At 42.4% G+C, this 576716-nt stretch overlaps 5 protein-coding genes across 12 annotated transcripts; 3 read left to right on the forward strand and 2 right to left on the reverse strand.

The window, feature by feature from the left end:
* Nucleotides 1-55211: 55211 nt before the first annotated feature.
* Nucleotides 55212-88350, forward strand: IL10RA (interleukin 10 receptor subunit alpha). The gene is made up of 7 exons (XM_089678649.1): nucleotides 55212-55311; nucleotides 73016-73130; nucleotides 73314-73486; nucleotides 78744-78913; nucleotides 80588-80735; nucleotides 86043-86167; nucleotides 86917-88350. Exons 1-7 carry the CDS (start codon nucleotides 55230-55232, stop codon nucleotides 87634-87636), a joined length of 1533 nt encoding a protein of 510 aa, XP_089534775.1. The 5' UTR covers nucleotides 55212-55229; the 3' UTR covers nucleotides 87637-88350.
* Nucleotides 88351-117789: 29439 nt separating this feature from the next.
* On the forward strand, nucleotides 117790-145079 carry ISOC2 (isochorismatase domain containing 2). The gene is made up of 6 exons (XM_089678634.1): nucleotides 117790-117912; nucleotides 126501-126641; nucleotides 136163-136375; nucleotides 137627-137697; nucleotides 138927-139044; nucleotides 144895-145079. The coding sequence occupies exons 2-6, from the start codon at nucleotides 126510-126512 to the stop codon at nucleotides 144949-144951; spliced, it is 591 nt and encodes a 196-aa protein (XP_089534760.1). The 5' UTR covers nucleotides 117790-117912; nucleotides 126501-126509; the 3' UTR covers nucleotides 144952-145079.
* A 974-nt stretch (nucleotides 145080-146053) lies between these two features.
* MPV17L (MPV17 mitochondrial inner membrane protein like) lies at nucleotides 146054-177031 on the reverse strand. 2 transcript variants are annotated; one of them, XM_089678633.1, is made up of 5 exons: nucleotides 176405-177031; nucleotides 159005-159547; nucleotides 155485-155555; nucleotides 151447-151476; nucleotides 146054-146261 (listed from the first exon to the last, which is right to left on the reverse strand). In XM_089678633.1, exons 2-5 carry the CDS (start codon nucleotides 159309-159311, stop codon nucleotides 146157-146159), a joined length of 513 nt encoding a protein of 170 aa, XP_089534759.1. In that variant the 5' UTR covers nucleotides 159312-159547; nucleotides 176405-177031; the 3' UTR covers nucleotides 146054-146156. The 2 variants fall into 2 exon arrangements, with proteins under 2 accessions (XP_089534759.1, XP_089534758.1); XM_089678632.1 differs by lacking the exon at nucleotides 146054-146261 and adding an exon at nucleotides 147526-148201.
* LOC149461278 (myosin-10-like) lies at nucleotides 176719-469927 on the forward strand. Of its 7 annotated transcripts, none has more exons than XM_089678625.1 (44): nucleotides 176719-176956; nucleotides 326457-326818; nucleotides 359279-359435; nucleotides 363749-363776; nucleotides 368664-368766; nucleotides 379621-379641; nucleotides 381589-381681; nucleotides 383588-383651; nucleotides 385675-385773; nucleotides 387164-387307; nucleotides 391898-391993; nucleotides 394053-394171; nucleotides 394278-394430; nucleotides 403115-403288; nucleotides 405635-405808; nucleotides 411080-411194; nucleotides 418301-418369; nucleotides 423229-423422; nucleotides 423820-423941; nucleotides 424369-424438; nucleotides 426649-426809; nucleotides 427461-427569; nucleotides 428413-428544; nucleotides 429424-429630; nucleotides 431230-431367; nucleotides 432388-432511; nucleotides 435543-435714; nucleotides 435834-436046; nucleotides 436642-436786; nucleotides 439013-439219; nucleotides 441306-441410; nucleotides 441916-442068; nucleotides 442847-443095; nucleotides 443796-444008; nucleotides 444115-444327; nucleotides 446595-446756; nucleotides 448017-448145; nucleotides 448845-448933; nucleotides 450171-450294; nucleotides 452852-453060; nucleotides 455475-455583; nucleotides 456570-456742; nucleotides 458096-458119; nucleotides 467183-469927. In XM_089678625.1, exons 2-44 carry the CDS (start codon nucleotides 326477-326479, stop codon nucleotides 467313-467315), a joined length of 6030 nt encoding a protein of 2009 aa, XP_089534751.1. In that variant the 5' UTR covers nucleotides 176719-176956; nucleotides 326457-326476; the 3' UTR covers nucleotides 467316-469927. The 7 variants fall into 7 exon arrangements, with proteins under 7 accessions (XP_089534751.1, XP_089534752.1, XP_089534750.1 ...); XM_089678626.1 differs by lacking the exon at nucleotides 176719-176956 and adding an exon at nucleotides 263812-263929; XM_089678624.1 differs by lacking the exon at nucleotides 176719-176956 and adding an exon at nucleotides 278838-278992.
* A 7063-nt stretch (nucleotides 469928-476990) lies between these two features.
* On the reverse strand, nucleotides 476991-518657 carry LOC149461279 (urotensin-2 receptor-like). The gene is made up of 3 exons (XM_089678635.1): nucleotides 518219-518657; nucleotides 514012-515198; nucleotides 476991-488286 (listed from the first exon to the last, which is right to left on the reverse strand). Exon 2 carries the CDS (start codon nucleotides 515147-515149, stop codon nucleotides 514019-514021), a length of 1131 nt encoding a protein of 376 aa, XP_089534761.1. The 5' UTR covers nucleotides 515150-515198; nucleotides 518219-518657; the 3' UTR covers nucleotides 476991-488286; nucleotides 514012-514018.
* Between the last annotated feature and the right edge of the window lie 58059 nt (nucleotides 518658-576716).

Raw genomic sequence — 576716 nt, forward strand, 5'->3', positions numbered from 1 at the left:
TTTTAAAATGAAACAATTCCCAAATCCAATTGAAAATGGATGGTGGAATCCCCCATCTGCACTATTGTATTCTGGTATCGGGACTGCTCCAATTGGGTGCAAGCGCTGACTGACCCAACATATACTGGCAGTTCAATTACTAGATCAACTCCTCTCATATGGATACATATATCCAGACATACACGGATTGAAATTCGGCCTGCCCAGCTAAGCCAGCCAAATTTCGATCCATATATTGCTGGCTTTGGTATAACCAAATGAGTTTCATGCAGACAGCCTTTCACATATATTTTTTTTACCAGTGAACAGGAGAACAGGTCCTAATTCCAAGGTCACACTCTAGACCAACCTTTTTAAAATGGAGAAACCCTTGAAATAACTTTCAGATATCAGTGAGCCCCTTCTAATAACTACTGAATCTATAGTTCATGGTACAATAATGTGAACAGTGAGTTGAGATATAAGAATAAGTAATGCCACCTACTTAGCGTATTTGACTAATAGGGTTGCTCCATTCTGCAAAATGATTATCAGCAAAAATAGTAAAATTAAACTAATAATAATAATAGCCAAAAAAGAAAGGCAGACAATGAAAATTGTAGTGCTTCCCTACCTTGGTGGTCAGTATAGAAATACCCCATTACATCTATGGTCAGTGGAAAGGTAACTGCTTACATTGGTGGTCAATGGAGAAGAATTCCCTTAGAGCAGTGGAGATTGGGAGAGGAGCTTCATTTACTCATGGTCCGTAGGAAAAATTATCCTTATATTGGTGGCCATTGAGAAGAATGTTCCTTTCTCTGGCAGATAGTGGGAAAAATGCATCCTGTAAAGATAGATAAAATGATCATTGGTGTCAGACGTTACTTATCTGAAAGTCAGATATCCCTGATTGCTCAAGGAACCCCTAGCAACTTCTAGAGGAGGGTAGAGAAAGGCTGCTCTAGACAGGGCACTCACTTTCTAGAGCTAATCACTTAAGGACCTCTTGATCTTGTAGTTTCATTTTAGGAAGGTTCTCCTGACCAAAACCAAGGAAACCATATGGGTAATGAAATAGTAATTCACTTTTAATAAAGCAAAGTATCTTCTAATTACAAATCAAATTTGAATGAAAATCATTCTTTAAACTGTAAGTCCAGCCAAAACTGTTATTTTTAGTGCCAGAGTAAACCCTCTGTTAGGTTTTTACTACTATCCAATGCACCCTCACTTTCTATCAGTGTGATGTGACAGTAGTTTCAAGGGTTTAGATACAATTTTATTGTAGAATGGGTGGACTACCTATTCTAGGTATATTTAAAAGGGAATCGTAACATTCAGTTCTCCCATATTAGTCAGCCTACAATGATTTCAGAATCATTGGGATACAAATTTAATTCTATGATGTGATACACTAAAAAAACACAACAGAACTAGGACCTGTAGCTATAAAATGGCCATCTCAGGAACTCATTAACTGCTCTGTCTGTTTGGTTTCTAGACTACACATAGGTTGATTCACATTGTGGACTATTTCCAGTGACCTGATGGATAAGGTTACAGAATTAGTCTGCAGTGCTCTTCATCCATAGGAAACAATGTTCTCTTTGTCACGAGTTTTTCTTTGCTGATGTACCTTAGAGACAGCAGAATACAATGCTCTGATAGTTAGCCAGACTGCTGAATTGTCTGATTACCATATGACTCACAGAAGAGGGTAACATTACATAGGGGCTGCAAAGAGAAAATAAACCAAATTTGCTATTTGAAGCTAAACTTAATTCTATATGATAGTGTATTGCATAGGTCACAGTTATTCGCAATGCATAAAAAGTACATTACAGATTTATTGGGTAGTTCGTCCACCTTTACAATGTGCACACTTGCAGCTTGCTCTTCACTAGATGAATATTCCTGGCCCTTCATTTTAAGATCCCTCCAGTAGAAGAATAGAAAACTGCATTCTCTATAACGATAGCATTATTAGCATTAACTTCCAGCTGAACTTTTTTGTTTTGGATGGTGTTCTGTATTCACATCATTGTGTTGAGTAGGGATCCATTTATTGGGCATTCAAGCAAATTGCAGTCTATTAAAATCCTGAAACATGAAGTTTCACTAACACACCAGTTCAGTTCCAGTTTAGCTTCCAGAAGAACACCAGTGAAGGCCTCCTTCTCCCTGTGATACACATATGCCTGTAAGTTCTTCCATTGTGTTCGTCAAAGTCACATACATAGCTAGATTGCATTTAAATGTCTTCAAAATGGTTGTTAGGTAGTGGTTTGCAAGAAATGTGTTCATTGTATACATTTGTAAGAGACTTATATACAAGCATATTGTAATTTCAGTTTATGTGATTGTATTGCAGTTTTACAGAAGTAAATTCAGTTTTGGAATGATACACAACACTGCTTCTTTCAGTTTAGTTAGCTAGCTGTTGGCTAATCCTAAATAGGACAGCATAGATGGAATGGGGAAGAATTAAAACTTCTAGGTGGGGAGGACTCATGGTTGTTAGACTGCAATAGTTATGCCGCTGCTGAATGTTTTAGTTCTTGCTGCTGCTGTGGGTTCAGCTCGACTGAGCACAAATTTAATTCATCGGAGTCCGATCCATTTTGCTCAGTCCACAGATCCGATCCATTCTGTGGGGATCGTCGGGGGGGGTGTCACCAAGTGTTACCGCACCGGGTGACACCTACCCTAGGGACGCCTCTGGGAATACTCACACCACCTGCTCAATAGCATTGTTCTCCACAGTAATTTTTTTTATGCCAGTAGATGCCCTGAGTCTTCTGGGTTGAATGATGCTTACAGTCATTCAATCTGGAAAACTAAGAACATCTTGTGAGTGCAGGGTGTCATGAATACATCTCCAGTTTGGACAATGTTATGGCATCCTGCTCCAACATGCAATGATGCAGAGAACGGTGCTGTTGTCATGTGCCATCATTGGCTGGTGCCTTTTCCCAGCAGTGACCTTAAAGCGGGGTTCCACTCACAGTATAAAAAAATGAAAGTCAGCAGCTACAAAAACTGTAGCTGCTGACTTTTAAAAAACAGTCACTCACCTGTCCCACGTTCCCGCAGTGTGCTCCCCGCAGCCCGTTTCACTGGCTGTTCTATATTTCAGGTGCCGGCATCTTCAGTGTGGGCACCTGGCTGTCAGGTGCCAACTTCCTATGCGGAGTAGTGCTGCGCTTTGTGAATGGCCCCGTAGTCTTCTGGGACCTGCCACGTGTCCCAGAAGACTACGGGGAGGGAGGGGGGAGGACACCTTCCGCTTCAGATTGCCTAGGCAATCGCAGCGGAAGTGGGAGCGGGTACCTGTCAATTTTGGGTACCCGCTCTCCAAAGGTGCCAATCCTTAATGGGGAGCGGGGGACCAGTCTTTAAAGCGGAACTTCCCCTTTTGGGTGGAGCTCTGCCTTAAGACATCTGAAAAAAGTAAGTATATACAATGAAATATACACATGGGAGGCTATATTTTGAAGGAGGGAACACTGGTTGATGGAAGGGGTAAAGCAGTATTGGGTTTTTAATGCATCATGACCTTGTCTAGACCCAAACCAGGGAATGTACCCTTATAGTGGTTGTAAACCTCAGACACGGAATAAAAACAAAGCATATCCCTATACTGTGTGTACTTGTCGCAATCAAAAACACTAAGAGCTGATTCACGCATGTGCTGTGCGGATTGAAGCTCAGGTTTCACAGCTAATTGATACAGTAGTTGTTCACAGGTTCACGTCAAGGTTACATTAGGTTCAGGACAGGATTAGCTAAGGATCTTATCCTGTTCACACATATGCAATTTAGGAATGGTTCCAATAGAAGTCAGTAGCCTGTAATCCGCACCTGAACCTGAAGCCACTGCTCAGAAATAGGACATGACTCTTTTTAAAACTGCACTAAATCCGCACTGAATCTGCACTGGCTGTGCCCCAGACACATGTGAACAGGCACCATAGGAAGCAATGGTATTTTACATATCATGCAAATTGGATGCAGTTCAAACCGCATCCAATCCGCATATATAAGAACGGGCACTCATTTCTGTCATTTCTGTCTGCTAATTCTTTCCTATGCTATCAGCATCAATCACTTCTGACAAGTTTTCCTGACAGCAAGAGAAAAATGGGAAGGGACCTCCAACAGATTGACAGCCTCAGCTCTGTTTCTGTAAGCTGTGTGAAGGGGCAGGGCTGCTGTTAGAAGCCACAGGGCCCCATACAGCTAACCTGACAAGGCCCCCTGAAATAAACACTATGCTTCAGATATGAATAAACACAGTGAGTGATCGGTATCCATCACTCATTGTGTTCATTCAGGAAAGGAAGGGCCTGGAAAATTTGACATAATTAATGGACACTTCCTGCACTCTCCATCCTGAAGGATCCTATCCTGAAGGATCCTATTGTGTGCTTGCAACTGTCAGTGGGAAGGAGAGGAGGAAAACTGGGAGTAGGGGTAAGGTGGGTACACAGGGGGGCCTGGGCAGTAGAGGGAAATGTATGGTGCACACGGAGGGTGATCAAGGGTGATCGGCATGGCAGGGGGAGGGGGGGTTAATTACTGGAAACGATCCCCTGAATGGCTTTCTCTGCAGCAGCTGGAAGCTGGTGGGAGGGAGAGAAGAAGCCAGGTTACAGCTGCTGCAGAGAGAGCCATACAGGGGATAGGATCCAGTAATCCCCCCCCAACGCTGTGCCAATCACCCTCCCTGCCCCACATCTGATTCACCCAGCTTCCTGGGCCCTCCTGTTTGCTTGGACCCCATACAGTAGGACTGGTGGTATCCCCTTATCCAGGGCCCTGTGGAGGGGGGTGTGTTTCTTCCCTCCAATCAGCTCTCAGAACTCTCCTCACTCAGCTCTGCAGTGTGTAATTTTAGCTCTCTACTCCCTTTTTTCTGAACTCTCAGACAAGCTTTATAAATTCAGCACTTTGAACGGATGTAGAGAAGAGAAGACTACGATAGACAGATACAACTTATATAGGAGGATTTGTTTCATCTCTGTGTATTACCTAAGGCCAGTCACTTCAGTGGGTATATGTATGGGATTTACAACCACTTTAAATAGAAGTCCAAAAATATTTTATTTGGAAACTACCCATGATTGTATAGTTAGTCACAAAGACTCAATGACCTAATGCTATAGCCACAGGGTGAAAAACGGTGCTTTGGGAAGGGAAGCCTTGAAATTAGGCAATGGTACCTATTTATATATGGTAAAGCTACACTAAGATAGAAGACAAAAGGGATACAAGCCTGGAATTCTACACTGTTTACATCTCAATAGGGCCTCTGTCTACCTGTTAAGTGGCTCCAATGTTTATCCTGGCAGGTGTGCGTCGTTCTCTGAATTCCTATTGCAACCTCTCTCCTTATCATCATAAGTCATAGTGAAAAAAGATTGGTAAATATTTACTGACACAAAGATAGCAATCCAAATAAATTGGTAAAAAGGATTCATTTTATTTTTGTGTTGTTATTCTGACAAGGGGGTGTCTATTTTAGTGATTTTATCCGATACATTATGTACTCCTTGTAAACTCAGTATATATTGTTTTGCAACTGCTCATAGTCTGAATGTTGCCATCAAAGTGTAACTATGGGAAAATTACATATATTACCCCCCTGTAATGTAGTTTTATTATCTGTTACCAGTACAGGCAATTTTGACAGTGCAGGCAGACGTGCAACTGTAACAATATGCGAACAACAAAAGGACGGGTGGTTTTTGGTTAATTGTGCTTTGTTTCTGTTATAAAATTTTGCAAACAGGTAATTTTTCTCCTTCACTGATGTGCGTTGATGAGGCTGCACTGATAGGCAGCAATGATGGGCACTGATAGGTAGCACTGATGGGCACTGATGAGGTGGCACAGGCCTGTCTAAATGTTGTGCAACAAAACTGTAAACAACCTTTAGTGTGCTTTTTCTTCAGTGCAGGCAGACGTGCAACTGTAACAAGATGCGAACAAAAAAAGGGCCCTCCCCCACTTTCCAGGCTAGCCAGGCTGCATACCCAGATAAGGGTCGGATGTGGACGTTTTGGAGTCCCCACGTTTTTTTGTTCCTCCATAAATCCAAACCACACCTAATGGTTTAGTAGAGATTTGGATAGACAGCACTGATGGGCACTGATAGGAGGCACTGATAGGTGGCACTCATAGGCGGCACTGATGAGCTGGCACTACTGATGCTGCACTGATAGGTGGCACTGATGGGCACTGATAGGCCGCACTGATGAGCAGCACTGATGGGCGACATTGCTGGGCACTGATGGGCGACACTACTGGGCAGTACTGATGGGTGGCACCGCTGGGCAGCTCTGATGGGTGGCACTGCTGGACACAGGTGGGTGGCACTGCTAGGCACAGGTGGGTAGCACTGCTAGGCACTGATGGGCACAGGTGGGTTGCACTGCAGGCACAGGTTGGTAGCACTGATGGGCACAGGTGGGTGGCATTGATGGGTACAGGTGGGTGGCACTGATATGCACAGGTGGGTAGCACTGATGGCCACAGGTGGGTGGCACAGGTGGGCGGCACTGCTGGGTACTGATCATCGGGGCACTGATCAGTGCCCCGATGATCAGTGCTAATCACTTTTCTGACATTTGTCAGTTATCGGCAATACTTTCCTCAACCGATAACTGGCAACTGTAATTAATCGGTGACATAATTGGACACAGCTAATCACGTGGTAAAAGGCTGCTGTGATTGGCCGTGGGACACAGCGATCACCGGCGGCACCCGGTGTGCGCCGCTGAGGACGCACAGGGGGCATGCTCTGGAATGACGTTCATGGACGTCTTCCCAGAATTAGACAATCGCACTGTAGCAGTCTTTCGTCAATAGTGCGGTAGGGAAGACTTAAATGTCTAAACCACTGGCAACAAAAGTGAGTACACCCCTAAGTGAAAATGTCCAAATTGGGCCCTATGTGTCAAAATTTTACGTGGCCCTCATTATTTTTCAGCACTGCCTTAACCCTCTTGGGCATGGAGTTCACCAGAGCTTCACGGATTGCCACTGGAGTCCTCTTCCACTCCTCCATGACGACATCACGGAGCTGGTGGATGTTAGAGACCTTGCGCTCCTCCACCTTCCGCTTGAGGATGCCCTACAGATGCTCAATAGGGTTTAGGTCTGGAGACATGCTTGGCCAGTCCATCAACTTTACCCTCAACTTCTTTAACCAGGCAGTGGTTAAAGAAGGTGTGTTTGGGGTCGTTATCATTTTGGAAAACTGCCTTGTGGCCCAGTCTCCGAAGGGAGGGGATCATGCTCTGCTTCAGTATGTCACAGTACATGTTGGCATTCATGGTTCCCTCAATGAAATGTAGCTTCCCAGTGCCGGCAGCACTCCTGCAGCCCCAGAACATGACACTCCTACCACCATGCTTGACTGTAGGCAAGACACACTTGTCTTTGTACTCCTCACCTGGTTGCCACCACACATGCTTGACACCATCTGAACCAAGTCAGTTTATCTTGGTCTCATCAGACCACAGGACATGGTTCCAGTAATCCATGTCCTTAGTCTGCTTGTCTTCAACAAACTGTTTGCAGGCTTTCTTGTGTATCATCTTTAGAAGAGGCTTCCTTCTGGGATGACAGCCATGCAGACCAATTTAATGCAGTGTGTGGCGTATGGTCTGAGCACTGACAGGCTGACCCCCCCACCCCTTCAACCTCTGCAGCAATGCTGGCAGCATTCATATGTCTCTTTCCCAAAGACAACCTCTGGATATGACCCTGAGCATGTGTACTCAACTTCTTTGGTCGACCATGACGAGGCCTGTTCTGAGTGGAACCTGTCCTGGTAAACTGCTGTATGGTCTTGGTCACCATGCTGCAGCTCAGTTTCAGGGTCTTGGCAATCTTCCTATAGCCTAGGCCAGTGGTCGGCAAGCCGCGGCTCGCGAGCCACATACGGCTCTTTACAAATTTTAATGCGGCTCTTCTGTGTGCCGGGCGCCCGCTCCCCTCCCTCCTCTCGGGCGGCCGCCCCAAAAGTCAGGACTCTGCAGCTAGCTGAGCAATGGGGAAACTACGGCCCGGCGGACCTTTTAATCCGGCCCGCGGAGCGTGGCAAACATTGGCTGTCAGGATGTAGGTGGGGCAGCGTGACGAACTCCTCTCCTCTCACAGTCCGCCCTGAAGACCGGAACGGCGCGGGAACACGGCGAGAGGAACGCGCGGAGCAAAGGTAAGTGAATTGACACAATATGGGGAATTAATTACTATAGGGGGATGAATTACTATAGGGGGGATGAATTACTATATGGGGGATTAATTACTATGGGGGATGAATTACTATAGGGGGGATGAATTACTATGGGGGATTAATTACTATGGGGGATGAATTACTATATGGGGGATGAATTACTATATGGGGGATGAATTACTATATGGGGGATTAATTACTATTGGGGATGAATTACTATGGGGGATTAATTACTATATGGGGGATGAATTACTATGGGGGATGAATTACTATATGGGGGATGAATTACTATGGGGGATGAATTACTATGGGGGATGAATTACTATATGGGGGATGAATTACTATGGGGGAGGAATTACTATATGGGGGATGAATTACTATGGGGGATTAATTACTATGGGGGATGAATTACTATGGGGGATGAATTACTATATGGGGGATGAATTACTATGGGGGATGAATTACTATATGGGGGATGAATTACTATGGGGGATGAATTACTATATGGGGGATGAATTACTATGGGGGATGAATTACTATATGGGGGATGTATTTTCAGTTTTAAAAATGTGACTCTCAAAATAAATTTCAATTTTGGTTTTGGCGAGATTTGGCTCAGTTGAAAAAAAAGGTTGCCCACCACTGGCCTAGGCCATCTTTATGTAGAGCAATAATTCTTTTTTTTTCAGATCCTCAGAGAGTTCTTTGCCATGAGGTGCAATGTTGAACTTCCAGTGACCAGTATGAGAGAGTGAGAGCGATAACACTAAATTTAACACACCTGCTCCCCATTCACACCTGAGACCTTGTAACACTAACGAATCACATGACATCAGGGAGGAAAAATGGCTAATTGGGCCCAATTCAAACATTTTCACTTATGGATTTACTCACTTTTGTTGCCAGCGGTTTAGACATTAATGGCTGTGTGTTGAGTTATTTTGAAGGGACAGCAAATTTACACTGTTATACAAGCTGTACACTCAATACTTTACATTGTAGCAAAGTGTCATTTCTTCAGTGTTGTCACATGAAAAGATAGAATCAAATATTTACAAAAATGTGAGGGGTGGACTCACTTCTGTCAGATACTGTATTTACCAATAAAAATGGTGACGTGTTCAATACTTATACTTATACTTCAATACTTTACCCGCTGTATATACAATAAAGTACTGTATATACATATTTTGATGCCTCTGCTAGGCTTCCTTCGATACTTATCAGCATCATATTTGGTGATGTAGCTGTGGGGCAGTGATGCCTTTACTGGTGGATGTGGCCAGAGTGTGATTAAAATCCATCATGAGATAATCACCATGCAGACCCGCCTCATCTCATAATGTTCATATGATAATGTGAGCAGCCTCCACATTGGTACTTTCTAATTGTCATTTTATGACTTTTCCACCTTAGTGCCTGGGTTTGATTTGTGTTTTTCTAGAATAAAATTCCACATACATGGCTCAAAAAAAAATAAAGGAACACTTTAAAAACACATAATTTCTCAATGGGGAAAAATATCATGCTGGATATCTATACTGATATGGACTGGGTAATGTGTTAGGAACGCAAGGATGCCCCAATCGTTTGATGGAAATTAAAATTATCAACCTACAGGACTGAATTCAAAGACACCCCAAAAATCAAAATGAAAAAATTATGCAGCAGGCTAGTCCATTTTGCTGAAATTTCATTGCTGCAACTCACAATAGTACTCAGTAGTTTGTTTGGCCCAGATGTGCTTGTATGCATGCCTGATAATGTCGGAGTATTATCAAGTATTTCCTCCAGTATTTCCTGGAGTATTTCCTCCCAGATCTGGACCAGGGCATCACTGAGCTCCTGGACAGTCTGAGGTGCAACCTGGCTTCGTTGAATGGACCGAACCTTGATATCACAGAGGTGTTCTGTTGGATTTAGGTCAGGTGAGTGTGGGGGCCATTCAGTGGTATCAATTCCTTCATCCTCCAGTAACTGCCTGAATACTCCCACCACATGAGGCCAGGCATTGTCGTGCATCAGGAGAGACCCAGGACCTACTGCACCAGCGTAGGGTCTGACAATAGGTCCAAAGATTTCATCCCGATATCTAATGGTAGTCAGGGTGCCATTGTCTAGCCTGTAGAGGTCTGTGCATCCCTCCATGGATATGCCTCCCCAGGCCATCACTGACCCACCACCAAAACAGTCATGCTTAACAATGTTGCAGGCAGCATAATGTTCTTCATGGCTTCTCCAGACCCTTTCACATATGTCACATGTGCTCAGGGTGAACCTGCTCTCATCTGTGAAAAGCACCTGCCAATTCTGGTGTTCAATGGCAAATGCCAACCGAGCTCTATGGTGCCGGGCAGTGAGCACAGGACCCACTAGAGGACGTCAGGCCCTTAGGCTACCCTCATGAAGTCTGTTTCTGATTGTTTTGTCAGAGACATTAACACCAGTGGCCTGTTAGAGGTCATTTTGTAGGGCTCTGGCAGTGCTCATCCTGTTCTTCCTTGCACAAAGGAGCATATACCCATACTGCTGAATTAGTTAAGGACCTCCTACAGCCCTGCCCAGCTCTCCTAGAGTAACTGCCTGTCTCCTGGAATCTCCTCCATGCTCTTGAGACTGTGCTGGGAGACACAGCAAACCTCCTGGCAGTGGTATGTATTGATGTGCCATCCTGGAGGAGTTGGGCTGCCTGTGCAACCTCTGTAGGGTCCATGTATCGCCTCATGCTACCAGTAGTGACACTGACCCTAGCCAAATGCAAAACTAGTGCAACACAGTCAGAAAAGATGAGTAGGGAAAAAATGTCAGTGGCCTCCACCTGTAAAACCATTCCTGTTTTGGGGATTGTCTCATTGTTGCCCATCTAGTGCACTTGTTGTTCATTTCATTAACACCAAAGCAGATGAAACTGATGAACAACCCCCTCTGCTACATAACTGACCAGATCAATATCCCAGGAGTTTAATTGACTTTATGCTATACGCTGATTGAAAAGTTTTCCTTTAATTTTTTTTTGAGAAGTTTATTTTTACTCCAGATAACTGATTGCTCATTAGGAGCTTATTAGTGTGGCCGGCAAGCTCTTATTTAAAGGTTACATAAACAAGGAACAACTTATATAAATTGTAACTTTAGCCAGAGCTTTTTTTCTTTGGTTTAGATTAAGTGGCAAAGTAACCTCTACTTATTTTTCATTGCTGTCTGTGTTCCCATTGGGGAGGAGCTTTCAAATGTCTTGTACGTATATATATATATATATATATATATATATATATATATATATATGCACTGTATATTGTAATATATAGTTTTATATATATATATATATATATACTGTATATACACACACTATATTGACAAAAGTATTGGTACATCCCTCCAGATCATTGGATTCTGGTGTTCCAATCACCTCCATGCCCACAGGTGTATAAAATCAAGCACCTAGGCATGCCAACTGCTTTTACAAACATTTGTGAAAGAATATGTTACTCTCTCTGTGAATTCACGCGTGGTACCGTGATAGGTTGCCACCTTTTCAATAAGTCCATCCATGAAATTTCCTTGCTACTAAATATTCCACGGTCAACTGTTAGTTTTATTATAACAAAGTGGAAGCAACTGGAAACAACAGCAATGTAGCCACGAAGTGGCAGGCCATGTAAAATAACAAAGCGGGGTCAGCACATGGTGAAGCGCACAGTGCGCAGAAGTTTCCAACTGTCTGCAGAGTCAATAGCTAAAGACCTCCAAACTTCATGTGGCCTTCAGATTAGCACAATAACAGTGTGTGGAAAGCTTCATTGAATGGGTTTCCATGGCTGTGCAGCTGCATCCAAGCCTTACATCATCAAATGCAATGTAAAGCATCAGATGCTGTAGTGTAAAGCACGCCGCCACTGGACTCTAGAACAGTGGGGAGATGTTCTCTGGAGTGACGAATCTTTGTCTGGCAATCCGATGGACGTGTCTTGGTTTGGCAGTTGCCAAGAGAATGGTACTTGCCTGACTGCATTGTGGCAAGTGTAAAGTTTGGTGGAAAAGGAATTATGGTGCGGGGTTGTTTTTCAGGAGTTGGGCTTGGCCCCTTAGTTCCAGTGAAGGGAACTGTCATGTACCTGGGTAGTGAGCCTGACGTGAAGAGGCAGATCTCTCGTACAACCCCGGCTCAAGGACTGCTGAGAGTGGGACAGCGGTTGCAACAGCACGGTGGGGTATGAGGGCCTGAGATCTGTCCAGGGATAGCAGTTGGACTGATGAGTAGCAGACCAGAGCAGGGTGCAGATGTATCCGTGCCGGATGGATGCGGGAGCACCGTGTAGAGAGAAGCACAGTCAGACAAGCAGTGTTCGGTATTAGATAAGACAGATCAGGCTTTAGACGGCAGGCAGGAGAATAGTCGGGTCACAGGCCAGGTTCAATAACAGGAGGTCAATCAAACGGGAGCAGGCAGAAGAGCAATGCAAGGACAGGCTGGTAGTCAGGGCAGGAGGCAATCAATTAGAAGTCAAAAAACAGGCTGGTTTGACAACAGGGAACAATCACAGAAGTCAGGAACAAGAGCAGGGGAAAAGACCATACGGCAACGAGGTAACCACAGCAGCCAGTTTAAATAGCCCTCTTGGAGCCAGCATGTGTGTGAGTGCGAGTGCGCGTGCGAGCGCAGCCGCGCGCGCTTCTGTCCAGGTGCTCGCACATCTGTTCGGCTTACCAGAACCCTGTGCATGCGCATATTTGTGTGCCGCGGAGCTTCACCTGGACTACTGGCAGGCATTTCCTGACAGGAACGCTTAAGGCATCAATATTATTATACAATATTTTTTATTATACAGTATTTATAAAGCGCCAACAGTTCGCTCAGCGCTGACCAACACATTTTGACCAATTTCATGCACCTTTGTGGGAACTGTTTGTTCCTGTTCCAACATGACTGCGCACCAGTGCACAAAGCAAAGTGCATAAAGACATCGATGAGCGAGTTTGGGGTAGAGGAGCATGACTGGTCTGCCCCCTACTGACCCCGGGCCCTCGGGCAGTGCCCGAGTTTCCAAATGGTCAGTCCGCCCCTAGTTTGAATATTGTACAAGGTGAAAAATGAGAAAAAGTCAGGTGAATTTTCAACTGAATCCACATTCACTGAGGGATAAATAGAAAAAAATAGTACAGTAAAGCACTTTTCTTATTTATGAATCTTGTTTGATGAATGTGTGAGAATTCCCCCAGATTACTGATTGTGAAAATGTTTCTGCAATAATATGAACCAATGAGATCTAATGAGAATAAAAAAATTACTAATTTTAATACTGTAAGCAGGGGCGGACTGACAACTCATGGGGCCCCCGGGCAATAAAGGATCATGGGGCCCCTGTGTCTTTGCCCAAACTCAAAAAAGCCTATGAAAAAGGTACCAGGGGCATCTCATGGGGCCCCCTACTGACCCTGGGCCCTCGGGCGAGTTTCCAAATGGTCAGTCCGCCCCTGACTGTAAGGTATAATAAATTTTCCTGGAAGAAACTGTTGGTTTCAGCTAACCCTAAGCAAACAGTGGCATTCACAATAACTTCTTTTATTTAATGTCCTATCTCTGAAACCTACACCTCCTCATACTATTTGTGCTCAACTCTTTCTGTGTTCCCTGTGGTTTTGGCATAGATTATTATTTATTTTATAATTCTGTTTATACAAAAGCAGAGTGGTTTTATATTGTGATTGTGTTTGTTACTCGTACATGTACTTGTAACTTGTAATTTATAGCTAACATAAAGCCTGGTTAAACTCTCAACTAAAACAAAATAAAAACATTCCAGATGCATTAAAACAAAAAGTGTTTAATGGCTTAAAGTTCATTTTTTTTTTCTAAAGTGGGACCCGTGCTGTTTGTGGGGAAGCAGTTGTCTCATTGCAGAGGTCTGACTCCACCCACACAGAGTCAGACCTATAGCTCCTCAATCAGCAAAGCTTATGCTCATACTCAGCAGGGGGCATGTGGGGCCTCTATAAAATAATTAACTGTTTCCACACAAAGAGCAGAGGTTTTACTCTGAAGATGATGGCAGGTTTCAGTCTTTTCAGATTATAATTCCTGCTGTGATGGAGTTGTCTTCATTATAATGTATTACACTAATAAATTAGAAGATACCAATAGTTAGATACCAAACTCCTCTATGCTACAATGTCAAGCAGGTGAACAGTCTTAAACACATTAGCACATTAAATCTCCTATGTAGTATGCCTGTGGTTTATGCCATGTTTGATTGCAAATCCTAGTTTAAAATTGTATTAAACTCAAAACCAAAAATGTATTTTATTGCAGCTTACCGATCATTAGACGTAGTGGCTGCATCAGTTTCCATTTCTTTGTTTTTTTTCCTCTCTCTTTTCACCTGGTGATATGGCCAGTTACCTCCTGTATTGGTGAGACACAATTCTGGAGGAATGAGCACAGGACACAGCAGACAGCAGCATTGTCAGTCTGGGGGAGGTGAAGGTTAAATGTATTAACAGATTTGAATACAATACCAAATTGAAGGCAAACTCCAGCTCACACTTTATTAATCAGTGACAAACAGTTTTTTTATTTTGGGATAAAGGTCTTACATGAGGATGTCGTTGGTGACGAAACGCGTAGGGCGTGGCCTACTGGATGCCAACGTCTGAGATAGTCTCTGTAATCTGAAGGGAGGTGATTCATTTGTGTACCGCTGCCTAAACTAATGCTTGTAACACTGGTGTCGGTGCAGACACCTCACTTGTGAGTTTTATTCGTTCATTAAAAATTCGTTACATGTGTGAAACTTGCTGCACCATGATTTTGTTCTTTTACCTTTTAAACATGGTCCCAATGGTATGGAGGTGTATGAAAGAAAGATGAGCTGTATCCCTGGAAATTTCCTATATCCTTGAATGGTGGCTATTTATCTGAGGAGAGTTTGTTTATTTTGCACAGCATTGTATTCAGGAATTGGACTGCTATATATTGCCCCAGAGCAAAAAGTGCTTGTTGTGAGTCCAATTGTTCAGCATTTAGCTCTGGTGAGTGATTCAACATTTTTTGGTGGTGGCTTCAACACAGTATGGACATTATTTGAAGACTTTTTGATTTTGAATATTTAATGATTTATGAATAATTTTTTATATATAATTTTTATAATTTTTTTTTCACATTATTATTTAGCGCATTCCTATTATTTGTTTGTTTGAACAAAAATTAATTTGTGATTTTTTGAAGTGGAATTTGCTGCTTTAGAGATTTAGGGTGTGGCGCTTTTCTAAAAACACTGTTGAGCAATATAATAAATGCTTGCTTTTGGGGTTAACACTGCTTTAACTTGCTTTATTAATATGAAAACATGTCTACTGAAGAGGAAGATGACCACAAATGATGTATGATATACAATGGATCATAAACTATGCCAGAAATGTGTAGTAGATGCTGCCCTTCTCAACCAGGGAAGTCTTGTGAAAACTACAAAAAGAACAAACAGGAGTGTGCAAACGCCTAGTGCATTACCAGCAATTTATTGTTCACAAAACATAGATGCCAAATGGATACTGACAGAAGTGGAACATAAAATCACATAAAATTCACAAGATGCCACAACAGGGAGAATCGTGTGTGTCCATGCAACCCAGCTGGACTGGCAAGCTGACTTTTTCGGAGGCTTACCTCATTGCTTATTATGCCAGTATAGCTCTGAGGAAGGAGTTACGCCGCCAAAACGCGTCAGCTTACCAGTCCAGTTGGGTTCCATGGACACATGCATCTCCCCTTGCGGTGGCACCTTGTGGTTTATATGAGATTTTACTTTCCACTTCTATGAGTATCCATTTGGCATCTTTTTGTGAACAATAAATCATTGGTAATGCACTAGGCGTTTGCGCCCTCCTGTTTGTTCTTTTTGTGCTTTAATAATATGTTGGTTGTCAGATTGTAAAACATCGTCAGGTAGAAACCAGATGAACATATAAATATAGTCAGAATAATTGGCATTGAGGGAGTGTCTGGTGAATCATAATAAAACCCTTCAGCAACCTTTCAGGGCACCCCTCAGACCCTTGGATTGGTTATGTTAATTCTGTAAATGCCATCTTCAGGAACTTGAAATAATAGATGCAATTGTAGCTTGAAGCTCTCGCTTGCCATCGAAACTCTGAAGGAATCATTTGTGAACGTTGATAACTCTAATATATTAGATTGGATTTACTCTGCAGCGGGTTTGACACTGCACAAAACCAAAGACCAGACAAACTTTGTTGGGTACTTTTCACTTTTACAGCAGTATTAAACCCAAGAGCAAACACTTATTATATTGCAGCTTACCAAGTCTTAGGTGTGCATTAGTTTTGTTTTTAGGCTTTCTTTCTTTTATTTTCACTTGGTGGTCTGGCTAGTAATTCTGTTGTTTTTCAAAAGAACAAGCTCTCCTGATGTAGCAGTAACAGGGATGAGCAAAAACATTTTCAACTGGCAGGGGTGCGTATAATGATCAGCATTTATGTAATATTTATGTATGTAAAACCTTTATCCTAAAAGGAAAGAAAACTGTTTCTGTAACTGCAGTGAGATCTGAAGTTTGGCTTCAATTGGTTTACTGTATCTAAATCTCCTAGTATATCTAACACTTCCCTCCCCTAGACTGACATTGCTTCTGTCCAAAGATGCCCCTGTGCTCCTTCAACCAGAGTAGGGACAATCTAATACAGAAGGTATGTTACTGGCCAGATCACCAGGTGAAAACAAAGGGAAAAAGCCTAAAAAGGAAAACTAACGCAACAACCACATATATTGATTGGTAAGCTGCAATATATTTCATTTTTGGTTTGGGGTTTAATATCGATTTAATCCTGTTTACAGATATATCCACCAGCAATGATCTGGTTGTACTGAGATCGACTTCAGTATAACCAGCCTGCACATTGATTGATCAAAATTTGGCTGGTTAACCAGGAATCGGTTGAATTTCAATACAGCTTAACTCAAATGCCCTTATCCATGATTCCTCAGTGCAAGAAACATCATTACTGTTAAACATTCTGTATATAGCTCTACAGAACAGACAATGCACATGTACTTTTTTGCTTTACTGCAACAAGGAAACAGGAAACTTTATTAAGACAAAAAAGAAAGAGTTTACCATAGATGCAGCTACAAACTTATAAACACTGCCATCTACTGGTTGAAGAATATATCTCTACCAAATACTGATGTAGTTGTCGCACAAAATACATGAACACTGTATTCCAACGATTATTAAATTTAAACATTTCCACTTGGGACTAGACAAGCAACATGCACTGCTTACTTTGGTATATTTTTGTATATATTAATAATTTGCATATTTTATTGTTTATTAGTTTTCACTTGTATTTTTATGTATTATTTAATATTTATTTATCATATCTGCACATTCTGTTCACTATAATTTATTGGATGTGTACTGAGGAGAGCCTGGTGCAAAAGTTCATCCACTTGAAGGAAGTTTTTGAAATATTTAATGGTTAAGAACATCAAATACAGCCAACAGGTTTTGCGCAAGGGGACCTGTGTTGAGGCCTGATGAAGACTAACATCTGCTGCTGGAGCCATAGGAAGAATAGAGGCAAACGTAACTCAACAGTGTAGTATCCCTGTAAATATACTGTGTTTCACACCCATCCAAACTCAGCAGTGCCCCTGTAAGTACCAATACCCTTCAACCCCAGCTTAGCAGCAGGGTATACCTGTAAATATATATCACTCTCTCCATCCCAGGTGACTTTTCCAAAGGCAGAAAACACAATAGAAACTGGGTTGTAGGGGCACCCAGGGCACATGCCCAAGATCTCCTGCTGAATGTCCCAGGCTGTAATTGTTATTATCAAGCTAATAATGAAACTGAAAGCAGACACGATTCACACTTTGCTATGCCATGCTTGCTCATATATCCTTGCACATTTATTATTCCACCTCCACCAGTAGCTGCACTTTGCCTATCACAGTTCTATATAACTATACTTGTTTTTTTACTGTTATCAACAATTATGACATTACTGTTAGGGCTTAGGTCTGAGCCAAGGTGTGACCCAAAGGGGTTCTTGAAATGCTATTGAATGGCACTTGCATCAGTTTATTTCTATATTACTTTATTAGGCATAAGTTACATAAGGTGAGGAAAGGAATGGCATCAAAGAGAAAGGAGAAGCAAGAGGTAAAAGATGTTGTAGTGTGGGAAAGGAAGTGGAAGAAAGAAAAGCAGAAGAGAGAGAAAAATATACTCAAAACCTGGACTATTGTGCTAGGAAGATCAGCAGGTAAAAGAGGTCCTATTCACTTATATTTTGTCCCCACGTATGATGTAGTTTTATTTGTTTCATTTTTAACTTGGGGATTTTGATACCTTGGGATGTGATAATCACTTTCATAGAACTGGGTCTAGGTATCACTGGGATTGTTTCAATCCCACTGAGGATGCTAATATTTTCATGTTTGTTTCACTGGGCACAGGTTAAAGTTTCAAACTGAGTTTGGTTGTTTCCCTTTTTAATTTTTTCTTTTTTGTATGTGGTAAATTTACATGTCATTATGGCTACTGTTAATTTTCTGACTGATTCCTTGATGTGCAGCCCAGTTTACATTCACAAGCACCTTTACTTCTTTCAACTATTTGTCCACATTTGTGACAAATGCTATCATTTTTAAATGCTTTATTAGTTATTACTAAACTATACTTGCAATTCTTTTGGAAGCTGTCAATAAATGTTGTTACACCAAGAACCTTAAGCAGTAGTCATATGACGTGGTTTACATCCTACCATCGGGGATTTCTTCACTACTGCCTTGGATATGCACTGTTGATTCAATTGCAATAATGGGAATTCTCCAGGAAATCAATGCTTATGAAATTACCATATTTCCGATGGGTGTTACCAGTGCCTGGGCATTGGGCAAAGCAAAAACTACCTGCTGGGACAAGTCTATCTAGAGCCCAGGGCAAACATGGCAAACTGCACCTCCCCATAGTGGTAGGAGCATTATTTATCAGAACCCCCCCTCTAAAAAAAATAAGCACTAATCTGAATGCTTACCACCTAAGCATAAAGTCCCCCTCCTCCCAGGACAATATGCCCCCCTGTTTAAATCCCCCCCCCAGGAAAAATCTTTGCTCCTTACCCCCCTCCCAGATCAAATCCTCTCTCTTCTTAAATCACCCCAGCACAAATCCCCCTCCCCCCAAAAATCACTCCTCCTCTCCAAAATCCCCACCCCCCGGAACAAATCCCTCCTCATCCCTCCACCTAGGACAGATCCCCCCCCCCCACCATATCACATCTTCAACTGCCCCCCCTCCACCAATCCCCTCTCCTAGCACAAATCCCCAAATCCTAACTCACACACACACCCCAAATTTCCCCTCCTAGAACAATTCTTACCCATTGTTGCCCCACAAATCCCTTCCCACCCCAATCTCATTACAAACACCCCCCCCCCCACCCCCACCACCACCTCACATGATACCTGCCCACCCCTTGCCCGACCCTGCTACCAGCACCTAAGATGCAGGACCTGACTTCTGACCAACTGCACCTGTCAACTCAACTATATGTGCAATAGGAGACTATAACAGGCAACTTATTTGTACACAGTAAGATGAGGTAGGTGGGCTATGGAAATTTTTTCTTACATCTTTGGCACATCAGTAGACAGATTTTTGTACCTCTATTCCACCTGCTACAGCCACTTAAAAATTACATTCTGCCTGCTTGATTTCAAACTTAAGGAGAGACTACAAAAGTAAGTTTTTTTGTAATGAAAAAAGCTACAAGCCCAACTTCAGACTATATACAGTATATGTATATATTTATTTATTTTGTACAAAAGGGCCCCCTAGTAACTTAGAGAAAAAAAAAAAAAAATCCCTGGCAATACTAACATCCTTTACGGTGTTGTCCATAGTAATTGGTTCTTTCTGCCACTAGTCCTTCCCCTGTGTATTATTGGACAGAGCCAGATATGAGCTTTCAGTATAAGAATCTATGCGTGGCATGACAAGTGTCAAAAAAACCAAAATGCCTTAAGTAAAACACAGTCAGCAATAAAAACCTGATTAATATTTGAACCTTTTCCTGCATTACGCAGAATAGAAAATAAAAGTTTGGCTATATTTCCACTTTCAACATACGGTAAGTCCCTATATATTTCAGTTGGCTTGCATTTGTGTTATGTGCATCAACTTTGCAGACAGCTTTTTGTGTAAATGAAATACAATGAGTCATAATAAAGATATCTTGGTGGACTGCTAAATGAAACAGATTAAATTATAGTCTATTGAAAATGTGCTCTCTTCTTTATATAACTAACCTCTTTGACCTGACAAACCATTCTGTTGTGAAGAATTCAGGACTGTATTCCAAGACACAGTGTGCTTCTACAAAAATGAGTCAAGATAAATTATATGTGTGCATAAACCGGTTTATAATGGAATTCCAGAAACCTTCTGTTCTGTTACAGCAATGTAAGACTGCTACATTGCTACCTTTAAACTGCCCTTAAAGTGTTACTGAACCCACAACAATAAAATCAGTCTCTATATGCAGTAAAGCATGCTTGTTATACTCACTGTGGAACCTAAGGAGTTAATCCTCCGCACTGTGTAAAAAGGAAGTTTGATGCTGTCTTCTCTGATCCTCCCCTTCTTCTACTGTCCCCAATATATCTCCTGATAGAACAGAGGCTTGCGGGCATTGCTGGAGGCATTATTAGTGTATTGCTAGAGAGCAGGGGCGGACTGACCATTTGGAAATTTGGGCACTGCCCGAGGGCCCAGGGTCAGTAGGGGGCCCCAAGAGATGCCCCTGGTACCTTTTTCATAGGCTTTTTTGAGTTTGGGCAAAGACACAGGGGCCCCATGATTCCCTATTGCCCGGGGGCCCCATGAGTTGTCAGTCCGCCCCTGCTAGAAAGTTTTTCTTTTTCTTGGGAGAGTGCACATGATCAGCACAGGACCAATCAGCACTGCCCAGACAGAGGATCAGGGGTCCTGCAGCCTCATAGGGAAGAATAAAAACTCTGACTACAAGCTTTAACCAGTGCTCTGCTGAACACTGATAGAAGTCACAATACTGCTATATACTGCTGATGAGAAAAGGTATTTAGCAATTTATATTTACTAAAATAATCGCATTTCCATGTTCTGTGTACTGTGGGAGACCAGATATAGTGAGAGCAGAGTCCTGGATTTAGTAACACTTTAAAATAAGAAATCCGTGTACAGTGTTTTTAATAGCCAGTCTTTCCCTATGAAATGGGTAAATTTATATTTTTTATAAAACAGGAAGATCCTGTTTAGGGATATTTGTTTAATATACAGGTATTATATAAATCCACTTAGCAAAAAAAAAAAATCTAAACAAACTGTTTAATACTTATGCAGTTGGACCAAGGCTGAAGTTATGGTCCAGCAAGATATCACCAAGAAGTCCACAGAGCTCTTTCTCAAATTCTTTTAAGACCATACATGAGCTCTGCACTGTTATTCAATATAATGCAGAGCTTCCATGCATGGACTTGTATTCAAGGTTAACTCCAAATCTGTAGGTGTCTTTTTGCCATCACTACATAGGAAGAGGCATTTCATAAGAGAATTAATCTCTTAGGGATTCTGTCAGTTACCTCGGAAGGGAAGCTGTCCAATTAGACTCGGAGCTCTCAAGGCACTTTGACAGCAATTTTTTCGAGGAGCCTTTTTAAGAAGGGAACCCAAGACATTTGGGCACATTTTTGTGCAAGTGGCAGGTCAGAGACCGTAATCTTACTGCAAAGGCTGGTTATAGATTGGGATGGCTGCCACTTTTTGTACAACTTACTGTTGCAAACGTGTGCAATAGAGAATGACGCAGTCCGCCATTTTGTTAAGAGTATCCCCTCACTCCCTCCCCCTCCCTCTCTGAGAGGAGACATTTGGCCAGTGTGTGTGTACTGGTTGTGGGCCACTGGCAGGCCAAGGCAGCAGGGAACCCCAGAGCCATAAAACATCTCTGAGCTAGGTGCCTAGCTGTCTGGGCGAGCTGTACCATATCACACCTCGTATAAGATAAGGCAAGCTTTCCCCGGAGTTCAAAGAACATTCCAAGGAAACATGACCATTTTTCCCCAAATCTATTTTTCCCCTATCTCTCATATCTTGGAATATGAGAGACTTACATAAAAACCGGACATATTGTCAGATGGACGATGAGCAGGCGAACAGTTTGATGGGTCACTCACCTTGTCTCGGACACACAGGAAAGCAGAAAAATAGATCTTGCGAACCGTTCAGTGTACACTTTCATAATTCATATCTAATCAGTCCTCAGACTTGTCTGCATAATAATCTACCCGCGGGTGGAATATCACTTGTGCATAGGAGAAGTTATGAGCCCAAATATGAACTAAACAAGATTTTGGCTCTAGTTTAGGTCGACACCCAGACCCCCTACATGGGGTATTAGTCCCTGGCGTCAGAGCCACCCCCTGCTGGGGACAACAAAACAGGCTGTCAAGCCTAAGAGTAGTTAGTTGAAGAATTCTCCCATTAACCATCCTAACATAGGGAGATCAAAGCACCCTTCTGCTCTGAAAATTGGATCTGCTAACGCAGGACTTTGGCAAGTACTTTAACCCTTTCACCTCTCTCTGATATCTCTTTGCTGTGCTATGGTTCTTTGTATATGTAGATATAAATCTTAGTTACATCTTTTTCTGTAAATATTTTTATTGCACCCGTTTGACCTTTTAGTAATAAATCTTTCCTTCTGAAAGTGTTGAACTGTTTCTATAGCGCTTTATTGCAATTTACGAATCCCTGCCTCTAAAGAGAACGCTACTGTGTTTGTTTATCCCTCTGTATAACTGTGTTATGCAGATGATTACCTCAACCATTATAGTGTTATTGCTGAGATTGCCGAGTTTCCTCTTTCTCTGTACAAAAAGGAGGTGGTGGCAGTGTGAAGGGTTAATTGCGTAATTAACCTGACCCAGTAACAATCGCTCAGGCTGCCGGTACATCGATCTGTGGTCCATTAGCTGGAAAATCGTTGTGCAGGGTGCAGCTGGGTGTGGCATTGTTATGCACGTCACATTGTGGTTTTAGATCAACTAGTCCTTCGGTCACGAGTTTGGGTGAGGAGGTCTGGGGTCTGATGCCGCGATCGTGACACTTGCTGGCTGAATTTGACGTGGAGACACACTGGATGCCTCCAGATGCCATTGTGCTCTCACTGGGCGTCCAGTGCGTCCCTGTGCTTTTAAAGTGGAGTGGGCTCCCTTCAGGCAAACCTGCCCTCAATCTATACATCTACTGCTATATGTGCTCCAACTTGGAGACTCTCAAAACTCTAGAGTTAGGACCACAGTACATAGAGGAGCCTTGGTGAAGACACTGCGGCTTACACATGTATTTGCAAATATGTGCAACTTAAACTTGTTTCTAACATAAATTGTTAGGATCAATTTGGTTTTATTGCAGGCTAGTTGGTAAGTGTGCTGGGAAATGTGTTTGTTTGTGATGTGCGTTGTCCTTCCATGTGCACTTTATTGTAAAGGTTAGTTTGTAGATTGGGGTGGTTGCCAGTTTGTTGTTTTCACAGCTTGCTGGCTGAATTTGGTGTGGGAGACACACTGGATGTCTCCAGCTGCCATTGTGCTGTTGTTGGGTTTCCATTGTGTCCCTGTGTCTTTAAGGAGGAGTGGGCTCCCTCCAGGCAAACCTGCCCTTAAACTATCCATCTACTGCTATATGTGCTCCAACTTGGGGACTCTCAAAACTATAGTGTTAGGACCACAGTACAAAGAGGAGCTTTGACATAGGCACTATAGCTTACACAAATATTATTTGTGCAATTGAAACCTCTGTTTTTAACATAAATTGTTAGACAGGATCAATTTGTTTTTTATGCAGGCTAGCTGGAAAGTGTGCTGGGAAATTTTGGTTTGTTTATGGCTCGCTTGTTAGGGACAGCACTGAGCATAGGGAGAGGTTCCAGTCGAGCAGGGATAGCTCAGGGAAGACTCCCTCAACACTTCTTACACTGCAATGTCTGGTACAGGAGCATGGAACCAGCGCAGACTGCAGAAATCATGCAGTTCTCATTCCAAAATGGACTCTATCCCGGCAACTGGCACTGTCCTCCAGTAACACATCTTGTCAAACACTGAGAATGCTTATGTACTGGATCATTGTAAAACAGTGCCAAAGATTTGCCTAGCAGCTGTGCTATTAAAGATACTCAAAGTCAATACAGGACATACACTATATTGCCAAAAGTATTGGAACACCTGCCTTTACACGCACATGAAGTTTAATGGAATCTCAATCTTAGTCTGTAGGGTTCAATATTGAGTTGGTCCACCCTTTGCAGTTATAACAGCTTCAACTCTTCTGGGAAGGCTGTGCACAAGGTTTAGGAGTGTGTCTATGGGAATGTTTGACCATTCTTCCAGAAGAGCATTTGTGAGGTCAGGCACTGATGTCAGATGAGAAGGCCTGGCTCACAGTCTCTGCTTTAATTCATCCCAAAGGTGTTCTATCTGGTTGAGGTCAGGACCCTGTACAGGCCAGTCAAATTCCTCCACTCCAGACTCACTCATCCATGTCTTTATGGACCTTGCTTTGTTCACTGGTGCGCAGACATGTTGGAACAGGAAGGGGCCATCCCCAAACTGTTCCCACAAAGTTGGGAGTATGAAATTGTCCACAATTTCTTGGTATGCTGAAGCCCAACTCCTGAAAAACAACCCCACACCTTATTCCCCCCTCCACCAAACTTTACACTTGGCACAGTGCAGTCAGACAAGTACAGTTCTGCTGATAACAGCCAAACCCAGACACGTCCATCAGATTGCCAGACAGAGAAGCATGATTTGTCACTCCAGAGAACACATCTCCACTGCTCTAGAGTTCAGTGGCGGCGTGCTTTACACCACTGTATCCAATGCTTTTCATTGCACTTGGTGATGTAAGGCTTGGATACAGCTGCTCGACCATGGAAACTCATTCCACGAAGCTCTCTGCGCACTGTTGTTGTGCTAATCTGAAGGCCACACACATTTGGGAGGTCTTTACCTATTGACTTTGCAGACAGTTAGCGACTTCTGTGCACTGTGCGCTTCAGCATGTGCTGACGCCGCTCTGTCATTTTATGTGGCCTATCACTTTGTGGCTGAGTTGCTTGTGTTCCCATTTGCTTCCACTTTGTTATAATTCCACTGCCAGTTGACCGTGCAATATTTAGTAGCAAGGAAATTTCACAGATGGACTTATTGCACAGGAGGCAACCTATCACGGTATCACACTTGAATTCACTGAGCTCCTGACAGCGACCCATTCTTTCACAAATGTTCGTAGAAGCAGTCTGCTTGCCTAGGTGGTTGATTTTATACACCTGTGGCCATGGAGGTGATTGGAATTGGAATTAAATAATTTGGAGGGGTGTCTCAATACTTTTGGCAATATAGTGTATCAGTGCACCTTATACCGTGTGTGTGTGTGTGCGTGTGTATGTGTGTAAGCCGTGTACCAGGGTGGGCTCCCCAGGATACAGTGAAGTCACGAACGAGGAAAGCAACCCAAACACCAGCTTTTGCCACAACAGAATTTTACTTAGATGTGGCAAGTAAACACAACCACAAATGCTGGGAACATACAATAAATTTACATACACCCAGCCCAAAGGCTGAGACCCTTGTGCTGCACAGCACGGCGCCTCCTGATGGATGAAGGTAGAAAGTGTAGTAATTTACCTACTGGCGGGCACAACTAAGCTGCCACACCTTACCCGTTATTACCCTAAGAGAGCAGGAATCAGTGTATGGGTGTATGGTATGGGCTAGCCTGCGGTGCAGCACAACAGCTTACAATCTTACACAAATCTACAGTATTCCCCCTCCCATAACTAGTCCTGTAGCACGTGCCTGAGTATTCCTTCTGAGCAAAACGCCAGTCTGGCTTGAGTTTGTAGGATTTTATCAGCTCTCCAATGTGAAATGTCGCTTTAAGTTGTGGAGTCCTTCCAATAATCGGTAACAACACTTGTGGCCTGACACAAACAGAGACACTAACTAACTATAGGCCTGGACTCAGTCTCAAGGCGCCAACACTGAAATGAGGTGCATGCACGATCTTACCGACCCGGGTCTGCTTTGCATCCACTGGTGACTCTGAACAGAACAAATGTCTCTCCAACAAGCTTGCGATATTGCAGTGTATGCTGCGTTGTTCCTCTGCTCTTATCAGCATTACTGGCAGCAATATTCCTTTCTCTGAACAGGATCAGGGTCTTGGACACGATCAGCTTCACTTAGCTTCAGCTCTGGTTACCAAGGGAAGCTCGCACACCTGGATGTCATCAGATTCTCAGCTCACATGGCCCCTTCATTCAGCATCATTCAAAACATGGCTGCAGTCTCCTCTTCCTGTTCACTCCAATTCTGTGTGAAAACTCCACCTCTTCATGAATATACAAATATCTATGCAGTCTGAGGCTGTGTTAGAAAACAGTGACATCTTGTGGCTAAACCACAGAATGTCAATCAAAACATTAATTTACTTCCACACAATCAGTGTTCAAACCATGAGAGCTGTTTCCCCATCTCACGTGTGTGTGTGTGTGTGTGTGTGTGTTTGTGTGTATGTGTGTGCTTCCTCCTAATAGGGTACCTAATCTAGGCCCCACCTACATGCTCATTGCTCATGTAACTTGAATAGTTTTGACAAAGTCCAGTAAAATGGAACATAAAAAAGAAGCATACCATATTATTTCTATGGTGTCATACTAATCCAGGCAGCTTTAAGAAATTCCAATTTCTTCTTTACTGATGGTATACATTTTACTTAGTATTTTAAGAAATGGTCAAAAAATGGAACTTATAAATGTTAAATGGATAAATGGAAAGAAACTGTACAAGTTGTATGTGTAAGATATATTGTGAAGTTAGAAAATCCACAGAAATAAAGTAGCAAACTGATTTTTTTTTATAACTGGGCCCCTATCAAGTTATCATTGGTTAGATAGTGGTGCACATTTCAAAGAATGCCAGGTGGAGAAATTTGTCTTATTACAGGTTATGTGATTAGAAAGCTGCTTCTGCTGCTGCTATGGTCATTATGCTCTCCCATCAAATGCTATCCTCTGTTTTGTTATAGAAATGCTGGTGTACAGTGTAGTTATAAACAAGAGGAAAAAATGAACTAGACTCATCAGTGTGTATTCCCAAAAATATTGAATGCTCACTGATGGTGCCTAGTTCATTTATTCTACTTTTCATATAATATATTATAGAGATCCCCAATGATTATATAATAAAAATGATTGGTTCTTTGTTCAGTAATTTGTATTAGTTATACTGTATAGTGCCGTACACTGCCCTTGTAGAGTTGCATTATGACCCATTTGTAAGGGTCTGCTGTTTTCTTATTCAGGCTTCTCCTCTGGGGACCCAGCTACTGTAATCTGTTTCAACCTCTTGTGTTCACATTATCAAGACCTATACAGCAGTTTGAGTGAACACCATTCAGAATTTTCAACCTTTGTAATTTCCAATACAGTTTGCCTATCTGAAGAGGCTGCTATACAGACTATGTAAAGTCTACATTAAATACCACCCAGCATAGCAACTAAAAACAGTGGTCAGAGCAAGGAAGCACAAAGGGGTATAAGTGTATCAATAAGCCCCTGTTGCAACATCACCAGTGGACCAGGGATGGGGGTCACATTCAGCTGGACTGTGGGGCCTACAGGAGAAATCTTCAGTTTTCCAGCATGCAAGTTGCACTCTGCTTTTATAGTGGACATAGTCCAGTAGTCACCATTCTGCAGAATTGTCCTTTGCAGGGTACATTTATTACCCTCTCCACTGGCCATGGTTGGAGGAAAAACTTAGGTGAGCACTTTCATACTCAATGTTAGGAAGTGGATTTCAGTTTTGTGTTACCTCCACACATTTTGAGAGGGAAACGAAGGACACCTATTATCAACAATACGTAGGACAAACACCCCTGCCATGCCCCCTTAAAGGAGAATTATACAGAAAAATGACCAATTAAACTCACAAGTGCTTTTCTTTACCATTACTATTCCTTTATACCGGCTTTTGAAATTTACAAATACAGCAATTTAGAAACTGGATGAATGGTTTAACACTGGGAAATACCTTTTAAAAGATAAATAGTAACATGTCTATACAGTTGTATAGATCAGACCAAAATGAAGGACAAATGAGGAAAGAGGGTCATAGGGACATTGTTTCAAATTAGGGACAGTCCCTCGAAATCAGGGACAGTTTTGCCATTCTGCCTCTTGCAAACTGTTTTTTCAGCTTGTCATGAATCATTAATTATCTGTATCTGTGCTGTAAACATTTACTGTATCTACAATGGTTCTAGGTCAAATGTTTTATTCATTAACCATTTAAGGACCACCCTATAGCAGATACACTGCTACTGGGTGGCCGCGCTCTGCAAAATCACATACTGTATATATGTGATTTTGCATTTCCAGAAAGGGGGTGCCACCGTACCAGCGCTGTCATTGGCTCCTGGAGATTGGAAGCAGCAGGTCCCCTAGTAAAAGAGCACACAGTAAGCACAAAACATCAAACTGTTTGATTACCCCAGATGTTAACCCCTTCCTGCCCAGTGTCATTAGTACAGTGATAGTGTTTTTTATTAGCACTGATCACTGTATTAGTGTCACTGGAGATGTCAGTGGCAGTTAGTCAGTTCCCACCCAGTGTCAGTGTCAGAATGTCCGCCACAGTCCCGCTATAAGTTGCTGTTCGCTGCCATTACTAGGATTTAAAAAAAATCCAGTATATAAACTGCCATTTGTAGATGCTATAACGTAAACCAATTAATATACACTTCTTGGGATTCTTTTTACCACAGACATGTAGCAGAATACATTTTGACCTAAATCTATGAAGGAATTTTCTTTTTAAAAATTTTTTATTGGATATGTTTTGTAGCAAAAACTTTAAAAATATTGTTTTTTTTTTCTACAAAATTGTGGGGTTTTTTTGTTTATACAAATACCAAATACAGAGAGGTGATCAAATACCACCAAAAGAAAGCTCTATTTGTGGGAAAGAAATGATATAAATGTTATTTATGTACAGTGTTGCATGACCAGGCAATTGTCAGTTAACCAGTTGCCGCCTGGCCTATAATCAGATGGCGGCTGGGCGAGCAGCTCATCCCTCGGGGTGGACGCCATATGGCGTCCTTTCAGGCATGTGTAATGCGCATGCCCACAGGGCCGCTCTGTGGCGCAATCTGTCACCGGCCATGTACCTCGGACACGGCCGATGACAAATCTGTGTACCAGCCCCGTTTCCAGTACCATGTGACCTGCTGTGACCAATCACAGCAGGTCACATGACAGTTGTATACAATGGATGGCTTCCTTTCATGCCATCCATTGTATACTAGTGTATCTAGCTGTGAATGGTCACAGCGATCACATGCATAAGCTGGGCCAATCACAGCCCAGCTGTGTCATGTGATTAGCCGTGGCCAAATCACAGCTAAGTACAAAAAACAAAAACCCTGAATGAATCGATGTCATTCAGGTAAATGCTTGCTTATAGCAAAGTAATTGTTTGCTATAAGCAAATTGTGTAAAAAAAAAAAAAAAGACTGATCAGTTCCCCAAAGTAGTACAATGTTACTATGGTAACATTGTACTACTTTGGTCATAGTGAAATATGAAAATAAAATCTTAAAAAAAGAGAAAAAATTTAATAAAAAATTAAAACTAATAAAAAAATTAAAAATATTTTTTTTTAAATAACTTTTTTTTTTCGTACTGTCACCAGTCAGTTATATGATGACACTGTACTGCACTGGTGACAGTATGTAAAAAAATATAGAAAATAATTTTTTTCATTTTTTCATTTTCCGAAAAATTATGACAAAAAAATTACAACTTCAAAAATCTCACCATGCCTCTTAAGAAATACGTCGGACTGTCTACTTTGTAAAAAGGGGTCATTTGGGGGATATCTGTAATGTCCTGACATTCTTGGACCTCAAGAAATTAGATTGGCTGTCAGTACTTCAGGATTGATCAATTTTCAGATATATAGTATACCATAGTTTGTGAACTATATAACTTTCCTACAGACTAAATAATACATCCTAATTTGGGTTATTTTCACCAAAGACATGTAGTAGAATACATTTTGGCCTAAATTTATGAAGAACAATTATTTATTTGCAAACGTTTATAACAGAAACAAAGAAAAATGTGTTTTGTTTTTTTTTCAAACTTTTCGGTCTTTTTTTGGTAATTTAGCAAAAAATAAAAACCCCAGTGTTGATTAAAAACCACCAAAAGAAACTCTAGTTGTGTGAAGAAAATGATAAAATTTTAGCTTGGGTACAATGTTGTATGACCGCGCAATTGTCATTCAAAATGTGAGAGCGCTGAAACCTGAAAAATGGCCTGGGCTGGAAGGGGGTAAAAGTGCCCTGTATGGAAGCGGTTAAAGTAGCGCAGTGCCATATAACAAAAAATGGCCTGTTCGTGAAGGGGGTTAAATCTTTCGGAGGGCAAGCGGTTAAGCTGTGACAGCATATAATGAGTCAGTACTCCCAAGCACATAAAACAGTAATATAAGCAACCCTTACCATACAACTGTACCACAAATGGCCACTAGATGGCAATGGACATTTCAACATATTTTCCTCCTTGGAGCCAGTGACAGCTCATACAGATGCCACTAACCTTCAAGCCAGCCTAGGCATCTATGCCATGATAAGGTTTTCCTTTGGATCTGCTTAGTATTATTTGTTCTGTTTTCTGCTCTTTATACAATAGTTCTATAGTAAAGTGTCCCTTTTTCTGCTTGAATTTCCCTCTGGGCATTTATTGTATAATTAATTGCACGGAAATGTATTTGTGTTGAGATATTGCAATCAGTAGATTTAGCAAAAGAGGTTTTTACATTTTAATGATAAAATTACAGTGCATGGTTATTAAAGTGATTTGCTGATTACCACACACAGTCATTCTGTTTTCCTAACTAGTTATTCCTCCTTAACCACTTGAACTCCAGAAGGTTTTACTTTCTTCACGACCAGGCTATTTTTTGCTATTCAGCACTGTGCTACTTTAACTGGCAACTGCGTAGTCATGCTATGCTGTACCCAAACAAAATTTGTATCACTTTTTCAAATAGAGCTTTCTTTTGGTGGTATTCGATCACTACTGGATTCTTTTAATTTTTTGCTCTATAATTGAAAAAGGACCAAAAATATTGAAAAAAAACCCAATATTTTTTTCTTTTGCTATAAAACATATCCAATAAAAAAAATTTAAAAATCTAGTTTCTTTATAAATTTTGACCAAAATGCATTCTGTTTTATGTCTGTGGTAAAAAAAAAAATCCCAATAAGTGTATATTGATTGATTTGAGTGAAAGTTATAGCGTCTACAAACTATGGTATAAATATTGGATTTTTTTTTACACTACTGGCAGTAACCAGACATTTATAATGGGACGGTGAAAGTGTGGAAGGCAATCTGAAGCTAACTGACGTTGGGGGGAACTAACCGCCACTGACATCACCACTGACATAAATATAGTGATCAGTGATAATACTATACACCAGGGGTATAGAATTAAAATTCACCGAGGTCCAGGTAGTAAAATTTTCATCCATCAGAGGTCCGAATCTCATGTAGGCCCCTGTGGCGCATTTTCGTGTGCACCAAACCACGTGTTGCTGCGGTGCAATTTTGAAAAAAAGGGTCAGGGACTTCTTCATGTTTCTCGCAGGTAGTGCAGCCCATTAAAATGAATGGGCTGACTTACCCATGACATGTTCACCAAATACACATGTACAGATCTGAGCCTGTTCTTACATCAGTGTCCTCAATCCCCACTACACATCACAGTCCCCTCCTTATTCACAGCAAGATCCCTTCTTGATGAGGGTCCTCAGCTCCCCCTTTCATCACCCCCTCCACCCCTTTTACAGTAGTGTTGTTACACTTCCTTGACATCTGCCCCCTTCACTGCAGAGTACTCCACCCCTTTTTACATCATCCTCCCACATTACTGTCCTCAGACCCCCCCCCCACTTTAATGTCCTCAGCTGCCCCCGCATTACTGTCCTCAGCCACCCCACATTACCGACTTCAGCCCCACGTTACAGTTCTTAGCCCCCCACATTTCTGTCCTCAGCCCCTCCCAGTTTAATGCTCTCAGCCCCCACCCCCGCACATTTCAATTCTCAGCTCCTACACTATAATTTTAATGTCCCACACACACACTACTGCTGTCCTCAGCCCCCCAAACATTACTCTTCTAAGCCCCCCACATTCAGTCCTCAGTCTCCCCACATTCAGTCCTCAGTCCCCCCACACTCAGTCCTCAGTCTCCCTACATTCAGTCCTCGCCATCTTTTCACATCATCCCCCCTTCACACTAATGTCCTTCGCCCCTTTAACTTCGCCCCCCCCCCCCACACACATACACTCCTACCTTACACAGACATTGATTGACAGACAGTGATTGATTGCTATGACTGCCCTTCATCCTAGCAACCAATCACCTGCTTGTTAACCTCGTGCAGCTCCCACCCTCCATCCAGAACTGTTCTATCTCTCGCTGTCAGCTCTGTGAGGATACCCGCTAGACGGCTGGGGGAAGAAAAGGCTCCTAAATGGCGGGACCGCATGGGTCCGGATGGGATAGTGACTCAGTCTGCATTCGGACCCTGGTCCGCCATTTAGTAATGTCTAATACACTGTCACTGTACTAATGCCACTGGCTGAGAAAGGGTTAACATCTAGGGCGATCAAGGGGCTAAATGTGTGCCTAACTATGTGTAATATGTGTAAAGTGTGCTGCTTTTACTAAGAGATCCCTTTGTTTCTCATCCCTGCGCAGGAATGAGAAACAGAGAGATTGTTCCCTTTGTACAGAGCCCTGTGTTGATTTTCTGCACAGAAGCTCTGGGATGTGATTGCACAAAGCCAATAAGCAGGTACGACCATGAATCATTGGACGGGACTTACTAACAGACACCCACTGTGTACAATTACAGAGCATGTCGAGGGGGGAGAGGTTCACATGTGCGTGTCCTATACTCGGAAGTAGTCCACCCCTGCCTGCACCCTCTTATTGCTGTTGAGGTACCTTGAGCTATTTTCACTACTGCTAACAAACTTTTTTATTGCTAGATGAGATGGCAATAAAAAGTAATTTCTGCCAAGCTTGCTCTCATACTTTTAATTTAGAAGTTGAAGATGATTTTTTAGCAGCCAACAACTTTTCAAAACTGAAAGGAATAACATATCATTAGCCGCTGTTTCAAACTGAATATCTAGTTCACAGGGACAGTCTGAAGCTTCCTTTTGCACAACTAAATATAAAAAACCCAGAATGTATGTGTGGGAGTGAATGCTCTTAACTTCTCTATTACGAGAATGCTTTTAAATTCTGTTTTACGGGAAAACTAAGCAAATTGGGATCTGAAACAGAACTTGCAGAAAAAAAAAAATAAATAGGGTGGTTGTTTCTGTGGGATTGCAGTGATGCAATTCAAATTTTAATTGTAGACAAGTGTGCATTACACAGCACTGAAAAACATATATATATATATATATATATATATATATATATACAGTCAGGTCCATAAATATTGGGACATGGACACAATTCTAACATTTTTGGCTCTATACACCACCACAATGGATTTGAAATGAAACGAACAAGATGTGCTTTAACTGCAGACTGTCAGCTTTAATTTGAGGGTATGTACATCCAAATCAGGTGAACGGTGTAGGAATTACAACAGTTTGCATATGTGCCTCCCACTTTTTAAGGGACCAAAAGTAATGGGACAATTGGCTTCTCAGCAGTTCCATGGCCAGGTGTGTGTTATTCCCTCATTATCCGAATTACAATGAGCAGATAAAAGGTCCAGAGTTCATTTCAAGTGTGCTATTTGCATTTGAAATCTGTTGCTGTCAACTCTCAAGATGAGATCCAAAGAGCTGTCAATATCAGTGAAGCAAGCCATCATTAGGCTGAAAAAACAAAACAAACCCATCAGAGAGATAGCAAAAACATTAGGCGTGGCCAAAACAACTGTTTGGAACATTCTTAAAAAGAAGGAACGCACCGGTGAGCTCAGCAACACCAAAAGACCCGGAAGACCACGGAAAACAACTGTGGTGGATGACCAAAGAGTTCTTTCCCTGGTGAACAATACACCCTTCACAACAGTTGGCCAGATCAAGAACACTCTCCAGGAGGTAGGTGTATGTGTGTCAAAGTCAACAATCAAGAGAAGACTTCACCAGAGTGAATACAGAGGGTTCACCACAAGATGGAAACCATTGGTGAGCCTCAAAAACAGGAAGGCCAGATTAGAGCTTGCCAAATGACATCTAAAAAAGCCTTCACAGTTCTGGAACAACATCCTATGGACAGATGAGACCAAGATCAACTTGTACCAGAGTGATGGGAAGAGAAGAGTATGGAGAAGGAAAGGAACTGCTCATGATCCTAAGCATACCACCTCATCAGTGAAGCATGGTGGTGGTAGTGTCATGGCGTGGGCATGTATGGCTGCCAATGGAACTGGTTCTCTTGTATTTATTGATGATGTGACTGCTGACAAAAGCAGCAGGATGAATTCTGAAGTGTTTCGGGCAATATTATCTGCTCATATTCAGCCAAATGCTTCACAACTCATTGGACGCCGCTTCACAGTGCAGATGGACAATGTCCCAAAGCATACTGCAAAAGCAACCAAAGAGTTTTTTAAGGGAAAGAAGTGGAATGTTCTGCAATGGCCAAGTCAATCACCTGACCTGAATCCGATTGAGCATGCATTTCACTTGCTGAAGACAAAACTGAAGGGAAAATGCCCCAAGAACAAGCAGGAACTGAAGACAGTTGCAGTAGAGGCCTGGCAGAGCATCACCAGGGATAAAACCCAGCGTCTGGTGATGTCTATGCGTTCCACATTTCAGGCTGTAATTGACTGCAAAGGATTTGCAACCAAGTATTAAAAAGTGAAAGTTTGATTTATGATTATTATTCTGTCCCATTACTTTTGGTCCCTTAACAAGTGGGAGGCACATATGCAAACTGTTGTAATTCCTACACCGTTCACCTGATTTGGATGTAAATACCCTCAAATTAAAGCAGACAGTCTGCAGTTAAAGCACATCTTGTTTGTTTCATTTCAAATCCATTGTGGTGGTGTATAGAGCCAAAAATGTTAGAATTGTGTACATGTCCCAATATTTATGGACCTGACTGTATATACACACAGTATATATATATATATCAGAGGCATTCAATATTGTGTTTCGGCCTTGTTGCTTGCGCACAGGGATTTCTCCAGATTATCTGAATCTTTTGATGATATTACCGTATGTACTATAGAATAGATGATGATATATTTAAAATCTTTGCAAATATTAGTTTGAAGAACATTATTCTGAAATTGTTTGACAATTTTTAAACTTAGCTTTTCACACACTGGTGAACCTCTGCCCACCTTCTGAGAAACTCTAACTCTCTAAGATGCTCTTTTTGTACCCAGTCAATGTCAGGGCAGGAACGATGGAATGGGCAGGCAGGCCTATGGTACGGTCACGCTGCGACTGACGACAGCCACTACCCACAGACCAGAGTCCCTCAGGGCGCGGAGTCTAAGCCCCAGGCTACCCTTCACCAGGGCCCCTGATGGTGGGGATGGACTTGACGCAGCCTGAGACCAGGTCGCGGCCCCCGAGTGACCCCAGCTGCGATAACGACTGCCGCCAATGGCGTACAGCTGGTGGGAGCTAGATGGGATCACGAGTAGAGTAGTCAGACAAGCCGGGTCAATAACAATGGAGCAGACAGTATTAGACGGTAGGCAAAGAAGACTCAGGTCACGGGCCGGGTTCAACAACGGGAGGTCAGATAAAGGGTTAACGCAGAGAGTAGTCTTGTCCAAGCCGAGTCGGTTACCAGGAGAGCAATGGGAACAACACAAGAGCTTGCAACAGGGCAACATACAGGACACAAGTGCAGAGCACACTTGCAGACAGCAGGTTTAAATGTGCTCAACCACACCCTTCTGAGGAGGAGCCGCAGAAGCCTGAAGGCATAAAGGTTCCCACCATGCTTTGCAGAAAACCAAGATGGAGGCCAGCTCATGGAGATGCACAAGCTCTGAAGAAAGGTAGGACCTTGACAGTACCTCCTCCTCAAGGACCCCTCCCCCTCCGTGGCTCCACAAAAGGTTTCTGAGGAAATCGGGCGTGAAAAGCGCGGAGGAGGGCAGGAGCATGAACATCCGCGGAAGGAACCCAGGAACGTTCCTCGGGACCATAACCACGCCAATGGACCAAAAACTGTACCCGACCGCGGACCAACCGAGAATCCAAGATGCGGCTCACCTCATACTCCTCATGACCGTCGACCCTGATAGGACGAGGACGAGGCAGAGAGGCAGTAAAGCGATTACAGATCAGAGGTTTCAACAGGGATACGTGGAAGACATTGGAGATGTGCATCCCAGGAGGAAGAGCAAGGGCATAGGCAACCGGGTTCACCCTGCGAAGAATGCGGAAAGGACCAACAAAACGGGGGGCCAGCTTTGGTGTGGGCACCCGAAGCTTGAGGTTGCGAGTGGACAACCACACCCGATCTCCGACCTGGTATGAGGGAGCGGGCAACCGTCTACGATCAGCCTGGAGCTTCTGGCGCTGTGCTGAGTCCTTCAAGGACCTCTGAATCTGCCCCCATGAGGAGCGCAGAGCAGCCAGGTGGTTATCCACAGCCGGAATGTCCTGTGGAGAGAACAACTCAGGCAATACAGCGGGTTGGAACCCATAGTTGGCCATGAAGGGGGACATCCCAGAGGAGGAGTTGACAGCCGAGTTCCTCGCAAACTCTGCCCATGGCAGGAGATCGGCCCAGTTGTCCTGATGATCCGATATATAGCAACGAAGGAATTGTTCCAGGGCCTGGTTGGAACGCTCCGCAGCCCCATTGGACTGAGGGTGGTAGGCCGAAGAGAAGGAAAGCTCGATACCCAACTGGGAGCAGAAGGCGCGCCAGAACCTGGACACAAACTGGCTCCCACGGTCCGAGACAATCACCTTGGGCAACCCGTGCAAGCGAAAGATCTCCTTGGCGAAAACCGTAGCCAGTTCCTGTGCAGTCGGTAATTTCTTGAATGGAACGCAATGGCACATCTTAGAAAAACGATCGATCACCATAAGAATGACCGTATGACCTTGAGACGCAGGAAGATCCACAATAAAATCCATTCCCAGGTGTGACCAGGGACGCTCCCCATTGGGAATGGGTTGCAGAAGGCCCAATGGAAGGTGCCGAGGAGATTTATTCTGGGCACAGACCGAACAAGCTGCTACATATGAGGCGATGTCAGAACGGAGAGATGGCCACCAGAATAACCGAGAAACGACCCAGGACAATTGGTTCCTACCAGGATGACCGGCAGTCTTGGCATTATGGTAGGTACGTAGCAAGCGGGTACGCAATCCCTCAGGTACAAAACATCTTCCAGCAGGTCTCTCAGGGGGAGCGTTAGTCTGAGCCGCCAAAATCTGCTCCCCAAGGGGAGAAGTCAGGTTGGTACGAATGGCAGCCAGGATCTGGTTTGGAGGAATGACCGAGGTCGGCTCAGTGTCCTCCCTGGACAGCTCAGAGTATTGCCGCGACAAGGCATCAGCCCTGACATTCTTGGAACCAGGCAAGTAAGAGACCACATAGTTAAAACGTGACAAAAACAGAGCCCACCTGGCCTGACGGGGTGTCAACCTCTTAGCCTCCGAGAGATATGTGAGGTTCTTGTGGTCAGTGAGAACTAGGACCGGGACCACAGAACCCTCAAGCAGGTGCCTCCATTCCTTGAGAGCCAGAATAATGGCCAACAACTCCCTGTCTCCAATCTGGTAGTTGCACTCTGCAGAGGAAAGCTTCTTGGAGTAGAACCCACAAGGAAGTAGGGGTCCCTCGGGTGACCGACGCTGGGACAAGAGGGCGCCTACTCCTGTCTCAGATGCATCAACCTCGAGAACAAAAGGCAACCCAGGATTGGGATGAGACAGAATTGGGGCCGAAGTGAAGGCGGCTTTCAGAGCCTTGAAAGCTGAGACGGCCTCGGGTGACCACTCGTGAGGGTTACTGCCCTTCTTGGTCAGATCTGAGAGAGGCTTTGCCAATGTGGAAAAGTTCCTGATAAACTTCCGATAATAGTTGGCAAATCCCAAAAAGCGCTGAATGGACCGAAGACCACTGGGACGAGGCCACTGCAGAACCGCTGAAACCTTCTCAGGGTCCATAGAAAAACCCATCGGGGAAATGAAGTAGCCTAAAAAGGCAACCTGGGATTGGTGAAATTCACACTTCTCGAGCTTACAGAAAAGCTCGTTTTCACGTAACCGTTGCAGCACCCGCTTAACATCCTGGATATGAGTCTCCATAGCAGAGTAAACCAGGATGTCGTCCAAGTAAACCACCACGCACTGCTGCAACAAGTCACGTAAGACATCATTAATAAACTCCTGAAAGACCGCGGGTGAGTTACACAACCCAAAGGGCATAACCAGGTATTCATAGTGGCCGGTTCTGGTGTTGAACGCGGTCTTCCACTCATCGCCCTCCTTGATCCGTACAAGGTTGTAGGCAGCCCTAAGGTCGAGCTTAGTAAAGACCGTTGCTCCCTTGAGGCGGTCAAACAACTCGGTGATCAACGGAATAGGATAAGCATTTTTAATCGTGATCCGATTGAGACCCCTAAAATCAATGCAGGGTCTCAGCTCACCTCCCTTCTTTTTCACAAAAAAAAACCCAGCTCCTGCTGGAGACGTAGACTTGCGAATGTGCCCCCGGGAAAGCGCATCCGCAACGTATTCCTCCATGGCCTGATTCTCTGCCACCGAAAGAGGATACACCCTGCCACGCGGAGGAGTAGCACCAGTTTGTAAGGTTATGGCACAATCGTATGGACGATGAGGAGGCAGGGCACCGGCGCGCACCTTGTCAAACACGTCCAGGTACTCCCCATATTCAGTGGGCAGCACAGAGTCCGAGGAGGTGCACAGCACCTTAACCGGACCACGGATGCAACCAGCCCCACACCGTGGTGACCATGAGAGAATCTCGGCCGATCGCCAATCAAAGGTCGGATTGTGCCTCTGAAGCCAGGGATAGCCCAAAACCACGGAGTAGTGCGGGGAAGAAATTACCTGGAAACAGGCCAATTCCCTGTGAACAGCCCCAATAGCTACCTCCACCGGCAGGGTCTCGTGGGTAACCTGCGATGGCTGCAAGGGCCTGCCATCTATCGCCTCGAGAACCAATGGAGTCTCTCGAGCCTGCAGAGGAATGGAGTACTGGGCCACAAACGAACTGTCCATAAACAAGCCGCCAGCCCCAGAGTCTACCAGCGCCTGGGCCGTCACCGAGCCTCCTGCCCAAGAGAGGACAACGGTGATAAGCGGTTTATCTTTACGGGAAACCGGGGACGAGGAAACTCCACCCAAGATCTGCCCCCGACAGGATCTCAGGTGCGGGCGTTTCCCGGACGGACCGGACAGGACTGCCGAAAATGCCCCCCGAGTCCACAGTACAGGCAGCGACCCTCCCGACGCCGAGAGGCCCGCTCCCCCTCGGAAAGGCGAGCAAACCCTAGCTGCATGGGCTCACTACCAGACAAACCATCCCCAGGAGGCGTGGGAGGAGAGGGAGGCACGGGTGGGACAGAAAACGTAGGCGCCAAACGGTTAGGAGGCCTCCGCAGCCGCTCCTTAAATGAAGGCCTCTCTCTGAGCCTGGTGTCAATCAAGATTAGGAAGGAGATGAGTGCCTCTAACTCCACAGGCAGTTCTTTGGCTGCAATCTCGTCCTTCAACGCATCAGAGAGACCATGAGAGAAAGCAGCCACTAGAGCCTCATTGTTCCAACCCACCTCTGCCGCCAAAGTACGAAATTCGATGGCGTACTCGGCAACGGTTCGTGAACCCTGATGCATGGACATGAGCAATTTGGCAGCAGAAGCGGAGCGAGCACGTCGAATACCGTACGGAAGGAGGCAACGAAACGGGTAAACACGTGAATCGCCGGGTCATTCCTCTCCCATAAGGGATTAGCCCAGGCCAAGGCCCTATCAGAGAGCAGCGAGATTAGGAAGCCCACTTTTGCCCTCTCAGTAGGGAAAGCGTGAGGTATTAATTCAAAGTAAATCCCCACTTGGTTAAGAAAACCACGACACTGACTCGGTTCCCCCCCAAAGCGCTGAGGAAGAGGGGCAGAACCAGTCATACCTCTGGGTACCGCGGGTTCCGCAACAGATGCAGAGGTAGGTGCAACAACCGGAGCGACAGTGGGAGAGTCCACCGGAGTAACAACTGACCTAATAGCCCCAGGGGTAAGGTGCGCTGTGCGTGCAAGCAGAGCCTGCAACGCCTGAGCGAACTGATCCAACATGCAATCCTGTTGGTCGAGTCTGGCGAGTAACATAGGGATCGAAGGCGTACCTGCACCGTCAGGATTCATGGCACTTGTGTAATGTCAGGGCAGGAACGATGGAATGGGCAGGCAGGCCTATGGTACGGTCACACTGCGACTGACGACAGCCACTACCCACAGACCAGAGTCCCTCAGGGCGCGGAGTCTAAGCCCCAGGCTACCCTTCACCAGGGCCCCTGATGGTGGGGATGGACTTGACGCAGCCTGAGACCAGGTCGCGGCCCCCGAGTGACCCCAGCTGCGATAACGACTGCCGCCAATGGCGTACAGCTGGTGGGAGCTAGATGGGATCACGAGTAGAGTAGTCAGACAAGCCGGGTCAATAACAATGGAGCAGACAGTATTAGACGGTAGGCAAAGAAGACTCAGGTCACGGGCCGGGTTCAACAACGGGAGGTCAGATAAAGGGTTAATGCAGAGAGTAGTCTTGTCCAAGCCGAGTCGGTTACCAGGAGAGCAATGGGAACAACACAAGAGCTTGCAACAGGGCAACATACAGGACACAAGTGCAGAGCACACTTGCAGACAGCAGGTTTAAATGTGCTCAACCACACCCTTCTGAGGAGGAGCCGCAGAAGCCTGAAGGCATAAAGGTTCCCACCATGCTTTGCAGAAAACCAAGATGGAGGCCAGCTCATGGAGATGCACAAGCTCTGAAGAAAGGTAGGACCTTGACAGTCATGTTACTGACCGGTTGCCATTTAACCTAATTAGTTGCAAAATGTTCTTCCAGTGTTGCCTTGTTAGTACCATTTATTTTGCCAGCTTTTTGTTGCTCTGTCCCAACTTTTTTGAGACCTGGTGCCAGGAGTGGACTGACAACTCATGGGGCCCCCGGGCAATAGGGGATCATGGGGCCCCAGTGTCCTTGCCTAAACTCAAAAATGCCTATGAAAAAGGTACCAGGTGCATCTCATGGGGCCCCCTACTGACCCCGGGCCCTCAGGCAGTGCCCGAGTTTCCAAATGTGCAGTCTGCCCCTGCCTGGTGCAGCCATCAATTTCAAAATTACCTTCTATTTTTTTTGAAATTGAGGTTGTGTATATGTATATATATATATACACACACACACACATGCAGTATATACAGTGGCAAAAGAAAGTATATGAACCCCTTGGAATTAACCGGTTTTCTGCAGTAATTTGCCATAAAATGTGATCTGATCCTCATTGAAGTAACAACAATAGACAAAGAAAATGTCCTTAAGCTGATAACACACAAGCAGTTCTAATTGATTGCATCTTTTTTGAACACTCACCATTAAACAATTACAATGCTGGAGGAAAAAAGTCAGCGAACCCATAGTCTAATGAATTCAACGAAAGCTAATTGCAGTCAGTATGAGGATCAGATCACATTTTATGGCACATTACTGCAGTAAACCAGTTCATTCCAAGGGGTTTGCATACTTTTACAGTACATATATTTGTATATACATTTTTTTTTATTCATTGCTAATAGAGGGGTCTTAGTTGATGATCGCATTTCTTGCTGACTCAAGAGTGACACTACAAGAAATTTATATCATCTTCAACAACAGGACACACTATTTTACAATATGGTCTAGAAGATGTTTTCTTTATAATTTATTTAATGTATAGTCATTTTCAAACATAACACACAGTCAACAGCAGAGAAGTCTTCTAGCTAGTCACACCAGTTAGGTACCGTAGGTAAAGAGGAGCCTCAGTCAGGTTTCCAAAAATTAAAAGTCAGCAGCTATAAATATTGTAGCTGCTGATGTTTAATAAACAGACACTGTGCTGGCCTCTTTGGTTCCCAGGCACAGCCATGTTAACTGTGGGAAGCTGGCTGTGACTTCATGCTGCTTCACTACCAGATACCCACTGCGAGCCACACTGGGCTATCTAAATGGTCCCGCAGCCTCTTGGGACCAGTTACATGTCTCAGGAGGTTGCGGATGGGGGGGGGGGGGAGGCGAGGTGGAAGCGGGTACCTGTCAAAAATAAGTACCTGCTCCCTGATAAACTAAATTCTAAATATGGTAGAGAAGAGGGGACAGAGGAAGGAAAGTGGAACTTCCCTTTTTGGGTGAAGTTTCGCTCTCATTTCTGTTTTTCTGTTCAAAGAGCTGTGAGCTGTGAAGGAAAAAAAAAACTAGGCAATGAAACTTTCTAAATCTTTCAAGAACATAAATTGTTTCAAAACAGTATATTCAATGACAGACATGTATTTATTTATTTATTTATTACAGGTATTTATATAATGCTGACAATTGATGTAGCGCTTTACATTTATATTGTACATTCACTTCAGCCCCTGCCCTCAAGGAGCTTACAGTCCAAGGTCCCTAACTCACATTCATACATACACATACTAGGGCCAATTTAGACAGGAGCCTATTAACCTGCTAGCATTTCTTTGAAGTGTGGGAGGAAACTGGAGTACCCGGACCAGAGTCCATCAATCCGCATGGTTTAGTTTCTGCAAATTCGGTCATGATATTGTTTCGTAATGCTGTAAGTTGCTCACAGACCATAATCTGAGTAAACCAAGACTTTTAAAGTATAAGTTCACCTTTACAAAAAAACAAAGCAAAACAATAAATGCACATTTTTTTTGCAGGTAGAAAAAATAAATATGCATTTATTATTTTTTTTTTAGGAGCCTGTAAAGCATTGCACCCACGATCAGCAGATCATGGGGGCAATGCCACAGTCCTGCAGAATGTTTAGAAGCTCATTGAATACCTAGAGTGCTCACCAGCCCACTGGTAGTTCATTGAGAACTACAAGCCAACAGCTGCAAAGGCTGTTGGTACTTGTAGTTTCCCATTCACAAAGTGGGAAGATCCCCCCACCTCTCTGTCAAAACAAGGACTCTGGGGGAAGCGGAAGCTGATGTATCTGTAACATGCTACATGTTACACCCTGAATATGGGTGTAACATGTAACATGTTATGAAAGGTGACTGTATCCTTTAACCTCCATAAAAGGATGATATGAGACTTCTTCACCTTGGCCAACACCATGAGGCAGCTATGAAGATATGTAGCTCTAACATTATTTGGTTAGCTGCACAGGCCTCAGGGTTTTTTTAGAAGTGCTTTGTAGGGGTCCTTTTGGAAAGAGATACCAACTTTTGTATACAAAGTTGGTAAACCCTAATTCAATACCATTTTGCATTAGGGCATTTCTACCCGATGTGCAAAAAGGGGTACCTCTCTGTTGGGCAACCACAAACCTTGGATTTCTTCTCTTGAACTTGAAACCCTGAAATGCAAATAAATACTGGAGACTGCTGTCATTGGATTGCAATCCTGTGGAGGGGGGGGGGGGTGGTTAGGTTAGGTCAGGGTAACGGAGCTAAAGAGTTAAGTACACTATGTTTTTTAAAGTGTAACTAAACCCACAACAGTAAAATCAATCTGTATATGCAGTAAAGTATGCTTGTTATACTCACTGTTGAACCTAAGGGGTTAATCCTATGCATTTTGTAAAAATGCTGTTTGATCTTGACTTCTCTGATCCTACCCTTCTTCCAGTGTCCCCCTCTTATCTCCTGATAAGACATACTGTATAGTGTGGAGTCTGTTAGGAATATCAATTTAGGGCCCTATCCTCCATAGAACAAACATACAGTTCAAAGTACTTTGGGAACAATGCGACACAAATACCTAGATGTGTGATGCAGAATTCAGCTTCTTTATTATTGATTAGGCCTTAAGTAATAAATGATAACACTGCATATTTCAGGCGGTTTCCATAAAGCACCAATCAGAATACAGTAAAAAGATTACAGTAAACTACACTGTGGCTAGTCATAACAAAAATGCAAGAGTAGTTGTACCACTAGGCCCTCCTTCTTAGATTGTAAGCTCCAAGGAGCAGGGCCCTCCTAACCCTCTTGTATTGAACTGTATTGTTGCTGTATTGTCTCCCTTTATATTGTAAAGCGCTGAGCAAACTGTTGGTGCTATATAAATCCTGAATAATAATAATAGTAACTTCTGCAATTTCTCACGTAAGAAGTGTGTGCATAGATAACAGCATTTCAATCCCAAGGGAACATCTTGTATGTAAAATAAACCAGTTAGTAGACACAAAGCAAAAGTTAGTTAACTATTAACCCTTTCAGAGTCACTCTGCACATGCTCCGTTTGGTGTGTATTGCTAGAGAGTTTCTTTTTCTTGGGATGTGATCAATCAGCACTGTTCAGACAGAGGTCAGGGGTCTTGCATCCTCCTAGAGCAAAATGAAAACCCCTCCTACAAGTTTTAACATGTGCTCAGCTGGACACTGATAGAAGTCACAAGACTGCTCTAACTGCTAATGAGAAAAGGTATTTAGCAGTTTATATTTACTAAAATAATTGCATTTCCATGTTGTGTGTGCTGTGGGAGAGCAGATATAGTGAATACAGGGTCCAGGGTTTAGTAACACTTATCCTTTAACATGGCGGATTTTAAAAACGTATTGCTCAGAGAGCAAACAACGTCAGAAGGACCATGGGTTTGAAACCAGATAGAACCGCCCCTTAGATTAGTCATTTATGCAATTTCTATAGTTTTTAATTGGTTTTAAACTTTATGTGGGTTTAATCATCAGACACATGTTTATTTATACACTTTGTGTCAACAATTAAAGAGAGGAACAGCAACTTCTTGGAAGGATCACACACAAATAGAGGGGATCTTCTGCCTCAATAGCAAGCATTTACACTCAAAAATGTTAAATGCTGAGATCCTAGCAACAGAAATGACTCCTCGTCTTCAAACACCCATTGCTCCAAGCAGCAAACAATTACCCGCAGAAGCCTACACAACTTTAACCCTGCTTCTTTCCACTCTGCAACTGACCAACTCTTTGACAGAATCTCTCCCCTGTCCTGCCCTGACCTGGCCACTGCTGTCTACAACAGTTTGCTTTCATCCACACTAGACTCATGCTCCTCTAACTACACGAAGTATCAGGCCCCGACCATTACAACCATGGCAGATCAATGACACCAGAAATCTTAAGAGACATAGTAGTGCGCTGGAGCACCTGTGTTGTAAAACCCAATCCCAGCATACATTCACCCTATATAAATCTGCTTTCTTAAAATACAATTCATCCCTCCATGCTTCCAAACAAGCCTACTTTGTCACTATTATTAATTATTAACCACTTACCTTCCAGAGGATTTACCCCCCTTAATGACCAGGCATCTTTTTGCTACTCAGAGCTGCACTAATTCAACTGATAATTACGCGGTCATGTAATGCTGCACCCAAACAAAATTTATGTCCTTTTTTCACACAAATAGAGCTTTCTTTCGGTGGTATTTGATCACCTGTGCCCTTTTTATTTTTCACGCTATAAACAAAAAAAAATTTGAAGAAAAACAATATTTTTTACTTTCGGCTATAAAAAATATATAGTAAACTCAAAGTTAATCATAAATTTAGGCCAAAATGTATTCTGCTCCATGTTTTTGTTAAAAAACAAAACCCCAATAAGTGTATATTGATTGCTTTGTGTGAAAGTTATAGCATCTACAAACTATGGTATAGATACTGCAATTTACACCATTTGTTTGTTATACAGCGCTGTAATAGTTTAACGGACAATTGCACAGTCATGCAATACGGTACATAAATGAAATTCATGTCCTTTTTTTCACACAAATAGAGCTTTCTTTCTGTGGTATTTGATCACCTGTGCGCTTTTTATTTTTGGTGTTATAAACAAAAAATGAAAAAAAAAATGAAAAATAAAACAATATTTTCTCATTTCTGTCATAAAAAATATCCAAAAAACTGAAATGTCAGCATAAATTTAGGCCAAAATGTATTTTGCTACATGTTTTTGGTTAAAAAATCCCAATAAGTGTATATTGATTGCTTTGTGTGAAAGTTATAGTGTCTACAAACTATGGTATAGATCAGCAATGGGCAAACTAAGACCCGCGGGCCGTAAACAGCCCGGCGGTCCTTTTAATCCGGCCTGCAGAGCGTGATACATTGGCTGTCAGGATGTGTGTAGGCGGGGCAGCGTGAGGAACGTGAAGGGAGCTAGGCTCCTCTCACAGTCTGCCCTGAAGACCGGAACGGCGCGGGAACACGGCGAGAGGAATGCGCGGAGCAAAGGTAAGTGAATTGACACAGGGGGGACTTGGCTTACTACTTGGGGGGGAATAGTACTATGGGGGATGAAATAATATGGGAAATGAATTACTATAGGGGGGATGAATTACTATAGGGGGGATGAATTACTATATGGGGGATGAATTACTATGGGGGATGAATTACTATATGGGGGATGAATTACTATATGGGGGATGAATTACTATGGGGGATGAATTACTATGGGGGATGAATTACTATATGAGGGATTAATTACTATGGGGGATGAATTACTATATGGGGGATGAATTACTATGGGGGATGAATTACTATATGGGGGATGAATTACTATGGGGGATGAATTACTATGGGGGATTAATTACTATGCTTACTATGGGGGAATATTACTATACTTACTATGGATGACACATACACATCATTCATCTACTCTTGGTCCGGCCCCCGTGTCCAATATATGAACCCATTGTTGTGGACTTTTGAATCACGTCTCAAAAATATGACTTTTATCAAGACATAATATTATGTGGCAAACAGCTCAATATAGCCGGATGCTAAGAGTTAATGTTGTCTTGGTTGAACCATCAAGGATTCTAGTTAAGAAATGGAGAATGGGGGAAGTGAGTCTTTTCCAAGACAATAAGCCTGTTTGAACTGTCAACAAGGACTATTTGTATATGGAGGTTGAGAAGAATGCACATACAGAAAAGTCAAACACATAGCCAGATAGGACTTTGACTTTTAAACATTTCAACAATAATGAGACGGGAACTCAACTAGTTGAAAGCTTAACCAAAACCTGTAGAGTGTGATGAACTAACAGACCTCTGAAACTATTACCATCTACTATTGTTCACCAAGGGTGAAAGCATTAACAATTGTTTACCATGAGTCCAATACAAGGGCCATGCAAACAGAGAGTTTTTTTTCCTACACAGAGAAAATGTTGATTCTGAAACAAAGGGGTGAAATTCAGGACATTTAAGTTTAAAAGTTCACTGTATATCATGACAAAAATATACTACAAAAACATATCATAAATAAGATGTTATAGATTTTAAACACCACTAAATACTCAGCAATGGGAACTATATATCACTAATTTGAGTATTGAGATGATGGGAAGTAAGATGTATTATAGACTAGCATTAGTTACATGTCTTATCAGGAAACAAACAGGATGGTACTTCAAGGAGGAATAACCGAATATACACCTATATTCCATGGTCCCTATTTAGAATAATATAGGTATCACTGCTATATCTGGATAGAGCCGTATATTTTATTCCTGAAATTACCTGAAGATTCCACCCAAGGTATGAGTCATCTCAAATACTCACATTGTTCTGTGATACATGACCGCCACCTGGCGGGCAGGTGAGAAATAGCTTATGTACACACATTTCTCAACTAGCCAATCAGGAAGCCTGGTGGGAAGGTATCCTAGAACAATGGACTAGTGGATATAAAAGCCCATGTACTTTAAGGAAAAGAACCCTCATAAAGACCTCATGGGAAGACCTGACATCGGAAGAAGATCTCTGCTGAATAACTACGCTCCCATCTTTTCAAACTTCCTAAAACTTTAAACCTCTAATCTTATAACTTCCTACATTCTCCCCTACTGAATCTTTCACTTGCCCTATATATCAGTCTAAAGGCGTTCCACTGCCAGCTAAATCCACGGGAGAGTTGCCTAGTCTGAATTCCGGGTGTGGTGAGATATTTATTTGATTTTCGTATTAATTATTTTCTCTGTTGTGTGGAATCATAAAATTACCTTAGTGTATCACTACAATATTGGGTAGTTAGATATATGTAGAAAGATACTGTGGTACTGTTAAAAATTGTTTATTGCCATATTATAAATTTTTTCATATTTCATAATTTATTGAATATTAATAACCAGAGTATCACATATCAAGGGCTTGCTTCTTGCAATCCTATGGCCACGGCTTGTAAGAATATAACCTTTGAGATATTCGAAATTATTAATTATTAATAAATTTAATAAATATCATATCATTTAAAATTTGTGATTGATGTAATTAGTTAGAAACTTTATTATTGTGTCTTACATTGGTAGGATATATTTTTGATTGTGTGTACCAATATTCATTTATCACCAGTCTTTTGCGTTTTGTGTTAATATATATATAATTTTTGTACATAAATAAATTTTTATATTTATCTATTACAAGGCAAATTTTGTGTGTATGGTACGAAATCATATTGGCTAAAAGAATTCAAGGTATAATAATAAGTGGTGATCAAATTATCAAGGTGTCCAAATTATTGGTTTACTAAATATTTGCCGTATTTTAACGGCTGGAGGCACTGTAATATTTTAATCTAAGGGAAAGGGACACGCCCTTTATAAATAATATATATCCTTACATAAACCACCACACCATTGCGACCCTCAAGTCAAAAAGTTTGCCCACCCCTGGTATAGATAATGGAATTTACACAGCTTTTACTTTCTGACTTCCCATCATTTCTTAACATGCTAAAATACCAGGACAGTACAAACACCCCCAAATAAACCCTTTTTGGAAAGTAGACACCCTAAGCTATCTGCTGAGAAGCATATTGAGTCCATGAAAGATTTTTTTTTTCCACAAGTTTTTGGAAAATGACTGAATTTTTTTACACAAAGTTGTCATTTAAATTTTATATTTCTCACACAAGCCATGGTTATATGTCGAATTGCACCCCAAAATACATTCTGCTACTTTTACCTAGTGAATAAAATGGTTGGTGCTGGAATTTTTTATATCGCATAGTACTGGTGCAGTGATTTTTCAAACGCAAATTTTTTGAAAAAAAATTACTTTTTTTTTGTTTTGTGCATTACTTTTAATGCACAAAACACAAAAACACGATATATTGGCCAATTATTTGGTAAAATATAAAAGATGATGGTATGCCGAGTAAATAGATACCAAACATGACATGTTTTAAAACTGTGCATGCCCCGTGCAATGGCGACAAACTGCATACATTTTTAATATCCATATGCAATGCTTTAAAAGCCTTTACAAGCTACCATTTTAGATTTACAGAGGAGGTCTAGTACTAGAATTACTGCCCTTGATCTGATATTCGCGGCGATACGTCACATGCATGGTGCAACCGCTGTTTACATACCGGCACAGGGTCAATGCTCATGCTCACACTCATGGGAAGGGGAGTGCGACGAGGGTGCTTTTTTTTAAGTTATTTTGATTTGTTTAAATATTTTTACACTGTTCCTTTCATTTCTTTTTTTTTATCACTTTTAATGCTATCACAGGGAGTGCAAATATCCCCTATAACTTCAATGGGCATTGTCATATATTCTTTCTTGAGAAATCTGGGGTCTACCAGACTCTAGATATCTCCTCTGCCCTTACATTATCTAATCTCACCAAGATCGGTGTGATCAGATGCTTTCCCAATTTAGAAATGGTGCTGTTTATATCCTGCGAAACTGAACCGAAAGTGATGAAATGCTCTTAGCTTCCGATTTCTTAGACTATAGAGATGATTAACACCATTCTGGTCTACAATCAGCTCTATGGTCAGCTGACAGAAACACCGGCTGCATTCTCAGGTTCCCCCAATGGCATGGGACTGCCCGAGAAGGCCGTGAAAGGCAGTGGGGGAGGGGGGGCATCGTCTCCCACTGCTTGTAAAAGCAATCCTGCAGCTAATTAGCCACTAGGATTGCTTTTACATGAAAGCCAATCGCCGGTTGAAAAAACGATACCAGGATGATGCCTGCAGCTGTAGGCATCATCCTGGTATAACCATTCAAAGTCCAGTGATGTACCAGTACGTCACTGGTCCTTTTTGGGTAAATATGCTATGTTCTTTTATTTGTATGCAGCCTGTGGGCTGAATTAAAAAAAGAGAAGAAATCTCTGCCAGACAAAGTGTGTGGTATGCCCACCATTAGAATATACCGCTCTGCATCCACCCACTTCTAATGGTGGACACACATTAGGTTGCATGATGCCACATGCGCCAGTTCCAAGATTGTACAAATGTCTAAGTAGTGGCACGCTTGAATAACAATTGTCCACGTATAAGTGGTACTCCATATGGAAAAAGGATGACACCAAGTCCCAAACTATCTTGCCACTACTCCCCATGTAGTCTGGGCATCCAGGGGGCTCCACATGACTATCTTTTCCCTCTTAAATCCAAAAAGTATATGTATAGCCTGTTGTCCTGTCACAGGTCTTATACATCCTGATCCTATATCTGGCATGCTTGCTGGGGAAAAATTGTTTGAATACAAGGCAGCCAGAAAAATTAATGAGGGACTCATCAACGCAGATTTTTTTGCTGGGGAGTATAGACATCTGCAAATTTTTGGTTAAGGTGATTTATGAGGGGCAGAATTTTGTGGAGCCAGTCAAATTCAGGATCACCTCAAGGACAACAGAGTGTATTCTCCTTGAAATGCATAAAATACCTTATACTCTCATATCTATGCCTGGCCATGGCAGTAGAGAACATGGGCATATGATGAATCGGGTCTGTGGACCAATACAACCGCAATTCATTTTTTTTAGTAATGCCCATGTTGAGGGTTAGGTCCCAAAAATATGTAAATTCTGAAACTGTAATGGGTTTCCATGCGAATGGTCTGGCAAGGTTTGAATTTGGGTTGGCGGCGATAAATTGGTGTGCATATAAATTGCTTTGATCCACAATCAATGCATACAGATCTTCTGTGAAAAACAGCTCCAAAAAATTAAAGGGAGTTGTCACAATATGGGTGCTCTGCCAGCCCCAATTATTAATTTCTTCCTTAATCCCATACTTAATCCCTTGTGCCCAAATGAAGTACATCCTTAATTAATTCCTTACGTTCTTGTGCCAAATGTTCCCAACTTCAATCAATGCATTTCCCCCCTGTCATCCTGCCAAATGTTCCCAAATTCAATCAATGTATTTCCTCCACTGTCATCCTGCTTTATGTTCCCAAATTCATTTAATGCCTTTCCTCCCCTACAATAATGCATTCCAACCCAAACTTCGTTAGACAATTTCCTCTCTGTCATTTGTGTATTCGTTTGTGTATTCTAGCCCAAACTTTGTTAGCCACTTCCCACCTTTCAGGATAACCGCCCCCCTGCTGTCTCTCGTCCTGCCTCGACTCTTTGAAGCCCGACCTCATTGCCCAGCAACAAGGCATGCCACCAACGCCCCGCCCCTGGTTGCCAGGGTGACTGGGAAGCATCCTACACCAGCTTAAGAAGGCTGATGCCGGGCTCCCCGGTCAGTCTTCTCCGCTGCGCAGCCATCAAGGGAGCCCAGCTGCGGTGGAACCCGCGTGGCTAGACTGTGCCAAGACCCCCAGTCTAGGGGGAGATTGCCTGCCACCCACCTGAGACCCCAGCCAAGGGGGAGATTGCCTGCCAGCTGCTTCAGACCCCAGTCTAGGGGGAGATTGCCTGCCAGCTGCCTGAGACCCCAGTCTAGGGGGAGATTGCCTGCCAGCTGCCTAAGACCCCAGTCCAGGGGGAGATTGCCTGCCAGCTCCCTGAGACCCCAGTCTAGGGGGGGATTGCCTGCCAGCTGCCTGAGACCCCAGCCGAGGGGGAGATTGCCTGCCAGCTGCCTGAGACCCCCAGCCTAAAGGGAAAGACCACTCGCCTATTCCAGACCCCAACAGGTACCTGTGTCCTACTTTCGTATTCCTGGGACACCAGGTACCCTGTTGGATCCGTGGGCGTGTGCTTTCCCCTGTTTTACGTGAACTGTTCCTGTGATGACCCCCTACCCCCCCTGTTGGATTACAATCTGCTACAGAGACTTTTCCTTTGCCCTTGGTACTGGACTACAAGTGTTTTAGCCCCTCCTTGCAAGGTCACCCTCCCTGTAATCCCCCTATTGAGCGACTGTCATTTTTTGTCTCAATAAAGCTTTGTGCGTTTGCCATCTGCTCTGTGTGTTCTGTCCTGCCTACCCTCCATCACAGGAGTATTTAAATTTGCTGTTTCTACCTGAATTCCGGGTTAGGAAGTGAATGGGGGACGTACGGGTGCTGTAGAATTTCTGGGCTGCCAATCGGGGTTTGCAAGCACATCCGGAAGGATACTAGGGGTTCTACAGGCCTGTGTGCAAATTTTTGGTGGCTGCGGGACAATACTTGTGCTTGCTACCGCACCAGCTTGTACTGCACTTATGGGACTCGCCATGTCACCAAGTGATACTGCAGTGCTGATATGTGAAAGAACAAGATGTACTAGGCCACTGGTGCTCACCAGTTCACCAAAAGGTAGAGCGGCACTAGTACTGGCACTCTGCTGCATTTAAGAGTCATCAAAATTTACTAGCAAGTGCTAGCAGAGATCAGGCCTGATTCTGCAATCACTGCAGTTTTGTGTGCAATGTATCAAGTGACAGTGACTTACTGACACTGCACTTGCTGGGGGAGAAAGGGGGGAGGAAGCGTAGGGGCTAAACGCAGGCTGGCAGATGCTGGAGCTGATCCCACAAACTCTGCATTTTTGGAGACAATATACTGATGTGAACGCTGGTATAGTGCTGATATGATCAAAGATATTGATCCGTTCAGACACTATGCTAGCAATAGAGGTTTATTGTGTATGACCGTGTTCCTGGAAATCAAGGGGTTAAATGTTTTTACTGGTGTACTGATGGGCAATCTGACGCTATCTGGGAGGGGCGTGAAAACCATGGGAGTGCAAATCACGTGTGTGTGTGTGTATATATATATATATATATATATATATAAAGTTGTGTTCAAAATAATATCAGTCAGACATCACTAACCTGATCAATTACTGTTTTTGGTAGAAATTATATTTCTACATGGCAAATAATTTACTAGCAGGTGTAGTAGAGTAATAGAAATCCAAGAGACCCAACAGTCATGACATGCATGCTGCTGATTCTGTGTAATTGAATCACTAATTGAAAGGGGCATGTTCAAAATAATAGCAGTGTGGAGTTCTATTAGTGAGGTCATTCATTCTTTGAAAAACAGGTGGCAATTATTGCCCTTATTTAAGGAAGGAAGGCAGCAAATGTTGTACATGCTGGTTACAGTGCATTTCTCTCTGGAATTCTGAGGAAAATGGGTCGTTCCAGACATTGTTCAGAAGAACAGCGTACCTTGATTAAAAAGTTGATTGGGGAGGGGAAAACATATAAAGAAGTGCAGAAAATGATAGGCTGCTCAGCTAAAATGATTGCAAATGCTTTAAAATGGCAACCAAAACCTGAAAGACGTGGAAGAAAGCAAAAAACTACCATTCGAATGGATAGAAGAATAGCCAAAATGGCAAGGACTCAGCCAACAATCAGCTCCAGGAAGATCAAAGAAGGTCTAAAGTTACCTGTGAGTACTGTTACAATTAGAAGACGCCTATGTGAAGCCATAGAGAGAGGGAGAGAAGAGCCGTGCTGCTACAGACGGGCACAGTGCTGGATCGAGATCAGGCTCAGGTAAGTATTTAAAGGTGACATTGAAAGATTTTTAATCTTAAAGTGGTTGTAAACCTCAGACATGAAATATGAGCAAAGCATATTCCTCTATAGTATGTACTTGTCTCAATTAAGAGCACTAAGTGTTATTTCTGTCTGCTGCTTCATTCCTCTGCTATTAGCATGATTCAATTTTGGCAAGTTTTCCTGACACCAAGAGAAAAATAATGACAGGGAAGAGACCTCTAACAGAGTGACAGCCTCAGCTCTGTTCCTGTGAGCTGTGTGGAGGGGGGTGAGTTTCTTCCCTCCAATCACCTTTCAGAGCTCTCTTCACTGAGCTCTGTAGAATGTAACTTCAGTGCTCCGCCCCCTGTTTTCTGAATGCTCAGACAAGCTTTATAAATTCAGCACTTTGAATGGATGTGGAGAAGAGAAGACTGCAAGTAAACAGGTATAACCTATGCAGGAAAATCTGTTTAATCTCTGTGTACCTGAGGGCAGTCACTTCACTGGGTATATGTGAGGGCTTACATCCAAGAAAGAAAGAATCCTCTGTCTATATATGTCAAGTTTCCTACCCTGGCTCCAATTATAATATGGTGGAAAGAAAGAAAGAAAGAAAGAAAGAAAGAAAGAAAGAAAGAATCCTCTGTCTATATATGTCAAGTTTCATACCCTGACTCCAATTATAATATGGTGAATGTATGTCAAAAAACAGCAAATGAAAAGAAAGAATCCTCTGTCTACTTATGTGAAGTTTCGCTATTAGTTCAGTAGTCTTACAGCAGGTTTCTGTGGAGTGTCTGCAGAATATCCCCTGTTATTTCCTTGTGTGGGAGATAACGCCATCTCCTCCTCCAGGCGTGGAAAGTAATGAGGAAGTTCAAAACCCGATAAACTCAGTTTGAATTATTGACAGCTTTTGACAGAGCAATGTTAAGGAAGCTCTATGGCAAAGCTGGGTTTCTCCATACTGGGCTACGTGCCATTTGAGATTGCAATCGTTGTTCACCTAGTAATATCTACTAAAGGTAAGTTAAAGAGAAGAATATGTGAGCATGTTTTACATTTGTTCTTGTATACAGACAGCTACATATGCGGGGACACACACACGCGGTATAAGGTGCACTGATACACTATATTGCCAAAAGTATTGAGACACCCCTCCATTGGATTCAGGTGTTCCAATCACCTCCATAGCCACAGGTGTATAAAATCAACCACCTTGGCAAGCAGACTGCTTCTACGAACATTTGTGAAAGAATGGGTTGCTCTCAGGAGTTCAGTGAATTCAAGTGTGATACCGTGATAGGTTGCCGCCTGTGCGCGGCAACCACCTGTAACGTCCTCTGTGAGCTCCCGAACCTCTCCTTTTCCCACTCACCTCTGATTGTTTGGAATGAGCAGTGCACATTAGTTGTGATCATATACACTGTTCTATGCACACTACAAATCCCATAGTCCACAGTTCACCTCGGGAGAGAGCAAGAGAGAGTGGCTACATGCCTACATACAGTGGGATCATGGAGACTGCGCATAGCCACCCTCTAACAGAAAATCAGATCACAGCAGCAAAAAATAAAAGGAATTTGGAGGTTTGGAGGAGGCTGTGAAGGTTCATTTTGAGTTAAGAATACATGTTGCTTTTTTAAACCAGTGTCACTTTAAATTCCTTATATTCAGATCAAGTTGTGGATCAACCTCTAACCAAATGATCCCCACAAGAAATGACTACTTTATTAGAATACAGTATAGTGAAATACATTTGTTAAAAAAATGTATTGATTTTTCTGGCTCTGTGCCATCGCTGGCAGCCAATTACATCAAATACCTCTTACTTCAGACAGGATCAAGAATTATGCAGAAAGCTGTTAAATAACTCTGATAAATACGTGTTGGGGGAATTCAATAAAGCATTAGTAACACTTTTCTGGTAGTATGGTCCATTTGAAATGTTCTACAGAAAATTAACAAAAGCATTGCAACAGTTTTAACAGTTCCAACAAGTTCAATAGATTTGTGTAGTTCTTCTTTGTGTTACTTTTACAATAAGTCATATGAATAATTCAAAAAGAATTACCTCCAGCTTATAGATAACAGTAATTTAATACCAACTTAACGTTGGGGTACAAACAGGCCAGAGTTATGGGGTGTGTTATGTGTTTACCTTTAATAATGTATTTCAAGCATTTCACAATATGCTTCTCCTAGGTGTATATATATATATATATATATATATATATAATGTACAGTAAATTACACATGCATATTTAGACATAGAACGAAATGGAAATTCCCATGTACTATTTGTGACGTAGGGTATCTCCTCTCACTTCCCTAGTATAGATTGAGAGAGAACAACTTGGAGGAACTTATAGATTCTTCATGTTTAACTATTTATATGTTGCCCTCAGTTAAAAAAAAAAATGTGTTTTTTTCTTTAAATTCTACTTAACTGCAGTTTATTTACAAAATTCTTACTACTTTAATGTTATGCACAGTAGTAGTAATTTTTCTACATTTTATTTTATTGCAGGCAATAAGGCTATAAGACACTATAAAATATACCCACTCGTGTTGAACAGATCAGGTTTTCAGGACATCTTTTGGTTGCAAAAACTGATATAAATACTGATGCAGCCCAAGACAGGATGAAAGGAGTTAAAAAAATTACTTTTTAATAGGTTCTACACATAGATTTATGTCCACTGTATGTATACAGCGGATAAAATAAGTATTAAGCACATCACCATTTTTCTAAGTAAATATATTTCTAAAGGTGCTGTTGACATGCAATTTTCACCACATGTTGGTAACAACCCATGCAATCCGTACGTACAAAGAAACCAAACAAATAAGTTCATAAATTAGGTTATGTGTAATAAAATGGAATGACACAGGGAAAGAATATTGAACATGCTAACTGAAATTTATTTAATACTTCGTACAAAATCCTTTGTTGGTAATGACAGCTTCAAGACTCCTCTTGTATGGAGAAACTAATGGCATGCATTGCTCAGGTGTGATTTTGGCCCATTCTTCCACACAGTTTTCTAATCTTGAAGGTTCTGTGGGCCTCTTCTATGAACTCTGATCTTTAGTTCTTTCCATAGATTTTCTATTAGATTCAAGTCAGGTGATTGGCTGGGCCATTCTAGCAGCTTTATTTTCTTTCTTTGAAACAAATGAAGAGTTTCCTTTGTTTTGTGTTTGGGATCATTGTCTTGCTGAAATGTCCACCCACCCTCGTTTCATCTTCATCACCCTGGTAATAGCAGCAGATTTTTTCAAGAATGTCTTGGTACGTTTTTCCATTCACCCTTCCTTCAATGAAATGATGTTTGCCAGTACCGTATGCTGAAAAACAGCCCCACACCATAATGTTCCTACCTCCAAACTTCACTGTTGGTATGGAGTTTTTGGGGTGATGTGCAGTGACATTTGACCTCCAAACATGGTGTGTATTATGGCATCCAAAGAGTTACATTTTGGTCTAATCTGACCAGACTATATTCTCCCAGTATTTCACAGACTTGTCTAAATGTTGTGCAGCACACTTTAAACAAGCTTCAACATGCTTTTTCATCAGAAATGGAGTCTTGCGTGGTGAGCGTGCATACAGGCCATGGTGGGTGACTGCATTACTTATTGTTTTCTTTGAAACAATTGTACCTGCTAATTCCAGGTCATACTGAAACTCTTCACAAGTGGTCCTTGGCTCTTGGACAACTCATCTGATAATCCATTTCACACCTCTGTCAGAAATCTTGTGAGGAGCACCTGGTCATGGCCAATTTATGTTGAAATGATGTTCTTTTCACTTCCAGATTATGACCCCAACAGTGCTCACTGGGACATTCAGAAGTTTAGAAATCCTTCTGTAACCAATGCCATCAGTTTGTTTTGCAACAATAAGGTTGCAAAGGTCTTGAGAGAGCTCTTTGCTTTTACCCATCATGAGATGTTTCTTGAGTGAAACCTTGGTAATGGACCAGTTGATATTAATTTGTACTGACAAGGCACAGGATTGTTTTCTAATTACTAATAGAGTTCAGCTGGTGTCTTGGCTTTCCATGCCTTTTTTAACCTCCCTTTCTTCATGTGTACAATACTTTTTCCTTATGTCATTCTATTTTATTACACATAACTTAATTTCTGAATTTATTTGTTTTGGTTTCTTTGCATGTATGGATTGCATGGGTTGTTACCGACATATGGTGAAAATTTAATGTCAATAGCAGTTTTAGAAATATATTTACTGAGAAAAGTAGTGATGTGTTATTTTACCCGGTGTGTATATATATATATATATATATACGTTAATATGCTAAATTATCAAAGAGCCAGTAACCAAGCCGAAGTAATCATAAAGATGCCTTTACTGGTTCTATTTAACAAAATGTATTTTAAAATGTTAGTTTATGCAATTTGTTTTACATCTTTTTCTTTCTGACATTTTTGTGACATATTTACTGTTCAGCAGTCTGCTTTCTAAAGGAAGATTTCCTGTTTCCAATGAACTGGCAATATGCTTCATGTAAGAGACAAGTGTTTCCTTTTTATGTATAAAAACGTTCTCTTGCAATTTCCGCTGCTTTTGTATTTACGTGCTAGCTCATCAAAGTGTTGCATGAAGAAATCATAGGACCCATTCACACTGTTCTTTATCAAAGTGCCATTAGTTTTTCGACGGCACCAACTACAGATGCCTGTTATTTTTTATGTTTTAGTGTGTTGGCGGTTTATTCAGGTCCATGCGTACTGCAGTCGTACCGTAATGTGTATGTTGCTGCAACACATGTTAACACATTTTAACTGCTTTACAACATTGCGGTGCCATTCATTTTAATATTAGGTGTAATGACAACAGTATCATGGTTCATTCTGTGATATTCTACAGAGTGCCATAGAGGTGAAGGACACGTATGTCTTTAAATATGACGGAAGCATGGTGAGAAGTCAGGGTTACTATCCATGTGGTGAACATTGCTTGAATTTAAGTTATGCATTATTTTTAATTATTTATGCCAGTGATTTTTTAAGGGGGGACATTGGCAATAAAGTTATCAGAACAGAGTCACTCTATGTGGTGCATTTGTATATTCCATGTATGCATTGGACCCATTGAATTTGTCTGAACGGTGGTGACCGGTGAGCTTAAAAGAAAGCTATGGAGTAATTCTTGGTATTCACCATAATCTGTTGAGTGTTCATTTTGATGGGGTGCTAGTCACTTAAAAGACAAAGAGGTGTTGGAGTGAATCTTTGGAATACAGAGACTGTCCTCATAAGAATTATCAAGGTGGACTGTACTTTCTTAAATACACTTTGTTACACCTTAGTGGAAGAATTGACAACTCCTATTCTATCCCTTTTCCTTATCATCTATTATATATGTATAAATCTTATTACTAATTTTGTTTGATATGAAGTGAAGCGCTGCTTCATGAGAATTCCATTATACTCATATTTTATTACTGTTTATTATTATCAAAACAGCAGCTCATTAGTTTGCTTTTTCAATTTAATTCACCATTATATAAGTTCATAGTTGTATGCTCTTGTGAGTGTTCATTAGTTATGCATTCATTTTAATAGTTTGCCAGCACGCAAAGGGAATGCACATATTATCATTCACTTTTATATAGAGTGTGGAAGAGTTAGATCCTCTGCCACGTTTTTATAGCTTTCACAACCAGTTGCTTGCCATTGCCTTGAAAGGAACAATTTATTCCTGCATCCTTTAAACTGCTCAAAGTATGATATTTTTCTTCTCTGACATTTTAAGCCCTGCTAAAGTGAGGCTGTACAAAACCCCAAAATATGTTGGCTGTATTACCATGGAGTTCTATGGATTTCTCAATTATAGAATTGTTGTGGTGTGGCACTCTTGTTACTTCTAAACTGCAAGGGTTTTCTGTTCTATGTATTCCCTCAGAGAGCTTCTCTATTTGTCTCCATGACCATTGTCACCCAGGCAGAATTTCAAGGGACACATCTAGTCTGGTGTTGTTGTCCAAGAAGGGGATTTTCCCTCAGTTTGGAGAGGTTTGCTCTTACTTCCCATTGTGTCCCGAGGATAAGAAGTGAAAGGAATCTCCCTCAATGGGAAACAGACAGGGGATTTAACCACTACATACCCTTTGGCTATTGATAAACTTTAAATGATGTCTTTCTAAAATAATTTCTATAATGTAACAGTAGAACTTCAGAGAGCAGCAGGGATCACCTAGATCACCTGTAGCTGCTAATGTACACAAATTTTCGAGGTGTTGGTCATGCTTTTTGTTTGTATTTGCCATAATTCACATTTACTTGTACAAAGCAATAAATACAAAACACAAAGGGATCTTAAACTGACCTTAACTGATCTCAAAGGCCCTTGTGTTTCAGCCCTGAGGCATTTGTGGCTGTGGTTTGAAGGGAACTTGGTTGATATTATGTCTATGTGGTTTATTTCAGTTCATAAGTAGTTTTTCTGAACAGTTACCATGACAAAATATCACTTAGTTTATTCATTTCAGCTTTATTATTTACTTGTGTTCATTACTAATTTACCATGACAATAAATATACACTCAAGGCTGGATTTAGCTTGGTGTTTACCATTATCTTTTCTATGATAAAATCTCTGATTATGGGGTTGGTGTACTAAAGGTAAATATGCTGTTCACTTTTTGGAAGGGAATTTTCCTGTTGTTTTCAATCACATTCAAGCAAAATCACATTTTTCTCTTGCACATGATTATGTAGTCTTTGCAAAGTGAATTTTCGCCACATTAAGCAAACAAAAAGTCTTTCAATGTGAAAATTCTCTTATAAACTGAACAGCAAATCTGCCTTTAGTAAATCAACCCCCTATATTACTGAGTATACATATAATGAAATATTTGTTTGTCATTGATGTATTGTTTCTAATTTTAAATGAGAAGTGAAGAAAAAAGATAACAGAACAAAGAGGCCAACCCTGTATGATCATCTACTTTAAATTATTGTCAAATTAGGGCCAAGCAGGAGCTCCCTGGTTGGGGGACAACCATCATATGAAAACCATCTCAGTTTCATGCCAAGTCCTGTGCCTCACACATGCACTAGGGGCCTCTGCACGGGACACAGCGGATGACAGATCAGTACCATGTGACTGCTGTGACTACACCATCACAGCAATCACATGACATTCGTACACAGTGAATGGCTTTCATTCATAGCCATTCACTGTGTACTATTGAGATGATCTCTGTGATTGGTCACAGTGATCATATGGTACAGAAAAGGCAAATCACAGCCCATCTGTACCATGTGATAGTTGAGGCCAATCACAGCTAATCACAATAGTACTCAATGAATGGCTGTGACTGAATGGATGCCATTCATAAAAATGATTGTTTATAACAGTGAGCATAATTGTTATAAGAATCCTGATCACCTCCCCACTATAGTAACTTTGCACTGCTCTGGTCACAGTATGTGAAAAAAAAAAGAAAAAAATGATTTAAAAAAAACACATTTTTTTTGCATACTGTCACTAGTCAGTATCCCTGATCTGTACTGCATTAGTGACAGTATGGAAAAAAATATTGTGAGGAAAAAAACAAATGTTATTTAGTTTCGTAATTTTCCAAAAAATACTAAATACCTTGGACTCTCTACTTTCCAAAAAGGACTCATTGGGGGTAGGGGTGTATACGTACTTTTCAGGCATTTTAGGGCCTCAAGAAATAAGGCCGTTTGTACATCAGCACTGATCAATTTTAAAATATATATATACCATACTTTGTAGACTCCATAACTTTCACACAAACTAAACAATATACACTGATTTGGGTTATTTTTAACAAAGAAATGTTGCAGAATACATTTTGACATAAATTTAGATTATTTATTTGCAAAATTTTATAACAGAAACCAAGAAATATAGTGTGATTTTTTTCAAAATTTTCGGCATTTTTTTTTTATATACCAAAAAATAAAAAACGAATTGTGATTTATTACCACAGAAAAGCTCTATCTGTCTTAAAAAATTATAAAAATTTAATTTGGGTACAGTGTTGCATGCGCTGAAAGCAGAAATTTGGCCAGGGCAGGAAGGAGGTGATAGTAGCTGATATTGAGGAAGTAAAGGGCTACTACTGGGCAATATAGACTCAATATAGATAGAGTCAATATAGACTCAAAAAAGGAAATTTATTATATAGTCCATATTGATATGATTGTGGTATCCCTTTGACGTAGATGATTATACAGGGTTGGCAATTCATAGTTTTTCTACTATGGGCTCCGATTGTTATTAAACTATAAAAACAATGTTGTCTGGTCTGTGGTGTATAGGTCAGTTCAAGCTTTTGTACAAATAAAGAGATGTTTCCTGGGATTTGGCTTTCTTAGACCCTGGCCTGGATAGCTATATGTATAGCTATATGATCTTAAAGGAAACCTGATATTAATAGTAAACAAAGGGTAGAGTCTCCTGGGTGATGTCGTTGACCAAATATTGTAAGTAAAAGGTAGCTAAGAATAAGGCCACTTTAGGCTGAAACATGTCAGCTTTTCTTGCAGTGCTGTGTTTTTAGCCTTTTGTAAAAAACAAAAAGTTATAACTTTTTTAAATTGAAGCTTTCTGTGATGTGGACTATTACTAATATCCTATTGAAAGCGAGCTGGCAGAAGCAGGAGTTGGGCTCTGGAGCCACGCAGTCTGTCTGATTAAGATATAGGGATTTAACACTTCTTTCGGATTTTATGCTATTGGCTTTTTGCTAAAGATTAAATAATGTCTGAACAGGCAAACTTCTGTTCAGCCTGAACCAGTCTGAGCTCATCCCAGGCCATGAATCACAACATTTATTCCCGGGCTGGGATCTGCAGTCAAGATGGCACCCAGCCACAAGTCTACCCAGCCCGTCTCGCCTGCACATGCTGGTGGTTCTCCTGGACCTTCTGCAGCTTCTCAGGTATTGTGCCACAGCCCTGCTTTGTCACATCATTATGGGGACAGCACATCCACCCCCTACTTTTGAGGAGATGGAAAGAGACTGGGACCTCAGGGAACACATAAGAGCACTACCCACAAAGGCAGATATTACTATGCTAATAGCCACGGTGGGGAGCTCCTTTAACCACTTCCCGACCACGCTTTTGCCAAAAGACGGCTACAGCATGGTCAACTAGTTATGGGAGGGCATCTATGGATCTGTGATCTCTGAGTGCTTCAGACACAGCTGATGTGTGTAGGTAAAGGGCCAATCATACCGTGTTATCAGCTGTGTCCAATCACAGCTGATCATAGTGTAAATAGGAAATGCTGGTTATCTGCAGTCCTCTCCTTATGCTGACAGCATTTCTCAGTCGGACATCTACACTGATCATCAGGGCACTGATCATCAGTGCCCTGATGATCAGTGTAGCCCCATCAGTGCTCATCAGTGTGGCCAATAGTGCCCATCAGTGCTGGCTATCAGTACCCATCATTTCTGGCTATCAGTGCCCATCAGTACTGGCTATCAGTACCGCCTATTAATGCCAATCAGTGCCACCTATCAATGCCCATCAGTGCCACCCAGCAATGCCCATCAGTGCCGTTTATATTTACCCATCAGTGCCACCTATCAATGCCAATCAGTGCTTCTTCATTAGTGCCCATTAGTGCAGCCTATCAGTGCAGTCTCATCAGCGCACATCAGTGAAGCAGATTTTTGGTCTTTTTTTATGTTTGTTTTTTATGTTTGTTTAGCAAAAAATAAAAACCCCAGTGGTGATTAAATACCATCAAAAGAAAGCTCTATTTGTCTCAAAAAATTATAAAAACTTAGTTTGGGCACAGTGTTGCATGACTGCACAATTGTTATTCAAAGTGCAACAGCGCTGAAAGCTGAAAATTGGCCTGGGCAGGAAGGAGGTAAAAGTGCCCAGTAGGCAAGTGGTTAAACAAGCTATTGAGGGGTTGCATGCAGATACAGTGGCATTGGGGAATAGAGTGAAAACCCTGGAGACTGGTCAAGATGATTTTATGGACACTGTTACTGTGTTACAAGAAAACACCCGGCACCATGAGAGCGCTTCAAACTCTCTCATAGACCAACTCAATGACTATGAAAATAGAGACAGGAGAGCATATTCATATCCTGGGCCTCTTGGAGGCTTCTCATGCACGTTATTTACGACATGCAGTATGGGGATTATTTCAACAGATCCTTCCTGGGTTCTGAGGCTTCTACATCCATTAAAATTGACAGGGTTCATAGAGCCCTTCTCCTGCCACCCCAGGATGCTGACAGACCCCGTGATGTCATCTGTAAGTTGTCCAAATTCTCTGTGAAGGAGGCCATTATTAGGGTGGCTCGCAGAGAGTCAAAAATGCATTTTAATGGTGACAAAATATATCTTTTCCCGGTCCTGTCCAAGAGAACTCTCATGCAAAGGTGCACACTTACTGGATACCTGACACTCAGCTAATGTCACCTATCGCTGGGGATTCCCTTTATACCTAATGGCATTGATAAATGGCAGATCGGCGGTCTTGCGGATGAGGATGACCTCCCCCAGTTCCATGAAATTTTGGAACTGCCACATACTGACTTCACTGATTGGAGACTGCAATTGCCATATCTCTGCTGCAATGCCCAGAGCATTGGCACCAGGCTCCTTTGCAAACTCAGAAGAAACACTGCAATGACTATTGGGGTCACTATAACACCCCTCTACCTACCACCTAACTACTGCTATCAGTGACTGATCCATGGGTCTCTCTTACGATGTTGAGGGTCCACTCGCATGTAGCACAGTTTAGATTGTTAGACACATTATTATTTTTTTCCTTCACAATAAATGGACTTCCAGTTAATGCACTATAGTTTTATGATACCGCTCACGCTCAGGGATTAAGGCCTCCAGCCAATCAGGGCCTTAAGTAGCCCTCATATTTGAGCCAAAGTTCTGCATTGCATATGTGCTGCTGTATTACATGCATAATCTAGTTTTCATTATCGTGTTTAATGTCTGCCCAAGGAGTGCGGAGTTTCTTGCCTACTGCTTTCAGCCACTTTTCCCCCAGTAGGCCAGTCCTCCATTGCAGAATTTATACTCTGCTATCCTGCAGTAAGAGAGACATCTTTGGGTGAGGCGTTGCTATCTCACTAAAATGTTGCCACTCCTCCTAGAGTGTGTTTTCTAGATTTGCACTATGCATTCTAGTCCTTTATTTCTTTTTTTATGTTAGTTGGTATGTGTTACATGTTTATGGGGTCTATGAGGTCCTATCTAAGGGTCCTTCAGGGACCATGTATTATTGCTACCCCTCTTCTTGTATTTGTTATGGATTGCTTTATGAATATGCTAAATGTTTCCCCCCCATCCCTCTTCTGCCATGGCTTCCAGATTAAAACTGCTATCTTATAATGTTAGGGGGTTTTGCTCTCCACAGAAGAGGGGTTTTCAGGAGTTGCGTCACCTGGCTCCAGATATTATCATGTTCCATGAGACGCATTTCACTGCCAACTCCACTACTTGCCTACCACTTATGATATATGACCAATGGTATATTGTGTCTCCTATCCCCAAAGCACGGGGACTCGCCATTTTCATCTGTAAATCTTGCCCTTTTTTTTTGCTCCCTCTTTACTCTGATCCAGAAGGTTGTTTTTTGTTTCTCAAGGGGATGATTCATTCTCAAAAATATATGCTTGCAATGTAAAATGCTCCAAACTCCGGGACCATTGATTTCCTTTCCTATACCCTTAAATTGTTGTCTGACTTTAAAGAGGGAGTGGTTTGTTGTGGGGGAGGACTTTAATATCACCCTTCATCCTAGCCTGGACACCTCCTCAGGGTAAACACCCCTTTCTAATCGGGCCCTGAAACACATTAAGAAACTTGTGATTTACACCTGGTGGATGCTTGGAGAGTGTCTCACGCATGGGACAAGAATTATAGCTACTACTCAAAGACGTTTAATACCTACTCCAGTCTTGACCTTGTCCTCATAGATCAATATTTCTTGAGCAATGTCTACTCCTCATCTATTGAATCTATAACAATTTCTGACCACGCCCTGGTGACATTGTCTTTCTACCCCTTGAATGATAACCAGTTTGAACAGATCTGGAGGTTTAATGAAACCCTCTTAGATGATTCCACAATTTTGGAATCTATCACTTGCTCCCTTCAGTTCTATTTTGTGGTGGATGTATCCGGACAGGCAACCTAGGGAGGTCATAAAGCTGTGATTAGAAGGAAATTGATAGCTCAGGGTGCCAGGGTTAAGAAAGAAAAAAGCAGAAAGAGATTACAGATTTAATATGCAAAATACATACTCTTGAGCTTTGACATAAGAAGTACTTTGACCCTACAGATACCCAGACATTGGATTCATATTTCCCTATCCCAATGCCTGGAATGTAGAGCCAGGGATAAACTAAGACTTTATGTCCACCGTTTTATGAGCAAGGGAATTAAAGTGGATGCCTACTGGGTGAAAAAACGACAGGCCCTGTGCCATGTTCATAGCCTTACGGGGCATGGCATGCAGGTGGTGGACACTTTGGTTCACCCAGACCAAACTGGCTTCATGTTGAGTCATGAGAATACAATTAGAGCTATACATATTTTACATTGTGCCAAACATGGTCCTGCACAGACTCCATGTATAGTGTTGCCGATGGATGCTGAAAAGGCCTTCGACAGGGCTATTTGGACATTAACGCTGGAATTGCTCCAGGGACTGGGTCTGGGGGAGAGGATGCTGGTCTGGATTCTAGCCTTATACTGCAACCCTTAGGCTTGGGTGAAGGTAAATGGGATGATGTCTGAACCTTTCCCTATTATAAATGGGACGTGACAAGGCTGCCCTCTCTCCCCTTTGCTCTAGTGCTGGAGCCCCTCCTTAGGACAATCATGAATAATAACAACATTACTGGGATCCGTATTGAATCTGTGGAACATAGGTTGTGCCGGCAACCTCCTTTTTTATTTGACATGACCTCATGTTTCCCTACCAGGGCTCATGGAGGAGGTGAATCGATTTGGCCTATTATCAAACTTTAAAATTAATTACAATAAATCAGACCTGCTGCCAATTCATGTTCCATCGGCTATGTCCTTGTCTCTGAGACAGTCTTTCCTGTTTATTTGGAGGCAGGGATCACTTCTATACCTGGGAACCCATATCTCACCAGACCCAAAACTCTTGTAGTAATTATAGTGCCTTAATTAACAGAATTTTACGGGATCTGCAGCAATGGAAGGACCAATCTTTAAGTTGGTTTGAGAAGATAAACGTTCTTAAAAGGACCGTTCTACCATGCATTGTCTATCTACTATATGAGGTTCCCATTGCGCTACTTAGGTCCTTTTTTTAAACAATTACGTCAGGCTTTTTTTACATATGTATGGCGCAGGAGGCATCCACGGTTATCTTTTGATATACTATGTAGACGTAAACTGTACAGAGGAGTCGGCCTTCCTGATATATCGCTTAAAGCTATGGCACTAGTACAGATTTTAAATTGGCACCACCACGTTTCATCTAAACTCTGGGTCCCGTTGGAGAAAACGATGGTGAGTAGAAATTTGGCAGGGGCACCATGGATCTCAATGATCAGTAAGGGGCTCTTGGACTGCACATCTTCATTGACTCATATTACGCTTGCTGTGTGGGACAGATTAAAGATGATGGATCAGTTTGCCCCCTTAACGTCCACTTTGGCACCCGTAGGGGGATTTCCCTGGTTCCCACCTGATGAGGATACTAGATTTTTCTGCTCCTGGGGACATGATGGAGACACTTACTGCGCTAAATGTGCTCCCAGAGGTTAACTGCTGTCCCTTGATATCCTACAATCCCTTTCTGGGATGATTCCACTGGTTGAATAGCAAAACTGGCAGTTATCAGACTTCTATAATAAACTTGGACATGATTTGAGTCCACAGGACTCTCTCCATTTGAATCGATGTGCTTGAAACTCTCAGATAATGGACACCTCCTCTCCCACATGTACAAACTTGTACTAAGTGCACAATCGGTAACTATTCCATACTTACACACAACCTCCATTAGCACCCGTACTCAAGTGTCCTCCTAAAAATTTCTCACCAGGTGGTACAGAACCCCCTCCCACTTAGCTCAGATATTCCCCACTGCCAACCCTCATTTTTAGCGGGGCTGTAATCGAAGGGGCATATACCTACACCTTTGGTGGTCCTGCCCCAAGATTAAGGCCTTTTGGGAGGAGATCACCCCTTGGATTAAAAAACCACCCTCAAACCAATTGCCAGTTGTCCCTTGCAACTCCTCTTTCACAATATTCCCTCATCCATTAACTCTTATAAGAAAAGTGTTCCTCCCCTACTGCTTAATACAATGAAATCCCTCATTCCACACTTTTGGAAACAAACAGCTTGTCCCTCTCTACTTGATTGGAAATGAGAGGTGGATAAAATTATTGAAGCGGAAATTGGGTACACTTGATAAAAAATCAGCAGAGTAAATTCAAAGATATATGGCTGGATGTATTACTCTGCCGAGATACCTGATACCTAAATAATACTTGTAGAATGTGCGCCAGCACCTAATACCCCAAGGACCATTATTGTAGATCCTATGGTGAACCAACCCCCAACCATTTTTCATTTTCTGCTTTTTTTTTCTTTCCTTAAAAGTCTACGTTTTCCTTAGGTTGAGTTTGTTATGCTACATTTGTTATGATACTACCGATTTACTATACCCTGAATGATCAGAACATTTGCTTGATGTTTATCTGCTAGCAATGTGTGCTATGATGGTTTTGTTTGCGATCCACCTACTACGCACCTCTTAAGCATGTGATTCTTGCAACTGTTTTTTTCTGTCTCTTTGTATTGCAAAACTTTAATAAAAATATGATTATAAATAAAAAGAAAAAAAGGAATATCCATTTATTCTTAGAAGTTAAAATCCAACCATCTGAGAAGCTTAGTCATTTCAGCCATTTAGGCCTTAGTCATAGCTTTGACCAAGGCCTAGGTGGCTGAAACATGTAAACTTCTCAGATGGTTGGATTCTAATTTCTACGAATGATTGCATATTCAAGAGCAGATATTCACTGAAGTACGGTACATACTTTTATTCTAGTGGTGAAATAATATTCAAACTTATATGAAACCATATAAAATATATTTTATGTTTTCATCTAAAAAAATCCAGAGACAGGCATATCCCTCTATAAAATATGTTGCAATCTGACCGAGTGGATGAAAACCCTTCCATTCATCAGAACTAGCTTAACCCTCGGACTAAAATACTTTTATATGGTTTGATATATAGCACAGCGCTATTGTACAGTTCGTGCTGCTTGTTTTTGATCTGTGTACACTTATATTTTCTGGTTTGTATATATGTAAAGCTATTTTCTTGATAAACAGATCAGATTTCTGCACACAATATAATGTACACATGTTTACAGAATCAAACCTCTTAGTAGACACACAACTGCCATGCCAGTTATATATAAAAATAAATACGAAAAAATATATATATTTTAAACCAGGGCTGTTAAACTAAAATTCACGGTGATCTGGTCAGTAATATTCTTCCAGCAGAGGTCCGAATCGCATGTTTGTGCGATGGCTCAGATCCTTTCCACCAAATCCCCCTTCTCCTGTTAGGCTAGGCTTACATCTCTGGGAACATTTCCATTGCGCAGAGAAATGCACTGCACTTTAGCAGACACATGGGCTGCCATTAATTCCTAATGGCACCTACATGCATTGGCATCTATGGCACATGCTCACAAATGCCAAACCACATGGTACAGCACCAACATGTGGCTTGGTGTAGCGCAATTTAAAAAAAAAGGGCCAAGACTTCTTTCCCTGCATTTCTCGTGAGTAGGGCAGCCTATTAAAAGGAATGGGCTAACCCCACCAGTGATGTGCAAGCAAGTGCCCTTGCCAAATGGTGATCAAGCGTCATATCACCATCCTGTTCTTACATCAGCATCCTCAGTCCCCCTTTTTACATCACAGCTCTCTCCCCTTCACAACATAACTACCCCCACCCCATTACTTTCCTTAGCCCCCTTTCACATTGCCAACACCCCCCTCTTCCTGTCCTACCTTACACAGACAGGATGGAGGCACAGCAGGCCTGGATAGAGGGTGGGAGCTGCAAGTTGGTGATTGGTTGCTAGGACCACCTTGTACCCTAGCAACCCATCACCTGCTTGTTATTCTGCCCAGAACTGTCCTGCCTCCTGTTGTGGGCTCTGTGAGGATGACAGCAGTGACGGCTGCAGGGCAGAACTGGCTCCTAAATGGCTGGACTGTAGAGGTCCAGATAGGACAGTTACATGGTCCAGATCCAGCCCGTGGTCCGCTATTTAATGATGCTTGGTTTAAATATACTCACTGGCAACTTTATTATGTACACATTGCTAGTATTGGGATGGACCCCCTTTTGCCTTCAGAACTGCTTTAATTCTTCGTGGCATAAATTCAACAAGGTTTTGGAATCATTCCTCAGAGATTTTGGTCCATTTTGACACGATAGCATCATGCAGTTGCTGCAGGTTTTGTCGGCTGCACATCCATGATGTGAATCTCCCGTTCCACCACATCCCATAGGTACTGTATTGGATTGAGATCTGGTGACTGTGGAGGCCATTGGAGTACCATGAACTGATTGTCATGTTCAAGAAAACAGTTTGAGATGATTTGAGCTTTGTGCCATGATACATTATCCTGCTAGAAGTAAGATACACTGGCAGCCAGTGTGGTTTTCTGTTGCTGTAACTGCTTTGATGTGTTGTGCATTCAGAGATGGTATTCTGCATACTTTGGTTGTAATGAGTGGCTATTTGAGTTACTGTTGCCTTTCTATCATCTCAAGCCAGTCTGTCCATTCTCCTCTGACCTCTGACATCAACAAGGCATTTTGTCCACACAACTGCTGCTCACTGGATATTTTCTTTTAATAGTTTTAATACATGTTTATTGCCACAATTACTTTTTTCATAACTAATTCTCCTTTATACTGGAGAAATGAAGTAACTTGGATAAAATGTTTAAAGTTTAGTGTAATAACACACTTCTTACATAGTTACATAGTTAGTCTGGCTAAAAAAAGACCAAAGTCCATCCAGTTCAACCCCCCAAAAAAGTTATAATCTTATACCCACAAATGATCCTGAGGAAGGCAAAACCCAGCGAAGTATGATCCAGTTTGCTTTTGCAAGGGAAAAAATTCCTTCCTGATCCCCCAAAAGCCAATCGGATATTCCCTGGATCAATATTACCTATAAATGTTAGTATCTAGTTATATTCTGTGTATCTAGGAAAGAATCCAGGCTTTTCTAAAGCAATCTACTGAGCTGGCCAGAACCAACTCTTGAGGGAGTCTATTCCACATTTTCACAGCTCTTACAGTGAAGAAACCTTTCCATATTTGCAGATTAAATCTCTTTTCCTCCAGATGCAAAGAGAGCCCCCTTGTCCTCTGTGATGACCTCAGGGTGAATAACTCTACACCGAGTTCACTATATGAACCACTGATGTATTTATACATTGATCATATCTCCCCTTAATCTTCTCTTCTCAAGAGAGAATACATTTAGTTTGGTTGCCCTTCTCTGTACTTTCTCCAGTTCCCCAATGTTCTTTTTGTGAATTGGTGCCAAAAACTGAACTGCATATTCCAGATAAGGTTTTACTAATGATTTGTACCGGGGTAATATGATATCTCTCTCTGGAGTCTATACCTCTTTAATACAAGAGAGGATTTTGCTCAATTTAGAAACTGCAGCTTGGCATTGCATGCCATTATTAAGCTTGTGATCTACCAGAACCCCCAGATCCTTCTCCACCATTGATTCCCCCAGTTGTACTCCCCCTAGTACTCCCTTCCAAGTGCATAACTTTACATTTATCAGCATTAACTCCTTCACGATGGCGCCTCCTGGCTCTTTAAGGGGTTTCTGATGCCGGGAGGCAGGGCGGGGTTTAGGGTCATGTGACCGCTGTGATTGGCAGTCACTGCCAGTCACGGCAGTCACATGATCAGAAAGGTCCCGATCACAAGGAGAGATCGGGACCTTTCTGTAGGACATTGACACGTGCTGGAAGTGCACTGGGAGCATGCAGGGCGTGCGCTCTCAGCACGTTTGTTTAAAAATGGTATGCAAATATGCGGCCACTCTGCGTCAAGGCCCAGCCGCCAAGAGGCTGCATATTTGAGCACAATCAGCGTGAAGAGGTTAAACCTCATTTGCCACATAGTTGCCCAATTAAACAGTGCATTGGAGGTCGGCTTGTAAATTGGAGACATCCTGTAAGGACGTTATTCCACTGCACAGCTTGGTGTCATCTGCAAACACTGAAATGGGATTTGTAATCCCAGACCCTATATCGTTTATAAATATATTAAAAAGTAAGAGTCCCAACACTGAACCTTGGGGTACACCACTGACAACCCTAGACCATTCAGAGTATGAATCATTAACCACTACTCTCTGAATACGATCTTTTAGCCAGTTTTCTATCCATTTACATACCATTTTTTCCAAGCCTGTAGACTTTATCATACACATTAGCCATGTAAAGGTCTGATAGTTATAAAATGCATTTTCTTTATTGGGGTCTATACAACAGACAAAAAGGGATACTCAAGGAGGAAAGAAAGAGAGGGATTTGATTCCAAAAAAAGGAAAGTCCCTGCAATTGAGGAAAATCTAAGAACCATGTATAATTCTTGTCTTGATTTTTCCAACAGGTGATTTGCTGAAACCTGAAAATGTCAAATTTCAAGAGGATTTTTTTCATCACATATTGAATTGGTCACACAACAGATCTGATAGTGGAATTTTGTATCAAGTGGAGTATCTTAGGTGAGAAACACTGGAGTAATGTATATACTATCAAACATAGATATCTTGTTAACAATTCCACTTTGTTAGGCATTTAGGAGTTTTATCTCCTTTGTGTTTAGAAATTATGTGCACACATATTAGATTCACATCTTCCATGGAACTTACTTTTTTAATCTATTATCATGTTTTCACTTTGTTCAGGTATGGTTCCAACTGGACTGCTGTGCCAAACTGCGCTTTTATTAGACTCCAGAGCTGTGATCTTACAGAGGAAACCTTACCAAAGAGCGATGGTTATTATGCACGAGTTAGGAGTGTTCTAGGAAACCAGACTTCAGAATGGACTCGTACAAGTCGTTACACATTCACAGAAGGTAAACTATTAGTTTTAGAATATTCATTTAGCTAGGACACTCCTTTCCTGAATTGATGCTCTGTGAAAATATTTAGAATTTTTCATGTAATCTTTACAATATACCCCAAGTTCCTCCTTACACTTAATTCCATACAAAGTATTACCATTCTCAAAGAGTTGTTTGAAAATGACTGCAATTATGAGTATAAAAAGAATTTAGGTCTGGCTCAATGAAACAGATCAAGGTGCTTATTAGTCTTGTTAGCTTATGAGGACTTAAACTGTGGAAACTGCACTCAAACAAGACTGGCAAATGACAAAAGATTAGTCACCAGTATAGCCTGTTGTCCCCCAACTGCAAATCCTGACCCTTCTACTGACTTACCTTGTTCCACACTATATCTTTGCATTGAGGTATCCATTTTGGTAAAGGAGCAGGGCTTTGCTTTCTCATGTCAGAGCTGCCCTTTTGATGGCTTGTGATCTGATGACTGGTTGTGTAATGTTCAAAAAGCAGCAGAAGAGGTGCAGAAAGTACAGATTCAAACAGGTAGGGAGATCCTTTCACTGTAAATTATGAGGTACAACTTCCTATGTAGCAAGCAGCACAGATATAGAATCGCCAAATATCACTCCAAGTCTTGTAAGACTAGCAGTTAAAGACAGCAGTGCCTTATATACTGTAGATGTACAGTACTGGTATGAGGTTCAAGGTACAGGAGGTTCACTGTTTTTTTTCAATAGGAGATACTTACCTGAGACAAAAGGTAGCTTTTCAGGGTGTTGTTTAGGCACAATTAATATTTCAAGATGTTCCCTGCAAGACAGCAAATCTTCAATCTTTGAGTTCAGGTTCACTCTAAAATAACAAATGCACCATCTTTGGAGCACAGCAGACCTCCTTGATGGTAAAGCTGGCCATACAGCCTAACTCAGTGCAGGACATTTTCAGTTCAACCCACCTGCTGCAGTGGAAAATGGGACTTGTAGTTTCTTCATTCACAGATTCCTGTGAATGAATGACATGGGCCCCCCACAGCCTAGCAAATTTTGACACGTGACAATGAAACTCTCAGACTCACCCTGCACAAAGATTTTGCAACTTGCAAGACCATAATCTAAGTGTCAGCATACTAAGAGAGCTCAATGCTGGGTTTAGTTAACCATGCAGGCAGTCTGTAACAAACCAAACAGCTGTCACTATGTGTTTTATTGAAAACACAAACCATTCTGCGCTAACAATTATTAGGAAATGTTTATAATACATGCCAAACCAGGGGCGGACTGACAACTCATGGGGCCCCCAGGCAATAGCGGATCATGGGGCCCCTGTGTCCTTACCCAAACTCAAAAAAGCCTATGAAAAAAGTACCAGGGGCATCTCATGGGGCCCCCTACTGACCCCGGGCCCTCGGGCAGTGCCCGAGTTACCAAATGGTCAGTCCGTCCCTGTGCCAAACAGAGATATTTCAGAGATTACAATATAGTAATGTTCTTCCAAAGAGTTAAGTACTGGCTTAGTGCATTACAGATAATTTGAATGATTTTAAAAATATAATTTAATAAAAGAAAAAATGGTGCAGTACAATATTTACAGAAAAAGGTATTCCAAAAGGAAAGGTGCAATAATACAACAGCATAAAAAGGGATCAATAGTGAAAGTACCTAACAAAGTCCTGGGCACTTTGAGATATGGTTAAGTTCAGTCAATGGTCATAAAATGGATATGAGTCTTGGCTATCAATAAAATAAGATTCTGGATAGATGTTCTTTGTTTCAAAAGTAAGGCCCCATACACGCTGGGCCTCAGGCACCAAGGATAAACACCCAATGTGCATGAGGCCTTGGGCTCCATTCACACTTGTGCTACTTGTCATTTGACTTGACAAAAAATTGCAGGACAAGTTGCAGCCCATTGTTTTCAATGGCACCTGTTCAAATCTATGAAACTCTAATCTATGAAGTCTTTGACTTGACTTTGAAAAAGTTATTGCACTACTGATGGGACAGAGAGTGTAAAGTCAGATCGAAGTCACACTGGAAATGGTGCAACTTTGGAGTCGCACAAGTGTGAATGGAGCCTTAAGGAGAGCCTCAGACTGCTATTGCAGCAGCTTTTTATGGGCCTTCTAAACGCCCTGACTTAATGGTTGGCAGCAAGGAGTGTTGAAATGTTTTAAAATAATCCAGCAGACCCTCCCACAGTGTCAGTTTTCCTAAATGTGGTCATATTTTTATTGTATCATATGCTACAGTTTAAAACCCACCTATTATAGAGCAACATTCAATTAGCATGCTATAGATACTAAGAAATATATAGCTCAGATGTCCAGATCATACAGACCACCTCCTGTGTATGACAGCCTAAATGAGTCTGGTACCAAACTACTCCTGAGTGGTAATACTTTTATCTACATGATTGTTACTAACATAGCTTTATCAAAATATTTTTTTGAATTGTAGATTTTTGAAACCTGTGAGTTTAAGAGGAGCTTTTGTAGATAAAATAACCCAGGCTATCAGTATAGATCAGCCTAAATTAGAACATTATTTAGGTCTGTGTAAAGCTGGCCATAAATTGATCAATTTTTTTTTAACCACTTGAGCTCCAGAGGATTTACCCCCCCCTTAATGAACAGGCCTCTTTTTGCACTCGGCGCTGCACTAATTCAACTGATAATTGCGCGGTCATGCAATGCTGCACCCAAACTAAATTTACGTCCTTTTTTTCACACAAATAGAGCTTTCTTTCGGTGGTATTTGATCATCTGTGCGCTTTTTATTTTTCACGCTATAAACATAAAAAGGCCAAAAATTTTGAAGAAAAACAATATTTTTTACTTTCAGCTATAAAAAATATATAGTAAACTCAAAGTTGGTTATAAATTTAGGCCAAAATGTATTCTGCTACGTTTTTGGTAAAAAAAATCCCAATGAGTGTATATTGATTGCTTTGTGTGGAAGTTATAGCGTTTACAAACTATGGTATAAATACTGCAACTTACGCCATTTTTCTGCTATACAGCACTGCGCTAGTTTAACGGACAATTGCGCGGTCATGCAATACGGTACATAAATGAAATTTACATCTTTTTTTCCCCACAAATTGAGCTTTCTTTTGGTGGTTTTTGATTGCCTGTGCGGTTTTTATTTTTTGCGCTATAAAAAAAAGGCTGACAATTTTGAGGAAAAAAAACAATATTTTGGACTTTTTGCAATAAAAACATGTCCAGTAAAAAAAAAATGCAAAAATCTAATTTAGTCATAAATTTCTGCCAAAATGCATTCTGCGACATGTCTTTGCTAAAAAAAAAACCCAATACGTGTAAATTAATTGGTTTACATGAAATTTATAGCGTTTACAAATGACGGGAAAGATACTGGGATTTTTAGGTTTTTTTTTATACTAATAATGGCGGCGATCAGCGAATTATGTCGGCGATCAGGGACTTATGGCGGCGACCAGCGACTTATGGCGGGTCTGCGGGACTGCGGCGGACATTCTGAAATTGGGGGGTACTGACTTGGGGACACTGACATCCCCAAAAACACTAATACAGTGATCAGTGCAAAAAAAAAAAAACTGACACTGTACTAATGGCAATGGGGAGGAAGGGGATAACTTTATTTTGCAGGGAAGGGTTATAGGAGTGAGGGGAGTGTTTTACTAGGGGGCGGGGGTGTGTGCTGCACGGGACAAGGCTGATCGAGAAAGAGAAACTCTTCTTTCTCGATCAGCTCATCCTCGAGCTGATAGGGAAGTGACAGACAGCACAGCTACTGCAGCTGTGCTGTCTGTCACTGTTTGCCGCCGATCGCTGTGACCCGGCGACTGACATCTGCGGTGGTGATCCGCGGGACAGATAGGGCAGCGGCGCGCCTCGCGCGCGCCCCCTATTTGTTTACAAGAAACACGTCTTAAAACGTGGTTTTGCCTGTGAGTGCTGCCCTGCCGCCGTATATATACAGTGGCTGGGCGGCATGTAGTTAATAGCCAAGTTGGCTAATGAAAAAAAATAAAGACAGATTTCCCTATCCACACAATCAATGTGGAAGGAGGAATCCTCCCCACTATGCTATTGTATTCTGACAACAGGGACTCCTCTGCTGTCAGAATACAATAATTGCAGCGCTCATCGAACAAGAATTTTCCAACATTCCTGTTCGAGAGCACCCGATCATTAGACCAACTTCTTTCTAATGGGAACAGCCATAGATGGATCAAAATTTGTCAAGTCCCTGCTGAACTTGCCAAATTTCAATCCATCCATGGCCAGCTTTAGATGGTTTGTTGCATGCCAGGCATCCTTACAGTGGAGTTCCATTCAAATTTGATTCAATTCACTCTGGCTGGGTATTCCGGCCGTCCTATGTCCCTGACGCTGGCATCTTCAGTGCAGGCACCTGGTTGTGACAGCTTGCAACTTCACATCTGAGTGCCCACTGCACATGTGCAAGTAGTGCTGCATTTTGTGACTAGTTTCGCAGTCTTCTGGGACCTGTCACGTGTCCCAGAAGAATATGTGGGGAGGGAGGGGGGAGGACAACTTCCACTTCTGATTGCTTAGGCAATTGCAGCAGAAGTGGGAGTGGAGTCCCCCTCCCCCCCTCCGCTCCTCAAAGGTCTCCATAATGGAGAGCGAGGAGCAGGGGCCTTACAGCGGAACAGGTGGAGCTCCGCTTTAATAAACCTGGAGGTCTAGAGCAAGTCAAAACTGCAATGCTCTAAACACATTTAAGATGGGCAGATCCCATTCTCTGGGTTTCAGTGTGATTATCTAGCTCATGACAATGTAGATTTTTACTGTCAACTGACATGAGAACCAACTGACATGATGACATCATGCTGATCATCATCCACTAAAAAACTGCAGTGTTCTGTTAAGACATTCAATTAGGTATTTAAAGATTTAGCTATTTGCAGCTGTAAAGATTCTACAAAGTAAGATTTATGGCCCTGCTTCCTTTTCTGGAATATTTGATACTTCTAGGAAAATTTAATGAAATTTATGATGGGGGTTGTACTTTTATAGACTGTCAAATTTAAACAGGATAGGGATAACAGTCTGTTTCTGACTCAGTTTTGGGTGTGCCCAAACCTCATTACTGTCACAATGTAGACCTCTTCAAAGACTCCAAAACATTAATTATGTTATTGAGACTTGTCTCTTTTCATACATCTGTAGCCTGTATTAGCATTTCATATATAACATATTGTATCTATTTGATTCACTTTGCTGTGTAGACTAACTACAAAATACATGATTTTCTTGCAGTGCCTCTGCCTCCACCATTTGTAAAAGTGGAAGTGGATGGGCCTTCCTTACGTGTTCAGATCACTCTGCCAAAAGTTACAAGGAATAACTTCACCAAGCACGTGAAAGATTATTTTCCCGTTAACCACGTGTACCATATACATATTCGTCGAACCTCAGATAATCATATGGTAGGTGTGTGCTACTGGCAGTACTAAATGTTTTTTGTATTGGCAAAAATAATCTATTTGATGAAAACATTCTGTTTTAGGAGCTATTCTGACTCATTCCTCTATGCAAGGCTGATTTAGTTAATGTACAGTATATGCTGGGATGTCTTGCTTCAGATCATGAAACAACATTTGAGAGGGATTAAGATCAGGACTTTGGTTCACTAATTTTAAATGACAAAATTTCTCCTATCTGAGCCTCTTTGTTCTGGATTTCGTCTTCTGTTTTTGATTAATGCCATGTTGCAAAACACACCTGCTTTTGCATTCCCAGGTGAATAGAGAATATGTGATAGTGAACATTGAATTTATATTTCCCTGTGTATGACCACCTTGAAATGAAATTAGATAACATTCTAAGAACCATCCAGAAAATTCAAAAACATTTTCCAGATGCCTGTTTTGCGTGTTTTTTGTGGTTAATTTTAGGTAGGTTTCAAGGGGAGATCTTGATTATCTATAACCTCTCCAATCACAGAGTGTCTTCTTTCAATGAAAACATAAGGGCTATTTACTAAGTGCAAAATTTGGTGCAGCTCTGCATAGAAACCAATCAGTTTCTGGGTTTTATTGCCAAAGCTTAAGCCCCAATTTACAGATACTGTGTGGTTATCCCTGCGCATTTTATGCACCACATTGCAAACAATCCGCTGCGGTTGTCAATGCAAAGTTAGTGACACCCCGAATGTATCGCAAACGCAGTGCAGTTTGCCCACACCGAATCGCATTTTACAAAAAGACCATATGATGCAGTTATGGCACGGCTCCAAAAAAGGTTCCTGCACGGCAAAAAGAATGGGTTCAAATCACAACACACAGATTTGATTGTGTATTGCAGGAATGCAATGTGGTTTCTGTGCGATTCACATGCAACTTATAGTGTGAACCCAGGGTAATTGAACAAGCTGAAATTAGAAGCGGATTGGCTACCATGCACAGCTGCACCAGTTTTAGTAAATCTCCCCCAAAGATGTTTTTTTGAATGGACAAAGTGGAGAGCATGTGACTCACTACAGGGATCAGGCATCAATAGAAGTACTTTATACTTTCATAACAAAAGAAAATAAATCATTTTTTTCTGACTTCAGTTTAAGTCCTCATGCACACGGGACGTTTTGATAACGCTGGTAACGTTAGCTGTGCAAATTCACGTTAAAAACGTGAGTTTTTCAGCTTTTTTTTAGCATTTTTGCATTAGCGTTTAGCTGCATTTTGCCGTGTTTAGCGGCGTTTTCCACGTTTGCGGTTTTTAGCGGTTTTTTAACCCCCCCAATTTTTTGGGAGTGAAAAAAATCCTAAAACACAGATTTGCTGCGTTTTACTGCGTTTTTCAGCATTAGAGCGTTTTTGAAGCTAAAAAACTCATCTAGAAACCCATTAATCCTGGGTTTTTTTTCCAGCCAAAAAACATCACTGCCAAAAAACATTGATTACAGTCTCTGTGTGCATGGACACATAGGATAACATGCTGGGGGGTTTAGTAGCTGTAGAAAAAAAGGTCAAAAGCCAACAACAGCAGCTGTAAAAACGTCCAGTGTGCATGAGGACTTAGGCATTGTAAACAACTACGTTAATTGTAGTATGTCTTGTATGATTTAATAGTGCGCATTGTCTGAAATCAGTATTTACTTTAAGTTTAAGCAGGTGAAGAACTGCGCAAGTTTCCATATTACTGATCTGGTTGAGGGACAGACGTATTGTATAAAAATCCAGATGTCCATTTCCTCCCGTAATAATACTGGAGAAGCCTCTTCAGAGAGCTGCATTTATCTCCCTGAGCAAGGTGAGTTTTTGTAACTTTTTAAATGAATGCTGAACTGTATTCATTTTTTTGTTTTTATGTCTTCCACTGATTAAGCTTTATGTGCCAGTTTAAACTAGACCTATAGGCAAAATCCCTGCATATCCATTGCCAGTGTTCCCATTGGAAGATTTCCCCTCTGTCACTGTTCTGGGGAGAACCCACAATTTGGGATTTCCTTTTATTTTGATCCTTCTCTCTGTTCAAAACTAAAACAAGTTTTGCCTATATTTATACTTTAAGGCTGAACTCCAGGTAGAGCAGCTAGACCAGGGGTCTGCAACCTTTAAGACATAAAGAGCCAATTGGACCCGTTTCCGAGAGGGAAAAAAAGACTGGGAGCCGCAAAACCATTGCAACATTTAAAACAAATCCGACACTGCATATATTGCAAAAAGCGCTCTGGTCATGAAGGGGGTTTAAGGGCCCAGTAAGCAAAGGGTTAATCAGGGCGACAGTGTATCGTCATAATCACAATCATAGCCTTAGGTCAGTGGTGGGCAACCTTTTTTTTCAACTGAGCCAAATCTCGCCAAAACCACGATTGAAATTTATTTTGAGAGCCACATTTTTAAAACTGAAAATACATCCCCCATATAGTAATTCATCCCTCATATAGTAATTCATCTCCCATATAGTAATTCATCCCCCCTATAGTAATTCATCCCCCATATTAATTCATCCCCCATATTAAGTCCCCCCTGTGTCAATTCACTTACCTTTGCTCCGCGCGTTCCTCTCGCCGTGTTCCCGCGCTGTTCCGGTGTAGCATGAAAATCTGTCTCCTATGAGGATCTGTCCCCCTCGACGTATCTGCGCATGTGCCAGTTTCAGGCATTAGCAGCCGATCGGCGATCTCCGGCACATGCGCAAATACGTAGAGGGGGACAGATCCTCATAGGAGACAGATTTTCATGCTACACCGGGCTTCAGGGCGGACTGTGAGAGGAGCCTAGCGGGAGCCTAGCTCCGTGGGCCGGATTAAAAGGTCCGCCGGGCCGTAGTTTGCCCATTGCTGCCCTATTGCCTGTCACCTGGTGGGCAGTGTGCTCCGGAGCCGCAGCCAAGGTGAAAAAGAGCCGCATGCGGCTCTGGAGCCGCGGGTTGCAGACACCCGAGCTAGACAAAGGATTTGTATTTCTGTCCATCTAGTCCTGAGATCTTTAAATCCCTACCACACAGCACCACACCTAATGACCTGCTGCATTTAAGAAACACATCTAGGTCTCCTCTTACCTCCCAGTGTTACTGTAGAATGAAAGAACACCACTAAACTAATGACATCATCTCTCTGCTCTCACCTCTTGTCAGCATGCTCCTTGTCAGTTAATTGCATATAGGACAAAATAACTACCTGTATGGAGTTTCCTTGTTCTTCCTGTTCCTGCGTGGGTTTCCTCTGGGTACTCCAGTATCCTCCCACATGACAAAGACATGCTGGTAGGTTAATTGGCTCCTTTCTAAATTGGCCCTGGTATGTTTATGTATGAACGTGAGTTAGGGACCTTAGATTCTAAGCTGCTAGAGAGCAAAGACTAATGTACAATGCATACATATATAAATTATTCAAAGTAACTATAACTTGTCCAATAAACATTCTATCTATGTATCTATCCTAATCAGTGGTGTATTTTGGTTTTGTGCTGCCCTAGGCAAGACTAAAATTGGGCACCCCTCCGCATCTACATTTGTCCCACCCCTTCCTGTTTAAGATCCACCCCTTCATCGGTAAACCCCACCCCTTCCTATTTAGACTCCACCTTTTCCTATTAGAGCTCCGCCCACTGACAACGATGGAGCACTATTCCTCCCACTGACATCAATAATGGGGCACTATTCCTCCCACTGACACCAACGATGGGGCACTATTTCTCCCACTGACACCAGTGATGGGGCACTATTCCTTCCACACTGACACCAATGATGGGGCACTATTCCTCCCACACTGACACCAATGATGGGGCACTACTCCTCCCACTGACACCAATGATGGGGCACTATTACTTCCACACTGACACCAGTGATGGGGCACTATTCCTCCCACACTGACACCAGTGATGGGGCACTATTCCTCCCACACTGACACCAATGATGGGGCACTATTCCTCCCACACTGACACCAATGATGGGACACTATTCCTCCCACTGACACCAGTGATGGGGCACTATTCCTCCCACACTGACACCAGTGATGGGGCACTATTCCTCCCACACTGACACCAGTGATGGGGCACTATTCCTCCCACACTGACACCAATGATGGGGCACTATTCTTCCCACACTGACACCAATGATGGGCACTATTCCTCCCACTGACACCAATGATGGGGTACTATTACTTCCACACTGACACCAGTAATGGGGCACTATTCCTCCCACACTGACACCAATGATGGAGCACTATTCCTCCCACACTGACACCAATGATGGGGTACTATTCCTCCCACACTGACACCAATGATGGGGCACTATTCCTCCCACTGACACCAGTGATGGGCCACTATTCCTCCCACACTGGCACCAATGATGGGGCACTATTACTTCCACACTGGCACCAATGATGGGGCACTATTCCTCCCACACTGACACCAATGATGGGGCACTATTCCTCCCACACTGGCACTGATGGGGCACTTCCTCCCACTGACACCAATGATGTGGCACTATTCCTCCCACTGACACCAATCAGAGAGAGAGAGGAGGGAGAGGGAGAAGAGAGAGGGGGGAGGAGAGAGAGAGAAGAGAGGGAAGAGAGATACAGGAGATAGAAGAGAGAGGGAGAGAGAGGGGGGAGGGAGAGAGAGGAGGGAGGGGGGTGGAAAGGAGGGGGAGAGAGAGAGAGGGGGGAGAGAGAGGGGGAGAGAGAGAGGGGGAGAGAGGGGGAAGGGGGAAAGAATACACAAGGCTGGCTGGAAGTGTGGGTGGGGCAGACATAGGAGGAGAGGGCGGGAGGAGCAGGGAATGCTTTCTCTCTCCTCTCCTGTCTGTGTGAGGGAAGGGGGGGGGACTGTCAGCACTGGGGACTGCATATGCTGACAGATCCCCTGCAGTGCTGGAGGGGGGGGGGGCGGTCGTGAGGGAGCATACAGTAGCTGACATGCAGGAGATGGATAAGGGAGGTGACTGGCGGCACATAGAGCATAGAGAGAAATGCACAGTCCTCTATGTGCCGCCCCAACCCCCTCTCCAGCCGGCTCCATAGCTGACAGGTTCTCTGTCTCCTTGCCGCTAAGCACACCCCCGCCCGAGCACACCCCCCTGGCCCAGCACAGCCCTTTGCAGTGACAGCACTGGTCCCTTCTGCCTGGGGCCGCCCCCTGAAAAGTGCTGCCCAAGGCAGATGCCGTGTTTGCCTCGCGGCAGATACGCCCCTGATCTTAATCCCTTCCTGATGAGCGCACGCAGATATGCGGCCCTATAGACCTGGGCTTTTTCCATGGGGCTGCATATTTATGTGTCTCTCTTTGTGCAGGGAGCACAAGTTTGGGTCAATGTCAAAGTCAGTATTTTTTTGGGCAGGATTTTTTTTTAACTCAGTATCACTGTCAGTGTATTTTAGGTAGGATAAAAAAAGCAAAACAACAAAACTAACATACACATATGTTGTATCGCTGCACCTGTCAGAGGCAGGATAATTTATTTTGTGTTGTTTTTTGTTGGTAGGTTATGGTAGTAGCAAGAAATATACAGCTAAATTTAAACAAGAAAAAGTTTTTTTTTACTATTTTAATCCAGTTTACATTTGATAATAATAATAAAAAAATCAGTAAATATCCATTACCATTTACAGCCAAATGAAAGCCCAATTTGCCCTGAAAAAAACAAGGTATAATCCATCTGGATACACAAAGTAGTCGTGGTGATATGTAGAGTTTTACTAACACATGCATGTCAAAGTTGCAAAATTGTGCTTAGGCTTTACCTTATTTTTTTTTTTTATTACCCTTAGGCGGGAAGGGGTTAAGCTCCTTGAGCGCAGGGACTGATGTGAATGTAGAGTATAGATGTAAAGCGCTGTTTAAATTGACAGTGCTATTTAAGTACCTGAAATAAATAAATAAAATACATTTGTCGAAAATACTGCCCCTCCCTCTTTCAATCTATTGTACAGGAATTATAAGAGGTTCAAACCAAGTTAAACTGAGTTATGTATACAAGTTGCATCTAAAGTATATTTTTAAATAATTAACTGCATTCATTGGTGTTTTTGATAAAAGTCTGGAGTTTACCTTTAATGATGATGTGGTGTCACTGCAGTAAGAGTTAACAAGGATTGCTTGTGGGAAGTGAGAAATAAAGATAGTGACCTTCTAACATATAGCAATATTATACCAAAAGGAAAAAGTATATGGATTCACTATAAAAAACAAGGATACCTTTACTTCTGCAGCAACAGTTTATTAAGGAAGCTTTTACAACACTATGTTATTCATGAGACAATTGCCTTCATGACTCATTACTGTAGTATGTAAGAATTTTCCAGATGGCAAAATTACCTTTTGTAATAAAGGCATTTAAGTGCATTCTGGGCTATTACTATGGAACCTCTTTCTTTCCACCACCTACATGAATAATCCCTCTTAGAAGGAATCATACTTTGTGAGACCTTGAAACTACCATCTATACAGCAAGAAAATCCTTTGTAGGATTATATACACAAGTGCTTGAGATGCCTCTACATACGCAGTGTGTCTCAAAGGTTTGGGGACATCTCACATACAAAGATCTGTGTGTAAAGTGTAGATACTGCATGATGATCTGTTCTGGAGCAACTGTCCAAAAATATACGGTGTTGAAGATCAGGCCCCAGTTAACAGAAATACTTACCCAACCATTGAAACCCAGGTTTTGTGACAATTACATTAGGGACCATTTCACATGGCAATTTCAGAGGGTTAAGCTCAAGATAACCTTTGATTTCTTAGAAGGAATAGTACTTTGTGAGACCTTGAAACTGTCATCTGTACAGCAAGAAATTCCTTTGTAGGACGCTATCATTGTTACAGCATTCTATTATTGTTATATAAACAAGTGCTTAAAATGCATCTACATATGCAGTGTATATCAATGGTTCAGGGACATCTCACATACAAAGATCTGTGTGCAAAGTATGGATGTTGCATAATGTTCTGTTCTGTATGGTGTTGAAGATCAGGTCTCAGTTTACAGAAATACTCCTCGAACCAGTGAAACCCAGCTTTTGTGATGTTTCCATTACGTACCATTTCACATGACAATTTCAGACAGTTGAGCCCAAGATAACTTCTGATTTCTTCTTTGTCTCTACAGGCGTGTCAAGCAGCACTCTCTTGGTGGTGGCCTCCTGTATTCTAGCTTTTGTGGTTCTATTGATCTTTGTCAATGTCTTTATCTGTGTTTATACTCGGGGAGTTGTCAAGACACCCAAAACTCTAGTGAGTAAAAAAAAGATTTTTACAAATAGACAATATAACAAACTTAGGTTTGAAACAGGAAGAGGGCACACTAAAATATACTGGTCCTATGTCTGTATTGCAGCATACCAAACAAACAAATTCTTCCTTTTAGCCTCCAGGTTATATATGAGTTTGATGAATCCTGATGAAGCAATATACAGACAGCTGTCATTTCAGAACAATTAGGCCAAAATACTGTATTTCTTCCAAGAGCTGTATAGTAAACATGTAATGATATCAGAATGACATTTTAATGCAAATATTGTATAGTCTACTGTGTACCTCTACTACAGAGTTAGAGATAGTGGGTAAAGTGACAGAGACTCAATACACTTGTAAGTGCTCATGCTTCTTTGCATCACCGTTTACCCATGCATGTGTATCTGAAGTATTTTATGAATGTGAAATCTCCATGTTGGAAAATATGTTAAATACACATGTACAGGTAAATGATGATGCAAAGAAGCATCAGCGTTTACAAGAGTATGGCTGCATACAGCCATTCACTTGTATGACAGGCTGTACATGGCAGGTACGTGTAGCTCCCAGGGGTGGGAAATTGTCTGAAAATGTATGCGACATACCTACAAATAACAGCGTGCATGAACCTTACTGTACTCCTACTACCAGCCGATAGAAGAGTATGAGCATGTAGAAGTAAGAAAAGTAGAGTAAGCGTATAAAAGAGTGCTGCAAAATAATGGCCAAATATTCTATTCTTTTTGCAGAAGTCTCTTATTCAGAGAAGTTGGTCATGGATGGATAAACCATCATCCTCTGTTATTGAAACAACCCTGCACTGGGAGAATGGCCCTGATGAACATCTCATACCAGAGCTCAGGGACTCTTTGATCAGCAGCAGTGCAGACAGTGGGTTTGGAAGTCAAATCTTTGTCATCAACATGTCAAAGTCCTCTCAAGTGCCCTCTGTAGATGAAAGTGTGCCAAAATCAACCCACAATATTACCGATACAAACACACAAGAAGAGCACTCCTTTGAAAGAGAAAGCACTAAAAGTGAAGACAGTGGTATCAGCCTATCAACAGACTCTCAGAACCTCATCAGCTGCTGTGATAGTAGAGATGATAGAGAAATCCAAACTTGTGGTAAGTGCAGTGAGACAGTAATGGTACATGAAAGACTGGGCTACCTGAGACAGCAAGAACCAGAGGAGAACACAAATATTTTAGAAAGGAAAGAACTGGAGAGTATGTGGCAACCACAAATAAAAGAATACTTATCACAGAATCTGAAGAAAAACCAAGTTGGACTTCACCACCAGAAAGAGTTTCATTCTTTGCTGGAACCATGGACTCAACTTCCAGAGGCCTTTCAATCTTCATTACCCCTTACAGTGGAATACAGCCCATTCAGCAACAAACTTTGGGATTTAGGTGTCAGTGTTCTCTCACTTGGAGATGTAGAACTCATGGACACTAGGTCTTAGTAGGAAAGGTTGGGATATTTGAGTGTCAGTGGGTGATACACCTTTCATCCAGGGTAACAGAACACAAGAAAGTGTATTTTGTCTTGTGTTAAACAGTGAAACTGAATGCATTTAAACCCAACTCCGACCAAATGTATTTTTTTCTCTTTTATTGGGTAAATGATGTAGGACAGAGTGGAATGTAACTTCGGGTCCTCAATTCATTCTTTGCATATTAGAGGTCTTGAGGGCTTGTGAAGATATATTGCAGCATCTTCAAGTTTCTGCTTTAGATTTTGCTTAAAGTCTGGCAGCTTTATGGTGAATAAAGGCCTTTTTGGCTATTGAGATTTTTGTTAAAGCCTAAATTTAGAAAAAAGAAAAAAGAATTCTGCACAATCCAACGTGTCCCCCGTGCTGCTGGCTTGTTTAGTTAAAATCCTCCCCTTCTGATCCCCCCCACCCCTGCAGCCCTTATCCTCTGAGCTGAGGGACCTATCATCTGCACTCATTAAGGATCAGAGTAGGAGGACTTCAGCTAAATGAGGAGCCAATAGCACAGAGGACACATTGGATTGATACTAAGTCATGTCCCTTGTGCTGATTTTTTTTTACTTGGTCTTTAAATACATTTCCCAGTTCTCTTTCTTCACTTCACATGTGTTAGTAATGCAACTGCATGACAGTTCTGGGTTTCTGGGTTTTATATTCTCACCAGGATCATTACCTGCATACTATATACAGTCATGGCCGAAATTGTTGGCACCCTTGATATTTTTCCTGAAAATCAAGTATTTCACACAAAAAAGGTATTGCATTAACACATGTTTTGCTATACACATGTTTATTCCCTTTGTATGTATTGGAACAAATATAAAACAGAGGCAGAAAAGCAAATATGACATAATGTCACACAAAACCCCAAAAATGGGCTGGACAAAAGTATTGGCACCCTTAACTTAATATTTGGTTGCACACCCTTTGGAAAACATAACTGAAATCAGTCGCTTCCTATAACCATCAATAAGCTTCTGACACCTCTCACCCGGAATTTTGGACCACTCTTCCTTTGCAAACAGCTCCAGGTCTCTCTTATTGGAAGGACATCTTTTCCCAACAGCAATTTTAAGATCTCTCCACAGGTGTTCAATGGGATTTAGATCTGGGCTCATTGCTGGCCACTTCAGAACTCTCCAGCGCTTCTTTGCCATCCATTTCTGAGTGCTTTTTGACGTATGTTTGGGGTCATTGTCCTGCTGGAAGACCCAGGATCTTGGACGCAAACCCAGCTTTCTGACACTGGGCCCTACAGTGCGACCCAAAATCCTTTGGTAATCCTCAGATTTCATGATGCCTTGCACACAGTCAAGGCACCCAGTGCCAGAGGCAGCAAAACAACCCCAAAACATCATTGAACCTCCACCATATTTTACCGTAGGTACTGTGTTTTGTTCTTTGTAGGCCTCATTCCGTTTTCGGTAAACAGTAGAATGATGTGCTTTACCGAAAAGCTCTATCTTGGTCTCATCTGTCCACAAGACGTTTTCCCAGAAGGCTTTTGGCTTACTCAAGTACATTTTGGCAAACTGTAGTCTTGCTTTTTTATGTCTCTGTGTCAGCAGTGGGGTCCTCCTGGGTCTCCTGCCATAGCGTTTCATTTCATTTAAATGTCGACGGATAGTTCGCGCTGACACTGATGCTCCCTGAGCCTGCAGGACAGCTTGAATGTCTTTGGAACATGTTTGGGGCTGCTTATCCACCATCCGGACTATTCTGCGTTGCAATCTTTCATCAATTTTCCTCATCCGTCCACGACCAGGGAGATTAGCTACAGTGCCATGGGTTGCAAACTTCTTGATAATGTTGCGCACTGTGGACAAAGGCAAATCTAGTTCTCTGGAGATGGACTTGTAACCTTGAGATTGTTGATATTTTGCCACAATTTTGGTTCTCAGGTCCTCAGACAGTTCTCGTCTCCTCTTTCTGTTGTCCATGCTTAGTGTGGCACAGACAGACACACAATGCAAAGGTTAAGTGAACGTCTCTCCTTTTTATCTGCTTTCAGGTGTGATTTCTATATTGCCCACACCTGTTACTTGCCCCAGGTGAGTTTACAGGAGCATCACATGCTTGTAACATTCTTATTTATCCGCAGTTGTGAAAGGGTGCCAATACTTTTGTCCAGCCCATTTTTGGAGGTTTGTGTGACATTATGTCGAATTTGCTTTCTTTCCTCCCTTTTTTTGTTTTGTCCCAATACACACAAAGGGAATAAACATGTGTATAGCAAAACATGTGTTAATGCAATACGTTTCGTGAGAAATACATGATTTTCAGGAAAAATATCAAGGGTGCCAACAATTTCGGCCATGACTGTATACTTACCAGGGTCTATGCAGGTTTTCTTTGCATACTCTAATATACCTGTTCCATACATGCACTTTCACTAGCACGTTGCATCGGGATGACTGGGATTGATCTGCTAAGGGTATAGAGCAGGGGTGTCAAACTGGCAGCCCTCCAGCTGTTGCAAAACTACAAGTCCCATCATGCCTCTGCCTTTGGGAGTCATGCTTGTAACTGTCAATCTTGCAAAGCCTCATGAAACTTGTAGTTTGGCAATAGCTGGAGGGCTGCCAGTTTGACACCCGTGGTATAGAGGGTATTCACCTACCAAACTGAATGTAAGCAATAAGTTAAAGCTGCGCTAATTTTGAATACCCAACCATCTGCGCGGGAAATTAAAAGCACAGGATTTTTGCTAGCATATGGGCTGGTATTCAGAGTGAACGTGGCTTGACCTTTTTGCCATATTTTTTGACATATTTTGCAATACTTCACAAAAAACTGTAAACCAGTTACATGAGACCCACACCCAAATGAACTTTCAATCTAATATCCCTAAGGCCAAGTTCATGCCACACTGAGTTCTGACAAACGTTCCATGGTGGATTACTTTTCAGAGTACATCGAAGCAACTGCTGTCTGACATTCAGGAAAAACTCCTGCAGCCTCATGAATGCAATTCTCTTTTGTTGAATGTCAGTTTACAATTGGGTTAATGTGCTGCAAAAGGGAGTCAAGCCCCGTTGACTTGAAAGGCGCTGCTGCCTGTCAACACTGCAGTGTTGAATTTGCTGTGTGAACAGCCCCCTCTGGCTGTAATTTACACTTTAGGTGGGAAGTAGAACCACAGCTCAGCCACCTATGTTTACTGCCCCTGGCCTCTCATGTGAAAGAGGCCCAAGAAAGTAAAACACACAGTAGGGCCAATTTGAATGGAAAACAATTAGCCTATCTTTATATTTTTGGGGATTGTTGAATAAAACCAGAAAAATGTGACACAAACATAGGGGGATATGTACACCCAATGTAGATATTGTCCTTGATGGAAATCCAAGACCCTTTTGTGTAGTTGCACTTATAATGTACTATTCTCTGCCCTCAGCCAGCCCTGCAAACCTCCCAGTTTACAGAGATATCACTCAAAAAGCTGCCTAGCCACTTTTAAAATGTTCTGAGCTGGGTCAGCATTCAAACATATAAATACCTTGGTAATGTGCCATAGGACTGAATGGAGACTGTACTGCGTAGGCCCAGCTCAGATTTTGTGTAGATAAAGCATCTGAAACAACCATCAACAACTGATATTTCCTGGCAAGCATAAGAATTGCTGAAATGAAACTGCCCACTTGTAGCCGTATGCAGAACTGAATGTTAACAGACCAACGAAACATATGACCTGTACAACTCGTGATATGAAACTGCTGTCTGTGTCACAGAAGATAAAATCAAAATGAACTGTACGCCCTTTACAAAATAATTATACTAAATAGAATGAGAAGGAATAGTGAGGAACATATCAAGTGATTGACATGCTGGGAGTACTCATGCAGGCGATTGTTGTGTACAATTAAAGCTTCTATATGTGGTTCTTGGTACATTTCATTTTGCACAATTGTTTGACACACTAAAATATATGTATTTATTTATTTGTTTATATCCTGATAATTGCATAGAGTGATTACTGGTTTTGTAGTTTTTATGGATGTAGATGTCATTGAGATGATTTTAAAATTATTTATAGAGGTTTGTGTATGCACATAAGAGATGTGTATGATAAGGATTTTTAGTAAAAAGCAAGTTTTTTCAAATAAAGAGAATGCACTCAGTATAAATGTACTGTGGTTCTTGGGCTTTATAAAGGATCAGAGCACCGTAACGGCACCTTTGTTTCAATTACACATATACAGTATATGAAGCCGCTGACTGAGCCGCCGGGGACTGAAGTGACGTTGTGTCAATATTACCTGTTCATGGGGGAAGAGTTGGTGTTAAGTCTGCTGATGATCGGTTGGCGGCTGTTGCTTTAGTCTATGAAAGCTTTTGTTGACTTCTCTTATGAGGGTCACAGGGCTTCTGGTAAGCCTTTTGATTTATTGGTGATTCGCACGTAGTGATTCCATTTACACAAGATTGGAGAAGAAAATCATCAATTTACTCATTATTGCATGCACCCAGGCAGTCATCCACATCCTATGGACTTTTTGTCATTTGTGTTTTTCATTATTTATGTACTCACTTTTTAGCGCTGCACAATTTTGTTATATACAGTGGGGCAAAAAAGTATTTAGTCGGCCACCAATTGTGCAAGTTCTCCCACTTACAAAGATGAGAGAGGCCTGTAATTGGCATCATACGTAGACCTCAACTATGAGAGACAAAATGAGAAAAAAAATCCAGACAATCACATTGGCTGATTTGGAAAGAATTTATTTGCACATTATGGTGGAAAATAAGTATTTGGTCACCTACAAACAAGCAAGATTTCTGGCTCTCACAGACCTGTACCTTCTTCTTTAAGAGGCTCCTCTGTCTTGCACTCATTACCTGTATCAATGGCACCTGTTTGAACTTCTAATCAGTATAAAAGACACCTGTGCACAACCTCAAACAGTCACACTCCAAACTCCACTATGGTGAAGACCGAAGAGCTGTTGAAGGACACCAGAAACAAAATTGTAGACCTGCACCAGGCTGGGAAGACTGAATCTGCAATAGACAAGCAGCTTGGTGTGAACAAATCAACTGTGGGAGCAATAATTAGAAAATGGAAGACATACAAGACCACTGATAATCTCCCTCGATCTGGAGCTCCACGCAAGATCTCACCCCGTGGGGTCAAAATGATCACAAGAACGGTGAGCAAAAATCCCAGGATCACACGGGGGGACCTAGTGAATGACCTGCAGAGAGCTGGGACCAACGTAACAAAGGCTACCATCAGTAACACACTACGCCGCCAGGGACTCAGATCCTGCAGTGCCAGATGTGTCCCCCTGCTTAAGCCAGTACATGTCCGGGCCCATCTGAAGTTTGCTAGAGAGCATTTGGATGATCCAGAAGAGGATTGGGAGAATGTCATATGGTCAGATGAAACCAAAATAGAACTGTTTGGTAGGAACACAACTCGTCGTGTTTGGAGGAGAGAGAATGCTGAGTTGCATCCAAAGAACACCATACCTACTGTGAAGCATGGGGGTGGCAACATCATGCTTTGGGGCTGTTTCTCCGCAAAGGGACCAGGATGACTGATCTATGTACAGGACAGAATGAATGGGGCCATGTATCGTGAGATTTTGAGTGCAAACCTCCTTCCATCAGTAAGGGCATTGAAGATGACGTGGCTGGGTCTTCCAACATGACAATGATTCCAAACATACCGCCCGGGCAACGAAGGAGTGGCTTCGTAAGAAGCATTTCAAGGTCCTGGAGTGGCCTAGCCAGTCTCCAGATCTCAACCCCATAGAAAACCTTTGGAGGGAGTTGAAAGTCCGTGTTGCCCAGCGACAGCCCCAAAACATCACTGCTCTAGAGGAGATCTGCATGGCGGAATGGGCCAACAAACCTCTGAGGGCTTCACAGAACAACAGTGTTTATACTAAGATTAAATTACACACAGGTGGGTTCTATTTACTAATTAGGTGACTTCTGAAGGCAGTTGGTTCCACTAGATTTTAGTTAGGGGTATCAGAGTAAAGGGGGCTGAATACAAATGCATGTCACTTTTCAGATATTTGTAAAAAATCTTGAAAACCATTTATCATTTTCCTTCCACTTTACAATTATGTGTAATCTTCCAACTATTATTCCTTGCTGACATTGAATTTTTGCAATCTAAAAAAAAACCAAAGACAGAAAAGTGTTGTGCACTGCCATCTTGCAGAGCATGGAAAGCAGCACATCATTATGACTGTGTGCTTCATCGGCTAGCTGAACATGTCAGCTGTGTAGCCAATGCCATCACCCCTAACCCTACACTTTTTTTTGTCAAACCACAAACCGTCTTGAGGTAGCTAGAAGAGGGAAACAAATAATGTAAATATTGTTACAATTTAAAATTACAATATTTGATCTTTCCCTCTCACCCTGCTTGACATTTGCCCATGTGTGCCTTATGGTAAATACAACTCTGATCATTAGTGTAAAATGTAATAAAATTTAAATATGTGTGAAAATATGTATAATCATTGTCTGCTAACACTTTGTATATTTGTGGTATGCCAGTGCACTGTGGGGTTTCCTGCTGTGTGTGTCTGCTGCAGCTACAAAGTCTCCCTATGCCTTAGTGACACAAACTAAACAGTGAGTCTGGTTTCCAACTCAAATTGCCCAATTCTCATACAGGTCAATGGCAAAATAAACAGGTACTCTATGAAAGAGAGCATAGAAACAAAAACTGCAGGGGAGGAACAGAGTAGAATGAAAACTAGGAAGGGAGTCAAAGATCCTTATCATAAATGTCCTAGTCTAAAGGTACCTCAGTGGAGTTATATCATATCCACGGTTGCTATGATTGTTTGCATTTGTGCTGAGTATAATTTAGGATATTTGTTAATGTGTTGTTAACAATAATCCAGTGAGCTTTGTCTAAAAAGGTTATAAGGAACTGTTGATTTTCGTTACCAGCAAGCAATTGCAAACCTAGCTGTTAAAAAATAAAGTGTTCAAAATCAGCCCACCAGTTCCCTTCTGAAAAGATGATACTCAATAATGCATTTGTTGGTGATCCTTTAAGATTAGCAAAGGTCGTCGTATTGATCAGGGAAAATATCCCCTTGGGTGTCCCCCTTTTACCCCATTACACTCCATGAGTCTTCAGTTTTTTGATGGTGTCCTAAGGTGATAGACCTCTTCTCCGTTACAGAGAAATCACTCTTAACCTGGGTATACACGCATAGATTATTTACATTCAGCCAATCTAACAGATCTCCCCATTCAGGCTATACAGTACAGATGGTGGAATATCAATCTGAGGTTATTGTATTCTGACATACATACAGTAGCTGGCATTTGACAGAATACCAGAACATTGGCTGCATCTGATTGGATGTAGTCACTGTTTGGCTGACAATTTTCTGCCTGACTCCTTTGATTTTTCAATTAAAGGATGTCAGACAGGAGGCAGCTGACATGAACACCCATGTAGCAAATTGTGACTGGATGCTCAGGAACCTCTCTGAGCCAATGGGAATATTGGGCATTCATAGACATCCAAGATCCCTTTATGCATTTTGACATCTCATCAGCCTCAACTGCTTTGTAGCAGGGGACAATCACTTCCAGTTTGTTGAACTGCCATTTGGCGTGTCCTCTGCTCCCAAAGTATTCACAAGAATACTTGCACCTTTTTTTCCCTTCTAATACCTCAGCGCATCCAGGTCACAAGGTAACTAGATGATGTTCTTCTTAAGGACTCAGCTATATGTAAACATCCACACGACTATTCAGATGCTCCAGGCTTTTAGTTGGGAGATCAACTTCCAAAAATCTAGTCCCAAATCTTCTCTTCACATGCGATACTTGGGCCGAATTCTTGACATAGCCCAAGCAGAAGTCTTCCTTCCAGAAAGCAAACTGCTCTTTCTTGGAACTCACACTTAGGACTTGAGATCAAAGAGACACCCCTCTGTGAGACTTTCCATGAGGAAATGGAGATCTCATGGAGACCTCCTTCAAGGCTGTTCCATTCTGCCTATTTATTTGAGACCTTTCCATCACAACATCTTGTTGGCATGGAAGAAGAATGCTCCTCCCGATCTACCCAAGCTCCTATCAAGCTAAGCAAGGAATTCCCTAAGTTGGTGGATTTCCATCTCATCCTTGACAATGGGGAAGTTCTTTCTGTCATTTCACTAAAAGGTGATAACAACAGATGCCAGTATCTAGGCTGGGAAGGAATGTTTCAATCCCTCATCGTTCAAGGAAGGAAACATCGGAGGAAGCCTAGCAGCCCATCAACATCCTGAAACTGCATTTTGACATTTGGAAAATAGCAGTTGGAAAATGACAGTTATTTTAGACAGTTGGAAAATGACAGTTATTTTTGACAGTTGGAAAATGGCAGTTGGGAAATGACAGTTGGAAATTGATAGTTTTTTTGACAGTTGGAAAATGACAGTTATTTTTGACTGTTGGAAAATGACAATGCATTTTTGACAGTGGCAAAAAATGACACTGCATTTTTGACAGTGGCAAAAAATTATACTGCATTTTGGACAGTGGCAAAAAATGACACTGCATTTTCATAGTTGGAAAATGACAGGTATTTTTGACAGTTGGTAAATGGCAGTTGGAAAATGATAGTTGGAAATTGACAGTTATTTTTGACAGATGGAAAATGACAGTTATTTTTGACTTGGAAAATGACAACGCATTTTTGACAGTGGCAAAAAACGACACTGCATTTTTGACAGTATCAAAAAAAAAATGACACTGCATTTTTGACAGTGGCAAAAAATTACACTGCATTATTGATAGTTGGAAAATGGCAGTTGGAAAATGACAGTTATTTTTGACATTTGGAAAATGAGTTATTTTTGAGAGTTGGAAAACGACAGTTGCAAAATTACAGTTGGAAAATGACAGTTATTTTTGACAGTTGGAAAATGACAGTTATTTTTGATAGTTGGAAAATGGCAGTTAGAAAATGACAGTTGCAAAATGACAGTTGGAAAATGACAGTTATTTTTGACAGTTGGAAAATGTCAGTTATTTTTGATAGTTGGAAAATGGCAGTTAGAAAATGACAGTTGCAAAATGACAGTTGGAAAATGACAGTTATTTTTGACAGTTCGAAAATGGCAGTTGGGAAATGACAGTTGCAAATTGACAGTTATTATTGACAGTTGGAAAATGAGTTATTTTTGACTGTTGGAAAATGACTCTGCATTTTTGACAGTGGCAAAAAATGACACTGCATTTTTGACAGTGACAAAAAAATTAAACTGCATTTTTGACAGTTGGAGAATGGCAGTTGCGAAATGACAGTTGCAAAATGACAGTTGGAAAATTAGTTATTTTTGACAGTTGGAAAATAACAGTTGGGAAATGACAGTTGGATATATATAGTATATATATATTGAAATATATTGAATATGGCCAAAATTGTAGTATTTCAAATATATGGCAATATATTTGGGAAGAATATTTTAAAAACATATTTCAAATATATTTTTCTTCCATGTGGGAGACACTACAAAGGAAAATTTGCGTTATCAACATCGTGTTATCAGCCTCCTAGCCAGGGCACTTGTGGAGGCCCAGTGGAGGTGGAACTGAGGTTAGGTCGTCCTTACCTGACACTCTGTCCATATTCAGTCCTAAGGCTCGGTTCACACTGCGTACTGGTTACAGAATCTTATCGGTCCCCGCACATGCAACCACCCACAGCCGAATCGCAGTGCTCTTACAAGACGCTATTCTGAATGCCCCCTCCCCACACACACACACACACGCACACACATCTCAACTTGCAGTGCGGTTGTGGATGCAGGAATCACAGGGAATCCGCATGATCAAAAAGACAATGTGGTTTCCCTGCGGCTGCGTTTTCAAAAAGGTACATGCATCTTTGTTTTGTGTGGAAACACGGCACAGAAGCCCATTCAAATGAATGGGCTGCTATGCCTGAGCAAATGTGGACCGTATGGTCTTCAATAGTGTGAACCATGGCTGAGTACACTCAGCCCCAGACCTCATAGCCTTGTTGGTTGTTATCAACCAAGAATTCTGTGCAGCCCAGGCACCCCATGTCATAGCAACCAATGGCAGGGGGGTATGTATGAAATGTCTATTAATAATAATAGTCGTGGTGGTGAGCACAGCGCAGGAAGAAAGAGACCACGCTGTTACACTATAATGGGCATTAAAGTATAACTAAAGGCAAAACATTTTTTTTTTAGTTTTGGGTAGAGTGGAGACAGATTAGAACACCTGTCAGGTTTTTATTGATGTTTGTGTCCCTGTTAGGAAGATTCATCCTCAAGGAAGGGGGGTGGAGCCTGAACATGGCGGCACGAGAGAGTGTAGTGTAAAGCACTCCTCGCTCCCTTCCCCGACAATCCTCCCTATGGTGTCCCAACCCTATAACTAGCTGCACTGGAGCAGCACTGGAGAGCGAGTGGAGTCTTACCTGGCTGGAGAGGAGTTTTGGAGACAACGTGGCGGCAGGTCCGGGAGAGAGACGTCTGGAGTTCCTTCTCTCCTCATGTCTCTCGTGGTAGCAGCCTGAGGAGAAGCAGGGTTGCCCAGGATATGAGCGTAGCGTCATGGCGGCGCTGACACGTGGGCAGCCACGGAGGAGCTCTGGGAGCAGGAGAAACAGCCGGCTTTCCTGCGTCCAGGGGAGCCGAGTGAGCGGTGTAAGGCAGTGCAAGGTGGAAAGCCGGTGTACCGCGTCCACGTCACCTTCATGCCACCTCCACACCATCCCCTCCACACTAGTCCCAACCATCTCCCAACTAGCAAATTAACACTAACTACCATACCATCTATAATTACCATACCTCCTCCAATCTTTTGAAAGCAAGATAAAAGCATAAAGGTTTAAAGAGACCCAAAGGAATCCCCCAAAGAGAGACAACTACAGGAGAGGAGACTGCATACTGACTGTCAGAGCCTGGAATCGAACCTGGGCTTTCTGCGGTGAGAGACAGTGTTTCTTCTCACTGAGCCACCTGGAATGCTGGACAGCTCCCTTGACAATTCTTTGGATGATCCTGCCTTTGCCCTGTTTTGTCTTGAACCTTGAACTCCTTGCTCCTCCCATGAACTTCCTATAAAAGCCATGTCTCTGCACTTCCTGGTTGCCAGATTATTGTGCCTTACCAGCCAATATCCCACTTACTGTTCCTGCTGCCGTCTTCATCTACGTTACCGACCTTTGGCTTGCTATCGACTATGATTCTGCCTCATCCTATCTACTACCATTGGTGACCGACCCTTGACTTGTAATTGACTCCGCTTCTGTTTGATCCCGGAACTGTTTGATCCGCTTTTGGTTTCCAGCCTACTCATTCCCTGGTGGGGTGATCCTGAGATCTGCGACCTGGCATTCACACGCAGCCAAAACCATCTCCACCATTAGGAGCTCTGGGGAAAACCGGTGGATGCTTAGACCCCGCACCTCAGGTGAGCCTGCGTCATTCCCAGGGTGGGCCGCTGGTGTACCAATCCTGCTGGTTTCAGGTAAGCCTTACAACTGCTATAGCAACTGGTCTCTGAACCTGACCTAGATCGTGACAGAATAATCTGGCCTAAAACATGGAGGCCGCTATAGCAAATGCCATGGCTCCTGTCAGGCAGCAAATTTCTGAGCTGCAAGAGTTTGGTGTTACCTACCAAGAAAAATTTTCTGAACTGCAAGGTATAGTAGAAAGGCAACAGGGAGAGATTCAGGCTCTGCAGAGACAACTGCTGAACCGAGATGATCCTAGCTCACATATGCCCCAACCAGCTAAGTTTAATGGAGACCGCCGCCACTACAGGGGTTTCTTTAATCAATGTCGTGTATATTTCCAAATGTACCCTGCTGCGTTTTCTTCAGAGAAAAAGAAGGTAATGTTTATTATTGGGCTTCTGACTGGGGAAACTCTAGCTTGGGCCTCCCCTTATATAGAGCAGAACCATAGCATTCTGAATAATTTTGATACCTTTTTGACCGCAATGAATCAGGTTTTTGATGATCCCAACCGTTGTGCTACTGCCGAAGCAAAATTGCATAGTCTGCGGCAGGGTAGACGCTCGGTCACTGAATATACAGCCGAATTCAGAAGTTGGATGGCAGATACCACTTGGAACCATGCAGCACAAAAGAGCCAGTTCCGCCAAGGGCTTTCTGAACAGGTAAAGGATGAGCTTGCCAGAGGTGATACTCCTAATGATCTTGAGGAATTTATCCAATTCTGTATCCGAATTGATCAAAGGCTTACAGAAAGGAGGAAGGAGAGGCTGGGGATGTTTGGTTGGAAGTAATAGGGGCATGCATTTCTCTGCTAGTCCATTTGTTCAGCAGGATTCAAGATTCTCTCTGGGTTCTAACAGTCCTGAGCCTATGCAGGTTGATGCGATCAAGAGATCCATTTCCATCCAGGAGAAAGAGAGAAGACGTTCAGAGAACTTATGTCTTTATTGTGGGGATTCTGGTCATTATGCAATTAATTGTCCTAACAAGGTTAAAAGAACTATTGCTGTGACTGATGTGATTGAGCCTGAACACATAAACTCTATAAGCCAGTCTGTCTCCCCACTGATTTCTGAAGAGAATAGAGTGAACTCACTACTTTCTCACTTTGTTATCCCTATTAAACTTGTATCTGAGGGCCATGAAATCTCCTGCTCAGCTATGCTGGACTCCGGGGCGGGGGGGAACTTTATGGATATAGAGTTTGCCAACAGCAATAATATTGAAGCAAGAGACACATTTACCCCTATTGATATGGAGACAGTTGATGGGACACCCTTATCTTCAGGACCTGTTACCCATAAAACGGTCCCCCTGAAACTGTTGTTTGAGGCTGACCATTATGAGACCATCAGCTTTCAGCTGATTACATCACCCAAGTTTCCCATCATCCTGGGCATTCCTTGGGTCTCCACTCACAATCCTTCCATCAACTGGGGAGCACGGACTATAGATTTTACATCCTCCCACTGTGAAAAACATTGCAAAAAACCTTGCCGATCAAGTTCATCACCGACCAAGGAAGCGCAAGGTGATATAGTGGCTACCCAGTCATATGGGTTCCGGGACGTCTGTGACAAGAAGAATGCAGATCTATTACCCCCTCATCGCCCATATGATTGCCCCATTGAGCTGCTTCCAGGGGCAGAAATACCTTTTGGCCGCCTCTTCAATCTGTCGGAACCTGAATTAAAAGTACTCAGGGTGTGGATCGATGAGAATTTGGAGAAGGGCTTTATCAGACACTCAACTTCTCCTGCGGGGGCAGCCCTGTTCTTCGTTGAAAAGAAGGACTCCACCTTGCGTCCATGCATTGACTACAGAGACATGAATAAAATTACTATTAAAAACCGCTATCCATTACCTTTGATCTCTGAAATGTTGGAAAGACTTTGCTCTGCCAAGATCTTTACCAAGCTTGATCTACGAGGGGCATATAACCTTGTCCGCATTCGTCAAGGAGACGAATGGAAGACTGCCTTCAGAACTAGGTATGGGTATTTCGAATCCTTGGTGATGCCGTTTGGATTTTGCAACGTTTCAACATTTTGTCATCGATGTTTTTCGTGATCTGTTAGACCAATTTGTGATTGCCTATCTAGATGATATCCTTATCTTTTCCAATAATTGGGAGGAGCACCGCAAACATGTTTGCACAGTCTTTGAAAGATTAAGGAAGAATAGACTCTACATTAAATTGAAAAAATGTGAGTTTGAACAAACCCAGATCCAGTTCTTAGGCTATATCATTTCTCCAGAGGGCGTGAGCATGGATCCCGAGAAAATCAAAGCAGTGGTAGATTGGTCAGCACCTGGAAATGTTAAGGAAATTCAACGTTTCGTCGGGTTTGCCAACTTTTACAGGAAATTTATAAGAAACTTTTCTAAAGTGATAGCTCCAATCACACAGCTTACAAAGAAAGGGGTACCCTTTGTGTGGACCTCTGAGGCACAAGCTGCGTTTGAGAAACTAAAAACTCTTTTCACTTCTGCACCAATTTTGGTACATCCAGATCCTGAACTACCCTTTACAGTGGAAGTGGATGCCTCCAATTCTGCCGTGGGAGCGATCCTGTCTCAGCGAAGTGGTGAAAAGATGCAGCTTCATCCTTGTGCCTTCTTCTCCCGTTTGATGTCCTCAGCCGAAAGAAATTACGACATTGGGAATAAAGAGCTACTGGCAATTAAGGAAGCCTTTTCTGAATGGAGGCATCTGCTAGAAGGGGCTAATCATCCTGTAACTGTTCTCACGGACCATAAAAATCTGGAATTTATTCGTTCGGCCAAGAGATTGTCTTCTAGACAAGCTCACTGGTCTCTATTCTTTTCCAGATTTAATTTTGTTATATCATATCGACCGGGATCGAGGAATGGTAAGGCCGATGCCTTATCAAGGATGCTGTCCGAGCCTCCCCTGGAGGGCAACACAAAAGAACTTCCTAGGGGCCACAAGTGCAAAGACATTCTTGAGTCTTCTCAAAGAGGGGTATGAGAATGACCCACTTCTCAATGATCCTCCTAGGGACATGAACCTGGTGTACAAAAATGGCTTTTGGATTCAAGGACATCATCTTTATGTACCTGAATCTGTTCGGGTGGAAGCTCTCAAGTTGGTTCATGATTCCATGATGACTTGCTGGGCATTTTGGAGTTACTAAGACCAAAGAACTGTTGTCACGTTCCTTTTGGTGGCCGGGGTACAAGAAGGATGTCAAACGCTATGTGGCCTCATGCTTGACCTGTGCACGCAATAAAACTCCCCGAGCCTCTCCTTTGGGGTTGCTTCAGCCACTCCCTGTTCCATCGAGACCATGGGGGTCTATTTCTATGGATTTTGTGGTAGATTTACCTCCCTCAAAAGAAATGACCACCATTTTGGTTGTGGTTGACCATCTCACAAAGATGGCCCATTTTGTTCCAGTGAAGGGGGTGCCCACTGCTGAAGAGACTGCAGAACTAATGGTTCGAGAAGTATTTAAACTGCATGGAATCCCTGATGAGGTGGTGTCTGACAGAGGTGTGCAGTTTACTTCGAAATTTTGGAAAAGCTTTTGCTCAGCCTTGGGTGTTACAATCAATCTGTCCTCTGCTTTTCATCCCCAGTCTAATGGTCAGACTGCGAGAACTAATCAAACAATGGAGCAGTATCTTCGATGCTTTGTCACTTATCTTCAGGATGACTGGGTGGACTGTATTCCGACTGCAGAGTTTGCATACAACAATTCTAAACATAGTTCCACCTCTCAAAGTCCCTTTTACTTAAACAACGGTTATCATCCAGTTTTTATTCCTGATCTCCCTATCACAACTCCAATTCCTGCTGTTACCAACAGACTAACTACATTGCAGGAGATTCAGGAGAAATTGATTGAGACTTTGAGGGAGGCTCAGGAATATTACAAAAAGGCTGCTGACAAACACCGGAGAGCACTTCCTACATTTCATCTGGGTGACAAAGTTTGGTTATCAACAAAGAATCTGAAGGTGCATGTGCCATCTGCTAAGTTGGGTCAAAAGTTTGTTGGTCCTTTTCAGATTTCTGCTCAGATCAACCCAGTTACCTTTCGCTTAAAACTTCCTGACAGTATGAAGATTCACCCGGTTTTTCATGTATCGCTTTTCAAACCATTTCATGAAAATCCTTTCTCTGGAAGAATTCTTCCACCTCCTCCACCTGTTGAGGTACAGGGCGAAGAAGAATATGTGGTGGAGAAGATTCTTGATTCTAGGATGTTTAAAGGAAAGTTGCAATATCTGGTCCAATGGGAAGGATATGGGCTAGAGGAAAATTCTTGGGAGCCTGAGGAAAATGTTCATGCTCCTAGACTAACAAGAGAATTCCACCAGAGGTTTCCCACAAGCCTGGTCCTAAGACGTCCAGGGGATGTCCTGTGAGGAGGAGAGCCTGGAATCGAACCTGGGCTTTCTGCGGTGAGAGACAGTGTTTCTTCTCACTGAGCCACCTGGAATGCTGGACAGCTCCCTTGACAATTCTTTGGATGATCCTGCCTTTGCCCTGTTTTGTCTTGAACCTTGAACTCCTTGCTCCTCCCATGAACTTCCTATAAAAGCCATGTCTCTGCACTTCCTGGTTGCCAGATTATTGTGCCTTACCAGCCAATATCCCGCTTACTGTTCCTGCTGCCGTCTTCATCTACGTTACCGACCTTTGGCTTGCTACCGACTACGATTCTGCCTCATCCTATCTACTACCATTGGTGACCGACCCTTGGCTTGTGACTGACTCCGCTTCTGTTTGATCCCGGAACTGTTTGATCCGCTTTTGGTTTCCAGCCTACTCATTCCCTGGTGGGGTGATCCTGAGATCTGCGACCTGGCATTCACACGCAGCCAAATCCATCTCCACCATTAGGAGCTCTGGGGAAAACCGGTGGATGCTTAGACCCCGCACCTCAGGTGAGCCTGCGTCATTCCCAGGGTGGGCCGCTGGTGTACCAATCCTGCTGGTTTCAGGTAAGCCTTACAACTGCTATAGCAACTGGTCTCTGAACCTGACCTAGATCGTGACACTGACAGATATCCCATCAAGGAGGGTGAGTGATAACTCCGGGTGTACTGCAGGGCTCCTAATATACTCTTTATATACTCTTCATATTCTGGACTTATGTACTGGATTTTTCTTTTCTGTATACCGGATTTATGCAATGGATTTCCTTGTGTTTGCAATAAGACATTGTATTATCTAACTTGAAAGAAGGAAATAGGGGATTCCCCGGGAGGGTCTGAAGGTTTGGAAGAGCTGAAGAAGAGGAGTTCTTGGAACAAGAAGAAAATTAAAAAATATATATATATATATATATATATATATATATATATATAACATGAAAGGTAAAAATACTAAAGGGAGTGGGCCTAAGAATTCCCAAACTGGTACGATTAAGAAGTATATGCCACAAGGAAATTTGACCCCAGAAAGATCTCAGGCAGCATGTGAAAAAAGTTAATTGGAAATAAGTTTGGATAATAGTCCGAGACTTTCCTTGGGACCGGTATATAACAGCCAACAATTAACGGAAGGTATAGAGTCGAGAGAAATCAAAAGAGATCTGCAAATATCAAATAAAAAGGAAATGGTGGAGATGTTTAAACATTTGGAACTATCAATAAAGCAAGAGATGGGGACAATTCGGGAAGAACTGGAGCAATTACTAACCAGGGTGGAGGAAACGGAGGAAAAAGTTCATGTTCATGCCCAAATTATCCCAAAATTAGAGAGATGGATAATAGATAACAAAAAAAAAACTGCTTTTTATGATGGAAGAACAAGAAAACAGAGAAAGGAGAAATAATCTCAGAGTAAGAGGAATCCCAGAGCTGACCCAGGGAGAAGATTTAAAAGAGTTAATTGGTAAAATCCTGAACTCCATAGTAGATAAAGCGGAGGTGGTGATGTTTAAACTGGATTAAGTGTATAGGATAGGGAAGTACCAACAAGAAAAAGGATCAGAAAAACCAAGAGATATAATAGTTAAATTCCATAATTATGGAGATAAAGAGGAGTATATGGAAAAAGATTAAAGGAAGAACAAGTATTGTTATATGGAGGGAAAAATATCAAAATTTTTGCGGATTTAACAGCAGAGACTTTGAGACGAAAGAGAACATTGAAACCCTTATTAGAAGTGATGAAAAAACATAACGTGAAATATAGATGGGGTCAAGCGGTGAGCTTGATCGGTTGGAGGGATGGAATTTCTGCAACTTTAAGATTTCCGGAAGATTTATGTGATAAATTTGGACTGCAGAGACTAGAGATACCGGGTTGGGAAGTGGAGGAGGGAGATTCATATACTTTTGGGGAAGGAAAGTGGCAGCTGGTCAGAAGAGGAAATAGAGAGTTATTAGATAAAGGGTCACGGGGGAGGAGGGGGGGGAGGGGAGCGGTCATGGGCGGAGCCAAACCCCCAAGGTAGGGATCAGAGGTGGACAATGATCCAAAGGCAAAGGAGGACTTGGGGGGGTTGGTGGGGATTGGGGGGGGTGGGAGGGGGAGGGTAGAGAGAGTAATACTCTGCAAAAGGGAGGAGAGAGAGAAAGGAAGGGTGGAGGATAGAGAGAGCTAAGAGGATTGGGGTAACATGGAAGAAGTTCAGTACGTAACCTATAATGTAAAGGGGCTAAGTTGTCCTGGGAAGAGATTTGGATTATTTAAGGAGTTACAACACAGAACATCCTCAGTAGTTTTTTTGCAGGAGACACATTTAGAGATGGAATCGAAGGTTAGGCTGAGGACCAGACATTTCCCGGTATGGTATTATGCGGACTCACCAATAAAAAGAGCAAAAGGGGTGACTATAGGTTTTGCAAAAAATATAAGGTTTGAGGAGGAGAAGAGAATAACAGACCCAGAGGGAAGGTTTCTGTTTCTGAGGGGTAAATTGCAGGAAATTGAATGTACATTGGCCAGTATATATTGCCCAAATAAGAAACCAGAGATATTCCTGAGGGGAGTATTGAGTAGGCTGGTGGACTTCAAAAGGGGTCGCCTGATAGTAGCTGGGGACTTTAATATCTGCATGCACTCACAGATGGATACTACTTCTTGTGTGAGGAGGGAGGAGAGTAAGTCCTTCAGATTATTAAAGAAATCGTTGAATGAATATCAATTAGTGGATTTATGGAGAATTAGGCATATGAAGGATAGAGATTATACTTTTTTTTTTTCACAGGTTCATGAGACTTACTCTAGATTGGACTATATATTGGTAGATCATCAATTTATAGATTCGGTGGTAGAAGTAAAAATTGGAGGAAGCTCCATTTCAGATCATGCCCCTGTTGCAATGAAGTCAAGATGGGGTAGAGAGGAAAGAGGAGGATTTGTTTGGCGGATGAATGAGGCACTTCTTCAGGATGAGGAGATCGATTGAAAGATTGAGATAGAAATTAAAAGATTTTTCGAAGAGAATGAGACAGAGGAAATATCGGTCGCAACAGTGTGGGAAGCCCATAAGGCTTACATTAGAGGACTATTCATTGCAATAGGGACAAAAAAGAAAAGAGAAAGGAGGGAAAAGATTAATAGACTATTAAATGATATATTCGATCTGGAACAGGCTCATAAAAGGAATATATCTATAGAGATAACGCAGAGAACAATAAAGAAGAAAGAAGAATTAGAAAAGGTAATTGAGGAAGAAAAAAGAAGAGTTTTCAACAAAGTAATAAGTGAAAGGTATAGATGGGGAGATAGGCCGGGAAAATACTTAATGAGGGCCTTGAGGAAAAAGAAGAATAGGAATTATATAGAAAAAATAAGAAACTCCAAAGGTGAAATGGTGCATTCAACTAAAGATATCTCTAGAGTATTTAAGGATTATTATAGTGAACTGTACAACATCATACCCCAGGATACTCTTAATAGTGCTGAAACAGTAAATAAAGAAAAAAGAAGAACTTTTTTAAAAAATGCAGGTTTAGTAAAATTAAGTGAAACCCAATTGAACTCCCTAGAATCAGAAATTACGTCAGAAGAAATAGAAATAGCATTAAAAAACACCGTGGTGGGGAAAAGCCCGGGTCCAGACTGGTATACCGTAAAATACTATAAAAAATATAAAGAGTTACTAATACCCAAACTGAAGATATATATGAATGCTTTGGGAGGAGAGATCGAAATAAGGGGAGAGTCCTTACAGGCTAACATAGTTTTAATTCATAAGGAAGATAAAGACCCCTCTCAATGTGCAAGTTATAGACCAATTGCGCTGTTGAATGTAGACACCAAACTTTATGCAAAGGTCCTGGCAAATAGACTAAAAGTCTTGATGCCTAAATGGATACACGGGGATGCAGGTGGGTTTTGTCCCGGGAAGAGAGGGTAGAGACAATGGAATGAGATCACTGTTGCTCATTCAGGAAGGGAAGAAAGGGAAAACCCCAGTAATATTACTGTCAATAGACGCTGAGAAAGATAGAGTGAGTTGGAGATTTATGATGGACACCCTGGAGGAGATAGGGTTGGGGGATAGAATGAGGAAGTGGATTGGTAACCTACATAGAGGGCCTACTGCCACTGTTATGGTTAATGGAGGAAGATAAGAGACTTTTAGGATGTCAAATGGAACAAGACAGGGATGTCCTCTATCTCCACTGCTGTATGTCTTATCGTTGGAGCCACTGCTGTCTATGATAAGAAAGAACATAAATATAAAAGGAATAAAGATAGGAGACAGAGAACACAAAGTAGCGGCCTATACGGATGATTTAATGTTCTATGTTGGAAACCCTCGGATATCACTCCCAAATTTAATGAAAATACTGAAGGAATATGGGGAATTATCAAAATTAAAAATGAATCCAACAAAAACTGAAATCTTAAATATAAATCTTAAAAATAGTGAAAAAGAAAAAATACAAGAAGAATTCCCCTTTGTTTGGAGAGAGAAAGAATTAAAGTACCTCGGGATAAAATTGTCTGTTTCAATAAAAAATATGTATAAAATTAACTATATTTCACTTTTAAATGAGATCAAGGAGGAGTTGAAGAGGTTGGGGAGTGGAAATCTATCTTGGATGGGTCGTATAAACTTAATAAAAATGATAATTGTGCCCAAAGTTTTATATAAATTTCAAATGATCCCAATTAAACTTCCAGAGGTTTTCTTTAAAACACTTAGAAAAATAATGTTGAGATATATATGGAGGAATAAAAAACCAAGAATACGTTATGAAATGTTGACTAGAACTAAAGAGAGAGGTGGTTTAGGACTCCCAGATTTTAAGAGATATTATAGAGCGGTGATAATTGCGAGAATTTATGACTGGACTCATAACCCAGGGAAAAGCTGGGTTAAAATCGAAAACACACTGAGTAGGACAAATTTAAGTAGGATTATATGGTTACCAGCACAATATAGAGGATTAGATGTTAATACAAGTGTGTACACTTTCATTGTTTTAAAAGTTTGGGAAATGTTACACAGACAAAAGGGATGGGTTTTTAACTCACAGTTAATGCCACTAAGAAATACAGACTATTTTGTTCCCGGGAAGGAAGATATCACAGGGAAATGGATCATAAAACAGGATGCGCAATTAAGAGATATAATGGTGGGTGAGGAAATAGGTACATATAGAGCGTTGGAGGAAAAAAAAGGGAGAGGTTTTTAGTAGAATGGATGAGATAAGATATTATCAATTGAAACATTTCTTTGAGAGTCTCCCAAAACCGGTGAGAACTAGAAAGGAGTGGAATTTATTTGAAAGATTATTAGAAACACGGGGAGATGGGAGACACGGTGTTGCAAAAATATATAGAATATTAATGGAATTAGACACGGGCACAAAATTAATTTATGTAGAGAAATGGGAAAAAGACATGGAAAGGGAAATAGACGAGGAGCAGCAGAGGAAAATGTTTACATTAATACACGAAAATTTTAGCATGCGGGAAGTAGAGTTGAACTATACGTGTTTAGTTAGATGGCACATTACACCGAATGTGGAACACAAATTGAATGGGGAGATTTCACCGTTGTGTTGGAGAGGGTGTGGAGAAGTAGGTACGACATATCACATGTGGTGGGAGTGTTTAAAGATGCAGCTGTTTTGGAATAATATTATTTATTTAGTAAGAAAAATTACTGAGATCGACATTAGATTGGATCCAGAGTTATGTCTTCTCCATATCACCGAGCTTTCAGCGAGGTCATACAAGGATTCAGGAATTTGGCATTTCCTAAGCGCAGTGAACAGTTTGATACCTAGGTTCTGGAAACAAAGGGAGGTGCCGACAGAGGAGGATTGGATGGTCAGAATGAATCAGATTTGTGGGTTGGAAAGATTGTATTATACGCATATAGATAAGATGGAAAAGTATCATATAAAGTGGAAAAAATGGGAAGAGTATAGAGAAAAAGTGAAATATATGACAATGATTTATACCCCTTGAAACAAATATGGATTGTAGAAACTGTTCTTTGGGTTAGAAGAGAAATGTAGAGAGGGATGGGGGGGGCAGGGATTTTCGAGGGTGGGGGTCGGGAGGGTGTCAAGGTCCTACCTTTTCCCTGTGGTTATGTTACTTCATGTGCTGGTGTCCATCTTGGATTCTGCTGTGCATGATGGGAGCCCTTTTATGCCTTCAGGTTTCTGTGGTCCATCCTCCAGAGGGGTGTGGCTGATGACATATAAGCCTGTGGCCCGCACATGCTCTTTGCACTTGTGTCTTGTGTCTTTGTGTTGCTGTTACTCTGTTCTGACTCTCGTGACTCTCCTGGTATCTGATTCGGCTTGTCTTGACTATTCTTTGTATTCTCCTTTGATCTGACCCTCTGTTGCTGAACCCGGCTCGTGACCTGTGATTCTCGTCTGCTGTCCTGTACTGTCCTGTCCTGTTGTTGTTGACCCCGGCTTGTCTGACTACTCTTTTGTCTCTTCCACCAGCTACACGCCATTGGCGGCGGCCATTACCGCAACTGAGGTGTCTCGGGGGCCGCGACCTGGTTCCTGGCTGCGTCAAGTCCATCCCCACCATCAGGGGCCCTGGTGAAGGGCAGCCTGGGACTTAGACTCCGCGCCCTGAGGGACTTCGGTCTGTGGGTGGTGGTTGTCGTCAGCCAGTGCGTTACATTGTTAGGCCTGCCTGTCCGTTCCTCAGCTCCTGCCCTGACATTACACAAGTGCCATGAACCCTGACGGTGCAGGCACGCCTTCGCTCCCAATGCTAGTCGCCAGACTCGATCAACAGGATCACCTGTTGGATCAGTTCGCTCAGGCGTTGCAAACTCTGCTTGCACGCACCGCGCACCTTACTCCTGGTGTTATTAGGCCGGTTGTCGCTCCGGTGGTCGCTTCCGCTGCTGTTCCGCTTGCTGTGCCTACCGCCGCGGCTGATGCGGCACCCGCGGTGTCCAGAGGTATGACCGGTTCAGCCCCTCTTCCACAGCGCTTTGGGGGTGAGCCGAGTCAGTGTCGTGGGTTCCTCAACCAGGTGGGTATTTATTTTGAATTAATACCCCACGCCTTTCCGTCTGAGAGGTCAAAGGTGGGGTTCCTCATCTCACTACTCTCAGACAAGGCCTTGGCCTGGGCAAATCCCTTATGGGAGAGGAACGACCCGGTGATTCAAGATTTTTCTGGTTTTGTCGATGCCTTCCGTAGGGTATTCGACGTACCGGCTCGTTCCGCCTCGGCGGCCAAGCTGCTCATGACCATGCATCAGGGTTCACGGACCGTGGCCGAGTACGCTATAGAGTTTCGTACCCTGGCGGCAGAGGTCGGTTGGAACAATGAGGCTCTGGTGGCTGCGTTTTCTCAGGGTCTTTCTGACTCATTGAAGGACGAGATTGCAGCTAAGGAACTGCCTGTGGTGTTGGAGGAGCTCATCTCTTTCCTGATCCTGATTGACACCAGGCTCAGGGAGAGGCCTTCACTCAAGGAACGCCTGCGGAGGCCTTCCAATCGACTGGCACCTGCGTTTTCTGTCCCACCCGTTCCTCCCTCTCCTCCCACGCCTCCTGGGGATAGCTTGTCTGGTGGGGAACCCATGCAGCTGGGGTTTGCTCGCCTTTCCGAGGGGGAGCGGGCCGCTCGGCGTCGGGAGGGTCGCTGCCTGTACTGTGGCCTCGGTGGGCACTTTCGGCAGTCTTGTCCGGTCCGTCCGGGAAACGCTCGCACCTGAGATCATGTCGGGGACAGATCTTGGGTGGAGTTTCCTCGTCCCCGGCGTTCCGCAAGGATAAGCCACTGATCACCGTGGTCCTTTCTTGGACAGGGGGCTCGGTGACGGCCCAGGCGTTGGTAGACTCTGGGGCCGGTGGGTTGTTCTTGGACAGCTCGTTTGCTGCGCAGCACTCCATTCCCCTGCAGGCTCGTGCTGCCCCATTGGTTCTCGAAGCAATAGATGGCAGGCCCCTGCAGCCGCCGCAGGTTACCCACGAGACCCTGCCAATAGAGGTAGCCATTGGGGCTGTTCACAGGGAGTTGGCCTGTTTTCAGGTGATTTCTTCCCCACACTATTCGGTGGTTTTGGGGTATCCCTGGCTCCAGAGGCACAATCCTACCTTCAATTGGCAAACAGCCGAGATTCTCTCATGGTCTCCACAGTGTGGGGCCGGGTGCATCCGGGGGCCGGTTAAGGTATTGTGTGCCTCCTCGGACTCTGCGTTGCCCACCGACTATGGGGAATACCGGGACGTGTTCGATAAGGTACGCGCTGGTACCTTACCACCGCATCGTCCTTACGACTGCGCCATATCCCTGCAACCCGGGGCCACTCCTCCACGTGGCAGGGTGTACCCTCTCTCGGTTGCGGAGAATAAGGTCATGGAGGAGTACGTGGTGGATGCGCTTTCCCGGGGGCACATTCGTAAGTCTACTTCCCCAGCAGGAGCGGGGTTTTTTTTCGTAAAGAAGAAAGGTGGGGAATTGAGGCCCTGCATCGATTATAGGGGTCTCAATCGGATTACCATTAAAAATGCATATCCAATTCCTTTGATTTCTGAGTTATTCGACCGCCTTAAGGGAGCAACGGTCTTTACCAAACTCGACCTTAGGGCGGCGTACAACCTCGTACGGATCAGACAGGGGGATGAGTGGAAGACCGCGTTTAACACCAGAACTGGGCACTACGAATACCTGGTGATGCCCTTCGGATTGTGTAACGCGCCCGCGGTCTTTCAGGAATTCATAAACGATGTCCTTCGTGATTTGTTGCAGCAATGCGTAGTGGTTTACCTGGATGACATCTTGGTTTACTCTACCTCCATGGAGTCCCATGTCCAGGATGTTAAGCAGGTGCTGCAACGATTGCGTGAGAACGGACTCTTTTGTAAACTCGAGAAGTGCGAGTTCCATCGATCCCAGGTTGCCTTTTTGGGCTACATAATTTCCGCGGAGGGATTTTCCATGGACCCTCAGAAGGTTGCGGCAGTTCTGCAGTGGCCTCGTCCCAATGGTCTTCGGCCCATTCAGCGCTTTCTGGGTTTTGCCAACTACTATCGGAAGTTCATCAGGAACTTCTCCACATTGGCAAAGCCTCTCTCTGACCTAACCAAGAAGGGGAGTAACCCTCACGAGTGGCCATCCGAGGCCATCAGAGCTTTCGAGGCTCTGAAAGCTGCCTTTGCTTCGGCTCCGATTCTTTCGCATCCCAATCCTGGGTTGCCCTTCGTCCTCGAAGTTGATGCTTCCGAGACGGGAGTAGGGGCTCTCCTGTCTCAGCGTCGGTCACCCGATGGACCCCTACTTCCCTGCGGGTTCTACTCCAGGAAGCTTTCCTCGGCTGAGTGCAACTACCAGATTGGAGATCGGGAGTTGTTGGTCATCATTCTGGCTCTCAAGGAATGGAGGCACCTGCTCGAGGGTTCTGCGGTTCCGGTCCTCATTCTTACCGATCACAAGAACCTGACTTATCTTTCGGAGGCCAAGAGATTGACACCCCGCCAGGCCAGATGGGCTCTGTTCTTGTCACGCTTCAACTATGTGGTTTCATATTTGCCTGGTTCCAAGAATGTCAGGGCTGATGCGTTATCACGGCAATACTCTGAATTGTCCAGGGAGGACTCTGAGCCAATCTCACTTATACCTCCAGATCAGATCCTGGCTGCCATTCGCACCAGTCTGACCTCTCCCCTTGGGGATCAGATTTTGGCGGCTCAAACTGATGCTCCTCCCGGGAGGCCGGAGGGTAGATGTTTCGTACCCGAGGGATTGCGCACCCGCCTGCTGCGTACCTACCATAACGCCAAAACTGCCGGGCATCCAGGGAAGAACCAGCTGTGTTGGGTCGTCTCTCGCTTATTCTGGTGGCCAACCCTCCGTGCCGACATTGCCTCTTATGTAGCGGCATGTTCGATCTGTGCCCAGAATAAGTCTCCACGGCATCTCCCTTTGGGTCTTCTGCAACCCATTCCCAATGGGGAGCGTCCTTGGTCACATCTAGGGATGGACTTTATTGTAGACCTCCCGGTGTCTCGGGGTCATACGGTCATCCTCATGATCGTCGATCGGTTTTCCAAGATGTGCCATTGCATTCCACTCAGCAAATTACCCACAGCGCAGGAACTGGCCACGGTCTTTTCCAGGGAGACTTTTCGCCTGCATGGGTTACCTAAGGTGATTGTCTCAGACCGCGGGAGTCAGTTCGTGTCCAGATTCTGGCGTGCCTTCTGCTCCCAGTTGGGTATTAGTCTCTCCTTTTCATCAGCCTACCACCCGCAGTCCAATGGGGCTGCGGAGCGTTCCAATCAGGCCTTAGAACAATTCCTTCGGTGTTATATTTCAGACCATCAGGATGATTGGGCCGATCTCCTGCCGTGGGCAGAGTTTGCCAGGAACTCGGCGGTCAACTCCTCCACCGGGATGTCTCCCTTCATGGCCAACTATGGGTTTCAACCCGCGGTATTACCTGAGAGGTTCTCACCACAGGACATTCCGGCTGTGGAGAACCATTTTGCTGCCCTGCGTTCTTCTTGGGGGCAGATCCAGAGGGCCTTGAGGGACTCAGCTCAGCGCCAGAAGTTCCAGGCTGATCGCAGACGGTTGCCCGCTCCTTCATACCAGGTCGGCGATCGGGTGTGGTTGTCTACTCGCAACCTCAATCTTCGGGTGCCCACACCCAAACTGGCTCCCCGTTTTGTCGGTCCTTTCCGCATTCTCCGCAAAGTGAATCCGGTGGCCTATGCACTTGCCCTTCCGTCTGGGATGTGGATCTCCAATATCTTTCATGTTTCCCTGTTGAAACCTCTGATCTGCAATCGCTTCACTACCTCTCTTCCTCGGCCCCGTCCTGTCCGGGTTGACGGTCATGAGGAGTATGAGGTGAGCCGGATCCTGGACTCTCGATTGGTGCGCGGTCAATTACAGTTCCTGGTTCATTGGCGTGGTTATGGTCCCGAGGAGCGTTCCTGGGTTCCTTCCGCGGATGTCCATGCTCCTGCCCTCCTCCGCGCTTTTCATACCCGCTTTCCTCAAACCTTTTGTTGAGCCGCGGAGGGGGAGGGGCCCTTGAGGGGGAGGTACTGTCAAGGTCCTACCTTTTCCCTGTGGTTATGTTACTTCATGTGCTGGTGTCCATCTTGGATTCTGCTGTGCATGATGGGAGCCCTTTTATGCCTTCAGGTTTCTGTGGTCCATCCTCCAGAGGGGTGTGGCTGATGACATATAAGCCTGTGGCCCGCACATGCTCTTTGCACTTGTGTCTTGTGTCTTTGTGTTGCTGTTACTCTGTTCTGACTCTCGTGACTCTCCTGGTATCTGATTCCGCTTGTCTTGACTATTCTTTGTATTCTCCTTTGATCTGACCCTCTGTTGCTGAACCCGGCTCGTGACCTGTGATTCTCGTCTGCTGTCCTGTACTGTCCTGTCCTGTTGTTGTTGACCCCGGCTTGTCTGACTACTCTTTTGTCTCTTCCACCAGCTACACGCCATTGGCGGCGGCCATTACCGCAGCTGAGGTGTCTCGGGGGCCGCGACCTGGTTCCTGGCTGCGTCAAGTCCATCCCCACCATCAGGGGCCCTGGTGAAGGGCAGCCTGGGACTTAGACTCCGCGCCCTGAGGGACTTCGGTCTGTGGGTGGTGGTTGTCGTCAGCCAGTGCGTTACATTGTTAGGCCTGCCTGTCCGTTCCTCAGCTCCTGCCCTGACAGAGGGGAAGGGATGGTTAAAGATACGGGAAATAGATAAACTATGTCAGTAGGAAGATATTAATTTTATGTCTTTCTTTTTTTTTCTTTTCCTTTTGTTAAAGGAGAAAGTGATTGTGATTTTTACTTGGCTGAAAAATTAATAAATATTTATATATAAAAAAAAAAGGAAGATTCATCCTCTCTGTTTGTCCTGTTTATCGTAATTATCAAAAGTGAGAATAGAAAATTCCAAAGCACAGTGGCTAAATGGTTAGCACTTCCACCAGGCAATACTAGGGTTATTGGTTCAAATCCCAATCACAGCACCACCTGCCTGGAGTGTACATGCTCTGCCTGAGTTGGTTTCCTCTGGGTACTCTGGTTTCCTCCCACATTCTCAAGAAATGCTGGTAGGATAATTAGATCCTGTCTAAATTGGCCCTAGTATGTGTATGTATGAATGTAAGTTAGGGACCTTAGATTGTATACCTCTTGAGGGTTAGGAACTGATGTGAATGTACAATATATATATAAATTGATGATGCTATACAAGTACCTGAAATAAATAAATTGTGTGTTGTCACCAGAAAAACAATAGGGGGTTCTATCCCTCTCTTACTCTATCCAAAAAGTTTTACTTTAACCATTGCTGGCATGGCGGTGATACAACACAAGTGGTCCAGACCTCCAAAAATGTAGAGGTCATTGGGCAGGGTGAGAGTACATCTTCTCTGAGCACATATGGGGTGTTTAGAAGCTGTGGAATTCTAGGGTTATAGGAACACACTATATAGTTTTTGGATGGTTGGAGTAAAAGAAAATTATTGAGAGGCGGTTGATGAACTGGCACAAGGATTTTGTTTGACGGATTTATTCATTAAATCAGAAGTAAATGGCGAACGCTAGATATGTGGAGCTGCTTGCACTAAAAGGGGAGTTACAAAACCCAAAATATAAAAACGGCAGAACAGGGCAGCGCATAAAACATATATGAAGAATATGTACAAATAAATATATGTTCGCCAAATAAATAAATATTATAAATCAATATTATTATACAGATAGTGCTTATTAAAGTGCCAAGTGCAGTCATGTAACAAAAGTCCTTCAGATAACAGTCCTATACAAAATCTCCAGTGCAATCATTCCAAAAAAGTGCTGAATCCAAAATAGTGCTCCTCTCCTGTGCAGCTCCTCCACCACCATGCACTGCATTCATCAGAAAGCCAACTGATCAACAGATTGCAACATCTGCCTCTCACTCTTCAATACCACGGATGGCACAACCAGGAGCCTAAAGAAAATCGCTCACCACACGGAGCCCAGAGGAGCATATGTAGTGTAGTATCTAAAGTGGACTTCCAGCCGTTTTAGTGTTTGTTACAAGTCAGCAGCTACAAAACTTGTAGCTGCTGACTTTTAATAAACACACACGTGTCCCGGGGTCCGGTGATGTTCTCACCCGCGCCATCCGTTCTCCCCTTCTCTCCGCCACGGCGCCGCCATCTCAACTGTGGGAACCAGGCTGTGACAGCTTGCGGCTTCACAGCTGGCTGCCCACTGCGCATTCGCGAGTCATGCTGCGCCTCCTAATTGGTCCAACAGTTTCTTGGGATCTGTGAAACTTCCCAGGAGACTGCAGGAGGGAGGAGGGGCCCGACCTTCACAGCAAGGAACTGAGTGGGAGCGGGTACCTGTCAAAACCAGGTATCCACTCCCCCCCAAAAGGTTTCAAATATGGGAGGGGAGGGGGCAGGCAAACAAGCAGAGCTTCCGATTTTGAGTGTAACTCTGCTCTAATGGATATAAAATAGTAACAATAAAAACAGACGCTAAACAATCTTCCACGTGGAACTAAAACAAACAGTCGCGGCCGGACGTTTATTCATTATTTATGTTTCACACCAGGGGCGGACTGACAACTCATGGGGCCCCCAGGTAATAGGGGATCATGGGGCCCCTATGTCCTTGCCCACACTCAAAAAATGCCTATAAAAGGTACCAGGGGCATTTCATGGGGCCCCCGGGTAATAGGGGATCATGGGGCCCCTGTGTCCTTGCCCAAACTCAAAAAATGCCTATAAAAGGTACCAGGGGCATTTCATGGGGCCCCCTACTGACCCCGGGCCCTGCCCGAGTTCTCGAATGGTCAGTCCGCCCCTGGTTCACACCCTTATTGGTGTCATTGATTTATTTCAGTGTATGAATTATATTTAGGGCGTATATTTACTACACATTATGAGCACTGATGGAGCTCTGGGAATCATTCGATTGCATGTCATTTGTATTTATTTTGTTAGTAGAGTGCACAGAGGGTAATCCGGAGGTATGTCCTCATATATCCATGATGTCATTTTGTTTTATCACCATGAGGGAATGAATTTGTAGTAATACCAAGACACGTAGGTAGGGAGCGCTGCACGTATTTATTGTATGGATCCGTGACATCACAACAAGCCAGCGATCCATTCACACAGGTATAACCCCGCCCCGCCGCTCTGCGTCTACAGACGTTTACTGAAACATGCCACTCAGCTCCTCCTCTGATTGGCCAATAGCTGGAGGTTAGGACAGGGCACCCATTGGTCGCAGCCTAGGAAATCAGGGCGGGACAGAAGTGGATTGGCTGTTCTTTGTAGCTGCGGTGTGATACCGGAAGTGTGCAGGTGACGTGCGGTGAAGGTGAAGTAGTGCTGTGCTCAGTGTGTTCTATAGGTCGCTCGTCTACAGCGTACTGTTACTGGGGGGTGATGACCTCATCCCTTTAACACCGAACACGTGTTACTGACACAGGTGCTGGGCACGTGTAATGCAGATGAGGCACTGAGTGGAATTAGCACCTTCATCAGCCCCAGAACCTGTGTCATTAATATGTGTTCGGTGTTAAAGGGGTGAGGTGACCACCCTGTATTAGTGGCTGTAAGGTGCAGCTGCTCCATGTGGAGGCGGTGTGATCCCTTCTGGTGTGATATTAGGACACGGCTGCCAGTGTCTTCTAGACAGGTTCTCTTCCCCTTGCATTGCCTCGGTCTGTAGTCTCAGTCACATCCTAAGGCCCCATGTACACGGGACGTTTGAAAAACTCTTCTGAACGATGGAAACTGATGGAAAACGGAGGTTAAAAAAATGTCTGTTTAGCCGCGTTTGCATACCGCGTTTATGAGCAGTTGCATTTAGAAACGTTTTTAAAAGATAACCACAGGAGACCTTCCAAAATGCCCAGAATGCACTGAAAACAGTAAAAAATTGACTTATTTCAGATAGAAATAAAGCAGAGAGATCAGTATGTGTTGAGATTAGCTGTGTTTTTGTGGTGTTTGGATGTGTTCCGGCTCATTTCTGTGCAGAAATTATTGCAGCAATGTCTAACATTTTCTTTCATGCAAACCTCAAAGTCTGGTGTACCGGGTCCATTTGAGTACCGGGAAAACGCTTTGCATGCATTTGTTATGATGGAGAAAGGCTCTGGACAGCATCTGGAAATGGAAGAGTTACAAATATTTTCCAAACGCTTATAAATGCAGTTAGCCGCGTTTAGAAGTGTTTGGCGTTTGAAACGCTGATAAAATCTATTCCTGAACGCAAGTTTGGTGCGTTCAAAAAAACAATTGTAAACTCAACTGCCTGTAAAGGACGATGTGTACATGGACACATAGGAAAACATTAAGGAGAGTTCAGGGGCTGCTGAAAAAAACTGCTGAACATCTCCTAAACGGGAGTTTATCAGCTGCAGTGTACATGGATCCTAAGGGCTCGTTCACACTTGGCTTTATTTCTAAATCTTGCCAATTGCCCTTATAGCGTTAGGTGTTTGTGAAGTGTTTTTAACGCTCCCAAAACACCCTATGCACGATTTTGAGGCGGTTGATAGGCGTTTGCCAAGAGTTAAAACCGCACCACAAACTCCTATAATGAAGTTTAAATGGTATTAACGCTCCACAAACTCCTCGCAACCGCACTGCAAATGCCGGTCAAGCGTTTGCGAAATGGCACCATAGACTTGAATGGGAGGCTTCAACTCCTCCTGACTCAACCAGAGGCGTCAGTTTTGCCGCGACGCTAACGCTTCCGTGTGAACAGCACTGTGTGCTGCCATGTGCAGAATTTTCAGAGGCATTTGAGAAGCGTTAAGAATGTTTCCCAAACGCCTGTCTGACGCCTGCTGACAAAGCTAGTGTGAACGTAGCCTTATTGTCCTGTCAGCCTAGTGCGAGGTGTGGAGGGATTTCCAGCCTCATGTTACATATATATATGTCATGATAAATGACCGGTCGTTGATTTATTTTATCTATCACCATGCATGTTACAATCTGACCATGTGATCAGTGTTATGCTCCTGGCACATGATACAATCTGATTGTATAATCTCTGTTAACCACTTGCTCTTCTGAGTATTTACCCCCCCTTCCTGACCAGGCCATTTTTTGCAACACGGCGCTGTGTTATTTTAACTGACAATTGCGCTGTCATGCAACGCTGCACCCAAATGAAATTTACGTCCTTTTTTTCCCCACAAATTACTATTATTATACAGGATTTATATAGCGCCAACAGTTTGCTCAGCACTTTACAATATAACGGGAGACAATACAGCAACAATACAGTTCCATACAAGAGGGTTAGGAGGGCCCTGCTCCTCGGAGCTTACAATCTATGAGGGAGGGGCTGGTGGTACAAAAGGTAGTAACTGGGGGATGGACTGGTAGGCAGGATAGGCTTCCCTGAAGAGATAGGTGTAGAGTAGGTGATAGTCTGATAAATTGGGGTAGAGAGTTCCAGAGGATGGGGGAAGCTCTGAAGAAGTCCTGGAGACAAGCATGGGAGGAAGAGACAAGGGAGCTAGAGAGTAGGAGGTCATGCGAGGAGCGGAGAGTACGGTTTGGGTGATATTTGGAGATGTAAGTTGGGGCAGAGTTATAAATGGCTTTATACGTTATTGTTAGTGTTTTGAATTTTATCCGTTGGGCAATGGGAAGCCAGTGGAGGGATTGTCAGAGAGGGGTGGCTGATACAGAATGGTTAGTAAGGTGGATGAGTCTGGCAGCAGCATTCATGATAGATTGAAGAGGGGATAGCCTGCGATTAGGTAGTCCAATGAGGAGGGAGTTACAATAGTCAAGGTGAGAGATAACCAGGGAGTGAATAAGTTGTAGTGGTTTCCGAGGTTAAGAATGAGCTTTCTTTCAGTGGTATTTGATCGCCTGTGCGGTTTTTTTATTTTTTGCACTAGAAACAAAAAAAGACCAACAACTTTGAGAAACAAAACCAATATTTTTGACTTTGCTATGAAACATGACCAATAAATTTTTTTTAAATACAATTTCTTCATAAACATAGGGCAAAATGTATTCTGCTACATGTCTTTGCTAAAAAATCCCAATATGTGTAAATTAATTGGTTTATGCAAAAATTATAGCTTTTATATACTGGAATTTTTATTTATTTATACTAGTAATGATGTCGGTCAGCGACTTATAGTGGGACTGCGGCGGCATTCTGACACTGGGGGGAACTGACTTGGTGTCACTGACATCCCCAGTGACACCAATACAGTGATCAGTGCTAAAAAAAAAAAGCACTGACACTGTACTAATGGCACTGGGCAGAAAAGGGGTTAACATCTGAGGCAATCAAAGGGTTAACTGTGTGATTTACTATGAAGCTGTGTTTGTGCTTTCCACTATAAGCACACTGCTTTGTATGGCTGTGCTGGAGCTGACGGGAGAGAACTGTATTGTTTACATACAGTTCTTACCCCCAACAGTAATACTTGGCGATCACCGGGTGGTGGCGAGCAATCACGGGGCGGGAATGGCGGCGTGGGTAGAGAGCGTGCACGGTTCACGTGTGCCCCTACCCATAGATGCAAATTCACATATACATGATTTTGCGCACACCTGCCACCCTTTAGCAGTATTTTTGCTATAGAGCGGGGGAAAGCAGTTAAAGGGGATATTCAGTCAGTTAAAAAATTAAAAGTCAGCAACTACAAATCCTGTAACTGCTGATTTTTATAGTGGAACTTCACCCAGTAGGGGAATGGGGTGTTGGTATCTTCACAAGTCCCAGAAGACTGCGGGACCAGTCACTTTGAGCATGCGCAGTAGGAAACTGGCTGTGAAGCCGCGAGGCTTCGCTTCCAGTTTCCTTTACTCTAAGGTGGCAGCACCTGCACCTTATATTAAAAGTCAGCAGCTACAGTATTTTTTTTGATGGGATCCTGGAGCTCCTCTTTAATAAAAGGACACTTACCTGTCCAGGGATCCAGTGATGTCCTCAGCCAGGTTAGTTCTTCACTGGTCTTCAGGTCCCCAATGCTGCCATGTTGACCCAGCTGTGGTTCCTGCAGCTTCACAGCTGGCTCCCTGCTGCTCATGCAGGAGAAACACTGCACCCTGTAAGAGGTCCTGCAGTCTACTGTGACCTGCGACGTGTTCCAGAAGGATGAGGGCAGAGAGGGAGCAGATGATCCAAGTGGGACTGGGTACCTGCTCCTTAAAGCTGAGCAGTGGAAGCTGTGCTTTTCTGTCCCCCCCAAAATGTACCAAATGTGGCAGTGCAGAGGGGGGGAGGAGTCAGAAAAGCTGAGATTTTAACAGGTACCCACTCCCACTTCTGACTGAGTTCGCCATGGCAAACTGAGCCGGAAGTTTGGCACCCCCCACAGCCCTCTGGGGCACTTCCAAGGTCTCAGAGGATTGCAGCCCATTCACAAAGTGCAGCATGCTTCGTGCATGCTCAGTAAGAAATTGGCGGGGAAGCCGCAAGGCTTCCACGCCAGTTTCCCTTAGTCAAGATGGCGGCACCAGTACCAGACATCTGATTGATCAGGGTACCGCTGGATGCATGGACAAGTAAGTGCCCTACTATTAAAAGTCAGCAGCCACAGTATTTATAGGGGCACGTTTGGACAGCGCTATTGTCAGTCTGTGGGGAGGGAAGTGTTAGATGTACTAGCAATTTGAAGTTGAACTTCAGCACCGCACCTGGGAACTAGCAGGGAGGAGAAAGACCTTGTAGTATAACGAGCACTGATTGCTCGTCAGCAAAGGGGACTGTCAGGCTTATTCTTTATCCCTGTCGCTGCCAGAGCCCTTTTTGCGTTTTTTTTGCAGAAAAATAATTTTAGGCCTGAAGATTACATAAACCCCCCAAAACATTATATATTTTCTGAAAGCAAACATCCTAGAGAATAAAATAATGAGAGTTCCAATTTTTCATGTTGCATGATATTACCACATAGGTCTAGGAAATGCAAAATTTCAGTAAAAAATGCACTTAATTTTAGGGCACAAAAAAGCAATAAATTACCCATTTTTGGGTAAAATATAAAATCTTAGATTGCACCTTCTACAAGCTTTAACCAGTGCTCTGCTGGACACTGATAGAAGTCACAAGACTGCTATATACTGCTGATGAGAAAAGGTATTTAGCAGTTTGTTTACTAAAATAATTGCATTTCCATGTTGTGTGTACTGTGGGAGATCAGATATGGTGAATGCAGGGTCCGGGGTTTAGTAACACTTTAAGCTTCAGCTTTTAGGCTAGGTTCACACGGAAGATGGGATGTGGATAGTTTTCTGCATTCAAAGGTAGCTAGTCACTGGCTCTGGACACATTTGTGACTTGTTTTGTATCTGGTCCAAATTTTAGACACAGCTGACTGGGAACAACCAACATCTTTTGCAACATTCCGTGATGATTTACCTTCTTGAAGAAGTTTTATAATCCTCTCCTTTGTTTCAACTGACATCTATCATGTTGGATCCATGATTCATGTCAGTCAGCTTGGTGCAACAGCTCATCAAGGTGTGCAAGCACTGTTTGTAAACTGCATACTAATTAGCAGATGTAATCTGATGCAGATGTTTGTTTTAGAACGGCAAAGTACATGGTGATTTCATAATCTTTTCTTCAGAATTTAGTGATTCCATATTTTTTTTCCTCTGCTTGATCTGCAAAAACAGTTGCAACTGACTACAGTTTTCTTTTTTTAAGTGTTAAAGCCAGAAGGTTGGAATGTGAAAGCGGAGCTCCACCCAAAAGGGGAAGTTCCGCTTTAAGGACTGCTCCCCTGCTCCCCATTAAGGATTGGCACCTTTGGGGGGGGGAGCAGGTACCCAAATTTGACAGATACCTGCTCCCACTTCCGGTCCAATCACCTAGGCGATTGGAAACGGAAGGTGTCCTCCTTCCCTCCCTTCCTGTACTCTTTTGGGACACGTGACAGGTCCCAGAAGACTACAGGACCATTCATGAAGCGCAGCTCTACGCGCGCATGTGCAGTGGGTACCCGGCTATGAAGCCACAAGCTATCACAGCCGGGTGCCCATACTGAAGATGCCGGCCTCCTGGAATCCAGGATGGCTGGTGAAACGGGCTGCGAGGGACACACCGCGGTACCGAGGGACAGGTAACTGGCTGTTTTTTAAAAGTCAGCAGCTACAGTTTTTGTAGCTGCTGACTTTTATTTTTTGACAGGGTGAGTGGAACTCCACTTTGCATGAAAACAGCTTTGAGGCATGTCTGTGATTAGTTTTTTTTCTACACAATTAACCCCTTTGCGCCGGCCGCACACAAATGTGCGGCCTCTCGACGTCTGGGCCTAGACGCCGAGCGGCCGCACATTTGCGTCCATGTAACTAAATACATATGTGCTGAGAGCGCGCGCCCTGCGCGCTCCCAGCACACATGTGTGGTACTCACGGAAAGGTCCCGGTCCGCTCTTTCGAACGGGACCTTTCCCGATCATGTGACCGCCGTGACGCGTCATCACGGCGGTCACATGATTCCTAAACCACGCCCCAACCGCCCCGCCTCCCGGCGTCTGAATCTCTTAAAGGGCCGGGAGGCGTCGGCGGGAAGGGGTTAAACAATTGAATGAACATTTTCCAAGAGTGGTGATTCCATACTTTTTGGATCAAGAGGCCAGTGGAGGGATGTAAACAATGCCATGGCCCTCATAGCAAGATCTAGGTAAGTGTAGTAGCTGGTGAGGGGCTAGACCTTCTTACAGGTTTGGGGTCCAATGGGTGACGTCACCCATAGGCTCCTATGGCCAACCCAATGTAGGTGCTCTCTCTCATCTGAAACCATGCTGGCTGACACAGGGGAACCAGATCATGTGACCGGACGAGAGCGACCTAAAAATAGTTAAGTATACACATATTTATAATACAGGTTAGTTAGCATAGGTGTTAGGAGAGGGCATTTTTAAGATTAGTTAGGTTTAGCCTGAAATTATACTTTTTTTTTTTTCTTTTCTGTGACCACACTGGGGAGTTTGTTCCATGTTTTCCTGTGACACTAGGATAAGAAATGGTGGAGGGGACACACTTGTCAACAGACAGGCATAGACATTAGAGTCCCTGTTATACATTTTAACCCTTCTTTGCTCAACTCAGAATATCTTTTGTATGATTTCTGTGGCCTGTTGGAGAAATTTGGAAGTGAGGGGATGTACTGTGTATGGATTTTTTTGGCTCTGGCATATAGTTGGATTGAGATCAGTTTGTGCTTTTCTTTTATTCCTCTAAACAAGTCAGCGTGACAGTTTGGCAAAGGCCATTCAACATATGTGAATATTTGCTCACCACTTGGTGCGCTGCTCATAATCAGTAAAATGAAAATTCTGACAACACCAAAATATTGTGCTTAATAAATTATAGAAAGTCCAGAAATCCAAAATATAAAAGTGCAGTCCAACAAATCGGTATATAAAGGTGCTCAGTCCATTTGCAATCCCAAAAGTGATCAAACTCAGAAGTGAACGATCGTGTTCCCACCACCAACCAAATGATTAGCCTCTTACCAGAAGCATCGATCTCATTAATAAGAGATCAATACATGCCTGTGTGATCTCAATTGGCACTGATCGTGCTAACAGCCAGCTCTCATCTTGTTCACACCATATTGTCACAAACGTCCCTCCGAAAAGAAGACTGAACTGAAGCCACAATGGTGTTCTATCGTACAAAATAGTTTATTAAAAAACAGACATATACTCACAATTTGTTAATGAATCAGAGCGAATATCAATCAGACGCTGAGGTTCCAATGTCGGCATACATGTGACGCCACCGGCTAGGCCCCGCCTAACATGATTTGTCACCAATCAGCATCATCAGAGGTAATGGAGCATGTAAATATTTGTTTTAAAAGGGTGATATATTTAAAGTATACACATCTCAAATGGCCATGTACACTAGCCCTTAGAATTCAGCAAAATGCTTATCCTACAAATGGTATAATATTGGTCATATGTTGTTTTGAAGTGATTGTAAAGGTTTTTTTGTTTTTTGCTTTTGAAATAAAAAAAGTTGTTATACTTTCCTGCTCTGTGTAATGGCATTGCACGGAGCAGGGTCTTACCTTTTCCTCTGGCAGTTTTCTGACGTCATCACACCACTCATGCGCACTGTACAGCGAGTTTAAAGCTGCTACTTTTTGTGAGTATATCTAGTGAATAAATTCAAGCTATCTGTGCAATGTTTTATATTGTTTGTTTCTTCTCTGAATCCATGGTCTATTGAGCATATTGAATGATCTAAGAAGAGCACTTGTGTGCAGTCAGTCTGATACCAAACATTCAGATGCCCATGAATGTTTGATTAGCACATTTGACCTCCATATCATAAGAGGTCTAACCATAAGTAAGGGGTACAGTTTTGTGTGGTTGCGGTGAAAGATTGCCTTGGCATTATAAGTCACATGGTGTGGAATGATTTGTATCCTGCTGACACTGTGGTAATCAGTATGTTTGGACTTTCATTTATAAGCACTCACAGTGGACTTTGGGACTTTTGGGTTGTCTTTATGGACGTATTATGTTGTAACAATTTTAACTTAAATATAAAAACATTTTTTATTTAATTGAGATTTTGAAGGGAAGTATTGGTAGGACACCTCCTATTTAGAGAGACAGCGCTTCACATAGGTGTTTATATATGTCTTTAAAATCTGTTTGTGGATATTTGTGTCTTCATATGGCAGGGGCAGTGCACAGCCAGTGCTCAGTGGAAATAGTCCAGGACTCAGACCTGTAACTAGCAATCTTTACCTAATTAAACCCAGAATCTAATTATTTACTATCTTAATGAAAAAACAGGTCTTATTTTAAACAATTTTAGGTTTTGCTGTAACAGTCATTTAGGTGATCTTGCTCTCAGTTTATTCATTCCTACAGTAAATACATTATCAGTATGTAAGAACCAAACGTATGTGTGTTGTGTGTCAGTTTATAATTGCTCTCTGCCTTTTTTTATGTTTAGAAATTTGGAATGGCACTAACGCGTTTAGGAAGGTTGGGCCAGAAGTCTAGTGTCCTGTTTTTATGTGACATGCAGGAGAAGTTCAGACCTAACATTGTGTTCTTCCCTCAGATTGTGTCTGTGGCTTCCAGGCTACTGCAGGTAAGAAAATGACCCACATGGCTAATTATGTACATACAGGACATGGTGTGTGATTATGTTTTATTAATTTTATTTCTTTTTTTTTAGCACAGGCAAGTTATGCATCACTTAACATGTATTGTACACACACATCAGTTCCTGTCCTGAAGGAGCTTACAATCTTAGGGCCCTATCTCGCATGCATGCATACATACACATATCCAGGAATCTTACTACTTGGCCTCAGGTGTTTATTATTTGAATTAAAGAGGGAGAGACAATGCACCAATCCTGGTGTTGCAATGGTCTGGCGCTTGCCATTTTTCTGTATTGGTTAGGGTTGTGACTAGAGATGAGCGAATCGAACATGACGAAGTGGAATTCGTTCCGAAGATTTGGAAAAATTCGATTCGCACCGAATCCGAAGATTAGCACACTTCGGATGCACGAATCGAATTTTCCAAAAAATGGCGGCGACATGTGTGGCGACGGAGCGGGGATCTCTGGAAAGGCGCGCAGACAAGGCGCGCTGACCCATAATGCATTCATTCATGACATGTGATCGCATTAGCCAATCAGCAGCCAGCCAGCCAGCACTGTGTAATGGTGGAGCTATAAATCGGCCATCTTAGAATTCTCCATTAGCCTCTGGTCATTCAAGACAGACAGACCTGTGTGTATGAAGGGACAGAGTTAGGGCCACAGAGACTTTAGGGCCACAGAATCGTTACTCAGGGCCACAGAATCGTTACTCAGGGACACAGAATCGTTACTTAGAGCCACAGCTATCAAAGAATCGAAAATTTAAAGTGACATACACCCTTTTTTTTTTTTGGTGGCTGTCGTGCACAGTTGGTGCTGCAGTTTGCCGATTGTGCAAAATAAACTGACTTTCTGCTTCACAACCACTATTGTACGTTCAAAGAGTTAAATCCATTTACACGCCGGCTGGCGGTAATATTTTTTGGGTGATTAGTGCATTCCAGTGACACAAACGTACAGTTTCCAGCCAACGGCAAGCTGCAATTGACCGATTGTGTACAATAAACTGACTTTCTGCTTCACAACCACTATTGTACGTTCAAAGAGTTAGATCCATTTACACGCCGGGTGGCGGTAATATTTTTTGGGTGATTAGTGCATTCCAGTGACATAAACGTACAGTTTCCAGCCAACGGCAAGCTGCAATTGACCGATTGTGCTAAATAAACTGACTTTCTGCTTCACAACCACTATTGTACGTTCAAAGAGTTAAATCCATATACACGCCGGGTGGCGGTAATATTTTTTGGGTGATTAGTGCATTCCAGTGACATAAACGTACAGTTTCCAGCCAACGGCAAGCTGCAATTGACCGATTGTGCTAAATAAACTGACTTTCTGCTTCACAACCACTATTGTACGTTCAAAGAGTTAAATCCGGTTTTATTTTTGGGGTGCTTATTGAATTAAAGAGTATGTCAGACAACACGCAGAGGAGTGGCAGAGGAGGCAATGTTTCAGGAGCGAGCAGACGTGGCAGCAGAGGAAGGGGTCGAGGCAGCACTAGTCGCAGCCAGAGGCCAGTGCTCCCGGTGTCATCCAGCGGTCGTGTCTCCACCGACAACCCTGCCGTCATCGATTGGTTGACTCGGTCGTCTTCCTCTTCCCAGGTCACCTCTGACACCTACAGCCAACGGTCGGTGGGTACGTCAGACACAACCGTTAGTTGGCATGGCCCGGGAGCAAGCCCACTGAAATCACGTGTCCTCGACCTGCCCCTGTCCTTTGGTGTTCCCTCACCAAGCGAAGTATCGCATGCTGTGGGCTCAGCCCCACTGTACAGTGAGGAAGAGCTAACAGAGGGCGGTCAGGAACGGGGGGAGACATCCGCCTCTTCAGCAGCCAGGCGAAGAAGTACTGGCGAGGAGAGTGGCTCGGTAGCCGGTCTAGAGACAGGTCTGTCTCCTGACCCACACGCAGCCGAGGGGGCTAGTAGTGACGCGGAGACCCTAATTGATGATGATGAGGCTGATCGCACTTGGCAGCCTCGTCGTCATCAGGCTATTGCTTCCGCATCATCAGGAGAAGAGGGTGCCAGCTTGCCAGCGAGCAAAACAGTCGGTGGGTTGCCCAGGAGGCAGCAGGGTCGCAGCAGTGTCAGTGGAGCCAAACGGCACGGAGTAGAGCACCAGCTCCACTGCAGCCTACCACCACGGCCAGTAGTGGTGCCGGTGTGCACAGAGGAAGTAGCAGTCAGCCAGTGAGGAGTAGCGGGGGCAAAGTTTCCTACTCGGCGGTGTGGCAATTTTTCGTCAAGCCGCCCCAGGAAGTAAACGTAGCCGTATGTCGACTATGTGGCCAGAAAGTTAAGCGTGGCCAGGGGGCCAATGTTGGGACTACAGCGTTGCGTCAGCATATGCAGCGTCGCCATTCGGTGGCCTGGGAAAACCGTGATAAAGATACGGCGGTTCTGCCTGCCCCAGCCCCCGCTCCATCACCCGCTCCGTTACTTGCTCCGTCACCCGACGTCAATCGCCCTCTATCAGCCAGTCAAGGCTCCAACACCTCTGCTGAGGGGAGTTGTCGCTCGTTGGCATCTTCCGCTCGTTCAGATGCTCCTTCTCCTGCTACTCCTCTTCACGGATTCCGTCAGCAGTCTTTCTTGGAATCCGTTTCCAAGAGACAACAGTTTGCGAGCACGCACCCGACGGTGCAGAAGCTGAACGTCCTCCTGTCCAAGTTGCTGGTGCTGCAGTCCCTCCCTTTCCAAGTGGTGGACTCAGCACCTTTCCGAGAAATGATGGCTTGTGCCGAGCCGCGGTGGAGAGTGCCAAGCCGGCATTTCTTCGCCAAAAAGGCAGTGCCAGCCCTGCATTCACATGTAGAAGAGATGGTGGGCCAGTCTTTGAGCATGTCGGTCTCTGCCAAAGTGCACGGCAGCGCCGACGTGTGGAGCTGTAACTACGGTCAGGGACAGTACATGTCATTTACGGCCCACTGGGTGAACGTGCTGCCGGCACAACCGCACCAGCAACTTGGACAGGTCACGCCGCTTTTGCCTCCACGTTTGCACGTCCTTGGTCCAGCAAAGATGTCCGCCTCTACCACCTCTTCTTCCGCCGTGTCCTCAGCCGCCACCCCCGTGCCAAGTCCCATTACCCGACCGGCATATCACATGTGCAGGGCGCAACGGTGTCACGCTGTGCTGCACCTGGTATGCCTTGGCGAACATAGTCACACAGGGGAGGAACTTCTGAGTGTAATGAACAGAGAAATCTACAGATGGCTGTCTCCGCGCAAACTGAAAATCGGAACCATGTTGACCGACAACGGAAAGAACATGGTGTCTGCTCTGCGTCAAGGAAGGTTGTGCCATGTGCCATGCATGGCTCACGTGTTCAATCTGGTTGTCAAGCGGTTCCTAAAATCCACCATCCCACTGCAAGACATCCTTAAAATGTCACGTAAACTTTGCATGCATTTCAGCCATTCCTACACCGCAAAGCACACCCTCCTTGAGCTGCAGCGGCAGAACGGAATTCCACAGCATCGCTTGATCTGCGACGTTGCAACAAGGTGGAATTCAACCCTACATATGTTAGACCGCCTTTACGAACAGCGAAAGGCCATCACCGATTTCCTGATGTTACAAGCGGATAAAGGTACTCCCCTGTGTAACTTAGATGTCAGCCATTGGCAGCTCATGCGTGACACCTGCCGCTTGCTCAGGCCCTTTGAGGAGGCCACACTATTCGTGAGTCGGCAGGACTATGGGATGAACGACGTCATTCCTCTGTTGCACGTCCTGGAACAAATGCTGTTAACAATGGCTGGTCAGGGTGCGGTAGACGTGGCGCACAGATCTCAACGCCACATGACCCCTGTGGGGGCAGGACAGGAAGAAGAGGAGGAGGTAGAGGAGGACATTGGTGCTCAGGAATTATTGAGTGAAATGGGTGGTTTTTCCACTCAGCGGACAGGAGTGGAGGAGCAGGAGCATCTGGTAGAGGAGGAGGAGACAGAGGACCCAGACGCACCGTGGCAGTATGCTGTGGAGATGGAGGCAGGGAGTCCCTCGCATTCCTTGGCACAAATGGCCCATAGCATGCTCGGTTGCTTGCGTAGCGACAGCCGAATAATAACCATCAGACAGAGGGATGACTTTTGGCTGTCCACCTTGTTGGACCCTCGCTACCGTTCAAAAATGGTGGCCTTTTTCACACCTGCTGAGAGGGAGGCCAAAATAAAGTACTATAAAAACCACCTATGTAGTCAGTTGGTCTCTGCCTTTCTGCGCCAACGTCCATCCTCAGACACTGTGGGCCCTGTGCGCTCGCGTTCCGCTGCCATGGCAGCAGGGGAGGGGTGGGGTGGTAGGAACAGTGGCAGCTCCACCAGCAGCGGCTGCCTCAGTCTGCAGTCGATGATGAGTAGCTTTCTTCACCAGCGCAGTGAGGAAACTACTAACCAGCCGCAGCAGCAGCATCAGGTGGACCTGGAGCAGGACCTCAAACAACAGGCTTGGGCCTACTTGGACAGCACCCTGCCAACCGAGGTAGACAATCCCCTTGACTACTGGGCAACGAAACTTGACCTTTGGCCCCAACTAGCTGAATTTGCCCTTGAAAGGCTGTCATGCCCGGCCAGTAGCGTGGCATCGGAGCGCGTGTTTAGTGCGGCAGGAGGTATTGTAACTCTGCGGAGGACACGACTGTCCACCCAAAGTGTGGAGAGACTCACGTTTGTGAAAATGAATCAGGCGTGGATTAGTCTGGATTTCAAACCACCAGTTCCTGACACAACTGACTAAATCCGCCATGAATCATGCCCCAAACATGTTATTATTTTTAACATAGGCCTCTGTATGGCCTTCAATTTAAGCTGCTTACGCTTCGCCACTCTGCCATGGGCCCCTGTACCGCCTCCTCTTGCTGCTGCCAGGTCCAGAGTGTGTCATGGGTCCCTGTACGGCCTCCCATTGCTGCTGATTTCATCGCCAGACTCTGCCATGTGCCACTTTCAGGTCTCCTTACACTGTTGGTGGGTTCCATTTTGTGATAGGGTGCTGTATGGCCTTCCATTGCTGCTGCCTCCACCGCCACCCTGCGCCATGTGCCTCTGTCGTCTGCTCACGCTGCTGACGGCTTCTGCTTTTTAACCAAGGCCTGTGTTTGGCTTCCGAATACTGCTGCATCCACCGCCACCCTGCGCCATTTGTCTCTGTCGTCTGCTCACGCTGCTGACGGCTTCCGCTTTTTAACCTAGGCCTGTGTATGGCTTCAGAATAATGCTGCCTCCACCGCCACCCTGCGCCATGTGCCTCTGTCGTCTGCTCACGCTGCTGCCAGGTCCATACTGATTCATGGCCCCCTGTACCGGCTCCTCATGAACGTGGTTCAGCGGGTTTGCATCACTTAACGGCAAATCGTTGACAAACGCTGGGACGTTCAGTGTTGTGCGCATTAAGCCAGACACCAAAGGGCAGCACAGACCTGTTATTACTCGCTCAAGCATGGCTGAACAAAACCAGTCTCTACCACAAATTGGACCCAGACCTGCCCAGGGTCTCGTAAGTAGATTGCACGGAGGAGTAGAGTTCGTTATTGGAATTAACTGTGAGGGACTTTTAAACCTAGGCCTGTGTATGGCCTTCAATTGAAGCTGCTTCTGCTCCGCCACTCTGCCATTGGACTCTTGATAGTCGTCTCCCCACGCTGCTGCTGGGGGGGACTTTTTAACATAGGCCTCTGTATGGCCTTCAATTTTAGCTGCTTACGCTCCGCCACTCTGCCATGGGCCCCTGTACCGCCTCCTCATGCTGCTGCCAGGCCCGTAATCTGCCATGGGCCCCCGTACCGACTCCTCATGCTGCTGCCAGGCCCGTAATCTGTCATGGGCCCCTGTACCGCCTCCTCATGCTGCTGCCAGGTCCAGAGTGTGTCATGGGTCCCTGTACGGCCTCCCATTGCTGCTGTCTCCATCGCCACACTCTGCCATGTGCCACTTTCAGGTCTCCTTACACTGTTGGTGGGTTCCATTTTGTGATAGGGTGCTGTATGGCCTTCCATTGCTGCTGCCTCCACCGCCACCCTGCGCCATGTGCCTCTGTCGTCTGCTCACGCTGCTGACGGCTTCCGCTTTTTAACCGAGGCCTGTGTTTGGCTTCCGAATACTGCTGCATCCACCGCCACCCTGCGCCATGTGTCTCTGTCGTCTGCTCATGCTGCTGACGGCTTCCGCTTTTTAAACTAGTCCTGTGTATGTCTTCCGAATACTGCTGCCTCCACCGCCACCCTGCGCCATGTGCCACTTTCAGGTCTCCTTACACTGTTGGTGGGTTCCATTTTGTGATAGGGTGCTGTATGGCCTTCCATTGCTGCTGCCTCCACCGCCACCCTGCGCCATGTGCCTCTGTCGTCTGCTCACGCTGCTGACGGCTTCCGCTTTTTAACCGAGGCCTGTGTTTGGCTTCCGAATACTGCTGCATCCACCGCCACCCTGCGCCATGTGTCTCTGTCGTCTGCTCACGCTGCTGACGGCTTCCGCTTTTTAACCTAGGCCTGTGTATGGCCTTCAATTGAAGCTGCTTCTGCTCCGCCACTCTGCCATTGGACTCTTGATAGTGGTCTCCCCACGCTGCTGCTGGGGGAACTTTTTAACATAGGCCTCTGTATGGCCTTCAATTTTAGCTGCTTACGCTCCGCCACTCTGCCATGGGCCCCTGTACCGCCTCCTCATGCTGCTGCCAGGCCCGTAATCTGCCATGGGCCCCCGTACCGACTCCTCATGCTGCTGCCAGGCCCGTAATCTGTCGTGGGCCCCTGTACCGCCTCCTCATGCTGCTGCCAGGTCCAGAGTGTGTCATGGGTCCCTGTACGGCCTCCCATTGCTGCTGTCTCCATCGCCACACTCTGCCATGTGCCACTTTCAGGTCTCCTCACACTGCTGGTGGGTTCCATTTTGTCATAGGGTGCTGTGTGGCCTCCCATTGCTGCTGCCTCCACCGCCACACTGTGGCTCCACACTCTGGTTTTGGCCCCGTGACTGCCCAAATGAGTGAAGTGTGCGGTGATTCTAAGATCGACGGCACTCATCTGCATGTCATACTGACTGACAGTATTATTTCTCTTCCCCAGCAGACTCCAAGGGCATTTAAATTAAAGGTACAGTGTTCTGCACTAATATAAAGGCTCTCTGAAGCCTAGAAACACCCTTTTTATAAGTTAAATTTGCGGCGAATATATTCGGATCGAATCGAATTTTTTCGGCGAATTCGGCGAATCAGCCGAACCGAATTTTTGAATAATTCGCTCATCTCTAGTTGTGACCAATCCTATCATGTCAGCATTGAGATTTAGAGATACAGTCAGGATCATCGTTAGATTAATGTAATATGTTGATTTCCCCCCCCCCCCCCCCTTTTTTTTTTTTTTTTTTCTTCTCTCCCTGCTATCCTTTAGACATCCCCCTTCTTCACCTCTCCTTTCTTCCTCTACTGAATCCCGCCCCAGGAAAATGCCCTGGCAAGCCTAAGCTCTGACAGTATGGCCGATAGACAGCACCCGTTTTACTAATGCATATTCCATAGTGCAGCATTGAGAAATGTTTTCAGTTGAACTATATTGTTTTACCTTTTGTCGTTTCTGACTCTGAAGAAAACATGCTTCAATTAGAGAATTGTCACGCATCACATATACTGCACTGTATGTACAACAGCTATGCACTGTATGTACTACACCTTGCTTTACTAGCCAAGAGTTTATGCGATCTGGGGTATCAGGATTTATATAGAGTTAGACTCAAATGTGCAAAAAGGCAAGTTTAATCATTGCAAGCTCACAAATGTTATTATAGGACCACCACACTATATCACAAAGTGGAGTCAATTTAGCAGGGGGTGTGTGAAATTGCCTTGAGAAACTGTAAGGTATTTGAGTATTATACATATGTAAATAGAAGAACCATCAATAAATACACAAAAGGGCTCAAGATATATTGGTGGAGAGTTAAAGTAAACTTGCCAAAAATGAAAGAAACCAAAAGCCTATATAAGTTTGTTTTAAACACAATGGTGCTGATTCATCAAGCTACTAATCATCATAGCATTTAAGGCACTTTAAAGTGTGGTTAAGGCATGCTAAAGTGGTTTTTCAACCAATATCATAAATCATTGCCGCCTCAGATGTATCTACATACTACTTATGTTATTACTGTCATTTTTTGGATGTGAACCTTCTAAATAAAGAATTAAAAAAATTGATATTAATGACCAGGACATCCAACTTCAGTCATCAAGATCAACACAGTCCAGGAGTTTGGAAATTAGAGTAATTTTACATATTGTAGTTAACAACACTTTTCTTCACTCACTGGTGTCTGTTAACTAGAACATTCTAGAAGTGTGAGGGTTTTGACTTGCCTGGGGTTGGATATCTGTAGACATTACAGTGTGAGATTTCCTCATTTCATTGAAAACTGCAAGCTGCCTGCCATGGTGGCAGATGTGGCTTGTAGTTTCTGTGCTGATTTTAAAATGTGACAGCAGCTGCAGGGTAGAAGAACCCCTTCCCACTGTCATGGGGGGTGCAGCATAATAACATGTTACACTCTAAATACGGGTGTAACATAACATGTTACTAAAGATGAACTTATCCTTTAAAGTAGATGTAAACCCTAACTGAGCACATTTCATTTTATAAAACTCAATATCTGAAAAAAATACTGTTTTACCGTTACATGAGTGCTGCTGAAATCCTCTTTCAGCCACCTCCTGTCTATATGCATTCAATCCATTGTTGACTGCACATCATGTTCAGTCTTCCTGATAGTGGCAACAGTGGAGCATACTTGTGCAGTGTGTGTTTCAGCACGACGTCTTGTAGCTTCATTCAGGGGCATAAGTGACAATGACATTATAGGAAAAAAACTGGGAGACAGTTTTTCACTCTAATATCAGGAAGTACCACGACAAGGACCTTTATGGCAGGATCACCAGGTATGGGTTTAATGAAAGCAGCAGATTTAAACAGAGTGAAAACAATTTATGGACTTACATTAAAGCTGAATTCCAGGTATGGCTTTGTTTCCATAGTTATGTCATATCTGTGGGATCTCTGTGGAAGTGAAAAATCACTTCTGGGTCCCACATAACGCCTCGCATTTTTCTCAATTAATGCAAAGTATTCTCTCATTGAACAAGGTGGAGATTGTAATGTCACTGCCCATTTTTTCACCTTGTCCAATTAGATTGCATTGCATTCATTGAGAAAATTGCAAGGTGTTCTGTGAATGGTGCCTGTGCCATGTGAGTAACCCCTTCTGTTCACTATGTAGCAGGGAAGATGGGACCTGGAAGTTAGCAGCAATCACTGTTGTAGCAGTAACTAGTACAGTGATTATCCATTTACATGGGGATCAACAAATATGAAGTATGCATGACGTTGGTCCAAGTTGAATCAATGTAACCATGCAAAAACAAAAAAAATACCTACCTGAAATTCTGTTAAATCTTACATGAGATTTTAGTCATTGGCTTTAGATATACTTTTATTTATCTACAGGCTGGCAAAATTTTAGAGATACCAGTTATAGTGACTGAACAATACCCTAAAGGACTTGGTCCCACTGTGCCAGAGCTCGGAACTGATGGCATCAAGAAATACTCCAAGACCTGCTTCACTATGTTGATCCCGGAAGTGGAGAAGGAACTCCAGTCCTTTCCTGAGAGACGTTCTATTATTCTCTGCGGCATTGAGACACAGGCCTGCATTACGGTATTTGTAGCTGAATATTTATTGTTAGAGGAGGATACTATTTAGCACATTTTGTTAAAGATAGTTTTGATGGCCATATGTGTAAATATTAGTTACCAAAGGAAAAAATATGTACTTCATATGTATGTAAAGGCAATGTTTTGTTTTGTCTTGAATAGAGTAGGGAAGGGCTAGACCCTCTGTCAGGTTTTTGGGGGTTTTTTTGTTGGTTTTTTTTGCGGTTTGTGTTCCCTCTGGAGAGATTCACCCCTCAATTTTCCTATTGACCACTGTCACTGAGAAAGTGATGTAAATCCAAAATTTTACAATTGTCACAAGACCTTTACTTTCATTGGGGACAAATGTTTCAGTGACAACTGTTGAAGACAACAGTTCTGTCCCTTTGTTGAAATTTCTTATCCTTTCTTGTAGAGGCTTCAGGACAAGAAATTATTATTATACAGTATATAGCGCCAACGGTTTGCTCAGCACTGTACATTATAATGGGAGACAGTACAGTAACAATACAATACACGAGGGGTTCGAGGGCCCTGCTCCTTGGAGCTTACAATCTAGGAGGGAGGGGAGAGTGGTACAGGAGGAAATAGCTGTGGGGGGTGGAGTGGTGGGAGGAGTGGAGGAGATTAGCAATTAGGTGAGGGCGGGGTAGGCTTCTCTGAAGAGATGGGTTTTCAGGGTGCGCCTAAAGGTGAGGAGGGAAGGTGACAGTCTGGTGGATTAGGGTAGTGAGTTCCAGAGGATGGGGAAAGTCCTGGAGATGGGCATGGGAGGAGGAGACCAGGGAACTGGAGAGTAGGAGGTCTTGTGAGGAGCGGAGAGTGCGTTTTTGAATAAATGAAATGAATGGAAAGTTCTTCAGCAGGACACATACAGGAGAAAATAACTGTAGGAGAGGTTTTAACCCTTACGCACTCTGTTCACAATGAACAAAAAAAAGTTTTGTCCCTTTTTATTGGTGACTGTGCTCTGCTCTGTTGTGGCCTATGTATCCATATCACACCTACCATCCCAGTTTGTACAATACAGACACCTGTGCTCTTGCTCCTAGTTAGAGACTGACAATTACAGGGAAAGAAAGGCGCCACAAAGCTGAGATAGTAGATATGACAGAACAGAGTGTCAGTGGGTTTACACTCAGTGTTTCCTACCCTCATTCAGATCTGGACACATTTACCTGATAACTGATCCCTGTTACTGGTAATCCATCTTGTTCCTGTTTCAAACTATCTGTTCTACTAATTGTTTTTTCAGAGTACCACCTTGGATCTTCTGGAAAAGGGCTTTGATGTCCATGTTGTAGCTGATGCTTGCTCATCTCGCAGGTATGTTTTTTGTTTCCTTTTTTTATTACATCAGGCATATTCATGACAAGGGGTAACTGAATAGTAAACAATCTCTATAACTATATAACTCTAAAACTAGATTTAAAAAAAGAACTCTATCCCCCTGAGATTCTGAGCACTAGGATGCAATCTGGAATACAGATCCTCTGCTATGCTGTTGCCTGTACAGGTGTACCTCGGTTTACAAACGCCTTTGTTAACGTAATTTTCGGTTTACGAATGAAGATCCATTGAAAATAATGCCTCGGTTTACAAATTTTTAAATGCAATTGCTGGCTTCTTTTTTTTCTTCACTACAGCTCACAGAAATAGCTGTCACTTTCCCCAGAGTAAAAGGAAACTTTGTTTCTTTTAAGAAACTAAAAGGAAACATTGTTTCTTTTAACTTGGGAAATAAACTAAAAGGAAACTTTCTCTGTTAGCTGGGGGGAAAGTGACAGCTGAATCTCTGAGTTATAGTGAAGAAAAAAAAAAGTGGTAATTACATTTAAAAACCGGCACCATAATAAAAAAAAAACGGTGTGGAGTCCCCTCTCTCATCCATACCAAGCCCTTTGGTATTGAGGGGAAATATGACATTCATTTTGTTTACCTTCATTTAAAAGTGTAATTCCAGCCCTAAAAATATCCCCTCTATCCTCCTACCACCTATGCTGGCTAACCTGTGTATATACTTGCTTATCTTCAGCCAATTTTGGTTTGGTCACATGATCGGGCTCCCTTGTGTCAGCTAAAGGCAGCTGCAGGGAATGGGACGTTGACAACGAATGGCCCATAGGAACATATGGGTGACATCTTCGCTCCAGGATTTACCTGCCATTATCGAGCAATCTCTCTTCTTCCCTGCAGCTTCCGCTGGCTTACACAGTGGATGAAGTAACCAGACTGGAGCAGACTGAAATAGGTAGGTATATTCACCTTTTTTACACAGGTTAGTCCGCATACGTGTTTAGGAGGGGGAGGGGACATTTTTAACACGAGTTAGGTTTAAGCTAGAATTCTATTTTAAGTATCTCCTAGATTGTAAGCTCGAAAGAGCAGGGCCCTCGATCCCCTCATGTTTTGCATTGTATTGGTATTGTTCTGTCCCCCTTTGTAATGTACAGCGCTGAGCGAACCATTGGCGCTTTATAAATACTGTATAATAATAAGTATCTTCTGTGTTTTGAGAAATATCATACATTGTAACAGGATGATTGTTTTGTCAGTCAGGTGGACCGTCTTGTGGCTCTTAACCGCCTTAAGCAAAGTGGAGCTTTTCTAACCACAAGTGAAGGGGTGATCTTACAGTTACTGCAGGACTCTTCCCATCCCAAATTTAAACAGGTAATAACTAGACCATTTACAGTGTCTGCAACTAGATGTCACAAGTGCCACCATTAAAAAAGTGCTATATGTTTAAAACCATGTTTCTCTTATGTTCATTGACGGACACAATGTCCTCTTCTTTATCCATGACTAAGTAGGGTTTTATAGCCCCACCTAATAAAACTTCAGCACCTCCTAAGGGCAGTCCTTTCTGGACATAAAACCCCCTCTCTGCTATAGGACTCCAGTCATTCTGCCTAGTGTCTTCAGGTGTATGGACGTATTTTTTCTTTTGGGACTTATGGTCCCATGGCCTTTTATTTTTTCCTGTGGAGATCTTCTGTCAACAGACAGGCTGGATAATCTAGATCCAGTGGTCACCCCAGTCTGATCAGTGAGCGCGTGCAACCTGTTAGCTGGGTTGGCCGCAATGATGCCCCACGGACAGGGGTGGCCAGCAAGTTAAACGTCTAGCAGGGACACATATGACCGGGTGCCTACAGTCTGTGTCAGTGTTACCATTGGCAGACAGCCCCCCACTCTCTGGTGGAGAGGAGAATCTGTCGTGGGAGACTTACCTGCACACTCCAGGGATTGGTAAGTAAAAATGCCCCCTCCCTTCCCTCCCTGGGTCTGGCAGAGGACTTGGGTGCTCCCTGGGGTGGTCGGCCCTGTGGGGTCCCTTCAATCCCCCCCCAGACTTTGATGGTGGCTTGCTTTCCTCCCCACCCCCCAGACAGAGGCTTGCTTGCTTGCACTCTGGCCTGGGCTAACCTTTGAGGTAGGCTGGCAGTTTTTGCATGGTGATACTTGCTGCTTTTATCTGACACCCCTCTCTGCCAGTTTAGTTGCCTTGTCCAGTGAGAGGCCAGCGCCGCATCAGGAGGGGCAGGTCTCGGAAGGATAGACTGCAGGCGGGCTGGGGCATCGCCTTGTTGCCTCCAGGCACTTCTCAAGGTTTCTGCCTCTAGTGATGGGTCGACTGCTGGTGGCCATCTTTGTGTAGTCCCAGTCGGTGCCATTTTCCAGGTGTCCTGCTGGCAGTAGCTCACATGATCTACACCTCTACATTTGGTAGGTGACAAGTTACCAATAATAGTTATATGTATCATCAATTAAGCACTACACTGACAGTTTTATAATTTCAGATCATTGCGGTGGCAGCCTGTGTTTCCCTCTACACATGCTTGTGCTCCTGCTGGAGCCTGGGGTCTCACACAAGGATCCCTGGTACAAGGTCCCCCCTGCTTCTGCCTGGAGGTCAAGTAGGTGGGGCTTGTCCATGCCTGGTTCCTGTGCCCTAGGACATTCGGTGGTATGGGAAGGCACTGTAGGCGCAGCCTATCCTCTGGGCTGGGTTACTGTGGCTGAACGTTGGAGATCCACGCGTTCAGGGGGGGACTCCCTGTGGTCGGGCGGGCTCTAGAGTGTTTCATCAAAACAATCCTGATGTCCCTTCCCTGAAGTCCTCGGAGGAAGAATATGGGTCCTCTGCTGCAGTGGTCACACAGGGATCAGCGTATTCGCCGCTTTCATGGCTGCAATAAGACCTGAGGTCATCCAAAGTGCCTGTTTGTTTTTCCCCAATCGCTTTGAAGCACGTTACCGCTTTGAAGAGTTTCTCCAGGAGAAGTGGACCTCTCTTCCTGTGGTGGCCCTCCTATATCCTGGCTGACCAAGGCACTGGTGAGAAATCTCCCTCCTGCAAGGGTCCTGCGGATCGCAGGTCGGAGGTGGTGGCCCGTTCCCTGTTCACCATCACCAGGTCTGCATTCTGGCCTGTCCTGGAATCCCTGCATTGAACAGATTGGGTCAAGGTTCCCCGATAAGCCTTGACATCTAGATACTTGCCTCAAGCGCATGTGAAGCTGTTGTGCCATTTGTTCCAGGGCCTAAAGTACGTTTGTGACGTGTCAGTTGACACAGCTCCATTCCTCAAAAGTTTCCATTTTGGTGGTAGTGCTGTAGCGAGTTCTGTGGGTCCAGTGTTGGTCTGCTGATCAGACCTCCAAATATGCTTGGCGGACTTCCAGGAGACCGGCTGTTTGAGACTGCGCTGGACGATATGGTCAAGAACCTTTTCGGTGACGAGGGTTCTTTTTTGTTCAAGAAGGGAAAAGGCCCACGCAGGAGAATGGGACCTAACTTCTTGGCGCATAGGCAGATTTTTCATTCCCCTGGGTCCACAACAAAGGCTCTGTGGATGGCGCCAAGCATCCCTGGCCCCAGAAGCCTACGAGTTCTAGGGTGGGGGGATGCCTTTGCTGGGGGCCGGGTCAGTGGACTTCCCTTATTCCCGCTAAGTGGGTCCATGAATACATTCCTCCTTGCTACAAAATGGGTTTGCATTAATTTCCGCCAGGCAGGTTCTTCACTTTGAGTCTGTGGTTCTTGCTGACTGTCTGCAGGCCCTGTATAGCTTCTTCGGCTAATGATATTTCATTGCCCGAGTCGGAGCAGTTCAGTTGGTTCTTACTCCACCTGTTCACAGTTCCAAAGGAGTTCCAGAAGTCGGTGTTGACCTTATCCAAATGCTTGGTGTATTTGGGGCTGATCCTCGATTCTGAGCTGGCCTAGGGGTTTTGCCCATTAGACAAACTATAGAAACTTTCATCGGTGGTCCGGCAGATCTGGTCTCTCAAGTGACCCTCCCTGCGTTTTTAGCATTCCGGCTTTGGGCATGATGGTGGCTATGTTCGTAGTGGTTTACTATGTCCAGTTGCATACAAGAACACTGTAGAGGGCGATCTTATCCAAGGGACTTGTTTTTCTGCCCTGGGCATTCGAATTTATCGGGGGCAGTTGGCCTATCGCCTCTGGTGGCTGTGGTCACTGGCTCTACGAAACAGAAGGTCCTTTCTTCCTCCTCAGGGGACTGTGGTCACTGTGGTTGCCAGCCTGTCGGGCTGGGATGGAGTCTTTGGATTGGACTCGACTGGACTCTGAAGGTTGCTTGGCTGCCCATCACTGCTCTGGAGCTTGGGTGAGCAGGTTATCAATAACGTATTGGACAGATCGCTTTTGGGGTCTGCCGACTTGGCTCCGCTCAGACAATTCCTCCATGATGGCATGTCACTCATCAGGGGGCACAGAAAGGACAGCAGCGGCTCTGGAGGCTTCTCACATCCCGGGATGGCCAAAGGGTTTGTTCTGACTGTCTGCTGTGCATGCCCCAGGAGTTGTACACTGGCCAGCGCGTTATTTTAGCCACCAGATGCTGGATTGGGAAGGGGTCCCTTTTCCCAGAAGTGTGGTTCTGCTTCTGCTGGGAGACAGGTCTCTACTGGAGTCATGTCTCAACTGAATAGTGCTATGGTTCATGGCATGATCGCTGAACTCCTGGCGGATGTGACGAAGTGCTGCTGGTACTGTGGCATCAGCACGTTCTTCGCCATTAATTCTCTGTCTACTTCACACAATGGAGGCTGAGAGGGTCCCGATCATCCTGTGGCTTTAGACTGGCCTTACAGTCCATGTACACCGATGTGTTGCGGTGTTGGAGGACACTCCTTGGCATCTGCCTCTTCAAGGGGATCTTCTATATCAGGGCCAGTGTTCCACTCTGCTTTACCATCGCTGGCTTTGCCTGTGTGGCTTGGTGATTCTGACTGTTAATGGCTTGTAAGTCTACCTCCTGGTAGATTTGTCATCGTACCTGGAGAAAACGGTTAGTGCGAATCTCTGGGGTTCCATCTTTGCCCCTTTTCAGAGGCTCAGGTGTTGGCCTTTCTCCACAGTGGTGTGGATCAAGCACTAGCATTTAGCACTTTTAGGGGTCCAATCTCTGCTCTGGCCATTTTCTTTCAGCATCCCGGAGCTGCACTTTCTTGGTGCGCACTTTCAAGAGGGGGTTCGTCATATGGTGCCTCCGGTGAGCTCTGCATTGCCTCCGTGGAACCTTGAATTTAGTATTGTTGGCTCTTCTGAGGCCTTCTCTTGAGAGCGTTCAGTATAATCTTTTAGTTATGCTTGTACAGAAAATTGCCTTCTTGGTCACAGTCTCTTTGTCTCGGACAGTTTCGGGGTTGGCAGCTTTGTCCTGTACACTGCATTACCTGGTTTTCCACAGGATGAGTGGTGCTTCGACCCTCCTCTTCTTTTGGAGGTGGTGTCGGACTTTCCCTTCAATGATGACTTGTCCTTACTTCTGTGTTCTCAACCGGCACTTCCTAAGGTGGTGGATCTGCATTTCATGGACGTGGTTCATGTGATAGCGTGTACCTTTCTCTGCTGGCTGCCTTTCAAAATATCTGTTTTTCTTTGTGCTCACGGATGGTCTGAAGACTGGCTTGGTAGCCTTTTCTGCCACTATTTCTCTTTGGATTCGACTGACCATTGTGCAGTTATATGCCTTTTAGTGTGCAGGATATTACCTTACCTGTCTGCCGGAGCGGTTCGCACCTCATGAGCGTTCCGACATCAGGAGTCTGTTTTGTCGTGTTTGCAAGAGGTGACTGGGTCTTCTGCCACACGTTGCCTATGTTTATAGAGGTGATGTGTTCTCATCCTCCAGTGCTTGTTTTTGGCCGCAGTGGTTTTCAGACGGCTGTTTAAAATTCCTGAGCACCCCTTGGGGTGGTTCTGAGTTTTGGCATGTGCTCTGGGTTTTTTTTCTACATTAGCTGGTGTGCCCACCCCTCATTTTGGTACTGCTTGGGGACATCCCTACTTAGTCATGGATAAAGAAGAGGACGCTGTGTCCGTCAATGAATGTAAGAGAAAACGGGATTTTTTTGTTACTCACTTTAAAATAATTTTCTCTGAGTTCATTGACGGACACAGAACCCACCCCTCTGGAATTTTTTTTCTCCTTTTGACACTGCTTGTGACTGACTGGAGTCCTATAGCAGAGAGGGGGTTTTATGCCCAGAGAGGACTGCCCATAGGAGGTGCCAAAGTTTTTTTTTTTTTCTGCCTAGTGTCCTACTCCTGTAGGTGGGGCTATAAAACCCTACTTGGTTATGGGTAAAGAAGAGAACGCTGCATCTGTCAATTAACTCAGAGAATTTATGAGAATATATGAGTACTGTGAGTAAACAAAAAAAAATCCAGTTTTTCATGCATGAATAAGAGCAAGGGTATTTGTTGATAGGCTGAAGGCTTGTGTCAGTTTAAGAAACTGTTGACATCATTCCGTAATTGACAGATGTGTTTGCCTGCTTTTTAAGTGGGTTTTACATTCCAATCCATTGTAGATTTGCAAAACCTGCTTGAAGCAAACAAATGTCCATTGACACAGGCCTTAAAGTGGTTGTAAAGGCTCAAGGTTTTTTACCTTCAGGCACTCTATGCATGAAGGTAAAAAAACTTTCTGTGTGCAGCAGTGCCCCCAGCCCCTTCAATACTTACCTGAGCCTCGTCACGATCCAGCAATGTAAATGACACCCTTGGCTGTCACGGGTCTCTGCCTCATTTGGCTGAGACAGCAAGTGGGAGCCATTGGCTCCCACTGCTGTCAATCATAGCCAGTCAGCCAATGAGGAGAGAAAGGGCCGGGCCAAGCAGCGGATCCGTGTATGAATGGACAAAGAGCAGCGGGTGCCCCTATAGTAAGCCGCTTGCTGTGGGGGCACCTGACAGGAGGGGCCAGGAGAGCCTGTGGGGGACCCGAGAAGAGGAGGATCCGGGCTGCTCTGTGCAAAACCACTGCACACAGTAAGTATGGACATTTGTTATTTTCTGGAAAAAAAATTAACCTTTTTTAGAATCGCTTTAAATTTTGCACTGAAAGAAATTACAGGAAAAAAATTGTGATTTGGTTATGTGACGCAGTACAAACACTTTTATGCCAGACTCCATTTTGAGCCCTGTTGTGTTTTATGTGATGTCATGTACTCTACATTCTAATTTTTTTTTTTTGTCTTTCAGGTTCAGAAACTCATAATAGAGCCAGCACCTGACAGCGGCCTCTTGTCTCTCTTTTAAAATAAAATCTTGCCACATAAGATCCCATGGGGAAACATATCAATCCTTGATTTCAAAATACTGACATGAATGTAAAATATATGTAAGTTACGGTAATCCTAATAAAAGTATTATATTTTAATATAAAAGGTTTTTGTGTATCACAAGTGCTTGTAAAAGTAGTGCATTAATATGTACAAACCCATGCATATTCAGGCACAATATTAGAGGTCTCAAAAATATGTTCACTGTACATATTTGACAAATCTGTACAATCTGGTGTTTTGGAACCCATGATGAATTTCTGTATTTCTTGAACTAAATTTGCACAGTTTTTGCAAATACATGCCAACATAGTTATGGGATACAAACTTCCATCCTGCCTCAACAATGGATTGGCCTGTGCACATTCATTTTCACTAACATGCATTTGTAGGGCATCCTCAGAATGAAAGCAAATATTCTTCTCTGTAAAAAAAAAAAAAAAAAAAAAAAATAATGGATATTACCTAACATTCTTCTGAAGTGTGTTTGTCCAAATAATCATTATTTGTGGGGCTAACAATATCTTCTGGTACTCTCTAATGCAAATAGGAGCACTGGTATTACTTATTAAAGTGCAAAAAACAGGTCATACAAATCTTGCATTTTTTGCACTTTAGGAGTGCTGCTATTACTTAAAGTGGTTGTAAATGTTCAAGGATTTTTACATTTATGCATGAAGGTAAAAGACCTTCTGTGTGCAGCAGCTCCCCTAGCCCACTCAATACTTACCTGAGCCTCATCGCGATCCAGTGATGTGAATGACAGCCTCAGCTGTCCCAGGTCTCTACGTCCTCATTGGCTGAGACAGCAAGTAGGAGCCATTGGCTCCCACTGCTGTCAATCACAGCCAGTCAGCCAGTGATGAGAGGGGGGGCCAAGTCACCGCTCCACGTGTGAACGGACACACAGAGCAGCGGGTGCCCCCATAGCAAGCTGCTTGCTGTGGTGGCACCCGACAGACAGGAGAGCCTGCAGGGGATCCAAGAAGAGGAGGATCCAGGCTGCTCTGTGCAAACCCACTGCACACAGCAGCTAAGTATAGACATGTTTCTTATTTTACACACACACACAAAAAAAATTAACCTTTACAATCGTTTTAATAATCACATTAAAAAGTGCCACTAGAGGGCACTAGCATTGCAGCAGCTCCTTGAGAGATTACAGTACATTTCTTCTCTCTCTTAGCGCAGGTGATATCTTCTATACTGAATATTTGCGAGTAGAAAAATATATTCATTTTCCTTTTGTAACTTGCACAAGGAATATAACAAGAATCTCATTGGTTGCTGGAAAAAACACAGACACTTGATTTGTTCCAACTTCTGGCTAAATGCAATAACTTACAATCCAAATATAAGAATTCAGTAATAAAGCAAGGATGTGAAATTATTATTTCAAATAAAAGGCCAAAAATAATTTTTTTTTTAAATACTGGATGTACTGTAGTAAATGTATACCATATAAAGAATGCCCTTTTTGCTTTACAAATGTAAAAGCAAAGATGTGACATGAATACAAACATGCCATACTTACCTGCTTTGTGCAATAGTTTTGCAGGGCAGCCCCAATCCTCCTCTGCTCAGGTCCCCTGCCAGTGCTCTTGGCTACCTGGGACCCCGCACCCTAGCCCTGCTCTGTGTGTCCATAAGGCACACAGAGCTCTACTTGGCCCTGCTCCCTCCTCACTGGCTATGATTGACTGCACCAGGAGCCAATGGCTGGATGCCACATTTGTGTTACACAGTCGTAAAGGGGTCAAAATAATCTCTGTTCTTCTCTAGCCGGTTTCCAAGCTGCTGGACCCCCTCCCCACCTGTTTGTGGGTGTCTCCTTAGTTTGCCAGCTGCTACGGAGACACACACAGTGCCTGTCTACCTCAGTACCCTACTCTACAATGTGGAAGATCAGGGAAGTGGTGCAGTTCTTCCTGGGACATTTTTTACCTTAATGCAGAAAGCAAGCATGTATATAATATTATTATTATACAGGATTTATACAGCGCCAACAGTTTGCGCAGCGCTTTACAATATACTGGGAGACAATACAGCAACAACACAGTTCAATACAAGAGGGTTAGGAGGGCCATATAATATACACACATTTAATACATGACACTTGGGGGAAGATTTACTAAAACTGGATCATGCAAAATCTGGTGCCACTCTGCACAGAAACCAATCAGTTTTCAGAGTGCTCTAGTTTTAGTAAATCCCCCCCCCCCCCCCAAGATTTTCAGAACATTATGGGTTACTTAAAGGGGCAGATGTTAACTGGATGGTACCTTTGTGGAAAGATTTCCATTTGTGTTCTGAGTTTGACTCTTTTATGCTTTTGCAGTTACCAGTGTTTCTCAGACAAACCAAAGGGAGTGGAAAAGGTAGGCTGTGCTCCTTGTACGCATCCCAAATTAATTTTTAAAACTAAAAGTTGAGTGGAGAAGAGTTAGAGCAGCGGTACACCAGTGGCAACAAGAACAGGAAATGAGTGTAAATTTCCTCAACAAGGATGGCAATAAAAAGCAGGGAAGGGTCATAAGTGGTCGTCATCTTCTTTTTATTTTTTATTTATTTTTTTAATCTAACCACACTGGGGACAGGATGCCTGCAGAAAAAATACAGGAGGAGACTGAGACAAAACACCCTGCACAAGGGAAGAAAGTGACAGTGACCAGTGTGCCACATACAGAGCTCCTGCCCAGAGGTAACGTTTCACACTGGATTCCTGCACAGATCTGGAAGAAATACACAATGCACAAGATTCAAGTGAGAATACACAAGCCTCTTGTGTTTAGACAAATGCTTATCCCAGAGTTCAGCTTCAATTTTTTATTTACTTGCACCTTAAAAAAGTGATGTAAACATTTCAACAGCAAAAAGACTAAAAACTTTTTTTTCCCAAACACAATACATTCAGTAAAATGTTTACGTTGTCATTGTAAACAAAACATAGCACACATAGTGTTCCCAAAATGCACCTCCACATTTTTTTTTTCTCTAATTAAAAACCCAGAGTTTATTCTTCCTTATTTGGAAGATTTACTTTCATCTTCCTTTTCTGTCTGTGCAGTCGTTTTACTGCCCCATGTTGGGATATGTTGCAGGACACGTGTTTTCACTTGGTCAATGTCTCTGTTACGGATATAGCAGAGAAATGTGGTCCACAAAAATGCACAAACTCCAATGTAGGCAGTTCTGATGATTGGTGGTATAAGGCTGAAATTTATGGTCTGCAAATAAAAATACAGCACAGGGTAAGTGTGTATATTTCACCACAAAGTATCAAATTATCTTGGCCTTAAAGTAAAAATAAAGGGTTAATACCTGTCCAGTGGACTTTGGGCATCTTCATTGGCCAGAGTGGGATAACGTCACGCCTGTGCATGTGCAGGAGGCAGTTTACACCAGCGCAGCACTGTAAGCTGATCTGCACATTGCCAGCTCAGATTACAGCTCCAGAGAGGAGAGTGAGCAGGAAGTAGGGATATGACATTGCATGTCTCTTCTGCAATAAAAGTCTGCCTGCTTGTGGTATCTTATAGCGGATAGTGATATTAAAGGCTAGTATTCTATTTTTTTTTTAAAGTAAAATTAAAAAAGGTTATTCTTACCTGCTCTGTGTAACAATATTGCACAGAGTGGTCCCTTACTTCCTTTTGGCGGTCCCCTGCTGGCACTGCCCTTTCCAAGTGCCTCCCGAGCCAGTCAAGAGTCAAGGGGGCACCTGTGCCAGTGCACTCCTGAGCCGAGTTTTGTGCATTCATAGGCACAAAAAGCATTAACAAGCCATACCCCTGTTCCTTTCTCAAGGGAATTTGACTTGCAGTAGAATCATATGGCTCTCACTGCGCTCAGAGTTTCCTGTGAGGGCTGGTTCACAAGCTGTGTGATTTCAGCCTATTCCAGACCACAACAAAATTAGAACATGCACTACTTTTGGAAACTTATTGCAACTGGATTGCATGGTGTGACGATCGCGGCATCAGACCCCCAGCCCTTCTCACCAACTCGTGACCGAAGGACTAGCCAATCTAAAACCGCGCTGTCACGTGCGTAACAATGCCACGCTCAGCTGCACCCTGTACAAAGATTTTCTAGCTAATGTACCTGCAGCCTGAGAGCGATTGTTACTGTTACGCAATTCACCCTTCACACTGCCACCACCACCTTTTTGTAGAGAAAAGGAGGAAACTCGCCAATATTAGCAATAACACTATGATGTTTGAATAATCGTCTGTATACCACTGTCACCGCAGGCAGGGATATATAGAGGTTTAAACACACACAGTAGCGCTCTTCAGAGACAGGGATTCTTAGTTTGCATAAAAGAGCTTTAGAAACAGTTCAACACTTTTCAGATAATAGGATTTATTACTAAAAAGGTCAAAATGGTGCAATACAAATATTTACAGAAAAAGATGTAGCCAATATATGTATATATAAATACAGAGATCAATAACACAGCAAAGAGATAACAGAAGTTTAGAGAGGTAAAGTACTTGCAGTCAGCCTTGGTTTAAACAGCGTTCAAGTGTCAGAGCAAAAGGGTACCGTTCTCCCAAAGTTGGTTCCAATGTTAAAAAGGAGAATTCTTTAACTTAACTGCTCCCAGCATAACAGTCTTTTTCTAGGAATTCAGCAGGGTGTCTCCTTAAAGCAGAGAACCAATCGCCTCATTTGGGGAGGGGTGTTTAGGCGGAGATCCAAGCTAGAACCAAAATCCCTCCCAGTTTATATCATGTTCAATAACCTACCCTAGGTGCATGTAGCTGCCTAGCCACTAGTAGATTAATAAGCAGAAGCATCTGCTGAACGTCTAGATAGTATTAAATATGACATACCTGCTTGGGACGATATACCTGCTAAGGAGATATCGTTTTCTTCTCTCCTGTAGATCTCAACTAGGGGGTGTAAGATATCAGACGACTTGCATTAAACCGAGCTAACCGAATATATGCTTGGTTTTTATGTAATTATTTCCCAGCTCCAGATATAAAATTATATGGAAAAATTGGTTTTTAAATGTGTGTCTGTTTTACAGCTAGCTGGAATGTCTTTAAAGCCCAGTGAAGGACTGGTTTATGGTTTTAAGATTCTCTCCGAGTGAGAAGCTAACAGACACCTGGGCACCAGCTAGTTTGGGATTTATAACCATGAAGCTCTCCCGCTGTGCATGATTGCCTGTGCACTTCTGAACCCTAGAGCACAGGGACCACGTGTCACTCAACAGAGAGTGAGGGGGGATTGGAGGGAGAGAGATACAAGAAGGAGGATCCTTAGCAAGATTGATGACCGCATCCATCTCTGTGTGCACAATTGCTACACATGGTACTTCTGTACCATGCGATCCATTGCAGCCAAGCGCACTGCATTTGTGACCTGCATTTAAGGTTTCATTAACTTAATGTTGACACCTCCTGCAGGTCACAACTGCAGTGCTAGAAATGTACATGGAATGCGGTATGAATGGGGCCTAAGACCAAGAAGAGAGCAGTGGTGCTTCAGCCAGGACAGTGCTGGATCGGTGACAGGATGGATATGAGAGAACATGTTTTTTTTTTTACCTTGATTCAGGGAATGCATTAAGGTAACAAGGTTTGGTTTTAGAACCACTTTAAGTATAGGTGGGAAAGTACCCGCATATAGGCTTACAAAAAGTAAATATTTAAATATAAAAAGTGTCTTATTGCCATGCTTTTTGTTTTTTACATTTTATAAACTTACAATTAGGATGTACAGGGGTGCACATATCCCCTTTACTTGCGGTGTACTAGGCCAGTGATATGATTTTCATTGACCACACACACCACTAGAACAGCCTTCTTCAACCAGGGTGCCTTGAGGTATCTTCAGGGATGCCCTGGCAAAATACCTAAAAAATTGCAAACAATTGTATACCAACCAGCAGGTGGATCAAGCCTTCTTTTTTTGTTATACAAAGCCATAGGTTTTCATTGTGCACCATTACAACTCTCTAGCCACCAGCGTTCTAGCAATCAATGATAAGACGGACGTCGGGTACCTGTACCTGTTTGCCCCATACCCCCCATCACTCCACTCTGTCAGCACAGGGGTCACATTAGTGAGAAGATGAACATTGGAGAGCTAGTCAGTAACAGTGTGCAAAGGTGAATTTGCTTTGGAAGACTAAATCACGTCCAATGTTGGGTTTACTATGTTTGCGGATATTACTGCATTTTAGAATGGGGTGCCTCGAGATTGTATTTTAAAGGGTGCCTTGACGGAAAAAAGGTTGAGAAACACTACTCTAGAAATCAGACACTTCATTACTATGCACATGATCAGAGCTGCACACTCACAGGGTCGGAGGAGAAACTAGGCTTATGCACTTCAATACAGTATATTATAATAAAATAGAAAATATGACAATTTATCATTAAAGAGTGTGTCTCTCTATAGGGAGGCATGGGTGGAGTGGAAGGGGTATGTTTATTGTTGATCATAAGGATCTTACCTGAAAGATGGTCCAGCAAAATACTCCTGTCTAAAGGGGAGAAAAACAGACATTTTCTGTTAATGTGATTGTATAACAATTAGCTATTTTTCTTTTTTAGGCTTAACTGACTATGTAACTAAATCAGGCACACTAGGGAAAGCCAGCATTTATCTGGCTTTAAAGTGGTTGTAAACTCTTACATATACCCAGTGAAGAGACTGGCCTCAGGTGATACAGAGATTAAACAAATTCTTCTACAAAAGTTATACCGATTTACCTGAAGTCTTCTCTTCTCTATATCCGTTCAAGTGCTGAATTTTAAAGCTTGTCTGAGCATTCAGAAAAAAAGGGGATGGGGAGCTGAAATTACACAGTGTAGCGCTCAATGAGGAGAGATCTGATAGTTAATTGGAGAGAAGAGACACAATCCCCTCCACACAGGAACAGAGCTTAGGCTGTCAATCAGCTGAAGGTCTCTCCCCTGTTACCTTGAGACAATACACACTATAGAGAGATGTGCTTTGTTCATATTTTATGTCTGAGGTTTAGAACCACTTTAAACTGGTCACAGACAGTAAATGGCAGGAGCCACCAATACAGAGTATATCAACTGTTAGTTAACCCTTTCATAACCAGAGCTTGATTCTTAGATGCTCAGACCATATTTAGCTGTAGTCAGCATACATCTGTTAACTTGACAATAACTCATTGACTAATTTGCATACCTACTAATGATTTACAGTTACTATATGAAACGTAATAAAAGTAAAAAACTAATTTTTCTGGAAAAAAGTAAAAAAAAACTTACATATATGCTTCTAGCTTCAATTCACAGTTGTTTCATCGCGTTTACAATTCTGTGTACATTTAGTCCCCATAAATACTATAGCAACGATCGAGGGGCCCCACATCTCTAGACATTTCCTTTATCACTGTGTCTACAGTTAATTATATCCTCTCAATATATCCCATTGTAGTCACCCATTCAGATTCACTGAGAGCAGAGTTTAAAGCGTAACTTCACTCATAACATTTGATAAAAAATAATGTTCTTTAGCAGGGTACATACATTCCACATTAATAACTATGCTACCAATATTACTTTGTGCTGTAAATTGCCTCCAGCATTGCTCCTGTTTCTTCTTGCTGGAGGCTGCCATTTTGTTGAAGCCCAGAGCCCTGAGCAGTATTTAAAGCAGAATTAAACCCTCCTATCCTTTTCAGCTAAGGAAGGTGTCATCTATTTGATCTGCAACTGCCTTGCTGATACACATATATTCAGTTATAACACCAGTCGTTTGATGGTTTGACAGTTTGGTTGAGAACATAAACAAAATGACAGTTAGCATTCCTGTTAGTTTGGCTTTAATCTTTAGACTGTCAGCAGATCTCTCCTCTACAAAATTTGGCACAGTACCTAAAAGTGGAGAGCAACTGAGCATGTGCAGAACAGGGTGAGACAGACTATCATTGGATTTTAAACAGTATACACACTTATTGGTAATGCTTTACATAGCTATACCTGCAAAAGGGACCAGCCTGAAGTGATCTAGCAAGACTTAATTTTCTGACTAAAGTTCCACTTTAAGTGATGAGCTGCAGTCAAAGAACACATCCCTGCTATACCTTTAGATGAACATATTCTTTCCTGCTGGCCTCTGGATGATTTTAGCTGTGCTGTGCCAATCAGTTGCTTCCTTGCTGTTCTAGAAGCATGTTTGATAGAATGCAATTAAAGCAAATAAATTCTACAACACCCAGCGTCATCTACAGGGTGCCTGGGGATGTGTTCTTTCACTTTGCAATCAGCAGGACGGTCATGTATCACTCCCTTGCTGGCTTTAATAAAGAGCTGGAAATACTAAAAAACAGCAGCTGTAGCTACAGGGATGACCCAAGGATATACACACATTTTCAAATTAAGAAAAATTTTACCAATACAGCATTTTAGTCTGTGATTAAAACTCTCTATTTATCTATGGATGCACACAGCCTGACTTGAGAGTGCACCCGTATGGGTGCCCCCTTAGCACCTGGCTTGCTGAGGGGGCCCCCAGAAGAAAGAGGATGTAAGGCATTACTCTGTGCAATATCATTGCACAGAGCAGTTAAGTATAACCTCTTTTTTATTTTAATTTTAAAAAATAACCTTTATCACTTTAATGTGATGAATGTGACATTAGTACTCCTTTTAAGCTGGCTTCTATTTTTTTCAGTGAAGCTGTCAGCCTGCATGTGACCACTATGTCATAGCTTACATTGTGACAACATGATCAGGAACCATTCTGTTTAGCTTCTAATTGTCATTGGGGACCCAAGCTGACAGTGGCTGCCAGGATTGGAAGCCAACAGTTTTCAAGATAGCAGAAGTTTCTCACAAGTGCAGGGATGTCCAATTCCTATCGTCCGACACCCGAGACATTTAGTTCATAAGTGCAGGGATGTCCAATTCCTATCGACGTGTAGTTCCGGGCGCCGGGCACTTTTTTTTTTTTTATTTGTCCAAACCTGTCAGGTGGAAACAATCGGGCAGCAGCGCTGCCGCATGATTGCTTCCACACAGCCCACAGTGTCAGCCTCTCCCCTACCCCTGTTATATGTCCCGGGCTCCGCTTGCGGAGGTATAGGGGAGGGAGGAGGAGAGCGGACACATCCGCTCCCCTTCCCTTCTGATCTGGACGTGATGTGACGTCATTTCTGGGTCTCCATTGGACAGATTCCCGGTCATTGAGGCCGGGAAAGAATGTAATGTGGTGCGATGTACACTGCATTATATTCACTGTAGTACAGGGGAGACTTTAAGGATCTTTTAGACCCTGGATGTCTCAAAAAAGAGAACGTGTCACCATAAATCGTCACATTTTGTCCCGTATATGATTTAAAAAAAAAAAAAAAAAAAAGTTATTTTTTAAATGGAAGTTACTCTCAAGCATATAACATCCCCACATTTTTCAAGGCCCCCCACATATGTATGCATGCACAAACGTAAAAGCACATACTCGGGCAACTACACATGAAAATGACGATTGCGATACATGTTACACATCGCCGCGCACGCCAGAATGACAGCAATAATTCTTGCATCAGATCTCCGTACGCTATACTGCTGACCTATAAGGGGTTTTAAGTGTTGCCTATAGAAAATATAGGGTACTAAAGTTTGTTGCCGTTTCACGAGCGCACGCAAATTTAAGGTTTGACTTGTTGGATATCTATTTACTTGCTGCAACCTCGTCTTTTATATTTTACAAAAAATTGGATAATTTATTGCTTTTTGTGCCCTAAAATTTAACTTAAGAGTATTTTTTACTGAAATTGTGTGTTTCCTAGACCTCTGTGATAATATTGTGTGACATAAAAAATTGCAACTACCACTATCTTATTTTCTAGGGTCTCTGCTTTCAGAAAATATATAATGTTTGAGGGGTTTGTGTAATCTTCAGGCCTAAAAAGATTTTTTAAATGTGTGCAAATAACACAAAAACAGCAGTGTAAGGGATAAAGAATAAGTCCGACGCCTCTTTCCTGATGAGCAGCCAATCGGTGCTCATTACACTGCAAGGTCTCTCTCCTCTCTGCTAGTCCCCGGCTGCAGGGAGGAGATACACAGCGTAATGTTAAAAATCTTAAACGTTTAAGTCGCCATAAAGCCCCTTTTGATTTTAAAAGCCCCAAACAGGTTTGGTTAAAATTTATTTTTATCAGGACAAGTAGATTGGGACACCAATCTAGTCCCTGAACAAGTAGTTTTTTCAAAAATTTCTACACCCCTGAAGTGTAGCTGGAAATTTGCTAAACTAAGGGTACCGCAGAGATACAGAGATACCCAATAGTCACTTAATTCTGCAGACAATCAAGATAGTAGATGTCTGATGTTTGTTGTCCTGTTAGAATGTGACCACAATGCTTTAGCCTGATCTCACCTGTTATCCAGCTTTTTGTTTTAAACCATAGCCATTCACAAATGTAACATGTATAGGGCAACATAGATCAGATTTTGAGCAACCCAACAATGCAATTCATATTTTTCTGTTAATACATTAATGTATACATTACCTTGTAAGTTGGCCAAAATTTCTCTCTAAGGTTTTTAAAAATATCCTCCTCTCCATCCAGAAGACTTAAACCTAAAAGAAATTTTGTTTTAATAATAAAGCACATTATGACAAAACACGGGATACATTCTAACTTTAAAAACATTTTATAACGTGTAATCCACACATATACAAATTACATATTTGACTTTGGTCTGTTGTTTTTTTTTTTTCTGGGGGGTAGAATATTTACAAACTCCAGTAACCACCCGATAGTCGTTATCTGCAAGAAAAGGTGCCATGAGAGAAATACAGGGTCAGGTATAGCGGAGCAGAATTTTCCCCAGGAAAAGGGTCGTCCCACACAAAACTGAAATTCTAGTATTTGGTAGATGCCAGAACAATAAACTTCCTAATGATATTGTATATATCTTGGGGAGTGTATGGCAAGACGCTTTTGCCTTTCCAGGTGTGCACATGGCTTTCACTAATTTAGGTTGTATCACTCTCTGATTTATTTTATATTATGTAGGTTGGGAACCCAGCAAGGTTGATGAGAACATGAAACAAAGGTCAAAGGTGAGTGGGAACTATGAGGGGGAAATCTTGTCACTGTAGTCCTTGGTCTGAGAAGCCAGCTGTGACTAAGGGTGGCCATGCATGGATGCTGTTTAGTCTATTAGCCACTGGAATAATTGAAAAAAACTGAATTAAAGGATCCCCCCCATCCAAACAAGCGAGGTGGATAGAGGAACCCTCCCTGATATGCTATTGTCTCCATCCCTGTCAGACTACACTGATCAGCACTGCACACAATTGGTTGCAGGCGCTGATCAAACAAAAATTTACTAACATTCCTGTTCGAGAGGAGCTGACGATTAGATAGACTCCTTTTGAACAGTAATAGCCATACATGGCTCAATTTGGGCAGCCCAGGCTACACTAGATGAATTTTGCTTTATCTCTGGCCAGCTTAAAGTGGTTGTAAAGGCTCAAGGTTTTCTCCCTTCATGCATTCTAAGAATGAACAAACAGAGCAGAGGCTCAGGAGCGAGCCTGCTCAGATGCCCCCATAGCTAGCTGCTTGCTGTGGAGGCATTTGGCAGGAGGGAGGGGCCAGAAGCACTGCTGGGTGACCAGAGGAGTCTTTGAACCTCAGACATAAAATATGAACAAAGCATATTCTTCTATAGTGTGTACTTGTCTCAATCCAGAGCACTAAGTGCCATATCTCTCTGCTGCCTTGTTTTACTGCTATCTGCATGAGTCACTTCTGAGAAGTTTTCCTGACATGGAAAGAAAAAATGGTGATGGGGAGGGACCTGTAGCTGACTGACAGCTTGTTGTTGAGTTCTGTTCCTGTGTAAAGGGGTGTGTATCTCTTCTCTCCAATCAGCTCCCCTCACTGAGCTCTGCAGTGTGTGAAATCAGATCCCCAACTCATGCCCCTGGAAGCTGAGAAATGCTGTGCAAGTTCTCAACTTTCAACGGATGTAGATAAGAGATGGCTATAGATTAACAGGTACAACTTATGTAGGACGATTTCTTTCAGCTTTGTGTATCACTTAAGGCCAGTCACATTTTAACAATTTAGCATTTCTGTTTTCATTTGACTACAGAACATTTTCAAAACAGCTCTTCCTCCATGAAAGAAACCCGATATTAAGGCCCCATTCATGTGGGCACTGAGGCCTGTACACTGTGAGTTGGCTGTTTAAGTGGCTGGAGTTGCCAGGTGCTACGTGCGGGTAGTCCATGTAAGTGTATGAGGACACAGCTGTACGCACACAGCCACTGTTCTAATTTGACAGGCGTGCAGGTGAGTGGCCCCAGATGCATAATGTCTATGTTTGGGGACACTCACCCACGTCTGTCAGGACAAGTGGCTTTGTCCCGTTACATGGGCCACCTGCACGCAGTACTTGGGTGCTCCAGCCACATAAAGAATCGGCCTATTCACAGTGTACGTGCCTCAGTGTCCATGTAATTCTGAACTCCAGTCAAAATTATTTTTTGAAATGTGCACTGTAAAATTAAATCCACACTAATGAAGTGCATTCCACGTGTCTAGGGTGCAGCATTATTTACAACGCGGATTTTCACTGTCCTCATGTAGCGTGCAGTCAGCACAGAACGTCCAGCACATTTACATAGGCAATTAGGGGGCGGATCCAGCATTCAGCGTTTAACCACTTCTAAATGCAACAAACTGAATAGCGGCGGGCAGAAACTCAGAAAAAACAGTGTCCCTGGACACTGTGGGGGTTATTTACTAAAGCTGCAGAGTGCAAAATCAGGTGCACTTCTGCATAGAAACCAGTCAGCTTCCAGGTTTTACTGCCAAAGCTTAACTGAACAAGTTGAGGTTGGTTTCTATACAGACGTGAGCCCGATTTTGCACTCTCCAGCACTAGTAAATAAACCCCTGTCTGTGTCCAGGGATGGTTATACGCTTGGATGAGCGGTCACATGCAAACAATGGCAGTGCCGACCAATGATCTGTACAGGGTACAAATCTGACAGCTACTGCTGTTCGCACACACTGGGGTAGATTTACTAAAACTGGTGCACTCAGAATCTGGTGTAGCTGTGCATGGTAGCCAATCAGCTTCTAACCTCAGCTTGTTCAATTAAGCTTTGGCAATAAAAGCTGGAAGCTGATTGGTTTCTATGCAGAAGTGCACCCGATTTTGCACTCTCCAGCTTTAATAAATAAACCCCATTGTGTGAATGCAGCATTTAACTCTACTGATGCTCACCTCCCATGTGAACGTAGTCTTGAAGTTGTGGCTGGAGTACTCATAGCCGTTGTTAGCACTCCAACTCCTCTATTTAGTATACTTCTTGCATTTTTTTCAGTGAATGCAATGCGCTCTGTGATTGAAGGTGGGGAGATTGTGGTATTCATCTGTTCCTCCTCCAATCACAAAATGCCTAGCATTTGTTGAAAAGAATGCAAGATGTTTACTTAATGGAACAGCCGAAGTGCAAGCAACCCACTTTGATCTGAGTACTCCAGCAATAACTAACTCTCAGTGCCAGACTTATGGTGCTGCACTGTAAGGGAGTGAATGGAAGTTAGAGCTGTACATAATGCTGTAGCCTACACATGGCACACACATCGTTAGTATTTATTTTTACAGTGCACATGTCAAAAAGTAGTTTTTGGCCAAGGTTCAGCTTCAAGAGCTGTATTTAACCCAAAAATGTATTATCTTGTAGCTTACCAATCCCTAGATGTGGTGGCTGTATTAGTTTTTCATTCTTAGGCTGTATTCCTTGTGTTTTCACCAGTAAAAGTAAGTGTGTGTGTGTGTGTGTGTGTGTGTGTGTGTCACCAGATGAAAATACAAGAAAGCAAACCCAAAAAAAAGGAAACTATTGCGGCCACCACATCCAAGAATTGCTAAGCTGTAATATAATAAATGTTCATTTGTGGGTTTAATACCCCATTAATTTGTTTGGCTGTTGGTGATTTAACAGTTATGGAACATCAATACATGTGATAAATTGTGCCCAAACGTCTGTAGTAATGAAATCACCTGTATAGAAAGCACTTATTGTAACTGGAGCTGCCAGCAGCTGATCGCATGCTACCTTCCGAATGACATTCTTAGCTGCGGATCCTGGAAAAGTTCTTTCAATAAACCTCAGCCAGTAAAAGTTAAAATTGGCATGGAAGCAGAATCCCACAATTCCAACCTTGGCAGTTTGTTTAAAATCTATTTGTTCATTGGGTCCTTTAGTGAGTTTCTGTTGTACAGCATCAGCTGATGCAAAGAGAGAGCCGTAGATTGTCACATTGGTTAACCAGGGGTGTCTTTTTGTGAAATGTATGAAGGCACGCATTTTACCAAAATAAAAGATGCAAATTAGACAATGTAGAATTCCGGTGAGATTCGGCACTTCTATGTGGCCAATACACCATAAAATGCAATACACAAATATGGGATATATATATTGTGCTAAGAAATGTTACATTGACCGCTCATGATGCAGACGGACCAAGCATAAGAGGCCTTGTATAGTGTATTAATTCTCACAACTGAGAAATGAAGTCTTTATATTCACTGTGTTTTTCTGCCCTGAAAAGAACAAAAATCATAGATTAGAATACACGGTTATTTAAGATCAAGCACACAACTACAAAGGACAAAAATAAGAAGTGCTGTAAACGAGGACATTATACCAAAAATATGCTGCCAGTGACTTGCTTCACTTTCTCATAATTTGTATTCTTTGATGTTGCGTTGCCTTGCAACCTTACATAGCTATTAATCCTTACCCACACTTCTACAAAAAAAAGTTTTATTACTGTCCATGTCCCTGATGGAGAGATTGTAATCTTTCTTCTCCAGTGACCAAACCAAAAGTGAGATGTACATTATGGTATCCCCAGCATCTCTAATATGAGGTTTCTTCCTATTGGTGGCACAGATCACAGAGTTGGTAAACACACAGAATCCTCTAGAAGTTGAAGGGCAGAAGTGCAATTTCCTGCATATTGGTACCAAAGTAAAGGATTCCATATTTTTGACTCACATTTGCCAGAAGTGAGCCGTAGAAGTGGAAAAGGAAGCCACAACACAAGTGCTGGATTTTATTTTTAAAGCAATATGGACCCTCAAAATATTTAACAGCTTTGACTGAAATGTTTGTTTCTCTAAAATTGCCATGAGGTTTTTAAAGGGCACCTTAGACATTTAGACATATAGGGGTTTATTTACTAAAGCTGGAGAGTCCAAAATCAGACTCCCTTCTGCATAGAAACCAATCAGCTTCTAGGTTTCATTGCCAAAGCTTCATTGAACAAGCTGAGGTTAGAAGCTGATTGGTTTCTATGCAGAAGGGAGTCTGATTTTGGACTCTCCAGCTTTAGTAAATAAACATCATACTGTACAGTACTGCTTTGGAGTTGTTCTTCTAAAATATTTCTCACCACTAAAAGGAACAACCTATTGAAAGCTCCTAGATGGCTAAATGCTCTTTAATGCTAAATTTGTTTATAATGGAATAAAAGTCATGGCAGACCATATCCAATATCCCTGTCCACCATCAAACATTCCACTGCTCCAAACATGTTTAGAAAAATTAAGGCAGCAGCTACAAAAACAAACAGACGCTCACCTATTCATTGATCCACTGATATCCTCACTTGGGCCGGTTCTTCACCAGTTTTTGGGTCCCCACTATCGGCACAATAACTGTGGGAAACCAACTGTGACTCCTTGTGGTTTCACGGGTGACTCCCCACTGCGCTGCACCTTTGTGAATAGACCCATGGCCTCTTGGGACCTGTGTCATGTCCCAGAAGGTTGAACTTCCTCTCCGATCATCTAGGCCAGGGGCCATGAGGCATTGCAAGGCTGACAAGTATGACTCCCAGAGACAGAGGCATGATGGGAAGACTGACAGTTACTCCTACAGGCAGAAACATTATAGGACTTGTAGTTCTGCAACAGCTGGAGGGCCACAGTTTTCCACTCCATAGCCTAGGCGATCGGAGCAGAAGTGGCAACGGGTATTTCTCAAAACAAGGTATCCATTCTCCTCAAAAAAATATATATTCCCACTATAGCGGTGGGGCGATGAGGAAGAAAAGTGGAACTTTTGGATGAAGTTCTGCTTTTAGGACCTACTGGAGAAAGGAACATGAATGTGAACACTGACACTGTAGGCCAGAGTAGAGTAGGGCAACTCTGTCACTTCAAGAACCATTTGTGTACATAGAGTAATATAATAAAATTCACTGTCTCAGGTAGTAGGGGTTGGGAAGCGTAAGAAAATGTTCTCGTGCTCATTCTGATACCATGTTGACTGGCTCTGATGTCACTAGGATTGCCATATGTACTTTTTTATTAAAATCATGTCACTTTCCAGCACTTTTCTTATCCCATATTATTAAAATATGGGGTTAGGAGGCATTTCTAAGGCCTCATGCATACTCAATAGTTTTTCAGTTGTTCCTAGGTGTTTGGAGGAGTTTACAGGCAGAAAACAAAGTCCACTGCCAGTGTGTTCAGTAGCAGTTGCGTTTTGGCAGAAAAAATGAACAATGCCTGTAAACGTGTCTAAACACATGCTAACGCTAGGCACATTTAACGCTTGAGCGTGAATTAATTTCACTGGCCATAATAAATTTTAACTTAAGAAGTATGTACAAAAGACAAATGAATAAAAACTAAAAAAAATAAAATAAAATGAATACAATTGAGAACCATGAAACATATTTACAGTATATAAAAACCACAGTCTCAGTGAAATAAATACTATATTGGCTAAAACGCTGAAAATGTGGAATAATAGATTACATTGAAAAAATGGAGGTGCATAAATATAACTAACCCCTAAGGCCCGCATTTACACTTGCTGTTTAGTGGGTGGTAAAAACACACAATTCAACCACGTTTTATTATCCCCAAACTGTTCCCCCTTAAAGTGTTACTAAACCCAGGACCTTGCATTCGCTATATCTGGTCTCCCACAGTAAACGCTACATGGAAATGCAATTATTTTGGTAAATATAAACTGGTAAATACCTTTTCTCATCAGCAGTTAGAGCAGTCTTGTGACTTCTATCAGTGTCCAGCAGAGCACTGGTTAAAGCTTGAAGGAGGAGTTTTCATTCTCTTCTGATTGTCCTATCAGGCTGCCTAACCCCTGACCCTCTGTCTGGACAGTCCTGATTGGCCCTGTGCTGATCAAATGCACTCTCCAAAGATAAAAAACCCTCTAGGAATGCACTCCAAACAGAGCATGTGCAGCTTGCCCTCAAGGCTCTGTTGTATCAGCAGATGGATTGGGGGCAGTAGAAGAAGGGGAGAATCAGAGAAGACAGGATCAAACATCCTTTTTACACAATGCAGAGGATTAACCCCATAGGTTCCACAGTGAGTATAACAAGCATGCTTTACTGTATACATAGATGGATTTTACTGTTGTGGATTTAGTAACACTTTGAGCTGCAAAGTCAGCAGATGCGGTGTACACATGCCACTGCAAAAATTAACATCTCCATTGCTGTACTGCCCCCTGAATGCAAACCATTCACCTGAAGTGGGCAGCATCATGTGGTTACATGGTTGCTGTGCTGTGGTACGGGTTTTTAGGAGTTAAAACAAACAGTGAGGAGGCAGCATAATGCCTCCTCACCCCTGTCAGACACCCTTTGAATCGCTCTTCAGAGGGTAACACTCACCTAAACAAACTAAAATACGTGTGTGTGTGTGTGTGTGTGTGTGTGTGTGTGTGTACACACAGTTGTGTTCAAAATAATAGCAGTGTGTTGAAAAAAGTGAATAAAGCTCAAAATCCTTCTAATAGCTTTTATTTCCATACACACAAATGCATTGGGAACACTTCACATTCCATTCCAAATCAAAACATGAAGAAAAAGATATCAAATTTGTGTTGTTCCTCTAAAACAATTGAAGAAAAGTGAATATTAGACTGTTCAAAAAAATAGCAGTGTTAGTATTCTTCTTTACAAACTCAAACATTCACTATATAAACTGAAAAATGTTTGAAGATTTTGCTTTCCTTTGAATCACTTAACCTCCCTAACGGTATTCCCGAGTGTAGCTCGGGGTAAAGTTTCTGTACCAAAAGCGGTAACCCCGAGCTACACTCGGGCTTACCATGCAGCGCTGCTCTGGGAGTCCCTGCAGCACTTACCTTGTCCTTTGCTCCCGTGATGTGTCCCCTGCAGCGTCCCCGGCCATCTCCTCCGGCCGATGCTGGCATCCGGCTCCTGTGTTCCGGTCCCTGTGACGTCGGGACGTACAGGCGCCGCCGGCGGCGGGAAATTTGAAAATTTAAAAAAAATTTCATTTTTTTTCAAAACGATTTTTCATAGTAAAACATTGCTGTTTCAACCCATTTCACATACATTTTGTCCCTAGTGCTCTGTCCTGTCCCGTCTGCATTTTGATTGTTCTTTCTGCCTGGAAACTTAGAAAAGTCCATGGCGTCCAAAAAGCGTCCCTTTAGGTCAAAAGCGGTTTTAGAACAGCTAGAGAACAGCGATAGTAAATCAGAACCACTTGAAGAATTGAGTGATGATTCGTGGGGAAATTCGTCATCAGACACTGAAAACGATTTTGCAACTTTGCTCAGCAATGCGCTATATTTCAAATTTCAATGTTTTTGGTTTGATTATATTATTGAATTAAATTTATTATTATTATATTATAATTTTTATGATTATTTATTAAATTATAATTTATGATTTTGTGTTTCAAATTTTATCATACCCGGGATGTTTAATAGACTCTTGTTCGGACAGATTTCAGTGAGTTATTCCTAAAAATTACAGCCTACAATAAGAAAACTACATATTTCCATGCAAAAAAATGTACCGCTTTCAGCACCAAAAATCGTAAATAATCATACCGCCAGGGAGGTTAATGAATATTTAGTTGTAGTCGCACTGTTTCTGAGAACTGCTGTACATCTGTGTTGCATGGAGTCAACCAACTTCTGGCACCTGTGAATAGGTATTCCAGCCCAGGATGATTGGACTACATTCCACAGTTCTTCTCTATTTCTTGGTTTTGCCTCAGAAACGGCATTTTTGATGTCACCCCACAAGTTTTCTATTGGATTAAGATCCGGGGATTGGGCTGGCCACTCCATAACGTCAATCTGGTTGGTCTGGAACCAAGATGTTGCACGTTTACTGGTGTGTTTGGGGTCGTTGTCTTGTTGGAACACCCATTTCAAGGGCATTTCCTGTTCAGCATAAGGCAGCATGACCTCTTCAAGTATTCTGATGTATTCAAACTGATCCATGATCCCTGGTATGCGATAAATAGGCCCAACACCGTAGTATGAGAAACATCCCCATATCATGATGCTTGCGCAACCATGCTTCACTGTCTTCACAGTGTACTGTGGCTTGAATTCAGTGTTTGGGGTTCGTCTGACAAACTGTCTCCGGCCACTAGACCCAAAAAGAACAATCCTACTTTCATCAGTCCACAAAATGTTGCGCCATTTCTCTTTAGGCCAGTCAATATGCTCTTTGGCAAATTGTAACCTCTTCAGCTCATCTTTTTTTTCAACAGTGGGACTTTGCGGGGACTTCTTGCAGATAGCTTGGCTTCACATAGGCGTCTTCTAATTGTAACAGTACTCACAGGTAACTTTACACCTTCTTTGATCTTCCTGGAGCTGATTGTTGGCTGAGTCCTTGCCATTTTGTCTATTCTTCTATCCATTTGAATGGTAGTTTTTCACTTTCTTCCACGTCTTTCAGGTTTTGGTTGCCATTTTAAAGCATTTGCGATCATTTTAGCTGAGCAGTCTATCATTTTACGCACTTTTTTATATGTTTTCCCCTCTCCAATCAACTTTTTAATCAAGGTACGCTGTTCTTTTGAACAATGTCTGGAACAACCCATTTTCCTCAGAATTTCAGAGAGAAATGCACTGTAACTAGCATGTACAACATTTGCTGCCTTCCTTCCTTAAATAAGGGCAATAATTTCCACCTGTTTTTCAAAGAATGAATGACCTCACTGATAGAACTCCACACTGTTATTATTTTGAACATGCCCCTTTCAATTAGTGATTCAATTACACAGAATCAGCAGCATGCATGTCATGACGGTTGGGTCTGTTGGATTTCTATTACTCTACTACACCTGCTAGTAAATTATTTGCCATGTAGAAATATCATTTCTACCAAAAACAGTGATTGATCCGGTTAGTGATGTCTGACTGCTATTATTTTGAACACAACTGTATAATGGAAGCTCCAAGGAACAGGGCCCTCTTAACCCTCTTGTATTGAACTGTATTGTTGCTGTATTGTCTCCCTTTATTTTGTAAAGCGCTGAGCAAACTTTTGGCGCTATATAAATCCTGTATAATAGAAATAATAATAATTATATATATAGTATATAAAATATTAATGCAATATAACGGCTATAGATAAAAAAAAGGCTAGTTAATGTAGAACTAAAGGCAACACTTTCTTTATTTTGGAGTAAGAGAGGGTTATAACCTTTTTTCAGTTTTTTCTTTTTGGGCCATCAGTGTCCCATAGAGGAGATTTCCCTTCACTTCCCATAGCCCCGAAACAAGAAGTGAATGGAAATCCCTCCAAAGTAAGGGTATTCCTGGTTGTCACCAGAACTAGTTTCTCTATTGGAAGATTTCTCCACTATTCCTATCCTGGTGACCACTCAAAATTTGGGATTTTCTTTCACTGTCACTCTTGGTGATGACGATAAACAGGACAAACGGTGAGGATGAATCTTCCTAATGGGGGCACAGACAGCAATGAAAACCATACAGGTGTTCTAATCCCTCTCTACTCTATCCAAAACTAAAAAAAAATTATACGTTATTTATAATTTAAATGAAAAAAACCTAGTTAGACAAAAGATAATACTATACAAACTATATAGAACATGACTAGTATGGGGAAAAACATATACAGTACCTATATAGTTTTATAAAAAAAATGACTGAGTAGACCAAGGGTGTCCAACCTTTAGACTTTCCTCAGGCCACAATGGAAGAAGAGGAATTGTCTTGGGCCACACATAAAATACACTAACAATAAGGATAGCTGATGAGCAGAAAAAGTCGAGCAGATCACAACTTAATGATCACTGATGCAGACAATATACCTGAGTAATAAAACTTAATTTTTTTAAAATATTTTTTATTAGAAAAGTAAAAGAAAACAACATAAAACTAGTGTGATATTTGACAATGTTTTTGATAAACTAACGCATCAAGATCTGGTTCAATGGATGTAGTAACAATCAATGAATTCTCACGGTGCTCATCAGAGATTTTGGTTATTTTACCCTTTGTCTGCTTCATCCTTGAGAATAGATGCTCACAAATGTACAGTAGGTGCTGAAAACTGATCACATTAATAAGGCATGATTGTAAACAGTGGGATATTTTTCTTTGGGCCGCATCCATAGCCATCTTTGGCCGCATGCTGCTTGTGGGCCACAGGTTGGACAAGCCTGGTGTAGACCATACAGTCATTCATTGGCAATGAGGCAATGTATCTGTTTTAATAAAAGGGGGAACATTCACAATTATCCACTAGATGGTGATAAAACCAAAGGGAACTCTCCGTACTGCTTAAGAACATCAATCCATAAAATCTGTAGCTATCTTCTACTTGTAGATACACTTCTATAAAATCTTTCTATGCCCAGCGAAAACATTTATTTATTTTTTTCTAAAATCGTGCTCACACATAGGCTGGCCATACACTATACAATTTTCTGTCCAATTTCTGCCCAATTTTCTTTAGATTTACCTTCAACTGTGTAGTGCAAGGGCCGCCTAATTGGATACAACTGAAAGTGTTGTTTAGGTGTAACCTCATATTATATGGTTTTTGGTAAATCTAAAGCAATTTTCTAAAGAAAATTGTATAGTGTATGGCCAGACTTAGTTCTACATTGCCAGTTCACGCCACAATTTCTGAGTTACAAATGCATTTCTGCATGAGTGTTTACATGTTTTTTAATGTTTTCTAGTGCTTTTTTATGCGTTTTTTCCCCCTTTTTTTTCTTCATCAAAATTTAGGAAATGTGCATTCTAGTGCAGTTCTGGTGATTTTGCATGTGTTGTAGTGCATTCCGGTGTGTCTTCCCATGCATTTTGCCGCATACAGAAAAAATTGCAACATGTTCTACTTTTGTTGACTGTACTGGAATGCACTGCACTGGTTAACTAGGGCCATTGGAATGCATGGAAACCACTGTTCATGCATTTCTGATGTAGATTAAAAACACAGTGGACTGCATCTGGTGTGAACCAGCCCTATAGGGATGGTACACACTATCTACACGGTAAAACACTGTTTTTGGAGATGTTTTATTCATTTGTTTTTTGTATGTATTTATAACTTTGCAAGTTATTTTTGATCATATGAATATAACCACAATGCCCCCTTTCCCCCAACTATTGTAGACGGTTTTCACTACACTTCCTATTAGCTTGGCAAAGGGGGAATACCTCCGACAGGTTACAGCACACCTCAAATTTGTTGCCTTCCCACTTGAAGAGTTCGCAACTCAGCAACAAGGATGCTGCCATACCATCCAGGAGCTGGTCCTCCTGGATTAGGACTCACTGTTGGTGCACACCAACCTTAGTCCTTTTAAAGCGGTAGTAAACCCGATAATTAAAAAAAAAAAAAAACCTTTTCCCCTGCAAGGCAATGTCATAATGTGCTAGTATGCAACGCATACTGGCACATGTGAAACTTACCTTAAAACGAAGTCCTCTGGCGATCTGCTGTCACCACTGACAGGGCTTCCAATCTCACCCAGTCTATATTCTGGGTCTACAGGCTCTGGCGGCTTGAATGGCCATGTGCACGGGAGTCACCTTTTATGGCACACAGCTCTGAAGGTACAGCTACAGCTACAGCTGTTGACTTATTATTGTTTCCATACTGAACAGTCGCTTTAAGGGTACTTGCACACTGTTCAGGGATGTTGGATTCCTATCGCCCGATGCCCTGGACATATAGTTCTGGGCGCCGGGCAGGTAGTTTTTACCTACCTGTAGCCCTGCTGCGGACAAGCTCACCGGTCAGGTGGAAGCATTTGGCGCCAGCACTGCAGGCCTCGGCTAGAGGGAAGGGAGGAGACAAGTATGCTCCCCTTCTTGCGACATTGCGATGTCACTTCCGGGTCTCCGTTGAGAGATTGTAATGCAATCCCCGGGAAAGAATGTAATACGGTGCGATGTGCACCATATTACATTCAGTGGATCAGAGTGGATCCTTGGATGTCTCAAAGACAACCTGTCATCAAAAATCATCACATAGGGGACTTTGTCCCCTATGTGATGAAAAGTAGAAATTGGTTTTGTTTTTTATTATTGTAAAAAATGAAAGTTACACCCAAGGACATACAATCCCAACCACCCCCCCCCAAAAAAAAATATTGAGGCCCCCACCCCCAACTATACACACATACAAACATAAAAGCACGCCCTGGGGCACCTATGCATGAAACCGTCGATTGCGATACACATAGGTAAAGATAAAATGCAACTCCTGTATGCCTAGAAATGCTACATTTTCAAGTAGCAGTGTGTAAGAGGCCCTATGGTCTTGTAATCGCAACAGTGACAGGGACGTGTTCTTTGCCCACACACTGTGTCCCTCATTATTATTATTACATCGAGTTTATATACGCCAAAGGGTTTGCTCAGCGCTGTACAATATAGGGGGGCAATACATGGCACAGTACAACAATAACAAACAACGTACGAGGGGTAAGAGGGCCCTACTCTTTCGAGCTTACAATCTAGGAGATCATTTCAGAAATTTGGAAGGTATAGGAGTGCATTGCCTGAATCTTTCTCACCTATATATTTATAACACACAAGGTTGCTGCACCATCTCTCTCCTGATTTTATTTATATACAGTGGGTACACACACTTTATACACTCTCTCCAGAAGATGGATTTATGCTACATTGGTAATGAATGTCAAGGAGTATGTCTGTTCCAGATCATTTAATCATTTCACACTGAGAACCTGCTTTTGTAAATATTGGTTTTAGCATATTACACACAAATAAGAAGAATCAATAAACACAGAAGTTTACCTACTAGATGACACACCCAAAAACAAACAAGATTTGTTCCCTGCAAAGCAACCTGTCCATAACCGAGATCAGAGATAGAAGCCGATTTCAGAACTTCAAAGGATGTGTAATAACAATCCCACTCCTACCCGCTCTATGAATTACATTGACTGCTAATCCATGAAAAGCTTGTTGATGGCTTGTTATGACAGGAACGAGAAATTGTTGAAGTGTAATTATCTGTAGATTTATAAACTGGGAGATTCAGGAATTTCCATGGTTGTTTTCTTACAGAATATTTGGTGACATGTTCAGGTAGAACCACTAGGACACTGCCATGCCAAATCATGGGATTTAACTGTAAGGGCTCATGCAAGCGGCCGCAAAACATGCAGCGTTTAAAATCAGTTAACCTTTTGGGAATCTGAATACAAGTGTATTGTTTTCTATGGGCCCAAAGCTTAGAAAACTTGAGCTGTGTTTTGATCTGCAAAAGGAAATTTAAAAATCTGCATCTGACATGGAATTGACATCTGCATATGAACTGGATTGTTTTACAGCACAAAAATACTCTATTGGAGTACCAGAGCCGCCTGCATCCTAGCAATGTTGGATGCAGGGCAAAATAGCCACTTACATCCCAGAGACAGAGGTTGTTAGGCAGCAATAGCTGCCTGCATCCTAGGAACCAATGGGCTGAATTACCACTGTACACATGTAAGCATTGCTCAAACATTACAATTGTGTACAGAACCTTTTACGCCGGACCCTGCTGACAACTTCTGCCAGCAAGATCCTGCGTACTAGTTGCTGTATTTTTATTGTAACTTTTGAAAATATTAAAGTGATCTAAATGTATTTTTTTTTTTTTCATACCAAACAAGCCATACTTACCGGCTCTGTGCAATTGGAGCCTCCCTCCGGCACACGTCCCCCTTCCAATCTCAGCCTCCCTCTGGCACACGCCCCCTCCCAATCCCAGCCTCCCTTCGGCACACGTCCCCCTTCCAATCTCAGCCTCCCTCTGGCACACGCCCCCTCCCAATCCCAGCCTCCCTCTGGCACACGTCAACCTTCCAATCTCAGCCTCCCTCTGGCACACGCCCCCTCCCAATCCCAGCCTCCCTCTGGCACACGCCCCCTCCCAATCCCAGCCTCCCTCTGGCACACGCCCTCTCCCAATCCCAGCCTGCCTCTGGCACACGCCCTCTCCCAATCCCAGCCTGCCTCTGGCACAAGCCCCCTTCCAATCTCAGCCTCCCTCTGGCACACGCCCCCTCCCAATCTCAGCCTCCCTCTGGCACACGTCCCCCTTCCAATCCCAGCCTCCCCCCTGGCACACGCCCCCTCCCAATCCCAGCCTCCCTCTGGCACACGCCCTCTCCCAATCCCAGCCTGCCTCTGGCACAAGCCCCCTTCCAATCCCCTGCCTCTGAGTGACCAGACAATGGAATATAGGCATGCTGTGTGTCTGCACAATTTCCTGTAACCCCACTAAGGAAAAGTAGTTATGATACCTGCATAGCTTTAACTGTATTAGGAAGTGTCTATGTTCACAACTACACTGCTCAAAAAATTAAAGGAACACTTTGAAAACACATCAGATCTCAATGGGGAAAAATATCATGCTGGATATCTATACTGACATGGACTGGGTAATGTGTTAGGAACGTAAGGATGACCCATTGTTGGATGGAAATGAAAACTGTCAACCTACAGAGGACTGAATTCAAAGACACTCTGAAAATCAAAGTGAAAAAATTATGCAGCAGGCTAATCCATTTTGCAAAAATGTCATTGCAGCAACTCAAAATGGTACTCAGCATTTTGCATGGCCCCCACGTGCTTGTATGCATGCCTGACATCGGGGTATTTCCTCCCAGATCTGGACCAAGACATCACTGAGATCATGAACAGTCTGAGGTGCAACCTGGCGTCATCTGATGGACTGAAACTTGATATCTCAGAGGTGTTCTATTGGATTTAGGTCAGGCGAGTGTGGGGGATATTCAATGGTATCAATTCCTTCATCCTCCAGGAACTGCCTGAATACTCTCGCCACAAGAGGCCGAGCATTGTCGTGCACTAGGAAGAACCCAGGACCCACTGCACCAGCGTAGGGTCTGACAATGGCTCCAAGGTTTTCATCCCGATACCCAATGGCAGTCTAGCCTGTAGAGGTCTGTGCATCCCTCCATGGATATGCCTCCCCAGATCATCACTGACCCACCACCAAAACGATCATGCTGAACGATGTTGCAGGCAGCATAACGTTCTCCATGGCTTCTCCAGACCCTTTCATGTCTGTCACATGCTCAGGGTGAACCTGCTCTCATCTGTGAAAAGCACAGGGAGCCAGTGGTGGACTTGCTAATTCTGGTGTTCAATGGCAAATGCCAATCGAGTTCTACAGTACTGGGCAGTGAGCACAGGGCCCACTAGAGGATGTCGGGCCCTCAGGCCACCCTCATGAGGTCTGTTTCTGATTGTTTGGTCAGACACATTCACACCAGTGGTCTGCTGGAGGTCATAGGGCTCCGGCAGTGCTCATCCTGTTCCTCCTTGCACAAAGAAGCAGATACTGGTCCTGTTGACGGGTTAAGGACCTTCTACAGCCCTGTTCAGCTCTCCTAGACCTAGAGTAACTGCCTGTCTCCTGAAATCTCCTCCATGCTCTTGACTGTGCTGGCAGATGCAGCAAACCTTCTGGAGGAGTTGGACTGCCTGTGCAACCTCTGTAGGGTCCAGGTATTGCCTCATGCTACCAATAGTTAAACTGATCCTAGCCAAATACAAAACTAGTGAAAAAGAAAAGAGAAGATGAGTAGGGAAAAAAAAGTCAGTGGCCTCCACCTGTAAAACCATTCCTGTTTTGGGGATCGTCTCATTGTTGCCCATCTAGTGCACCTGTTGCTCATTTCATTAACACCAAAGCAGCTGAAACTAATTAACAACCCCCTCTGCTACTTAACTGACCAGATCAATATCCTATATAGATGCTATACTCTGGTTAAAAGTGTTCCTTTAATCTTTTTGAGCAGTGTACTTTAAACATGGAGTTAGGTTTTAAAGTTGTTGGACAGTTCTGGAAAATTAAAGGTGCCATAGACGGAAACAGAAATAAAATTATATTAAAGGGTATGTAACATTGTTTTTTTTTATTTTGGGTAGAGTGTGAAATGCTAAAACCCCTGTCAAGTTTATATTGTTGAGAATCCACTTACCGTATTTTTCGCTCCATTAGCCGCACTTTTTTCCCCCCCAAAATGGGGGAAAATGTTATTGCGTCTTATGGAGCATCTTCCCGCGTGGGCATCTGTGACAGCTGGGTGCCCACTGCCTGACAGGTCCCAGACAACTCCAGGCCATTCACAATGCACAGCGCTTCTCATGCATGCGCAGTGGGCACCCAACTGTCACAGCCAGGTGCCCACACTAAAGGGAGGACAACTCAGCGGAAGTGGAAGCGGGTACCTGTCAAATTCAGGTACCCACTCCCCCTCCCTCCCCAAAGGTCCGCAGTCTCTTGATCATCCCCTGTACTGTCTGCAGTCTCTTGATCATCCCCTGTACTGTCTGCAGTCTCTTGATCATCTCTTGTACTGTCTGCAGTCTCTTGGTCATCCCATGTACTGTCTGCAGTCTCTTGATCATCCCATGTACTGTCTGCAGTCTCTTGATCATCCCCTGTACTGTCTGCAGTCTCTTGATCATCCCCTGTACTATCTGCAGTCTCTTGATCATCCCCTGTACTATCTGCAGTCTCTTGATCATCCCCTGTACTATCTGCAGTCTCTTGATCATCCCCTGTACTATCTGCAGTCTCTTGATCATACCCTGTACTGTCTGCAGTCTCTTGAGCATCCCCTGTACTGTCTGCAGTCTCTTGATCACCCCCTGTACTGTCTGCAGTCTCTTGATCACCCCCTGTACTGTCTGCAGTCTCTTGGTCATCCCCTGTACTGTGTCCGCAGTCTCTGGTCATCCCCTATTATATGTCTGCAGTCTCTGGTCATCTCCTGTACTATGTCTGCAGTCTCTGGTCATCTGTACTGTGTCTGCAGTCTCTGGTCATCTCCTGTACTGTGTCCACAGTCTCTGGTCATCTCCTGTACTATGTCCACAGTCTCTGGTCATCTCCTATACTATGTCTGCAGTCTCTGGTCATCCCCTATTATATGTCCGCAGTCTCTGGTCATCTCCTGTACTATGTCTGCAGTCTCTGGTCATCTGTACTGTGTCCGCAGTCTCTGGTCATTTCCTGTACTATGTCTGCAGTCCATTGGCTCAGAATACTTTTTTTCTTATTTTTCTCCTCTAAAACCTAGGCGCGTCTTATGGTCAGGTGCGTCTTATGTAGCAAAAAATACGGTACATACAAGACAATGAGAATTCCAAAGAAACCTCCAGAAGTCCAAGATAATTTAATGATAAAATTGGTTCCCGGCAGAATGCTCATTAAATCACCTTGGACTCCTGGACATCTGTCTGGTGCTCTCACTGGATTGTAAGTATGTAGATTCTCAACTCTGCGTCTTTTAAATGTTCCATGACGGTGGTCCCTCATTTCTTTTAAATCACTAAACTTCAGATTCAAATGGGTTGTTAGATTACATAGTTGTGATCACTGTAAAGGAGACTGTATAAAGATTGTAACATGTATGTGGCATTTAAAAGCGAAGTCAACCTTTCTGACCATCCTTCATGTTATAATCCTATTTGGGGTGTAACATGAAATATGGCCACATCCCACATCTCTCCACTCCATCTCTCTTACTAACCAGGGTTTTTATTTCCTGGAGTATCCAGTGTATTTTTGAATTTGGCATGGTTTTGTGTGGCTCCGTCACTTCATTCATTTACAGGATCTGTGAATGAACAGACGATGAGTCCCATTGGCAGAGGGACTCATAGATCTCTATGGACATCATAGTGATATTACTGCACTCATACTCCATTGATCCTTCCTCCAGGCCCTAAAATAAAGGTCCATACCTCTGTACAGACCTGGGGTGGGGCAATAGTCTGCAGGGGCCTGAGCACTTCACCCACCACCCCACTGATTCCCGCTGCAATGCTTTGCAGGCAAATATTGCTATTAATCAATGTGTGTACATTTATTTATTTATTGCAAAAGATGGACTGTGCCTTTAAGCCAGCAGCATGGGGACAGATCCAGCTGTGATCTTCCTGAGAGCTCCACCACGTACAATTCTGAAATATTTCCACAAACAACTCCTTTATCTCTACTCCTGTCCTTGGAAGTCCTTGCCATATATATATACTGTATATACACACACTGGTCAGCCATAACATTATAACCACCCACTTAACCACTTGCCGACCGCAGATAGCTGAATGACGGCTTCACTGCGGCCTGCCAGTTTTGGGAGGGCGTCATATGGCATCCTCCCAGAATGCGCTCTCCTGCATGCCCCCGGGGGCGCGCATCAGGCGATCTCCGTGATCGCTGTGTCCTGCGGACACAGCTGATCACGTGATATGGTGAAAGCCCAATCACAGCGGCCTTTTACCAAGTGATCAGCCATGTCCAATGACACACTGATCACCGGGAAATGCAATTGCCGGTTATCGGCTGCACTTTCCTCACGCTGTCACAGCGTGAGGGAAAGTACATGCCGAGAACCGGCAGTTGTCAGAGGAGGGATTGGCACAGGCTTTTTGCATTTTTTTCCAATTTGTTGTTGGGCAGATTAAAACGCATAAATAATGAACTACATGCATTTCTGCAGCGTCTCCATTAAAATCTATAAAACCAAAAACGCAACGTTTTGCATTTAAAAAAGTCCCTGACCCTTTCCAAAAACGCACCAGGTGAAAACGCGGAGATGTGAACATGTCCCATAGGAAATCATGTTAAATGGACTGCTGTGCATTTCTGCAAAGCGCAAAGGAAAACGCATAGGTGTGAACCTAGACTTACAGCCGGCAGGGAACAGATTAAGCATCAGACCGATGCTGCATTCACCTAGCTAAGTTTATTGGGGGAATAAATTAACCCAATACTTCTCTTTTAAGCTTTTCATCAATTTGATGTACAGTAGATCTCCTATTGGACCTGACTGCATAGGCCAGCCTTGGCTCCCCCACGTGCACCTCTTAGCCTTGGCTGCCCCACGTGCACCTCTTAGCCTTGGCTGCCCCACGTGCACCTCTTAGCCTTGGCTGCCCCACGTGCACCTCTTAGCCTTGGCTGCCCCACGTGCACCTCTTGGCCTTGGCTGCCCCACGTGCACCTCTTGGCCTTGGCTGCCCCACGTGCACCTCTTGGCCTTGGCTGCCCCACGTGCACCTCTTGGCCTTGGCTGCCCCACGTGCACCTCTTGGCCGCCCCACGTGCACCTCTTGGCCGCCCCACGTGCACCTCTTGGCCGCCCCACGTGCACCTCTTGGCCTTGGCTGCCCCACGTGCACCTCTTGGCCTTGGCTGCCCCACGTGCACCTCTTGGCCTTGGCTCCCCCACGTGCACCTCTTGGCCTTGGCTCCCCCACGTGCACCTCTTGGCCTTGGTTGCCCCACGTGCACCTCTTGGCCTTGGCTCCCCCACGTGCACCTCTTGGCCTTGGCTGTCCCATGTGCATCTCTTAACCTTGGCTGTCCATGACCTTATCGCTGGTTCTCCTTCCATGGACCGCTTTCGGTGGGTCCTGACCACTGCAGACCAGGAACATCCCACAAGAGTTGCAGCTTTGGAGTTGCTCTGACTCAGCCACCCAGCCATTAGAATCTGGTCCTTGTCAGTGTCACTCAGATCCTTACACTTGCTCGTTTTTTCTGCTTTCAACACAACTTCAGGGACAACATGTTCACTTGCTGCCTTATATATCCCTCTCACTTTCATCTGCCATTGTTATGAGATAATTAGTGTTACTCACTTTACCTGTCAGTGGTCATAATGTTATGGCTGATCAGTGTAAGTATACACAGCCTTCCAGTCCATTACAAGGACTATGATTCTTGCAGGTGAGTGCACACTGTACCTACCCTGACCTGTCCCCTCTAATAACAGGACACGTGTACTGTGTGATCCCGCAGTCACTGCCAGTCCTGCCACAGCGTGTTCCAAACCACACCCACAAAAGCACTGCCCTGCTCCCATACCACGCCCACCCAATCCTGACCTGCTCCCAGATCCGCCGGCTAGTGCTGAGACGGGGCGTGGCCCACTGTACTCCTTCGCGTATCGGGTCTTTTCATTGGCAGATACAGGAAGTGGGCGGGAAGCAAGGTCTCCATGTATTCAGCTTCGGGTCATTTGCGCCCCTTCCCCTGTGGCACTACTCCCTGGTATTTCTGCACTGACACACTCCGAGCCTTCCACTGACTGACGTGCACTTACCTCAGAGCTCGCTGGTACGGAGAGTTGCGTTCTGTAATGTGGTCACCACCAGCCTCCGTGTCCACCCGCCCCTCTTCTCTGCCAACCTCCCTCCGCCGTGCCAGCCTTGAGGAGTCCCGCAAGCTCCTCCCTCCTTTGGTAGACTCTTACCACCTGTCACATGCCGCAAGCCTATGTTACCTTTTCTCCATTCCTATTGGTCGTTGAGTACGCCAGTCATCTGACAATACTCGCCCTTCGTTCTGCCACTGGCCAGTCCGGAGGCCGGCTATTAGCCCCGCCCCTCTGCCGGCTTCTCAATGGCTCCCTGGTAACGGAGCCGCAGCCTCGGCCTCTGCGTACAAGTGTCAGTGTGGCCGGCAGGGGTCGCTCCGGCGGTGGGGCATTGAGGCGGCATCAGTGCAGTGACCGTGACGTCATGCTGTGCTGAGTCCTGTAGTCGGTCCCAAGTTCCCGGTCCCCTGTCCGCAGAGCCGTCTGTCCTCTCCTATTGTCCTATCACTGCGGGAAAGTTCCATCAGAGGCACGAGCCACCCCGGGCACTGTCATCAGGTAACCATTTCTCTGCAATCTCTGATGATGTCATCTGTCATTGTTGTGATGTCAGAGCTCCCTGCCAGGACATGTGATGGGTGTGCATGGGGAGCACTGGGCATCCTCCATGCAGGTGACAGAGGAGGGCTGTCTATGTACACCTCCCACTGACAGGCAGATCCGATGATGGAATGATTGGGGATGGTGGCAGATCTGCTGTGTGTACCAGGTATTGGATCCTGTATCCAGGCCTTGTCAGGAATTGCTTGTCATATCAGGATCAGAATCATGACTTTGCCCCCCCCCCCCCCCCCTACAGCCTAATGGACCGGAGACCCCTCCAATGAGTGCCCCCCCATCTGATCTCCTGGATTGGGGTATTTCTGTTGTCACCCAGTTCAGCTCGGTGTAGAATCAGCCAAACTCGTTTTTCTCTTAAAGACATGTCACAATATTAGATCACTGGGGTTTAGTGATCAACACACCTGCCTTTTGCAGCGCTTGGGTCCTCAGTTCAAATCCCAAACAGGACACCATCTGCATGGAGTTTGTATGGGCTTCCTCCCACACTCCAGAGACCTGCTGATAGGATAAGTGGCTCGTCTCTAAATTGGTCCTGGGATGTGTTTAGGGACATTGGATTGTTAGCTCCATGAGGACAGGGACTGATTTCAATGCACAGCATGTAAATCCCTGTAATAAATAAGTCAGGTAAACGTCCAGCAATTGAAAACACCAATTCATAGAAGTATGCGTGTTAATTAACCTGTTGCTGTCCATGTGTGGTACAAAAGGGTGGGCTTTACATCAGCAAGTGATTGATGTTTCTACTCTGAGAGCACTCCCAGCACAGAGACTGAGCTGTCAAAGACAGCTCTCAGTCCCCATTCAGGATTGGTAGCTGGCAGAACAGCTCCCGATCATGTGACTGTAGTGACAACCAATCACTGTGATCACATGATTGGCAATCCTTCTTGGGTGTACAGACCCTATTAAATGGACGCTGGAGCTGAGCAGGAAGGGTTAGAGCTGAACTGTCATCGGGCTCCCCCAGCACTGCAGGGGTTACATGCTCATTTCAGCACAGGGCTTAGGATGCCTGAAGGCTGCTGGGATTTATGATGCCGATATCCCCAGGAGTCAACAGGACATCCTGAAGATGCCATTTGCCTGGGCAGCTGAAAGCGGTGGGAAAATTAAATAAAAAAGGTATTTACTGAGGGGAAAAAAGTTAAAATATCCAAAGATTAAATATCCATGCATGAGAATTAATATGAGCCTTATATTACAGGAGGGTGAAGATCCACTTTAAAAGATTAGAGCGGGAAGATATAAAAACAAATGGTCATACTCAGCAGGGTGGATGCTGCATCTGTCTCCCGCCGCCTCTAAGGCTAGGTTCACACCTCTGCAGGTTGCATTTGAGCCGTTTCTGCATTGCTCTTTGCGTTTTCGCACTTGCGTTTTTGATGCATTTTGCATTTTTTTTAAATCTTTTTTTATTTGTCTTGTTGCTTGGCAGCTTTAAAACATCAAAAACGCAATACATGCCTTTCTGCAGTGTTTCCATTGAGGTCTATAGAACCAAAAACGCAACGTTTTGCGTTTAAAAAAGTCCCTGCCCCTTTCCAAAAATGTCACAGTTGTGAATGTGTCCCATAGGAAATCCTGTTAAATGGACTGTACTGCTCTTCTGCAAAATGCTGCAGAAAATGCTTAGCTGTGAACCTAGGGTAAGACAGAGAACTGAGCAATCAAAGACCACTGATCACTCACTTCTTGGTCTTCAGTGAGCAGAGAGCAGTGACTGTCAGTTGCAAGTTCTCTGCTCTGCCCTGCAAGCTCTCACTGGAGCACTGGGCTGTGCAAGGGGCGGGAGCATCTGGCCCTGGCTCTCATTGGCTTGCTGAGAGGCTGAGCAAGCTCCCGGTCAGGAATCTGAGTGGATCTCAACTTTAAAGTCAGGATCTCTCCAGAGTCTGGAATGGCTCAGTGATGACAGCTGACAGCTGGGATACAGCAATGCAGAACTAATTACACTCCTGTGATCCATAGGAGAAGTAGGGCCAAAAGAACTCTGACCCCACTTCTCCTTTAAAGCTGAACTCCAGGCCAGTGCAGAGGAAATAAATGTGTATATATATATATATATATATATATATATATATATATATATATTGTTTTAACTTACAAAAGACTAGTATTCCTTAAATGTACACAACCCTGCCAGACAGCATAGCCAGCACAGATACCCAATATTTCTTTACTACAGTTAATACTGACGTTTAGCCACAAATCCCTACAGCTTTGATCGCAGCCCTTTTAGTTGTCACCAGAACAAGGTTGGTCATGCACAAAATGTGCTCAGTGGGTGGCCCTGTTGGCCACCTCCCTCCTAACATCCCTCGACTAAAAAAAAATCAGAGCAGCCAGGTGGAAAATTGTTGGCTGTGACGCAGCTGCATCCAATCAGATGCAGCCACTGCTTGGATACATTGATAGCAAGCGGAGCCGGCTGTCAGAATGCAATAGCTGCATTGGGAAATGCATCCTAGCATGGATGGAAGTATAATTTAGTCTATGGCTATGTGTAATGCTAGCTTTAGTGTGCCAACTGGAAGATTTCCCCTTTCTTCCTGTTCTGGTGGTAATCGAAATTTTGGTTTCTCTTTCACTTTCTGTCCTAATGACAGTGGTCACTAGGAAAAATCAAGAGAGCTTATCTCCCTAAGGAAGACATAGACAGCAATAAAAACCTGACAGGGGTTCAAAACACACACCCCTCTATCCAAAAGTAAAATAAATATTTTGGCTTTGGATACAGCATATGCTGGGTAGTGAGGAAAAACACTGAACAAAGCAAGTATAGCACACTGAGATTTATATGCACAAACGGGAGATTGCATGTTCTCCCAGTGCCTAATATATTTGGTTAGTAAAAATATCTGTGTCCTCATCACACCCATGTGGATGGTATATGTACTCTGTATATAGTATTAAGAGCTGGTAACATTCAGAAAGTGTAAATTTCAAGCATACCCAATCTGATGCACTTCTAAACTGCTTGAAATCCTCACTGCACAGATCATAGTAGTGATCCAGTTCATTCATAGCACTGCTCTCAGTAGGTAGTACTAATCATAAACCGATATAGTTCTCCTTCTTATACATGAATAAATATCAAGCAGTTTCTTACCTGCAGTGTCATCTGTGGACTTGTTTGATTAATTTGCTGTAAAACTGCTGCCAGCAGTGCAGGACGGAATCTATAAGTTAAATAGCTCAAAGGACAAAGGGCACATGGTCCCTCTGATGAGTTAAGAGAGGGGTCATCAAAGGACCTATGACCTTACAGAAACTCCAGTAGCCCAATTTGCTAGTTATTAGCAATTAAGCCACACGTAAATATCAGATGGTTGTTGGACACGTATCCAAATCAGACAGTTTTCCCTTTAGCACAGGGGTCTCCAAACTATCGAAACAAAGGGCTGGTTTACTGTACTTCAGACTTTAGGGGGACCAGAATGACCAGTGAGAGTAGAAAATGCCCCAGCGTCAGTTGAAGTGAAAAAAAAAAAAATACGTAGTGCCTATGGTCAATAGAAGGAGGAATAGTGCCCTATCATAGGTATTAGTGAGCGGAATAGAGCCCAATCATCAATATTAGTGAGAGGAATAGTGCCCCATCATTATTATTAGTGGGAGGAATAGTGCCCCATCATTATTATTAGTGGGAGGAATAGCGTCCCATCATTAGTATTAGTGGGAAGGATAGTGTCCCTTCATTGGTATTAGTGGGAGGAATAGTGCCCCATCATTATTATTAGTGGGAGGAATAGCGTCCCTTCATTGGTATTAGTGGGAGGAATAGTGTCCCTTCATTAGTATTAGTGGGAGGAATAGTGTCCCTTCATTGGTATTCGTGGGAGGAATAATGTCCCATCATTGGTATTAGTGGGAGGAATAGTGTCCCATCATTGGTATTAATGGGAGAAATAGTGTCCCATCATTGGTATTCGTGGGAGGAATAATGTCCTATCATTGGTATTAGTGGGAGGAATAGTGTCCCATCATTGGTATTAATTAGAGAAATAGTGTCCCATCATTGGTATTTGTGGGAGGAATAATGTCCCATCATTGGTATTCGTGGGAGGAATAATGTCCCATCATTGGTATTAGTGGAAGGAATAGTGTCCCATCATTGGTATTCGTGGGAAGGATAGTGTCCCTTCATTGGTATTAGTGGGAGGAATAGTGCCCCATCATTATTATTAGTGGGAGGAATAGTGTCCCTTCATTGGTATTAGTGGGAGGAATAGTGTCCCTTCATTAGTATTAGTGGGAGGAATAGTGTCCCTTCATTGGTATTCGTGGGAGGAATAATGTCCCATCATTGGTATTAGTGGGAGGAATAGTGTCCCATCATTGGTATTAATGGGAGAAATAGTGTCCCATCATTGGTATTCGTGGGAGGAATAATGTCCTATCATTGGTATTAGTGGGAGGAATAGTGTCCCATCATTGGTATTAATTAGAGAAATAGTGTCCCATCATTGGTATTTGTGGGAGGAATAATGTCCCATCATTGGTATTCGTGGGAGGAATAATGTCCCATCATTGGTATTAGTGGAAGGAATAGTGTCCCATCATTGGTATTCGTGGGAGGAATAGTGTCCCATCATTGGTATTCGTGGGAGGAATAGTGTCCCATCATTGGTATTCGTGGGAGGAATAGTGTCCCATCATTGGTATTCGTGGGAGGAATAATGTCCTATCATTGGTATTCATGGGAGGAATAGTGTCCTATCATTGGTATTGGAGGGAGGAATAGTGTCTCATCATTGATATTCGAGGGAGGAATAGTGTCTCATCATTGATATTCGAGGGAGGAATAGTGTCTCATCATTGATATTCGAGGGAGGAATAGTGTCTCATCATTGATATTCGAGGGAGGAATAGTGTCTCATCATTGATATTTGTAGGAGGAATAGTGTCTCATCATTGGTATGTGTAGGAGGAATAGTGTCTCATCATTGGTATGTGTAGGAGGAATAGTGCCTAATTGTTTATATCATTGGGAAGAATTATGCCCTATTGCTGGTGTCAGTTGGAGGAAAAAATGCCCCATCACTCAGCGAGAGGGATGGTTTCCCACTGTTGGTGTCAATGAAAGGAATGCTGCCTCCTTGTTGGTGTCAGTGGGAGGAATAGTACCCCAAGGGCCGGATAAAGGCAAGCAAGGGGGCGTAGTTTGGAGACTACTGCTTTAGAATAAAAGGTTAGTGGGTATTTACAGAAGTGAGAGTGTCCATAGAACTGGATATGTATGGGAATCCCTGATTAATTGGTTACTGTCTATCCAAGCGTTTCTAAACCTGTTCAACACAGAGGAACCCTTGAAATAATTTTTCAGTTTCGAGAAACCCCTGCTAAAATCTACTATATCTACAACTCATGATACATTAGTGTGATGGTCAGTGGGAAGAATGCTCCTTACACTTGTGGTTATTGGGAAGAATTACCCCTTTACAGATAGTTATACAGATCACTAGGAACTTATCTGAGAGGCAGAAATTGCTCTTTACTCAGGAACCCATAGCAACCTCTGGAAGAACCTTAGGGTTCCATGAAAACCTGAGTAACCCCAGTATATCCTTTTCCCAGAGGCTGCTGCTTGTGTGCTCATATCTAGCACTCCTTCAGCCCAAAAGTCAGGGTGCGCTTGTGTTGTAAATTATAACCATCTCTTGTGGTTAAGATCTCAGTCCCATTGTCTCCCATGCCTCCCTGTTGGCCCACAGCCCCACTCACATTATTAATGGATCATTGGGAAGACACCAGAGGTAGAAAAGGCCAATATCTTGACCAAGGAGCTTGTTGGGATTTCCATTTCCTGCTCCAGTGCGCTGCACCACTCACACAAAGAAGGCCGCACTGATGACCTCCTCACCTGCAGCTTTGCCCCTCTGATGTGTTTTGCCCTAATTGAGTGAAATCACAGCAAAATGTATCAGTGGGGTATGGCTTGAGGTGGGGACATTCAGCGTACATCAATACACTTGTCCTAAGGGAGTGACATCATCAGTGTCCTCCTTTGTAAGAGTGTTGCGGTGCTGTGAGATAATCTTTAAGACAAGACCAAAAGGAAGAACACAGACATATATTGGTAGTTCAAGAGAGTGCTCATAAGAGATAAGAGCATTGAATACAGGCAAGAAAAGAAAAGACTGAAGTCAATTAGTAAAAAACAAAACAAAAAAAAAAACCCTTCCCCCCTCCGCTTTTATGTTAATATATATAAAAAGGATGAGGGAGAGATAGTGGGAAAACAACCATGCAAGTCTAAATACACTAATGGAATTTGAATGAAAATTCTCAGTTATTCGAATGTTCGAAAATAGTGCAAGATTTGCTACTTTGCTGAAAATAAAGCCTATTCGAAGATCTCAACAACCACCTGAAATTTACACATAGAACTGAATCAGAAGTGATTCTGAGAAGGTTTAGTGTGAAGATTCAATTAGAGAGACATGGGCTTAAAGCAGACCACTTCTGATGTGCTGTGCTACCAACTATAAGTAAAGCTCCGATTAAGCAGGAGATCTGCTCATGGATCCTACCCTACACATAATTTTTGGGAGCACATCTAACCGTTAGCAGCCAGCTCTTTTTATTCTCTCATTTGGGAAATGTGTATTAGTCAACCTAGTCCTTCACATTTTTAGACAACGTACATAATCTGACAATGGTTAGACACTTACAGGATTCTTGCATTTCAACTCTGAATTCATGGTCCTAAATTTTGCTCTGAAGTACAAAAAGAAAAAGAAAAAAGATATATTTGGATGAATCTGTTTGGCACACCACAACCTACAGTATGGGTTAAATCAGGATTATGATTGGTGTTTTGTTGGCATAGGGCTCTTTCATACAGAGTGGTGTCTGCTCCGATCAGCAGGGGATCCATGAGCAGATCTTCTGCTGAATCGGAGCTGAACGGGATGGGACGGAGGGGAACATCCGTTCCCATTCAGTTTGTACCTGGTGGACATGGATAGACCTGCAGTAGGCTAGCTCTATGGGTGGCTGGGTGTAAACAGACTCCAATGTCTGGTTACATCAGGCTACCTCTGATCCATCATGTTGGTCTCAGACTAGTCACTTAATAAATAGAGAGTGCCCCTTGGTTTCCTGTACTGCAAATTCCTTTTATTCCACTGACTGCTAAGAGAAGACGGCCAGAGAAACCATCGGTGGTGAGGACACTGCTGGACCGAGGGACAGGTAAGTGTCTGTATTTTAAGTCAGCAGCTACAGTTTTTGTAGCTGCTGACTTTTAATTTTTTTTTTCTTCAACTTGAACTCCACTTTAAATACTGAACTATTTACTTTTTTGGAGCTAGCTACTCAATTGCCACTTTAGTAGCTAATCATGTTACCTAATGCACCTACTAGTAAACATGGCACGCTAGACCTTTTTAGTTGCATATAGAAACATTGTAATCAGCTATAGCAGCAATCCTGCAGCAGCTAAACATTAGAAGATGAAACAATTAGAGAGATTTATAGCTGCTCTAAACCTCTGTTACAAAATTGCTTGTTTTACATGGCACTTAAACACATGACTTATTGATCTAGCAGCTGGTGCTCAGAGCGTACATGCTGTGAAAAAGTATTTGCTCCCTTTCTGATTTTTATTTTTTTCATACTTGTCACACTTAAATGATTCAGATCATCAAACAAGTTTTAATATTACACAAAGATAACCTAAGCAAATTTAAAATGCAAAATTTTCAATGATGGTTTCATTTACTAAGGGGCAAAAAAGCTGTCCAAACCTGCCTGGCCCTATGTAAAAAAAAGTAATTGCTCTTTCCCCCTTGTTAAATCTTGAATGAACTGTGAATAACCACATTTTTTGGAAAGCTGAGTTAAATGTGACTTGCCACACACAGGCCTGATTATTGTCAGACCTGTTGGATCAAGAAATTACTTTAAGGCTCCATGCACACTAGTGTTTTTTAAGCTCCTAGAAGCTGTTATCAGCATTTTATTTCTGCTTCTATATGATAATCCTATGTGTCCATACACGCTATTTTAGGCTGGTAGCGTTTTTCAAGTTTCAGCGTTTAGGAGCAGGAAAAAATGTTATTGGGAGCTTTTTTCCAGCAGAAAAAAAGTGCTGAACACTCCTAAAAGCTACTTAAATGCTCCTAACAACGGCTTTTTTTCTTCTTTTTCCCCTATATGTACATGCTAACGCTTCTACATGCTTCTAAACATTACTAAAAAGCTACCTAAATGCTACTAAAAATGCTATTACCAGCGGTTTTTATCCAGCGTTTTATAAACTAAAAAAGAACACTAGTGTGCATAGAGCCAAATAGAAGCTGTCTGACAAAGTGAAGCACGCTAAAAGATCTCACAAAGTAACACATCATGCCGCAATGTAAAGAAATTTAAGAACAGATGAGCAACAAAGTATTTGAACTGTATCGGTCTGGAAAGGGTAACAAAGCCACTTCTATGGCATTGGGAATCCCGCGAACCACAGCGAAAGCCATTATGCCACAAATGGAAAAAACTTGGATCAGTGGGGAACCTTATCAAGAGTGAAGGGCTTACCAAAGTTACTCCAAGAGCACAATGACTTATCCAGGAGGTCATAAAAGAACTCCGAACAACATATAAGGAACTGTAGGCCTCACTTGCCAAAGATAAGGTAAGTGTTCATGATTCAACAATAAGAAAGAGACTGGGCAAAAGGGCATCCATGGGAGAGTTGAGACTGGGCCAAATTGGCATCCATGGGAGAGTTCCAAGGTGAAAGCCACTGCTGACCAAGAAGAACACAAAGGCTCATCTCACATTTGCCAAAAAATATCTTGATTTTCCCCATAACTTTTGGGCAAATATTCTGTGGACTGGTGAGACAAACGTTGAACATTTTGGAAGGTGTGTGTCCTGCTACATCTGGTGTAATGGTAAGCATTTCATAAAAAGAACATCATAACAACAGTCAAACATGGTGGTGGTAGTGTGGTCTGGGGTTGCTTTGCAGCTTCAGGACGTGGATGACCTGCCATAATTGATGGAACCATGAATTCTGCTCTCTACCAGAAAATCCTGAAGAAGAATGTCCAGCCATTAATTTGTGACCTCGAGTTATGCAGCAGGACAATAATCCGAAACACAACAGCTCAAAACAACAAAATTAAGGTTTTGGAGTGGCCTAGGCAGAGTCCAGACTTAAATCTGATTGAGATGCTGTGGCATTACCTTAAACAGGCGTTCATGCTTGAAAACCCTCCAATATGACTGAAATAAGACCATTCTGCAGAGAAGAGCGGGCCAAAATTCCTCCACAGTGATGTGAAAGACTCATTTTCATTTGTTGCAAACTCTTGTTTGCAGTTATTGCAGTCAAGGGTGGCACAATCCGTTATTAGGTTAAGGGGGAAATTACTTTTTCACATAGGGTCAGGCAGGTTTGGGCAGCTTTACTTCTCTTAATAAATGAGATCGTCATTTAAAAACTGAATTTTGTATTTACTTGGGTTATCTTTGTATAATGTTAAAATAATTTGCTTGATGATCAAAATTATTTAAGTGTGGCAGAAAAAAAAAAAAAATCAAGAAGTGGGGGGTGATACTTTTTTTACAGCGTTGTATATCTTCAAACCAAGCAAAGGTTTTTCCATATACATGCACTAGACTTTTTGGCTCAAAGTGCATGTTCATGGTAAACGGATACACTTCGTGCTGTGTTGTATTAGGGAAACAAAAGCCATTCATCTTCAGACATCGCTTGGTTGTCCACATATATCACAAAGTTTACATGGCCATTTCTACTATCTCCTGGTACTGCTGGGCACTAGTTAGAGATCAGTTATAGTGGACTTTACCAGGACAAGTTTTATGGTGGGAGGGTGGCATTACCACGATTACATCCATTCTATTGCAGGGATTTAATTTTTTTTAATAATACTGCTAAAACATTAACATGTTGAAAAATGTGAGCAATTAGAGCAGTGTCATTACTTTGGGGGGTTGGGGTCAATTTCACAGAGATATGGTTTTGACAGAGAGTCTAAATATCAGAAGAAAGGTGCCTGCTCACAGGAAAAACACCCCTCATAACGCTTTTCATAAGACATTTTTCAAGGGAACCTGCCATGATTAGGCTTATGCAAGAATCCTGATAATCAGGCTTAACGTATTATAACTGTGGAGGATTAACTATGAAAGAGATATATTTGCCTCTTTTCTTTGCTTTAAATACTTTGCCTGATTCTAACACTCCAGCCTGTGTAAGGAGGTCAACGGTCACCTAAAGCCTGATCATTGCTGCCTCTCTGCTTGACCTCAAACAATGATCAGCTTCTGAGTCTACAGCATGTAAGATCAGGTACCAGATAAAAAAACTTCAGACTTCAGGTGATCTCTGGTTTGCCTTAAAGTGATACTAAACCCCGGACCCTGCATTCACTATATCTGGTCTCCCACAGTACACACCACATGGAAATGCAATTATTTTAGTAAATATAAACTGATAAATTCCTTTTCTCATCAGCAGTTAGAGCAGTCTTGTGACTTCAGCAGAGCACTGGTTAACCACTTCAAGTCCGGACACTGGTTAACCAGTTCAAGTCTGGTTTGCCTGGGACAAGTCCGGGAGCGCGCACAGGCAATGGATGTTGTTGGACGTTTAGAAACGTCCTGCTGCATCGGCAGTGCTCCCGTCCGGCCTTTTATCGACATGGGCCAAACAGGAAGAGGTTAAAGCTTGTAGGAGGAGTTTTCTTTCTGCTTTAGGAGGATGTGAAGCCTCTGACCCTCTGTCTGGACAATGGTGATTGGCCCTGTGCTGATCAAATGAACCCTCCCAAGAAATAAAAAACCTCTGTAGCAATACACACCAAACTGAGCATGTGCATGCGAGCACAGGTCTGTATCAAGTGGTCATTCAACAAGAGGAGGGGCAGAGAAGAAGGGATCAAACGGCCTTTTTACACAATGCAGAGGATTAACCCCTTAGGTTCCACAGTGAGTATAATAAGCATACTTTACTGCATATATAAACTAATTTTACTGTTATGGGTTTAGTAACACTTTAAAGTGGTAGTAAAGTCCATGTTTTGATATATACCTACAGGTAAATCTATAATAAAGCTTACCTACAGGTACAGTAAATACCTCCTAAATGTGCACCGTTTAGGAGATATTTAGTTTAGCAGCAGCCAGTGATGTCTTCAGCGCATGCCCACTGTGCTTTGAATGGATGATGCTATCTAATCAGAGCTCTGTGGTGTGGCCGTGACTCCTGTGCGAATGTGTGGGAGTGATGTCATCACGGCTCGGCCATTCAAATGGCTGAAACCCTCGAAAATGAAAGGGAGTTTGGGTAAAGCTGGAAGCCCTGTCAGTGCTGACAGCACTTCTCTGGAGGGCTTTGTTTTAAGGTAAGTATATTATATTGTGCTAGTATTCAATGCATACTAGCATGTTATGACATTATCCTGCAGGGACCTTTTTTATTTTTGGCAATTTACTACCGCTTTAAAGAAGCTGAAGTTCAAGGCCACATTAAGCACAGTTGCCTTTTTCCATGCCCAAGCTCCCCACTCTGCTGCTGGCCTGTGTGCCCACACTATGCTGGGATCAAGCATCCTTACATCATCACATCTGCCTGCCAGACCATAGTGATCTGTGCTTTGGTGATCCATGAGTGTTTTGTGCCTCGGTATGGTTAGCAAGCCCACCTTCTTCAAGCAGGTCAGGGCATGGTAAGCCCACCTTCTTCAAGCAGGTCAGGGCATGGTAAGCCCACCTTCTTCAAGCAGGTCAGGGCATGGTGCTGTGTGATCACATTATGCTGTCCAAACTTGGGTAAAAATTTTGATTCATGTATGGGAACTGTGGTTAAATAGAAGTTGTTCTACTGCCGTGTTCGAAAATTTCTGCTCACTCAGTGCTGTAGACTACAGCCTGCAGCACTGATCTGTGTATTTTGACGGTGGGGAAGTCTCCTTGCTCCCAGAGTGCAAAGACACAGCGGGAGAATTTCCCCATACACCTCGAATGTGTAAATGGGGGAATCAAGTCATTTTTTTTTGTTCAACCCCTTGGTTGCACAAAAAACAGACTAATTTATGGGCTGCCTTAGTCAACCAAACTGGACGTTGGTGGTCAAATGTGCTCAGGCACCGTCCAGACCACTTACTGTGAGTACATCCTCATAGTCAAAGTATGTGATGTAAAATACATTTGCAAATATACATATTTTATATTTAAGTAAGCTCACCCACAGTAAAGCAAAATAAGGTAGCAAATATACATTTTTTAACTGGCAGAGTTATTCAAACTCAAGTATGGTCATTCTGGGATAATTACATATGTGACCTGCTCAAAATGTAATAATATATAATAATATAGTATTTTATTGATATATATATATATATATATATATATATATATAATATATCTTTATTATATATATATATATGTGTATATATATATATATATAATAAAAGTACAAGGAAGATGAACACATGGTCAAAACACACAAAATTTACTAGAGTCCAGTGACATGACAAAGAACACAGCCTATTCATGCACTAAAACAGGTAATATTACTGAAATACATTGTATCATTTCAAAGATCAATGAAGTCATTAAGAATTCTGCCTATTTGTTCATTATAAATCTGTGACATCACTGAGAATATAGCCTGTGTATTTACTAGAGCAGCTTTCTCAACCAGGGAGGGGTGGATGGAAGGGAGGGAAGGGTGGAAGGAAGAAAGAGGTGGGTGGGAGGAAGGAAGGGAGGGGTGGGTGGAATGAAGGGAGGGATGTAAGGAGGGGAGGAAGGAAGGAAGGGAGGAGTGGTTGGGTGTAAGGTAGGTTGGACTCACGTGACTAATTCAGATGCATCAGGCTGTTGGCTGCTGTGTTCAGTTTCCCGCCGCCTCACATCCTTTGAAGCTGCACAGACTGGAGTGTGGGCGGGCACAGGGGGGAGGCAGAGCAGATCCAGCCTCTCTCCCCTCTTCTACTATTGGTGCGGAGGACTGAGGGAGGGGCTGGGCATTGAGAAGAACACAGTAGCAGTGGGAGGGAGAGGGGGCGGGGGGAAAGAAAACTGAGCTGTCAGGTATGTTCTTTGTAGCGGTGAGGGCAGTGACAAGCAGCAATCTCCTGTATGACTTTCAATGAAGCAGCTGGAAGCCGCTTCTCCTCTCCGTTCCCATGGCTTCCAGCTCCTTTATTGAAAGCCATACAGGAGATTGTTGCTTATCACTGCCTCCACCGCCACCTCTCCCACACACCCCTAGTCCCAGCACTGCTCCCTGCCCCCACCTTATTTCCACTTGCGGACGAGTGGAAATTTCGAAGACTACAGGGATGACTGGCAACTCTCCTGTGTGTGGGGGGGGGGGGGTTCAGACCCCTCGGACTTCCCCCTTATCTACTCCCCTACTGCCACGGGGCAGGGCGCATACTGTGATGTCATATTGCCGTGACAACTACCCTGCTCAACAGCTGATCTGTCATTGCGGCTGGTGGTCCGGAAGGGATTTCTGCTGGGGCCGTTGTCGGACTGCGGTCCGCCATTTAGTGACAGCTGCTCTAGAGCTTGTTCCCTGGTTGTTATTAGCAGGGGTTCCCTGAGACCTGAAAGTTATTTCAATGGTTCCTCCATTTTTAAAACAAAATTGGTAAAGGCTGCTTTAGAGACTTAACTGAGAATGCAGCGGCGTGACCTCCACCCTGATGTGTTTCACACTGGATACTGGTTACACCACTTTAAATGCAGCCTATCCATTCATTGAAATTTGGGACATTACTGTGAATGTAGCCTAAGTGTAGAATTGACATACAAATAAACCATACTTTCAAAGGCCCTCATTATCAATGTAGAAGTAAAAATTGATGCAGGTATGTTTGCACTCTTCCAGGCCGGCAGCAATTGGGAATCCATAGTAACTGGAGGACACCTAATATCCTCTTCAATTTAGCAAATGGGCTATAGTAGTGGACTGGGGACCCTGCTACAGGGAAACTGGATACTCGGCCTGTAGGAAGCATTGTTCACATACAGTTCTGTCTATATATTTTTGGACAGAGGCACAATTTTCATACTTTTGGCTCTGTTTGCCACCAGTATAAATTAAAACAAAACAATCCAAATTAATTTGAAGTGCAGACTTTAATTCAAGGGGTTGTACAGTACAAATTTTAGGAACTGCAAGCATTTTTAAAAGCACATCTATGTTAGCCTGGACATGGACACATAGGCATTTACAGGCATATTAGAGTACTGTTTAGAGGCTGAAAAGAAACATCAAAAGTGTTTTAAGGAGAGGAGCTGAAGAGCAGAAAAAAAAGCTGAATGCTCCTAAAGGCATGCAATAGACATGTGTTTGAGCTTTGATGCCTTCCAAAGCCTAGAATAAATTAAAATTCTGACAAATGGAACCTATTAGTATTCAAACAATTAATACACCTAAGCACATATGAAATGCCAGGTCTCATGCACACAAGAGGTTTGCTTTTCTCCTCTGAATGCAAGAACTATGTAAAAATGTGCCTCAGGCTCCATGCACACTAGTGATTTTTTTAAGTTGAAAAACCACTGGTAATAGTGTTGTTTAGTAGCTTTTAGAAGCATTAGCATTTTATTAGCGTTTTTACAGTACATATAGAAAAAAAAGCTGTTAGGAGCTTTTTAGAAGCATTTAGCATTTTTTTTTTTTCTGCTGGAAAAATGTTCCCAAAAACTCTACAAAAACATTTTTTTTGTTCTCCTAAACCAGGGGTTCTCAAACTGCGGCCTGCCGAGGACATTTATCCGGCCCGCCGGGCAGGGGCGTATCTGCCGCGAGGCAAGGGACTAGGGTTTGGCAGGTCGGGAGAGCTCGGCAGGGCTCGGGCGGGAGGCAGGAGGGCGGGATCAGCAATTCTAGAACAGGGGAAGGTGGGCTCGGCTTATGAACCCGCACCACTCACCTGGCCTTTCTGCAGCCAGCCGACCATCTATTGTGATCAGTGCATGGAACCGTCATGGCCGGAGGGCGGAGCCTAGAGCTGACCATGAAGAGGGGGAGCAAGAGAGGAGACTCTATCGCTGCATGTCGGATTACACGGCCACGGACCCTAGATAAGTGCAGTAGATGATCGATCTCCTCCCTCTCTCTTTCCCCCCCTCTCTCCTCTCTCCCTCCCCCCTCCTCTCCCCCCTTCCTCTCTCCCCCCCCCCCTTCCTCTCTCTCTCCCTTCCTCCTCTCTCCATCCTCTCTCTCTCTCTCTCTCCCCTCCTCTCTCTCTCACCTCCTCTCTCTCCCCCTCCCCCTTCCCCTCTCTCCCCCTTCTCTCTCTCCCCCCTTCTCTCTCTCCCCCTCCTCTCTCTCCCCCTCTCTCTCCCCCCTCTCCCCCCCCCCCTCTCTATCCCCCCTCCTCTCTCTCTCCCTCCCCCCTCCTCTCCCCCTCCTCTCTCTCTCTCTCTCTCCCCCCCTCCTCTCTCTTTCCCCTCATTATCTCCACAGTTGGGGGGAAATGTCTGTGCGTCTTATGGAGCGGCCGGCCCAGTTTTCCCGCCGCCGTTGTATGTCCGCAGTCTCTGGTCATTTCATGTACTATGTCCGCAGTCTCTGGTCATCTCCTGTACTATGTCCGCATTTGTTCATAGTTTTTTTTTTAAACTATAGTCCGGCCCTCCAACGGTCTGAGGGACAGTGAATTGGCCCCCTGTTTAAAAAGTTTGAGTACCCCTGTCCTAAACGCTGAAGCTTGAACAATGCCACTAGCCTAATATAGTGTGCATGGACACATAGGATAACACTGTTTATCTTCTAGGAGCAGAAAAAAATGCTGGTAACAGCTTCTAGGAGCTTAAAAAAACACTTGTGTGCATGGAACCTGAGGCACATTTTTAAGTATCTTTTTTCCTGCATGGAGTTCTTGCATTCAGAGGAGAAAAGCAAACCCCTTGTGTGCATGAGACCTTATATACAAAAACCTATGGAAATATTGAATTATTTCCAGAGTAACCCTTCAAAATATCCTGTATATACTGTATACACTATATTACAAAAAGTATTGGGACCCCTCCAAATCATTGTATTCAGGTGTTCCAATCACCTCCATGGTCACAGGTGTATAAAATCAAGCACCTAGGCATGCAGACTGCTTCTACAAACATTTGTGAAAGAATGGGTCGCTCTCAGGAGCTCAGTGAATTCAAGCGTAGTACCGTGATAGGTTGCCACCTATGCAATAAGTCCATCCATGAAATGTATTTGCTACTAAATATTCCACGGTCAACTGTTAGTGGTATTATAACAAAGTGGAAGCAACTGGGAACAGTAGCAACTCGGCCACGTAAAATTACAGAGTGGGGTCGACGCATGCTGAAGCGTACAGTGCACAGAAGTCACCAACTGTTTGCAGAGTCAATAGCTAAAGACCTCCCAACTTTGTGTGGCCTTCAGATTATGGCAATCCAATGGACGTGTCTGTGTTAGGCGGTTGCCTGACTACATTGTGCCAAATGTAAAGTTTGGTGGAGGGGGGATTATGGTGTGGGGTTGTTTTTCAGGGGTTGGTCGTAGCCTCTTAGTTCCAGTGAAGGGAACTCTTAAAGTGTCAGCATAACAAGACAGTTTGGACAATTTCATGCTCCCAACTTTGTGGGATCAGTTTGGGGATGGACCCTTCCTGTTCCAACATGACTGCACACCAGTGCACAAAGCAAGGTCCAAGACATGGATGAGCGAGTTTGGGCTGGAGAAACTTGACTGGCCTGCACAGAGTCCTGACCTCAACCTGATAGAACACCTTTGGGATGAATTAAAGCAGAGACTGTGAGCCAGGTCTTCTTGCCTGATATCAGTACCTGACCTCACAAATGCGCTTCTGGAAGAATGGTCAAACATTCCCATAGACACACTCCTAAACCTTGTGGACAGCCTTCCCAGAGGAGTTGAAGCTGTTATAGCTGCAAAGGGTGAGCCAGCTCCATATTGAACCCTACAGATTAAGATGCCATTAAAGTTCCTGTGCGTGTAAAGGCAGGCGTCCCAATACTTTTGGCAATATAGTGTATATGGTTGCCCATTCCCATTTGTCTAGCTGATCTTACAAAGGTTCTATTTTATCTGATTTTCTGCTAGAAAACATTATTCCTCTGTGGGAACATGGCAGATCACATTTAAACAATTGTTCAATACAGTTAATTTTATTAAAGTACTAGACAAAATCACATTAGACTCCATGCACTAAACTATAATGATTATTTGCCATAATGATCATTATTTCCAGCAGTGAGAGCTCAAAAATAGATGACACAAAATAGAGATCATTATGGCACATAAAACATACATAAATAGTGTTGTGCTAACTCATATAAACTTAATAGTCGATAAACAGATTCAAACGTGATAGTTCAATCAAAATATGAAATATAGATTTAAATATAAAGTGCTTGAATGGTGAAAATCAAATAAGGTGCTTGAATGGTGAAGAATCACTATGATGTGCTCCTGGATAAATAAAGTCTATTTGAAAAACACCGGGCTTTTCACCATTCAAGCACCGTATTTGATTTTCACCATTCAAGCACTTTATATTTCATATTTTGATTGAACTATTACGTTTTAATCTGTTTATGGACTATTATGTTTATATGAGTTAGCGCAACACTATTTATGTATGTTTTAAGTGTGGAATCACCTTTTAGGTGTTACTGCAGCGACTCTATTTTATTAGCTTATTCACTAGTTTGATAGCGCACATTGTTTTTTATTTAATTATGGCACATAAAGCACATTAAATCTTGTAAATTGAGCTTTATGTCTCTAAAAGACCAGTTTAACACAACAATTATATATATATATATGTAAGGGACCGCCCGGCGGTACTACTAGCACTCCACTGAATAGGCGTCCCCAGCGCACGGAGTCTAAGTCCCAGGGTGCTTGTTCACCAGGGCCCCTGATGGTGGGGATGGACTTGGAGCTCCCTGAGACCAGGTCGTGACTACCGGGTGCGTCCGTCAGTGGTAGTAGTATGCGCAAGGGGCTCCCACGGGGAAGAGTCTGATGTGAGGAGGTCAGAAGACCCCACTGCACGGGATGGATGGATGAGCAGGGTCAGACGGGCCGGGTCGGTAACAGAGAGGGCGGCAAGGTACAAGGCAGCGGGCATAGAATGGTCGGGTCACACGCCAGGTCAGCAACAGCAGGTCAAATCCAATAGGGGGCATTCAGGAGAGAGGTCAGGCAAAGCAAGGGTCAGAACAGGCGAAAACAGCAAGGTCAGGTACAATCCGGGTCAATAACTTACAGGGTACAGGTTCACAGGATTCAGAATGCAGGAAAGACCAGAAGGCACTGAATGACAGCTCAGGGTCGTTTAAATATCCCGCCCTGCGCTGCCATTGGTGCCCAGCGGGCGGCCGCGGCTTCTACTGCGCATGCGCGAACTCGAACGCCGCGGCCGGCCCGGAACCAGTGCTCGAGTCCCTGCGCCGGGCGGCATACTGCGCCTGCGCCGGGACCAACGCGGCGGGGATCGAGGGGATCCCTGACATTGCCCCCCCCCCTACGGGCAACCTCCGGATGCCCACCCGATCTCTCCACCACGGGTGATCGCGAAAGAACCTCCGGACAAGTCTGGGTGCATGGACATTATGGGCTGGTTCCCAAGAATTGTCCTCAGGACCATAGCCCTTCCATTTGATAAGGAATTGGGTCTGGCCTCCCCTCCTTCGACACTTCAGGATTGTTTCAACCTCAAATTCTTCTTCTCCTTCGACCGTTACCGCTTCCGGGGGTCTAGATTCCCGGTCAGGGAAGGCATCTGGGACCACAGGCTTCAGAAGGGATACATGAAAGACCGGGTGGATCTTGAGCGTGTCAGGGAGGGCGAGTTCATAGGCTACTTCGTTAACCATCCGTTTAATGCAGAAGGGGCCTATGAATTTGGGTCCCAATTTCTTTGACGGGCAAAGCATCTTTAGATTGGACGTCGCCAGCCAAACCTTCTCCCCAGGCCGCAATACCAGATCTCCTCTCCGTTTCCTGTTGAATGCTTTCCTGTAGTTTTCCTGGGCCCGACTGATGGCCACTTGAAGCTTCTTATTGTTCGCAGCGAAGAACGTTACCACATCTTGTGTTGCTGGTACTGGGCATTCTGACACCAAATCCGGGAGGAAGACTGGGTGAAAGCCATAGTTGGCGAAGAACGGGGACTGCCCTGTTGCTGAGTGGCGGGCGTTGTTATACGCAAATTCTGCTAAAGGAAGAAGTGGCAGCCAGTCATCTTGAGTAAACGAGGTATAGCATCTTAAATATTGCTCTAAGGTCTGATTGGTCCTTTCGGTTTGACCGTTAGTTTGAGGGTGGAACGCAGAAGAGAGAGATAATTTGATGTCCAGGGCTTTGCACAGTGCTCTCCAGAATCTGGACGTGAACTGGACCCCTCGGTCCGAGACAATGTCTTCGGGGACCCCATGCAACCTGACTACCTCACGAATGAAGACTCGCGCGGTCTCGGCCGCCGAGGGGGTCTTCTTCAACGGGATGAAGTGGGCCATCTTGGACAAGCGGTCCACGACTAACAGGATTGCCGTGTGGTCTCGGGATGGCGGAAGCTCGACTATAAAGTCCAGTGAGATCTTTTGCCAAGGCCGTTCAGGAATAGGTAAGGGTCGCAGCAGACCCCAAACCTTGTTTCTTGAGGGCTTGTTCTTCTGGCAGGTGACACAGGACCTGACATAGCCCTTACAATCTTTAGCCATGTCTGGCCACCAGAATGAGCGTCGGAGAAGTTCCAGGGTCTTTTCTGGGCCAAAGTGCCCCGCCATTGGGTGGTCGTGGCAATGCCCCAAGACCAGGGTTCGAGCTTCTTCCGGCACCACAATTCGATCTTCCCTCCATAGGAGTCCCCCCTTGTTCTGGAGCGGCCCTCCGCCTGGGGTAGAGAAGTTTGTGGATGCCTCCATTAGCCTGGAACGAAGGTCCGACTGAAGGACCAAGAAGTTACCCGAGGACAGGATGGTGTCAGGTACTGGGGTCTCCTTGGCGTCTTCGTACATCCGTGATAACGCATCCGGCTTAGTGTTCTTTGATCCCGGCCGGTACGTAATATGGAAGTTGAATCTTGAAAAGAATAGTGCCCATCTCGCCTGTCGCGGGCGTAGACGCTTGGCAGTTCTCAGATACTCTAAGTTCTTATGGTCAGTAAATATTAAGATGGGGTGCACCGCACCTTCCAGCAGGTACCTCCATTCCTCTAACGCCGTTTTGATCGCTAGTAGCTCACGGTCACCGATATCATAGTTCCTCTCCGCTGGGGTCAGCTTCCGTGAGAAGAACGCTACCGGGTGGAGCAGTTCCTTGGTGCCTTTTCGTTGGGAGAGGATGGAGCCTACCGCATTCTCCGATGCATCTACCTCCAAGATGTAGGGCAGAGCGGCGTCTGGGTGACCCAAAATGGGTGCCGAAGTGAACAGCTTCTTTAAGGCTTCGAAAGCTCCCTGCGCTTCTGGTGTCCATCTGAATCGGGTTCCCAGCTTGGTTAGCTGAGTAATGGGGGAGACCAGACCCGAGAAGTTCTTGATGAACTTCCGGTAAAAATTTGCAAAGCCGATGAATCGCTGGACGCCTTTCCTGTCTGTGGGTTCAGGCCAATCCAGTATTGCAGCGACCTTCTGGGGATCCATCGCGACCCCCGCGGTGGAGATAATCAGGCCCAAGAAGGCAATGCTGGATTGTTCAAAACAACATTTTTCTGCCTTGGCGTACAACCCATGCTGCCGCAACCGCCCCAATACTTTTGCTACATGTATTCTGTGTTCCCCCAGAGACGGGAAAAAAATCAGAATGTCGTCTAAATAAACGATCACAAAGACATCCAGAAAGTCCCTAAAAATATCATTTACAAAATGTTGAAACGTGGCCGGAGCATTACACAACCCGAACGGCATGACCAGATATTCAAAATGACCGAAGCGGTTGCGGAAGGCCGTCTTCCACTCGTCCCCCTCCCTTATGCGAATCAAGTTGTACGCCCCCCTCAGATCCAGCTTGGTAAAAACTACTGCTGACTTTAAACTTTGGAACAGCTCAGGTACTAACGGTAGTGGGTAACGGTTTTTTATCGTGACCCTGTTCAATTCCCTGTAATCGATACATGGCCTTAAGGTTTTGTCCTTCTTTTCAACAAAGAAGATTCCCGCCCCCGCCGGTGAAGTGGAGTGGCGGATGAACCCCTTCTGGAGGCTGTCCTCGATATATTCCTTTAGGGCCCCCAATTCGGGCTCTGAAAGGGGGAAGATTCGCCCAAAAGGAATTTCTGAGCCGGGTAACAGGTCAATGGGGCAGTCATAAGGGCGGTGGGGGGGTAGAGTATCAGCTCCCCGTTTGCTGAACACATCTAGAAACCCATGGTAGGCCGCAGGGATTACTTGTTTTAATTCAGCTTCCCCCTCAGAGCACAGGAGGATTTGGGGGGTCCCCGGGCCCGAAGTGCGGCAGTATATTCGACAGTATGGGGAAGGGAACGTGATTACTCCGGTCTCCCAGTCAATCTGGGGGTTATGGGCCCGTAACCATGGGAGCCCCAGAATGACTGGGAAGAGGGGTGAAGCTATAGCATCCAGGCGGAGGAGTTCCTGGTGCTGGCCGGCAATGACAGTGGTGATGGAGGGGGTTTCCTGGTTCACTACCCCCGATTTTATTCGGGAACCGTCGGCCAAATAAATATTGAACCCCTTCTGTTTCAATTGAAGGGGAATACCCTGCTGGTGAGCAAAATTAATATCCACGAAGCAGCTGCATGCCCCAGAGTCAATTATGGCCGATACTTCCACGGTCCTTTCTGGAAGCTGAAAGGAAAGGGGCACCACTAAGTATTGGGATGGACCAACATTGCCAAGGGATAAGGAAGAAGAGGTGCACTTACTCAGTTTCTGCGGGCAGGAACGCGCCATATGACCAGCTTCTCCACAATAGAGGCACAGGTTCTGGGATCGTCTGCGCAGATGTTCCTCTGGGGATAGTTTAGGCCGTGCCAGGCCGAGCTGCATGGGTTCGGGGTTGTCTCCAGGTGGCCGGTTTTGGATGACTGGCCTAGGTGTTTGACTGGGACCCTGAAATGATCCCCAGGGATTTCCGTGACCCTGGCCGGACCTCTCAAACCTGCGTTCCCGCAGTCTTCGGTCAATTTTAATGGTCAGTGCTATTAGGTCCTCTAAAGTCTCAGGTACCTCCACCCGGGCGAGCTCGTCTTTCAGGCCGTCTGATAGGCCAACACGGAACTGATGCAGGAGTGCGAACTCGTTCCAGCGAGTATCCCCCATCCACCGCCTAAATTCAGATGCGTACTCCTCCGCCGCTCGGCGGCCTTGCCGGAGTGTGTACAGAGTAGCTTCAGCAGAAGCTGCCCGCTGCGGGTCATCATAAAGGATGGCCATAGCATCAAAAAAACTGTCAACCGAACCAAGGTGAGGGTCATTTTTTCCCCGTAATCGATGGGCCCAGTCTTGGGGTTCACCCTGCAGGAGGGATATGACGAACCCCACCTTCACGGATTCAGTCACGAAGGTTCGGGGTTGTAGCTCAAAATAGAGGAGGCAGGACTCGCGGAATGATCTGAACCGAGTGCGGTCCCCGTGGAAACGTTCTGGTAAGGGTACTCGGGGGTCGGCCGCCGGGAGTGGTGCGGATGCCCCAGACACCAGCACAGGGACTGCTACAGCTGGAGGTGTGGGGACCGCGGCCTGTGGGGCAGGAACGGATATAGTGCAGGCCTGGAATTGAGTTTCAATCTGCTGACATCTATCCTGCAGGGCCGATACGGCCTGTGTCAAATTGGATAGGTGCCTGCAGATCTCCTCCAGCGGCGAGGGACCTCCTCTAGACTCAGTCATGGCCTTCTGGTACTGTAAGGGACCGCCCGGCGGTACTACTAGCACTCCACTGAATAGGCGTCCCCAGCGCACGGAGTCTAAGTCCCAGGGTGCTTGTTCACCAGGGCCCCTGATGGTGGGGATGGACTTGGAGCTCCCTGAGACCAGGTCGTGACTACCGGGTGCGTCCGTCAGTGGTAGTAGTATGCGCAAGGGGCTCCCACGGGGAAGAGTCTGATGTGAGGAGGTCAGAAGACCCCACTGCACGGGATGGATGGATGGATGAGCAGGGTCAGACGGGCCGGGTCGGTAACAGAGAGGGCGGCAAGGTACAAGGCAGCGGGCATAGAATGGTCGGGTCACACGCCAGGTCAGCAACAGCAGGTCAAATCCAATAGGGGGCATTCAGGAGAGAGGTCAGGCAAAGCAAGGGTCAGAACAGGCGAAAACAGCAAGGTCAGGTACAATCCGGGTCAATAACTTACAGGGTACAGGTTCACAGGATTCAGAATGCAGGAAAGACCAGAAGGCACTGAATGACAGCTCAGGGTCGTTTAAATATCCCGCCCTGCGCTGCCATTGGTGCCCAGCGGGCGGCCGCGGCTTCTACTGCGCATGCGCGAATTCGAACGCCGCGGCCGGCCCGGAACCAGTGCTCGAGTCCCTGCGCCGGGCGGCATACTGCGCCTGCGCCGGGACCAACGCGGCGGGGATCGAGGGGATCCCTGACAATATATATATATATATATAAGCAAATAAGTGGTAGAAAACAGTGACACTGAATGAGTGAATTCATACGCACGCACGCACGCACACGCAACGCACACGCACCTCAGCTTAAATTAATACACCCCACCAGATTTCTCAGAAAACTTTTACTATCCTTTCACAATCAACCTTTTCTATGGGACACTATACTACAAAATACTCCCACAAATGTGTGCCATTGATTGCTAACAAGATTTGTTAATTTTCACACACAAAAAAGTTTTTTCCTAACAAATTCATTCAAGTCCATGTTGCAAAAAATTAATACACCCCAATGAAAGTAGGAGCAAAGCTACATTTTAGACAACAAAACCCTAATTAACAAGAATTCAACTACAGGTGAGTCTGATTATTCATTAAACAGGTGTCCAGCAGACAGTTGATTATAAAAGTGCATTACTTAAAGAAAATCCCTTCCAATTTCATGCTGTCAGCAATGGCACCACATGTAAGAGAAATGTCACAAGGCCTAAGAAAGAAAATAATTTCTTTACACAAGAAAGGTGAAAGCTACATGAAGATCAGCAAAGCTTTACTTATCAGTCAGAATACTGTAGCAAAAGTGGTCCAAAAATTTACAAAGATGGAACTGCAACCATCTCACAGAGACGTCCAGGCTGTCCGCGGAAGTTAACACCTCAACAGGAGTGAATTCTGATGAGAAGAGTTTAAGAAAACCATGCAAGTTCACTGCACTTAGCTAAAGAAATAGAAAGCCAAACTAAGGTGATTGTTCCCCATGACACAATACGGCGTACGCTGCAGAGGAATGGCATGCATGGGTGTCGTCGACGAAAGAAGCCTCTTCTAAAGCCCATGCATAAAAAGCCCACTTGGAATTTGCCAGGACGCTTTTGTTGTGTGAGGCGCAGCGTAGTCTGAGGAGCGCTGAGCATGTATGTATATATAAAACATGGTGGAGGCAGTGTGATGGCATGGGCATGAATGGCTTCCAGTGTCACTGGGTCATTGGTGTTTATTGTTGATGTGACAGAAGACAGAAGCAGCCGAATGAATTCTGCAGTGTTTAGAGATTTACTGTCAGCCCAGATTCAGCTAAATGCATCAAAGTTGACTGTACGGCATTTCACAGTACAGATGGACAATGATCCAAAACACACTGCAAAAGCAACCCAGGAGCTTTTGAAGGGAAAAAGTGGAATAGTCTGCAATGGCCGAGTCAATCACCTGATCTCAACCCCATTGAGCATGCATTTCACTTGCTGAACGCAAAACTAAAAGGCAGAAAGACCCACAAACAAAGAACAACTGGAGACAGCTGCAGTTAGAGCCTAGCAAAAGCATCAGAAAGGAGGAAACCCAGTCTTTGGTAATGTCCTTGGGTTCCAGACATCAGGCAGTCATTGTCAGTAAAGGATTCTCAACAAAATATTAAAAATGAACATTTTATTTATGATTATAATGAATTGTCCAATTACTTTTGGTCCCTTGAAAAAGGAGGGATGGCTACTCTTAAGAGCTGTAATTCCTAAACCCTTCCTCCAATGTGGATGTACATACCCTCAAATTAAACCTGAGAGTGTGCACTTTCAGCCCAGATCCATTATATAACTATAGCTTGAATATGTTTTAGTAAATACCTGAAAAAAAAACTAAAATTGTGCCTGTGTCCAAATATATATGGACCTAACTGTGTGTATATATATATATATATATATATATATATATATATATATATATATATGTATATATTATAGAATTGCTAGGATTGTGCAATACTCGGGGCACACCAAGGAAATACATTCTGCATCGCGCTTTGTGACAAAGGGTGGGCATGGCCAGATCACACCTAACAGTGGTAGTGGCTTAAAGGGGAACAATTAAATAAAGTCTGATCCCACTTTATGTATACAGTGCACACATATGCAGCAGTCCTTGTGTACACCTAATATTCTTTACTTACAATGTACAAGTGACTGACTTATAGACCCACATAAATCTCAAGATAATGGATCAGTTAAAAAAAATAAATTCTCCAGTTGCATGATTTTTTTTTCAATTTTGACAAGGAGTCAACACTTTCTTTGATTCTACCTTAAAATAAAAAAAACTAATTAAAACGTTGGGGACTACTTGGCAGCCAAAACCCGTTGAGACAAAAAACACCTTGATTAGGAATATGCGGTATACAATATACAGTATGAAGTGCAGTAATAGGGAGTAAATAGCCTATATAGTGCAGCAGTCAAGTCAAGTGCAACATTCAACATAGTATGTATATTCAACTACTGGCAGACCAGCAATGTACTTGTACGTTGCTGAACTTTAGGTGGTTATACTGTGATGATTGGAGCCGACAGTCGACTTTCTAGTAAAAGCAATATGAGCGCGTAATTAGCCACTGGATCGCTTTTACAAGCAGCGAAAGGGGACATACCTCCTCCTCCCATGGCTCTTTCGTCCGACCATGTATATTGTACATTCACATCAGTCCCTGTGCCCAAGGAGCTTACAATCCAAGGTCCCTACCTCACATGCATACTTGGGACAGTTAGGTGGGAGCCAATTTACCCAACAGCATGTGTTTGGAGTGTTGGTGGAAACCCACACAAGCACAGGGAGAACATAACAACTCCATGCGTGTAGGGTTGTGGTTGGGATTCAAACTGATGACCCCAGTGCTGCAAGGCAGAAATGCTAACCACTAAGCTACCATGTTGCCCACCTATATTATATTTGTCTAAAGGCTATAGAATATTTATTGTGTGTTTACACATCCAATTGTTTAGTTACTGGGTTAAATATTTACCAGTGCAGGGCAAAGGTTTTTATTCTCATGGTGTGATAAGATTAAACGTAGTCAGTAATACAGCGAGTTGCATGGAAACAGCTTTACAGCTCAACGGTTGTAATTCCTGTTACTGGAAGAAATGAAGTCATATATTTAGATTTTACTATGGGAATTCCTAAAGCTTTCATGTACTCTACTATATTTTTAAAGTAACCCTGTCCTTTACCCAATCATAGCTAAGTAAAAGGGTCATGTAACTCCCTTCCACGATGAATATACTCACCTTTCCCCACACCACTCTGTTTGGCAGCTGGTCTAAGGCTAGGTTCCCATGTATATACAGACGTGGGGATGCGTGTAAATTGGATGCATTCCTGCACCTACAGGCAAAATGTGATGTTTTTTAGCAGACATGCAGGGGTTAGATTAATTCTTAATGACACTCCCATGCATCTGAAAATGCAGCATGTTTTCAGGGACGGGGAATTGCATGGTGCAAAAGCACAGTGCAATTGCCATGTGGCTGCTATATTAAAAGGGTTCAGGGAACTTTTTCCTACATTTTCCACAAGTACAGCAGCCTATTCAAGCGGATGGGTTGCTGTGCCCATGCAAACACGAGCTGCACCATCTGCCTATGTGTGAACCTAACCTTAGGAAGAAAGCCCTGTGTAAGCTCCAAACCAACTTGTCAGAGCTTACAGATGGCTCTGGACCAGTCACAAAGTTCCTGCTTTGTGAGATGGGAGAGGGAGAACATCATGACCCACATGCAGTTGTCCTGAGCACTTTGTTCCCAGCAGCTGAAGGGAGTGGTGCAGGAGTAGGTAAGTATGCACTGCTAGTGTGTGTATGGGGAGGAGGGGCAAAGAAAACAGTTACTTTAAAGCAGAGGCACGTGCCAAATTCAGGTTTTACATACCAACTTGCCTGATTATTATTTGTAATACATGGAAATAACACTGCAGTGTAGCGGTCTTAAATGATTGGATTTGTACTACCAGTAAAATATGGTGGTGATCGTGAGCCTTGTTAGGGTTTTGCATTTTGGACATCAACAGTAATTCAAAAAGAATCTGTCACTTTTCCCATTTGACGTATGTGTGAAGGTTAAGTATGCCACAAGCCTATAAATTAGAAAAAAAAAATATATATTTTTCATGTAGTGCTACCACCATAGGAGCTGCTGGATTTTAAGTGTCTCTTTCCCAAATTATGCAGCGGCAGCATGGCGCAAACAGTTGATTGCTCCTGCTCAAATGAACAGTCTAGGGATTTGTCTTTTTATGATTTTATTGCTGAGAAACTTATAACGGGGAAGGTAAAAGGGTATGGGATACTCAAAAACATTGGGCTCAGTCAGCAGAGGACACTTCAGTACAGGGGCGGACTGACAACTCATGGGGCCCCCGGGCAATAGGGGATCATGGGGCCCCTGTGTCCTTGCCCAAACTCAAAAAAGCCTATGCAAAAGGTACCAGGGGCATCTCATGGGGCCCCCTACTGACCTCGGGCCCTCGGGCAGTGCCCGAGTTTCCAAATGGTCAGTCTGCCCCTGCTTCAGTAACAGTGGCTCAAGTGAAGAAAGACTGAAACAGTCTGCAGGCTAACAGTTGAGTACCATAAAGCAGCTTTAGTACAAGAAGTGGTGGGCTGGAACAGTCTATAAAACCGTATAAGATTACCCTCGCAAACATTACTCTTACTATACCAATGTGAATAAAGGAAGAAACTATTTTTTTTAATAATTGCCAATATTCTAAATATTAATGTTACCATATAATTAAAGTTCTCCAATTAAAGTAGAGGCTCTACTCAGTGTCTTAGAACAGGATCAGTCTATAGGTTCAACCTCCCGTACAGCATCCAGTCCAAAGGGCTCCAGAGGCAAGCAACTTCTTCCTCTCAGCTCCCAGATCCATCCCCACAGGAGGAAAAAGACACCATCTGGGCACACCTCCCCAGGGATTGGCTAGGCCCTGCTCGATATTCAGGCTAGACATTTGATTTCTCCCTTCCAAATTCTAGAAACATCTTCTAGAAGCAGGGGGAAGTGTTCAGACTCTCATCCTGAGAAGATCTGAACAGACCAGACCAAACCAGACAATTATTGCTTCCTTTGATTACAGCAAAAGCCCAAAAACTATATTTTCCTAGCATCCTAACTAGGAGGGTGCTAAATCAATCTTCATCAAAAAAATTGACAGATCTTCTCATTGACACAAGCAATGTGGATGCATGGATCTCCGCTACTGCTCTATTGTATTTTGACAGTGGAGACTCCAACCCAGAATACACAGGTCAGCTCTGCAGCCATTGGGTGTATGGGCTGATCGAATGATGGTTTTCCAGCATGACCGTTCTGTTGGCTTCCGTTGAACAGAGAGGGATACACATTGAAATTAAACCGAACCAGCTGAATTTTGATACACTTGTACCCTGCTTTAAAAGAGAAGTATGGAAATATTTTTTTTTAAATCATACTTACCTAGGTGGATGCAGCATCAGTCCAATGCTGTACAGCTTGGGCTATACGTCTCCTTTAATCAAAGTTTTCAGATATTTAAACACCTTGATTTGTTTAGTTTGTTAAGCTCATTGGACTGATGCAGGGATGCTTTTCATAGTGTGAATTATTTGATGCATAGAGTTCCCCTTCTTGTAGTTACCTAGTAATGTCTGCTTCTGCAGCTTTCTGGTTGTTGAAAATGATTCTCAGCAGAGTAATATACCATCAGTACAGAGATAATCAAGGATTTTGTGGAGTTGCATTTTAAATCATCTGTAGGTCTGCAAACTCGTTCTCACCAGAGGGGGGCAGTGTACGTAAATGCTGAGATTGTGGCATCCACATTTGTATGTACTGGTGTGAATTGCAAGCAGAGGACATCCATCACTATACATACACAGAGGGGCTAGAATTGATTTTAATTCATTTAGTTTCTGTTGTGAAAGGATCAGGGTGTATTTAACAGTAGTTTAACATAGCAGCCCTAGTGTGCAAATTCAGTGCAGATTTCCTCATGTCTCACCCTGTCCTCATTGCATATGCAGTGCTCTCTAATTGTTAAGTATCTCTCATTTGGATTACTCTGTTCATTCTTGCTTTACAAATGTTCCTTTATTTGGGCTCATATGTACAGTAGGTCTGCATAAAGCTGTCCACACACATTACCCATATGGAAGAAAAATATATTTTAAATATATTTAAAAAATATTCTTCCCAAACATATTGACATATATTTGTAATGCTACAAATTTGGCCATATTAAATATATTTCAAGAAATATATATATATATATATATATATATATATATATATATACACACACTGCATGTTGAATTGCGTTTTTATTACAAAATGTATGAAAAATATTTTTAAAAATACATTTCAAATATACTGTATGTCTTTAAAAATACAATTTTGGAATGCATTTACAAATATATGTAAACATATATGTTAAAATGACTTTTTTATATGTTAACAAAATCTGAAGAATATATTTAAAAAAAATATATTTAAAAAAAATATATATTTTTTAATATATTCTTCAGATTTTTTTTAACATAAAAAAAGTAATTTTAACATATATTTTTGCTTATGTTTGTAAATGCATTCCAAAAATGTAGATTTGTATTTTTAAAGATACATAGTATATTTGAAATGTATTTTTAAAAATATTTTTCATATTGTGTAATAAAAACGCATTTCAACATGCAGTGTGTATGTATGTGTGTGTATATATATATATATATATATATATATATATATATATATTTTTTTTTTTTTTTTTTTTTTGATTATTCAAAATATGTTTTGAATATAAAGATTAGTTAGTGTGGACATCTACTGGTATGCATGGATATGAGACTGTGGTCTGCCAAATCAGCTAGATCTCAGACCAAGTGCCTCGATCTGTTTTTAGATATTTAAGCTGAAATTTAGGTATGGACATTTTTGTATAGTTCAATTGGTTCAATGTAAGTATTCATGTACCATACCTGGTCAATTCCCATTGAACCTGGAAATCACTGTAGTAGACACTGCTGCTACGGTAATCACTGCTAGCATCCATGTCCCAATGCTGAATATTTTTGTATAGTTACATTGGTTCATTGTAAGTATGCATGTACCATACCTGGTCGATTCCCATTGAAACTGGAAATCACTGTACTGGGCACTTCTGCTACAGTGATCACTGCTAGCATCCAAGTCCCAATGCTGACCGGCTGCTATGTTGCTTAGTGAGTATAGAAAGTCGCCTGCTTGGCATGGGTGCCATTTAGAGAACACTTTCTCTAATGGAAAGTGTGCCAGACCAAATAATAGGAGTTCCAGTGCATTCATTAGTTTATACTAAAAGGCAAAGTGTTTGGGGAGGGGGGGGTCAGAAAAACTCCCCCTTCATCAGGGCTTCAGTTAAAAATATATACACAGGGCTGAAGAGAAATCTAAAAGATTCCACCCTAAACAATGTGGATGAAGGAATCTCCATCTGCCATCTATTGACTTCAGCAGCCAGTCATACCCGTGGCTACTGAATACCTGAACAGTGACTGGATCTGATTGGATGCAGTTACTTTATTTTCCACCTGGCTCCTTCATCAAAAGCTGACAGGGCCACACTCTGTTGAATCGGCCAAAATTCAAGCATTGTATGACCATCTTAAGACTTTCTCATTACCATGTGTGATGTAGCTTATGTACATTTTAAATTGCAAACAGCCATTTGGATAGTGTATGCCAGCCTTTCTCAACCAGGGTGCCCAGGCACTCTGGGGTGCTTGAGGTTTCTTCAGTGGTGCCTTGGCAAAATGTCTAAAAACTGCCAAAAACTTGTATAAAAGCCAGCAGGTGGAACAAGCCTGCCTTTTATTTACACAAAGCCACAGGTTTTCATTGTACACCATTATGACCTTCTAGCCGCCGGCATCCTGACAACCAATGACATCATTAGTTGATAAGGAGGATGTGAGCTGACTGCACAGCATTCTAGTTTGACCCTCCCCCGCCCCTCTCCATCAGTGCTGGGGTCACATTAGCTCAGTGATGGGGAAAAACTGAGAGAAAAGAGAAACACTGGAATACTAGTCGGTACCAGTGTGCAGAAGTGTATTTGCTTTGTAAGAATAAATCACCTCTAATGTTAGGTGTCTTACATGTGTGGATGGTGCTGCGTTATATAAAGCTATGAGAATATTTTTTTACATTTTAGAATGGGGTGCCTCAGGACTGTCCATAAGGTAAATGGTGTTTTGTTACTGTATTGTGTCATGTTCTGTCCCCCACTATAATGTACAGCGCTGAGCAAACCTTTCTGGTGCTTTATAAATACTGTATAATAATAATAAATGGTGCCTTGACTAAAAAAAAGGTTGAGAAACACTGGTGTATGCAGCCCTGGCATGATTGATCCAGTCTGTTGCATGATTTGGTATTCAGCTCCTGAGTGATGTATCCTAATCTGTCAGATTAAACTATAACTGTGACTGGTCAACTCTAATACAGACTTCGCCACCCGTATCAGAGACAGAAAATGACCAGCGTCCCATCTGTGCGTGCATGCCTAACTTTACTATTAACCATCAGACTGTGATGGAAATGATATGCTTCAATTAACTTTTGTTTTTCTTGGAGTGAAAGGCAATACTTTCCGTGTTCATACTGGGAATTAATACACATTGTACTGTTGTCAAACACAGATCTCTGCATATTACAACTTCCTTAGGTGTTAGGAGATTAGAGAGACATGCTGAATAGAAGAAGTTTAAAGTGACACTTAAAAAAAAAAAGTATCTTCTATTGCTCTCCTGCAAATCTCCAAATTTGTTTTTTTTTTTAACTGCTCTGATCTGACTTCCTGTAAGAGGGTGGCTACATTAATTCTTCATGGTCCACCTGTATGTAGGAATGTAGCCACCCTCTCTTGTTCACTTCAAGGATCCAGCGCCGTTTTCACCCAGGCTGGTCATTCATCCGTCTTCAGGTCTCTGGCGCCAGTATCTTTAGTGTGGGAAGCCGACTGTGACTCTTGCAGTTTCACAGGCGGGTTCCCATTGCACACGGTGTCAGCCACACTGCACTTTGTGAATGGTCCCGCAGCCTTCTGGGACCTGTAACATATCACAAGAGGCTGTGGGCAGAGAGAGGGGGACTGAATTTACACTCGGATGACCTAGAAAGTGGGAGCAGATACCTATCAAAACTACACTGTGTGCACAATTATTAAGCAAATGAGTATTTTGACCAAATCATCATTTTTATGCACATTGTCCAACTCCAAGCTGTATAAACTTAAATGCTTATTGGATTTAAGCATGTCAGGTGATGCGTATTTGTGTAATGAGGGAGGGTGTTGCATAAGGAGAGCAACACCCTATATCAAGGTGTGCATACTTATTAGGCAGCTTCTTTTCCTCAGGCAAAATGGGCCAAAAAAGAGATTTAACTGACTCTGAAAAGTAAAAAAAATGTTAAAAAAGTCTTTCAGAGGGATGCAGCACTCTTGATATTGTTAAAATATTGGGACGTGATCACAGACCCATCAAACGTTTTGTTGCAAATAGTCAACAGGGTCGCAAGAAACGTGTTGAGAAAAAGAGACACAAATGAACTGCCAAATATTTGAAAATAATCAAACATGAAGGTACCAGAAATTCATTATCCTCCAGTGTTGTCATATTCCAGAACTGCAACCTACCTGGAGTGCCCAGAAGTACAAGGCGTTCATTGCTTAGAGACATGGCCAAGGTAAGGGAGGCTGAAACCCGACCACCATTGAACAAGTCACCATAAGTTGAAACATCAAGACTGGGCCAAGATATATCTGAAGACCAATTTTTCAACAGTTTGATGGACTGGTGAGATGAACGTGACTCTTGACGGACTAGATGGATGGGTCCGTGGCTGGATCAGTAACGAGCACAGAGCTCCACTTCAATTCAGATGCTAGCACGGTGGAGGTGGGGTACTGGTATGGGCTGGTATTATTAAAGATGAGCTAGTTGGACCTTTTTGGGTTGAAGATGGACTCAAAATTAACTCCCAAACCTACTGGCAGTTTTTAGAAGACACTTTTTTCAACCAGTAGTACAGGAAAATGTCTACATCTTTAAAAGACCATGATATTTATGTAGGACAATGCTCCATCACATGCATCGAAGTAATCCACAGCGTGGCTAGCCAATAAAAGCCTTGAGGATGAAAGAATAATGACATAGCCCCCTTCTTCACCTGACCAAAACCTTTATTGAGAACTTGTGGACCCTTCCTAAATGGGAGATTTACGGTGAAGGAAAACAGTACACCTCTCTGAACAGTGTCTGAGAGGCTATGGTTGCTGCTGCACAAAAAGTTGATCGTCAACAGATCAATAAACTGACAGACTCCGTGAAAGGAAGGCTTTTGACTTTTATTGAAAAGAAGGGTGGCTATATTGGTCACTGTTTTTTTTTTTTTTTTAATGTCAGAAATGTTTATTTGTAAATTTTGAGTTGTTTGTTTATTATTCTCACTTTAACAGATGAAAATAAACAAGTGAGATGGGAAAAATTTCATTTTTCATTTAGTTGCATAGTAAATCTGCACATTAATAGTTGCCCAATAATTGTGCACATATAGATATTCTCCTAAGAAAGCTAAAAGCTCACTTTTACTTTCTTAAATATTCACGTTTGAGGTTTATTAACATTTTGGATTGACCAAGAGCGCTGTAGTTGTTCAATAATGAAATGAATCCTCAAAAATACAACTTGCTTAGTAATTGTGCACACAGTGTAGGTACCAGCTCACCCCCCAAAAAATGTACCAAAAGTTGAAGAGGAGAGAGGGAGGAGGCAGAAAAGTGGAACCTTCCTTTTGGGTGAAGTTCTGCTTTAAGTAGAGGAAATAAGGATTATATTTGGAGAATAAAGATATTGTTTAGTGTCATTTTAAACTTCAGTGTGTTTGCTCTTATAGAAGTAAGGTATTCCATCTAGGGTTGTGTCATTTTTGTTTTGCCCCTTTTTGGGCACAAGCTAACAGTGGTAATGTTATCCTATTAAATGAGACTGGGGCCCATTTCTTTTAGTAAGCTCTGCCTACCTTCTACGTTTTGTATAGGACTCCATTTCTATGGGACTTCTATTGTTATACACATAACAAAAGTATACATATTAGGAAGCTGAAGTTGACTCTCTGAAGTAGTCAGAGAAGACTCTCTTTCAAAGAATGACATTGACATTGTTGATAGACTTCCCCATACACTGTTCAAATCTGACAAGCGTACAAGAATTTCCTGTGGGCTGGTCATTCGTCCTATCATTTTGCCACGATCATGGCTTTGATCTTTGCATACTCAATTGGTCAGATAGTCACAAGGAAATAGCTAAGGTCCTAAAACACATGGAAGAACCAAGGTCACCACATCATGGCAAGTAGTAGTTGTGCTTAAGTAGCAGCAGATCTGTCATCTACTGAATGCTGTAGGCACCCTAGTTGCATCATAGACCCCTGATTGCTTGCCTGTACAACTAGGGCAAATAGAGTAATTCTCCCCATCAGGGACTTAGAGAGCAATTAAAATCTGACAGTGCCAATGTTATCCTACTAAATGGGATTGGAGTCATTTCTTTCACTTAATTTTTATTTAAAAAGACTGGCAAAGTAAACATACAGCCAGTACGCATTGGGTTTTGATGTCAGGTACAGTCAGTGGATTGACTTGGATACACTTTTATTGTGGTCCACCCAGCACAGGGAATGTATCCAGAGAGTACTTATGTGCACCTTATGGTCATAAAGGAGTTAGAGGCACCCATTCACGGAAATGTGGCAGCATCTTTGTAAGGGGCCCTCAAACCCCTAAGGGTTCTTTCACATGGGCGGGGTTTGTTCTGATCAGCAGGCAATCTGTGAACCGATATTCTGATGAATCAGAGCTGAGCGGAGCTGATATCACTTTTGTCCATTCAGTTTTTCCCTCCTAGAGCTTAACAAACCCATATTTGGTCTATGGGCAGGCAGATGTAAATGGATGTGTGCCCGTTTACATCTTTTTTTTATTCCATTAAAAAAATGGAAAAGGGTGCAAATGTTTTCCTTTTTTTTTTTAACCTAGACACACTTGGTTACAAATGGACATTAAGCTGAAAGAATGACATCACCATTCCTCTTGGTGTCCAACACTAGCCATCATTGGGGGTTTTAGTGGCAGCTGTGACAGAGGAAGGACTGTCAAAGGAGTGCAGGTAAGGGACTTTACAAAGATGCTGTCACTTTGCCTGGAGTAGGTCTCTTTAAGAACCTCTGCGGCCAGAAAACTGTATAATAGACTTTGGCACTGTGTTGTTGCTCCTTGTGGAGGCAGCCATATCAGCCAAAGTAAAACTTGGAATATTAGCATACTGTAGGCGCCTTATGGTTACAAACTTCTCGGTCTAAGTTGAATTTGGATAAAAGATCAAAGACTTAAAAAAAAATAAAGCTTCTTCTGACCTTCTGACTGTTCTTTAATAATAAATAGTGTGACTTTTGGGTGCGTGTGATGTTTAACCTCAAAAATCCAGGTTTCCAGCTGCAAACAAACAATACAATGCAGAACTCATTTTCAAGAAGCATTATTCTATGGTAGTATCAGAGATAATCCCTGCTGAGTAAAAAGATGTTTGGAGTCTGAAATGAATGGAAATTCCATAGTAAGGTTTTTGTTGGTAGATGACAGGTACACTTTAATACCGCAACTAAGCTTAAACAAATCATAGCGACAATGCATTGTTTTCTTAAATATGACTCTTAGATCTGTTTCCATTGATATTGTTTATTTTCTGTAATCAGTTTAATCATCTTTAAGAGCCATTCCCCCTAAGGCCTGTTACATCATTTTACAAACATTTACTTTTAATCAGTATCCTTTACTTGAGTGCTATGCCGGCTAATTTATTGTTGCACATGAGACCTGTACAGTACACGCTTGTTCTAGAATATTTTAATTTGTTCCATGTGAGAATTACACATTCCAGAAAAGTTTAAGGTGGAACTAAAGTCCTTTTTATGAAACATTGCTGGCAGGTAGACTTTTACCAGACAAGGAACTCTGTAGGTCTCTTCTGGCTTGCCAGCAATGCTTCCTCTAAATGTTCTGTATACCTTGATGCCTTAATGAATACACTACTGTGCACATGCGCAAGGGTTATGTCATCCAGGGCAGCCAATCAAATCGTTCTAAGACTCCCAAGTCCTAAGACTCCACAAACATAGGGGTAGTGACAGAGCAACGGGGGCCGTCTCTGGGTCTGTCACTGGAGGGGTCCCTTGACCACGTAGGTCTGTCATAATGCTCAATTCAGCTGTCAGCTTGCTTACACATTATGGCTAAAGATAACCTACCGCAGTGTAGATTTGGTTTCACTTTGAAATTCATTTTTCATTAAAACGCTAAACCTTCTCCCAGCCCCATTCTAAGCCTAATCTATCTAACCCTGTAAATAAAAGATTGCTAAACTTGCCTATTCTGAAGCTGCTGTGGTCGGTCCGGTCCCAGGCTGAGCTGTCAGTGGTGGCTATAAATCCAAAGTATACAGGAGCTACTAAGCATATATATACAGTTGCAAGAAAAAGTATGTGAACCCCTTGGGATTACGTGGAGTTTTGCATGAATTGGGCATAAAATGTGCTCTGAACGTCATCTAAGTCACAACAATAGAAGAACACAGTCTGCTGAACATAATACTACACAAACATTAGATGTTGCCATGGTTTAATTGCACATAACATGTAAACATTCACAGGGCAGGGAGGAAAAAGTATGTGAACCTTTGGACTTAATAACTGGTTGACCCTCCTTTGGCAGCAATAACCTCAACCAACCCTTTTCCTGTAGTTGCAGATCAGACCTGCACAACGATCTGGAGTAACTTTGGACCACTCCTCTTCACAAAACTGTTTCAGTGTAGCAATATTCTTGGGATGTCTGATGTGAATCGCTCTGTTAAGGTCATGCCACAGCATTTCAATCGGGTTGAGGTCAGGACTCTGACTGGGCCACTCCAGAAGGCGTATTCTGTGCTGTTGCAGCCATTGTTTTGTTGAATTACTTGTATGCTTTGGGTCATTGTCCTGTTGCATCACCCATCCTCTGCGGAGCTTCAGTTGGCGGACAGATGGTTGTACGTTTTCCTGCAAAATGTCTTGATAAACTCTGGAATTCATTTTCCCATCAATGACAACAATCCATCCAGGCCCTGAGGCAGCAAAGCAGCCCCAAACCATGATGCTCCCTCCGCCATGTTTTACAGTGGGGATGAGGTTTTGATGTTGGTGTGCTGTGCCTTTTTTTCTCCACACATAGTGTTGTGTGTTCTTCCCAAACAACTCAATCTTGGTTTCATCTGTCCACGGTATATTTTGCCAGTAGTGCTGTGGAACTTCCAGGTGCTCTTTTGCAAACTTCAAACGTGCTGCAATATTCTTTTTGGACAGCAATGGCTTCCTCCGTGGTGTCCTCCCATGTACTCCATTCTTGTTTAATGTTTTCCTTATTGTAGATGTGTCAACAAAAATGTTAGCATGTGCCAGAGATTTCTGTAGGTCTTTAGCTGACACTCTGGGATTCTTCTTTACCTCATGCAGCATTCTGCGCTGTGCTCTTGCAGTCATTTTTACAGGATGACCACGCCTAGGGAGAGTAGCAACAGTGCTAAACTTTCTCCATTTGTAGACAGTCTGTCTTACCGTGGACACATGAACATCAAGGCTTTTGGAGATACTTTTGTAACCCTTTCCAGCTTCATGCAAGTCAACAATTCTTGATCATAGGTCTTCTGAGAGCTCTTTTCTGTGAGGCATGGTTCACATCAGACAGTGCTTCTTGAAACCAGTAAACCCAAAACAGGTGTGTGTTTTTTAAGGGCAGGACAGCTGTCAGCAACACATCCAATATCATCACACTGATTGGAGTCAAGGTTGGCTCACTCCTGGCTCCAATTAGCTCTGGGAGAAGTCATTAAGCTAGGGCCTCACATACTTTTTCCTCCCTGCACTGTGAATGTTTACATGTTATGTGCAATTAAACCATGGCAACATCTAATGTTTGTGTAGTATTATGTTCAGCAGACTGTGTTCTTCTATTGTTGTGACTTAGATGACGTTCAGAGCACATTTTATGCCCAATTCATGCAAAACTCCATGTAATCCCAAGGGGTTCACATACTTTTTCTTGCAACTGTATGTATATATATATATATATATAAAAGCAGCGAGCATTTAAAGTATAGGCAACAATCCCAGCGAGAATATGTATATAAAAGTGCAGGGCTTAAATCACACAAAGTTAGTAAAGTGCAGCACATATAAATAAATGAATAACCTTGCGTCTATAGAAATGAAAGAAAACAGCAATAAATGGATTCCGCAAGGAAAAAGTGCTAATCTGTGCAATAAAGTGCAATATAGTGAATTAATAATAATGTCCGTGATTGCATATATCAAAATAATATATATTATCCATCCAGGATATTCATAAAAACGTCCTTATGTTGATCATGTGCAGAAATGCCAAGTGCAGAGTGTGAACGTTCACATAGGGAATCCACCAACCTTGAACAGATGTACACTCACCAGGAGATATACAATGTTAGGCGTATATCATAACATGTCACATCTGGAGGTGCAAAGGCAGCCAAGGGGTTAATCCTGCTTTAACATCCGGGTATAGATGGAAGGAGAGTCCCTTGTCCTAGGGAGAAAGCAGCTCACTCCCCACAAACGCCACCTCCACGGCCTGCACTCCTCCTCCTGTGTACCCAACGCTCACTACCTCACCACTACTAGTGGTGGCTATAAATAATGTCATCTCCTATTCATTTCCCAGCCATTGTCCTCTTTGTCTCTCTCCCTCTCTCTCTCCACATTGGCTGAACTGATGCCATCAGGATGTTGTTGGCAGGGGGAAGCATTTCCTTAGTCATCTCTTTTCCAGTGAATGGATTGTAACATAATTTTTACAAATTTAAAGGTATGGGTGGCTAATCTGTGTTGAACATTTGTGGACACAGCCAGGAACAACAACTAGCAGAATTTACATGATGGTGGCATCTCAGTCCAGGAAGAAACTTCTGACCCTGGATGATGCCTATGCAAATATGGCACCATCCTTCTTTCAAGAAAGGCAGATAAAGGCATTGTTAGAGGGAGTTCTGTGATCTCTGTGTGGTGTAATACATGGACGTGTGAATTTTACACATTACTTAAAGCAGAGCTCCACCCAAAAGGGGAAGTTCCGCTTTAAAGACTGGTCGCCCACTCCCCATTAAGGATTGACACCTTTGGGGAGCATGGGGGTTGGGGAAACAGGTACCTGAAACTGACAGGAGTCGAAGTTGCCCTCCTACCCTCCCTACACGCGACAGGTCCCAGAAGACTATGGGGCCATTCAGGAAGCGCAGCACTACTCGTGCATGCGCAGTGGGCACCCGGCTGTCACAGCCAGGTGCCCACAGTGAAGATGCCGGCACCTGGAAAACCAGGCGGCTGGTGAAACGGGCTGCGGGGAGGAGACTGCGGGATCCTGGGATAGGTAAGTGGTTGTTTTTTAAAAGTCAGCAGCTACAGTTTTTGTAGCTGGTGACTTTTATTTTTTTTACAGTGTGAGTGGAACTCTGCTTTACCATTCAAAACTACCGTTTCAGTGCAGCTTCCCCTGAACTGCAAGGATTAAAGGCTTGCTTTTGTCTAGCGTACCATCCAAAGCTGTTTATTTATCCTGTGCTTTACTGCCCCTGCAACTGGTGCTCTCCTTTTACCTCCGATGCTCTGGTTTGTAGGATGGCCCTTGGTGTCTTCCCTTATAATTCAGGACTACTGGTCCTACCTACATTATACATGATGATGTCAGAGTGGGGCCAATGAGTGGAAAAAAGAAGAATCAGTAGAACCCCTGTCCAGATTTTATTTGTGTTCCTTTTGCAGATTTTCTCTAACTTCCTACCTGGTGAAACTGTCATTACTAAGACAGAAAGTAAAGGAAAATCTCTGTAATGAAGCTCAAGATAGCAGGGAAAAACCGACAACTGTTTTAACTTTCTTTTACCCTGAAGAAAATAAAAAATGGCATTAAATAAATTTTAAAGTTGAAGTTTAGCTAATAAAAATCGCTACAGCTTTAGTCACATCACTTACCTGAAATGAAGTGTGTAGCACTATGTGCACTGCAGGCAGCTGGATCCTGGAGAAGTTTTAGCACATACATTGGTCCAAGCTGGATCAATGTAAGGCTCCATGCACACTAGGAGCTTTTAAAAACAATTGAAAAAGACTGGATAAAAAAATGCGTATATTAGTGATTTTTGCTGATGTCTTTCAGTTCTTGTGTTCTCTTTGTTGGCGTTTAGCAGTGAACAGCAGGTTGTTAAGGAGCCATTATTAAGGAGCTTAACAACCGATGACTCATCAGCTGTCAGAGGGATTCCCCACTGACAGCTGAATGTAAGCAGAAAAGTGCCAGCATTTAAAAAAAAAAAAAAACCTTTTCGAGTCTAGTACTGATTTTAGGGGAAACCCCACGCCAAAATTAACAAAAAAAAGTGTGGGGCCCCCCCTAAAATCAATACCAGACTGTTATCTTGTTATCCGAGTTTGCAGCCTGACAGGCCAAGAAAAGGGGGAGGAGGGGCCCCCAGATCTCAGCCCCCCCATGTGAATAAGTAGGGGTACATAGTACCCCTACTCATTTACAAATAAAAAAGTAGTGTAAATAAAAACATTTAAAAGAAACAAAATTCCCCCAGTGTAGATCCTTTATCTGTCATGATGAACTTCGATCCACTGACCCGCAAAAAAAAAAGTTCCGCACCCAACACTGGCTCCTGCCTTCTGACAGCTCCGCTTTGTAGCTGCCACTAAATAAAATAAGGGGGAGGGACCAACTGATGATGTCATCGCCCGGGCATGCCAGGCAGAAAATAAACTACGGTAAACGTTGCTGCTAGGAGCGTTTTCTTTGTGTGCATGGAACCTAACTATGCAATAAAATCCATACCTGGAGTTCAGCTTCAGTCTCTGCTTTTGAAGCGGAGGCATTTTTTGAAGTGGGGGGTGTTATGAAGGAGCTAATGAAGATGCTTTTTTTTATCAAAGCAGAGAAAACCCAGCAGATCAACGAATCTGAAGCAGGCAAACAATTTTTGGGGTTTGTGGGGCAGATTGGGCGCTCTGTGACTCTTCTGCCCCTTCCAGTTTATTTGGAGGAGGTATCATTCATCAAACTCTTGCCACCCACTGGTAATATTGCTGGATTGGTGTTCCCACTAATGGATTTCAGGCTACATCTGAAGTCAATGTATCATTTTGATTTTATCGCTCGTCAGCCAACAAAAATGTTTTATTTGTAAGTGAAGTTTTGCACTTTTTCATAATGGGATTTGCTTATTAAGAACCCTTGCATTCCTGAGGTATTGCTTCATTATGGTGTGAGCTCAGCCTGCGTGTCTTTATTTATATTGGCAATAGATGCTCTTCAGGTGTGTCACGTTCTGTTCCTAAGACTTCCTACATTTCTGGCTCAGGGCACATAGAAAACAATTGTCTTCTGGTGCCATTGGTTGAGCCGGTGTTTGATCTATGCGGGTCAATGGAGATCGTGTGACCGAGCCCCAAGTTGTCACATGTTCAGTCCAGCTACATAAATTAGGAAACGCGTGCGTCTCTTTAAGTTGGTGTAAACAAAAAATGCTGCCAACTTAAACAATCCAAATATATCATATCACAGTGTTACAGAAAAAAAAAATTAGAAACAATAGTTTTAACAAGGCTTACTTGTGTTGTGTGCTTACTAATCAGATTTTCTTTTGGGGTTCTTCAAACTTACCCTTTGAAGAGCCATCTGTGGTGGATCGTGTTTCAGAGGGCATTTTACAGGTGGTGAGGAGGCATTATATCACCTCCTCACCCCTGTTTTAACCCCTAAAAATACACATCACTATGCTGCAACCACGTGCATTGCGCATGGTTGCAGCACAGTTGTGGCACAGCTACATTCAGGTAAAAAGGGTCACGTTCGCGTGCGACAAGAGTGGTAATATTTGCTAAGCCACAATGCAAAGCAGGTGTATACCCCTAAAAAGCACAGAGAGGTAAGTGAGCGCTAAAAGTCAACCAAGCTGCTGAAACATCAAAAGGACCATATTACAAAATATACATATATATATATATATATATACACATATAAATATTACAAAATATGTAAATTTATCAAATATATAAATGAGTACATTCAATAAAGTTACCTGTGATAAAGTGCTTAATATATCATTCAAAATAAAGTGACTTGGTGGTATCATATAACTGTCACTATGCAGTGACCAATAGTGCTTTAATATGGTGCTAGAAAGAAATGATATTCAAAAATGTCAAAGTATAAATGCATGGAAGATCTAATAATCTTCAATTGTTGGTGGTCTATCCAGTAATGTGGTGATGTGACCAATGGTATAAAAACTGCGCACTCACCAGATGCACAATCAATAAGCGCATTTAAAGACAACACTCTCAGTGGATGAACTGGAGGCCCCTTTAAAGGTACATATGGTCTGGTCTGATGTTCCTCACTGCTCACTCCTCTGTCAGTAATGGCTCTGTGACTCCTCTCATGTAGCTCTGTGGGTTGTTAAAAGCTCACAGGGAGCCCAGAAAGAGGAGGCCAATAGCGTGATACCGTTTGACAAGGTGTATGTTTATTACAACATAAATTGCAGGTGTATAGGGAACAGAACAAAGTTTACTGACCATATACAGAGATCCAAGTTGGGCGCCGGGACCAACGTAGCTCCTCTCTGACGCGTTTCGTGCTATTGCACATAATCATAGGGGGTGTGCCTGTGTATACCCCTGCCCGCTGCCTTTGCAGCTTAAATGGGGGAGGCGGTTGGTGGGGGCAGTAAAAATGTGACTGAACTGCGTGATTTTACCAACCACAAGTAAACAATGTCTTGTTATGCTTAAATTTTTTAGAAACTTTGCTGCTTAAAGCAGAACTCCAGTCTATTCTGAAAAAAAATAAAAGTCAGCAGTTACAAAAACTGTGGCTACTGACTTTTAAAAAACAGCCACTTACCTGTCCCAGGATCCAGCAGTGTGTTCACACCAGCCCGATTCAACAGCCTCTCTCTCAGGTGCCGACATCTTAAGTGCCACCTTAAGCTGTCACAGTCAGGTGCCCACTTCCCATGTGCGAGTATCGCTACGTATTGTGAATGTTATTGTAGTCTTCCGAGGCCTGTCATGTGTCCCAAAAGACTGCGAGAAGGGGGTGGGAAGGTGGGGGGAACTTCCACTTCAGATCGCCTAGGCTGTCTAAGCGGAAGTGGGAGTGTGTACCTGTCAAAATTGGGTACCCACTCCCCAAAGGTGCCAATTGTTCACGAGTAGCGTAAGGACCAATTCTTAAAGCGGAACTTCCCCTTTTTGAGTGGAACTCCACTTTTAAGTTGTTATATTTTATACTTTTTTTAAGTTAAATAGGGTGCAGTAGTTGCACTTTATTTTGCAGAAAAAGCAGTGTTAATTGCGGGTGCAATGTTCTAGCTCCAGCAGATTCCTCTTGAAGCCCCGAGGTACAGACCTTTAGCTAAGGAGTTGGAGGAACTATCAACGGATTACAGTTGTGGTGACCCCACTGCACTTGTGCTCCATTGAGAAGTATGAGTCCCTCTGCTGTTGTGGCAGAAGGGTCTTGTAGTACTTTCTTCTACATCTTTTGTGTGATTGAATAACGCGGCTGTACAGGTGGAGCCTCACACAGCTTGCTGATTTCAGCTTTGACTCCATGATGCAGGGAGAAGGAACCCACAATTCTGTAAAGCAGGGTCTCCAAATTTTCTAAACAAAGGGCCAGCTTATTGTCCATCAGACTTTAGGGGGCCAGACTGTGGTGATTGGAAGTAGAAATTGTCCTGGCATCAGTGGGAGTAAACAAAGTATTTTTCATATTAGAAGGAGGAATAGTATCCCATCATTGGTGTCAGCGGGGGGAATAGTGCCCCGTCATTGGTGTCAGCGGGAGGAATAGTGCTCTGTCATTGGTGTCAGTGGAAGGAATAGTGTCCCATTGCTGGTGTCAGTGGGAGGAATAGTGCCCCATCATTGGTATCAGTGGGAGGAATAGTGCCCCATCATTGCTGCCAGTGTGGAATAGTGCCCCATCATTGGTGTCAGTGGGAGGAATAGTGCCCCATCATTGGTGTCAGTGGGAGGAATAGTGTCCCATTGCTGGTGTCAGTGGGAGGAATAGTGCCCCATCATTGGTATCAGTGGGAGGAATGGTGCCCCATCATTGGTGGCAGTGTGGAATAGTGCCCCATGAATGGTGTCAGTGTGAGGAATAGCGCCCCATCATTGGTGTCAGTGGGAGAAATAGTGCCCCGTCATTGGTGTCAGTGGGAGGAATAGTGTCCCATTGCTGCTGTCAGTGGGAGGAATAGTGACCCATCATTGGTGTTAGTGGGAGGAATAGTGCCCCGTCATTGGTGTCAGTAGGAGGAATAGTGTCCCATTGCTGCTGTCAGTGGGAGGAATAGTGCCCCATCATTGGTATCAGTGGGAGGAATAGTGCCCCATCATTGGTGTCAGTAGATGGAATAGTTCCCCATGGTTGATGTCAGTGGGAGGAATAGTGCCCCATCATTGGTGTCACTCAGAGGAATAGTGCCCCATCATTGGTGTTAGTTGAAGGAATAGTGCCCCATCACTGGTGTCCGTATGAGGAATACTGCCCCATCATTTATGTTAGAGGAACAGTGTCCCATCACTGGTGACAGTGGGAGGAACAGTGCCCCATCATTGGTGTTAGAGGAATAGTGTCCCATTAATGGTGTCAGAGGGAGGAATAGTGCCCCATAATTGGTATCAGTGGGAGGAATAGTGCCCCATCATTGGTGTCAGCGGGAGAAATAGTGCCCGTCATTGGTGTCAGTGGGAGGAATAGTGACCCATCATTGGTATCAGTGGGAGGAATAGCTCCCCATCATTGGTGTCAGTAGATGGAATAGTTCCCCATGGTTGATGTCAGTGGGAGGAATAGGGCCCCATCATATGAGTTAGTTGGAGGAACAGTGTCCCATCACTGGTGTCAGTGGGAGGAACAGTGCTCCATCATTGGTGTTAGAGGAATAGTGTCCCATCAATGGTGTCAGAGGGAGGAATAGTGCCCCATCATTGGTATCAGTGGGAGGAATAGTGCCCCATCATTGGTGTCAGTAGGAGGAATAGTGCCCCATGGTTGATGTCAGGGGGAGGAATAGTGCCCCATCATAGGAGTTAGTTGGAGGAATAGTGCCCCATCATTGGTGTTAGTTGGAGGAATAGTGCCCCTCGGTTGATGTCAGGGGGAGGAATAGGAGGAATAGTGCCCCATCATTGGTGTTAGTTGGAGGAATAGTGCCCCATCACTGGTGTCAGTATGAGGATTACTGCCCCATCGTTGATGTTAGAGGAACAGTGCCCCATCATTGGTGTTAGTTAGAGGAATAGTGTCCCATCAATGGTGTCAGAGGGAGGAATAGTACCTCATTGTTGGTGTCAGTGGGAGGAATAGTGTCTTGAATCAGTGGGAGGAAAAGTGCCCCAAGGGCCAGATAAAGGCAAGCAAAGGGCCACATCTGTCCGCTGGACCACAGTTTGGAGACCACTGCTGTAAAGGATGGTGTGATTGGTTTGATGGTGGTTAGCAATACATACTGGCCATAGTTCATTACACCCTAAATATGGCTGTTATATGAAACCTGGTCAGAAACGTGAACTTATCTTTTAAATGTAGCTGTCTACATGCGTTTACATGTGTTAACATCCGTTTAGACACATTCACATATCTAATCTGCCCTGGCTGCACATCATTTCTATATTCTCTATTGGGGGAGGAACAAGACCTGTAAATATTATTGGACTACAGCATGGAAAAAAAATCAGATCCCCTTCTCTGCCAGACAAGGCTGTGCTATGTGGCAGAGCTGTGTAATTCTCAGGACTGGATAAACAAATACAAATCCTTTTGGCAGATAAAATCACTCCGTTATATGTATTTCATCTGTGTAATTAGCTGTTTGCCCGGATTTCGGCTTTAACTGTATTTTGGTAATGTGCCACGTGATTATGCATCATGCCACACTATTACAGTCTTTTGGCTAAAGCAAAGAATGAGCTCATTCATCTCACAGATTGAAGTTCACTCATTAACTGATTGCAGTTTTTATTTCTGCAGCCAGCTGTTGCCTTTTCAGAACCATACAGCATATGCATACTTTGCAAATGCTCTGTACAATTTGTCAGTGTAATGTGTATTGTAGTGGAGCCTACCATGGGATGATACAATTATATATCAAATAAATACAGCAATATTCAGAAAGTCTTCCACTGCACTGCTGTGCCTGGACTACCCACCAGTACAGACCAGCACTGGCGTGATTGCCAGCATTTTCCCATTACAGTGATTGGTCTTTGGTATTTTAGGATTTGCACTTAGAAATGTTTCTTCCTGGAAAAGACACTCACTTGGAATATTCGTTTGTTTCAACAAATGTTTTTACAATTTAAATTTTGTTACATTTTTATTAAATTTGCTAGACAGAGTATACTTAAAGATAAGCTGAGTGCATGCAAGCAGAATTTTTATTCATGGCAAGCTAGAGTTTTCTTTTTTTTTTTTGGGGGGGGGGGATCTTGCAGGTGCTTGATGGTAGTTCAGACTCCAATGCAGGCCATACATGGTTTGAATTCCGAACAATTTTTCACTCTGTAATCCGATGGTGCCATCACCATTTAGAATATCGGCTGACCAAGTCATAAAGTTCACCCCACTTAACAGGCGAAACTTCTGTTTCTTCCAGGTTCACGGCTCATGCACATATTCTTTTCGGAAAAACGATCGTACGACTTGACCATCATTGAGTCGAAAATCGGTTGTTTTTCAAAAATGCCCGATCACCGAAAAGGGGAGGAACCACGAAAATCGTCCGATGCTATTGACCCACTAACAGAGCAAAAATCGGCCGATTATTCTTAGGTTCGATTTTCGAGCCACGTATGGCCGGCCCAAATGAGTAACCTGCAAGTGACGTGTCTTAAAGTGATTACTGAACTGAATGGATTAATCAGCAAACATGTGCTTGTTGGTGGTGGGGGCAGCATTGCGTGCAGCAGGAAAGTCATCCATTGCTGTCTTTGGTTAATAATAGTTACGCTGGTACAGAAAAATGCCAAAAACATACTTCATTGGATCCAACACAGTATGGGGGAAGCTTCAATGATGGCTCCAATTCAAAGCCAATGGTGACGTGGTATCACCTGAAGTAGAGTGTGCAAGGACAACCACTTACCAACATACTCTGCTTGTTAGGCCTGGTTCACAGCAATGCGTCTTTTAGTGCTTTTTGCAGAAACACACTATAGTCCATTTAACATGGTTTCCTTAGGGACATGTTCACATCTCTGCTTTTTTGAGCTGCTGTATTTTTGGAAAGGGTCAGGGACTTTTTTAAGCGCAAAAAGCAGTGTTTTTTTTGCTACGATAGAGTTCAATGGAGAAGTTGCTGAAACACGTGTAGTGTGTTTCTGTCATGTTTTTATCGCGTTTTACGTATTTTTTTTTTTCTGCCCAGCAATGAAAACATTTCCACTTTTAACAGAAAAAGAAAAAAAAGAAACGCTGCAAAAACACGTGTAAAAACGCAAAGCACAATGCAAAAAGGGCTCAAAAGTAAACTGCATAAGTGTGAACCAAGCTTTAAGGTGGGAATATACACAATTAGAAAATCGACCGATCGGTCATTCGACGACCGAGAGGCGTTCGTTTGTTGGTCGAAAAAGTGGCCCACATTAACCAATCTAAAAAAATTGTTCGTCGGGCAATACGTAGTGTTGACGTCTTCTGTACAAGTGGAAGTGATGCAGTGTACGTGTGACCTTGTAGCCACGCCCCTCCGGCCAGAACGAGCGATATACACAACAATAAACAGCAATGAGTATAATATAGTTTATTACATTAACTATATACATAAATAGTGATACATAAAGTATAATATGAAGAATTCTGGTTTCATTATCTCATTAGGCAATCTACTTTTAGCTAAAACATCAAAACAGCGCAAATATATACTAAAAATTAATAAATATACACTGCAGTGAAAAATTAAATAATGATTAATAAAAAATATATAAAAATTAATAAGTCCCACTCCAAATCAATAAAGTGAAAAAAAATATAAAAATAAAATATATTCATGAAAGTCCTTTTCCAAAAAACTTTTGACTTGTGTTTCCACCGAAATAATGCTCAAATACCACACCGCACTCACCAGATATTGGTGAAAAGAATGCCTTTTTAGGGTTTTTTTGAGATCCTAGACCCAGTCAATATGCCTCCAATCATCAGATATTTTTGGATCTCCCCTACTCCAGACAGGAATATAGCCAGCCTACAACCTCCAGGATCACCAGACACCACTCTCCAAGAAAAAGGCTTGAATAATATATTTTTTGGTGTTTACACTAATGAGCAGCAGCATTTATTTATATATTTAGCATATAATTTAACGGTTTTGGCGCTGGTGATTTTTGTATAAATAATCTACTTTTACAATTTGGATTTTTTGTTCGTGTTTATGAAGATTCCTTGGACATAAGCATCCGGGTCATCTTCTGTTTCCGCTCATGCGTGATAGCACTTGATAGATTTTTTTCGTACGACCTTCATACCACAACATAGAAAACCAGTTGTTTGTATGCGAAATGACAAAATTTTTCACTGTTGTTCAGCCGGATTTTTTTCATTCACAATATTGTTATCAGTTAAAACAGGGCTTGAAATTTCCACTTGCCTGCTCGCCAATGGCGAGTGGAAATTATGGGGGGGGCGAGTGTGTCCCCCAGGGGAGTATCTACTGAGAGGCAAACAAGGCGTTTGCCTAGGGCGACAATTTTTAGAGGGGCTGCACCACTCCCAGAAGAAGGGACCTTTTGGGCAGCAGCGGGCAGAACCATGCAGGTCCGCCAGCAGAGGGGTCGCACCGGTACCCTTGCAGTGGCCCGGACAGCAGGAGAATCGAGGTGGGGGAGGGCAGTTGCAGAGCAATGCTTCTATACCTCTCCCTCCAGTAGCTGACGAGCCAGGACCAGGGGACAGCCTGGAGCAGGGAGAGGAGAAGTGTTGGAGAGGAATAAGCCCGGAGCAGGTGAGCTGTGCTGTGTTCTGTGGGATCTCCCTGCCCCCCTCCCTTTCTGTTGCCCGGAAATCAGCAGCCCTTGGAGAAGGTGTTTGTGTGCAGCCCCATACAACGTGAGAAAGGAAGAGAGAGAAGAGAGAGAGGGGAGGGAGAGAGAGAGGGGGGGGAGAGAGAGGGGGGAGAGAGAGGGGGGAGAGGGGAAAGAGGAGAGAGAGAGGGGAGAGAGAGGGGGGAAGAGAGACAGAGAGGGAAAAGAGAGAGAGAGAGGGAAGAGAGGCGGAGAGAGACAGGGAGAGGGAAAAGAGAGAGAGAGGGAAGATGTGTATTTCTGTGTATGTACATGTATATGAGTGTATGCGCATCTGTACGTGCCTGTGTGTGTATACATGTGTCTTTATGTGTGTGTGTACATGTGTCTCTGTGTGTGTGTACATGTTTCTGTGTGTGTATGTGTATGTACATGTCTGTGTGTGTGTACAGGTGTCTCTGTTTGTGTGTGTTTGTTGGTGGCGAGTAACTCTAAGGCCTGGCTAGTAGCTAAGGACTTGAAATTTTAAGCGCTGGGTTAAAACTTCCTGCTCATCAATGAAGAGAAAATCATTCGATCAGTGGTTCCGCTAAATTTTTCGTACGATTTTCTTATCATATGTACGGGGCATTAGACACCCAAGTCTCTTTGGCTGAGGTTACATGACCAATGTATTGGTTTTTGGACAGGTGAAAGCACTAGATGGAGCATAGAGCAGTGGTTTCCATGTATATTTATTATGGGTTAGGGGGCACTATTGTGGTAAAGTTAAGCTTTAAAGCAAAACTCCCGACAAATAAAACAAATAGCTAAATTAACATAGCTCTGTATTTATTAATACAATGTGTTGACAATGTGCAGAGGGATGACACAATCATTCTGCTGCTGCTGCATTATGTGGACTGCTAGTTTAGAGACCCTGAACCAAGAAAACAGCAAAATCCTAACAAAATCAAAAAACTGTTTATCTGCAGGATCAGTCCTGTCTCAGAAAGTTCTGAAAACACTGGATCAGCATGACAGCCAGGACAATTTTAAAGGGAGTGGCCAGTAATAGCAGCCTACATATTTTCTCAGTGTAACTTTTTCTTTTAATTTTGCACATCTAATCCATGCAACAGTGACATAAAAAGAAATACTCTGGCATCTGCCCCTGAGTTGCTGGGGTTGCTTAAAGGAAGAAATGCACCCTGCATCGGTGGTGTCACTAAAATGAAAAAAAAAATGCACCCTGCATTGGTGATGTCACATAAAAGAGAAGATGCTCCTGCATCGGTGGTATCACTGTAAGAAAAAAATTTAACTGCATCAGTGGTGTCACTGTAAGAAAAAATGTTACTGCGACTGCGGTGTCACTTGAAGAAAAAATGTCCCTGCATCGGTGGAGTCACTGGATGGAAAAATGTCCCTACATTGGTGGTGTCACTGAAAAGAAGAAATGTCCCCTCATTGGTGATGTCACTGGAAGGAAAAATGTGTTCATCGGTGGTGTCACTGGAAGGAGAAATGTGTTTTCATCGGTGGTGTCATTGGAATAAAAAATTGCCTGCATCAGTGGTGTCACTGTCATTCAGGTAGATGGAGACTGGGGCACCAACAAGCTCCCAGTCCCCTCTCCCCTCCACTTGACAACACTGGGCTCAGGGTAGGTACCCCTCCTGCCCCCCTCTTGTCCTGGCTCTGTGTGTGAGAACAAGAGTATTCTCATTCTTAGTGCAGCCCAATGCACCATCTGATAAGAGCTCTGTAAGATAGTGGATATACAGTATATTTATGTATTCAACTTCAGACATTCACAGTAGTGGAAGGAGAGACATGAACTACTACTGGGAAGTGCAATAACCTGTTTAAAAGCCATTCCTGCTAGCAGTTTTCCTGCATTTTTGAAGCAGCTGTGTTATCATAGTTGTTTAACAAGGGTGAGTTTTAGGGCCCTGCTTCACTTTTGCATCAGGGCCTTTGTAGGCTTAGCTAATCATTTGCCTCTGTTTATATCCCTCCCTATATTAAAAATGCTTTGCAAATGATACTGTCATAATGGCGATTTAGTTTCCTGGTGCAACAGAGTTGCAGATCTACTTTTCTTATCTATAGGTCAAAGTTCCTCCTGTATTGCTATAGCTCAGTTCGCTCTCATAGTATATGAGGGTTTTACTGGATGGTCATTAGCCATCTTCTGACATTGGGGTAATGAACTCTGACATCTGATGTACATACAGTTATGCTCAAAAGTTTACATACCCTGGCAGAAATTGTGAAATTTTGGCATGGATATTGAAAATATGACTGATCATGCCAAAGAATGCTCTTTTATTGAAGGATGATGATCATATGAAGCCATTTATTATCAAATAGTTGTTTTGGCTCCTTTTTAAATCATAATGATAACAAATCACCCAAATGGCCTAGATCAAAAGTTTACATACCCTGGAATGTTTGGCCTTGGTACAGACACACAAGGTGACACACAAGGGTTAAAATGCCAATTAGAGATTAATGTCCCACATTTGTGGCTTTTTAAATTGCAATTAGTGTTAGTGTATAAATAGTCAATTAATTTGTTAGCTCTTGTGTAGACCAGCGATAAGAACTTTTTTGTTTTCATCTCTAGTATTTTTTGATGGAGATATACAATATAGTACATACAAAAGTTTTGGTGCTCAATGCCAGTTTTCATGACATACATGTTGGCCCTTTTGGGACTTACCATTCCATAGAGTAATGCTTTTTTGTGGTTTGTCTTTATATTTGCCTCTAAAAATTCCAGCCTTATCACACTGGCTATACAAAGGAGTGTCTTCACAACAGAGACTATAATGACAAAGTACAAAGAAGACTTAAAGCATTAAGCCATCATATGGGTGTGTAAATACCATATGGGACACAGAGCTTTCTCCCTTGTGAATTGTCACAGTATTTTAACCAATTTTCACAGAGTACTGCATTATTCACTTAATGGTTGTATTTCTAGTGGATTTATTTGTTTCCTGCTTTCAGTTCTATTTTTGTTAGTGAATACAGAGGCTGTTAGATATTTTAAAGTTTTTAAAGCAAGCCTGTGGTCCTTTAAAATGAATTGTATTATGAGGATATCACATTCACCCAATAAACACAATGATGTACCATAGGCAGTAAGAAGTACAGTAGAGCATAACCTTAAAGTGTTATTAAACCCAAAACCCTGCATCCACTATATCTGGTCTCCCACAGTATACACAACATGGAAATTACATTATTTTAGTAAATATAAACTGATAAATACCTTTTCTCAGCTCTGAGGAAGGGGGTTTAGCTCCCGAAACGCGTCAGTTTATCCGCATCATTAGACACAGCAATTTGTGACTGTTGTTGTGGACCACACACACTGCTTTTATCATTGGTTTGTGAGTATATATCTATTTGTCTATTCATTAAACACGTGGTATACCACGGTAATGCACGATGAGAGTGTGCCCTTGTTTGTTCTTTACCTTTTCTCATAAGTATATAGCAGTCTTGTGACTTCTATCAGTGTCCAGCTGAGCATTGGTTAAAGCTTGTAGGAGGAGCTTTCATTCAGCTCTGACTGTCCTATGAGAGTGCATAACCCTTGACCCTCTGTCTGCCCTGTGCTGATTACATGCACCCTCCCAATGAAAAGAAAAACTCTCTAGCAATACATACTAAACTCTCCCTTTACGTTTTCAGTTTTACAGTACTGACTCTCACTCAACCGCCATATGTAAAGCAAACCTATGATTTTCCTATGCAGGGTCCAGGCCTGTGTCGACGGACTTTTGTTCACTTCAAATGGGTTTTACATTCCCATACAGGTCTATGGGAATGCAAAACCCATGTGAAGCAGGTCAATTCTAAATGATCACAGAAGCATCTGAAACTTATACCTCCAACACATGCCCAATGCCCGTTGACACAGGCAGTTAAGCAACTGATATGCTTTATGCCCCCCCCCAGCTGCACATACTCGCATTTCTTTATCTCCCCCACCACTCAGTGCAGCTGCCCAGAGCAAAGAAAATACCCAGCACATCCGGGTATAGAGAAGCATGCGTTTTGGCCAATCACCAAGTACCAGTGTTGTGAAGAGTCCATAGTCCTGTGCAAGCTGCAACCTGAGCAGCTCTGGAGAGATTGATAAAGATCTGAATTCCTCAAATGCATCCCTTCGTTGTACACCATGATTTAAGTAGGAGGAGCCTTGCTTCTATCAGCCACCAGCTGGTCAGTACATTTGCTGAAATGGTGGTTATCGCCACAGGTTATTCCAACTTTGGATCCCAGAGTTTGCCCACCGATGGCAATAGATGGTATCTCCATCGCTCCTACCAAGGAATGTTTACATGCAGGGATGGTGCTATACTATTTTCCACCAGAAGCAAGATCAGCCACTTGCGCCCCCCCCCCCCCAAAAAAAAATACATTTATTTTTAAAAACATTAGAAAATATGAAATCAATAAAACCTAAAACTGCTACATTTCTTTTATTATTAACTTTTTATTGATTTTCACACAGTAACAGCAAACAAGGTTGCATAGAAACATGGTATGGCAGACACAAAACAGTAGAGGAGAAAAAAATACAAAGAACAGGCTCATCGGTGAGAGGTACATAGATACATACAGTGTCAAAACAGTGAATTGGCAATCATTTTCAGACACTTTAAACAGACAAGTCAGCAGTAGAAGTATCCCAGGGGTCCCAAACTGCTTCAAATGTGGGAACAGAATTAGCATGTAAAGCAGTTAGGTACTCCATTGTTCTAATCTCTGCCATAACCTTCATCAATTCCGATAGCGTAGGAGGCGTAGTAGAAATCCAGTGCGTGGGAATGGTTCTCCTGGCTCCTTAAAACGTGAGAGGAAAGTTTCCTTTTAAATTTGGAGAGGTAAAAAGGTAGGCCCAACAAAAAGTGAATGGGCTCAAATGGGATAGGAGCCCACAAAAGTAACCGTAGTAGGGCAAGGACCTCTCTCCAAAAGGGTGCAATGTACCGGCAGGCCCATACAATGTGGAAAAGAATACCAGTTTCCTCACCGCAACGCCAGCAGACAGGGGAAACATTCGTATTGCAAGCATGGAGAACCTCAGGAGTCCTATTCCAAAACATTAGGATTTTATAAGTATTTTCTGTATATACTACACATATAGAAGATCTGGAAGCAGCCTCCCTAATCCTGCTCCATTGATTGAAGGCAATGTCACATTGGAGGATTCGGGGCCATTGACGCATATAAATGTGGATATCAATACAAAGAGGGCAGGTGTCTAAAAGCAGCTTATACGTAGAGGAAATGATGCCCCATTGGTATGGACCTTGGATGCATATGCGCTCAAAAGTGGTAGGCTTCTCAAGAGTCAGAGAACAGGCTTTGGAGGAAAAGGAATGACGTATCTGTAGGTAGACATTATATTGATGGAATGGCATACGAGTGGCTTTTTGCATATCAGGGAAGGATTTAAGTTTACAAGTAGCTGGATGGACTAAGCGTTGCAGCTGAAATAGGTTGGCCTCCATCCAGGGACGCACACAAGCCAAGGCCAGGCTATCTGGGAGGCATGGATTGAATATGACATTGGTCAGGGGGGCACACAGGGAGGATAGGGCGAATTTGACCCTACACCACCTCCATCTAGATAACAAGAACTGCATGGAGCCAAGCAGGAGATGTTTGTGAGAGGAGGTGTCAGTGCTGGTCATAGACCAAAGGAGAGAACAAGGGTGCACCGGACTGAGTTGTAGCCATTCAATCTCGGCCCATTTATTAGGGGGGCACTGGGAGGACCATGAGACAAGAGCCGAAGGTGGGTAGCTAAATAGTACATCACAATGCCTGGGACCCCTAGACCCCCCCTAGATCGAGGAGAGAGAAGAACAGTACGGGCAATCCAGTGAGACTTATTATACCAGATGAAGTGGAGGAAAGATTTCTAAAGGGAGTGCAGTTTGGGCATGGGGATTGGAACAGGAAGTGTCTCAAACAAATATAAAAGCATGGACAATATGGTAATTTTTAGCACATTGATCCTTCCAAGGAAAGAAATGGGCAAGTTGTCCCAGGATTTTAAAGATTGGGAAATGGCATGAAACAGGGGGGAAGTTAGCCACATAAATAGAGTGGTATGAGTAAGTAAGGTTAGTACCCAAATATTTCAGGGAATGAGGGCACCACCAGTAAGGATAATTTAACTGAAGGGAGGATAAAACTGTAGGTGTTATATGGAGTGGTAATGCTTCAGAGATTTTAAGAGAGTAGGAGTCGAGGACTTATTAACAAGATCGATCAAATCGATAGTCCTCCTAGTGTTATCTGCGGTGTGTCTACAAAACCTACCTGATCTCTGTGTATAAGCTTGGATATATACTTGGCCAATCTGTTAACTAGTATTTTCATAAATATCTTGTAATCAGAGTTTAATAAGACTATAGGGCGATAGTTATCCGGAAAGGAGTGGTCCTTGTCCGGTTTAGAGATCACCAAGATGTATGCACGTGTAAAATTGTCGTGTGGTAGTGACCCTTTCAGGAAATCCTGAAACAAGGACAGAAGTTGGGGTGCTAGGATGCCAATACTCATCTTGTAATATGAGTAAAGAAGACCATCTGGCCCCGGAGATTTGTGTGTAGGGAGATGTTTAACAACATCTAGTAATTCCTCAGTAGAGATGTCCGAGTTTAGAGCCGTGATATCGTAAAGCGATAAACTTGGTAATCGTAAGGAGTCAAAGAAAGCGTCAAAGGCCACCTTCTGGAGGGGAAGGTGGACATCAGGGGCTAGGCAATTATAGAGCTTCCCATAGTATCCCCCAAAAACAGTAGCCATTACATGCAGATCATATGTGAGTTTACCATCCGACAGGAGGAGGTGACCTGGCAACAAGGGGGACGTTTGAGATTTAAGTCTGTTTACAAGCATGCGGTGCGGGTTGTTAGAGAACTCATGGCATTTCTGCCTAGCCCAAGCAAGGGATTGGGCAGTTTTGTGCAGGTTAAGGGCTCTGATTTGGCCATGCAAGTGGGATACTTTTTGAAGCCGAGATATAGATGTTTTGTCCAACAGTCTTCTTTCAGCTAAAGACAATTGGCTTAAAAGATATTGTCTGGTACAAACCGAGGCCTTCTTTAAACGAGTGCCCATAGAACTACAAAGACCTCTGAAGACAGCTTTGTGAGCTTCCCATAGGGTTGAACTAAATTTCTTTTAATATGCAGAAATAAGTGACATAAGATAGCTCTGACAGATCCCAGGCTGGAATTCCCCAGACAATGGGGGGAGATAAAATGCTGTGACAGCAGGCAGCCCAGCTCACACACACAAAGAGAACACCTGAACTGAGCGATTCCACACAGTGACTGATCCAACACAACACACCACCACCAACACTGAAACAGATCAGTAGGCACTAGAAGAGCAGGTTGTGGGATTGTGATGATGTCATCACCCACTGACACATTACACATGTGATGGATGGCCGGCCACACTCAAACAAACACCAGACATCATAGTCAGACATTACCTTCCTCCGCAGGCACAACTCCATCTCCACTGATGAATGGGAAGAGAAGGGCTGGAACTCCACAGTGATTAGCAGCCGGCAGCCGGCTGGCAGTACGGGACTGAGTCTGAGAGGAACACTGGAAGGAGCTGCAGCTTAGCTACTATGCTGGTCCCAGACACCTGGCATCTTACTCTGTCCTTTCTTCCTCCCCTCAGCTGAAGGATCATTCATGGCATGGCAGGGTCCCACACAGAGAGACTGCCGGCCTGTGCTGTGCCCAAACACTGTGTCGATTAGCTTCTATTTTGTGTAAAATGTGTGTTTTATAGGACACCATGATATCTGACAACAGGCCATGATGCCAGTTTCATGGTTTCCCTGTGAGATTGTAAGGTCTCATGCACACGGACGCATTGGACTCACATAATGTAGAATTCTGGATTCCTCCTGCACCCCGGAAACCTGAATCCACAGATGTGATTGACTGTGCACAGCTTCACATGTGTATACGGCGGTACTCATGTAAACCTGCATATAGCATACAGACAAATTCCCTGAATGCAGAAAGTCTGCAATAGGGGAATATATCTGTACGCTATGTATCAGTTTACTTATTATTTATTATTATTTCAGGTACTTATATAGCGCTGTCAGTTTACACAGCACTTTACATATATATATTGAACATTCACATCAGTCCCTAACCCTCAAGGGGCGTACAATCTAAGGTCCCTAACTCACATTCATACATACACATACTAGGGCCAATTTATACAGGATCCAATTAACCTACCAGCATGTCTTTGGAGTGTAGAAGGAAACCGGAGCACCCGGAGGAAACCCACACAAGCACAGGGAGAACATGCAAACTCCATGCAGGAGGTGCCATGGTCGGGAATCGAACCCACAGCCCATTTACTGCAAGGCAGACGTGCTAACCATTAAGCCACTTGACTACCAGAATATACCTGCATAAAGCCATGCACATTCATGTGTTTGGACATCTGTATGCAGAACGTGGACTTTCCAGACACATAAAACTAGAACATTGTGATGTCCGCCCCTAATACTCCCATGGCATGAGACCTTCGTATATAAAGTAGCTCTTGATCCTGGCCTAACTAGGAAGTTGCGATGGGGAGGAACACACTTATCTTTTCTAACATTTCCACAAATAGCTGAAGAGCATACCACTTTATAGTTGGTATTCTGTAGAATTTTGTTTACTGATGTTATTGTTTGTGGGTTATTACCCATAGTGCAGTCAAAGCATAAAAAGAAAAATATGATCTACAATGCCATTAGATTATAATTAGGAAATTCTGTAATCTGACACTTGTAGTCAATCCAGTTTTTGTTAACCTGTACTAACATGTAAAAGCAACAAAGAACAATTCTCAAGAATATGATGAGAGGATTTCAGATGCAGTGTTTGTTCATTATTGCAGGAGAGAACAGGAACGGGGAATGAAATCATAAATATGGTACAGAGAGGCAGAGAAAGTAATAAGTAGATGACAGCAGCCCTGGAACGGATATGCTGGCTACTGAAAACCAGTTATGTACATAATAGTAGAATGTTCTAAAAAAAAAGTATTTACACCAAATGAGGGGTTCACAGGCAGATTTTAATGTAAAGGAAACGACATTCTCTTGTAGAAAGACTTAGGGCTGTGTGAGATCCAAAGCACCTCTGCAGTTAGCCAAGATGGGACAGACTATTTGGCGGCAAAGATATACTATGTACCAGGGGCGGATTGACAACTCATGGGGCCCCCAGGCAATAAAGGATCATGGGGCGTCTGTGTCCTTGCCCACACTCAAAGCACACCCAAAATAGCCTATAAAAGGTGCCAGGGGCATTTCATGGGGCCCCCTACTGACCCCGGGCCCTCAGGCAGTGCCCGAGTGCTCAAATAGTCAGTCCGCCCCTGCTATGTACAGTATTTAATGGCGGTCCTTTTTGAACACTAGATCAGCACATTAAATGTTGGAGCTTATCAATCATTCTAAGCTAGTGTGCACGGAGCCTAAGAACCATTCTTGCTTGAACAGCCTAATGCTAATGTAGTAAAAGTATCCATTTGAAATTATTGCTCACCATTGCATTTAAATTGTCTACGAACAGTTTTTATTGAATCTCAAGCATGTGCTTACTGTATGTGATTGATTGCTTTATTACAGAGTATGCTAAAGAGAGATTTTGGGGTAACAGAACAACTGACAACAGTTAGGCATGTAATGACCCTCTAAAGTTGTGGGCGTTTGGCAGAAAGATTGACCTCGGTAAGAAAATGTATGGACTGGAGTCATACACCTGGTAGTAATGATTACAGTAATAATAAACTTTATTTTATATAGTGCCTTTAAAGGTTAAAACAAAAGAAAAAAATGGACAATAATGTGAAAGCTTGTCTAAAGAATAAACGTTTTTAGATTTGATTTGATTGAGTTTCAGAGAAGTTGACTCACTAGTGTTCCTTGGAAGTGAATTCCAGAGTTTTGGAGCATAGCAGGAGAAGGCTCTGTCTCCCATGGAGTGTAGGTGAGAAGGGGAGACACACAGAAGACCAGAATGTGAGGGGTGGAGGTTACAAGGGTGGGAGTAAGTTGATAAAAGTTCAGACAGATAATGGGGTGCCAAGCCATGAAGAGACCTATAGGTGAGTAAGAGGATCTTAAAGTCTATGTGAAACCTGATGGGTAGCCAGTGCAAGGACTCCATGATGGGGGTAAAATAGTCACTTCTACCAGACCTAGTGAGGATTTTGGCTGCTGAAATTTTGTACATATTGTAGTCGATTGTTGTAGATCAAGATGGCAAGGGTGGCCTCCTTGCTTCTGAAGCCCAAGCTCCCCTTAGAGAGGAACAGGTAGTGCTGAGGCAATGTAACGGCATGAGCACCTGAGAGAATTGCTTAATAGGACAAGAATTTACAGGACCAGCTATGAAAATCCATGGAAAATGGAGATGGTAGTAAAAAGTGTTGACCCTTATCTGACACAGCAGTGGTGCAATCAGCAGAATGCTAGAGGTTTTCAGTAGCAGAGACTAAAGATGGCCATACATGTATCGATTTGTGATTGATCTAGGTATGAGCAATCCAAAACAAATGATTCATCATTGATTAAAATATCGAATGATGAAATACATATGTTAATGTTTGAAACTATCTATCTGATCAATCAGAAACTATTAAAGTGTTACTACACCCATGACCCCACATTTACTATATCTTGTCTCCCACAGTATACACAACATGAAAATGCAATGATTTTAGTAAATATAAACTGATAAATACCTTTTCTCATCAGCAGTATAAAGTAGCCTTGTGACTTTTATCATTGTCTAGCTGAGCACTGGTTAAAACTTGTAGGAGGAGTTTTCATTCTGCTCTGACTGTCCTATGAGGCTGCATGACCCCTGACCTTCTGTCTGGATAGTACTGATTGGCCCTGTGCCGATCACACGCACCCCCCCAAAGAAAAAAATACACATTAAACTGAGCATGTGCAGAGTGTCTCCTGGGGCTCTGTATTATTAGCAGATGGATTGGGGACTGTGGAAGAAGGGGAGGAGCAGAGAAGACAGGATCAAACAGCCTTTTTACTTAAAGTGGAAGATTAACCCCTTCAGTTCTACCTTGAGTATAACCAGCATGATTTACTGCATATACAGACTGATTTTACTGCTGTGGGTTTAGTAACACTTTAAAAACAACTATTTCATTGACCTGTATTAGGCTTCATGCATTTGGCCATACAGCCTGTAGAACCTACATAATTACTTTCTTGGGAGCTGCCACATACAGCTACCTACTTAGATGAACTAGAAGATGTCATCTGTTCCTTGCCAAATTTCAGAAGTATTCAGCATATTTCTCTGTGAATGTATCTTTATGTACATATACAGACTATTTCTATGTGAATGTGCATTTATTTGCACATACTCCATAAAAATGAGTTAAAAAAAAAGAAGATGCAGCTGTGCACTGGGGGTTGCATAAAGTAGGCCCCCGAATCTATGCTGTAGATGTGGAGAGTGTGCATTCAGAGTATACATCTGCATGTGTAGGTGCTTAATGCAACCCCCAGCACACAACCGCATGGAGCCACAGCTTTTATTTCATCTCCATTATGGGCTGTATGCAGTGGCTGCAGGTTCCTGGAACGACCCAAAATCAGACACCAGAACTTAGCTGTAGAGCAGGCCAAGTGTTGTTAGCAAGCGGGCAACAAGTTACCAAATCATTTACAGGAACAGAATTCAGCAAGCCAGGGTTGATAACAGGTGGAAATGGGATACCAGAACATCAGGCAGAACCAGAGTTAAGCTGAGGTCAGCAACAGTAACGTAGAAATCCAAAATGTCCAAACGCATATCAGGAATGGAAACCAGCCCTAGGTTTAAAGAGACCCTGTCCCCAGACCATTCATTTCAACAAACATCTTCCCATGATATCATATGTGCATTTAGCATATTTTAGGCATGTTGTTTACCTGTAAAAGCCTCCCTTGTATCGACATCCAAAGGCCCTGAGACTGCTGCTGAGCACCACCATCTTAAATGTGATGTCAGCAGCTCCAGCAGACTCCGAGCTGTCTCTGCCCTGTCAGAAGTGCAAAGAGAGGCAGAAGAGCTGGGCCAGCACAGAGAATAAATACAGACAGGGGGGCTATGACATGCAAGGAGGAAGGGGCTGTGCTAGGTAATTATTTCTTCCCGTATTCAAATTTTCTAAAAAAAAAAAATATATATATGAAAAGGAAAAACGTTGCAAATATGTGATTGTTCTTTGTTACCTGCATTTTGTAATTGGTGACATTGCCTCTTTGCTGCAAGTGTTTATTTAGGGCAATGTTTCTCAACCTTTTTTCAGTCAAGGCACCCTTTAAAATTATGGACAGTCCTGAGGCACCCTTTAAATTATGGACAGTCTTGAGGCACCCCATTCTATGTCCATAATTTTAAAAGGGCACCCTATTCTAAAATGTGAAAAACTATTCTAATGGTTTTATATAACGCAGCACCATCCACAAGCGGAGGACACCTAACATTAGAGGTGATTTATTCTTCCAAAGCAAATACACTTTTTCACACCGATACTGATAGTATTCCAGTGTTTCTCTTTTCCCTCAGTTTTTCTCCATCACTGAGCTAATGTGACCCCAATACCGATGGAGAGGGGCAGGGGAGGGTCCAACAAGGATGCTGTGCAGTCAGCTGACATCCTCCTTATCAACCGATGATGTCATTGGTTGTCAGGATGCCGGCGGCTAGAAGGTTGTAATGGTGCACAATGAAAACCTGTGGCTTTGTGTAACTAAAAGGCAGGCTTGTTCCACCCGCTGGCTTGTATACAAGTTTTAGACATTTTGCCAAGGTACCCCTGAAGTAACCTCAAGGCACCCTGGTTGAGAGGCTGATTTAGGGTGTGCATATGAGTGCTAAAGGGTGCACACTGCACGCACGTGCACAACTGGCCAGGACACGTAAGTGCACAGCCACCGCCTGGAACATGTGCTGGTGCCGTAGTTAGCAAATGAACAAGAACACCCATACAGCTTGTGTAATGTTATGGGTTGCTTCGACTCAGTCCTCTATTAATGGACTTTGTGGCACACAGTACAGCTAAGGACATCTGCCATTTAATGCTCACCGGTACTATCAGCCCTGCACTGAAGTCACAAATATGATTTGGCTGAAGGTCTGAGCTGTAACTACTGATAAGCAAGGCGTGTTCTACTTTGACTAATGGCACATAGCTCAGTGGATCCACAAGTGCATGGTAAGAGTATCTCTTACTAAATGTTATAGTGATATCATTTTATTACCCTGAGATCATAATACTACTATCAAAGTGTGCAATCATTGTGAAGTTAGAGTCAGAATATTGTAGTGTTTTCCAAAATGTATGAGTCCATTATTTTGTACATGTGAAAAAGGACAAAGCTCAGTGTGAGTTTCCTTGTTATGCTCTGTTTCTTCTCTAGAGAACAAAAAGCAATGGAGTACAAAATCGCATGCTAGACCAAGAGATCCTTACACCCAGGTATTAGAAAAGATCCCTGCTGGAGCATGTCTAAGGGCGAGTTTGATCAGGACACGTCGTACATCTGAGGTTTCTCTGAAGACCATATTCATAGATTGTGCTTTTTACGTACAGCTCTGTATTGTCCCGTCTTTTATGCTGTGTTGGCTCTTCATTCACAAAAAGCCTAACTTTGATGTGAAATTGCCGGCATTTAACTACTTCCAAGAATGCACCACCGCCTTGCCACCTGAATGTGTAAATAAATAAATATATATATGTATATAAATATATATTTGTTATACAGTTGTGCTTAAAAGTTTGCATACCCTGGCAGAAATCATGAAATGTTGGCATTGACAGTGAAAATATGACTGATCATGCCAAAAGCGATCTTATTTAACCACTTTCCCGCCGCCCCCCATAGCAGATGTACTGCTACAGGATGGCTGTGTTGTGCAAAATCACGTAAATATATGTGATTTTGCATTTACGGGTAGGAGGTGCGTGCGTTGCTCTACTTGTAATTCTATTGGCTGCTGAAGATGTCATTCTCCAGGTCCCGGCCGGTGATTCCCACCCAGGACTTGATGATTGTCGGTGGAGCTGAGAAAAGACCTGTGTTTAAACACAGGTCTCTTTCCTGTCAGCATAGAAGTGCTGCTTTCTGCAGAGAGATAGAAAGCAGCAAGTCTCCTTAGTAAAACACAACACAGTACACAATCTAATCACTTCCTAACACACAGTTATCCCTTTGATCGCTCCAGATGTTAATCCCTTCCTGCCCAGCATCATTAGTACAGTATCAATGCTTTTTATTAGCACTGATTACTGTATTAGTGTCACTGGGGATGTCAGTGACAGTCAGTTCTCACCCAGTGTCAGAATGCCTGCCGCAGTCCCGCTATAAGTTGCTGATCGCCGCCATTACTAGTATTACAAAATTAATTAATACAAATTCCAGTATATATACCGCTAATTGTAGATGCTATAACTTTCACGTAAACCAATTAATATACACTTATTGGGATTTTTTTTAGCAAAGACATGTAGCAGAATACATTTTAACCTAAATTTATGAAGACAGTTTATTTTTTAATTATTTTTTTTGGATGTTTTATAGCAAAAAGTCAAAAATATTGTTTTTTTTTTCAAAATTGTTAGTCTTTTTTGTTTATAGAGCAAAAAATAAAAACCGCAGAGGTGATCAAATACAACCAGAAGAAAGCTCTATTTATGGGGGAAAAATGACAGATTTCATTTATGTACAGTGTTGCATGTCCACGCAATTGTCAGTTAACCCCTTCACAACTTGGGGGAAAACAAATCTTAACGCCTAAGCACACTTCTGCAACTTTGATGTGTGTTAGCAAAACCGTACATATCATCACAACTACTTTGTGCATCCGGGTGGATTATACCTTGTTTTCTTAGGACAAATTGAGCTTTCATTTGGTGGTAAATGGTAATGGATATCTCATGATTTTTTTTTTTTATTACCAAAAGAAAACTGGGCTAAAATAGTAAAAAAAAAAACACCTTTTTTAAATGTAGCTGTATATTTCTTGCTACCGCCATAATCTACCACCAAAGAACAACCCAAAATGATTTCTCCTGTTCCTGACGATTGGTACGATACCATATATGTGTATGTTAGGTGTTGTTTGTACCCGTAGTAGAGCCCAGAAACCATAGTGCTCAATTTGCTTTTTTTTATTTTATTCTGCCATTAACTGGCACTGATACTAATTTAAAAAAAAAAAAAACCTGACCCCCCCCCAAAAAAAACGCCAAAAACTGGCCCTGACCTTGACCAAATCACTCACCCTGGCATAGACCTAGATCAAACCTTGATCTAGGTTTTTTTTTATTTTTTAATTATTTTATTTATTTATTTTTTTTACACACGCTTGTTTTTTTTTTCTCTCTGAAAGGACATAGAGAGATACCATGTATCTCTTGCCTCCATTCAGAGAGAGAAAACAAGGGGAGGCGTGCTTCACAGTGACTGATCACTGTGACAGCCAATCAGAGGATTGTTAGAAGGGGACCAATCATTAGAATGGGACCCAGGACTCTCAGTTACACCCTGGTGTTTGTGTTGGAAGCGCACCGTGCGGCGCGCTCCAAGCAGAAAGACAGGTATGCAGATTAGTGGCCACTACGGAAAAAAGCGCAGTTCTGTGAGGCTGCTAATTTGCGTGCAGTCGGCGTCAAGGGCTTAAAGTAACTCAGCGACGTATCGCAAAAATCGGCCTGGTCAGGAAGGGGAGGGGGTAAATCTTCTGGAGGGCAAGTGGTTAAGGATAGTGATTATATGAAACCATTTATTATCATAGTTATTTGGCACCTTTTAAATCGTAATGATAACAGAAATCACCAGGGTGGATTTGATGTAAATCAAGTTGATTTAAATCACGATTTAAATTATGATTTAAATGACTAGTGAAAAGGCTCAATTTAAATCATAATTTTTAAATAGCAACTGTCATCTCTGTCCCGCAGAGGCTTCTCCTCTGACCCTCTGTTGACTCACCGACAGTCCCATTCACTTTAATGGGGCGGCTGGTGATGCGGCAGTGACACAACAAGGTGAGGGATGTGGCGGCATGCCCGCTAACAGGCACCATGATGGATCTAAAATGACAGGTGCTCTTTAAATGTAAGGAATCCGACTCATTCTTGCTGGCAGTTAGAATCTTTAATATTTGCAAACCAAATCAAGGTTTCCTTTATATAATAATAAGCTGTCAGGTTAGTAAACCAGCGATATCAGTATCGATTTTAGGTTGATAGATTAATCCAATATAGCTGGAGAACTACTCAAATTCTTTTCTTTCATGTTTTTTCTCATGGTTACTGTGAAATTGTGTGAATGCATCAATGCAGTGCATGTTATCTCTTGGATTCATTGAATGAGTTTACCAAAAATGTAAATATTGCAGAGTATACAGCGTCATGCTACATAACTAAGCTCCATTTCATGCTGAAAAAACTAAATGATTAATGTATCTTAAATACAAAACTATCTTTAGATAGATTTTTACTCCAAAACCATTTTATTAAAATAAATGTGATAAAAATAAAAAAAAATCAGATTTAAATGAAACAAATCCAATTTTTATTTATTTTTTTAAATCATCGATTTTTGTCCACCCTGGAAATCCCCCAAATGGACCTGATCAAAAGTTTAGATACCCTGGAATGTTTGGCCTTGGTACAGATACACAAGGTGACACACACAGATTAAAATGGCAATTAAAAGATATTTTCCCACTTTAAATTGCAGGTAGCCCTGGTTTACACTGATACAAATTGTCATGCGATTTGACTGTTCAATTCGCATCCAATGATCAGCAGTGGAACCGTTCTAATCAGTGCAACTCCGACTTTGTTAAAGTTGTACTGATTTGAGAAGTAGTTCCTGCACTACGTTTGCTGATTTTGGGTGCAACTTGCATAGACATCTGTGCATGAAGTCGCACTGTTGTCTGTCAAGACGCACCTTAAGTCACACCCCCATCCAACTTTGAAATTGTGCGACTTTAAATGAAGTCGCACGATTTCAAAGTCAGATCCAGTATGAATCGGGGCTTAGTGTCTGTGTATAAATAGTGAATGAGTTTGTTAGTTCTCATGTTGATGCACTGAGCAGGTTAGATACTGAGCCATGGAGAGCAGAAAAGAACTGTCAAAAGACCTGTGTAACAAGGTCATGGAATTTTATGAAGATGGAAAAGGATATAAAAAAATTTCCAAAGCCTTGAATATGCCAGTCAGTACTGTTCAATCGCTTATTAAGAAGTGGAAAATTCAGGGATCTCTTGATACCAAGCCAAAGTCAGGTAGTCCAAGAAAGATTGCAGTCACAACTGCCAGAATAATTGTTCAGGATACAAAGAAAAACCCACATGTAGCCTCAGGAGGCTGCTCTGGAAAAAGACAGTGTGTTTTTTTTCAAGGATCACAATATATGAACAAAAATGCGCTGCATAGTCGAGTTGCCAGAAAGAAGCCTTTACTACGTCAATGCCACAAAAAAGCCGAGTTACAATATGCCTTGACACTCCTCACTGGGCCTTTTGTGGCACTGGTACATAATTAGTCATATTTTCAATATCCATGCCAAAATTTCCAGATTTCTGCCAGCAAATGCACATTTTTGAGCACAGCGGTATACAATGATGAGTAAGCATCTCTTAAGTGAATTTGTTACTATGTAATGAGCAGACCCCACTATGAGGCTGATATGTCATCACATACACATCGTCCATTCTCATATCACATACACATCGTCCATTCTCACATCACATACACATCGTCCATTCTCACATCACATACACATCGTCCATTCTCACATCACATACACATCGTCCATTCTTACATCACATACACATCGTCCATTCTCACATCACATACACATCGTTCATTCTCATATCACATACACATCGTTCATTCTCACATCACATACACATCGTCCATTCTCACATCACATACACATCGTCCATTCTCACATCACATACACATCGTCCATTCTCATATCACATACACATCGTCCATTCTCACATCACATACACATCGTCCATTCTCATATCACATACACATCGTCCATTCTCACATCACATACACATCGTTCATTCTCACATCACATACACATTGTTCATTCTCACATCACATACACATCGTTCATTCTCACATCACATACACATCGTCCATTCTCACATCACATACACACCGTCCATTCTCACATCACATACACATCGTCCATTCTCACATCACATACACACCGTCCATTCTCACATCACATACACATCGTCCATTCTCACATCACATACACATCGTCCATTCTCATAACACATACACATCGTCCATTCTCACATCACATACACATTGTTCATTCTCACATCACATACACATCGTTCATTCTCACATCACATACACATCGTTCATTCTCACATCACATACACACCGTCCATTCTCACATCACATACACATCGTCCATTCTCACATCACATACACATCGTCCATTCTCACATCACATACACATCGTCCATTCTCACATCACATACACACCGTCCATTCTTACATCACATACACATCGTCCATTCTCATAACACATACACATCGTCCATTCTCACATCACATACACATCGTCCATTCTCACATCACATACACATCGTCCATTCTTACATCACATACACATCGTCCATTCTCATAACACATACACATCGTCCATTCTCACATCACATACACATCGTCCATTCTCACATCACATACACATCGTCCATTCTCACATCACATACACATCGTCCATTCTCACATCACATACACATCGTCCATTCTCACATCACATACACATCGTCCATTCTCACATCACATACACATCGTCCATTCTCATAACACATACACATCGTCCATTCTCACATCACATACACATCGTCCATTCTCACATCACATACACATCGTCCATTCTCACATCACATACACATCGTCCATTCTCACATCACATACACATCGTCCATTCTCACATCACATACACATCGTCCATTCTCACATCACATACACATCGTTCATTCTCACATCACATACACATCGTCCATTCTCACATCACATACACATCGTCCATTCTCACATCACATACACATCGTCCATTCTCACATACACCTAATTCACGCTTTTCCTTCACCATACAGTGTTGCAATTCTCATTTCATGTAGCAGATGGATCCATGTTGTCTGTAACATGTAATGTATCTTCTTCACATATTGCATAGACCAATCATTCACTCTGCTCACTCTTCTTCCAAGTTTCTATCAAATTTGCACTCACTGGCCACTTTATTATGTACACCTGTTTAATTGCTTTATAACACAAATTGCTAATCAACCAATCACTTGGAAGTAACTCAATGCATTTAGGCATCTAGACGTGGTGAAGATGAGTTGCTGAAGTTCAAACCGAGCATCAGAATGGGGGAAAAAAGGGGATTTAAGTGACTTTGAATGTGGCATGGTTGTCGGAGGCAGACAGGCTGGTCTGAGTATTTTGAAAACTGCTGATCTACTGGGATTTTCACGCACAACCATCTCTAGGGTTTACAGAGAATGGTCCAAAACAAGAAAATATCCAGTGAGCTGCAGTTGTGTGGACATAAATGCCTTGTTGATGTCAGAGGTCAGAGGAGAGTGGACAGACTGGTTCGAGATGACAGAAAGGCAACAGTAACTCAAATAACCACTCATTACAACCAAGGTATGCAGAATACCATCTCTGAATGCTCAACACGTCAAACCAGATGGGCTACAGCAGCAAAAGACCACACTGGGTGCCACTCATGTCCGCAAAGAACAGGAAACAGTGGCTACAATTCACACAGGCTCACCAAAATTGAACAATAGAAGATTGCAAAAACTTGGCCTGGTCTGAAGAGTCTCGATTTCAGCTGTGACATTCAGGTGGTAGGGTCAGAATTTGGTGTAAACAACATAAAAGCATGGATCCATCCTGCCTTGTATCAACGGTTCATGGATGTGAAGCCAACAAATCTACAGCAACTGCGTGATGCTATCATGTCAATTTGGACCAAAATCTCCGAGGAATGTTTCCAACACCTTGTTGAATCTATGCCATGAAGAATTAAGGCAGATCTGAAGACAAAAGGGGGGGGGGGGGCAACCTATTATTAGTAAGGTGTACCCAATAAAGTGGCCAGTGAGTGTACAAGTCTTCTTATATGTAACATGGCTTCAGTGTTTCCATCTTGTTTGTCTGTCCAGTGTAGTTATGTCACTTACCCTGAAGACATATAACAAGCACATACAGTAGTTAGTTCACATTCCATGTAGCACATACCTTGTCTATCTACATGGACTATACACTGCGCTGTTGCATTCCTGAAGACTAATCTCATTTAGCAGCTCATACAAGTGGGTAAGGAATTGCATCTTAAGGTCCCATACACATTGGGTGTCTAGCTCCAGTGCATAGGACTCTGGTGTTCAGCTGCATGCGGAGGGCACAGGTTCGCTGTCCAGACCCACTGCAGGCAACCTGAAAAACTATATGAAAGGCTGACAGCTGATGTGGCTGGACGCTGCACCTAGTCGTATGTACATGGAGGGCAGAAGGTTGCCCTAAACAGATGTACTGCTAGGTGCACAGTCCAGCCCCATGCAGCTGCAACAGCTCATAGAGTTTGACAGGTTGCCTGCAGTGGGGTTGGATGGTGCACCTGTACCCCCTGTCTGCAGCTAAACACCCACTTATCACAGGGACTGTCAGATGTTATTCAAAAATAACTCAAACCAAAAAGTTATTATTTTATGTTTAAAGTGTTAGTTCACTTGTACAGGAAATCTGTAAAAGTAAACTAACATTGGACCCCCCCATCTCGCTGTATGTCCATGTGACAATGCTGAACAATCTGTCTAGTCTGTCATGGCAGCTCTGGGCAGAGAGGAACTAAAGCAGCAGGGACTTCCAATCCATGGACTGGTGGAGTGGCTTGCAGGGGCTCAGGATCGCAGGAGGGAAATACAGTGAGATTGGAAGGGGGGGGGGGGGGGGGTTTGAGGGGATCCAGTGTCAGGTCACCTTTTTTTCAGTAAAGGTGAACTAATACTTTAACCGTAAAGAATGGTTAGACCTTCTGTCACATTTTTTCCACATCTTGGTGGGGAAATTTCCCTTCACTTCCTTCCCCAGAGACACACCAGGAAATGACAGGAAATTGCTCCGTAACCCTTGGTTCACATTAGCGATCAGGCTCGCTGCAGGTGCAGCAATTGCACCTGTTTTCGCACCCGCATTCGAATTGTGCTGCTCTTGCGAGACACACGGTGCTGCTATGCATTCTGAATGGTACCCCCACGCATCTCGGGAACCGCATAGTCGAAAAAGCAATGCAGTTTCACTGCAGCCCTGTTTTCCGGAAGGTGCCTGCACCTTTTTCCAGTGGGAAACGCGGCCTATTTCAATGAATGGGCTGCCGTGATCAAGCAAACGTTGGCCGCAAGTAGTGTGAACCAAGGGTAAGAGATTATGGGGATCCACATGAAATGGTCATAGTCCAAAATGTGTTTATAGCCTTTTCTTAGAAGCTGTGATAGAGAGTCTTACTTGTTTTAAGTATATCCTGTCTTTCAGATCTGTGCAACTCCTGTGTTTTTGTCCCGGACAGTATAAAATAAAGATCTTGGTGCCCCCCCTAGCTACTGTATATCTGTGGCTCCTTCTACTTGTCTTCATTCTTTGATGTTCATGTATTTGTATATGAAGCCATGCTGAAAAAGGAAACACTTGATGCTTTTTATCAGATATCTGCAAACCTTCAAGAATAATCTATATTTTCACTCTCAGCCTGGGTTCACATCAGTCCGGTGCGGTACATCGCATGTGATTCACACAGGAGCCGCACCGCATTCCTGTACAAATCACATGCAATTTGTGTGCAGTGCGATTGGAGCCATACATTTTGTATGGCTCTAGTCGTACCGTACTCGCACCAAAAACATGCAGGATCCTTTTTGGGTCTGCACTAGAATCGGATCTCATAGGTATTCACACCTATGCGATCCAAATCTGTAGATCGCACCGCGATTTGTGGACCGATGTTGGGGTGTCGTTAACTTAACATACACACCCGCATCAGTCCATGTGAACGGGATGCAATTGTGATGCGGAATTCGAACTGAAAACGCTGTGAATTCCGTACCACATAAGTGTGAACCAGGGCTTAAAGTTGTTGTAAAGACTGTTTTTTGTTTTTTTTTTTTACATAACAAATATGTCATATGTACTTGCTCTGTGCAATGGTATTGCACGCACTTCCGGTTCCACTGTCCTACGTACTACGTCACTTCCGGTGATTGGAACGCACGTCGGTGTGCTGCGTTCCAGGGGGCCATCTTATGTATGGGAGATTCTGTAAGCTGTCATCTGCTGCTGACTGTGGGATCTCTGTAAACTACCCTGGAGTTTGTGATGATTGTGGATTCATTTTATGGAATTAATATTCTGGTTTTTATCTTTAAAAATGTGAGTGGCCTGGTACTTGATGATTGATTTAACCGGGTGTTGCAGTATTACGCTGTTATTTTGTTTTTTCCCTACATTACATCCCAAGTACCACCCTACCCGTACCCTTCTCTCCTCATAGGACCTCCTTCTATCTTGCTCCCTGGTCTCCTCCTCCCATGCACAACTGCAAGACTTCTCCAGGTCCTCCCCCATCCTCTGGAACTCACTACCCTAATCCATCAGATTGTCGCCTTCCCTCCTCACCTTCAGGCGCTCCCTTAAAACCCACCTCTTCAGGGAAGCCTACCCCACCCTTACCTAACAGCTGTCCTCCTTCATTCCTCCTACCACTCCACCCCCCACAGCCACTTCCTCCTGTACCACTACCCCCTCCCTCCTAGATTGTAAGCTCGAAAGAGTAGGGCCCTCTAGCCCCTCATGTGCTGTTTGTTGTTGCTGTACTGTTTCATGTATTGTCCCCCCTCTATAGTACAGCGCTGAGCAAACCCTTTGGCGCTATATAAACTCGATGTAATAATAATATCTCTGGGAAGTGAAATTGGGTGGTCTTGGAAATTGGAGGAAAGCTTTCCTGTGGTGGAGTGGAGATCTGGAGGCATATTATAAGGGTCTAGAGTCCCATAAATACCTAAAAGGCGTTTTTGTCACTATAATCTGATGAGTGCGGTATTTAATGGTTTGAGCACTAATTTTTGGTGGAAGCACACTTTTTTGGAAAAATGACTTTCTGAATATCCAAGGAGTTTTTTTCAATTTTTGACTTTATATGTTTAATATTATTTATTATTATTTATATATATTTGATTCAGCACTATATCAAATTATTTTGCGCAGTTTGTGTTGATTGTACACTTCAGGTGTGTATTTTAAGATAACAACACCCTGAAATTGGTTTGCAAAACGCAGTTCAATGTGCAGAATCGGATCGCATGGGTGTGAAGACCAATGTGATCCGATTCTGGTGCGGACAAAAAAAGGGTCCTGCACTATTTTGGTGCAGATGCGGTGCGATATAACAATGTATGGCTCAAATTGCACCGCACAAAAATCGCATATGATTTGCACAGAAATGTGGTGCACTTCTTGTGCGCATCACATGCGATGTGCCGCACCGCATCAGTGTGAACCTGGGCTAAGCCTCATAACAAGTTAAAGAAAATATAAACGCAATTATTAAAATCTTCTATAATCTTAGCATGCTGATGTAATTGCAAAAAGTGCTTTTCAAGCTCCATTCACATGTTGTGGTGTGTTAACGTTCATTAAGTCACATATTAACGTGACTTGTGTTAAGGTATCCTATTGAAATGAATGGGCTGTCAATGCACCCTAAGGTCTCATGTACACTGCAGCTGATAATCTTACGTTCAGGAGCTTTTCTGCGTTTTTATCAGCAGCCCCTGAACTCTCCCTAATGTTTTCCTGTGTCCATGTACACATCGTTGTTTACAGTCATTTTTTTTAACACACCAAACTTGCGTTCAGGAGTAGATTTATTTATTATTTATTTCAGGTACTTATATAGACCATCAATTTACCCAGCGCTTTACATACATATATTGTACATTCACATCAGTCCCTAACCCTCAAGGGGTGTACAGTCTATGGTCCCTAATTTACATTCATACATACACATACTGGGGACAATTTAGACAGGATCCAATTAACTTACCAGCATGTCTTTGGAGTGTGGGAGGAAAACGGAGTACCTGGAGGAAACCCACGCAGTCACAGGGAGAATATGAAAACTCCAGGCAGGTGGTGCCGCACTTCTTGTGCGGATCACATGCGATGTGCCGCAACGCATCAGTGTGAACCAGGGCTAAGCCTCATAACAAGGGTTGGGATTCGAACCAGCGACACTGGTACTGTCAGGCTGACGTGCCAACCATTTAGCCTCTGTGCTGCCTCATTTTATCAGCGTTTCAAACGCCAAGCACTTGTAAATGCGTGTAAACACGGCTAACCATATTTAGAAGCGTTTGTGTTTAGAAGCGTTTTTTAACTGTTCCATGTCCAAATGCTGTCCAGAGCCTTTTTTCATCATCAGAAATGCATGCAAAGCGTTTTCCATGTATTCAAATGGACCCGGTACACCAGCGCAGTCAGTTCCATGTTTTGCGTGAAGGAAAAAAATGGTAGAACGTGCTGCATAATGTTCATGATGGGATCCATAGTGAATACAGACAGAAAAGATAGGAAATCTCAACACATTCTGCTCTCTCTGCTTCTGCTCTCTCTATTTCTCTCAAAATGTCTGAAATAGTTAATTTTTTGCTGTTTTTCAGTGCATTCTGGGCATTTTGGAAGGTCTCCTGATGTCTTTAAAAAACGCTTCTAAATGCAAATGCACATAAACACGGTATGCAAACGCGGCTAAACAGACGTTTTTTAACCTACGTTTTCCAGCAGTCAGTTTCCATCTTTCAGAACTGTCCCATGTACATGGAGCCTAATGCTGAGAAAATGAGAAGTGACTTTTTTTTGTAACGCACTTCTATGCACTCCATGAATGCTGCAATGCAGGTGCACTGTCTTAGTGCATTAGAATGCCATTTGCAATGAATGCAACCGTATTGCAGTAATGTATTTTACTGCCATATCATACATTGTGGTGTGCTATATTGTGTGCATGACACCACCTTCATGTAAATGGACTCTTTCTCTATTTAAATCTGCAGGTTTATCAGAATAATACCTGCTGTTCTGAACTTCCTGTTATAGGGTGGCATCGATCTGTCCCTGTCTCCCATTTGTGTTCATATGTTGTCACCTTGTCACAAATGCTGCCATTGGAAACTACAAGCTACTGTTCCAACACATGGTACTCAACATGGGCCTCTGTTGTCGCAATCAGGAAACCCTCCCTGAGAAATGCCGCGCAGTCATCTAATGCATGTAGACAGGAATTGGCTGCAAAAAGGCCGCAGGAGACCAACAGCACTGAGATGCAACAAAGGATGAAAACAGTATTTTCTAAAAGTTAAAAAAAAAAAAAGTCAATTATATGATACACAGTGCTATAGCAAACTAAATGATTTACATCTACTTTAGCGATTGAAGTTCTGCATCTATTCATCCCCATCATTTTCTTCTACACTGAATTGTAGCCATGCTGTGCACAAGGTGTGACTTCTTCTGGCAGACGGTTGCTATCATCCTGCCCCACCCCTGTAGATTGTCTCTCTGTCATTGTCCAAGTATTTCAGTTGACTTCACACAAAGCACACACCCTACCTGAGTGACTGCGCCTCCTGTTCCTGGCGCTCTGCCCAGAGGTGGTGAGCCTTGGCTGTGCATTTTCTGCCCTTTTTTGGAAGTAGAAAAAAAAATGCTTTTCATTCTCCTCCCAGCAGCTAGCACATTTAGAAGTCTTGCGTGATCTACAGGGTGTGGAGTCTAGGAGTGGCATGGAGTATGTTAAATCTCTTTAATGGTAATGCATTTAGAATGTAAGGGAAGGTAGAACAGAAACTAGCCGAGTCCATGCACTGATAGAAAAAATACTAGCCCAGCATTAAAATAATATAGATGAACACATTAATAAAAATGTATAGTAAACCTAAAGGTTGCACACGACTATTTAAAGTATGGTAAACCCAAAGCAAGCATTTATTATATTGCAGCTTACCAGGGGCGGACTGACAACTCATGGGGCCCCCGGGCAATAGGGCATCATGGGGCCCCTGTGTCCTTGCCCAAACTCAAAAAAGCCTATGAAAAAGGTACCAAGGGCATCTCATGGTGCCCCCTACTGATTGCATCTAATGATTAGTAAGTTGCAATATATTAAATTTTTTGGTTTTGGGATTAATACTTCTTTATTCCCCCTCATGGTTTTTGCCTTCTTACCCATATTGCCGTGTTCTCTTCAAACTGTATACTTGCCTGCAAAATGAATGCAGCATTGTCCCACTGGGATTCTCTGTTCAGTGACATAGAATGGGTCTCATGTTGCCATCCTGGTCCTGTTCGGTTGCATGCCTCTTCCAGGTTGAGTCAGCCAGCTCCCAATGATGTGCCCGACTCGCTCTGTGTACCCGGTTTTGCAGCCTCCTGGGAGATGTGATGTAAGTATCCCAGGATGCTGCAGGACCAGGGACATGTCATTCTGCATCGTCTTCTGGGACCTGTCACGTGTCCCACAAGACTTCAGGGAGGGTGGATAGGAAGACAACTTCCATTTCCGATCGCCTAGGAGATCGCAGCAGAAGTAGGAGCAGGTACCTATCAAATATGGGTACCCCCCCCCCCGCTCCCCAAAGGTGCCAATCCTTAATGGGGAGTGGGGGACCAATCTTTAAAGCGGAACTTCCCCTTTTGGGTGGAACTCCGCTTTAATGCTTTTAACTGAGACAAATACACACTATAGAGGGATATGCTTTGTTCATATTTCATGGCTGAGGTTTACAACCACTTTAATGGAACATACTCCCTTTTGAGAGTAACGTCCTGTTTTAAATCACATTTTGCTGCATCAATATGCACTTAAAGCAGAGCTACGAAAAAAAAAAAGTCAGGAGCTACAAAAAGTATAGCTGTTGATTTTTAAAATACAGACACTTACCTGTCCCCTCAGACCAGCGGTGTCCTCACCACCATTGGTTTCACCGGCCGTCTTCCGGGTGCCGGTATCTTTAGTGTGGGCACCTGGCTGTGACAGCTTGCAGCTTCACAGCTGGGTGCCCACTGCGCATGCGCGAGAAGCGTTGCACTTTGTGAATGGCCCCATAGTCTTCTGGGACCTGTCACGGGTCCCAGAAGACTACGGAGAGGGAGAGAGGGAGGACAACTTCCAATTCCTATCGATACCTAGGATCGCAGCAGAATTGGGAGAGGGTACCTGTCAAATTCGGGTACCCGCGCCCCAAAGGTGCCAATCCTTAATGGGGAGTGGGGGACAAAGACTTAAAGTGGAATGTCCCCTTTTGGGTGGAGCTCCGCTTTAATGTAGAAATCTCAATTATTCTAAGTGTCTAGGCCACATCTTTGTGCAGCTAAGCTCATTTTTAAAGCTAGAATCTGTAGTATTTTACATGAGTGTACTCATATTAAAATATATTTATTCCCATGAAAAAAAAGTCATATATTTTTCGCAGACAGTTTGCTATGCTGATGCATAAGTGGATGAAGCAGCTGTACTAAGAAGGAGCGACATTTATTAGTATAATCGTATCATGTGCACAAAAGAAGTGATTCCCACAAGCGGAGATCATTTTGGCCCAGGAGCTACAAAAGTTGGTGTCTGGTTTCTGAAAGCTCCAGTTATAAGGTGTCAAAATTGAGCTGTCTATGCTTGGGATCTTGCTTATCTATTTTTCTTAGCAGGGTAGAAACTTGGCCCAGTGGGGGTTTTTTTGTGTTTTTTTTTTTTTTCTCAAGCATGTACCGTGTGATGAATATGCCACGAAGGGCACCTTTTCAGGGTACAGGGAGGAGGGTTGGATCTGTGAGATGATGAACCGAAAAGTCTTGAATGACTTTAGTGATGTGTATTACACACATTGGAACTTGGAGCAGATTATCATTCAGACGCCAAGTAAAGGGTTTATGGGTAGAGTCCCCCAGGGTGAAGATACAGAAAATATGCAACATATTTAGATTGTAAACTCTCATAAGCAGGGCCCTCCGAACCTTCTTGTCTTGAATTGTACTGCCTCCCTTATTTCTGCGCAAACTGTTGGCACTATATAAATATAAAAATGATACTGCAGATAGCCAGACCTTGGATGTGGTGGCTGCATTCATTTTCTTTTTTCAGGCTAAAGCCTATAGATTAGTCCGTTTTTTTTTTTTTTGTTCAACCAGTTGGTTAAATGAAAAAAAAAAAACCTGATTTGATTCCCAAGTCCCCACACTTGATGTGGATGGAGGAGCTATTGTATCCCGACAGTGGAGAGAGTTCCCCATTTTCAGAATACAATGATCAGTGCTGCAGTCTGTAGCCTGCAGTGCTGATCAAGCAGGGAAAATCCAATAGGGTGGTTGTATTGAAGTCGATTGGTAGATTGACTTCTGTACAACCTTAGTGCCCATACATGGATTGAAATTCAGCTTGACCCTGCTGAACCAGCCACATTTTGATTCATCTATTTTCAGTTTTTCTGCAAGGAAAAAAATATTATCTGTCGATGCTGATCCAGTGTGCTTCCTGTGCACTGAACTGTTATCTCAATGTTATCAGCTTTCTGAGCTATTTTCTGTGACCTACAGAACACCTCTTGCTATGTAAAGTGGATATAAAAAGTCTACACGCCCCTGTTAAAATGTCAGGTTTCTATGATGTAAAAGAAATGGGATAAAGATAAATCATTGCAGAACTTTTTCCACCTTAAATATAACCTATAAACTGTACAACTCCGCTGAACAACAAACTGAAATCATTTAGGTGGAGGGAAGTAAAAATAAAACTAAAATAATATGGTTGCATAAGTGTGCACACCCTTAAACTAATACTTTGTTGAAGCACCTTTTGATTTGATTCCAGCACTCAGTCTTTTTGGGTATGCGTCTATCAGCATGGCACATCTTGACTTGGCAATATTTGCCCACTCTTCCTTGCAAAAACACTCCAAATCTGTCAGATTGTGAGGGCATCTCCTGTGCACAGCCCTCTTCAGAGCACCCCACAGATTTTCAATCGGATTCAGGTCTGGGCTCTGGCTGGGCCATTCCAAAACTTGAATCTTCTTCTGGTGAAGCCATTCCTTTGTTGATTTGGATGTAGGCTTTGGGTCGTTGTCATGCTGAAGGATGAAGTTCCTCTTCATGTTCCACTTTCTACAAGAAGCCTGAAGGTTTTGTGCCAATATTGACTGGTATTTGGAACTGTTCATAATTCCTTCTACCTTGCCTAAGGCCCCAGTTCCAGCAGAAGAAAAACAGCCCCAAAGCATGATGCTGCCACCACCATGCTTCACTGTGGGTATGGTGTTCTTTTGGTGATGTGCAGTGTTGGTTTTGTGCCAAACATATCTTTTGGAATTATGGCCAAAAAGTTCAACCTTGGTTTCATCAGACCACAACACATTTTCTCACATGCTTTTGGGAGACTTCAGATGTGTTTTTGCAAAATTTAACCGTGCTTGGATGCTTTTCTTCGTAAGAAAAGGCTTCCGTCTTGCCATTCTACCCCATAGTCCAGACGTGAAGAATACGGGAGATTGTTGTCACATGTACCACACAGCCAGTACTTGCCAGGTATTCCTGCAGCTCCTTTAATGTTGCTGTAGGCCTCTTGGCAGCCTCCCAGACCAGTTTTCTTCTTGTCTTTTCATCAATTTTGGAGGGACGTCCAGTTCTTGGTAATGTCACTGTTGTGCCATATTTTCTCCACTTGATGATGACTGTCTTCACTGTGTTCCATGGTATATCTAGTGTCTTGGAAATTCTTTTGTACCCTTCTCCTAATTTATATCTTTTCGCAATGAGACCCCTCTGATGCTTTGAAAGCTCTCTGCGGACCATGGGTTTTGCTGTAGGATGTGACTAAGAAAATGTCAGGAAAGACCTACTAGAACAGCTGAACTTTATTTGGGGTTAATCAGAGGCACTTTAAATGATGGCAGGTGTGCACTGACTCCTATTTAACATGATTTTGAATGTGATTGCTTAATTCTGAACACAGCTACATCCCCAGTTATAAGAGGATGTGCACACTTATGCAACCACATTATTTTAGTTTTTTTATGTTTACCCCCCTAAAATATTTCAGTTTGTTTTCCTAGTGAGTTGTACATTTTATAGCTCACATTAAAGGTGAAAAAAGTTATGAAATTATTTATCTTTGTCTCATTTTTTTACATCACAGAAACCTGACATTTTAACAGGGGTGTGTAGACTTTTTATATCCATTGTATGGTGTTAAGGTAAGGGGGAGGTGTTTGTAGTCTAAATTGGGGCAGTGCAGTGAGTGAGCGTTGTCATGTTGTCACCCTAGGACAGAGAGTGTGTTACTGGCAGGATCACCAGCTGACAGTAATGAAAAAAAGAAGTCAGAAATGAAAAGTAATGCAGTCATCACATCTCAGGACTGGAAATCTGCATAATTTTCTGTTTTTGGGCTTCGATCAGCTTTAAGTAGGTTCATCCAAATAAATAGTAAGTGCACGTGGACCGAGCATTTTGCTAATTTTTAACACATCCGCACAATGAAAAATCTCCACACTAAATGCTTCTCCTTCACTTTACATAATGCATTAAAGCTTTAGATTTTTTTTTTTAACCAGCACAAGGGAAGGTGCTTACTTTGAATGAGAAGTGTCCTTTGTGCTGGCTGCTGCTCTGTCGTTGAAATACAAAGTCTTTGCCCCCCTCTCATATCCCCAGCTGTCATTTTCTGGTGCACAGGGGCGGACTGACCATTTGGAAACTCGGGCACTGCCCGGGGTCAGTAGGGGACCCCATGAGATGCCCCTGGTACCTTTTTCATAGGCTTTTTTGAGCTTGGGCAAGGACAAAGGGGCCCCATGATCCCCTATTGCCGGGGGCCCCATGAGTTGTCAGTCCGCCTCTGCTGATGCAACAGGGGTAATACAAGTTGCTGGACCTGTCGAAGGCCCTCGTCAAAAGTGCCAGCTATGTCCACCCTTTTCTCCCACCTCCTCCATTCATAAAAGTCGTATTTTTGCTGCTCACAATGAAAAGTGCTCTGTGAATGGAGGATAGGTGGATGAATGATGGGCCTGCCTCCTCCATTTATAGGGCGTTTTATGATGCAATTATTTAAAAATGCAAATATATCTGTGTTTAAAACCTACAGCACCTTGTAGTCTTCTGGGACATGTGACAGGTCCCAGAAGGCTACGGGGACCATTCAGAAAGCGCAGCGCTTCTCGCGCATGCGCAGTGGGCACACAGCTGTGAAGCCGCAAGCTTTCACAGCTGGGTGCCCACACTGAAGATGCCGGCGCCAGGGAGAGAAGACAGCTGGTTAAACCAACCATGGTGAGGACACCGCTGGATCATGGGACAAGTAAGTGTCTGTATTTTAAAAGTCAGTAGCTACAGTTTTTGTAGCTGCTGACTTTTATTTTTTTATTAAATCAACTGGAACTCCGCTTTAAGCAAATACAACTTTGTTGTCTCAACCTGTGATTGGACAATAGGGCCTTATTCACACCTGAGTGTTTTGTAGCTCATAGCTCTAAAGTGCTCAACATCCAAAATCCTATGCATTTCAGTTGTGTCTGTTCACATCGAAGTGTAGTGTCCAATAAGTACATGAGCTTCTTTAAAGCTGCAAGCATTAGGACCCAATAGACTTCAATAGGAGTGGCTAAAAAATGCATGAACACGCATAGAAAAACACAGAAAAACCTAGGCAGGGTGAGTATGTGTATTTTGTGTGAAAGTGCACTTGCCCTTGAAGCCAAAATGAGCAGAAGAGCAGCAATCATGTTGGGATCATCGTATGATAATACTATAATACTGGGATTTCATCTGCATTGCTCAACTGCCTTTTTGTACGAACCTCAGCATCCTCCTCTTTTGTATTAGCACCAACTAATATTGCTTTGTTCTGAATCAAAGATAGTTGCTCAGCATTTGGAAGATGTCCAACAGGAAGTATGTCAAAATGAAATACCTTAAGAATGTTGATAATCCATCAGGGCTAAAGATGCATCAGAGGTGTATCATTTAGGTTCTAGCCAAGACCTTGCTGAAAGCATTCTTTTGTCAACTCTGTAGCTGGAGATTATTGAAATGATAAAAGAACAAAACTGATTATGTACAATATAATAAAAAAAATGTAATACTGTATTAAAATATGTGCAAAGTAATTACAAAATGGACAATTTCAAATCAACCGAATACAATAAAATTCAAAAAACAAATTGATCTATGAGGCCATTTAATGCAGAGATTGAATATTGGTGTCTGCTCCATGCTATACACTGCAGTACTACTGCACATCTTTGCAGCCCATTCATTAAGGTGTCCTTTTATGAAACTGACATCAGCGGTGATTCTGAGGATTGTTGCTGATCTCCGATCATTAGTGGTTTAGGAAACAGAGATGATCAGTGGAGAACATGTTCTCTGCTGATCATTTTAGCACACAGATGGTCAGTGTATGAAGGAGCGATGTCAGCCCTTCACTGGCGATCTGTGTTCTCCCTCCAGATTCTCCAGTCCAGAGCTGGAAAATCGGGGGGGAACTGCAAACAAGGAAGCGATAATTTACCGCTGCTTAGGTGTTTGACTGATCTCTTACTGTAATCTTGGGAGATTATAGTATTAGCAGTCGTTTTCCAGCGTTCAAAGCATTTGTAGATTGCTTCTCTCCTCATTCAGAGAAGCGATCTACACCTCTTCATAAAAAGGCATTCAAAGGAGAACTGTGGCGGAGAACTGCGCGGCGGTCATTTACCGCTGCATGATAAAAGGACACCTAAATGGAAGCTGAAGTGTATCATGTTTTTTGTTTTTTTTTTCTTAAGCAGCAGTGATTTGTGGTCAGGTCCTCTTCTCTCCAGGACTGCAGTGTGGCCGGGCACTTCTGTGTCATCAAATGTAATACAGAACCAGCATGGTATGTCCCAATCAGAATGGGACATGGATGCTAGACCTGCATTGTACATTATTATGGTGACATGGGGATCATCAACACGACCAGTTGGAGACTGCCAAACATTTCCAGAAGGGCAGTTTTAATATTTATTAACTGCCTGGAATTATGACCTTTATATTACATAGTTTTGGCAAATCTAGAGGGAATTGTACAGTTGAATTGTAGAGGGTATAATCAGCTTAAGGCCACCTGTACTCAGCAGTAGGCCTATTTCTTATCTGTCATCTGCCATCACTGTAGAAGTAATGGAGCCTAGCTGGAACAGCTTGTAAGGTTCATTGAACTCTGTGTGGTATGGGCTTGGAGACAGTGACAGAAACACTTCCAGCCAAGAACTACCCTTGTCACAAAGTTTTAAAAGAGACTTGTTTTTGTCTTCAGGGATCAACATAGGATTTTCAGGAGAACTGTCCATCCCTGGCAGCAATCATAGTGGTCCTTACTGTCTACTCTAGAAGTAAGCATTTGCACAGGTTGAATTCGATAGATACACATTTTATTCCTCCTCGCGCTAAAAACCTATGACATAGTAGCTTACAGAAGAAACAATAGAGGGAGAGTGGTTTATATTATGTAGTCCTTCACCTGTCACAGGTCTACAGTGTTAGGTGACATACCAGCCAGGAATTTTTCTTTTAGTCTTTGCAGTAACAGCACTCCCATCCTTCGCACATATTGTGACATATGTATTTGTGAAGAATGATTCATTAAGGATCAGTTTTAGGTAATTAATCTGGAGGCCATCATATGTGGCTCTCAGTAGACATAGGACTCATTAACATCACAGTGTTGCAGTAATGTGTGTGTTACCGCAGTTCACAACAATACACATTACATGCGCTGTGCTGCTGTTCATTGTGAATGGCACGCTAAAGAATCTTTACAATGCAACTGCATTAATAATTAACTATAGTACGCCATACTAACAAAAGTACAGCAGATGAAAATAGGTGCATTCAAATTAATGAGCTGCCTTAACACAACGCATGTTAATGAGTGACAGAACACATGCATTAAATGCTCTGTAATGAGCTGCTCTGGTGTGAATGGGTCCTTATGCTGGCCATAGATGGATCAAAATTTGGCTGGTTCATTAGGGACTGGCCAAATTTAGATCCACATATGGCCGTTCCCACTAAACAGAATTCAATCTAATGATCAAATTCAGTCAAAGCGGAGTATTAGAAAACTCTTATCTATCAACAGCTGCAGCCGCTGATCAGTGTATTCTGACTCTTGGAGGAGTCCTGCTGTCAGATTTACAATGGTAAAGTGGGAAGGATTCTTTCATCCATCTCGCTTGTATGTATGGGGAAACCTGTTTGTTTTTTTGGGGGGGGGTTTTCTATGGCCAGGGTTAGAGTAGCTCTCCAGCAGGTGCCCTGTACAGGTGTGTGTTTTTTAAGGGCAGGACAGCCATCAGCAACACATCCAATATCATCACACTGATTGGAGTCAAGGTTGGCTCACTCCTGGCTCCAATTAGCTCTGGGAGAAGTCATTAAGCTAGGGCCTCACATACTTTTTCCTCCCTGCACTGTGAATGTTTACATGTTATGTGCAATTAAACCATGGCAACATCTAATGTTTGTGTAGTATTATGTTCAGCAGACTGTGTTCTTCTATTGTTGTGACTTAGATGACGTTCAGAGCACATTTTATGCCCAATTCATGCAAAACTCCACGTAATCCCAAGGGGTTCACATACTTTTTCTTGCAACTGTATATGTGGGGAAAAAAATGGAGATTCTACCATTTACAAAACTATTTTAAAGTTTTACTCCTGGTAAACTGCCAACAAGGGATATGCATACATATATGTATGTACCAAATTTCTGTCCATCCAGTCCTGTGATTCACCCAGCCCCATAGCACTGCACAGACAAGCAGATACAGAATACAGTGGTGTCATTATTCTACCCCCAGTCTGTGGCTAGACAGTGAAGGATGAAGCAGCAGGAAACTGATGTGTCATTTGTCTGCTCACTTTGCTGTCTCCAGCAATCAGCATGTCAGTGCACACCTGATTGGTTTCAAGTCTTCAAACAAAAATGTACGTCTAGGTTGATTTCCCCTGGAGGTAAACCAACAGTGCTCCAAAGCTCACAGTGTCTTCCTGGCACTTTAAACAGCATAGAAGTATAAGTTGAAGAGCTAGCAACTCATTCTCCCGATAAAAGTACTTTATTCATAAAGGGTACAGGGTGCAAGTTACAGTAGCCTACGCGTTTCGGGGAAAAAAACCCTTATTAATAGATTTCAAGTCTTGCCCTTTGTTTTTAATGACGCATTACTGACTGCAGCTGTGTATTTTATCTCTTCCTAGCGTTCAAATATGAGTGCCCATTCACATCTGAACAGGAGTGGTAACTCATTTACATAGGTGTGGTTAAGCCCCTTTAGTGTACCTTAAATTTAAACCAGCCATACAAGAAAGAATGGGATTTCTACTTGCAATGCATTTCCATGCAGCAGGGGCCCGCTCACACCAATAGTTGCAATAAAATGCAGCTGCCAGTGTACAGTGTGGTGACATTATTGTTGATATGCTGCAATCAGCACATTGCACTGTTTACTTTTTTTATATTAACTTTACTGAAATGGCACAAGGTGACAGTTCTATTGGCCACAGCACAGTGCAATGTGTTGGATTGTATTGCACTGTGCTGCACTGAGAAAAGGACCTGCAAGCTTGATTTTTTCAGCACACCACTGCACCTTGGTGATGTGAATTGGTCTGGTAGGAAACAAGGATTTTTGCATTGCCTTGTAATAGGAATATGTGGGGCAAGGCTGCCCAGTGCAGTCCCAATGACCCTGTTTACTGCAGGAAAATGGACAAATGTAAGGCCCCATTCATGGGGCCACTTGCAGAAAGCTGCAGGAGACCCAGCAGGGGGTTTCCAGTGATAAACTCTGGATGGGAAGCCTCATTCAAATCAATTTGTGACCAATCTCATTCGTCAAGCAGCGATTACTTGCAAATGATTGGCCCTGGACACATTTTATAGCACAACCACTTTTTTGGGGCCAAAATACAGCAGTCCATTCACAGATGGGTCCTGGAAAATAGTTTACTGATACTGGAATATAAAATGGGATGTCAGCTACCTCTATGAAAAGGCAGAAATGAAAACTGAGCTGCCCTGGTGATCATTGATCTTTGTTAGTTATGAATGCCACCATTCACATCCTAGCTAACATTTATCACAGGCATGAAAATGAAAGTGATCGATTCTGGAGCTCGCCTTTCAGCAGCCTTGAACAGGTGGTTTTTTCATTACCTATAGATGCCCAGCTCATTATCTCATTTGTCACTCATGCAGTGTGATTGTACGACTCCAGTTTCTGTGCAGTTTCGGATTAGTGAAACATTACTTTAGGTTCTTTTTCCTGCATTTATAACGTGCTCATTTGCATAAGCTGTGAACTACAGGAAATGTAGTCCACACAGTTATGTATTTTGTAACATATCTGGTCTAGTGACTAAAACTACTAAGGGTCCTTACACATGGTACTAATGTTTGAACATCAGTATTCCTGGCCGAAATATCAGGTGTTTTTTTTGCGGTTATGTTTTGCGCATATTTTTGCATACGCACACACGAGTAAAATTAATTCTAACCTCTTCAAATTAGCATTTTACACACATATTTGCGAACATGTAAAATACTGACCTGCACCTCAGATGTCTTGATTTTTCTATGTGGGCTGTTCCATTTAGAAAAATTGACCTGAACGGACACGGGTGTAGGCTGATGTAAATGGATATTTATCCATTTACATCCGCCAACCCATAGGCATACATTGTGGTTCAGTCTGTATCTGTCTAAAAAACTGACAGACAGTTCTAGACCCAATGTCTATTTGAAAGGGGCCTTAAACCCAGGATCTAAAAATAGATCAAACAGTAGAGCCCAGGATCTAAAAATAGATTGAACTGTTGCGCCCAGGATCTGTGTGATATAACTTGGTCAACAAGTTACTTATACACACCCTTGTCTGAGACCCCCCTCCCTTTGCACCCAGGGGTGTATTTACCACACAGCAAACACGGCATTTGCCTAGGCTAGGGCGACATTTTTCAAGAATGGACACATGCACCACGGGGACCAGGTGGGATCTGAGAGAGGCTGCAAGCTGCTTGATGGTGTATGCAGAACCCGACTCTTGTTCCCAGGGATATCCGGAGCTGTGAAGGTGAGTGTCTTCGGTCTTTCTCTCTCTCTCCAGGAAGGGGGGGGTGGTGGTTGTATGTTAGTGGAAGGCTCTCTCGGGTGGGGGGATAGGGGTGTTTGTTGGTCAACGTCTGGCAATCTCCACGGGGGGATGATGGGTAGGATTGGTTTTGTCGGTTGGTGCCAGGCTCTCTCCCCTGGGGTGGGGGGGGGGGGGGCTCCGATTGTTTTGTTGCCTAGGGCAGCAAAAAAAAAAATACACCACTGCTTGCACCCCTCTCCTATCTTGTTCCATCCTTATGTCCTTTTCCTCTATTTTTATTCCTATGTCCAGCCCCTGAGTATTTTACCATGCTTGGGCTTCTGTAAATGTACATTTTTTCTGTGGAATTATGCCTGCTGTTCTGTACATCTAAAATGCTTTCAAAATGTATTAAAACCTAAACCACAGACACCTATAAGTAATGCTAAGTGTTACTAAACCCAGGACCCTGCATTCACTATATCTGGTCTTCAGTACACACAACATGGAAATGCAATTATTTTAGTAAATATAAACTGCTAAATATCTTTTCTCATCAGCAGTATATAGCATTCCTGTGACTTCGATCAGTGTCCAACGGAGCACTGGTTAAAACTTGTAGGAGGAATTTTCATTCTGCTCTGACTGTCCTATGAGGCTGTATAACCCCTGGCTCTCTGTCTGGACAGTGCTGATTGGCCCTGTGCTGATCACATGCACCTCCCAAAGAAAAAAAAACTCTCTAGCAATACACACCAAACTGAGCATGTGTGTGACTCCTAGAGCTCTGTACTACCAGCAGATGGATTGGAGACAGTAGAAAAAGGGGAGGATCAGAGAAAACAAAGTCAGACAGCCCTTTTACACAGTGCAGAGGATTAACCCCTTAGGTTCCACAGTGAGTATAACAAGCATGCATTACTGCATATACGGACTGATTTTACTGTTGTGGGTTTAGTAACACTTTAACTTTTGGGGTAGCATACACTTTAGACATATATTCATCATGGAAGTATATTCCTTTTATGTTTTACTTTTCACCAGCTTTTTTTTTCTAGTGAGCAAAACTGAAAAATATTGTATATATGGAGACATAGCTACGTTTTTGTGGCAAATCACTCAACTACTTATGGTTTATGTGGTACATATTCAGGTTAGATATCTATTAAGCATTTTCCTTACAATGGTTCAATTGTTTAGACCAACCAAGACATTTCTGTTAGAAGTCAAGCAGGAAAATTGATACTTTCATAAATCTTTAATGATTAACAGGCAACTCTCATGTGTGCAAACAGACCTTATTTACTAATGCACTGCAAGACCAATGGTGTGCTCTGAGCTATGGCATCCAATTTAAAATCAACTTTAATCTGTCATTTTAGTGTTGAATATGTGATTGGTTCCTGTGGGCTTCAGTACCAGAAGCAGTTTATTTGTTAGACTGGTAAATAAAATGCCAATACAGTGGAGATCGTGCCATTGTATTTAGTTATGGACAAAGCAGGGAATGGTTGGAACCTCTGGGTCTTTGCTGGAGAGATTTCCCATTACCTCCATTGTTATGGGGAGAGGAAGTCAACACAATTTTTGCATCAGTAGTTGTGATGTTGAAACATTGATTCATTTGCTTGAAGGATAATTGCACTTTTAAACAAAGTGAACTTTTGTGCCTCCTGTGCTAACATTCACCATCCTAACCCCACCACTGATATATATTTGCCTCATCCCTACTCCCTCAACGATATGTACATCTTTCTGCCAAATATATGCACAGGCCTTGCTTGCACAATACACTTATAGACTTCTATGGGGCATTTTTCAGGAAGCAGTACCCTAGAAGAGTCAATGGGTATTAACCGCTCCCCCCCCCCCCCCCCCATAGCAGAAATACTGCTACAGGGTGGCAGAGGTGCGCAAAATCATGTATATATATATATATGTGTGATTTCGCATTTCCAGGTAGGGGGTGTGCAAAATCACACATATATATAGCAGAGCAGGTAGAGGTGCGTGCCCCCTACCTGGAAATGCAAAATCACGTGTGTGTGTGTGTGTGTGTGTGTGTGTGTGTGTATATATATATATATATATATATATATATATGTGATTTTACATTTCCAGGTAGAGGGCGCGCACCTCTACCCGCACCGCTGTTCGCAGCCTCAGCTGTCAATCACCGGGTCCCGGCCGGTGATTACTTGCTGGCACCCAGTGATCGGCAAGCATTACCAACGGGAGAGAACTGTATGTAAACAATACAGTTCTCTCCCCTGTCAGCTCCTACACACTGCTTTGTATAGCTCTGCTTAGCAGAGCCATACAAAGCAGTGTGCTTACAGTTGAAACACACACAGCACATCAATAGTTGTGATGTTGAAACATTGATTCATTTGCTTGAAGGATAATTGCACTTTTAAACAAAGTGAACTTTTGTGCCTCCTGTGCTAACATTCACCATCCTAACCCCACCACTGATATATACTTGCCTCATCCCTACTCCCTCAACGATATGTACATCTTTCTGCCAAACATATCCACAGTCCTTGCTTGCACAATACACTTATAGACTTCTATGGGGCATTTTTCTGAGCCAGGAGACCCTAAGGAAGCAGTACCCTAGAAGAGTCAATGGGTATTAACCGCTCCCCCCCCATAGCAGAAATACTGCTACAGGGTGGCAGAGGTGCGCAAAATCATGTGTATATATATGTGATTTCGCATTTCCAGGTAGGGGGTGCGCAAAATCACACATATATATAGCAGAGCGGGTAGAGGTGCGCGCCCCCTACCTGGAAATGCAAAATCGTGTGTGTGTATATATATATATATATATATGTGTGATTTTACATTTCCAGGTAGAGGGCGCGCACCTCTACCCGCACTGCTGTTCGCGGCCTCAGCTGTCAATCCTAGGGTCCCGGACGGTGATTACTTGCTGGCACCCAGTGATCGCCAAGCATTACCAACAGGGGAGAGAACTGTATGTAAACAATACAGTTCTCTCCCCGTCAGCTCCTGCACACTGCTTTGTATGGCTCTGCATAGCAGAGCCATACAAAGCAGTGTGCTTACAGTTGAAACACACACAGCACATAGTAAAACAGCACACTGCACACAGTTAGCCCTTTTAATTGCCCCACATGTTAACCCCTTCCTGCCCAGTGCCATTAGTACAGTGTCAGTGCTTTTAATTAGCACTGATCACTCTATTGGTGTCACTGGGGATATCAGTGACACCAAGTCAGTTCCCCCGCCAAGTCAGTTCGCCGCCATTACTAGTAAAAAAAAAAAAATCTCAGTATATATACCGCCATTTGCAAACGCTATAACTTTCACGTAAACCAATTAATTTAAACGTATCGGGATTTTTTTTTAGCAAAGCCATGTAGCAGAATACATTTTGTCCTTTATTTATGACCAAATTAGATTTTTTTTTATTTTTTACTGGACATGTTTACTAGAAAAAAGTCAAAAATATAGTTTTTTTTCTCAATATTTCTAATCAGGTATCAGATGCCAGCGAAAGAATCAACATGCTGGCAGCAGCTATTTATAACCAAAAACCGGCAAAGGGCTATTAAATCCATGCATTTCCTTTCACATATATCATCTGTTATCATGCAGGCTAGAGCTTTTACACTTTGCTATAAATTATTTATTGAAGCTCTTTGCATATTGTTTTGTATGCTATTTGAATATGCCGTCAGAGAGAACTACAGTCGGACAACTTCACACAAAGCTCCAGAGATATTCACCTGATTGTGACATCTGGAATCCTTTCACAATGTCAGTGGCTAATCTCATACAACAAATTACAACTATCAATACTTCAAATCAACACTGTATGGTACAAATGGATGTTAACCCAGTTTGTAATATTTGCAGGATGAACTCTGGATTTACATAGCATCTAATTCAGTATTGTTCAGCTGATAGTGTTGTGTGCCATTGCAGCCAATGGGTGTTACCTGGGCAAATGCTGGGTAAAAGTTGGTATTAATATTGACTTTCCCTCCCTTTGGAATGGCTCAGTACACATAAATGCTCAGTGAAAAGCTACCTTCACTACTGAAAGCTCTGCTTTATGTTAAAGTGGTTGGAAACCTCAGGCATGAAATATGAACAAAGCATTTCCCTCTGTAGTGTGTGCCTGTCTCAATCCAGAATATAAGTGTCATTTCTGTCTGCTGCTTTGTTCCTCCTCTATCAACATGAATAGCAAATTTTCTGGACACCAAGAGAAAAATGGTGACATGGGGGACCTCCAGCAGACTGACTGTCTCAGCTTTGTTCCTGTGAGCTGTGTGCAAAGGAGGGGCAGGGGGGGTATTTTCCCTCCAATCAGTGCTCAGAGCTCTCCTCAACGAGTAGAGCTCTCTGCTCAGCTCTCTGCTCCCTGTTTTCTGAACTCTCAGACAAGCTTTATAAATGCAGCACTTTGAATGGATGTAGAAAATCCATTGGCGGCTGGTGCTTCCCGGCCCTTTAAGGGGTTGTGATGCTGGGAGGCGGGGCAGAGTTTAGGGTCATGTGACTGCTGTGATTGGCTGTCACAGCGGTCACATAATCGGAAAGCTCCCGACCTCAAGTAGTGATCGGGACCTTTCTGTGAGGCTTCGGTAAATGTCCCGGGAGCGCGCTCTTGACACATCTTTTGTTTACAAGGCCCAGCATATTTGTGTACGCTCGGCGGCAAGTTGGTTAAACTTGAATCCAAACATATAATCTTTAACTTTAATCCATAAAAGCTTTAAAGGATATTAATACATTTTGTGTCTACCAACTGCCTTTGCAAATCCAGATATAACCTTGTAAATGCAGTGGTAATATTATCTTTGTGATGTATATGGACTTTGCAGAGAGAGCTGTGGGAGGGGCCCAGAAGTCCCTCCCACTACAAGCTGCCTGCAGAAAACTACAGAAGGGGGTGGAGCCAAGACCAGTCACCCCGCACAAGAGAGAGAGAGCAGTAGTAACCAGTCTTTATTACAGGAAACTCCTTCACAGGTCCTACACTGGATTACTGCACAGATCTAATAAAAATACATGAAGGACATGAGGGTTCAAGAAGAACAGAGGCGGCTCTTGTATTTAGGTACCATCAGTTCAGGCTGGATTTCAGCTTTAACGGTGTGTTAGATATTAGTTTTTTTTTTTGTTTTTTTTTAACAAATCCTAATGTTTTCATTCCATTTCCTTTCTCTGTCACTGCTAGCAGATTTCTGAAATACCATGTAGATGGTGTTGTGTTTGTACAGTCTTTATGTATCCCAGTCCTCAGCACACATGCTTTGTTGTAGAATGACGTCGTCCTTTTCTGGGTTTAAATGCTCAACCACTCAGCAACATTCTGGGGCTCCAATTACTTAGTTTTGACATTTCTTTAGAAATTATGTTAAAATGACACTAAACTCTGGTCTAAAAAAACATTCCATTCAAGTATGCATTCTTAACTCAAAAAGTATTGCTTTCGGCCTCCTTCAAATCTCCAAATTCCTTTTTTTTGCTTCTGTGATCTAACTTCCTGTTAGAGGGTGACTTCATTCATTTGCCATGGCCCCATGTAGCCACCCTCTCTTTATCGCTCCTGATATGGACTAGGGACTATAACCTGAGGGATTTGTAGTGTACATAGAGCAGCTCACATCACCACAACTAACGTACACAGTTCAAACAATCAAAAGTGAGAGGGAAAAGCAGAGGTTTGGGTGCTCACAGAGGATGTTTTTTAGTGTCACTTTAAAACTTGCCCTCCTGAGGATTTACCCCCCTTCCTAACCAGGCCATTTTTTGCGTTACAGCTTTGCTTTGATTTCACGGATAATTGCGCGGTCATGCAACTCTGCACCCAAATTAAATTTCTGTCCTTTTTTTCCCTATGAATTGAGCTCTCTTTCGGTGGTATTTGATCGCCTGTGCGTTTTTAAGACCGACAATTTTGAGAAAAAAACAATATTTTTTTACTTTTTGCCAGTAAAAACATTTTAAAAATCTAATGTCATCATAAATTTAGGCCAAAATGTATTCTGCTACATGTCCTTGCTAAAACAAATCCCAATACATGTAAATCCATGAAAGTTATAGCATTTACAAATGGCGGTAAAGATACTGGAATTTTTTTTTCTACTAGTAATGGCGGTGATCAGCGACTTATGGCAGGACTGCAGCAGGCATTCTGACACTGGGGGGGAACTGACTTGGTGTCACTGACATTCCCAGTGACAACAATACAGTGATCAGTGCTAAAAATAACCACAGACACTGTACTAATGGCACTGGACAGGAAGGCGTTAACATGAGGGGCGATCAAAGGGTTAAAGCGGAGCTCCACCCAAAAGGGGAAGTTCTGCTTTAAGCATTTGTCCCCTGCTCCCCATTAAGGATTGGCCACTCTGGGGAGCGGGCACCCGAATTTGACAGGTACCCACTTCCGCTGCGATTGCCTAGTGATCAGAAGCAGAAGTTGTCCTCCCCACCCCATCCTCCCTGTAGTCTTGTGGGACACGTGACAGGTCCCAGAAGACTACGGGGCCATTCACAAAGTGCAACGCTTCTCACACATGTGCAGTGGGCACCCGACTGTAAAGCCGCAAGCTGTCACAGCCGGGTGCCCACACTGAAGATGCCGGCACCAAGAGAGAAGACGGCCGGTGAAACTAGCGGTGGTGAGGACACCGCTGGACTGAGGGACAGGTAAGTGGCTGTATTTTAAAAGTCAGCAGCAACAGTTTTTGTTGCTGCTGAATTTTTTTTTTTTACGTGGAACTCCACTTTAACTGCATGCTGGGAGTGTTTAATATAGGGGCCGTGTCAGTGTGCTTCACTGTAAGCACACTTCTTTGGATGGCTGTGCTGTGCACAGCCATCCAAAGCAATGTGCCCGAGCTGACAGGGAGGAGAACTGTTAGAAAACAAAACAGTTCTCCTCCCTGTCGGAGATCGTCGGAAATCACCGGGCACCGGCGAGTAATCACTGGCCGGGACCCGGTGATTGACAGCCGCAGCCATGAATGACAGCGCAGGTAGGGCTTACATGCGCCCCCTACCCGGAGATGAAAAATCACAGATGTATACGTGATTTTGTGCATCTGTGCCGCCCAGTAGCAGTATTTCTCCTATAGGGTGGATGGGAAGCGGTTAAAGCAGATCTTCCAGGCACAGAGATTGTTGTATGTCTTGGTATTTTTACAAATGTCTCTGCTCAGATGAGATCCAATCACAGAATACATGGCGTTCTGTGATGGTCAAGGAGAGTGGGATGGATAAAAAACACAAGTTCATCCATCTGCGATCCTCGGCTCTCCTATCAAGGGCGACAGTGGAAGCTGTACTGTCCAGCCTATAGATTTTAAAGTACAGAGCAGTGGTCAGGACATAACATTGGCAAGAAAAGAAATGGCCAAAATCTCTGTGCCTGGAGATGGCCTATAATTGAATTCACACTTGTGCAACATTTCATAAGACTTTGGACACTAAAGTTGCATGACAAGTCAAATCCCATGTTTTTAAATGACAACCATTCAAGTATGTATGACTTAAAGTTGCAGCGACTTCAAAGTAGTTCATGCACTACTCTGGTATGACTTTCATGCAACTTGAGTGCCATATACTTTAATGTAAACCCTTAAAAGTCGTATGAAAGTTGCATACATGCATACATACTCCAAAATCATACAAGTGTGAATGGAACCTCACTCTGATTGTGTTTTATGGTGTGTATTCTTACAAGTTTGTCTTTCTACGACATTACTAACTTCAGACTGAATCACTCCAAAGGAGACAAGACCTTTGTATTATTCCATGTATAGACAGACTTAACACATTGCCATTCTGTGAATCATACGAGGTGTGTTAGTTTTAAAGCCATACCAAGTGATCTGTAGGGTAGACAAACATCCTTTTCTCCTTGGATTGTACTTCTTCAGTTCCTTTTATCGGGAGGCAGGACTGAGGTACAGGATTTACTTAGCGTGATATTAAAGATTTGGATATACACTATATTGCCATAAGTATTGGGACGCCTGCCTTTACACGCACTTAGATGAACTTTAATGGCATCCCAGTCTCAGACCGTAGGGTTCAATATTGAGTTGGCCCACCCTTTGCAGCTATAACAGCTTCAACTCTTCTGGGAAGACTGTCCACAAGGTTTAGGAGTGTGTCTATGGGAATGTTTGACCATTCTTCCAGAAGCGCATTTGTGAGGTCAGGCACTGATGTCGGACGAGAAGACCTGGATCACAATCTCCGCTCTAATTCATCCCAAAGGTGTTCTATCAGGTTGAGGTCAGGACTCTGTGCAGGCCAGTCAGGTTCCTCCACCCCAAACTCGCTCATCCATGTCTTTATGGCCCTTGCTTTGTGCACAGTTGCACAGTCATGTTGGAACAGGAAGGGGACATCCCCAAACTGTTCCCACAAAGTTGGAGGCAAATGTCTTGCTATGATGACGCCTTAAGAGTTCCCTTCACTGGAACTAAGTGGTCAAGCCCAACCCCTGAAAAAAAAACCCCACACCATAATCTCCCCTCCACCAAACGTTACACTTGTCACAATGCACTCAGGCAAGTACCATTCTGGCAACCGCCAAACCCAGACACATCCATCGGATTCCCAGACAAAGCGTGATTCGTCACTCCAGAGAACACATCTCCACTGCTCTAGAGTCCAGTGGCGGCATGCTTTACACCACTACATCTGACGCTTTGCATTGCACTTGGTGATGTAAGGCTTGGATGCAGCTGCTCAGCCATTGAAACCCATTCCATGAGCTCTCTACACACTGTTATTGTGCTAATCTGAAGGCCACATGAAGTTTGGAGGTCTTTAGCTCTTGACTCTGCAGACAGTTGGGGACTTCTGTGCACTGTGCGCTTCAGCATGCGCCGACCCCTCTGTCATTTTATGTAGCCGTAAATTCACTGAGCTCCTGAGAGTGACACATTCTTTGACAAATGTTTGTAGAAGCAGTCTGCATACCTAGGTGCTTGATTTTATACACCTGTGGTCATGGAGGTGATCGGAACAGCTGAATCCAATGATTTGGAGGGGTGTCCAAATATTTTTGGCAATATAGTGCATATATTGTTTTTTTAGAACAAACATGTCATACTTACCTGCTCTTTGCAGGGTCCCCCGTGGTCACTCTTGGCTCCTCCTCCTGCTGAGTGCCCTCAGCGCAACCTGCTTGTTTTGGGGGCACTAGTGTGTACTCGCTCCCGAGCCCCGCCGTCTTATAGACACTTAGAGTGTTGCTTGGCCTCTTCCCCAGCTCCCTTCTCACAGACTGTGATTGACAGCAGTGGAAGCTAATGGCTTCTCGTGCCAGTACTGGATCAAGATGAGGCTCAGGTTAGTATAAGGAAGGGGCTGCACACAGATTTTATTTTTTTACCTTCATGCATTGAAAGTCCTGCCCAGCTATCAATTTGCTATAGTCCAGGCAGGATGTGGTTAAAGGGTAACTCCACTTATGTTGAGAAAAAAACATTCCCCTCTAGGTGATCTATGTACATTGCAAGTTTACCAAACTTAGTTGCAGATTCCTACCTTTTGTTATTGTGAAGAAATAGTTGTTTGTCTGTCTGTGTCCATGTGCATCTGTATGGGAGTGACTTTATAATTATCAGTCAGCTGCTGCATCTACAGGGCTCTATTGAGGAAATTGACAGGGTCTGCATCCCTTTAGATGCAGTATTTCACCAAAAATTATATTTTCTTTCAGTGGATGCTCAAACTCTGACTTGTATGTTAGTTCAGAATTCTGGGAAAATCAGTAAGCCAGTCACACAAGCTGGAAATCACATTTCTGGGGAGCGATCTGTACACCATATCTGTACAGAACGCCTCCAGGTAGCCATATTGCATTACTAGATAAAAAGAACCTGTCAGCGCAATCAAAAGGTAAATTCCAGACTGTAGCGATTGCAAGCTAAACACTAAAGGTACAATCCACAATACCCCACTGCAAATAATGAAAATAGTGTAGTGCAATAGCTATATGAAAAAAGTTCATAAATCGCTGCATATCAACAAGAGCATCCAAAGAGAATCCTGTGATTCGCAGTGCGTCATGACACCACCAAAGGAAATCAAGGCCACTCACCTTACTGACATGACCCCTGAATCAACAGAAAGGTCATATCAAACTTTTTTCTTAGAGGTCAACCTACATGTGAGATCTTCACCCTCCTCCGAATGGTAGCGATGTGTCCATCAAAATATGCAATCATAAATTCAAGACAGACATAGTGCTCTAATGATTGCCAAAATTTATTAAGATATATAAAAAAATAGCACTTATACAAAGCAGCACATAAATAGCATGCGGCATAACAGCCGATCCGAAGAAAGTCGCGGGTGAAGTCAAAGGTGTGGCCACATTGATATACAGCGATTTAGGAACTTTTTTATATAGCTATTGCGGTACACTTTATATTTTTTTTATTAGCTATATTGCATTGCATTTTACAGAAACTTACAGTGCTGCAGATTAAAAAGGAAATGTAATTTTAATAACAATTATAATATATAGTATAATATACATATAATATAATAATATGCTCGTCTCCAGGACTTCTCCAGAGCTTCCCCTATCCTCCAGAACTCTCTACCCCAATTTATCAGACTATCGCCTACTTTGCTCACTTTTAGGTGATCTCTGAAAACCTATCTCTTCAGGGAAGCCTATCCTGCCTTCAGCTATTAATGGAATCTTCTACTCTTCCAACCAGTCCGTCCCCCACAGTTACTACCTTTTGTACCACTAGCCCCTCCCTCCTAGATTGTGAGCTCCAAGGAGCAGGGCCATCCTATCCCTCTTGTATTGAACTCTGCCCCAAATTACATCACCAATCTTATCTCTAAATATCACCCAAACCGTACTCTCCGCTCCTCACAAGACCTCCTACACTCTAGCTCCCTTGTCTCCTCCTCCCATGCTTGTCTCCAGGACTTCCCCAGAGCCTCCCCCATCCTCTGGAATGCTCTACCCCAATCTATTTGACTATCGCTTACTCTGCCCACTTTTAGGCAATTTCTGAAAACCTCTCTTCAGTGAAGCCTATCCTGCCCTCAGCTAATAATGGAATCTTCTACTCTTCCAACCAGTCCATCCCCCACAGTTACTACCTTTTGTACCACTAGCCCCTCCCTCCTAGATTGTAAGCTCCAAGGAGCAGGGCCCTCCAATCCCTCTTGTATTGAACTGTATTGTTGTTGTATTGTCTCCCGTTATATTGTAAAGCACTGAGAAAACTGTTGGCGCTATATAAATCCTGTATAATAATAATAATATGATTTGAGTCCCAATTGTATACTCTATATTATTTTTTCCCACAAAAGTGGAGTTACCTTTTAAAAATTATGTTACCCCAACAGTTCATCATCACAGGAGTGAGCTGTCACACTCTGAACTCAGTGCTACTGCATCAGAGGGGAGAGAGCGTGCAGGTGAGGAGGTTTGAATCAGAGAAAGAGCTCTCTCCTGTGATTGTGAATGGTAATAGCTGGGCCTTTCTTAGCAACGTCCTAGCAACGTCCTGGGGGTTTTCCAGTCAGGCTTCATCAGGTACATATATGATCTACTCCTATAACAGGGGCATTATTCAATTTTGGTGAAGGATGCACAGCTCATTTTCATCTACATGCATCCCTTATCTGCATAGGCAGCTTTTTGGTAAACGCATTTCAAGTTTCAATACTACATTTGTATCTACTAAAAACAGAGGTATTTCTGGATATTTCATATACTATATGTGTGAACAAAGCCTTCTTGATGAGACCTTGCACGTCCAGCTCATCGTATTGTGTACACAAGATGAGCAGAAATACTTTCATACATGAGTATGGCAATGTCAGCGGTTTATGTTTATTACACAGAACTATTACAAATATGGTATTTATGGGCCGTAATCAGAATAGTTTGTCTTGGTGATAACTTTTGTACATTGACTGAGAATAAAAAATGGATGCATGCCATGAATCACACAGATACCATGTTTTATTTTATTTTTACAGACTGGCTTCAAAGATTTGGCTCACTTACACTTTTGGGGAGTGGGGTTAAAAACGCATGTTTTTACCGCCCCTCAATCACCCCCTCCCCCTTTATCTGCAATGGCAGTAGATGGGGTGTTCATATACCGGGTTTACTTTGCTTTGCACACGTGGAAAACATTATCGCCCCTTTTGCATTCTGCGAGCATTGCTGCCGCTGAACACAACCCATTCAAGTGAATGGAGACAAGCTGGAATTCCTCATGCCATGAGCTGCATGTTGGTGCAGCATTTTCAAAGCTAAAACTGGTAGTGAGGATGTGTCATAACACCACTTCTCCAGCTGTCAAATGCCTCTGAAAAGCGATTTGAATGAGGATTGCTTTTCAGAGGTATGGCAACTTAGCTGCACATCTAAATTTAGCCTTATTGTTACCATTCAGTTTTTCCACAGCACCATTCAGACAAGGAGATGGAGGGGCACCATTCATTGCCAATCAGGTGTGCTGCATGCAGGGGCGGACTGACCATTTGGAAACTCGGGCACTGCCCGAGGGCCCGGGGTCAGTAGGGGGCCCCATGAGATGCCCCTGGTACCTTTTTCATAGGCTTTTTTGAGTTTGGGCAAGGACACAGGGACCCCATGACCCCTATTGCCCGGGGGCCCCATGAGTTGTCAGTCCGGCCCTGGCTGCATGCCCATGTGCTGCCAGGAACAAACCAGTAAGGGGGAGAGCCGTTTGAGCATAGGTGTGATTTGATAGGCTGGGGGTGAGAAGGTTACCTAGCCATATTGTCTAACTGCAATAGCGAACAGGTCAGGCCACCAGCCTGGCTGTACTAACTAGCAGGGCTGTGTAAATCTTAGGACTGGTTGGACACAAATCCAGGTTTGAAGGAGAAATGTCTCCCATGTATGTATGTCACATTTGTATTTAGGCGTTTGCCTGGAGTTCTGCTTTAAATTAAAGAAAGCTTCCTATAACAGCATTAGTCCTCCTATTTTAGGATGGTACAATGTATTCCTCATAAATCACCACTTTCTGTCACTGTGAGGCTACTGTGAAATAAAAAAAGAAAAACAGGAAAACTTAGTGTTTATTCATTCCCACCACAAAACACACAAAATCTATATGTGGCTTGACACACATTAAAGCATGCTGGAAGGTGTTTTTATTGTCTTGCTCTGCATTTTACTGCACATTTGGCTGCATTAGTAAATGAATACTTTTTGCATTTTGATAGGTGTATTGTGTTGTGCATTGACATGCATTGATGTGCATTATGATGCATACAAATGCAGGGTATCTACTTGTTTGGTATGAACAAGGCACATGGCCATCGTTTGTTTTCAGTGTCCCTTGTATCCGGCCTGCCATGATCAGCACAGGTCAACTCAGCTGGTGCAACAAAGGCCTTAAAAGAAAAAGAAATAAATATAGTGAATGTCTGACAATAGATGTAAAAATCTCCCACTGATAGGAAAGTACAAAAACTTAAGTCAGTGAATTTTCAGGCATTTTTGCTATAGTGATCCACACAATTTTTTTTTTCTCTAAATCCACTTTTGCTGCTCATTGGCTGCAGATTTTCTTTGCTTTCCTTGAAAAACGACCTAACATTTTTCTGACTGTCTTCCCTTGCAATTGCCCTCTGCGTTGTCATTTCCTATCAACTCTGTAAATGGCAGTAGGGCTAAGTTTAGGCTAGTGGCTAAATTGCTGTGCCTCTGAAAGGCTATTCACATTTGGGTTGCTTTTCAGAGGTGTTTAGCAGGCAGTGAGTAGCAGATATGATTCCTTCTCACCGCCTCCTTTAACCTCGTAACTCATGCACTGCAGCTATGTGTGGGGGGACAATTTTTGCCTCAGGTTCAAAACAAAGCATTGCAACTACTGCATGTGAACCCTCCCCCCTCCCTTTTGCTGCCCTTACATCTTAAGAGGGGTGGTTGGGGATGCTAAAAGCATGACTTAGCCATATGTTTTTAATGCCCCCCAACCATAAGTCTGCACAAGCCCTAGCTGTGGCAAATCTAGACAAGTGAATGTTCCCAGATTTCCCCAATTGTTATACAGAGTACCCCTTTGTGTTCAATTTACCGCCAGTTATGTGTTGAAATCTCAGTACAAAATACAGCAAAATGGATACTAACCTGCCTGGAGTTTGCATGTTCTCCCTGTGCCTGCGTAGGTTTCCTCCGGGTACTCCAGTTTCCTCACACACCCCAAAGACATGCTGGTAGGTTAATTGGATCCTGTCTAAATTGTTACTAGTATGTGTATGTATGAATGTAAGTTAGGGACCTTAGATTGTACACCCCTTGAGGGTTAGGGAATGATGTGAATGTACAACATATATGTAAAGCGCTGTGTAAATTGACAGCGCTATATAAGTACCTGAAATAAATAAAATAAATAAATCTAAGGGTGGCCATACATGTAACAATCTGATTGATAATTTGATCAAATCTTCGAATTATCAATAAGACGCACACTGTGTCATTGATCGATTCTGAGCAAAAATGATCAATTTTATCAAAATTTCTCAAGATGATCCAATGATAGGAAAGTAGATAGATCGATGTAATCGTCTAAGTGTATGGCACATTGAACAATCTTTTTGATCATATTTTTATTTGACAGCAAATTAAATGGCAGTACAATTGCATGTAAAATCATTTTGTCTATGGCCTCCATGACCATCTCGTTCTGCGGGAGGAGAACCTTTCACACCTTCGTCACAATAGGTAGAAGAATAGAAGTGCAGCCCAGCCCAGGCTGTGTCTCCCAGGCATGATGTTTGCTTCTGAGGTTTCAGCACTTTCCATGGGAGAGTAGAAGAGCGCAGGCCCCTCCTCGCTCCATGACATCAGGGACCTTTGCACTCCCACTCCTCTCACTTCCCGACATGCACTGACAGTTGGCTGTCTGGATGAGGAGCAGGCTGCGGGAGAGCTCTACCTTGGAGTTAACCCCCCTCATTGCCTTACAAAGGACCATTTTGTTTTGCTGATTTGGGTTTGCGGCCTCTGGAAGGGAGCTGAGCAGTTCTGTTTCAAGAAAGGTACAGTGCTTGCTTACAGCCAAACATCTTGTAGAGTTTAGGAGCTGAAGGTCTGATGATTGGGAAATCCTTTCATTGCTGAGCTCTGAGACTGCTCAGCATATTCAAGAATGAAAGGGGCTGAATTACAAGTTTAGAGCATTGTTGTAATTCATTTTATACATTGTTAGAAACACTAAATATTGTTAGGATTATTTTTATACATTGTTAGAAACACTAAATATTGTTAGGATTATTTTTATACATTGTTAGAAACACTAAACATTGGTAGGATTATTTTATATATTGTTAGAAACACTAAATATTGTTAGGATTATTTTATACATTGTTAGAAACACTAAATATTGTTAGGATTATTTTATACATTGTTAGAAACACTAAACATTGGTAGGATTATTTTATACATTGTTAGAAACACTAAACATTGCTATGATTATTTTATACATTGCTAGAAACACTAAATATTGTTAGGATTATTTTATACATTGTTAGAAACACTAAACATTGCTATGATTATTTTATACATTGTTAGAAACACTAAACATTGCTATGATTATTTTATACATTGTTAGAAACACTAAACATTGGTATGATTATTTTATACATTGCTAGAAACACTAAACATTGCTATGATTATTTTATACATTGCTAGAAACACTAAACATTGCTATGATTATTTTATACATTGTTAGAAACACTAAATATTGTTAGGATTATTTTATACATTGTTAGAAACACTAAACATTGCTATGATTATTTTATACATTGCTAGAAACACTAAATATTGTTAGGATTATTTTATACATTGTTAGAAACATTAAATATTGGTATGAGTTTTTTTGTACATTGTTTGAAACATTAAATATTGGTATAATTATTTTTATACATTGTTAGAAACATTAAATATTGGTATGAACTTTTTTATACATTGTTAGAAACATAAACTTTGATAGAAAGAGTGACAGCAGAAAACAGAGCAGGTGGTCCATGGTGTCAGCCCTGGTCTCTTTTGTCTGATTATAGATCTGTGTTTGAATCCACGTACTGTTGACTGGCTCACTACCTCTGGTGAAAGTCTGGTCCGATTTATCAAGTACTCTTTTAGTAAAATAATATTTTATAAGATCACTTTTGAGCTTTTCTCTTGCTAGTTTGAGGTCATGTTCTGTGCTCTTGATCTTCACTTCTTATTGAAGATCCTGCCATCCTGACCCTTATTAACACCTGTAATGTAAAGGTCTCTATCATGGCCTCCCTTCCCTTTGTTATAAACTTTAAATGTTGGACATGTGAAAAGAAAATCTAAAACTCGTAGGCTTTTAACATGGTTGATGGTTGAAAGCTGAATTGTAGTTTTACACAGTGACAAGGTACAGGTGAATTCACATTTAACCCTTTCATTCACATTGAACCTTCTCTGATTCCTGCAGTACAGGTGAACAACCCTTTAATTCACATTTGACCCTTTCCGATTCCTGTAGTAAAGGTAATTTCACATTTGACCCCTTCCAGTTCCTGTAGTACAGGTAAATTCACATTTAACCCTCTCCAATTCCTGTAGTACAGGTAAATTCACATTTAACCCTATCCGATTCCTCTAGTACAGGTAATTTCACATTTAACCCTATCCGATTCCTCTAGTACAGGTAAATTCACATTTAACCCTCTCCAATTCCTGTAGTACAGGTAAATTCACATTTAACCCTATCCGATTCCTGTAGTACAGGCAAATTCACATTTAACCCTATCCGATTCCTCTAGTATAGGTAAATTCACATTTAACCCTCTCCAATTCCTGTAGTACAGGTAATTTCACATTTAACCCTATCTGATTCCTGTAGTACAGACAAATTCACATTTAACCCTATCCGATTCCTCTAGTACAGGTAAATTCACATTTAACCCTCTCCAATTCCTGTAGTACAGGTAAATTCACATTTAACCCTATCTGATTCCTGTAGTACAGGCAAATTCACATTTAACCCTTTCCGAGTCCTGTAGTACAGGTAAATTCACATTTAACCCTCTCCAATTCCTGTAGTACAGGCAAATTCACATTTAACCATTTCCGATTCCTGTAGTACAGGCAAATTCACATTTAACCCTTTCCAATTCCTGTAGTACAGGCAAATTCACATTTAACCATTTCCGATTCCTGTAGTACAGGTGAATTCACGTTTAACCCTTTCTGATCCCTGTAGTATAGGTGAAGTCAAATTCAACACTATCTGATTCTCGTATAGGTGAAGTCACATTGAGCCCTGGTTCACACCAATGCAGTTTGTCATGCGTTTTGACAGTTCAAAATTGCCCCATTTGTGGCAATGAAACCGTTCAAATTGTTGAAACTCAAGTCACACAGACTTTAAAAAGTTTCCTGCATTACTTTTCTGTGATGTCAGTGCGACTTTCATTGACTTCTGTTAAATGAATTTGCAAGCTGCAATGAAACTGAACATCTGAATCGCACTGACCTGTGGTTTTGAAATTGCACTGAACCCCGTCTGATTCCTCTAGTACAGGTGAATTTACATTGAACCCTTTCTAATTCCTGTAGTACAGGTGAATTCACATTTAACACTTTCTGATTCCTGTAGTACAGGTATTATTGCATTGAACCTTTTCTGATTCCTGTAGTACAGGTACATTTATATTGAAGCCTTTCAGATTCCTGTAGAACAGGTGAAGTCACGTTGAACCCTTTTCTGATTCCTGTACTACACCTAAATTCATATTGAACCCTTTTCTGATTCCTGTAATATAGGTGCATTTGCATTGAACCCTTTCTGATTCCTGTAGTACAGCTAAATTTACATTTAACTTTTTCTGATACTGGTAGTACAGGTAAATTTATATTGAACCCTTTCGGATTCCTATAGTACAGGTGAAGTCACATTGAACCCTTTCTGATCCCTGTAGTACAAGTGAAGCCACATTGAACCCTTTTCTGATCCCTGTAGTACAGGTAAATTCTTATTGAACCTTTTCTGATTCCTGTAGTACAGGTGAAGTCACATTGAACCCTTTTCTGATTCCTGTAGTACAGGTGAAGTCACATTGAACCCTTTTCTGATTCCTGTAGTACAGGTGAAGTCACATTGAACCCTTTTCTGATTCCTGTAGTACATGTAAATTCATATTGAACCCTTTCGGATTCCAGTGAAGTCACATTGAACCCTTTTCTGATTCCTGTAGTACAAGTGAAGTCACATTGAACCCTTTTCTGATTCCTGTAGTACATGTAAATTCATATTGAACCCTTTCGGATTCCAGTGAAGTCACATTGAACCCTTTTCTGATTCCTGTAGTACAAGTGAAGTCACATTGAACCCTTTTCTGATTCCTGTAGTAAAGGTGCATTCGCATTTAACCCCTTCTGAATCATCTGATACAGGTGGATTTATTTTTAACCCTCTGTGATTCCTGAAGTACCGTTATAGTCACATTGAACCCTTTTCTGATCCCTGTAGTACAAGTGAAGTCACATTGAATCCTTTTCTGATCCCTGTAGTACAGGTGAAGTCACATTGAATCCTTTTCTGATCCCTGTAGTGCAAGTGAAGTCACATTGAACACTTTTCTGATTCCTGTAGTACAGGTAAAGTCACATTGATCCCTTTCTGATCCCTGTAGTACAAGTGAAGTCATATTGAACACTTTTCTGATTCCTGTAGTACAGGTGAAGTCACATTGAACCCTTTCTGATTCTTGTAGTACAGGAAAATTCTTATTGAACCCTTTCTGATTCCTGTAGTATAGCTGAATTTGCATTTAACCCCTTCTGAATCATCTGCTATGGGTGGATTTATTTATAACCCTTTGTGATTCCTGAAGCACAGGTATAGTCACATTTAACCCTTTCTGATTCCTGTAGTGTTTTGGAATCTGATTTAGCAGCTAAGGATACAGTAACAGTGTATGCTATAGCTCTTTTGCAGTGAACCAAACTTACCTGCCTGTTTGCATTCTCCTTTGGAATGTACACTGAGCTGTGCATATGCAGCTCAGGGTACATTAGCGGGGCAGTGTCTGCATTCCAGGATGAAAGAACTCCTGTCCATGTGCAGGAGTTCTGTCAAAATGCATCAGCCAGTCAAGTTGCCCAAAGAGCTGGTACGCATGAGAAGACAAGAAGAAGATGCTGGCACCAGCAAGGGACCTTGCAGGTGTCAGACTGTTGGATCAAAGGTAAGTACTGCAGAGGTTAGTTCTGCTTTAAAGTGTTTTTAAAGTCAGGAAATCTGTTATCACATATCCACTATTACTTACATTACTGTATGCTGATTAATTTTGCTGCCAGTGACATCTCTTCATGTCCGGATCGATCTGATTAAGCTGACTTCCTCTTTTGTGGTGGCTCCGTTCATTAGTGTGGTTCCTATGGAGCCCTACTGTAGCCAATTCATTCTGCACATTCACCCACCTGGGATTACAGATAAAGTGTGTGCAGACATGCAAAATTCAATGAAACTTGTCAAACGCAATGAAACTTCCACTGACATGCCTGTGTACAAGTACTCGTGCTTTGGGGAGTAGCTGTGTGCTCATTCACACAGCCCCAGAGAACAGAGTGGAAGAACATTTGAATATGTTGAATAAAAAAAATGTAACAAACTGACAATATACGAATTGATACAATTATTGAACATAAGTTATTTTATTTGCATTCTGCATCTCTCATAGCATTTAAGAAATATTGAAGAAAGAAGAAAATATATTTTACTTTATATACAATAACAACCATTGTGGGTAATAATGGCCATTGAAAGATATATAGTGCCCATTTTCATTTTCACACCATGACTCCCAGATTTGTGTTTATAGTCATTCATTGTATTGCTTAGCAAACTTCAGATGATTTTATTATTTTCTGTGATCCCTTTCAAATCCTTCCCAAAGTCTTAGTTACTGTTTGCTTTAGCTTTGAAATGCTGAGCTGTCATTTGGATGAATTTATTGCAGAGATGTAAAGTACAGGTGAGTTGTGAGATCCGCCCTGTGCTTTATAGTTCCAGGTCTAGTGACTTGACTAGTCATTGCAGACGACATTGTTTGTAGAAATGTCATTAACACTTTCACTCAGTCCTTGCAGAACCTGCTGCAGTATTTCTGGTTTCAGGGACAGTGTATGTATAGCAAAAACCAGTTTTTATAGTTTTGGGTAGAGTGTGGAGGGATTAAAACCACTGTCAAGTTTTTTTTTGCTGTCTGTACCTATGTTTGGGAGATTTACCCCTCTGTTTGTTTGTTTTGGTGACCATTACCACCAAAATAGATAGGGGTTGATTTACTAACCAATCAGCTTCCAGTTTTCGCCAAAGTTTAACTGTAGAAGCTGAAGTTAGAAGCTGATTGGCTACCATGCAGAGCTGCACCAGATTTTGCACTCTCCAGTTTTAGTAAATCAACTATATAGTGATCGAAGGTCCAACATTTTAGAGTTGTCTTTAGAACAGGAGGTGAGATGAAATCTAAGAATGGGGATACCGGTTCTATTGACACCTCTATGAAAGGGTAATTACCTTCACTTTGTAGAGACATTTTCTCACTTCCTGTTGAGTCTGTAGGGTTCACCCTAATGGGACACAGACACCATAAAACTAAGTTGGCAAGAGTATGAATTCTTGCCCACGCTATTGAACATATACAAAATAGTTTCAGCAAGCATATATATATACAAAACTCGTAAGGCTGGAATCAATTAAGTAATTTCAAGCACGATTAAAGATACATAACCATAATGAATCCCACTCTTAAAGTGTTACTAAACCCACAACAGTAAAATCAGTCTGTATATGCAGTGAAGCATGCTTGTTATACTCACTGTGGAACCTAAGAGGTTAATCCTCTGCATTGTGTAAAAAGGCTGTTTGATCCTGACTTCTCTGCCCCTCCTCTTGTTCAAATGTCCACACTGATCAGACAGACTGAACCTGTAGCCCTTCTGCACATGGTCAGTTTGGTTTGTATTGCTAGAGGGTTTTGTTTGCTTGGAAGAGTGCATGTGATCAGCCCAGGGCCAATCAGCACTGTCCAGACAGAGGTCAGGGGTTCTACATCCTCCTAGGGCATGAAAGAAAACTCCAGCTGAGCACTGGTTAAAGCTTGTAGGAGAAGTCACAAGTCTGCTATATACTGCTGATGAGAAAAGGTATTTAGCAGTTTATATTTACTAAAATAATTGCACTTCCATGTTCTGTGTACTGAAGACCAGATATAGTGAATGCAGGGTCCTGGGTTTAGTAACACTTTAAAGCTCAGAGTGGAGACCAATGAAATATGTGAAACATCCCCAACATCAAACAAAAGACATCCCAGAAGTCACCTATTGTTAAGAATACAAAATAATTAGCAAACTGTAAAATCAGTTACAGTATATACATTACATTTATGTGAAACACCTATATACATCAAGCTGCGACTACAAAACATCTTCTATCATGGTCCAAATTATTGAATGCATATTTGTATAAAAAGATACAGATTGAATTCAGAATTTAATTCCCTGAGATGCAGTGTATCGATGGATCTACTGTACCCCTACCAGGGGTGGATTGACCATTTGGAAACTCGGGCAGTGCCCGAGGACCCGGGGTCAGCAGGGGGCCCCATGAGATGCCCCTGTTACCTTTTTTCAGAGGCTTTTTTGAGTTTGGGCAAGGACACAGGGCCCCATGATCCCCTATTGCCCGGGGTCCCCATGAGTTGTCAGTCCGCCCCTGACCCCTACTGTACTGTAGTCAATTCTCGGTCCCCACCGTGTCTAATTTTTGGTACTCCGTCAATCAATGTAAATTTGAACTGTGAGGCTGATGTCCCTTTTCTATAAAATGTCTGGTAAGTGACAATTGTATCAGTTAACCGTAATCAAGTACCTGTGTCGTGCAATGTGATTTTTTTGTACATTATACATATATACGTGTAAAAGTGCTCATGACCATATAGGAACCTCTACGTGGATTTATCAATCCAATTGCTTATCAATCCAATGGCTTGTAGCCCTTAAATTGCTTTGTTTTTATATATGATTTTTTTGCAGGAATTTCACATTGCCTCAGGTTTTCAAAGCAGAGAAGTTAGGGTTGTTTGTAGTTCCTATCACCAAGCACTCAGGCCCTGAGTAATGCCCTAGGTCATAAATCAGGATAAACCACTCCAAGAAGTAGGCTTTAGTGAAGACTGAATGGGTACAAATGAAAAGCAATAAGGAAGAGCATTCCAGATAAAAGATATGTCTCAAGAGAATGCCAAAGGTTAATCTTGTTGTCCATGTTTCTAAGAGTGATAATTTTGTTGTCCCTGTGCAGTGATATGAATGTGATGAGAAAGCCTGTACCATGTATTAAAGGAGAAGTACAGCCAAAGCTATGTTGGCTGTACTTCTGTGAATCACAGGAGTGCAGTTTGTTCTGCTTTCCTGCGACTCCTTTTCAGCTGAGAGCAGGCTGAAGTGACTCATCAAATCCAGCCTGGGGAAAGATCCCGACTTTAAAGTCGGGATCCACCCCAGAGTCTGGAGCACCTGGCTCAGCCTCTCAGCAGTCTACTGAGAGCCTGAGCCATCCGCTTCCTCCTCCTCCACAGCCCAGCGCTCCAGTTAGTGCGGTGGGCAGGGGGTGCGGTCATGTGATTACTGAGTTCTCACCCTTGGTGCTCATGTACACTGCAGCTGATAAACTCATCTTTAGCAGCTGTTCAGCGTTTTTTTCAGCAGCCCCTGAACTCACCCTAATGTGTTCCTATGTGTCCATGTACACATCGTCGTTTACAGTCATTCACAGTCGTTCACAGGCAGTTGAGTTTACAGTCGCTTTTTTGAATGCAGAAAACTTTGCATTCGATTTTATCAGCGTTTCAAACGCAAAACGCTTGTAAACGCGGCTAAATGCGACAAATCGCGTTTATAAGCATTTGCATCTGAACATTTTTTTTTAACTCTTCCAGTTCCCGATGCTTCCCAGAGCCTTTTTTCATCATGAAAAATGCATGCAAAGCGGTTTCAAGGTACTCAGATGGACAAAACACTGAACACAGGATGTTCCTACCAAGCTTGTCACACATTGTAATGACCAATTCACACCTCAGACCTCTCCCCCCTTGGAAACAAAAGATATGTTAATGCCCATTCACACCTCAAATTCTTCATGAAGACCCCCTGCCAGACACCTTTCCCTCCCTTAGAAACTAAAGAAATGTTAATGAGCAACTCATACCTAAGCTAATCTTCACCAGGGAAAGAATTCTTCGGTCATCCACCACAGTTGTTTTCCGTGGTCTTACGGGTCTTTTGGTGTTGCTGAGCTCACCGGTGCGTTCCTTCTTTTTAAGAATGTTCCAAACAGTTGTTTTGGCCACGCCTAATGTTTTTGCTATCTCTCTGATGGGTTTGTTTTGTTTTTTCAGCCTAATGATGGCTTACTTCACTGATAGTGACAGCTCTTTGGATCTCATCTTGAGAGTTGACAGAAACAGATTCCAAATGCAAATAGCACACTTGAAATGAACTCTGGACCTTTTATCTGCTCATTGTAATTGGGATAATGAGGGAATAACACACACCTGGTTATGGAACAGCTGAGAAGCCAATTGTCCCATTACTTTTGGTCCCTTAACAAGTGGGAGGCACATATGCAAACTGTTGTAATTCCTACACCGTTCACCTGATTTGGATGTAAATACCCTCAAATTAAAGCTGACAGTCTGCAGTTAAAGCACATCTTGTTCGTTTCATTTCAAATCCATTGTGGTGTATAGAGCCAAAAATGTTAGAATTGTGTCGATGTCCCAATATTTATGGACCTGACTGTATATCTTGTACACAGGCTCTTGTTAATCAGGCAAGTTAATTTCGAGGGAATTGTACAATCAGACTGTAACATGCTCAGCCAGGAATAGGAACGATTGCTGAATGTTCAGTCACCTTCAAATTTCTAAGCATGCTTAAGGCCTCATGCAGACAGGACATTTTCCTAACTCTCCTAGAATCCTTTCCTCCTGGCACCAACGTTTTGACAGAAAAAACATCAGACACTTGTAAAATTGTGTAATGTGTTTAGCCACGTTCAGCATTTGTGTAATAATTAATTTCATTGGCCAGAATAAATCATTTATTCTGGCCATTGAAATGAATTACCGCTCAAGCGATAAACACGCCTAGCATTAATGTGCGTTTAGATGTGTTTAGAAGTATCAAGCATTTTTCCTGCCAACCCTCTCCTGCTCCTGGACATACACTGGCAGTGGTTTTTTTTCCTGCCTCTAAACACCTATGCCTCTAAACTCCTTTAAAGGTTCATGTGGGCATGGACACTTAGGCTAACATGCAGGTGCGTTTAGAGCAGGGGTGTATTTACCACAAGGCAAACAAGGCATTTGCCTAGGGTGGCATGTTTCAAGGGGGCAGCGCCACCCCTCAAAAGAAGGGATGGAAGAAGGGACACACACACAGCACGGGGACCATGTGGGATCCGAGAGAGGCTGCAGGCTGCTTGATGGTGTATGCAGAGCCTGACTCTTGGGATTTCCAGAGCTGTGAAGGTGAGTGTCTTATCTATTCCCGGGGTGGGGGGTTGCCAGTGTATGGGGGCGGTGGTAGTGGAAGACTCTCTTGGGTAGGGGTGGGAGGGCTGGGGTGTTGTTGGTCAATGCCAGGCTCTCTTCGTGGGGGAGGGAAGTGTTGGTCTGTGTCAGGTTCTCTCCATGGGGGAGAGCCAATTTTTGTGTTGCCTAGTGAAGCACGAAACCTATATACATCACTGGTTTAGAGGCAGGGAAAAAAAGTGCAAGACGCCCCTAGAAGCAGCTGTAAAAACGTCCTGTGTACATGAGGCCCTAATCTTATGTAAGACGGAGGCTGAGGGCAATAGAAGGTACTTTTTTGTGGAAAGAATACATAAATTTTATTTTTTTAAACCAGAGTTTGGTGTCACTTTCACTCTGTGCTTTAATGCAATATATGCTTACCCCCATAATTTCTGTAGTCGAAAATTATGACACTTCTACCATCACTATCAACAGTCATTTCTGGCATTTCTGGATACCAAGGGAAGTGGTCAAGATGACTCCACTATAGCTCCCAACATTCATAGGGATTGCTCCCCACTGTGGGGCATCTTTATGCCTTTTCAGTGATGGGCAGGATTAGACTTTGCTGGGTGGAATTAGAAGGAACTTGGTGGTGAGCAGTACTCCTTGACCACACATGACTGCATGACATTAGCGCATCATTCTGCTCTCTACCAATGCTCTACTACATTGATTTCCAGTCCCCAGGGGCACTGGCCAGGTATGGTATATACCAGGGGCGCACTGACAACTCATGGGGCCCCGGGCAATAGGGGATCGTGGGGCCCCTATGTCCTTGCCCACATTCAAAAAAAGCCTATAAAAGGTACCAGAGGCATTTCATGGGGCCCCCTACTGACCCCGGGCCCTCGGGCGGTGCCCAAGTGATCGAATGGTCAGTCCACCCCTGGTATATATATATTTACATTGGTTTAAGCTGCATCAGTTTAACTATGTATAAAATATCCATACCTGGAATTTATCTTTTAAAGAAAGGTGTCAGACATAACAGAGGTGCCATGAATACAAACCATTCTACTTGGTCATTTATATCAACCTGTCCTTTCAGCACCAAATCCAATCCCTGTCAAAAGTTTGTAGACTTCACCTCTGTAACATCTCTAAAATTTGCCCCTTTTTAACTAATGAAAACACCAAGCTACTCATTCACTCCCTTCCGATCTCTCACCTTGACTGTTGTAACTTTATTTTCTTAGACCTACCTCTCCATAGGCTATCTCCCTATCATCAATAATGCTGTCAGATTCATTTACCTTACTGACCACTCAGTTTCTGCCACCCCTCTCTGCCAATTGCTCCACTGGCTTCTGATTGCCCAGTGAAAATACATAAAAAATACTAACAGCAACATATAAAACCATGTACAAATTTGCCCTGAGGTGCATCACCTTCTTGTTTAAAAATATCACCTAAACTCCTACCAAGACATCCTGCTCTTAAGCTCTCTTGTCTTCTCCTCCATGTTTGTCTCCAGGACTTCTCCAGAGTCTCCCCCATCCTTTGGAACTCTCCACCTCAATCTGTCCAACTATCTCCTACTCCTACAGTATCCAACTCTGACCACTTTTATGTGATCCCTGAAAACTCTTCAGGGAAGCCTATCCCACCTCCAGCTAACAACTGAACTTTTAATTCCCACACAAGCTGGGTTTGGGCTGCACTTATGAATCAGCTGTCTCCTTCATAGTTGTTTTTAGATAAGCTGTGGCAGGAAGGAAAGGGGCAGGTTGGATCCTATACCTAGGGTTAGAAAACACTTAGAAACATCGGACAAAGTACTTTGTTCCATAGCAGACAAAACAAAAATTTATAATGATAGACACTTACCTGTCCCTTGGTTCACCGGTGTCCTCACCACCACTGGTTTCACTAGCCGTCTTCTCTCCCTGGCGCTGGCATCTTCAGTGTGGGCACCTGGCTGTGACAGCTTGCGGCTTCAGTCGGGTGCCCACTGCGCATGCACGAGAAGCGCTGCGCTTTGTGAATGGCCCCGTAGTCTTCTGGGACCTGTCACACGTCCCAGAAGACTAGGGGGAGGGAGGGAGGACAACTTCCGCTTCCGATTGCCTAGGCCAGGGGTAAGGAACCTGAGAGCCGCAGGACTACAAGTTCCATCATGCCTCTGTAAGTCAGCTGTAACTGTCAGTTTTGTAATCTTTGCAATGCCTCATGGGAAATGTAGTTCCACAACAGCTAGAGAGCCGCAGGTTGCCTACCCCTGGCCTAGGCGATCGCAGCGGAAGTGGGAGCGGGTACCTGTGAAATTCGAGTATGCACTCCTCCCCTGCTCCCCAAAGGTGGGGAGCGGGGGACAAAGGCTTAAAGCGGAACTTTTCCTTTTGGGTAGAGCTCCGCTTTAAATACTCTCTGAGCTGCTGCTCTGGAAACAGCATAGAGATAAGGAAGTCTGCCATTTGTGTTACTTTCATGTGCAGCATGCTTGTTCTGGACACCCCTGGCTTTGTTTTGTAAAGCCCAATAGCAGGCTCTCTACATACAGTTTCTCTTTTCCCCACCAGAAGGTAAAAGCCACCAGCATCTACTCAAAAGTGAAATATAATTTTTTTGGGGGGACTGATCCTTTACAGATCATTACGTTTACATGTGAAAAATATACAAATGACTTTATATAAAACTGTTATGATTTCATACCTTTGGTATTCGCAAGAACTGGTGTTTGTCATTCCTGCCGCGCCTGTACATTGGTGCCTTTAGGGTAGCTTTATCTAGAAGTAGAACTAACGCGTCAGTGCTGACAGACACTGTAGCGTTCATTTAGCACAGGGCTCAGAATACTTTTGAAGATGGCTGTCGGGAGTGATCTACAGGTATTTTGAACAGGTGTTGTCTGCCCTATTTTGATGCCGCTCTGTTCTTATTGTGCCGCAGCCTTACAAAAATATGCATGTGGGTGCGTAAAGCCACCAACATATAGTAAGTAACACATTCCAGTTCAATGGACCTGCCCTGCTGACTGTTTGGAAACTATTTTAGTGCTACAGGATTGTTGTTACAAAGTAATTAGGTGGGCCAGGATTATGTGCTAAATCCAAGACCATTCTGCATTGTGTGCAAATAATGAACTCACCATGAACCTTCAATAGAGCAATGCCTGTTTCTTGACATCTTTAATCCACTGTATATATGTTGTCAGGGCTGTAGATAAGGGGGTACCACCTGTCTTCTTGTATGGGGCCCAGGCCAGCAGGGGGGCCAACGCAGCTGGGTGAATCAGATGTAGGCAGGAAAGGTGATAAGCACGGCAGTGGGGGGCAGTTACTGAAATTGATCCCCTGTATGGCTCTCTCTGCAGCAGATGAACGCTGGCTTCTTCTCCGCTCCCTCCCACCAGATTTCAGCTGCTGCAAGAGAGCCATACAGGGGATTAGCAGTTGAACCCCCACATTTCCCCCTGCTGCCCAAGGCCTTCGGTGTGCCCCCTACCCCCGCAGTGCTTCCAGCTTCCCTCCTCTCCTTCCCACCGGCAGCTATAAGCACACAATAGGATCCTTCAGGTGGGGGAAGAATCTGGTAACTATGTCACATTTACCAGCCCTGTTTTTTCCTATGAATACAATGAGTGCTCGGTCTGATCGCTCACTGTGTTCATTTGTAACTGAAGCATAGTAAACTGTGTTTATTTGGGGGGGCTGTCAGATTGGCTGTATGGGGTCCCGTGGTTTCTAACAGCAGCGCTGTATGTTGTACCCTTGTTCCTATTCAGCTTCCATGTCTTCCCAGTACCTTTACATTTTTTTTAGATAGATATGCCATGATAATATTACTATTATTATACAGGATTTATATAGCGCCAACAGTTTGCTCAGCGCTTTGCAATATAAAGGGAGACAATACAGCAACAATACAGTTCAATACAAGTGGGTTAGGAGGGCCCTGCTCCTTGGAGCTTACAATCTAAGAGGGAGGGTCTGGTGGTACAAAAGGTAATAACTGTGGGGGATGGACTAGTAGGAGGAATAGAAGATTCCGTTATTAGCTGAAGGCAGGATAGGCTTCCCTGAAGAGATAGGTTTTCAGAGATTGCCTAAAAGTGGGCAGAGTAGGCGATAGTCAAATAGATTGGGGTAGAGCGTTCCAGAGAATGGGGGAGGCTCTGGAGAAGTCCTGGAGACAAGCATAAGAGGAGGAGACAAGGGAGCTAGAGAGTAGGAGGTCGTGCGAGGAGCGGAGAGTACGGTTTGGGTGATATTTAGAGACAAGATTGGTGATGTAATTTGGGGCAGAGTTATATATGGCTTTATATGTTATTGTTAATGTGTTGAATTTTATCCGTTGGGCAACGGGAAGCCAGTGGAGGGATTGGCAGATAGGTATGGTAGATTTGGAATGGTTAGTAAGGTGGATGAGTCTGGCAGCAGCATTCATGATAGACTGAAGAGGGGATAGCCTGCGATAAGGTAGGCCAATGAGGAGGGAGTTACAATAGTCAAGGCGTGATATAACAAGGGAGTGAATAAGCTGCTTATTGGTTTCAGTGGTTAAAAGCAGGCGTATCTTGGAGATGTTATGGAGGTGAAGTCTACAAGATTTAAACAGTGATTGAATTTGGGGCTGAAAGGACAGATGGAAGTCCAGGATTACACCTAGTACCCTGACATGAGGGGAAGAAGTGATGGTTGTATTATTGATCTTGATGGAGAAATCAGGGGAGGGGGCATGGGCATAGTGTATTTAATTTTTTTCAGTATTCTGGAAGATCAATGGGTGCTTCTAATACAAAGGCCTTAAGTTCTAGCTGTGGCAAGAATCCAGAGGCCATAGAAAACAATGACAGGCTGACAGCAACAGCTGTCCGCTGGTGTGCGGATGTTCAGACAGCCAGCAATGACCTGCGATTAGGGACAGATGATCCCCTGGATACAAACAGCTTGCATCTGTCCCTAACCACAGGTAATTGCTGGTTGTGTAATTGAACACTGGTGGACAGCAATGGCCGCTGTCAGCCTGTCATTGCTTTGTATGGGCTCGGTGGCCACAACTGTCTGCAAGCACCTGTACAGCCAAACGCATACATCTGCTGGGTTCTTGCTGCTGTTAGAACATTTCTGCCATGTAAATGAGGCCTCAGGCTACATTCACATTAGCCTCATGTGTTTAGATTAAACACAGGAGTAAATTACCTACAAAACAAAGTGTTTCTGTGTTTAAAGCCGGCGATACATGGGTCGAATTCCAAAATATTTTCTTTAGAAAATATTGAGAATTTTCGTTCAAATTTCGCACCATTAGTCGGCCACAGAAATGGACAATTTTTCTGCGCCCATTGAATTTGAGTGAACGGGCATGTTGGAGGTTTTTTGAAAAATTAACAAATTTCTAATCAATGATGGAAGAATCGTGCAAGAAATATAATCAAAAAAGAAATGAGCATGAGCTGTGACCTAGAACAAAAAGAAAATTCTTGGCCACGAAAATTCTTTTCCAAAGTAACATAAGGTGAAATTGAAGGCTTGGTTGGTCGAATTTCAAATTCAATGGTGGCACCATTGGGTTAGAAATACACAAATTTTCCGATTTTCTAGCGCAAATTAGTTTGGAATTTATAGCCTGCATTACTGTATTTGCATTTACGTGTACTTACTCATATTTACGCATGTTTACATGCGACTAGATGCTTTCAGAGTATCTAATAATGGATACGCAGAATCTAGACTCTGTGAGGGGCTGGACAGGGCTGGAAGATGTACCTAGTGCTACGAATGTTATAGGGTATGTGCCCAGGAACAGATGCTCAGAATTCAGGCTGCTTGCTTTCCGGGCATTTGTCCCTGGGCATATAGTGCCCTACATGTAAGTACCACTAGGTGCATCTTCCAGACCAGCTAGATAGCGCACCTTTGCCCTCTGCCCGCATCTAAACACCAGGTCCCCATGCACCAGGACTAAATGCCCAGTGCACATGGGGCCTTAGAAGAGCTCATTATTGATTCATTTTTGACTAGGGACTTACATTTTCTGGAGTGAGAGGTTGTTTTGGATGTGACGCATACATTTTTTTAGTGTGATAAATACATCTTTGGATGCAATGAATATATACCACTTGCAGTTCTATATATTTGTGCTACCAAAAGGAAAACATAAGTCATCAATTGGCAGGTAAGTCTCCCATCCGCTAATTACACCTGTCTCTGCTAAACATCTTATTCATGCAGACTCAGTGAAAGGATCATACTTTTCTCTGTGGAGGTATTAAAAGAAAATTCCTATTCAGTAAACAGTGGTCTCCAAAATTTGGCCCTTTGCTTGCCTTTATCTGGCCCTTGGGGCACTTTTCCTCCCACTGATACAAGACACTATTCCTCACACTGACACCAACAATGAGGTACTATTCCTCCCTCTGACACCATTGATGGGACACTATTCCTCTAACTAACACCAATGATGGGGCACTGTTCCTCCCACTGACACCAGTGATGAGACACTGTATCTCTAACACCAATGATGGGACATTATTCCTCATACTGACACCAGTGATGGGACTTTATTCCTCCAACTAACACCAATGATGGGGCACTATTCCTCCCACTGACATCAATGATGGGGCACTGTTCCTCCTACTGACAACAATGATGGGGTACTATTCCTCCCACTGATACCAATGAGGGGCACTGTTCCTCCCACTGACACCAATGATGGGGTACTATTCCTATCACTGATACCAATGATGGGGCACTATTCCTCCCACTGACACCATTCAAGGGGCACAATTCAACACTGACACCAATGATGGGGCACTATTCCTCCCACTGATGCCAATGATGGGGCACTATTCCTCCCACTGATGCCAATGATGGGGCACTATTCCTCCCACTGATACCAATGATGGGGCACTATTCCTCCTACTGACAAAATGATGGGGCACTATTCCTCCAACTAACACTGCTCTTCCCACTGACACCAATGATGGGGCGCTATTCCTCCCACTGATACCAACGGTGTGGCACTATTCCTCCCACTGACACCAATGATGGGGCACTATCTCTCCCAATGATACAAACAGTGGGCACAATTCTCCTACTAATACGAAAGATAAATTGTTTACTCCCACTCACGCCAGGACATTTTCTACTCCCAATCACCACAGTCCGGCCCCCCTAAAGTCTAAAGTAAACTGGCCCTTTGTTTAGAAAGTTTGGAGACCCCTGCAGTAAAAGAGTGTAGAGTACTGGCAATATTAATAAAACTAACAAGGGCCCTTCCCAACATTATACAAAACAAAAAAATGGCTTTAGATACTGTGCACCAGCAGTGTTGCTAGGATTGTGAAAGACCCAGGGTGTTCTTGGGCACTGGGGGGGGGGGGGGGAGTGGGTGGGATGCATAGTTTGTCCTGTGGAATGATGGGTGAGAACAAATTGCACTAACGGGAAAGGGGTGGAGGAGTAGTTTAAAAGGGCATAGTTAAATTTTAACTTGAGCCCACTTGATTTATACATGGCACACAAATGCAACAATCCTTGTACCTAAAAAATATGCTTTTAATTATTGAGCCACCAGCGAGGGTCTCACAGACATGCATAAACATAAGAACAAAGTTGTAAACATTGAAATGTACATTAAAGATGCTTTTCTGCACACAGGTGATGCACAGAGTGCAGGGGTCAGAAGTACTTGATGCAGGGGCCATGCATGTGTACCACAGAGATTGCAGGAGTCAGCAGTATGTAATACACAGAGCATAGCGGCTTGGAGTATATAATGTACAGAGTGAGTAACACACAGAGAGCAGTGGTCAGAATTACATAATGCAAAGAGTGCAGGGATCAGGGTGATTAACACACAGAGTACAGTGGTCAGGATTACATAATGCAAAGAGTGCAGGGATCAGGGTGCATAATGTACAGAGTGCAGGGGTCTGAAGTATTTAATGCAAGGGCCATTCATGTGTACCACAGAGATTGCAGGAGTCAGCAGTATGTAATACACAGAGCATAGCGGCTTGGAGTATATAATGTACAGAGTGATTAACACATGGAGTGCAGTGGTCAGGATTAAATAATGCTCAGAGTGCAGGGATCGGGGTGTGTAATGTACAGAGTGCAGGGGTCCGAAGTACTTGATGCAGGGACCATGCATGTGTACCACAGAGATTGTAGGAGTCAGCAGTATGTAATACACAGAGCATAGTGGCTTGGAGTATATAATGTTCAGAGTGATTAACACACAGAGAGCAGTGGTCAGAATTACATAATGCAAAGAGTGCAGGGATCAGGATTACATAATGCACAGAGTGCAGGGATCAGGATTACATAATGCACAGAGTGCAGGGATCAGGGTGCGTAATGTAGAGTTCAGGGATCGGGGTGTGTAATGTACAGAGTGAAGGGGTATGCAATATGTACCACATCTCTTTGCTCTCCACCCCCCTTCCCCATACATATTATTCCACAATACATTTGTGCATACCTGCACTATCCTATGGTGTCAGCCTTCCAGACCTCAGATACCAGTTTAAAATGAGGGGAAGTCCATCACATCAGAGCCAAAGAGGAGTGTGTGAGTATGTCTCTCTCAGCTCTGAACTGCAAACCTGCTGTGGTATCTGAGGTCTTTCAGCGGCTGCAGTGTGATTGGCACAGCAGCGTCAGAAGAGATGTGGGGCACATGCCCTTAGTGTCTGGCAATAGCAGCGCCACTGCTGTACATTAATTAGGAGGAGCATGGAACTGAGGAACAATGGGATCAAGGAACTGAAATATTGTGATGGTTTAATTCTCACATCTAAGAAGCAATTTTAAAGCCAAAACATTTTATTTACCCTAGGTTCACACCTAAGCATTTTCCGCAGCGTTTTGCAGAAACGCAGTACAGTCCAGTTAGCAGGATTTCCTATGGGAAACATTCACATCTCCGCGTTTTCACCTGGTGCATTTTTTGGAAAGGGTCAGGGACTTTTTTGAACGCAAAAAGTTGCGTTTTTGGTTTTATAGACTTCAATGGAAATGCTGCAGAAAAGCATGTAGTGCGTTTTTGCAGTGTTTTTGATGCGTTTTGCGTAAAATGCATCAAAAACACGTAAGAACGCAGGTGCAAAACCGCAATGCAGAAACAGGTTAAACGCAACCTGTATAGGTGTGAACCTAGCCTTAGTGTAGGTGTCACATGGACAGGAATTGAGGGGAAATCTCTACAATGGGGTCACAGACAGAAATACATAAAATTCTGACATACATTTTAACTCCTTCCTGTTTGCAGCGTTTTTGATGCGTTTCGTGTCCAGTTAGCAGGATTTCCTATGGGAAATATTCACATCTCCGCGTTTTCACCCGGTGCATTTTTTGGAAAGGGTCAGGGACTTTTTTGAACGCAAAAAGTTGCGTTTTTGGTTTTATAGACTTCAATGGAAACACTGCAGAAAAGCATGTAGTGCGTTTTTGCAGTGTTTTTGATGCGTTTTGTGTAAAATACATAAAAAACACATAAGAAATGCAGGTGCAAAAACACAATGCAGAAACAGGTCAAACGTAACCAGTACAGGTGTGAACCTAGCCTTAATTTATGTGTCACATGGACAGGAAGTGAAGGGAAATCTCCACAATGGGGTCACAGACAGAAATACACAAAATTCTGACACATGTTTTAACTCTTTCCCAACTCTGTCCAAAGCAAAAAAACAAAAACAAATTAGCGTTAGTCTATAGGGCCTATTCACATTGGTCTACCCTGGTGCATTGCATTAACCTACCCACATTATGTTGACTGTTAATGTGTAAACAAAGCTAATTCATTTGTAATGCACCAAGAAAGGAGCCAGAAATGGGCCAGTCACTATTTTTTGTGACAATGCACACCACAATGGTAGCTGGCGCTATACTGTGCATTGGCTATGCTGCGACATATGTGTATTGGAGGTGCATTCTGTTGGTGTATTGGGGAGCCATTGAATCAGAATGGCGCTGCAACTCTGTGAATGGGCCTCTTCAAGTTATGTGTAAGTACTGATGCAGATAAAATGCTGCTGTTTGTGGGGCTGTGTGGTTTAAAGAACTGGCCTAGCCTCCATTATTATGGGTTAGTGTGTTAGATGAATGATACGCTGTTTTCTTTGTACAAGTTTGGGCTGGAGGGTTTTTATAATTACAAGCAGGACAATGTTACTGTTTGTAATTTGTTATGCTTAAAATCCGTGAACACACTGCCAGGCATACCGGATCAGATGGGAAACAAAATGTGCAGTGTATCCATCATGTGACCCTTCCTGTACAAAGCTCCCCTCTTGTCACTCCTGGGGGGGGGGGGGTAGGTCTGTCCAATTACAGTGTATGTATACAGATGTCCTTTACATCCATTTCACAGCCTCTTTATACTTAGAAAATTATATACAAGCATTAGAATTACATTTCCTTGTTATAAACTGCAGCGTTTTGCTGTTTGAAGCCACCTAACGCGCAAGAACCCTGACGCCAGGGGTGGACTGACCATTCGAGCACTTGGGCACTGCCCGGGGGCCCGGAGTCAGTAGAAATGCCCCTGTTACCTTTTTATAGGCTTTTTTGGGTGTGCTTTGAGTGTGGGCAAGGACACAGGGGCCCCATGATTCCCTATTGCCCGGGGGCCCCATGAGTTGTCAGTCTGCCCCTGCCTGACGCACTACTGGAGTACACCTGTGTTACAGCGTACTGCTCTGCATTGAGGCGCTATGCTTTGGGAATAGTAGCGCAGGGGCATTTTCTGGTGTGGTGCGTTGGTAGCCTATTCAAAAAAGGAGAACTGAACAGATGCCTTTTATCTTGATGATTTTTTAAAAAATGTGTATAGATTAAGGTAGGCCCAACACAAGGGCACATAGAGAACAAGTGTTTCTATGTGCAAAGTTCGCATCATAATGCTGTGCTGAGTTGGTGAAGAAGTGAGAAGTGTCTTTTTGTAGCTCTTTGATAAAGTGAAAGAAAAAAATAAAACAAAAAGTAAACGGCACCATACATTTTAGCAATGCATCACACCGCTGTTACACACCGTATGCCAGCCCATATGCGTTTTAGCATGGCAGCTGGCGTGAACACGCTCTTAGACAGTTGTGTCTGGCATTAACTGCACAGTGGTCACCATGACAAAGAGAAGAGTGAATTTTTCCAATGGATACAAACAGCAATAAAAGCCTCACAGAGGTTTCAATACTCCAGTCCATACTATCCAAAACAAAACAAAATACTGGTTTGTAGGTATTAAGTTGTCAAAGTAAAAGCGTACCTAAAGGCAAAACCTTTTTTTTTTTGATACTTTGAGGAAAGGTAAGACCCTCTTTTAAGTTTTTATTGTTGTTATTGATGTCCCCTTTAGGCCCCTTTCACATGGGTGGATCAAAATGGAAGCCACTCATCTGAAAGGGCCCCTAGTGAGATTCACTTCTCTACTTGTTCACTAGAACATTGTCGCTGACAAAGAAAGTGAGAGGAAATCCAAAACTTTGGAGCTGTTCCCAAAACAAGAGGTGATGAGAATTCTTCTGATGGGGACACCTATTTCAAGGACAACTGTGGGGAATTCTTCCTACTTTCAGTTGCATCTCTGGGAAAGAAAGGAAAGGGAACCAGAGTGTAGCACAGTGGTGCACAAAAAAAAAAAATGGCAGGCATTTTATTTCTTCCCCACTCCATCTAAAACTACACTATATTGCCAAAAGTATTGGGACGCCTGCCTTTACACACACATGAACGTTAATGACATCCCAGTCTTAGTCCGTGGGGTTCAATACTGAGTTGGCCCACCCTTTGCAGCTATAACAGCTTCAGCTCTTCATGGAAGGCTGTCCACAAGGTTTAGGAGTGTGTCTATGGGAATGTTTGATCATTCTTCCAGAAGCACATTTGTGAGGTCAGGCACTGATGTCGGATGAGAAGGCCTGGCTCGCAGTCTCCTTTCATCCCAAAGGTGTTCTATCCGGTTGAGGTCAGGACTCTGTGCATGCCAGTCAGGTTCCTGCACCCCAAACTCGCTCATCCATGTCTTTATGGACCTTGCTTTGTGCACTGGTGAATAGTCATGTTGGAACAGGAAGGGGCCATCCCCAAACTGTTCCCACAAAGTTGGGAGCATGAAAATGTTCAAAATGTCTTAGTATGCTGATGCCTTAAGAGTCCCCTATGCTGCAACTAAGGGGCCAAGCCCAACCCCTGAAAAACAACCCCACACCATAATGCTCCCTCCACCAAACTTTACACTTGGCACAATGCAATCAGGCACGTATCGTTCTCCTGGCAACCGCTAACCCAGACACGTTCATAGGATTGCCAAACAGAGAACCATGATTTGTCACTCCAGAGAACACATCTCCACTGCTCGAGAGTTCAGTGGTGGCATGCTTTACACCACTGCATCTGAAGCTTTGCATTGCACTTGGTGATGTAAGGCTTGGATGCAGCTGCTCGTCCATGGAAACCCGTTCTATGAGCTCTCTATACACTGTTGTTGTGCTAATCTGAAGGCCACACAAAGTTTGAAGGTGTTTAGCTCTTGACTCTGCAGACAGTTGGCGACTTATGTGCACTGTGCGCTTCAGCATGTGCTGACCCCGCTTTCTCATTTTATGTGGCCTACCACTTGGTGGCTGAGTTGCTGTTGTTCCCAGTTGCTTCCACTTTGTTATAATACCACTAACAGTAAAACCGTGCGATATTTAGTAACAAGGAAATTTCACAGATGGATTTATTGCACAGGTGACAACCTATCACGGCACCACGCTTGAATTCACTGAGCTCCTGAGAGCGACCCATTCTTTCACAAATGTTTGCAGAAGCAGTCTACATATCTAAGTGCTTGATTTTATACACCTGTGGCCATGGAGGTAATTAGAACGCCTGAATCCAATGATTTGGAGGGGTGTCCCAATACTTTTGGCAATATATTGTATATACACACCTTAGGTGCATTCGTCACTGTATCAACCTGCATTAGCTAATGCTTTTGTTGCCGAGTGTAAGTGAATATACCTGACTCGGCAGACTAAATTACTTGAATGATGACACTTTGTGCTTCAAGGCAGACTATTAGTACTAACTATTATTTCCAAAAGTTCAGATACATACTGTGCTTACACCCAAGCACACACTCAGCATGCCTCATTGGTCAAAATCATTGGAGGCCTTAAGGGCGAGCCCATCTGAAAGTTGAAGCTCAGTTTTGGGTGGATACTAGCGAGTTGTTTCACCTTCAGTAATTTTAAAAAATTTTTGGGGTCTAGTGGTAAGGTTTCTCCTCCTGGGTTTTCTATAGGTTGAGCCACATTGCTGCTGTGTTCTCCATTTCTCCAACAGTATGGCAAGTGCAGAATGGGGAATACAACACTGAAAATGAAACCTGCGTTACCAGAATGCATAGTGTAAATAGGTCCTTACATGTTGTATTGTTTAGCACAGCCATTCTCAACTAGGGTTTCTTCAGATGTTGCTGGGGGTTCTTTTACCTGTGGTTGATTGACCTCCTGTCTGGTGATGACTGCTTAGTTTTGAAGCCAGTGTCCTTTTTAGCTGTCTGTAAGGCTACATTCACACTTGAATACTGGCATCTTTACCAATGTACTTGAGAAAATTGGATTCTGCTGCAGTCATGTCCCTCCTCTCCAGTCCCCAGATATCAGGAGCAGGTTCCCCATGGTCATGAACTGTACCACATCCAGCATACTAGTCCTTAGGAAAAAGGAGAAAATAGCTGCTCACCATAAAAACTAAAGTAAGGTATTTTGAAACAAACCAATGCACAGACAAGTCCACCTAATACCACCAGTCTTAACATTGGGCTTTGTCTGTGTAACAGTTTATTTCTATAAACCTAACTTTGGCTTTTATGGTGGGTTGTTATTTTTCCCCTTTTTTTCTGCTGTCTTAGGTTTTTTGTGTATTTTTGCCTGTTTGTACATATGTTATCAGGCTTGAGTGTTATTGTCTTAGCCAATGGAAACCTAGTTACTAAGAGGATGATATGATTCACCTGAAAAATGTGCATTGTGTTGTTTAGGCACCCCTGTTACAGTCTGTTGGGGCCAAAAATGTTTGACCATGCTCCACAGAAGCTTGTGCACATTTTCTGAGCTTTGAGTGTCAGCCTATCACTCAGATGTCAACAGGCAATCTGGTGTCAAGCATTGAAGGTTATCTGAACACGCCCTTTACATCGCTCAGGTGTGATTGAGGACGCAAGGTTACATTCTGACCATCAGTATAAGGGGGATATTCTTTCCACTGGCTACCAATCTAAGGGGCATTTTCCCCAATGAATGAACCCCCTCCCCCCAACCAAAATAGTTTTAAGAGGGGTTCCCCAAGATCTGAAATTGGTTTCAAGGGAACAAAAAAGTTTGAGAAAGTTGGTTTAGGGTGTCTGCTTAGTTCAAAAATGAGGATTCCTTTCAGAGAAAACTGGGGGTCACACTTATTGAATGTTCATCCTTTGAGGCTACCAAATTTTAAAATGGCCTTGGTAATGCCAATTCCACCACTATTTTGTTCCATAGTGCTCCAGATAACAGCTAGCATCCAAGATTCTAAATTTCACATTTATCTTTCTAACATCTGCTTGGAAAGGTATTGAAGCACAGAATCAGAAATCATATGTATTACAGTAGCCCAATGAGGTATTTTTAGCAATATTACACATTTTTTATATTATCACACAGGAGCAAGCTGTACCTTGTTAGCATCTTAATCAACAATGTTGGCACACTAATACCTTGTACACGGAGGAGCCAAAAGGGAGGGTTCAGCACATATTGCACATAACAAGCACTCCTTCGCTGTCAATGTCACAAGAACTGCTCTGAGATCATTGGGATGGGCAAAGCAGTTTTTCTCACTCTTATTTTTTTTTTTTTAGTCATAAAAAATAAAACAACATAACATAAAAACGTGTAATTGGACATTACCTTAATCGAAAGCTATGTAAGGAACTTGGGAGAAATTAACAGAGAGTAGCCCGGTCTACAAAGGCCCCTTTGGTAATTAGGAGCCATATATATATATATATATATATATATATATATATATATATATATATACACACACACACTATATTGCTGAAAGTATTGGGCCAGCCCTTCAGATCAATGGATTCAGGTGTTCTAATCACCTCCATGTTCAGAGGTGTATAAAATCAAGCACCTTTGCTTCTGCAAACATTTGTGAAAGAATGGATCGCTCTCAGGAGCTCAGTGAATTCAAGCGTGGTACCGTGATAAGTTGCCACCTGTGCAATAAGTCTATCTGTGAAATATCCTTCCTACTAAATATTCCACGGTCAACTGTTAGTGGTATTATAACAAAGTGGAAGCAACTGGGAACAACAGCAACTCAGCCACAAAGTGGTAGGCCACATAAAATGACGGGTTAGCCTATGCTGAAGCACACAGTGCGCAGAAGTCACCAACTGTCTGCAGAGTCAATAGCTAAAGACCTCCAAACTTTCTGTGGCCTTCAGATTAGCACAACAACAGTGCATAGAGAGCTTCATGGAATGGGTTTCCATGGCCGAGCATCTGCATCCAAGCCTTATATTACCAAGTGCAATGCAAAGTGTCAGATGCAGTGGTGTAAAGCACACCGCCACTGGACTCTAGAGCAGTAGTGATGTGTTCTCTGCATAGATGAATCACGCTTCTCTGTCTGGCAATCTGATGGATGTGTCTGAGTTTGGTGGTTGCCAGGAGAATGATACTTGCCTTACTGCATTGTGCCAAGTGTAAAGTTTGGTGAAGGGGAGACCATGGTGTGGGGTTGTTTTTCAGGAGTTGGGCTTGTCCCTTTAGTTCCAGTGAAGGGTACTCTTAAGCTGGCCATAGACGGGTCGAAAATTGGCCAATTTTTCGGGCAAAAAAAAAATCAGCCAATTTTCGCACCGTTAGTGGGTTAATTGGTCAGCCGTTTTTTGGGGTTGTGGCACATTTTTTTTATCGGTAAAGTTGGAAACAAATCGTCCAATTTTGCCGATTGGCCAATTTTCTCAGCAATGATGGACAAATCAGCCGATCGTTTTACCAATAAATATCTGCGCATGAGCCGTGACCTGCAAGAAGAAGAAAAAGAAGAAGAAAAGAAGAAAAAGAAGAATTCCAGTCCACTATTATATTTGACATGAAAAAGTATTGCGGTTGCAACAGTGTATCTATTTGTATCCGAATAAAAACATCTGTATCCGAAATGGATACATTGTTGCAACCACTATACTTTTTCATGTCAAATATAATAGCGGAGCTTTCTGCAGGGACAGAAGTAATTAAATGCCGGCCGTAGATGGGACAAAAATCGGCCGATTTTTTTTACCATTGGTGATAACGTCGGCCTATTGAACGACTGATTTTTTTTTTTTTTTTTTTTTTAAACGGACGGTTTTCGACCTGTCTATGGCCTGCATTAAGGCATCAGCATACCAAGACATTTTGGAAAATTACATGCTCCCAGCAGTTTGGGGATGGCCCCTTCCTGTTCCAACATGACTGCACACCAGTGCACAAAGGTCCAAGACATGGATGAGCGAGTTTGGGGTGGAGGAACCTGAGTGACCTGCACAGAGTCCTGACCTCAACCGAAAGAACACCTTTGGGATGAATTAGAGCAGAGACTGTGAGCCAGGCCTTCTTGTCCAACATCAGTGCCTGACCTCACAAATGTGCTTCTGGAAGAATGGTCAAACATTCCCATAGACACACTCCTAAACCTTGTGGACAGCCTTCCCAGAAGAGTTGAAGCTGTTATAGCTGCAAAGGGTGGGCCAACTCAATATTGAACCCTATGGAGTAAGACTGGGATGCCATTGAAGTTCATGTGCATGTAAAGCCAGGCGTCCCAATAATTTTGGCAATATAGCGTGTGTGTGTATAGATATATGTATGTATGTATATATATATATATATATATATATATACACAGTGCCTAGTTGATTTAACATTTTTCTTTGACCACAGCATCTGCCAGCATTCTCACTTGTGCACCATATGTCCATTATGATGGCTGGGTGAATGTCACAAACCATACAATTTAGACAATCACACATGTGGTCATATTTTAAAAGTATGCATTTTTGTGTGAAATTGAAGACCTCCCCCCCCTTTCCTGGCTGCAAAGTGTACTTTGTTTTGTAAGCACAATGGACTATTGAAAAAAATTCAAACCAGGGAGGTCTCCTGCCATAGCAGGTAAAATCCATGATGATTTTCAGTTCTGGTCTAAATTTCAGAATGTTTTTTTGATTACCTTGAGACACACTTGATATGTTTTTGATCGTCTTCCATGTGAAGACAGCACTAACAAAACATTTTTGTAATTCCATATGATATGCCTTGCGTTGCCTAATTCCAGGCACACCTTGCTTGTTTTGTTGTTGAAGGTTAGTTTAGGCACCACACCCGCCCAGCGTCTATAGTCTGCCTGCAGTGTGATCCGCTGTACTTGTATTAGATTTAATCTGCAGAAAGATGGCAGCCGAGGTACTGTGAGTCTTCCTTGAAGAGGGCTTGTTTGTATTTGCCTCTCCTGTTAGAAGATTGGGGCGGTAACCATCTTGATCCTAGAGATGTAAAGTGTATGTAAACAAGAAATGTTCACACACATTAAAGAGCAATTAACTGCTAACATGAGCCCTAGATTTATGGTATCCATTGCTCACCAGGCAGCCTCTTGTTATATGACTTTGTCCCTAGGAGTTACAGAAAGGGCTAAGCCAATCAACACACAGATCTGCATTTTCGTAGGCTCACCATCATTGTTATTCAGATTATACGGGTTTCAGCCACCAAATGAAGCAAGACAGTGGATGCATCAGATTAGAGGATGGCTTTGTCCTGTATGTCAGTCTGAGGCACTTTTCTACTGTATTTATTATAGGTATTTATATAGCACCAACAATCATCTGTCTTTTCCCTCAAGGAGCTTGCAATCTAGGGTCCCTATCTCACATAATCATACTAAGGCCAGGTAACCTATCAGAATGTCTTTGGAGTGCAGGAGGAAACCAATGCAAGCACAGGGAGAACATTTATGGGTGAATTCACACTTTCAAATGCACCCGCTCGGTGATTAGATATGAGAACCCCAGCGGGGATCCCACAATTAGCTGCAACTGGCAGCCCTATTGAAAGCAATGGGAGGCTGCTGGCTCCTGCAGCTAATGGTGCCCATCACGTGTAAACTCTCATGCACCAGTCACATGCAAGTGATTTCAATAGGGCTGCCTCTTGCAGCTATATGCAGGAATCCTCACTGGGGTTCACACATCTAGTCGCTGAGCAGGTGCATTCGCAAGTGTGAATGCACCCTAATGCCTTTATGGGCTTTAGCTTGTATAAGGTTAGTGTGAACAGCAAGCTTTGAAAAAGCATTTTGAGAGCTTTCAGCAAGTTTTGTTGAAGCTTTTAAAGTACCATTCAACTCCAGTTTGTAAATGTTGAATACAGATCCTAATGGGAGTGTTTACTGCCACTCTTTGTTTACTGACACTCTTTTTTTCTGACCCTAAATAAAAATTGGTAATTTTTGCTAGAAAATTACTTAGAGATCCCAAACATTTATATATTTTCTTTAGCAGAGGCCCTAAAGAATAAAATGGTAATCACTGCAATTTATGTCAAACGGTCTTTGACTTGGAAAAAATACAATTTAATTAATAAAAAAAAACAAAACACAATTTATACTCCAATTTATTTTTGTAAAATATGAAAGATGATGTTCTGCCGAGTAAATGGATACCTAACATGTCATGCTTTAAAAGTGCACGTTCGTGGAATGGCACCATACTACTGTACGTAAAAATCTCCATAGGTGACGTTTTAAAAATTTCTGCAGGTTACCAGATTAGAGCTACAGAGGAGGTCTAATACTAGAATTATTGCTCTCACTCTGACGTGCGTGGCAATACCTCACATGTGTGGTGCGAACACCCTTTACATATGTGGCCGTGACCTATGTATGCGTTCACCACTGCAAGCACTGGGAGGATGGGGGGCGCTTTACAATTTTTTTTTAAATGATTTATTTTATTACATTTTTTGTTTTTACATTGCCCCTTTAATTTTTTTTTATAACTTTTATTGCTATCGCAAGGAATGTAACCATCCCTTGCGATAACAATACAGCATGACAGGTCCGCTTTATGGAGAGATATGGGGTCTATAAGACCCCAAATCTTTCTTCTACCCGTAAAAGCAAAATATCTAAAATAGCTTTTGGTCTTCTTCTTTTAAAAAAAAAAAGGCATTGTTGACATGGCATCATGAAGTCGCTGCGGTCCTCCTAGGCCATAGAGATGAGTGGAGGCCATCTTTCCTTCACTTATCTTTATGTTTAGCCGCTGCCAGTTCCAGATCGGTACCCAGAGCTACCGATCATCCAGTTAAGCCCGGGAACAACTGGAAAGCATAACCCTGCAACCCTGGTATTAAACATCAAAGTAATGACACATTTTTCCAGTTGGGCAGTCAGCAAGTGGTTAAACAAGCAGCTAGCAGGCTTTCAACAAGCTTCAAGAAGCGCTGGAGTCTGCTGGCAGTGGGAGGGCAGCTGCACTCAGAAGGTTTTTTTACCTTCTTGCATGGAATGCGTTAAGATAAAAAACCTTGAGCCTTTAGAACCACTTTAAACAAAGCCTGTTGAAAGCTCTGCAAATGCTTTACCAAAGCTTGCTGTTCACATTGCACTTGTACAAACTGAAGCCTGTATGAAACAGGCCTTAAACTCCTTACAGATATTATACAGAAGAGGGTGCGTTATGGCATTTTGAAGGTGTGTGACAATAGTCCAACTAGTTGTTATAAAAGTTATTTACCAGTTTATTACAATACAGTTACACTGAATACAAGTAGTTAACAAACTTGACAATCACAGCATGCCTGACTGTTTCCTGCATTGCACAGATGGTGCTTCCCTACATGTTTCGCCCATCCTGGGCTTCCTCAAGATAAAAGACAGGGTAACCACAATACAGTCCTTAGGACTGTGCTTCCAACATCATTCATTAAAACAAAGACCAAGAAATGCTAAATCAAAGGCCCAGGCGTCTGTGTGATTGCAGAAGGCACATAAAGGACCGAGTGTCAAACATTAAGTCCATAGAGATGTAACTATCAAGCACAGCCTCAGTGTTTAAGAATTGCCCATGTGATCATAAGCATTCTCTAACTGCATTTTTGTTTCTGGTCTTCCAACCTAAGTAAGGTTTGTGCCATGTAGATAAAGCACAGGTAAGAATAGGAACCTTTGCATTTGCTGATGGGCAGTATTAGTGCCTACATATGTATGATGGGGGGTAGTAGGTTGTGTTCCTCTGAATGGTTTTGTGATTGAAATTGAAAGTGGTTTACATTGCTTTGATATTGCTGGGTGTATGGCCTATATTAAGCTGGCAATACACTGTAAGATTTTTTTCATGAAGCCCTGTGGGGAACAATTCCCCTTTCCATGCAAAACTAACAGCTGGGCTGTATGTACGGGTGACTTTCCTGCAGGCAACACCTTGTCAGTGGCAGAATCACCACAATTCAAATCCATTTTACCTAATGGATGTCACTGTTTCAGAAAAGAATCTTGATCACCAGCAAGGGAGTGACATATCGCTGATCTGGTCAACAAGGAAGACGTGCCGTAACCTTTCCAAAACCGAGCTCCTAGTTTTCCCCCCAGCCCATGCCCCCCCCCCCCCCCGTCCTCTCCATCACAACCAACAACACCACCATCAATCCCACCCCGCAAGCCAAAGTCCTAGGTGTCACCCTGGACTCAAACCTATCCTTCCAACCTCATGTCCAATCGCTGGCAACTTCATGCAGGCTCCACCTCCGCAACATCTCCAAGATACGTACGTTCCTAACCCCAGACACTACTAAACAACTCGTTCACTCCCTTATTATCTCACGCCTGGATTACTGCAACTCCCTTCTCACTGGCCTACCCCAACACAGGCTATCCCCGCTTCAGTCCATCCTGAACTCAGCGGCCAGACTCATCCACCTTACCAACCGCTCCACTTCTGCCACCCCCCTCTGTCATTCCCTCCACTGGCTTCCGATTGCCCAACGCATTAAATTCAAACTGCTAACATTGACATACAAAGCCATTCATAATGCTGCCCCAAACTACCTCACCGACCTGATACCCAAATACCACCCAACCCGCACTCTTTGCTCCTCACAAGACCTCCTACTCTCTAGCTCCCTGGTCTCCACCTCCCATGCTTGACTGCAGGACTTCTCCAGGTCTTCCCCCATCCTCTGGAACTTTCTACCCCAATCCATCAGACTGTCACCTACCCTCCTCACCTTCAGGCGCACCCTGAAAACCTATCTCTTCAGGGAAGCCTACCCCGCCCTCACCTAACAGCCGATCTCCTCTACTCCTCCTACCACTCCATCCCCCACAGCCACTTCCTCCTGTTCCTCTATCCCCTCCCTCCTAGATTGTAAGCTCGAAAGAGCAGGGCCCTCGAACCCCCCGTGTACTGTTTTGTTACTGTATTGTCCCATGTACTGTCCCCCACTACAATGTACAGCGCTGAGCAAACCTTTTGGCGCTATATAAACACTGTATAATAATAATAACAAATGACTGATCTCTAAACCCTTAGGCAACCTATAGATACAATAGAGCTCACCCAACTTGTGGCTGCTTCCTCAGATAATGGGAATGCAGTGGAGCTATAGTAAGTTAGCACACTTGAAGGATTGATGAATATAGTGTATATTTATTGATCTTTAGGACACATAAAACACCAGGATATGAATACAGGACCTGTTAACACGTTTCACATGATCTCATGCTTAATTGATTAAGCACGAGATCGTGTGAAACGTGTTAACAGGTCCTGTATTGATGTCCTGGTGTTTTGTGTGTCCTAAAGATCAATAAATATACACTATATTCATCAATCCTCAAAGGTCAATAAATATACACTATATTCATCAATCCTCCAGTGTGCGGCTGACCCTTCTTCCTGTTGCATCGTGTGTGGTGGCGAGCCAGAGCCTGCAAATGTCATGGATTGATCTGGATTGTTTGCCTGAGCAATATACATCTGTTCTTTGAAGTTAGCACAGTTGATGTTGGGATTGATTCGGTGAAAAGGTAGCACATGTGATCAGGTTATCGGGTGGCACCAGGGATAAGCCGGGTTTTGATCTGAACTCCATTTGTGCTTAGTTGGCCTGGACTCACCAGCTCCTGTCCAATGATTGCTTCTCCACTGGCTCAATGAGCTGTGGGCACAAGTGGTATGTGTGCAGCTTTGGAGTGGGAGATCTCCCAACTGCATCTCATTGGGCCAGAAATACAGTTAAGTTCTGGGTTGAGTGAACCCAAGCTCATCCCTGGTGGACACCCTTTGGTTGATAAGTCCGCTTCATCTCCTGAGGGCTCTGCGGTAATATCTGGTGTTCCAAGAACACTCTCTTCATATTATATACATTCTTCATTTGTCTTAGGATGGAAAAATTGAAGTTTAAAAAGACTGTTGGATGAAAGATCTCAAGATCTTTATTGGTTGTGAAGACATTTGTAAGAAGCTTTGCATCTTAGGAAGAGCGAGCAACTTAAAATCATGGATTTCCTAAAGACAGCTATCTTAAACCTTTGGCTATTCTAAGTCACCTCAATTTAAACAAGATCAGAGATGGCTATTTCTAATTGTTTATATAAACAACAGACAATGTTTTGTGAGTTTGTCATGTAGACATTTCTACCCATACAGCGTCCTTATCATTCTTCTCCATGTTTTATTTGTTCCTGTGCACTCAAATCCACTCTATTTCCTTTTTTTGTTTATTTAACATATACAGAGCACGAATAGATAACTAAAAGGTTACTGCTAGAATGAAGAGTGATGGTGCCGGAGTGCAGGGCTCCTTCAATAAGGAATAAGTCACATGAAACAGCCAAAAATGTTGAGTATTTGCTGGCAAGGCAAGTACATAAGCCAGTATACTGTGTGTGTCCCGGAATGAGCCAGGGGGGCGCAGAATTGTTTGACTAGGCTGACGTACAGTGAGAAAAGCCAAGGAAAGTAAACACACTGGCAGCGTGCCCAATGTTATGTGGGTTGGATTGTAGAACTCGTTGGCCTACATGCCAAGCTGACCCTTCAGTGTTTTATTATTCCACTGTTTTTTTTTCACAAAATGATTTGCAGACATTTTATGAAACATGTCCCCCCCCCCACCAGGCTCTGTTACCCCTCCAAAGAAAATATTGCAGGATATACTTTAGTTATTTGGCATCTGTGTTCTTTTCTGACACTAATAGACCTCCGTTACGGGGAGAGATGAAGATCTCATCTCATTTTTCTGTAGTATACAACACATAAGAGCCTTTGCCATAAAAATACTGTACTCCTATTGTTTTCCATCTGCAACGCCAAGTTCTTCAAAATTATTTCATTCAGATGCTAATGTTTGTATTAATCATGTCCTTTCAGCAAATGACCTTTAACTAAATGAGCATTTAGCTGAATCCGGCTTGATGTTTGGTGGAAAATGTTTTAGTCTGGCTCAAGTTCTGTTCGGCAGTATGCTTCAGTGTAGGGTTGGCAGCCTGAATGCTGACCGGTTGTCATCAACCTTTGGTTAGATAGTCTGGGCAGATTGGTGGCAAACCAGAGCTATATTCAAGGGGAACAATGGAAAGTTAATTGTAAATATTTAAAACCAAACCTCACCCTTCTGGAGCAGATTGGACACTGCTTAATAGGGGCTTTTTTTGCCTTCCTCTGGACCATCTGTGAGTATAGGGTTCCACATATGGAGGTTTCCTATTTATTTGTTTTTTTCTATTGGTTGAGCTAGATGGACTTTTTTTCATCCAGGTTAGCTATGTAACTTTTGCACGGTTAAAATTAAAATCATATCTCATGCTTCCATCCTACTATCTAGACCACACTGCAATTTTTAGTATACTTCAAATCTTGGAACTTTACTTTTTCTGCAGCTCCATGTTTGAATTAAATACCGGAACTACATTAGCCACGCAACAGAACGCTCCTTGGGTCTGCCTAGGAGGCTGCCGTTTTTAAACCCACAACACATACTAGGACCAATTTAGACAGGAGCCAATAAATCTACCAGCATGTCTTTGGAGTGTGGGAAGAAACTAGAGTACTCGGAAACACGAGTACTAGAGTATGAGGAAGCACATGCAAACAAAGGGAGAAATGCTCATTCTCTTTATTTACAGTGGTTCTAAACCTTTCCTGAACCTTCACGTGATCCAGTGCTATGCCCATCTATAGTGGCTCCCTGCTCTCACTTTCTGGTCTCATGGCTTTGCTGCGGCAGAGGAAGCCTTTTAGCTCCCTCTGCTGTCAGAGAAATCCTGGGAGGGAGCAGAGGCGGGACAGAGCCACATTGTCTGTGCCTGTGGACTCAGCTCAGGAACATGCCCACAGGTGTGTCCCCATAGAAAGCGGCTTGCTATGGGGGCATACTTAAGAAGAGGCGAAGCCAGGAGCGCTGGCTGGGGACCCAAGAAGAGGAGGTTCGGGGCAGAGCAGGTGAGTATGAACCTGTTTGTTATTTAAAAAAAAATAGAATCTACAATAACTTTAAATAAATACCTTATTTTAAAATTACCTCCAAAGTTTTTAGCATTTTATGTTTTTCTTCATGTAATCTTTGCTTTGATTGTGGTGTTATGTGGATACATTTTAAAAGAGAAGTGCATGATTTGACATAAAAATAGATATGTTCCTTCTGTTTATGTGCGTATATGCGTCCCATGCACATTTTCTGCTCCACTTTCAGAACACACTGTGTGCAATCTGCTGTGGGTGTCAGTGTATTCCTAGCAACACCCCAAATGCAGATCGCAAATGCAGTGCAGTGCAGATTCCTGCAGAGGATTACATGGTAACGCAGTTGCATACAATCCGGTGCAGTACGTTTTTGAAAAGTAGTTCATACGCAACTTTTGGCCTGATCCAGTGTGTTTTCAGCCCATTAAAATGAATGGGCTGAAAATCGCACCACACTGAAATCTCACAGAAACGCGGACTGCGTTTCTGTGCGATTCAGGTGTGAACCGGCCCTAAAAGCGGCAATTTTTCTGCCCATGTGCATATAATCTACAGCTGAACTGTAAGCAGGTATGCGGTCTTCTGTATTCAGATCTGCAAATAGAGCAAGTAGGTTATTTTAGAGACAGTAACCTGTGTTTTAGGTTTCCTGATTAAGTCTAATGACCTTCTCTAGTAGAAATGTCTTCTTTCGATAATCTAAATATATAAAAGACCTTTATGTTCTGCTTGTGCATTCCAGAAGTTCACATGTAGGTAGGGCCTTGTTTGGGAATGCATATTTTCAATATTTCAAATGAGTATTGTTAGAAGGATTAGCTTTCACACCTGAAATGACTGTCCGCACTTGAATGGGGCGAGCACCTGTTTCCACAAGCACGACTCTGCATGCATTTTACTGTCTAGGTGTTACTGCACTTTATTATCAGCTCAGAAACCTGGCCATACATGGTCATGGCATTCAGGGTGACAGCTTCAGTTTATAGCAACCAACAGCATGGAGCAGAGATCCTGAGACAAGGTGATCCATTTATGACAGGCCATAGTCTCACTAAGTGAACTTAGAGCCAATATTCTCTCTCTCTCTCTGGATGTTTAAAAAATGCTGATCTTCTATACCAGTTCCATAATTACTAAGAAGAGCGATAGCATTTGCAGGTGATAAAAGGTTTACTGGGTTATTGTATACTGCGATATCTCTACAACCAGGTTAGGATCACTGACGTATTCTCAGAGAAAACCCAATGGTCCTTTCACCATGCTGGTGTGTTGATGATGTGCTACAGGAAACAGGTGAAACCAACCGGTGAGCAACTAATCAGAAAGCTTGCTCAGTTTTCCTTTATCTGCGTCCTTTTCAATTCACTGCAACCAGATTCCAGAAAGCACCTCACAGGGTCACTGGGGCTGTACTTCCTACCCATGTGCTATGCAGCTTCTTCACTTTCTGCTTACTGTATTACCAATCACATTCAGTAAACCAAAGCAGGTTTCAGTCTGTTTAGCATCTGTGAGACCCTTTTTAATCCTACTATTAGAAAATGGGGTCTCTCTATATGTAAAAGGAATAAGGAGACTTCAAGAGAAAAGGGCTACATAATGCTGACTGTCCTCCAGCCAGAAAGTGGGATGGGCTCTAATTGACTTGCCATACCATCTAATGCACAATGCGAGAAGCTCACAGTGTGCAGTGAAATCAGATTCAAGTAGAATTCTGGGATATAACTGACTAAAGTTAAAACTTCCCCCCCCAACAACTATATTAACTAATCTGTTAAAAAGAGATGTATATACTTAGCTACACTGCTCAAAGAAATTAAAGGAACACTTTTTAATCAGAGTATAGCATCAAGTCAATTAAACTGCTGGGATATTGATCTGGTCAGTTAAGTAGCAGAGGGGATTGTTAATCAGTTTCAGCTGCTTTGGTGTTAATTAAATTAACAACAGGTTCAGTAGATGGGCAACAATGAGATGACCCCCAAAACAGGAATGGTTTTACAGGTGGAAGCCACTGAAAGTTTTTTCCCTACTCTTTTTTTTTTTTACTAGTTTTGCATTTTGCTATGGTTAGTGTCACTGCTGGTAGCGATAGGCGATACCTGGACCGTACAGAGGTTGCACAGGCAGTCCAACTCCTCCAGGATGGCACATCAATACCTGCCATTGCCAGAAGGTTCACTGTGTCTCCCAGCACAGTCTCAACAGCATGGAGGATATTCCAGGAGACAGTTACTCTAGGAGAGCTGGGCAGGACTGTAGAAGGTTCTTAAGTCACAAGCAGGACCGGTATCTGCTCCTTTGTGCAAAAAGGAAAAAGGATGAGCACTGCTGCCAGAGAACTACAAAATTACCTCCAGCAGACCACTGGTGTGAATGTCTCTGATCAAACAATCAGAAACAGACTTCATGAGGTTGGCCTGAGGGCACCATAGAGCTCGACTGGCATTTGACATTGAACACCAGAATTTGCAGGTCTGCCACTGACACCCTGTGGTTTTCACAGATGAGGTCTGGGGAGGCATATGCATGGAGGGATGCACAGACCTCTACAGACTAGACCATGGCACCCTGCCATTAGGTATTGGGATGGAATCCTTGGATCCATTGTCTGACCCTACGCTGGTGCAGTGGGTCCTGGGTTCCTCCTGGTTCACATCAATGCCTGGCCTCATGTGGGGGGAGTATGCAGGCAGTCCCTAGAAGATGAAGGAATTGATACCATTGAATGGCTCCCACGCTCGCTTGACCTAAATCCAATAAAACACCTCTGGGATATCATGTTTCTGTCCATTCGACGCTGCCAGGTTGCACCTCAGACTGTCCAGGAGCTCAGTGATGCCCTGGTCCAGATCTGGGAAGAAATACCCCAGGACACTATTCATCATCAGGCATGCATAAAAGCACATGGGGGCCATACAAACTACTGAGTACTTTGAGTTGCTGCAATGAAATTAGCCTGCTGCATGATTTTTTCACTTTGATTTTCAGGGTGTCTTTGAATTCAGTCCTCTGTAGGTTGATAATTTTCATTTCCATCAAACGACAGGGCATCCTTATGTTCCTAACGTGTTACCCCGTCCATATCAGTATAGATATTTAGAATGATATATCGCCCTATTGAGATGTATTTTTTTCCCATCTGATGTGTTTTCAAAGTGTTCCTTACATTTTTTTGAGCAGTGTATTGTCATGCGGCTCCAATCCAGTCACATGATCGGCTCCCTTCTGTCAGCTAGCAGTGGCTTCAGGAGAGTGGAGGGAGCACCAACAATGAATGGGCGCCTTCCCAGAACTAGAGAGCAGTGCAGTAGCCATCTCCTGACTATAACGTGGTACTAAAGTGGGCAATTTTGCAGATTCAGATTAGATCATATTCTTCATGGCTGTTCAATGCATTATATTATGTTGGTTAAATTGAGAATTGTTCAGTCTCCTAAAGGATGGAAATGCAGATTCCTCAGCAATCAGTAAAATGTATTTCCACCACAGTCACAATTTCAAGGCTAAGAATAGGATTTTTCTCAGCACCTTGAGACTGCCTCTCCCTACGAGCTAAGCTCAGCTAGTGTGTGCATGAATGCCTTTCAATGTGTGGAGGTCACAGTGTGTCAATACAGCAAGGGAGCACATTATGGAAGCTATTTCACACACACCTGTTTTATGGTAGTTTTTTGCTGTAGCAATTCAGTAATCCTGAAGCCCACATAGTACCCAAAAAAATATAGATTTAGATTATATTATCTATTTGAAAGTATGAGTCCATCCCAGTCCACTTTACTTGTCCTAAGGTGACCATGGAGCCAACATCACTTCGTTCCTGATGAACCGGCCAAAATTTGTTCAGTGTGTGGCCCTAAAGCCCTATTCAATCAGCTCCAGGGGCGGACTGACCATTTCAAAACTCGGGCGCTGCCCAAGGGCCCGGGTTCAGTAGGGGGCCCCATGAGATGCCCCTGGTACCTTTTTCATTGGCTTTTTTGAGTTTGGGCAAGGACACAGGGGACCCATGAACCCCTATTGCCCAGGGGCCCCATGAGTTGTCAGTCCGCTCCTGATCAGCGCAACACACCCTAAAATAACATGACAGTGCTCTAAATAGTTGCTGCTAAAACACTGTTAGTGACTTCACAACACGAGTACCAAAATGAATAATAACAAAGTGTAGTGCAACAGACTAATATCCATATAAAAATAAATATTAAACAATAATTAAAGTCCCATGAAAAAGCCTCTTATAACACCACTGTGTATAAGATGAATCTTCTTTCTTCTTCAGTGCCAACCACGTCACCACCACTAGGTTCACCGCACTTTATGACCTCATCAATGGGTCATTATGCGCTCAACATGTTGACAGACTTGTGTACACCCTCTGTGGTCTTCCTCCAGCTCCTCTCCCGGCACCGCCACAGTATACACGCCTCCAGCTGACACTCTCCTATAATATGTATTATGGAAAACAGAAAAGTGGAACCATACTGCTCTCTATTTATAAAACAATATATTAGTGCCCAGATTAAAACCTTACAAAATGTAAGAAACAAGCCAGCAGATAATGTTTAATTTCGTAACTTGGCTCACCACCACGCTCTCCCAGATGGTCATCAGTTCAAAACTTGTAGGGCTCAGCTCCTTCCACCTATACGCGTTACGCCCCAGATTCGGGCTTCCTCAGTAGGCCTAGCCAGTCATCTACAATCCTCCCGGGTTTCCCACAGTTTGTCATTCATTTTTCATCAGTTTACATCTGTGTTCATCCGTTTTTCCTCTGTTTACATTCGTTTTTCGTCTGTTCACATCCGTTTTGTCCATTTACATCTGTCTTTCATCCTTTTACATTGGTTTTTGTCCGTTTACATCTGTTTTTCGTCCTTTCCATTTTTTTAACGGACAAAAAATAGGCTTCTTCCATACAAAAAAACTGATGTTAACGGATGCAGACATTAACGGATGTAAACAGATGATCATCCTCTAGTCCATAGAAATACATGGGTGTCCGTTTTTCATCTGTAAACGGACAGATGAAAAACGGACATACAGAACGCCCATGTGAAAGGGACCTTAGAAGCTAATTGGCTACCATTCATAGCTGCGCCAGATTCTGAGTGCTCCAGTCTAACAAAGGTAGGCCTGATCCACTTGTTGGCTTGTTGACCATTTTTGGGAAATTTAGGCACCCCTGAAGAATTCAGAAGGCACCCTTGTTGAAAAAGACTGCTTTGTACTTATACATTCTGAAAAGCCAATATAAAGGAAAAATACAGGCCCAAAAAAGCACCTGTGTAGTTTAGCCAATCATTTTCTGTTTAATTGACCTTTGTGGTCCAGGTAACTGGGGCTGTGGCAGGGACGTGTCTGTTGCCTACACACTGTGTGCTAACAGGTATCCCCCTACCATTTCAGAAAGCTGGAAGGAATACAATAACCAATAGAGGGGTATGCTGAAAACCAAACTGGAAAATCGCTATACTTGCTCTTTTGGTCTGCAGGCAGTTTAATCACTTTAAATAAGCACAAATTAAAATCAAGCTCTGTCCACCTCTTAGGTACTGTTAGGGGGTCTCACTCCTGCTGCTGCATTATCAATGTATTCTTTTATTTTGCATTACAGATAATGCAGATAAAGTAATGAGAACCCATCATTTGTGTTCAGAAATGTTAGGCACTGTTCACTATATCATTAGCTGAGTGCAACCTGCAATTCAAACAATAAGCTGTCATTCTTGGAATGTCTGTTTCCAAGGCAAACTACTGTATTTTCAGTGAAACACCTGTACTGTGACATGCATCTGTCAGTGGAATGTAATGTGAGTACACCAGCACAATGCACCTGCTTCTGTATTCTCCATTACTAAGGTATGCCTGGCTAACAAGTGCTAGATTATTATAATAGAATGCTGTTGCTTGATCAGTGTAATCTTTTATTTTTGACTTTTTTACTACAGGTATTTGAATAGCGCAGAAAATTTACATAGCACTATATAAAAGCATTATTTAAAGAGGAACTTAACTCCTATACTTTTTTTCTTTTTGGTCCCCTCACCTCCCTCTTACAAAAATGTAAAAAAAAAAGTTATTACGATTTTGTACCTTTAGGTGTTTTTTTTGTGCTGAAAGACACATTTGCTGGTTTTTGGCCTCGGTTTGGCCCCACTGCCTCCTGATATTGCTACGTCACAGCTTTCCCAGAAAGCGCACAAACCTCACAGCCAACTAGGATACCTATACATTAGGTGCACCACAGGTCTCTCCCAAGTCCCAAATACCTGACAGAAACCAGCTTCTGCGCATAAACTGAACCTTGCAAGATGGCATGATGGAACAGGAACAGCGGTAAAGTTACACTTTAAAGTGTTTGTAAACATAACATTTTTTATTACAAATATATCAAGCAGGTTTATGCTTACCTGCTCTGTGCAGTGGAATTGCACAGAGTGGCCCCAATCCTCCTCTTTCTCGATCCTCTGTCCCCTGCCAGTACTTCTGGCTCCTCCTCTCTGTTGAGTGCCCCCATAGGAAGCAGCGGCACTCATGCAGGCTCGTTCCCGAGCCATGCTCTGTATGTTCATAGACAGCCCAGCCCCCCGCCCCTCGTCATTGAATTTTATTGAAAGCAGTGAGAGCCAAGCCTGTCAAGGTCCTACCTTTTCCCAGAGGTTATGTTACTCCATGTGCTGGCATCCATCTTGGATTTCTGCTGAGCATGGTGGGAATCTTTTATGCCTTCAGGTCTCTGAGGTCCATCCCCCAGAGGGGTGTGGCTGAGTACATATAAGCCTGTGATCCGCACATGCTCTTTGCACTTGTGACTTGTGTCTTTGTCTTGCTACAGCTCTGTGTATACGCTCGTGACTCTTCTGGTATCTGACTCGGCTTGTGGCTAAGACCATTCTCTGTGTTTTCCTTCGATCTGACCTTCCGTTGCTGAACCCGGCCCGTGACCTGTGATTCTCTGTCTACTGTTCTGTACCGTTTTGTCCCGTTGTTGTCGACCCGGCTTGCCTAACTACGCTATTGTCATTCTCACCAGCTACACGCCATTGGCGGCGGCCATTACCGCAGCCGGGGTGTCTCGGGGGCCGCGACCTGGTTCCTGGCTGCGTCAAGTCCATCTCCACCATCAGGGGCCCTGGTGAAGGGCAGTCTGGGACTTAGACTCCGCGCCCTGAGGGACTTCGGTCTGTTGGTGGTGGTTGTCGTCAGCCAGTGCGTTACCCTGCCACTAGGCCTACCTGTCTGTTCCACAGCCCAGCCCTGACAAAGCCTCAGCAAAGCCTGTGACACCCAAAAATGAGGGGAGAGAAGAGCTGTAGGCATGCACAGCGCTGGATCAAAAGAGGGCTCAGGTAAGTATATGGGGGGAGGGGGGCAGGTACTGATGCCTAAACATTTTTTACCTTAATGCAGGGAATGCATTAAGATAAATAATGTTTAGGCTTTTTAACCACTTTAGGTACATTCACACCTGAGTCCCTGCCCTCAAAGAGCTTACAATCTAAGGTCGATATCCTGTATGCATACATAAACAAAGTAGGGCTAGTTTAGAAAGCAGAATGCAGATAATGTCTGCGCCGGAATTCAAACCAGAGCACCCTAGTGTTTCAATGTAGAAATTCTAACCACTAAGTCACTGTGGTGCCCTACGTAATGTTTTCTTTCAGTGGCCAATGATATGCTTGCAGAGGTAGCTTCTTTGTACGCCCCTGACATACCCAGCTATGCCCTCAAAATTCTGTCCTACCTGCATATTCCACCAATGGACATTTTACCATTATTATTAGCTAAAAGAGGCATCAGTGCTCTTAAAGTAGCAGTAAACTCAGTAAAAAAAAATAAAAAAAAGGCTCCCCTGCAAGTTCAAGTCGTAATATACTAGACTGCACTTACTAGCACATTGTGGCAGACTTACCTGTCAAACGGGGCCCTAGGTACACGGGAGTCATATCACCACAGTACACAGTGGGTGCCTCAGATGTGTTCTGCACTGTGCATGTGTGTCTCAGATCATATTACTGCTGACAGGCGGCGGGGGCATTTATGACAAACGCGACTGCTAGGGTCTCTTCTGTTATAAAAACCCTGCCTGACAGCAGTGTTTTGTTAAAAATAAAAATAAGTTTAATGCTGCTTTAAGTTTGTTACATTTTCATATTTTTCTTATTTTATTGTATACTAAAGATTGGAAGTTGGGGAAAACTGCTTCATACTGTGCAGAAGGGCTAAGAGGTGTTTAAAGTGATACTAAATACACACTGTTTAAGTTACGTTATCCCTTCTCTTCCTGTATGTGGATGATGGTACTATTATTTTAATAAAAAACACATCTGAGTACCTTTTTTCCTAATCAATATACAGCTTCGTTTCAGCCTGTCTGCAGAGAAAGAATGGAAGGAGGAGCTTCTGGTCACATGTTAAAAAAAAATCCTTTGGGATACAGAATAAAAATAATTAACATCAATAAACTGTTTTAAATTGTCAAATATTTGAAATTAAATCTTTATTATTTTTTGGCAATAACATGGTGTGGGTGGATTTCTGCCAGTCACAGGCTATGTCACCCCTTCCAGCCTGTGTCTTACAATAATAGGGAGGTGAAGCATCAATCAATCAATATGTAATATCCCACCAGTAGGCATGGAGGAGTAGGGAGGGTGTGGGGCTGTCATTTACCAGAGTGTATATGCCCACATATGTGACTCTAGGCACATGGGCTGCTCAGATATGATAGGGATTAAATGCTCAGGGCATAAACACTGAAAACTGAACATGTGCAGTAGCTGCCAACACTGCTCTGCAAAATCCTCAATTGCATTGGGGACATGGACAGAAGGGGGAGATAGAGAACAGCAGGATCAGCTGGGTTTTTTACAGAATACAGAAAACGGATCCCATAGTGACTGAGCAAGTATGAACAGCATGTAATACAGCATTTACTGATAGTTTTTAATGATGTGCGTTTAATGATACTTTAACTACACTCTTGACATTGTTAGAGATCAATAAGAAGTAATAAAAGAAAAAAAAAATTAACTTTAATGTTGGGACGCTGCTTCCAGTTGCTCCAGGTGACATTATAAGGCCATGACCATCATAATGTTCATGCTTCTTGTTCACTGGACTCTCCATTTGCAGGTATTTTAATCTTTGCTCACTTTTGGGCAACAATTATTTTAAAATAAACTATCTGCCTGCAACTTCATAACATACAATGCAATCCGTGACAAAAGAAAAGTTGTATTTCTGGCCTATTAAAATGTAGTTGAATTTTGAAACCAGCAAATCCTCATTAGGGTTAGGTTGGATAGTTAGGGCTGATTGTACCGAGAAACTTTTTTTACAGAAAACACCGACAATGACGCCTGCTTGTGGCTGCATTCCTGACATTGTTAACATAGGCAAGGTTGTCCTGGGTCCAAGTCTGTTACTCGGAAACTTGATCTTCTTCAATTGAACCGGCATTTCTTTTGTCTTATAAGCGAAAATAGCCTTCTGTAGTTGAAGCTAAACTACATGATGAGTGCCCGTAAACTTTTTTTTTTTCCAGGGCATACCATGAATTACAGGGCAACAATGCAGGAATGCTGAAAACAGTAGGATTCATAATTAAATGTGTCTGAAAGAACAGCTTGCATTGCTCATGTCGGTCAGCTTCTCCCATAGAGTATCAAACAGATCCTTAAAATGTGAAAAAGAGGAGCTGATTCTCTGAACATTTTAGAGTGAAAGGGGTCTCCTAGACATAACAATGACATACGTCTTCACTAGACTTTTGGGGACATGATTGATTGGTTCAGCTATTGTTAACTATTGTTTCAGAGTGTTGGGAGATTTAGAAGACCCCTTTTCTTTGCAGGATCATAGATAGCTTGTGTAAAACGGTCATTAGTGACAGTGTTAATTATACAAATGAATGGTTCAGGTTTTATTATGTTGCATAGTACTTTCTGTAGCAGAGATGATTTAATTTATATTTACCTTTTACTCAAATACTGGGTTACTTGGCTTCAGAAAATGTAATATTACCCTTCGTGTTTGGTTTCTGTGCATATTTTTTGAGGACCATGAGGACAGCAGTGGTTTTGCTCAGCCATGGGGAAAACAACTAATAATTTAAAGAGTGCTACCCAGAGCTCATTAACTTTCAGTTAAAATCAAAATAAAAATGAACAAGCCACAGGTTTTCTTACAGCCATGTGTTGGGCATCATGGGAATGCCATTAATTAAGTAAAAGAAATAAAATAAACTATGGCTTTCCTATATATAACCATAAATAAATATGATAATTGTGTTGTTCTTTACACTTCCTATACTTACGTCTTGTCCTCGGCTCCCCTCCATGAGGCTGCTCTGGTATGGTATGGTCTGTGGGCAACTCTGTGACTGTGAACTGATTTTTTCCATTTACTAATGCCAAGCTTTCCAGTCAGTCAAAGAGAAGTCAGGGACCACTAGGGCTTATATGAACTTCACACACATAGGTCATTGTTATACGAGGGAACACGTACTTCCTTAGCATGGAGAGACTGAGCTAGATTTTCCAACAGATTTTTTTTTCCATAGACTATATATTGCTTTTGTTACTGCTGTAGCACAACTGGCACACATTTACAAACGTTACTGTACCTGCAATATTCCTTCCTCTGTAATGTAATAAGTCACAGCACAGGTCTTCAGCTTTTTATCTAGCAGGAGCTGACAAAGTGCTTTTTTTCTACATATTTTCATCAAAAAATGTGATACATCAAACATTGAACTAACTGCAATGTTTAGTAACAAATTGGCACTTAAATTGTAGTTGTGTCATGGCTATGGATATTCAAGTTACATATGCTTAACAAGCAGAAAATGAACTTTAAAAAAAGTTCTGTTTCTACAGTCATGCAGGAGTAATTCATCCTTAAAATGATTGTAAAGGAACATTTTTTTCTGTCAACTGTCAGTCGCTGCCCTCTGCTCTGCTCCTCCAGCGCTCACTGGAAGTCCAGGCTGGAGAGGGGGCGAATGCAGTTGACTCTGTACTTGGTACCACAACATTTCATTTTTCAGATATGTGTTTGTTGTACCATATACTTGTTAATGTTAATGCACCATGTTAAAAAATATCCTGTTGTCTTTGCATTGCTTCCTTTGCATGAAATACCTGATGATCCTGTTATTCTCACTACTTTGCTATTTCAAACTGACCACACTTGGCATAGCAGCACACACATCCCAACGTAGTCAGTTTTTAGGCTCTACTGGAATCAAAGCCTGTTTGTCCTCCACTGATCAGACTTGTACCGACTCACCTTCCTGTACATCTCTTCACTGAGAAGTTCAGTGTACTGCTGTTTCTTTGCCTTCTGCTGACACAGTCCCCTGCAGTTTCCAACCACACCTCTCCAAGTCCCTTGCAGCTGAGAACAGGGGTCATGTGCACTTAAAAAAAAAAAAAAAAAAAGTATTTTTGGTCTGATAAATATTGTATACCTTAAAAATATATAGTTTAACTATCAAAAGTTTAGCAGTTTTAAAAACACATCTGTCTGTTTAATAGCCATTCATTTTTATATTAAAGCTTTGTGGTAGGTGTAACAATACTTTGTTTTACAATGTGTTTCCTCTTTCTTACCTAATTTTTGATTTGTTGTCTCTAACTCATATCATATTATATTTTGTGCATTATCAATTTAATCTATGTACAAGAAGTTTAAATTATACAAAAACTGTATGTATTGATAAAGAAAAAAGGTGTGCACAAAGCTGATGCTGCAAGTGCTTTTTTTTCTTACTCTTGTTCAGTCACAGATTCAGTCATCTGTATGCAAAGTAAATGCAGCCGACAGTGGGAGTTTGTGAAGATCTTCAGTAGTTTTACTCTTGCTTAATGAAACCATGCTCAACAAAGCTGTGGTTATTACTACCCATGTGCACATATAACCTAGATTTTATTAAAAGTTACCTTTTTAATGCAGCCAGTGCTTTTTGTTTCCCTAAATGCCTCAGTAAAATTCAAATTTCTGTTTGAAACACAGTTGCCTGTAGTGGGAATTTCTTTAAATCACCTTATTTACGGTACTTATTCTCTTCTTGCATTGTGCAAAGGACCGGTGCTCATATCACAGGCATCTGTCTTATAAAACATGGTAATCTCCATTGTTATCTGTCTATGCAGTAAAACCTGATAATGAAGTAAGTCTTTTGAAGTTCAGAAATTCTGTCTAGATACAGTGTATTTACTGGACTGGAAGCTCAGCCTCTAAAGGGGTAAATGTCTTGTTAATATCTACAAAAAAGCTTAAGCATATACATTAGGGAGGCTAGACATCTGTTTGTAATAAATGTACAGCCTTCTACTTGGTGCTGATTAAAAAAAAAAAAATTTTAAGTGGTTGTAAACCTCACACATGAAATATGAACAAAGCATATCCCTCTATAGTGTGTACTTGTCTCAATTAAGAGGACTAAGTGTCATTTCTGCCTGCTGTATTGTTGCTCTGCTATCTGCATGAATCACTTCTGATAAGTTTTCCTGACACCAAGAGACAAATGGTGACAGGGAGGGACCTCCAGCAGTGTCTCTTCCCTCCAATCAGTTCTCCTCACAGCTCTGCAGAGTGTAGCTTCAACTCTCCAACCCTCTTTTTTCTGAACTCTCAGACAAATATTTAAAGTGGAATTCCACTCACTCTGTAAAAAAATAAAAGTCAGCAGCTACAAAAAGTGTAGCTGCTGACTTTAAAAAAACAGCCTTTTACCTGTCCCAGGATCCCGCGTTGCCCCTGCCGCAGCATGTTTCACTGGCCGTCCTGTATTCCAGGCGCTGGCATCTTCAGTGTGGGCACCCAGCTGTGACAGCTTGTGGCATCACAGCCAGGTTCCCACTGCACATGTGCGAGTAGCGCTGTGCTTCCTGAATGGCCCCGTCATCTTCTGGGACCTGTCAAGTGTCCCACAAGACTTCGGGGAGGGAGGGTTGGAGGACAACTTCCGTTTCACCTAGGCGATTGCAGCAGAAGTGGGAGCTGGTACCTGTCAAATTCGGGTACCCGCCCCCCCTCCCCCCCACTCCCCAAAGGTTCCAATCCTTTTGAGTGGAACTCCGCTTTAATTTCTGGTCTTTGAACAGATGTAGAGAAAAGAAGACTGCAGATAAGAAGGTTCAACTTATGTAGGAGGATTTGTGTAATCTCTTTTTATCACCTGAGGCCAGTCACTTCAGTGGGTATATGTAAGGGTTTACAACCACTTTAAGCAGTTTCAAATAAAACAAATGCGTTTAATACTCTGAAAAAAATAACTTTAAATTCTTCAATAAAATGAACTGAAATGTTTGCAGTATATGATGATCGTGTCTTTTAAAATGCTCTAACATTTGATTTCTTGTATCTGTTTTATTAGGAACCTGACTGGCTTCCAAGATGTCATCTAGAGGTAAAGATGATGCAGAACGCTACCTCTTCGTGGATCGAAATCCTACGAGCATCACGGCAACACAAGCCGATTGGACAGCAAAGAAGTTAGTGTGGGTGCCCTCTGAAAAACATGGGTTTGAAGCAGCTAGCATCAAGGAAGAGCGAGGCGATGAAGTGGTGGTGGAGTTGGCTGAGAATGGTAAAAAAGTGTCTGTCAACAAGGATGACATTCAGAAGATGAATCCACCAAAGTTCACCAAGGTCGAGGATATGGCAGAGTTGACCTGTTTAAATGAAGCCTCTGTCCTTCACAATCTCAAGGATCGTTATTATTCTGGACTCATCTATGTGAGTAATACCGTAGTGTAAAAATATTGTTTTTTTTTAACGAAAAGTGCACATCAGACATAGTATCACTAACATTGATCATTGCATGCAGAGTGCAGTATGCTTGACATAAAATTATGTTTCACCCATCAAAAAAGGTGAATTTTCTGGCTGGCGGTGTTCCTATATCCAGTGGTTGATACCAGCCACTGCTGTCTTTTGTCTCCTTACTGCCCATGTTGCAGTTCCGGTAGAGGAGCGGTGATTCCATCAGGCAGAGACCAGGTACGGGAGGTAGTGCAGTGCATACAAGCTATGCCTGTCAAGGGCCTTGTCCAACACAACTCTGCCAATCTTTTACCTATTTCTCCATGCCTCTGTGTCTGTGGACTCCTCCTCTTGGTTCCAGCTACTAAATAGAAAAAAAATTGTGCTGGGACAAGGTAAGTAAACATTGAAAAGTAAGACCCTCATCAAAGGAAGAGGACGGTGAAGACATGGTTTTAGCTGCTGTCTGGAAATGAGCTTTAAAGAGTTTAGGCCAGTTTTTCTGAAATTGTGTTCCTCAGAACTCTAGGGTTGCTTCAGAGGTTGCTAAGAGTTCCCTGAGCAATGAGCAATTTTTGCTTCTCGGATAAATAACAACTAACACCAATGATATTTGTAGCTATCTGTAAGTGGAAGAATCTTCCCAATGAATACAAATGTAAGGAACATCAATCTTACCGACCATCACGCTAATGAACTATGAGATGTATATGTATAATCATTTTTGGCAGGAGTCCTTAAAGTTATTTCAAGGGTTCCTCCATGTTTAAAAGGTTGAAAAGGGCCAGTTTAAGTTGTTATAATAGGCCTCTGTTTTCTGCTACCATGATTAAAATAGCATTGAATGGCAGTTGTGTGGGGATTTAAATGACCCTATCACTTTAACAAAACAGGTCACTGACGTAGACGTTCCTGTGCATACCTGAAACTGCTTCACCCTTCTTTGCCTGATTGCTGGACCGTTCTGATTGGGAAAAGCTTCAGCACTTCTTAGATTAACAGTGCTTATGCACTCCCTTCTGCCCCCATACATTCCCAATGAACCATTACTATAACAGGCTGCCTCACTGGCCAATAGGAATGTGTTGCAGGTAAGAGGGGAGAAGGCAAGGTTCAAAATTACCAAGAACTTTGGGCAGAACAGGGGCACTGAATGCCTGCCAGAGGAATGTCCAGACACTTTTAGGCACCTGCTTTTCATTACCGTCAACAGCTTGTCTTTGGTTGTTCAGCTGAAAGAGTCACATTAATATTTCCTGGTCCTTTTCCTGTATCACTGATTCCTGATTCACTCAGTTCTTGGCAATGGAGCCTTAGAGCCTATGACAATTAAGGCCAAAAACAAATATTTGAAATTAACTGTAAGGGGCGGACTGACAACTCATGGGGCCCCCGGGCAATAGGGGATCATGGGGCCCCTGTGTCCTTGACAGACTCAAAAAAGCCTATGAAAAAGGTACCAGGGGCATCTCATGGGGCCCCCTACTGACCCCGGGCCCTCGGGCAGTGCCCGAGTTTCCAAATGGTCAGTCCGCCCCTGCATGTGAGTGTTACTCTTCTTCGAAAGATGAAGATTTCTTTTTATACCTATAATTGGATTAATGAATGGAAAGAAGTAAAGGAAATTCCTCTTTGATGACAAAAAAATAAACTTTTTTTTTTAAACTGTAATGGTTTTCAGACACACTAGGTAAACAAAAAAGTTATTTATTTTAGTTTAAACAGTAGAAAGTTTCTTCGATTCCTTTAATGTAGCATTGAGGAAATTGTGGGATTTGGCCAGGTCTTGAGATTTTGCCAATGCCAATGATCAAGATTTCACTGGAGGCAACTAATCATTGAGATAAGATTGATGGTGGTATTGTCTGTAGTTCACACATACAGTTGTATGCAAAATTTTGGCTACCTTAGTACATGTTCTATAAAATGCGGTTAATACAACAAAAACATATCTGCAACTTCTAATGTATAATTATTATATATTTGCTGCATTTAAAAGAATGCAAAAGAAAACAACCTGCAGAAAAAGTTGCAGATACTAATGTTTGAATACCCTGAGAGACGCTATTATGTAATATCCCATGTGGCAGAAATTCTTTTGGCTTGTTGACAATCTTTTTATTTTTTCACATTCTTCTTGTTAAAACACTTTTATAGTTCAAGAATATTCTTAATTTGGATTAACAGTTTGAGTAATATGCTGTTTAAAGTGAATGTCCAGGCTAGATCTAACTAAGCTTAAAACGGACCCCGCTTCCCTCGTTGCCCCCACAGAGTGTGGACTGGCTCAAGCTGTCACTGATCTCTTCCATAAGAATGTTCTGGTGCAGGGCAGTGGGGGCACTGAGGGCAGGGCTCAATCAAATGTTCCTCCGACTCTTCTGCTTTGATCCTATTCTCCTCTCCACTTCTGCTCTCGACTCCCTCTACTTTCCTGAGCCTGAGCCCTGCCTGCAAGCCCAAGCCCAGCTAGCTTCGGAACTGCTCATCTGAAGCGGGCCCACAGCCATCTTTTTTTGCTGGCAGCCGACCACTGTGTCACGTACCTGACCGGAGGCTGTAATAGAGAGAGGGCTCCCCTTACGGCTAAGTGCAGTGCGCCCCTGAAGTGGAAACAGGAGGTGCAGTGCCCAAAGAAGCACGGGTTGCCAGTGGTGTTGCTGCTTGGAAATGCCTAATGAGATGGAACCCATGGGTGCTCCAGTTGCAGGATGCGTTGCTCCAGAGAACACGTGGATCCCGGAGGCTGGGTACAGTAGTCAGTAGCCAGAGCCAGGATCAGTATGGAACAGCAGACAGGAGCAACGTCAGGATCAAGCCGGGGTCATACACAGAGCAGCAGACAGGAACAAGGTCAGGATCAAGCCAGGGTCATACACAGAGCAGCAGACAGGAACAAGGTCAGGATCAAGCCGGGGTCATACACAGAGCAGCAGACAGGAACAAGGTCAGGATCAAGCCGGGGTCATACACCGAGCAGCAGACAGGAACAAGGTCAGGATCAAGCCGGGGTCATACACCGAGCAGCAGACAGGAACAAGGTCACGATCAAGCCGGGGTCATACACCGAGCAGCAGACAGGAACAAGGTCAGGATCAAGCCGGGGTCATACACAGAGCAGCAGACTGGAACAAGGTCAGGATCAAGCAGGGGTCATACACAGGGCAGCAGACAGGAACAAGGTCAGGATCAAGCCGAGGTCATACACAGAGCAGCAGACAGGAACAAGGTCAGGATCAAGCCGGGGTCATACACAGAGCAGCAGACAGGAACAAGGTCAGGATCAAGCCGGGGTCATACACAGAGCAGCAGACAGGAACAAGGTCAGGATCAAGCCGGGGTCATACACAGAGCAGCAGACAGGAACAAGGTCAGGATCAAGCTGGGTTGGTAATGGGTAATCAGCAGTAGACTCAGGAACAGGAGGGGCTGACGATAATCCAGCAATCACTGCGCAGAGCTGCAGTCCTTATAAAGGCCACTGAGTGTCAGCAATTAGTGCACCCTGCGTGTGCTGGTGTGTTTTCTGCACAGGAATGTTTTACTACATGTCGTCCGCCTATGCACATGCGCACTGCTTTGCGTGAATTGGCGTGGCCATATTGCGCATTTGCCCGGGCTTTCTCATCTTTTCCTCTGACACACTGGGGAGGTCAAGTAACCAGACCTGAGTGCCTTGAAAATTGGTTACCATAAGCATCTTCCTTCTACAGGGTATTTAGAATAGAGTTAGAAGGGGGGTGGGAGCTGTGTTAAAAGATAGGTTCACCTTTTGGAACATGTTACATGTTCTACCTGTTTTTAGGGGTGGAACATGTAACTGTTCCAGCAGCTGCAGCCTCTCCCTCCATTTCCCCCCTCCCTGTGACAACGGGCGGTGGATCTTCTCCCTGTGCCCACTGTCATAATTTAAGAAGAACTCAGCGGTTGAATGGCTGGGCAGCGATGATGTCACATCGCTGCTGCACAGATCAGGGGCTGTCAATCCACACTGAACTACAAAGTGTACATGACGACTGACAAGCAGGAAAAAGCTTTTATGACAAAAGAGACTGACATGGTCTCTTCTGTCATAAATGTCCTGTCTGTCAGCAATTTTTAAAAAAAGATTTTTCCGTTTACTACCACTTAAAGTGGAACAAATACTCCTCTAAACTCCAACTGTCCAATGCCTGTGAGGTCCCTCACTCCTGTGCATGTGCAGTAGTTCAGGAATCCCCCATACTAGCGATTTCCCAGAAATTAAATTGACCTGCACATGTGCACCTCTGTGTACATTCATACAAGGGATTGTGAACAGGCAGGTAGGTGTATTTTATTGCAGAAGAAACGTTCCATGTCTCTTCTGCAATAAAAAGCCTGCCTGTTCACAATCTTTCTATTTTTGCCTTTAGTTCTACTTTACGTGAACGTGTTCCTTTGCCCTGCATGGGCAAAGCACAGGTTCACCTTAAATGCCATAAATTCACTGGATTAGGCTACCTCGGCACTCCAGCTGTGATGAAGCTACAAATCCCATGAGACATTGCAAGACTTTGACAGCCATAAGCATGGCTCCTGTAGGCAGAGACATGATGGGGTTTGTAGTTTCACCACAGCTGAAGCGCTGAGGATTGCCTATCCCTAATACCTGTACTTCTTTACAGTGTTGATTTCCCATCTTTAATGTTACATGGCAGAGACTAGTGTCATCAGAGCTGACGCTTCATTAATCCTGTCATTTCCTTTACTTTCCACATTCCAGTACAAGGTTTGGTAGACCTGCTTTCTGATGACCTCATGGAAGTATTGTGTGCCATAGACAGGTGGAAGCCTGCCCAGACTTGTACTTCAGGCAGGTGGATTAGCTTGCTGCTGTCTTTCTGATACTATGGAATGTAATGAGCTTCTTCCGAAAACAGGATCTCAGATAACACCTGCACTAAAACCCCAGGTCTCAGGTCTGTGATGTGAGACGTGCGGATTACTACACAGTCATGAGCTGTATTTTTCTTAGGTCAAAATTAGGTTTTGATATAAAGTTTTATTTAGACCAAAAAGAGAATCCCTCTAAATTTTGCACTAAAAATAAAGTGTTTCATGCAGCTACGTGACTGGGACCCGCTGATCGTCATGTGCTGTAACAAATCGCAGCACAGCCGGGGCGAGCGCGCCCTACCCGGAAGTGCTGATCATGTACCAGCTACGTGATCCAGCGCACAGCAGCTGCCCTACCGCGGTAAATGTACATGTGGTGGTGGCTAGGCAGTTAAAGTGGAGTTCAACTCACCCTGTCAAAAAATAAAAGTCAGCAGCTACAAAAACTGTAGCTGCTGACTTTTAAAAAACAGCCACTTACCTGTCCCTCGGTCCCATGGTGAGTCCCCCCCGCAGCTCGTTTCACCTGCCATCCTGTATTCCAGGAGGCTGTCATCTACAGTGTGGGCACCCGGCTGTGCAGCTTGCGGCTTCACAGCCGGGTACCCACTGCACATGCGCGCGTAGCGCTGCTCTTCATGAATGGTCCCCGTAGTCTTCTGGGACCTGTCACGTGTCCCAAAAGACTACAGGGAGGGAGGGAGGGAGGACACCTTCCGCTAGCGATCGGACCGGAAGTGGGAGCGGGTACCTGCCAAATTCGGGTACCCGCTCCCCCCTCCTATCCCCCAAATGTGCCAATCCTTAATGGGGAGCGGGGGAGCAGTCCTTGAGTCTCTGGTGTCCTTTTAAAAGATCAGACATGTACAGTCTCTGTGAGTCCTATTGGGGTTACTGCTGGAACCACCAGCTGTCATTGATGACTGTTGTCTATGGGCCCATTCAAACTATGACGTTATGGTTCTATGCAATAAAACTTGCTATACATTACTGTAACATAGCGCAGTGCATTACAATGTAATTCATTTTAAATGGTACCCGGACAACACAGCCCAACTCTTGCATTTTATTGTACCACAATGCATAGATGTGAAACATCTGTTCCTTGTGGTGTGAAAATGCTTTACGTCTTTAGCACCCCATGTAAAACTAATGGGCTGCCTTAAATTATAACTAAAGGCCGTCTTTATTTATTTATTTTTGGACAGCGTGGAGAAGGATCCCCTCTATTTGTCCTGGAGACCATTATCACTTACCTATTTTATAGGCGTTTGACTGTTTTTCTGCCCATGAACTCCCCTCTGTGTTAAGGGTTGATTTACTAAACCTGGAGAGTGCAAAATCTGGTGCAGGTCTGCACAGAAACCAGAATCAGCTTCCAGGTTTTTTTGTGAAAACTTGACCCCAGTTCACATATATGCGGCCGTGCGGGTTGCGTTTGGCACGGGCACGAGGGCCCATTAATTTGCCTGTGACACACAGGGAAGAAGTCCTCAGTTCCCAGTACGGTTGCGTTTTCCAGTGCGGGCAGTGTGCCATTAGAACTAATGGCACCCGCCTGCGGGTCCGCATTTCTCTGTGTGGGTGGTGCGGCTGCATGGATTTTCGTGTGTATCCGCAGCGGCACCACCCGCACAGATGTGAACCTAGGGCAGTGGTGGGCAACCTTTTTTTTCAACTGAGCCAAATCTCGCCAAAACCACGATTGAAATTTATTTTGAGAGCCACATTTTTAAAACTGAAAATACATCCCCAATATAGTAATTCATCCCCCATAGTAATTCATCCCCCATAGTAATTCATCCCTCATATAGTAATTCATCCCCCATATAGTAATTCATCCCCCATAGTAATTCATCCCCCATATAGTAATTCATCCCCCATATAGTAATTCATCCCCCATATAGTAATTCATCCCCCATAGTAATTCATCCCCCATATAGTAATTCATCCCCCATAGTAATTCATCCCCCATATAGTAATTCATCCCCCATAGTAATTCATCCCCCATAGTAATTCATCCCCCATATAGTAATTCATCCCCCATAGTAATTCATCCCCCATATAGTAATTCATCCCCCATAGTAATTCATCCCCCATATAGTAATTCATCCCCCATATAGTAATTCATCCCCCATAGTAATTCATCCCCCATAGTAATTCATCCCCCATATAGTAATTCATCCCCCATATAGTAATTCATCCCCCCTATAGTAATTCATCCCCCCTATAGTAATTCATTCCCCATATTGTGTCAATTCACTTACCTTTGCTCCGCGCGTTCCTCTCGCCGTGTTCCCGCGCCGTTCCGGTCTTCAGGGCGGACTGTGAGAGGAGAGGAGCTCGTCACGCTGCCCCGCCTACATCCTGACAGCCAATGTTTGCCACGCTCCGCGGGATTAAAACGTCCGCCGGGCCGTATACGGCTCTCGGGCCGTAGTTTGCCCATTGCTGGGCTAGCTGCAGAGTCCTGACTTTTGGGGCGGCCGCCCGAGAGGAGGGAGGGGAGCGGGCACCCGGCACACAGAAGAGCCGCATTAAAATGTGTAAAGAGCCGCATGTGGCTCGCAAGCCGCGGCTTGCCGACCACTGACCTAGGGTAACTGAACAAACTGAAGTTAGAAGCTGATTGGCTACCAAGCACAGCTGCACCAGATTTTGACCTCTCTAGTTTTAGTAAATCATGCCCTGTGTGTCCATGCACACATAGGCATTTAGGGGCAGAATTCTGAACAGACCCAAATCTCGTTCAGGAAATGAGCTTTTGGACAGAAAAATGCCCAACACATCTAAAAACGTGTAAACGTGCCTAAGCGCATTTTAGCACTTTTTTTCATTTCAATGGTCTGAATAAATGAATCTTCTAGCCAATGAAATAAACAAATGCCCGAGTGCTTGATGCACCTGAAGGCGACTAAATGCATTTGCAAAAATGCGGCTTAGGCATGTTTATGAAGCTGCTTTTCTCCTGCTAGGAGAAAAGTGTTTCCAAAAGCCCGAGTGCATGAAGCCTAAGCGTAAAAGTGAAAAAAATCCCAAATTTTGTGTTGTCACCAGAACAGGAATAGAGGGGATATCTAAACTACGGTACTTAAAAAGAAAGTGCAGCGCTAAAACAAATGCAGATTAATACTTCCAATCCATCAACCAGCTGAACATGTGATCGTGAATAAATAAAATCACAATATGTTAAAATAAATGTATAAAAATGGTGACAGACTGTGATGGGTGATGGTTACAGGAGATGTTAGTGACTTCACATTCCAGGTGGTGAGGTGATAAAATAGTTAAAATACGCACTCACCAGATGCGTATCTTTATATACGCATATAATCAATAACCAGAGGTCCCTCTTATGGGATGGGATGGATGAGCTGAACCACCTGTAACGGACTCTCCCCCTCTTGGTGTTGGTCTGGTCAGTGGTCGTCTCTGTTGGGATAGCCCCGAGTACCACCGTGGAAGCCTCTCAGATATAAAGCAGGTTGCACTGGACCTGGCGTTCTCCTCTTATAGTGGTGGGCTGATGTCAGCAATTGGGAACTAGATCTGGTGACAGCCAGGCATTGCCTGACTCTAGAGGGACTTCCTCCCACTTCCTGTTTTTAACAATGGGATAGGAAGTGAAGGGCAGTCTCCCCAATAGGACACAGATGGCTAAAAAACTTACATGGGGTTATACGCCTTCCCTACTGTGTTCAACATGGAAAAAAAAAAGTTTTGCCTTTAGTTCTATTTTAACACAAGACAAATGAATGTGCATTCAGTAACACACCATTGCACATTGCCCCAGTCTCTGCGATCCCTCATAGTGCACACAGCCTTTTCTGATTGTGGTATGGTAGACAACACATTCTGTACACATTCTCTTTCTAGTTTATTGGTAAGACTCAGTCCACTAACTATATTGATTTTTCTGGTGTCACAGTTTGTGTCCATTCCACCATGTACTGTGCCAGCTGCAGACGGCATATCAGGCCCTGCCCTTGCTCAGTCTTGTCTTACCTGTCACAAGCCATCAAGTGTGCTCTATTGTGAAGGTGCAGTGGAAGATGACAGCACACAGGCAGTAATGGACGCAGGTGTGTGCTCCAGTATCAGATTCCACCAACCTAGAATCCTGCTGAGCTATAGAAACCAGACAATTAAAGGAGTTGTCTGTAAACAGCTTTAGTGGGGGAAGAAGAGTCTTTCTGAGCATTCGGAAATGTAGAGAATGTACAAGAACAAATGATGACTTTACAGCGTAAATTTAGGCTATGACTGTTTTATTTTTATATTGTGGAAATGTTTTCGAATCCTGTGAGTACAACTCCAGGGGAAAAAAAATCATAAATGTAAAATTTATACCTTGTTGCAAGCCAACACGTGTTCACAAGAAATGTGGCTATGACAGTGAAGGGCTCCAGTTGCATCACAACCGTCTCCACACCCATTTACAGTACAAAAAGCTTTTTATTTTTCCCCAGAATACATGCTGTTCTGTGAATGGAGAAGGGGAAATCATGTTGCATTCCTGCCCTTCTCCCCTCTCCCCTCTTCTACTCCATTCACAGAAAACCTTGTAACATGAAGAAAAATATGGAAATAGGCGATACACTACAGGTTACCGGAGTTGTAGCCTCCAATAACATGAGTCCATAGTTAGGTTTAAAAAAAGTCTGTAAGTGTTCCAAATAGTAGACTAGTAGTGCTGTGGTTGACTGCAGCTGTCCTGCAAGGATTCTGGGGGCTAGTAAGACATTTCAGATAAGCCCATGTATAGATTACTGCAGCTATTTTGCCATTCTCACTTCCAGTTCTGCAGCATTTCAGAATTCCCAATCACCCTACTTGCCCCTCACAATGCCTTGTGTGCATGAGATCTTTGTGCCCCTTGATTAAAGTGGTTGTAAAGGTAATTTTTTTTTACCTTTATGCACTAAAATTAAAAAAACCTTCCAGTTGCTGTTCCAACCCGCTCCCCCCCCCCCCCTACCAACCTTACCTGAGTCCTTTATCAATCCAGCTCTGTGCCCGGCTTCAGTCCTTCTCTCTCCTCTCTCTGCATTCACAAGCTTGGATGAGAATAGCGGGAGCCATTTACTCCTGCTGGTGTCAGTCAAATCCTGTGAGGAGGGAGTGGAGGGTGAGGCTGAACTGTGTGTGTCTATGGATGCACACAGCCCAGCTCAGGAGCAAGCCCACATGTCTGCCTCTATAGCAAGCTAGTTATGGGGGTAAACACAGAAGAGGAGGAACCAAGAAAGCTGGCAGTGGACCCCAGAAGACTAGGTGCAAGGCTGCTCTGTGCAATACCAGTGCACAGAGCAAGTAAACATAATAAGTTTGTATTTTTATTTAAAAAAAATATCAGATTTTTTTATGCATTCTTTATTTATAAAGACAGTTTTACAGAGAATAAAGTTGATAGAAGTGTATAAGGAAATTACAAAAAAGGGCCGTAAACTGCTTAAGGTCAGTCAAATTCAGAGAACACACAGGCAGCAGTTTAACATATTTATAGGTAAAGTTAATCCAAGGAATATCGGATTGTTTCTTGGACCAGGAAGGATTTTTTTCCCCTACTGGAGCAAATTGGATCATGCGTTATTGGCGTTTTTTGCTTTCTTCTGGAACAGCTTTGGGAATTGGATAGTTTATAAGGAGTTTTTCAGTGTGTGTGTGTTTTCTCTGTTGGATGAACTCGATGGACTTGTGTCTTTTTTCAACCAAATTAACTATGTAACATGTAGTATACAGATGAAGCAGAAGAGCATATCAATATAATCTCAAATCCCACCAGGGGAGGGACCCAGTGGGGGATATAAGCCCAAACGTCATGTCAAACTGCAAAGTACTAAACTGTGAAATAGGTGTGCCTGGACCGAGATGAGTTATGGCCTAAGTAGTGCAATCAGGGTTTTAAGAGCCTGATCTCCGATTCAATCTCGCATACAGGGTACAGTTTAAAGTGACAGAAGAAGACATAAAAGATGTAAGGAAGGAAGGAAAGGGGGGGGGGAGGGTATAAGGGAACTGCATCAGGCAAGAAGGAGTCCAGAACAAACAGAGATATTGAGGCCCTATAGTCTTTAGGTAGCCTAAAAAAGAGCTGGGGAGACGTTAGCACAAACAATGTCTATCTATAGGTTCCCCGGTACTTATGAAGGTATGTCAATCATTATTTGTTTATATTCCACTGAATTGGAAAAGTCCAACCAATAGAACCACATCTTGGTAAATTTACTGGTAGTCCCTCTAAGAAAGCTGGTTAAATCTTCCATCAGATATCTCCTGATGTCCTCAACATGGTGGAACCCTTGTTGAATTGTGGGCAGCGTTTATCAGGTTTTCTTGATTCTGATAAGGATACTACAGTTCTCCCCCTTTTATTTGCTAACTCAAGCTGTGTTTCAAGTTCCCTGTTTAATTTGATCTACAACCAGCTTTCTGCAGCCTGTACTATAACACCAGAATGGGAACATAAAAGGTATGTGCTTCACGTAGCAGTTTGATTTAATGTCTTTATTGCCTGAAGCCATAAATGATGATTTTATGATGAAGTACATTGAAACAATGACTGGGGATGATACACTGATAGAGGCAGGCATTCCCTAGCTACAGCATAAAGAGTGCATATCTGCAGAGCAGGAAGACTGATAAGGGTATCAAATATCCCTCTAGATGTTTTAATATGGGGAGCTCTGGATCACCAATCAGTTTTTAAAAAAAATAACACCGTATTTATTCTTTCTTCAAAAGTCAGGGAAATATACAGCTTTCTTCAGCAAAGAAAATACAAGTCTAAAGTTGTGGTATCATGAAAAACAACACAATGGCTCACCGCCAGTATACCACTCCCATACCAGGGTTTAAGGTTCCCATCTGTTTTAGGGTGCCACAAAGGCCACAGGAGCTCAGCAAGCACGGTATCAGTTGCCAGACAGTTCACATTTACACATACTGTAGCTGTTAACCATTCCACTGCACCTCACAGACACCTGCTGGCTGGTTCCTGTTCCTTTTCTGGACTCTAAATACAGACAGATAACCCTTTTGGGACCCAAAGTCCTTGTAATGAGGATTTAGAGGCTCTTTCCCACCCAAAATCTCTTCGAGCCACTGAATTCCAGGTTCCAAATGAGGACTTACCAGTCCTGAGAGAACTGCCAGCCAGTCCTCTCCTTTCTAATTGGTCTACCCTGAAACCCCTCACCCTGCATGGGTGAGAACCCCTGAGTACTCAACAATGTCCCCCTTAAAGGGACCACACCCAAATAGTGGGGAAATATGCATGCTGTTCAGGACCCATCCTTAAGTGCCGGTTCACATATATGTGGATTGGATGCAGTTTGAACTCCAGCCTATCCGCATGACATGTGAAATAACATTACTTCCTATGGTGCCTGTTCACATACATCCGATGCACTGGCAGTGCGGATTGAAAAAGAGTCATCGCTGATTTCTTTTTTTTTTTTTTATAAATATTTATTAATTTTTCAATCCAAATACAAATCACTTTGACATTTCTATTAAAATGATAATCACAACAGTATCTTCCAACTTGCATTATTTATTTATGTCAATCCCCTCTACCCTTTCTCCCCTCCCACGCCCTCCCCTCAATCACCCAATGCCCCCCCCCCTCCCTCCCCCACTCTACATTTTCTCTTCTCACCTTTACACCATGTATTTCTATTATTTCTAAATCCAATTCCAGGGGTATTATATCTTCATATATTTCACCTTTTCTCTATATTCTTCCCATCCTTTCCATTTTATATTATACATCTCCATCTTGTCCATATGCATATAATACAGTTTTTCTGTCCCACAGATCTGATTCATTCTGCCCATCCAATCCTCCTCAGTTGGCACCTCTCTTTTTTTCCAAAACCTAGGTATCAGGCTCTTTGCTGCGGTCAGATAATGCCATATCCCCGATCTCTTATATGATTTCACTGGAAGTTCTGAGATATGGAGGAGACATAATTCTGGGTCTAATCCTATGTTGATTTTAGTGATTTTCCCTATCAAATAAACTATCCTCCGCCAAAACACCTGTATTTCTGGACACTCCCACCACATATGATACCACGTGCCCTCCTCTCCACAACCTCTCCAACATAACCGTGAAATTTCCTTATTCATCTTGTGCTCCACATTAGGGGTAATGTGCCATCTCATCAAACACTTATAATTTATTTCTACTTCCCTCATGCTAATATTTTCGTGAATTAATGTGAGCATTTTCCTCTGCTCCTCCTCCTCTATTTCTCTTCCCATATCTCTTTCCCATTTCTCTATGTGTATTAGTTTTGTGTCAAGTCATCGCTGATTTCTGAGCAGTGTCGTCCGGTTTGGTTGCAGATTACAGGCTATTGACTCTATTGGAACCATTTCTAAATTGTACATGTCATCAGTTGTGAACAGGATAAAATCCTGACCTAAACCTGATCTAAGCCTGTCCTGAACCTGATCTAAACCTAACCTGAACCGCTGAACAACTATTGTGGTAATTAGCTGTGTAAACAGAGCTTCAATCCGCACCACACGTGTGAACCCACTGATGTCCTGTACTATGTGCATTCGTCATCCACAACTGGCTGTTTGAAATGACATGCAATAGGATGATGGGCAAGGGTTAGCTAACCTCATGCAGAAGCTGCCCTCTAGCAGTCTGTGCATAATTGCATTTCACTTTACAAAAAAATGACTTCTGGCTCTTGACAATTAAAACATTGATTTTTGCCTATATGTGAAGCAGGTGCTTGCTTTGTTCTCATGGATGTCTGCAGTTACAGTGCAGACACGACAAGCTGAATGTAAACAGAGCATGTTCACATTGTCCTGGGCCTATGATGTCACCTCTTGAAGCACAAACAAAGGAAAGGCTATATTAGCAAGGTTGCTTGGCATTCCTAAACGTTTGCTCATTTCACTCTAAACTTGTATTATAGCTTTTGTAAATGTTGCAGAATAAACCATTTTATAATTTACTATATCTTTTTGGAACTCTGAAAATGAGTTCTGAAATTTCCACATTTGCAACAGGCAATGCGAAATAACTTATCACCCATACTGGTTGTTTTAGCAGTAGGATAATCATCAAATTAGAAGATGTATTAAGGTGATTCTAAAGCCTAAACATTTTCATTTTAATGCATTCCTTGCATTAAGGTAAAACATGTTTAGGCATCAGTATTGGCCCCTCGCCCCTCCATATACTTACCTGAGCCCTCAGTCGATCCAGCAATGTGCAGGTCTGCAGCTCTTCTCTCCTCTGACTTCCGGGTGTCACAGGATTTTGCTGCCAATCAAACCCAGTGACAAGGGAGCGAGGCCAAGTCTCTCCATCTGTTTCCAAAGACACAGACGGCGAGGCTTGGGAGCAAGCCCACATGAGTGCCCCATGGGAAGCAGCTTCCTATTGGGGCACTAGCCAGGGAGGAGGAGCCAGGAGCGAAGAAGTGGAGGTTCAGGGCCGCTCAGTGCAATTTCATTGCACAGAACAGGTAAGAATAGGAATGTTTTTTATTATTATTGCAGTGGAAGTGTTTCTTTTTTTATTGTCAGATGTGCTGGACATTTCATTTTTTAAAAGCAGCTATAAACCCTTACATATACCCAGTGAAGCGAGTAACCACAGGTGATGCACCGAGATGAAACAAATCCTCCTACATAAGTTGTACCTATTTTTTTGTAGCGCTATCTTCTTTACAGTTGTTCAAAGCCCAGAATTTTTACAGCTTTTCTGAAGTTTCAGAAAGCAGGGGTTGAGGAGGAGGAGAGCTTAGATCTGATTGGAGGGAAGGGACACACCACCCCATACAGGAACAGAGCTGAGGCTGTCAATCACAGGCTATGTGCTAGAGATCCCTACCCTGTCACCTTTTTATCTCTTGGTGTCATGAAAACCTGTTAGAAGTGACTTAGGGCTCATGTACACTGCAGCTGATAAACTCACGTTTAAGAGCTGTTCAGCGTTTTTTTCAGAAGCCCCTGAACTCACCCTAATGTTTTCCTATGTGTCCATGTACACATCTTCGTTTACAGTTATTTACAGGCATTTAAGTTTACAGTCGTTTTTTTGAACGCAGAAAACTTGTGTTCAGCAGTTGATTTTATCAGCGTTTTAAACGCAAAATGCTTGTAAACACGTCTAAACTTGGCAAATCGCATTTATAAGCGTTTGCGGTTTACATTTTTTTTTAACTCTTACAGTTCCCAATGCTGTCCAGAGCCTTTTTTCATCAGGAAAAATGCATGCAAAGCATTTTCAAGGTACACAGATGTACAAAACACTGAACACAGGATGTTCCTACCAAACTTGTTACACATTGGAAAGACCAATTCACACCTCAGACCTCTCCTACCCTTGGAAACAAAAGATATGTTAATGACCATTCACACCTCAAATTCCTCATGAAGACCCCCTGTCAGGTGACCTTAATGACTCGCTCCATCAGACAACCTTCCTACCCTTGGATTGGAAACAAAAGAAATGTTAATGAGCAACTCCCACCTAATTATCTCAACACACACTGCTGTCTCTGCTTCTACTCTCTGTATTTCTCTGAAACAGTCTGAAATAGTTAATAATTTACCACTTTTCAGTGCATTCTGGGCATTTGGGAGGTTCTCCTGTGCTTATCTTTAAAAAACGCTTCTAAACACAAACGCTTATAAACGCATTATGCAAACGTGGCTAAACATACGTTTTTTTTACCTACATTTTCCAGCAGTCAGTTTCCATCATTCAGACGTGTCCCGTGTACATGGGGCCTTAGAAAGCAGAGGAACAAGGCAGCAGACAGAAATTACACTTAGTACTCTGGATTGAGACACACTATGGAGGGATAAGCTTTGTTCATATTTTATGTCAGTAATTTACAACCAATTTAATTCTGGAGTTAGGCTCTAAGTTCACCTTTTCCATAAAATAGTCTATGCAATCAAGGGGCCCCTGTAGATATGAAAAACTGTGCAGCTTTTTTTAAAAAATGTTCATTAATTTTATTGTCATACCTGTAGGCTAAATGGACCCCCCGGAAGGCAGTCCGAATGAACCCCAATTAGCTATGTCCACGACGCGTCCTGCCTTGCTGCTAGGATGCAAAACCATTGGTTTTTACTTATGTAATGCTGGAGGTTAGTATTCAACAGGTTTCATGTTCTAGTCACAAGGCAGGATGTAAGGATTGCTAACTGGGAGTTTTTCGGCTGGCCTTCCACGGGGAGCCAAATGGCCTACAGGTATGACAATAAAATAAATGCACATTTAACAAATCTGCACAGAAATAAATACCTACAGTGGTCCCTTTTATTGCACAGGCCATTTTCTGGAAAAGGTGAATTTATCCTTTAAATATACTATATAATTAGTTGCAATATAAAAGTAATTGGATTTACCTGTTTATTAAGAATGTGTATAAATAAAGCACTTTGTCATTATTTAGAGAATAATAGGTTTTTAGAGCTAAAACACCTGATATATCTTTTCCACAAATTGTAACACTTGCTGGTTACAGTTTTTCCATGATTCAAACAAGCATAGAAGTAAAAGTGATAATTGTATTTTCAGGTGAGGAGTTTTTTTGGTTAATATTATCTTTCAATTGCAAGGTTCAGTCTTTGATCTGTAGCCAAACCTGCTGGCTACTATTCAGGAGTTGACAAGCGAAGGGTGTTTAAAGTTGAATAAAGCTTCAGAATACATAAGATGAGTCCCTAAAAAAACATGTTGTGGCAATGAAATAGGCCTAAACAACAGTGTTAAAAATGTGATGACACTTAAATCTTCTCTATTACTCATTGGACAGATATAAGCATGGACGTTCTTAACTTTGGGAACCTGATTTACATACAAGAAGTGCTGACTAACCACATTAAATATGAATAAAAATAACACGCGATGCACTTTCATTTATTAATTGAGTTAATATTTGAAGAACATATTGATTTAGGCAACCTGCTTGTCTTAAAGTACATATAAACCAATCAATAAAATATCATATTGACGCATCTTTTACATGTTAATATGTTTTTCAATCATTTTAAATCTACAGCATTTAATACATTAATACCTGGATAACCTGCCATGAAGGTCCTTATTTTGGCACTTCCTGTTATAGGGTGACATTGCTATGTACCTTTCTACCCCTTGCTCTTATGCATTGTTACCCTTTTACATGTGCTTCCAATGAATACTAAGTGGCCATACCAACTGTCAGGCATTCTCCACCATCAAGAAGCCCATCCTGAACAATGACATACAGCTACAATACTTCTGGACTGTATGCATTTAAAAAGGAAGTGGCTGCGTGTGGGATGGATGAGATCAGCAGTATTAAGTTTCAACAAAGGATGAAAAAGTGTTTTCTGGAATAAAAAATGACAGCTGTTTATGATACAAAGTTATATATAATTGAATGAGTATCAAATATTTGTAACATAGTAGGTGACATTGTTTGCAATAATCCAGTGATTTATCACTTAAAGGACCACTCCACCCAAAATAAATCTTTCAGCACTGAGAAGGATTAAATTAAACCCTTGGCTTTTGTTCTTTTGAGCCCAGAATCTGCTCACTTGCTGCTGTATGAACATAAAGAGCATTTCCAGTCAAATTGTTTATTTTTTTCTTGATACAGCAGATCTTCTAAATCTATTGTCAGCTTTTTAGTGTCCTCTGTGTCCCTATTGGTCAAATCTCCATTCACTTCCATTTGGGACAGCAAGTCTTGGAATGGCTAAAAACAATGTAAGTTTGTTTTTTTTTGTTTGTTTTTTTGCTGTCTTTGTCTTATTGGAAAGATTCATTGTCTCTATTTGTCATGACAACCACTTCCACCAAAATAATGTCACCAAGACAGAAATTGATGGAAAAAATAAAATGTATAGTTGTCATAAAAACATGAAGTGAATGGACATTTTCCACTTTCCCGTTGTGTCTCGGGGATAGTACATTACTGTCCAGGATGGTAGGTATGGGTAAATGTCCCTACCAGGAAACAGATGGCAAAAAAAAAAAATAGAAAATTGGGTTTATAACTCTTACCTACTTCATCAGACCAGAAAAAGTTTGGGCTGGTAAATTATAACACATTTTGGACTACAAAATATATAACCCAGTCTGACTGTCTTGTGGCTTTGGGGAGCTCAGAGCCTTGGGCATCTATGTCTAAGAAGAGGTCTCCCATTGGCCCACATGCTGCATTTTTGTAAAGCATCAAGAAGAGCAGTATGGTTATAAAGTGACACAGTCTATAATAAGCCATTTGAGTTGTCTCCATTCTGGTCACTGAAAAGTTTACACTGCCTTGTCGGGTCAAGTTGAGAGTTTTGACCATGCAGTGAACACATCGTCTTTACATTGGGTACCAACTGGCAATAACTATGGTTTTTCCTGCTGTGGAGGTTTCAAGTTCAATATTGTATTTCTATTTGCATGGGGGACATCAGGACATACCAACAATGAGCATTAGATAATTACAATAATTGAGCAAAAATGCTTACCATAGCTCAAACTTCTTGCAGTAGTCACAATTATAATAGTTTAAATAGATTTCCAGAGGGAAACATCTGAAGAATTTGATAAATAAACTTAAGAGCCACTAAGAGTTTGTGAACCATGAGTACATTTATAATATTAAAGGGAAAAGCAGACAAACATTCTTAAGGCGTTCCTATTTTATAGCAACAAAACTACCATAGCGTAGAGGGAATGCATACCAAAATGGTTTTGTATTGTTTTGCAAGCAGCTGATGTGAATGTAGTTTTAAGCAGTTTAAAAATGAATGTAATACATTAACCTCATACATTCAATTAGAAGTAGTGGTTTCTTTAAAAAAAAAAAAAAGTACCCACCTAGGTCGATGCTGACTCTGTCTGCCGCTGCTTCTAAGACTGAGAACTGAGTGATCAAAGACTGCTGATCGCTCAGTTCTCTGTCTTCAGTGAGCTGATCGCTTAGTTCTTGGTCTTCGGTGAGCAGAGAGCAGTGACTGTCAGTCACCGGTTCTCTGCTCTGCCACTCCAGCACTCACTGTGCCAGGCTGTGGAGGGGGTGGGAGCAGCTGACACAGGCTCTCAGCTGTGTGCTGAGAGGCTAAGCCAGCTGCCAGTCAAGCATCTGGGTGGCATCTGGCTGTAAAGTCAGGATCAATCTAGAGCCTGGAGCCGCTGAGAGACGCCAGCCAATAGTGGGCTTTAGCCTGCTGTCAGCTGAAAACAGGTCACAGATGTGCAGAACGAATTGCGCTCCTGTGATCCATGAAAGAAGTAGGGCTAAAAAAACTTTGGCCATACTTCTTCTTTAACCACTTGCCCTCCAGAGGATTTACCCCCATTCCTGACCAGGCCATTTTTTGCAATACAGCGGTGCGTTACTTTAACTGACAATTGTGCGGTCATGCAACGCTCTGCATAAATTAAATTTATGTCCTTTTTTCCCCCACAAATAGAACTTTCTTTAGGTGGTATTTGATCACCTCTGCGGTTTTTATATTTTTGCAATATAAACAAAAAAAAGACCGACAATTTTGAAAAAAAAACAAACAATATTTTTGACTTTTGCTATAAAACATATTCAGTAAAAAAAAGAAAGAAATTTCGTCATAAATTTAGGCCAAAATGTATTCTGCTGCATGTCTTTGCTAAAAAAAATCACAATATGTGAAACTTAATTGGTTTACATCAAAGTTATAGCCTTTACAAATGGCGGTATATATATATATACTGTATACTGGAATTTTAATGTTTTTTATACTATTAATGGTGGAGATCAGCGACTTATAGCCGGACTGCGGCGGGCATGTTCTTGCTAACAGCAGAGAGACCTGTGTTGTTTACACACAGGTCTCTCACCTGTCAGTGTTACTCAGCAATCACTGGGTGCCAGTGGGAAATCTCCAGCTGGGAACCAGTGATTGACTTTTGTAGCCGCCAATGGCAGTGTGGGTCTGGCGGCGTGTGAGCCTCCTATCCAGAAATGCAAATCACGTGTGTGTGTGTATATACATATATATACATGATTTTGTGCAGCCCTGACTTCCTGTAGCAGTAGTTCATTTATTGGGCGGCAGGGAAGTGGTTAAAGTGAACATCAAGCCAAAAGAGTGGGAAGAATTAAAATTCTTATGAGGTTCTTACTTCTATCCAGGATTTACTCTCACTTGCCAAAACCTTGTCACTAATCTCTTCATTCCTCATTTAATGGAGATGAACAAAGGCAGACATGGTTGTAGTCCAACCTGGGAGATAACCATGGTTCTTTCCATAAATACACTGGAGAAATGAGCGTAGCCACCCAGGGGCATGAAGTGTGTAATTCACAGGATTACCAGGTGAAACAAGAAAAAAAATGTCTGAAAAATGCAGCCACCTCATCTAAGGACTGGTACATTTTTGTTTGTGGGTTTAGATACACTTTAATTGTTGTGTACGTCCACAGACCAGTAGCTAACTTAATAATTTGTTCTTGCTGGATGGAATTGTTTTTGGAAAGCAGGGGGCAGTTTTCTGACTGGCTTTAAAGGCCTGATTGCCACTTGCAAAAAAACTTCAACAAGCTGAGTAATAGCATAGGTTATGCAGAATTTAGCCCCTTAAGGGCCCTACATCCTTGGTGCCCCAACTGCATGCAGCCCTTTGGTGTGTAATGTGTGGTCCTCGGACCTCAGCTATCTGTAGTGGGAACTTTGAGTAGGGTAATAGCACTGATCTCCACTAGCCTCATGTATTGGGTTGCCACCTGTCCAGGATTCACCCAGATAGTCCAGGATTTGAATCACGTGTCTAGTTTTCAGGCTACCTGGAACCTAAACACACATAGGCTTGCGCAAGGGTTGTGCTGGATGTGCCTGGGCACAGCCTAATCACCCCATGCACACTGGGGAAGCTTCAGGGGTCAGAGGGGCAGTTATAAGATCCGATAGCCTCACGGCTCAGCCTGCAGTAGCTTAAAGCCAGCTTCTCCTCGTCTCCCTTCTTCTGCTTTCAGCTACTGCACAGAGAGCTATACAGATGATTGGTTCCTGTAACTGCCCCCACCCCCCTGCTGAACCGATCACCCTCTGTGTTCTCCATTTTCTTTCCCCTGCTGCCTGGGCCCCCATGTGCTTCCCCCAGAGCGCTGCTAGTTTCACTCCTCTACTCCCCTGTCAGCTGCTGTGGGGATGCTTTCAGGACAGAGAGTAAGCAAAGGGGGTGGGTAAAACTGTACTTTACCAACCCCTTCCTTTTCTGAATGAAAACAGTGAATGAGTGGTACCGAATACTCACTGTGTTCATTTATAATTGGAGCATAGTAAACTGTTTACTATGCTTCAGTTTATAAATGAACAGGAAGGTTGTGCAGAGCTGGACTTGTTCATTCATTCTCTGCAAAAAGGAACTGGGAATGTGTTTCCTCAGCATCAAAAGTGAGACTTCAGGGGTCTTTTAAAAAAATAACAAAAATTAAAACAAATAATAAAAATGTAAAGATAATTAAAAATGTAAAAAAAAAATTATGAAAAATAAAGTGCTCATTCAAAAGGGTTATCTGGTCCATAAAGTGTGAATGAGAGGTTTGTTTGTACAACTGAAGCCACCTGTTACTCTATGGGGATGCAGTGGCTGTACAAACACAGCTGCATATCCTAATTTGACAGGTAAGCAGGTGCTGGTGAGTGGCCCGGATTGCATACTGTCTGTGTTACGGGCCGTACGTGTGCATCCACACAACTGTCAAATTAGGACTCTGTGTTCGTACAGTTCCTGCGTCCTGATAGGTTAATATAGGCTGCCTGCGCACAGCTCCAGCCACATAAAACAAAACAAAAAAAGTGTTTGGGGTTGGCTTGAAAAAGGGGGCAACCCTGCTCCTGTAACATGTTCCCAGCTTTGTATTGTCTTCTGTAGCATATCCAGCCAAATATGTAGCATGTCCACACCTTCCGACCCTCATTACCTCGATTGCGTCTGCAGTTTCTGACAGTGCTCTCAAGCATTCCATGTCCACTTACCCTCCAGAGGATTTACCCCCCTTCCTGACCAGGCCATTTTTTGCGATATGGCGTTGTGTTACTTTAACTGAAAATTGTGCGGTCATGCACAGGGGTGGACTCATGGGGCCCCCAGGAAATAGGGGATCATGGGGCCCCTGTGTTCTTGCCCAAACACAAAAAAGCCTATGAAAAAGGTACCAGGGTCATCTCATGGGGCCCTCTACTGACCCCGGGCCCTCGGGCAGTGCCTGAGTTTCCAAATGGTCAGTCCGCCCCGGGTCATGCAATGCTGCACCCAAATGAAATTTATGTCCCTTTTTTTCTCCACAAATAGAGCTTTCTTTCGGTGGTATTTAATCGTCTGTTCGTTTTTTAATTTTTGCGGTATTAAAAAAAAAGACCAACAATTTTGAGAAAAAAACTGTATTTTTGACTTTTTGCTATTACACATGTCAAGTAAAAAAATTTTAAAAAATCAAATCTCGTCATAAATTTAGGCAAAAATGTATTCTGCTACATGTCTTTGCTGAAAAAAATCCCACTACGTGTAAATTAATTGGTTTACGTGAAAGTTATAGTGTCTACAAATGGTGGTATATATACTGAAATTTTTTATTTGTATTTTTTATATACTAGTAATGGCGACGATCAGCGACGTATAGCGGCGGGCATTCTGACATTGAGGGAGAACTGACTGTCACTGACATCCCCAGTGACACCAATACAGTGATCAATGCTAATAAAAAGCACTGACACTGTACTAATGACACTGGGCAGGAAGGGGTTAACATGAGGGACAATCAAAGGGTTAACTGTGTGCTGTGCTGTGTTTTACTGTGCTGCTGTGTGTGTACTTTCCAAGCAGTGTGCAGGAGCTGACAGGGGAGGGATCTGTATTGTTTACATGGCATGCGCATGCCTCCTACACGGAAATGCAAACCATGTGTACTGCATATACATGGATATATTGTGCAGCCTTTTGGTGATGTCATGGGCTGTATTTTAGGCCCCCTTTAGCTCATAAATTGACCATCACTGGCCTAAATCATCAAGCTGTAATAACCATTAAAGCATGCTAATATAATCTCTCAAGCAGTGTTAGCATGCCTGGAGTGCTATAGCAGATTGATTATTTAGGACCTTTACACCCCGGTTGCACTGGGTGCGAATTGGATGCGAATATGCATGCCATGCGACTTGCAAATAGTATGCCAAGTTGCACCCTATTGTCCACAGTTACAGTGGTCAAATCCTTGGTTGGAGCAGCACCGATTTCTAAAGTAGTACATGCACTACTTTTCATGCGATTTGCATAGACATCTATGTCAGGTGTTTTGCAAATCGCACCTGAAATCAGCATGTCCCCTGACTTTGAAATCGTGCGACTTCACTGTAAGTCGCGCGATTTCAAAGCTGGGCTTGATGTGTTAAGAAATAAATGTGTGACTTGAATACAAATATAGGTAATGTAAAAAGTTTAATGCATGAATTTTTATACACCCACCTCCTAAACTTTATTTTAAAACAGGAATATTTACAAAACCAGCACACTGCACACTCATACATGCAATGCAAACAGTATTTTTTTTTATATATACAAAACTAATGATCGAGTGTTTAATTAGTAAGTGTGCTGATTGCACTAATTGATTACTGCATATAATATATTGATTATTCCCTAAAATTAAAAGTACAAGGTTTAAAAATGCAATAAATACAAATGACATAAACTAGTATTATTGCTTTCACACACAGTTGTCATCGAGCATTAAAACCTTCCAGAAAAATGTGACTGATGAGAATTGCTAGGTATTGAGCCGCTTTCTCCCCTCTAATTAACGGGCAAATGAGAACTGACTAGAGACGCCTGTAATTGTAGGAGTCATTCTGCTACCATAGACTTTAGGAGTACCATGAGGAGTAGGTGTGGTCACTTGGCTTCTGTGTCAGGAAATGGATTTCAGTTCTCTTCCTTTCCTGATTTATTTTTATAGTTCACGTTCTCTGGTCCTTTATTTCTCACAGTTTAAAAATATATATGTTTGTGTCTCTTCCTCTAACACAAACTCGGTTTCTGTGTGATAAAATGACTACATTTGATTGAGCGAGGATGCTGCGGCATGCACTTGTAGAAAAACTAAGGCCTCGTTCACACCGAGCATACTAAGGCCTTGTTCACACTGAGCATACTAAGGCCTCGTTCACACTGAGCATACTAAGGCCTCGTTCACACAGACCATACTAAGGCCTCGTTCCCACTGAGCATGTTAAGGCCTCGTTCACACAGACCATACTAAGGCCTCATTCACACCAAATATGCTAAGGCCTCGCTCACATTGAGCATGTTAAGGCCTCGTTCACACAGAGCATACTAAGGCCACGTTCACACCCAATTTGCTAAGGCCTCGTTCACACAGAACATACCAAGGCCACGTTCACACAGAGCATACTAATGCCACGTTCACACAGGGCATGCTAAGGCCACGTTCACACAGAGCATACTAAGGCCACGTTCACACAGAGCATGTTAAGGCCTTGTTCACGCCACACATGCTAAGGCCACATTCACACCGAGCATACTAAGGCCCCGTTCACACCGAGTATACTAAGGCCTCGTTCACACCAAGCATACTAAGGCCTCGTTCACACCGAGCGTACTAAGGCCTTGTTCACACTGAGCATACTAAGGCCTTGTTCACGCAGACTATACTAAGGCTTCGTTCACACCGAGCATACTAAGGCCTCGTTCACACCAAATATAATAAGCCCTCATTCACACCGAGCATACTAAGGCCTCGTTCACACCGAGCATACTAAGGCCTCGTTCACACCGAGCATACTAAGGCCTTGTCCACATCGAGCATGCTAAGGCCTCGTTCACACCGAGCATACTAAGGCCTCGTACACACAGAGCATACTAAGGCCTCGTACACACAGAGCATACTAAGGCCTCGTTCACACAGAGCATACTAAGGCCTCGTTCACACCGAGCATACTAAGGCCTTGTTCACACCGAGCATACTAAGGCCTCATTCACACAGACCATACTAAGGCATAGCTCCCACTGAGCACGTTAAGGCCTCGCTCACACAGACCATACTAAGGCCTTGTTCACACAGACCATACTGAGGCTTCGTTCACACAGACCATACTAAGGCCTCATTCACGCCAAATATGCTAAGGCCTCGCTCACACTGAGCATGTTAAGGCCTCGTTCACAAAAAGCATACTAAGGCCACGTTCACACCCAATATACTAAGGCCTCGTTCACACAGAACATACCAAGGCCACGTTCACACAGAGCATACTAAGGCCACGTTCACCCAGAGCAAACTAAGGCCACGTTCACACAGAGCATACTAAGGCCATGTTCACACAGAGCAGGTTAAGGCCTTGTTCACACCACACATGCTAAGGCCACATTCACACCGAGCCCTCGTTCACACCGAGCATACCGAGCCCTCATTTACACCGAGCATACCAAGGCCTCATTCACACAGAGCATACTAAGGCCTCGTTCACACCGAGCATACTAAGGCCTCGTTCATACTGAGCATACTAAGGCCTCGTTCATACCGAGCATACTAAGGCCTCGTTCATACCGAGCATACTAAGGCCTCGTTCACACCGAGTATGCTAAGACATTGTTCACAGAGGCTGTACTACAGCTTATAGCCACGGAAAGCCATGTTTACCTTCACAGGGATGCTCAGGTGTTGCATGCATCCCCGTACAGGCAGTACCATGGACACAACCACTGCTTCTATGTTGGTGCTATTCATGTTGGTTCAGGTGCGTGTCCCAGAATTTACACTATGTAAGTTCAGGGACACGCACCCGCACTCCCCCACATGCCCCCTGACCAGGGGCGGACTGACAACTCATGGGGCCACCGGGCAAAAAGCCTATGAAAAAGACAATGAAAGGTACCATGGGCATCTCATGGGGCCCCCTACTGACCCTGGGCCCTCAGACAGTGCCCGAGTGCTCAAATGGTCAGTCCGCCCCTGCCCCTGACCCACATGGATGTCAGATTAAGAGCAGCGGCTGTTTTCATGCAGCTGCTACATTACAATTGACATCAGTGGAGATGCACAGAATGCCTGTACACGGCCCTCCATGGGCCTACACTTTAGTACACCTTGTATGAATGAGGCCTAATTCAAACTCTAAGGGCCAGTTCAAATCTGTTTTTGCTGCAAATTAGGTGCATTGTCTTTTAACTTCTTCCATACCGGGCACTTTTACCCCTTCCTGCCCAGGCCATTTTTCAGGTTTCAGCGGTCTCACACTTTGAATGACAATTGCGCGGTCATACAACATTGTACCTAAACTAACATTTTATCATTTTCTTCACACAACTAGAGCTTTCTTTTGGTGGTATTTAATCACTTTTATTTTTTGCTAAATTAACAAAAAAATACCGAAAATGTAGAAAAAAAAACACGTTTTTCTTTGTTTCTGTTATAAAAGTTTGCAAATAAATAATTGTTGTTCATAAATTTAGGCCAAGATGTATTCTGCTACATGTCTTTGGTGAAAATAACCCAAATTAGGATGTATTTTTTAGTTTGTAGGAAAGTTATAGAGTTCACAAACTATGGTATAGATCTGAATATTGATCAATCCTGAAGTACTGACAGCTAATTTCTTGAGGTCCAAGAATGTCAGAACAGTACAGATATCCCCCAAATGACCCCTTTTTGCAAAGTAGACAGTCCGACGTATTTCATAAGAGGCATGGCGAGTTTTTTGAAGTTGTATTTTTTTTGTCAGAATTTTTCGAAAAATTAAAAAATTAAAAAAATACATTTCACTATTTTTTTTTAACATACTGTCACCAGTGCAGTACAACGTCATCATATAACTGGCATGGCGGTGATCAGGGACACTGACTGGTGACAGTATGAAAAAAAATATATATATATATTTATTTTTTTATTTTTTATTACATTTTTTTTTTAAGATTTGTTTTCATATTTCACTATGTCCAAAGTAGTACAATGTTACCATAGTAACATTGTACTACTTTGGGGAAGTGATCAGTATTTTTTTTTTTTTACACAATTTGCTTATAGCAAAGATTTACTTTGCTATAAGCAAGCATTTACCCGAATGACATCGATTCATTCAGGCTTTTTTTTTTTTTTTTTTTTTTTTGTGCTTAGCTGTGATTTGGATACAGCTAATCACATGACATGTGCATGTGACCTGCTGTGACCATTCACAGCTAGATACTAGTATACAATGGATGGCATGAATGAAGCCATCCATTGTATACAACTGTCATGTGACCTGCTGTGATTGGTCACAGCAGGTCACATGGTACCGGCAACGGGGGCCGGTACTCAGATCTGTCATCGGCCGTGTCCGAGGTACATGGCCGGTGACAGATCGCGCTGCTGCATGGGTCTGCAAGCGTGAAAACTGACCGTGCCCGGGAGTACGCCATATGGCGTCCACCCGGAAATCTACAACATTTTACCAGATGCCAAACAGCTATTGGCCGGGTTGCTATTGGTTAAACACTGTTTACATATGTTTCAGGCACGTCACCATATATTACGTGTTTACATGAAATTGCACAGCTGTGAATGGGGTCTAAGACCATTTTCAGTGATGCATCTGGTTTAAACACAATGTTATTCTTTCAGTATACAACTGATCATTGTTGTGCTTTTGATTCTAGCAGGGTTTGTTCATGCCAGATCCGTTGTGGTGTGTTGATCTGCACTGGCTCAACACAAGGGCACAGCAAAAAACAATTGTGAAAATAAATGTGCTCTGTTGTCACCATGCAGATGCATTGTGGTGTGCCCTGCAGTTGCTGCATTGAGTTCAATAAAGTGTAATTTTTATGACGCTTCAGTAAATTTACAAAATAAAAAGTAAATTGTGCAATGTTTTGAAACAACACATTGCAGTGCCCCTCACTGCCCTTACACAGCACACACCAGCAGGGCCATGGATAAGGGGGTACCACCAGTCCTCCTGTACGGGGCCAAGGCCAGCAGGGGGCCCAGGCAGCTGGGTGAATCAGATTTGTGGGCAGGGACGGTGATCGGCACAGTAGTGGAGCAATTACTGGAACCAATCCCCTGTATGACTCTCTGCAGCAGCTAACTTCTTCTCCTCTCCCTCCTGCTGGCTTTCATCTGTTGCAGAGAGAGCAGTATAGGGGGTGTGTTCCAGTAATTCACCCCCCCCCCCCGCCACACCTATCACCCTCCCTGTGCACTATATGTTTCCCTTTGCTACCCAGGGCCCCCTGTGTGCCCCACCCCTGCAGTGCTTCTGGCTTCCCTCCTCTCCTTCCCACCAGCAATTGCAGTCACGCAAAAGGTTCCTTCAGGATGGAGACTGAGGGAAGGGTCCGGTAAATGTCACATTTACCAGCCCCTTACTTTCCTGAATGAACACAATGAGAGATTGGTACCAATCACTCATTGTGTTAATTTATAACGGAAGCATAGTAAACAGTTTCTTTTTTTCTTTTGAGGGGGCCCTGTCAGGTTGGCTGTATGGGGCCCCGTGGTTTCTAACAGCAGCCCTGCACACCAGCCTGCAAGTATTATGGCAAGCGGGCCCTTAGTGGCAGACTTCTTTTGCTATCAGTTGAATATTTGTCATCAGTTTGTTCAATTCAGCTTATATATTTGATTTTCTCCTTTTACACTGTATAGTGCATGGCTTGTCTCTGATTATACATATTTGTCAGTTGCTGATTCAATGTCGTATGGCGCATAATGCCATTTTGTAGCATATTTGACAAATCAGAGGAAACATGGGCTTTTATTACACCAAGTTGGTGAATGACCAGGAACTACATGTACAGCAATTCTGAAAATGTTAGAATAGTTATGCTGTGAATTATAATAAATAATCAAATGGCCAATCTTTCCATTATATCACTAATAAGTAAAGAAGCTTTGTGAGAAATAATTTAATGTTAGCACAGTTGTCTATATTAGCAAACAGATTTAATTTCTTATGAAGGATCAGTCATGCGTAGAATAATAGGCACATCTTGGAAGGTCTCCAAAATGCACACCTCATCACATAGATATGGTCCATTAATAAGAATGGCAGTTATATGTGAAAGTTGTGCCCTGCCCGCTAAAGGTGTTTTGTTTCACTAAAGGGTTGGAATCTTCATGTCCAGTTAAGTAGACTAAAAATTAAAATATACTGGTACTTCTACTATAAGTATCATTTCAGTAAACTCATTGCCAGTAAAGTATGTGTCAACCACTTAGTTTTCATATTTCGGCATCTGCTTTTTTAATGTTATTATTGGCTTTATTTTATCAAAGAGTAGTGAAAGATACCCTTTGGTGGAGAAAATGCTGTTTTGTGCTACTTTATGTTCTTTTTTTTAACCTTATACCCTTGGTTGTTCTCAAACTACATACACTGCCTTGAAAAAGTATTCATACACCTTGAAATGTTCCACATTTTGTCATGTTACAACCAAAAACATAAATGGAACATGTGAATGTTGTCCTGAGAGCTCAATACCTCTCATCCTTGTACACTTCATCTTTGTACATTTGTTCTTTTCAATAAAAAGATTGTAATATAAAAAAAAAAATTAATATATTTTACTGGGATTTTATTTGGTGATAGACCAACACAAAGTGGCACATAATTGTGAAGTGGAAGGAAAATGATAAATGGTTTTCAAAATGTTTTACAAATATGTGAAAAGTGTGGCATGCATTTGTATTCAGCCCCCTTTACTCTGATGCCCCTAACTCAAATCTAGTACTGTACCCATACGTCTAGAGAATCCAGTGTTCTCCTTCTTCATTGCACCCCGGTATGCCACCACATGTTGGGCCCATGCCGCCATCTTCTTTACTAACGTCGTTAGGGTGCCAGCTATTTTTTCCAGGTTCTTGCACAGGCTGCAGGTAGTGGGGCTGAGCGCTGCACCTGTCCCTCCCAGGCGCACTGAAACACAGGGGGGACACGGTGCAGCTGGAGAGCCCTATGTGCAAGGAGCGTTACAAAAAGTCACTTAGAGATATAACCTTCAACAAACAGCTCTAGGTGGATGCAATTGTCCTGCAATAAATGCAAACTCTGTGATTTTTCTTTTTCTTAAAATTTAAAAAACGCCTTGCAAGTAGAACAAAATAACTCTGCGTACCAGAAATATACTGGGGAATTCAATAAAGCTCTAATGACACTTTGCAGATGTTATGGACCTTCAAATGGCCTGCGCCAGTTTACAAAATTCTTATCCTCTTTTTCAGTAGCTTTACTGACGTGCCGAAGACTCAGGTACTTAGTAATAGCACCACTAGAAACTGGACCAACTCTTACGTACAGAGATAGGCAAAGTGCCTGCTTTGTATGCTGTGAAGCAAAGTGGCATGTTTTCTGCCACTACCCTCTCTCCATATTCAGAGCCAAAAGCCTCCTAGCAACCAGCAAAGCTGAGACACTTGTTCCCCATCCGATCCACTGTCTCCTTGCGGTTGACAGCAGGCAGTGGGTGGATTCTGTAGCCAATAGTGGGCTTTCTGTTGACTAATGATCACCCCACTGTCTGCTATCAATCAAAAGGGTAATGACCTGATAGGGAAACAGTGGCTCTGAGCCCAGGTTCACACTGATGTGTTGCGGAATTTGCACTGGTTTCTGTGCAATTTTCACACCGCATCATAATTGCCCCCCATTCATACGAACCGCTGTATTTTAAGTTAATGACACCCCGAAATCAGTTCGCAAAACATGGTGCAATGTGCAGAATCAGATCGCGTGTGAACACCCATGCAATGCGATTCTAGAGCGGACAAAAAAAGGGTCCTGCACTTTTTTTGGTGCGGATGCTGTGCGATTTGAACCATTCAAAATGTATTACAACAGACAAAATTCAAAAAGGAAGAATATAGCGAGCGCTCATATATTCAGCTGCTAGAACACTCCAAGGAATCACTAGACCTCATAACATAAGTCGTAAAAATATAGTGCAGCGCTGTGATAAGGATATATAAAACAAATAAGTGAGCATAAAGTTCATAAATGCTTCATAAATGTGAAAACAATTTTGCAGAAAACTTGAAGTGAGAATCTTCTTTATATCAGGTGACTGGAACCGTATAGATAAAATGCGCACTCACCGACCGCACATTAAATATGCACATGTATATGACCATCTATCCAGGTAATCAGCCAGACACATGGACCATCCCTCCCAGGTGGATCATCAGCCTTGGGTGTAGTGATATGCAGCAAGGTCCAGAGAGCACTCAGAGCCAGTAAGTGAAGGTGGATGAGCTACCTCTTCTGGGTACAAGATACACTAGGAACCAGCTGCTGTAGATCTGAAACCCTCAGAGAGAGGGTCAAAAACAGAGAGGGGGTGCCAATAGTGTAGTAGGTTCAAGCTGATTTATTTGGTCACAAGAAAAATAACATCCAGGGGTACATGTAGATAAACGTACTGCCAGCATTGAGTGGACAGAGAAACAAAATAAACATGTACTGAGCCGGCACAGTAAAAAACCGCCGGACCTCCTAGAGGAGGAGCCAGCAGCACGTGTGACTTTCTGCACCGCCGTGACCACGAGGAGGTCCGGCAGTTTTTTACTGTGCCGGGTCAGTACATGTTTATTTTGTTTCTCTGTCCACTCAATTCTGGCAGTACATTTATCTACATGTACCCCTGGATGTTATTTTGCTTGTGACCAAATAAATTAGCTTGAACCTACTACACTATTGGCACCCCCTCTCTGTTTTTGACCCTCTCTCTGAGGGTTTCAGATCTACAGCAGCTGGTTCCTAGTGTATCTTGTACCCAGAAGAGGTAGCTCATCCACCTTCACTTACTGGCTCTGAGTGCTCTCTGGACCTTGCTGCATATCACTACACCCAAGGCTGATGATCCACCTGGGAGGGATGGTCCGTGTGTCTGGCTGATTACCTGGATAGATGGTCATATATATATTCTAGATTGTAAGCTCGAAAGAGCAGGGCCCTCGATCCCCTCATGTTTTGCATCGTATTGGTATTGTTCTGTCACATGTTCTGTCCCCCTTTGTAATGTACAGCGCTGAGCGAACTATTGGCGCTTTATAAATATTGTATAATAATAATATACATGCGCATATTTAATGTGCAGTCGGTGAGTGCGCATTTTATCTATACGGTTCCAGTCACCTGATATAAAGAAGATTCTCACTTCAAGTTTTCTGCAAAATTGTTTTCACATTTGTGAAGCATTTATGAACTTTATGCTCGCTTATTTGTTTTATATATCCTTATCACAGCGCTGCACTATATTTTTACGACATTCAAAATGTATGGCTCAAACTGCACTGCACAGAAATCGCATGTGATTTGCTCAGAGGTGTGGTGCAGTTCCTGTGCGAATCATATGCGATATGCCGCACCGCATCAGTGTGAACTCTTAATCTCTTTCTGGATCTGCATACAGCTTCAAACCTTCTGAGTACTGAGAGCACTGGGCCAGAGTGTCTGCATTTTAAAGAAACTGGGATCTATTTTTGAAGTAGAAAGGAGTCTTTCTTTGCTGTTGTGTTTTGTATTTAAATGTATACTAATGCTGCTAATTTCTTTTTATTTTATATACAGACATATTCAGGCCTCTTCTGTGTAGTGATCAACCCTTACAAAAACCTGCCAATATACACAGAACAAATAGTGGAAATGTACAGAGGGAAGAAACGTCATGAAATGCCTCCACACATATACGCAATATCAGAAACAGCCTATCGTAGCATGCTTCAAGGTGAGATGCTTTGTGTCGTGACAGAAAATACATTCATGGACAGGTTGATTTTTACATGTTGGTTTTTGCATACCTGCAGAACACCTAAAAGAAAGAATATATAGAAATTCTTTGAAAAGGTTGTTACACAAGACAACCCTATCATTGGAAAAGTGGAAACAATTTATTTTTGCAGGAAAAACGTTAATTAAAGTTATTTTCAAATAGTGACAGTGGACGCCCAGGGAAGTTCCCCGCTTGCTGTCACTGGGACCCTAAATATGGGTGGAACATGTAGCATGTTCTAAAAGGTGAACATATCCTTTAAAGTGAAACTGTACCACCTGCAGTGTGGGTGGGCTTTAGTGATAATGTGCATGCACAGTATACTTGTATATTTGAGCACACATAGTACCAGGAGCGGACTGACCATTTGGAAACTCGGGCACTGGCCGAGGGCCCGGGGTCAGTAGGGGGCCCCATGAGATGCCCCTGGTACCTTTTTCATATACTTTTTTGAGTTTGGGCAAGGACACATGGGCCCCATGATCCCCTATTGCCCGGGGGCCCCATGTGTTGTCAGTCCGCCCCTGGGCTGAATACAAATGGATGCTGCACTTTTCACATATTTATTTGTAAACATTTTTTAAAAACATTTAGCATTTTCCTTCCACTTCACAATTATGCTCCACTTTGTGGTGGTCTGTCACATAAAATTTGTGCAAGGACACAGGGGCCCCATGATCCCCTATTGCCCGGGGGCCCCATGAGTTGTCAGTCTGCCCCTGCTTAGTACTTGCCTCCATTGGTGGCAAACAGGGTGGGGTTTTTTTTCCAGCCTTCAAAACCCCCAGAACCACCTCGTAACACCATGACAATGCAACTGATATGCACAGTGCCCACAGAAGCATCATTGCAGTGCATAAAAAAAAGTAAAGTGCAGCATTTAAGAGTGACAACGTGGGGCAGTTGACGACCTCCTCTGTCCTTGTAAGCAAGTCAGCAGTGGTGAAACGCATTGGTTTTGGGTAGAGACATTATTGTATGCAGTCTTTTTTGACATTTATTAAACCCAGAAAGAAGAGCTACATTTTAGACTGCAGCTTACATTTTTTAGATTTATGACGGAATGTGGGGAAACCTTCTAATTTCCCAACCCAAGGGTGGTCACATATGTTCAAAAACCACTTGAAAACTCCTAAAAACTGCAGGGCATATTTTCAAGCGTTTTTGAGTGTTAAATTGGTAATACCAGTGGAGACAAGCTTTTAAATGATACGTTCACATTTATAGAAAAAATAATCAGTGCGCATTTTTTTTGCAGGTAAAAAAATGTGCATTTATTATTCTTTGTTGCAGGAGCCTGTAAACCATTTCACCAGCGATCAGGCGATCGCTGCTCCTATACAGGTCTTCTGCAGATCTGTCAGTATATCTGATTGCCCGTACGGGATGTACAAGCAAGCAGATATACTAACAGGAAGACTCAATGAACTACCATGGTGCTCTACAGTGCGGTGATAGTTCATTGAGAACTACTAGCAGACAGCCGCTAAGGCTCCGTTTTTTAACATTTGACAGCTAGCAAAGGCGGATAAGATTCCCTGCTAGTTGTCAAAGAGGGGGAGCGGAGGCCAGTACATTCATACACTCTGAATAAGGATGTAACATGTTATGAATGGTTAACTTCTCCTTTAACATGTAATGTTCCTTCCTCTACAGCTGTAATATATGCACCCCCCATCGACACCCAATCCCCAATTGCTGACATCTTTGCTTGATCTTCGTTCTGGGTCCAGCATCTTCTGCATCTGCCATTAAATAGCCAAAGATAGTATAACTCCTCCACATGGGTTCTGGAGTAACCTCGTACCAACACCCGGCTCCATTCTCTGTATATTTTAAAGGCTGTGAATGAGCTGGGAGTGTACACTGCACTGTGCATGTTTCACCGGCAGTGTACATAAAATAAAAGTTGCTAGGAACAATTGGAAGGCTTTTATTTTGGCAGAGGAATCTTTCCATGTCACTTCTGCCAAAAAAACAACCTCATAGCTTTTTCTTTTTTAATTTAATGCCCTTATTTCTGCTTTGATCTCTACCTGTAGGAGTGTTCTTTACAGTTAAAAGTGAAATAGTGTACCCTAGGAACTTGTTATATTACATACAGTTGATTGCTTCGAAAAAGACTTGGATGGTTTCCAGAAGGAGAGAATGTAAAGGATTTCTTACATTTGTAAAAAAAAAAAAAAAAAAGTAGAATGTTGAAATGTATACTGTGGCTGTGGGAGGATTTTTTTCCCCATTAAATCAAAATGAATCATAGTTTATAATGATTTTTCTCTTCCTCTTGATTAGTGGTAGTCAACTTGGCTTTAAAGCGTAACTTCACCCAAAAGGGGAAGTTCCGCTTGTCTACATCCTCCCCATCCCCACTGCCACATTTGGCACTTTATGGGGGGGAGTGAGTACCTGGTATTGACTTCAGCCCCCCTTCTTCCTCTGCAGCCTTCTGGGACACTTCACAGGCCCTGGAATACTGTGACCCATTCACATAGTGCAGCGCACATTGTTAATGTGCAGTAGGAAAGCGGATGTGAAGCTGCAAGGCTTCACTGCTGGTTTCCCTTACTTATGATGGCGGCTCCTGCACCTGAAGTCGGTTGAAGAATCAGCTCAGGTGAGGACATTGCTGGATCTCTGGACAGGTAAATGTCCTTATATTAAAAGCCAGCAGCTACAGTATTTGTAGCTGCTGACTTTTCATTTTTTTGGGGAGAGCCTGGAGCTCCGTTTTAAAGTGTATTTTTGTCAAAGTTGAGAAAACCCCACTATAAGTTTTTTTTGTGTTCCCATTCATGCAGCATACCTAAAAATAAATATATAAATACAAATCCTATTTTTATATGTCTGTCAGTAGAAGACCCTCATGGCAGACAGAAAGCATTTCTAAACAATCTCAGAGTGACTCTGTCTCAAGGAGGGGCTCCGTTTCTACTCAGTAACATGCAAAGGAAAACATCTAAATCTTTAAAGCTTTGTTAGGGCAGGCAGTATTCAAATCTAGTTTACAACTGATAATGAGATCTGCCAGCAGAGTACAGATAGGGTTAATTATGGCAAATGCAACCCCCCCCCCCCCAGCTCACTCATAAACAAAGAAAACTAAGAAGGATTTTTCAGTGCTGGAGTTATTGGAAAGAGCTATGTAAATGTAACATGCAACAAATATAAAGTAGGTGGTATAGCAATTGGGCTGCAAAAGTGAAAATACACTTTAGCCCTGACATGTCCTGAGCACCATGTAATACTTTTGTTTTCGGAAATTTGTTATGATTATTTATAAGAATAGTACTATTATTTTAGATTATTTTAGCAATTCTGCCACTCCTCTGCTTCCCTGATTGGCTGTGTGGCACAGGGTCAAAAACAGAATTTTTAATTTAGGAAAGCCTTTTTTCCCTTTCACGGTCTCATCACATAGCAGTTTAAGGCTTTTTTTGTTTGAGCAGAGCTCTTGGCATACATCGTAATGAACAGCGTGAATGCATATATGTGAATTGTTTAAAACTGCATAAGAATTTGTAATCTTGTTCAGCCAGTCTCGTGATTTGTACAGCTCTGCCATACTGCACAGTTAGGAGGCTCCCACCCCAATTTTTCCTTGTCATCTCTCACTTCAGCATTAGGGAATTCTTTGTTCATCACATTTTAAGAGTCTGTCCACCAGCATCTGTATCCATCATGTAGGTGTTGGCAATGTTATGTAGCTAATTGTAGTATCTCTTTGTAAAAATCTATGTAAATACACTTAATAGATAGGTTCGAATCTTGGCTGGTTCAGCAGGGACCGGCTGAGATGAGCCATGTATGGGCAGGCTGAATGTACCCAAGTTGATTAATTGACCAACTTGGGTACAACCAGCCTGTTGGATTTTACAAGCTATTATTGCTAGCGGCTATTAAATCGGCCTGCGGCTATTAAAGTCGCCCGCAGTAATCACTGTGTTCCCCTGGTAGGGACAGCTTCTCCTGCCGGGAGAACATAATGGCTCTACAGGAGGGATTCCCACTTCAATACTGACTGCATTGATTGGGGAATCGAGCAATTTTCTTTCCTGCAACCCATAGTTGCAGGAAAGAAAATAGTTTTTTCTATGGCCAGCTTACAAATGTTACCATGCTTCATGTAATGTTTGTCTGCTCAGGTTTGCATGTGCTTCAGCCCATCGGATTTAAATTCTCTATGGCTTTAGCTGCAAGAAATCTTCAAATGTAGCAGTGTGATTGTGGACATTTTCCAGTTAACTTTGTGTCTTGTTCTTTATGTTTAGATCGGGAAGATCAGTCCATCCTTTGCACGTGAGTAGCAGTACCTTTTTTATATCTATGGATTTCATTGTTTGCGTAAAAAGTAATAGAAATGAAAAATAAGAAATAACAGTTTGGATTTCCCCTCACTTTGTGTTTTGGTGACGGTGGTCTCCAGGACAAATCAAGGATTAAAATGAATTCATACACATGACCAGCACATCCTTGTTAATCATCTTCATATGCTGACAAGTATATTGGCTCAAGGTTAGAAGTTGGAGGGACAATAGATATCCCATAGACAGATTGAGAGTCGTCTGCTTCCAAGTATGGCCATAACTGTTCATGTTAAGTCGATTTAATGATTGTTGGAAAATGTTTGCTTGATCAGTGTTGTAACCAGTAGGCTGCAGTGTTTATCAGTGTATTCTGACAATGGAGGAGTCCCTGCTGTCAGAATACAACAACACAGCAGGGAGGATTCCTCCATACACCCCACTTGTGTGGATGGAAGAATCCTTTTAACTGATCACTGTATAGCCAGCCTTAGCCATAGGTCTGTGGAACTTTCACTAAAAGGGGAAGTTTCACTTTTCTACCACCTCTCTTGATCCTTTTCAACTTTCACAAATTAATTTTTTTTTTTGGGGGGGTACCTAGTTCTGACAGGTACCCACTCCCACTTCTTCTTGGATCGCCTAGGTGATCTGAGCGGACGTTCAGTCCTCCCTTGTGCCCGTTGCCTTTTGCGATATGTCACAGGCCCCAGAAGGCTGCGGGATGATTCACAAAGCTCAGCGCAGCTTGCACTTGAGCAGTGGGAAGCCAGCCGTGAAGTTGCAAGGAGTCATAGCTGGCTTCCCATACTAAAGATGTCAGCACCAGGCCCCAAAGAACAATGAAGAACCGGCCTGGGTGAGGATGACACTGGATCCTTGGACAGGCAAGTGTCCTTTTATTAAAAGTCATCAGCTACAGTATTTGTAGCTGACTTTTAATTTTTTGTTTATAGGGTGAAGATCCTTTGACATTCACATGTAAATAGTGGCAAAAGCAGTTAAAAATTGCACATTGCGCCTGTATGCTAATTTGTACTATTTGCAGATGTTGTCCAATACTCCTATTTTTTAGGATCTACTTTGGTTTTATCTGTAGCATAGTAGTGCTTTTTTGCTATCAGTCCCTGAATCTGTCTGTGATGTGTCACTGGAAGCATCTTAATGCAAAACAGTTTTAGCTTAGGTAATTGGGCAAGGACTATTGTGGGCCCTGGGGTATGCCTGAATGCCAAAGGCCTCTGGGATGAATGATGTCACCATGACCACAGTGTGATGATGACAGTGGACATTTTTAAAAGCACATGGTCTCCAAGGAATCAATACTTAGTCATGGTTTTGACCATTGTATCCTCTGCAGTTAGGCCACTGACTCCCACTTACTCCAGAGACCACTGTGTGGTCATTGAAAGCTGGTGTATAAAAAGTCTACTCTACACATTTACCATAAAGCCAGCAGAGTCAAAATGAGTGCACAGTTCCAGAGGTTCCATGGTCAGTAATAATAAAGAAACCAGCACTGTTTAATGTAGGTGAAAGCATTTTATGCCTGGTTTTACAACATGTTCATCTAAGTATAAAATGCTTTCACCTGCATAATGGACTGTTGTCTTTTTATGTAAAATTCAAAGTTAGACACACAAGGAAATATTTCATAAGTCTCATCAAATGTATTATCAGCAGTGCAAAATAGGGGTCTTACAACTGGGTTAAATTTCAATGGACTGTCTGGAATGAGCTTGTCGAATTGACATTTATAGGTAAATGTTGAATTGACCATAGAAGTACCTTCTGTATGTGTCTAGCTTAATACATTGGGTAAAGAAAAGAATCACCCCTTTAAAATAATCACATTTTGTTGCTTTGCAGCTTGAAATAAAGACAGACACAGTTTTTGTTTTATCCAGAAATTTATAACAACCCCCCCACCCCCCCATTACAGGATGTTATCAGCTCCATGCTTTACTGTAGGAATGATGTTATTTGGACGGTGAGGTGTATTGAAGTTCCACCAAACATATTGTTTAGTGTTGAGGACAAATAATTAAATGTTGGTCTCATCTGACCATAACACCTTTTTCCATGTGGCCTCAGATGTGTTTTGGCAAATTCAGTCATGAATGCATGTGACTTTTATTGAGGAGTGGCTTTTTCTTGCAACCCTCCCGTACAATCCACATTTGTAGAGAATTTGTGATATTGTTGTCACATATTCCTGCAACTGCTTCAGAGTTGCTGTAGGCCTCTTGGTAGCCTCTTGGACCAGTTTCCTCTTGGCTCTTTCATCCAGTTTGGAGCAATGTCCTGATCCAGGGAGGGTCTGTGTTGTACCAAATACCTTCCACTTCTTAATAACAGACTTCACTGTGTTTCTAGGCATTGATAAAGCCTTTGAAGTTTTTTTGAATCCATCTCTTGCCTTTATCTCGGAGATCTTTTGACAGTACCTTGCCACCCATATATGATTGTTTGCTTCAGTTGCACTACAAGGGACTGAAATGCTCCAGAAAAGCTCTTTTCATGGTGAGCTAATCAAAATGACCACAGCTGATCACAGTTGTAAGTCAAGTGGCTTTGAGTGCAATTGACTAGGTGATTAGCTACACTGGATTTAATTTACAAGTCATATTTAGGAGGGTGTGATCCTTTTTTCCAACTCAGTGATTCTATTTTTTTATTTTTTTTTCTGTTGTATATTTCACTTGGATGTTATAAATTGCACTGAGTAATTACAGCTGGATAAAACAAAAACTGTGTCTGTGTTCATTTCAGGCTGCAAAGGAACAAAATGTGATTATTTGAAAGAGGGTGATTCTTTTCTATACCCACTGTAGTACTTTTGTTTTTACAACATTGATGGTGGGACATAGTGTGTGGACATATTCAACTGTGAATTTGTAACTATTTAGTACCAATCCACACATGTGCATTCCAGATATCAAGGTCCGGTTTCAGTGCGGATTGCAATCAGCGGTTCAGGGACGATTCAGGACCGGTTTTTCTGACACAGCTGTGAATTGTACTGTTCACAGGTTCAGGGCCAGTTTGGGTGCAGTTTTGCAAGGCTTTCTTTGGTTTTGGAGAGGAGGGGGGAGAGTAAACAGTGCTGAAACCTGATCCTGAACTGCAATCCTGTTCACAACTGATGACATGTAAGGTTTAGAAGCGGTTCCCATAGAAGTCAATAGCCTGTAATCTGCACCTGAACTGGAACGCACTACTCAGAAATCAGACAGGACTCTTTTTCAATCCACACTGAATCTGCAGTGCCAGTACACTGGACATACAGTATGTGAACAGTCACCATAGGAAGCAATGATATTTCAAATGTCATACGGATTGCATGCGGTTCGAACCGCATCCAATCCGCATGTTTATGAATCGGCACCTACACTAATCTGTGACAAGCTTAGTATTTTAGATCCTTAAAGAAGATCTATTACCAGAAGATAAAAACTTTTCCCCCCTTCCCGAGAATCCTGTGCACACAGCACTTGTCTCCATCAAGATCCAAACAATGGAAGTTAAATAATATAAATTTTTCTATTTTTCCATTGCAGTCCGAACCTCCACCCCCCAGAAACCTAAAAGTATTGGCGTTCCTGTTGGAGGTGCAGCCAGTAGGGAGCCCCATACCCTCTCCATTCTGCAACTCTCCATCTCCTCATTACTTTGGTTTAGTACAAACAGGGTCCAGACCTGCATTCTGCTATTCTTGGGAATGGAGAGAATGAAAACTGTCAGTTTGTGTTGTGAATGATTTCAGCTGGAAAAAAAGGCTTTCATTCACAAAAACACAAGCTAATGCAGGCCATAGATGGGTCATTTATCGGCCAAATTTTCATCCGCACGAAAAATCGGCCGATATTCACGCCGTTAGTGGGGCCAGCCCGTCGGCTGTTTTTCGTGGATCTTCTCATTTATTTTTATTGGTCATGCTGGAAATTGGTGGCAGCATCGGCAACGGGGCCGACTGATTTTTCGTTTATCGGCCGACAATTGGCCTGTCTATGGCCTGCATTAGGCCTCATGCACACAGGACGTCTTGCTGTCTCTCCTAGACACCTTTCCCCCTGGCAGCAGTGTTTTGTCAGAAAAAACACTTGATGCTTGAAAACATATGTAACATGTTTAGGAGCTTAGGCATTAATTCATTTCATTTGCCATAATAATAATTTAATCTGGGCATTGAAATGATTTCTCGCTCAAGCACTAAATGCGCCTAGTGTGCGCCTAGTGCTTAGGTGCGTTTAGGCGAGTTAACGGGTCAAGCATGGTTTGTCTGGCAAAACGCCACTGCTCCTGGACATGCTGGCAGTGAATTTTTTTTCTGCCTGTAAATGCCCCTGCCTCTAAACTCCTCTAAATGCCTGTGTGTGCATGGACATCTAGGCTAACATGCAGGGACGTTTACAGACAGAAAAAAAAGCCAGATGACCCTAGGAGCAGTCCCCATTCACCCCTAATGGAGGCTGTAAGTGGCAGGGACGATACACAGACATGGTCCTCTGTTGTCACTGTCAGGAAGCTGGTCCTGGGCAATGATGTGCAGCTCATGCTAAAGAGAGTGCATATAGGCAGGAGGTGGCTGAAACAGTATGGAGGAGATCAGTGGCACTGAGATGAAAAAAAAAGGAGCAAAATTTGTGAAAACAGTATCTTCTGGAAAAAAAAAAAACATGGCAACTAGTTATGATACTCAAAGCTTTAGCAAACTAAAAATCATCCAGTTGGAATTAGGATCTACTTTAAGAAAAATATTGAATGTAATGTCCTTATTAATGCTAGATATGACTACAATGTAGCATGTGAGAAATGAGGACACACTGCTTCAGTGCCACACATCTTATAGCAGATATTAAATCAAGATTTATGTTTGCAGTGGGGAATCGGGGGCAGGAAAAACAGAAAACACCAAGAAAGTCATCCAGTACCTGGCTCATGTGGCCTCATCACACAAGGGACGTAAAGAACACACTGCTCCAGTAAGTATTTGCTCTATCTGCTAATGGCAGCCTGTGCTCTTGTTACCGAATATACTATACAACAAAGTGCTCTACTGTATATTAACCTCATGAGCTTTTTTAAATATACCAATCGAGTGACAGATTGTTTTTATTTGCTCTTATATTAAAGCTAATTGTAAACATAAAAATAGATTTTGGGTTGATTGAAAATATAATTACATCCAGGACTGAAAATTCAGCACTGGGTGTAGCTGTGTGTTAGTGTACATAATAAAACCTTAAAGCAGTATTAAATCCTAAAACAAAAGCTTATTGAATTGCAGCTTACTAATTGGTTGATATGGTGGCTGCATTAGTTTTTTTTTCAGGCTTTTTTTCCTTTATTTTCCCAAGGTGATCTGGCTAGTAAGGCTTTTATTTTGCAACTTCCTTTAACAGACCAAGCTGTCCATCAAAAGTATCAGTTAGAAGATTGAGGCAAACCATTTAACACTGACAGAAGTGCTTAAAATGCTTGGCTTTTATTCATGTAAAACCTTTATCCCAAAAGGAAGTTAATAACTATTGCTGTAACTTCTTAAAAAGTGCTACAAGTGTGTCACTTATGTATCTAAATCTGCAAGCGCGCCTAGCACTCCCCTCTCCTCAGAATGACAATGCTGCTGTCCAAAGGTTGTCTCCATTACTCCTCCATTCAGAATGGAGACACCATAAGACAAAAAGTGTGTTGCTGTCCAAATCAGCAGGTGAAATTAAAGGAAAGAAAGTCTAAAAAAAAGAAACTAATGCAGCCACCACATCTAAAGATTGGTAAGCTTGAATATATATGATTTTTTTTATTCTTGGGTTTAATACTGCTTTAAGGCTGAATGTTTCAATGCTGATTGGTAGTTGCTGCAATTAATGATTTTAAAACAAAGATAATTTAAATACATTTTTTCATCATGTCTTAAAAAAGTTAATGTAACTCAAATGCAGTGTGCAGCATTATGGCTGCACAGAGAATTAAGCCAGAAGGCTGCATGTTATTCATGGAATGAAAGGCCAAGCGAAGCACATATCAATGCCTGCCAGCTGTACTGAACAAGAGATTATTGTTGGCCAAGCATGCTTAGATATCAGAAGTGTTATCAGGCAATTGGCATGAAATTATTGAATGTATGACCTGAATATGCCAGCAGCGCTTATTAATACTCAGTCTGGTTGTTGGGTATGTTAATGTTTCTACATATGGCTACTCCTAATACGATAGTTGTGAGAGAGTGAACTTGTGGACATCAATCTTTGTTCAACCTCATTAATTATGAAATTATCATTTTAAATTGTGTGGCAATTTTCCGATGCCAGAGTTCTAATTCATCTGGTTTGTTTTACCCAAAGTCCAGTATTTTGTCTGATTTGTGTTTATTTTTCTTATTAAATTGGTCACAAGTTTGGAGCTTGAAAATATGTCCAAAATAGCTACTGACTATTTATAAGTGAGCGTCTCTTTTAGCTCTGGGTACAGGATAATGTGGGTATTTCTGAGAAGTTATTCCCATCTTTTGAAGACATGAAGTGCCCATCAGGAGCTAGCTTCATCAACCTCCTATGTGTCTCTGCTGCCTCCGCCTGTCAGATTTACATGTGAGCCTCCATGACCTGAAAAGTCGAGTTTTCTTACATTCATAGCAGCATGGTCAGGAAACTGGCATGTTTTTTTCTGCAGCAAAACTTGACAGGTTAGGAAAACTTTACATTTCAGGTGTCATTTCAGGAAGGGTTAGAACTCTGTTTTTGCCTTCCTGGGCTTGTGAGAGCTGCTCCGTTTTTCTTGTTACAAAAACAGAATGTTAAGGAAAAGATCCTCAATGGGGTCACAGACATAAAAAAAACTCCACATTTGTAAGCAGATAACGGAAACTTCAAACTAGACCAATAGCTCTGGTGAGGTGTCTCCCACACCTCAAAGCTTCCCTCTATGGGAAACCAACAGTGGCTCAAGCCGTAGAAATACAGAAAGGAGTGGCAGGCCAAAATCAGATGATAGAGTCCAAGATAATTTTAATTGTTGGTAAGAAAATAAGTCATGAAAATAGCCAACAAGCCTCCATTGCTGCTCAGCAACTGCTGTCAAGTTGTCACTCCATCTGGGGAATTCAGTACTGGTTCTAAGGTAGACCTGTGAAGTCACTGTTTCTGCTGAGTCCATCCAAGTTTTATCCTGTTTTGAGCCTTGAACAAGGAGAGTGGTGATGCTCCCAAAATGTGTTGGCTGATTTTATGTTACTTTTTGTGCCAATTACAATTATCTTGGACTCTTTTATCCAGTTTTGGTCTGCACTTCTTTCTTTATTTCTATGGTTAGATATATAATTTAATGAAGATCCCATTTAAAGTATTAGTCCACCTAAAACTAGAAATTGGGTAGGTTATGGAGAGCTGAATCACCCACTGGTTTCTTTTGTGCCTTGGAATATTGGAGTATTGGTGTTTTACACCTGTTTCAATATTTGATATCATCAATACATTATATATATTTATACATATATATATATATATATATATATATATATATATTTGTGCTCAAATGTTTGCATATCCTGGTAGAAATCATGATATTTTGGCATTTATATTGAAAATATGACTGATCGGGCAAAAAAACTGTCTTTTATTTAGGGATAAGAATCATATGAAGCCTTTTATTATTACATAGTTGTTTGGATCCTTTTTAAATCATAATGATAACAGAAATCACCCAAATGGCCCTGCTCAAGCATGTACATACCCTGGATTTATTTCTTACATCTGTGGCTTTTTAAAGTATAATTGGTGTCTGTGTAGAAATAGTCAATGAGTTTGTTAGCTCTCACATGGATGCATTGTGCAGGTTAGATACTGAGCCATGAGGAACAGAAAAAACTGTCAAAATTCCTGCATAACAAGGTAATGAAACTTTATAAAGATGGAAAAGGATATAAAAAGATATCCAATGCCTTCAATATTCCAGTCAATACTGTTCAATCACTTATTAAGAAGCGGATAATTCAGGAATCTCTCGATACCAAGGCAAGATCAGGTAGGCTAAGAATGATTGCAGCCACAACTGCCAGAAGAATTGTTAGGGATACAAAGAAAAACCCACAGGTAATCTCGGGAGAAATACAGGCTACATAAAAATGAACTGCATGGTAGATTTGCTAGAAAGAAGTCTTTACTGTATCAATGCCACAGAAAACACCAACGCCCAACAACACCTTGACACACCTCACAGCTTCTGGCACACTGTAATGTGGAGTGACAGGACCAAAATAGAGCTTCATGGTCACTATTGTAAGCTCCATGTTTGGAGGAGGTCAACAAGCGACAAGAATACCAATTCCACTGTGAAGCATGCAGACTTTTGAACAGGGGCCATTTAATTTGTTTACTTGTTGCCATGTTTTGTTTTCTGATTAGGTTATTCTGTTATGACCAATAGTTGAATATGAATCCCATAAGAAATAAAAGAAACTAGTTTTGCCTGTTCAACCGTGTTTTCTTTAAAATGGTACAGACTGTATATTTCCAATTCTCCAAGGGTATTCAAACTTTTTTCACAGCTGTAAATAAAGATATGTATAATCATAGAGGAAGAATGATATTTTGCTGCAACAGCTGGGCCCAACTTTTAGGATATAATTTAGATGTGGGTGATCTGTCTTTTCAACAGGTGGGCTGACACTCTAAGGCTTGGTTCACATCTGTGCGGGTGTTGCCGCTGCGGGACCCACACAAATACCTGCAGCCGCACCACCCACACAGAGGAATGCTGGACCCGCAGGCGGGTACCATTCATTCTAATGGCACGCCACCCGCACTGGAAATCGCAACCGTACTGGGAACTTCTAACCTCTGTGTCCTGGGGCATGGGAGTCCATTCAAAGGGATGGGCTCTTGTGCCCGCGCAAATTGTGGCCCGCACAGCCGTGCATAGGTGAACCTGGCCTGAGGGCGGTCTCTTGATCAATGTGTTCACCCAACATTCACACACCATTAACCCAAGATTCATACACCACCCTTGACTGAATTTAAAATGTTGCATAATACTGGGTGAACGTTTTGTGAATCATGGGTAAAAAAGGTGGATACCTTAAGTGTTATTAACATTTTGAAAATAGTAACAATATCACACCATTCATTGTGACATCATTTAACTGGAATAAATGTATGATCTTTATGTTGATTCAGTAAAAGGTATACCAGCCATAGAATCCAGTTTTCCCTGGGAACAGTCCCGCCACTGGAACTGCAGACAGAAAAAAATGAAAACATCTGAGGTGTAAACAGTAATTATACTTTTTTACAATGTCTGCACGTATTACAGTGGGATCACACATGTTGCATGAGATTTGTAATGGAAACACTACAATGTCTGTCTCTTGAGTAGGCACAGAAGCAGCACTCTTGTAGTTAGGAGAGGCCCAAGTGTTGGGAGCAGCATATTCGGCTGCAGTGCAATACTGGCTTCTCTGCCAGCGGAGAACCCTGTCGTTTCTGATCACTAACTATCTTTCTTGATTATTTTGTGCACTTACTAATATCAGATGGAATCTTTCAAATCTATTAAACACCAGGCAAGTTGACTTTGTGTGCATCCTGCATGGGTTTTTTAATGCATGCTACTAGCACAGTAGTCCCACACATTTATAGTAAATGTCATGTGATCATTTCAAAGATGAACTGTCTCTGGAAGACTAATTCCTCCAAAACCAATGAGGTCTCAACTTCTTAGATCTCTCAGAGACTGCACTGGGAAGTTTTCCCACAGAGTTCATATGTTTTCCAAAATGGAAAATAAACAGAAATTCAAGTAATCAGGGTCAGATTGTTTCACAATGGTGGCTGTGGTTAGGCACAGTTGATAGTTTAGTTGCAGAAATTTTTCTCTTGGATTCCTTGAGAAAAATATGAAACAAATGAACAATTTGTTTTGCCTAGTAGTTAATAATTATCAGTTTCCATTTAGGACTTCAGATTTTCCATACAAGTCTATGGAAAAGCACAATCTGCTCAACGCAGGTCAGAAGGAGGTCAAATGTACCTGTCAATGAATTCTGAAGGATCTCAGAACCATTTCAAACTGATGACATCGGCACAGGGGCGGACTGACAACTCATGAGGCCCCCGGGCAATAGGGGATCATGGGGCCCCTGTGTCCTTGCCCAAACTCAAAAAAGCCTATGAAAAAGGTACCAGGGGCATCTCATGGGGCCCCCTACTGACCCTGGGCCCTCGGGCAGTGCCCGAGTTTCCAAATGGTCAGTCCGCCCCTGCATCGGCACAAGCCCATAGTCTTTCAACACAGGCCCTTAACAGGATCCACTGCATATTGGATCTAGACTGTATGCCAAGATGGCTTTGAGCGGTCAGAAATATTTATGAGTCACAATTTTTTATACACGGTAAACTGTGATGAATCATAAGAGTGCAATAGACAGCATCCTTATTTTTAGGAGTAGTGTACTGACTAAACATGGGTTTTAATATGCTATCTAGAAATGAACATTCTATCATTATGTTAAATATGTGGACCATGTTTTTCCAGCAGCTCCTTTGAAATCTGTTGAATTATGTTTGCATTCATGGAACTTAACTAAAAAGCTAGATAGACTACATTAGTTGCGGTGACTAGCTACAAAATAGAACTGGTAAACCCTATGGTATTATGGGTTTCTGTATAATTGGTTCCTGAATGTCTTACTTTTGCAGCTGACTTACTCCTGTGTTTTTGGTCATTGTGTTTGATTTAGGTGATGGGCCCCTGCTGTGACATTCTTCTCTACAATTTCTCAATACAATTCTTTACTGAATTGTTACCTCTGCAAAAGATAGCCATGCAGACCCTGGGGCAGCAAAGCAGGCTGCTCCATCCACTATGTTTCACAGTTGGGATGAACTTTAGGTGTTCATAGGCTATATTTTTTCCTGTTAACATAGCATTTGTGGAACATCCAGGTGATCTGAGCTTTAACATGCAGCAATGTCTTTTGGAGAGCAGTGATTTCTTCTCTGGTGCTTCTCTATGAACACCATTCACGTTCAGTGATTTTCCTATAGTGAATACATAGAGATTTTAGCAAGTTGGAGAAATTTTTGCATGTACTTTGCTGTTACCATGGGGTTCTTCATCTGCTCTTTTAACATTGTGCATTGCACTCTCGCTGTGACCTTTGCTAAGTACTGTTTCCTAACAGTGTTGTATTTCCTCCATTTGTTGACTATGTCTTATTGTGGATTGATGAATATCCAGACCTTTAGAATGGCTTTTGTAGGCTTTTCCTGCTTTATACTTTTTTTCTATTTGGGCACTGTTCACATGAGAAAATCCTTCTCAAACAGAGCAGTTAACAAACTTTGTGTGCCTATTGTATAGCTATGGCCATACACTATTAGATTTCTTTCATTCTGACAGCCAACAGTCACAACTGACAGAGTACTCAAACTACGGCTTCAAAATCCTACGGCTGCCTTTGACAAAAGTCAGTCACCACGGCCAGCAGGGAGTTGATCAAAAAATGGCTGAAATTTGCACAATGTATGGCCAGTTCAAAGCATAGAAAACCACATCTGTGATTTAGCTTAGTTTTTCAAAGACCTTGATTTTTAAAGACATTTTACAGCATAGATGATTTGCTACAACATAGCACTGCCTATCGTCTGTTTGGTCACTGGAGCCCATGAAAATCCTTGGAGGATATTGACTTTCTGGAAATCTTTATTTTCGTAGGGCTTGGCAAGTCTGTCCCAACAACAGTAAGTGATAGGATATCTCTCTTTTGAGTACACAGACAGCAACAAAGGCACATTTAATTAGTATAGTGGGAAGGAGTTGCTTTCTATGTCTTCCTGTCACACCAGCACCTTCTCATTTCTTGTCCTGTGTCACTGGGATAGGCAGTAAGGAACTAGAATCATAGCCAAAAATACTGGCACCCCTGCATTTCTGTCAGATAATGCACCACGTTGCCCAGAAAATTGTTGCAATTACAAATGTTTAGACATTCTCGTGTTTATTTCTTTTGTTTATATTGGTGTGACACAAAAAGTGGAGAAGAAAAAGCCAAATATGACACATTCCATGCAAAACACCAAAAATGGACTGGACAAAATTTCTGACACCTTCTCAAAATTGTAAGAAATAATTGCATTCCAAGATTGTTATGCTCCTGTAATTTTTAATTAAACTCACCTGTATCAATTAACAGGTACTGACAATATAGAAATCACACAGGCAACCAGTTCAAATGGTGAAAATTGACTCAACCTTTCTGTTGTATGTCTCTGCGTGCCACATGCAGCATGCAAAAGAGAAAGAGCAGCAAAGAATTGTCTGAGGATTTGAGAACACAAATTGTGGAAAAACATGGACAATCTGAAGGTTACAAGTCCATCTCCAGAGATCTTAATATTCCTGTGTCCACTGTGCACAACATTGTCAAGAAGTTTACAGCCCATGACACTGTCGCTAATCTCCCTGGACATGGACGAAAGAGAAAAATTGATCAAAAATTGCAATGAAGGATTGTTTGAATGGTGGAAAAAGGACCTCGATCAACTTCCAGACAAATTCAAGCTGTCCAGATTGGAGTTTACCAAAACTTACCTGAGGAAGCCAAAATCCTTTTGGGAGAATGTGCTGTGGACAGACGAAAGAAAATTACAGCTTTTTGGTAAATCACATTCTACTGTTTTCAGAAAAAGCAATGAGGCCTTTAAAGAAAAAAATACAGTCCTTACAGTCTAACATGGTGGAGGTTCACTGATGTTTTGGGTTTGTTTTGCTGCTTCAGACACTGGATGTCTTGAGTTGGGTCTCCGTCAGAGGTCATGGTTTTTACACCAGGACAATGACACAAAACACATGTCAAAAAGCACCCGGGAAATGGTTTACGACAAAGCGCTGGAGAGTACTGAACTGGCCAAGCAATGAGTCCAGATCTCAATCCCACATAGCACCTGTGGCTGGATCTCAAAACAGCAGTTGAGAAAAGGAAACCTTCCAATCTGAGAGACCTGGAGCAGTTGGCGAAAGAAGGGTGGTCCAAAATTCCAGTAGAGAGGTGTAAGAAACTCATTGATGGCTACAAGGGGCGTGCTACCAAATATTAAATTGAGGGTGCCAATAATTTTATCCAGTCCATATTTTGGGTTTTGTGTGGAATGTGTGAGATTTGGCTTTTTGTTTCCCCACTTTTTTATGTTGTACCAATATAAACAAAATAAATAAACATGAGAATGCCTAAACATTTGTAACTGCAACAATTTTCTGGGCAAAGTTCTGCATTATCTGAATGCAGGGGTGCCGATATTTTTTACCATGACTGTACCTCCCCCTCCCCAACACAGCAATAAAAACTTGACAGAAGTTTTGACTTACCCCCGTTATCTTTCCTCTTATGACTCTTATCTACCTCTGGCAGGAGTTGGACTAAATTAGACTTTTCAACCAGGGCTTTCTAGGGGTTCCATATGCAACCTTTTCCTCTCAGATGAGCAACAAAAGACAGCAATGATCTCTTCAGCTATCTATACGTTACAAATGTAAGGAGCATTCTTCCCAGTGACCAGCACACTAATGTACTGTGAGCTGTAGATATAATAGTTATTAGTGGGGGTTCCATGAGCCCAGAAACTTATTTCAAGGGTTCCTCCATATTAAAACAGTTGAGAAAGGTTGGGCTTAATATTCAAACCTTATATAAGATATGTGAAGAACTTAGTAGGTGATTCAGCCCATCATATTCCACCTACTGATGCAGTATAATGTTTGGCGGGACTTTTATTTTACGTACAAGGCATTGCTGACACATGTAATTCCTATAAAGAATTATAGCCTGGGGGTTAGCTACACGTCCATTTGAATGGTTATTGCCATTATTATTAGTGACAGACACAGTTTGTGTTACATATTACCTCTTAACTACTAGAGAGCGAGGTGTAATTGCAATGACATTAGCTATTTTTAGTGACATATGGAAGCAGGTGCAAGAAAAGCAATACTATATAGATTTATTACTTTTCTAGTACAACTTTGGATTCAGCTTTCTGTACATTAAATACTGACAATGATAAAGGAAATTAAATGTGTGCATGCATGCATTAGCAAGCATTAGGACCTCTGCATAGATCAGCTTTCCTAAATGCAGTATATTTAGTTGCATGAGGCATGAGTTTAAACTGAGGTTCTGCTGTTCTCAGATCACGTGTCAGAATAAGAGTAAATGTGGTTGCTATTTAGAGCAACATGTTAGTTGCCCCCAACCTGATACCTCTCCGTTCAACACATTCAGATGATGGTCACACAGTCTGTGACTCAAAATGACTAATTAAAGTGGTTGTAAACCCAATGTTGGTCAAATGCTGAATACTGTCATCCATAAATACCTTTGAGTGCTCTGTGTCTGATCGCCTCTTTGTAAAATTTTTCTGTTACTCCATTTTTGAGATGTAGCCCTCCAAAGTTGTTCCTCTCTGTGGGAATGGCGTCAGTCCGGAGCTTGGGTGGTGTAGTAGTGATGTCAGCAGAATCCCCTCTCTGCTCTACATGCCCTCATCCCCGACATAGTGGTGCACACTGTGGAAGTGGTGCCTACGCCCCCTGACAAATCCTGTCCAATCAGACACCTAGATCTGCGCAACCTGACTTCCTCCCCTTCTTGTGCTAGTGCATGAGAAGTATTATGTAGGTTGTCAATCAAAGGAAAGGGAGCATGGTATTTTTATAGCCTGTGACGGTTTTGTTCAATGAGGGACAAACTAGAAAATAGCAGAAGAGTGTCGGGTGCTTTTCCAGGCAGACTGGGGGTGTATGCATTGTCCTGCTGTGCAGATTATGGAATGTGATTATCTAAATTTATATTTTTTGGGTTTACACTTTAAGACTTTGTTTCAATGCTGCTGCGATAGGCAAGGTGGAGGTGCAGAGCTGGAATTTTGGGAATCGATTGACCATTTGTTTAGCAATCCTTTGCATTGCCAATGCAGTGCAAAACAACAGGTTTACAATAATGCCCCCTTTTCCCCTACCCGGTAGGACATACCAGTAGAGCATACTTTTCTCTCTTGATACTTCATTTAGTTACTGGGTATAAAGAAAGTACCAGGTACCTACAAATATGGGCTGAAATGTGAATGTAGCATGCGATTTCTAAGTTCTGACTGGAGCAACTCAAAGCCTACACATGGCAGTCTTTCTTCTCCCCCAAGCTGAATGGAGTGACAGGTGAGTGAAGGAAAGGAACGTGCATCTGGTGAGTCTACAACTGTAAGGAACCCTTAAATAGGAAACACTATAGGGTACAACAGATCTTATCAGAAACGTCTATCAGTTCACTTTGTTTAACCAACATACTAGGATCCCTTCAATATAACTGTGGTACCAATTGATTCTGATAAGAAACATGCATGCTTGTGTGTTGGGTCAGCTGGTGTCTGCAGACACTACCTAGATGACTGATCTTTTGTTAGGAATTGATTGGCTAGGTTGCACTTTCTTAGCTAATTCATAAGGCGTTCAGAGTTGAAGTGTATACTTAGGGGATAAGCATGTACACCTGGTTGACACAATCATACATATTTGTGCTAGTCCCTTCATCATTTTATAAAACAGCCAATCAATGGTACAACCACCATCTGTCTATTTTTATTTGTAACTTACTGTTTACTCATCAGTTTTCTGTTTTGGTGTTTTTCATTTCCTCAAAAAGCATTATTATTTGTTTTTTTATTTTTATTTTATTTACATTATTCATTTCATTAATTGCTTATTATTTCCATTTCTTTTTTTTCTGTCATTAACATTTGTGTTATCTATGTTTCTTTTTTTTACGTACTGTTTGTGTTTTGACCCAGAACTCCAGTACCATGTCATATGTGAGTAACCCATTTTGTTTTATTTTATTTCATTGTTACATTTGTTTATATTTTTGTATACGGTAACTATATATATATATATATATTATTATACAGGATTTATATAGCGCCAACAGTTTGCGCAGCACTTTACAAAATGAAAGTAGACATTACAAATACAATACAATTTGGTACAAGAGGAAACAGAGGGCCCTACTCGTTAGAGCTTACAATATAGGATATATATATATATATATATATATATATATATGTATATATATATACACACACACAGTTCCTGGTTCTTAGTGACTAGCCCCTACGCTCCATAGGATTGGTCACTATTTAATGACTATTACTCCCTTTTCATACCATTGCCCACTGTTTGTTTTGTACTCTTGTACAGTATCTTGTAGCATCCCAGTATTTAAGCCAACTACAAAGGTACTAATGGTTGATGCTACTGCCCCTTCTATAGATTCTGTGCTGAGGTTCAGCCAGTGCCAGGTGGTAATTCAGTGTATTGGCAGACCTGTCATCAATGGGTTTCACCAGAAAAAGAAAGTAGAAAAATAACAGAGAAGATACAAAATGTCTAGTTCAATGCAGAATACAGCAAATTAGGTAGATATTGTATTCTAGATAAAGTTGAGGAACATTCACAATAAAAATGACTATAATTAGATTGGCAAACTAAAAGGGTCTGCTGACTTATAGGAGCCCAGTTTCAAATGGAAAGAGTGTGGCAGTATAACATGGAATACGTCACGTGACACTAACATGTTCACTAATAATATTTAAGTGCTTTAATATGAATGGGGGAGATAAAATGCATGGTTGTCTTTCGTTATACGCCATACTATCAATACAGGGAGACAATATACTGTATTCTGAAATAGTTGACTGTACCCCACAATTGTACTTGGCAATTTGCCATTATAGCTCAAGCCACCCAACATCACCATCGATGTTACCATCTTCCAAAAGCCCAATGACTTCATTATATTGTTGATGTTCCTAACAGTCATCTTGGCACTTACAATTGCTTTTTGTTTTTCAAAACGTGTACCTTTGTACTAAACTTGCTTTACCTCTTGACCAATTTGCTGATCTACTGTATCCACAATCATACATCAGATGCAGTGGGGCCCCATATTACACTACCTGTGTCTCCACTGTGCAGGGCAATGATCATATTCAATTTTTTCCAGACACCTGTACTACAGTGCATAGGTGAAACCTCAAGCTTAAGGGTCTATGTTGATGAGTTTTTCCTTGCTTCAGGCAGTGTTGCATTCCCATAGCAGTCTATAAAAATGCAAAATCCGCTTGGAGCAAGTCAACAGCATGTCAAATGCACCTGTCAATGCTCTCAGAAGCAGCTGAAAATGTCAGATTGATGTCATTGACACAAGCCAAAGCCCATTGACACAGGCCCCTGTAGATAAATGGTCAAGTCCAACTCAGCTATCCCTTTCATTTCTATTGCGCTTGTAGTTGTGTCTATGAACTGGAGCACAGCCTCTGATGGAAAATTAAATGTAAAGCTAGGCAATGTAAAGTGGGACTGCCCAGTATTTGAGGTCTGATTTTGGTTATAATAGATTATGGGAGGTTGTAACAAGTACAAGGTTTTTGATACAAAGCTACACCTTTACTTTAAGCCTATTCTCTGTAACTTATGCGCATACAAAGTAAGCAAAAAAATTGAGTTGCTGTTGCATGTCTGTTTCTGTATTGCACAAACGCAAATGACAAAGGTAAGCCCACTTTACTGCAGGAATATCTTTTCTGTTTATATGGTCACAGAGCTTTTCTTGGCTACTAAGAGCATGTGATGTTAGTTTTCTTTTTTATTCCTTTTTTTTCTTTTTTTTTTCACTTTATTGCTCTTTGACTTTTGTTTATAAATTATCTACTCTTAAAGTACATTAAAATATTATATTGGCTGTATTTGTTTATTTTCAGGGAGAGCTAGAACATCAGCTCCTGCAAGCCAACCCTATTTTGGAAGCTTTTGGAAATGCCAAGACTGTGAAAAATGACAACTCTTCACGATTTGTAAGAAGACACCCCTTGTGCTTGTATTATATTTTCATTTTTAAGAATTTTATCTTAAGAAGAAAAATGTATATTCAAAACAAGCTTTAATTTTTGGTAGAGAAGGGTGTGTTTTTGTGTGTTTATTGCTGTCCATGTTCTTGTTGGGGAAATTGATCCTCTCTATTTAACCTGCTGACCATTGTCATTGGGATAGAAGGTGCTGGGAATTCCAATATTTTACATTTGTTACCAGATTAGATGGGATAAAATCTTCTAATATGGACATCTATCTAGAGCCAACTGTCTAAGAGGGTACTTCCACTTTGCACATATTTTCTTTACTTCCTCTTATATCTCTAGGACCTATGAAGGGAAATTCCCCAATGGGACATAGACAACAAAAAAAGTTTTGTTTTTAAATATACTTTGAGGATTATAGTAGTCAGTTTATCAATGTTTTCACCCAGGAATCAAACAACTTTCACCCAATAGTTGCACATTTTTTTGTAATTGAATGTCATATGAAAAATGGTGTACATTTTGGGTGAAAGTTTTGTGAATCTTGCCTGAAAACATTTATTAATATACCCCATCATGTTATCCCCCAAGCAGTCAACCTTTTAACTGCAGTTTTTTCCAGCTTTAAACAAATTATATGCTTTTTATTTTTAAACCTGAAATAGAAAAATGGTATAAATAGGACATATGGGTAAAGCAAAAATAACCATATTAAAAGCCCAATCAGAGTAAATAAAATGTTATATGTTGTTACTGAACATTGGTATGCACACTGGCCCTTCTAGTACAGGTATCTCTAAACTTTCTAAACAAAGGGCCAATTTACTGTCCCTCAAACTTCAGAGGGGCTGGACGGTGGCCATTGGGAGTAGAAAATGCCCCTGCGTCAGTGGGAGTAAACAATGTCTCAGGCTTGGTGGTAAGTGGGAGTTAAAAAATGATGTACCACCTTTGGTCTGTAGGAGGAAGAATAGTACCGTATCATTGGTATCAGTGGAAGGAATAATGCCCCATTGTTTGTGGCAGTGGGAGAATTAGTGCCTCATCATTGGTTTCAATAGGAGGAATAAGGCCACATTGTTGGTGTCATTGGAAGGAATAGTATTCCATTGTTGGTGTCAGTGGGAGAAATAGTGTCCCATTGTCGGTGTCATTGAAAGAAATAATTGGTGGAGTCAGTGGGAGTTATAGTGCCCCTTTGGTAGTGTCAGTGGGAGGAATAATGCCGCAAGGGCTGGATAAAGACAAACAAAGGGCCACATCCAACCCATAGACCGCAGTTTGGAGACCACTGCTGTAGTTTTATCAATAAATATCCAGCCTGGGTCTGTGTATCATCTTGCCAGTACAATAATTCCTGAATAATAAGAAATGAATATATACACCATTGTTTTTCTGTAGCTTTACAACTTTAGTGTAATGTAATTGGTGTAAATGATCTGTGGTGTGGATGAAAGTCCTTACTCCCCTTAGTGGTAGCGGATATTGACACAGTTTTCTGACTTTTTGTAATACTTTGTGCACAATTCACTAAATATCTTCTCACCAAACATTACTTCTTCAATATCAGTAGATTCTAAGTGAAATAATTCTCTCACTCACATGGTTGATCTTGTTAATAAAATTTGGAGCAAAGATAAGCTGAAGTTTGCCAAACCAATTAATTACCGGTATGTTCCAACTGTCGTTTTGTCTTTGTAATAGAAGGGTGGAAAATGAATGAAAGCCTCGGTGTAACAACACCATTGTTTTTTGTTTTTTTTTTCCTTCAGTTTTTATTAATAGATTCCAGTTAATTTAAGTCTCCTAAGCGGAACAAGAAGATATAATCTGTGTTTAGAGCTTGTGCAGGCTTGTTTATTTCTTTCATTACATTATGATTTATATTTTAATTGAAATTTTCTAGGGCAAATTTATCCGAATAAATTTTGATGTCGCTGGATACATCGTTGGAGCCAACATTGAAACCTGTATCCTTTCAGCCTGCATGTACTGCTTTACTACTGCCCTCCTAGTGCTATGTATACATCAGTAACTGCTCTTTACTCCAGTGAATGGCACGTCTGTTATTTGGGATAAACAGCCATGTCATTTATTTGCCGGCCCTGGTTTTATCCCTTTTATTGAAAATGCAGAAACCAAATTTCTTTTCTTCACTGAATCGGAAAGATGTGCTATATTTAGTTATTCCTGTTTATTTGGTAATGTTGGTGAAGTTTTTATATTTTTATAAATTGTTTATTACTGCAACATTAGAACTGAACCCCAGGCAATCAACTAAATACACAGATAAAACACATGCTATATATGGGGCTGTTTTACATGCCAAAAATCTTTTATTTCTGGCCATCCAGTCCTGGGATTTGCACCACACTGCCATAGAGCACAGGAGACTTCATTTTTCTGCGGTTAAGTAACATTTGGGGCTCTTTCACATCACATCAATTGAGCTGTGTTGTTTTGCTCAGATCAATGCAGATTCAACGCCAGGGCACTTGCAAACAAAGCAGCTGTTTTTTAATTTCCCTGTTCACACTACAACCCCGCCTTGAATTGGGCTGTTGTAAGTAAAATGCAGACATTCTGAATTTTTCCACATAGTTGGGGTGCATAAAGATGAATAAAAAGTTGTTTTGTGACATTTTAATAAAGTTAAAAAAAGATAACCAGTGCCTGCATTTGTAACTCTGCAAGGCACCGCCCTTTACTGCTGGTACACAACGGACTGTTTTAGTGTGTGGGCTGATGCGAATGAGCCCTTACAGGTCTTGTCCCTCCCTCAGTCCATAAAAAGGAGTAACAGTGGACTGATGAGCTCATCTCTCTGCCCTCTCATCCACTTAGCATATTTCTTGGTAGCACATGAGCACTGTAATGCAATTAAATGTCTCTTTGTGCTGTCCCACCCTCTCACAGTCTGAGCTGTGCTGTACAGGGGACAAGTGGCAGATATCAAGTCAAATTCATATACTTAAACTGCTTGCATTTATATGTAGTCTTGAGAAACTCTCAACCAAGTCCATATCCCACAATCCCTGGGTCTCTCAGTCTAACCCTGATGGAGGTGCAGTAATTAGATCTGAAACAGACATAAGTAGGCAGTACAATGAAGGTAAGAGATATGTTTGTCATCACATTAGCACTCCAACATTTGTGATGCAACACAGAGAAATGGCAAGACATGGAATGGACACTGTGCAACCCAGAACAAGGTGTTACTTGTCCCTTTAGCGAATAGGGACCAGCTAGGTGAATGAATACATGGACACAGGGGAATAGATCAGCCATGGCACTACAAATTGCAGCCACAACATGTAAGTCCATCATTATAACGTAAGGCAAGCAAGCAACACAGTCGAAATATAATCACACTATTTCCTAGTTATATCAGCAAAACATATGAAAGTGTACAATGTCATTAAGGGGAGTTATCTGAACATTTAGTAAGTGGCCTGAGCCCCCCCCCCCTTTCTTTCTGTGATTTTTATTTATTGCACAGTGTAAAGATGTTTAGTGACTGTGAGTAGGTATACCATTAGGCATAAGTCTGATGAGTGGATTTTTTATCCATACCGATCCCTGAGATTTTCCTGGCATAAGGAAACTCTAAACATGCAGAGTATGGATAGGCATGCACACAAACATGTACGTCTAAGCAAAAATCAATGTTCCAGCTGGCTGCATGTACAATCCAATCACTGCTCAATATTTTTTGGCTATTTTGAAGACCATGATACACCTTTTAGTAGCAGTACAAAGTGCTAAACATATAAATGTTTGCTCCCAGCTAAAAGCTTTCTTAGCGGGAAGAGTAATGATGTATTATGATCCACAAAAACTGACAGTTGGTGAACAAAGACGAATCAACTTTAACCTTCACCCAAAATCAAAAACATGAGAACACCTTTGAAAAACCTATTATTACATAGCCCTTATTTAATTACAATGTTACCATTACGTTTTCCTGGCACCCCCCTTAACTGCCTTCTTCAGATTTACTGGAGAAATCCCGAGCAATTCGCCAAGCCAAGGATGAAAGGACATTCCATGTTTTTTACCAGCTTTTAGCAGGAGCAGGGGAGCATGTGAAATGTAAGCTGTTATATTTTACATGGACATTCCAGAGACTTCAGCCATGTATATTTACAGTATATTGTGTACTATCTGGAATACAGAGATGTGATTATGTTAAGTGTATCACTTTCTTGTTCTGTGATGTTCCTCAGGCTTTAGATGTATTTAAAATGTTACTTACTCTTTGGATGGAGTCCTGTGCGTAAGATCTGACCAGAGCAAATGTATAGTTTGGCATTTTGGAGTACTTTTATTGCCATTTACGTCTTCTTTTCTTTTTATATTTCCATTTCCTGTTTCGTTTTGACATGTTAAATAAAACAAGACAAACAGAGAGGAGAGGGTATAGTAATGATTTTTGCACTTTTTGTTCATATGGAGTGTTTAAAGTACCAATGCACATTAAACACTGTAAAATTAAAAGAAAAGTGCTCAGGGCCAGTTCACACTACATGCGTTTCAGTGTGCTTTTTTTCTGCGTCCAAAATGGACAGAAAGTAGATTATTTGGTTTTCAATATCATAGTGCACATCAGAGCTTGCACTTCCAGTGCGTTCTGGATTCAGAAAAAAAAAGTAGAACAGGCTGCATTTTTCCTGCACAGAACTGTACTGAAACACAAAAATGCACTGGAACGCATGTTTAAATTGAAGAAAAAGAGAGGGGAAAACTGAACCGGAAAGCATCAAATATGCACTGGAATGCGTCAAAAGCACTCCGTAATGCGCCGAAAATGCATACAAAATGCGCCTGCAGAAACGCATCCAGAACACATCTGGACTGCGTTTCTATAGTGTGAACCGGCCCACAAACCTATCAATTTCCCAAAACAAACAAGTACATTAAAGGTATACATTGCGTGATAACTGTCACAGTTGCTTGTGTTCTTAACTGAACTGTCCAGCTGTCAAATGGCTGGTGTCATAGCTGATCATACGTGCAGCACTGTGGCAACTGCAGAGCAAACATTGGCTAAGGTGGCAGCTTCTTGGCTATAAAGGATAGGAGGGTTTAGTTCTACTTTTGGAAGCACTGTGGTGGGCAGTAAGCACCAATACTTGTCATTCTGTTAGGTTTGAAAACACAAAACAACAGTTTCTAGAACATGCAGGTTAAAGAAATACTTTCACTTTAATGCCATGCCCTCAATGGCTTATAGTCACCCTCCCTTATAAAAACAGTTCCAGAAATGTAAAACCAGTGGTTGACGTACCTGTGGAGATAGTGATACTATAGTCCTCTCATATGAATGAGCAGCAAAAATATTTTCTAATGTCAAAACATTCTCCTCTGCTTTTGATCCTTATGTCATAAAGAAATAACAAATTTTTTTGTAATATTTTTATTTTTTATTCCTTTGGGTTTATTGTTGCAGATGACATGGTGTTCTTTTTTTTTTCTCTTCTAGCTGACTTACTTTTGGAGGGCTTCAACCAGTATCGCTTTTTATCCAATGGAAACGTTACCATTCCCGGACAGCAGGACAAAGAGATCTTCCACGAGACAATGGAGTCCATGAAAATCATGGGAATTACTCATGAAGAAATCATGTGTAAGTAACAGGTTGTCCCCATTTTGATGACAATGGAATGTTGTTCAGTGTTAGGTATTGGAAATATGCCATTATTGGGTACTTGGAGGGAGAGAATGTGCACTTGATTATGAATCTGGCAGAAAAGTCTGCTGCTGTCATGTAAAGGAACTTTGCAATACAGGGACATGCATTAATTAGAGCTTACAAAAAAAATACATTTCACAGTAATATGTGTGTATTATAAATATTGCAATTTCTTACTTTGTGGCTGTATGCGCACTTGCGGTTTTTTAAGCTCCTAGAAGTTGTTAGTAGCATTTTTTTCTGCTCTTAGAAGCTAGTGTTATCTTATGTGGCCATGTACACCACTTTAGGCTATTAGCGTTTTTTCAGCTTCAGTTTCTAGGAGTAGAAAAAACATTTTTGTAGAGTTTTTTTGTTGAGTTTTTCCAGCAGAAAAAAGCTGAACTCTCCTAAATGCTATTAAAAAGCTCCTAACAGCTTTTTTTTTTTCTTCATGTACTGTAAAAACACTAATAAAACGCTAATGCTCCTAAACGCTGCTAAACACTAATACAAGATAGCACAAAAATGCTATTGTCAGCGGTTTTCATCCAGCGGCTTTTTATTTAGCGTTTTTTTTTGAGCTTCTAAAAAACACTAGTGTGCATGGAGCTTGCATTTTAGAACTGTCATTAAAGTTTCTAGTAGACATTGTGTGTTTCCTAACTAAAGTAAATTAGACTTTATAGGTATCTACATGGTTTTCACAATAAAGTCTTTTATGGCTTTTTCCTAATAAAATCTAACAACATATTTATAGATATACATTCAAAGACATTAAAAACATTCATACGTAAAAGGCAAAATCATCACTATTCGTTTCTAGAGGTCAGTTCATTGCATTTGTATATCTTGAAAAAAAATATACATATAAGAGTTGATTTACTAAAAGTAATTAATGTGTTGACTTTCAAGGAAATTTTCCTTTAGCTTAGTAAATGTGGAAAAAAATCATTTCAAAGCATATCCAACCACATGCAAGGAAAAAAAAAAGTATTTTGCTTGCTTGTGATTGGATAATGTCAGCAAAGCTTCTCTTACTTCACTAAGCAAAGGAAAAATTCTCTTGCAAAGTGAACAGCCTATTTGCCGCTAGCAAATCAATCACATAGTATGTTTATAAGAGTCATTTAGACCTCAGCCTATATGTAAAGGGGTTGATTTACTAAAGGAAAATAGACTGTGCACTTTCCAAATAGCAGTTGGACTCTGCAAATGTAGTTGCTCCAGAAGCTCTGCTGACTTCCATCATCCACTCATGTGCAAGCAAAAATGCTGTTTTTTTTCCTTGCATGGGATTGGGTATTCTTTGCAAAGTGAAGCTTTACCTCATTTACTCTGAAGCAACCACACTTTGCAAAGTGCACAGTCCATTTGCCTTTTGGTGCTATATAAATCCTGTATAATAATAGTAAATCTATCCCATGGTGTACTTTTTTCCTACAGAAAGCTATTGAGTTGTTTCTTCCTGTTGTGTTTCTTGGAATAAGAGTCATGTTCTTCAGAGGAATGTAGCGATTAACACGAACAAAGAGCTTTAATTTCAAAAGACAGATCAAAACATGCCAATATATTATAGTTATACAGAAAAAAATTGCACCAATGCCTGGTTCCCCAAATTTATATGTCCTATAAAGAAAGAGAAACATACCATTGAACTTTGTAAGTGGAACTTGCCCCCAAAAATGGGCCCCAGACATCGCAAGAGTTCCCACAGAAATAGATAACGATTATAGAAAAGAAGACTAGAGGTTGCTGAATATATTCTTGGACAAGATCTCAAAATAAAGGGGAAGGAGATTTTTAGGAAAAACATCCACATAAAACTCTCCCAAAACTGGGATAAAAAATGGGGATCAGATGTTCTGCTTATTATAACCCATTAAAATAAATGTTATTTAAGTTCTAGTTGATAGCAAAATACGAAGACCAGTGATGGACAGTTATCCATATCAGCCATATCAGCAAAAGTTACAGCAGACAGGATGAAACAATTTTTTTTATTGGTTAGAATGATTTTATAAGCTGCTAGATATAGTTCACAATAATAAGTATATATTAAAACACTCAGAATCTTCTATATTTTAATTTATAATTGCCAAATAAATGTCTAGTTATTAACATAATATGAAGACTAAAGACCAGTAATGGGCAGTTATCCATATCACATCATAACATTTTAATTGGTTAGTATAATTTTCTGCCTGCTATGTATGTAGTGAGAAAGAATACATTAGGAATGGCAAATGTATAAGCAATAAGCAAAAAAATAAAATTTAAATTGTACCGTTTGTGATTTCACTAAATACAATAAACCCAATTGGCAAACTACGAAAATGTCTACAATCTGGTATATTATATTTAGGAAAGATATGTTTATAAGAAAGGAGGATATATGTGTAAAAAAATGACTAGATATAAACCATTCAAGCCATAACTGGAAAACATCAAAAAAAGGAAGGAAAGAAGGATCATTATGGACCAGGCAGTAACAATTTCACCAAAAATCAGAATGTGGGAAGCTCCAAAGACAAGGGCAAAAGGAAAACATCACAACTGTGACATAGGCCTCTTTCACACAGGGTTGACTCAGCAGCGGATCCGCTTGCTCAGCAGGGGATCTGTCCACTGATCCCCGCGGAGCAAACAAATGACAGGTCCGTGTCTGCTCCACTGCTGCAGAGCCAACACAGACACAGCCTGCTGTACTCTATGTGCAGTCGAATGGAAACAGATAGACTGCCATCCCATCCGATCTGATTCACCGAAGGGGAATGGATCCCCATCTGTCTCTTTTGTTGGATCAAATTGGATGTCGGTGGGTGTAAATGGACACATATCTGTTTACACCCACCATTCCATAGAGGAGAATAGGGATTCCGATCGGGTCTGCCTGAAAAACGGGCAGGCGGACCCGATCAGAATGTCCGTATGCAAGGGGCCATAAGCAGGGATTAGTAGTGTTGCATGTTGTTTTTAGATTTTTAAATTAGTGTGTTATGTAATTGCTTTATTACAGTTCTTATACTTTGCTGAAGTTATCAACATTTAACATGTCAATGTTTTATTTATTGATTAAAGTCATTTTACAGTATTTACTTAAAGTATAAAGTATAACTAAAGGCAAAACTTTTTTTTTAGTTTTGGATACAATGGAGAGGGATTAAACACCTGTTCTGTTTACCATTATCTTTGAAAGTAAAAGAAAATCCCAAATTTTGGGTTGTCCCCAGAAAAAGTAATAGAGGGGAAATCTCTACACTACTTTCTGTTAACCTAGGGGTCCCCAAGGAATTTGCAGACATTTCCCCAATGGGACATAAATGGCAAAAAAAATCCTGACAGGCATTATAACCGTGCTCTATCCAACATGGGAAAAAAAAAGGTTTGCCTCTAGTTCTACTTTAATGAACTGTAGCTATATTTAAAACTCTTTGTTACTTTTTATTTGTTCTCTGATTTATTTATTATAGGTATTTATGTAGCGCGGGCAGTTTACATATATATTGTACATTCACATCAGTCCCTGCCCTCAAGGAGCTTACAGTCTAAGGTCCCTAACACATTCATACATATATTTACTAGGACCAATATAGACTGGAGCCAATTAATGTACCTGCCTGTCTTTGGAGTGTTGGAGTCAACAGAAGTCCCTGTAGGAAACCCACACAGGCACAGGGAGAACTTCATACAGGTAGTGCTGTGGCTGGAATTCGGACCAGCTACCCTAGTTGCTCCAGGTGGACGTGCTAACCACTTAACCATTGTGCAGTGACTAGACTATGTAGTGCTGCCTGCAGTCTTAAAGCCTAAGTGTAACTAAAATAAAAAATGGAAAAATCAGTACAAGGGACATAACATACAGTCAGTAGGATGTGTCATTTGTACTGATGCCTCCTATGTTAGTAAAAATCCTCCTCTGTCCTTGTCCCCCCATCCACCCTCCCTCATCCCTGCTGCTGTAATCTTCCAGTGCAGCAGGGGGCTAATACAACTAAGGGGTTGGCTAAGAGTTGAGCTTTCTTGAGGAGAGTCTGTGATGGGCCCTTAGTCATATTAACCCACTGCAAGATTGTGACAGTGAGGGTGAGGCGGGGGGTTAGATGGAGGAGGATTTCTGCTAACAGAAAAGGAATCAGCACAAGGGATACAAGTTAAGTCCCTTGTGCTGATTTGTCTGTTTTTTTATTTTAGTTATGCTTATGCTTTAACATTAGCACTTCTTCAAGTGAACGCCAGACAGTGCAGAAGAAGGTGCCTCTATACAGTGTACATCGTAGGTGTTAAGTGGGAGGTCAGTCACTAGACCTAGCATCACAGATGCTTCTCACAGTCTGCAGATGCATATGTGTGTGTGCTTTAAAGCCTACCCTTTTGCACATATGTGTTACGTGTGTGGCAACAGGTTAAGAAATGTAAAATGATTCTCACTATGAATGTTTTATCTGAAATAGATATATGTAACAGGTGAACTGCTATTTATATATACAGTTGTGTTTGTAGTGAGCATCCCTTAGTTATTGTGTTTTAATATCTTTCATCTAGCTATGCTGAAGATGGTATCAGCTGTTCTCCAGTTTGGCAATATTGTCTTTCGGAAAGAGAGGAACACAGACCAGGCGTCCATGCCAGATAACACAGGTGTGTCATTCTGTAGCGATATTGTATTGGGTATCCTCCTGTGACCTGCTGCATTGTCTTTAATTCATGTCACAGTGGATTAAATCACATTTCAACAATACAGGCTGTCATACTTATCTGAGTGCTCTTAAAGGTTCCCTGAACAAAACAAAGAATCCAAATCCACCAACACCGATCTTAGAACATTCGTATGTAGACAGATCCTATTGCAGAGAAGACGTCAATATTTTCTGTATAATCAATGTACTGTACTTCATTTACCATTGTATAGGTTTTTGCATTTCAGGAAACTACATTTGCTCCAGCTGCAATGAAGAGAATTTATCAAAACTGGAGAAGCCAGGATTTGGAGCAGCTGTGCATGGCAAATCTGCTTCTATTTTTCATTTGAAAAGCTTAAAGCAGAACTAAACACAAAACAATTACATTCAATGCATGCTATCACAGTTGCTTGTTCTCTCAACCGAACTGTAAAACCATCAAAAGTAAGATGTACAGCACCATGGCAACTGGAGATCACACAAAGGCTAAGATGGCAGCTTCTTTTTGCTGTAAAGAATAGGAGGGTTTAGTTCCATTTTAACTGAACAAGCTAGAAGCTGATTTATTCCGTGCACAGCTGCTCTACTTTTGATAAATTCCCCAAATGTATGTTCATTGTACATGTCCTACCCCACTGACTCGACCTGGTACTCTTATGTATTTCATGCTTCTGATATGCCTGTCTGTATGTTCAATAAGCTGTTCAACTTTTATTTTCTTGATACAAAGCTTATGTCTGTTAAGGCTGAATTCAGTAAGGTGTACAACATGCTTTATATATTGATACTCAAACATATACAAAGATGGGAGGTTTGGCAAATTACCAAAGGAATATGCTTCTAATACCAGGATTTGTGGAAAGGATAACTTGGCTTCTGCCTAAGGTTGCCAAATTTGAAGAAGGTAGGCTTTCATTTGTAGCCTTGCATCGTACCCTATTTCAGTAAGCTTGTTTTTACTGCCCCCATCTGCTCCCCCTTAAGCTGCAAAGACAGTGGAGGGTTATAACATATTCCACAGCTGCGATGCTTTGAATCATGGCGCAGCAAAAATAATCCCTGCTTTTGCATTCGGAGGGCGGTACAACAATTGAATGGGGGCGCCACAATGGTCCAGCAACTGCGTGCAATGCATGGAATTGCGCTGCACTGGTGTGGGGTTTATGGGCTTAAAAAAGCAGTGAGAAGGTAATATAACACCTCCTTACCACCTGTCAAATGCCCTCGGAAGAGTGAACAAATGTGGATCAGAGAGCAACGCAAGTATAAACAAGGCCAAAGGGTACAGCATTGCATCTCAGTCTAAACTTTCAATTAATGCAGAATTTGCTGCAGGTTACTTTTACTACCAGAGACACTGAAATTCTGCCCCCTCCTCTCCCAACTTCAGGAAGGTTATTCATAAATTATCTAAATAGTGTATTCTGTATTGTTGTCTCAGGTCCTGTAGTAGCAGGCGGTAGTTTAGGGATAGAGCCTATCTTTTGCCGCCCATTTTGGCCACTACCTGAAACAAGAGTTTTAGGCAGCCCATGCATTAGTAATTTTTTTTTTCATTTAACTAGCGGTGAAATGAAAAATGAAATTACCCAATTCCCCCATCCACACACTCGATGTGGATGGGGGGAATCCTTCCCACTGAGTTTTATTCTGATGGCGAGAAGCCTTCCCCACCATCAGAATACACTGATCAGTGCTGCCAGCTATAACCTGCGGCGCTGATTAACCAGGAAAAATCCAACAGGGTGCTTATACAGAAGTCAGTCGGTAGATCAACATCTGTAGAACCAGCCTGCCCATACCTGTATTGAAATTCATCTGGTCCCTTCTGAACTGCTTGAATTTCAATCCAGGTATGGGCGGCTTTACCTTCACTGACTGTATACATGAATGAACAATGTGATCACCCAGGGCCTAAAGAAAACTTAGTAGAGCTGTTTCTCTAGAGCTTCTTTATAATCTCTATTCATCAACACTTCTATTGTTTGGTAGTTTATATTTTTGATGTCTTTATGTAGCTGCACAGAAACTGTGTCATCTTTTGGGACTCAATGTGACAGAGTTTACACGTGCCATCTTGATGCCGAAGATTAAAGTTGGGCGTGATTATGTCCAGAAGGCACAGACTAAGGAACAGGTGAGCTTTGTTACATTCATGTTTATATTATATGCCATTACTACACCATACATACCCCACACATGGATACACTGACAGTGATGTCTGCATTTTTTTCCCTGTAAAGGCTGACTTTGCTGTGGAGGCACTTGCTAAAGCGCTCTATGAAAGGCTCTTCCGTTGGCTGGTCCATCGCATTAACAGAGCGCTGGATAGGACCAAGCGACAAGGTGCATCCTTCATAGGGATCCTGGACATAGCTGGCTTTGAAATTTTTGAGGTAAACATAATGTTGTGATAGATGGATTTTTTTATAATCAAGGTTTTTACTAATTTTTATTATTACATACTGATTTAATAGCACCTGTTTGTATGAATGTTGGCAGCAGTCTAGTTTAAATCCAAGTGCAGCGCTATAGAATATAAAAGTGTCTGTTTGGCTGACCAAATATAGTATATAAAATGCAGGCATAATGAATAGGATAAAATAAATAATAAAAGTTCATAAGGTGACAATCTGTGCTTAAATTGCCAACTGCAGCGATGCTTCAGTGCTTGTGCTTGAAGGTGTAGTAAAATAACGCACTCACCAGATGCGAAATGGAAATGTGCATGTAAATATACCTTCAGAGGCCCTCTTTAAGGAAGCGAGGTAAGCCTGGCATAGGAATATCCTCCCTCTGGGTGGCGGGCAGCACAGCAAATACTCTTGGGTTGTACGGTAATCCAATCAGCCAGAGGTCCCCTTTAGGGGATGGATGGGTGTTGCAGCCTGTGTTTACAGGGACTCCCTCCTCTGGATACTGGGATGGATAAAGCTCTTTGGTGGGCTCTAGGAATCAATAGCTCCACAAGGAAGCCAAACAAAAGGTTCCCATAGTGTAGTATTATTAAATATTTATTCCATAAGAAGATTCAATAAAACAGATGCATTGATAATTCCAGGATAAAAGTAGGACTAACCGTCCATATACTAAGATGGCCGCCGGACCTTCACAAGGCTCCGGTGGCGTGACGCCACGGCGTATTAGCTCCTCCTTACGCGTTTCGTGCCACGCATGTCTTCAGAGGGGATGCATCTCTAGAGGGGATGCAACACTATTTCTTGGACAGTGACATGAAACCAGTAAGATATGGATCAAGAAATGACTTCCTCCATGGGAGCCTAATAACAGTTTCTTTCCTGCCAATGTCCTTTTAGCAAGGTCAAGGGAGTATAGCATAATTAAGTAGCATTAATTTCCCATCCTGTGTTTTTTTTATCATATGTTAAAGTCTGCTGAATTCTCACCTACAGATTTGATATGATTAATACTGAGTTCACAATAAGGTAGTATTAAACCCTTGGTGTGTTTTAGCTGAACATACCGAGAATAATGAAATAAAATTTCCCCTGTAAACTATTTGGTAAAATTCTTACCCAGCACTTGCTGTTTTCAGCTTTCAATCCTGCTGGGTCTTGCTCTCTCAGTACTGCTTCCCTGAACTCCCAGTCTTTACATGAAAGAGTTAACAGTTGACAGGGCAGTCTCCAGCCTTTTTGTTAGGTTGGAGAAGGGGGAGGGGAGGGAGTAGCAGGGTAAAGCCTTGCCATCCTAGGCTACAGGGCTGTGTGTTTCTATTGATGCGGACAATGTAGAGCAGTTTCCCAACTTCTCTCAACTCCAGTCAAGGCATCCTTTAAAGACTCAGGGCGGAGCCTAGACATGGCGGCGTCGGAGAGCACGATGTGAGTGCTCTCCGATAATCTCATTCCCGACCACCCCGAGACCCTCATGAAGTGAAGCCCTACCTGATTGTGGAGGGACCTGGGGAGCGAGCGGCAGAAGCAGAGAGCGGAGCGTGTACGGACATCCGGGAGGTGAACTTGCTGGGGAGATCCAGCGCAGATGCCGGGTTGCCGGGGAAACGAAGCTGGGAGGCGTGAGCCGCAAAGGACGACTGGGAAGTAGAGACGCCGGCCGGTTCCCTCGTGGAGAGGTAGTGACAGGTCGGCTCCCCTGGCACCACATGAGTGAAAACCCGTGCGGCTAGAGGAGGAGAGATGCTGCAGGAGTAAGGGGCCAGCTACGGAGGACCCCTGGAGGGAAAGTGGATGCTGGCTGGCGCCCTGATGTGACAGGGTGTTGCCGGCGTATAGCTGCCTGTACCCCCTGGACGGCTGTTTGACCCTGGGGCAGGGAGACCCATAAATACCACACGAACCACCCTCCTTCCCTGAGTCGACTTCTAAGGACCGAGAAAGGAGGAGGAAAGAAAGAAAAACAGTATCGGAAACCCTGAGGAATCCCCCCCCAGGACTGAGCAGCAGTGAAGACCTCCCACACAAGTATGGAGTCACCGTCCTGAGAAGGGAAGGGTGAGTGAAAAATGCTGGGAGCTTATTGTGTGGTGAACCCCTGAGTGATTTAGGCTACTAAGGGGTGAAGGAGGGGGAGGATTCCCAGGGGTTTGAAGATAAGAAGAGAGGAGGCCCAGGTGCCCTAGGAGAGTAAAGGTTATAGGAAAAATTGCAAGTCTACCAAGATATTTAAAGGATATGAAGAATAAAGGTCCCAAGGGAGCAGGGCCCAAAGGGTCCCAAACAGGAACAATAAAGAAATATACATCATATGGAAATACTACGCCAGAAAGGGCCCAAGGTACAAAGGGGGAAATGGACACTAGTTCAGGAAGTAGTCCTAGATTATCAATGGGCTTGAATAGCAGCAGTAGCCAACAAATAGTGGATGGCCTGGGAAGGAAAGGATCTGAAGGTGAACTACAGGTACCAAATAAGAAGGAGATGACTGAAATGTTTCAAAATCTGGAAAAAACGATAAAACATGAAATGACAGCTATTCGAAACGATTTAGGACATCTGCTAGCAAGAATGGAAGAAACGGAGGAGAAAGTTAAAACCCAGGCCCAGAACATAGATAATCTAAGGAAAAAAATAAGCCAATTAGAAAATAACCAGAAAAAAATGATCTATAGGATGGAAGTTCAAGAAAATAAAGAAAGAAGGTGTAATCTTAGATTACGAGGAATCCCAGAGACTGCTAAAGGGGAAACATTATACGAACTAGTTAAAAAAATTCTAAACTCCATAAGAGATAGACCTGAAACAGATGGGATCAAGTTAGACGGAGTATTTAGAATAGGAAAGTTCAATCAGGCTACCGAGAAGGAAAGACCGAGGGACATAATTGTCCAGTTCCAAAAATTTGGGGTCAAAGAGGAGATCTGGAAGAAGACCAAGGGAAGATCATTAATTAAGTTCGGAGACTTGAGTATCCAAATTTATGCGGACTTAACAGTAGAGACCCTAAGGAGAAGGAGATCCCTGAAACCCCTGTTGGAGCAGATGAGAAAACAGAATGTGCAGTATAGATGGGGTTCCTCAGCATTTCTAACTGGCTGGAAAAATGGGGTTACAGCGTATTTGCGATTTCCGGAAGATTTAAGAGATTTTTGCGATAGACTGGACTTGCATAGAATGGAGATAGCTGGGTGGGAAGAAGAAAAAGAAGACAAAGGAAATATAACTAATGCAAGAAAAGAGGACTGGCAGCACGTGGGGGGAAGGGGGGAGGGAGAATTAAGTAGAGACTGAGTTTTTTTTTTTTTTTTTTTTTTTTTTTTTTTTTCTCTCTCCACTCTCTCGCCGCTGGCCTTCCTCCTCAGGAGGTCGTGAACCGCTTAGAGGATACGGTTAAGGGTGGGAGGTAAAGAGTAAAGACTCTCGCTGAGTCTAGACTATAGAGAGAGGGAATCGGGTGGCTCGGAGATGAGGTGAGCCGTACATAGGTGGAGCTTACGCCCTAAATTTTAATCAATGGTGGAAATGGATCCACAAATGATTTGTAGGCAGCTTATACGCCTAAAAATGGGAAGGGGAAAAAAAAGAGAGGGTGGGAGGGGTGGTAGGAGGGGGGAAGGGGGGGGGGGTGGGGCTAATATTCTGCAAGTCATTTGGGCCTAATAGGAGGAGACGAATTAGAAGAGAGATAATAAAAATTAAGAAGGATGGATGAAATACAGTTTATAACATATAATGTGAATGGGTTAAATTGCCCTGGGAAAAGATTCAAGTTGTTTAAAGAGCTACATCATAGGGCAACGTCAGTGGTATTTTTGCAGGAGACACACTTTGAGATAGAATCTAATGTGAAACTAAAATCCAAATATTATCCTACATGGTATTATGCCGACTCTCCAACTAAAAGAGCAAAGGGGGTGGCAATAGGATTGGCAAAAAATATGAGGTTTGAGCTGGAAGATAGAAGGACTGACCCGGAAGGGAGATTCCTGTTTTTGAAAGGTAAACTACAGGGAATTGAATGCACACTAGCCAATATATATTGCCCCAATAAGAAACCTGAGATCTTTCTAAAGGGTCTGTTAAAAAAAATTGATCGATTTTAAAAAAGGGCGTTTGATAATAGCAGGAGATTTAAACCTCTGTATGGACCCACAGATGGATGTAACCTCCCTTGTGCAGAGAGAAGGGGGTAGGTCCCTGAGAGCTTTGAGGAAGGTGATCCACGAATACCAACTGGTGGACACCTGGAGAATAATGCATATGAAGGACAGAGACTATACCTTCTTCTCTAATGCACACGAGATGTATTCGAGACTGGATTACATCTTAATAGATCATCAACTCATTGAAATGTTGGTTAAAATAGAAATAGAGACAAGAACTTTTTCGGACCATGCCCCAGTTGTGATGAAAATGGGATGGGGAAAAAGGTGGACGGGAGGTTTAGGTTGGAGGTTAAATGAGGCTTTACTCTTTGATGAGGATATTGTGCAGAGGATCAGTGAAGAGATTAAGGTATACTTCCAGGAGAATGAAACGCAGGAAGTATCGACAGCTACAGTATGGGAAAGTCATAAGGTATATATAAGAGGAATCCTGATTGCGATGGGAGCAAGGAAAAAAAAGGAAAGAAGAGAGAGGGTTAGTGGACTCTTAAAGGAAATCCTGGAATTGGAGTATATACACAAGAAAAAAATAACAATAGAAACAAGACAGAAGTTAAGGGATAAAAAAGATGAATTAGAGAGATTGATGGATGAGGAGAGGAGAAGAGTATATAATAAAGTATTAAGTGAAAGATATAGATGGGGTGATAGACCAGGAAAATACTTAATGAGAGCCCTGAAAAAAAAGAAAAAAAACAGAAATTATATAGAAAAGATAAAAAGCCCTAAGGGGGAGATAGCCCACTCAACTAAAGAAATCATAAAAGTATTCACGGAGTATTATAGAAAGTTGTATAACATCAGCCCCCAAGGAACATCAAAAGAAATTAGAGAAGGTATTAATGAAAAAAGGAGGATATATTTAAAAAATGCGGGATTGCCAAAGCTTAGTGAAACACAACTGAACTCCCTGGAGGTAGAAATCTCTCAGGAAGAAATAGAAGTGGCATTGAGAAGTACAGGGGGAGGGAAAAGCCCAGGCCCGGATGGTTATACCGTTAAGTATTATAAAAAATTTAGTGAAGTACTGTTACCAAAGTTAAAGAAATATATGAATGACTTGGGAGACGGGATGGAGGTGAGGAGGGAATCCCTTCAGGCCCATGTAGTTCTCATCCACAAGGAGGGAAAAGATCCCTCTCAGTGCTCTAGCTACAGACCCATTTCCCTATTAAACACAGATACTAAGTTGTACGCAAAGGTCCTAGCAAACAGGCTGAAAGATCTAATGCCCGATTGGATCCATGGAGACCAGGTGGGCTTTGTCCAGGGGAGAGAGGGTAGAGACAATGGTTTGAGAACTCTGATGCTTATCCAGAAAAGTAGAAAAGGGAAAGCCCCGGTGGTGCTCTTGTCGATCGATGCCGAAAAGGCGTTTGATAGAGTGGACTGGGGCTTTATGATAGACAACTTGGAAGGGTTGGGGATTGGAGAGAGAATGCGAGAATGGATAGGTAAACTATATAAGGAGCCCACCGCAATCATTACGGTAAATGGGGAGAGGTCGGAATCCATTGGGATGTCCAATGGAACAAGACAGGGATGTCCATTGTCCCCCTTGCTGTATGTATTGACATTGGAACCCCTGCTGTCAATAATAAGGAATAGTGGAGCGGTAAAGGGAATCCAGATAGAAAATATAGAACATAAAGTAGCGGCCTTTGCGGACGACCTACTGTTTTATGTAGGCAACCCTTGAATAACATTACCAAATATAATGAAGATTCTGAAGGAATATGGGGAATTATCTAATCTAAAAATTAATCCAACAAAAACTGAGATTTTGAATATTAATATACCAAAGAGCGAAAAAGAAAGGCTACAAAAAGAATTCCCCTTTATTTGGAGAGAAAAAGATATAAAATACCTAGGCATAAAACTCGCTACCTCATATAAACAACTGTATAGATTAAACTATATTTCTCTGATAAATGAGATTAAGGACGAACTAAAAAGATTAGAAGGAGGAAATCCATCATGGTTAGGACGTATGAACCTAATTAAAATGGTAATTATACCTAAAATACTCTATAGATTTCAAATGATCCCGATCAAACTCCCAGAGGTGTTTTTTAAGATAATGAGAAAAATGTTAACAAGATATATTTGGAGGAATAAAAAACCAAGAGTATCATATGAAACACTAAGTAGGACTAAAGAGAAAGGGGGGATGGGACTACCTGATGTCAAGAGATATTATAAAGCAGTAATGTTAGCAAGAATTTATGATTGGACTTTTAATCATAAGGGGAAAAGTTGGGTAAAAATAGAGAATGATATGAGTGGAATTAATCTGAGCAAGATGATATGGGTTCCAGCACACTATAGGAGAACCAAAGAGGGCACAAGCACTTACACTTTAACTGTCTTAAGGATATGGGACAACTTACATAAACACATGAAATGGGAATTCAACTCTATATTAATGCCTCTTGCAAACACGGAATTCTTCCCTCCGGGAAAAGATGAGATATCAGGGAGATGGATTAAAAAGGAAGATATCCAACTGAGAGATGTATTGGTAGAGGGGGAATTGAGAACATTTAGAGAATTAAAAGAGATGGTAGGAGATATGTTTAGTAAAATAGATGAGTGGAAATATCATCAATTAAAATGTTTTATAGGAACTCTCCCAAAACCCTTGAGATTAAAAAAGGAATGGAACATGTTTGAAAGGCTATTAGAAACACGTAGAGACGGGAAACACGGAGTTACAAAAATGTATAGAATACTCACAGAACTAGACACAGACACAAAGTTAATTTTTATAACAAATTGGGAAAGAGATATGGAGGTGGTGATAGATGAAGATCAACAGAATAAGATATTTAGACTGGTTCACGAGAATGTTAGTATGAGAGATGTTGAGATTAACTATAAATGTTTGACACGATGGCATATTACACCGAGCACTGAGCACAGGATGAGGGGGGAGAATTCAAACATGTGTTGGAGAGGATGTGGGGAAGAGGGCACGATGTTTCACATATGGTGGCAATGTCCAAAAATTCAGGTTTACTGGAAGACAATAGTCAAATTAATAGAAAAAATAACTGGAAATGACATAGGACTAGACCCAACCATTTGTCTCCTACATAGTGTTGAAACAACAGTGAATAAATATAAGGAATCAGGTATATGGCACTATTTAAGTGCTGCAAAAGGGTTGATCCCCAAGTATTGGCGGAAGGTTGAGATACCAACGGAGGAGGATTGGATCAATAGGGTAAACCAGATTAGCAGAATGGAAAAATCTTATCATATTCAGGAAGATAGGATGAAAATATACTATTCACGATGGGAAAAATGGGAAAAATCGGAAATGAAAGAGAAATATAGAAAACTCTAATCTAGGAAGTTATCCGAAGTTACTGGGCCTAGAGAGGTTTGAGATCTTGCAGAGGGTAGGGGGGGGGGAGAAGAGGGGAAATGGTGGGGAGGGAGGGAAGGGAATAGAAAAGAGGTAAATAGAAGGGACAGAGTAGAAATGTATGGATATTTATATGTATTGTGTCTCTTCTTATGGATTTTTGTAATAATATGAAAAATTAATAAATATTTAAATTAAAAAAAAAAAGGCATCCTTTAAAATACTTACAAAATGTCCAGTCACTTCATTCTAGAATGTAAAAAAACAAAATGAATAATGTTACACATGTAGGACACCCAACAATAGAGATGATTTATTCTTACAAAGCAAATACACATTTGCACTGACTAGTATTCCAGCATTTCTTCTCCTTCATTTTCTCTCCACCACGCAGCTGACATGGCCCCAGTGCTGATAGACAGGGGGGATGTCAAACAAGGATGCTGTGCAGGCACCCAATGTCCTCATTATTAACTGATGACATCAGCGGTTGTTGAGACGCTGGCGGTTAGCCCGCACAATGCCCAAAGTTGTAATGTTGCACACTTTTTCAGAACCGGTGGCTTTGTGTAACAAAAGGCAGGCTTGATTCACCTGCTGGCTTGTACACATTTTTTGGGCAATTTGTGGTAATTTTTAGGCATTTTGCCAAAGCAACCCTGACGAACCCAGAATGCACCCCAGTTGAAAAAGGCTGGTGTAGAGGAAAATACAACTCTAGACCCTGCATGCAAGGGTGGCTCCACAGGATCCTGCAAGGAGCCACCCTGAAACAGGAAACTTGGGATAGCAATCATGGCACCAGCTTAAACTGGAACGTAGGCAAGCATTTACAAGATAAGGAAGCTGTATACTCTGTTTAAGTGATTAAAACAACTGCTGAAAGTGCCGAAAAATGGAGGACTTAATATCACTTCAAGTTCTTGGGCCTTTACTTTATTATTCAGTACTTTCCTTCACCTTGAATACTGTGATACAAATCTACTTTCTTGCAACATGTAATTTCACATTGTGCCTCACCCAGTTTTCTAATGTACAACAGTACTAAAGTTTGGTAATTTTGGTTTCATAATATGATATACATAATAATATAATAATTCATTTCTGACATATCATGTTTGCAGCTGAATTCATTTGAACAGCTTTGTATTAATTACACCAATGAGAAACTGCAGCAGCTCTTCAATCACACCATGTTCATTCTGGAACAAGAGGAATACCAGCGGGAAGGCATTGAGTGGAACTTCATTGATTTTGGCCTGGACCTGCAGCCTTGCATTGATCTCATTGAGAGACCGGTGAGGAGAAAATATTGCAACTTTTGTCACTTCTGTCTGATTAGCTGTTGTTAGGTCCACCTACAAAGGAAAGTCACTTACTGTTATTCCATTTTATAGCTATACCTACAAACATTCCAATCTTAGGTAAGCCCCTCTGTGGATCTTTGACCATTAACAGCAACACCACGGTTGGTAAATATATGAATAAATAATACATATATCCCACGCTAGGGAAAACAATAATCAAATTTCATCAACAATCAGTGTGAAATCGTTGACTGCCACACTCACTGATATCTACACACAAGTGTCAAAAACATCAATTCAAAATACTGTTGAGCTGTCAATCGAAAAACAGTAAGTGAAATTAATAATCTCAGAGTGCAATAAATAAATCAATTATAAAGTCCAGTGTTAAATCAATTTATAAAGTCCTTCAAAAGTGAAAAGTAATCTTCATATATCCAATATACACCAGCTACCATGTGAATAAAGAGCCGCTTACCAGACATTTAGACCCCGCATCATAAGTGGTCTCTGTCAGTATTTAGATGACAAGACATCCCACATGGATGAATGAATGGATAGCTCCAGCTCACTTTTTCTCACAGCCAACTCTGCCTCAAGCCTCGCATAAATATGGCATGCCCCAGAATGGTCACTGGATGACTTCTCGTAAAACGATCTCACCACTGCAAACGCACACCAAGGAGAGAACAAGGATATCCCATAATGAATTGTTGTATATAATTCATTAGTACAAACAGATAAAATGCTTACAAGCAAAGAGGTAATAAAAGCAGAACACACAGCACTGCCGTAACTCTGGGCAGGCATGATGACATCACTGCTAAACTCCGTCCAGCACACGTTTTGTCCGAAGGGATGTTTTCCAGAGGCATCAGAGTGTCCCTACCTCCGATGCCACTGAAAGAAATCCCGTCGGAAAACATTTGCTGGACGGAGTTTAGCAGCGATGTCATCATGCCTGCCCAGAGTTACGGCAGTGCTTAGACCTCTTATAATTCGGGGTCTAACAGTCTGGTAAGTGGCTCTTTATTCACAAGGTGGCTGGTATACACTGGATATATGAAGATTACTTTTCAGTTATGTTGGACTTCATTAATTGATTTAACAATGAACTTTGTTATTAATTCATTTATTGCACTCTCAGATTATTAATTTCACTGTTTTTTGGTTGACAGCGCAACACTATTTTGAATTGATGTTTTGGTAAATATGTCAGGGAGCTGGAATCTTATTGCATTATTTATTGAGACAAAACTTTCCAGCAGAGGAGCTGAGGAAATGATACTCAGAATATTCTATTAGCTGTTATCATATAACTACAGCCATGGCAAAGGTCATGTGAACAAAAGTGAGCTACAGCTATTAGGTTAGTAGCATGCTAACTACATGGACCACATGAACCTACATGGACCATATGGTCCATGTAGGTTCTTAAGGGGAAATGAAGATAATACAGTAAGATTCATTATAGATATTATAAAATGTATATTTATTTTATGTGATAAATAAGTCTTTAGATGCTTGGTTGTCAACTGTCAGCTGCAAAATGCCTCATCCTTTTCAAATATGTGTGCATACTACATATCTCCATGCAGTTATTGAAGGATTACCATGCCGTATGATTGCTGTGAAGGAGGCAGCACAGAGACTGCTATGAACTGTTTACCATAAAGTACAACTTTATATGCAAATGCTACCTAAAACCAGGGGCGGACTAACCATTTGAGCACTCGGGCACTGCCGGAGGGCCCGGGTCAGTAGGGGGCCCCATGAAATGCCCCTTGTACCTTTTTATAGGCTTTTTTGGATGTATTTTGAGTGTGGGCAAGGACACAGGGGCCCCATGATCCCCTATTGCCCGGGGGCCCCATGAGTTGTCAGTCCGCCCCTGCCTAAAACTATCCCCTTTGGGAACATTTCTCTTAACTTCCTGTCAGAACAGAAAGTGATGATATTTCTCTCCAAGAAGGAACCAAACAATTCACAAAAGCAGTGCAGACGTTTCTCATATATATGAACTGCATTTTCCAACCTTGATTGCCAGCCACTTGAAAATAGGTCTGAAGACATCTGTGTTAGTGTTTGTGGTCAGGACCATGGTATGTACATACAGTATACTATTCATGCAGCCCGCCTTGAAAATAAAAAGGCATAGTTTACAGTTCAGCCCCCATTCTGGAAACAGACTGATCCATAACTGAACAATAATTGAGTTGGGAGGGGCTGAGTTTGTTTGAAAACCATATAGAAGGGTAAAGTAAAAGTGCTTGACACGTATAATAAAAAAGAGACAAGTAAAAGAACAGAGATTAGTGCCCTTGTTCTTGCTTTCAGGCCAATCCTCCAGGTGTCCTATCCCTGCTGGATGAAGAATGCTGGTTCCCCAAAGCCACTGATAAAAGTTTTGTGGAGAAGGTTATCCAAGAACTTGGCACCCATCCTAAATTCCAGAAGCCTAGACAACTGCGAGACAAGGCTGATCTGTGTATAATCCACTATGCTGGCAAGGTGAGTCATATTGTCATGTCTGTATTGTAAAGCATTCTGAACCCTTTATTTGTTATCCATATAAAATAGGTCAAGGTACACAGATAATATAGGTGGGTAGTTAGAAAGAGGCACCTTGCTGTCCATGCTGTCTAGTTGTGCAGTTCCCAATTACTGGGTATACCAAAGTATATGTAAACACGGTCATGGCCTGTTTAAATATTATACCATTAAGCCTGTTTTGTTATATCTGTTTGATAGTTGCACATAAATTCTTGTTGATCCTGCCAGAAATCTAGAGAGCATGTAACTTCCTGCCTGTGCATTACTACTCTGTACTATACAACACCTCAACCTAATGTTATAGAGATGGAAAGGGAGGGAGGTCTTCTGTCACCAAAGCCAGGTGGGTGGTAACAGTGCTCCAGTGTTGTCATCCTAGGACAGGGTGTGTGCTGCTGGCATGTAAAATAAGGGCAAAAAAGGTCTGATTAAAAGAAAACTAATTCAGCCACCATGTCTAAAGGACTGGTAAGTTGCAGTATTTAAATTTTTTTTCTTGTGTTTAAATACAATTTAAATAATGTAGTGATCAGCAATGTGTATTACAGTGACTAATAGCTTGTCAGCCATCATTTAGCTGATTCTAGAAAGTTGAACTCTGGTATTTTTAATTGTTCTTTAAACATTCCACTTGTTGTTCGCAGTGCCTTACTGAGTAGGTCTATGTATGTCATATTTATATGTGTAAGAGTTTTGAAAATGTACATTATATAATTATCAAATGGTATGTTTAATGTAATATGAGTTCTAGATTTTATATATGCACTATATTGCCAAAAGTATTGGGACACCCCTCTAAATCATTGGATTAAGTTGTTCCAATCACCTCCATGGTCACAGGTGTATAAAAGCAAACACCTAGGTATGCTGACTGCTTCTACAAACATTTGTGAAAGAATGGGTCCCTCTCAAAAGTTTAGTGAATTCAAGCGTGGTACCGTGATAGGTTGCCACCTGTGCAATAAGTCCATCCGTGAAATGTCCTTGCTACTAAATATTCCACGGTCAACTGTTAGTGGCGTTATAACAAAGTGGAGGCAACTGGGAACAACAGCCACAAAGTGGTAGGCCACGTAAAATGACAGAGCAGGGTCAGCACATGTTGAAGCGCACCGTGTGCAGAAGTTGCCAGCTGTCTGTAGGGTCATTAGCTAAAGACCTCCAAACTTTGTTTGGCCTTCAGATTAGCACAACAACAGTGTGTAGAGAGCTTCATGGAATGGGTTTATATGGCCAAGCAGCTGTATCCAAGCGTTACATCACCAAGTGCAATGCACAGCGTCAGATGCAGTGGTGTAAAGAACGCCACCACTGAACTCTAGAGCAGTGGAGATGTGTTCTCTGGAGTAACGAATTACGCTTCTCTATCTGGCACTCTGATGAACTTGTCTTTATTTGGTGATTGCCAGGAGAATGGTACTTGCCTGACTGCATTGTGCCAAATGTAAAGTTTGGAGAAGGGGGGATTATGGTGTGGGGTTGTTTTTCAGAGGTTTAGCTTGGCCCCTTAGTTCCAGTGAAGGGAACTCTTAAGGTGTCACCATATCAAGACATTTTGGACAATTTCATGCTCCCAACTTTATGGGAACAGTTTAAGGTTGGCCCCTTCCTGTTCCAACATGACTGCACACCAGTGCACAAAGCAAGGTCCATAAAGGCATGGATGAGCGAGTTTGGGGTGGAAGAACTTGACTGGCCTGCACAGAGTCCTGACTTCAACCCGATAGAATACCTTTGGGATGAATTAGAGTGGAGACATCAGTGCCTGACCTCACAAATGCACTTCTGGAAGAATGGTCAAACATTCCCATAGACACACTCCTAAACCTTGTGGACAGCCTTAACAGAAGAGGTGAACCTGTTATAGCTGAAAAGGGTGGGCCAACTCAATACTAAACCCTACAGACTAAGACTTCATGCGCGTATAAAGGCAGGCATCCCAATACTTTGGGAAATTTGGAATTTGGTGTGTGTATATTTATATATATATATATATATATATATATTGTGGCAGTACGGTATCCTGCCATGGTGGAAATCATGATGGACACCCAGGATTCTCAACTATACAGGTTGAGGGGCTCCAGGCAGATCTCATAATGCAGAGGAAACTGGTTTATCAGTTTCCTCTTTGGTTGGTAAAGCCTGTTTTGGGACCTGTAGCCTGGAGATTTCTTAGAGATTTGGGAGGGATGAAATCTCCAATCCTGGGCCCATATTTTGGGAGCAGCCAGTGTGCTGATTGCACAGGTGTGTGCAAGCCTTTTAGGGGAGGCCAGGCCATGATTCTGGGCTCCACCCCGGCAAACGGAGTCAGGAGGGCTCCAGCCTGGCAGACAGGAGGTCTCTGCCTTGGAGGCAGGTGGAAGCCAGACTAGCTGTGTGCTAGTGGTCATAATTTGGGAAGAGTCTGCAGGAGACAGACAGTGAGCTGTGTAGCTGAAAGAGCCAGAAGGCTGAATTTGTTTGATCGTGGATACCCCTGTGTGGGAAGCATTTGTGTTATGTGAACTTTCTTTTAAATAAAATTGCGCAAAAAGGCCCTTAAAGAAGTGAGTTGCTGTGTGCTTTAAAGAGAAGAGCTCTACCACTTGAAGCGAGTTCCCACAATATATATATATATACACACACACACACCACTTTACTACTTTATTAGGTACTCCTTGGTAGTGTCAAGAAAATATCCCCCACACCATTACACCACCAACCTGAACCGCTGATAAAAGACAGGATGGATCCATGCTTTTATGTTGCTTATGTCAAATTTTGATCCTACCATCTGAATGTCGCAGTAACCAGTCTACTCATTCTTCTCTGATCTCTGACATCAACAAGGAATTTTTGTCCACAGAACTTCCACTCACTGGATATTTTCTCTTTTTCAGACCATTCTCTGTAAACCCTAGTGATAGTTGTGCATGAAATTCCCAGTAGATCAGCAGTTTTTTAATACTCAGACCAGCTTGCCTGGCACCAACAACCATGCCATATTCAAAGTCACTTAAATCCCCTTTCTTCCCCATTCTAATGCTTGGTTTGAACTTCAGCAAAATGTCTTAACCACGTCTAGAAGCATAAATGCATTGAGCTGCTGCCATGTGATTAACTGATTAGCAATTTGTGTTACCAAGCAATTTAACAGGTGTACCTAATAAATTGGCCAGTGCATATATATGTTATATATATTGTATGTGTATATACAGTGCCTTGAAAAAGTATTCATACCCCTTGAAGTTTTCCACATTTTGTCATGTTACAACCAAAAACGTAAATGTATTTTATTGGGATTTTATGTGATAGACCAACACAAAGTGGCACATAACTGTGAAGTGAAAGGAAAATGATAAATGGTTTTCAAAATTTTTCACAAATAAATATCTGAAAAGTGTGGCATGCATTTGTATTCAGCCCCCTTTACTCTGATACTCCTAACTAAAATCTAGTGGAACCAATTGCTTTCAGTAGTCACCTAATTAGTAAATGGAGTCCACTTGTGTGTAATTTATTCTCAGTATAAATACAGCTGTTCTGTAAAGCCCTCAGAGGTTTGATAGAGAACATTAGTGAATAAACAGCATCATGAAGGCCAAGGAACACACCAGACAGGTCAGGGATAAAGTTGTGCAGACATTTAAAGCAGGGTTAGGTTATAAAAAAAATATCCCAAGCTTTGAACATCTCACGGAGCACTGTTCAATCCATCATCCGAAAATGGAAAGAGTATGGCACAACTGAAAACCTACCAAGACATGGCTGTCCACCTAAACTGACAGGCTGGGCAAGGAGAGCATTAATCAGAGAAGCAGTCAAGAGGCCCATGGTAACTCTGGAGGAGCTGCAGTGATCCACAGCTCAGGTGGGAGAATCTATTACAGGACAACTTTTAGTCGTGCACTCCAGAAATCTGGCCTTTATGGAGGAGTGGCAAGGAGAAAGCCATTGTTGAAAGAAAGCCATAAGAAGTCCCATTTGCAGTTTGCAAGAAGCCATGTAGGGGACACAGCAAACATGTGGAGAAGGTGCTCTGGTCATATGAGACCAAAATTGAACTTTTTGGCCTAAAAGCAAAACGCTGTGTGGCGTTAAACTAACAATGCACATCACCCTGAACACGCCACCCCCACCGTGAAACATGGTGGTGACAACATCATGTGGGGAAGATTTTCTTCAGCAGGGACAGGGAAGCTGGTCAGAGTTGATGGGAAGATGGATGGAGCCAAATACAAGGCAATCTTAGACAAAAACCTGTTAGAGTCTGCAAAACACTTGAGACTGGGGTGGAGGTTCGCCTTCCAGCAGGACAACAACACTAAACATACAGCCAGAGCTACAATGGAATGGTTTAGATCAAAGCATATTCATGTGTTAGAATGGCCCAATCAAAGTCCAGACCTAAATCCAATTGAGAATCTGTGGCAAGACTTGAAAATTGCTGTTCACAGACTCTCTCCATCCAATCTGACAGAGCTTGAGCTATTCTGCAAAGAAGAATGGGCAAAAATGTCACTCTCTAGATGTGCAAATCTGGTAGAGACATCCCCAAAAATACTTGCAGCTGTAATTGCAGCGAAAGGTGATTCTACAAAGTATAGGGGGGGCTGAATCAGGGGCGGACTGACCATTTGGAAACTCGGGCACTGCCGAGGGCCCGGGGTCAGTAGGGGGCCCCATGAGATGCCCCTGGTACCTTTTTCATAGACTTTTTTGAGTTTGGGCAAGGACACAGGGGCCCCATGATCCCCTATTGCCCGGGGGCCCCATGAGTTGTCAGTCCGCCCCTGGGCTGAATACAAATGGACGCCACACTTTTCACATATTTATTTGTAAACATTTTTGAAAAACATTTATCATTTTCCTTATACTTCACAATTATGCTCCACTTTGTGTTGGTCTGTCACATAAAATCCCAATAAAATACATTTACGTTTTTGGTTGTATCATGACAAAATGTGGAAAATGTAAAGGGGTATGAATACTTTTTCAAGGCACTGTAGATATATATATATATTTTTTTTTTTTCTTGTAAACAATTTCTTGACATCCACTGTATATTTTTGCAGTATGTTTTGTGCTTCTTTGTTGCATATGTTCTCATTACAAAGGCTAGATCACATGTTTATTGAGTTTGTTGCTTGTCGCCAGTGTGCAGTGTCCTGAAAAGTACAAGCCTGCTCTGTGATAACAGTGTACATGTCTTCGTATTTTATAACTATTCTGGGCTTTTGACAGGTGGACTATAAAGCAGATGAATGGCTGATGAAGAACATGGACCCTTTGAATGATAATGTGGCCACTCTCCTTCATCAGAGCACAGATAAATATACAGCAGAGCTCTGGAAAGATGGTGAGTGAAGAGAAATGTTGAGGACAGAACGGTAGATGCGTGTTAGTAGTTTATTTGTATCTTAGTGCAAATCAAAAATAATTTGTTTTGACATCCTGTATTTTATACCCTATTGTTTAGAATGATAGTTTATGTTACTAAAGTTAGCCATAGGTGAATTGAAATTCATCTGGTTCAGCAGGGACCAACCCAATTTTTCAATCCATGTATGGGCTAGTTGGTTGTACACAAATTGATCTATCCATCAACTTGTGTACAACCAGACTGTCAGGTTTTTACAAAACAATCCCAAACAATCGGTGCCGGCAACACTGATCGTTGTATTCTGTATTCAATAGCTCAGCAGGAGTAATTCCTCCATCCACATCAAATGGATGGGGAATCTGTTCATTTTTTTCATTTATCCTGCTGGTTGAATGAAAACAATGAATCGTGTATGGCCTGCCTATGAACACACCTATTTTGTAGAGATGGTACAGTGTTCTAGTCTATATACTGTAAAACAAAGATTGCAGAGGATTACATAGCCCTCGTGTAATAGAAGGATATGATCAACTACTATCCTGCACTCAAAAAATTACCTGCACTACAAGCACAAAGTCTTCATTTTTGTATTTACTATAACAAACCACTTACCTTAATGTAATGCTGTAACCAAAAAAACATTGTGAATTTAACTCTTCTCTCAAATATCACACCCTCAAAGGTGCCTACACACTCTTCTCCTAACTGGTGCTGTGATGCACAGGAGCCCTGACACTGCAAGTGCAGAGAATTTAGCTCTAGCAAATCACTCATATCCTATTTACCAGCGTTTGTTTGTTCCATGGAACTCTAAGATGTATGTACTTATTTGCAAAACGGGTGGACTTCGTGTCTTGGATGCTGAGTGCAGACAGATTTGAAGTTTGTTGGGGTGTACAAGACCAGCTATAAGAAGAGACAGACATGTTCTAAGCCATTGGTCTAGGATGTTGGGTTTCTAAGATTTAGTTAGAGACAGGTGTATTTTATATAGGATATCCATTAGAAAATCGATCATCCCCTTATCTGATTCTCCCGTAGCTCAGAAGGATTTTTTTTGAAATTTTTGCGAACTTTTTACATTTTCATAAAAGACATGCTCAGAAGCGTTTAACGATCCCACATCTGTTGTTTAACTGAAACAAGTAGTGGCAGTTTCAGATTTCATATGCAAACAGCTAAATGGAAGGGATTAAACCTAGATGGGAGTTTCCATTTAAGATGAAAACCTCTTTAAAGGCTAAGTTCAGGGCATTCTGGGGGGAAGGGGGGGTGCTTAGTATCATGTTACAACATGCATGTTATATCCTAAATACAGGTGTAACATGTTGCAAAAGGTTGAAACCTTGAAACTTAAAGGGTAACTCCACTTTGTGGAAAAAAAATATTGCAATTAAAAAAATATAACATTATTATTAATATTATACAGTATTTATAAAGCGCAAATGGTTCGCTCAGCGCTGTACTTTACAAAGGGGGACAGAACATGTGACAGAACAATACCAATACAATGCAAAACATGAGGGGATCGAGGGCCCTGCTCTTTCGAGCTTACAATCTAGGAGGGAGGGGATAGTGGTACAGGAGGAGATAGCTGTGGGGGATGGAGTGGTAGGAAGAGTGGGGGAGGTCGGCAGGTTAGCAGGGGGTGGGGTAGGCTTCCCTGAAGAGATGGGTTTTCAGGGTGCGCCTAAAGGAGAGGAGAGTAGGTGATAATCTGATGGGTTGGGGCAGGGAGTTCCAGAGGATGGGTGACACCCTGGAGAAGTCCTGGAGGTGGGCATGGGAGGAGGAGACCAGGGAACTAGAGAGAAGGAGGTCTTGTGAGGAGCGGAGTGTGCGTGCTAGGCAGTACGTGGATATTAGGTCAGTGATGTAGTTCGGGGCAGTATGGTGGACAGCTTTGTACGTCAGTGTTAGGATCTTGAATTTGATCCGTTGCGCGATCGGAAGCCAGTGGAGGGATTGGCAGAGGGGGTTGGTGGAGATGGAGCGGTTAGAAAGGTGAATGGGTCTAGCAGCCGTATTCAGGATCGACTGAAGCGGGGATAGCCAGCGGCGAGGCAGGCCAGTGAGGAGGGAGCTGCAGTAGTCGAGTCGTGATATGATGAGGGAGTGGATGATTTGTTTAGTGGTTTCTGGGGTTAGGAACGTGCGGATTTTGGCGATGTTGTGGAGGTGGAGTCTGCACGAGTTTGTTAAAGATTGGACTTGGGGCTGGAAGGATAGGTTGGAGTCCAGAATGACACCAAGTACTCTGGCCTGCGGGGCGGGTTTGATGGTGGCGTTGTTAGATGTGACAGAGAAGTCAATGGGGTGTGGTGTCCGGGCTGGGGGAAGACAAGAAACTCGGTTTTGGAGAGGTTCAGTTTAAGGAAGTGGAGCGACATCCAGTCTGATATGTCGCTCAGTAGGTGTGTGATTCGGGCGGAGACCGAGGGGGTGAGGTGGGGGGTTGAGAGATAGATTTGTGTGTCGTCAGGATAGAGGTGGTAGTTGAAGCCGTGAGAGTGTATTTGTTGGCCAAGGGAGGAGGTGTAGATGGAGAAGAGAAGGGGCCCGAGGACAGAGCCTTGAGGGACCCCAACAGAGAGGGGGAGTGAGGGGGAGGTGGTAGCATTATAGGTAACGTTGAAAGAGCGTTGTGACAGGTAGGGTGAGAGCCAGGAGAGAGCAGAATCTCTGAGGCCGAGGGAGTGTAGTCTTTTGAGGAGGAGGGGGTGGTCGACTGTGTCGAAGGCCGCAGAGAGGTCAAGGAGTAGGAGCACTGAATAGTGGCCATTAGCTTTGGCGGTTAGCAGGTCGTTGGAGAGTTTGGGTAAGGCTGTTTCGGTGGAGTGTAGGGGACGGAAGCCGGACTGTAGGGGATCGAGGAGGTTGTTGTCGTTGAGGTGAGAGATTTAGGCGGGTGTGGACTAGGCGCTCGAGGAGTTTAGATATAAATGGCAGCAGGGAGATGGGTCTGAGGTTGTTCGGGTCATTGGGGTCCAGGGAGGGGTTTTTAAGTATGGGGGTGATGTGTGCATGTTTCAGAGGGGAGGGGAAAGTGCCGGAGGAGAGGGAGAAATTAAAGATGTGGGTGAGGGAGCGTAGGATGGAGGTGACACAAGCCATATTGTAATATGGCATTATTAAAAATTGCCTTTCCTTTTCAATCTGCAGTGCTGTAATTTTCTATAAAATGCAATGTAATATGGAAGCCTTGAGGTGTTCTATGCACGGATGGTGTACAGAACGCCCCCCATAATTGTCATTTCCTACTTGTGTGATTGGCTGACAGATTTTCCCAGAGGTCTGTGCTAAGATACAAGTCACATTTTGGTCATCATTTTGTCCTCTGTAACAAACATTTCAATTTTGGTGAGATACTCCCAAAGGGTTAATTATGTCTAAAGGGATTCAGACCCTGCCACTCTCCTCATTAGAACCCTGCAAGTGCAGCAGCTGAATAATGAAAAAGTCAATCCCATTCACATTCACTTTGCACATGAACACAGGCAAACAGCTATTTCTTTAAAATAGTAAAAGGTAGGAATCTGCAACAAAGTTTGGTAAAATATTTGCAATGTACATAGATCATCCAGAGGGGAATTTTTTTTCTTCTCAAAGTGTAGTTACTCTTTAAATTGTAAATAATTTGTATAAATATATAAAAAGTGCAGCACTAAAATAAATGAAGGATTTTATAGTGAAAATAAAGTGCAAAATCAATCTGACATATAGTGGAAAAAAAATAGCAGCGCAACAGAAGTGCAGCATATAAAAATCAAATGTAAAAAAATGTTCAATAAATGTGAAACAGTAAAGTGCAGCATAAAAGTGAGAATATATAAAGTCCATAAAATATCAGTGTAAGAGCTATAAATTGTCCATAAGGATATAAGTACGGCAATCACAGTGAAATATAATCCAATAGGGAATCCACCACCTCTGTCAGATGTACACTCACCAGACATCTACTGGTAAACAGCATGTAAGCACATCTCATCTGGGTACATGTAACAGCAATGAAGCCTCTGCAAGGGATGCTCAGCCAAGGGCAAAAAACGCAGGTGGACCCTCTCCTATGAGGAATAACTCACCACAGGAGCCAAAAGTAGTATATAGTGTAGTGTTTTATTAAATAATGAATAAAAGACAATCCACATGGAAACAGGTAAGAATTAAGGTAAAATGGAATACCAAGATGGCCGCCGTTCCGACCTTTGTCAACAGCGGCGTGACGTCAGCAAGTGCGGGTCCACCCGACGCAGTTACTTACTAAATGCTTTCTTTCTAAAGGATAAGCAAGTGGCAAAGTAGCAATTCATTACTGCAGCCCATGATAACCAATTCAGGTTTAGCTTTTAGGCTTTAATTTTGTCAAACTAATAAAAAATTTCTAATCACGTGCTTATATTTTCATCATCACTCTAATGCAGGCCATAGACGGGTCGAAAACTGGCCGTTATTTAAAAAAAAAAATCGGTCGTTCAATAGGCCGACCTTAACACCAACGGTAAAAAAAATCGGCCGATTTTTTCCCGTCTACGGCCGGCATTTAATTAAGTGTTCTTGCATGGCAAGACCACTTACTGTTATCGCACATATATATTCTTATTATTATAGCCAAATTTACCACCCTAACTCCTCCCACAGTTTTTACACTACATAGACAGTAATATACCGAAACGTGCGGATTGTTCCCGATTGGTGTGCTATTACTTTGTGGAACGTTTCGCCGAATGGTTCACAAAATTTTTTAGTTTTTGTGGTGAAATTGGTCCCATAGGAATGAATGGCGGAATGTTCAAAACTAGAGTGGGGGCTGACAAAAGCTATAGTGTGAGCTGAAAAATCAGGACATGATTTCTAAACTGCCACCACTCCCTCATTTTCAAGCCCACCTACACAAATCTTATATCAAAACGTTCTGCTATCCCTGCTGCCACTAAAAATGTCCATGGCTAAGCCATAGTCCTGATAGTTTTCACAATATGACCATTTGTTTGCAACTCACGCCGCCCATTGACATTCATTGAAACTCCACTCTAGCCATCTCAAATTTGAAGGGCAATTTCTAAACTGCAACTGTGCCTTCATTTTTAATATTTCAGAGACATACTATGCATCAAAATGTAGGTCTGGGTCTTGTGATTCTCACAATATAAAGCTCTTCGGTGTGAGATTTATCATTTTTAAACTACAACTGTTTGAAGATGGCAACTGCCAGTGAAGTGAGCAAGTTGGAGCAGTTTGTTTTTAACCGTTCTTCTCAGCCCTTGCTGTAGACTGAGTTGCCATAGGAACCCAGGTGTGTGAGCAGGCAGCAGAGTGACAAAAGCTAGAGTGTGAGCTGAAAAATCAGGACATGATTTCTAAACTGCCACCACTCCCTCATTTTCAAGCCCTAGACTACTGGTGGAGGCAAGAACACTTCACACAATTTCCCCAGAAATTGTAGCTTTTCTAGTTACTTCAGTCCCTGCAGAGAGCTCCGCTATTATATTTGACATGAAAAAGTATTTTGGTTGCAACAATGTATCTATTTGTATCCATTTCGGATACAGATGTTTTTATTCGGATACAAATAGATACATTGTTGCAACCGCAATACTTTTTCATGTCAAATATAATAGCGGACTGGAATTCTTTATCTTCTTTTTCTTCTCCTTTTTCTTCATCTTCTGTCTCTTTTTCTTCTTTTTCTTCTTCTTGCAGGCCAACTTCACCGATAAAAAAAATGTGCCAAAACCCCGAAAAACGGCCAACCAATTAACCCATTAACGGTGCGAAAATCGGCCAATTTTCGACCCGTCTATGGCCTGCATAAGACCCAATCAAAAGTACAGTGTTCAGTTTTTGAACTCAAGCATGGCATTTTTAAATGTCATAACATTGAGGGAGACCTTCCTTCAGTATTAGCACAGATATGATGATCATTTGTGAAGTCGGTCAGAAAAAGCAGTGGTGTTTAATAAAAGTACATTGTGCATACAAAGAAGGAATCGGAAAATTGTAACTAATGCTGTAGTTGGGGTCCATCTCAGCCCAGAAAATGAATTAGTAGAAGAGATCGAGCAGCATTAGTCTCAAACCCAAATGCTTTATCGACAAAATATAAAACATAAGGATTTCAGTTGATTTTATAGTAGACAAAAAGCTAATTTTCTACTGCAGGCTCTGAATCCCTAAGATCAATGACAGATGCCAGTTCCTATAGTCGTCAGCCACTAACGCAATCTCTTCAGATGCTTGAAAACAAGAAAGGAAGAGGAACTGCTTACCATATTAAAAGCCTCGGAACAATTTATTGAATGATTGTACATCAAGTAGAGCAATCTGTTTGTTGGATCATTCAATAAATTGTTCTGAGGCTTTTAATATGGTGATTCCTCTTCCTTCCTTGGTTTGGAACCTCTAAAGAGTCCATTGATTGCAATATGGATTGTGTACAGTAAAATGATATGCAGGGTGAGAACAGGACCTCATTAACTCTCTGCAGCTGAGAGGATGCTAAAAAAAAGAGGCCCAAGCTTGCACAAGGTTAGTTACCCGCCATGAGTTGCTGTAGCAGTACCCTATAGTACCCAACCAAATGTCAATTGCTGTAACTACATCAAGAGAAGTTTTCATTTTGACATTGGTCAGTTGGAGTTGTGAAGTATTACACTTTGCATTCATAATTTTCAGATTCACTATATGATTGATATAATCTCATTTGGGGATATATTTACACTGTTGTTTATTTGCCAGTGCTGTGTATTTGTTTTGTTAGATACATGCAACTAATGTGCCTCTGAATTCTCTATCTACTAACTTGTTCTTTACTCTTCTTTTCTCCCTTGCTTTGCTTTTCCTTCCACATATGACCCTATATCACCAATTCATTGTATTCACACTTGATAAATGTTACTTTCTTATGACACATTACCTGCTTTGTTATACGTTTTTTTTTATATGACTTAAACATTTTGTTCTGCCAACTAATTGATATTAAACGTGTCATTTTCTGTCAATGGCTTGACCACATTTTGTTACCATATGACCAATATTGCCACTCCAATGTCCCTTCCCCACACTGCCATGCTGCATTCCTTCAGATATCCAGAATATTCAGGCGGTTTATTTCTTTGACACCTACGCTGTGCTGCCCCAGGGCCCAGGTGAAAGTAGGTTTCTTAATTCTATGTCGGTTTTATATTATTTTCATCACCGTTACACTCAATGATTCAGTCCTAGCATTCTGTATTACAATGGATGTTTGCACACAGTTTTCTTGTATCATTTCTGTCTCGCTTTCAGCTATGTCTGTTCTTGTTCTGCTTTATTGAACCTTAAAAAGAATTGTTCAGGGCACGCTATATATCGTCAAGGCTTAAAATAAAAAAAAGTGAATACATTGTTATTGCAAATCTTACTGAGATATCAAGTGTAACATTGCAATGCTTATCTGTTTAATCTACCACCTATGCACATTAAAAGTGTAACCTGTAACTTACACCCAGTACAGAAAGTCCTGTCATTCCCACAGGGACTAAGGATTCCAAGCAAGAGTATTGTGATGATGTCATCAGGTTGGCAGTAATAGAATCAGTGTTCACTTATGTCATTTATGTGCACTGGAAGGCTTTTTATAATCTTTGCCCAGAGCAGGGGTCACCATAGGCTTCTGCAAACACAGCAACTATGGAAGGGAGGTCTCAAGTTCCCCTTAAGTTCTCATTTTTCTGCCTTGGTGGCCTTACATACAGTAAGTAGACAGGCAACATTGTAAAAATATTACATTATGCAATTTCATGCTTGCCAAAGAAAAATAATACACTTTTTCATTCCTGACCTAAAAAGTAAAACATATACAAAGCCTTCGTTTATCCCCTTTAGTATGGTTCAGCTAGCTACCAATATGATTTCATGGATTATTTGTGTTGCCCTCTTTAATGAAGCTTGTAGTAAAACCTAGTATAATGAACCAAAAGGAAATATAAGGGGCCAAATTGCAGACCTTAAAGGCACTGCAACAAAAATTCATTAAAATCACTTTATTATTTGAGTGTAGACCATTACATAACAATTTGTAGTAAAATTGGTTTCATCAGAACTACTGGCAAGTAATCTCTCTTGATCGCTGGAAGAGTTATATACAAACACCCATTCACATTGCTGAGCTGGATGTTTTCGCTTCCAAGGAGCACAGAAGTGTAATTGTATTCATTAGAGCAGTACAGAAATATGGAAATGTGGATATCCTATGTGAAAAATCAAATATATGCAATCTTACACTTGACATCTGTTAATGAGTTTTCTATGTATTTTTTTAAAATGTAGCCTGCCTTTCTTGAATGAAGGATATCATATATGGAGGACAAATGGCATGACAACAATTGACAATAAAGCCATAGATTGCAAATATACAACTAAACTAGCCAGCTTACTAGCGCCATCTAGTGTAATATTTTTGCGCATGCTATTCCAGGGTTTAGCTGCTGTATAGAACAGTTTTCTGTCTCAGATGTTGCATCTGTAGTCAAAGAAGCCAGAGCATACAGTATGCAGTCCATTGGTGTAAGTGGCCTTTTGTATTCACTTACAGTTCAAGCTGTAGTAATTAACAATAATATTTAAAAATGCACTTTATATTTCATTTTTTCTAAAAGTTTGGTTCGTCATGCTGAACTAGCAGAGTGTAAGTTATTAAATACAGCCATGTATGATAAAAATATTTTAAAAGCAAAAGTTGGAATGTGTCCTTTGTCTACAAGTTTTCATTCTACCTAGGAGGAGTCTGTGTCTCTTACAAAATAATTTTGGAAGAAGCAGTGATTAGATCTTCACAAAAGAATTGTATTATTTGTTGATATTTGGGCAATTGTGGCAAATAAATTCACAAAGACAACCATGTTTAGAGAAAGGTTCCTTATTCCTTACATGCCAAGTTTATTGCTTTGTAAACTAAAATGTTAAGTCCTTTGATCTATAGTATATTTCTTTTGGCTCTCACTTTACGTGCATGTAAAGCCAAAACTTTGGATGGGATGGGCAGGGGTGAGAACCCCTGTCAGGTTTCTATTGTCATATGTGTCTTCAGTACAGAAAGTGATAGGAAACCCAACATTTTTGAGTTGTCGTGGGAACAGAAGGTGAGGGAAAATCTTCCAATGAGTAAGTGCCGCTTCACATATATGGGGATTAGATGCAGTTTGAACCACATCCATTCTCCATGACATGTGAAATAACATTGCTTCCCATGGTGCCTGTTCACATATGTCCGATGCACTGGTAGTGCGGATTGAAAAAGATTCCTGTACGATTTCTGAGCATTGCGATCCTGTTCAGGTGCCCATTATAGGCTATTGACTTCTAAGGGAACCGTTTCTAAACTGCACATGTGTGAACTAGATAAAAACCTGACCTGAACCTGTCCTGAACCTGATGTAAACCTGACCTGAACCGCAGAACAACTACTGTGTCAATTAGTTGTAAAACCTGAGCTTCAATCTTCACCGCTCATGTGTGAATCATGTCTAAACCTGTTCTGGTGACAACTGCCTAATATGGGATTACCCTTGTTTGGAGAGGTCTGCTTTCACTTCCTGCTGTGTTTCTGGAACAAGAAATAAGAGGCAGCTCCTGGACAAAAGACAGACAGAAAAAAACTAGCAAGGGCCTTAACCATTTATTTTCCTCCTTTCAAAGCAAAAAGAAATGGCTTTGCATGAACATCATGAGTGACATATATCAAAGAAGAGAAAAATATATGCTGATTCATTGGCAGAGGCTTTTACCAAAATCCATATCAATATCTGGCAATGGTCGCTTACTTATTCAAAGCATAAGCACTAAACAGCCTTTGAAAATGTAATTGATTTTAAAAGTATGCTAAGTTTTTACATTCAAGAAGATGAGTCCTCCAACTGCAGTTCTAATTATGTTTTTTTCACTTTCAATAATTTTCAATTGAAGAGTTTTCAAGAATACAGCTTGTGACCACTGTCAGTTATACAGATAAGAGCATAAGATCGATGACTTGCAAGTCAAAAGCAGTCATACGTCAAATACAAAAGTTGTAGCAAGTGACAAAACATATAGTATGTCAAAGAGAGCATTAATCATACTTCAACATAGAAACAATGTGAAAACTGGAGAAAAAAAATCCATGCGCCTGTACCAGAGAAATAGGCACTAGTAGATGGGATGTCAGTATATAAATTTCACTATACAAAAAACAAAGGAGTGCAGAAGAGGAAATTGTTCCTATGGAAGAGCCTAGTAAAATAGAAGAAAAGAAGATGGGGGGGGGGGGGGGGGAGAGAAGAGGGAAGTGGAAATGGAAATCAAGGACAATCAAGAGCACGCGAAAAGGACATCAAGCATGTATATTGGATCCACGGGGTCCATCTTTTAAGGAATTTTTTGTGTGTATCTAAAAGGATACTGGAGAGCTTATCATTAATATAAAATAAGTCTCAACTTCTGTAAATGGTATAAACTGTCGTTTCCACATTGCTATTGTTTGTTTTGTCTCCAGTAGTACATAGGTAACCAGTTTTAACTGATATTTAGTGAGGCCAAGAGATTTCAAGTTCAACAGGGCATGCCACAGATCTCTTGGGAAGGGGCAGGTTAATAATAATTTTAAAAGTCTAAGGACTTTTGTCCAGAATCGGGAGAGCATAGGGCATGTCCACCATATGTGGAGGATGTCTCCTGGAGCAGAGCAACTCCTGAAACAGGTGTCGGGAGCAGATGGGTGAAGATGTGCCAAATGGGATGCCAGGTACCACCTTGTGACAGTTTTAATTCAGTGGTGAGGATGTTAATGCAGCAGGAAGTCAATGTGGTCCAAATTTGTGACCAGCTTCCCCTATCCTTAGTGCTTTTAAGGTCCTTTCACACCTGGAAACGTAAGTTTGGCTGTTAGGATTTTGAACATTATTCAACTGTGAGTAGAGAGTAGATATAAGTTTGGGAGAGAACTGATGACCAATGTGTTCAAATAATGATAGTTGGGTCATTGGGTCTCTATCAGCAAGCACCGAAGTTGGTCAGTGTTTGATTTGTAGGAATCGGAAACGTTCAGTGTGGTGGACTTGATATTTATCTCTGATTTCTGCCCAGGTGTAAATAGAACGAACAGTAAAGAACAAGTGGATGCAGTGAAGTTTGTGGGAGACCCACCAATGGGAGGCATCAGGGGACTGAAGGCCTGGGGAAAACAGTGGGTTACCTGGAAGGGGAAAAGTGGTAGATGTGGGGAGATTAGGTTACTGGAATACTTGTTGGAGTCCCATACTCAGAGTGAGTGAGACTTTAGAGGGCTAATGGATGTGGGTCTAAATTTTGGAGGGAGCCACAAAAGCAAGTGGGGAGAGACCAGAGAGCAAGAAAGTGTTTCTAAAGTGACCCATGGAGGGGCTTGCTGCGTAGTATAAAGAGAGGTGACAGATGCTATTTGACCTGCTACAATATACTTCGAAAAATTCAGGACCCCCAAGCCACCTTGTTTCCTGTGTATGAGCATACTAATTATGTTTTTTCAATGAGCTGTTATTTGCTTCTAAACATTTTTTACAAGTACATTATATTAATATGCTTGCAAGACAAGTTTAGCATACAAAATTGATTAAAGTTAATGCTCAGAGGTAAGCAGACCCCTGCATATGTCCCATGAGCCTTTGGACCTTTATTTAGGCTTTCATAAAACTATTCCTAGGCATTGTGTTAGATAAACCCATGTTTGTTGTTGTCTTTGTGTGCAGTTTTTGTACAGTACTGTAATTGGTTTCTGTATTCACAACTTTTTAGCATCCTAGTAATACCACAGTTTTATATTTACTTACCATTACATTAATTCAATAAGGTAACAGCCATAGCCACTAATCTGCTATTTTTATTCTGCCTGCTCTGATAAGCAGCCAGGTCAGGTCATGGCTGAAAATGATTGGTAGTTTAGGATTACTGCTCTGCGCACACTTATTGAGCAGATTTGTGTGTTATGTCTAAACCTCACTTCTATTTATTTCATCCACAGTGGATAGAATTGTGGGACTTGACCAGATGAGTGGTATGTCTGATATGGCATTTGGCTCGTCATACAAGACAAAGAAAGGAATGTTCCGCACCGTGGGGCAGCTCTACAAAGAATCACTATCTAAGCTGATGTCTACATTAAGAAACACCAACCCCAACTTTGTCCGATGCATCATTCCCAACCATGAAAAGAGAGTAAGACATTTCCACCATTCACATCCATGTACAATATGTAATAAGTATTTCTTTTAGGTTTTATGTGTAATTTAAAGTTACAAAGAATGTATTTATTGTGTGTGTGTGTGTGTGTGTGTGTGTGTGTGTGTTTGTGTAAATAGACGCCATACTACAGTTTCTAGAAGTAAAATGTGATCTATGAATGGAGGAGGCAGACCTTCCAAACATCCACCCATTCTCCATTCATAGATTGCCAGCCAAATCAAAATAAATGGGCTGCCTTAATGCAATGCACCAAAGCAGTCAGGTATGAATGTGTCCTTAAAAGTAATGTGACCCCAAGGTTACAGTTATAAAACAGATAATATAATGACTCCTGTATAGCTATGTACTGATTGACACTTCTCTTAATCAGGCTGGGAAACTGGAGCCTCACCTAGTCCTCGACCAGTTGCGCTGTAATGGTGTTCTAGAGGGTATCCGTATTTGTAGACAAGGCTTCCCAAACAGGATCATCTTCCAGGAGTTCAGGCAAAGGTAAGAGCGGTCTCCAAAAAATGTTCTTGTGTGTACACACACACACACACCAGCAAAATAAATCTTGTTGTAACCTGTATGTAATATTTTAGTAATTTTTCTCAGTTTGCATACATTTGCCATTATAAGTAAAAGGTGTACATCAGGGTCAAGATGCCTCTGTACACTCTCTAATCTACAGTAGTACCCACCCATAGAAATTAGTACATTGAGATCTTGAATGTATTTCAGAAGCATCACACAGTAGATTTATACACTCAGATCTCTTACCAATGAGATTACCAAGACTTGGCTCACATGTACTATGCTTTTCAATCGAAAGCACATAGCATGCCAAATAGTTATATTACTGGTGCAAGAAACCTGAGAATCCAGATCTGATATTATTGTGGTACTAACGTACAATAAATTCTGCTCTTAAATTTAGATATGAGATTTTGACACCAAATGCTATCCCCAAAGGATTTATGGATGGGAAACAAGCTTGTGCAATAATGGTAAGAAATTGCATACTTTCATTCTGTGAATAAATTAATTTAGCGCTTTATCTCTATAATTATTATTTGACATTCATAAACTCACATAGCAGAGTTTAATGATAAGGGACTCACTCGTAATATTAGAGGAAAGAAAAGTATGGATTTTGTCCATGGGTGTGTGGTTCTTTTCAGTGTCTAACAGGAAGATACACTATATTGCCAAAAGTATTGGGGCGCCTGCCTTTACACGCACATGAACTTTAATGGCATCCCAGTCTTAGTCCGTAGGGTTTAATATTGAGTTGGCCCACCCTCTGCAGGTATAACAGCTTCAACTCTTCTGGGAAGGCTGTCCACAAGGTATAGGAGTGTGTCTATGGGAATGTTTGACCATTCTTCCAGAAGCACATTTGTGAGGTCAGGCACTGATGTTGGACGAGAAGGCCTGGCTCACAGTCTCCGCATAATTCATCCCAAAGGTGTTCTATCAGGTTTAGGTCAGAACTCTGTGCAGGCCAGTCAAGTTCTCACTCATCCGTGTGGACCTTGCTTTATGCATTGGTGAGCAGTCATGTTGGAACAGAAAGTGGCCATCCCCAAACTTTTCCCACAAAGTTGGGAGCATGAAATTGTCTAAAATGTCTTGGTATGCTGATGTCTTAAGAGTTCCATTCACTGGAACTAAGGGGCCAAGCCCAACCCCTGAAAAACAAACCCACACCATAATCCCCCCTCCACCAAATTTTACACTTGGCACAATGCAGTCAGGCAAGTACCATTCTCCTGGCAACCACCAAACCCAGACACGTCCATCGGATTGCCAGGCAGAGAAGCATGATTCGTCACTCCAGAGAACATGTCTCCACTGTTCTAGAGTCCAGTGGTGGCGTGCTTTACACCACTGCATCCTATGCTTTGCATTGCACTTGGTGATACTAGGCTTGGATGCAGCTGCTCGGCCATGGAAACCCATTCAAGGAATCTCTCTATAGTGCATAGAGAGTGTTAATGCTCACAATAGAGAGTTGTGCTAATCTGAAGGCCACACAAAGTTTGGAGGTCTTTAGCTATTGGCTCTTCAGACAGTTGGCACTGTGCGCTTCAACATACGCTGACCCTGCTGTAATTTTACATGGCCTATCACTTGGTGGCTGAGTTACTGTTGTTCCCAGTTCCTTCTACTTTGTTATACTCTGTTACCACTAACAGTGGACTGTGGAATAATTAATAGCAAGAAATTTTATGGATGGATTTATTGCACAGGTGGCAACCTATCACGGTACCACGCTTGAATTCACTGAGCTCCGGACAGCGACCCATTTTTTTACAAATGTTTGTAGAAGCAGTCTGCATGCCTAGGTTCTTGATGTTATACACCTGTGGCCATGGAGGTGATTGGAACACCTGAATCCAATGATTTGGAGGGCTGGCCCAATACTTTTGACAATATAGTGTATGTGAGGGATTTGTCAGATCTTGACATTTAAAGTATAACTAAAGGCAAAACTTTTTTTAGTCTTGGACAGTGTAACGATGGATTAGAACACGTTAGGTTTTCATTGCAGTCTGTTCCCCCGTTAGGAAGCTTCGTCCTCTCTAGTTGTCCTGTTTACCATTGTCATTGAAAGTGAAAATAAAAAAAAAAAACAAATTATAGGTTGTCCCCAGAAACATAATAGAGGGGAAATTTTCCAATTTGGACACTAGTTCTGGTGACCTGGGGTCCACAAAGAATTACCTTAATTTGCAGGGGTTTCCACTTTCTATTTTGGCTATGAGACAGGAAGTGAAGGTAAATCTCCTTAATGGCAAACAGATGGTGAAAAATAAACAGACGGGGGGGTTATAACCCTCCTTTACTCTATCCGAAAGGAAAAAAAGTTTTGCCTATAGTTCTACTTTAATTATCCTATCATTAAATGCATATTAGTAGGGTAGTCATTTTGGGGAAAGATTTCAGTTTACTGTATTTATATCAGTCAGGAAAAGAGTTCTAAATGGTTGTGTTACTGTGCTTTACTTTTACCACTGCCTTGTTCATGAAATGCTTTTTTATAGCATTTTAGAGTAAATCTTAATATTTGCAGCACAGCATCAAAGATTGTGAATTTTATTTTAGTCGTTTTGTATTTACAATGTTTAAATGTTTGCATTTGTTGGTTTTTGGGATAGATATCTGATTTATAATGTTTATAAAAGTTGTTCATTCCCCTTTTTTGGAATCCTAGATCAAAGCTTTGGAACTAGATCCCAATCTGTATCGCATTGGACAGAGTAAAATATTCTTCCGTGCTGGAGTGCTGGCTCATCTGGAAGAGGAGAGAGATCTGAAGATTACAGATATCATTGTACTCTTCCAAGCTGCTGCCCGAGGATACCTTGCCAGGAAGTGAGTTGCTGGGTGTCCTTACAGTCTTTAATATACAGTCTTTGTTATCTCCACCTGGAATTTTTTGGGGAGGAAACACATCTTTTTTTTTTTTTTACACTATCATTGCCCATTTGTTTACATTCATCTGTTTTTATGCCACTAGGACACCTGCAGGTGCTGGCCTCCTAATAATCAGAAGGCTTGAGCAGGAAGCTGTCACATTTAGTAGTGACACATTTTTCACTTACAACTGCAGCTGTAGATTCAGCTTGAACCTGCAGCTCATCTCTAGAGGGCAAGAGGAATCTCCATATACTTTATACACAGTGCAGAGCTCTCCCTCATATTTCCTCTTCTAGTCAAATGTTTTTAGCCTATAGTGTTAGGCTAGTTTCTCTTTTGGTTTTATGTTCTTTAAGGCTATTTTCTCTTAGGGTTAACTGTCGGGGAATGTCACATTCATGCTATAAAGGCAACAAATAGAAACTGACATTTGACACATATTAAACATTATGGGAATTATTTGTGACTTTTCCAGGAGTGTTGAGACATTCCCAAAGTATTTTGTTTTTCATAAATAGAACCTTTTGTGTTTAATGCTTGGTATTTACAGTGTATAAAAATCTTGAATTTCCCCACACAAACATACTAACTTTTTTTTTTTTATAGAGCTTTTATAAAGAAACAGCAACAAATGAGTGCTTTGAAGGTGGTGCAGAGGAACTGTGCTGCATACCTCAAGCTTAGACATTGGCAGTGGTGGAGACTCTTTACTAAGGTATACTGTTGTGACATGTTATTTTATTTTTATTATGGTTTTTATGATGCTGATAATTCTGGTGTTGTTGACTTAAATCTACTTCATTGTTATACCATCCTTACATGTTGGTGAGGGTAAACAAGTGCTATTAACAAGAAACCTTTGTCTTCTACCCACCCTGACACAGCTTATGTTCACTTGTTGCATCTAGCAGGAAGGCCTAGATTCCTAGGACTGTTACCCATTTGCTTTTGCAATGGATATTTTATCTAAAATACCAGGAAATAGTTTTACAGTGATCCCATGGATTATTATCTCCAACCAGGGGTGGACTGACAACTCATGGGGCCTCCGGGCAATAGGGGATCATGGGGCCCCTGTGTCCTTGCCCAAACTCAAAAAAGCCTATGAAAAAGGTACCAGGGGCATCTCATGGGGCCCCTTACTGACCCCAGGCCCTCGGGCAGTGCCGAGTTTCCAAATGGTCAGTCCGCCCCTGTCTCCAACCAACATTTATCCTAGATACCAGATTTCTGCTCTTCTGCATGATACCTATCTTGCTGTGACCTACCTAAACAATCCATTCAAACTGTATCCAGTCACTTAAGCCTTTCATTCTGCATAATTATTGATAATCAGTATCTACAATATAGACAGTGCAATCAGACAATAAAATGGACCTTCCAAAAATAATGGCGGGGCATACTTCTCTTCAGAGCTGATACACTTGCCTTGTAAATTAAATGTACTTTTACTCTGAATTTTGAGCAATGGTGTGACTGAGTGTTATATGTCTATTAAAGATGATGTCTTTTAAAGAATTAAAGAAATGTCTATTAAAGATTATGATTACTTTGCCAGGTTAAGCCATTGCTACAAGTGACCCGACAGGATGAAGTAATGCAGGCCAAGGTAGTTGAACTGCAGAAGGTGAAAGATTACCAAGTAAAGACAGAGCAAGAGCTAAAGGACATGGGAAGCAAATACCAGCAGGTAAGGTCATTACTGCAACGTCAGTGTTGTTATATTGAGCAAATCTCCCAGTATGGACAGACCTACATAGCACAGTCTGAATGTATTCCAGCTGGTACTGTTGTGACTTGAGTTCCTTACTTATTTTCCTGTAAAATATTAAAACAGTATATCCAGTATATAGATTTTTCTATTTTTCCATGAAAGTGAAATTTTCAGCCATTATATACTTTTAAAAATAAGAGCAGACTTCTGGTTGTCTGTGTCATATTAGAACCGCCTTTCCTATGTGCCCCATTAAGGTAGATTAACTAAATTTTCTTCATGTCAGGCCTAAGTTCCATCAATTGCCACCCTGCCCATCCACTGAGAACAAGTAATGGTAACTTTTCATTGTACAGGGGAATAGCAGTTGATGTGGCATAAGCTGGCCATACACTGATCGAAACTTCAATCAGTGTTTGGTCATCCCCGCTCAATAGAAGTCAATCATTTGATCAGCTTCTGTCAAAGAGACATGTTGAATAGTTTTCCGTCAATTAACAACGGCAATCAATCAGCTGCTTCTGCCGCTGTGAGAATACAATGTCCCAGCACAGAGGATTCCTCCATCCACCTTGTATATGGAGCGCACTGGCTGCACTAAAAAAAGTAACTGTGTATGGCTAGCTTTAGTCATGAAGTCAGAGAAGTCAAGCCCTTAGTTTGAGGGAAGAAAAATAAAGGTTTATAGCTAGCAGAAGCACAAAATACATGAATACATAGATGATGTTTTGTTTTTTTGTTTTTTTTCATCTACCAGCGTGAAGCTAGAGAACATGACTTGCCCTATGGATTTTTACATTACCAGTGCTATTGTAGGATGCTATAATACTTTAACTTTTTACTTTCTGTTTCCAGTTGGCGGAAGAAAAGTCGATTTTGGCAGAACAGTTGCAGGCAGAGACAGAGCTGTTTGCAGAGGCTGAAGAGATGAGAGCTAGACTTTCAGCAAAGAAACAAGAGCTAGAGGAAATATTACATGATTTAGAGTCCCGCGTAGAGGAAGAGGAAGAGCGGAATTTGCAGCTGCAAAATGACAAGAAGAAGATGCAGACACATGTACAGGTAAGGTGTCGGCATTATCATTTATTCTATACCCTATATGCAGTATATTATATAATCCAAGCTTTTAATATTCTGCAGTGAAAACAGTTCTGTTTTGCTACGTGATGCTGCTGGAGGAAGTTTCATATATGTTTGTAATTCCGGGTTTCTCGTACATTGCTAGGCTTTCCAGAGCAAGTATAAAAAAGGGGCAGGGGTGGATTTCACCTGTCATGAAAGTAATATATAAGCAGAAGTAATATATACAGTATAGTTTAACTGTCATAATGATGCTTTTGCCTTAATACTTTCTGAATCCTTACCCAGAACATGTATAGAGATAACATATTCTTTATTATTCTGACTTACATTTGCTGCATGTTTGTTTGGGACAGTGATTCAGAGTTTTTGTCTAGTCACGCCAGGCAACTAGCAATTTCAAAAGGAGGCCAATCATGGCAGTCCACATATTACATTTCTGTTAGGTTTACTTTAAATAAACTCTGTCACCTAATACAAAAAAGCTTTTAGCAGGTATAAAGTGAAGGAACATAAAAATGCCTGCACTCACTTGCAAAAGGCTTTGCTGTCCCCTTTATGTGCCTGAATGTCAGGCCTTTCCTAATAGGCAAATCTCCAACAATTCTGGGTAGTGTAGGGGATTGCTGCTCACATTCCCCCCCGTTGCTTCCCAAACATACATCCCTATAATAGGCTGTCTCCTTGGCTAATAGAAAGTTTGCCCATTCAGCATGGCCTGATATTCAGCTGCAGCATAGGTGAAGGAGAACTGCTGCAGCTATGTGCAGGTGCCTGTAGATTCCTATACTATATAGTGACTCTATCACTATACCCTTTTAATTATATATTATTTTAAATTTTTTGCTTAACCTTTTTTTTGAAACAAACAGCATAATTGAAGAAACAAGGGGCAAACAATCTCCCTCTGACATTTCCACCTTTGGTTTGGCCCTGTATGGCCTTTTAACATGTCTATATTGTGTGGGTACTTGTAGAAATGGATAAATGGTGCTGGATCCCTAAAGTTCTTTGCATTCCCACCTAATGGTGAGGGGGTGGCATTGTTTCAGAGTCTACGAATAACAAATATATTTCAATGAAAGTTCAGACAAATGGCGTAATTGGCTGACACAGTTCAGATTAAGCCTTTCAGCAAGTCTTAAAGCTGTGGATGAGCCAGAAGAAAAGAATTACTTGTCCCTGCAGTGTAAAGGTCTGGATGAAAATCTATTAAAATATGTTGTGCATTTCTGAGGTAGCTTTGTAGCTTGTGGGCACTCTTGTCCGCAGCTGCTATTTGCATCCTTTAAGTCTTCCATACTGGGCTGGCGATATGCTTGGAGGCCCACTCTGCTTTTTTGGCTCTTTTATTTCTCACTTCATCCCACTATATAGAAGCCAGACCATATGCATCATGCACGATACAGTAGTGATATCAGAAGTTTTGCAGATCATCAGGTATTTCCTGATATCATGAAATGGGCTGTTCGATCCTCTTTGGACTGTGTGCTACTTCCTAATTATAAGTGAAATGCATTAAACTAAAAGGTCACTTAATTTTAGTTTGTTTTCTAACCTCATTGTGAATGCTTTTTTCAGGATTTAGAGGAACAATTAGAAGAAGAAGAGGCAGCTCGACAGAAACTTCAACTAGAGAAAGTAACAACTGAAGGCAAGCTGAAAAAGATGGAAGAAGATGTTCTTCTATTAGAGGACCAGAATGCTAAACTCAGCAAGGTATGACACCCAGGTTTATAAGCAGTGGGGGCATATGAGATTGTCTCTGAGATCCATAGAGGGCCAGGTTTGACACCCAAATTCAGTGGCTCATGTATGAGTCCCACAAGAAGTACAGTGTATTGTAGTTAAAGCTGCTGTAAATGTTATTCTTTTAATAATAAATATGGTATACTTTCCTGCTCTGTGCCAAGGGATTTGCACAGAGCAGCTCCGAATATCTTCTTCTGGGGTCAGCTGCCAGTACTCTCTCTCCTCTTCTAAGTGTGTCCCCCATAGCAAGCCTCTTGCTATGAGAGCACACCTGCGGGCTCACTTCTAAGCCAGGCTATGTGCATCCATAGACACATAGCTTGGCTCGGCCCTGTTGCCCCGCTCCCTCCTTCCAGGATTTGATAGACAGTAGCAGGAACCAATGGCTCCTGCTGCTGGCTCTCTGCCCACTAAGAAGGGGAACAGAGACCAGCGCCGCTGAAGACTGGCAAAGCACTGGACCAAGATAGGATTCAGGCGATACTACTGCTGAGACATTTTTACCTTTATGCAGGGAATGCATTCAAAATATATCCTGCCTTTAGAACCACTTTAACTGTTGGATATGTTAGTAGAGTGCCTGCTGAGTTATGTGAAGTTGAGTAAATACATATCAAGATAGTTACCATGTTTTTTATAGCAATGATGAACCATGTTACCATGTTTTTTATAGCAATGATGAAATCCTACTTATGTTTACAGGTTAGATATACATAATGTAAGTTGTTGCCTTTTAGAACATACAGGCAATCATGTTGTGTTTTAGGCATTTTTGGCTTTTCATAGGTGAATTACGTAGTGTATTTGTGTATTTGGATTTACTAGGACATTGGGGCTAAGGCCTTGCCCAGACCAAAGGCATTCTGACTCATAGTGTGTTGAGACCGTTTTGTCATAAAATAAATTTAAAGTGAGGCAAATGGATATAGTTACATATTTTTGGAATGCAGCCATGCAAATCACACCTTCACTATTGGATTGTTACAGGAACGAAAGTTGATGGAAGATCGTATTTCTGAGTTTACCAGTAATATGGCTGAAGAAGAAGAGAAAATAAAGAGTCTGAGCAAACTTCGCAACAAATATGAGGCTGTCATTGCAGATATGGAAGGTAGGAAAACAATATTACTGTATGTACTCTCTAAAAGCCAGGCGAACACATAATGTTTAATACTCTTTATTATTCATTTACTGGAAAATGTCATGCTCTGTTTGAGTTTGAGTGCTTAGAGGGAAGAAAAATTCTTTAAGATATAGTGAGCATGGTACTTTAAAGTGGAAGTAAAGGCAAATTCTAACCAACTCTAAGCCTACTCTCTGCCACATTCTAAGCCTAATCTATCTAGCTTTCTAAAGAAAAAGTTGCTATACTTAACTTCGGTCCAGTCTCAAGCTGCACCTTCTGTGAATGGAGACAGCTGACAGCGGCTAGGAAATGCCTGGGAAGTGACTTTACACCTAGAGTTACTATGGGGCTTCCGTTGTCGGCTGCCTGTCCTGCACATTCCTACAGAGTGAAGCTGCCACTGACAGCTCACCGTGGGACCGGACCAGAGCAGCTGCAGAACAGGTATGTATAGTGATTTTTTTCTTTACAGGGCTAGATAGATTAAGATTAGAATGTGGCCTAGAGTGGGTTTAGAATTAGTTAGGATTTACTTTTACTTTATGGTATAGTGATCATGTTGGTCTGAGAGATTTTCTGTCAGAGTGATAACTATGAACTATGTCTCTGTATGATCTCTCAAATACCAGGAATATGTGCCAGGACTTATAGGGGTTGATTTACTAAAACTGGAGAGTGTAAAATCTGGTGCAGTTGTGCATGGTAGCCAATGAGCTGATAATTTCAGCTTGTTCAGTTAAGCTTTAACAATAAAAACTGGAAGCTGATTAGTTTCTATGCAGAGCTGCACCAGATTTTGCACTCTCCACTTTTAATAATCAACCCCATACAGTCTCTAAAGTGAAACTTTAGTCAGAAATTTAGCCCTGCTAGATCACTTCAGGCTTGCCCCTTTTACATGTATAGCTATTTAAAACATTAAAAATAAATGCCTTGCCTGTTTAAAATCCAGTAATACAGTCTTACCCTGCCCTGCACATGCTCAGTTGCTCTGTATTTTTCAGCACTGTGCTGAAAATCGTATGTACTCTCCAGTGCCTCAGGATATGCACAGCCAAAAGGGAAGCCAAGGGTACCAGGACAGCGACAACCAAAGGAAATGCTTCAGGGGTGCAGCCCTCCTCAGACAGGGAAATCAGCCACTGGATAGAGAGAAAACAGGTGGCGCACACACCTAGTGTATTATCCAAGGTTTATTGTAGGAGTGAAAGAATAATAAAAACATACTCACAGACGAAGCATGTATCTAAAAAGCATAGAAAAATGACAATGGCCACAACGGCAGGCAAGGTGTTCTCACTGTCAGTGCTCTCAAATGGCTGACGCGTTTTGGGGACAAATCCCTTTCCTCAGAGCTGATGAATGAATGGAAAGTAGGAGCCTTGCTGTTGATGCCTGTGTGGGATGGTGTCAGCCATTTGACCGCACTGACAGTGAGAACACCTTGCCTGCCGTTGTGGCCATTGTCATTTTTCTATGCTTTTTAGATACATGCTTCGTCTGTGAGTATGTTTTTATTATTCTTTCACTCCTACAATAAACCTTGGATAATATACTGTGCTGAAAATGTACAGGCCGATCTACTGACAGTCAAAAGATTTACTACTGCTCAGGGTTTCAGCAAAAGTGCAGACTCCAGCAAAAAGAAACAGGAACAATGCTGGAGGGAATTTACAGCACACGCTAATTTTTGTAGCATAATTATTAATGTGCAATGTATGTGCCTTGCTAAATAATATTTTTTTTAACAAGTTTTTATGGGTAAAGTTCTGCTTTAAATTACTGATTTTAATTAATAATAATTATTAAACTTTTCCCTGTGCTGTCTATTGCAAAGCTTCCCTTACCTCTCAGTTGTTTTCTTCCTTGATAGTCTAGACATGCCATGGTTGTGAACGTTGGTTGTCACCTTCTCTAAACCCCACACTAATTGATCACCTTTAGCTCTTCTAGGATCACCCCCTTTCCTAAGTATTAAGTACAAATATGTAAACTTTAGGCATGAATTTCAACTAAGTGCACACCTCTCAAAAAGGAGACATGACTTTGAAATGCCCATTCACATGGCAGGACTGTAAAGAAAACTCCACCATTTGGGTTTTAACCATAACACAACCTTTGGCAGCTCTGAGCACTCAGGTGTAAACAAAAATGTGTATCACAGTTTTTAAGTGGTTAGCACTTCTGCCTAGCAGCACTAGGGTTGTTGGTTCAAATCCCAACCACGGCACTACCTGCCTAGAGTTTGCATGTTTTCCCTGTGCCTGCAAGGGTTTCCTCTGGGTACTCTGGTTTCCTCCCACACTCCAAAGACATGGTTTCAACCTCAGGGCTGGTCAGCATATGAAGCTGCCAGTGCCTAAGTGGAAACACTGCTATAGGAATTCTTTTATATATTTTAATCTTTAACTGCAACATATCATTAATGAAAGGATAAGTTCACCTTTGGGAACATGTTATATCCCCTCCTCTTTTTTTAGGGTGGAACAGGTAACATCTTCCCACTCCTGCAGCTCTCCCCCCTTTCCCCCCCTCCCTGTGACAGGGGGCCGGGGATTCGCTCCCCACACCCACAGTCACAATTTGAAAAGAATGTGGCTGTTGGAGTTCCCCCACATGGCTGCATCATTCATTCAGAGTTCTGTGAATGAATGCCTACAAGATCTGTCAGCCTTTGCGGCTGATGACTGTAGTTCTCAATGAACAGCAAAGGTACTGGTGAGTGCTCTCATAGTCCATTGAGCTTCCTGTCATTCAGTAACCGCCTGCCCTTATTGGAGGGACAGGCAGATAGTTACACTACAGTAGCCATACATTGCACCAGTGATCTGCTGACCGCGGGTGCAATGCTTTACAGGCTCCAAAGAAAAATATAGTAAATCACATTTATTTACCAGCAAAACCATGTGCATTTATTATTGTTTTTTTTTTTTTTTTAAAGGTGAACTTACAGTTATCCTTTAAGCAGTGATGTTATCCAAAAACAAATTATGATGTTATTTTCATAACCTTTTAGATCGTCTCAAGAAGGAAGAAAAAGGCAGACAAGAGATGGAGAAATTAAAAAGGAAACTTGATGGGGAAACATCTGACTTACAAGATCAGATTCTAGAGCTTCAACAACAAATTGAAGAACTGAAACAGCAACTGGCGCGGAAGGAAGAAGAGCTCCAGGCGGCTCTTGCTAGGTACATTAGGGAAGGTGGATGTTGTAGCAGTGGTCATGTATCCTATAGATGGCAGTAAGCCCTTGGTGGCTTATCCTTTGGGTGTATATAATATGTATTTTAATTTTGTTTAATTTTAGAGTTGAAGAGGAAGCAGCACAGAAGAACAATCTGCTGAAACAGCTTCGGGAAATACAGTCTCAGCTCTCAGAATTACAAGAAGATGTAGAGTCTGAAAAGGCTGCAAGAGCAAAGGCAGAGAAGCAGCGCCGGGACCTCGGGGAAGAGCTGGAGGCACTGAAGTCTGAGCTTGAAGACACTTTAGATTCCACAGCTGCACAACAAGAACTTAGGTGAACATTAGCACAATTCTCTGATCATTAGCTATACAAACTTATAGATTATGGGGGTTTAAATACATCATTATCATCATCATTTTAGGTTAGTGTTTGATCCTGGCAATTGCCCTGTGATATTATTAAGATTTTGTGTGTTCATGCAGTATTATAACCTGAAACACCAACACAACCTAACTTCTTAGTCCTACCACAGTTATAGTTAATTGGCATGGAAGTATACACTAGGAGGATGGGAACAGGTTTTAAATCTGTTGTTTTTCAAAATTCAAAGATTAATTCAGCAATGAATCTGGAAAAATATAAAACTCTCTACCCTCCACCTTAACAGTACTGTACTTACTGCTAAATTACATGTGTTCTTAAGAACACCAGGCAGTAGCTACAAATGTATTTGGTCCCCTCTTTATTGCTTTATTGCCTTGCAGTGCTTCTGTAGGCTTGTAGATATGACCTCAGAAATTTCAGTGGTGGCCAATTGCGGGACCAAGTACTGGGTGTACATAAAAAGAAAACAGATATTTATGTACCTGTTGCGACTAGAGCCTTTGTTTAAAGCAATGTTGATTTTCAAGCATTTTGATTTGTTTAGGACAAAACGTGAACTAGAAGTGACAGATCTTAAAAAGACAATTGAAGAAGAGACCAAAGTCCATGAATCTCAGATTGTGGAAATAAGACAGCGACACACACAGGCACTGGATGATCTCTCAGAACAACTGGAACAATCACGCAGGGTATGTGTGCAAACTTGAAATAACTGTTTTGCACCACAGATGTCTGATTCTTGATCATATGCTAGAGAAACAATTCAATACATTTTAAATGATTCATGCTTGGTGGCCTGTTCTGACTCCCACCAGGTGCTTCTCAAGCAACAGGCTAATTCTTCAGAGTACCAAGCCAAAAGGTTCAGTGCAAATATAACCAGTTGGAGTAGTAAGGATATAGTTGGGCCACAGCCCAGTACATTCAATACATTGTTTCTGCTGGCAGAACCCTCCACCATTGAAAGATGGTGGATCATTGTTCCAACAACACAGACAATAAATACTTTTCTTTCTCCAGTACCCATGTCAATCTAGCTTTAGAATTTTATTTGTGAAATCTAACATATTCCATTTAGAAGGGACTGTATATACCTATATGAGCACTGCATCCTATATTGAATATACATAGGTGTTCTTAGAAGAGTTGACTTTAAATGGTGCGCTCGGAACAACTATACAACTGTTAATATGTGTAACAAAATGTATTCATACAAGAAAAGGACTCATAAAAAGAATTATAGCATTTGTGTTATTACACTTAAAACAGTACAATTGTAAGTGATTCTCCACAGGAGTATATGTAGCTCTCTTACACTGATAAATCCGTCTAGTATCTCACCATACATAGTTGAGTATGTCTAATAAAGGATAAGTTCACCTTTGGGAACATGTTACATGTTCCTCCCGTTTTTAGGATGCAACGTGTAACATATTCCCAATACTGTAGCTGCTGCTCCCTGCCCCCCTCTCTGTGACAGAAGTACAGGGAGAAGTCCCCCATACTAGCTGTCACTTTTTAAAAACAGCACGGCTGTGCAGGGCTCTGCCCAAGCGGTCGCATCATTCATTTACAGTGTTCTGTGAAAAAATGGACTACAGGTCCCGACAGCCTTAGTGGCTGTTGGCTTGTAGTCCTCAATGAACTACCATGGCGCTGTGGAGTGCTGTGGTAGTTCACTGAATCTTCCTGTCAGTATGTCTGCTTGCCCATACATCCCGTGAGGAGAAGCAGATATACTGACAGGTCTGCATCCTTTACAGACTCCTGCAACCAAAAATAATAAATGATAATTTTTTTACTTGCCAAAAAATGTGCATTTATTATTTTTGGTCAAAAAGTGAACTTATCCTTTAAGATGCACTATTAATCCCTCAATTTGACATACAGTGTGTATTTAACCTTAAATTCACAGTTGTTTTAATATTGGCGGAATATCACAAAGGGAGCCGCTGTATTGTATTGTCTTGACACGTTTTGACCCACTTCTTCAGGAGAGAGGGAGACACAAGCATGCTGCAGTAAAAATAATAATGAATATGTGTACAAATGTAAATATAACCAACAGAGACACCTCTAGGAAAAGCCAAGACCAAAAGCAAGGGCTTACCCGAGTATATCCACAATTCCCCCAAAAATAGTGTGTGAGTGTGTGTGTGTGTGTGGGGGGGGGGGGGTTGATAGAAAAGAAGGATAGGAAAAAGTTAAAGGAATGGGGGGGGGAGTGGGGAGGGATAAGAGGGTGGAAAACAAGAAAGAAGAAATTGGGAATATGTTGAGAACCCTACTATTCCTCTACTGCAAAGTTTTTGTAAAATGATTATACATTTATTAGTTTTCATCTTATCTTCCACAATTTTAACCTTCATAAGATCGGAGCATACTTTGTAGTCTTACATGCATTTCCCTGTGCAACGTGCTTTGCTCTTCCAGTGGGTTTAAAATGTATCTAGTCCAAATAGTTGATAAAATTTACTTTAAATTTTGATATACTGAGAATGAGAACAGAGTTAAGAGTTAGAAATCCTTAGTCTCCTTGTGAAAAACCTGAGCCCCATTCCCCTGCTCTTTCCAGGGGTACTGAATCCTTCTGCTGGTCCTGTAGTGTGCGTATCTAACATGTAAAAGAAAGCCATTGAAAACAATGTCTCCATAGTTGATAACCGTACTATCTGCTATTTGATGCTCATTGTGAGAATATTCATTCTTATAATTATTGATTGGAAGGACCAGGATAGTATTAAAGAGAGAAACATATTAAAACATATAAATTTGTTTTATTTTTTTCAGCTATGTAAATGACCAACATTGCTTAATAAATATGAACCAGTAATGTATACTTGTCAAATGAAATTACTAATATAGTATGTTGGGCACCAGATGTGTTACAGTTTTTGTATTGTATACATTTGCAGTTCAAGGTGAACCTAGAGAAGATGAAGCAGACCCTAGAGGGTGAGAATGCTGACCTGGTAAAAGAAGTTAAGAATCTTCATGTAGCAAAACAGGATTCTGAACAGAAGAGGAAAAAATTAGAAGGCCAGGTGTCCGAGCTTCAGATCCGAACATCTGAAAGTGAGAAGATCAAGGCTGAGCTGGCAGATAAGCTGCAGAAAGTACAGGTAAATGTGACTTATACATAATGTGATCTACTAAGTCTAGGGTATAAAATACACTTTCAAATTGGTTAATCTTTTATTGCTTGTGATATTACATAAATCTTTAAGTAAAATAATTATGTCCCTATTAAGCATTAAAGAGGTTCTTCACTTTGTACAAAAATAGACCCCTGCTTCAGGTTCCCCGTATAGTAACATGGTTATCTGACCACCAAACGCTTCCTGCTATGCAGTTATTATTCGATCGAGATTGCTCACGATGATGCTGCTAGCTAGTAACTCTCATAATCCAGCAATTAGCTTCCCTACATAGGTTCACACAAGAAATCCCTATTTTGAGTCCATTCAAATTTCATATTTCAACTGATGCACTGATAAAGACTTTTCTTTCATTGTAAACTGATAAATACATTTTGACTCTTATCATTTGGTTCGATGCTCCTTCCATTGGTGCATACTTTTTTTCTGGTAACCTGTCAGGTACCCAAAGGAGGTAAGCCCTGTCTGTTATGAGCTGCCTAGCCTGAGCCAGTGAGCACGCCGAAGGTTTTGTCTGACTACTTTGTATGAACTCATGTCAAAGTCCCAGTGCCTCTTGGATGCTTTTTTCTTCATTGGATTATTTGAATGTCAGACTAAGACTCAAATTCACTTATAATGACATTCTTAAAATGACCCTTCCTTCACCAAGGTTTACAGAAGCCTTTGACAGTTATGAACTATTCAGCTCATTGGAGCAGTCCCTAAAGCCAGTTTAGTATCAAATGAAAAAAAACCTGTTGAGTTTTTTTTTCTTAGATATGGACTTGTTTTTCCCATTTTGACAATCTCTGAGCAAACCAGGATTGGACCTAATCTGATCATTGAGAGTGACCTTCATCTCTCTGCAAAGAGACTGCTATAATCTCCACAAGCGCTCTTACTAGGTTGCAGTTACCATTACCCAAAGGTCACTCGCAACCTTGACAGATGGAGGTCACATCAATATTATTCATCATACATCATGTTTTTGCACGATCTGCCCCTTCTGTTCTTGGATTTCTTCACTTTGAATATCACCATCTAGTATAAAGTCTAGATAGCCAGCTATTTTCCCATTGGATGCCACCATTTCACCACTCACATAGCACAAAGTGAGTCCAGGCTGTCAACGTGTCACGTGGCTGTCCCTTTTTGGGAGAGTCATGTGAAACTGCTCTTGCAACAAACATGGGGGGGGGGGTTAAAGACAAAAAATCTAAAGTTTCATATTAGCCTTATTTTTATTTAGTCAGGTTGGGGGGGAACATTTAGGGAACAAGGAAGTGAATTTGAAACAGCTGATAGTATGTACATTCCACACTGATTACTTTCTTGGACAGTCAAATACTTTGCTTTAAAGCTTTGGTATGTCTTCAGTTTAGGCAGGCAAGTTTTCATTTCTGGTGAAACCAATGAAATGTGTGCATGCCAGGGATACCAAGTCATCTATTGATAATAGAAAGCACACATTAGCTTTGAAGTCAAATACCATGATATCAATATAAGTTATACAGAATTGCTAAACCATTTTTTTCAAACATATTTGTTTTCTTCTCTGTGCCATCAACTTTGTATTGTCACACTCAGCTGGACTTCTTCTCTAATGTAAAACATTGGTAATATCCAAATAGCTTCTCCAGTTCTAATGATTGCCAGGAAAATACCCCAACATTTATAGCCACTTGGGTAACCTATTTACCTGAATCCAATCACCATAGAGTGTGTTAAGGCAGATTATGTTTGTCCAACAAAGTCTGCCATCATACTCTTGGACAGTCAACATTTGTCTTGACACACTCCACAATGATTGGATTAAAATGGTACAGAGTTAGCTGTGTGACTCTAAATACTGAAATCTCCAGCATCTTAGAAGGAATGCCTGTCTATTCATTTTAATTTTTGACTGGTGAGGCTGCAATTAGCATTTTTGTTTTCTAGAAATAAATTTACCGTACAGTTATACATTTTCAGTGTGAGCAAGCACTTTTAAAGTGTTAGGCAGTGCTTGTGTATTAAGGCATTTACGTTTTACATAGCAAAACTCATTGTGTCATGTTCCTTTCCACAGGCTGAATTAGATGGCATATCTGGTACGCTGGGATCAACAGAAAGCAAGTCTATCAAACTAACCAAAGACCTATCAGCAGTGCAGTCACAGCTGCAAGATGCCCATGTATGTTACTCGTTCTTTTCATCTTTTTGTTTTCTTTGCCATTATGTTGTCTTGTTACTGTATTAGGCCTCAATCACATGGGTGTATTTCAGTGCTATAGCCATGTTTGTCTGCACAGGATGCAGAGGTGTTCTGTACATCCACATGCAGGCAGTCCCATTCATGTCAATTTTAAAGCAGCGGCTGCCTGGACACAGCCACTGTTCCCAATTTGACACCCACGTGGATGCAGATGCTTGTCCTTGAGCTAATACTGTCTGGATTTAGAGACACATAACCGCACATACTCAGATCTGTGCGGAGCTGTGTCCATACAGCTGCTGTGTCCCAATTAACAAGCTTGGGACTACCTGCACACGGAGGCATGGAACACCCATGCATCCTGTGCAGACAACCATGGTCCTTGCACAGGATTACGCTTAAGTACGCACATGTGAATGAGGCCTTACACACAATGTTTCATTTTCCCCTAACTGGTTCCGTTTATTTTAAAATACTTTTGCAGGAGTTGCTACAAGAGGAAACACGACAAAAGCTAAACTTAAGCTCCAGGGTAAAACAGTTGGAAGAGGAGAAAAATAACCTAATGGAGAACTTGGATGAAGAGGAATCCGTAAAGGCTCAGTTTAGTCGCCAGATTCAGGCTCTCCAGCAACAGGTATCAAACTGATCATCAGTAATGGATATACATTCTTAGCATCACAGAATGAATCTTTATGACCAGCCAAGCCATTTTACCTTTCTCTGGGTAATATTTGAGGTTACATAAATGAAAAATATAGCTCTGAATAGTCACACACAGATACAAAGCCAGAAAATGTGATTGGCCTCTAACCACATCTGAATGTGTATTTGATCACTGTCTACTGACCTAATATTGACTATAGTGGCATGTAACATTTGGTTATTTGGCTGGCATAGATTTTCAATGTTTACAGATGTACAATGGATTGTTTTTTGGGTTTTTTTGGTAATGTGAATTACAATGCGTATTTACAGATAATCATTACTATTAAAGATGCATACTACAAAGCCGTTGGCATAGCCAGCAATTTAAAGAAAAAAGTTTAGACTTGACACTTTAGGGCTGAGAAGTTGGTAGAGGCACCCAGTACATAACTATGTGTCACATGTTCTTATACAACCAGGACTGGAAAGAAATGGTGGTGCAGCCCTCCTCAGATTGGGGGAATCTAACAGTGTGCAAAACATAAAAAACAAAGAGGGCACACAAGCCAAATGCATTACCCATGACACTTTATTGCAGAATATAGAAGACAAAAAAAATATTCACAAATATAGTGAGCTCAAGGCATGTAGAGGCATAAAGCACACAATAAAGAGTCCACCTCCGCCTGGAGACAGGATGACAATTTTATGTTTTGCATGGCCAGCAATTTGCACAGAGTCTCATATGATTTATGATTTATCCTCAGCTTTCTGAGTCAAAGAAGAAGATGGAGGATCATGGAGGTGCTGTGGATGGCCTAGAAGAGGCCAAGAAGAAAATGGCCAAGGAGTTAGAGCTTATGCACCAACGCTTTGACGAAAAACACCAAATCAATGACAAACTAGAAAAGACTAAAAACCGCTTGCAGCAAGAGCTGGACGACCTCATGGTTGATTTGGATCATCAACGACAAATTGTTTCAAACTTGGAAAAGAAACAGAAGAAATTCGATCAGGTAAATACAAATAATGTACAAATAATAACTGACATGTAATAAATGACCATACACACAGAAAATAAAGATGCTAGCAGGTAAAGTGCAGTCACCCAGAGGTACCTGCACATACCTGCAGCAAGTTTAACTGCTTTCTGCACACTCCTAGTCCGGGTTCATTCTGTACCAGTAATAAACTGGCACTTCCCTGTTTTGACAGTGTTTGCCTGCCCCCTTACACCGCCCTCAGATTCCTATTGGCCAGTAAGGCTGTTGGTCATTGTGATGGGCCAGTAGAAATGTGGGGGAGGCAGGGGAATAGACAAGCTCCAACACTACCCAGAAGCATTGAGCCTTACTTGTGCAGTAATCAATTTAAGCATCTGAAACTGATCTCAAATGCAAGCTGAATGCACTTGAAAGCACACTGCATTCACTCATCTACGCAAGTTCCTTTTTTATATATAACTGTTTATTTGAAAACTGTATTTAAATTTACAAAGGTAACAGACAGGAAAAGATCTACACAAGTTCTAAAAAAGGCAACTTTAATTTTATGTATAGCTGCTCTGCATACCATGAAAAAATAATCCTTTCCTTTCTCTAAATCTTAGAGAATCATTTATAAGACAGTGAAATAATTTAGAGCATATAAATCACATCACTGGGATAGTAGTTGGCTAATCTATTTTTTAACACTATTGATACATTTGTTCTCTAGATGCTAGCAGAAGAGAAGAACATATCAGGACGCTATGCTGATGAGAGAGATAGGGTGGAAGCAGAGGCTCGTGAAAAGGAAACAAAGGTCTTGTCCCTGAGTCGAGCCTTAGAAGAAGCCCTTGATGTAAAAGATGAACTGGACAGACAAAACAAGTTGCTACGTGCAGAGATGGATGACCTCGTTAGCTCCAAGGATGATGTTGGCAAAAATGTAAGAATGGCTTATTTATTGTCTGAATTAATTCTGAATTGCCATTACGAAATATGTCCTTGGTGGCTTGAATGTCATTTTTAACACTATGCATGCACTCTTGTAGGTCCATGAATTGGAACGGGCCAAGCGAACTTTAGAGCAACAAGTGCAGGACATGAAGACTCACATAGAAGAACTAGAGGATGAGCTTCAAGCCATTGAAGATGGGAAACTCCGTCTGGAAGTCAACATGCAGGCAATGAAAGCTCAGTTCGACAGAGATCTCCAAAACCGCGATGACTCCAATGATGAAAAGAAGAAACTCCTGATCAAGCAGGTAATTTGAAAACTACTAAAAGTATTATTTAGTATTATGGCTCTACATCAACTTTGTTTTTTATTTAATATTTGAGTTCTGTAACAATTAGTAGTTAAAATCTAAGTGCAACCAAAACATTTTGTTTGGTTTAATTTTAAAGAGGGAAGAGATACAACCTCTGTTAAGGTTCTAGATCTCTTAAAGCAGTAAGTGTTCTCCGTTAGGTCTTAAAGTTATATAATATTTTTTTTTTCTTTTTACCATAAATGAAAAAAATATGTTATACTTACCTACTCCGTGCAAGAATATTGCACAGAGCATCCTCTTACCTCCTCTGCTGGGGTCCTCAGCCACTGCTGTCCTCTCCTCTTCTTCTTCGTCTGTCCCCATAGCAAACTACTTGCTATGGGGGCAGACGTTTGGGCTCGCTCCTGAGCCAGACTGTGTGTGCCCATAGAATACGCATAGCGCAGCTCAGCTACCATCACTTTCAGCCAAGCATGTGGGAGAGCAGAAAGGGGAGAATTTCTGCTGCAGATGGGAAAGTGCTGTATTGAGAATAGACTCAGGTAAGTGTTTAAGGGGCGGCTGGCTGGGAGAGGTGCTACTATTGAAAGTTTTTTTTACCTTAATACAGAGAATGCATTAATGTAAAAAACCTTTTTAGGGCTCATGTACACTGCAGCTGATAAACTCACGTTTAGGAGCTGTTCAGAGTTTATTTCAGCAGCCCCTGAACTCTCCCTAATGTTTTCCTATGTATCCATATACACATCGTCGTTTACAGTCGTTTACAGGCAGTTAAGTTTACAGTCGTTTTTTTTTAACGCAGAAAACTTGCGTTCAGCAGTAGATTTTATCAGCGTTTCAAACGTCAAACACGTGTAAACGCGGCTAAACGCAGCTAACTGCGTCTAAAAGTGTTTGAAATTTTTTTTAACTCTTCCATTTCCAGATGCTGTCCAGAGCCTTTTTTCATCATGAAAAATGCAGGCAAAGCGTTTTCCTAGAACTCAAATGGACCTGGTACACCATATCTTGAGGTTTTGCATGAAAGAAATTATGTTAGACACTGCTGCAATCATTTCTGCACAGAAATGAGCTGGAACACATCCAAACACCACAAAAGAAAAAAAGACAGCTAATCTCAACAAATACTGCCCTCTCTATTTCTCTCAAAATGTCTGAAATAGTAAATTTTTTACTATTTTTCAGTGCATTCTGGGCATTTTGGAAGGTCTCCTGAGGTTATCTTTAAAAAATGCTTCTAAACGCAAATGCTCATAAACGCGGTATGCAAACACGGCTAAATAGACGGTTTTTAACCTACATTTTCCAGCAGTCAGTTTCCATCATTCAGAAGTGTCCCGTGTACATGGGGCCTTACAGTTAGAACCACCTTAGAAACCTTAAGCAGTGAAGAGGAAATTTTTCTCTTTAGACAGTGCTCTCAGTTTTATATTGCTGTCTGTGAGTACTTTGGGCAGATTTTCTTTTTTTTTTCCTTTCCCCTATAACAATAGGACAAGACATAAAGGGCTTACTGGAATATGAATGTACATTCAGCAATAAAAAACACACAGACTCTCTCCACTTTACTAATAAAAAAGTTTGCTGCTGTCTCTGTGCCTGTTGGAGAGATTTCCCATCATTTGTTGTCCCTCTAAATGCACTATTGGAACAGTAAATGAAAATAGTTCTCCCCAACATGAACACAGATAGCAATAAAAACATGACAAACTTTCTAGTCCTTCTCCGCTTTATTCAAAACAGAAATGTTTTGGTTGGAGTCTAGCTTTAATTAAAACTTTTAACTTCATATTATTTAATTGTCAATTGTAGGTACTCATAATTACTGTATATGTGTCCCTGCTGGAGTCCGAAGGTGATACAGACATCTTGACCATCATCCATTCTTGGATGAACATACCAAGGATCAGGTGATGGTCATGATGTCCAGGAACCTCTTAAGACCTCAGCAGACAACCTTGGTGGACAGAATTTATGGAAGTGTCTGTGGGCTGAATTGGACTTTGTTGATACATACCTGTAAGTAAAGAATCAGGATTATATGATCAAACCATTAGTTTTACTCCTAAAGAGGCTTTAGAATATGCATTTGTAGTAGTGTAATGTATTGTCAACATCCATCTTTAGGGATCCCAGAACAAAGGCACACTTTCGTCATGCACACTTGTATGTTATTTTATTAAAGTCCAGAATAATGTCATTCTTACTGTCGATGTTACACCATGTCAGCAATTCACGCTCCACTTTTATTTTAGGTGCGCGATCTGGAGGTGGAACTGGATGAAGAACGAAAGCAGAAAGCCCAAATTCTTGCTGGCAAGAAAAAACTAGAAATGGACCTTCAGGAAATGGAAAATCAAATTGATGCAGCTAACAAGGGCCGGGAAGAGGCAGTTAAACAACTGAAAAAACTGCAGGTAATCCTCATGGACCCTTCATTTCATTTTTCATTACATAAAGTTTAATTTGGTTGAAGGTTTCATAAAACTAATAAAAGGTTGCTCATCTGCCAGATAGGGCTCTGAACATAGAGAAGATATGATGCAGGTTTGTGTGTGTTTAGCAAATATGCCTTTGTCTATTGTACTCTGCAGCATCTCCAAACATGGCGCACAAATTTGCCATCTGACACCATTAGGTTATTAGGCTTAGACTGTGTGTCTAGCCAAAAATGTGTTTTTGTTTTGTTTTCTTTAACTGTTGCATAGAGTGGGAAGAGTAGAACCCTGTCTAGTTTTTACTGCTATCTGGGGCTGCAAGAGGTTTTGGGCCTGTGTTGATGAACCTTTGAATTGTGTCATTGGCATCAATTTGATACACTTCTGAGTTCCTTCAGAATTTATTGACAGGTTCATTTTTACCTGCAGTTGACCTCCTTTTGCCTGCATTTGACCTGCTTCAAATGGGTTTTGCATTCCCATTGACTTGGGGGGGAAAGCAGAAGCCACTTGAAGTGAGCAAAACCCATCAACACAGACCCTTACCTTTACTTACTGTCCTGCTGACAATGTTGTACGAGCCAGAAAGTGAGGGTCCTTAATTTATTTTATTACTATTTTATAATTACCCAGACGTGCCATCTGTGCTCTTACTTTCATGTCAGCCATGGTTTGGCTCTGAATTTTAATCATATATTGGCTAATTAGAAAGAAATACAGTAATGGATATTTGATTTAAAAAAAAACGGTCAACAAAAGTATTAATGTGATCTTATTAATTGAAACTTTAGGAATACAGAACTGAGTGGCAGGCCAAAATTGGATACAAAAGATCATTTTAATTGTTTTTCAAAAAAAATCTTTTACAAACAATTCAACATGTTTCGAGGGCAACTCCACTTCCCCCTTTTCAGGTCTCAAGGATAAAACTTGCATGGACTCACAGAAACCATTGACTTCATAGATCTATATTAGAATCAGTACTGGACTCTCCTCATGGAGGAAATGAGAGCAGTTGGGTCATTGTCAGTCCATGACTCTAGCATTGGATATCTCACTGTACGACTGGCACAGATAGTGTTAAAGATTTAGGTAGACAGGTTCAAGTCTTTCATTTTACAATTAGTAGATATATTGAAGTGTATTGCATTGATTTGAGCCACTGTTTTTGAATTTAGATTTTTGTACTTATTAATTATTTAAAATCACATTTTTGATGGAGAATGTTTTGTGTTACAGCTCCAGCTGAAAGAAGTTTGGCGGGAAGTGGAAGAGACCCGCACATCTCGAGAGGAAATGTTCATCCAGTCTAGAGAAAATGAGAAGAGACTAAAGAATTTAGAAACCGAACTCCTGCAGCTACAAGAGGTTTGTCATGGCCAGGGATAGGACAGCATCTCTTCCATTTAGGATTGCTTGGCATATACCAAGCATAGAAAATGCCATGTTTTCTAGATTAACTATAATGCACCCAAAAGTCATTGAAGCCTAGATGCCCAGGTCACATTTAGTATGCGTCAGTTAACTTGACAATTATTCTATATCTAAATGTTACACATTATATAAGAGGCATGTAGGATTTTTGATTTTACACTGTTTAAAAAAACACTCTTTTTAGGCTGACAAATGCACAAAACGTAAGAGTTTAATATTTTTTAAATATGTTTTAAATATATTTTGATGAAAATACTATATTCTAATTTCAACATTAAACATATGGCACTGCTGATGACCACTGCAGCCTAAAAGTGCCTCCAACCTGCATGTTATAGCTCACATAGTGAACAAATGAACGGGAACCATGGTGATTATCAGTGGGGACCTGGGCTGTCAGTGACAGTGAACACTTGGTGCAGTTGGTTGCTGTCAAAGAAGGAGCAGTATGGAGCATCAGGGACTTTTATACAGAGATGGTGGGCAGTACCAGTTTAAAGTAACATGGGTGTGCTTAATGCATAATATAATGGGTCTACTTGCTCCATACATTGTCTAATTTGGACTATGGAATCTATGTATGAATATGCTTATTGTTGGAAACTGAGGTTAACATCACCTGCATCATTACAGGAATTGGCAGCTGCAGAAAGAGCAAAAAGACAAGCCCAGCAAGAAAGAGACGACCTGGCTGATGAGCTGGCAAATGGTGTTAGTGGCAAGTATGTATCTGATTTTCCAAATACTTTATATAGACCATGAAAGGTAATCAGTTTCCATCTTCATCAACTAATTGCGATAACCTGAGAACTGGTTGCTATGGGCTACTGTGCTTTGCACATGGCCATTGCACTTTGCATCTAAATTGATAGTTTGATGTTGTATAATACTGTCAAGGGAGATTCTACTTGTTTTTTCAGTGGCGACGTCTATATTACTTTATCCTTTGCCCTTGGGGGGAGGTTGAATGGGGTTAGCTAATATACATCCTTTTTCTCTGGCGTGATTCTATCATCCCTCTAACAAAATCCTGGGGAATGTTGAGTAATCCAAATCTCACAAAATGAGACTACAGTACAGCCCAGTGCAGTAGCAACCTGTCACAAGATGTGGACTACTTGGCAATACGCTTGATCTCGCCTTAAAGCGGAGCTCCACCCAAAAGGGGAAGTTCCACTTTAAGGACTGCTCCCCCACTCCCCATTAAGGATTGGCACCGTTGGGGGGCAGGGGGGGAGTGGGTACCCGAATTTGACAGGTACCCGCTCCCACTTCCGGTCTGATTGCCTAGGCGACCAGAAGCGGAAGGTGTCCTCCCTCCCTCCCTGTAGTCTTTTGGGACACGTGACAGGTCCCAGAAGACTACAGGACCATTCATGAAGCGCAGCGCTACTCACGCATGTGCAGTGGGTACCCGGCTGTGAAGCCGCAAGCTGCCACAGCCAAGTTCCCACACTGAAGATGCCGGCCTTCTGGAATACAGGACGGATAGTGAAATGGGCTGCGGGGGACACACCATGGGACCGAGGGACAGGTAAGTGGCTGTTTTTTAAAAGTCAGCAGCTACAGTTTTTGTACCTGCTGACTTTTATTTTTTGACAGGGTGAGTGGAACTCCGCTTTAAGGATGGTAATGTCACCCTTGCCTAGCACTACAGGCAGAAGCAGGTTAAAGGTAAGTAAATTAGTTCTTTTCCCTTAGGGTTTTTTTTGCTGCGTTTTGAGATTGAGGAGGGCTGCCAAACTAAATAAGCTGACCTTGCAATGTTGTACAAGGCCACTTTACAGTTCAGTGGTATCATTTTGACCAGATGATTTTGGAAATGTTTTGAAAGAACCAAGTGAGAAACGTATCAAGGTTTGAAAAGTTAATCCTAAATTCACTATGTTGCAATGAATATTACAGAGACAAGTACTTGTATGTATAGTAATTTAGGCACTGTGATTTTTAACACTGTAGATCTGCTCTTATGGATGAAAAACGGGCCCTGGAGGCAAGAATCGCTCAGCTGGAGGAAGAACTTGATGAGGAGCAGAGTAATATGGAGCTGCTTAATGACAGATATAGGAAATACACCTTGCAGGTAAGAATGCATTGCTGTATCAGTAAAGATGACATATGAACCACAAGCACTGGCACACAGTAATTATAATTGTTATTTCCTCAGGACTGATTGTGTCTGGAAGCATGTAATCCATAATAGTATTGCTGCAGTCTATTGAAGATAGGATAGATAAGGGATGGATACTAGAAATATTAAAGTGAACAGGAAAAATGAAATACCGGTTTTAATCATAATAGCAAAACTAATAATCTCAAAATACTGTAACCAGCACAAGGCTTTTGGTTTGAGGGAATGGATTAAACATTTTAAAGCAATTCAGCTATTCCAGCAGCTGCCCTAAAAATTGACCTTCCAACACAGTGTTTGTAAACACTATTCAGATGTGGGATAGAGATGCAAAATAACATTGTTACTTTTGTGTTTACTATATTTAATTCATATGCAGATCAAAGGGATGCACTTGATCAATCTGCATTTGTATAAAGCAATCTGACAAGCAAAAAAAAAAAGTTTTTTTGTTTTTTTTTAAACTAACACTGATCAAATATGAGAAGAAACTTCTTTTTCTTTAGTTTTGGTAGTTTTGTTACAATATTTTTCTATAGATTACATAGAAAAAACCATCAAAATAATGCCTTGTTTGTCCTAAAAAAAACAAAAAAAAACAATATAACCAGTTCCTGCTAGTCACCAGTCAGTGTCCCTGATCACCGCCACACCAGTTATATGATGACGCTGTACTGCATGGTGACAGTATGTGAAAAAAAATAATGTGAAAATGGTTGTTTTTTTATTTCATTTTCCCCAAAAAATGACAAAAAATTACAACTTCAAAAAACCTTGCTATATCTCTTACTAAATTGCGCAGGCTATCTACTTTCCAAAAATTTGGGGGATATCTGTACTGTCCTGATATTTCTGGGCCTCAAGAAATGAGATCAGTGCCATCAGTACATCTACTTTCCAAAAATTTGGGGGATATCTGTACTGTCCTGATATTTCTGGGCCTCAAGAAATGAGATCAGTGCCGTCAGTACATCAGGATTGATTGATTTTCAGCTATATATCATAGTTTGTGGACTAAATAATATACAGTAATTTAGGTTATTTTCATCAAAGAAATGTAGCAGAATACATTTTGGCATAAATCTATGAAGAACAATTATTTATTTGCTAAATTTTATGACAAATGAAGAAAAACTTTTGGTCTTTTTTTTGTTTATTTAGCAAAAAATAAAAAACCCAGTGGTGATTAAATACCACCAAATGAAATCTCTATTTGTGTGGAAAAAAATGATAAATATTTAGTTTGGGTACACTGTTGCATGACCACACAATTGTCTTTCAGACTGTGCAAAAAAGGTTAAATTTGGTTTGGGCATGAAAAGGGTAAAAGTGCCCTGTATTGAAGTGGTTAAGTAATGGCCAAGTTATTGTTGAAAAAGGCCCATAGCAGAAAGTGAAAATTGCTCGCTCCCATAGGGGTGTATAGGTGTGAGAGCTGAACTGGTTAAAAATGTGTAGGCTTGTAGAGGGAACACTCATATATATATATTTATGTATTTACAGTATAGCAATCCTGCTACTGAGCACTGATAATAGCTTTCTGTAACAATCCTAACACCTTCACTTTTCACACATTAAAAAGCTTGGTGCATAATATGTTAAAATAAAACTGTCACAAGCCTCACCAATTCAAATTTAACATTTGAAGAAGAAAAAATAGGAGTTCCTTCAGTGATAACTGCGTGTCAAAATGTCCTAAGGAATTTGAATATGGCCCCACACCCTTTCTATTCCCTAGCCTCCATATTGGTCTTTTAATGTTATGGGCAGCCTAACTAAACAATAGGGTGAGGTGGTGGGAAAGAACACCACCTTCATTGTTTAGAAATAATCAAGATTTGTGCATAATTTCAGCTGTATATATCTCTACATCTATTACTCATGCTGATATGCAGTGGCATACTGTAAAATCACAGGGGAATAGCCTTGGTGTTTATATCACCGGAAACATTTCCTTTGTTGATCATTTAAAATACGTTACTCTACATATGATAACATCATTTGATATGTTTTTAGCATTACATAAATTATATGGCACTAAAATTATATGAAAAGGTAAAAAGTGTATGAAAATGTAGAAGAATTTTACAGCTGACATTAACAAGACTGTATTAATAATAAAGAGATTTTTGTACATTTTAGATTCAGTTCCTCTGTGGTTGGTTTATGGTTGTCAGTGCAGTAGTGTGAATGAGCCCTGAGTGCTAAGCTGCATGGGTGATTTTACTCTGTTTAATAAAATAAAATTAACCTTTTTTTAAATTTTCTCATTTGCAACATCATGATTTCACGGTTTTACAAAACAGGCTTTTATTTTAACAAAAGCTTAATCCATGCTACTAGATGATTAGAAATGTAATACAATTTAGCTCTAATTCAGCATGGCACATTATGTGTTGTTAATAGTAGAGGTTTTATATTTTTTAAATCGTTATTTATTTAAGAACACGACAGAGGGCGTCTGTAGACTGTTTTTAGTGTCTGTAACGCTATCTGATGCTTCCAACAGGTGGAGACAATGACTACAGAACTGGCTGCAGAAAGAAGCTTCTCCCAGAAGGCTGAAAATGCCAGGCAGCAACTGGAAAGACAGAACAAGGAGCTTAAAGTGAAATTAAATGAGATGGATTCCAGCGTAAGGTCAAAATACAAGATTGCGATTGCTTCCCTGGAGGCCAAGATTGCTCAGCTAGAAGAACAAATGGAACAGGAATCAAAGTGAGTGTAGACAGTGTTCAGAAAGGGCAACATCCAAAATTTTTGATCTGCAGTTACTGATTTTGAATCCTTGTTCAATTGTCTTTAATTTAAAGAAAGAATTTAAAAAAGAATGTAAAAATAGTTTGTTAGAACCCATCAAATTCATCTATTAATAGCCTGAAACTGAAAGTAAACTGCTGGATCTCTGGGTGTGGTTAGAGCCCATCTTTGCACAGTGATATTACAGTATATAACCCAATACTGTGATCATTACTGACTTTTCAGGCTTCCGATTGGACAAATTCCATGTAAAATAAGCCGAACTTCAGTAGAGATATGTGAACTAAAATCAGCAAGAGCCACATGATTGTGAATCATCTTGCTTTACTTATGCATCAGTATTTTTTTTCTTTACTTTAAGTGGTTGTAAACCCTTACATATACCCATTGAAGTGACTGGCCTCAGGTGATACATAGAGATAAAACAAATCCCCCTACAAAAGTTGTAAATGTGTATCTGCAGTCTTCTCTACTCTACATCCATTCAAAATCCAGAATTTATAAAGCTTGTCTGAGCTTTCAGAAAACGGGCAGAGAGCTGAAATTACACACTGCAAAGCTTAGTGAGCAGAGCTCTGAGAGCTGATTGGAGGGAAGGGACATGCCCCCCTTCGCAAAGTACACAGGAACAATGCTGAGGCTGTCGATCACAGGCTGTGAGCTGGAGATCCCTCCCCATCAACTTTTATTCTTTTGGTGTCAGGAAAACTTGTCATAAGAGATTTGTGCTGATAGCAGAGGAATAAAGCAGCAGACAGAAATGAAACTTGGTGCTCCCAACTGAGACACCTGCACACTATAGAGGGATTTATTTCATGTCTGAGGTTTACAACCACTTTAAAGGAAAGCTTTGCCAAGTAAATTACATAGGATGTCACTGATGTCCTCCTTCAAATAATGCTAGCTCCCTAATTGTCATGCTTATCTAATGGACTCAGTGCTTTCTGAGTTTCTTACCAAGAAAAAGCACGCAGCCAGAGAAATCAGTACACCTGATTTTCTTACAATGTTAGCGGCTCAGAAAGAAATTGAAGCCACCTGATCACTTGTGGTGTGTTACTGCCCAAGCATTGCACACCCTAGTGCACTTAAAACAAACCTTGCCACTTCTTCTTCAACACAGTGCACCACAACTTACATTAGTACATTACCATGTGTTGCAGTACACTGCTACATGGGTCTGTTGCCTTAGTGCATGGGTGCCTTTCAGAATGAGTGGCAATGCAACACAATAAATGTATATTATATAGGGTGCGCTTGTTGGAGCCCAACCTCTGTAGCTGTAAGATAAAGGTGCCAGATGGATATCAGGGATGGATGCATGGGAGCAGTAACACTGAGGCAGCTCTTCTTAGAGTGGAAGCAAGGCTCTAATGCAGTAACAAGAAAAAGAGAGGAAGGGGCCTCTAAGTGCAGTATTGACAATGTATTTAGTAAACAATGAATAAATTGCACTTACAAGATAAATGGTTAAAAAGACTCACCATGTGGTAATTAGATCCAGGTGGGACATCCAACTGTCCAGCAGCAAACTATGTCTATAGGATCAGGAAGTAGAGTCCAGGATGTGCCTGTGCATCAAAATGAAGCTAGGAGAGCAGAGTCGGATATAGGAGGAGAAGGGGGTGGTAATGTATTTCGGAGCATGCTCAATAGGCTCCTTCTTCAGACCTCGTCTCAAGAAGGAGCCTATTGAGTATGCTCAGAAATGCATTACCGTCCCCTTCACCTCCTACATCCGACTCTGCTCTCCTAGCTTCATTTTGATGCACAGGCACATCCTGGACTCTACTTCCTGATCCTATAGACATAGTTTGCTGCTGGACAGTTGGATGTCCCACCTGGATCTAATTACCACACGATGAGTCTTTTTAACCATTTATCTTGTAAGTGCAATGTATCCATTGTTTACTAAATAAATTGTCAATACTGCACTTAGAGGCGCCTTCTTCTCTTTTTCTTGCTAATGCAACACAATAACCCATGCTTGCTGCAATACAGTGTGTTGCATTAACAAGCACAGTACCACAATATAAAGTTTGGAAGAGGCAGGAGACAGCACAGAAATTAGTAATAACTCAAAGTCATATTTTCATTTTAAGGAATCAAAAAATAGTAATACTAAACAGTAACAGCAGATTATAAACTTTGATCCAGGCATCCACACAGACCATAGGTCTAATGTTGCTCCCCCCTCTTAGCTTGTAAGGATCTGTGATCAATGAGACCCTGATAGTACAATGACAGCCTGATGTACCCAACACTCTTGCACTGTTTGGGATATTTCCATGGTAGGAGAATTTCCTAGAAGGAGGATTGCACTGGGAGCTCTTGTTTTAGAGATCTGTGACTTTACCTGTCCTTCCTACCAGGGAACGAGTCTTGGCAAACAAACTGGTGCGACGTGCAGAGAAGAGACTGAAGGAGGTGCTTCTACAAGTAGAGGAAGAGAGAAGAAGTGCTGACCAGTTTAAAGACCAGGTCTGTTTACCGTAGTTCTCATTAACTAAGACTGTTGTTTGAGTTTTGACTAGAGGAGCTTAACAGTATGGTAAAGTGAGTTCAATGATAATCACGTCATTATGATCTTCAGTGGAAAGAAGGATGATGGCTGGTTCCTGTGTCAGTGCTGCATTCTGGAAGCGTATTGCCTTCAGTGGGTGTGACACATGCTTGGCACAAGTAGCCATAATACCAATAAAAGCAACATCCTGAAGCTTCACCGTACTCTTGTTGAAAAACAGCAGTGCTAAATATGTTGTTAAGGTCTGCTTAAAAACAAATAGGTTTGAGTGGAAGACCTCTTTAATAATGAGTAGAAAACATGGAACATTACTTCCTTTCATGCTCTTTTTAATAGCCATGGGTGGTGTGGGGAAGGGTTGAAACTTAAGATTTCATTGCTGCCTTTGTCCTGTTGGGAACATTTCCCTCACTTTCTGTTATGGTGACCACATAAGAAGTGAGGATAATATTTCCAGCAGGGACACAGCAGTACAAACCTCTTTGTCTGCTGAAACATAACTGATTTTCACCCCCATGATCACATGGGAAGTGACGATAAATCTTCCATATAGAAATGGCAATAAAACCTGAGAGAAACCTGGGCCCTTCCGTACTACATTTTTACTGTAAATAAAATATATGTCTAGATTATATGATGTTTTTTTTTTCTTTTCTACCTGGGGGCTGTGATTGCAAGATCAAACTGTCATAGTTGTTGGGAATGTTTTTATCCATATTGGACATTAGCGTGTTCCTCTTTTCTGCATATTCTGTGATCTATAATAAAAATGTAGATTGTAGCACTCTTTCATAATGATCAAGGCAGGTGTGTATTCCTTGAAGCTGAAGCTTAGGGCTCTTGCCATTAGAGTTCCAAAAGAATATAAGTCACTAATGAGTATTCCAGCATCTATCAAAAACTGGAAAAACTGACTATTGAACCTGATGCATCTCCTCCGTAGCTTGAGAAGGCACACATTCGCATGAAGCAGCTGAAGCGCCAATTGGAGGAAGCTGAAGAAGAGGCATCACGAGCTAATTCCAACCGCCGTAGGCTGCAAAGAGAGCTGGAAGATGTGACAGAGTCAGCCGAGTCTATGAACCGGGAGGTGAACACACTCCGAAACCGGCTCAGGTAGACATTACTATTTTTTCTGTTCAGATTCTTTTGAGACAAGTGTTGGCAGCGGGCCACATTTTTACAATATATCCTACAAAAAGGAATCACCAAATCATCATCCATTGTATTACTTTAGAAGCCATTTCTATAAATAATTGAGAAACACCTTAAATGCTATTTCTTAATCTGTCAATCAGATGGCAATGATCTCTTTGCTATTTTGTGCTAAAAAAACAAAGGCTTGCATCCATTTTGGTGGCTATGGGTGGCAGAACTATATTATGTTGTATTCTAAGTGAAATTCCAGCAAAAACCTTTAATTCAGCTGTGCAAAAGAACATCTGTTGGGATTTACTGCAGTCTGTGTCCCTGTTAGGCAGATTTTCCTGTCCTAATGACCACTTTCATAGGACAAGAAGCAATGAGAATTTCCCCAATTAGATGTAAACCTTGATAAAAACTTGTCAATTTCTAACATTGCCGCACTCTACTATGTTTTATGTTATTTTTTTTTGCTGTGTTTACATCAGACTGCAATGGTAATCCAACAGTGGTTCTAACCAGCACTATAATACAACAGTTGGGCAGGAATTAAAGTAAAGTTTATTTAAACATTTTTCTTTTAATCAGCACAAGGGACAGTACTTACAATCAATAAAAAAAGGTGTCCCTTATGCTGCTGGCTGCAAACTTAGTTTAGTAATCACCCCCCACCCCACAGCTATAATCATTTGCCACAGGGGTTAATTAACCCATAGAACCTGTCATATGCACTGTTCAGGAGTCCTAACTATTCCGACTTTATCTGTCCACCTCCTCCATTCTTAGAAGCTGTACTACAGCTACCGGGAATGAAAAACGATCTATGAATGGAGGTGGCTGGCCTTTCATTCATTCTCCCATCCTCCATTCATAGACCGCTTTTCATTCATGGAAGTTGTAGTACTGCTTCTATGAATGGAAGAGGGGGCAAAATGAGTGGGGATAGGTGGCACAGGAAGATTACCAGTGCAGAGGGGACAGTCAGAGGATGGATTGAATGTAAGTACCATCCCTTGTGCTGATTTTTCTAAAAATGTTTTGACTAAACATCGCCTTTAAGCCAATCAAGTAACTGTTTCCAAAATTATAAAAAAAATGGATATTTGGTGGAAATAACTGTAAAACATGGGCTGTGAATGCCACCCTTATTTTTAACAGTTTGGATATCTTATTGCCGTTGGTAAATGTTGTTTTTTCCATAGTATTGGAGCAATAATATTCAGCAACTGACAAGGACCACTGAACTCAAAGAATGCCCTTGTCACTTTTGTAACCTTAATTAGTTGTTTTTTTTCCTTACATCTTTTCATTCTCTTGTAACAACAGCAAGTTAGAGCGACAACAACGCAAGTACGTCCATATGCATGAGTTTGTGTGACATATAGATTGCTTAGAAGCTGCTTTACCTTTCCCATACACCTACCTCCCCAGAATCCTCTGCAGCGCATTGAGCTGCATGGGGCTGACACACTAACAATGCTTTTTAGATTTGCTTTTTTGCTGTGCTCCTCTGTTTGTTTCCCTATGTTAACTTTCAAAACTTGTGTCTGACAGGTAAACACTTGGAATGATTTGTTAATATCGCTGTAAATGTAGGCACTCCAGTATAGCTTAGAATATTGACAACAGGTTTTTGGAATATGCAAGAGACTTGAATGCTATATGAAGGATAGTCAAAACATAAACATTTTTTTAGTAGTGAATATCTTAAAAAAAGCAAAACCACTGTCATGCAGAAATGATTTCTGTCATCATAAAACCAAATTTCCCTAAAACAGTGTATAGATGGCAGTCAGCGAGTCGCTGAAATGTCACTACTGACACAAAGTTCTGAACTCTGTTTGGAGAACCATGAGCTGAAAGAGCACTTGAGAAGGTGGCGTTTATTGCGCTCATCACTTCCCAGCAGAAATTCATCTAAGGATCTGCTATAAAACAGAATTGTGAGTGACATCGGGGTTACAGCACATTATTGCACTGCCTGTTTAAATTAGTATGTGTATGTTGCTTTCCTGTCTACTGAAGGCAAAGGCTAACACTTTATTATTACATTATTATGTTTAAAGCAAAATAGGTCATTATTTCTATTTACAAAGGTTATTTCTTTGTGGTTAAAATATCAATGATGGCTTTGCGCTTTTAACATAACATTACATTGATATTTAAATCAGAGGCCCGATGACTTCACAGATGTCAGACATAACTTATTCCTTGCAGCATTTGAAATCACCTCCTGATCTTTTGCCACTTTCTTTTTTTTAAGTTTAATTTTTAATCTTTGCCTCTTAGACATTTGACAGACTGTCTTTTTTTGCTGTATCTCCTCGTGCTTTTCCCCCTCCCCTGTCTTATGTCTGACAGAGTTGTGTCTTTCCATAGCCTTGTGTGCTATGAAAGATAATAAAAACATGTCTAAATTTATTACGGTCCAGGTGCTTGTGAACCTTCGGTGCACAAAGGAGTCCCTGTCTAATGTTCAAAGATGGTATGTCTATGGACAGCAGTAGCTGGACCCCTGCTGGGCAGGACTAGCTGTACACACAGAGCTCCCTGTGCTTAACCCTGCTGAGTTATCACTATCCACCTCTTGATGTGCATGGCGCGCTTAACAGTTTACTTAAGTTAACTCTTTGTACTTCAGGATTTACATTCACATATGGTGCTAATAAAACACAGGTTGTCCCAGGTTCTAGTATGCATTTGTCTTACCAGCAATCTGTGAGCCAAGGGTTTATTAAAGTCCAAAACATTTTTTTGTTTTCAATACAGATTCTTGTTGCTGTTTGTGACCCTGTTGAAGAGCTTTATCTTTTGTATCCGGTGCTGGTGACTGCATGTCACAAATACAGGCAGCACTGGAAATCTCTGATGGGAAAAGAAATTGAAACAAATATTTTTTAATTAAAGATGAATTACAGGTATTCCAGGTATTATATCTGGACGGTACCCCTGGAAGCTGGAAATCCCTGAAGTAGACATTGCTACTGCAGTGATCTCCACTAGCTTCTGGGTCCTTTGCTGAACAGTCGGCCTGCTGCATTCTTGTCAGGGCAGGAGCTGGGAAACGGACAGGCAGGCCTAATAACAATGTAGTGCACAGGCTGACGACAACCACCACCCACAGACCGAAGTCCCTCAGGGCGCGGAGTCTAAGTCCCAGGCTGCCCTTCACCAGGGCCCCTGATGGTGGGGATGGACTTGATGCAGCCAGGAACCAGGTCGCGGCCCCGAGGCACCCCAGCTGCGGTAATGGCCGCCACCAATGGCGTGTAGCTAGTGGTAAAGACAATAGAGTAGTCGGACAGGCCGGGTCAACAACAACAAGACAAAACGGTACAGGACAGCAGACGAGAATCACAGGTCACGAGCCGGGTTCAGCAACGGAGGGTCAGATCAAAGGAGAACACAAAGAATGGTCAGGTCACAAGCCGAGTCAGATTCCAGGAGAGTCACGAGAGTCAGAACAGAGTAACAGCAACACAAAGACACAAGTGCAAAGAGCATGTGCGGAACACAGGCTTATATGTCATCAGCCACACCCCTCTGGGGGATGGACCTCAGAGACCTGAAGGCATAAAAGATTCCCACCATGCTCTGCAGAAATCCAAGATGGATGCCAGCACATGGAGTAACATAACCTCTGGTAAAAAGGTAGGACCTTGACAATTCTGAACACAGGAAGTTGGCAGCTTAGTATGAGTATGGGAACCATGAATGAGAAGATTCTCTGATGGACAAGGTGGAGAGATGGGGTAGTGACCCCCATTTCTCCAACTTGTCCAAGTCACATTTCTTCAATGGTCCCATCTCTCACCTTCTCCACTTGAGCAGCTGGTCTTCAGTGATTTCCAGCTTCCAGTGGCATTGGCCAGCTATGATATATACGTAGTTACATTAGTCCAAGCCGGACATTTGGAACTATGTAAAAATATACCATACCTGAAATTATTTTTTAATAGCGTAGGGAGGGTTAGAATCTGTCAGGTTTTTATTGTTCACCTGTTCCTGGTGATATTCACACTCTCTCGTTCTTGTTCGGGGGGTTTCCCAGGTTCCCAGTGGGGACACAGACAGCAATAAAAATACTGTCGTAACTTTTGACCAACTCATTTATAAGCTACAAAAAAAGTTCTGGCCGGAGTTGCAGTACATATCTTGTTTTAAAATGTAGACACTTGTAAATGCTAACTTATCTGTAAAGCTATACTACCAGGGCTCGTTATCTGATGAATTTGGTTATTTTTTGGCCTGGAAATGATAGGGTGAGCCAGAAGCGCTGTTAGATGTAGGATTGCATGTGGACTGGAATTATTTCAGGTTGGCTGCTTAAATCTAAAGGAGGTTTCAGAATAGCAGTAAATCTCTTCTGTTTGGAACTCTTCCTTGTTTTCTTAGGTCAGAAATCAGTTTAAAAAAAAGGCTGTTGTGCCTTTTGCTGCTCCTATCTGGTATTGTGGCACCAGAATAAAATATAAAGATTCATCATAGGAATCACGTTATTATGATGTTTGCAGAGTAGTTTCTAAGCGCTTCAAACAGCTGTAGGATAGCAACATGTCATATTATATGTTAGAAGGCAGTGGGTGGTGGAATCTATATGGAAATACATGAAGGGTGCTAAATCATGTAGGAGAATTGCATTTTTTTTCTTCACAATGCCCTTTAACCTGCCCTGTTAACTAATAGCAAAATTACCTGCAGTTTAGACAAACTGTATGCTTGCCCCTAGTATTGTGTCAGCAGTGGCTTATAACTGATGTATTGAGCTTAGCATACTTGGGGTCATGTGCAAAAAAATTATGTCAGTTTTCTTTTTATGTCTAAGCTGTGTCTTATTTAAAGTCCTGTACTGGTCATTTTAGGAAATGGATTTATAGTCTACAGATGACAGTCTTTGAGGCTGCAGACAGCTGTCTCATCCAATTACTTTATGCTTTAGTGTTGTAGAGTCGGATAGACAATCTGCCTTCATGATAATCACATTCCTGCATGTATGCTATTTGCAGTGCAGTTATTTGTGATCATTTCTATGTTTTCCTGCATACTCCTGAAGTCTGGCAGTAATACCACATTTTTATTGTATATATTGTCATGCTATGCTAGATCTGTTATCTGTTATGCTAGGTTGTATCTACGTGGTTTGAGCCAAGTTATAAAGAGCAATGTTTCTTAAAAAGCAGGCTACACACCATCTATCTGGGGGGGGGGGGGGGGAAATAAGTATGTATGTGTGTATATATATATATATAGTATATATATATACACGCACACTGTATTGCCAAAAGTATACACGCACACTGTATTGCCCATGATTTGGAGGGACACCCCTCCAAATCATTGCATTCAGGTGTTCCAATCACCTCCATGGCCACAGGTGTATAAAATCAAGCACCTAGGCATGCAGACTGCTTCTACAAACATTTGTGAAAGAATGGGTCGCTCTCAGGAGCTCAGTGAATTCAAGCGTGGTACCGTGATAGGTTGCCACCTGTGCAATAAGTCCATCTGTGAAATTTCCTTGTTACTAAATATTCCACGGTCAACTGTTAGTGGTATTATGATAAAGTGGAAGCAATTGGGAACAACAGCAACTCAGCCACGAAGTGGTAGACAGAGCAGGGTAGGGGAAGGAACAGTGCTCAGAAGTCGCCAACTGTCTGCAGAGTCAACAGCTAAACACTTTGTGCGTTCTTCAGATTATCACAACAGTGTGTAGAGAGCTCATAGAATGGGTTTCCATGGCCGAGCAGCTGCATCTAAGCCTTACATCACCAAGTGCAATGCAAAGCGACGGATGCAGTGGTGTAAAGCACGCCACCACTGGACTCTGGAGCAGTGGAGATGTGTTCTCTGGAGTGACGAATCACGCTTCTCTGTCTGACAATCTGCTGGATGTGTCTGAGTTTGTCAGTTGCCATGAGAACAGTACTTGCCTGACTGCATTCTGCCAAGTGTAAAGTTTGGTGGAGGGGGGATTATGGTGTGGGGTTGTTTTCAGGGGTTGGGCTTGGCCCCTTAGTTCCAGTGAAATGAACTCTTAAGGCGTCAGCATACCAAGACATTTTGGACAATTTCATGCTCCCAACTTTGTGGGAACAGTTTGGGGATGGCCCCTTCCTGTTCCAACATGACTGCACACCAGTGCACAAAGTAAGGTCCATAAAAACATGGATAAGCGAGTTTGGGGTGGAAGAACTTGACTGACCTGCACAGAGTCCTGACCTCAACCGCTAGAACACTTGAGATGAATTAGAGCGGAGACTGTGAGCCAGGCCTTCTCGTTTGAAATCAACGCCTCACCTCACAAATGCGCTTCTAGAAGAATGGTCAAATATTCCCATAGATACACTGCTAAACCTTGTGGACAGTCTTCCCAGAAGAGTTGAAGCTGTTATAGCTGCAAAGGGTGGGCCAACTCAATATTGAACCCTACAGACTAAGACTGGGATGTCATTAAAGTTCATGTGCGTGTAAAGCCAGGTGTCCCAATTCTTTTGGCAATCTAGTATGTTTGTATGTATATGTGTGTGTGTATATATATGTTTATTTCAAGTTATATATAAATTAAAAGATTCAGTAGGTAGAACCCCACACTACACAGTTGTCTACACGAGATTGTACCCAGATTGATTAATCTAATATCGCACCAAAAGTAGTGGCCACATGAGCACCACTACATCTTTCTCCCCTGCTCCCGTGTCGTTATGTGGGTGGACTTGTATGTCCTCACATATGTGTGTGCACTGCTGTCTGGAACCCAAATTTCCTAAACGCAGTGTCTAACATGGCTGCAAGGTGCTGCTAAATAAGCCTTTGAAGCATGATAATGCACTGTCTGTAGTTTCAATGACAATGGAACAGGAAGTGGCGTGGAGGAATCAGAAAGTGTTGACCTGTACAACAGAATGGATAAAGTATTTATGACAATGGATTAGTGATTTCTGATGTGGTGTTTACCCCTGAGGGGCAGATTGAAATAACCCAGGTCTCACTTACCTGTTCAGAGGCTTCCAGGCTCAGATACCAGTTCCCGGAGCACACTGACAAACACTGGCTCAGGCTAGGGGTATCATTTTGAAGATTTATTGCAGTACTTGAACACAAGTGGATAGAGGGATGAGGGTGCAGGATACTCTGAAACACACACAAGCATTAGAGGACAGATTTTTATAGAATATGTAAACCCAACATTTCATATTCCTGATATGTGCCTGCTGTACCATGTACAAAAAAAGAAAAAGTATGTGAAAATGTATCCTGTTCTCGTTGCATTGCTTCCTTTGTGTGAATGTGATCATTTATAAAAGGGTAAATAATAATGTTTTTTTATATCTATAGGCATATATTTTGCCTTTCATGTATATTTTAAACTGAATAGGATGCTTTACAAAGTGAGGATTTACAATCACTTTAAGTCCTTCAGTAGCAGCCTTAAATATTGCTGGAGGTAATGAGAACAGCCAGCTAGTCTGAGACTCTATAAGAACAGCCACAGTTCTTGTAACAACCACTGGCATCTAACCCTCAAAGCACAGGAACAACTGAAGCTCTAGACACAAGGTCCCACTCACAATGCTTAGAGAAGCTCCCCAATCATCTTTCCTGTGACACTCTTCAGTGAAAGGGGTCCTTATCCAGCCCAGCTTCCTAAAGTAGTGTCCTCCAGCAAATTCACTTTAATCCAGGCTCCTTCAGGACCTCAACCAAGCCCATCCTGAGGCCTGATGGCCACAGCTCTCCAGTAACACAGGCTGCCTCCCAGGGACAAACATTTGTCTTCACCCCAGCCACACCTTCAGGGCCTCCCTCTCAGGTGTTGGCTGAATTCAAATGAATATTCATAACCCAGTGGCTAGCCTTCCTACTCTATTTCCGGAAGGTTCTTCCAGAGGCAGGCAGGAGTAGTCAACTGCCAGGCTTAGGGAGACCTTACCAGACTGGGAAATAAATTATTGCTCATCTGGGTACAGCAGAGCTACACTGATAATTTTGGGGCATATCCCTGGTGCAAATAAAAGTGGGAGTTGGGCTTTAAGACAATCTTATCTAATGGTAATGCAATCTTTAAAAGAGAGCTTAACCGGCTTATAGCTAGGCGGCTTCATTTTTATCTTATTACGCTTCCTACATGAGTTTCTGTTTTGTAGCTCAGTCATTTCTAGTTCTTGAATCTTATTATTGCCTGGGGTTTCACTCCATTTTTATTTCCAGGAATTCAAAAGGTATCTGAATTATAGTAAAAACATCAGTGAAATATAATTTGAAAGAAGAAATAAACGATGAGAGAGTCAAATTTCTTATCGTTAAAGGCTTAATTTCAAACATTTGTAAATGTTTACTTTGCTAGTAAAAGTCAAGTGCAGTCTATGAACAAAATAAAGAACCTGCCTGTTTTCTGTGCAGGTAGGCTCAGCTGGAGGAGTCTTGCATTGTATGCTCAGCTGTCTAGTAGATACTTTAGTGGACCTACTTCTGTCTTTTAAATCTAGGAAACAATTACTTGGGTAATGAATGGATTTATGTAGTTTAAATTCTTGATTCAGTGTAAACCATGCAGGGTGGTAACACAAAATTCCTCTTTTCTTATTCTAGATAATAATCATTATTTCCTTTCCCAGAGGAACCTCAATAAAATTAGAAAAGCATCTATAGACCTTTCAACATTTTCAGACAATGTTTCAATCTGTATGGTTATAGAATTATTGCTCACTAAAGTTGGCCACAGATTGTTTGTTTGTTTTTTTTTGACCAGCCAGTGGGCCATCCACACAGTTGAAGTGGATAGAAGAATCCTCCCGCTGCGATATTCTGACAGTGGGACTCGTACGCTATCAGAATATACTGATTAGTGCTGCAGCCGGTTTGCTGCAGGCACTGATTGAACGCAAATTCAAGCTGGATTCACATGGATCAAATTCAGCCAGTTCATCAGGGTGTGTGATCCTCCCTGTCTGACAGAAGTCAATTGGTAGATCAAATTCCATCTAAGGGGACTGCTGGAAACCCTTCATTGGAACAGCAGCTGCAGCACTGTCCAATGTATTCTGACAATGAATGGCAGAGATGTCCTGCTGTCAGAATACAATAGCCCTACTAGGAGGATTCCTCCATCCACCCACAAGCTGAATGAAAACACATTATGCATGTATACCCAGCTTTACCAGCAGTCCCAATCGAAATTGACTTCTCTCTAAGGGAAACAGCTATAGATTGTTCAAAATTTGTCCGGTCCCAGCTAAACTGACCAAATTCTGATCCGTTTATGGCCAGCTTAAATTCAGATGTTGGATTCAGACAGTGGTACTGGATATTGATGGTCACATATTAAAGCTGATTTTCAAGCAAAAACTTTAACAGTATTTTGAATAGAATTTGTTGTATCTTACCTACATTCAAGTGTCCCATCCTAATCTGTTAAAAGAAATTAGCTTCTGTTCCAGTAGATGTGCGGTTTCCAGTAAAGCCAACTCATCGCTGCTGTATACATGGCCACCCAAAGAACTGCCCACAAGAATCAGCAAAATGCTCCTGGTAGCCATCCCATGCACAGATCTGTTAGAAGCTGCATCTTGAGAGAGTGCCCATATAACAAGGATGTTATTTAGTGCCTCCAGCTGATCCCTCCAAAACACCAGTGGACTGTAGGTGAATGCTACAGGTGACATCATAATGAAAATAAATTTGTTTAAAAAAAAAAAAAAAGAGTCTCTTTATCAAATATTTTGCACCAAAAAAAGGTTTCACTGGTATTCTTATATCTGAGGGAGGCATTAGACAATCAATAGTTTTCAGTACTTGGAGCAGGGTACTCCAAACTAGGGCCTTCCCGCTGTTTCGGAACTGCAATCAGTGAGGCAGTGCAAGACTCTGACAATCACAGGCATGACTCCCAGAGGAAGATGCCTCATAATGGGGCTTTTAGTTACTCAACTGCTAGAGGGCCATAGCTTGGAGACCCCTGACTTAGAGTAATGTTTTAGGCATTAGAAGAATTCTTACATTATAATTCCACTCTCCCCAATAACCATGTGGGAAAACCACTAATATGAGGGAAAATAATCAACCTAAATACTAATTTAACTGGATTTAATTTCCATTGAATCTGTTCACAAATCCCCATGAAGTGTCAATAGAGACTACAATAGGCAAAATAATCATTGTTCAGAAAAAAAGACATGCAACCAGTTTGGTACTCTGATTGACAATCTCTGTGCAAATCACATTCTTCCTGCAGAACCGCTCTTTTTTCAGAAATGCCATCTGTGTACAAGAAAATGGTTGTTGGTATCTAAAGAACAGAAGCATGTAGGATTTTGATATATTATGTAGTATGCATTATATATTAGACCTGTTTTTTTTTTTCTTCTAAAAACAAAAGACACAGTTTTAATTTAATCGCTCTTCCTGTTGTAGGAGGGGACCCCTTCAATTCACTCATCGTACCATACGTACAGTGTACCATCTTGAAGGTGTTTCTGATGAAGAGGCAGAGGCACCCTCTGGAGAACCATCAACCAATCATCAACAGCCTCCTCAGCAGGAGTGATGCCACGCAAACATATAGCAGCGGGCTGAGCTTTCAACTCTTCCCCTAAGCCTACAGACAAGACTTCTTCAACAGAAACAGATGGAATGACTCAACATTACACTGAGACTGCTACTGTCAACGCATGACTTTTGAGAGTGACTGAACACTCCATATGGGTTAACTTAATCCTTTGTCTTCGTATCCTAGCCATGAGTTTCACAAAGCACTTTATCTGGGATGAACTCAAATAATGGCAGAGTGTGAGAATAATTATATAAGGAATGGTGTCATATGATATTGCATAATTGACATATGTGCATAGGAACTCATCAAGGCCTTTTATGCTCTTATTGTCATTTTAGCTTCAACAAATCCCCAAGACAATTCTATTAAATACTTTTTACTTTCACTATTATTTTTGTAGTTATGTGGATTGTTATAATTTTCCATAGGTAATTCATATCTGCAACCAGTCTATATTTGGAGCTATAACTAAAACGAAAGCGAGCCAGAATCTAGATTCTAAATAGTCCTTCATTCATTGAGGCTAAGAAAAAACAGCATCTCAACAGACAATCTTAGATTGCATTATTCTGACTATTGTGAACTATTGAGATTCGTAATCAAATGCTGATAGGACATCTAAGTACTATTGTGTAAGTAAGCCCATTGAGTGATGTTGTGTTAATGGTTTACTATCAAATTTAATTTGAGGACCATGATATAAATGAAAAAAAAAACCCTGCATGTTTGTGCATTAACAAAAAGACTGTATCATGGATATATGAGATAATGTACCTACTACTGAAACTTTACCACTGAGTTTAGAGGTCATTTTAATGCCCGAGTCTGGAGGCTGAGTGGTTTTATTGAGGTCACATGTGTGGTGAAAACTAATATTCTTAAAGGAGAACTCCATTAAGGGGTAATCTACAACACACTAGAAATGATCATTCTTTATTCCTAAACCCCAACATACTCCAGTCTGTAAACTCCACACTCTCTTAAATGGCGCTGTGTCATGTGTGGTTGGTGGGGATTCATTTAAATAACACTAATTTACCAGTTACAGTGTTAAGACAGTGTCAATAGTCTACAAAGTCAAGTTTCAGGACCATAGGCACTTCATTGATGGAGTGTATTATATTGCCTTTACGTTTAAGAGGCCTTTCTTTTATAGCATTTAAATTGTTATGGCATCTTTTCCTTGTTTTGGGTCTCTGTACTGGGTCTTTGTAGCATAAACCAATGCCAAGTGTACGTGTATACTGTCTGGCTAATTGGATGTATTTATTCTGACAGCACAATTCCTCCTGTGATTTGAGTAGAATATTAACAGTATCATTTACACCATTGGAAAATGGCAGCTAGAATGGTAAAATGGGCATTAACCTGTTACATGGCTGTAATTCTAATTTAATACCCAGGACAGCATTTTTTAAAATGACAAATCATGTTAAATATTAAAGCGTACATTGACAAACCAGAATGAAGTTTAGGACCCTCCTATAAATAATAGATATTATGGCTTTCATTTACTGTAAGTGGTAGTTCTGCTTAGGAAACGCTTTATTCTTTGAATTTAGTACGTCTGTCAATAAGAGATAACATGCTCACCTTGACAGGGACTGTCCTGTCATATTTAGGGTCATTAGCAAGCATATTTATAATACAAGCTGCCATTCCCCTGGTCAGTATAAATGCCATAGTTACATCTGTATGGACCATGCAAACTGGGCTCTATAGGATCTAGTTTAAATATGGGCCTTTTCACTAAAAAAGCTACAGATGTCCACAGAACAACTCATTTTTGCAAATTAGTGTAATATTCTTCATTGCAGTTAACTGTAGCTAAGATTTTGATCAGATGCATACAGTATGAAATGAGGATAGCTGGTTTAATTAAATGTAACTATTGCACTAGAAATCCAAATATATTGGAAGGCCAAATAAAATATATAAATCGCTCTACTTAGTGTTAGAAATTCTGAAAAATAAAATACCACAATTTGGGCACAGTGGATTTTTTTTCATTCAGCAGTAGCTTGCTTCTAAGGAAGGGTCCTTTCCTTTCTTTCCTATGCATCTCCTTCCCGTACAGCAATATTCATATTTAGATACTTTATGTCAAAGAGGCTTCTAAATGCAATGCACCATTATTCTCACACGCTGCAATTTTTATCATTACAAAATACGTGCTTGAGACCTTTATGGCATGATATCCAAAGCGTAACACAGCGATAGAACACAATTTCAATATTCTTTAGGAAAAATACTGCACATATGTTTTGCTAAGCTGACAGGTCTTTTCAGACATGATCATGTGTATAAAGATGTTCCTGCATGACTTTCATGTTAATTCTGAAAAATTAGTCATATTTTTCTGTCAATGGAATTTGCTAAATTTATTTTTTAAAATGGTTTAATGGAGATGGCGGATGTTTTTTATCTTTGTTTTTATTCTTTAATTTGACTTTTTGCTTTTCATGTTTATAAAGAAGAAACAAACAGTAAATGACAAGAAAATGGATACTTGTCTAGATGTCCTCCTTCTGGCAAAGTTAGGAGCCAAATTTATATATTGAAGGAAAAGATATATGACTTTTATTAAAACATCATCTTCAACAGTTGTTTTTGTCCTGTTATGTATACATTTTTATCCATTATGCTTTTATTTTATTGTACTAAAATTCAAGCTATCTTTACATTTCTTTGGTTTAACATTTGAAATAGACCATCAAGTCTTACATCTGTATTGTTGGTTTTCTTTCTATGTTTTGGTTATATGCAGTGATTTCAGCAAATTCACATTTACCTTTTTTATTAGGGTACAACAAACATACAACGCCATAGCTGTATCAATCAAATGAACCACTTGGTAGACTTTGGGGTTGATTTACTAACACTGGAGAATGTAAAACCTGGTGCAGCTGTGCATGGTAGCCAATCAGCTTCTAACTTCAGCTTGTTCAATTAAGCTTTGACAAAAAAAACTGGAACCTGATTGGATCCTATGCAGAGCTGCACCAAATTTTGCACTTTCCAGTTTTAGTAAATCAACCCCTTTGTCTTTAATTCCTCCTGAGAAATAGCAGTGTACTTCCTGGCATGCGAATGTGCCTATTGTACTCCAGTGCTTACAGCCTTACGGCTGTATATCTGCAGTGTAAGATCTAAGGTACTGCTGCCTCAGGAGATTTGGAATTAGATTTTTTTAAATCTTTATTTATAGGCATTAGAGCAAGCATGACAAGAAATTTGTAAAAACATGAGACTCCAATAGGAATCCAGTTACATTAGAAAGGATACCGTTCACCAACATTGTGCCCCAACAAAATCAAACACCCAATCCCAGCTAACCCAGTGTAATATTGTAGAAATTATGCCAATAAAATAATGTACAGGACAAAGCAAAAATACAGACAAAAATGGCCCCAAGTAAGGACTCAGTACCAGTGCCTACAAGGGTCCAAACAGCCCTAAAATAGGAGGGAGGGACAAGGGGGAAATGAGAAAAAAGGGCATAAGGAAAATAGGGGAGAAGTAAAAAAAAAGGAAAAAGAAACCAGTATAAAAGAACAAAGAACCCTTGTCCACCTAGAAGATGGGGGCAAAAACAGCATCAAACTCGAGCAGTCCATCCCCAATGAAGCAGTGCAAGAATCAGTTTTGAAACATACTAGTTGTTCAATCATGACCAAAAGAATTACACCATCAACTGCTTATATGTGTCAGAGGAGGTAAATTCAATCCATAACGCCCAAGTCTCATAAAACAGAGTACTTGTCTACACATTGATACCTCCACTTCAACTGAATTTCTCGCACCCGAAGGAGCCAATTTCTCACTGAAAGAACCCTCAAGGGCTTCCAGTATAATGATATAAGGTATTTACCAGTATTGAGGTGGAATTAGATTTGGTGATGTCACTACTGTGCTGCTCACTATTCTTTCTGGAAGCTCTGACATGAGGAAACTAAACCCTGCTTCTACCAAGAGACAGTGCAGAACAAGGCATGGTAAGTCAGTAATGGGGGAAACATCATCTGCAAGGAGACCATAAATAATAATGGTGACTGGTCCTTTATCCTCAGCTTTCCTTTTTGGACACTGCTTCCTCTTTAAGCAGGGGCAGAACAGTAGGCTTCTTTAGAATTCTTTGCATTACTTAACTTTCCCCTGTCTTGGCAAAGGCATACAATTACCTGAAATAATGCATGGCTCCTGTCTTTTTCTTCTGGTATAGTTTACTTAGTTATTTATGTAACTGGAATTCCTGCCATTACAGAGGAAAGCGCCATAGTTCTGGGCTCACACCAGCAAGAGTCTGGTAGTCAAACAATGTGGAGGACACTGGTGGGAATCTCTGAGGGAGCACAGATAGAAAAAGGCAGTGATTTGCAGTAAAAGAGGGTTGTTCTCTATTCTGATGGTCCTCTTTGCAATTGCAACCAAAGTGCATATGCCTGGCAATGATACTTAATGACATCCAGTGGGGAAAAAAATCATTCAAAAAGTGTCCTTTACAAAGCAAAAGGCAAGTGCATGAAGCTGTGTACAGCGGCCCAGTAGACAGGGTCTTCTAACCCCCAGGGACCATCATATGAGTGACCAGTCTCAGGAAGAGGTCCCTGATCTTAGGTCTGCAGAAACAAAGTTCTAGGTGAGACAGTAATGTGCTCTTCAGGTTTGCTGCAGCATTTTAAGTAATCTAGTTTGCAGCCCAGTAATGAATGGTACCATGTCAGGTTTAGGAAACTAATCAGCAACCGTATATAATGCTTATTTCTGTCAACTGGTGAATGTTTTCCACCATACTTCTCCAAGTGACTGTTTCTCTTTCATGTTCCTAAGGCAAATTCAAAGTTACCTAAGAATGTGACCCATTGACTACTACTCTCTAAGTAGTAGTAGTAGATTTTCTATTTTAATTGACCCTTAAAGGTTGACTGTAAAAGTAAGTCTTGTATATTGTCTATTGTAACACATGAGGCTTTAGAAAGGGAATTTCCCTTAACCCCTTACAGGAGATGAGCAGTCTTTAGCAGTTTCCATTGTTGTTTTTAAACTATAAATGGTTTTAGTGGTAATGCATCAAGGTGGTGCAGTTTTTCTTGTGTTGAGTGCTTGATTATATAGGGTTACTTTAATATAGGCAATAGGCTATTCATTTTTTTAAGGGGAGTTGCTCTTTGCAAGGGAAATTGCCCAGAACTTAGAGATTGTGGGGAAGTTTCCCTTTACAAAGAATCACATGCAAGGAACATTTTGCTCTTCATTTGCATTTTGCCTCCATATGATTGGTTGATGGAAGTCAGCAGAGCTTCACCTAATTTCCTAAGCTCTGAGGCAAATTTCCTGGGGGTTGACCTAATCACTTGCAACTAAAGAATGTACAGTATGTTTCAAACACAAACCATTTACAAGTAGAGCAAGGCCCCTCGCTCACAATGCTGTCTATCTGCTGTGTGTTCCTCCCAGCACATTCGTACACCTGGGAGGGACAGGTACAGTGTCGGACCCCACTGCAGGTAGCCTGTCAAAATCAATAGTACGTTGTGACCAGATGAGGCTGAGAGCTGCACCGAGTGGTACCGACATTTAGGGCCCTGTGTGTACAGGTACGTGGTTCTTGAAAGCAAAAGGCCTACATGTATTGTGCTATTACTAGGTGATTGGGTGCACTGCAGATAAAGCCTGTGTCTGTTCATCTTTGTTCATTTTACCCTCTTCAAGATGCACACAGTACTGTGCTAGTACATGCTATACCAGCATTTTTACATAACTTTTGTGCTTGTGATTTATAGGATCATATTGTAGGGAGGTAGAGATGATTGTGTGGGAACCTACTGTCCTATACTGTCTATATTTGTAAATAGCTGTTGTTTGTTACCATAGAGTTAGTTGTTATAGACAAGTGCTTCCTGTCCCTGCTAGCCGGGTCAGAAACCCCAGAAAAAGGAAGTGGGGAAAGAGAGAGGAACTGAGCCACATGATCTTACATGCACACACACGATCTGCTGTATTTCACCCAGACCAGAAGCAGAGACTAAATATATCCTTGTGACATATGTATCTCTGTGCTATTGTTATCTCACATGCAGATGCCATATAACTAGGCTTGTGCTTAAGTGTGTATGTAGTGGTCACCTTTCAGTATATTAGTAGGTGAACCTATTTATTGCAATAAAGATTATATGCAGCTCTTGTTATTTTAGTTAACCCTGTCCCTTCAGGTCTGGGAATCTATAGCTAGTTTTAGCTCAGATTTTAATGGCCAGCATAGGCTAGAGCCAGGTTAGGCATCTGATGGTCACTCTATAGTTAGAGGCCCAGTTGTATGACAGCTTAGAAGCTACTGGAGACTAAGATCCAGAGTGGATAGGCTGACTCTGAGTTCAGGTGCCACACCATAGTTTCAGCTAGTAAGAATCTGCATTCCAGGCTGGTTGGACAACGGTTGGATGCTCTCCCCATCACTGATGATCTTGTCTTTAGGTCTCTGACACAAAAACGGACATCCTATCTAGATCATCCTCAAGGGCCCCTGCAACTGAGCTTTGCTGCAACATTCATCTGGAGGTAGCTTTACTAGTAACTATATATACCCGGCTACTGTATACAGTCAGGTCCATAAATATTGGGACATCGACACAATTCTAATATTTTTGGCTCTATACACCACCACAATGGATTTGAAATGAAACGAACAAAATGTGCTTTAACTGCAGACTGTCAGCTTTAATTTGAGGGTATTTACATCCAAATCAGGTGAACGGTGTAGGAATTACAACAGTTTGCATATGCGCCACCCACTTATTAAGGGACCAAAAGTAATGGGACAATTGGCTTCTCACCCGTTCCATGGCCAGGTGTGTGTTATTTCCTCATTATCCCAATTACAATGAGCAGATAAAAGGTCCAGAGTTCATTTCAAGTGTGCTATTTGCATTTGGAATCTGTTGCTGTCAACTCTCAAGATGAGATCCAAAGAGCTGTCACTATCAGTGAAGCAAGCCATCATTAGGCTGAAAAAACAAAACAAACCCATCAGAGAGATAGCAAAAACATTAGGCGTGGCCAAAACAACTGTTTGGAACATTCTTAAAAAGAAGGAACGCACCGGTGAGCTCAGCAACACCAAAAGACCCGGAAGACCACGGAAAACAACTGTGCTGGATGACCGAAGAATTCTTTCCCTGGTGAAGAAAACACCCTTCACAACAGTTGGCCAGATCAAGAACACTCTCCAGGAGGTAGGTGTACGTGTGTCAAAGTCAACAATCAAGAGAAGACTTCACCAGAGTGAATACAGAGGGTTCACCACAAGATGTAAACCATTGGTGAGCCTCAAAAACAGGAAGGCCAGATTAGAGTTTGCCAAACGACATCTAAAAAAGCCTTCACAGTTCTGGAACAACAACCTATGGACAGATGAGACCAAGATCAACTTGTACCAGAGTGATGGGAAGAGAAGAGTATGGAGAAGGAAAGGAACTGCTCATGATCCTAAGCATACCACCTCATCAGTGAAGCATGGTGGTGGTAGTGGCATGGCGTGGGCATGTATGGCTGCCAATGGAACTAGTTCTCTTGTATTTATTGATGATGTGACTGCTGACAAAAGCAGCAGGATGATTTCTGAAGTGTTTCGGGCAATATTATCTGCTCATATTCAGGCAAATGCTTCAGAACTCATTGGACGCCGCTTCACAGTGCAGATGGACAATGACCCAAAGCATACTGCAAAAGCAACCAAAGAGTTTTTTAAGGGAAAAAAGTGGAATGTTATGCAATGGCCAAGTCAATCACCTGACCTGAATCCGATTGAGCATGCATTTCACTTGCTGAAGACAAAATTGAAGGGAAAATGCCCCAAGAACAAGCAGGAACTGAAGACAGTTGCAGTAGAGGCCTGGCAGAGCATCACCAGGGATGAAACCCAGCGTCTGGTGATGTCTATGTGTTCCAGACTTCAGGCTGTAATTGACTGCAAAGGATTTGCAACCAAGTATTAAAAAGTGAAAGTTTGATTTATGATTATTATTCTGTCCCATTACTTTTGGTCCCTTAATAAGTGGGTGGCACATATGCAAACTGTTGTAATTCCTACACCGTTCACCTGATTTGGATGTAAATACCCTCAAATTAAAGCTGACAGTCTGCAGTTAAAGCACATCTTGTTTGTTTCATTTCAAATGCATTGTGGTGGTGTATAGAGCCAAAAATGTTAGCATTGTGTCGATGTCCCAATATTTATGGACCTGACTGTATATGCAGAATTTCACCAGAACTCTTGTTGGGCTCTTTGTAATAATACCTGTTTTTACATTGGATGCATGTACCATTATTAATTGTTTAATATACAAAACCTGTATTATTTCCATACTGGCATGCATTTTTTTACTTATGGTTAATGTTATATGCGGGTTGCAGTAGTTCCTCTGCTCCCAATTACCTTCGTAATTACTGATTAGATTACTAGTTAATTTCCCAGGAAGGCACTCCCCCCTGTTCACAGAGGCCCTGTGGGTGGAGGCACAGCTAACTGTATTATCAAACCCACTCTGAAGGTTCTGATACTCTAATTTGCCTACAGATTTAGCACACTATTCTCTTTGAGGAGGGTGATTTCTTATAACCCCCTCCAAAAGATGTCTACAATAGTCTATGAACATTGAAACCACTTGGCACCCCCTACGTTTCAGCATTTCTAGGCACCATGTGCAGGTAATCCGCAAATAATCAATTGTTTGCTATCTCTGACATGTGTTCCAGTATGCACTGTATCTTTATTTAGACTTGATGCATCTAAAAAAGTATATAGGATTCAAGGTTTGTCTAGCTGTAAGCAACGTTTGTAAGTATCCCAAATAGGTGTGTGAGGTTTTATTAAATATAGTCAGCAACAACTTCCCCTGGGTAATGTCGTTAAATGGATAAAGAGAGTGCCACTTGGGTCTTATAGTACAGAATAAATGTAATAGGTGCCTACATAAACAGTGACTAGAATCTCTCTGTTACAGAAAATCTGCAGAAATCCTTCCAAATGTTTTCCAGTCCAAACGTTTCAAGACCTGATGGAGGGGGCTTGATAAACCCCCAAATCATTGTCATTCATAAAGAAACCTGTAATGAATACACTTATTTTGGTCTATCAGAGACCAATTTTTCGCTATCTCTTCAATCTCTACTCTTCAATCTCATACATAGAGAACACACCTTTAAGATTTGTCTGATGAATTCATAGAACGTTTCTCCAGAAGAAAATACATCATTGTTAGGCCTCCATTTATAATCTTTTGCTGTAAATATTGTCAGGAAAATCTTTCATTAGTATGACTGCCTGAACAGAACCATGTAAAGGAGGAGAAAGAATAATATTACAGCATATTGGATAAACATAGATGGGTACCAGCTTTGTGGGTTATTACTTCGCCAATGCTATTATCATCAATCATCATTTTTTTTTCTTGTGTTATTTTGAGCTTATAAAAAAAGGCTAGTGTGCATGGAGCCTGTTGTTCTATGTGCTATAAACCTTTAATTCAAATGGATTAGCCAGCTGGTTTTATTAGGTATGCAGCTAGCCTGATGGCACCTCTTCTGATATACAGGTGCATCTCAATAAATTAGAATATCATAAAAAAGTTAATTTATTTCAGTAATTCAATTCAAAAAGTGAAACAGTGATATACTTCAAGCATTTCTTTCTTTTAATTTTGATAATAATGGCTTACAGCTAGTGAAAACCCAAAATTCAGTAACTCAGAAATTTAGAATATTACATAAGACCAATAAAAAAAGGATTTTAAATACAGAAATGATGGCTTACTGAAAAGTATGTCCATGTACAGTATAGTATAATACTTAGTTGGGGCTCCTTTTGCATTAATTATTGCATCAATGCAGAGTGGCATGGAAGCGATCAGCCTGTGGCACTGCTGAGGTGTTATGGAAGCCCAGGTTGCTTTGCTAGCGGCCTTCAGCTTGTCTGCATTGTTGGGTCTGTGTCTCTCATCTTCCTCTTGACAATACCTCACAGATTCTCTATGGCGTTTAGATCAGGCAAGTTTGCTGGCCAATCAAGCACAGTGATACTGTGATCATTAAACCAGGTATTGGTACATTTAGCAGTGTGGGCAGGTGCCATGTCCTTCTGCAAAATGAAATCAGCAATCAGCCTCTCCATAAAGCTGGGCAGCAGAGGAAAGCATGAAGTGACTTTGGACTTGAAAAAACACAGTGGACCAACACCACCAGATGACATGGCTCTCCAAATCATCACTGGCTGTGCAAACATCACTATGGACCTCATGCAACTTGGATTCTGTGCCTCTCCACTCCTTACTCTTACATACTGCCTGTTCTAAACTTTCTGCTGTTCATGACACTAATTAGTTTGTTTACTACTAGATTTTGGATCATTGAAATGTTACATAATTCAGCTTTTTTTAGATGTAGAATTCAGATGCCTTGATGTCCTCCTCAATTTCAAAAGGCAGAAATACAGCTTCTCACCATTTTACTCCCTCTACCATGCTTCACATTTGGAATGAAGGTTGTTGGTATACAATCAAGCAAAGTTTGGAAATCACAGCTCAGCCACCTAGATCCAGGTGAGCAATTCATGGTGATTAGCGTTCAGGTGGAGACTTATCCTAAAATGCCAGTTTCATTCAAAATACAATAAAAACACCAAGAAACTGCTTACATATTTCAGACTACATATACTGTAAGCATAGCTATAGTAGTCTGAAAGTTGTAAATGGGTATTGGTGTCTTTAATCATTCCAATAATTATGGGAAGTGTTTAATTTGAGAGCTAATCATCTGTATTACATAGGGCACCAAAAACTCAATTTTTAAGCATTCAGGCAGGATTTTTTTTTTCTACTGATATGGATGCAGCCCATTGCTTCCAATGTAGCTGTACAAACAGGTGCTTACATATCCATAAACTAGCTCATGCTGGAAGATATTTTATGTATGTAATCACATAATACACTCACATACATGCACCCTATATGGGACATACTCTTTTTTTTGGCCAGGAACGTACATCAATATCATGTTCAAAAACCCTTATAGTAGAATGTTTTTGTTTTCCTCTAGTGTACTGTGTGATTTTACAGAAAATCCAACATGTGTCTCTTGTATCCACATGACATCACCCCCAAAGTCCTGTAGAATATCTAGGTGGTCTTTAGCTACTTGTTTTTTTAAAGCAGCAGTTTCATTTGTAGTAACCTCACATATTCCTGTTCAGTCTTTTTTCTTGTGACAGACTTAGGAGCACAGATGTTATCAACTAGAGAGTTGCCCGCAGATACAAAGCTGTCATGTTAAGGTTCCTAGGAACTTGTCTGAGTATTGCATTGATTTTTATGTGGCATCTACTCCCAGCTAAAGCAGCAATAGTGATGATTTTTTTTTGGTTTGTATATCTACAGTATATACCTGCAGGACTATTTATGAATGAAGGCAGAAGTCTTTAAAACTCATTTTGTAACATTTTTCAGTTTTGTGACCTCCTGTTTTCACTATGCCACTATCTTCATGCAAACACCTAAATAATTCCCAAGGGTCATAAATATTTAAAAAATGTACTGCTTTAGTAGTACTTTTTATAAAATGGACTTTTAAATGCGTTATAAAGCTTATGAACCTAGGACAGCTGCAATAATTAAAATACATCTTTTAAATTAAAGACTTGAACTTATAATTATGATCAACACTCGTGTCATCTAAATATTGCAATATTAGGGTTGGCTCGTTGTCCTGTCTGCACACAGCACAACCATGTTCTAAAACTCAGACCGGTCAATCTCTCTACAATTAGTTGATTTCCTGAAGACAAAAAGGCTGTTCACTTTGCAACTTTGAAATATTCCCTTACTTTAGTGATTGTGATGACAATTCACTTTGCAGACTACCCAATCACATAGAAGGACCATGATTGGAGGATGAAAGTCGGCAGCCAACCAATAGAAGGGAAAAAAATTGTGAAAATCCCTTGCAAATTGAAAAGTTTGTTTGCCTTTAGTAAATCAAGTCCAATGCATACGCAATGTGATCTAAATGGGCAGATTTCAGTTAGCAGAGACAATAATTACTATGTCTGTGGAGGCCTTCAGACCTCAGTAAACACACTTGGTGGGGGGGTTTGTTAGCTGACTTTCACTGTGCTTTGTGCACAATTATTAGGCAAATGAGTACTTTGACCAAATCATAATTTGTATGCACATTGTCCAACTCCAAGCTGAATAAACTTGAACGCTTATTGGATTTAAGCATATCAGGTGATGTATATTTGTGTAATGAGGGAGGGTGTGGTCTAAGGAGATCAACACCCTATATCAGTGTTTCTCAACTCCAGTCCTCATGGACCCCCAACAGGTCATGTTTTCAGGATTTCCCTCAGATGAAACAGCTGTGGTAATTACTAAGGCAGTGAAACTGATCAAATCACCTGTGCAAAATAATGGAAATCCTGAAAACATGACCTGTTGGGGGTCCATGAGGACTGGAGTTGAGAAACACTGCCCTATATCAAGGTGTGCATAATCATTATGCAGCTTCTTTTTCTTAGGCCAGGGGTGGGCAACTGGCCCTCCAGCTGTTGGTGAACTACAAGTCCCATCATGCCTCTGCCTTTGGGAGTCATGCTTGTAACTGTCAGTTTTGCAATGCCTCAGCTGGAGGGCCACAACAGCTGGAGGGCCACAGTTGCCCACCCCTGCCTTAGGCAAAATGAGCCAAGAAAGAGATTTAGAAACAGCAAATATTTGAACCTCCGCACTGGATGCATGCTCAAATTAAAACAAACAAAAATAAATAAAATATCACCACCCTTTTACAATAATTATCCAAAAACAATAATAGGTGAATATAATTCACTGCTGCCACCTTATATAAGAAAAATAGCTACTAATATGAAGAAATACCTTCCCCAGTGGCACTGTGAACTCTAAATTGAAAATGTAAATTCATTAAATGAAACAATGAAAAAGTCCTTCGTAACATAAATGCATCAAATCATGTGAATGATTATAAGTCCATCCCAAACCAATATCATCACATGTCCACCTGTGTGCTGCCATTTGCGTTTCACAAAATCAGAACCCAACAGAGGAGTAAGGAGGTTTATGAAGTATACACAGCGGTAATTTTAAGCGGAGGTTCAACAAGCGATACATTCCAACCATGAGAGTGGGAGGCATGTGGGTCTGGTGAGTGCATACCCAGCAGGGAATGTTGTCTCATGAACACAAGGTGATATTGGTTTGGGATGTAAAGTAACAGGAAGATTGAAGCACTTAAAGTGATATTCACATCATTTGATGAAAGTCTGTTAATTTACATAATTTGATGGACTTATGTTAGGAAGGACTTTTTTAGAGTTTCACTTAATGAATTTACATTTGTGATTTAGAATTCACAGTGCCACTGGGGAAAGTGTTTCTTCAAAAAAGAGATTTAGCTGACTCTGAAAAGTCAAAAATTGTAAAAAGTCTTTCAGAGGGATACAGCACTCTTGAAATTGCTAAGATATTGGGGCGTGATCACAGAACCATCAAATGTTTTGTTGAAATGAGTTAACAGGGTCACTAGAAACATGCTAAGAAAAAAAACGAAAAATTAACTGCCAAAGATTTCAGAAGAATCACACATGAAGCTACCAGAAATCCATTATCCTCCAGTGCTGTCATATTCCAGAACTGCAACCTACCTGGAGTGCCCAGAAGTACAAGGTGTTCATTGCTCAGAGACATGGCCAAAGTAAGGCAGGCTGAAACTCGACCACCACTGAACAAGACACATACTGTAAGTTGAAACATCAAGACTGGGCTAAGAAGTATCTGAAGACAGATTTTTAAAGGTTTTATGGACTGATGAGATGAGAGTGACTCTTGATGGTCCAGATGAATGGGCCTGTGGCTGGATCAGTAAAAGGCACAGAACTCCACTTCGACTCAGATGCCAACAAGGTGGAGGTGGGGTACTGGTATGGGCTGGTATTATTAAAGATGAGCTAGCTGGACCTTTTCAGGTTGAAAAGGGACTCAAAATTAACTCCCAAACCTACTGCCAGTTTTTAGAATAAACTTTCTTCAAGCAGTGGTACAGGAAAAAGTCTACATCTTTTAAGAAGACCATAATATTTATACAGGACACTGCTCCATTAAATGCATCGAAGTACTCCACTGCGTGGCAAGCCAGTAAAGGCCTTAAAGATGAAAGAATAATGGCATGGCCCCCTTCCTCACCTGACCCAAACCCTATTGAGAACTTGTGGGCCCTTCTTAAATGGGAGATTTACAGTGAAGGGAAACAGTACACCTCTCTGAACAGTGTCTGGGAGGCTGTGGTTGCTGCTGCACAAAAAGTTGTCAACAGATAAAGAAACTGACAGACTCAATGAATGGAAGGCTTATGACTGTGAAAACAAGGGTGGCTATATTGGTCACTGATTTTCTTTTTGTTTGAAATGTCTGAATTGTTTGTAAATTTTGAGTTGTTTGTTTATTATTCTTACTTTAGCAGATGAAAATGAACAAGTGAGATGGAAACATTTTTCATTTAGTTGCATAACAATTCTTCACACCAATAGTTGCCCAATAATTGTGCACACATATATATTCTCCTAAGAAAGCCAAACGCTTACTTTTACTTTCTTAAATATTCACTTTTGAGGTTTATTAACATTTTAGATTTATCGAGAGCACTGTAGTTGTTCAATAATGAAATTAATCCTCAAAAACGCAACTTGCTTAATAATTGTGCACACAGTGTATTTCCAATCTGGTGCCTGCTTCATCCCTGAGATACCACTGGTAGTGCAGATGTCTGCAGAATGCAAAGATTTGCACGTATAGATTTTATACTTCCTGAGGACGATCTATTGGTCGAAACTAGTCGAGGGCTTATGACACAACTTCCGCTGATGTCACTTCTGGGATTTGGAACACATGCTGGAATGCGGTGGCCATCTTAATTCCCATTCATAATATACAAAGCTGAATACACCTAGTGCCAGGAAAGGCGTTTTTTTTGTGAGTGGCATTTCTATTTTTTGACTCCATATTAAAGTTTTATACAGTTTTACACTATGGGACATCTGGTTTTGTTTTGATTTATGCTGAAAATATGAAATACGGCCTGTGGAGGAGAGGAGCTGCCTAACATTGATGCAGCTCTAGTGGAAAGATACAGCACCGTTGCACCAATTATTCACATGCTGGGACTGAATATTAATATTGTATTTGTATCTTGCTCAGTATTATCACTTTAAAGATTGCACAGTTTATTTTGTCTATTTGTGACCTTAGCGCAGTCCAATTTTGAAATATATAAGATTTTGTGTTTAGAAATTAACATTTAGGACTGCTGCTATATAGGTATCTTATATATAGTTAAATTCTTTCACATGTTAATTCATTTTCACCCCTTTCTTTCAAAGATTTGCACGTGCATGTGTAAGCAGGTGCAGTTAGCTAGTCTGCCACTAGGTGACTCTGTCCCAGAATGGTGTGTGGTAAGGCCCCATGTACACGGGACACTTCTGAATGATTGAAACTGCTGGAAAACATAGGTTATAAACATCTATTTAGCCACGTTTGCATAATGCGTTTATGTGCATTTTCATTTAGAAATGTTTTTTAAAGATAAGCACAGGAGAACCTCCGAAATGCCCAGAATGCACTGAAAAGTGGTAAATTATTAACTATTTCAGACTGTTTCAGAGAAATACAGAGAGTAGAAGCAGAGACAGCAGTATATGTTGAGATAATTAGGGGTGAGTTGCTCATTAACATTTCTTTTGTTTCCAAGGGTGGGAAAGGTGTCTGGTGCAGTGAGTCATTAAGCTCATTAAGGTCACCTGGCAGGTGGTCTTCATGAGGAATTTGAGGTGTGAATGGTCATTAACATATATTTTGTTTCCAAGGGTGGGAGAGGTCTGAGGTGTGAATTGGTCATTACAATGTGTGACAAGCTTGCTAGGAACATCCTGTGTTCAGTGTTTTGTCCATCTGAGTACCTTGAAAATGCTTTGCACACATTTTTCATGATGAAAAAAGGCTCTGGACAGCATTGGGAACTGGAAGAGTTAAAAAAAATTTAGACGCATTTTCAAGTGTTTTGCGTTTGCAAAGCTGATAAAATCGACTGCTGAACGCAAGTTTTCTGTGTTCAAAAAACTACTGTAAACTCAAATGCCTGTAAACAACTGTAAACGAAGATGTGTACATAGACACATAGGAAAACATTAGGGTGAGTTCAGGGGCTGCTGAAAAAAATGCTGAATGCGAGTTTATCAGCTGCAGTGTACATGAGAATAACAGACACTAGTGTAATCAGGTGCTAGGCCCCTTTCAGCCAGAGCCCTCCTGTAGCAATGTCACTTTGTGAGCTAGGTTGGGAGGAGCCTTCGTGCAGTTGGGCGTGGGAACTAGAAACCCCACCAGTGTGCCGATTGTAGTCAGCTAAGTTGAGGCCCTGGACAGGGCTGGAGGACAGAGAGAGGTAATCCTGTCCTCAGAAGAGCCGGCTGTAGTCATCCTGTCTCATATGGCGGTGAAGGCTAGAGCAGGTTGCAAAAGAACTTTTAAGCCAAGCGTTCCCTGAAGTGAGGCTATCCCCTGGAGGACCCAGGAGAGATGTACCCAAGCCAGAGGTAAATTACAATGACCTTTAGTTGTGAGTTGGACACAGACTGCCTAAGGCAAACCAGAGCCCCCTGAATGAGTACTAATGACCCTGGGGAGGAGAGAGACTGAACATGGTAGGATGGCTTATTAGAAATGTGCTGTGTGCTGCTGTGGTTCACCCACTATGTGTGTTTGACAAAATGCTGCTAAATGACCCCAGATAGTCTATGTGATGTGACTGTAATCAAATGACATCAGTAAAGTGCAGCAACTCTTTTTGTGTAGGCATTCCTTCCTTAGGATCTAAAGGTTAATGGCCAGGAATGTTGTGAGGAGGCCTCTGGCATGGAGATGGGAACAAGATGGCGGAGGGTTAAACCATAAGCAGGAGAATTGTTGTGGGAGAAAAAAGTGGGGCAAGGTGCTCTTAGCGCCAATACATAACCATTTGAAGCCTCCTTACATATGTAAAGCAGGCCATACATGGGTTGAAAACCTAAAACATTGTTTGTTCTGTAATGAGATGGTGCCACCAATGATTTCTTAAATCGGTCGTTTTTCATGAATTTTCCAGCATGCCCAATAAATAAAATGGGGAGGAACCACGAAAATCGTCTGGTGCCATTGCCCCACTAACAGAGCAAAAATCAGCCGATCATTCTTAGGTCCTATTTTTGAACAAAAATCGTTCGAAAATCGGCCCATATATGGCCAGCCTAAGCGTGACTGTATTGCTGTGTGGATGTTGGATTGGAAACACCTGACTGCTATCTGGTTATTTTAGCCAGCTATAGATCTGCTTGGTGGCCATGACTCTTTTCCATATATTTTTATGTCTTCTTGTCAGAATGCTACCTAACAAGTTCCCATCCCCTGTAGCTCGCTGGACAAAAGTGTCGTATTTAAAAGTATAAGCTCTGCATTTTGTTCACTTTCTCCTAGATCAGTATTCGCAATCCAGCCATTAAACCCCATCACCCTGCTTTGGGTGTTGTGTGCCCCAAGATGCAGACACTCGTATGGGCCTGCCCTCCATTATATTACCTGACATGCCAACCTTTGTATCTATAGATTACTAGAGATTTCACTAGAGAGAGAATTCAGCTGCTAAGCAGGGATTGCTTTCCAGATCCCTTATATTTCATACATTACTACTGGCAAAGTGCATAAAACAATATAAAGTGCTATCAAGCATTATAAACTGTATTAACAATTGATTATGTGGCTAAAATCATATAAATATATTGCAAGGCTCCCAATTTTAGACGCTGAATGACTTTACCAGCACAACATACAAATACACATAATTAGTAGAAATCCTTCCTAAGGCTAGGTTCACATCTGTGCGGGAGGTGCTGCTGCGGATCCGCACAAAAATCTGTGCAGCTGCACCACCCACACAGAAAAATGCGGACACGCAGGCGGCATTAATTCTAATGGCACGCCGCCCGCACTGGAAATCGCAACCGTACTGGGAACCGAGGTTACTGTGCGGGCTGCGGTTTCCAGACAAGTGCAGGGACTTCTTCCCTGCGTGTCCATTCCATCAAATGAATGGGCTCTCGTGCCCACGCAAAACGCAGCCCGCAGGAATGCACATATGTGAACCAGGGCTCAGGGCTTATGTCGGTGGGTGTTGTTTCCTGCATTTGACAAAATCCTATTGACCTTAACTGAGCAGTACGCATGGCAGTTCAGAGGCTGCGTTTGACCCGTTTTGCAATCTGGGTGCAGCATGTCCTATTGGTGTGCTTCAACTGCAGGTCAAATGCTGCAATTTCCATTTGACTGCAGCTGAATGCGTTTGAATAGAAAACACAGCCCGTGGCTTAGTTGCCGGCTAACATGAACCCCACGGCTTGACACAAGGGGGTTTATTTACTAAAGCTGGAGAGTCCAAAATCAGACTCCCTTCTGCATAGAAACCAATCAGCTTCTAACCTCAGCTTGTTCAATGAAGCTTTGGCAATGAAACCTGGAAGCTGATTGGTTTCTATGCAGAAGGGAGTCTGATTTTGGAATCTCCAGCTTTAGTAAAAAAACCCCAAGGTGTTTGCCCCGCTCTTGTAAATGCCTTTCCTCCCGGAAGCAGCATTTTAGCAGTAGAAACACTTGACGCATGTAAACGTCTTTAGACACATCTAGTGCTTGGGCATTCATTTATTTCATTGGCCAGGATAATCATTTATTCTGGCCATTCAAATGAATTAACACTCAAGCACACCTAACACCATCCGGCATTTACACATGGTAACATTTTTTCTGCTGCTCCTGGACGCATTGGCAGTGAGGTTTTCTTTCTGCCTCTGAATGCCCCTGCATCTTAACTCTTCTAAACGCCTGTGTGTGTATGGACACATAGGCTAACATGGAAGGGCATTTAGAGGCAGAAAAAAGTGCCAGGGTCCCTGAAAGCAGTGTTTTTGACCCTCCGTGTGCATGAGGCCTTACACTGATTTCAATTATAATAACATCTAAAGGCTCTTTCATATGGGAGGCCAAGAGTGGTAAAAATAGGTGGCTGGGCTGCTGTTTTACCAAACCCTGAATTCCAAAATTACAGCCTGACAGGGCTGCATGCATGCCACAGCTGCTGTATTTTTAACCTGGGCTGCCGAGTTGGACAGGTGGAACCACCTGTCAAACTTGCCCACTGAGATCAACGGGACCGCACTGCAACCACAGCCAAATGTTTGGCTCACAGTTGTGGCCACAAAAAAAAAACACAGAGAAAACCCAGCCATCATGATCTTCCCCCAGAGATGGAGATGCTGCAAATAGCAGCAGTCTGTGATCAATATATAGATGGGCTGTGGCAGGAGGTGGTCTGTGACAGCAGCTGCACCCGTTGGCTCAGTGAATGTCTGTCAAAGATGAATCCTCCTATATTTCCACTAAACACACCTCTACTCGAGTTCATTCCAGACTCACACCTGTTGTAGTTCAAGGCTTAAAGCGGGCTGGCATATTCATCTTCACCCCTCCAAGGCTGGCCACGCCCCCTCTCTGAGTCCCACCCAATCACTGACTTCATGAAAGCAGAGGAGGTAGGGGGAGGATCTGAGTCAGTCTGTAAGTAACCTCTCTGTTATACTGGCACCCTGGTGGTGTTTTGAAATACTGAGTGAACTAGGCTGCTGACTGTCCGTGACAGCCCTTAATTTTTGTGATTCTGCCCTAGACAAGGTCTGAGTGGGACACCAGTTGGTTTTCTGTGAATGTCCCAGGCAATTCGGGAATGCTGCAACTATGCAAATATAAACAAAGCATATCCCTCTATAGTGTGTACTTGTCTCAATCTAGACCGCTAATTGTCATTTGTGTCTGCTGTCTTGTTCCTCTGCTTCTGCATTAGTCACATTTGGCAGGTTTTCCTGACACCATGAGATAAAATGAAGTGCCAGGGGAGGGAGCTCCATGACACAGCCTGTGATTGACAGCATCAGCTCTGTCCTCGTGTGCTGCGGTCCTTCTCTCCAATTAATTCTCCTCACTGAGTATCCCTTCATCTCTCCATCCCCTGATTTTTGGAAGCTAAAATAAGCTGTATAAATTCTGGACTTTGAACAGAAGTAGAGAAGAGAATACTGCAGATAAACAGATACAACTTATGTATGAGGATTTGTTTCAGCACATAAATAGCCATTTTTTTTTAACATTTTAGATAGAAATAGGCAAGGTTTTAAAACTCTGGCAGGTTGTATTTTGCTGTTTGCATACTGTTGGGGAGATTTCCCCTTACTTCCTTGGCCAGAGACACAACAGCAAGTGAGAGAAAATCCCCCAAAGTCTATAGAATTTCCCTCCTCAGATAGTTGTCCTTAAAAGAGGTGCCTACAGTGGACGGTTTTTCTATATCTTTTTTCTGGAGACAACCCTGTAATTTTGGACTTTCCATCACTTTCAATTTCAGGAACAATGGTCACCAGTACAAATACAGGGATGAATCTCTCCAGTAACACTTGACTTGATCCAAAACAAAAAAAAAAAGTTTTTCCTTTACATGTGCTTTAATTCCTGATACCAAGGTGCGCTGAGAGTGGACACAGCTCAGTGTAGATTTTAAGAATATTGAGAGGTAAGAAGGTTTGATTACAGAAGAAATATGGCATGCCTCTTCTGCAATAAAAGCCTGCCTGCTCGCATTGTTTTATTCTAGGGCAAAGTTCCGCTTTAATATATTTTGTTAGACAGTCACTTTTATGTTGATCTTGAGGTGTTCTTTGTCCCCGCTGGTTGGTTATAGAAAGACTTTTTGACTCCCTCGTGTGAAAGATTTACTGTAGAAGATTTTCTGATGAATTCCTGAGGCTCAGTTAGTAGTGGGCTCACCGTACCTAAAAGTGAGAAGAAATAAATTTTACTGACCAGCTCAAGAACAATGCAATATTGCCTAATCATTTATAGATCTACCAGATATGAAAAAGGCAAACATCCTTCATATGGGAAACACTTTGTATGGCATTTACAATTCTTATAGTTCACAGAACACACTCTGAACTGTTAACTATTGGCTTCCCTTTACATATCTAACTTCAGATCATAGACTGAAATATCTTTTTTACAGCCTGGCCTTTTTTCAATGTGTTACTGTAGCCAGGTGCTTGGCTTAGAATGAAGAGTGAGAGAAACACTGGCTGCAGCTGCTCTCTGTAGCTGCTGCCCTGCAGTGATGTACAGTTGTGTTCAAAATAATAGCAGTCAGACATCACTAACCGGATCAATCACTGTTTTTGGTAGAAATGATATTTCTACATGGCAAATAATTTACTAGCAGGTGTAGTAGAGTAATAGAAATCCAACAGACCCAACAGTCATGACATGCATGCTGCTGATTCTGTGTAATTGAATCACTAATTGAAAGGGGCATGTTCAAAATAATAGCAGTGTGGAGTTCTATTAGTGAGGTCATTCATTCTTTGAAAAACAGGTGGCAATTATTGCCCTTATTTAAGGAAGGAAGGCAGCAAATGTTGTACATGCTGGTTACAGTGCATTTCTCTCTGAAATTCTGAGGAAAATGGGTCGTTCCAGACATTGCTATTTTTTTGAACAGTCTAATATTCACTTTTCTTCAATTTTTTTTTAGAGGAACAACACAAATTTGATATCTTTTTCTTCATGTTTTGATTTGGAATAGAATGTGTAGTGTTCCCAATGCATTTGTGTGTATGGAAATAAAAGCTATTAGAAGGATTTTGAGCTTTATTCACTTTTTTTCAACACACTGCTATTATTTTGAACACAACTGTACCTATTAACATCTATGTCAACAAGAGGAAAGAACTGCTGAGCAGAAAGAGTTCAATAGACTGAGTCTGGCAGCACTTCCCGGTGGGAACTTTAGTCCAGAGGTAATCAAGAGCTTTTGAACTGCATTTCACAGAGGGAGATTGAAAGGATGAGAGGAAAGAACTGCATTTTCTCGGGCTGTACAGGACACAGCAGGGAGCCTAGAAAGTGCACATTTATGCAGCAATTATGCAGCAGTGTGCACCACCACTGCTGCATAATTGCTGGCTGAGTGGGATTTGGAATGGCAGCCTGGGTGCAGAGCAGAGAGTGCACTAATTGCTGTGTGTGACGGGATGGTGAGCTGCAATATCACTGGGAATGGTGAGCTGCTGCTGTAGGGATTTACTATCTGGTGCTAGAGAGAATTAACCTTTTAGGAACTGACCATACAGCCACGTAGTAGCCTTATTGCTGCCTGCGGGTTTGACTGGGACTATTCTCATGTGCACCAACAGTACAACTGGGCCTCAGCGATAGCTTGCTGAAGAGTTAGGACTACATACTGTCCTTTTGCAGTTGTAACACAGAGACCTTCAACGATTGCTTATGCTTAGAGGTAATTCTCAGTGGACATTACGCTATATCCTAGCCATTCTCCTCGAGTGCACTGTAGACTACTTATAGTATTCGTATTCACATTGCTGTTGTTTATTATATGCACTGTTTATTGCTGACTTTGCTGATTCATCAGTTATTTATAGTCTAGTGGTACAGATTATACTGTATAACAGACTGCATCTGAACCTACCTTCTGTGTCCATTTATGCTCAAACCACCATTTATTATATGTACAAATAAAACTTCAGCGCAACAAATAACTCCTCAAATTCCTGTGTATACCAGTGCTGCTGCCACTTCCATGCGTTTCCCCATACAAAAGATATATCATAAAATAGTAACAAAAAATGGTGAAGCGCTATGCAAATGCAACAAATCAGTGTATATACACACAAATATAGGTGAATAAATATACATTAATAAGCAATAATTAAAACGTGAGACTCCAATCTTTTAAATAATATAGAGTGACGTGCTTAAAACAGCAACACACTGTGCAAAAACAAGTGCCTGGTCTGCCAATAAAAATATAAACACACCAGGTTAAATTAAATATATACCCAAAATAGATATATATACATAAATAATATTAACGTGAGACTCCAATCCTTGAAATAATACAAAGTGACCCGTGCTTAAAAACAGCAACACACTGTGTAAAAAATGCCTGGTCTGCTAAACAATATGTGTACACACCAGGTAGAGTGAAATATATACCAAAAATTAGATATCCATTATTAATATATCAAGTGATAGGTGCAACAACACAAATAGAAAAAAATAAACGACAATTGAATAAAATCGTTCAGTGTAAACATCAATAGTGACCAGTCCAACAAAAAGTGCTTCAATCTTCAGTGCACACTATAAGTGCTCTCAGTGACACTCTTTGTGACTTATCCCACAGTGGCTAAAGTGCCTCCTCACCTCCTAACATCGACCCTTAAGGGCCACAACACCTTGGGTAATCCTCAAACCAGACGGCTTCCCACACTATGGCTCCACTGACTCCAATCGGGCTCCGATTATAACTCAGCGCATCAAATATGCCTTTCACACAATAGGCTCAGGCATGCATGACAGGGGTAAAGAGAAAGACCTCCATAGTGTAATACCGCTTTATTAATGAAAAAACGCCAAATAAATGGACACTCACATTAAAATCCTATTAGTACAGCAGTTTCCCATGTGCTATGGGTGTACTAGGGGACTCTGGTGTACCAAGATGGCATCAAAACCGGAAGTGCATCACCGCTGAAACCGGAAGTGTGTCACCGCACATGCTCTCTACGCGTTACACCACGATAGGACACGTGGCTTCCTCAGGAGTTTACACTGAACGATTTTATTCAATTGTCGTTTATTTATTTTTTTCTATTTGTGTTGTTGCACCTATCACTTGATATATTAATAATGGATATCTAATTTTTGGCATATATTTCACTCTACCTGGTGTGTATACATATTGTTTAGCAGACCAGGCATTTTTTTACACAGTATGTTGTTGCTTTTAAGCACGGGTCACTTTGTATCATTTCAAGGATTGGAGTCTCACGTTAATATTATTTATGTATATATATCTATTTTGGGTATATATTTCATTTAACCTGGTGTGTTTCTATTTTTATTGGCAGACCAGACACTTGTTTTTGCACAGTGTGTTGCTGTTTTAGGCACATGTCACTCTATATTATTTAAAAGATTGGAGTCTCACGTTTTAATCATTGCTTATTAATGTATATTTATTCACCTATAATTGTGTGTATATACACTGATTTGTTGCATTTGCAGAGCGCTTCACCATTTTTTGTTATAATTTACACATCCTGAGGTATAGGGAATAGGTGATAGCAGCTGGCTATTTATTAGGTAATTTCATAGTTGAGCGCAGGAGGATAATTCAATGTCATAAAATAGTGCCGCGCATATATCTCTATAACCTCATACATGAATTAAAGCATCCAAACCATGTGATTGTGATTATGCAACAACGGTGAATACACTGAATACAACTTAAAAGTCCATAATGTGTGCTTGATCCTTGTGTTTATAATTTGTTCCCAAACAGGTGCTCTTTATTGCTTGTGTTCACATTTATTCCTATAGGTGCTCCTCCACCAGAGACATACATATATACTCTCACCTCCTTTTATGACCCAAATTGCATATTTCAAATAGCACCTTTCCTTTTTAACCCGGGTAGGTATACTGTGTAGATGACACCACTTTCCTCCTCACTCTGCTGCAAACGGTCCCATCTCCTCTTTATCCCACAAATCCTCCGCATATGTGAACAGAAACGCTTTCCATAGTGCACTCACATTTAAAAGTGTCCTGCTGGGACACCACAGTAAAAAAAACCTTGTTATAATGTATTTTCAATGTGTTCAGGAATTTCCAAGATGGCGGCTCGTAAACTTCCTGTTTAGCAGCTTGATGTGGGCCAATGACGTGGGCCAATGACGTCACGCTGCTAAACAGGAAGTTTACGAGCCGACATCTTGGAAATTCCTGAACACATTGAAAATACATTATAACAAGGTTTTTTTACTGTGGTGTCCCAGCAGGACACTTTTAAATGTGAGAGCACTTTGTTTTTTTTTAGTCCACATTATGGACTTTTAAGTTGTATTCAGTGTATTCACCGTTGTTGCATAATCACAATCACATGGTTTGGATGCTTTAATTCATATATGAGGTTATAGAGGTTATAGTAAACTGTTGGTGCTATATAAATCCTGTATAATAATAATAATAGAGATATATGCGTGGCACTCTTTTATGATACACCATTTATTATATCCCGTACCAACACATTGAGTTCATTTACCATTTTTACCACAACGGCCATTTTTTTTTTTTCCTGCTACTGTTTCACAGCCACGTTAATGGTATCTAAGCTCGTGTTCTTCTAAGCGCTTGCAGTAACTTTCATTTAACCAGGTGTGTCAGAAGGGCCGAAGCTGTTCTTGGAGTTGAGGTACAGAACAGAGAACCTAAATTACCAAGTGGCCCCTGTGTGGGTAGCACTACATAGATCAAAACATAACCTTCATAATTTAAAGTGTACCTAAAGCAATCTTCTCTTTTTTCATTTAAAATATTTGTTCCCTTCCAATCCTACTCCTTAATCATTTCTCCTCCCTGGTTTGTACATTGTGCCTTCCTGCCCGGAAAGCATTTAGGCCTCAATCACATGGGCATATTGATCCGCACTGGGTTGTCTTCACCCAAGTGGGATGCACAGGTGTTCGGTGCAGCCCCATGCAGGCAGCCTGTTCAAATCAGAAACATGTGGATGCACAGACCTGCACAGATAACCATCCAAATCCCAGCATGTACATTCATATGGGTCTGTTGCATAGATCAGGGTGCAGACATATTGTGTCCTGATCCATGCATCGAACCTGCAGGAATGTACACTCCAGGATATACTTGGTGCTCCTTGCAGGTCCGTGCAACTGACCACCTGTCATTGATCTGAACAGGCTGCTTTCACAGGTCACCATGGAGCATCCATGCATCCTGCACGGGTAGAGGGATCAGTATGTCTGGGTGAATGAGGACTAAGTAGTAGAACACTAAGATGAAATAGGACAGCAGCAATGTACAGTATGCAGCTTCTGACCATCAGCCATGGCAATTGTATGTGTTTTGAATATGGCCGCTCTTGATGCTGAATAGTGATGCCTTGCACTGTGCCGAGCATTTTAGAAGGCCAGGCAGAACACAGGGTTGCTGTCAGGGCAGGAGCTGTGGAATGGACAGGCAAGCCTAATGGCAGGGTCACGCACCGACTGACGACAACCACCACCCACAGACCGCAGTCCCTCAGGGTGCGGAGTCTAAGCCCCAGGCTGCCCTTCACCCACCAGGGCCCCTGATGGTGGGGATGGACTTGACGCAGCCAGGGACCAGGTCGCGGCCCCCGAGAAACCCCAGCTGCGGTAATGGCCGCCGCCAATGGCGTATAGCTGGTAGGAACCAGATAAGAACGATAGCATAGTCAGACAGGCTGGGTCGATAACAGCGGGACAGACACTACAGAACGGTAGACAAGAATACACAGGTCACAAGCCGGGTTCAGCAACGGGACGTCAGATAAAGGGATAAGGCTGAGAATAGTCTTAGACAAAGCCGAGTCGGTTTCCAGGAGAGCAACAAGAGTAGAACAAGAGCTTGCAACAACACTATCATACAGGACACGAATGTAAAGAGCAAGTACAGACAACAGGCTTAAATGTGATCAACCACACCCCTCTGGGGGATGGACCGCAGAGGCCTGAAAGCATAAAAGGCTCCCACCATGCTTTGCAGAAACCCAAGATGGATGCCAGCACATGGAGCAGCATAACCTCTGGGAAAAGGTAGGGCCTTGACAGTTGCACAAGGTTTCTTTTCTTGGGACCAATTTCTTTAGAAGTGATTACAAGATCAACACTAACAACATTTATAGTATGATGGCAGAATGGTGTAATAAAATATTTTGCAGAAAACCATATTATCTGCAGACAGAAACTTTGGTAAACCTAAAGCAGTTTTCAGCCAAATTATGTTTGATTACACCTAGGTTTTAAAGCAGATTTCCAGTCTCACTGCATTGGTAAGCTGCTCGTTCTGTTCAGGGGCTCAGGGAAAAGCAATACATACCCCATCCTCTGATCCTCTGGAAAACCGTGCTCCCCTACATCCATAGGTTAACTGTTCCTGCCGCCTCACATTCATAGCCAGTCTGATGATGTCAGGAACAGCCCATTTACAAGACCACTAGCGTGCGGGGGGGGGGGGGGCAGGAGCAGCGGATACCAGTCTTGCTCTCAGCAGCAGATTAGGAAAGTATATCTCAGCTTTACAAATCCCTATACAAAAACGAGCACAGCCCCACTACATGGAAAAATAACATTTTGCTCTGGATTTCTTCATACTAACTGTGGAAATAAATCATGTGGATTTTTTAGCCTGCTAATAAATAATTCTATTTCCTTAGCAGAAGCCAACTTCTCCAGTGGCCTTGGGGCAACGGGGACTTAAAAACAGACAAATCTCTTCTGAAACACTTGTCATCACAACATGAATCCTCTCTGGACAATTTCCTCTCACCTTCTGTTACTTGGACAACAATACATTTTGGATTTTCTATCCCTTTCTTTTACAGAGACAATGGCTACCAGAACAAATAGGGTGAATGTCCCCACTGAGGACCTATATGGTAGTAATAACATAAAGAGTAATAACATAAAGACAGAAGTTCTAACCCTTCTCACTCTTCAGCTGGGTACACACCATCAGTTTTTTTTTCATCCAATCCAGCGGCTAAACAAAAAAACCTGAAGAGCTTGGGAGGAACACATTGTACTAACTATGCAATGTTAGAACAGCGATCTCCCCACTGACCTATTGTGTTTTCACAGGGGGGGATTGCCCCCCCCATAACAGAACACACAGGTCAGCACTGGCAGCCATTGGCAATCAGATGCTGTTTTTGCAGCTTGCTGTTCAGCCAGCTACTGTTAGACAGACAGGTATACACACAGGCTGAATGTCAGACAGTTTCTATTGAACCAGCTGTTACAGGCTGATGTTCAGCCCATGTGCAGAGGGCTTTAGAAAGTCAAGTCTTGCCCCAGTACATCATACTTGTCATTTTCATGTGATCTATCTATCCATTCAGTTGTATCCAACCCTTGGCAATTGCATGGACTGTCACTCGTAATCAACTTTTTCCATGAATTCTCTTAGCAATTATTTTTTACAGGGTAGGTTACCAGGTCTTTCCCCAGCCCCTACCATGCAGGAAATCCTGCGTGGCCAGGGATGAAACTAGGACAATTTAGACAGGAGCCAATTAACCTACCAGCATGTCTTTGGAGTGTGGGAGGAAACTGGAGTACCCAGAGAAAACCCACACGAACACAGGGAGAACATGTAAACTCCATTCAGGAGGCGCCATGGTTGGGAATTGAACCCATGACCCAATTACTGCAAGGCAGAAGTGCAAACCACTAAGCCACTGTGCCGCCCTTTCATGTGATATAAAGGATGTATTTATATTTGAAAACATACTTTAATCCATCCAGACCTGACACATTAGACACCAAACCTAGTTCTTCAGCACTTCAGCATTTGCACTTTATAAAAATGCAGACTGAACTCAAATCCCAAATTACATTCTGACTGGGAATACTGCTTTCAGAGAAAGATACATACTAGTATGTTGCTTTTTAGCTGAATTAGGAATCCCAGCACAAAACCTCTTTCCCTCAAGTCCCCCTTTCCAACACAACCCCCCCCCCAATATACTCCTTCTAGTGCAAATTCTCTTCTTCTCAAATACCCCCTCCCGGCACAAATCATCTTTCCCAAATCCAACCTCCCAGCACAAATCCTCTTTTCCCTACTAGCACAAATCCTCCCCCATAAATTCCCATTCTAACACAAATTGTTTTATCCCCTTACCCAAATCCAACCTCCCAGCACAAATCCTTTTCCCTGAGGTAGCAACAAATTCCCCCATAGTCCCATCTCTTTTAGCTCAAATCACACCCCCAAAAAAATTCCCCGCAACCACCAAGCACAAATCCTTTTCTAAATTCCCCCCACCCAGCACAAATTCCCCCAAATCACCCCCTCCAAGAACCCCTTCTATCACAATCCCCCCCCCCCATCCACCTACCAACACAAATCCTCTTCCCTCTAAATCCCCCCTCCTTGCACAAATCCTCTCCCCCATTTTAGCACATCCACCCCCAAATCTTACTCCCAGCCCAAATCGTATCCCCCAAATTCCCTTTCTGATATAAATTGTTCCAAAATCCCTCTTCAAGCAAAAATCTTATCCCCTCTTCTAGCACAACCCCCCTCCTAATGCAAACCCTCTGTCCCACCCCCATCACCCTCCAGTAGAAACCCTCTCCCCCCAACATAAATGCTCTTATTTCCCCTCCAAATATCCCTATCATCCTTTATTACACCTCCTTTCCCCCGGTCATTGTATCCCCAAGTAAAATTTGACCCCATGTAAGCAGGTGCTTCCAAAAAGGTTCTGACATGTTAAAACCCTTTTTATACTGTGTTCATGCTCTGGACTTATTAGGACTTGTGCTACCTTAACCGTTATAGATTATTGCTACTTCTTGTGGATTTACTGCCTATTATGGACTCTTGCCTTTAGAAGGACTCTTTATGGACTTAGCCACCTGCCTAAAGTATGACTACCCCTTGGGGTACTAGAAAACGTTGTACAAGAAAGCTGTTTGGAGAAAGATAAATTGCCATCGCTAATGACTACGGTATTTATGTGCCTTGCTAAATCAGCCAACTAGCCGGGAAACTGCTGACCTGGCAAGGGTGATGGATGCTCTGATAGCAAGGGGTGTATGTCATTCCCCACATACTGGGACTGACCTCACAGCACAGAGTACCTAGGGACCTAGCCTGGAGTCACTGACAGAGATATAGTGGGGGCCCTGGGAGGAGAACAAGCTATGGAGAAACACTTCTGTATCTCTATATCCTAATTTATTATAGTGTATCCCAGGGGTCCTCAAACTACGGCCCGCGGGCCACATGCGGCCTGCCAAGGCCATTTATCTGGCCCGCCGGCAGGGGCTGCTGTACCTTACCTGGCCCGGTCCCAGTCCCACGACGATCCAGTCCAGGAAGCGCTGCTCCTTTATTCACTCCGGCCACTCCCTCGCTCCTGCTGCTCGGCTCCGCATCCTCACCGGTGATTGGGCACCAGAACTGTAGCTCAGGAAAGGCACACAGGCGGCCAATCACCTGCGAGGAGGCGGAGCCGAGCGGCCCCGCGAACATCGAGTGACGCCGGAGTGAAGAAGGACAGCTGACAGGTAAGTGAGCCGTGCTGATGGTGCTGCTGTAACCTGGCTGCAGCAGCACCATGCTGGAGCAGGGGTCAGCAAGTTAAGTGTCACTGGTGTCAGTGGGAGGAATAGTGCCCCATCATTGGTGTCACTGTTACTAATGATGGGACATTATTGCTCCCACTGACACCAATGATGGGGCACTATTCCTCCCACTGACACCAATGATGGGGCACTATTCCTCCCACTGACACCAATGATGGGGCACTATTCCTCCCACTGACACCAATGATGGGCACTATTCCCCCCCCCCCACTGACACCAATGATGGGGCACTATTCCTCCCCCCACTGACACCAACAATGGGGCACTATTCCTCCCCCCCACTAACACCAACGATGGAACACTATTCCTTCCCCCACTGACACCAATGACGGGGTACTATTCCCCCCCACTGACACCAATGATGTACTATTCCTCCCACTGACACCAAAGATGGGGCACTATTCTTCCCTCTGACACCAATGATGGGACACTATTCCTCCCACTGACACCAATGATGGGACACTATTCCTCCCACTGACACCAATGTTGGGACACTATCCCCTTCCCCCACTGACACCAATGACGGGGCACTATTCCCCCCCCCACACTGACACCAACGATAGGGCACTATTCCTCCCCCACTGACACTAATGATGGGGCACTATTCCTCCCACTTACACCAATGATGGGGCACGATTCTTCCCACTGACACCAATGATGGGGCACTATTCCTCCCACCGACACCAATGATGGGACACGTTTCTTCCCACTGACACCAATGATGGGGCACTATTCCTCCCACTAATACCAATGATGGGGCACGTTTCTTCCCACTGACACCAATGACGGGGCATTATTCCTCCCACTGACACCAATGATGGGGCATGTTTCTTCCCACTGACACCAATGATGGGCACTATTCTTCCCACTGACACCAATGATGGGGCATGTTTCTTCCCACTGACACCAATGATGGGGCACGTTTCTACTCACTGACACTAATGATGGGGCACAATTCTTCTCACTGACACCAATGATGGGGCACTTTTCCTCCCACTGACACCAATGATGGGGCACTATTTCGCTCCCTAAGACACACTTGGGGGAAATGTCTGTGCGTCTTATGGAGTGGCCGGCTCAGTATTCCCGCCGCTGTTGTATGTCCGCAGTCTCTGGTCATCTCATGTACTGTGTCCGCATTTGTTTAATTTTTTTTTTTTTTATAGAAACTATAGTCCGGCCCTCCAACGGTCTGAGGGACAGTGAACTGGCCCCCTTTTTAAAAAGTTTGAGGACCCCTGGTCTAAAGGCTCAAGATTTTTTTTACCTTTATGTATTCTATGCATGAGGGTAAAAACCTGTGTGCAGCAGAAACCCTAGCCCCCCAGTCTTTATCTGAGACCCTTTCAATCTATCGATGTTCTCGACAGCCCCTGTCTCAATGGCTGAGATGGCAGCGTGAGCCAATTGAGGTCAATCACAACCTGTGAGCCAATGAGGAGAGAGTGGGGGGGTGAGGCCGAGCCACGGCTCTATGTGTCTTATGGACACATAGAGCAGCGGCTCGGGGATGAGCATGCAGCAGTGCACCCTGGGGCAAGTGGCTTTCCCTGGGGGCATTGCTTGAGGGGGAGGATCTAGAAGCACGGGCAGGGACTTGAAAAGAAGAGGATCAGGGCTGCTCTGTGCAAAACCACTGCACAGAGCAGGTAAGTATAGACATGTTTGTTATTAATAAAAAAAATTTAGCAGTGGGGCATGGCTTGAAGCATGGAGCTGTAGGACGTGTCCCTCGGCAGCTCTCGGTCCTCACTCCTCCCTCAAGGCTATTCACCCTCACCAACGATCTCTAAACCCCACACATGGGCAAGAACCAGCACAGGGGTCCCAAGAAGTCAGGAGGGGACTGCCCTAGAAGCAATTTGGGCCACTTTTTCACCAGATCTGCACCCGCGGCATCGCATACCCCAGCCGACAAGATGGCACTGGCGCCTCTTTCTCCTCCTGGAAGGGTGCCTTCAGTCAACCTACAGTGGAGCTCCTGCAGCTGCATTTCCTCCCCAGGAGGCTTGGATCGGCTATCTCAATGCCCCGCAGCCTCTCCAAAACCTCATTATGTTCTGGGGATGGCTAGGACCTGTAGTCCCACATCAGATCTCTGCATTTCTATATTAAATCCTTACCTACCAAGAATGATTTTGAGCATTGTGTAAAGCGCATTGAAAAGACATATAAACAGGAGATATCAGAACTTAAGAAAGATATATGTGTCCACGTGACACCTCTGATGGACTTTGAAATGCTTTGCAATCCCATGAAGAGACTTTTAGCTCCCACACGGTACTATTACAGCAACTTATGAACCAACAGGATGATATAGAAAACAGTAACCGTCGCAACAGAATTTGGGGAACTCTGGAATCAGTGGAACCTAAGGACTTAGCAGCAGCAGCTACTGCTATTTTCAATCAACTAATGCAACAGCCCAAAGATGCGCCCATTGAATTGGATCGGGTACATAGGACCTTAGGCCTGAAAAATCCCAGCCCCTCATTTGTTCACGACACGCTGTTCACAGTTCATTATTACAAGGTCAAAGATGCTATCATGTGCGCAGACAGTAAGCAAGACACCATACTCTTTAACAAGACTCCTGTAATGCTCCTTTCAGACCTCTCCCATCAGACCCTGAATATGCGTAGGGCCTTAAAGCCACTCACGCAACTACTTCAAGATCGTCACATCTGATACCAGAGGAGATTCCATTTTCAACTCCAAGCCTCCCACAATAGAAAGACTGCACAGTTTTGCACTCTTGGGGATTTAAAAAAACTTCCTTGGCACCTCTGAACTGCCCCAAGTGTCTTTACCAGATTGGCCTTTTCCACCGACAACGCCGTGATTACCGTTCACCCCGCAATGGCAATGACAAGGCAAGAAACGTTCAAGGTCCTCCTCCCACAAGGCCCCGGATAACTGACTCTGCGTAAATTAGGGGTTTTTCCCTCTTTGCCTCATCCTTGAGGGTTTTTACCCTTGGCTTGCAACATTATGAGGTTTTGCTGGTTGATTGCTTTTGTTGATATCCAATAGTGATTGCATGCTGTGACTACCTTGAATTGTGACAGGCTCCCACATCCCCCTATGTGTGTCTCCTAGGTGGGGTTCCCTACAATTCTATTGGGTATTTCAAAATTATTGCCTTCAGGGTATCTCTGGAACTCCCTATGCAGTACACTTAATCCATTTGTGTGTTTTTTTGTATGAGGGTCTACTTCAACTTTTTTATGTGTTACTCACCCAGTTGAGTGGCCTTCCACTCCATTCATTCCCTGCAGGAGGCCTGGGCCGCAATCTGCTCTGTGTGCCTTTGACGTTCCCCACCTAGGCCTCTTGGTGATACCGTTATGCACTGTTTGATGTTTGGACAGATTTCTGTCTTTTGGTTATTTGTTATACGTTTACTGTGTTCTTTAGAGCCACCTAGTGGCTCTCCCTCTTTTCTTAATTTTCAGGTGGATTACATCCCTATAATTGCATTCATCCATGACCTGCCCTATACAGAGTTGGTGATCCTACCCACTTTCTCCTCTACCCTCCTATTCTGTGTCCTTTATTCTTCCTCTCTTCCACTTATTTCTGACCTTTTACTTGGTCTGTATCTTCCTTTCCCTTTTTCCCACCCTTTTCCCCTTTCTCTCCCCCTTCCCCTAGCTCTCCCCCCACCCTCATTTTTTTTTCTTTTTTCCCCTGCGGGAATTGTGGCCAGAATGGGGTTCTGTTACTTGAGACCCCCTTCCCCCTCTTTTTTGTTTTGTTATGGCTGTTTATAACCAAGACTTTCCTCCATGAATTGTAGAGGGTTTAAAACCCCAGAGAAGCGGAGCTAGATACTGTACCATTTTCATAAAGCTAGATCTCAAGTTCTGTTTCTCCAGGAAACCCACTTCCGCTCAGCTAGCATCCCAGTTCTAGGTAACCGTTATTATACCCAATGGTATCACAGCACCAACCCACAGGCTAGGTCTAAGGAGATGTCAGGGGCCTTTCATAGAACTTTCATTCCGAAGGTCTTGGACTCTCTCATAGATCCTTCTGGTCGCTATAGTTTTCTTAAATTGAAGTACCAGAACGTAGCTCAAATTAAATCACTTTTACACGATATGCAATTAGTGGATGTCTGGCATGTTCAACAACTTCTCACACTTCCTATAGCCTTTATTATCTCTCAATCTTTACTTGACTCCCCTATGTCCAACTCCCTTGGCCACTTCCTATGGTCAAACCACTCCCCCATACATTTCAACATACACAGCCTCCCTACGGCTTCTTGTAGTTCTTCTTGGCGTTTAAATGACAATCTGCTCAAAGATTCCCTGTGTACGGCGGATATCACGCGTGCCATTTAAAACTTCATTCTTGACCATGCTACTGATACCACGGGTCCCCTCAACCAATGGGAAGCCCTGAAGTGTGTCCTTAGGGGTGTTTTTATCCAACACGGCTCTCATTTGAAGAAAGCTTGAGAATCTGAGACGCGTCGGTTGCTCTCGGTTATTGCAACTCTAGAAACCTCCCATAAGCAAACCCTGAAATCCTCGGTTTATGTAGATTGATCTAATGCCCGTCATGATCTCCTTCAACTGTTAGATTCTTACTCTCTCATCGCTTGGGATAAGGCAGGTAATTGCTATTACTCTTTAGCTAATAAATGTGGTCAACATTTGGTGAGGGTGCTCCATCCACCTCGACACCCTGTCCAATATATTCACACATCTGATAACACTAAAATACACATAACCGGGGAATCTCCTCCTCATTCGAAGGATACTACTAGGATTTACAACCTACCTTCCTCTTTCTTAGGTGACCCCGCTGACCCCTATCTTAATGATATGTTGACATACATTAATGCGATGGTGGTACAGATTATTGATGCACAGGATGCCTCAAACCTCGAGGAACCCTTTTCAGTGCTAGAAGTACTAGGTGCAATCAAAGGCTTAAAACCTGGAAAATGCCCCAGCCATGGCAGGTTCTCTCCTAGGTTTTACAAATCTTAATCCTACATCTAGCCAAGGCATTCCATGCCATTGACGACTCCAACCTCCCTTCCAAGGACTTACTATTCGCCAATATCTCTGTTATTCCTAAACCGGGTAAAGACCCTCCCAATGCAGTAGTAGTACTGCCTGATATCTCTCCCTAACTTAGACATCAAACTGTTCGCGAAGATCATGGCAACTCGTTTATTCCCACTCTTGCCCTCTTTAAACCACAAAGAACAGGTGGGCATTGTCCCTAGCAGGGAAGCCAGGGACAACACTACCAAAACTATTCATCTTATCTCCTATATTCAACAACACAATTTAAAGGCATGCCTCCTTTCATTTGACACAACGAAGGCTTTCGATCGAGTTGACTGGCGATTTTTACGCCTTGCCTTAGATCAGTTTGGGTTTGGGACCTGGCTTTGTCACTAAAATCATATCCCTATGTTCCCAACCAACAGCCTCTGTGCTGGTAAATAGTACGTCTTCTTTGGCTTTTTCCATATCGAATGACACCAGGCAGGGATGCCCCCTCTCCCCTCTGCTCTTTGTCTTAGTTATGAAACACCTTGCCCATGCTATACAGAACAATAACTCCATCGTTGGTATCAAAACCCCTTCCTTCCACCATAAACTTTCCTTATATGCAGATGATCTTTTAGTCTAGATCCAACAACCACATACCTCTCTCCCCTGCCTACTACAGGAATTCCACAGGTTTGGAACCTACAGCAATTTAAATTGAATATAGCGAAAACTGAGCTATTGAACATCACTCTTCCCACTACCATGATGTCGCATTTGCATTCCAATTTCTCCTTTCAATGGCAACCTAAGGCCATCTCCTACCTAGACGTTACTATTCCTTCTAATCTCTCAGATCTATATACACTTAATTATGTCCCCCTATCATCTTGCATCCGTAAAGACCTAACATCCTAGGGAGCTTCCTCCTTACCCTGGTTTGGATGCATTAATACCCTAAAAATGGATAAAATTGCTCTGTTTTCCAGACGATTCCCGTTTCAGTGCCTAGGAGTTTCTTCCTCACACTTCGTTCCCTCTCGATCCATTTTATTTTGCACTGTGGTTTTTCCAGACTAAAGTACAAATTGCTTACCTATCCGAAACTTCAAGGCGGTGTCGGCCTGTCGGATTTTGAACTTTATTCTAAAGCTACCTTGATGGCGTGCATGCTGGTTCCCTCGACCCTTCAGTAAGGCATCTACCATGGTGGAACAGGACCTGTCCCCTGTTGACCTTAGGGCTCTTCCTTGGGCATATAGGCAGGACATGCACTGATTCCATTGCCTCTCACCCTTAACATTGGCTGTCCTGTGTCTGTGGTATAAGTGCAGACTTATCGCTCTTCTGTTGACACCTTTGTTTGATAACCCAGCTTTTCCACAAAGCTTAGGGTCTTCTGCGCTTGCTCCCCTCTCTCGTGCTACATGGCCGATGGCTTGTTCTTTCATTCATTCCCACTCGGGCCTACCTAACCTTCTGGGTGGTCCGGGCCACTGGCTCACTGCTCTACATCCGCTCACTGAATATGAGTAGTTTTGCTTCCTTTCTGTATTACTCAGACATCTACTAGCCTCCCTTTACAAAATACTCTAATCATCGATTCATGTTGATTTTCCACCTTAAACCAGAGCGTGGTCTGTGGATATGGGTAAAGATTTGTCGGATGCCGAGTGGCAGACTTCATTCTATTTTACACATAAATCTTTCAGCTCCTGCTACGCACAGGAGAAAAATGTTAAGCTTCTCTCATGATGGTACAGGGATCCCTCCTCCTTACATAAGATATTCCCTTTCACATCCAACAATTGTTGGCGGTGTGATGCTGAGGAGGGTGCTCACTTACATATCTGGTGGGGTTGCGATCAAATCTGGCTCTTCTGGTCCCAGGTTTTTGACATATACCACAAAATCTATGATGAGTCCTTGACCCCTTCTTCAGAAATCACTCTCCTGTCCATGCTGCCAGGCTCATTAACTGCCCAGAGAAAATGCTTGTGGCATTTTTTCCTTTCTGCTGCACGACAGTTGATACCCCTTTTTTGGAAGACTACTACCACCCAGTCCCTGTCTTTGTGGGTCTCCACGATCAACGATATCATGCACATGGAAGAGATGTTAGCGCTTGATAATGATACTTATTAGAAATATAAAATGCTATGATTTGTCTGGCTCCATTTCTCCTCCACAACCGCCATTAAGGAGATACTACCACCTGAAATACACAGTTGAGGCCTCACCCTCATAGTTAGATGGACTAGTTGCGAAACGCTTCTTGGCACATCTCTCCACCCCTCACTTGGTCTCATCCTGTTTCACTCCCCTGACATCTGGCCTATGTGTCCATACTTGCTCCAACCCCTTATTTTGATCTTTCTCATTTTGATGCTCCCCGTTGGATGCCCCCCAAGCTTCCCTATCCCTGCTGAAGAAAAGCATCCCCACAACATATTTCACAATGGGGATGGTGTGTTCTGGGAGATGTGCAGTGTTTCCCACCACACATAGCGTTTTGCTTTTAGGCCAAAAGGTTCAATTTTGGTCTCATCTGACCAGAGCACCTTCTATCAAATGTTTGCTGTGTCCCCCACATGGCTTCTTGTAAACTGCAAACGGGACTGCTTATATCCTTCTTTCAACAATGGCTTTCTTCTTTCTACTCTTCCATAAAGGCCAAATTTGTGGAGTGCAGGACTAATAGCTGATCTTTGGACAGATTCCCCCACCTGAGCTGTGGATCTCTGCAGCTCCTCCAGAGTTACTATGGACCTCTTGACTGCTTCTCTGATTAATCCTCTCCATGCCCAGCCTGTCAGTTTAGGTCAGTGGTGGGCAACCTTTTTTTTCAACTGAGCCAAATCTCGCCAAAACCACGATTGAAATTTATTTTGAGAACCACATTTTTAAAACTGAAAATACATCCCCCATATAGTAATTCATCCCCCATAGTAATTCATCCCCCATATAGTAATTCATCCCCCATAGTAATTCATCCCCCATATAGTAATTCATCCCCCATAGTAATTAATCCCCCATATAGTAATTCATCCCCCATATAGTAATTCATCCCCCATAGTAATTCATCCCCCATATAGTAATTCATCCCCCATAGTAATTCATCCCCCATAGTAATTCATCCCCCATATAGTAATTCATCCCCCATAGTAATTAATCCCCCATATAGTAATTCATCCCCCATAGTAATTCATCCCCCATATAGTAATTCATCCCCCCTATAGTAATTCATTCCCCATATTGTGTCAATTCACTTACCTTTGCTCCGCGCGTTCCTCTCGCCGTGTTCCCACGCCGTTCCGGTCTTCAGGGCGGACTGTGAGAGGAGTTCGTCACGCTGCCCCGCCTACATCCTGGCTGCCCCGCCTACATCCTGACAGCCAATGTTTGCCACGCTCCGCGGGCCGGATTAAAAGGTCCGCCGGGCCGTAGTTTGCCCATTGCTGGGCTAGCTGCAGAGTCCTGACTTTTGGGGCGGCCACCCGAGAGGAGGGAGGGGAGCGGGCGCCCGGCACACAGAAGAGCCGCATTAAAGTTTGTAAAGAGCCGCAAGGTGGCTCGAGAGCCGCGGCTTGCCGACCACTGGTTTAGGTGGATGGCCATGTCTTGGTAGGTTTGCAGTTGTGCCATACTCTTTCCATTTTCAGATGATGGATTGAACAGTGCTCTTTGAGATGTTCAAAGCTTGGGATATTTTTTTATAACCTAACCCTGCTTTAAACTTCTCCACAACATTATCCCTGACCTATCTGGTGTGTTCCTTGGCCTTCATGATGCCGTTTTTTCACTAATGTTCTCTAACAAATCTCTGAGGGTTTCACAGAACAGCTGTATTTATACTGAGATTAAATTGTATACAGGTGGACTATTTATTAATTTGGTGACTTCTGAAGGCAATTGGTTCCACTAGATTTTAGTTAGGAGTATCAGAGAAAAGGGGACTGAAAACAAATGCATGCCACACTTTTCAGATATTTATTTGTAAAGAATTTTGAAAATGATTTATCATTTTGCTTTCATTTCACAATTATGTGCCACTTTGTGTTGGTCTATCACATAAAATCCCAATAAAATAAATTTACGTTTTTTGTCGTAACATGACAAAATGTGGAAAACTTCAAAGGGTATGAATACTTTTTCAAGGCATTGTAAGACTTGCCATCTGATTCTGATGGCCTAAAGTGAGCTAGCTCTATAGTTTGATGGTTTTCATTGCTCACTGGAGTTAACAACGCCACAGATTGAAGGTATTGGGCTAACTTCTGAATAGCCGGCCTGCTAACACTGATTGAATTTCTGCTTTATTATTATACAGGATTTATATAGAGCCAACAGTTTGCTCAGCGCTTTACAATATAAAGGGATACAATACAGCAACAATACAGTTCAATACAAGAGGGTTAGGAGGGCCCTGCTCCTTGGAGCTTACAATACAAGAGAGTTTATGTTTTGTTTCTTTGCTTAGAGTTGCTAAGAGTAATAATTGCCATTCCATGTACCAATACCACTTTGTACTGTCTAACTAAGCTTACATTGAAGTTCAATATAAATGTCATATCAGTTTACTCTAATTCGTGTGTGAGTCTACTTTCTGGTGGTAATTTACTCTGGTCAAAAGAGTACTGTGGTGTCAGCAAGGGTTGGGCTTTCAGAAAGGGGTCCAGAACAACAGCAAGGCGGAAAATAACTCAGCGACTCCTAAGGGGGTAGTGGTACACTAATACACCCTTACCTAGGGTGGCCTTCTGTGGAAGGAGTGGGATTGGCATTCAGCCCTAACAATCCCAAAAATAAGTGCTGCGTTAAAAAACACAGTACCTGAATCATTTAAGTCCACCACATATGCTGTGCTAATTAAAATTGCTCTGCGATCATTTGTGAAGAATTATACATAAAGCCAACCAATAATCTTGTGCAAAATAGTGCAAAACATATGGGAACATATAAAATTCAATAATGTCTGTGTTCAATCCTTCACCATAAATGACACCAGCTGTGAAAATCTTTCCACTATATAGAGAAATTTGAAACTCACCGCAATGGTATGCTGTCTAATCATAGAACAGCAATTCATGCTTTCATAGTTCACTCCATGCTCTCTGTTTCATTAGCTGGTATGATAAAGCTGTACTCCTTCTCTCTACCAGGGGTAATATCAGCACTCACATTCATAAGGCACCACCAGCAACCAGATGGAATGGTTGCGTGACCTCAAGCAATTCAGCTCTGCCCAACAACGTTTTGCTCGATCATGCGTCCTCAAGGGATAATAACCGTTACAATTCCTGAGCCTTTCCTGACCTATGGCAATGGGAACTTCTAGTGGCCAAATTGGAAGTTCCTACTGGTCACCTGTTTACTCTACACCAGCGGTTCTCAACCTGTGGGTCGCGACCCCTTTGGGGGTCGAACAACCCTTTCACAGGGGTCTCCTAAGACCATCGGAAAACACATATTTCCGATGGTCTTAGGAACCAAGACACCGCTCCGCTATCAGTCTTCAGGCAGGTCCGCTCACATGCAGATACATCCACATTTCCCTGGACCGCGATGTGTGCGCGGGATGACATGCCGCCCCTGTCATCTGGCCACTTCCCCGGGATCACTCAACAGCTCCCCCTCCTCGCCAGTGATTGGCCGCCAGAACTGTAGCTCAGGAGAGGCACACAGGCGGCCAATCACCGTCGAGGAGGAGGAGCCGAGCAGCAGCGCGAAGATCAAAGAAGATCGAGCAAGGGAGCGGCCGGAGAAGGAAGACAGCTGACAGGTAAGTGTCTGTAGCGTGCAGATGGTGCTGCTGCAGCCAAGTATGCTGGCTGTAGATGGGAGAGGGAGGGAGCGAGCCCAGGCTGGAGCAGGAGTCAGCAAGTATCATTGGTGTCAGTAGGAGGAATAGTGCCCCATCATTGGTGTCACTAATACCAATGATGGGGCACTATTCCTCCCACTGACACCAATGATGGGGCACTATTTCCTCCCCCCCCCACTGACACCAACGATGGGGCACTATTCCTCCCCCCACTGACACCAACGATGGGGCACTATTCCTCCCCCCACTGACACCAACGAGGGGGCACTATTCCTCCCCCCACTGACACCAATGATGGGGCACAATTCCCCCCCACACTAGTATCAATGATGGGGCACTATTCCCCCCCCCCCACTGACACCAATGATGGGGCACTATTCCTCCTACACTGACACCAATGATGGGGCACTATTCCTCCCACTGATACCAACGATGGGACACTATTCCTCTCACTGACACCAATGATGTGGCACTACTCCTCCCACTGCAAAACTACAGTTATGAAGTAGCAATGAAAATAATTTTATGGTTGGGGGTCACCACAACATGAGGAACTGTATTAAAGGGCCGTGGCATTAGAAAGGTTGAGAACCACTGCTCTACACTAATCGTATTTTTTGAGCTGAAGCAGTAAGAGCCTACATCAACAAGGGTTGGGCTTCTGTTGATGGAATATTCAGATGCAGAAACTTTTAGGCCTCATTCACACCATACATGCAGAAAACATGATGAAAACTGATGAGCAAATTTCACTTGTAAAGACATCAGTTTACATGTGCGCTTCAATAAGTGTTATACATGTTGCAGATTCCTGCACAGAAAAAATCTGCACATGATACTAATGTTGGGTGTGAACAGAATACATAGAGAATACATAGAGACCAATTGATTTCCTTGTGCAGAATGCGTGCAGAAAACCTGACATCTCTGCACCATGGTGTGAATGAGCCCTAAAGGTGCATTCTGCATGAATTTGAAATTACATTGTAAGGCTTCTAAGATAATCCACAGGTCATTGACAGGTGTATTTGAGATGACCTTCTTCTGACCTGCATTCAATTTTCTTCTAAACTGCATCATCCTCCTTCTGTATTTCCATTGACGTTTATGGGGGAGAAGACACAGATCCCTATACTAAACCAAGAGGTAGCAATGTGCTCGTATTGACTATCAGGGGTGTGTGTATCACCATTAAGGGCTGGCCAGAATTACATGTTTTGGTAAATAAAACTATAAACATACAGTGGATATAAAAGTCTACACAACCCTGTTAAAATGTCAGGTTTCTGTGATGCAAAAAAAATTAGACAAAGATAAATAATTTCAGAACTTTTTCCACCTTTAATGTGACCTATAAACTGTACAACTCAATTGAAAAACAAACTGAAATCTTTTAGGGGGGAAATAAATAATAAAAACTAAAATAATGTGGTTGCATAAGTGTGCACACCCTGTTCTAACTGCCGATGTAGCTTTGTTCAGAATTAAGCAATCACATTCAAAATCATGTTAAATAGGAGTCAGTACATACCTTCCATCACTTAAAGTGTCTCTGATTAACCCCAAATAAAGTTTAGCTGTTCTAGTAGGTCTTTCCTGACATTTTCTTAGTTGCATCCTACAGCCAAATCCATAGCAGAGAGCTTCCAAAGCATCAGAGGGAACTCATTGTTAAAAGGTATCAGTCAGGAAAAGGGTACAAAAGAATTTCCAAGGCATTAGATATCCTGTGGAACACAGTGAAGACCATCATCATCAAGTGAAGAAAATATTGCGCAACAGTGACATTACCAAGAACTGGACGTCCCTCCAAAATTGATGAAAAGACAAGAAGAAAACTGGTCTGGGAGGCTGCCAAGAGACCCACAACAACATTAAAGGAGCTGCAGGAATATCTAGCAAGTATTGGCTGTGTGATACTTATGACAACAATCTCCCGTATTCTTCATACTGTATGTTTGGGCTATGGGGTAGAGTGGCAAGACGGAAGCCTTTTCTTACAAAGAAAAACATCCAAGCCCGGCTAAATATTGCAAAAATAAATCTGAAGTCTCCCAAAAGCATGTGAGAAAATGTGTTATGGTCTGATGAAACTAAGGTTGAACTTTTTGGCCATAATTCTAAAAGATATGTTTGACACAAAAACAACACTGCACATAGCCAAAAGAACACCATAAACCACAGTGAAGCATGGTGGTGGCAGCATCATGCTTTAGGGCTGTTTTATTTTCAGCTGAAACTGGGGACTTAGTCAAGGTAGAGGGAATGAGGGACTTATGAACAGTTCTAAATACCAGTCAATATTGGCACAAGACCTTCAGGCTAGAAAGCTGAGCATGAAGAGGAACTTCATTTTTCAGCATGACCATGACCCAAATCAACAAAGGAATGGCTTTGCCAGAAGAAGATTAAAGTTTTGAAATGGCCCAGCCAGAGCCCAGACCTGAATCCGATTGAAAATCAGTGGGGTGATCTGAAGAGGGCTGTGCACAGGAGATGCCTTCACAATCTGACAGATTTGGAGTGTTTTTGCAAGGAAGAGTGGGCAAATATTACCAAGTCAAGATGTGCCATTCTGATAGACTCATACCCAAAAAGACTGAGTGCTGTAATAAAATCAAAAGTTACTTCAACAAAGTATTAGTTTAAGGGTGTTCACACTTATGCAACCATATTATTTTAGTTTTATATTTTTACTTCCCTCCCTTTAAAAGATTTCAGTTTGTTGTTCAACTGAGTTGTACAGTTTATAGGTTACATTAAAGGTGGAAAAAGTTCTGGAATGATTTACCTTTCATTTCTTTACATCACAGAAACCCAACATTTTAACAGGGATGTGTAGACTTTTTATATACATTATATATTTGTACGTATTTTAACCATGCGTACAATAGCTGTTTTTTGGAGTTTAACATCAGCAAACATGAACTACAGTAGAAAATTGTTTTACCAAAGTGAAAAGGAGCCCTTGTACCAAGCCCACCACCCCAGGCACAGGTGATTGATGGAGAGACTTTATTCTTTTTGTCATCAGCGCTGATGCATGAGTACTGTTGAGAAGAAAGTCAAAACACTAGAGACAGCATGCTGCTTGCTTTATAAGCAGAGATACTGCTGAACGCGGCCTTCCCCCATGAGGAGACTGCGGAGAACGGAGATGGCTACAGGGTATTTGAGTTATAGAGAGTCTGGCAGCTCTTCTCAGTAGCTCTTTCTACAGGATTTATTACAAATATCCAAAGGCACCCAGACTAAGTAAAAATAAAAGATTATACATAAAAGGTACTGTACATGGTATGTTTTGTTTGATGCTGCTGCTCTCATTCTTCTTCCATAAGCACTGGCTCATGAATGACTTATGGTATACGGCCCTGTTCAGAAGAACATTCAGCTCACCAATAGACATATGAGGAATATCTCAACCGCCTAGTGCAGTGGTGGGCAACCTTTTTTTTCAACTGAGCCAAATCTCGCCAAAACCACGATTGAAATTTATTTTGAGAGCCACATTTTTAAAACTGAAAATACATAGGATGGTACAGTTTTTAGTTTCAATACGTTTTTATAGTAATTCATCCCCCATATAGTAATTCATCCCCCATAGTAATTCATCCCCCATATAGTAATTCATCCCCCATATAGTAATTCATCCCCCATAGTAATTCATCCCCCATATAGTAATTCATCCCCCATAGTAATTCATCCACCATATAGTAATTCATCCCCCATAGTAATTCATCCCCCATATAGTAATTCATCCCCCATAGTAATTCATCCCCCACATAGTAATTCATCCCCCATAGTAATTCATCCCCCATATAGTAATTCATCCCCCATAGTAATTCATCCCCCATATAGTAATTCATCCTCCATATAGTAATTCATCCCCCATATAGTAATTCATCCCCCATAGTAATTCATCCCCCATATAGTAATTCATCCCCCATAGTAATTCATCCCCCATATAGTAATTCATCCCCCATAGTAATTCATCCCCCATATAGTAATTCATCCCCCCTATAGTAATTCATCCCCCATAGTAATTCATCCCCCATATAGTAATTCATCCCCCATATAGTAATTCATCCCCCATAGTAATTCATCCCCCCTATAGTAATTCATCCCCCATAGTAATTCATCCCCCCTATAGTAATTCATCCCCCATATTAATTCATCCCTCATATAGTAGTAGTAGTAAGTAAGTAGCAAGTAGTAAGCCAAGTCCCCCCTGTGTCAATTCACTTACCTTTGCTCCGCGCGTTCCTCTCGCCGTGTTCCCGCGCCGTTCCGCTCTTCAGGGCGGACTGTGAGAGGAGCCTAGCTCCTCTCACGTTCGTCACGCTGCCCCGCCTACACACATCCTGACAGCCAATCACTGGCTATCAGGATGTGAGTGGCAGCGAGACTGGCCAATCATTGCATTTGAGCGCGCTGCCCTGGCTGTTTCCCTGTCCCTGCCGCCCGAGAGGAGGGAGGGGAGCGGGCGCCCGGCACACAAGAGCCGCATTAAAGCGTGTAAAGAGCCGCATGTGGCTCGCGAGTCGCGGCTTGCCGACCACTGGCCTAGTGCATCTCAGCAACATTAATGGTATTCTAGGATTGCCGTGTTAAGGTGAATAATATAATACATAAATGTATTTCCCTATATTCTAAACAGTCATTATAGAGATTATTTTGTCTTAATTTACATGATATTTCACACAAACCTTTGAGTTTGATTTCCCCCCTTCACACTGACCTGTTGGCCTACCTCCCTCCCCACTCACCCCTGGGCTGTAAACAAATGTTCTCGGTCACACTTACATCATTACCTGTGCTAACCAGACCACAGTGATCCCTGCTTCTGTAATCAGTGATCTATGGAGAGGTCTCTGGTCCGGCATGGTAAGCACTCACACTAAAGGGCACTGTACATGAACAAGTGAACCATGCCCAGGACCACCTCTTCTGAGTGGTCCCAGGCACAGCTTGTAGCACTCATACTACCCAAATGAACCAGACCAAGGGGGTGACCCATGCTCAGGTACAGTTAAAACAGCAAGTATAAGTGCATCCTTAGACCTTATATCTTTCTGTCAAGCATATTCAGTAGCTGATTTTGTAACATAGGGTGGCTGACTAGCTGTGATACAATGTAAAAAAGGGGTCCTCCACATACAGAACCTGTACGTCCAGAGGTACTTCTGACAGTTTCAATAAGTTATCCTACTTGCCAAATTAAAATTGGTTTACTAGATTGAAAATGTAACATATAAAATATTATATGAAACTTAAGTGCAATAGTTATATTTGATTATTTTAAAAGCTCAAAGGATTACTTGGAAAGGATTGAGACATTCATATAAGGTAGAGATAAAGAAATCCTAGGAGTTCTTGGTGTGTAATTGTGACAAGAATCTACATTACATATTACATTTGAAAAACACTAATGAAAAACCTTACCTGCTGTTCACACTGAGTGTTGTGCTGTTACTACCAGCTTTGTATTGCTTAATGTAACAGTCTCTGTACCCTGGTTGCTTCCTCCTGACAAGGATCTTTTGGCAGGGTTGTCTGGGTAGCCTGTTCCACCCTTTAGGCTCAGGGATCCGATTCCACCCCTTTGCCGGTTACGAAGATATTCCTTGTAATTTCTGCTTAGTAAAGTGTATAGGAAGGGGTTGATGCAGCTGTTGCCATAAGTTAGACACGTCACCAGATTATTCACATAGATCTCAGTTTGAACAGACAACCTCAGTTCTTCGTTGCTGTAGAGAGGTATTAGCTGCCATATCCAGAATGGGAGAAAGCAAGCCCAGAAAGCAAGTACAATAATGAAGATCATCAGTATCACTTTTTGCTTCGGAGATCTTGGCAGCTCCTTATTTAGAAGGCTTTTGGTTTGAGATATCCAATAAGCTCTTGCCAGTTTAGTATATAAATAGCCAATAATTATCCCAGGGGCAAGGATGCTCGTAGTGAACAGTACTGTAAGATATATTTTATATTGTTCATCGCTCCATGTGGGGGTACATAATTTACGGACTGTACCATTGTCCAGAATCCTTTCTTCTTGATGTATCATCAGCATCATGGGTAATGTCAGAAGAAAGGACAAAACCCAGATTGCAAAGGCCAGGCTTTTGCGGTATCTCTTTGACCCTCGAACAGTATTAAAAGGTTTACTCACTGCTATATATCTCTCAGTGCTCATTACTGTTAAGATGAAGATGCTGGCATGCATGGTCAGAAGGTCCAGGCTCAAAAGAACCCTACAGCCAACCTCTCCAAAGTACCAGTCCTTTACAAAACTGTTGTGGACAATAAATGGGATGGTTGAAAGATATAGCAAATCAGCCAATGCCAAATTAACTATGTGGATGTACATAGATGTGAATGTTGTCATTGAGATACAAATTACCACTAAAGTGTAAAAGTTACCAACCACACCAGCAACACACATTAAGGACAGCAAGATGCCAATTACAGATGTCCCGATCAAATCATTGTTGGATATATCGAAGAAAGCTCCTTGGTGTGTATTATTGCTGGAAATATTTCTAAAATGGTAATCCGGGTAAATCTGATCTAACAATTCCATGGTCTTGTATTATCTTGAATATACGAGTCTCCTGCCGTTGCCAGATATGCTGTAGTAGAAAACAGAGAATATCTGGTATTCACAATGATTGTGTTATCATTCCAAACAGTCAGGTAAGAAGAATGTATTAAGAGACCGTGTCACCAACTGTGAAAGCACAGAAAAATCAAGTATTTTAAATGTTTGCTTGCAGTATTCTTTTCTTCCCATTAAAGATGATGTTTTATTCACTTGCAATGTGGCTTTGCACTTGCTACAAAATTTGATTACTCCACGAAAAGTAAATTCTGTAACACAACCTACTTCCACCTTAGTTGTCCTAACACTCTCCTCTTCTGGGAGTGTCTAAACACTGTCTGTGCTGAACCAGTGCACTGCGCCTTACTTTACCTCTCTGCATTACATTTTATGTAGCCGTCAGAGGAGGAGTGAAGGGGAATATTATAGAATGTCACTTGAGTGACAGCTGTGAGTCTTCTGGGGCTACTAACCTCCCATCCAAGATGGTGGCAGCCAGCAGTATTTTTGGGCTTTTAGACATATACACAAGGAAAACGTACATTTAAATTACATGTCTAAAATACTTTAAATGTTGGCTGGATACTCCAGACTTGTGCCTTTTGATCCTGTAATGAGTAGATCCCTTTAAATGCCTGGTGATGTCTCTCTTAAGCCAGCCATAGATGGTTAAAATATTAGTTGATTCAGCAGGGACCGGCTGAGATTTGAACCATCTATGGGCAGGCTGATTGTACCCAAGTTGATCCATTGACTGACTTTGGTACAAACCAGTATGTCGGATTTTACATGCGATTATTGCCAGCAGCTAAAGCCACTACCAATAATCACTGGGTTCTCCTGGCAGGGACAGCTCCCCATGCCCTCACTCCCCCCCTCCGCCAGGAGAACACAATAGATTTGCAGAAGGGATTCCCCCATCAACACTGACTGTGTTGATGAGGGAATCAGGCAATTTTCTGACCTACTACCCAAGAGAAGAAAATCACTAAGGTTGCCTTAGGGAAGGCTTGTCAGGATGCATTATATTGTCACTACACCTTGTACTTAGGTCTACGTTGGATTATATTTAGCCTTTGAATGTAATATCAATGCTATATGTTATTTCAAATATTGATACCTTTCCTACCTGAAGCCTTCGGTGACTGTATTTGTACTCTGGAAACTCTCAATAAAAGCTTTCTAATTAAAAAAATACTATAAAAGTTTGCATAATGTTATGGGAAACTTGTTAAATAAATAGTCTAGCGACAGGGTCACTTTAACTAAAACTTATTTTTGAAGGTGTTCATGTTCCATAATAAAAATACATTGACTACTAACTTACAAAAATTAAACAGATTGTAAAAAAATATATATTATTCAATTAGTCATATAGGATTGAAATGCTACTGTTTAGAAATATATATTTTGCTTAAAAAATACACCTTTTGTCTATGGAACAAAAACACATTTTATGTTTTAATTTTTGTTTGTCTAAAGATAAATGTTTTCTTTTTTTCTATGCTTAATAATTAGAAACATATAAGCTCTGACCTGTAATTGATGTAATGTTCAAGCAAGGGCAGACTGACAACTCTTGGGGCCCCCGAGCAATAGGGGATTATGGGGCCCCTGTGTCCTCGCCCATACCCAAAAAAGCCTATGTAAAAGCCAACGAAAAGGTACCAGGGGCATCTCTTGGGGCCCCCCACTGAACCCGGGCCCTCGGGCAGTGCCCGAGTGCTCGAATGGTCAGTCCACCCCTGTGTTCAAGTGAATATTTCAGCTTAAAGTTAACCTGAAACCAAGTAAAAAAATATAAAGTAACATTTGCCTAATAGTAGCTATTAATTTAGCAGTACATTAGCAGTACATACAGTACAGTACCTCCCTTTTACTGGCAGGCTCACCAAAATGCTTATAGAGTCTCTCTGCTGACAGCTACTTCATCCTTCCAAAAATCAGTGCATGTATACATGGATAAATGCAGGGGTGCTCACGGCAAGCCATTAAGTTGGCAGAAACGTACTGACACCTGTCAAAGTGACATTTTTTATATGTTTACAGGATTATTGTTCAACCATATAGAAATAATAGAAGCATGACATTATTAGGTCCACAACTGTATTCACGTATCATATTCTACATTTAGCATTTCAAATGTATTACTACATTTTAATTTCAGAAAAAATGCCACAAATATTCAGTCTTTGATCTTATTATAATGTATAATACTAATACATACAAATATGCTAATTCCTTTTTTTTGGTACTAACAAATAAATCCTTCAAAATAATCTCCTAAATGCACTTCATATAAAAACCTTTCTTATTTGTATAACCAAAACCAAATATTATTGCATCCAGTAATACATGTACTTTCTTTGATAATACCTGTTGTTTTTCTTTTGAATAAAAAGTTTGTAAGAGATTACACTATACTGCAGATGGTTGACATAAATCTTTATAATTTAGTTTTTTTTCAAACCAACATGTTCATCATATAATTTACTACAGTTTATATTCCTCTTTTGCCTGCAGAGTAGCCAAGTATCTTTCCTTTTATGGATGCAGGCTGCATTACACATCATAAAATGTGACAAGGGCCAATAAAAAATACAATATGCAGCCAGGCATAATTTATAGAAAAATGAACCATTATCCACTTTACCTACAACAGCTCGTTTTCTAAAATTTGGTTCAATTTAGGAGAAAATAAAATGGCAATGGTACAAAAGTGTGTAATGTTTTCTTAAAGAGTATTTTCCAAAAAACACTATAAATATATATATATATATATATATATATATATATATATACATACATACAGAGAGGGAGAGAGAGAGAGAGAGAGAGATCATTCTAGTTTCAACTGCATAAATGCGTAATTTGTGCTGATAAATGTATTATCACCTTACACCAGATATTCATAGATCTAGGTGAAAATGTAAACTGCTTTAGGTATATGTAAATGTAATTAAACATTAATTAAAACTAAACTAAAAAAACTGTTGCCCCCAGTTATACGTGTCTTCTATATTATGAAACAATATTGCTAAAGTGACTCACCTGGCTGAAGTAAAGGTGTGTGCAAATGGAGTGATAAAAATATTCAATCACAAATTATAATCTGGGTCAAGCTTCGATTGCCCAGATGGAACCCATCGGCCAAAGTAAAAGGTAAAAAGAACACGCTGTTCATTTTCTGTGGGTCACTTCTGGAAAAAAATAAAACTTTTCTAAGAAGTTCTGTTGGTAACAAGAAGTGAACGCTTCAGCCCGCTAGCAAGGAAAACTGGTCAATCCATTTTAATATTATTGGTTGGGATAGGATGTTATAGAGTTTTTTCTTCTTTCCAAATAAATCACTTGCTCTTCCAGAGTGTCTGTCCATGGACCTAATAAGCCACTGTGAAACATTACTGGAATCATCTGTCAGGTTTTACTCTTTCTTTTTGTGGCTTGTATGTGAATTCTCATATGTTAACATTCCATGCACCCTGCTAATATTGGTATGTCAAACCTCTTTTCCAAGTCTTCCATTCTGCTCACTAATAATATACCCTTCTCTCAGCTGCTCTTTATGTTACAACTGTGTCTTCTTTGTGGTTTACCTTCAGACTACATTGCACACTGCTCTGTTTTATTCCCATTTTATACCCTACTGATGAGTCTATTTTTTCATATAGTTGACTGATGAGCACAATGGCCCTCATTAGAAAAAGGATTATGACTTGACACAAATCTTCTGTTTAAAACATGTATATTAACTTTAAAAAGATATTAAAGTACAAATTTTGTTATAAAATGTTCAATTTACTTAATGTATATGTGAACCCTCACCTTGTAAAACAACCCAATCAGTTTAAAATAGAAATGCAAGGCAACACGTTTGTGTGTGTATGTATATATATAACAACAATAAATATATTTATTTATTTATTCTCTTTTCTTTTTTCCCCCTTTTTTGTATAAGGAATAAGCTCATTACTGTGATACTTCTCCTTTCACTGTCCAGTCATGTTATGGGTCCATAACAACCTGTGCTCATAGAAAGCTCCAGATTGAAGATATTACTGTAAAAGCTGCTTTTTGTTTTTCTTTTAAATCATATTTTATTGCAAAGTTTTTATCTAAAAACAATTACAGGATTCAAAAGAAAAGATATCTGGTCAAGGTCTCATTGCATCATATAGTTAGATCCATTGACATATTGTACAGATGGAAATCTCAAATTATATACATCAATTGTTTGTTCCTGTTGATCCTAAAGAAAGAGAATTCACCGGAGACATAGAGAGCTGACTTGTAATTATTCAAATAAGAGGGGGGTGGGGGCAAAGAACCTTGTAACATAAGAGCACACCTATAACACAATCAATTAATATTATGATTGGTGATATTGAGAGATGTTGCCTTAGAGCGTCTGATGCTGAGATTGTGACAATGTGTTTGTCAAAGGGAGAGGGGGACCTGCAGGGAGTTGAGAGGCAAGGAGACCTGGAAGCGAGAGTATGGAGATTTTACGCAAGTATTAACAAGTAGATGAACCTAAATACATACAGGATGTGGTGAAGGAATTTAGGCTCCCGAAATCAGAACATTTCACAATTTTTCACATATTTCACATCCTATCTACACATTCTATTATCGTGTCTACTACACATCCAAAAATATGGCAATTTTTTTTTACATCGAGCCCATTAAACAGCAGAGGTATCTCCTTATTCTCCTATTTGCTTCACAACAATATGTCCTTTATTAAAATGACTCCCAATGGTAAAATGGGAAGCAGATCTAAAAAGGTCTTTCTCCTCTCAGCAATGGCTCACAGCCTTTCATTCCATACACAAAGCTACCCATTGTACAAATCATTGGAAATTGGCATGCAAGGTAGTTTCCTACTGATACTACTCCCCCACTCACACTACACCCCAACTCACACTCATCCCTACTATGCTGGCAGGGCCGAGGGCAAGAAGGAAACCTGCTCCACATTCTATGGTCTTGTAGAAACCTGACAAGTTTCTGGAGGAGAATTTTCCAGTTGATCTTGGAGGTTACTGGGATCCTAACCAAACCTGACCCTGCTCTAACCATGCTAAATATTGATATTAACACTTTCCCATCCATCTACCGTACCATAGTCATACATATACTAATTGTGGCCAGACTAATAGCCATCAAACATTGCAAATCACAGATGGCGCCTAACTAGACAGAAGCTGTGTCCTTATTCCAGACAAATTATTTATACGAGAAATTCCTGTACATACTGTGGCTATTGGTGCAGAAAACTTGCTCAATTAAAATGTATTGTTCACAAACAACACAAGTAGATGCATCCTCTTTCATTTTGTCAAGGAGTCACGGGGTGTGTTGAAAAGGGCAAAGAGCCTTTTCCCACTCTTGGGTAGAAAGATTGGTTCTCATGGAATTCCACCAATTAGGCAAGAAATGAGAGGGTGCAGAATAAAGATTAAGTTCCGCATCAAGCTTTTTGTTTGCATAGATATAATGGAGGGCCACTTTGACATCCAGTGGGAACAAGACAAAAATTCCACATGTTTAGTAATAGATTGCCTACCAGCGAGTAGGCAAACATGCATGAACTTTGAGTCAGTAAGTTGGGGTTTTGGTGAAAGGTTCACAGATTGGTCATTGAAGCCAAGGGGTCATGTGGAGGTAGAGTATCACTGACCGACATTATATATATTTTGACTGAAGCATGATATAGGTAGGCAAGACCAGAGGCAGTGTGTCAAAGAGGGATTGAGTTGCACATACTTGGGCATTGGGAGGGCTTGTCTGGAGCCAGGATAAATGGAAATGAAGCAGAGAATATATGCCCAATGCAGTGTTTTGAATTAAGTTCATCTCCATGTCTCACTCAGGATCGCTGAGATGGTTGTTTGAAAGCTTTTTAAGAGTTTGCCCACAAGGTTTTAAGTGGGGAAGTCTTTCCCATTTAGATACTTTGGAACCTTCTAAGGGTTTGGTACTCAAAGAAAGAAGAGATGAGTATATGGCTGAAATCGAGATGGTACCACAGTTCAGTAGGCCATCAATAAAGTTTGGCTGTAAGCCCCTATCTATATGTCTTGTATATTGTTTTCCAGTAACCATTGACGGGGAAACCCAAAACTCATGGGTTTCAGTAACATTTTGACTGCTGAAGCCGGATTGAAAAGTAGATGTTTATTATACAAGCATGTAGCTAGACCTCCATGCAGGGAGAGCAGAGCAATACATGGTGTTGGATTCAAAGAAATGCTCTATCTAACTAGGGCTTTCTAATACAATTTATATGCTCTACAGTGGGTGGTACCTAGCTATCTGATCTTTCTTTGAAGAGTCATCTGTGTCTTTGGTGTAACTCATTGAGATGCGAATAGTTATCCACATGTTATTGTTATTTCCATTGTCCTTTGGGTTTAACAGGTCTTCAAAGGCTGTGACAATAATCTTGTTCACTGTAGACAATAGGTGGTGTGAATGCTGCAGAGCTGGAGGTAGAACTGGAGTGCCAAATGTATTTCATATTTATATCTAGAAATGGCTGCTCCATTTTCCCTTACACCAGTGATTTGGTGAAAATGGAAAATATGCTTAGGTGGGGGGTTATACTCTCAAGACATAGTTTGAAAGGACTTAGGTTGGTAGGTCCCCTCCATAAACCTAGAAGGTAGGGTTCAATGTTTTTATTTTTGACAAGAGTTCACACATGTGAGTTATTTTACATAATGTAATATGATTCTCATTCTTATACCCAAATTTTACTATCAATTAAATTCATGTTAATAAACTCACTTTTCTTCATTACAATATCAAGCTTGCTAGGACTGGAAAAAGGTCCAGTTACAGTGTAATTACTGATTTTAGAGAACTGCTAGGCAGCTGCATAGCAGAAATAGGACAGAGAAGGTCGACCTGCATTTCATTTTGCAATGCAGGTAAATTTGCTGATGTATACAAAGAAGAAATATATTCATAAGGAAGCCCTGGATATGGCTGTAAATTATCCTCATCATTCCAGGGAGCTGTGCTATAATGAATGAAAAATTGCAATTAGTAACAGTATATGCAGAGTGTGCATACCAATGAATGTATGGTAATAGAATTCTCTCTTTTGTAGAATAAGGAAATTGAAGACACACAACCCAATAAGTCTGGGTGTCACTGAGACATTTTACTGTGTAGACTGCAAGTCTGCTATGAAGAAAGATACATGAGACCTTTAAGAAGAACAATGTCTACATAATTCTGCAAGGGCAATAACTTAATGGGTTGACCATTATAAATATATACAGTGGGAAAAATAATTATTTGATCCCATGCAGATATTGTAAGTTTGCCCACTTACAAAGAAATTAAGGGTGTATAATTTTTATCATATGTATATTTTAAATAGTAGAGAGATAATATTAAACAAAAATCCAGAAAAAACACAATACAAATGTTATAAATTGAGTTGCAGTTCAGTGAGTAAAATAAGTATTTGATCCCCTGTCAACCTACAATAATTCTGGCTCCCACAGACTGGCTATGTGTGCATGTGGTACACAGATTAGTCCTGTCAATTTAAGAAGGTGCTCCTAATGACAACTCATTATGTGTAAAAAAGATGCCTGTCCACAGAATCTTTCTTCCATACAAACCTCACTATCATGGACAAAGAGCTGTCAAAGGACATCAGGAACAAGATTGTAGACCTGCACAAGGCTGGAATGAGCTACAAGACCATCAACAAGAAGCTTGGTGAGAAGAAGATAATTGTTTGAGCAATTATTCGCAAATGGATGAAATACAAAATAACCATCAATCACCCTCGGTCTGGAGCTCCATGCAAGTTTTCGCCTCATAGGGTAAGGATGATCATGAGAAAAGTGAAGGATCAGCCCAGAACTACACGGGAGGAGCTTGTGAATGATCTCGAGGCAGCTGGGACCACAGTCACCAAACAAACCACTGGTAACACAATACGCCGCAATGGATTGAAATCCTGCAGCACCTGCAAGGTCCCCTTCCTCAAGAAGACACATGTACAGGCCCGTCTGAAGTTTACCAATGAACATCTAAATGATTCAGAGAAGGGCTGGGTCATGGATGGGTCTTCCAGCATGACAATGACCCAAAACATACCACCAAGCCAACAAAGGAGTGGCTCCAGAAGAAGCACATTAAGGTTGTGGCGTGGCCTAGCCAGACACAAGACTAATCCCATCATATAGGAACCTCCAGGAGGATTAGCCAATAGACAAAAACAATACGTGACTCAGCTCAATCAACAATGGGAGAAAGACTTAAAGTGTTACTAAACCCACAACAGTAAAATCAGTCTCTACATGCAGTAAAGCATGCTTGATACTGTCGAATCTAAGGGGTTAATCCTCTGCATTGTGTGAAAATGCTGTTTGATCCTGACCACACTTAACCACACCCCTTTAAGCCATGCAAAATATTTAGCATCATGTAAACCACGCCCACTTTTCATTGCAGCACACTTTGCACGCCACATTTTTCTTTTCCTTACTTTTTGTAAACCATGCCCATAATAAATTAATGACCCAACCCTAATTTAAAGTAATGCTCCACCTACAGTGGCTTTCTGGACGCACAGACAAATGGGTGTCCCTAAAATCTTTTTTGAAATGTTGGCAACTATGTAGATGTGCTTTAAGTTTGGTTGTGTTCTAAGGATTTTTTTTTTTATTTTACAAAAAAAATACACTGATGGTGGTTTGGGAGTGTGGGGATCAGTTTGTTAGCTTTTGTCATTCTGGTTTCAATCACAAGGTCAGTGTTCAATGTAGTGTCCGTAGCTATTAAATTTACTGAAAGTTCACCTCTAAGACTTATGAACAATGTAAAAAATTCTACTTAAACATTTTATGTAGCACTCATTTATTCCAAGATTCGTCCTAACAAAACACTGAGCTGACGTGAGCTCCAATGTTATGTTTCTTGCATCTGCCAGGTGCTTTCATATTTTAAACAAAACCAACCTTTTTCCATTATATATTAGTTCAGATGTGTATTTATTCCATTGTGATGTACATTAACAAGGTGCTCCATTCAGTATCTGCCAAATGTAAAATATACATCTATGGTCTCCTTTTTTCTATAGCTCAGAGCAGTTTATGAAAGAATTGCATTGTACAAAAAGGCTTGACTATGTCCATTGGCCTGGTCTTCAGGGTAAGAACAATATTGTGCCAGGTTGAATTTTTTTCCCTGGCTGACTTGAACATCTGGCTCACATTCCTCTGCCACAGAGATAGTACAGATGTCAATTTTTTCCAATCCTAAGGTGAACCTTTATTACCTTGTTTACAGGTGAGCTCTCATCTGAGTTCCCCAGTCTTTTCCACTAATATTGTTGCTAACCCTTCTGGCTGAATCCAGAGTTGCCAGTCTGCTGGCCCTGGTGTAATGGAATACCTTTATGGCCCCGGTTCCAGGCTATCCTCAAATAATCAACACAAAAACTCCTGCGCTTGGGGGTAAACTCAATACAGTTATGGATTCATTCTGAAAGATCCTGGATGGAGTACGCCTTGCTGCCCTCAAAGGACTGGGGGAGTCCAAACACTGGATGCAAAGAAAACAGAGGGTCTAGTCTAGTGCATTACCTAAATAATATTTATTGATAAAAATAATAGGTGAGATACTCACAAAAGACAAATATGTCAAATCTCATCATAGAAAACAGCACTGTCCAGTCTGCCTGATATGGCTTTCCACACAGGAACACTGGACCTAAGGCTAACGCATTTTGAGGACTTGCCAATTCCTCAGAGGGATATCCCCACCAGTGTTTGCCCCTTAGGAACCCCCAGGTAGTATATTATGCTACGTTTTTTTACACTCACCAATCTGTAGTTTTTAGACCAGTCATGAGATGCCACAAGGTCCTCTTTGCCTCTTCTCTGGGCTGGGTGGCCTTCAATGATGAAAAGACTAGCACTGATGTGATCATTTCAACACCAATCTCTGCAACAATGCACAGTGAATACAGGGTGTTGTGGATATGCCCCCTTAAGGGGGTAGGCCCATGATGCCCTCACTCATGGTATGTCCTCAGTCTTCTAGAGTGAATGACACTGAGCATCATAAAATGAAAGACTGGGGACATCTTGTGGCAAAAAAAGATAACTGCATGGGGAAAGTTCCAAATTGAAGGTGAGCATTGCTTAGCTGTTTTTTTTTCTTTAGCAGCGGGAGTACTTTTACATTTAGCCCAAAATTGGGCTTGAAATAACTAGCAATACCTTAACTAAAAAGGTTGGGGGAATGGTAATTACAGCAGGGGAGGTTGGGGATTAGAGCTAGGATATCTGTATATCTAAGGTGACAATTGGGGATGGCAAACCAGAATGATGTCTGTTTGTATGTTCTTTGTCTGTTCCGACAAAGAACATACAAACAACAAGGGATCGATACGAGCCGAGTGGTGAAGGGTTAGAATCCCTGTCAGGTTTTATATTGCTGTCTGTGAGGTGTTTCAACCTCTCTATTTGTTCTAGTGACTATTTTCACTTGAATGAAAATAATGGGATAATTAAAATGTTATGGGTCTCGCAAATAACTGGGGAAAGAAATTCTTTCATTGGGGACACAAGTTCTGGTGAGAAGGGTCTAATGTCGGGGGGGATTTACCTTCACGTTTGTAACAGGAAGTGAAGGGAAAGCTCCCCAATGGGGCAAGGGCAGCAGAAAACAAAGTTGACATTACCTAACGTATGCCTTGGTTTAACAAGGAGGGTTGAGGGACACTTTGATTTAAACATCATCATCAAATCCCCACATGATAATCCCAGGTTAATTAAAGAGACATTATTGCCTTAACTATACAGTGCACAGTGACAGTGGCTCTGCAAAGCCTCCACTCAAATCTCCTTATACTCACCTTACCAGTACTCCCGTTTCTCCCTCCCTCTTCATAGGGAGTACAATAGCTGATGTCACTGATCCTATGGAGTGGTGACATTACTTCCCTGGTCATGTGACAGAGCTTGGCTGTTAAACCCCCGAGAACTGTCATAGGGGTGATGATCACATGTCCCCATATCTAGAAGTACCAAGAATAGTAGCTGGATGCAGAAGAGGATGAAGATGAGGGTACATTGGTAAGGTCAGTATATGGAGGCTGGGGGGGCTGTTTGCATAAACTGACAGTTTCTCTTTAAAGTCCAGATTTTGAAATTAGTTTGCTTCTTGTTGACTGGTAATTGTGAATTTGCTATAAACCTTTAAATGGTAAAGGATGATTCTACTAAGCCTGATGGGCGGTTTGGAGCATATTACTCACCTTACTTCCCATGCTGTGAAGGAGGATTGTAAATTTTGTTCCTGTGGCCACTGTGTACTGTTCAGATCCACATACCATCTGTGAAAGGGGAATCTGCCGTTGTGATTAACTTTCAGGATGTGGATGACTATTCATTCTGGAAATGTCATGAACGTGAAAGAGGCCGAGTGAAGCTAAGCCCAATCCCCAAAACCTCATAGAAGCAGTAGCATGTTAATGCAATTTCAAAAGTTGTCTTTATTTTTACACATTTGCAGCTTCCATTAAACAAATACCTGGTAGTCCCTTATTCAGGGACTTCCTGTTTTGGGGTACATTGAGTAACAATTGTTCTCTTGCATTGCCACCCTGTTACTTGCACTCCTGGTGAAGACTACAAGTGGCTGTAGCTTGTGCAGGCATGGTCCCCTGTTGTCACTATCAGGGAAAATGATGTGCACCTGGCACTGGAGCAAGTGTATATGGACAGAAAGTGGCTAAAAAGCTAGAGAAGCTAAACTCCAAGCAAACATCTAAATCCACAGCTGAAATACATATACAATATAGGATCTGTTTTACCTGCTAGCGTGTACTACCATAGAAGAGAGGAACATGAAGAGTCATAGAGAATCCAATTTTAAAATATCTATTTTTATTTAGGGTTGGTTCACACCAGGTGATTTCCAATGCATTTGTAAAATGTATCTGGAACACATGTACAATAATTGCCATGTATTCCAATTACCCTAGTTCACACCGGAGTGGTCAGTCCTTGTGCTTTCAGCAAAAATACAATCATGCTGCAATCTTTTCCCTTGGATTGCATTAAAATGTGTCTAAATGCATGTAAAGTTTAAATGCACTGGATTGCATTTAAGAAACCATTGTCCGGGTTGTCCCGTTCCAAGTGTCAAAATAAAAAAATGGGAAAAATGCATTGGAATGCATTGAAACACAGATGGCTTTTCTTCAACAGGAACTTGGTGGAACTCAGTTCTACTACCTTGGGCTCTCACCTTCTGCTCCCTGTTCCACCACTCTCATTTGTAGACACTGAAACCTGGCTTCTGTCCTTACAATGACAGCTTGCTTCTCCCAGTGTTTCCACAGATCCCTCCATTCCCTACACTGACGGCATGGACAAAGGAGATGCAGGTGTTGTGTTAGACTATTTGATTTATTATTATTTCTCTGTGACCATCACTTGTTTATCATTGCTCTGTGTCTTTAAGCTGTCTCCTTCTATCTAAGCTGAGCTATTTCTCTCACCGTTCTTGTGTATACTCCTCCCCCCTGCCTCTCTCTGTAATCATTCCACTGTATCCTGTCTTCCTGAATGTATCTTTCCATGAGGCTTACAACATTAGCATTTTTCTACCTATGATTACTCTCCATTAAACGGAACATTTGAATTAGTTTCCTCATCTGATTTCCTCAACATGTGAGTTTATTCATTGAGTTAAACTATCTGACCCGATGCAAGGGATAAATTCAACACTATGTGGTATAGCTGTATACATGCCTAGAGATAAAGTTTATGGCCTGGTAGTTGAATCAGAAAACCAGAGTTACAGCCTAATTACAAGATTCCTGGGTGACAGTACTGATACAGAAAAGATGTATTGCTCTCATTGCAAAGCAAGAAGATGGCACTTGAAAGTCTCCATAACTAGCCCAGGCACAGCTTTCTCGCTTGCTTATCTCTTAGTCATTATCGGCTTATGTCAACATGAGTTACAAGGGCTCCATCTGTGAAGAAATGTCACACACAGCAGAACAAACAAAAGAATCTGATCCAGCTGTGTTACCCAAACGCTCAATTAAACCAACTTGGAAAATGATGGAAAATTATGAAACTTTAAGAACTGAAATAACAACTAGCCTGAAGTCATTATGGGAAAAGATTGTTACTCAATCTAACACACTGTCTGTTGAACAGGAGGTACGGCCACTAGAGGGTGCCATCCAACAACTTTCTGCCTCATATGAGCTTCATCAGTTTACCAGCAACAAGTTCAGTAATGTTTTACAGAGTATGCACACGGAAGATTCATTAAAGGAATTATACAGCTTCCAGGTTCCTAATCTAAAAAGAAACAGTTTTATCCAGCAAACCAAATTAAAGGCAGAAGCAAAGATAAAGCTGCTGCAAGACACTGCATCTCACAGATCCGTTTCTACAAGACATTCTAAAAGGTCCTCTAAATCCCATAGTTCAAGATGCTCTACACTTAGTGAGCGACTTATTAGTATCCGCGCTGAAGTGGAAGCCAGCAAGGTGCAGACTCTGCATATGTAAAAAAGAAAGCAGAGTTGGAAACTCAAAAAGCAGAGTTGGAAACTCAGTCAGCACACCAAAAAGCAGTGGTCGAAATCTTAGAAATCTTAAACGAACAGTATAAACATGATACAGCTATGGCAAAACTAAGGGTCCTAGAACAAGCTATCTATGCAGACGGAAATGCATGTGAGAAGGACAGCATTAACCTAAACATAGCAGATATGGAAGATCCCCTCAAACCCACTACAGACTATGTTATAAACCACTACAGTGGACACTCTATCGTCTCCAATGCTCCTGACAACATAGAGACTTCTTTTCAGCATCAAGTTAAAGAGGTTCCGGCAACTTCCTGCGTGCAAAATCACTCCAACACCTTTCTTGCCTATCTACCTAGCCTTCCTTCATATGTCACAGAGTGTCAGAGCAAGCTGCAAGCAAGCCATCAATCTCTTGTCATCAGTACAGCCTCAAATAAACATACCATTGGAGCAAATGACTTCAAGCAAGAAACTCACCTGAATGCATCTGCTGCACCATATTTCCCTGTGTCTTATAACAGTCAAAAATAGCGTAATCAGCACCGTTCAGCCAACAACATCTTGCATAAAGTCAGAGACAACTGAGAAAGCAGAGTTTGTGAGGCACTGTACATACTTCGCAGAGAGCTCACAAAAACTGGTCTTACAAGTTTTGATGACCATCCTGAAAACTAAAGAAGTTGGAAATGTGCTTTCAGAACTGCAACCAATGATCGTGGTATTATAGCTGTTGAAGAGTTGGATCTGCTGATCAGATGGCTTGGTCCTCTATCTGCTGCACGTGTTAAGCCATTAAGATCAGTTTTCATGGACAATACTACAGCAGGCCTCACAGCTGCATGGGATCAATTAGAGCAAAGTTATGGCAGTCCAGAAGCTATAGAAAATGCTCTGTTCATGCGTCTAGAAACTTTCCCAAAGATATCTGGTAAGGACAACAAGGAGTTCCAGAGACTGAGCGACCTTCTTCTTGAGCTTCAACTAGCCAAAGCAGACCCCAAACTACCTGGACTCAGTTACCTGGACACTGCTAGAGGAGTAAACCCATTCGTCTCCAAGCTCCCATATGGTTTGCAAGAGAAATGGTCCACACTAGGGTCATCGTACAAAAAACAGAACAATGTTTCCTTCCCTCCATTCTCTTTCTTCTGTGAGTTCATCAAGAACATTATAGAGACCAAGAACGACCCAAGTTTTTCCTACGGTGAGTACAGTCTCTTTTCATCCTTTCCTAAGAGTGCCAGTCTTCAGGCCAACTATAGGAACCATAGAGGCCCAGTATCCGTGAAAAAGACTAACATCCTTCCCACTCCCACCACAGTTGGGGCTGCAAATAAATAGAGTAGGAACATTGAAAACCCTAACCGAGAGTGTCCCATTCACAAGACGCCACCCCCCCTCAAAAAATGCATCGGCTTTAGGAAAAGACCTCTCAAAAAGTGTAAGGAGCTTTTAAAGACATTTGGGGTATGTTTCAAGTGTTGTGCTTCTACCGAACATTTTGCTAAGGACTGTATATGTCTATCAAGTGCATAGAGTGTGGCTCAGAAGAACATGTGCAAGCCCTCCATCCACTTGAGCCCAGCTCTGCACAACACGTTAACTCTCCTCCCAGGTCAAGGCAAGGCGGGGAGAATACAGACCAAGTACCTGATTCTACCATAATTTCTTCATCCTGCACTGAAGATTGTGGGGAAGACCGCTGTGATAATTCGTGTGATAAAATATGTGTGGTGAACATATACCACGAAAGTCAACCAGAAAAGACTCTAAAGGTGTATGCGATCTTAGAGGATCAGAGCAATAGATCACTTGCAAGATCCGAACTGTTTAATCTGTTTGAAATAAAGGGTGAAGCTCATCCTTACACTTTGGGTACTTGTAGTGGAACTACAGAGGTTTTTGGAAGAAGGGCTCATGGACTCATGGTTTCTCCTCTCAAAGGTAACCTGCAATTACTCCTACCTACACTTGTTGAGTGCAACCAGATACCTGCTAACAGGGAAGAAATCCCTACACCAGCCATTGCCTTCCATCACCCTCACCTGAAAGTAATAGCAAGTGAGACACCACTGCTTGACAAAGATGCTCAGATCCTTTTTCTGTTAGCAAGAGATATCCTAAGGATTCACAAGGTACACATACAATTCAGTGGAGTCCCAGATGCCCCATTTGCCCAGCACACAGATCTAGGTTGAGTCAGCATAGGCAACGACTGTATAGCAAAATGAAGAGACCTACCAATGTTTCACCATTAAAGACAAATATTCTGCCAAATGGTCAAAATGCTTACTTTGAGCCATGTCCACATCCCTACTGGGTGAAAGAGAAGATAGCCAGCTGCAAATGGTGACATAGTGTCTCAGATAACACAAGCCCTTTCTCTCCCCATGACGACGATCTCGGCTCTACAGTGTTTAATACAACCAGTGAAGATGATATACTGGCTCCTTCAATGGAAGACAAGGAATTTATCAGAGTAATGGACAATGAGTTCTTTCAAGAAGACTCCAATAACTGGGTAGCAACCCTACCTTTTCGTCTCCCAAGAGAGTGATTGCTCAAAAACTTGCAGCAGGCCATTAGTAGATTCTCCTCCTTAAAGCGCAACTTAAGCAGGAAACCAGAGATGCAAAGGCACTTTGTGGACTTTATGCAAAATATATTTGACAGAGATTATGTAGAGCCTGCACCCCTACTAAAGGAGGGAGAATAATGCTGGTACTTCCATCCTTTGGCGTGTATCACCCACGCAAGCCAGACCAAATCAGAGTTGTCTTTGATTCCAGCACTCACTCAGTACAAAGGTGTTTCTCTTTCTTCTTACTGGACTCAACTAGAACAACAGTCTTATAGGAATCCTGATGCTCTCAAACAAGAGCCCATAGCAGTAATGGCCAACATTCAACAAATGTTTCACTGGTTCGTTATCAAAAAAGACAACAGAGACTACCTCAGGTTTCTATCGCACAAAGACAATGACATCAACAAGGAAGTGATAGATTATTGACTAAAGGTACATGTCTTTGGTAACAGTCCTCCCCCTGCAGTGGCAACTTATGGGCTAAGGAGAATGGCTCAGGCTGGAAAAAAGGAATATGGATCTGATGCCTGCCAATTTGTTGAAAGAAACTTCTACATTGACGACGCACTCAAATCTTTTCCATCTGCTAAAGAAGCAATCAATCTTCTCACCAGAACAAAGGAAATGCTATCTGTAGCAAACCTTAGACTTCTCAAGATTATATCTAACAGCCAGGAACTTATGAATACCTTTCCCTCTGAGTACAATGCCACTAGTCTACAAAACCTTGATTTTGGTACAGATGTGCCTCCCATACAACATAGTTTGGGTTTGCTGTGGAACATCAAACAAGACACATTCACCTTCCAAGTGTCAACCTGTGACAAACCCTTCACTAAGAGAGTAGTCTTGTTGGTGGTGAACAGCATCTATGGTCCACTGGGTTTCATTGCTCCAGTCACCATTCAAGGTAAGATCCTGCTAAGACAGTTATCTACTGAGAACATAGACTGGATACTCCTTTACCTATTGAGAAAAAACACAAGTGGGAAAGGTGGAGATGTTCTTTAGGGTCATTAGAAAAACTTTAGATTTCACGTTGCTATGTTCCAATTTCCATTTCAACTACTGACCATAGAGAGATTCATATTTCGTCTGATGCATCAGTTGAAGCTATTGCTGCTGTAGCCTATTTAAAGACCTCTGGGATTAATGGAGAATCACACTGTACATTTGTTCTAGGCAAGGTAAAACTCACTACCAAACCTGCACATACCATACCAAGACTTGAACACTGTGCGGCTGTGCTAGCGGTAGAAATTGCCAAAGTCATACAAAGTGATATGGACACTAGAATTGATTCTTTCACCTTTTATACAGATAGTAAAGTAGTACTTGGTTATATATACAACCAAACAAAACAGTTTTACATGTATGTCAGCAACAGCGTAGAACGTGTAAAGAGGTTCTCTCTACCAAGTCAATGGCATTACGTTCCCACTGAACTCAACCCAGCTGACTGTGGGACCAGAGCTGTGTCATCAGCAGCTATTCAGAACAGCTTATGGCTTTCGCCTCCAAGGTTTTTGTTTGAGAACTCCTACTCACTCCTTACTGACGACACCTATGGATTAGAAACTCCTGAAGATGATGAGGAAATAAGAACTGTGAACATCTCACTCCAACACCAATCAGCTCTCAGCTACTGAGAGTTGGAGATCTCATTCTCCTAAAGGACAAGGAAGTTTGTCGTAATGAATGGCCTATGGGACTTATTTCTAAAGTTATAACCAGTAATGATGGCAAGGTCCGGAAGGTAGAGGTCAAGATAACCAAGGGAGGGTTAACATGAACCTTTGCTCGACCAAATACAGAATTAGTACTCCCTTTGCCAGGTGACTGACTTATGCAACCACTCTGCCATGCTATTGCACGGCGGGGAGCACATTGCTACCTACCGTTTTTACTTGTAACTTTGGTAATCTCTGAAGATGTCCCATGTTCGATTACTACATGTTCTGCCATCCAGTTGAACGTATGTTTATGTTTGCTTGTTGCATGTTTCTTGTTACAGGTTCCAAGACATTCATCAGAATTGGACTTATTGAATACATATATATATATTTTGAAGTTATGAAATCTAAAGATTTCAGACAGGGAGTGTTGTGTTACACTATTTGATTACAAGGACAGCTTGCCTCTTCCATTGTTTCCACAGATCCCTCCCTTCCCTACACTGACGGTATGGACAAGGGAGATGCAGGTGTTGTGTTACACTATTTGATTTATGATTATTTCTCTGTGACCATCACTTGTTAATCATTGCTCTGTGTCTTTAAGCTGTCTCCTTCTGTCTAAGCTGAGCTCTTTCTCTCACCTCCCCCTACCTCTCTCTGTAATCATTCCACTGTATTCTGTCTTCCTGAATGCATCTTTCCATGAGGCTTACAACATTTTTCTACCTATGATTACTCTCCATTAAAGGGAACATTTGAATGGGGGTGTCATGGTAGGCTGCACCCTCTATGTTTACCACAGATGATATTGCTGCAAAGAGAGGTAGAACCACCTACAGTGCAGGAAGTTTTTTCAAACGTAAAATGCGTGGAAGCTATGAAGGAATAGAGGGAGGGGGAAGATGAGGGAAGTGAAGGGGGTATGCAGAGTTAGGGCATGCAAGGAGTGGTGCAGAGGTCAGAGCTGAGAAGGGGCGGAAATGTGATGAAGATGAGGATGCAGAGGTAAGGACCTGTGAAAGAAAGCTGGACTCTGCACTCTGTATGTGTACCCCTGATCCCTGCACTCTGTACAAAGCACAATTCTGATCCCTGTACCCTGTACATACTACACTTCTGAACCCTGCACTCTGTACGTAGCACACTCCTGAACCCTGCACTCTGTACACAGCACATCCATGAACCTTGCACCCTGTATGTTCTGCACCCCTGAACCCTGCCCTCTGTACGTAGTACACTCCTGATCCCTGCACTATGTACATAGCACAATTCTGATCCCTGCACCCTCTACATACTACACCCCTGAACCCTGCACTCTGTATGTAGCACACTCCTGAACCCTGCACTCTACACATAGCACACCCCTGAACCTTGCACTCTGCATCTCTGAACCCTGCCCTCTGTACGTAGCACACTCCTGATCCCTGCACCCTGTACATACTGCACCCCTTTACCTTGCCCTCTGTACATAGCACAACCCTGACACTGCACCCTGTACTTACTGCACCCCTGAACCCTGCACTCTGCATGTAGTGTACTCCTGAACAATGCACTCTCTACCTAGCACACCCCTGAATCCTGCACTCTATGTGTAGGGCACCCTTGAAATATGCCCTCTGTACATAGCGCATCCCTGATTTTGCACTCTGTATGTAGTGCACTCCTGAACTCTGCACTCTGTAGTGCACTCCTGAGCTCTTCATTTAATGCACTCCTGGTATTTAAAGTGATATTAAAGTTTTTTAAAAAAATAACAAACATACTTACCTGCTTATACTTACCTGCTCTGTGCAATGGTTTTTCACAGATCAGCCCTGATTCTCCTCTTCAGCGCTCCTGGCCCCTCCCTCCTGCCTACTGCCCCCATAGGAAGCCACTTGCTATGGGGGCACCTGAGCAGGCTCACCTCTGAGCCGCTGCTCTGTGTATCCATTCACACACAGAAAGCGGCTCAGCCCCACCCCCACTCTCTCCTCATTGGCTCACGGGCTGTCTCAACCAATAAAAAGGGGGAGTCCTCGGAGAGCCAAGGCTCTTTTGCACATCGTTGGATCAAGAGGGGGCTCAGCTAAGTAGAATGCATGAATATAAAAAGCCTTAAGCTTTTACACCACTTTAATTCCCAATTAAAATCCTTTCCCTGCAGTTTGACCACACCCAACATTTGATGCCGTTTGGCAGGAAGAGGGAGCATGGTTGAGTTCCTGCTCCTATTCTCTGAGTAAAAAAGCCCTGCAAACACATCTAAATGCACATGCAAAAACGCATCTAGAACACTGAAATTGTGGTTTGAACCAGCCCTTAGAGTACAACAGGTGCCAAGGTGTTTCAAGGGTCTTATAAGCTCCCTTCATCAGAGCTCTGAAAACAGTTTGTAGGAATGGAGCTATTTGGCTGAGAGTCTTGGCATTGTAAGCTGCCCGCATATAGAACACTGCGCAGGGAATGTGTCTATGGTGCAAAGGTGGCTATACAGCAGATGAGATGAGATGAGATAATGTCAGTCTGAATTCAGTTTATGCTTGGCTTAAATTCTTCTATAAAAATCAATGTAAATGCAATGTTAACCCCTTCACACCCAAGGGTAAAACAAATCTTAAAGCCTAAGTAAAATTTTACAACTTTGACATGTGTTAGTAAAAGCGTAAATCTCATCACAACTACTTTGTACATCCAGACAGGGGCAGACTGACAACTCATGGGGCCCCGGGCAAGTGGGGATCATGGGGCCCCTGTGTCCTTGCCCAAACTCAAAAAAAGCCTAAGAAAAAGGTACCCGGGGCATCTCATGGGGCCCCCTACTGACCCCGGGCCCCCAGGCAGTGCCCGAGTTTCCAAATGGTCAGTCTGCCCCTGCATCCAGGTGAATTATACCTTGGTTTTTTTTCAGGACAAATTGGGCTGTCATTTGGTGGTAAATGGTAATGGATTTTTTTTTATTATCAAGGGTAAACTGGCCCAAAATAGTAAAAATCATTTGTTTTTAATTTAGCTGTGTGTTTCTTGTTACTACCATAACCTACCACCAAAGAACAACCCCAAATACATTTTCCAGCTCTTGGTGATCGCAGCCATACCATATATGTGTATGTTATTTGTTGTTTATACTACAGCAGAGAAACAATAATGTGCATTTTGTTTTGTTTGGTTTTTTTTTATTTGGGGGGGTTACCTAAAACACACTGACACTAACTGACACTGATACCAATAAAAGAAAAAAAAAACCCTGACCTTTGACCCTGACCCAAACACTAATCTTGGCACTGAACTAGATCAAACCTTCATTTTGTTTTAATATTTCTTTCTTTCTCTCTCTCTTTCTTTCTCTTTCTTTCTTCTTTCTTTCTTTCTCTTTCTTTCTTCTTTCTTTCTCTCTTTTTTTTAGTTTTTTTTCTCTCTGCAAGGTGATAGAGAAATACAATGTATCTCTATCCTCCATTCGGAGAGAAAAAAAAAACAAGGGGGGCGAGCTTCACAGTGACTGATCACTGTGACAGCCAATCAGAGGCTATCACAATGATCATGTGACCCAGAATCAGGAGTCCCGGGTCCCAATCGTTAGAACGGAACCCAGGGCTCTCAGTGACAACTCGATCTTTGTGCTGGGAGCGTGCTCTGAGGTGCGCTCCCAGCACAAAGGCAGGTACGCAAATATGCAACTCCTATTAATCTGAATGATCTTGAAGTTTGTACGTTTATTTTTTGAAGATCCCCACACATTTCCTTCCTTGAATCCAGTGATATGTAGTCACTATGTTCTGTGAGTAGGCACTGCTATGTCACACATTTCACAGAGCCTGCCTTCTGTACTACAGAGGTGCTGAGAGGAGGAGGATCAGGAGGCGGAGTCAGTACAGGAATTACTGCTTGCAGGCAGCATTGTACCATGGGAGTCCTTAGGCTGGCCATACATTATACAATTTTCTTGAGAATTTTGGCTTAGATTTACCAAAAACCATATGATATGAGGTCAAACCTAAACAACACTTTCAATTGTATATAATTAGGCAGGCCCTTGCACTATATAGCTGAAGGTAAATCTAAAGGAAATTGGGCAGAAATTGGACAGAAAATTGTCAGAAAATTGTATAGTGTATGGCCAGCCTTAGGGATTGAATGAAAACAGCAGAAGAGAAGCTGCAAAACATGCTAGGAACCCAAAAGGTGGTCAAAAAAGATGACAAGCAGAACTCACAACGTGCGTTTTTTCAAGTAAGCTTACATTGAATTATCAATGATATCTAATGTTTCCATTAGAGGCTAAGTTCACTTTTTGTTCTAAATTCCAGCTCCCCTATGTACCAATAAATGTACCTCAGTTCTGATTTTTGAGAACAAGGCCTTACCTTAGCCCTTGCTGTATTTCTTCATCAATTTCTGGTATGTAGATGTGGGATGGAGAAACCAGTAAGACACAGGAAGGAGTTTACTATCTGACCTCATTAACACACAAATCATTAAAACAAACACCCTTCACCCATCAACTATGTTTGCACAGCATCCCTCCACACATGCATTTGCCTGGCTTCCCCAGTGTCTCCCAAGACAGGCCCAGGTTGCATGCTAAACTCTTTGGGCCTGCATGATGCCCGCGGGTTGGAGACCCCTGATATAGTACAAGGGCCTGCCTGATTGGATACAGAGTTAATGGATATATACAGTAGGTGGGTTCTCCTATTCCATAGTTTTAGTAAATCTAAAGGAAATTGTACAGAGGTTGTACAATCAGATTGCATAGTGTATGGTCACTTTTATACATGTACATAAGAGGGAGTGGAAGGTAGACATGTACCGAACAAAAAAACTTGTTTTGTTTCATTTCATTATTTGTTATTTAAATAACTTAATTTTTTAAAATTAATTTAAGTCATTTTCAGAATTCGTTTAGTTTTGTTTTCAAATTTGATTGGATCCCATTCTAATTAAATTCAACCGAATTCTGAAAATTTTAATCTGCATTCAAATTCTAATTTATTCTCTTTGAAATTCGAATTTCAGAAGATGGTTATATTATTTCTATTTTATTCTATTTTGTTCTATGCTATTCTATTGTTTTCTATTGTATTCTTTTTTATGCTATTCGAATCTGAATGGATTTGAATTTATTCTATTCCAAATTTGAATTTTGGAAGACAGTTATATTCTATTTTATTTTATTCTCTTCTATATTCTATTATATTCTCTTCTAACCTATTTTATTTTAATTTATTTTATTAGAAATGTGAATTTCAGAAGACAGTTTTATTCTTTCTATTCTATGTTTTTCTATTCTATTCTTTTCTATTCTTTTATTGTCTATTCTAGTCAATTCTTTTATGTTCTATTCTACTCTTTTTATATTCGAATTCAAGTCAAATTCGCATTCGATTTGAATTTGATTTTGAATTTTATCCAAATTTTGTTTAGTTATTTCAGATTCCTTTTGTATTCCTATTGTAATTTGAAAATTCAAAGACATCTGAATGGATTTGAATTTATTCTATTCCAAATTTGAATTTTGGAAGACGGTTATATTCTATTTTATTTTATTCTCTTCTATACTCTATTATATTCTCTTCTAACCTATTCTATTTGAATTTATTTTATTAGAAATGTGATTTTCGGAAGACAGTTTTATTCTTTCTATTCTATGTTTTTTCTATTCTATTCTTTTCTATTCTTTTATTATCTATTCTAGTCAATTATTTTATGTTCTATTCTACTCTTTTTGTATTCGAATTCAAGTCAAATTCGCATTCGATTTGAATTTGATTTTGAATTTCATCCAAATTTCGTTTCGTTATTTCAGATTCCTTTTGTATTCCTATTGTAATTTGAAAATTCGAAGACATCTGAATGTCCGAATAATGAAAAATTTGTCCGAATTTCAACCGCACTTGTCTAGTGAACAGAGACACTCAGCTATCAGGTCCCATTTACATCTCTGTACGTGTTTTTTTGGGGGGGCGTTTTGGAGCGTTTCTGCTCATCACGCAAAAGGCAGCCAACTCATGTGTATGGACTGCCCTATGCATAACAAATGTGCCAAAGAAACTCCAGAACTCTTTTTTGAGTGGAGCTCAGTGTATTTTTTTTTTTTACCTGGCTTTTTGGTGTGTTTGGTGCAGAAAAAGTAGGTGGTGGTATAGTAATAAGGGAGGTGTGGTCCGGACTGTGATGCAAAATGATGAATGATGAAAGCTGACCTACAAGAAGTGATGCAAGGTGTCAGTTTTTAATGCTTCTGAAACACCTATGAAAATTCTGCACATGGCAGCACAGAGTGCTGTTCACTCTGAAGCGCTAGCATCGCGTCGTGGCAAAACTGACGCCTCATGTTGAGTCAGGAGGAGTTGAATCCTCCCATTGAAGTCTATTGTGACGCTTCTCAAACGCCTGGCAAGCATTTGTGGAGAGTTTGCGGAGCGTTAATACCATTAAACTTCATTATAGGTGTTTGTGGTGCGGTTTGAACGCTTTACAAACGCCTCAAAAGTGCGTATATGGCGTTTGGGGAGCATTAAAAATGCTTCCCAAACGCCTGTCTAAGGTCTGTCAAACGCTATTGGGGCATTTGGTAGGAGTTAGAAATAAAGTCAAGTGTGAACGTAGCCTTAAAGTGTTACTAAACCCCGGACCCTGCATTCACTATATCTGGTCTCCCACAGTACACACAACATGAAAGTGCAATTATTTTAGGAAATATAAACTGATAAATACCTTTTCTCATCAGCAGTTAGAGCAGTTTTGTGACTTCTATCAGTGTCCAGCAGAGCACTGCTTAAAGCTTGTAGAAGGAGTTTTCTTTCTGCTCTAGGAGGATGTGAAACCCTTGACCCTCTGTCTGGACAGTGCTGATTGGCCCTGTGCTAATCACATGCACTTTCCCAAGAACAAAAAAAACTCTCTAGCAATACACACCAAAGTAAGCATGTGCATGCCTACGGTTCAGTCTGGAGATAGGAGGTGGTCATTTGAAAAAGGGGAGGAACAGAGAAGATAGCATCAAACAGCCTTTTTACACAATGCAGATGATTAACCCCTTAGGTTCCACAGTGAGTATAACAAGCATGCTGATTTTACTGTTGTGGGTTTAGTAACACTTTAACTATGTTGTGTGAAGTGTACCCTGTTGTATAGATGGCAGTTGCCCTGGTTTTGCTTGACCGTGTCTTGGGATCTGTCAGGGCTACCACAGACATCCAGCAAGGATGACCGGATCAGTGGGCTGGACCTTAGCAAATCAGGAACCAGGCTGAATAGGGTTAAGTGAAGTTTATTAACATAAATATCACTCTTACAAGGCTAACACCAATAAACCAAAAACAATGTAAAGTGACAAAATAAACACGAAGCAAACCAAACAATAACCTAACTACAGTGGATATAAAAAGTCTACACACCCCTGTTAAAAAAATAGACAAAGATAAATCATTTCAGAACTTTTTCCACCTTTAACCACTTGACCTCCTGAGGATTTACCCCCTTAATGACCAGGCCTCTTTTTGCTACTCGGCGCTGCACTAATTCAACTGATAATTGCGCAGTCATGCAATGCTGCACCCAAACGAAATTTACGTAGTTTTTTTCACACATATAGAGCTTTCTTTCAGTGGTATTTGATCACCTGTTTGCTTTTTATTTTTTACACTATAAACAAAAAAAGGCCAAAAATTTGGAAGAAAAACAATATTTTTTACATTCAGCTATAAAAAATATATAGTAAACTCAAAGTTGGTTATAAATTTAGGCCAAAATGTATTCTGCTACATGTTTTTGGTAAAAAAAATCCCAATAAGTGTATATTGATTGCTTTGTGTGAAAGTTATAGCGTCTACAAACTATGGTATAGATACTGCAATTTACGCCATTTTTTTGCTATACAGCGCTGCGCTTCTTTAACGGACAATTGCGCAGTCATGCAATACGGTACATAAATGAAATTGACATTCTTTTTTTTTCCCACAAATTAAGCTTTCTTTCGGTGGTATTTGATCGCCTGTGCGGTTTTTATTTTTTGCGCTATAAAAAAAAGGCTGACAATTTTGAGGACAAAAAATAATATTTTGGACTTTTTGCTATAAAACATGTCCAGTAAAAAAAATTTTAAAATCAAATTTAGTTATAAATTTCTGCCAAAATGCATTCTGCGACATGTCTTTGCTAAAAAAAACCCCCAATACGTGTAACTTAATTGGTTTACGTGAAAGTTATAGCGTTTACAAATGGCGGGAAAGATACTGGGATTTTTAGTTTTTTTTTTATACTAATAATGGCGGCGATCAGCGAATTATGGCGGCGATCAGTGACTTATGGCAGCGATCAGCGACTTATGGCGGGACTGCGGCGGACATTCTGACATTGGGGGGTACTGACTTGGGGTCACTGACATCCCCAGTGCCACCAATACAGTGATCAGTGCAAAAAAAAAAACACTGACACTGTACTAATGGCACTGGGGAGGAAGGGGTTAAGTTTATTTTTCAGGGAAAGGGTTAACTGTGTGAGGGTAGTGTTTTACTAGGGGGCGGGGGTGTGTACTGCAGGGAACACCGCTGATCGGGAGAGAGAAACTCTTCTGTCCCGATCAGCGCGTCCGGAGCTGTCAGGGAACTGACAGAAAGTACAGCTACTGCAGCTGTGCTCTCTGTCAGCGATTGCCGCCGATCGCCGGGACATAGCCGGTAACGACCGGCTGTGACCCGGCGACTGACATCCGCGGCTGTGATTGGCAGGACAGGTAGGGCGGTTTGAAAACGTGCTTTTGCCCAGCCGTGCCGTATTTATACAGTGGCTGGGCGGCATGTGGTTAATGTAACCTATAAACTGTACAAATCCGTTGAACACCAAACTGAAATCTTTTAGGTGGAGGGAAGTAAAAATAAAACTAAAATAATATGGTTGCATAAGTGTGCACACCCTTAAACTTGTTGAAGCACCTTTTGATTTTATTCCAGCACTCAGCCTTTTTGGGTATGAGTCTATCAGCATGGCACATCTTGACTTGGCAATATTTGCCCACTCTTCCTTGCAAAAACACTCCAAATCTGTCAGATTGCGAAGGCATCTCCTGTGCACAGCCCTCTTCAGATCACCCCACAGATTTTCCATCGGATTCAGGTCTGGGCTCTGGCTGGGCCATTCCAAAACTTTAATCTTCTTCTGGGGAAGCCATTCCTTTGTTGATTTGCATATATGTTTTGGGTCGTCATGCTGAAAGATGAAGTTCCTGTTCATGTTCACCTTTCTAGCAGAAGCCTGAAGGTCTTGTGCCAATATTGACTGGTATTTGGAACTGTTCATAATTCCCTCTACCTTGACTAAGGCCCCAGTTTCAGCTGAAAAAACAGCCCCAAAGCATGATGCTGCCACCACCATGCTTCACTGTGGGTATGGTGTTCTTTTGGTGATGTGCAGTGTTGGTTTTGCACCAAACATATCTTTTGGAATTATGGACAAAAAGTTCAACCTTGGTTTCATCAGACCAGAACACATTTTCTCACATGCTTTTGGGAGACTTCAGATGTGTTTTTGAAAAATCTAGCCGGGCTTGGATGTTTTTCTTTGTAAGAAAAGGCGTCCGTCTTGCCACTCTACCCCATAGCCCAGACATATGAAGAATACGGGAGATTGTTGTCACATGTACCACACAGCCAGTACTTGCCAGGTATTCCTGAAGCTCCTTTAATGTTGCTGTAGGCCTCTTGGCAGCCTCCCAGATCAGTTTTCTTCTCGTCTTTTCATCAATTTTGGAGGGACATCCAGTTCTTGGTGATGACTGTCTTCACTGTGTTCCATGGTATATCTAATGCTTTGGAAATTCTTTTGTACCCTTCTCCTGACTGATAACAATGAGATCCCTCCTATGCTTTGGAAACTCTCTGCGGACCATGGCTTTTGCTGTAGGATGTGACTAAGAAAATGTCAGGAGAGACCTACTAGAACAGCTGAACATTTTTTTGTGGTTAATCAGAGAAACTTTAAATGATGGCAGGTGTGTACTTACTCCTGTTTAACATGATTTTGAATGTGATTGCTTAATTCTGAACACAGCTATATCCCCAGTTATAAGAGGGTGTGCACACTTATGCAACCACAATATTTTAGTGTTTTATGGTTACTTCCCCCCCTAAAAGATTTCAGTTTGTTTTTTAATTGAGTTGTACAGTTTATAGGCAACATTAAAGGTGGAAAAAGTTCTGAAATTATTTATCTTTGTCTCTTTTTTTAAATCACAGAAACCTGAAATTTTAACAGGGGTGTGTAGACTTTTTATATTCAGTGCATATATAAATGGAGGGAGCACACACAAGCAGGGCAAGGTCAGGACTAAGACAGGAAACAAGAAGAGCAGGGAGCAAGGTACTAGGAAAGCAGAATGCAGGGTACAGGAAGCAGGAACAGGTCTCAGGGTAAGGTGCGGGTGCAGGAACAAAGATCACGCTCAGGCAGGGATGTGGCTGGCAGGAGGAACACTGAAGCCCTGAACCTCAGTTATGGGCAGGATTATATACCTGCAAATAAAAATGGCCACCTGCCCAAGTCTATAACTGGCTTATGAAGCAAGGACACATAAAGAGGCATCACATAGTGAATAAAGGGGAGAGAACAATGTTCTTGGACAACTTGCCAGCCAGCTTGCTAACAACTGAATTAACCTGTCTAACAGTATGCGTTTATAGTTTATGGTTTAGTTAGCACACATTTGCAAATACATACGTAAGCCACAGAGCCACGTCATGGCACCCTGATAATCTGTGGTCCTAACTCTACAATTTGAGAGTCCCCATAGTAGAGGCACATGTATTTAATGGATAGTTCAAGGATTATATACCTCCCAGCAGCCCACGTCAGGTACAGCCTAATTACTGCTGGGAGTCAACAGCCGGTGACCATCAGAACTGCACCTTTTGACTCTGAGAACCACAGTGCCACCAGCAGGTGACCCAGGTGATGACACAAGTCCTGACAGGACCACAGCATCAACTTCATTTGAGTTAGTTCCTGGGTGGGAGCTCAATAGGAGAGACGGCAATCAGTAGCTCATGCTGCTGTTCTGCTCTCACCGAGAAAGTAATTTATGTTGAGAAAGTGTCTCCTCCTACCTCCCCTGCTGCATCTACTCCTGCAAGAAAGAGAGGACAGAGTGAAATCCTACAACTGGCGACAGTTTGTTCTGCTGACTTTCAGAACTGCTGGGGATTAGAGGTAAGCTTAGGTGTCCTCCGAGCTCATGTCTAACCCAAACTCTGAACTCCTATTTTTTTTACTTCAGTGAGCTGCGGGCCAATTCATTTTGTAATTCTGGTATTAACTGCTTACCAGCCGCCGTATAGCATATATATATATATATATATATATACACATACATATATACTGCTACAAGGAGGCACGGGTGTGCAAAATCACGTATATATACATGATTTTGCATTTCCGGGTAGGGGGCGCGCACCCTACCCGCACCGCCATTCGCGGCCGTGGATGTCAATCACCGGGTCCCGGCCGGCGATTACCTACCGGCACCTGGTGATTACTGACAATCACCGTTGGGGAGGAAGACACAAACAATCTTCCTCCCAGGGGCGGACTGACAGCTCATGGGGCCCCCGGGCAATAGGGGATCATGGGGCCCCTGTGTCCTTGCCCACATGCAAAGCACACCCAAAAAAGCCTATAAAAAGGTACCAGGGGCATTTCATGGGGCCCCCTACTGACCCCGGGCCCTCGGAAAGTGCCCGAGTGCTCGATTGGTCAGTCCGCCCCTGCTTCCTCCCTGTCAGCTTGGGCACACTGCTCTGGATGGCTGTGCACAGTACAGTCAACCCGATCAGTGTGCTTACAGTGAAGCACACACCCGCCGCCCCCTAGTAAAACACTCCCTACACACAATTAACCCTTTAATCACCCATCACATTAACCCCTTCCTGCCCAGTGCCATTAGTACAGTGTCAGTGCTGTTTTTTTAGCACTGATCACTGTATTGGTGTCACTGGGGATGTCAGGGATACCAAGTTAGTTCCCCCCCCCCAGCATCAGAATGTCCGCCGCAGTCCCGCTATAAGTCACTGCCATTACTAGTAGGAAGAAAAAAAAAAACTATACCGCCAATTGTAAACGCTATAACTTTCACGTATTAATTTAAACATTTTGGGATTTTTTTTTTTAGCAAATACATGTCGCAGAATACATTTTGGTCTAAATTTATGATGAAATTTGATTTTTAAAATTTTTTTACTGGACATGTTTAATAGCAAAACGTTCAATATATAGTTTTTGTTCTCAAGATTGTCGGTCTTTTTAAAAAAAATGCACAGGCGATCAAATACCACTGAAAGGAATCTCTATTTGTGGGAAAAAAAGGATGTAAATTTCATTTGGGTGCAGCGTTGCATCACCGCGCAATTGTCAGTTAAAGTAGCGCAGCGCTGTAACGCAAAAAATGGCCTGGTTAGGAATGGGGTAAATCCTTGGGAGGTCAAGTGGTTAACACACTTCCTGTCCTAAGGTGACAACCATACTGTGTTAGGACTACATAACACCCTCTCTTCTACATAACAGGTGGAGGTGTTCTGTAGTCCACGGTGAAAGCAGGGAACTATGCTAAACAATAACAGTCCAGAGGCAGCTAACATTGAAAGTTATCAGCTGATAAGATTTCCGACTGGAAGAACAGCTATTTTTTTTTTGTCCTTCTCAAGCAGATATAAAATGCTTTCAGTACTTTTATTTAACAGAACAAAAGGGAGCACATATGATAAATGTATCGTTCCACTTGGCACAGTCTGCGTTCTGGGCAGCATATATGTCCCTGTATGCAAGCTGCAAAAAACCCTACAATATAAAGTCTAGCCCTCAGATTGCTGGAATACATCAGCAGTTTTTGCCATTGAGATTAGTTTGGGAACACTTTCTCATCGCATTGTGCGACACAGTCAGGCATTATAGCTAACCTTGTCCATTGTGACACATTAAATTCTGCTGAAGCCTCAGTATTCATTTTGTTATTGACACAACCTCATGTAGCATTTTGTTCTAGCCTTCTCTCATAAATTTGTTGAATAGCCATCCATATATAACTTTTACTGAACATGATTGCATGCTAAGAGCATGAAGGTGAACAGCTGTTTTCGCACTTCAAAATACATTACGGCGGTGTTTTTGTGTAGAGGGCAGGCTAATCTGTCAGCTGTAGTGTGTTAAAGTCCTTACATATCTGCTCTTGTACTTTTTCCTTGACCCCTCAGCAGGGAGCCTAACAGTAAAAGCATAGTCTGATTACAAGATGGATCAAATGAGGAAGAAATGAGAGGTGGTAATAAAGCTACTGAAGCTTTAGACTCTCTTTGTATGCCGGGATCTGTTCCAGGCTTAGTGAATAGAATATCTCCCACCCCTTCTAGCAATCCCCAAATATATCACATTTTCTAATCCACCTAAACACAACTTCTTACAACAGTGAAATTAATATGGCTGAGGGGTTAACCCTATACTGACACTATTCACCAGGGAATGACGTTCTCCATAATGAGGCTGTTTAAAGGAAAACCTTTCTGGGTCAACTGAAGTTAAGTTTTTTAAACTTTCTAAGATTTGTTAAAATCCAGACTCTTTTTATTGATAAAGAGATCATAAGTGACAGTGTAATGCATCAAATGTCTATTAAAACAGAGATTGCAAGAACACATAACATTCACTGTATGAGACATTAAGTACTGCAAATAAGAACAAAGGAAAACGCACCAACCTTGCACATTACCTCGGCAATAGGATGATTTTATTCAAATAAGATGTGTACTCACCAGGGGTGGACTGACCATTTGGAAACTCAGGCACTGCCCGAGGGCCCGGGGTCAGTAGGGGGCCCCATGAGATGCCCCTGGTACCTTTTTCATAGGCTTTTTTGAGTTTGGGCAAGGACACAGGGGCCCCATGATCCCCTATTGCCCGGGGGCCGCATGAGCTGTCAATCCGCCCCTGGTACTCATAAACGTAGCAATATAAAAAGTGTATAGTGTCCAAGGATGGATCACAGGGGATCAAGTAGCATGCGAATTCCACTGGCAGGGAGACTCTCGTAAAAGGCTGATGCGTTTTGAAGGGAGATCCCTTCTTCCTCAGAGCCCTAGAAGGGATCTCCCTTTGAAATGCGTCAGCATTTTACAAGCTTTTGCAATGCTTTATATGTGTTTTTTCGGAGGATCAAAAGAACCAGATACTTCTCTTTGCTCACAAGTTCCCTTTGCAGTAAATACCAGGAGATCACATTCAAAATCTTGACACGCTGATATCGGACCCCATCAGTACTAGTGGCAATATTCCCTGGACACAGCCAAATTGTGCTGGCGATGTGGTACCCAGGCTGGCATGCTGCTCCACATCTTCTGGGCATGCATCCCCAGCATGTGGAAACAACAATCCCCACTTACTGTGTTGCAATAGTTTGCCAGAGTGAACAATTTCCAGCAGATGGAACACCTGACCGCTGCCCTCAGGAACAAAAGGAGGAACTAAACACACATTGCATATATTGGGACGTGTTCTATTTTTCAGATAATATAATATGCAACCCAGGGGAGGACTGACCATTTGGAAACTCGGGCACTGTTCGAGGGCACGGGGTCAGTAGGGGGTCCCATGAGATGCCCCTGGTACTTTTTTCATAGGCTTTTTTGAGTTTGGGCAAAGACACAGGGGCCCCATGATCCCCTATTGCCTGGGGGCCCCATGAGTTGTCAGTCCGCCCCCGATGCAACCTATTCTTAAATTAAGATTACGATAAGATTAGATAAGGGAATATGACTTCTTGAGCCATCAACCCTGCCAATGCTCCCCACCTTCCCTTCCCTTTTCCTTTTTTCTTCTTCCCCTCTCTCCCCTTTCCTAGACACCCAGTGCCTTTGTGTTTTCCTCCTCTCTAAAATCAAGTAGAATGCTATCCATTATGTTCCGACCATTCGATGTGACTATTCTGGGGCCTGGGCATTTATTTTATTACAGGTAGTTATATAGTGCCTTCAATTTTGCAGCGCTTTACATATATATTTTACATTCACATCAGTTCCCAACCCTCAAGGGACGTACAATCTAAAGTCCCTAACTCACATTCATACATACACATACTAAGGCCAATTTAGACAGGATCCAATTAACTTACCAGCATGTCTTTGGCGTGTGGGAAGAAACCGGGGTACCCAGAGGAAACCCACACAGGCACAGGGAGAACATGCAAACTCCAGGCAGGTGGTGCTGTGGTTGGTCTTTCTAACCAACGACCCTAGTACTGCCAGGCAGAAGTGCTATCCATTTAGCCACTGTGCTGTCCATATGGTCTGGTTGCCATACATCATATAAGGTTTATGTTTAACACTGTGGTTATTGGTGAACAGTAATAAATAAGGACCATATACAGAGAGCACAGTTTCCTTGTCTCTTTTCTGGCTGGCAGCCTCTGATTGAGATTGAGAAAAAGGCGATTAGAGAGAGGGTGAGGAAGGAGTCAGTGATCTGACTTGTTCAGTTTTGTATGTAAATTACAGCTTGAGCTAGTGAACTCTATAAATAACAGTCAACAGAAGTTACGGAAACACCTGAAAATGTGAACAGGAGCATAAAAGTGCATCTGCTGCTTGGGCATAAGAAAACAACATATTATTATGCAATGGTTTTTAAAATTCTGACTAAAAATACATATTTAAAACTGTATTTTATTTCTATACCAAAAAGTATATTTTTTAAAAATATCAATATATCTTCGATTGTAAGCTCCAAGGAGCAGGGAACTCCTAACCCTCTTGTATTGAACTGTATTGTTGCTGTATTGTCTCCCGTTATATTGAAAAGCGCTGAGCAAACTGTTGGCGCTATATAAATCCTGTATAATAATAATATACAATAGAGCTATATATCTAATCTATATATCTGAAAGAATCTCCAGTGTCTCAATATTGCATAAGAAATCTATTTAAAGGATGAGTTCACCTTTGGGAACATATTACATGTTCCACCTGTTTTTAGGGTGGAACATGTAACATATTCCCGCTCCTGCAGCTTGAAGGGAAGGGAACATCTAATAAATATCACACTATCTTCCAAGACTAAATCTCCCAGAGAGATCTGAGCACTGAGATAATGTAAACCGAACAAATGTAGCAGAGTAGTGTCTATACCCTACATGTCCATTAAGTCCAAATTAGATATACAATATATACTGTTTACTTTTGCTATACTGGTATATAAGGATATGGTGGGTATTGATTCTTAAGCCAGGTTTATATTAAATAGATTTCTTGCTTTATTTCTGACCATAATGAAAAATATACACAAAGCCAATATATATTACCTTTAATGTCTGTCTCACAACCCAGAATGAAACAACTGAGGCTCAAATAATATGTATTTTGGCCAGTTTTGTGATTCTCAGAGGGTCTAAACTTTGTGCTTGGCTGACCAAGAAAGTTGGCTATCCATTAAGGCAGAGGTCTGGCAGCTGGCAGAGGGAAGTTTGCCATCATTGACATTCTGTGTGGCTCTGAAATGTTATATTTCCCAATGCAGAGAACCACAAAGGAAGCCAGTGCTGGAAGAATACATAATTGTAAAATGTGTTGTAGTCGTTGAATGATGAGATGTATTTGGAATAATGGCATGGTATTAAATTTAGCATTTTAGTATGTGAATCTATATCATTTGCACAGAGCAAAAGTCACCCTGTTTAACTTTTAGGGCCAGTTCATGCTACATGCTTTTGTGCTTTTTTTCTGCATCCAAAACGCACAGAAAGTAGGTTATATTGTTGTCAGTGTCATAGTTCACATCAGTGCTTGCATTGATTCAGAACTGTACTGGAAAGTGATAAAATGCATCAAAATAGCACTGGAACGCACCAAAACGCACCAAAAACACACTGGAATGCACATATCCCTATTTACTGGGAACTGGAATGCATCAAAAATGCACCGAAACGCATCAAAGATACATAAAAATGCACCAGAACGCATCCAAAATGTAATAAATGGATGAACGAGCGCAACCAATATAAATTATAAAGATAAATGAAAACAATGGGGAGCTGCTAGCATATAAAGGCAATCCTCAGCACCACAGTAGCAAATGGTAAAACAGATATGCAGCGCTAGATATAGATAAATGAAAACCATGAATGGTGACTATACAAATGCCAAATAACGTAATGATGTCCACATCAAATTGAAGGATTCCTCTGACATGTTTCGTGCGACCAGCACATTCTCAAAGTGGTGAATCCATTCAAAAAGACACCAGTTAAATAGACCCAGCCGCGCGTGCGCAGAAGCCGCCACGCGCAGCTCAACACAACTGCGCGAGTGACGACACACGCTGCAGTCATTGATAGCCAGCGTGCACGCGAGAGCAAGTCACTGGCCGCATCGCCTCTGCAGACGCCGCTCCCTCGCTGGCCAATGCGCACACGCAAGCGAGCGGGAACACAAAATAAAAACACATTATTCAGCTAATAAGAACAGGCATCAGTGTGGTTCGGATTTTCATCCTTAAACAAGTGAACAATGATGACTTAGTTTTTTCACTCATATAAATGGTAATTGCACATAAAACGGAGCATATTATGATCAAAGACAGATATGTCCCCAATAAGGGAAAACGGACTCCATTTTGTTGAAGCCTTTAACACAGGCAAATCACAGTTAGTAATTTGTACAGACATTCTACACCCTATATGGTAGAAGAAATCTGAACACCCAGATTGGCCCTAAATGGTAGGCACCCTTAAAATATATATCAAACAGTTGTGAATATTAGAAAGTATAAAATTATACATATAAATACATTAGCATAAAGCATGAAACATACAGGTGAAACTCAAAAAATTAGAATATCGTGCAAAAGTTCATTAATTCAGTAATGTAACTTAACAGGTGAAACTAATATATGATATAGACTCAATACATGCAAAGCAAGTTAGTTCAAGCCGTAATTTGTCATATATTGTGATGATTATGATTTACAGCTCATGAAAACCCCAAATCCACAATCTCAGAAAATTTGAATATTGTGAAAAGGTGCAATATTCTAGGCTCAAAGTGTCCCACTCTAAACAGCTAATTAAGCCATAACACCTGCAAACGGTTCCTGAGCCTTTTAATGGTCTCTCAGTCTGGTTCAGTAGGAATCACAATCATGGGAAAGACTGCTGACCTGACAGTTGTGCAGAAAACCATCATTGACATCCTCCATAAGGAAGGAAAGCCTCAAAAGGTAATTGCAAAAGAAGTTGGATGTTCGAAAAAGTGCTGTATCAAAGCACATTAATAGAACGTTATGTGGAAGGGAAAAGTGTGCCAGAAAAAGGTGCACAAGCAGCATGGATGACCGCAGCCTGGAGAGGATTGTCAGGAAAAAGCCATTCAAAAGTGTTGGGGACTTTCACAAGGAGTGGAGTGAGGCTGGAGTCAGTGCATCAAGAGCCACCACACACAGACGGATCCTGGACATGGGCTTCAAATGTCGTATTCCTCTTGTCAAGCCGCTCCTGAACAACAAACAACATCTGTTGCTCAGTGGTCCAAAGTCATCTTTTCTGATGAGAGCAACTTTTGCATCTCATTTGGAAACCAAGGACCCCGAGTATGGAGGAAGAATAGAGAGGCACACACTGAAAGATGCTTGAAGTCCAGTGTGAAGTTTCCACAGTCTGTGTTGATTTGGGGAGCCATGTCATCTGCTGGTGTTGGTCCACTGTGCTTCATTAAGTCCAGGGATGCTGACTTCATTTTCCAGCAGGACTTGCCACCTACCCACACTGCCAAAAGCACCAAAACCTGGTTCAATGACCGTGGGATTACTGTGCTTGATTGGCCAGCAAACTCGCCTGACCTGAACCCCATAGAGAATCTATGGGGCATTGCCAAGAGAAAGATGAGAGACATGAGACCGAACAATGCAGAAGAGCTGAAGGCCGCTATTGAAGCATCCTGGTCTTCCATAACATCTCAGCAGTGCCACAGGCTGATTGAGGCAGTAATTGCTGCAAAAGGGGCCCAAACCAAGTACTGAGTACATATGTATGCTTCTACTTTTCAGAGGTTCGATATTGTTCTATGTACAATCCTTGTTTTATTGATTGCATGTAATATTCTAATTTTCTGAGATTGTGGATATGGGGTTTTCATGAGCTGTAAGCCATAATCATCACAATTATGACAAATCACGGCTTGAACCTTGCTTTGCATGTAATGAGTCTATCTCATATATTAGTTTCACCTTTTAAGTTGCATTACTAAATTAAATGAACTTTTGCACGATATTCTAATTTTTCGAGTTTCACCTGTATATAGTAGCTTAAAATCCGTCCATACATATATCAATCCAGATCATATTAAAATACACGATGGGGAAACCAGATAAGTATAACCCCTGGAGCATTGTATAGTGTATTTACCCATAGGAAAATCTATAATGATTAAAAATAAATGGTTAAAAATATTACATAAAATTGTAATTATAATACAAAAAATAATTAAGATGAATAATATGACTCAAAACAACTATTATTAAATAGTATGACTCAAAACAACAACACTCCAACACCTAAATCCCTCAGAGCCTTAATACTCTGAAAAATCAATAAAATCCATCTTGTCTGAGGGTATAAAAGAGAAACCCATAAAAGGGATAATAAGAAATAAATAATGCTACAAGTTCACGCCAGCAATTTTTCATCACGTAACATCAAGTGCTATTTTGCATCACTTGGTCCTTTGACTGTCGCAACACTGTCAGTTTTGGAGTAAAAAGCACATTATCAACTCTTACCTTTTTGTGGACATCATTACGTTATTTGGCATTTGTATCAGTCACCATTCATGGTTTTCATTTATCTGTATCTAGCTCTGCATATCTGTTTTACCATTTGCTACTGAGGTGCTGAGGATTGCCTTTATATGCTAGCAGCTCCCCATCGTTTTCATTTATCTTTATATTGGGTTGCGCTTGTTCATCCATTTATTATATTTATATCTGTACCTCTTTTACTGAATTGAGCAGCATCCACTCCAATTAATATGGATATCTTTGAAATGAGATCAAAAACATCAGTCATTACTGATGATGTTTTCATCCAAGATACCATGGACAATGATCTCCATGTTATTTTTCTACACCTAACTAATCATGCTACGTCGGAATTTAGGACTATATGGAACATCATCCTCCTTGAGCAGTATATCAAAGAGGGAATGGTACCAAGATCTCTGAGGTGGGATATCCCCCCAGAAAATGGTGATATAAACAGCGAAACTGAGTGGTTCACCTTTTTTAACAATATGGGTTTGGATCTACTCAAGTTTCTAGTAATACCGAAAAAGAAAAAGCTAGCTTATCTGGATAATGAGATTAACAAAACTCATGAGAAATTATTACCCTATATGGATAAAGACGATTATAAGACCGAATCAGACAGATTAAAATTTTTTTAGATAAAACTGAAAAAGAACAAAGATATAAGAAAAAGAAAAAATATAACAGAGACATAATGGACTATAGAGATAATATAGTGTTCAGATGGCAGAATGCTAACGGAGCTAGTAAAAGTGACCCACCGGATGCACCCGTGGTGGTGGATAATAAAACCACTGGGACTAGACAATCATATATTTTTAGAGAAGTCTCCAACACTTTTAGATCCCAACCGCCAAGACAATAACCGGCAAAACAAAAACTAAAACAAAAACAACTATAATGTTACAACCTATAACAGATATGAGGGTCTCTATGAATATGATGATGAGGAAATAGGGATTTTAGAGCTCATCCTCTAGAGCATTATCCCAATGACAGGCCTCATTACCCTACTTACAATTACAATAACTCAAAGGGAATAAATCAGCAGATGAGACAGAGAAGGGTTTCCTGAAGGGACCCCCAGGGGGATAATTACCATACCCAGTATTCCGATTATAATAGAGAGGATAACCATGGTGCTAGCCAGACATTGGAGATCCCCGGGACGTAGGGGTTATGTTGGCCCCCATGATCATAATGCCCGCCCATCCAACAATAGGCCAATTAACCATGGAAATCAGGGTTCGTACTACTCATCATACCACTCAGGAAGTAATGAAGGGCCACGTACTCCTAGTTTTCGTTCCAATCTGACACTGGCTTCTCCCAATCTCCAATCTAATCATTTTTTAGGGGGAGGTTCAACCCGAAAGAGAAGAACTCGCACAGAGGAAAACGAGGAGGAAAAAGGATCATCAGATCACAAAAAAAGAAGAATGTAACAGTAGATGGTATTTTCAACTTGAGTAAGATGACTAGAGATGAGCGAAATATTCAAAAATTCGATTCGACTGATTCGGCGAATTCGTGGAAAAATTTCGATTCGAGTCGAATATATTCGCTGTGAATTTAACTTAAAAAAGGGTGTTTCTAGGCTTCAGAGAGACTTAATATTAGTGCAGAACACTGTACCTTTAATTTAAATGCCCTTGGAGTCTGCTGGGGAAGAGAAATAATACTGTCAGTCAGTATGACATGCAGATGAGTGCCGTCGATCTTAGAATCACCGCACACTTCACTCATTTGGGCAGTCACGGGGCCAAAACCAGAGTGTGGAGCCACAGTGTGGCGGTGGAGGCAGCAGCAATGGGAGGCCATACAGCACCCTATGACAAAAATGGAAACCACCAGCAGTGTGAGGAGACCTGAAAGTGGCACATGGCAGAGTGTGGCAATAGAGACAGCAGCAATGGGAGGCCGTACAGGGACCCATGACACACTCTGGACCTGGCAGCAGCATGAGGAGGCGGTACAGGGGCCCATGACAGATTACGGGCCTGGCAGCAGCATGAGGAGTCGGTACGGGGGCCCATGGCAGATTACGGGCCTGGCAGCAGCAATGGGAGGCCGTACAGGGACCCATGACACACTCTGGACCTGGCAGCAGCATGGGGAGGCGGTACAGGGGCCCATGACAGATTACGGGCCTGGCAGCAGCATGAGGAGTCGGTACGGGGGCCAATGACACACTCTGGACCTGGCAGCAGCATGAGGAGGCGGTACAGGGGCGCATGACAGATTACGAGCCTGGCAGCAGCAACTTGGACAGGAGGACGTTCAGCTTCTGCACCGTCGGGTGCGTGCTCGCAAACTGTTGTCTCTTGGAAACGGATTCCAAGAAAGACTGCTGACGGAATCCGTGAAGAGCAGTAGCAGGAGAAGGAGCATCTGAACGAGCGGAATATGCCAACAAGCGACAACAGGGGCCCATGACAGATTACGGGCCTGGCAGCAGCATGAGGAGTCGGTACGGGGGCCCATGGCAGATTAGGGGCCTGGCAGCAGCTATGGGAGGCCCGTAATCTGCCAGCACCCTATGACAAAAAATGGAACCCACCAGCAGTGTGAGGAGACCTGAAAGTGGCACATGGCAGAGTGTGGCGATGGAGACAGCAGCAATGGGAGGCCGTACAGGGACCCATGAGAGACTCTGGACCTGGCAGCAGCATGAGGAGGCGGTATAGGGGCACATGGCAGATTAGGGGCCTGGCAGCAGCTATGGGAGGCCCGTAATCTGCCAGCACCCTATGACAAAAAATGGAACACACCAGCAGTGTGAGGAGACCTGAAAGTGGCACATGGCAGAGTGTGGCGATGGAGACAGCAGCAATGGGAGGCCGTACAGGGACCCATGAGAGACTCTGGACCTGGCAGCAGCATGAGGAGGCGGTATAGGGGCCCATGGCAGATTAGGGGCCTGGCAGCAGCTATGGGAGGCCCGTAATCTGCCAGCACCCTATGACAAAAAATGGAACACACCAGCAGTGTGAGGAGACCTGAAAGTGGCACATGGCAGAGTGTGGCGATGGAGACAGCAGCAATGGGAGGCCGTACAGGGACCCATGAGAGACTCTGGACTTGGCAGCAGCATGAGGAGGCGGTATAGGGGCCCATGGCAGATTAGGGGCCTGGCAGCAGCTATGGGAGGCCCGTAATCTGCCAGCACCCTATGACAAAAAATGGAACACACCAGCAGTGTGAGGAGACCTGAAAGTGGCACATGTTTGGGGCATGATTCATGGCGGATTTAGTCAGTTGTGTCAGGAACTGGTGGTTTGAAATCCAGACTAATCCACGCCTGATTCATTTTCACAAGCGTGAGTCTCTCCACACTTTGGGTGGACAGTCGTGTCCTCCGCGGAGTTGCAATACCTCCTGCCGCACTAAACACGCGCTCCGATGCCACGCTACTGGCCGGGCATGACAGCCTTTCAAGGGCAAATTCAGCTAGTTGGGGCCAAAGGTCAAGTTTCGTTGCCCAGTAGTCAAGGGTATTGTCTACCTCGGTTGGCAGGGTGCTGTCCAAGTAGGCCTAAGCCTGTTGTTTGAGGTCCTGCTCCAGGTCCACCTGATGCTGCTGCTGCTGCTGCTGCGGCTGGTTAGTAGTTTCCTCACTGCGCTGGTGAAGAAAGCTACTCATCATCGACTGCAGACTGAGGCAGCCGCTGCTGGTGGAGCTGCCACTGCTCCTACCACCCCACCCCTCCCCTGCTGCCATGGCAGCGGAACGCGAGCGCACAGGGCCCACAGTGTCTGAGGATGGACGTTGGCGCAGACAGGCAGAGACCAGCTGACTACATAGGTGGTTTTTATAGTACGTTATTTTGGCCTCCCTCTCAGCAGGTGTGAAAAAGGCCACCATTTTTGAACGGTAGCGAGGGTCCAACAAGGTGGACAGCCAAAAGTCATCCCTCTGTCTGATGGTTATTATTCGGCTGTCGCTACGCAAGCAAGCGAGCATGCTATGGGCCATTTGTGCCAAGGAATGCGAGGGACTCCCTGCCTCCATCTCCACAGCATACTGCCACGGTGCGTCTGGGTCCTCTGTCTCCTCTTCCTCCTCCTCTACCAGATGCTCCTGCTCCTCCACTCCTGTCCGCTGAGTGGAAAAACCACCCATTTCACTCAATAATTCCTGAGCACCAATGTCCTCCTCTACCTCCTCCTCTTCTTCCTGTCCTGCCCCCACAGGGGTCATGTGGCGTTGAGATCTGTGCGCCACGTCTACCGCACCCTGACCAGCCATTGTTAACAGCATTTGTTCCAGGACGTGCAACAGAGGAATGACGTCGTTCATCCCATAGTCCTGCCGACTCACGAATAGCGTGGCCTCCTCAAAGGGCCTGAGCAAGCGCAGGTGTCACGCATGAGCTGCCAATGGCTGACATCTAAGTTACACAGGGAGTACCTTTATCCGCTTTTAACATCAGGAAATCTGTGATGGCCTTTTGCTGTTCGTAAAGGCGGTCTAACATATGTAGGGTTGAATTCCACCTTGTTGCAACGTCACAGCATGAGGAGTCGGTATAGGGGCCCATGGCAGATTAGGGGCCTGGCAGCAGCTATGGGAGGCCCGTAATCTGCCAGCACCCTATGACAAAAAATGGAACACACCAGCAGTGTGAGGAGACCTGAAAGTGGCACATGGCAGAGTGTGGCGATGGAGACAGCAGCAATGGGAGGCCGTACAGGGACCCATGAGAGACTCTGGACCTGGCAGCAGCATGAGGAGGCGGTATATAGGGGCCTATGGCAGATTAGGGGCCTGGCAGCAGCTATAGGAGGCCCGTAATCTGCCAGCACCCTATGTCAAAAAATTCAACACACCAGCAGTGTGTGAGGACACCTGAAAGTGGCACATGGCAGAGTGTGGCGATGGAGACAGCAGCAATGGGAGGCCGTACAGGGACCCATGACAGACTCTGGACTTGGCAGCAGCATGAGGAGGCGGTATATAGGGGCTTATGGCAGATTAGGGGCCTGGCAGCAGCTATAGGAGGCCCGTAATCTGCCAGCACCCTATGTCAAAAAATTCAACACACCAGCAGTGTGTGAGGACACCTGAAAGTGGCACATGGCAGAGTGTGGCGATGGAGACAGCAGCAATGGGAGGCCGTACAGGGACCCATGACAGACTCTGGACTTGGCAGCAGCATGAGGAGGCGGTATATAGGGGCTTATGGCAGATTAGGGGCCTGGCAGCAGCTATAGGAGGCCTGTAATCTGCCAGCACCCTATGTCAAAAAATTCAACACACCAGCAGTGTGAGGAGACCTGAAAGTGGCACATGGCAGAGTGTGGCGATGGAGACAGCAGCAATGGGAGGCCGTACAGGGACCCATGACAGACTCTGGACTTGGCAGCAGCATGAGGAGGCGGTATATAGGGGCCCATGGCAGATTAGGGGCCTGGCAGCAGCTATAGGAGGCCCGTAATCTGCCAGCACCCTATGTCAAAAAATTCAACACACCAGCAGTGTGAGGAGACCTGAAAGTGGCACATGGCAGAGTGTGGCGATGGAGACAGCAGCAATGGGAGGCCGTACAGGGACCCATGACAGACTCTGGACTTGGCAGCAGCATGAGGAGGCGGTATATAGGGGCCCATGGCAGATTAGGGGCCTGGCAGCAGCTATGGGAGGCCCGTAATCTGCCAGCACCCTATGTCAAAAAATTCAACACACCAGCAGTGTGTGAGGAGACCTGAAAGTGGCACATGGCAGAGTGTGGCGATGGAGACAGCAGCAACGGGAGGCCGTACAGGGACCCATGACAGACTCTGGACTTGGCAGCAGCATGAGGAGGCGGTATATAGGGGCCCATGGCAGATTAGGGGCCTGGCAGCAGCTATGGGAGGCCCGTAATCTGCCAGCACCCTATGTCAAAAAATTCAACACACCAGCAGTGTGTGAGGAGACCTGAAAGTGGCACATGGCAGAGTGTGGCGATGGAGACAGCAGCAATGGGAGGCCGTACAGGGACCCATGACAGACTCTGGACCTGGCAGCAGCATGAGGAGGCGGTATATAGGGGCCTATGGCAGATTAGGGGCCTGGCAGCAGCTATAGGAGGCCCGTAATCTGCCAGCACCCTATATGTCAAAAAATTCAACACACCAGCAGTGTGAGGAGACCTGAAAGTGGCACATGGCAGAGTGTGGCGATGGAGACAGCAGCAATGGGAGGCCGTACAGGGACCCATGACAGACTCTGGACTTGGCAGCAGCATGAGGAGGCGGTATATAGGGGCCCATGGCAGATTAGGGGCCTGGCAGCAGCTATGGGAGGCCCGTAATCTGCCAGCACCCTATGTCAAAAAATTCAACACACCAGCAGTGTGTGAGGAGACCTGAAAGTGGCACATGGCAGAGTGTGGCGATGGAGACAGCAGCAATGGGAGGCCGTACAGGGACCCATGACAGACTCTGGACTTGGCAGCAGCATGAGGAGGCGGTATATAGGGGCCCATGGCAGATTAGGGGCCTGGCAGCAGCTATGGGAGGCCCGTAATCTGCCAGCACCCTATGTCAAAAAATTCAACACACCAGCAGTGTGTGAGGAGACCTGAAAGTGGCACATGGCAGAGTGTGGCGATGGAGACAGCAGCAATGGGAGGCCGTACAGGGACCCATGACAGACTCTGGACTTGGCAGCAGCATGAGGAGGCGGTATATAGGGGCCCATGGCAGATTAGGGGCCTGGCAGCAGCTATGGGAGGCCCGTAATCTGCCAGCACCCTATGTCAAAAAATTGAACACACCAGCAGTGTGTGAGGAGACCTGAAAGTGGCACATGGCAGAGTGTGGCGATGGAGACAGCAGCAATGGGAGGCCGTACAGGGACCCATGAGAGACTCTGGACTTGGCAGCAGCATGAGGAGGCGGTATAGGGGCCCATGGCAGATTAGGGGCCTGGCAGCAGCTATGGGAGGCCCGTAATCTGCCAGCACCCTATGACAAAAAATGGAACACACCAGCAGTGTGTGAGGAGACCTGAAAGTGGCACATGTTTGAGGCATGATTCATGGCGGATTTAGTCAGTTGTGTCAGGAACTGGTGGTTTGAAATCCAGACTAATCCACGCCTGATTCATTTTCACAAACGTGAGTCTCTCCACACTTTGGGTGGACAGTCGTGTCCTCCGCGGAGTTACAATACCTCCTGCCGCACTAAACACGCGCTCCGATGCCACGCTACTGGCCGGGCATGACAGCCTTTCAAGGGCAAATTCAGCTAGTTGGGGCCAAAGGTCAAGTTTCGTTGCCCAGTAGTCAAGGGGATTGTCTACCTCGGTTGGCAGGGTGCTGTCCAAGTAGGCCCAAGCCTGTTGTTTGAGGTCCTGCTCCAGGTCCACCTGATGCTGCTGCTGCTGCTGCTGCGGCTGGTTAGTAGTTTCCTCACTGCGCTGGTGAAGAAAGCTACTCATCATCGACTGCAGACTGAGGCAGCCGCTGCTGGTGGAGCTGCCACTGCTCCTACCACCCCACCCCTCCCCTGCTGCCATGGCAGCGGAACGCGAGTGCACAGGGCCCACAGTGTCTGAGGATGGACGTTGGCGCACAAAGGCAGAGACCAACTGACTACATAGGTGGTTTTTATAGTACGTTATTTTGGCCTCCCTCTCAGCAGGTGTGAAAAAAGCCACCATTTTTGAACGGTAGCGAGGGTCCAACAAGGTGGACAGCCAAAAGTCATCCCTCTGTCTGATGGTTATTATTCGGCTGTCGCTACGCAAGCAACCGAGCATGCTATGGGCCATTTGTGCCAAGGAATGCGAGGGACTCCCTGCCTCCATCTCCACAGCATACTGCCACGGTGCGTCTGGGTCCTCTGTCTCCTCCTCCTCCTCCTCTACCAGATGCTCCTGCTCCTCCACTCCTGTCCGCTGAGTGGAAAAACCACCCATTTCACTCAATAATTCCTGAGCACAAATGTCCTCCTCTACCTCCTCCTCTTCTTCCTGTCCTGCCCCCACAGGGGTCATGTGGCGTTGAGATCTGTGTGCCACGTCTACCGCATCCTGACCAGCCATTGTTAACAGCATTTGTTCCAGGACGTGCAACAGAGGAATGACGTCGTTCATCCCATAGTCCTGCCGACTCACGAATAGCGTGGCCTCCTCAAAGGGCCTGAGCAAGCGGCAGGTGTCACGCATGAGCTGCCAATGGCTGACATCAAAGTTACACAGGAGAGTACCTTTATCCGCTTGTAACATCAGGAAATCGGTGATGGCCTTTCGCTGTTCGTAAAGGCGGTCTAACATGTGTAGGGTTGAATTCCACCTTGTTGCAACGTCGCAGATCAGGCGATGCTGTGCAATTCCGTTCTGCCGCTGCAGCTCAAGGAGGGTGTGCTTTGCGGTGTAGGAATGGCTGAAATGCATGCAAAGTTTACGTGACATTTTAAGGATGTCTTGCAGTGGGATGGTGGATTTTAGGAACCGCTTGACAACCAGATTGAACACGTGAGCCATGCATGGCGCATGGCACAACCTTCCTTGACGCAGAGCAGACACCATGTTCTTTCCGTTGTCGGTCAACATGGTTCCGATTTTGAGTTTGCGCGGAGACAGCCATCTGTCGATTTCTCTGTTCATTACACTGAGAAGTTCCTCCCCTGTGTGACTACGTTCGCCAAGGCATACCAGGTGCAGCACAGCGTGACACCGTTGCGCCCTGCACATGTGATATGCTGGTCGGGTAATGGGACTTGGCACGGGGGTGGCGGCTGAGGACACGGCGGAAGAAGAGGTGGTAGAGGCGGACATCTTTGCCGGACCAAGGACGTGCAAACGTGGAGGCAAAAGCGGCGTGACCTGTCCAAGTTGCTGGTGTGGCTGTGACGGCACCACGTTCACCCAGTGGGCCGTAAATGACATGTACTGTCCCTGACCGTAGTTACAGCTCCACACGTCGGCGCTGCCGTGCACTTTGGCAGAGACCGACATGCTCAAAGACTGGCCCACCATCTCTTCTACATGTGAATGCAGGGCTGGCAATGCCTTTTTGGCGAAGAAATGACGGCTTGGCACTCTCCACCACGGCGCGGCACAAGCCATCATTTCTCGGAAAGGTGCTGAGTCCACCACTTGGAAAGGGAGGGACTGCAGCACCAGCAACTTGGACAGGAGGACGTTCAGCTTTTGCACCGTCGGGTGCGTGCTCGCAAACTGTTGTCTCTTGGAAACGGATTCCAAGAAAGACTGCTGACGGAATCCGTGAAGAGGAGTAGCAGGAGAAGGAGCATCTGAACGAGCGGAAGATGCCAACGAGCGACAACTCCCCTCAGCAGAGGTGTTGGAGCCTTGACTGGCTGATGGAGGGCGATTGACGTCAGGTGACGGAGCAAGTAACGGAGCGGGTGATGGAGCGGGGGCTGGGGCGGGCAGAACCGCCGTATCTTTATCACGGTTTTCCCAGGCCACCAAATGGCGACGCTGCATATGCTGCTGCAACGCTGTAGTCCCAACATGGGCCCCCTGGCCACGCTTGACTTTCTGGCCACATAGTCGACATACGGCTACGTTTACTTCCTCGGGCGGCTTGACAAAAAATTGCCACACCGCCGAGTAGGAAACTTTGCCCTCGATACTCCTCACTGGCTGACTGCTGCTTCCTCCGTGCACACCGGCACCACTACTGGCCGTGGTGGTAGGCTGCAGTGGAGCTGGTGCTCTACTCCGTGGCCGTTTGGCTCCACTGACACTGCTGCGACCCTGCTGCTGTCTCCTGGGCAACCCATCGACTGTTTCGCTCGCTGCCAAGCTGCCACCCTCTTCTCCTGATGATGCGGAAGAAATTGCCTGATGACGACGAGGCTGCCAAGTGCGATCAACCTCCTCATCATCAAGTAGGGTCTCCGCCTCACTACTAGCCCCCTCGGCTGCGTCTGGGTCAGGAGACAGACCTGTCTCTAGACCGGCTACCGAGCCACTCTCCTCGCCACTACTTCTTCGCCTGGCTGCTGAAAAGGCGGATGTCTCCCCCCGTTCCTGACCGCCCTCTGTTAGCTCTTCCTCACTGTACAGTGGGGCTGAGCCCACAGCATGCGATACTTCGCTTGGTGAGGGAACACCAAAGGACAGGGGCAGGTAGAGGACACGTGATTTCAGTGGGCTTGGTCCCGGGCCATGCCAACTAACGGTTGTGTCTGACGTACCCACCGACCGTTGGCTGTAGGTGTCAGAGGTGACCTGGGAAGAGGAAGACGACCGAGCCAACCAATCGACGACGGCAGGGTTGTCGGTGGAGACACGACCGCTGGATGACACCGGGAGCACTGGCCTCTGGCTGCAAATAGTGCTGCCTCGACCCCTTCCTCTGCTGCCACGTCTGCTCGCTCCTAAAACATTGCCTCCTCTGCCACTCCTCTGCATGTTGTCTGACATACTCTTTAATTCAACGATTCTGTGTCCCTGAGTAACAATTCTGTGTCCCTGAGTAACAATTCTGTGTCTGTCCCTGAGTAACAATTCTGTGGCCCTAAGTAACGGTTCTGTGGCCCTCAGTAACAATTCTGTGTCCCTCAGTAACAATTCTGTGTCTGTCCCTGAGTAACAATTATGTGGCCCTAAGTAACGGTTCTGTGGCCCTCAGTAACAATTCTGTGTCCCTGATTAACGTTTATGTGGCCCTAAGTAACGGTTCTGTGGCCCTCAGTAACAATTCTGTGTCCCTGAGTAACAATTCTGTGTCTGTCCGAGTAACAATTCTGTGGCCCTAAGTAACAATTCTGTGGCCCTCAGTAACAATTCTGTGTCCCTGAGTAACCTTTCTGTGGCCCTAAGTAACAGTTCTGTGGCCCTCAGTAACAATTCTGTGTCCCTGAGTAACAATTCTGTGGCCCTAAGTAACAGTTCTGTGGCCCTCAGTAACAATTCTGTGTCCCTGAGTAACAATTCTGTGGCCCTAAGTAACGGTTCTGTGGCCCTCAGTAACAATTCTGTGTCCCTGAGTAACAATTCTGTGTCTGTCCGAGTAACAATTCTGTGGCCCTAAGTAACAGTTCTGTGGCCCTTAGTAACAATTCTGTGTCCCTAAGTAACAAATCTGTGGCCCTAAGTAACGGTTCTGTGGCCCTCAGTAACAATTCTGTGTCCCTAAGTAACAATTCTGTGGCCCTAAGTAACAATTCTGTGGCCCTCAGTAACAATTCTGTGTCCCTAAGTAACAATTCTGTGGCCCTAAGTAACGGTTCTGTGGCCCTCAGTAACAATTCTGTGTCCCTCAGTAACAATTCTGTGTCCCTCAGTAACAATTCTGTGTCTGTCCCTGATTAACGTTTACGTGGCCCTAAGTAACGGTTCTGTGGCCCTCAGTAACAATTCTGTGTCCCTGATTAACGTTTCTGTGGCCCTAAGTAACGGTTCTGTGGCCCTCAGTAACAATTCTGTGTCCCTCAAGAAACAATTCTGTGTCTGTCCGTGAGTAACAATTCTGTGGCCCTAAGTAACGGTTCTGTGGCCCTCAGTAACAATTCTGTGTCCCTGATTAACGTTTATGTGGCCCTAAGTAACGGTTCTGTGGCCCTCAGTAACAATTCTGTGTCCCTGATTAACGTTTCTGTGGCCCTAAGTAACGGTTCTGTGGCCCTCAGTAACAATTCTGTGTCCCTCAGTAACAATTCTGTGTCTGTCCCTGAGTAACAATTCTGTGGCCCTAAGTAACGGTTCTGTGGCCCTCAGTAACAATTCTGTGTCCCTGATTAACTTTTATGTGGCCCTAAGTAACGGTTCTGTGGCCCTCAGTAACAATTCTGTGTCCCTGATTAACGTTTCTGTGGCCCTCAGTAACAATTCTGTGTCCCTCAGTAACAATTCTGTGTCTGTCCCTGAGTAACAATTCTGTGGCCCTAAGTAACGTTTCTGTGGCCCTCAGTAACAATTCTGTGTCCCTGAGTAACAATTCTGTGGCCCTAAGTAACGGTTCTGTGGCCCTCAGTAACAATTCTGTATCCCTGAGTAACAATTCTGTGGCCCTAAGTAACGGTTGTGGCCCTCAGTAACAATTCTGTGTCCCTCAGTAACAATTCTGTGTCTGTCCCTGAGTAACAATTCTGTGGCCCTAAGTAACGGTTCTGTGGCCCTCAGTAACAATTCTGTGTCCCTGATTAACGTTTCTGTGGCCCTCAGTAACAATTCTGTGTCCCTCAGTAACAATTCTGTGTCTGTCCCTGAGTAACAATTCTGTGGCCCTAAGTAACGGTTCTGTGGCCCTCAGTAACAATTCTGTGTCCCTGAGTAACAATTCTGTGGCCCTAAGTAACGGTTCTGTGGCCCTCAGTAACAATTCTGTGTCCCTGAGTAACAATTCTGTGGCCCTAAGTAACGGTTGTGGCCCTCAGTAACAATTCTGTGTCCCTCAGTAACAATTCTGTGTCTGTCCCTGAGTAACAATTCTGTGGTCCTAAGTAACGGTTCTGTGGCCCTCAGTAACAATTCTGTGTCCCTGATTAACTTTTATGTGGCCCTAAGTAACGGTTCTGTGGCCCTCAGTAACAATTCTGTGTCCCTGATTAACGTTTCTGTGGCCCTCAGTAACAATTCTGTGTCCCTCAGTAACAATTCTGTGTCTGTCCCTTTGTAACAATTCTGTGGCCCTAAGTAACGGTTCTGTGGCCCTCAGTAACAATTCTGTGTCCCTGAGTAACAATTCTGTGGCCCTAAGTAACGGTTCTGTGGCCCTCAGTAACAATTCTGTGTCCCTGAGTAACAATTCTGTGGCCCTAAGTAACGGTTGTGGCCCTCAGTAACAATTCTGTGTCCCTCAGTAACAATTCTGTGTCTGTCCCTGAGTAACAATTATGTGGCCCTAAGTAACGGTTATGTGGCCCTCAGTAACAATTCTGTGTCCCTGAGTAACGTTTCTGTGGCCCTAAGTAACGGTTCTGTGGCCCTCAGTAACAATTCTGTGTCCCTGAGTAACAATTCTGTGTCTGTCCCTGAGTAACAATTATGTGGCCCTAAGTAACGGTTCTGTGGCCCTCAGTAACAATTCTGTGTCCCTGAGTAACGTTTCTGTGACCCTAAGTAACAATTCTGTGGCCCTCAGTAACAATTCTGTGTCTGTCCCTGAGTAACAATTCTGTGGCCCTAACTAACGTTTCTGTGGCCCTAAGTAACAGTTCTGTGGCCCTCAGTAACAATTCTGTGTCCCTGAGTAACGTTTCTGTGGCCCTAAGTAACAATTCTGTGGCCCTCAGTAACAATTTTGTGTCTGTCCCTGAGTAACAATTCTGTGGCCCTAACTAACGTTTCTGTGGCCCTAAGTAACAATTCTCTGGCACTCAGTAACAATTCTGTCTGTCCCTGAGTAACAATTCTGTGGCCCTAACTAACGTTTCTGTGGCCCTAAGTAACAATTCTCTGGCACTCAGTAACAATTCTGTCTGTCCCTGAGTAACAATTCTGTGGCCCTAAGTAACAATTCTGTGGCCCTCAGTAACAATTCTGTGTCTGTCCCTGAGTAACAATTCTGTGGCCCTAACTAACGTTTCTGTGGCCCTAAGTAACAGTTCTGTGGCCCTCAATAACAATTCTGTGTCTGTCCCTGAGTAACAATTCTGTGGCCCTAACTAACGTTTCTGTGGCCCTCAGTAACAGTTCTGTGGCCCTCAGTAACAATTCTGTGTCTGTCCCTGAGTAACAATTCTGTGGCCCTAACTAACGTTTCTGTGGCCCTAAGTAACAATTCTCTGGCACTCAGTAACAATTCTGTCTGTCCCTGAGTAACAATTCTGTGGCCTTAATAACGTTTCTGTGGCCCTAAGTAACAGTTCTGTGGCCCTCAGTAACAATTCTGTGTCTGTCCCTGAGTAACAATTCTGTGGCCCTAACTAACGTTTCTGTGGCCCTAAGTAACAATTCTCTGGCACTCAGTAACAATTCTGTCTGTCCCTGAGTAACAATTCTGTGGCCCTAACTAGCGTTTCTTTGGCCCTAAGTAACGATTCTGTGGCCCTCATTAACAATTCTGTGTCCCTGAGTAATGCTTCTCTGTCCCTAAGTAACGTTTCTCTGTCCCCAAGTAACGTTTCTGTGGCCCTAACTCTGTCCCTAATACAGAGCGGTCTGCCTCTCTTGAATGACTGGAGGCAAATGAAGAATTCTAAAATGGCCGCTATTTATAGCTCGACCATTACACAGTGCTGGCTGCCTGGCTGCTGATTGGCTAATGCGATCACATGTCATTAAGGAATGCATTATGGGTCAGCGCGCCTTGTCTGCGGGCCTTCCCAGACATCCCCGCTCCGTCGCCGCACATGTCCGCCGCCATTTTAGGAAAAATTTCGATTCGTGCGTCCGAAGTAGGCTATTTTTCGGATTCGGCGCGAATCGAAAATTTTCCAATATTCGACTCGAATTCCACTTCGCCTACTTCGATTCGCTCATCTCTAAAGATGACCCTTGCGGAAGATGAACTTGATTTATTAAATAAGGGACTGAAGTTTGCTCCTAAGAAAAAAAAAAATTAGATAAATTTCACACGTACATTGATGTTCATAAATTTACCCGCAGATTGTCACTGAAAACACATTTTTAACAACACCCCCTGCAAGGGAGATAATGAATAATGTACGTGATGATTTTAAACATTCCAATTTAAAGAATGCATCCCTTTTCAACCCACCAGCACATTCATACATTAATACTTTTAAAAGTATGGTTTTAAAGGATTTGGATAAGATCAAGGTAAGAAATGTATATAATCAATAAAATATCAATAACAGCATTAAGTCTTTACTGACCAATAAGGATCTTGTTATTAGACCGGCCGATAAGGGGGGGGTGTGGTCATCATGGACAAAAAAGACTACATGACCCAAGTCTTCAAACTGCTTGATGACTGGCAAACATATCAACCACTCCCTAATAATCCATTGCTTACATACAAGAAGGTACTCAAAAAGATTATCAAACAGGGATATGATAACGGGGTGATAACCAAGAAAGAAAAAGCATATTTGTGCCCGGCTGCACCCAGACTTCCAGTGCTATATTGTCTCCCAAAGAGCCATAAAAATCCTGTTTGTCCCCCCGGGGAGACCAATTATGAGTGGCATCGGGTCACTTAATTCCCGAATCGGCGAATACATAGATGTGTTCTTACAGCCCTTGATTAAAACCACACCGGCATACCTGAGAGATACCAAACAAATATTAATGGATTTAAAGGATTTTGCAGTTAATGAAAGAACTTATCTGGTTACAGCTGACGTTTCAGCCCTGTACAGTAACATTAAACATAGTGATGGGATTGAGGCAGTTCAGTTTTATTATAACACCACATGGGATATACCCAAGCGCCAAAAAGAGTTCATCCTGGATCTACTTAATTTTGCCATGCACTGAAATTATTTTTGGTTTGACCATGCCTTTTATCTGCAAGTTACTGACATCGCAATGGGGGCTAAATTTGCCCCCAGCCTGGCCAACTTGCTCATGGCCAGGTGGGAGGAGGACCTTATTTATTCTCGTGATTGGCCCTCCCTCATCTTTTATCGACGCTATATAGATGATGTTTCCTTTTATGGCAGGGGGACGACTTTTCGTTACAGAACTTTTTTATCACTCTAAACAACAACAGTCTTAACATCAAATTGTCTTATGAATATGATTTTAAGGAAATTAACTTTTTAGACCTGGTTTTAATTAATGATGGTAACAGTGTTTTAACAAAAGCATTTTTTAAGAGTACAGACAGGAATGGTTTTATACCTACCGATAGCTGTCACCACCCTACATGGTTAAGCAACATTCCGAAAGGTCAGTTCCTCAGAATTAGAAGGAACTGCACAAATCTGTCTGACTATCTAGACCAGGCTGTTACGCTTAGAACTAGGTTCATGGAAAAAGGGTATGACATTAAAGCTTTGGATCAGACCATTAATGAAGTCAGTCGAATGGATAGGGCAGATTTACTTACATTAGAAAAGAAAATAAGACCGGAAAGATTTTGCCCCTTCATAACTGATTTCTCTATACAATATAGGGATATAACGAAAGTCATCAACAAAAATTGGGCTATCCTAAAGAGTGACCCAATTTTGGGGGAACTGATTCCTGAGTTTCCTGAGATCACTTTCAGAAAAGCTCCCCCACTTAGACTTACAGTGGCTCCCAATGTAGCTGACCTACCTAGGAACATGTCCTCAGCCTTTGGCCTTACGGGATTTTATCCATGCAATAAGTGCATTGCCTGCCGGTACAACGGCTCCCATGAGAGTAGGATTAAGGATTTCAAATCCAATATAACAGGCAAGGGCTACACCATACGTTCACTTATCACATGCAACAGCACACATATGGTCTATCTTCTGGAATGCACTTGCGGGCTGCAGTATGTGGGGAGGACCACGAGACGCTTGAGGGACCGCCTAAGGGAGTATTTCAATAATATTAAGAAAGGCTTCAAGGACCACTCGCTCTCCAAGCATTTTAGGGATCACCATGCCAAAGACCCTACATTATTGAAATTTACAGCCATTGACACGATTACACAACATTGGAGAGGGGGACACAAGAGAAGGACTGTATCCCAACTTGAAACCAAGTGGATAGTGGAGCTAAAGTCTTTGTCCCCCCATGGCCTTAATGTGGATCTTGACATTAATTGTTTTATAGACAATAGCTAATTTCCCCTTTTTTCTAGCCTCTTTTAGCATTATTTATTTCTTATTATCCCTTTTATGGGTTTCTCTTTTATACCATCAGACAAGATGAATTTTATTGATTTTTCAGAGTATTAAGGCTCTGAGGGATTTAGGTGTTGGAGTGTTGTTGTTTTGAGTCATACCATTTAATTATAGTTGTTTTGAGCCATATTATTCATCTTAATTATTTTATGTACTATAATTACACTTTTGTGTAATATTTTTAATCATTTATTTTTAAACAGTATAGATTTTCCTATGGGTAAATACACTATACAATGCTCCAGGGGTTATACTTATCTGGTTTCCCCATCGTGTATTTTAATATGATCTGGATTGATATATGTATGGACGGATTTTAAGCTACTATATATGTTTCATGCTTTATGCTAATGTATTTATATGTATAATTTTATACTTTCTAATATTCACAACTGTTTGATATATATTTTAAGGGTGCCTACCATTTAGGGCCAATCTGGGTGTTCAGATGGCAATTTCTTCTACCATATAGGGTGTAGAATGTCTGTACAAATTACTAAGTGTGATTTGCCTGTGTTAAAGGCTTCAACAAAATGGAGTCTGTTTTTCCCTTATTGGGGACATATCTGTCTTTGATCATAATATGCTCTGTTTTATATGCAATTACCATTTATATGAGTGAAAAAACTAAGTCATCATTGTTCACTTGTTTAAGGATGAAAATCCGAACCACACTGATGCCTCTTCTTGTTAGCTGAATGGTGTGTTTTTATTTTGTGTTACTGCTCGCCCGCACTTGCTCATTGGCCAGCGAGGGAGCGGCGTCTGCAGAGGCGCTGCGGCCAGTGACGTGCTTTTGTGTGCACGCTGGTGTGTGTAGTCACCAGGGGCGGTCTGACAACTCATGGGGCCCCCGGGCAATAGGGGATCATGGGGCCCCTGTGTTCCTGCCCAAACTCAAAAAAGCCTATGAAAAAGGTACCAGGGGCATCTCAAGGGGTTCCCTACTGACCCCGGGCCCTCGGGCAGTGCCCGAGTTTCCAAATGGTCAGTCCGCCCCTGGTCGTCACTCACGCATGCACAGTTGTGTTGAGCGGCACGTGGCAGCTTCTGCGCACGCGTGGCTGGGTCTATTTAACTGGAGTCTATTTTAATGGATTCACCCCTTTGAGAACGTGCTGGTCGCATGAAACATGTCAGGGGAATCCTTCAATTTGATGCCCTAGAATCTTTATAAGCCTGTGAGGAAGGCCTGACGGCCATTTATTTTATATTCATGTGAGTGCAATACAGTTTATTTTGGATCCTTTACTTTGAATAAAGCAATACTACACTATTGGTACTATTTTGCCCCCTGGCTCGTTAATTTGCGAGCCTTTCAAGGTGGAGCACTTTGAAGAGCATCATCAGGAATCTGGACGATGCTGGACCTGCCGGTGAATCTGAGGTGACCCCCAAGTGTGAATCACATCATTCCTGAGAGTCTTCCACAACACCGGATGTCGCCATAACCGATGACCAGACCTGGATGCCACTACGGATTATATATACATACAACGCTCAGATTGTATGTACTTCTGGTAAGTGCATTATTGTACTACAACTTCACGCCAGCAATTTTTCATCACGGAACATCAAGTGCTATTTTGCATCACTTGGTTCTTTGACTGTTGCAACACTGTCAGTTTTGGAGTAACAAGCACATTATCAACTCTTACCTTTTTGTGGACATCATTACATTATTTGGCATTTGTATCAGTCACCATTCATGGTTTTCATTTATCTATATATCTATATATAGCGCTGCATATCTGTTTTACCATTTGCATCCAAAATGCGACAGTGTGAGGAAAGTACTACTGATAACCGGCAAGTGTATTTACATAGTGGCCAGCTGTGATTGGACACAGCTGATCATGTGGCAAAAGGCTGCTGTGATTGGCCTTTTACCATGTCATGTGATCAGCTATGTCCAAAGGACACAGCGATCACAGACAGTGCCAGGGCGTGCCGCTGGATGCGCATTTTGGGAGGATGTCATATGACGCCCTCCCAGAATTGGACTACTGCGCTGTAGTCATCATTTGGCTACAGCGTGGTAGTAAAGTGGTTAACTAAACAAGGTCCTTTCTGATGTAGCCCTACCCTCTTGAAGGCTGCTGTGTTTCTGAGTCTCCCTAAATTTCACACAGCTAGACAACACACATTTTCTACTCTTGCATCCACAGTCATTGAACAGTCCATGAGCTTGGTTTTTGTTATTTTGTAAGAAATAACTTGGATAGGGTAATAGGAATTATGTTATACCCAACTTGACAGAATCAATGCACAGGGACAACTTCCTTTTTACAGAAACAGATCCTGGACTATTCTTCTCTTTGAATGTGGTCAGTCTTTATGGATCAGTAGCAACACCCCCTTTTGGGCTAGGGACTCTCAGCCCCTCTAAAAGTTAGCTTAGATTGTTTCAAACTACATGCAGAGATATCTCCTCTCCCCTGTAGAACTGCTCCCAGCTCCACAGCCTGCAGACACTACAAGCCCTCCTGGCTGCTCTGAAGATCTCCGAGGACAAGGATAAAGGGATAAGCACAAAGCTGTCCTTTCAAAGCTTGCTACACATGGCTGTCTTTCCCCTTGTGAGTCCCTGGGTGTGCTGATGTACTCACTCTGTCCTCCATACTCCCACTGCTCCCAGGCATACTGTGATGCTGAATGGATCCTGCTGAGCCAACCTAAGCCCAGCCTGGAGTCAAGCCCCCCCCTGACCTGGGGGACCCCTCCCAGGCCACCAACAGCTTCCTCAACACTTCATCTTCCACCCGACTTCTCTGATTCTCCCATATATATGGGATGGCCTCACCACTCTACCAGGACCTTCAAACCTCTGATTGGTTAGACTCCCATAAACATGCAGATTTAGGTCTCCAGGTCTCCACCCCTGGCTTCTGGAAGCTTCCATGGTACTACAGAACCAGGAGGCGTCGATAGTGTCCAAACCTGTTAACACATCCAGCCTGACCTGCATTAACCCGACCTAATTACAGACTCAAACAGTTATTATGAGTCATACACAATACATTTACCTACACTAATACTAGTAGCACACTAGGGGGTGCTACAATGAGATGACCTAGTATGGTGCCATCTAAAAAGATAGTTATTGTACTGTTTTGCAATGTGTGAGTTTAGATAAGAGCCGGGTTTGAATATGTTCTTCCTTGTAAAAAAGACACAAGGTTTGGTTACTTCTAGTGTTATTTTTTTCTCAAAGTAAATATGTTCAGGTAGATGTCCCAGGAGTAGGTGGAAAAAGCTATAAAAGCATTGCTACAGGGAACTATTCCTTCTTATGCCACCTATGATGGGGCAGTATTTCCTTCACGGACACCAAGAATGGGGCACTATTCCTTCTAATGACACCAACAATGGGTCACTATTATTATTAATGGGTCACTATTATTTTCACTGACACTAATGATGGAGAATCATTTCTCTTTCTCTAATTACATGTGATGTGCCATTCTTTAATGCCACAGCTTGCCAACTCTGGGACATTTTTTATTCTCACTGATCACCAAGCCCTAGGCATTGTTTTATCCTGCTAACCACTGTTGATGGGGGTTTTCAACCCCCGCTGGCCAAGGGTTGGCTCCCCCAAGGTCTAAAGGGAACTGGTCCTTTGTTTAAAAAGTTTGAGGGTCGATGGCCTAGAGAGTATGTATATTAATATTGATCCCTTCCCAAAAGTGGGCATCTACAAAGGTCATAGGTAACAGCAAAAGACAAATAAAAATAACAAATATATGCACGTTGTCCTTGTGAAGTTTATACTGTATAGCTCAATTTAATAATAAAGGATTAGGAACTCTCATATATGAAAATTATGAAAGGCTTAAATCCTGCATTTGTCACATATGAATCCCCAGGACCATTTATCTAGTGAATTTATCTAGTGAAATATACAGATACACATCTGCTGCTACTGCACAGTATGAGACACTAGATGAGAGCATCTACAGGCCTCCTTGTATTCAATGTGTGTAATATTGTATTTAGGTAAGACCATATTATTTTAGCAGGGCAGCATTCATCTTGTTTATTTTATAAAGTGCTTCCTCATTTACAATTCATCCATTAAAATTTCCCATTAGCATATACTGTAAAAGGTATAAAGATGTTACTTTAAACCAGTGTTTCTCAACTCCAGTCCTCATGGACCCCCAACAGGTCATGTTTTCAGGATTTCCCTCAGATGAAACAGCTGTGGTAATTACTAAGGCAGTGAAACTGATCAAATCACCTGTGCAAAATAATGGAAATCCTGAAAACATGACCTGTTGGGGGTCCATGAGGACTGGAGTTGAGAAACACTGCTTTAAACCATGTTTATTTAGACAATACCCTTCTTTCACCAAGGCCACCAATCACTTCCTTCCGAAAACTATCCCTACCATGAGAAGGCCAATCGGTTGTGTTGGTTGCCATTTCTTGTACTGTTGACTTGTTGGTGAGGGGGCGCACTGGACACCTTGGCTGCCATTGTGCCATATGCTGAGTGTCCAGTGCGCTCCTGTACCTTTAAGGAGGGATGGGCTCCCTCAGGTTCACCTGCCCTCAGTCTATCCATTAAATACATGTGCCTCTACTATGGGGGCTCTCAAAATTTGTAGAGTTTGGAACTGCAGAATATTGGGGTGCCATGTGAAGAGGCTCTTCAGCTTATGCATGTGTTTGCAAACGTGTGCTAACTAAACCCCTGTTTTTTAATATTGCAAATTTTTATTAAAGGCCAAAGCCCATTTTTTCAGAACAAAGTTACAACAACACTTTAGGTGTGAATGTTGCAGTAATAAAAATCCAAAATCAATATAAAAGAGAACAGAAACAAAAGAAATGTGAACATAATTAGGCAGCATGGTAAACTGTACAATACAAGAACACAAAACGACATAAATCTGCACATTGTAGGGGTTACATTAGTCGTCAGAGGCTTGGTAAGTAAAGAGGTGTCTGAGCTATATAAGGGGGGGGGGAGAGGGGGAAAGGAGAATGATCCCACGATTCTCAAATAGATCGAAAATGACCTGAGTAGTGACCCACTAGAGCTGTAAGATATTCCATTTCTCCGATTTCAGAGATTATTCTTAAAAGATGATTTAGTGTGGTGACATCGACTGATTTCCAGAATCTTGGTATCACCCGTCTAGCAGCTGTCATAATATGTATTCTCAACCTCTTAGATTGCTTAGAGATACCCCTAAAGGGTAGCCCCAAAAGATAGTGTAGCGGGTCTAGGGGAAGGGTAACATTGAGCACTTGCTCCAAGACCATTTTAACCATAGCCCAATAACCCACAATCTGCGGACAGAACCAAAAGATGTGTGCCAAGGTGCCTACTCCTCCCATGCACCTCTAGCACCTGTCAGACAGATTTGGGTTAATCGCATGAAGCACTACAGGGGTCTTGTACCAATGCATCAATATTTTAGATACATTTTCTTTATACACAACACAACGAGAGGTCTTAGTAACAGAGTCCCAAATTAAACCCGTTTTTAACGCATACTATTAGACAGGCTAATTCGGTTTGTTTGCAAGCTGGTTGGTAAGTTGAGCTGGGAATTTTTCTCTTTTATTGTTTGACAGTTGGTTGTGTTTACCTCCTTGGCCAAACGTTTCTCCAGTGCTCCTCTGACTTTTCTGCACTACAAACTAACTTATGAGGCTAGAGGTTGCCTGTAAAAATCTAAATAATATGCCTCATGCACAGATCCACTGGAAACTGTGGAGCAAAAATAAGACATGCAAAGACTAAATAAGAGATTGTTTGCTTGTTAACGTTTTTGGTATACTAATTAATACCTGGATTTCTGCATGAATTTTGCAAAGAAAAAACCCAGTTGGCATAAATGAGGTATAGTTGTGCTAATTTCAGTCATCCAATTATGTGCAAGCAACAATCCTGTTTTTGTAATTTTTTATGTACGTGATTGGGTATTGTTTACACAGTGAATTTCCAATTTGTATCACTCAATTCACTAAGAGTAGGGAAAATTCTGAACATGCTCCACACCATTAGTAAATAACCCCTAATGTCCTGATGGGTAATATAATAAAGGTATTAGCTATTTACACTGAGCCTACAAACTTCAACCAGGATGAGGACAAAAAGATGATGTTTTTGTTAGCCACCATAAAATCCCTTTCTCTGAGTTTATTGCAGGATACAGTTCTCCATTATTCTTGACCATAGGGTTATAGTGCCCCCTTCAGGAGTAGGACACTAGGCAAAAAATGGAACACAGCACTGCCTATGGGTGGTCCTAACTAATAGTCAACCCCCCACCCCCATCTGCAATAGGCAGTTCAGTTTGTCACAAAGCAGTACAAAAGAAGATGACAGATGGGGAATTATGTGTCCTTTGTTTATTGGTATGAAATAAAAAAGTAGGGAAACAAAAAGCCAAATCTGACACATTCCATGCAAAACTCCAGAAATGGACCGGACAAAATTATTGTCACCCTCTCAAAATTGTAAGAAATAATTGCATTCCAAGTTTGTGATGCTCCTGTAATTTGTAGTTAAACACACCTGTATCAATTAAGAGATGATAATGTTCCTGTGTCCATTGTGCGCAACATTGTACAGCCCATGGCACTGTAGCTAATCTCCCATAGATGTGGATGAAATGAAAAATTGATTAAAGATTGCAACGAAGGACTGTTCGATTGGTGAATAAAGAACCTCGATCAACTCCCAGACAAATTCAAGCTGACCTTCAGGCACAGGGTACAATTGTGTCAGCTCACACGTTGCCATCTGAATGAAAAGGGAAGCTATGGTAGGAGACCCAAGAGCACCCCACTGCTGACACAGAAATATAAAAAAGCCATATTGGAGTTTGCCAAAACTTACCTGAGGAAGTCAAAATCCTTTTGGGAGAATGTGCTGTGGACAGATGAAACAAAATTACAGCTTTTTGGTAAAGCCCATCATTCTACTGTTTTCAGAAAAAGAAACGAGGCTTTTAAAGAAAAGAATACAGTCCCTAGAGTCAAACATGGTAGAGGTTCACTGATGTTTTGGGGTTGCTTTACTGCTTCAGGCACTGGATGTCTAGACTGTGTGCATGGCATTATAAAATCTGAAGACTACCAAAGAATTTTGGGGTGCAATGTAGGGCCCAGTATCAGAATATTGGGTTTCTGTCAGAGGTCTTACAGCTGGACAATGACCCAAAACAAAAG

This window comes from Staurois parvus, unplaced genomic scaffold, assembly GCF_062004578.1.
Source record: "Staurois parvus isolate SC_StPar_1 unplaced genomic scaffold, SC_StPar_1.0 ptg000207l, whole genome shotgun sequence".
Taxonomy (NCBI): domain Eukaryota; kingdom Metazoa; phylum Chordata; class Amphibia; order Anura; family Ranidae; genus Staurois; species Staurois parvus.

Bases quoted from the DNA above. Each gene is read 5' to 3' on its own strand.
- LOC149461279 (XM_089678635.1), bottom strand. From the start codon at position 515,149: ATGGAATTGTTAGATCAGATTTACCCGGATTACCATTTTAGAAATATT.
- IL10RA (XM_089678649.1), top strand. From the start codon at position 55,230: ATGGCAAAGCTGGGTTTCTCCATACTGGGCTACGTGCCATTTGAGATT. The intron at 55,312-73,015 runs GTAAGTTAAAGA...TTTTTCCAACAG, and splicing joins CCTAGTAATATCTACTAAAG to GTGATTTGCTGAAACCTGAA. The intron at 73,487-78,743 runs GTAAACTATTAG...ATTTTCTTGCAG, and splicing joins TCGTTACACATTCACAGAAG to TGCCTCTGCCTCCACCATTT.
- LOC149461278 (XM_089678625.1), top strand. From the start codon at position 326,477: ATGTCATCTAGAGGTAAAGATGATGCAGAACGCTACCTCTTCGTGGAT. The intron at 391,994-394,052 runs GTGTGTCATTCT...GTCTTTATGTAG, and splicing joins GTCCATGCCAGATAACACAG to CTGCACAGAAACTGTGTCAT. The intron at 448,934-450,170 runs GTATGTATCTGA...TTAACACTGTAG, and splicing joins GCAAATGGTGTTAGTGGCAA to ATCTGCTCTTATGGATGAAA.
- MPV17L (XM_089678632.1), bottom strand. From the start codon at position 159,311: ATGCGTGCCTTCATACATTTCACAAAAAGACACCCCTGGTTAACCAAT. The intron at 151,477-155,484 runs GTAATGTATACA...TCTCCCCTTTAG, and splicing joins AATTTTGGCCAACTTACAAG to ACAGGAGTATTTTGCTGGAC. The intron at 148,202-151,446 runs GTAAGATCCTTA...TTTTATTTGCAG, and splicing joins TTTGCTGGACCATCTTTCAG to ACCATAAATTTCAGCCTTAT.
- ISOC2 (XM_089678634.1), top strand. From the start codon at position 126,510: ATGGCACTAACGCGTTTAGGAAGGTTGGGCCAGAAGTCTAGTGTCCTG. The intron at 136,376-137,626 runs GTATTTGTAGCT...TTGTTTTTTCAG, and splicing joins AGACACAGGCCTGCATTACG to AGTACCACCTTGGATCTTCT. The intron at 139,045-144,894 runs GTAATAACTAGA...TTTGTCTTTCAG, and splicing joins CCCATCCCAAATTTAAACAG to GTTCAGAAACTCATAATAGA.